The 561,894-nt window shown below is 43.0% G+C and overlaps 2 protein-coding genes and 1 long non-coding RNA gene across 4 annotated transcripts; 1 reads left to right on the top strand and 2 right to left on the bottom strand.

The window, feature by feature from the left end:
* The first annotated feature begins 43,526 nt into the window (after nt 1-43,526).
* Nucleotides 43,527-55,917, top strand: MSL2 (MSL complex subunit 2). Its single transcript, XM_082248886.1, has 2 exons — nt 43,527-44,729; nt 53,504-55,917. Exons 1-2 carry the CDS (start codon nt 44,588-44,590, stop codon nt 55,114-55,116), a joined length of 1,755 nt encoding a protein of 584 aa, XP_082105012.1. The 5' UTR covers nt 43,527-44,587; the 3' UTR covers nt 55,117-55,917.
* Nucleotides 55,918-118,994: 63,077 nt separating this feature from the next.
* On the bottom strand, nt 118,995-261,448 carry PPP2R3A (protein phosphatase 2 regulatory subunit B''alpha). Of its 2 annotated transcripts, none has more exons than XM_082249512.1 (13): nt 259,382-261,448; nt 158,055-158,318; nt 156,535-156,638; nt 155,964-156,066; nt 149,933-150,007; nt 144,289-144,375; nt 139,127-139,283; nt 134,831-134,879; nt 131,706-131,795; nt 128,673-128,848; nt 127,021-127,139; nt 126,236-126,342; nt 118,995-119,657 (listed from the first exon to the last, which is right to left on the bottom strand). In XM_082249512.1, exons 1-13 carry the CDS (start codon nt 261,347-261,349, stop codon nt 119,561-119,563), a joined length of 3,396 nt encoding a protein of 1,131 aa, XP_082105638.1. In that variant the 5' UTR covers nt 261,350-261,448; the 3' UTR covers nt 118,995-119,560. The 2 variants fall into 2 exon arrangements, with proteins under 2 accessions (XP_082105638.1, XP_082105639.1); XM_082249513.1 differs by lacking the exon at nt 259,382-261,448 and adding an exon at nt 181,997-182,433.
* A 449-nt stretch (nt 261,449-261,897) lies between these two features.
* On the bottom strand, nt 261,898-494,843 carry LOC309549321. The gene is made up of 4 exons (XR_014225015.1): nt 494,791-494,843; nt 394,209-394,340; nt 285,279-285,350; nt 261,898-261,962 (listed from the first exon to the last, which is right to left on the bottom strand). It is a non-coding gene; the product is annotated as an uncharacterized lncRNA (long non-coding RNA).
* Between the last annotated feature and the right edge of the window lie 67,051 nt (nt 494,844-561,894).

Raw genomic sequence — 561,894 nt, 5'->3', positions numbered from 1 at the left:
TAATGAGCACTAACTGGCATCACTAATGGGCACTGATTGGTGTCATTGATGGGCACTGCTGGGGCTTTACTGTAATCAAGGCACTGATAGGCGGCACTGATGAGGAGGAACTGATGGGCACTGATAGGTGGCACTGATGAGGAGGCACTAATATGCTGCACTGATAGGTGGCGCTGACTGGCATCGCTAATGAGCACTGACTGGCATCACTAATGGGCACTGATTGGTGTCATTGATGGGCACTGCTGGGGCTTTACTGTAATCAGGGCACTGATAGGCGGCACTGATGAGGAGGAACTGATAGGCACTGATAGGCGGCCCTGATGAGGAGGCACTAATATGCCGCACTGATAGGTGGCACTGACTGGCATAGCTAATGAGCAGCGACTGGCATCACTAATGGGCACTGATTGGTGTCATTGATGGGCACTGCTGGGGCTTTACTGTAATCAGGGCACTGATGATCAGTGCCCTGATTACCTGTACTGGTCTCCCCTGCGAGGAGAGGCAGCTAATCGGCTTTCCTTAACCACTTAAGCCCCGGAAGATTTTACCCCCTTCCTGACCAGGGTTTTTTTTGCGATTCGGCACTGCGTGACTTTAACGGACAATTGCGCGGTCGTGCAATGCTGTACCTAAACGAATTTGACGTCCTTTTTTTGCCACAAACAGAGCTTTCTTTTGGTGGTATTTGATCACCTGTGCGATTTTTACTTTTTGCTCTATAAACAAAAAAGGAGCATCAATTTTGAAAAAATAACAATATTTTTCAAATTTTTTTGTATGAAATTCCCAAAAAAAATGTAAAAATCAAAATTTTTTAACATTTTAGGCCAATTTGTTTTATGCTACATATGTTTGGTAAAAAAAATTGCAAAAAGCCTATTTTGATTGGTTTGCACAAAAGTTATTGCGTTTACTAACTAAGGGAAAGATTTCTGTCATTTTTGGTGTTTTTTTTTTTTAACGAGTAATGGCGGCGATCTGCGATTTTTTTTGCGGTACTGCGACATTGCGGCGGACAGATCGGACCCTTGACTGACATTTTTGACACTTTTGGGGGTACCAGTGACATTACTACAGTAATCAGTGCTATATATATGCACTGTTACTGCAAAATGACACTGGCAGGGAAGGGGTTAACTTTATTGGGGAAGGAGGGGTTAAGTGTGTCCCTAGGGGCGTGCTTATAACTGTGATTGGACAAGGCTACTGGTGTAGGAACAGTGATCAACGGTCCTACATAGTAGAACCGTATGATCACTATTCCTACACAGGGGAGAATGACATCGGGTCCGCCGGTCACACGCATGGACTTCCCAGGGAACGAGCCGGGGCGAGCGCGCACCTCCGCGGGCGCGCGCTCGCCCGCTATTGGCTCACAAGCAAGTGACAGGCGAGTGACGTACCCATACATCACTTTGCCTGGCCGGGGCTGACCGCCGCAGTATATGTACTTGCGACGGTCGACAACCGGTTAACCACGCACTCAGTTAGTGTGAGGCGAGGAGAGCCAATAAAGAGCACTTCCGCAATTACGTCTGACTGGCTGTAATTGGACACAGCCGATCACATGGGGAAAGAGCCTCGTCATCGGCTCTTTACCAACATTGGGGTTGCTCCGTGTCCTAGGAACACGGAACAGCCATGCAAGCGCAGCTGTTTTGGGGCGCCGTCATATGGTGTTGTTCCAGAAAGAGAGCCGTGCCGCTGTGCCGTCATTCGACAGTGGATGGGCAGAAAGTGCTTAACACAGGCTCCAGGCAAAGACAATAGCTTGCAATGTGCCTTATTTACACCACAGTGTCACAGCGTACTGCTCTTCCTAGATAGGGATGGGCTCAGGTATGTTTGGATCATAGTTCCAACCGACCCAAGCAATCCCCCCAGCCCCAGGAAGCAGTCACTTCACACCGCTAGTCATAAGCAGCATATGTATGTGGAGCTGCGGGCCAGGAAATGCCTCACTACCTAAGATTAGCGGTATGCAGTGACAGCTTTCTGGCAGGATTGCTCAGGTGGGTTGAGACCATGACCGGAACACGCTTAAGCCCATCCCTATTCAAGTGAGAATGTTCATTCATGCTCACATTTTTTGGCGCATTTTTCACATGTTAACATCAGTGTTGCCAACCGCCAGCCTTTTTACTGGCAACCAGTAAAAAAGGGGCGCCTTTTCTCCTGCCAGTAATCAGCAGTGACAGCTGTGGTTCGGTTCGGAGCCAGCAGAGGCTATCCCAGTGCCTGCTACAGTGTGTTGGGGCGGGTCTGGCAGGGGGCGGTGCATGAGCGTGTTGTGTGATGTCATGGTGCAAGGGAAAGGAGCAGAGCGGCTGGAGCCTCATGTGCAGGTCTGCAGGACGGGAGTTAGGCAAGCCTGAAGAGTGGACTGAAGGGACCACCTGGCGTGGAGAGACTGTCACTGTGACTGAGGAGGGGACTTTTAAAATTGTCATTTAGTAACTTTTGAAAATGCCAGTAAAAACGTGGCTGTACCAGTAAATTTTGGGTGTAGTGTCAGTAAATTTCAATCTGGTAGGTTGGCAACACTAGTTGCATGCGTTGCGCCTAGGGGAAGCTCATTCAGTTGAATAGGCTGCCCTGCATGCACCAAATGTCCCAAAGTAACTCCAGAACCTTTTTGGTTGTGAAACGTTGGGCTGTTTTTCAGTGCACATTTTGGAGCACGGCAAAATGTGCATCTGCTACCCGCACCATTAGTGAGGCCTGCGATTGCTAAAAACGAATGGAAAAATTCACATTTTTTTGTGTTTTGTTGCATGTTTTTTGAAACACGCGGGTGTGAATGCAGCCTGTGGTGATGCAGGAAAGGTGTGTTCCATTTTAATTTCTCCCAACACAGTTGCTCTTGCGATCTGCATGCAGCCCAAACACCGATTAGAAGAGTATTGTGTTTGTGAACAGCAAATTGCATGGTCCCGCAGTACTATGCATTTTGGTGCAGTATGTTTTGAAAATAAATGTTTGCATTCCTTTTTTCGCGTTCCATGAATGGGCTGCGAGAATTCCGTTGCACGGAACGCATGTGTTTCGGTGTGAATGGAGTGTCACATTAAAGTGACATATAAAGTTAAAAAATGACAAAAGGTAAACAATGCCTTGTGATGTAACAACCCAAAGCACCACCACTTCACAACAGACACCAGCCCGCATATGTTTTATCTGGTGTGAGTCCTCAGAGGAAGCTATAGCTTTTCTTGATAAAACCTGTAGCACCCTCTAGTGTGCTATTAGTTTAGTGCAGGCCAATTTTTTTTGAGTCATGGTTAGTGCGAGTCTGGAATCTGGGTCAAGCTTTTTGCAGGTCAGGCTGAATGACTCATACAGGCAGGTCTCTGGTACCTCCCCCTGGGTCTGGAAGTTTGGAGAAACTTCTAGAAGTTAGTGGGCGGAGGCCAGGAGGGCTGATCTCCATACTATAGGGAACTTGACCAATCCCCAGGCTAAATGTCCTGGCAGAGTGGCTGAGTCAGCCCCTAAATATGGATGAGTCATGCTAGCAGTGGAGTCGGGTGGAAGATGGAGTGATGATGAGGCTGTCGGTGGCCTTAGAGAGGTCTCCCAGGTCTAGGGGAGACCCCAGGCTGGACTTGGGCCAGCTCAGGAGGATCCATTTTGCAAAGCGGTTTGATTTGGAATCTTGCCTAGAGCAAGGAGGACAGAGTGAGTACATCAGTACACCCAGGGATTTTCAAGGGGTATGATTGCCACATGTAGCAAGCTTTCTAAAGGACAGCATTGTGCTTAACCCTTTTATCCATGCCCTGAGGGACCTTCAGAGCAGCCACAAGGGCTAGTAGTACCTACAAGCAGTGGAGCAGGGTGCCGTTCTACACAAGGAGAGGATACGCTCCTGCATGCAGTTTGACTCATCTTTTTGTGCTATTTCCAAGAGGGGCTAGGAGCTCCAAGTCTGTAATAGACTTTTGCTACTAATATACTAAGCACTGTGTGAGGAAAGGAAAAAAATCAGCCAGGTGGGCTGGTAGTTCTGCAGGCAGTAGAGCTGGAATCAGTGTCTATGGTGGAGGTGGAGGTACTCCTGTATACAGCTTACAACACAGTGTGCTACTTTCAAAAGGGACTGAGAGTTCTTAGTCCTTAAGGGGCTTTTGCATTTGTATCTTCAGAGACTATCAGTGTACGGGAAGGAGGAAAGTTTTAAGATCTTGTACATAGGAAGGAAGTTGTCCCTGGCTGTTCTTTATTTAAAGTTTGCCAATCTATGAATCCCTTCACTCTATCCAAGTTGTTACCCCTAATAAAGCATAAAAACAAAGCCAAGGGACTGACGTCTTGTGTTTGGATGCAAGCGGAGAATGTGTGTTCCCTGGCTGTGTACGAGTAGGGGAGTCAGTCACCAGCGGCCCCTGTTGGGGTAGTGCTACACATAAAATGTGGGATTGCATTGAGTAAATAGATACCAAACACGTCAAGTCTTAAAATTGCACGCACCCATGAAATCACAAAAAACTATGGTACCCATAAATGTCCATAGGTGAAGCTTTGAAAGCATTTACAGGTTACCAGCTTAGAGTTAGCCGTGAACTATAGCTATATAATTATTGCTGTCACTCCAGTGATAGTGGCGATACCTCACATGGTGCAACTGAAGTGCACATACCATTGCAGGAGGCTACACTGCACTTTTTATATGGGGTGTGTGCAAGGGTGACGAGGGTGCTTTCGTTTTTTCTTTTTTAATTCAATTTTTGTAACACTTTTTATTTTTTACTTTATTTCCATTACAAAGAGCTAACAAGCCCCCTATGTGATAGCATGGGCAGGTGACAGGTCATCTTTATGAAGACATTGTGGATCTTTTGGACTCCCAAGGAATCACAGCTTTGACCACGGAAGTGACATAATACAAATCGCTTCCATTAGTTACAGGAAGGATAAGGGGGCGGATGTTTCCCAAGTTCCTCCTGCTTACTCCAGGGAAGCAGTTTCCTGCAGTCTCAGGCTCCCGGGTGGAACAGGAGAGCTCTGTCATGTTAGGCACTGAACGCGCCCCATTCAGGTGAATGGAGCTAAGCTTCATCTGTGTTATGTGGGTTTTTAGGGGTTAAAATAGGCAGTGAGGAGGTGGTATAACACCTGTCAAGCGTCCTCTGAAAAGCGATCCATGACAGTTCGCTATTCAATTACACCACAAGTGTAAACAAGCCCTTAGAGCAGGGCTTGACAATTTTGCTTTGAATCTAGGAGCCAGCTAAAAAAGGTAAACGCCAGTTTTTTTTTATTTTTTATGAACAAAGCTTTTTTGCTCTTCAGCACTGCGGTACGTTAATTGACAATTGCATTCCTGCCCCTCAGCCCACATCTTTGTTTATGAGAGCTGTAGTCAGAGTGATCTGGCCCACAGCTCATGGAGTAAAAAAGTCTAAGTTTGGAGCTTGAGAAGAGACAAATTTGGAAGACAGCCAAGCTCATCTCTGTTGAAGAGTTGTCCTCAATTCCTGTTAGGTAAATGTTGTCAGGAGGACAGGAAATGAGGGAAAATCTCTCGAATGTAGCCCCGCACAGCAGTAATAACCTTTTATCAATAATCGTTAGCACAATTCTCCATATTTAAGCTAATTATTACTTTTACATGCTATGCTCCATGATTACCTATGTATGGCATTTGCTAGGGATTAGTAGCAGTATATACCACAGGTTATACATGCTTTGGAAAAAATCACCCATTTGATCCCAGTCTTACAGGATTTCCACTGGTATAAGTAGAGTTTATGTACAGCACGTTTTCTAAACATTTGCAACTTTAAGCCGTAGTTCAAACCTGTTCAAACTTGCAGATGCGGCTTGAGTTGCACAGAATCGCATGACAATAGAAATAACTTTGTTTTCAATGGCTTTTCTGGCTTTAAAGAAACAAATTGACACAGACTAAGGTCAGGTTCACACTAGTGCACTGTGATTTTGATGCCATTTCAGATGTGATTATGTAGTGCAAGTTGTTAGCTAATTTGAAGCGAGTTTAGTCCTGTTCGTTTTTATGATGTGATTTTATATCTTAGGGCTGGTGCACTACTACTACTACTACTACTTCTTTTAAGGGCTGAAAAAATGTAAAAAAATTTTTTTTTTTTTTAACTTGCAGCAGAATTGGGTGTTTTCATTGAAATCTTATGGGGTGAAAAATCACCCTGGAATTGCGCCAAAATAGTGCAGGAAGCTTTTCCAAAATTGCTCTATTCTAAGTCGCATTCATGTGAACAGGCATTAAGCCTGTATTGGGTGCAATGCGCATGATGTGAATGGGCCTTCAGGAGAAGTATGTACATTCTCTAGAAGGGTCCTAAAAATAATGTAGGGATCCACACAGCTGCTTGAGTGACCACTGGCTCCGGCTCTCAGTACTCAACCAGCTTGGTGCTGCAGTAAGTGCTGGAGGGGCATAGCGGAGAGCTGTGACTGAGAGTCACTGCTCTCAGCTCATGGGTTACTGAGAACTGAGTTATAAGCGGTCATGCGATCACTTAGTTCTCCGGCTTAGAGCCAAGAGGGTACAGCTGCAGCATCAGACGATGCTGCAGTATGGAGGTGAGTATGTATGTGTTTTGATTTTTTTTTTTGTTATATAGCCCAAACTTCTCCTTTAAAGAACCAAAGAGCTCCAATTTACATGCAAACATGTATAAATGCTCTGAAAAACCATATGTAGCCTCCTCCTAGGTTGGTGCTAGAGAGTGCAAAGTTTTTGGGTTTCCCTGCCTAACAGGGGGACTGTCAGGCAAATTTAGTTGCTCTCTGCCTAACAGGGAGCAGTGATCCATTGATAGTGTCTGCTCGGTGTGATCAGATGCTGATCATGTTGTCTGGCAATAGGAATGGGCATATAGGACAGTGGTAGGAAACCTGACAAATGGGAACATGGGTGTAGATACAGCCATGGCCATTGGCAAAGGAAGGTGCCTCAAGGCATGCTGTGTGACTGTATTCATACCACGAGAGCACGTGTGCATGGGGTCTTCGGCTGGAGAGCGGGGTCCCGGAGGAAGGGAGGGGGGTAGCTGCCCCTCCTCTGTACAGGTGGCCGACTTGAGGGCCAGAGTCACAGGAGCTGCAACCCAGATGTCCTGCAGAGCGGACAAGGAGGAAGACACACCTAGAAGCATCTGTTCTTGGCTACTGTGAGTACAGACCCAAAGTCTTGGGGCCTGTTCAGTGAAGGCAATCCCTTCAAGCTAGTAAAGTCAGCGGACGGGTGCCAGCTAAAGGGGATACTGGTTGGTGTCCTGAAGAATCAGAGTTGATTGATTGTGCTGCCAGAGAAAGCAAATGACTTATTCTTCCATACAAATGTATGGTTCAGCAGAGGGTCTGCTATTCAGTTCAACCAAGTGAGGCCAAGTGAGAGTTGTCCTCACCTGTACATAAAGTGAGGGAAAAAATTATTTGATCCCCTGCAGATTTTGTAAGTTTGCCCACTGATAAAGAAACGATCAGTCTATCATTTTAATGGTAAGTTTATTTTAACAGTGAGAGACAGAATAACAACAAAAAGTCCAGAAAAACGCATTTTAAAAAAGTTATAAATTGATTTGCATTTTAACCGGTTGCCGACCGCCGCACGACGATATATGTCAGCAGTCAGCCCCGGCCAGGCAAAGTGACGTATATATACGTCACTAGCCTGTCACTTGCTTGGGAGCCAATAGCGGGCGAGCGCGCACCCACGGAGGCGCGCTCCCGTCCCGGCTCGTTCCCCAGCAAGTCCGTGCGTGTGACCGGCGGACCCGATGTTCGCCGGTCACTCGCCGATCGTCGGTGCAGAGGGAGAAAGGCAGGCGGTTGATGTAAACAAGCTGCCTGTCATTCTCCCCTGTGTAGAAACAGTGATCATACGGTTCTACTATGTAGGACCGTTGATCACTGTTCCTACACTTCAAGCCACAGCCAATCACAGTAAGAATCACGCCCCTAGGGACACACACCACCCCTCCCTCTCAAATAAAGTTAACCCCTTCCCTACCAGTGTCATTTTGCAGTAACAGTGCATATGTATAGCACTGATTACTGCAGTAATGTCACTTGTAACCCCAAAAGTGTCAAAAATGTCAGTCAAGGGTCCGATCTGTCCGCCGCAATGTCGCAGTACCGCAAAAAAAATCGCAGATCGCCGCCATTACGCGTTAAAAAAAAACCACCAAAAATGACAGAAATCTTTTCCTTAGTAAACGCAATAACTTTTGCGCAAACCAATCAAAATACGCTTTTTGCGATTTTTTTTTTTACCAAACATATGTAGCAGAAAACAAATTGGCCAAAAATGTTAAAAAATTTTGATTTTTACATTTTTATTTCTGGAATTTCATATAAAAAAATGTGAAAAATATTGTTGTTTTTGCAAAATTTACGCTCTTTTTTTGTTTATAGCGCAAAAAGTAAAAATCAGGTGATCAAATACCACCAAAAGAAAGCTCTGTTTGTGGGGAAAAAAGGACGCCAAATTTGTTTAGGTACAGCGTCGCACGACCGCGCAATTGTCTGTTAAAGTCAAGCAGTAAAAAATCGCAAAAAAACCCCTGGACAGGAAGGGGGTAAAATCTTCTGGGGCTTAAGTGGTTAATAAGTGAAATAAAAATTTGACCCCTTTGCAAAACACATTATAGTACTTGGTGGCAAAACTCTCATTGGCAAACACAGAGGTAATATGTTCCTTTTAGTTGGTCACCAGGTTTGCACACATCTCAGGAGGGATTATGTCCCACTCCTCTTTGCAGATCCTCTCCAAGTCATTAAGGTTTTGAGGCTGAGGTTTGGTAACTCAAACCTTTTGCTCCCTCCACATATTTTCTATGGGATTAAGGTCTGGAGACTGGCTAGGCCACTCCAGGACCTTAATGTGCTTCTTCTTAAGCCACTCCTTTGTTGCCTTGGCCGTGTGTTTTGGGTCATTGTCAAGCTGGAATACCCATCCACGGCCCATTTTAAATGACCTGGCTGAGGGAAGGAGGTTCTCACCCAAGATTTGACAGTACATGGCCCTGCCCATTGTCGCTTTGATGTGGTGAAGTTGTCCTGTCCCCTTAGCAGTGAAAAAAAAAAACCCAAAAGCATAATGTTTCCACCCCCATGTTTGACAGTGGGGATGGTGTTCTTGGGGTCATAGGCAGCATTCCTCCTCCTCCAAACATGGTAGGTTGAGTTGATGCCAAAGAGCTTAATTTTGGTCTCATCTGACCACAACACTTTCACCCAATTCCCCGCTGAATCATTCAGATGTTTATTAGCAAACTTCAGATGGGCCTCTACATGTGCTTTCTTGAGCAGGGGGGACCTTGTGGGCACTGCAGGATTTCATTCCACAGTGTGTTACCAATTATTTTCTTGGTGAATATGGTCCCAGCTGCCTTGAGATTATTGATGAGATCCCCCGTGTAGTTCTGGGCCGATTGCTCACCATTCTCATGATCATTGAAACCCCATGAGGTGAGATCTTGCATGGAGCCCCAGACCGAGGGAGATTGACAGTTATTTTGTGTTTCTTCCATTTGCAAATAATTTCACCAACTGTTGTCACCCTCTCACCAAGCTGCTTGGTCTTGTAGCCTATTCCAGCCTTGTGTAGGTCTGCAATCTTGGTCCTGACATCCTTGGACAGCTCTTTGGTCTTGGCTATGGTAGAGAGATTGGAATCTGATTGATTGCTTCTTTGGTCAGGTGTCTTTTACACAGGTAACAGGCTGAGATTAGGAGCACTCCCTTTAAGAAAGTGCTCCTAATCTCAGCTTATACCTGTATAGAAGATACCTGGGAGCCAGAAATCTTGTTGATTGTTAGGGGATCAAATACTTATTTCACTCATTAAAATGCAAATCAATTTATAACTTTTTTTAAATGCTTTTTTCTGGATTTTTTTTTTGGTTTTCTGTTAAAATAAACCCACCATTAAAATTATAGACTGATCATTTCTTTGTTAGTGGGCAAACGTACAAAATCAGCAGGGGATCAAATACTTTTTTTCCCCTCAATGTAATTAAAGTTTGAGTATCCCACTAATCCCTTCTCCTATCCAAGTTCTGCCAATAATTAAATAAAACACATCTCCTAGACTGGTCACTTGACAACAAGCGGATGAGTGTGCACTTGGATGTGTGAAAATACTCAAGCATCAGGCTGCAGGATAATCAGAAGGAGGCCCAGGCAAATCTACACTCAGCAACCCCTATGGGAACAGTGCAACACATACAGTTAGGTCCATATATATTAGGACACATGCACAATTTCCATATTTTTGGCTGTGTATGCCACCAGAAAAAAATTAAAACAATCCAAATGAATTTGAAGTGCAGAATTTCAGCTTTGGTTCAAGGGGTTGAACATAAATATCAAGTACAAATTTTAGGAACTGCAATCATTTTTATACACAGTCCCCCCATTTCCAGGAGCTTTAATGTAATTGGACAAATGAATAAAATGTTCATTTTTAATATGTTGTTGCAAATCATTTATTGGCAATGACTGCCTGAAGTCTGGAACCCACAGGCATTACCAAACACTGGGTTTCCTCATTTCTGAGGCTTTGCCATGCTGCTCTAACTGCAGCTGTCTTCAGTTGTTCTTTATTTGTGGGTCCTTCTGCTTTTAGTCTTGTCTTCAGCAAGTGAAATGCGTGAGATTGAGATTAAGTGATTGACACGGCCAATCACTTGACAAGGTTGAGATTAAGTGATTGACACGGCCATTGCAGAATATTCCACATGAGCTGTTCCAAGCCTTCTCCGCACTTTTTTCTTCCTGTCATTCTGGTACAGATTAAACTTAGTTTCATCTGTCCAAAAAAAAATTTTTTATAACTGGTCTGGCTTTTTTAGATGTTTTTTGGCAAAGTCTAATCTGGCTTTTCTATTCTTCAGGCTTATGAATGTGTTACCTCCAGTCAGGGAGTCTTCAAACAAGATGTTAAAGATGAGAGAGTGAGTCCAAATTGATGAAAGAAATGGTGCATTTATTCACTGCAGTGGGAGGATACCGTTTTACAGAAGCTCAGTTTGTGTGAACTGGGCAAGAGCAGAAGTATATCGTCTAGCGAACAAGCATTACACTAACTAATTCTCTAATACTAACTAATATTAATAAAAACTCATACTTTAATTCCTACAGTTAACAGAAAAGTGTACATTAGCTCTTAAAATAAAATAACAGTGAAAAAGCAGAAGTATCAGTATATATACAGCAGGGCTCAAAATTTAAAGTCCTGCGCTACTAGCCAGGCCTTAAGGGTTACTCGCCACCAGTTGCCCCACCCAACCCCTACCATGCCCCACCCCTAATTCCGCCCCTAAACACGCCCTCATAAATTATCTCAAAATGACACTGTTAAATGTTTTTGAATTAATGCAGAAGTTACAAAAATAAATATTAATAACAACGTTTTCAGTGCCCATCAGTGCAGCGTCATCAGTGCCCATCAAGGGTCTGGAGGGCGGGGGGCTGAAGAGCACTGGGGGGGGCTAAAGAGCATTAAGGGGCTGGAGGGGGGCTGAAGAGCACTAAGGGGCTGGAGGGGTGGGCTGAAGAGCACTGGGGGGGGCTGGAGGGGGGCTGAAGAGCACTGGGGGGGGGGGGCTGGAGGGGGGCTGAGGAGCACTGGGGGGGGGCTGGATAGGTGGGCTGAAGAGTGCTGGAGGGGTGGGCTGAAGAGCACTGGGGGGGCTGGAGGGGTGGGCTGAAGAGCACTAAGGGGCTGGAGGGGGGCTTAAGAGCACTAAGGGGCTGGAGGGGGGCTGAAGAGCACTAAGGGGGCTGGAGGGGGGGCTGAGAGCACTAAGGGGCTGGAGGGGTGGGCTGAAGAGCACTGGGGGGGGGGGCTGGAGGTGTGGGCTGAAGAGCACTATGGGGCTGGAGGGGGCTTAAGAGCACTAAGGGGCTGGAGGGGTGGGCTGAAGAGCACTGGGGGGGGCTGGAGGGGTGGGCTGAAGAGCACTAAGGGGCTCGAGGGGGGCTTAAGAGCACTAATAGGCTGGAGGGGGGGCTGAAGAACACTAAGGGGGCTGAAGAGCACTAAGGGGCTGGAGGGGGGGGGGCTGAAGAGCACTAAGGGTCTGGAGGGGTGGGCTGAAGAGCACTGGGGGGCTGGAGGGGTGGACTGAAGAGCACTGGGGGGGCTGGAGGGGTGGGCTGAAGAGCACTGGGGGGCTGGAGTGGTGGGCTGAAGAGCACTGGGGGGGGCTGAAGGGGTGGGCTGAAGAGCACTGGGGGGGGCTGGAGGGGTGGGCTGAAGAGCACTGGGGGGGTGGAGGGGTGGACTGAAGAGCACTGGGGGCTGGAGGGGGGGCTGAAGAGCACTGGGGGGCTGGAGGGGTGGGCTGAAGAGCACTGGGGGGGCTGGAGGGGGGCTGAAGAGCACTAAGGGGCTGGAGGGGGGGCTGAGAGCACTGAGGGGCTGGAGGGGGGGGTGAGAGCACTAAGGGGCTGGAGGGGGGGGCTGAAGAGCACTGGGGGGGCTGGAGGGGGGCTGAAGAGCACTGGGAGGGCTGAAGAGCATTGGGGGGGGGGCTGGAGGGGGGGGTGCTGAAGAGCACTGGGAGGGCTGAAGAGGAGGGGGGGGCTGTACAGCACTGGGGGGCCAGCAAAAGAAAAAAAGAAGTTGGATAGGAGGAGCGGTGGGGTGGCTGCATATAGAGGGATTGATCTTTGCATATTCCTCCTGCAGCTGCTCAATGCCCGCAGAGAGGAGAATCAGGCATCCAGCTGGAAAGATCAATTCCTCTATATGCAGCCACCCCACCGCTCCTCCTATCCAGTCACACAGGGAGGCTGCTAAATCCTTGGACACTCACCTGCTTCCAGCACCGTGAGCAGCGCAGCACAGACCGAGCAGCTGCCTTCACATGAGATGATCGGCACGAGTACCGGTGTAGCTCTGGGAGATCGATTTTCACGCTACACCGGCTTGATATCCCCCATCGGTATGCCACTGCTGGCCGGATAATGTCAGAGCGGCGGATCATCCCGCTGTAACAGCTTCAATTGTAATTGCCGGGCGCTCGCTGACACACACAGTCCCGCCTCCTAGCCAGGCTCCTTTGATAGACGTCACACGTCCTGGTTGGCCAGGTGTTCTGTCTATCAAAGAAGCCGGGCTAGGAGGCGGGACTGTGTGTGTCGGCGAGCGCCCCGCAAATTACAATTGAAGCTGTTACAGCGGGATGATCCGCCGCTCTGACATTATCCGGCTTTCCTCTCCTCTCTTCCCCAGAGCTCGCCCAACATAATTTTCCACTCGCAAAATGCGAGCAGGCGAGTGGAAAATTTGAGGGCTGTATACAGTATATATGAATATAGAGAACACATTTATCAGACCCCCATATATTTACTTAAATGGTTTGCACCTTGTGGTGAACCCTCTGTTATTGCTCTTGTGAAGTCTTTTCTTGATTGTGGACTTCAACAATGATACGTCCACTTCCTGGAGAGTGTCCTTTGCTAGTCTGAATGTTGTAAATCGTTTTTTCTTTACCATAGAGAGGATCCTGCGATCATCCACAAATGTTGTCTTCCGTGGACGTCCAGGCCTTTTAATGATGCTACGCTTACCAGTGCGTTCTTTTTTCCTCAGCACGTACCAAACTGTGGATTTGGCCACTCCTAATGTTGCTGATATCTCCCTGATGGAGTTGTATTGTTGTTGAAGCTTGCATGGACAGCTCCTTTGATTGCATGATGTAGGTTCACAGCAATAGATTCCAAATGCAAATACCACACTTAAGCCCCGTACACACGTACCGATCGTCGGCCGACCGATCGGCCGTCTTTTGTCCAGGGCTGTCGTGTCTGTTGAAAACTGCAAAAGACTGCACACGAATTTTGTCGGCCAACAACAGCCGACTGCAGAAGTGATGTCATGTGATGGTTAACTTTCCTTGTCTTTTTTTCTTTTCTGAGCATGCCCAGTCTTGCAAATCTGCTGTCTGTCGGCCGAAATCTGTACTGACTGGCGAACAATCGGCCGTTCTGGTGTCGGCCTAAAAAAAAAACCTGCCAGCCATTCAATGCCCAAACAAAATTAGCATTAACAAAAGATTTTTAAATATTATAAAAAATAAATAAAAGAGAGATGAAAAAATCCTCACCTTTAGGCCCGGCTTCTAGGAGGCATAGGTGACATTACTCTGCCTTACTGCTCCTTCCTGGTAAAGCAGGGCACCTAAAATCCAGTGAGAAAGCATCCCAGCCTATTGCAGAGCTTTAGCAGTTTTAGCACGATTTTGAATGGTCACTAGTGAAGGGCAATTAGGTCTGAGTGAGCTCTCTATTGTGCTGACCAGATGATATCGTTCTTACAAGTTTCTTTCTACAATTGAACAGTGGTATACTGAGAACCTAATACACATTTGTAGCACCCCCTCCTTGTGGGGCAGTGTGGAATGACTCTCTAAGAAGTGAGGCGAAGTAGCATTTCAATCTCAGGGTCTGGTTCTTGGTGTATAGTGGAGCTGAAAATAGGTTGGGTACCTTTAGTCTTTTTTAACTTTCCTTTTAATTTTGAACTGAAAACTAGGAGAAAATGTGTAGGTGTGCAGGATACCTAAAAATAGCATGAAATAGGACAAGTATTCTAAATGTAGTAGTAACAGCAGTAGAGCAGCATCTTGGTAATTACTGGCCCTAATTACTGGCCCTTGGAGAGCAGCCGGACCGATCTATGACCCTGTAAGAGCAGTTTCTTTCTTACTTGTGGTGGCTTTCTTCTCTACTAAATTTTATTCATGACCCTTTTAAGTAGTCAGAGGTACCTCGATCTGTACCTCCTGAATCCTTTTTCTATGTCCAGATGGCAGTTTCTATTTAGCTCCTCTGCGACACTCCTCAGAAAAAGAGATCCTTTTCAAATCCATCTTTCTTCAGATATCCACTCCAGCAAAGAGCTTAAAGAGGAACAAAAATCAGTAATACTCACTCTGCTCTAATGGTCTGACGCCTGCAAGGTTCCTCTCCAGCATCAGCATTTTTTTCCCCGGCTTACTCCAGGTTCTGCTTTTTGGTCATCTTGATTGGCTGGCATGGGATGAGATCACTCCCGCGCATACATGAGAGTCATTCATCCCAATACATTGGCATTGTGATGGAAATGCAAAACTGAGCTGCACATGCACAGCACATTTTACACATGATTGGGAACAGAAAAGTGTGTTTATTTTATTGCAGAAGAGACATTGCAATTATCTTCTGCAGTAAAGAACCTGCATATTTTTTTTAACCTATTTCCGCTTTAGGTCCTTGGGCCACTAGCATATGGCACAGGCTGAAACAAGGTCTAAATGAAGGGAAAATTTAAGTACACATCCTGCCCAGACAGAGCTCAGGAGGAGAGGGAATCCTGAGAGTTTAGGAAAGACCTGCTGAGCCAAGAAAAGGTAAACAGCAGCTTGGACTAGTTACCGGCTATCAATAATTTAGTAAATTTGATAAGGAGCGCAAAAGAATAGGACAGGGTTACTACATGTCACTTTTTTTTTGTAAGTGGTATTAAACCCAAAAAATAAGAAAATCATATTTTGCAACTTTTAAATCCTTAGATGTAGTGGCTGCATTCATTTTCTTTTTCTTTGTAGGCTATTTTTTACCCTCTCTTTTTACCAGGTGATCTGACCACTTACACAGTTCCTGTCTAAAGTTGGCAATATAGAGGGTTTAAAATTTGGCTGGTTCAGCAGCTACCTGCTAAATTTCAATCCATGTGTGGCCATTCCTATTCCACATAAGTCGATTGTTAGATTGAGTTATGTCGAATGGGAATGCTGGAAAACAATGTCGATCAGTGGCTGTAGTTATAAAATTCTGTAGTAGTTTTTGAATGTTGATCAGTGTATGGAATGGCAGGAAGGAGTTAGCTTAAAATTTACTTACCCATCAGATTTTAACTAAAAGATAAAAAATACACAACAGACAATTTTTGGCTTGGAAATAAAAAAGGCAGCGGCCGTTTATTACTGGTTTTACAAACATATCAATAAATAACCAAATATAAATACATTAAAACCGCAACCCAGTCATAAACAACTCGGGTTAAATATATATATAATGATCAATCATTAAATATTATCCACCAACCATAATATAAACAAATGTCCCCCTCTTCAAAGCAGAGGTTACCTAACCACATAGTAATTGTGGCCGCGACAAACCAAAGGGGAGGGAGGGGAATGCTTGGATGAGGGATTAAAAAGGACTGAGCCTTTCACCTTAGGCTGTCTGTATAAATAGCCCCCCAAAGTCAGTTCTGGCGGGCCTTTTAGGCAGGCTAAAAGAGCGGAAATGCACCCCTTTCTCTCTTACAATAGTGGTACCACAAAATCTCCCCAGATACCGGTCCAGAACTGCCTGGATACCTAAAAAAAGGCGGTATTTTTGAGCGGGAACAGTGCCCAAGGAGGAACCAGGGGTCAAAAGTTTATTACTTCCAGTCATAGAAATACTAATAAAATGGCTGCCATTACCCTTAAAACCTTATGTATTTCACACCTATAAAAACCCAATGGAACTGTTCCCTTCCGCCATCCCATACAAAAGTGGGGGCTATAGGAGCCCCCCTTTTACATATGGAATGGCAGGAAGGAGTTAGCTTAAAATTTACTTACCCATCAGATTTTAACTAAAAGATAAAAAATACACAACAGACATTTTTGGCTTGGAAATAAAAAAGGCAGCGGCTGTTTATTACTGGTTTTACAAACATATCAATAAATAACCAAATATAAATACATTAAAACTGCAACCCAGTCATAAACAACTCGGGTTGAATATATAAATAATCATCAATCATTAAATATTATCCACAAGACAGGCGGCCTACCGCCTGTCACCACCCCGCAGCGTGGCCAACTCGATACTGGAGCCAAGATTGGTATTAAAAATGTCCAAGCCAATTTCAGAAAGGTGGACTCCGTCGCCTCTAAAGAGACCCCGGATCCCCCCTTCCAGGTCTGTGTGCCTATAAGAAAGGATGAGAATTCTAGATAATAACTTTTCCAATGCTTTATTTACCCTCCTCCTAATCTTTTCAAGTGGTTTCAAATGAGGCCTGGATAACCAAAGCAAACGCTGTATGATCTCCGAAAAAACAATAACCATACCAGGGTAACTAGACTGTAACTGCTGTAAATCATCCTTGATCCTAAAAATTAGGTCTAAAGTCTTTGCTTTCCCTACATCATTTCCCCCCAAATGCACCACCAATATGTCAGGGGAAGGAAAAATACTAAAAAGCTCCTCCAGTTTTGGAATAAGTTCTGACCAGGACATTCCCCTTTTACTAAACCAGGACACTTGAAACTTTTCTGCATCTAAGCCGAGGTTTTCTGAATATATTCTGCTCCTCGCACTTTGCTGTGCCCAAAACACAAAGGAATGTCCTATTATCCAGACTTGCAGACATTTACCTAGGAAGGGTTAGAGACAAAATTAGGGCGAATATAAGTAGCATAAGAATTAGATTTCCATCTACCTAATTTTTTGATCAAAGCAGCATCTAAACCATTCCTAGCTCCCTTCGTAGCTGCCCCAATTCTAAAGGAATGGGAAGAAAAGGGGAGTTTTCCTAAACCAAGAATTGTTAAACACCTCTTAAAAAAAAAATCAAATTGGAATTTTGTCAACGGCTTACCATCCACATGAATGAATAAAAAGGGATTGAAATTAGGTCTTATAGAGCAATATTCTTTTGTCAAATACACAGGACATACAACCGAATCCCTTTTCTCATGGAGATGGCACCAGTGACCTAATCCCAATTGATCCGTTTTTGATCTACGAATAAAAATACTCAATTTATGTCCTGAACATAAAAACATCTTGAAATAATAACCCCGAGCCAATTACATTACTTACTGGTAATAACTCAGAAAGTCTCAGAGCAGCGAAAAATAATAAAGCAAAAACTGATCTAAACATAACTGCTTCATAGGATGAATAACAAACCTCTGGTAGTACTCTACACAAATCATGTAAGATTAATAATGTAATTGGTCTACGCTGATCTACTACAAAATTGGCTCTCCTGTAACATTTAACCGCCTGATTAACCAAAAAAAAATGAAGAACATGGAGGTCGGCCATTGAGTTTATTAAAAAATGAAATTCCTGCCAGGACCTTGTTAATATATGACCAGGAATACCTTTGTAAAAACAAGAAATTTAAAAATAATACAACTAAATCTTCTGAAAAAACACTGTGTGGACGGTTAATCGAATCCAGAAAGGAAAGCCACATGAAAAAGGCGGATTGGTATCCCACCCAAGTTCTATGTGCTAGAGATTTCTTCACATATTCGATAACCAGGTCTACACCAGATCCCAAAGATGAGCTGGGCAAGACATACCCACCGGGTCTGCTGTCGGATGAAGCTGAAAAAAGCGGTCCACCTGTAATCGAGACAGAGTCCGCCAAGTCATTATCTTTGCCCGGTACAAATGCAGCCTTAATCCAAACATTGAGTGACAAGCACTTGAAAACCAAGTACCTTAACAAAATAATGACTGGCGGAGATCTCGATGTGAGGCAGTTAATTGCAAATAAGACGCCCTTGTTGTCAGTTCTGACCAACAGACGCTTATTAGCAAAAAAGAACCCCATATTTCAAGTGCCACAATGATGGGAAAAAGTTCCAATAATACCACATTTTTAGTATAACTCAGCCGTTTCCACCTTACGCACCAGCGCTCTTTGCCATATTGCGTCAAAGGTGACTGATCCAGCAGAGTCCGTGAACAAAAGGAAATTTCTATCTAAAATAAATTCAGCTTGCTATATAGCCCTACCATTAAAATGCATAAGAAATTGCAACCAGACCATCAGGTCCTCCCTCATGTCGTGCGACACTCTCACATGCGCAGAAGGAGACTTGAGGCCTGAAATTGCAAGATAAAATCTCCCGGAGAAAGCTTTGCCTACAGGGATTACTCTAGATGCAAATGTGAGCAGCCCTAGAAGAGACTGCATCTCCTTGAGGCAAACCTTTCTTTCCCGAATAACGAGGATCAACATACCTTTCAGCTTCCGAATTTTGTCTGCTGGTAACCTAAATTCCATGTGAAGCGAATCGATGATTATACCTAGGAATTCAATACTAGTGCAGGGAAAAACTGTTTTTTCATTAGCAAGGGGAATACCGAATTTCTCACAGATAAGACAGAAAGTGCGAAGGATAAAAAGACAGTCATCACTTCCCGCCTTACCCATAAATAGGAAATCGTCCAAATAGTGTATGACATTACTTGAACCTGTAAGCTGCACTAGAACCCAATCAATGAAAGAAGAAAAGCATTTGAAATAATGACATGAAAGGGAACACCCCATAGGTAAACACCTATCAAAATAAAATTTGTTATTAAAAAACATTCCAAATGAATTAAAACAAGAGGGGTGAAGGGGGATCCAAAACCCAAACTTCTGATCTTGAGGAGAGCGTCTTCAAAAGTGGCATAAGAAACTGATGCCAGATCATCATCAATCTCATCATTAAGAGAGTTTCCTTTCGGGTAAGATAGATGATGGATCAATCTGTATGAATTGGGTTCCTTCTTCTGCACAATCCCAATGGGAGAGATGCGAAAATCAGGAAACGGAGGAAATTTAAAAGGGCCCATAAACCTACCCTCAGCTACCTCTTTATTATTTTCTCTAAAACTACTTCAACTAAACTATCTACAGATTTTAAATTTCTTACAATATATTACAACCAGAACATTGAAAACGGGGAAGCCTGAAACCATCCCTAAAACCTTCAATTAGTATTTGAGCCCTCCACCTGTCTGGGAACGACTGGAGCCAGGGTAGCATTTCTTGCCATATCACTGGTGTTGTGGCCTTTTTGAAAAACGGCCTGCTGCTGGGAACCAGCCATTAGTTTGAAACATTTTGCGACCGGGTGTGTACCGCCGCAAAAAGCGCATTAGTGCGGGTACTTGCAAGTACCTGGCCATTTGTACTGGGAATCGCTCAATTATAATTTCCACATGTTGGAAAAGACCCACGCTCCTACTAAGGAATTTTTCACACAAAATTGAAGAAAAAATACAAAAGGCCTGAAGCCAATTGTATATAGATTTAGGTATAAAACGTTTCCTATCTTTATCGTCTTTCTTATCTGATTTTGTAAAAAATTCCCTATTAGAGGGCAATAAAGATAACAAATCCACGTATGCCCCCTGCCAAATTTTTTCTTTAATAACCTCAGGCAAGTGAAACCCTAAGGGAGAAATTTCACAGGGTAGGGGCTCTTTTAAACTACTCTCAGGCAAATTCTGTGACATTGCAATATTAAAAGGCAGGTAAAGGTTCTTTCAATGATTGGCCACTAGATGGCGCCCGATCTTTCGAAGCTGACCCAGGCACTGGTAACACAGAATTTAAAGACTGACACTCCTGAACGAACCTCACAAAAAGGCTAAGCATATCATTTGCAGCAGGACACTCACCACCTGGGATAGGCTGATGGAGGTTCGGTCCCGAGTCATCTGGTGCGAACTCTGTGTTGCTAGACTCCTGCAGGAGAGGAGGAGGAGAAGGGGGTCTGACCTGGAGGTTACTGGAGCCCTGCGTGCCAGCAGCGGACCTGCTTCCTGAAGGGCGGTGAGCTACAGACTTCCTACCGGGCTGTGCCGCGCCCGTCATGGCGTCTTCCCTCCGAGGGGCCGGATCCACTTGTCGTCCCGACGGTGATCCGGCTGCCGATGCTCGTCCATCGAAGCGGCGGGAGGTGGACGGTGAGTAGCGATGCCTCGGAGTCCTCTTCCTCTTTCCATGGCCATCCGCTCTGGAAGTGATGTGCGCCGACCTACTGCGCATGCCCGTCTCAACCCAGTGACTGATGACCTCGTCCGGCGGAGATGACGCGACGCGGATCCCGGTGACGAGTTCCTCTGGACTCCCGACATCCTGCGCGACTTCCTCCATGATGGCCGCCGAAGATGCCGATGCCACCGGAGATGCAGAAGAAGCTCCTCTCGGTAAGTCCAGACACCTTCTAATCCATTCGTCCCCGCCGTCCTCTCCGGCCCGCTCTATTAGCTTCCTCAGGAGACTCATCTTCACACAGGAACTCTTGGAACACTTGGATAAGGGATTAAAAAGGACTGAGCCTTTCACCTTAGGCTGTCTGTATAAATAGCCCCCCAAAGCCAGTTCTGGCGGGCCTTTTAGGCGGGCTAAAAGAGCGGGAATGCACCCCATTCGCTCTTACAATAGTGGTACCACAAAATCTCCCCAGATACCGGTCTAGAACTGCCTGGATACCTAAAAAGGCAGGATTTTTGAGCGGGAAGAGTGCCCAAGGAGGAACCAGGGGCAGTGTTGTAAGTAACTGCGTTTAAGTAAACGTCGTTACTTAACGCAGTTACTTTTCAGGGTAACGAGTAATCTATCAGATTACTCATCCTTTCCCTGTAACGCCGCTGCCGCTTCTTTCGGCTGCGTTACTGCAATTACATCTACCGCAACTAGGTGGCAGTAGATGTAATTGTATTCCCCCTCTCCTCTATGACCGCTGTCCGCGGTACTGGAGAGGAGAGAGAAGAGAAGAGGAGGAGACTCAGGAGTGAGTCACGATCGCCTCGTCGGGGACAGTCAGTCACAGGCTCACAGCAGGACAGCAACAGGCAGCGCGCCATTAGAGGGCAGGGCGGCGGATCGGCGACCCGACCAGGCAGCCAAGCGGCTTGTGTTGCTGGCTGCATTGCAATTTGCCATATTATATATCATTCTTTGACAATAAGTGCCACTGCCAGCCTGGCTGTTACTGTTAATAACACCACCGGTCCACCACAGGGCAGCAAGAAGTCCACCACCGACTCCACCAACGCACACACCAGAAGAGGAGAGAGGCTGAGGCACAGACAGGCAGGCCTGAGGCCTGGAGGAGGACGGAGCCAGAGGCCCAGAGGGACCCGGACAACAACAGTGTGCCTGCCAGCCCAGGCCACACCACCACCAGCACAGCAGGTACCAAAAAAAAAAAAAGTCAGACACATTAAGGACCCCCACCAGCCACAGCCACCCACCCACCCACCACCGGGCAGTGTGCCACCGACACCACCACCAGCAGCCAGCAGATACCAAAAAAAATAAAATAAATTAAGTCAGGTCAAGAGGACTCAGACCCCCACAACCAGTGTGCCACGTCACCACCATTGTGCCACACCACCACCAGCCAGCCACTCCAGGCAGCAGGTACCAAAAAACAAAAAGAAAAAAAAAATACAGTTACTCACACAGTCAGGAGGACCGCCACCACTAATAAGGCTCGGTTCACATATATGCGATGCGGGAAGGCTGCGAATTCGCAGCCTGTTCCCGCATCGCACACGCACCCCCGGCAGTTCACACTGCCATATGCGATACGCTGGGGGTGTCAATGTAATCTTAACGACACCCCCAGTTTGATCGCATATCGCAGTGCGATCGTGCAGTTTGCACAGGAGCGGATCGCACAAGTGTGAACCGCTGTGCGATCCGATCCTGATGCGGCTGCAAAAATGCCTCCTGTGCGTGTTTGCTGCGGGTGCGATGCGAATTTAGCCATACAAACTGTATGGCTAAACTCGCACCGCACAGCTGATCGCATGTAATGTCGGAGCAGTGCGCTCCGATATTACATGCGAACCCCGCACACGCACAAGTGTGAACCGGGGCTCAAGATCTTATAGAACGTAATTGCATTATAAAATAGTAAAAAAAAAAAAAAAGTCGCAGTTACTTTGCTGAGTAACTAATTACTTTTTCTATGTGGTAACTGAGTCAGTAACTCAATTACTTTTTGGGAGAAGTAATTTGTAACTGTGACTAATTACTTTTTTAAAGTAAGATGACCAACACTGACCAGGGGTCAAAAGTTTATTACTTCCAGTCATAGAAATACTAATAAAATGGCTGCCATTACCCTTAAAACCTTATGTATTTCACACCTATAAAAACCCAATGGAACTGTTCCCTTCCGCCATCCCATACAAAAGTGGGGGCTATAGGAGCCCCCCTTTTACATATTCTGACTGCAGAGAGTTCCATTGTCAGAATACAGTGTCTTAGTGGGGATGGTGGCTTTCCTCCATCCACCTCACCTGTGTGGATGAAAGAGCTCTTTCTTTTTTTTTGTTTTTCATTTAGCTCATGGCATGCTGAGTGGCTGAGCCAGCTGTCGATCAGGCATTTGGGTGGATCCGGACAATATATTCTGGATCCTTCCAGAGCCTGGACCGGCTCTTTGAGGCTTTCGCCCGCTGTCGAGTGATTTTTGGGTCACAGGAGGGGAAATGTAAGCTTAGGCCATGCTTCTTTTTAATGTCTTGTTCACACGGGTTTAACAGTAATGTATGGGCATTTTAATTTGACTCAATTTTAATTCCACATTTATTTATGGAATATGCACCTAATGTGTGAATGACTGTATAACCTTGAATTTGGGATTGATGGCTATGCTAATAAATATTACAGGACAATATCAATTATTAAACAAACAAAAAGGTTACTACAGCCTTCCACCTGTTGTATCAAGTATTTCCTTTCATTTAGGGCTGCTCTAGGGCTTCCAGTTTTCTCGTAGTCATTCTGAACTACATTCTTTGTCGCATTCATTGTTAATAAATGCAAGTGGAGACAACTTGTAGATGCTTCACTGCAGTAACATGGTAGAAAAATGATCAGTGGCTGAAAAATATTTACTTTGAGAAGAAAATAACTAGAAATTAAACAAATGGAAGGATCAGGCTAAGCAAAACACACTGTACTGATGTTTGAGCATCAGCATTTCTGGCTGTAATTTAAGGCATTTGTGTTACACATATAATACATTCCTTATAGCAAAATCTATACAAATTCAAGATATTTATGCTCATATGCACCTAGCATGGATTTGCATGTAGTAACGTAAAATACTGACTGGGAAAGCAGATTTTTCTTCTTCCTTTTTTTTTTTTTTTACTTAATAATACTGTATGCAGCACCGGTTTACCGACCTATGTATACAGGCACATTGTAAACAATGGGATGCATTTTAGATCAGTAGGAAAAAATGCTGTACTGAGCATTTTCAAGCTGCAGTGTGGAAGAGGCCCTAGGGTGATTTACTAAAGGAGTTGAGGATCATCACTCAATAAATTGAGTTGTGTTCATTTTGGTTACCCAATAATGTACAAATTAAATAAATAAACAGGAATTTGCATTTCACATGACTGGATATATGAAATGTATTGGTTGAAGATCCTTCACTGTTGCAATATATCAGTTTCATAGTTTGGCAATTTATAATTTTAATTTATTTCAGGTACTTATATATAGTGTAAAAAATTTACACACAGCTTTACATATATACTGTACAAGGAGCTTACAATCTAAGGTCCCTAAAGCTGCTTACACACTATATGTTTTTTTTAGTTAAACACAGCGGGCTGAACAAAAATAACTGAAGAGCAGCTGTACTAACTATACGGTGTTAGTAGAGCAATCTCCCTGCTGAGCTATTGTGTTCTGACCTTGGGACTGCCCCCCTAACAGAACACACCGGTTAGCACTCTCAGCCATTGGTTGAGAGGGCTTCTCGGATGATCTTTTTTGGTCACGTCCCTTCCACAGAAGCTGGACGTTCAGTCGGCTTCTGTCGGACAGGCTGTTGTACACACTGGCCGAATGTTGGCTGGTTTCCGTTGAACCAGCTGATAATTCAGCCCATGTATATGGGGCTTAACTCACATTCATACATATGCATACCAGGGCCAATTTAGACAGGAGCAAAAAAACCTACCAGCATGTCTTTGGATTGTGGGAGGAATATCCCATGTAGGCACAGGGAGATTATACAAACTCAAGGCAGGTAGTGCAGAGGTTGGGATTCGAACCGAAAACTCTAGTGCCATCAGACAGAAGAGCTAACCACTTAGCCACTGTGTATATACAGTATCTCACAAAAGTGAAAACACCCCTCACATTTTTGTAAATATTTTATTATATCTTTTCATGTGACAACACTGAAGAAATGACACTTTGCTACAATGTAAAGTAGTGAGTGTACAGCTTGTATAGGGCCTCTTTCACACGGCCGCTCCGTTTTTTTTGTCCGCTGCGGCACTTTTTTTTTTTTTTACGGACACGGATGACACTTGTGTCATCCGGTCCGTATGTCCGCATATTATCCCATCCGTTTGCGGATGATATACGGACATAATGTAAGTCTATGGGGATTGCGGATGTCAGCGGATGACACCGCTGACATCTGATTTTGCATCAGTTTGTTTTTTTAAACGGAGGAAAAATAGGGTTCTGTTCCGTTCCAAAAAACTGAAGAGAACTGAAAGGACACAAATCGGATGTCAGCGGATGGTCATCCGCTGACATCCGCAATCCCATTGACAAGCATTATGTCCGTATATCACCCGCAAACGGATGGGGCGATATACGGACATACGGAACGTCTGTGTGAAAGAGCCCTAACAGTGTAAATTTACTGTCCCCTCCAAATATCTCAACCCATGGACATTATTGTCTAAACCGCTGGCAACAAAAGTGAGTACACCCCTACGTAAAAAATGTCCAAATTGAGCCCAAAGTGTCAATATTTTGTGTGGCCACCATAATTTTCCAGCACTGCCTTAACCCTCTTGGGCATGGAGTTCACCAGAGCTTCACAGGTTGCCACTGGAGTCCTCTTCCACTCCTCCATGACATCACGGAGCTGTTGGTTGTTAGAGACCTTGCACTCCTCCACCTTCTGTTTGAGGATGCCCCACAGATGCTCAATAGGGTTTAGGTCAGGAGACATGCTTGGCCACTCCACCACCTTTACCCTCAGCTTCTTTAGCAAGGCAGTGGTTGGTCATCTTAGAGGTGTTTGGGGTCGGTATCATGTTGGAATACTGCCCTGCGGCCCAGTCTCCAAAGGGAGGGGATCATGCTCTGCTTCAGTATGTCACAGTACATGTTGGTATTCATGGTTCCCTCAATGAACTGTAGCACTTCAGTGCCTGCAACACTCATGCAGCCCCAGACCATGACACTCCCACCAACGTGCTTGACTGTAGGTAAGACGCACTTGTCTTTGTACTCCTCACCTGGTTGCCTCCACACACGCTTGAAACCATCTGAACCAAATATGTTTATCTTGGTCTCATCAGACTACAGGACATCGTTCCAGCAATTCATGTCCTTAGTCTGCTTGTCTTCAGCAAACTGTTTGCAGGCTTTCTTGTGTATCATCTTTATAAGAGGGTTCCTTCTGGGACAGCAGCCATGCAGACCAATTTGATGGAGTGTGCGGTGCATGGTCTGAGCACTGACAGACTGACCCCCCCACCACCCCTTCAACCTCTGCAGCAATGCTAGCAGCACTTATACGTCTATTTTTCCAAAGATAACCTCTGGATGTGACACTGAGCACGTGCACTCAGCTTCTTTGGTTGACCATGGCGAGGCCTGTTCTGAGTGGAATCTCTCCTGTTAAACTGCTCTATAATCTTGGCCACCGTGCTGCGGATCAGTTTCAGGGTCTTGGCAATATTCTTATAGCCTAGGCTATTTTTACGTAGAGCAAAAATTATTTTTTCAGATCCTCAGAGAGTTCTTTGCCATAAGGTGCCATGTTGAACTTCCAGTGACCAGTATGAGAGAGTGAGAGCGATACCACTAGTTACATGACACCGGGGAGGGAAAATGGTCAATTGGGCCAAATTTGGACATTTTAACTTAGGGGTAGACTCACTTTTGTTGCCAGTGGTTTAGACATTAACCACTTTAACCACTTGCCGACCGCCGCAAGTACATATCCTGCGGCGGTCAGCCCCATGCAGGCAAAGTGACGTATGGGTACGTCACTCGCCTGCGAGCCAATAGGGGGCGAGCACACTCCTGCCCCCGCTCGTTCACTGTGATCCCCACGCATGTGACCTGCGGACCCGATGTCCGCCGGTCACTCGCGATTGTCCGTTACAGAGGGAGAAAGGCAGGCGGCTAATGTAAACAAAGCCGCCTGTCATTCTCCTTTGTGTAAGCGCAGAGATCATACGGTCCTGCTATGTAGGATCGCATATCTCTGTAGTTACACAACAAGCCACATCCCTTCACAGTTAGAAGCACGCCCCTAGGGACACACTTAACCCCTCCTTCTCCAATAAAGTTAACCCCTTCCCTGCCAGTGTCATTTTTACAGTAACAGTACATATGTATAGCACTGATTACTGTAGTAATGTCACTGGTACCCCCAAAAGTGTCAAAAATGTCAGTCAAGGGTCCGATCTGTCCGCCGCAATGTCGCAGTCCCGCAAAAAAAAACGCAGACCGCCGCTATTACTCGTTTTAAAAAAAAGAAAAATGACAAAAATCTTTCCCTTAGTTAGTAAACGCAATAACTTTTGCGCAAACCAATCAAAATATGCTTATTGCGATTTTTTTTACCAAACATATGTAGCAGAAAACAAATTGGCCTAAAATGTTAAAAAATTTAGATTTTTACATGTTTTGGGGGGGGATTTCATATAAAAAAAATGTGAAAAATATTATTTTTGCGAAATTGTCGCTCTTTATTTGTTTATAGCGCATGATCAAAAAAATCGCACAGGTGATCGAATACCACCAAAAGAAAGCTCTGTTTATGGGAAAAAAAGGACGTCAAATTATTTTAGGTACAGCGGCGCACAACCGCGCAATTGTCCTTTAAAGTCACGCAGTGCCGAATCACAAAATAGGGCCTGGTTAGGAAGGGGGTAAAATCTTCCGGGGCTTAAGTGGTTAAGACCGGAAGATTTGACCCCCTTCCTGACCAAACCTTATTTAGCGATTCGGCACTGCGTTACTGTAACGAACAATTGGGCGGCCGTGCGACACTGTACCCAAATAAAATTGTCGCCCTTTTTTTCCCACAGACAGAGCTTTCTTTTGGGGGTATTTGATCACCTGTGCGATTTTTAATTTTTGCGCTATAAACAAAAAAAGAGCGACAATTTTGAAAAAAAAACAAAAAACATTTTTCACATTCTGCTATATAACATTCCCAAAAAAAATGTAAAAATCAAAATTTTTTAACATTTCAGGCCAATTTGTTTTCTGCTACATATTTTTGGTAAAAAACACAATTGCAATAAGCGTATTTTGATTGGTTTGCGCAAAAGTTATCGCGTTTACTAACTACGGGAAAGATTTGTCATTTTTATTGTTTTTTTTTTTACTAGTAATGACGGCGATCTGCGATTTTTTGCGGGACTGCGACATTGCGACAGACAGATCGAACCCCCAACTGACATTTTTTACACTTTTGGGGGACCAGTGACATTACTACAGTAATCAGTGCTATAAATATGCACTGTTACTGTAATAATGACACTGGCAGGGAAGGGGTTAACCCTATGTGTGATCAAGGGGTTAAATGTATGCCTCATGCTTACTGACGTGTGTGGGGGGAGGGGGGTCTGTGACACAGACAGAGATCGCAGGATCAGCTATGCTGAATCCTGTGATCTCTCCCTGTCTGTCACTGAGAAGATCTGCCTGCTTGGTTTACATAAGAAGGCGGGTCTTCTCACACTTTCCCCGAGATCGGGGAAGAGAGGCGGTGATCGGCACCTCTCCTCCTCTGGCCCGACTCCCGCTCTAAAAACAGCGGGAGCAATCCTCTAGGACAGGCATGTCCAAAGTCCGGCCCGCGGGCCAAATGCAGCCCCCGGGCTGCTTTAATACGGCCCCACAGGTCATTTGGAAAAATACATTGGCATCATTCATGACTTTTTTTGCTGCCATCATTAATCATCATCGGTGGGTTCATATAGCACTTATATGTGGTTAACCCTTTGTGTGACTGATTAGGGAGCACGCATGCTCCGGATTGAGATGAATACATTGTAAAATCTCAGTTAACGTCAGTTGGTCTAAATCAGTTATCAATATATTTGAACACAACCTATATACTTATATGTGTACTTATATGTGTTATGTTCCTGTTCATATTTTTTATTACTTAAAAGTTGACAGACAACCTTTATTACCAATAATATGTAATGTACTTTACAATGTTCCTGACATATTTCAGCTTCCTGGATTTTTTTTTCATCTGGCCTTCAGAGCGATTTAACATTCGTTTAGATTTGTCATCCATGTGATGAAAGCAAAAGTATGCCATTTGCAATAAACTTTGCATAAAATAGTTAGTTTGTATTTAATTTGAATTGTCCAAAGAATGTCAGGTAAAATGGTCGGCCCTCACTCATGTTCACTTCATCAAATCTGGCCCTCGTTGAAAAAAGTTTGGACACCCCTGCTCTAGGACCACTAGGAGTCCTGCGATGTAGGTCTACGTCGCTAGACCCAGGTGAGCCACACTACCGCAGTAGGATTACTGTCGGCAGTCGGCAAGTGGTTAATGGCTGTGTGTTACGTTATTTAAGGGGACAGCAAATGTACAATGTTATACAAGCTGTACACTCACTACTTCCCATTATAGCAAAGTGTAATTTGTTCAGTGTTGTCACATAAAAAGGTATAATAAAATATGTACGAAAATGTGAGGGGTGTACTCACTGTTGTGAGATACTGTGTATATATATATATATATATATATATATATATATATATATATATATATATATATATATATACACACCTGAAGAAGATTTGGATGGCTTGAAACTGTTGTGTGATATGCAAAGATGTATGCAAGGTGCCCTACTAAATTCTGCTACCATGTAGAAATCACACAAGCAAGCAGCACAGCCACTGTCTCCTGCTAGTGTACAATAATACCAAAAATATGATACAAAGAAGACAGAATACAAGCAAAAGTTATCTTACCACTATAAAGCACAGAAATATTGTATTAAAACTAAATCACATCAAGGTTGTATTGTATAAACATATGTATTAACACTGAAAGGAGAAGTACAGCCAAAATTCGCTTACAGTCTCCAGCTCTTTGCTCACGGAACACTGAGAAATGAGCGATAAATGGTCTTCGATTGCTCAAATCTCAGACTTGGAGCCACAGATGCAGCATTGGCTCAATGCTGCATCCACCTACTTAAACATGATTTATAACAAAAAAAAAAAACACCTAAACTTCTCTTATAATCAAAAAAAAAAAAAAAAGACATTAGGGTTGATTTACTAAAACTGGAGAGTGCAAAATCTGGTGCAGCTCTGCACTGAAACCAATACGATTGCAGGTTTTATTGTCAAAGCCTAATCGAAGAAGCTGAAGTTAGAAGCTATTTGGCTACCATGTACAACTGCACCACATTTTGCACTCTCCAGTTTTAGTAAAAAACCTTTGTGTGTATCAGGAATAATTTTACATTCAAGCCCAAACCTACGTCCCTGCTTGATATGGTATTAGACCAGTGTTTCTCAACTCCGGTCCTCAGGGCACACTAACGAGCCAGGTTTGCAAGAAGACTGAAATACATCACAGGTGATAAAATTTGCTGCTCAGTGATTGCAGTATTCTAGTCTGCATCTCCCCAAGGTAATACTTAAAATCTGGCCTGTTAGTGTGCCCTGAGGAACGGAGTTGAGAAACACTGTATTAGACTATAAAAATTGGGTATTTTTTTTTTCTAAAAGCAGGGCTGTCCCCTTTACAACATATGCCCTTGTTGAGGTCTTTATTGATAACGTTTCTAAAGATGTCAAAGCTTTTCTTACTGAGAAGGATCATAGGGATCATACCTGAGAACATGGGACTGGAAGAAAGAAAGTCTGAGATGATGGCGAAACTGACATTCTTTTTAAACCAGAGAATAATCGGAGTTCCATTGTAGTAATGGACCCCATAGCATATGGAGATGACATTTTCAGACAATTGGGAGACAAACTTGTGCATAAAAAAACTTAACAGAGATGCAGCTTGGACAGTGAAAAGGATAATTGTTGAAATATTAGAATGAGCTTTAGGATCAGGCATTATTAGCAGAGATTTTCATGGTTATCTTCAAACAGCACATCCATGTATTCCAGTATTATATATGTTACCCAAGATACACAAAGAACCCAATTGTTTTTGGTCAGGACTTTTGTCCCAAATGCTTTGGGCAAGATATTCTCCCTACTAGTGGAAAGAACTATGGCATATATTTAAGATATAAATTATTCTTTGAACAATGTAACATGGGGATACCTTCTGGTACATTGGGATGTGTCCAACCCATACACCTCCATACCTCAAATGGAAGGGCTGGAGTCTACATTTATGTTGATTAAAATGAGTGATAGGTATTTAGCAAACGACTGTATTCTATTAACTGTTTTTCTATTTCAGGATTATTTCTTTCTATGGTGTTGTGGCATTGCCATAGGTTCCACCATTGCTCTGTCGTATTCAGGTACATTTATGAATTAATCTGAACAATTTTTTGTGTTCAAGAGTGATTTGTGCAAAATAGTGGTGCAAACTGGTAAAATATTTAGCAAGTTCATGTATTGAATTTAACCACTTTACCACCGGAGGATTTTGCTGTCTTCCGTCCAGGCCACTTTTTGCGATTCGGCGCTGTGCGACTTCAACTGACAATTGCGCGGTCGTGCGACGCCGTACCCAAACGAAATTTACGTCCTTTTTTTCCCACAAACAGAGCTTTCTTTTGGTGGTATTTGATCACCTGTGCGATTTTTACTTTTTGCGCTATAAACAAAAAAAGAGCGTTTATTTTGAAAAAATAACAATATTTTTAACATTTTTTTATATGAAATTCCCCCCAAAAAAGATGTAAAAACCAATTTTTTTAAAAATTTTTGGCCAATTTGTTTTATGCTACATATGTTTGGTAAAAAAAATCGCAATAAGCGTATTTTGATTGGTTTGCGCAAAAGTTATTGCGTTTACTAACAAAGGGAAAGATTTCTGTCATTTTTGGTGTTTTTTTTTAACGCGTAATGGCGGCGATCTGCGATTTTTTTTGCGGGACTGCGACATTGCGGCGGACAGACCGGACCCCTGACTGACATTTTTGACACTTTTGGGGGTACCAGTGACATTACTGCAGTAATCAGTGCTATAAATATGCACTGTTACTGTAAAAATGACACTGGCAGGGAAGGGGTTAATTTTATTGGAGAGGGAGGGGTTAATGTATGCCTGGTGCTTACTGACGTGTAGGGGGGGAGGTGACTGTGTGAGTCATGGACAGATCGGATGTCCAGCTATGCTGAACAGTCCGATCTGTCACTCCCTGTCACTATGGAGATCCGCCCGCTGTGTTTACACACAGCGGGCGGATCTCTAGACTCGATCCCCGACGATCGGGTAAGAGCAGCGGCGATCGCCGCTGCTCCTCCCCTGGCCCGACTCCCGCTGTGAATGAAAACAGCGGGAGCGAGCCTCCGGCGGCGGGCAAGCGCCGCCCAGAAGGGGGAGTGTCCAATCACGTTAATACTACGTGGCTGGATGATAACGAACCACTCTGCCGCAGTAGTATTACTGTGAGCGGTCGTAGAGTGGTTAAAATGTCATTTGATGAGAACCAAATCCAATTTTTGGACACTTGTATATTTGTAGGAGGGCTAATTAAACACTGATATCTATAATAAACTCACTGATCAGAACCAGTAATAAAAATAGGATAGCATTTGTCACTTATATATGTTCTGGTTGGTGATTTACAGTCATTTTTTGAGAGTTAGGGCTCTTTCACACGGTCCGCCTCCGTAGGTGGATCCGTACTGCTCAACGGGGATCGATCTATTGCTATTTTTGCTAATAGTGACGAAATCTCCTGTGATTTCCAGTTCTCAGGGATTGCATTCGCCCCGCCTCCTCTCAGTGACTGAAAGCATTACATCCCGTAGAGCTCACTGAGAGGAGGCGGGGCGGGGCAGTTTGTCGGATGCATTATCTTATCCGACTATAGACAGAGAGCAGAGGGCAAAGAATCTAATGCCAGATTCTGCCTCGCTCTGTACTATCTGCACTATCGCTGTATGGCTGATTCTTATGTGAGATTCATAGTGACAAATGGCGGGAATATTATCTGATTACAGAACAGTCACACAGCTCGGGGCACATTAAAGGGGCACTCTCACTGCACGGGGACACTGATGTAAAAGAGAACTCTCATGGGGACACGGATGTAATATATAAATATTAAAGGGGAACGCTGACTGGAACATTAAAGGGGGAACGCTGACTGGAACATTAAAGGGGGAACGCTGACTGGAACATTAAAGGGGAACTCTGGCCGAAAAAAATAAAGGGGAACTCTGACTGGAATAATAAAGGGGAACTCTGAGCGGGACACTGATGTAAAGGAGGACTCTGACGGGGACACATCAGAGTGCTCCTTTATATCTAGTGTGTCCCCGTCAGAGTCCTCCTTTACATCCATGTCCCCATCAGAGTGCCCCTTTACATCTAGTGTGTCCCTATCAGAGTCCTCCTTTACATTTGAGTCCCCGCCAGAGTCCTCCTTTATATCCAGTGTCCCAGTCAGTGTGTACCCCTTTATGTGTCCCGGGCAGAGTTCCCCTTTAATATTCCGGTCAGAGCTCCCCTTTAATATTCCGGTCAGAGCTCCCCTTTAATATTCCGGTCAGAGCTCCCCTTTAATATTCCGGTCAGAGCTCCCCTGTATTATTCTGGTCAGAGTTCCCCTGTATTATTCCGGTCAGAGTTCCCCTTTATTATTTTGGTCAGGGTTCCCCTTTAATGTTCCAGTCAGCGTTCCCCTTTATTATTCATATATTACATCCCTGTCTCCATGAGAGTTCTCCTTTACATCAGTGTCCCGTGCATTGAGAGTGCCCCTTTAATGTGCCCCGAGCTGTGTGACTGTTCTGTAATCACATAATATTTCCACCATTTCTCACTATGAATCTCACATAAGAATAAGCCGTTCCGTCCCGCCCATGCATTATTCCACAGGACACCGGTCTGGAAATAAAGCAAAACTTCGTCATTAGGCGATTCACAAGGGCTGCTGGGATACACGACGCCGCTATCCCAGGAGCGCTTGCAAATCGCGAGTGACGTAATTGCCTATAGGCGGCCGGACCCAGAAGTGCGGATGAATAAAGAAGAAAAACGGTATTTCCTTACAAAAAAAAAAATAGTTTGCATTGTGTGTGTGTGTGTCTCTATGTCTGACTCTTTCTCTCTCTCTCTGTCAAGCAAGATGATTTGTCAAGCAAGATGTATTAATATTAATGGGCTATTTTTGTTTAAAAAATGATTAAGAGGGTGAAACTTCGCTTTAACAAACCTAAGAGGATTCCCTTTTCAATGCCATGCCATCCAACTAGTATGAAAGCTTTCAAAAAGCATTGATCACAATTGGCACGAAAATACCCGGAGATTCTTGATTTGAAGGTAATTCCGATCCAGGCCTTCGAATGCAGTCAGATCTATTGGTTCGATTTTACTTCATAACCTCTACAATAAAGAAATCAGATGAGCATGAGATCTTTTCCCTGTTTATCCTGCATACAGTGCCACCTAATTTTGAAGGGAAATCAATTCAGATATCTTAGTTCAGGCACCTTACGTTGGCGCAAACATTATACATGTCAATCTGCTTAAATGATTTACGTGCTACCCGCTCTTGAAATTTATTATATGTAAGGGAAAATACCCAAAAAGCGAAGGACAGAATTGCTCAACATAGACAGCCTATCCATAAAAAGAATCCAGTCTTACCTGTCTGTAGACATTTTGCAAAGAAATGAATCTCCGTTTCAACCCCCGCAGAGGGTTCCCATGATTAGCTGTGAGTAGGCAGCCCCATCGAAAGCAAAGACAACCACTTGCATGTAATCATTCATGCTGCAAGTGTGAATGAACCCTTTTCTTTGTAATCTGCAGTGGTGCCAAAACCTAAAAATGGGAAAACCATTAAGTGTGCAAAAAACATGCATGTAAAACACACAAACACAAAAAGTGCACTTAGGGGTGTGTTTTAGTCCACCTCCCGAAGGGCTAGGACCTCTCCCTGATCTCCCGGGCACAAGGCTTTCGACAGGGACATAGGATAACAATAGTCTGTGTAGCCAGAAGGCCTGGCTGACCCTGTTCTTCTAGGTCAGCCAAAGCCAACCATTGAATACTGGGTCGGGGGGCTCTCCCGAAGAAAGACCCCTCAAGGGCAGGGGAGAAGGAACCTGAGGGCCACACATCCTCTCCCTAAAGTCATGGAAATCCTGAGACTAACTCCCTTCATCTTAGTGAGAAAACACACACAAAAGTGAAAAAGTAACAAACAGTGGAGAAACCAAAATAAAATAAATAGTGCCCATGCAATAGTGCAGGCCCTGAGACCATGAAAGACGAAAACTGCCACGGACTTAGCCAAAAGGCCCAGCTCTAAAAGGCGCAGTAAAGTGTTTGGAGCTGTGACCATGTGCCAGTTCACACGTTGGTGTCGCAAACCTAATTGTTACTAAGAGTTGCCTAGGGCGACCACTCTCAGGGGCACAGACACATGGCCAGACAAAGTAGATCCACTCAAATAAGGAGGAACAGGGCTCTGCCAGTGTTCCGGGGGGGGAATTATTCTCAGGCCCTGACGGGCTGCAGGCGCCTCGATTTCTCATTCTAAGCCCTCACTCCAGCAGAGGTACATGACCAGTGTGAATGCACAAGTATACCTAAAGGCAAAACTTTTTTTTAGTTTTGAACAGAGTGAAGAGGAATTGGAACACTTGTCAGTTTTTTTTTTTTTTTTTTTTTTGCTGTATGTGCCCCATTAGATTCACCCTCTCTGCTTTTCCTTTTAACTGTTATCATGTGAAAAGTGAAATTAAAAGAAAATCCCAAATTTCAGGTTGACACCGGGACAGTAATAGAGGGGAAATTTTTCAATGGGGATACTAGTTCTGGTGACACTGGTGACAACCAGGAATTCCCTCACTTTGGAAGGATTTGCTCTCACTTCCTGTTTTAGCTATGGAACAGGAGGTGAAGGGAAATCTCCCCAATTGGACACAGATTGCAAAAAAAAACTGACAGGGATTATAACCCTCCCTTGCAAAAACAACCTGACAGGGATTATAACCCTCCCTTACTTAGTCCAAAAAAACATTTTTTTTTCTTTTAGTTGCACTTTAACCGCTTTACCACCTCCCACAGTAATATTACTGTGGCAGAGTGGCTCGTTATCGTCTGACGACGTAGTACTACGTCGTCAGACACTCCCCCTTCTGGGCGGCGCTTGCGCGCCGCCGGAGGCTCGCTCCCGCTGTTTTCATTCACAGCGGGAGTCGGGCCAGGGGAGGAGCAGCGGCGATCGCCGCTGCTCTGCCCCGATCGCCGGGGATCTAGTGTGGAGATCCGCCCGCCTGTGTAAACACAAGCGGGCGGATCTCCATAGTGACAGGGAGTGACAGATCGGAGTGTTCAGCATAGCTGGACATCCGATCTGTCCATGACTCACTCAGTCACCTCCCCCCCTACACGTCAGTAAGCACCAGGCATACATTAACCCCTCCCTCTCCAATAAAATTAACCCCTTCCCTGCCAGTGTCATTTTTACAGTAACAGTGCATATATATAGCACTGATTACTGCAGTAATGTCACTGGTACCCCCAAAAGTGTCAAAAATGTCAGTCAAGGGTCCGATCTGTCCGCCGCAATGTCGCAGTCCCGCAAAAAAAAAATCGCAGATCGCCGCCATTACGCGTTAAAAAAAAAAAACACCAAAAATGACAGAAATCTTTCCCTTTGTTAGTAAACGCAATAACTTTTGCGCAAACCAATCAAAATACGCTTATTGCGATTTTTTTTACCAAACATAGGTAGCAGAAAACAAATTGGCCAAAAATTTTTAAAAAAATTGGTTTTTACATCTTTTTTGGGGGGAATTTCATATAAAAAAATGTTAAAAATATTGTTATTTTTTCAAAATAAACGCTCTTTTTTTGTTTATAGCGCAAAAAGTAAAAATCGCACAGGTGATCAAATACCACCAAAAGAAAGCTCTGTTTGTGGGAAAAAAAGGACGTAAATTTCGTTTGGGTACGGCGTCGCACGACCGCGCAATTGTCAGTTGAAGTCGCACAGCGCCAAATCGCAAAAAGTGGCCTGGACGGAAGACAGCAAAATCCTCCGGTGGTAAAGTGGTTAATTACCATCAGTTTTGTTAAATATGAACTAGCAGTAATTATTTTTTTAATTTGGTGCAGTAATATCAGCACTTTGTAAAAGTAAAATTAGGAACTACCTGAATTTGCCACACATTTCTGTAAAGCTACCAAAACTAAGGGCATGGCATTTTGAATATGGAGCAAGACTTTTTAACCACTTGCCAACCGCCGCACGACTACTTACGGTGGCGGTCAGCCCCACACAGGCAAAGCGACGTAGGGCTACGTCGCTAGCCTGTGAGGCTCTAGGGAGCGAGCGCGCGCCGCCGGAGGCGTGCTCCTTCTCCCGCTCGGTCACGAACCCCCCCACGCGTGTGCCCAGCGGACCCGATGTCCGCCGGGCACTCGCGATCGTCCGTTACACCGGGAGAAAGGCAGGCGGCTAATGTAAACAAAGCCGCCTGTCATTCTTCCCTGTGTAAGAATGGAGATCATACGGTTCTGCTATGTAGGACCGTTGATCTCTGTTCTTACACATCAAGCCACATCCAATCACAGTTAGAAGCATGCCCCTAGGGACACACTTAACCCCTCCCTCTCAAAAAAAGTTAACCCCTTCACCGCCAGTATCATTTTTACAGTAACAGTGCATATGTATAGCACTGATTACTCTAGTAATGTCACTGGTAACCCCAAAAATGTCAGTCAAGGGTCCGATCTGTCCGCCGCAATGTCGCAGTCCCGCAAAAAAAAAAAAACGCAGATCGCCGCCATTACTCGTTAAAAAAAAAAAACAACAAAAATGACAAAAATAATTCCCTTAGTTAGTAAAAGCAATAACTTTTGCGCAAACCAATCAAAATACGCTTTTTGCGATTTTTTTTGCCAAACATATGTAGCATAAATCAAATTGGCCTAAAATGTTAAAAAAATTTTGATTTTTACATTTTTTTTGGGGAATTTCATATAAAAAAATGTGAACAATATTGTTATTTTTGCAAAATTTACCCTCTTTTTTTGTTTATAGCGCATGATCAAAAAATCGCACAGGTGATCAAATACCACCAAAAGAGAGCTCTGTTTGTGGGAAAAAAAGGACGTCAAATTCGTTTAGGTACAGCGTCGCACGACCGTGCAATTGTCCGTTAAAGTCACGCAGTGCCGAATCGCAAAATAGGCCCTGGTCAGGAAGGGGGTAAAATCTTCCGGGGGGTTAAGTGATTAAAAAACCATACCGCATAAAAAATGTAGTAGTAGTTTATTGCATTCTTCCTGTTAATGCCATGTCAACCCACTGCAATCTCTTCCCTTCACTATAATATCCCTTCCACAACACTGGAGAATGAAAAGAAACAAATTAATTTACAGGTTGGATAAAACACTTTTTGTAATATGATAGTTTGGGTGGTGAAGCAGAACATATGTATAAAGGTGTGTACATGACAGCCAGAAGAGGGACAATGAGACTATGTTCACACAGGAATTGTATTTTAAAGCAGCTGCTATTGTGCAATAAATTGCCTATACCATTAAAAGGCAATCTGGATGCATTACACGGGGTTCTAGATGCATCAAGTGATGCTCCCCAAGCACCCTGTTTTTTTTTTCTTTTATAAACCTAAATTGGAAACTTAGCACTTTTTGACATTTTGCAAGTGAGTCTAAAAGTGATTGTAAAGGTTTTTGTTTTTTGTAAAAAAGCAAACATGTTATACTTACATGCTCTGTGCAATGGTTCTGCACAGAGCAGCCCCAATCCTCCTCTTTTGGGTTCCCCTTTTGGCACTCCTGGCTCCTCCTGTCTTCTGAGTGCCCCCATAAACGTGTGAAATCACCACAAACGTCAGATCATAGACAGTAATTCTAGCACTAGATTTCCTCTGGTAACCTGTAAATGCTATAAAAGCGTTGCCTATGGATAGAAAATTTATGTCGGGCATGCGCAATTGTAAAACGTGGCATTTTGTATCTGTTTACTTGGCATAACATTATCTTTTATATTTTACCCAAAAAAATGGGTTATGTATTTTTTTTTGCATTGAAATTAAAAAAGTATTTAAAAAAAAAAAAAATTGCATTTGAAAAACTGCTGTGCAAACACTGCGTGGCATAAAAAAATTGCAAAACCCACCAATTTATTCTCTAGGGCAGGGAATTTAATCGTGGGCCACATCAGCATTATGGTTGCCCTCAAAGGGTCGGTTATATCTGTAGGATTAGATGTCCAGAGCACCCCATGCCCCTGTAGCACTATTCCCAGCTGTTTTTCTGGATATGGGTCCCCCAGGGTTACTGCTAGCAACAACAGCACATTTAAGCATGTTTCTCCAAGTGTGAGCACTGAGACAATGACCAGGCCAGTATCTTTGGGTTTTTTTGTAATTTTTTGTAACTTGGATGGGGGAAGGGATAAGTGGGATACTCCTGGAACTAAACTAGACACATTTGGCGGAGACACTTAATATTGCTGTTTGGCACTGACTTGACACTGGCTGAATGCCTATCAATGCTGACTTGACGCTGGTTAATGCTGGCCGGATGCCTGTTAACGCTGAATTGACTTGGGACTGCTTTCTGACTAAAGAAGTCCTCTTCAAGCTCCCCTAACCAATCCTGCTGAGGTAGCTACTTGAATACACTGCTGCATTGCTGAACACTTCAGGGCCCTCACCAGTGCCCCCTTTCTCTCTTTAATCTTCAGGGCTTAGACACTGGCACCCCCCTTTCTAAGCCACCACTACTGGCTAGCTGGCTCCCAGGTCCCTGTGACCTTCTGGAGTGGTCCCCTCTCTCAGGCAGACCCCTGGGCAATTTTGAGTACTCACAACACTGTTTTTCCAGGAAAATTCTACGCAGCAGCTCCACTCTGTCAACAACACTCTGAATCCTTCCTGCAGCCCAGCTTAGCCTCCGGTCCTATAGGCCGACCACCCAGGACACCCTCACTAGCTCTGACAGGAGGAGAGACCGCCATCAGCCTCCTGCTGGGACTCTGCTTCCCGCAAAAGACAACCTGTCACATGCTTCCCTTCAGACTTATATCTGATCCCAGGGTGCATTGCGGCAACCTCTGCCCACTGAGACAGCTATAAGCCCTGGTGCACAATTGGCCAGGATTCCTCCACTGTCCAACAAGAGCCCTCATTGGATACAGTGGGGAGACTCCCAAGACCACACCTGGAAGAAATTTCACAACTTCTGGTAACAATTACATCGATTTCCCAGGAGTCAGCGGGCCAGGCTGATGAAGTAGTCGCCTAGGCGGCCGTGACACAAAGTCACAAGGAGGATAAATGAGAAAAAGGTACCCACTTACGGCATTTCACCATATAAGCAGCCAAACATTACACCAGTATGGGTGCCCATTACAATGTGGCCAAGTTTAAAAAACTAGTGGAACTCCACTTTTATTACACAGGTTCTGAGGCTAATATAATGCACATAATAAAGAGCTGTGAGTTTAATTACCACCCTAATCATCCACAGAAACTGTGTAAATATGTGTCCTGGATTCAGGGCCGCCATCAGGGGGGTACAGGCAGTACTGGTGTAAGGGGCCCTGAGCCTCAGAGGGGCCCGGCGGGGACTGCTTCCCTTACACTTAAAATTTTTTTTTTCTGAACTTCCGACCGCCACCCGCACCCGACCCCCCCCTCCCGCCGCCACGGGGGGAGGGGGGGGGAGATTATGGGATAATACTGCAGCTGCTGTTTGTATTGTACGTGTCTGTGGGGGTGGGGGCGTTCTAATCATCACCAGCAAGATCGTCGCCGCACGCCCACCGCTGCCGCCGTCTGACTGAGGAGGAGAGGAGAGAAGAAATCCCTGCAATTTGCATACAGGCTTCCGAGTGGCCGTAGATCCTGGCTGGCAAGTAGCTGATTGGCCAGCACTCAGCATGGGGGTGGAGTTATCACTGTGCAGGAGGAAGTGTCCCCAGCCCTCGCAGTACATGCAGCAGAAAGAAGATCATCGTGGAGGGTAAGTAAGTGACTGAACTTTGAATGTGCTGCCTGCTGCTCGTCCACCATTCTTTTGTTTGGACTCCTGATGGGACACAGACAGAGACAGACTCCAGACATGATGATGGAGTTGCATTGTAAAAATGGCTGGGGATGATTCTGTGTGGGGAAAGGAAATACACTGTGGAGAGCCTCTTCACTTAGTAACTTTCACTTCCACCCAGAATCATCCTCATCCATTTTCACAATGCAACTCCATCATCCCCATCCCTGCCCAGGGGGAGGGGGGGGGATACACTGCATTGAAGGGGGCACGTACACACACTGGTCTCAGGGGTCTCACATTCTCAGGGGATCTGTACACTGGTCACTACATTCTCAGGGGACCTGTAAACTAGTCACTACATTCCCAGGGGGCCTGTACGCTAGTCACTACATTCCCAGGGGGCCTGTACGCTAGTCACTACATTCTCAGGGGGCCTGTACACTGGTCACTACATTGTCAGGGGGCCTGTACACTAGTCACTACATTCTCAGGGGGCCTGTACGCTAGTCACTACATTCTCAGGGGGCCTGTACGCTAGTCACTAAATTCTCAGGGGACCTGTACGCTGGTCACTACATTCTCAGGGGACCTGTACACTGGTCACTACATTCTCAGGGGACCTGTACACTAGTCACTACATTCTCAGGGGGCCTGTACGCTAGTCACTACATTCTCAGGGGGCCTGTACGCTAGTCACTACATTCTCAGGGGGCCTGTACGCTAGTCACTAAATTCTCAGGGGACCTGTACGCTGGTCACTACATTCTCAGGGGACCTGTACACTGGTCACTACATTCTCAGGGGACCTGTACACTAGTCACTACATTCTCAGGGGGCCTGTACGCTAGTCACTAAATTCTCAGGGGACCTGTACGCTGGTCACTACATTCTCAGGGGACCTGTACACTAGTCACTAAATTCTCAGGGGACCTGTACACTGGTCACTACATTCTCAGGGGGCCTGTACGCTAGTCACTACATTCTCAGGGGACCTGTACGCTAGTCACTAAATTCTCAGGGGGCCTGTACGCTGGTCACTACATTCTCAGGGGACCTGTACGCTAGTCACTAAATTCTCAGGGGACCTGTACGCTAGTCACTACATTCTCAGGGGGCCTGTAATAATGTTTGTTTCATGCCTGTTAAATTGAATTTCTAAGGAGAATAAAGGTATTGTGCTTTAGTCAATCAAGAGTTGTTATATTGTTTGATTCATGTATGAAAGAGGAAATATCTAAGATAAGGGAGGGTTGTATTCCCTAAGTCTCGGTTCACACTGCAGCGGCACGACTTTCGGGGCGACCTGTGAAGTCGCGTGCACCGCGACTTTGGCACGACTTGCACGGACTTCATAAAATGAATGTCTATGCAAGTCGCTCCAGGTCGCCCCGAAGTAGTACAGGAACCTTTTTCTAAGTCGGAGCGACTTGTGTCGCTCCTATTAGAACGGCTCCTGTACCGAACAATGGGAGCGGGAGGACCGCGACTTGTCAGGCTGACAAGTCGCGGTCCAAGTCGGACTAGTGTGAATGGAGTCTTACTGTTAAATATTGAAAGCACTGATGACTTGTAATACACTTTTCATTTCCATATATTAAGTGCTAAAATAAAAGTGGGCGCACTGAAGGACTTGGTAATATGGCCAGTGGGCAGATTTGGTGGGACGGCCAGTGGGCGGGTCATGGGGAAGATTGGTGGTCAAGCACCGTGGGGCCCAGGCCTAAAGCTGTGTAAGGGGCCCCAAAATTTCTGATGGCTGCCCTGCCTGGATTAAAGGAAAGAAGTGTCAACCCTATGCCAGTGTCTTTTTTTTGCACATTTCACAAGCTTAGATCAGCCTGATAAAAAAATAAAACATGTAAACAGCCCTCGGGCTAGACGCCCTTCCTTATTTGAACGCACCCTCAGATTGGTGTACCCCGGGCTTGTACACAAGTCTAAAGGGTGCTTTGACCACAAAAAGGTTGAAAAGCACCAATATGTGGGACAGGCAGGAGCTGTGCAGCCCCTGCTGATGAAGAAACAATGAACGATTATGGGGGAAATGTAGAAAGATTGGAGCATTGCAACCAATCGGCTTCGAACTTTCATTTCCAAAGCTTAGCTGAACATGCTGACTCTAGAAGCTGATTGGTTGCTATCCTAAGTCACCCTAATGCCTCCATCTGCTTTATACTAGCACCTCCAGCATTGTGGAAGGTGAGCCATGCATGCCTCCCCCCCGAGTGCCAGGTTCTACAATCTTAGCTTGGCTCTGCGCCGACTGCAATGATCTCCCAAGCCTACGCAACTACACAGCCTAGCGACAACCAAACGGGGCGCATGCGCGATACTCCCGGACAGCTCCTCCTAAACAACAATACCCCCCTAAATCCCCGCCCAGTCCTTCGCTCCGCCCCTCATTTCTACACACACGTGACCGGGCTCTTTGATCAAACACTTCTGGGCACGCCCTCTGCCCCTCTACCCCCCACCTTCTTCCTTGTCAGTCACGAGAAGGTTCCGGAGTGCGCACGCGCGGTGGACGGTCCTCGCGCACGCACACGGCTGTCTGTCGTCTGTTTCGACTTCCCGCCACTGGTCGCGCGCCTCACCGGAGCGAGAGTGAGGAAGGCCAGGCGCGTGCGCGAGAGAAAGCAGCAAACCAAACCAACCCCTCCCCCCTTCCTTCCTCCCTCCCTGCACACATAATACCGGCGAGAAGAGAGACCCCCCCGGCCCACCAGAGACCACCTCCTTCCTCCGGTTCTCTGGGCCGCGGCGCTTCCTGGAGGACTATTTGTAGGCCGGGGAAGGCTCCGTGCTAGCAGTGCAGGCCGCAGTCGCTTCCTGTCACCCGGGGCGGCAGAGGAGCCGGAGAACAGGGCGGAGTGACGGAAGAGCCGGGACGGGGCCTAGAGTTGTGGGGTAGGCCCCGGAGCGGAGCCGAGGCCTCTTCCCTCGGATCTCTGGAAGTGACAGGCCGATCTCCATGTGAGCCCTGGAGCCGCCCGATGGAGAGGAGGACCCAGCCAGCACTCAGCGTGTGAATTCGGGGCATCACAGCCCCCCCCCCTCCTCAGAGACAATGACCTGGGGGTAAGGTGCAGGCCTCATCGTCTCCATGGTAACCAGCGCTCCCAGGAACTATGTGATACCCATTGATCTCTATGGATGGTCTGAAGCCCCCGCTGTCCTGAAATCCCGTGCCGGCTCCTAGGCAGACCCCTGGATCCTGTCATTTCCTCTACCCCCCTCCCCCGGACATGTGAGCTCTGGAGCCCTCCCCTCCCTAATAAACTGGATCATTAGAAGGACCCCTTGTTTGACTGTGGGGGGGAGGGTGCTTGGATCATCCCATTGATTTTTGGAGGTTTATGGATGAGAATTAGTGATTCTGGAGATCAGCAGCATGCTTTTTTAATATTCATGCACTAATTTTATCTTCCTGTCCTGGGATTATTTCATTGCCTTGGCGGGATTCTGCACCCTGACCTGTAACTATGCCTCCCTTCTGAATGGATATATAAAAAGGAACCTGTTTGCATTGATTTTCTGTATGCTGGAGCCCGCAGTATAAGGAGTCTGCAATGAACCCAGTGAATGCCACCACTCTGTACATCACAGCAAGCCGACTGGTGCTGAACTACGATTCTGGGGACCCGCAAGCTACAGCCGAAATCTGCAAGATGCTGCCTTTCTTCAGACAGGCCTTGGCCTGCTGTGTTTGCGGTGAGCCCAAGGGGGGTTTCTGGACTGTTGGATGGGTGCTTTTTTATTCACACCTGAATTTTGGCCTTATGGCATGCACCTATGAGAGCCCCAATGATTAGCTCTAGAAGACAGTCCTATTGAAAGCAATAGGAGGCTGTCGGCTCCCAAGGCTAAATACAGCTGCTCACATGTAATCAGTATGTGGAGATTATGAGCGAGTGACCCTGAAGGCAGACAGAGTCTATGTTCAGGGCTAACACTCACAAGTGATCGCCGCACAGCGATTAAATGCAGGTGGTCACAATGAGTTTTGGGAGCCAGCAGCCTACTATTGCTTTCAATGTGCTGCCTCCCACAGCTAATTGCCAAGTACACCCGGTCTGGCCAAAACCAAGGTGTGAGTGTAACTTTGGTTTAAAGGATAATTCCATGTATGGCTATAGTTTACATTGGTTCAGCTTGGACCAGAGTCACTCAGTATATACCATACCTGGCCAATGTCCCTGGAAGCTGGAAATCACTGAAGCAGACACCAGTACTCCAGTAATTTCCACATGTTTCTGGTTTCCACGCCAACCATCTGCGCTCCTTACTGAACACTGGAGTTCAGCTGCTCACCATGGGCCCCGTTCAGAGAATGCTTTGAGTTTTCAGAATGAATGCAAAGCACTCTGTGAATGGACAAGGTGGGGCAGTAGTGTCACGCTCTTCACCTCGTCCAATCAGGGAATGATTTGCAGAAAATTTAAAGCATTCTTTGAATGATGACTGTACCAAGCAACCAACCTCCTGTGTTCACACGATATTAGACCAGCTGCTCAGCTTGGAACCTGGAGCAGATTGGAGGTTACTATAGTAAGGGTGTCTACTTAATTGATTTCCAGCTTCCAGGAACATTGGCTAGGTATGATGTATACAGAGTTACATGAGTCCAGACTGGGCCCATGTGACTATGGAACGATATACCATGTTTGACATTTCTCTTTAAATTTCCCACTAATACTGTATATCATAGTGGATGACTGGAACAACTGTGCATTGCAACCATTCCGCTTTGAAAATGAAAGTTAGAAGCAGGTTGGCTGCAAATGCAGAACTGTTCCAGTTGAGATAAATTCCCCTCAATTTATCTACTGCAGAGTTGGCCTTGTTCTCATTTTCAAACCTTGCGCCTAATTGAGTAACATTCAGGTTTATGTATAATCTTAATGACACAGAATCTGTCCTTTTTTTACTTTGATTTTCTGATACTTTTAAAAAGGCATAGTTATTGTTTGTTTTTCTCAGGTATTGTATGTGGTGCTAACAATATAAACCGCACAATACGTATTGTATATTCCATGCTCTCAAGGAGTTTACAATCTCTAAGGTCTCTATCTCACATGCATATGTAAAGACACAAGTACAGTTTAGACAGGAGCACATATTTGCTATGGGAGGTGAATTGGAGTACCCAGAGGAAACCCATGCAAGCAAAGGGAGGACAAGCAAACTTCGTGCAGGTGGTGTCCTGGGTGCAATTTATTCCAGTGCTGCAAGACATAAGTGCAATTCACTAAGGCCCCTTTCACACTGGCGGTGCGCCCGGCGGACTCTGTTTTGCTCAGCCGGGATCGATCCCCCGCTGAGCAGGCGGATGACAGCTCCGTCTCTGCTCTGTGTGCAGAGACGGAGCTGTCAGAGCCCCACTCAACTCTATGGGAGATTGGATGAGAACGGACCGCCTGTCCGTTTTTCATCCGATCCTCCAGGCGGATGGAAAATAGGGTTTCCATCCTTCTGGATTTCACGGACAGGATCGGATAGCAGCAGGTGTCAGCGGAGAGGTCTCCGCTGCTCAATAGGGCGGCATGGAACATCCGATCAGGCCCACCTGAAAAACTGACAGGCGGACCGGATCGGAAAGCCCGTGTGAAAGTGGCCGAAGCCATTATGTGCTAAGATGTAAAGCAGAATTTTACTCAAAATGCTTTACATCACTGCAATCTAAAAAGCTGACTGTATTATATTTTTTAATACTCCAGCTTGCTTCCATTTTTGCCTATGCAAAAATGACATGTACCCCTCTCCTGAAGTATTCTAGGATATGCATGTCACAAATATCCCAGGTGGTAGCAACTGGAGGATGTTAAACCTGCATCAGGAGATGGGTGGATATGGTGGAAGATCATTGGTGGCTGGCTACAAGAACTAGGAAGAGACCGCTAGCTCAGAAAGGTAGACCAGTGTGAAGCACAGCGGAACAACGCTGGTTTCTGCAGGAGTGTGAGTGTTTTTTGCAGAAAACGCCAGTGTAAAAAGGAAAAGGGGAATCTAAAAAAGATACCCATGGGGAAGACAGAGTTCCTCTGTAATGCTAAAAGGACCATTTTAGCAGAAAATATTTGTCTTTTGTTAGTGATGGTTTAATGCTTGTTCACGCAACCCACACAGGAAAATGAGAAGTTTTCCTGTTTGCGTCAGGCTGGTGTCCTTTTGTATGAGAGGATGGTGATGGTGCCCTGTTTTTCCTTTTAGTGCTGCTTCCCTTTTTTTTTTTTTTTGTTTACTTTAACTTTATTGAAATGTTACAAAGTGACACTTCGTTAATTTCTAAGCGCCACAACTCAGCAATGGTGTGTAGAGCTCCTGTGTGGGATAGAAAAATGCAGGCATGCTGCAGATAACCATACTGCACTGCTCTGCACCTGCCGTCTGTGTTCTAAGCCGCCATAGACTGTTCGAATCTCGGCTGGCTCAGCAGAGACCGAAATTCAAACCATGGGAAGACTGATTGTACCCAAGCCAATCCATTGATTAACTTTGGTACAACCAGAATGTCATATTTTTAGGATCTGTTTATTGCCAGTGGCTATAGCTACTAGCAATGATTGTGTTCTCACAGCATGAACGGCTACCTGCACCGCCACCCTCTCCCCACCGAGAGAACACAATAGCCCGGCAGGAGGGATTGCCCCATCAACACTGACTGTCGATAGGGGGGGAAATAAGCAATTTTTCTTTCCTGCAACAAGGGATGAAAGTGAAAATTATACCATCTATGCCTTGGTCTTGTGTGAACAAGACACAGAAAACTATTGTTTTTTTGGATGCTTTTTGTATAGACGGGTGTTTTGCCAGTGCAGAAAATGCAAATTTCTGAACAAGTGTAGGTATACCCTAAGGGTTTGAAATAAATAGTATGATGCCAAAAGAGAAAAAAAATAGCTGTTACTGATTAAAGGAGAAGTAAAGCTAAAGCTAATTTGGCTGTTTTTTTTCCTCTGGATCACAGGAGTGCAGTTTGTTCTGCACTCATATGACCCGTTTTCAGCAGACGTCACAGAGCCGGCCCAGGCGAGATTGCGACAATGGAGTTGAGATCTGCCCACATGCCTGGAACCGGTACATAGCTCAGCCCTCAGCTGGCTGCTCCTGCCCCCTCCACAGCGTTCCAGTGAGCAGAGAGCTGTTGACTTGACAGTCAGCAGTTCTCTGCTCATGGAGCTGTCAGAACCAAGCGATTGGCTGCGTTCAATCGCTCGGTTCGCCACGTTAGAGGCGCCAGGGGACTGATGCAGCATTGGACCAACAGGGTGACAGCGATGCAATGTTGTGCGATTCCACAGCAGACTGGACAGTGTTACAGGAAGTGGAAAAATAACATCATCTGTGGCCGTATCAACATAAGGGTCTCAAAGACAATAAATGGCATGGTAATGCTGGTGAGAGACTGCATAGTTTATGCCATTTGTATTTTTGCCCTTGGTTCCACTTGAAGAATAGGTAGACTGTTTTATTTCTCCACTATGAGGCTAGAGATTGAAAAATCAGTCTTTCAAGATGCACTATCATGATTACAGAAGGGATTACAACTGACCTGATTTTTTTTCAGATTATTTTTCCTACAGCAAGAAAAGGTTGGTGAACAGCACAGTTGAGGCTTACAAAAACAAGCAAGCGCTCCAGAAATGATTAAGGTCATAAATGGTAGGAACGGGCTAAGTTTTGAACCGTGTATGGGCATGTTAAATGTACCAAGTTGATCGATCAATCAATTTGGGTACAACCAGCCTGCTGGATTTACTTTCTAATATCGTTAGCGGCTGCTGTAGCCGCTAGCCATAAGCATTGTCTTCTCCCATCTGGAGAACACAATGTCTCGGCAAGAGGGATTCCCCTGTCAGCACTGTGTAACATTTAAACACTTAAGGACTAGGCCTATTTCTGACACTTGTTTACAAATTAAAATCATTGTTTTTTTGCTAGAAAATGACTTCCCCCAAACATAAATATTCTTAGCAGAGACCGTAGAGAATAAAATGGAGATTTTTGCAATACTTTGTCTTACAAACGCAATTAAAAAAAAAAAAAAAAAATGCACTTTTTTTAATTAATCAAATAAGAAAACAGTAAAGTTAGCCCAATTGTGTTTATATATTGTGAAAGATAGTTATGCCGAGTCCACTTTCCCTTTAATTTTTTTGTTTTGTTTTTTGTATCCCTTTTATTTTATGTAAACATCCCTAAAAATAAGCAGGGCAGGTCCTCTTTAATGTGAGATCTGGGGTCAAAAAAGACCTTCGATCTCACATCTACACTTAAAAGCGATAAAAAATATATATTTTTTTATGGCCCTTTAAGGCCATTGGGCGAAAACAATGTCTGACGTCGCTCCGGTCCCCAAAGGGCATAGAGTCGACTGGGGAGCCATCTTGCCCTCACTCAACTTCTTGCCCATCACCAGAAAGGATCGGATCGTTTTCCCCGCTACCAACGGCTCCGGTGAGCGGGGAAAACACCCGGGAAGCTGCGAGAGGGGGGTGGGCACCTTTCCCGCCGCCCATAAAAGTGATCCTGCAGCAAATCCACCACTGGGACAACTTTTCTGTGAAAGAGGACCGACGGCCGTTTAGAAAAAATCCTGGGGTTAGCTCCCATAACTCCGGAATTTAACATCAAAGTAGCGCCTAATTAGCCTCTTGGCATCCGCATGTATATTTATAAATGCAACTTTGAATAAACTAATATTAGCCATGGCTTCTTTGTTTAGCTTTACTGCCCCTTTAATGGTTTGTTTATCTTAACATGGGGACACTGTAAAGGTTTGTTCTTTTTTAAAATATACCACTGACTTTTGTCTTCTGTCATTCTTCAGAAACACACCCATGTTATGATTGGTCCTGGCTAAACCCTCCCTTGTGTTGATGAGAGAATCACTAGGATGTGTAGTAGAATGTAGAGAGACTGTTATACATCATTGCTATGAGTAATCTTAGTAATGTGTAGTGGTGCACCGAAATTTCGGCAACCTAAATTATCGGCTAAAAATAGGTCTATCCCATCTCGGCTGAAAAAGGGTCATATCTGCCGAAAATGAATGGCTGCAGCAGCTTTCACTTTAACTTATACGGTGCGTGACCGGCCGCGGCCGGCTCCTGAGACCCGCTGTTTGTACCTCTTTGCCCGTCCTGTGCTAGACTGGTTGCTAGAATCGTCAGCCGCCTGGCATCTAGCAACCAGTGACGTCACGGAACCGAGAGGAAAGCGAGGCCGAGAAGAGGACCCAGCATGCACGATCTTCCTCGTCTTCCGCACCTATTACTGACTCTCTGGATCGACCCACCTCCTCCCTCCATCATCTTCTACTGTATGGCTGCTGGTGATAGGAAGGACAGGAGCGGAACCAGAGTCAACCTGCTATCTGTGGGGAGCAGTGAGTGACAACATAATGTGTTATGATGTGCATCATTGTTTCCCTTTACTTATATACCCCCTGGCACTATACCTGTATAATACAGCTATGGGACAGGTATATAGTGCCAGGAGCATCTATATACAGGCTGTAAGTAATTTTGAAATAATTTGGGGGGGAAAAAGTCATTTTCAGTTTCCGGCCAAGGGCATCCTGAATTTTCAGTTTCTGTTTCGGCCCAGAGTTTTCATTTTGGTGCATTCCTAGTATAGCCATTATTGTGCCAACATATATTTTCTCCTGAATGTTTGAGTGTTTGCATTTGTTTTTCACTGTGACATTTTAACACATCTAAATACTTTAACCTTTTAGAAGCCACTTTTGGCTTTCATGGCTTAAGAATCTAATGGCACCTGCTAGTACCTGTTAAGAGCCCATTTGCATTCTTGTGGTGCATCATAAGGTAGCCCATTCATTTCACTTTTTAATAGTACAGTTATTACAAAGTGCAAGTAATATAACAGCAACATAAATGTGTCCATTGCACAATTATATGCCAAAGATATAGTCACCAATACCAATGAGTCAAATGTAAACCTATCGAGTGCTTTAGTATACGGGATGTTAAGCTAGTGCTGCAAGTGTGTTATGTATCTGTCTGAAAAGGGGTAAGGTGACTGGCAAGAAAGACACCAGCCAGGATTTGCTGCTAGATACGGTACGATACGTTTTAATCTACTTTGGATAAAAAGAACCAGAGAAGAAGCAAAGGAATTTCTACATTAAGGAGGTGAAAAGAGGATGGAGAAGGGGGGGGGGATGAAGGACATTAAAGGGGGGTAGTTCATTCATTTTTCTTAATGCAAAAATTGCACATGTAGCATTTTTGGCAGCACAACACCCATTGATGCATTGTTGCACTGCAAATCATGTCTGTCAGCAAAGTGCTTTTGGTGCCACATAGTGGGAATGCCTCAAGATGCATGCTGTGTTTTTTTTTTTTTTTTGTCTGCCACCACAATGATCTTCAAAAGCCACCAATTTATTTGTTGCTTTTTTACAATCATGACTACTACACTCTGTACTAAACACACTTGAGATCAAATTCCCTGCTCAAGTGATGATTTTCTTTTTCTGATACCAAAAGTAAGTTCTTTTCATGTACCAGTTGTTGTAACATATACAAGAGTTGTCAGGACTTCATGCGTCATTTTTTTTTCCAAGAAGGTGTTTTTTTTTTTTTTTTTTGTAACAGCAGCTACACCTTTAATCTTGGTGGTCATTGCTGCTTTAGAAGCTTCCTGTGATTGGAACTGTAGTGAGAGAGACACAGCGCCTACTATTGTTTACCTCCTCTTCTAAAATGAGGTTGTCTCTGATTTCAGTACTTTCATTTACTGACCCAGAACAAGCATGAAGCAGGTAAAACCAAAGTGAAAGTGCTTCTAAGGCCCCTTTCACACTGTCCGCTCCGTCGGCTGACTGTTTTTCTCAGCGGGGGATCGATCTGCCAATCCCCCATTGAGCAGGCGGATGGCAGCTCCATCTCCGTTCTGTGCGGAGAAGGAGCTGTCAGGTCCCCGCTGTCCTCTATGGGGGAATCGGATGAGAATGGACCACCTGTCCGTACTCCTCCCACCTGCCAGACGGATGGAAAATAGGGTTTCCATCCATCCGGATTTAAGGGACAGGATCGGATGTCAGCGGACATGTCTCCAATGACATCCGCTGTCCCATAGAGATGTATGGGGCATCCGTTCAGATCCGCCTGAAAAACTGACAGGCGGATCTGAACGATTCGCATGTGTGAAAGGGGCCTTAAGCTCACTCCTTTCTTTCTCTGCTCTCACTGCAGTACACTGAGTGTAGCAGAGAGGCGAGGACGAGCCATGCTTTGTGCCCCCACACGTCTGCTCCCAAAGCAAGTGGCTTGCTATGGATACATACGCAGAGGAGTTGGACTCAAAATCGCTGGCGGGAGACCCCAGAAATGTAGGCTTGGGGCTGCTCTGTGCAACACCATTGCGCAGAGCAGGAGAGCATAACCTGTTTAATATTTTAATTTTAAAAATTGCCTTTAGAAATGCTTGAAGTCCATTTCTGGAATGTGCACTTATTCATGGTTTGTGACGCTAAATATTGAAAGTGTAGTGGGTTAGCAGCATGATAGTCAGGCAACTGGCATTTTTGCAGAGTAGTCAGCAAAGTAGCCTCTGTTTCTTTCCCTGCGGGTCTTTTAGGCTTTCTATACTTTTTACAATGTTGTACAAGTCCCTTTTAGATCTACCTATATACGCAGTGCAAGTGCCTGTGTTTTTTTTTTTTTTTTTTTTTTCCCATCTGTTTCCACAATACTGTATGGTATGCATCAGATGTTTGGTTACAAAATCCTAACAGCTAGTTCTGCATTTGTTGAGTTTCCTGTGTACCGCAGCTAGTGGGAGTGGCTGTTCATGATACAGGACTGCAGAGAGCTGGGTCAGTTCTGTTGACTTGATAGACTAGTAAATTCACAGACACAACAATGTGTGTGCAGCCATCCGTACGCTGACGAAGCCTGTGGATAAACTCTGCTAATGACTGAGTGCACTGTGGGAAAAAGTGATGTAATTATTAGTATTTAAAAATGTATTTCAACATTGATGTATTCTGTTTTTTTTTTTTTTTTCTGTTCATTACTTTTTAGAGAAACACTGTTAGATTAGGGTTTTTAGAGGTGTGTTTTTTTTTTTTTTTCAAATAAAGTTTAGTCTGATGAAAAAAATCTGCATAAGTCGGTGTATTACAGATGTACGTTGAATTTTCTTTAGAAGCTTGAAAAACAATAGTAATCGTTATCACGGGTACAGACTTGTGGCACATATTTTTTTCCCCCCTCTTATGTCTATTTGTCTTTAAACACATTTCAAATGCTCATGTACACAAACCTTGCAGGATGTGTCTTACATATATTGGCACATTTTTAATTAGCAGAACTATGGTGACACAGGTCTGCTCTGCAGGTTAGAATGTTTTCTCAGCATAGCCTCCTTGTTTGACTTTAAATGTATACGGTATCGGTCAAAATTATTTATAATGAACCAATATCTAGACGATTAAATCTTTTTTTTTTTTTCAGGAAATTTGCTTGAAGATCCTATAGCTCCAATCAATTCTACTTGCCAGCATTATGTTTGCAAGCAGTGCAAAGGAAAAAAGATGATGATGAAGCCCTCCTGCAGCTGGTGTAAGGACTATGATCAATTTGAGGAGAACAAGCAGTTGGGCATCCTGGTGAGCTGCTATAAAAAACTTTGTGAGTATATCACTCATACGCCTCTGGCACAAGACTTATTAAATACTTTGGAGTGCTCCGCAGACATCTCTGCATTTCTTCCTGAAGAACCTGTGGAAGAACCTGCACCTGAAGAAGACCATGCTAACCCCTCAGAACCCCCCTCACCACTGTGTCCTTCTCATTCCCCCTTACCTCCCAATTCAGAACTGATTACAGAGACTGAAGCCAATGTCTGTCACATCACTCAAGATACACCAGAGCTAGAGACAAAATGTTCAATTACGAATGGTTTACCAAACTGTAATGGATTATCTGAAACTGAACTTGCTGTAAATATTCCCTCTCCTGAAAGTCCTAGCCCCATTGACCTTTGTTGCACAGCTGTTGATATTAAAACAGAAGATTTATCAGGAAGCCTGGAGACTGTCTGTGACCCAGTTTCTACTAGTGAGCTTTGTGCTGCTGGACTTGATATATGTAGTTATAATGATGACCTGAAAAGTGGTGACCCATTGCTACTTAGCGTGGAGGAAGTTCTTCAGAGCTTAGAGACAGTTTCTAGTGCAGAGGTTACTGACTGTGATCTACAGCATGGTCTGGACACTTCGGTATCAAATGGCACTTTCCTGGATATCTGCCCTCAGCCTCTCACTCACACTGTTTTATTATCTGACAGTCACGTTCCATCACATGGTGTGTCTTGTACAGCTGCAACCCTAAAAATGGTGAAAACAAACCGGAAGCGTTCACGCTCTGAAAGTGATAGCGAAAAGGTTCTGCCACTTCCAATCTCCAGCATCATACTTGGACCAGCGTTGGGTACCCCGACTCCTTTTCTACTGACTCGGGAAAACAGGAACTTTTTGCAGCCCATAGTCACTGTTCCAAATGGAGGTAGCTCATCCAAAATCAACAAGACCATTCTTCTTTCAAATAAAACCCTGAAGAAGAACCCAGAGCACATGCATAAGAAAACACACCCAAAAACCAAACCGCCATTACTAAAAACAAAAGACAAGGTTAAGGAGAAGATCCCCAGCAATAATTTGATTCCTGGGAGCCCAACAAAAACTGTGTACAAGAAACCACCAGAGAAGAAAGGTTGTAAATGTGGACGTGCTACTCAGAATCCAAGTGTTCTAACATGCCGAGGCCAGCGCTGTCCTTGCTACTCAAATCGCAAGGCTTGTCTTGACTGTATTTGCCGTGGCTGCCAAAACTCTTACATGGCAAACGGAGAGAAGAAGTTGGAGGCATTTGCAGTGCCAGAGAAGGCTTTAGAGCAGACCCGGCTTACTTTGGGCATTAATGTGACAAGTATTGCAGTGCGGAATGCCAGCACAAGTGCAAATGTCATTAACGTTGCGGGATCTCCCGTAGCAACATTTTTAGCTGCCAGTCCTCACGATGACAAAAGCTTAGATGAAGCTATAGACTTGAGATTTGACTGTTAATTGTGCTAACTGTTCTCTGGCTTTTGGAGGGCAGGAGAATGGTTGTAGTTTTATGGCAGCTATGGTTCTGTTTGGTTAACTTGCCGGAGCTTCTGCATATAGATCACTTGTATCAAGTGTGTTCATTGCTAAGTTATGTGTTAATGTGTTTTGGGCTGGGTAGGGTGGGTGGGAGGCACTGGGATGGCACGAAGGGGAACTTTGGTTGTAAGAGAATTTGTAACCCTTAAGTCTGTCAGTTTTCTTGACTTCAATACAAGGGTTAGTGATATGATTTCAAATTTATGATGCACCTGATTTATAGAAAATGATCTTTGGCAAGAAAAAGCAACCACACACCAACCTCTTGTATCCTGTCATACATTGTTTTATCTGTTGTCCAATATATTTGTGAGGGTGACTCCCTAATCTTCTTACTTATTACATTCTATAGAAATCAAAATGCAAATTCCATGTCCTTTTTGTTAGAAGAACCTCTTACACATTTCAAAGATAAACCAATATAGTAATGTTTAATTGCTGTGTTGCCTGACATTAGCTTGTTGCTGGCTGTTTGCAGCAATGTGACTTCAGTTTGCTGCAAATCTCTCAGCAAGAAGGTATAATGGTGGGCTACTAGAGTGATGAAAATGTTCCTGTGTTGTTAGGTTCTACCTGCCAATTAGTAATTTTCTGTCTTCAGGTGTTAGGTCAAGTCTGTTTAAAACCTTTTTTAAAATATACCTGCAGCATTCCAAAGAAAAAGCATGCTAAAGCCTATTTTATTTAACACCACTTCAGCTTGTATATCTGTTTATTTTGTTGTGTTTTTGAGGTCTACGGAGTGATTGTGATTTGCGGAGAAAAAGTCCCCCAGCGTTGTACTAAATTTAAAGAGCTACATGTTTTTAAAGAAAGCATTAGCTGCCTTGGATTTGAACAGTTTTTAATAACTTTACTATTCAGTACATTTACTGTAATGGAATGTGTATTTTTAGCTGAAGATCTAAAAGGGGGGGGGGGCTCTTTACATAAGCTTTCCTCTTCCAGTTGTGGCTGTAAAGATGTAATGCACTTCCAATGGCAGATGCCACATTCTAAATAAGCATGGCTTTGAAAGCTGGCATCTTTTGGCCCCATGCATTAACTAGCAAGAGCGTGGTATGTTGATGCCAATTCACCAGAGCACCACTAACATTGGTGAAGGCCATCACCTCTGGATATGTCTGAGCAGAAATCTTGGATCCCCACTCTTACAATAGAAAATACATGTTAAAGATTTTGAAGATTAGCTAGAGACAACCCTTCCAGTTTACTTTAAAAGAAAGTAAGTATTTATTGAAGGTAATACATTTTGTCATTTTTATAGTACATTTTTTTTTTGTGAAGCCCTTGGGTTGATTAACAAAAGGAATAGACTGTTTACTCAGCAAAGTGTTCACTGAGCGTAATAGATGCGATGAAGCTGTGTACACTTCACCCAACCAATTGGGCTAGCAAAAATCCTAGCATATCCTTTTTCTCCATTTCTTTCACACACGATTTGTTATTCAAAGTGAACACGTGTTCACCTTAATCACAGTCATACACTTTACAAATTGAACAACCTCTTTAGTAAACAAACTTTGAGTAGTGAGGCCAAATGCTTGGTGTCTAAGCTCATGATTCACCCGCAGCATGACCCCCAGCTTCAGCCCCAGACAGCATAGGCCATCAAATTTTCTATCCGCATTTTAAAAATGTATAAAAGGACAAAAGCACGAAGGTTTGGTCAGGGGTTTAAAACGTTTAATTAGTATCACCTAAAATTGATCAGATTGTGCTATTAAAAACCGAAAATAAAAGTGAATGTAAAACGTGTACAGGATAGCATGGTACATAAGAGCAATATATTTGCTTTGATCATGTCTTCATCATCAGAGGAAATAAACTCTTGCAATGCACCTAAAATAAGGGGTGTGATAATTGGTGATTCATTGTGATGTTTATTATCAGACTATTGATGAGGTTTTGTGTCAGGAAAGTTAAGCGGGGTCATAGGTAACTCAAGTAAATAGAATTGCTTATGAAATGATTTCCACAATTTCCTTCAAAATGAATGGCACCACAACACATGGAACACACATTACTGCAAGGCGGACATGCCTATATGGATGATGTATGTACTGAATGTTTTATTTTTATGCAGGCTGCTTGGCTGTTGGAATCATACTTTAAAGAGACATTTAGGGCAAAGTGACATTGTCCAGGGAGGTATATGTATCTAACCATGTTCCAGGACTTCTGCAGGAAATTTGTATAGAAACCCCCCCAAAGTATCTGGGTTTGGGCTTGAAGATAGAAGTTTCATATTCCTCCATTCCCAAAAACCCTTTGCTCAAGGCTCCAGCAGTATGGAATAGAGGTGTGGGAACATTGTTGGGTAAATGTTTACGCTTAAGCCCTAGTACACACTGCCGAATATCAGGCGACATTGGTTTGTTTAATAAAAACTGGCTGACATTTAACCCATGTGTATGGCAGCCAGTCTGACAGAAGCCCGCCATTCGGCCTGCTTCTGTCGGAGGAGCATGCTGCACAACCAGCAGTGGATTGGCTCCCAATCAGTACTGACTGGAGTGTTCTGGTGGGGGCATCCCCCCTGTCAGAGCGCAATAGCTCAGCAGGGTAGAAAGCTGTACTAATGTCAGATCGTTAGTACAGCGGCTCCGACCTGGAGCTGTCAGTTTTTTTTTTTCGCTTTCAACCTGCTGGAAATAAAAATAAAAAAAAAAAACCTGATAGTGTGTACCATGCTTTAGGGAGGTGGGTTGTGGCTGAGCACTGTCTTGTTTCCCTAAATGGACAACAAAGTGACATTGTCTCTATCCGTAACTGACCCAGAACAACGTTCAGGCCTGACTTTACTTGCAGCTCGCTTTCTTCCATGACAGTGATTTAAAGTATTGACGCTAGACACATCCAGGAAATTTGTTTTCAGAAGAGGGACAGCAGTGGTAGCGTCTGGTTTCTCTTCATATAGGCTTGATTTTACCTAGTAGGGATGTTGGTCTGCTCTATCCCAGCATGAACTTCTTCTGACTTTAAAAGTGAAACTTCTAGCTTTGGTGAGAGGACAAAATCAATTCCCGACTAAAACGTAAGCCTTACCTGTATCTGTTCTGCAGTTATTATGATGAGGAATTTAGTGTGCCCCTGCTCAAATATTTCAGAATGAGTGGTAAGTGAGTTTTTGCTTTACCTGTAATCCTTATAAGCTCCAGTGTTGTAATATTCAGTACTAAGGGCACAGTCAGGCATGCTAAGTGAGATTGGTTACCTAACCAAGTTCTCTGCAAGCTTTCAGAAGATGCAGGGACCCAAATGACATAAGTAGGGGAAGGGAGGATTCATGCAAACATTGTTTACAAATTGAATGTGTTGTCTTCATTGCAAAACAATTTTATAAAACTGCATCAATGAGTCATTGTGTTAATATGCAGTCTACTGTTAATACTAGAGGTTATATCAACTTAAATCTTAAGTTTAACCTTCAGAAATTTGATACATTTCTAATACAAGTTGTGTAAAAGAATTAATAGTTTCCGGAACAGTCGATGATTCTTCACCTGGAAGATTCTTCACCTGGAAGCCTATTGGATCAGCCTTTGGGGATGATTGGGCTTACAGGAAGTCCTAGGTGGAATTTCTAAATTTTAAATTGCAGAGTCCATTTTCTCATTATTGTGTTTGCAGTATTTTAAGCTTTGTATGGTCAGTAGCTCAGGTAGCTTTCTATTGTGTTTATTACAGCCATGGACAAAATCACTTAAAACTCAGGACCTTGACAGTCCAGTATAGGCATCAACTGTCACTGATGAGGCATGTGCTGCTATCCACAGTAGTAGAGGTTTTAGCCTTAACTTTGTGACATATTTGATACAGTAAAGCTGGGCAGTAAATTATTTTTTGTAAAAGGTATTCATTACCTAATCTAATATGTCTTTATGGGTTTCTGGACATGCCCTACTCGAAATGTTCTTTTTGTAATGCCATGGGGTCAGTCTATATCTACAGTTCCCTGTGGAATGTTCACTTAGACATGGGATTACACTGCTTTACATTTCACATATCAACTAGCAACATTGGATAATTCTTGATTGGGCACAGTGGAAAATTCCATGAATAAAACAAAATACCCAAAAATGGTAATTACTGTTTACAAAGTTTATTTTAGGGATGCACCGAAAATGAGCCTATCCCATTTCGGCCAATGATGGGTTAACAATGCCGAAATTAATGGCCGCCGTGAGGAAGGAGGAGGGCGCAGCGCAGGTTTTAAAAGTCCCGCCTCTGGCCGGCAGCCCGCCTCTCAATGACGTCCCTACTATTACCACGATGTGTGTATGAATGAAGTGTCATACTGGGCGGGAGGGCAGGCGAGCAGCCGCTAATAGCTTTAACTATGTGAGCCTTCACTTCACTGTCAGCGGGACTGTGTGTGAATGAACTGACCTGACACCGGGCGGGGGGAGCGGCCGCTAATAGCTGTAACTATGTGAGCCTTCACTTCCCTGTCAGGCATGTATCTCCGCTGACAGGGAGGTGAAGGGCTCACATAGTTATAGTTATTAGCGGCCACTCCCCCCGCCCGGTGTCAGGTCAGTTCATTCACACACAGTCCCGCTGACAGTGAAGTGAAGGCTTACATAGTTATATCTATTAGCGGCCGCTCGCCCGCCCTCACGCCCGGTGTGTCACTTCATTCATACACACATCGTAGTAGTGACATCACCGGGAGGCGGGCTGCCGGCCAGAGGTGCTTCTTTTGAATGAAGGACACCGGAGGAGTACTCAGCAGAGTGACAGTAAGGAGATTGAATCGTTGGGATGGGGAGGGACGCTGAGGCAGTGGGGGGGGGGGGGGGGAAGCTGAGGCGAGCTTACCAATGGTATTAGTATTATGCAGCATGAGGGGTTAATGTATTGTCACTGCTGGTCACTGATGCATTAGTGACCGACCAGTGGCAGTTAATTAAACCCTTTGTGCTGCATTAGTGCAACCAGTATCAGTGCAACCAGTGTTCATTAACACTGATACTGGTTGCACTAATGCAGCACAAAAGGGTTAATTAACTGCCACTGGTAGGTCACTAATAGATGAGTGACCAGCAGTGGCAATACATTAACCCCCTCATGCTGCATAATACAAATACCATTGGTAATTAAATTAACCTCTTGCCAACCCATCACAGTACATATACTGTGACAGGGTGGCAGCGGCAGGTGCATGTCGCTACCTGTTTTTGGTGTATGCCCCTGTTCTATCTATTTTAAAAAAAATTTGGGGAAAAAGTCCTTTTCGATTTTCGGCCCAGAATTTTCATTTCGGTGCATCCCTAGTTTATTTTACATCCTTGATTTCTAATGTGGGCTTGGCCAGAAAAGTGTGTACAATGGTTGTGTTTACCCTTAAAAAAGGCAAACTGTAACTTGTTAGGCACATGGGTTCTCTGCCTTTTTGGTATTAGTCCAGCTGTGTTACATATTCACAAAGCATATATATATATATTATGATAAAACCTATATTGGAGAAGTATATTTTAGGTGTAGTTTGGACAAATGCGTGTCATTTTACAGATAGAAAGCAAACTTTGAAATGTGAGTTTATGGAGCCACTTTATTATGCTCACTGCTAGTATCTCAGAATCCTCTCTCCATATACTACAGAAGCAAGGAGTCTGGCTTTCTCTCCTGGCCCTGTCAGCTACATCCATGGCCCTAACTGCTCAGTTTAAAAATGTATATTAAGTCCTTAACTGTGAGAGTTAAATGATTGCGTAACTCATCCATTGCAGTATTTCTTTAACCTTCCCATTGATAATTTTTCATCAATAGTTCCCATTTCCAGGTTAGTTTTAGTTATGGAACAGAAAGTTAAGACTGGGGTTCCTTGTGTCCATTAATGCTAGAACCTGCTGTATACCGAATGTAGTTCTTGTCTGCAGTATCAGTCCCTGAAGTTTCCTCCACATGTGGGTTTTGGTCAAAAAAAAGAGTGTTTTTCCTCTGTTGGAACAGTTTTTAAAGAAATTCAGGTGATGTAATGGTCCCTGCAGGTCCCCTCCTTCGCTTTCTTCTAAAATAGTCACATTTCTTATGCTTATCAGTTTATCAGACGTGTTATTCTAAGGCTATCCATAGACACAATCGGTGATCTGAATAAACCTTCCACTTTCAAAATATTAAAAAAAAAAAAAAACCTGTACAGATGGAATTTTCTTTTGCACATTTTGCACTATACCTTTTTATTTCTTGTACCAGGAATTGTCAATATGATATTATTGGGCACTGCCTGCATATTTAGTAAACCACTTTTTTTTTATGCAAAATCACACCAGATTATCCACAATTCTAGTTAGCACTGTTTTATGTCTATGGGTAGTCTTCTACTGTCTATACACTTGGCATTTGTGCAGTTTTTAAATTGACTTTCACTCACAAAAATCTACTCCCCCCTTTAACTTCAATCAGTTTACAACTTTCAGCAACAAAATCAAGATTAATGCAATATGGTTTTCTTTAAATTTCTACCTTGAATGTAATAGTTTGTTGGCTTAAAGTGTATTTCCACCTTGCAGTCAAAGTTGAGAAAGCCTTACTGTATGTATGTTTGTGTTTCTACACACACAGCATGCCTAAAAATAATTCAAGAAAAATGTCCTACCGTTCTATCTATGTTTTTGGAACTGGTTTATACATGGGACACTCTGGACAGATTGCATTGTTCAGAATATCTTCCAAAGGGCCATTAGGGAGCAGATTGAGGAACTCAAGCGTATTAACAATGTACCAGAAAAGTCTTGCAAACTTAAGCTGCCATTACAGAATCTTAGCGTGTTCAGCAGGAACCGGCAGAGATTCGAACCATGTATGGGCAGGCTGAATGTACCCAAATAATCAACCTGGGTACAACCAGCCTGCCAGATTTTACATGCGCTTATTGCTAGCAGCTGTTTTAGGTGCTAGCAATAATCCCTTTTCTCCCAGCAGGGACGGCTTCCCCCACCAGGAAAACACTGTAGCCCTGTGGGAGGGATTCCCCCCATTAACACTGTCTGTGTTAATGGGGGAATCAAGTGCTCAACATGGGTTGCAAGAAAGAAATTGCTCTGGCCAGCCTTTAAAACCTTTTTAGCGACAGTGTGCACATCTAGTTTACAGCTAATGTGATCTACCAGCACAGTACAGACAGGGTTAAATATGGTAACTATAACTCCCTAGCCTCCTTAACATTACATAAACTGGAAAAGCTTTGTAAGATGTTTCAGCAAACAAAAATGTAAGGAGCTGCTATGGGAACAAGTAATATAAAATAGGTGTTTGTAAGTTCTCATGAGCAGGGCTCTCTTCCCTTAAATCTTATGATTACTGTACTGGCCCCCTGTATATTCTAGAGTGCTGAGCCAACTGTTGGTGGTACCGTATGAAAGTAAATCACAATTTGGCTACAAAAGTGGAAATGTACTTATAAGATGGTGAAACAAATTTAAATCTTTGGTAGCAAATTACAAAGACGACAACAGATAAAATTGGGCCGAAACATCAAGTTGCTGTCATTAAGGCTACGTTCACATGTGGGCGTAGTGGAATGCAGGCAGAATCACTGCGATTCTGTCCGCGATCCGGAAATCATTGCAAATCGCGGGACGCTTGTGCGATCCCCGTGATTTGCAATGGCACCCCAAACGCTGTGCGATGTTGCTGCGATTTCCGCCTGCCAAATCGCGGTAACATTGCGCAAACAGAATCACGGGACGCATGACGCACAAAAGAAGCTCTTGCACCTTTTTTGGGTGTCATGCGTCCTGCGATTCTGTTTGCGCGATGTTACCACGATTCGGCAGGCGGAAGTCGCGGCAACATCGCACAGCGTTTGGGGTGCCATTGCAAATCACGGGCATCGCACAGGCGTCCAGCGATTTGCAATGATTTCCGGATCGCTGGCAGAATCGCGGTGATTCTGCCCGCGATCCGCTACGCCCACATGTGAACGTAGCCTAAAGCTCTTTACCAAGGTCCAGGTCAGAGGAGCTTTACAATTTAATTTTCCTTTTCATTTCTTTTACCCCTGACTTACAGTTGACTGTAGGTTTCAATAAGTATCGTATTTGTGTCTAAATTGGATAGCATTCCCCCTGCTGGAAAGTAGCATGCTTGGTGCATTTGTTTAGAGCACCTCTCAGCAGCCAGAGTTGTACTATATGCACAGTCATGTGCCAGCAGAACTCTTTTTCTTTTTCCCTCAGGCCAGATTTTTTTTCACTGTTGGATTCCTGTAAGTTTTCCATTTGATTTAAGAGATTATACCCCAATCAGGCGAGAACCTTTAGTCTGATCCACATGTTCTTGGTCACACTTGTTTTTTTTTTTTTAATGTATCATGATGTTTGTGAATGTGTTGAGGTAGACTGCTATACATCATTTTTAATGTATATCTGTGCATAGGGCAGGTCAAGGCAAAAGCCATAGGAAGATGTAATGTACATGTCTGGTCTGTAATAAATACCCCACTCTACCCTCCTTTTTTTTTTGTGAGAAGAGTTTAAACTATTTTTGATAATGCGTAAATGGTGGAAAATTAATACTTTAGGTGTTGCTTGTCATTGTTTGCCAGCACCGGCACCTTTTCTTTTTATTTTCTTTTTAATTATTAAATATGAGGTTCTGTGATGTCTTATTAAAACCAAATTGTATTTCGTTAATGTTTCGTGATGTGGTTTTCTGAGTTTCCCAAAAATTTCCTTCATTTGTGGGCAGCGGACAGTCACCCTCTGATGATTTGTCCAAAATTTCTAACATTTTAATGATGATTTGAATTGTTTTGCAGGTTTTCTCTCCAGCTAACCACATCCGTGTCCTTTCATTCTTTATGTGCACTATGCTTATTTTAATGTGTCTTTAACCACTTCTGGACTGGAAGAATTTACCCCCTTAATGACTGGGCCATTTTTTGCGATATGGCATTGTTACTTTTACAATTGCGCGGTCCTGCATAGCTGTACCAAAATAAAATTGATGTCCTTTTTTCCCACAAACAGAGCTATCTGTTGGTGGTAATTAATCACTTCTGTCATTTTTTTTTTTTTTTTTTTTTTTTGGCGCAATTAAAATTTCTGCCTTGTAACCTTGCCAATAAAAAAAAAAAAAAAAAGTAAAATGTTTTCATCATTTTAGGCCAATTTGTATTCTGCTACATATTTTTGGTAAAAAAAAATCCCAATAAGTATATATTGATTGGTTTGTGCAAAATTTATTGCGTCTACAAAGTAGGACTGCAGGACTGCGACATTGCAGCGGACAGATCAGACACAACTGAGCTTTTTTGACGCTTTTGAGGGGACCAGTGCCATTACTACAGTAATCAGTGCTAAAAATATGCACTGTTACTGTATTAATGACACTGGTAATGAAGGGGTTAACACCAGGGGCGATCAAAGGGTTAAATGTGTCCCTAGGGGGTGCTTTCTAACTGTGTGGGGTATGAGCTTGCTGCAGGAACACAGACGTGTTCCTAAAGGAGGAACTTGGAATCCCTGTATTCATAACTGACAGAACAGCAGTCTCCCGTGTTTACAGTGGCAGACCGCCGTTCTGTCTCCACGGGGAGCGATCGCGGATGCCCGGCGGCAGTTGCGCCCGCCGGACCTGCTGATTGGCTCCATCTATGGCCAATGGGCTAGTGCGCCTCCGCTAGCGGTCCCGCAAATCGACGTACAGGTATTTTGTGTCGCGTGGCAGAGCCGACGTGCTGCAATAAAACTACAGCGGCTGGTCTGCAAGCGGTTAATATATAGTACTACCGATGCTTCATATGACAATTAAATAGGAATAAACAAAGTGACCTCTAAACTCACTTTAGGAGATACTCCCCTTTCCTTGCAAACAGTCACTTAAAGCTGACCACCAGCTTTACGCTCACTTTAACAACTTGCCGACCAGTGACGCATCTGTACGTCGCTGAACTTCAAGTGGTTATACCGCAGGCATCATCCCAGAGACGTCTTTTAGTGTCGGGGTCGGCTCTCTTGTAAAAGCAATCCTAGTGGCTAACTAGCCTTCTGCAGCTTTCTCATCCAACTGGGAGTCCCGAGCAATCAGCCTGATCAGAGAGCCAAACAAAGCCCAGATCTGCTATGGTAGCCCGGAAGAGATGATCGGACATCCCTTTGCGTTTACTCCATTAATGGCACCATTTTCAAGAATCAAAAGCATTTGAAAACACCAATCTTGGTGTGATTGAATGCTCTTAAGGGCAGGGGAGGTGATCTCTCCATAAAGAGTACTTATCATATGCCTATTGCTGTCACAAGAACTGTTTTATATTCATTGTTAGCAAAAAAAAAAAGTTTTAAAGTGACAGTGTAAAAATAAATGTAATTTCTCTTTTGTTCGACTGATATAGCGCTCCATAAATCATAACTAGTGGGTTATATTACCTCCTCCAGGAGTAGGCAGAACAAAAAACACCTGGCTACACCCATGTGCTGTTCTCGGCTGGTATATAACCCCCCCCCCCCTCTGCACTAGGTAATTGGAAACAACTGAAGCCTCGTGAGGATGCGAAAGCGCCTCCTCTTGCTCCTTAGATTCTTCTTCCTGTTCCCAGGACATATGAACATGGTTTAACGTCCATGATGCTGGGTTCGAATTCTCGGTGCTCTGGTCACTAGGGTGAGTCTTTGGGGGTCCCTGTTATCTTTCTGCTGATAGGTACCCTGAGCCTTGAGGGGATTCTTTATTGGTGCCAAAAGATTTTTTTTTTTTTTGTACCGCAAGGCCTACCTTTCCTTATGGAGCCTCAGGGTCATATCTCCCCCACTGAGCACCTCGTGGCAGGTCCCTGGGAGCCCCAGCTTCCCATGGTTGCACTGACAGCGGTCCTGCAGTCCTTAGTGTCCCGGGTGGAAGTGGCATGTGGGCAAAGGCCCAGGAGGAAGCATCCCCCACCTTCCCCTGTTCAGGCTGTCTCATCTGATTCTGAGCCTGATGCCACCGTGAATGTGGCCCGACCAGGGGAGATTTAATACCACACCCCCTGATCCATCCGATAGTGAGGTCTATGGTCACAGCAGTGGTAGACGCATTTATCACTGCAGTGCATGAGACTTTAAAAATGGAGGATGTGGCTGATGTAGCCACAGACGTGGCTGTGTCGTTTGATATGCACAAGTCTCATCGTACGCCAAAGGGGGTTTCCTTGCAAGTCTTAAGCCCCGTACACACGTACCGATGGTCGGCTTACAAATGTTCCTCTTTTCTCCCCGGGATGTCGGTGTCTGCTGAAAAGTGCAAAGACAGCACAAGAATTTTGTCCGCCGACTGCAGAAGTGATGTCATGTAATGGTTAACTTTCCCTGTGTTTTCTATTTTCTGAGCATGCCCAGTCTTGCAAATCTGCGGTCTGTCGGCCGAATTGTGTACTGACAGGCGAACAATCGTCCGTTCTGGTGTCGGCATACAAATATTTTCATGTTTGCACGAAAGACTTTTGTCCGCGGATTGTGCGCAGACATCTGTCGGAGGCACCATACTAACACGCGTACAATCGGCAGATCCTTCGTCCACCGACGTTTGTATGCCGACGATCGGTACGTGTGTACGGGCCTTTATTTTAACAGGTTTTCCTGTAAGGAATGGGAACAACCAAAATTACCCTCTGTGTTCCCCAAACATTTTGCTGTACACATGTACATGTTGCTGTGTTGATTTAGCGGACCAAATTTTGTAAAACTATTTCGGGCAGTTGTGGCCCATATGTCAGTTAAGCCCCCTTATTTTTGGTGGTGGTGAAACTCCACAGAAATATGGGGACCGTAGGGCGCTTCTGTGGGAGCATTCTGTCTTACAACACTCTGTTGGCCTCCTGGGTGTGTTGGCCTCCTGCGTGGGTAAGCAGTTTCTTAGCTGTCCTTAGAGCCGCTCTTCCAGAGAGCAGAAGCATGCTCCAAAAGTAAACCTGGAAGGAGAAAGGAAGGCACCTCTAAGTGCAGCATAAAACCGTTTTAATGACACACAATAAGAGAACACTTACAGGAAATTGTGAAGAGCAGGCATATGGAGACATCATGGGTACGTTCAATAGGCTCCGTTTGCTCCCTTTCCCAAAATGCTGTCCAGAACAATGGGGAGATGGAAGGAGAGGCGTGGAGCACTGTAAAGGAGGAAGGTCCCGAGCCGAGGTCGTGGTGGAACGCACGCCTCGCTCGTGGACCTCAGAACATGGGGGCAGTAATGCGTTTCGGAGCATGTGCAGTAATACTCTGGGTCTGACGAAAGAGCATTACTGCGTATGCTCTGAAACACATTACCGCCCCCCCATGACGTCACCATGTTCGTGCGTTCCACCTCGGCTCGGGACCTTCCTCCTTCACAGTGCTCCACCCCTCTCCTTCCATCTCCCCACGCTACTGTATGGCTTTTAGGGAAAGGGAGCTAACAGAGACCCTATGGAACATACCCCTGTGATGTCCCCATATGCCTGCTTTTCACAAATTTTCCTGTAAGTGTTGTCTTATTGTGTGTCATTAATCGGTTTTACACTGCACTTAGAGGCGCCTTCTTTTTCTCCTTCCATGAAACTCTTCACAGCGGTGATTTGTGGTTGTGGGTTTTGGAATCATCCAGTATTCACTTGGATCATGATTTAACGATTTGTTTGGACTCTTTATTTGTGCGGACTGCAGAATTTTCTACACTTCTCATATGGATGTGGGACATTCATTATAATTTGTGATTCACCATATCACAATTTGTGAGGTTATTTGTTTTTCATTAATGTCTTATCACTAACGCAGGTATATTCAATATATATGTGGAGGTAATATTTATCATGGATACACAATTTGGTTTATCGATTTTTTTTTTTTTTGTATAATTCTTTATATAAATTTTGAAACCATTGTGATTATTTTCTATGTACATAGTATTGCAAATCACAAGTGGTATTAACACATCTATTAGCGCTGAACATATTAACACTATGTAGAATGTTCCCTGTACTGATAACAGGTCACCTTCACAGAGTTGAACTGTTGATGCTATGGGGATTACCTTGCGGAATATTGAAGTCCAGACAGCTGCCCTTGCTGTCCTCTCCTACATCCAGAAAAGTTCTTGTATTGTTTTTAAAGAAAGCAACATGTTTTGTGAATGGGGGCGAAGCAGATAAATGACAGGATCCTCTTTCATTCGATTGGGTTGTATTGTTTTCACAGAATGTAGGGACTTCGCTCAATGGAGGAGAGGACAGAAAGGGGTGGGCGGCTGTTGGGACAAACAAGTAAATCTCTCTAGCACTCGGTTGTGGTGTGAGGGGCTGTGTATGTGTCTTTCTCACTTGGTTGTGTGTGTGATGTCAGTGATCTTGCTGCCCTCTCGGGACTTGGGTGCATCTTTACAAGTGCTGAAAATAATACAAAAGAGGGTGCACCGACCTAGTGCATTACCAACATAATCATGTATTTAAAAGTAATCTACTTACAAGCTTTTGGCAAACAAAGTCAAATATAATGCCACCAACAAAACCACTTCAAGATTTACAGTCCCCAGTCAGTGGTAAGGGAAGCTCTCATAGCAACCAAAGGCTAACGCTTTTCATCAGGGCCAAACTGGATATGAATCAGCCTTTGGTTGTTGGGATGATTTAAAGTGGAACTGTGGTTAGAAAATTAAGTCCTGCTAGAGATTGCTTTAGGCTGGCTGCTTTTGCAGGTTATAGCTATGGAAAACATTTAAAAATAGGTTTCTCTTTTGTTCACTGACAGACACAGCTTCAAGTCTTCAGACCATTGGGCTTATGCTCTTGCTCTCTAGGAGTAGGCAGAAACCTTTTTGGTTACGCCCCTGGGGCAGTCCCAGAGGGTATACGATCACTTCCTGCTGTAGGACTTTCCATTTTTTTTCTGCCTAGTTCAGGAGTAAGGACTTGTCTCTCAGCTGGGATCTGTGGTCCTGGCTTTTTTTTCCTATTCAAATGGAATTTTTTATGTTTTATTTATATTCCGGTGTGAACTACAATCAACTGTTCTTGTGAGAACTACAATCAACAGTCGGACTGGGCGACGCACTGGATATTCTAGATTCTTACGGTCTTCCCAATCTGGCCTGCAAATGTGACCCAACTACTAGCTCCGCGCTAAGTTGGCCGCAACATAGTTCCACTGGACGGGGGCTGACTGGTGAGTGAAGCACCAGACCAGAGTTGCAGCATACCTCAGGCTGCAGTACCCCCATTCCAAGAGATGCTGGGAGTGGTGACCGTGGTATGATGAGTATTATCCTCCCTCCTTTCCTGCAGAATTGTTGGGGTGGTCACGCGCTCCCCCTGGGGATGGTAGGCCCCACTGTGTCCTTCCTCCCCCTTGTTCTTCTCCCTCCTCCTTGCGGGGTCCCCTCATAAATTTGAATGCCCTTACCTGTTCCCCCCCCCCCGGCCCCTGTTTGGGGGCATGGGTGAAATTGGGTAAGGGGGGCTACAGGGTGCTGGGCTGGAAAAAGCTGTGGGTGATGCCGCTGTCGGTCCCTGTTACCTGGGGTCTGTAAATTTTCAGCTTTCCAGCTCAGGTGGTGAGTCTCCGGGGGTACACTATCTTTTCTTGCTGTATACAGAGCTGCGGGTGCGCTGCTTCTTGTAGTGCCACAGCAGTGTATAAGCCTCCCGTTTAAAAAAAATAAATACATTTTTAGTTTTTTCCTGAGCAGCGGTTCCGCTTAACCCTTTATGGTCATGGAGCCTGGGGAGCTTGTTTCACCACCTGATACACTCCTGGAAGCTGCGGGACCCTCTGGGTCTCAGTCTGCCCTTGCAACCCTGCAGTCACTAGTAGCGAAAGTAGATATGGCACTATAAAGGAGATCTGGTAAGAAGCGCCCACCTTTACCTGTATCCTTTGCTTCCTCAGATTCTGAGGTGGTTTTGGACGCCGCGGACGAGATTCAGCACACTGGATCTGCTTCCACGCACGCCGAGTGCTCGAATAGTGAGGATGAGTCGTCCTTCTCTGCAGCCGTTTATGAAAAAAAGCTGGTGGAGGCCCTGATTGTATCAGTGGGGAAACTTTAAGGTTGGAGGACTCCACTACTGCTGAGTCGGCGTCGCCGGTGCAATTTGACACCTGAAAATCTTCCAAGGTGAGTAAGGTTTTTCCCTTTCCTGCCTATTTTGACGAGCTTTTCACTAGTTGGTGGGGTTCCCTGAAACGCATGGTTGGAATACCGAAGCGTTTTGCTAGAAGATATCCCTTTTTGAGGCGTCTCTTCTGAAGAAACTGATGGTTCCACCATCGGTGGACTCTTAGGTTTCTAGGCTGACTAAGACCACACTTTTGCTGGTGGAATATTCCCTGTCTTTAAGGATCCTGTGGACAAAAGTGTGAAGGCTGTGGTCTGATACCTTTTTCACTGTGGCTGTTTCAATTTTTAAGACCGGTGTTTGCTATCACCTTGGCATCTTAGATCTCAATGTAATGGGCTAAGATTTTGCACCAGGATCTGGAGGGGGTCAACATCCTTCTGAGCTGGTGGACCTGGCGGATCAGTTGATCCAAGGTTTACAGTATATTTTTGATGCATCCCTGGATGCGGCCTCCCCTGGCCGGCAGGGTTTCTGTGATAGCTGTGATCCTTCGCCACATTATCTGGTTGAAGTACTGGTCAGCTGTCCAGGCTTTTTAAAAAGGTACTAACTGATCTTCCCTTTGTAGGTGACTGTTCGGTGCCTCTATGGAAGAGATCATCATTAAGGGCCTTACGGAAGGCAAAAGTACTTTGCTTCCACAGGCTGCGAAGGGCAAGGAACCTCGCCGTAAGAGGGGTCCCTTCTTTTCGGCTCACAAGCGGCCCTTTCGTCTGTCTGGATCGCAGGAAAAGGGCTCTTGATACACCCATAATTTTGCGGGAGGCTCCAGGAGACCAAAAGATTCCAAAGCGGGCGCATCTGGTGCCGCAGACATGCCTTCCCCAGCCTGAAGGGGTGCCCTCACCTGCATCTGGGGTGGGGGGGGGGATGTCTTCGTCTTTGTCTTTTTCTGGATCCGTGGACCTTGCTCATTCAGAACAAATGGGTCCACGAACTGATTCTGTTCGGTTACAAGATCGAGTTTCGGTCCTTGCCTCAGGCAAGGTTCTTCCCTTTCAACTTAAACCTGTCTCCAGAGCGGCTATAGGCCTCTATGGAGCAGTGCAGGACCTGTTGGCACAAGGAGTTATAGCGCCGGTTCCAGAGTCGGAACGTTTCCTAAGTTTTTATTCAAATCTGTTTACAGTTCCCAGGAAGGAAGGCAGGGATCGTCCGATCTTGGATCTCAAAGCTCTGAACCACTTTGTGCAGGTTCAGAAATTTTGAGATCTGATGGCTTCTATCCGTCTCAAGGACGCTTACCTTCATATTCCATTATATGTCGGGCATCAGCATTTTCTTCATTTTTGCCGTCGGTGAGGAGCACTTTCAATTCGTGGCGTTACCCTTTGGTCTCGCTTCTGCTCTTCGAGTGTTCACAAAGGTTTTGGCCCCAGTGTTGGCCTTGTTACAGCAGAAGGGGATCGTGGTACTGGGTTACCTGGACGATCTGATTTTGCATGCAGAGTCTTCTTCGGCTCTAGAAGCCGACTTGAAGGTAACAGTGCGAACTCTGCAGGATTTTGGGTGGACACTGAATTTTCAGAAATCGGCCCTCTGTCTGTCCACAAAGGTGGGCTACTTGGGTCTGACGCTTCAGCGTTAGCCTGGGTGTTTCTTCCAAAACTACTGAAGCTACAGGATGCTGTTTAGCTCCTGTTGTCCAACCATCGATCGTGTCTCAGGACTTGCATGCAAGTACCGGGTTTTATAGTCTCCACCTTTGAGGTGGTTCCGTTTGCGCAATTCCACACCAGACCTTTGCAAAGGGAGATTCTGATCCAATGGAACAAGGATCCGTTGTCATTGGACAATCTTATTCTGTTGAGTCCAGCTTCAAGGAAGTCTCTGCTATGGTGGCTCAGCTCCCCAGCCCTGCATCTGGGAAAATTCCTTCTTCTCCTGTATTGGACTGTAATCACCACAAATTCCAGTCTGTCCAGATGGGGAGGCATCTTGGGAGTGTGGTTGGCCTAAGGTGTCTGGACTCAGGAGGAGTCCAGGTTGCTGATCAACATCCTGGAAATTTGAGCGATCAAACTTTTTGTTTCAGTGGACGGATCGTCTGCAGGGGCGCCCTGTGCAGAGAAAATCGGACAATGCTATGGCTGTGGCATATGTCAATATATCATCAAGGGGGCACAGAGAGTGCCCTGGCAGCCCTGGAAGTGTCTGGTGTCTTGAGGTGGGCAGAACAATATGTTCTGGTCCTCTCTGCTGTGCACAATCCGAGGGTGGAGAATTAGCAAGCAGACTATCTGTCGGCAGATGTTGGATCCAGGAGAATGGTATCTTCACCTGGAGGTATTTAATCAACTAACTGTGTCTTCGGTGGGGGACCCCCAATGTGGACCTGCTGGTTTCCTGTCTCACCAGGAAGGTGCAGAGGTTTGTGTCAAGGTCTCAGGATCATCTGGGTGACACCGCAGATGCGCTGGTGGCCCCTTGGGGTCAGTATATTCTGATTTACACTTTTCCTCCAATTCAACTTCTGTCAAGACTGCTACGCAGAATTGAGGTAGAAGGAATTCAGTCATTCTGGTTGCCACCAGACTGGCCTCACCGGTCCTGGTATGCCGGCCTGGTAAAGTTGGTAGCAGACGTCCCTTGGAAACTTCATCTCAGGGAAGATCTTCTGTCTCAGGGACCAATCTTCCATCCTGCTTTACGGGGTCTGACTTTAATGGCATGGCTATTGAAAGCCAGGTGCTGAAAGACAGAGGGCTGTCAGTCGGTGATTCCTAAACTGTTGAAGGCTAGGAAATCTGCATCTTGGAAGGTTTATCATCGAGTTTGGAAGGCGTACATTACTTGGTGTGAGTCACAGGGGGGTTTCTCCCCGCTCCTTTTCTGTGCCTCTCCTGTTGGAGGAGTTTCTACAATTGGGTGTAGATCAACGTTTGGCTCTGGGCACCATCAAGGGCCAGATTTTCCGCCTTGGCTGTTTTTTTTTTTCCAAGGGCTATTGGGGGGAAATCCTTGGTTCACACCTTTTTGTGCAGGGAGTTCACCATCTGGCTCCTCCGGTGCCATCCCTGGTACCTCCTTGGGATCTCAATTTGGTTCTGTCAGTGCTTCAAAGGCCTCCCTTTGAAAATATTCAGGAAATTCCTCTGCTCACTCTGTCACATCGCGTATCGGAGTTGGCTGTGTTGTCCTGTCAGTTACCTTACTTGGGGATTCATAGGGACAAAGTGGTGTTATGACCCTGTCAGCCGTTCCTTCCTAAGGTTGTCTCAGGGGGTTTCATTGGAATGAGGACATTGTGCTCCCGTCCTTATATCCTAAGCCTCAACATCCTAAGAAAATTGCCTTACCTTCCTTAGATGTGGTAACAGCGATTTGGGTTTAACTGGCGGTGACTGAACCGATTAGGAAATCCGATTCTTTATTTGTTCTTATGGATGGACCTCGTAAGGGGCTGCCCACATCTGCTGCAACCATTTCCAAGTGGATCAGGCAGACGGTGGTGCAGGCCTACTTCATTAAGGGTCAGGTTCCTCCTTTCCCTGTTAAAAAGCGCATTCTATGAGGGCGCTTGGGCATTCTATCATCAGGGGTTCAGGTGTGCAAGGCGGCTACTTTGTTGTCTGTACACACATTCACAAAATTTTATAAAGTGGATGTACTTGCATCTTTGGAATGGGTGTTTGGCTGCAGTTTTGCAGGCTGCGGTTGTGGAGGCTCCTGCTTCTTGAGGGTGAAATTTTTTCCTGGTGGTGAGCTCCAGTTCCTAGTTGAGCTCCTATTAACGTGGTTGGCTATGTTTAGCCTTATTGGGAATTCTGTGTTTTGTTGTGTTTTTTCCCCACCCCTCCTGTTGCACTGCTTTGGTACATCCCAATGGTGTGAAGACTTGAACCTGTGTCTGTCAGTGAACAAAAATGAAAACTGGATTTTTGTCTTACCGTAAAATCCTTTTCTCTAAAGCTGGATACACACTATACCATCTTCCTATAATTTACTAAAACCATATAATATGAGGTCAAACCTAAACACTCAATTTGTATGCAATCAGGCAGTTCCTTTTACTACATAGTTGAAGGCAAATCTAAAGGAAATCTAACAACAAAAGTCGTATAGTGTGGTTTCCAGCTTGAGGTTCACTGACAGACACAGCACCCGCCCCTCTTTGGGAGTTATTCTTCTGACACTGCTTGTTACAAACTGGAAGTCTTACAGCAGAAAGTTATGGTATACCCTCAGAGAAATGGATTTTACAGTAAGATAAGAATCCAGTTGTCTATAACTGTTTAAAATCCAGTAATAGACTGTCTTATCCTGCTCATGCTCAGTTGCTCTTTTTTTTATTGGCAGTGTGCCTAAAATCAGTGAGTCACTAGAGGCCAAGCCGCTGCCAATGTAAAGATTTACCGCTGCTCTGGGCTTCAGCAACATTGCAGCTTCTAGTAAAATGAAACCGAAAACAATACTGCAGATAATTTACAGCACACACTAATTATGGTAGTACAATCATTAATGTGCAATATATGTTCATTGGTACAGACCATTATTAATAAAGTTGTTATGGGTAATGTACTGCAATGTTAGAACCGAGGAAATTAACCCCTGCAGTGCTGAAAGTTTAATGTTGTGAAGAGGACCTATAATCAGTCTAGGGAAGATTTCTGCTTTAACCACTTCAGCTCCAGAAGGTTCACCCCTCTTCCTGACCAGGCCATTTTTTGTGATACGGCACTGTGTTGCTTTAACCTCCCTGGCGGTATTCTTGAGTGTGGCTCGGGGTTAATTTTTAGTATCAAAAGCGGTACCCCAGAACGTTACTCACCTTTCCTGCGCTCCCCCGCCATCCTCCCCGTCCTCCTCACAGTCTCTCCCCACTCTGTGCATGGCTGATTGCCAGCCCTTGCCTTCCGGTTCCCTCCTGCGAGCGTTGCGCCAAATTCAAAAGTGTAAAAACACTAAATGACCTGATACAAAGCTGTGATCCTAACAGATCACACTGTATCATGCCATTTCAGGACAGTATTGCACCTGGTGACTTTTCCAGTGCTTCGTGCCTGAAAAATTTTGAACGACCATGGCGTCCAAAAAGCTTTTTTATATTTTTTTGCGCAAAAAGCGCTTTTAGAACTGGAAAACAGCGACAGTGAAACTAAGTTACTTTAACCACTTAAGCCCCGGAGGATTTGGCTGCTAAACGACCAGGGGGTATTTTGCGATTCGGCACTGCGTGACTTTAACGGACAATTGCGCGGTCGTGCGACGCTGTACCTAAACGAATTTGGCGTCCTTTTTTTCCCCACAAACAGCTTTCTTTTGGTGGTATTTGATCACCTGTGTGATTTTTTGATCATGCGCTATAAACAAAAAAAGAGCGTCAATTTTGCAAAAATAGCAATTTTTATATGAAATTCCCCCCCAAAAAAATGTAAAAATCAAAATTTTTTAACATTTTCGGCCAATTTGTTTTATGCTACCTATGTTTGGTAAAAAAAATCGCAAAAAGCGTATTTTGATTGGCTTGCGCAAAAGTTATCGCGTTTACTAACAAAGGGAAAGATTTGTCATTTTTGTTGTTTTTTTTTTAACGCATAATGGCGGCGATCTGCGATTTTTTTTTTTTTTGCGGGACTGCGACATTGGGGCGGACAGATCGGACCCTTGACTGACATTTTTGACACTTTTGGGGTTACCAGTGACATTTCTACAGTAATCAGTGCTATACATATGCACTGTTACTGTAAAAATACACTGGTAGTGAAGGGGTTAACTTTATTTGGGAGGGAGGGGCTGTGTGTGTGTCCCTAGGGGCGTGCTTTCTACTGTGATTGGCTGTGGCTTGAGCTGTAAGGACACTGATCAACGGATTTACATAGTAGATCCGTGTGATCAGTGTCTTTACACCTAGGAGAATGACAGGCAGCTTGTTTACACAAGCTGCCTGACTTTCTCCCTCTCCCCCGCCGATCGCAGAGTGGCCGGCGGACATCGGGTCCGCCGGTCACACACGCGCGGGGGGGGGGGGGGGCTTCCGTGACCGCTCGGGAGCGTGCCGCGCGCTCGCTTCCCAGGCTAGTGACATACCGATACGTCACTCTGCCTGTGAGGGGCTGACCGCCGCAGTATATAGTCGTGCGGCGGTCGGCAAGCGGTTAAGAACTGAGCGATAGCTATTCGTGGGAAAATTTGTCATCAGGTACGGAAAGTGATGACAGCGACGATTCTTATGTCTCTTTCTGGCACAGCTTGTGGAATTTGGGAAGTATATCAAATGATTCTTCACAATTTCCAACGGAGCTATGTGCCAGAAAGAGACATCAGAATCGTCGCTGTCATCACTTTCCATACCTGATGATGAATTTTCCAAGCTGTTTTCCAAGTTCATCTAAAATCGCTTTGCGCAAAAATAATGCTTTTTGGATGCCAGGTGAAATCGTGTGATGAAATGGCATGATACAGTGTAATCCGTTAGGATCACAGCTTTGTATCATGTCATTTAGTGTATTTACACTTTTGAATTTGCCCCCGGTTCCACCCCCCCTGCTCGCAGGGAAGGGAACCGGATGACAGGCGCCGGCATCAGCCGAGCACACAGCAGGACGGCGGCGGGGGTTTGCAGGGGAAGGTGAGTTTTTTAAAATGTAAAACAGATTTCTATGCAAAACAATGTACCGCTTTCAGCACCTAAAATCTGAAATAATCATACCGCCAGGGAAATTAACAGATAATTATGCGGTTGAGCGATGCTGTACCCAAATTAAAAAAAAATAAATCTTTTTTTCGCACAAATAGAGCTTTCTTTTGGTGGTATTTGATCACCTCTGAGCTTTTTATTTTTTGTGCTATAAACAAAAAAAGACTTTTGAAGAAAAAAAAAAAAAAAGATTTTGTAAGAACTTACCGTAAAACTCTTTTCTCTGAGTCCTCCGACAGTTGCAGTCCCTCATACAGCCTTCATGAGTGGGTAATGGCGCCCTCTACAGGAGCAAGCTAGGCAGTTTTAAATGTTAATAAAAAACTTTCTACACTTAAGCACACCTCCAGGGAGCTGTCCCTCAGCCATTATCCTGATCCAGTTACCAAACTGTCCTTCAGTTTTGTAGCAAGCAGTACCGGAAGGCAATAACCCCAAAATCCAAAAAATTGATGGGCGAGGGCTGCGACTGTCGGTGGACTCAGAGAAAAGAGTTTTAGGGTAAGTTCTTACAAAAACTCTATTTTCTCTTACGTCCTCCGACAGTCGCAGCACCTAATACAGCCTTCACAAGTGGGACGTCCTAAAGCAGTGCAGGTGAGAGGGGTGGGAAGACGCAACCTACCGAAAAGGCAACGTATCAACCAGGCCAGAACAAAACAACTGAACCAACAGGGCAACAAAGCTTAAACAGGAGCTAACCCCGAATAAGAAAAAACACCACAGGAAGAGACAGAAAAAAAACCCATCTCTTCAAACAACTGCCGCGCTCAAAACCTTGCAGCCAAAGGAAGCATCTGAGGATGCCATCACATCAATTTTGTAGAATTTTGTGAAAGTGTGCACAGACGAACAGGTCGCCGCTTTGCACACCTCAGCCACAGAAGCCTGATGGCGAATCGCCCAAGAGGCACTGACAGCTCCAGTAGAATGTGCCTTTACAGGGAAAGGAGGAACCTGACCCTTGATTGAATAGGCCTGAACAATTGAATTGTCTGTCTGATCCATTTAGAAATGGTTGCCGCGGACGCTGCCGAGGTCCCTCAGGAAGGACAAAAAGGGAATCAGACTTTCTAAAAGACTCCGTGGCAGACAGGTAAACCCTAACTGCCTGGACCACTTCCAAGGAATGCAAGGCAAATTCCTTGGGATGCTTGGGCTTCGCACAGAGCAAAGGCAACACAATATCTTCATTGAGGTCGAAAGTCGACATCAGCTTGGGGAGAAAAGACTGATTGGGTCGCAGGACCACTTTATCCCTATGAACTACCAGATAAGGCGAACGGCAAGACAGAGACGCCAACTCAGACACCCTGCGAGCAGATGTGATAGCTACCATAAACGCAACTTTCTGGGATAACACAGACAGAGGTATGTCTCTGATGTTCTCAAAAGGGAGGCCATTGTAAAATGGATAACACCAAATTCAGGTCCCAGGGAGGCAAAGGAGCCTTCCTCGGGGGAGCCAGACGCCGCACCCCTTGAACAAAGGTGCGAATCAAGGAATTTGTCGCCAAGGAATGCTGGAACAGAATGGCTAAGGCCAACAACTGACCTTTTATCGTGGTCAGCGCCAAACGCTGATCCACACCTTCCTGCAGGAAGGCCAAAATCCTCACCACCGAAAAGGAGCGGGGATGAAACCCTTGCGACACGCACCAGGCAATATACGCCTTCCAGGTGCGATGATAAATTTTTCTAGAGGTAGCTTTCCGAGCCTTCAATAAGGTAGGAATGACAGCATTCAGGAGACCCTTGTCTCTCAATACTTGGCTTTTAACAGCCACGCCTTCAAAGCAAGAGACTAAATAAAGCAGGATGGAAAATCGGCCCTTGAGACAGAAGATCGTCTCGCAGCGGAAGCCACCAGGGAGGCTCGAAGACCATCTGCACGATGTCTGCGTACCAAGACCGACGCGGCCAGTCTGGGGCTACCAGAATGACCTGCATCTGTTCCAACGCCAACCTGCGGAGGAACCTGGATAATAGTTGAATCTGAGGGAAGGCATAAATCAGCCGATACTGGTGCCAAGGCACCACTAACGCATCCGTGGCGTCCGCCAGAGGATCGCGGGTTCTGGCCACAATCCTTCCCACCTTTTTGTTGAGACGGGACGCGAACAGGTCCATGTCCAGAGACCCCCCACCAGGCACACAAGAGGCGAAACACCTCCGGATGCAGGGACCATTCTCCCTGGTCCAGGGTCTGGCGACTCAGTCCACCTGCCAGTTCTCCACACCTGGACTGTGAATGGCCGAAATCGCCGGAACGTGCCTCTCGGCCCAAGAGAGGATCTCAGCCGTCCAGGCACTCTTGGTGCCCCCTTGGTGATTGATGTAAGCCACCGCCGTGGCGTTGTCCGTCTGTACCCAAACCTGGCAACCCTGAAGCCGAGTTGACCAACAGGCAGAGTTTGATTGCTTGGAGCTCCAAGACGTTTATCGGTAAGGAGGCTTCCTCCGCCGATCACGTCCCCTGGTCACAAAGCGTGCCCAGAACTCCACCCCAGCCCGACAGGCTGGCATCCCTGGTGAGCACCGTCCACAGCAGAGGCCGGAAGGACTTGCCTTGTGTCAGAGTTGGTGAGAGCCACCACAAAAGATCCTATCTTGTGAGGTGGCTCAGAGAAATCCTCCTGTCAACGACTGAGGCGTTCTGTCCCACCTGGCAAGGAGCTCTGCTTGCAGAGTTCTCGTGTGAAATTGAGCAAATGGGATGGCTTTGAAAGCCGAAACCATCAGACCCAGGGACCGCATACAGGCCCGTAGAGAGGAGAGATCGTTGTCCCTGAGGGACCTGGTCTCATCCCGCAGGGTCCGGAGTTTGTCCTCCGGGAGAAAGACTTTCACCTGCGTGGAGTCCAAGACCATCCCCAGGTACAGGAGGTGAACCGAAGGAGTCAGAGCCGACTTCTGATAGTTGATGGTCCACCCGAACTCCTGGAGCGTCTGAACCGTGACCGACAGATCGCTCGTCAAAGTTGCACACAAGCTCGACGTTAACAGGAGGTCGACCAGATAACCGAGGACCGCAGTCTTTAAACGCAGTAAAGCCAGCACTGGAGCCAAACCTTGGGGAATACCCTAGGAGCTGAAGTGAGACCGAAGGGCAACGCCACAAACTGGTAATGCTCCTCTGCCACTGCGAAGCGGAGATACCTCTGATGACCCTCGTGGATGGGGATGTGCAGATACGCATCCTTCAAGTCGATCGAGGCCAGGAAGTCCCCTGGACTCGACACCACCACCGACCTGATGGATTCCATCCGGAACTTCTGTACCCTCACAAAGCGGTTCAGACACTTTAGGTCCAGAATCGAACGGACTTTGCCCTCTTTTTTGGGCACCGTGAACAAGTTGGAATAAAAACCGCAAAACCTGTCCCGTGAAGGCACTGGCACCATGACAATGGGCAAGAAGATCTTGTACCGCCCCCATGAGATCTCTGAGACAATCGGGAGTCAGATGGAGATTTGATGGAAAGAACCTGTCTGCGGGTGAGATCGAAACTCAATTTTGTACCCTAAACGAATCATTCGTTCATGAACCCACCTGTCCTGAATTCTGGACAACCAGGGTTCCTAAAAACAACGCAGACGTCCCCCCCCCCCACCCCTGAAACGGGTGAGGGCGTCCCTTCAGGAAGAGGTGGACTGGGCCGCCTGACTGGCCTTTGGCTTACAAGACCATGGCTTCTTGTGACCACCTGAGGTCTTGAAGGATTTTCCTTTATCCTGTGCCCCGAAGGCACGAAAGGACCCACAATGACCTTTAAAAGAAGGGCCCCGCCTAGCGCGGGGGGGATTTTCCCTTAGAGGCTTGGGGCAAAAGAGTACTCTTACCCCCCGTAAGCCCCTTAATCAACTCATCCAGAGTGTCCCACAAAAGACGACTCCCCACATAAGGGACATCAGACAGTCTTTTTGGAAACGTGGTCAGCCAACCAGCTTTTCAGCCAAATAATGTGGCGGACCGCGACCCCGACCGCAGACAGCTGTGCGACCAGGGAGCCTCGTCCAAGGCCACGTCACACAGGTACATTACAGCCTGGGTCACTTGATCCACCATGTCAAGGGCAGTCGGAGAGGCCGATTCTGCCACCAGGATGCGCCGAAGCACCTTGGACCATTCCGTGACAGCCTGAGAGACCATCACCGAAGCAAGCACAGGTTTGAGCAGGGAGCCCGCCACCAAGTACATGTGGCGGGAAAGCGTCTCCACACGCCTATCTGCCAGATCCTTAAACACTGGGGAGTCCTCCACAGGCATCAAGGTGGATTTATTCAACCTAGAAACAGTCTGGTCCACCTTAGGTGACACAGTCCAATGCTTGTCTACAGGATCCGCAAAGGGATAACGGTAATTGAACCGCTTAAGCACTACCAGCATACGTTTGATGTATCGCCACTGGTCGTTCACTATTTCGTGAAACTCCTCGGGGCAGGGGAAAACCTGACCCGACTTCTGGGCTTTGTGGAACCCGAAGGCAACCCGCTTGAGAGGGCTCATCGTCAAGATTTAAAATGTCTCCTTAATGCAGCTAATAAGTGCATCCACTGCTGCGTGTTCTCGCGCCGCAGTAGAGGAAGACTCTTCCTCCTCCTCCTCATCTGAAAGTGAGGACTGGGACCCCTCAGGGGGGATGTTGTCCATGGCAACCAAATCAGGCTCTCAGTCAGAAGACAGAGGGCATAGGCCATTTTTGAGAAGTGCGTTCAGACATCAGCAGATCCACTTTGGACGCCAAAGTCGCAAGAGCAGCAGATAATGAGGCCATGGAAGATGATTCAGGAGTTCCTGAAGAACCAACCAGGTCTGTAGGGAATTTGCTATCCTGGGACTCCATTTTAGTAAGAAATTTTTTTTAGGATGCTGTCCCTTTAAAACGGCGGTTCCCGCGGATCCCCACCGCAAACTGCACCACCTGTGGAGACCCTTCAGAAAAAGCAATAGCCACAAAAAAACTGTTTTTAAAGGAAAATGCCAGAGAAAAAAGTTAAAATCACCCACAGTGGCTGTACTTGCCACATGCTGCTGCAGTGAAGATGAGAGAAAGGAGGAAGTGACCTCACGCATATAGAGGCCTAAGCCCGCCCTGAGCCACAAACAAATGGTGCCTGATGAAAGTCAATGAGAGGAAGCACAGGCAAAATGGCTGCCACCCTTACTAGGCGGTTGCCCATACCAGAGATGGCGCCTTATCTGCGCCAAAATGATGAATTAAAATGGCTGCTGCCCTTACATGAGGCCCAAACAGCCTGCCCTCATCCAAAATGGTGGCCGCACGAACGGCGCCAAATGAAGCACATACACAGGAGCTGGCCACCACAGGGAACCCCAGAGAGCACCCCAGATACATTAAGCCCCCACACCCCCCAGCCACAGCAATTTGCACCGCGGAGCGCCCCCAGCAGGGGCAGGGAGGAAGGGAACTGTATCAAAACGGCCAGGAGGGGGATATCACAGAAACCACTAGAACTGCCATCCCCTAAGAGTGAGCTCACAGAACATCCCCACAGAACATAGACACTCGGTGGCAGACTGGGACTCCATAAGGATCTATATTATCCAGTGCGAGGCCCAGCTCTACTGTCGCTTGTAGTCCTCCAGGAATTCCCTGACTAACTAGCGATAGTGAGTGAAGTAAAGATATTTTCAAAAGAAAAAACACTTCAAGAAAAAAACATAAAGAGACAGACACTAGGTCCCAGCAGGGAAACCTAGCCTACTCCTGACGCTAGGCAGCAAAAAACTGAAGAACAGTGATAACTGGATCAGGATAATGGCCCCCTGGAGGTGTGCTTAAGTGTAGAAAGTTTTTTTTATTACCATTTAAAACTGCCTAGCTTGCTCCTGCAGAGGGCGCCATTACCCACACGTGAAGGCTGTATGAGGGTCTGAGACTGTCAGAGGACGTAGGAGAAAACAATTTTCTATATCGTTCATTGACAGACGCAGCTCCATATTCTTCTTAACCATTGGGTTATGCTGCCCCCTAAAGGAGTAGGACACTAGGCAGGAAAAAACGTTACCACGCCTATGAGGCAGTCCCTGAAGGCATACACCCACTCACTCCTGCTATAGGATTCAGTTTTTCAGCCTGGTTTAGGAGTAAGTCCTAGTTCCCGGCTGGGACTTCGGTCTTAGCTTGTTTATTTTATTTAAAGGGAACCTTTGTTAAAAATTTTTTTTTTAGCTAGTTATGTTCCTGAGAGAACTGCAATCAACAGCGAGCGTGTTCAGGTTATGGCCCCGCCACGACAGAGCCCCAATGGACGGGGGCTGGCCTGTGATTGAAACAACTCGCCGGGATGCCCACGACCTGATTTGGCCTGAGTCGCAGTGTGCCTCTTTGACCCTCAGCACCCCCACCCCTAGTGGAGAGTTAGTCTGTCAGGAGTGGCGCCCACCCGATTGTCATTGGTATGGTGAGAAGTGTCCCATAGCTCTTGAGGTGGACGTGGCCCCTCCTTGGGATGGTCGGACCCCGGGTTCCCTTCCATTTTCCCCAGCCCCTCTAACAGTCACGGTGGTCTTTTGGCCCCAACTTCCCCCCTCCCCTTCAGGGGGTGGACATATGGATTGCCTGGAGCCCCCCTTGAACCAGGGTGCGCCATGGGTGCATTGTTGTGTGGGGGTACTCTGCCTGTACGTCTGTGTCACGGCGGGCCCCCTCATCCCCTTTATAGGGGGCTATGTCCTTTTATGTATTATGGTGGGCGACCCTTAGGTCTAATAGGGGTCTTTTTGTGGAACTTTAGCCGGCGTCTCCTTGCGGGACTGTGGTCTCCTCTGCTTGTTATGTTCCCAGGGTGAGCTTAGCATATAGCGACTCTACTGGGTCTGCATCCACACACTTCGGGTGCTCTGCTGTGAGGATGATTCCTTTTTTTTTTTTTACTGCGCATGCACGGGTGCTGGTGAATGCACTGATTGTATTGGTGCAGAAAATTTGGAGGGCAAATGGAGGGCGCCGGTCCCCTCGGGGGCCCGCAGATCCCCTAAAACTGGCAAAGGTACTCCCTTTTCCCACCTACTGTGACAAAATTATCGCGAGTCAGTGGAGTTGTTCTAAACGCAATAATGGTAACCACGAATGGTGTGGCTAAAAAGCTGATCTGCAGACCAGGCTTCTAAAAAGGCTCTATCAGATCTCCCCTTTATGGGCACCGCCTATTTGGGTCTTTGTTGGATGAACTGATCAAAGGACTCACAGGTGGGAAGAGTACTCTTCTTCCTCTATCTGCTAAGGGCAAGTCACCGCGTAATAGACAGGGCCCTTATTTTTCAGCACACAGGGGGGCACACAGGAAAAAGGCCCTAAACCATTTAGGTCATCTGAGGGTTCCAAGAAGATGTGATTGGGTAAGCCGAGAACAGGCCTCTCCAGATCTGCGGACAAATCTCCGTCTGCATAAAGGGATGCCTTCCCCTGTATTTGGGGTGGGGGGACGTCTTTGTTTTCTGTCCGGAACCAGGGACCTCCTTGATTCAGGACAAATGGGCCCACGAGCTGCTTCAATCGGGTTATAAGATCGAATTCAGGTCCCAACCGTCGGACAGATTCTTCCCATCCAATCTACGCCTATCTTCAGATCGGTTAAGGGATCTATGAGGGGCGGTACAAGATCTGCTGTCAGAAAGAGTGATTGCGCCAGTTCCCTCTTGGGAATGCTTTCAAGGGTTTTATTTAAACCTGCTTACTGTTCCCAGAAAAGAAGGGAAAGTGTGTCCAATTCTGGACTTCAAGGCTCTGAATCGCTTTGTGCGGGTACAGAGGTTTTGAATGGAGTCCATTCGCACGGTAGTGGCATTCCTACACCAAGGGGACTTTTTGGCCTCTATTGATATTGAGGACACGTATCTGCACATCCCTATTTACGCTGAACTCCAGCGTTTTCTTAGCTTTGCTGTGGGAGAGGAACATTATCAATTTGTGGCGTTACCCTTTGGTCTTGCCTCCGCCCCCAGGGTCTTCACCAACATGTTGGCTCCAGTATTGTCATTACTGTTACAGCAGGGGGTTGCGGTACTAGGGTACCTGAATGATCTCCTCTTAAGAGCAGACTTCCACTCAATTCTGGTGGGCGATCTGTCAATCACTGTATGGACTCTGCAAGCGTTCAGTTTGACCATCAATTTCAGAAAATCTGCTCTGGTCCCAGCCTCCAAAATGGATTATCTGGGACTGATTTTGCCTCTACGAGGGTGTTTCTTCCCCCGGAAAAGCTGCAAAAGTTACAGAGGGCGATTCAGTTGCTGTTATCCAGCACTCTGTCCTCATTGCGGACTTGCATGCAAGCTCTAGGCCTGATGGTGTCTACCTTCGGGGCTGTTCTGTTTGCTCAGTTCTACACGAGACTTCTACAAAGGGGTATTCTTTCAAAACACTTTGACAGGTGCCATCGGAGGAACCCCCAAAATACTTTGTTTGTAGCTTTTGACCGCTATGTTCCCAATTGGCGGGGATCAAATATTAAAAGAGAACTGTCCCGTGCCGAAACCCGGTGGATATATATCCTCAAAACATATGTTCCTCATGGCTTAAACATAGAATGGGACATTAATTGTTTCATTAACAATAGTTAAATTATGCGTTTATATTATGTACTTTTTCTGGTAATTTTCTAAAGGGCTATTTATTTATATTCAATCTTTGTATTTTTTATTACAATTATTATGTTTGGATACATGTTTTTTTATCTGTACACACCCACTTGGGTGTTTGTAATTTTATGTACTTTATATCCTAATGTTGTGGGGGAGTGTCACACATTCACTCTATAACATAGTCCATAATAAATTTTACATGTGTATATTTAATAGAATATTGGTTCAAATACACCATTTTCACCACTAGATGGAGCTTAAGGTTCCTCTATCATTATGCTCATTATGTATAATATATATATATATATATATATATATATATATATATATATACACATTTTTTATATTAAAGACAGGCATATATATATATATATATATATATATATATATATATATATATATATATATATATATATGTGTTTGTAACACGGATGATAAAGGTTTTCCTTGATGATTTCATTTCTGAGAGGCTCCTTTAACTTCGATTTTGGGGCCATGTCCCAAATACAGGGGTGTCTTTCAAACTTTAGAATCATATTTCTTGTTGTTCATTTATATATTTTAATAAAGTATTTACATTCCTTCACAATTTTTACCTGGCATATGGAGGTTATATCATTGGATCTTTTCCCCTCATATCGCTATGTGTATGTGTGACACTTCCGCCCTTACTCAATGGGATTGGCTCACGATGCGGACGTGTCACTGCTTCTGGGGGATATATTGGTGTGATGGCTGCGTCCGGTAACCACGGCCCGGACGTCACGTATGACGAAACCGGTCGGGGGGTACCGGATGCACAGCTGTCACGCCCCCTAAACGCTGGCTCTTCCATACACGCGGGACGCCGCGGTTTTATACTCGTCTGATGTGCTTTACACAAGTCTGCTCATTGTAAGTGCATTTTTAATAAACCTTTCATGTGTTTCATACGGGATTACACTATGTGCCCTTTATTTTCCTCTACATGCATATGGCAATACCCCTGGAGTTCTTAGTCTAAAAGGTTGCAGTAGATTACATCTCTCTCCCTGACATCTGAAGGATGAATTGCATTGGGATCTACATCCAAACATGTGTGGCCGTTCCATTAAATTGGAGGCCTAAGCTTCTGGTAAGCAGCCGCTTAATACGTTTATCACGGGTGTGTTCCTGCTCCATCCTTGGGATTCAAGCCTCCTGTTCTATCACTGCCTGCTCTGGGACTTGTGCACAATTGTTGGATTCATATTTATTTATTTCATATGGACTTTCTTTCCACTTAAATGCAAGGTTTATTGTATGGTTTCCACCGTATATGATAGCGCTGCACTATTTTTGTTTTTCCTAAGGGGGTATTCTTGTCAAGTGGAACAAGGATCCAAAATCTTTGGACAATCTGATTTGGTTGAGTCAAAATGCAAGAAGTGCTCTTCTGTGGTTGCTCCATTCCTTGGCCCTGCATCAGGGCTCACCCTTCCTTTCATTGTATTGGACTGTGGTATCCACGGATGCCAGCCTGTCTGGCTGGGGGTAGGGTGGAGTACATGGAAAACTGTGTGTTCAGGGGACCTGGACTCTGAAAGACTTCCGATCAATATTCTGGAACTCAGAGCGATTAAGCTTTGCTTGAGTCACTGGACAAATCGTCTGCAGGGTTGTCCAGTTTTGGATTCAATCAGACAATGCCACAGCCGTGGTTTACGTCATTGATCAAGGGGGCACCAAGAGTGTCCTGGCGGCCCGGGAGGTGGCTGAGATCTTATTATGGGCAGAAAATGTTGTTCCAGCCCTGTCCACCGTGCATATACCTGGAGTGGAGAACTGGCAGGCGGATTACTTGAGTCGTTGGGTGTTGGATCAGGGGGAATGGTCCCTGCACCTGGAGGTGTTTCACCTGTTGTGTGTCCTGGTGGGGGACACCTGATGTAGACCTGTTAGTTTCTCTGCTCAAGGAGAAAGTACAGAGGTTTATAGCCAGGTCTCGGTATCCTCTGGCTGATGCCACAGATGCACTGGTGGCTCCTTGGTGGTCTGTATCGTCTGATCTATGCGTTTCCTCCACTGAAACTTCTGCCGAGTTTTCTGTGCTGAATAGAGGTAGAAGGGATTCCAGTCATGCTGGTGGCCCTAGACTGCACTCTTGCTATGCAGATCTGGTAAGGTTGGTCGCCGATGCTGCTTTGAGACTTCCTCTCAGGGAAGATCTGTTGTCTTAAGGCTGATCTTTCATTCTGCTTTACAGTCACTGGCTTTAACGGCATGGCTGTTGAAAGCCAGATATTGAAGGATAGGGGTCTTTCTGACTCAGTGATTCCTACACTGTTGAAGGCTAGAAAATCTACCTCCAGGAAGATTTATCATCGTACGTGGAAATCGTACATCTTATGGTGTGAATCGATTAAGGTGCATCCACGCTCCTTTTCAGTGGCTAGGATATTGGCTTTCTTCCAAAGAGGGGTTGAGCAGCAGTTGGCCTTTGGTACTATTAAAGGTCAGGTGTCAGCTTTGGCTGTGTTTTTTCAACACCCTTTAGCTACGCATTCTTTGATTCAAACTTTTATCCAGGGAGTTATTCTTGTGGTTCCTCCAATACGGTCCCTGTTACCTCCGTGGGCTCTTAACTTGGTACTGTCTGTTCTTCAAGAACTTTCCTTTGAAAAATTAGGGAGATTCCTCTGCTTACACAAAAGTGCCCGCAAAGTGTCTGAATTGGCGGTGCTGTCCTGCCGTTCTCCTTCTCTGGTGGTCCACAGAGATTAAGTGGCACTTCGACCTAATCAGTAGTTTCTTCCTAAGGTGGTTTCGGATTTCCATTGAATGAAGCCATTGTGCTACCTTAACTCTGTTCTAAGCCCAGCCATCCCAAGGAAAATGCCTTGCATTCTTTGGCTGTGGTTTGGACAATTAGGGTTTGCCTGGTCTTTCAGGAAATCAGACTCTCCTTTTGTCCCCATGGAAGGACCTCGGAAGGGATTGGCTGTGTCTGCTGCGACCATATCCAGATGGATCAGGCAGACGGTGGTACATGCATATTCACTTAAGGGTCAGGTTCCACCTTTCCCTGTGAAGGTGCATTCTGCTAGGCGGCTGAGGTGCCTCTTAGGCCTTTCACCATCAGGCATCAGTAATACAAGTTTGCAAGGCGGCAACTTGGTCGTCTGTGAACACGTTCACTAAATTCTACAAAGTAGATGTGTTGGCATCCTCAGATGCTTCTTTTGGCCGAAAGGTTTTGCAGGCTGCTGTTTAGAAGAGTCATTTTTTCTCTTTGAGGGTGTATGTTGTTTCTGGTTGAGCTCCATGTTCCCTGGTTGGCTAAGTTTAGCCTTTCAGGAATTACGTTCCTTCTTTGGGTTGTTTTTCCCACCCCTCATGCAAATACTGCTTTGGGACGTCCCAATGGTTAAGAAGAATATCAAGCTGTGTGTGTTAATGAACGATAGAGAAAACTGGATTTTTGTCTTACCGTAAAATCCCTTTCTCTGAAGTTCATTGAGAGACGCAGCACCCGCCCCTTTATTTCTGAGTGGCTTGTTTTTTTGTTTTTTTTACTTCTGGCACTGCTTGCAACAAATCTGAATCCTATAGCAGAGTGAGTGGGTGTATGCCTTCAGGGACTGCCCCATAGGCGTGGTAAAGTTTTTTTTCCTGCCTAGCGTCCTACTCCTGTAGGGGGGAAAAACCCAATGGTTAAGAAGAATATGGAGCTGTGTCTGTCAATAAACTTCAGGGGAAAGGACTTTACGGTAAGTCAAAAATCCCATTTTATACTTTCTGCTATAAAACACATCCAATGAAGAAATCTGATTGTTTTTAATTTTTTTTGTCTTTTTAATAAAAACTTAGGCTAATTTTTATTCTGCTACATGTTTTTGGCAAAAAAAAAAAATCCCAATAAGTGTATAGTGTTTGGTTTGCTCAAAAGTTATAGCATCTACAAACTATGGCATAGCTTTATGGACGATCCGCAATTTTTAGTGGGACTGCGGGATTGTGGTGGTCAAATCTGGCACTTTGTGGGGACGAGTGACACTAATACAATGTCACTGTACTAAAGACACTAGGAAAGAAGGGGTTATCAAAAGGTTAAGTGTTTCCTGAGAGTGCTTGCTAACTGTATGGGGGATGTTTTGACTGGGGAAAGACCGAGATTTGTGTTCCTTTTTAGCAGAAACACAAGATCTCCATCTTCCCTCTGACAGAACGGCGATTTGCCTTGTTTACATAGGCAGACGCTGTTCTGTCAGTCCTGCGAACAATCGCAGGGCACCAGTGGACATTGGGTCTGCCCGACTGGATCCAATCACAGTGGGAACGGGTTGCCGGCGGTGTGTGCCCCAGACCCAAAGAAAAAAAAATCACAGGTATGTGATTTTGCACTTAAGGGCTGCCCTGTTGGGGGGGGGGGGGCACAGTCCTTAAGTGGTTAAGCTACAAGCAGCAGGATGTGGGACACATAAGGGGTAAGTAATGTTACAGAAACTAGATCCCAGAAAAAAAACAAAAAAACATTAACTTAACTTCAGCTTTAAAATAGCATCAATCCACCTAGGTACACTTGCCCATCATTAAGGATTAGGGATGGGTTTAGGCGTGTTTGTATCGTAGTCCCAACACACGGGAGCAGTCCTGCCAGGAAGCTGTCACCGCACACTGCCAATCATAGGAAGTGAGGCATTTCCCAGCCTACAGCTGCACATACACTCGTTGCCTATGATTGGCGGTGTGCAGTGACTGATTCCTGGCGGGATTGCTCAGGTGGGTTTGGGACTACAATCCGAACACGCCTGAGCCCATCCCTATTGAGGATCTTGTGGGCACATGCACAAGTGTATGATTAAACCGTTATACCAAATAGATGTTAATGATGAGCAAGATTACAAGTAAGTTAAGATCACACAGAATCGCCTGACATTGGAAATCACATTTTTTTTTTCAAAGGCACATGTTCACATCAATGCATGGTGCCATTTTGGAAAAGGGTCCTGTACCACTTTGATGCAATTAGAGTATGATTTTGGCCCGATCGCATATGCAAAGTAAATGCGAAATGTAACCCAGTTGTATACTACTTAATCACACTAAAAATAAGATCATATTGACCAGTGATATTTACATCCATTACTTACTATGCTGACTCTTCTGTACTTAATCCCATCCCCTTTCTAGGGTTGTTTTTCTTTTTGCTGTTTTTTTAAGTTTTCTTTTGTATCTTAGTAGTTTTTCTCAAGGGCTTATTGCCCTGCCCCTGCGTCGGCACATGTTGTTTGCCAAGTTAAAACTCAATAAAAAGATTGTTAAAAAAAATCGGATCATATCACAGCTGCAGTAGTGTGGACCTAGCCAAAGATACAATAATTAAATCAAACAATCAGCTGTGTAGGAGGGATGCAATTGGTTGAGGACAAGCCGTTGTGCGATAGCTGAAGACATTTAAAAAATAAATCGCACACAAAGGCAAGATTGAGCAGAGCAACAAGACAAAAAGGGGTGGTCTTTCTGCATCAACAAGGTCTCTTACAGGCAGGGATTTCAAGGAAGATCAGTGTTTTTCATGTGTGTTGTCCAAGCTCTTCTCCTGTCGCACAAAGAAAGGAGTAGCGTTAAAGCAGAACTAAACCCTCCTATCCTTTTCAGCCAAGGAAGCTGCCTCCGTTTGATCTGTAACTGCCATGACGCTACACATGTGATCAGTTATGACACCAGCCATTTGATGGTTTGACAGTTTGGTTGAGAGCACAAGCAAACATGACAGCATTCCTGGCATGCCAGGAATGTAACTTTTTTTTTTTTTCATTAAATTGGTGGGTTTAGTTTAACTTTAACCACTTAAGCCCCGGAAGATTTGGCTGCTCAAAGACCAGGCCCTATTTTGCGATTGGTAAAAAAAAAAAGTAAAAATCAAAATTTTTTAACATTTTAGGCCAATTTGTTTTCTGCTACATATGTTTGGTAAAAAAAAATCGCCATAAGTGTATTTTGATTGGTTTGGGCTAAAGTTATTGCTTTTACTAACTACGGGAAAGATTTATGTAATTTTTATTGTTTTTTTTAAATTTACTAGTAATGGCGGCGATCTGCGATTTTTTTTGCGGCGGACAGATTGGACCCCTGACTAACATTTTTGACACTTTTGGGAGTACCAGTGATATTACTACAGTAATCAGTGCTATAAATATGCACTGTTACTGTAAAAATGACACTGGCAGGGAAGGGGTTAACTTTATTGGTGATCAAGGGGTTAAGTGTGTCCCTAGGGGCGTGATTCTAACTGTGGGGGGGGGGGCGTGGCTTGTGATGTAACCACAGAGACATACAATCCTACATAGCAGGATCGTATAGTCTCTGCACTTAAATCAGGGAGAATGACAGACGGCTGTGTTTACATCAGCCATCTGCCTTTCTCCCTCTCCTGCGGTCACTCGCGCGGGGATGCCTGTGAACGAGCGGGGGTTGGAGCTTGCCCCCTACAGGCGGCTGAGCGAGTGACGTACCCCTACGTCCCTTTGCCCAGCAGCGGGTGCTTGCCGCAGTATATCTGCGGTGGGCGGTCGTTATGTGGTTAAGAACTAAGAAGGCAGCAGTTGCCCAAAGAAACCTGAAGAGGAACTTCGGTTAAAATTAAAAGTCAGCAGCTACAACCACTATAGCTGCTAACATTTCATAAATAGTACACTCATCAGCCCAGGGATTCAGCAATATCCTCACCTGGACTGGTTTTTTGCTGGTCTTTGGGTCCCCATCACCGCATGACTGTGGGAAGCAGCTGTGACTTCATGGTGCGTTTCTGAGCTGTGCTGCACTTTCTGAATAGTCCCTCAGCCACATGTCAAAACTAGGAACTAGCTTTCTAAAAAAAAAAAAAAAAAACACTTGAAGACTAGTGGCAGCATTAGCTAAGACTTAGCAGAACCCATTGGGGCTTTAGTGCATTCATGCAAGTCTGGTCAGAAGTTGTCTTCATGGAAGACTTTCGGCTATAAAGCCAAGTACTTATCCATCAATACAACCAGGCAGGTATCAGATTGGTCCAGTGGCGTCACTATGGGAGTGCAGCTCACGCCCAGGTGACAACACCCGGAGGACAGCGTCTAGGCAAGGGTCTTGGGTCCCGGAGGCCGGGCTTTTTTCAGCCGAACATGCTGGTGCCCCGCTAGCCCTGACAGACTTCTCAGTCTCACTTTCACTGCTGCTGCAGGTGCCTCCTGTCACTAATACAGAAGCCCGCTGCCTGGAGAGTGACAGTCTGAGCAAGCAACTCTGGACGGTGCGGCTGCACACTGAGTCTTACCCTGCCCACCCCCTCAGGTGCATAAGAGGGGGGGGGGGGTGGTAAATAACATCACCACTCGTTGAGCGCTGGTGTCTGTTGGGGCCCTGGGTCTATACTGGAGGGGCCTGAACTGAGAAACCGGGTCTATACTGATGGAGGCTATCTGTTCTGAGGGAGGGACTACACTTGGTGGAGGTAGGGTCTGTACTGACGGAGGACTATATTTGGTGGAGGGGAGGTCTGTACTGAGGGAAGACTAATTGGTGGAAGGGGGTCTGTACTTAGCGGAGAGAGGGTCTTTACTGAGGGAGGGGGGTCTGTAATGAGGGTGAACTATGCTTGGGGGAGGTGGGGTCTGTACTGAGAGGGGACTATACTTGGTGAAAGTGAGGTAAGGACTGAGGGAGGACTCTAATTGGTGGAGGAGGGGGGGGGTCTATACTTTGTTTAGAGAGGGTCTGTGCTGACGGAGTGGGGTCTGTACTGCAGAAGGGGGGGGGGGGCCTGTACTGAGGGGGAACTATAGTTGGTGGACAGGGGTTGACACTATGATTTACCGCACTGATGAACCCAACCCTAGTGATGCCACTGGATTGGCCCCAACGTCATTCTGCAGCAAAACAATGACTCTAACCATACACCCATCCACAGGAGCACTATCTTCTGTTAAAAGAATTCCTGGAAGAGTTATTTATGGTCCCTACATAGCCCTGATCTCATCTATCTGATTACATGAAGAGACAGGAGTAGTTGTGCCAGCTAAAATCCACAGCAAAACTGTGGTTGGTTCACTTAGATGTTTGGAGCAACTTATCTTCAGAGTTCCAAACAAAAGTGTGTAATTGTACTTGGGCGAGATGATGAAGAGGATCTGTAAAGGCAAAGGATGAACAGCAAACATCAGATTTTTTTTTTCTGTTTTGCTCTATGCTCATTGTAGGTTAGCCTTTTCTGCTCCAGAAGATTTTACCCCGTTCATGACCATTCAGCATTCGCCACAGTGTCCACATCAAGGGACCCTCTGTATATACTGCGGTCCCAACTCTAAATAGATTAGATAGATTAACTGCAGGTATGCCTGGAAAAAGCCCATCTCTCCTTAAGTTCAATGGCAGCGAAGGCAATCTCGTGCATCCCTGCCCCCAATTCATCCAACTGTATGCAAATGACATTTCTATCATTTTTTTCATACTAGAGCTTTCTATTGGTGGTATTTGATCACCACTGCGTTTTTTATCACATAAACGGAAAAAGACCTGAAAACTTTGAAAAAAAAAAAAAAAAACCCAATATTTTTGTATAAAACATATCCCATGAAAAAAAAAATAAAGTTCTTCATAAAATTGTGGCCAAAAAGTATTCTGCTACCTCTTTGGTAAAAAAAAAAAAAAAAATCCCAGAAAGTGTATACTGATTGGTTTGCATTAAAGTTATTGTGTCTACAAACTATGGTATATATATTGGAATTTTATTTATACTACTAATAGAGGTGATCAGTGACTTATAATGGGACTGCAATCATGCGTCGGACAAACTGACACTAACTGCCATTGCCACTAGTACAGTGATCAATGCTAATAATATGCACTGTCACTGTACTAATGACACTGGCTGTGAAGGTATTAACATCTAGGGCAATCAGGGGGTTAAACATGTGCCTAACAATGTTTACTATGTGTGTTTTACTAAGCAATGTGGGAAAAAAAAAAAAGGCCACATTGCTGCTGCCAGTAGAGAGCCCTGTGTTTACCTGCACAGGGCACTCTTCTGTAATTCCCTCGGCCGATCGGCAGGTTTCAGCCATAAATCATTGTCTGGGACCTGCTGATCTGCTTGTGCTGTATGGAATGACAGCACAGCCGGGAAGGTGGGTGCCCCCTACCCAAAATAACAAATCACATACATGTGTGTGATTTGGCACAGTGAGGACACCCTGCCAAAGTATAAGTGTGGTCCTAAAGCGGTTAATTGATAAAATCTATTCATTTCAATATTTAACCACTTGCCAACCGCCGCACGACTATTTACTGCATCAGTCAGCCCCTACTGGGCAAAACGACGTAGGGCTATGTCGCTCGACCCGCGAACCTCTAGGGGGCGAGCGCGCGCCACCGGAGGCGCGCTCCCGCCCCCGCTCATTCACTAACATCCCCGCGCGAGTGACCAGTGGCTCCGATGTCCGCTGGTCACTCGCTGGAGAGGGAGAAAGGCAGGCGGCTAATGTAAACAACTCCCTGGTATAACTGCAGAGATCATACAATCCTGCTATGTAGGATCATATGTCTCTGTGGTTACATCACAAGCCACACCCCCCCACAGTTAGAATCACGCCGCTAGGAATACATTTAACCCCTTGATCACCAATAAAGTTAACCCCTTCCCCGCCAGTGTCATTTTTACAGTAACAGTGCATATGTATAGCACCGATTACTGTAGTAATGTCACTGGTACCCCCAAAAGTGTCAAAAATGTCAGTCAAGGGTCCGATCTGTCCGCCGCAATGTCGCAGTCCCGCAAAAAAAATTGCAGATCGCCGCCATTACTAGTAAAAAAAAAAACAATAAAAATGTCATAAATCTTTCCCGTAGTTAGTAAACGCAATAACTTTTGCGCAAACCAATCAAAATATGCTTATTGCGATTTTTTTTTTACCAAACATATGTAACAGAAAACAAATTGGCCTAAAATGTTAAATTTTGATTTTTACATTTTTTCATATAAAAAAATGTGAAAAATATTGTTCTTTTTTCAAAATTGTCGCTCTTTTTTTGTTTATAGCGCAAAAAGTTAAAATTGCACAGGTGATCAAATACCACCAAAAGAAAGCTCTGTTTGTGGGAAAAAAAAGGACGTCAACTTAATTTGGGTACAGCATCACACGACCGCGCAATTGTCCGTTAAAGTCACGCAGTGCCGAATCGCAAAATAGGCCCTGGTCTTTGAGCAGCCAAATCCTCCGGGGTTTAAGTGGTTAAAAAAAAACTGTGTGTGTATATATATATATATATATATATATATATATATATATATATACACACACACGTACACACACTGAATAGCCATCATTTTTTGACCACCCACCTAATATTGAGGAAGCCCCCTTTTTGCCTCCAAAGCAGCCCTAACCCTTTGGTAAAGTCACTCCAGTGTTGGGGGTAACTAGTTACAAAGTAACTAATTACAGTAACTAAATTACTTTTTTTGGTAACTAAGTAAAGTAACTAGTTACAATACTAATATTGGTAACTACACTACTTTACTAGGCTATAAGAAGGGAACGTGAGACCGTGGAGTTCCGGGTTGGTGATACGCAGAAGCATAGGAGCGTCCCGTACACCGAACCCATGCTGCATTTACTGCATGAAGGCATTTGAATCTAATGTTTGAGTAAGTGCAATTTCATTAATAAACCCTAATTACCAGAACATACTACACTATTGGAGTTTCCTTATCTTTCTCCCCACAAATATCCTGAAATACTTGGAGTTCCTTATGCGAGCTGAGTCTTATATCAAGGGACCTGAAGGATAGCTTGGAGGCATTTGTGGACCATTTACGCTGCTTTAGACCCCCTGTAATTAAGGGGTCCATCAGCTTTGGTAAGAAGTATTTACCCCGAGCACTGGGTGGAGAAAAGTTTCTTAAGGTGGAGGTCCCTCACTTGAAGTTGGAGTGATATTCAGTCATTGCTGAGAGATCTGTATTGCACTGGGCACTTTAAAGACTGTTGATATTTATTTACCAAGGACCTTTTCACATTTAGGATTTTGTATATATTTATTTATTTATAACCATTTATTCACATATTTATGCACACAAGCACTTTTTGGTTGTGTTTTAAGTGTTGAGCGCAATTTATTCCACTTTTTTCATATAAGAAGAAACTACACTACTTTACTAGGCTATAGGAACGCGCTTTCCTGCGTTACCCAAGCCGTGCGATACAATCGTTATTTCGAAGAATAGAGAGGGATGAAGTTTATGACTTTTTGTTGCACTTTATGTTTTATTCTGTTTTTTCAGGTTTTGTTCTCATGTTTCCCAAAGCCTGTGTTTATACAATAAACTCTATGCAGAAAGAGTGTCATGTATCTTCTTCTACACAGTCAATTAAGAAAAAGGAAAGTAAAGTAATAAGTAGTGAAGTTACTTTTCAAATGCAGTAACTAGTAAAGTAATATCATTACAATTTACAGAAGTAACTAGTAACTAGTTATATTTTTTGAGTAACTACCCCAACACTGAGTCACTCAAACCCTTCTGCTTTTAACACATCAGCTTCAGAGGCAACATGTTCACTTGCTGCCTAATCTATCCCAACCACTTTCAGATGCCATTGTCATGTGACAATCAGTGTTTTTCACTCTACCTGTTAATGGTCATAATATCATGGCTGATAGGTGTGTGTATAAATACTGTATTTAACTTATTGACCAATCTGTACTTATCTGTTGTCTGTGTTGCTGGCCTGGCAAGACCATTTTTTTCCCCCTGGTTTAGGGTAGTTTCCTAACATTTATCAGAATTGTATTTTCAATCATGTTCCAGTCACCGAAACATGATTTACAGCTTTATTCATTAAGGAGCCTATGTTGTGAATTGAGGAAACCAAACTGTAGTAAATCAATTAGAGCCCTTTTACACTGAGGCGCTTAACCACTTAAGCCCCGGAAGATTTTACCCCCATTCCGACCAGGGGGTATTTTGCGATTCGGCACTGCGTGAATTTAACGCACAATTGCGCGGTCGTGCGACCCTGTACCTAAACGAATTTGACGTCCTTTTTTTCCCACAAACAGAGCTTTCTTTTGGTGGTATTTGATCACCTGTGCGATTTTTTGATCACGCGCTATAAACAAAAAAAGAGCGTCAATTTTGCAAAAATAGCAATATTTTTCACATTTTTTTATATGAAATTCCCCCCAAAAAAATGTAAAAATCAAAATTTTTAAAAATTTTCGGCCAATTTATTTTATGCTATCTATGTTTGGTAAAAAAAAAATCGCAAAAAGCGTATTTTGATTGGTTTGCGCAAAAGTTATCGCGTTTACTAACAAAGGGAAAGATTTTTGTCATTTTTGTTGTTTTTTTTTTTTAACGCGTAATGGCGGCGATCTGCGATTTTTTTTGCGGTACTGCGACATTGCGGCGGACAGATCGGACCCTTGACTGACATTTTTGACACTTTTGGGGTTACCAGTGACATTTCTACAGTAATCAGTGCTATACATATGCACTGTTACTGTAAAAATACACTGGTAGTGAAGGGGTTAACTTTATTTGGAAGGGAGGGGCTGTGTGTGTCCCTAGGGGCGTGGTTTCTACTGTGATTGGCTGTGGCTCTAGCTGTAAGGACACTGATCAACGGATCTACATACCAGATCCGTTTTATCAGTGTCTTTGCAGCGAGGAGAATGACAGGCAGTTTGTTTACACAAGCTGCCTGACATTCTCCCTCTCCCCCGCCGATCGCCGAGTGACCGGCGGACATCGGGTCCGCTGGTCACACGCGCGGGGGGGTCCGTGACCACGCGGGAGCGCGCCCCCGGGGGCGCGCGCTCGCTCCCTAGACCCTCACAAGCAAGCAACGTAGCCCTACGTTAGTTTGCCTGTGAGGGGCTGACCGCCGACGTAGATAGTCGTGCGGCGGTCGGCAAGTGGTTAAAGACTGCCCATAAAACTCTTGAGCGCTTTCACAACGCTTTTGAGGTGTTAGCGGTGCGCTTTTTTTTTTTTTTTAAGGACACGTGACAGACTGCTTCAATGGAGAGGGGCGTTTTTGAGGCACTTTTTTTTAGCACTCCAAACATGCTGCTTGCAGGATTTTTTTCACCACCCCACCACAGTGTGAAAGCATTCATTGATTTTAATGGGAATACATTTTTGTGAGCTTTTCATGCACTTTTTTTTAGCCCCCAAGTGCTTGACAAGCATCTCAGTGTGAAAGGGCTTAGGCAAGCCATTGATGCTTTGATTTTTTTTTCCCCTGCAACCACCAGAAAGAAAATTGCTTGAGTCCCCCATCCACACAGTCAGTGTTGATAGAAGGGAACCCTCCCGCTGCGCTATTGTGCTTTGCCAGTGGAGAGCCTTACCTGGCTTCAGAACACGATCACCACTGTCAGTAATCGTATACCAAAAACCTGACAGGTTGGTTGTACTGAGGTCAATTGATGGATAGTCTTCAAATGCTTGTAAACCTTCATTTGTTTTTTTTTAAATTCATACAAACACGTCTATACTTACCTGCTCTGTGCATTGGTTTTGCACAGAGAAACCCCTATCCTCCTCTTTTGGGGTCTGCTGCCGGTGCTCCGGGCCCCTCCTCTTTGGTGGCTCCCCCTATGGAAAGTTGCTTTCTCTGGGGGCACCCATGTTTGCTTGATTCACTGACACAGACTGCAGGACTCAGCCCCCCCCCCCCACGTGTCATAGCATTTGATTGACAGTAGGGGGAGCCAATGACTCCCACAGATATCAAGCTGCCAAATGAGGAGGGAGACTGCAGTGGAAGTCGCTGCTGTCCTGCACACCGCTGGATTGGGTCAGGGGCTGGGGGGGAGCATCAGCACAGAAGGTTTTTCACCTTAATGCATAAGGGTGAAAGACCCTAAGGCTTTAGAACCACTTTTAGTACAACCAGCATGCCCATAGATGAATTGAACAACAGCCAGTCACTGCTGAATCGGCCAAGATTTGATCCATCTATAGCCAGTTTAAATCTGTTAAAGCCCAACTCCAGAAAAATAAATGGTTAAATGTTCAGTTAGTCTAGGGGAGAGGAGAACGGTGTTAATACCTACCTTACTCCAGCTCTGAAACTGGTCCCCTGCACCTTCTCTGTAAGCTGTGACTGCTGCTTCTGTTCACACTCCAAGCTTCCCCAGTGTACCTTACATGATGATGGTAAGTCTCCACCAACACACCGGCGCTTGGGGCAGAGGAGATTGCCAAAGTGAGAAATCAAGTTAGTGAAATGGACTGTTCTACAATCCTCTACAAATTACAAGCAATTAACCCTTGCAGTCCAGTGTTGTTTTCCTGGAGTGTGTGATTTACGCACCCTATCACATTGCATAGCCAGTAAGATATCACCATTTCTTTATTCTGTGTCACCTTTCAGCTCCAAGGACAATGAATCAACAACACCACACTGCGGCGCTTCCATTTTCCCTCTCAAATGCTTGGCCCACTCTTTGAGCCCACATGTAAGTAGTAAGGCTACTCGTTTGACATCCTCCCCTTTATTTGTTGAGCACCATATATTATATCTCCTTTCCACATCTCAAATGTATACAAGATTATTTTTACTTATTTATAGACACCTCGTTGCATCAAACTCCTGATGAGTGGACCTTACTAGGATCCACGAAACGCGTAGATACACACAGACCAATTGTGCACTTTACTATGAACATTTTTGATTATTATCATACATGTGGTGTTTTATCATAACTGGATTTCCCTATGTCAATTTGTATGGTTGTATAATCAATGCAAATTATTCTAATGCATAATTGTTTATTATGGAATTTGTAATAAATCATTACTTGTACTGAAGCTGCCTCTATTTAGTGTTCTACCTCATTTAAAGTCCCAGGACCATTGCCTTATTTTTATATGTTCATTCTTCTTCACTGAGCAGACAGGTGACACTCGAACCTGCAAAGCCGAAAGTGGAAAGTTTGATGTGATCTGATTCTCTGTCCATTGTGACAGAGGTGTGAGAAAAATAACGGTTCTTCTCTGCCCCCATGTAACATAGACTTACCATATACACATAGATTACATTAGTAGTCCTCCATCCCCAATAAAAAAAAAATGGATTGAAGGAATCTCTGCTGCCGGCTATCGTATTTAAGCAAAACATATAAAGAGTGCAGCGCTAATGTGGAAGGGTGAACAAGGAAATGTTCACATAAATTGTACCTAGATATGGAGAATAATAAAATTCAATTGAAGCCACTGAAGGTGAAATAAAATTCCTTAAACCATCTAAAATGAATAAATGAAGTGAGTCCCATAGGAAATGAGTCCATATGTGAAAAAAATAATAATTAAAGTCCAACCATCAAAAAATACAAATAGAAAATTCTGTGGGAAGTGTGAAGTTCAACAGATGACTGAAGAATGATGAGGATGATGGAAACTTGTCATTACTTGTAGTAAAATATATGCGCTTACCACAACGTGTAGACTTACGGTAAGCAAGTCAAAAGGGCCAGTAGAGACCAATGTAGGAAATCTCTGAAGTAGATGTCACCGAATTTTACTGGATGCACATTCTCGAAAAAAAGAGGAAGGAGAAATCCCTCATTCACCAAAATATTACATTAAAAAACAGGCACGCACATATATGAATCAAATGTTAGGTGAATATATGAGGCTTCTGAGATAATAAATCACATAAAGATCCAATAAAGGAAAGAATGTGATGAAAAAAACCGTCACCAGATAAAGTACAAAGATTTACTATTCGATTTTGAAGTTTTTTCCACAAGAGGATCATCTCAGTTTGAGCCTTCATCCTGCATGCTGTATAGCATTATAAACTATTAAATCTGGTACATGATATCATTATTACTTTATCTGGTGACGGTTTCTTTCATCACATTCTTTCCTTTATTGAACTTATGTGATTTATTATCTCAGAAGCCTCAGATATTCACCTAACATTTGATTCATACATGTGCATGCCTGTTTTTTAATGTAATATTTTTTAGCAGTATTACACTATAGATATTTTTTTTTTTGGGTGCCAACATATCCTTGGTGAATGAGGGATTTCTCCTTCCTCTTTTTTTCGAGAATGTGCATCCAGTAAAATTCGGTGACATCTACTTCAGAGATTTCCTACATTGGTCTCTACTGGCCCTTTTGACTTGCTTACCGTAAGTCTACACGTTGTGGTAAGCGCATATATTTTACTACAAGTAATGACAAGTTTCCATCATCCTCATCATTCTTCAGTCATCTGTTGAACTTCACACTTCCCACAGAATTTTCTATTTTTATTTTTTGATGGTTGGACTTATTATTTTTTTCACATATGGACTCATTTCCTATGGGACTCACTTCATTAATTCATTTGTGGATAGTTTAAGGAATTTTATTTCACCTTCAGTGGTTTCAATAGAATTTTACTATTCTCCATATCTAGGTACAATTTATGTGAACTTTGCGACCTTTTGCCACATTTGAGGCTTCAAACATAAAGATCTAAAACTGTAATTTTTTTGTGAAGAATCAACAAGTGGGACACAATCATGAAGTGGAACGAAATTTATTGGATATTTCCAACTTTGTTAACTTTCAGTGCAGCAAACTCTCTCCAGAAGTTCAGTGAGGATCTCTGAATGATCCAATGTTGACCTAAATGACTAATGATGATAAATAGAATCCACCTGTGTGTAATCAAGTCTCCATATAAATGCACCTGCACTGTGATAGTCTCAGAGGTCCGTTTAAAGCGCAGAGAGCATAATGAAGAACAAGGAACACACCACCAGGCAGGTCCGAGATACTAGTTTAAAGCCGGTTTTGAATACAAAAAGATTTCCCAAGCTTTAAACATCCCAAGGAGCACTGTGCAAGCGATAATATTGAAATGGAAGGAGTATCAGGCCACTGCAAATCTACGAAGACCTGGCCGTCCCTCTAAACGTTCAGCTCATACAAGGAGAAGACTGATCAGAGATGCAGCCAAGAGGCCCATGATCATTCTGGATGAACTGCAGAGATCTACAGCAGAGGTGGGAGACTCTGTCCATAGGACAACAATCAGTCGTATACTGCACAAATCTGGCTTTTATGGAAGAGTGGCAAGAAGAAAGCCATTTCTTAAAGATATCCATAAAAAGTGTTGTTTAAAGTTTGCCACAAGCCACCTGGGAGACACACCAAACATGTGGAAGAAGGTGCTTTGGTCAGATGAAACCAAAATCGAACTTTTTGGCAACAATGCAAAGCGTTATGTTTGGCATAAAAGCAACACAGCTCATCACCCTGAACCCACCATCCCCACTGTCAAACATGGTGGTGGCAGCATCATGGTTTGGGCCTGCTTTTCTTCAGCAGGGACAGGGAAGATGGATGGAGCCAAATACAGGACCATGCTGGAAGAAAACCTGATGGAGTCTGCAAAAGACCTGAGACTAAGACGGAGATTTGTCTTCCAACAAGACAATGATCCAAAACATAAAGCAAAATCTACAATGGAATGGTTCACAAATAAACATATCCAGGTGTTAGAATGCCCAAGTCAAAGTCCAGACCTGAATCCAATCGAGAATCTGTGGAAAGAACTGAAAACTGCTGCTCACAAACGCTCTCCCATCCAACCTCACTGAGCTCGAGCTGTTTTGCAAGGAGGAATGGGCAAAAATTTCAGTCTCTCGATGTGCAAAACTGATAGAGACATACCCCAAGTGACTTACAGCTGTAATCGCAGCAAAAGGTGGCGCTACAAAGTATGAACTTAAGGGGGCTGAATAATTTTGCACGCCCAATTTTTCAGTTTTTTATTTGTTAAAAAAGTTTGAAATATCCAATAAATTTCGTTCCACTTCATGATTGTGTCCCACTTGTTGTTGATTCTTCACAAAAAATTACAGTTTTATATCTTTATGTTTGAAGCCTGAAATGTGGCAAAAGGTCGAAAAGTTCAAGGGGGCCTGATACTTTCGCAAAGCACTGTATGTTTTTCTTTTACCACTTTTTGTCAGTTGGATGTGCTAGCAGCTTTTTACATATTTTTTCTATTGTATTTAAGCACCTGCTTGAATACCAGAATAGTGACTGCCTCTGATGCAGACAATTTTCCACCCTGCTCCTTAAATTTTTTTAAAGTTTTACAAACTGGGTTGATAGGGCCAACCATGGAGCAGGGCTGTTGTTACAAATTTTGGGGCCCTCTGTAGCCTTGGCCCTGCCTCAAAACAAAATGCAGGTTTGTCACCGTTTACATATGCGTACGAGACCCACATGCACTTTCGCAAATACGCATGAGACTGGGGGCTTTAAAAAAGCGTATTTTATTCGTTTTTTTCTACACTGTATCTTTACATGTTTTTTTTAATCTCAAATTGCTATCAGAAAGGATGAACAACATCCCTTGTGATAGGATGGGCCATGACCGGTCCTTTTTTTGGAGAGATCTGGTCTCTTTTAGACCCCATGTCTCTCCTTTGGCCTCCAAAGCATCTGATCAAATCAAGATCTTTACATAAGATAGAAACCAGAAGTGACAAACTCCCCATCGCTTCCAGTTTGACATAACATAGTGGGAGGAACAACTTTAGTTCCTCTCACTGTGTCCCAGGAACCAGATGCTGCCGGTGGCATCCTTACCAGGCTCCCTGATCCCTTGGGAGAGCCCGGTCAAGGCGGCGGAGGGAGGGACCCCCTTCCGTACCTGTAAAAGTAATCCAGTGACTTTTGAGCCACTAGGATTACTTTTTTTCAGAATTGCTGGGGCTAAACATGATCTCGATCATTGTTGCAACTATGACCAAGATATCGCTTTTTAATCCAGCAACATACCAGTATGTCTCTGGGAGGGAAGCGGTTAAAGGGGAGTGGTTGGGGGTAAAAACACAGCTCAGCTGCATGTTTACTGCCCCCCAACGCAAATGTAAATTAGCATCTTATTGTGTCTTATGATCATTAGCATTATGAAAATCAACAGACAGCACAGTCAGCAGGGGCTCTATCATGGCTGTCATAGTGTCACATGGCAGGTAGGTGTAGGTGACTATATTTTGGCTGTACTGAGTGTTACAGTCTGTAACACGTAGAACAGCCATAAGGTAAAGTCTACACAATTCTACAGAAATCTACACAGAATGCATTGGTTTTGTGGGAAAGCAGTACTACGGGCATAAATGAAAACACAGAGGTGAAAACACAGAGGGGCAGGACCTGTGTCCTTCAAGGGCATGATGTGGATTTTATGCAAATTGTTTTTTACAAAAATCTAATTTTCCTTTCTAAACATTTCAGGGACTCGAATACAAATAGGATGTCCAAAAGCAGTCCAACTGAGGGGTGGGCAACACAGCAAAAAACACTAACAGGCCTTACTAGAACAGGGACCACCTGCATCCTAGGAGTCACCTGAAGGTTTAAGCCCTGAATCCTAATGGATGATGGGAACCTAGATAGGGGAACCTGCAAGCATGACCAAAGGGGGAAAAAAGCACAGAGGAACAAGGCAATGCTTCAGACGAAGAGGAATAAGGTCACAGCCTGAGGAGAATGAGTCCACACAGAAGAGAAAACTGAACCCAAGCCAACGAGAAGCCGATCATCCAGAACCCACCAACACCTTTTGGAACCAAAACAAATTGCTGAACATGGAAGGAAGGACCCACAACCTGATGTGATCAACAGAACAAAACACTGGGGGATAATCTCCAGTGTAAAACAGGTCAGGAAAGAACCTAGTACAAGAAGCTGATCCACAGCCGAAGACCCAAGGCCTAACATTCCTAACCCTTAGGGTCAATGGGTTAAAACTATGTGTCTAGCCAGAAAGCCTACCTTGCTAAGTAAAGTACATCCGAGAATGTATGGTATTAGGACAACTAGATAGTCAAAAAGGGCTTGAAGAGATTCCTGAGCCCCCTAGAGGTTCTAAGGGTTTGACCCCACAAAGTTCACATGACAGAGGAAAGAGGATGCAAAGAAGACTCCCCCAAAAGGTAGGAAGGAATGAAAATTAGGCCTCAGACCCAGACATATGAGATGGAAACACCAAAGGACACGGAGGTTGAAAACAAAAACTTCCTCTCAGACACCCCCTAGGTGACAATGGGGCTTGCAGAAGCATGATGTGAACCCACCCTAACCCAAACCATGCCAGGATTCTAGGAAATGCCTGATCCTTCACCATCCGCCAGGTCCAGCAAACAGCAACAGCCATAGAGCAAGGAGCAGGAGTCTTAGCCAAAACACAAAGTATGCACCTAATTTGTGGCTTCCTTAGGAGCCTGATCAGCCAAGAAGGAAGGACAAATTCCAAGCCTGTTGACATACTGTGCCCCCCATCAGCAATTCCCTGCAGTGTTCCACCTACTGGCAATCCAAGGAGGCACAAGGTCCTCCAGTAATGGTCTCTGCCCACCACCTACGTTCTGAAGCTCACCCAGATTTAGAAAAACTATTTCCTTAGTGCAGGCTGATTGAGGCAAGACAGTTTCCAAAGCAATATCCTTTGAAAAGACCATTCAAGCAGGGCTAATATATTTAGCAATGCCCACCACAAGGATCAGACATCTCTCCCTGTTACATAGTTAATAGGTCTGAAAAAAGACACAAGTCCATCTTGCTCCACCAATAGAAAAAAATACACATCCACATACAGAAATAGTTACAAGATCACAGCAAAAACGAGAGAGTTTTCGGAGTAACAGGGACGTGCAGTCAGGGGAGGCAGAGTCATAAACATATAAAAAAAAAAAAAAACGATCAAGCTTCGAGGGTCATAGCTCAGTGACCTTGGGGGGTAGATAGCCGAAGTCCTACCCCACCACTGGTCAAAATTTTCAGAGTTACGGGGGCTCCTTGGGCAGCCTTTCAGAAGCTACATACAGCGCAGCCAGTTTAAATGCAAGCTGGCACACGCTGTTTGCAGGAGACTGAGAGGATGAGCTCACAGTACCTCTGACTTCTTGTCAGAGGCACTGAGCTAAATGGACAGCTTGGACCAATGGTAAAGCACCATTGGTTCAATAAAAATACTGCAGTGGAGGCTCTCCTCTCTCTGCAGTGTCATAAAAGGGGGCTAAAAGACACATGCTCCCTTCCAGCCCAGCCCTCTTAACTACAAGGAAAAAACATGGGTTTATGGGTATAAGGGTTTACCCATAATCCCATGTTTTTCTCACACAGTTAAGAGGGAGAATCTGCTGCTGCTGAAAATTAACTTTTTTAATCAAGCAAAATATTATATTTTTACGCTATATGTTACATAATTTATTGTTTATCTATTTACTGTGAAATTACTGGTTTAAAGTTATAACTTCAAACTTCAGTAATTTGTCCGTTAAGCCACCTGCTTGAGTACAGTTTTTGAAAATATAGTAAATCACCTTATAAACCATATATTTTAATTATTTGTTTATTACTTACTTATGGTAATTAACCACTTGCCACCCATGCCAATTGTGACACTTCTCCCCTACATGTAAAAATCATCATTTGTTTTTGCTAGAAAATTACTCATAACCCCCAAAAATGATATATATATTTATAGCAGACACCCTAGGGAATAAAATGGTGGTCAGTGCAACTCTTTATGTCACATGGTATTTGTTAAGAAGTTTTTCAAATGCCTTGGAGAAAAAAAAAATCTTTTATGCATAAAAAAAAAAACCACTTACGTTAGCCCGATTTTTGATATAATGTGAAAGCTGATGTTACGCTGAGTAAATAGATACCGAACATGTCATGCTTAAAAATTGCGCACACTTGTGGAGAGGGGACAAACTTCTTCATAGGCAATGCTTTAAATTTTTTTTTACAGGTTATATGTTTAGAGTTACAGAGCAGGTCTAGTGCTATAGATATTGTCCTCGCTCTAACATTCGCGGCGCTACCTCACATGTGTGGTTTGAATTAAATTTACATATGCTAAAACAAGTCCTTATGCTGGTTAAATTAGTAAATAATGAGAACTAATGAAGGTGCTATATATAATCAGAGAATGGTTCAGGTTCTATTCTTTTATTAGAGAGATTTTATATGGCACTTTCATTAGTTCTCATAGTTTACTAATTTAACCAACATAGGACGTGTTTTTAAAAAAATAAAAAAAAAATCAGGACTGTTGGTAGCTATATAGAGCACGGTGTCATTTTTATTTCTGAATTCTGTAACAGCCCTTTACTTGACTAGTGAAATCTCAGCTGTTCTAGAATGCAGAAATAAAAAATAAAAATATGCTGTCCAATAGATTCCTTTCACCAGACACTTATTTGCCTGGGGGAATCTGATTGACTGCCTGCTTCCTGATGCAGGGGTTTTTAGGCGTAAGCCAATTGGCTGAAGATTAAAATTTTCATCTCACAGTGCTCGGCTACACTGGTGAGGTTTTATTTACTAAATAGTGATGTGGGGTTTATTCACTAAATAATGTGGGGGTGTATCTGAATCTGATAGTAGCCTGTGTCACCAGCCACTGACCTCACCGCATGTCCCTGCCGAGTAATCCAAAGCAAAAAACATAGTCAAAATGGGGTTCTCCAATGTGGACAGAACTTTTTGTTCAGTGGGATCAGATGGTAGTCCTGGGAATAGAGGTACTCCAGTGGATGGAAGGTCCCAGAAATGGGAGGAAGAGACTGCCCAGTTGCCTAGAGGATTCCAGAAAGAACTACATGATCAACAGACAGGACTGCAGACTTGCTCAAAAGCCAATGACAAATGACACACAAGAGCAGCGTTCTCAACAAAGGAGACTCCTGACAAATCTGAAATGGAGTCTTTCTGCTGCAGGCACAGGCCTAAAGGATCTCTATCCATTGTAACAAGTATTCAGAAGAAAAGATAGCCAGTAATTCCAGAATCCAGTAAAATGAATAATCTTTATTTCTACATATAGGTGGATAAAAATAGCATACATATTTCGGCTCAAAGCCTTGATCAAGGCTCAAAAGCCAAACCTGCGATCTAAGGAAGGGAGGGGCTGAATGTTGTTAAATATATCTCCCCGCTGTAAGAATATAAAGACAAAATGGGGAGGATCCCCCCTTCCACCTTGAATGTGTGGATGAGGGGAATCAGGTCAGTTTTTTTTGGTTGAATGATAAAAACTGAGTTATCCATCGTCTGCTTAATTTTTACCAGTACACTCAGGTCTGGATAGTGTTGCTATGCAAGAGTCCAGTGTCCAAAGGTCAGATTCCAGGCTAGTCCTGCATTTCCAGTCTAGTAGGATCCAGGCACAGCTTCCAAAGCCAGGCAGAGGAAATGCTAATTCTGATAGCTGCTACGCTGGACCAGCTCCAGCTACAACGTAATGCAGAATTTTGATTGACGTCAATGGAAAAGAATCCAAAAACCAAAAGGCTAGCACACAATCTAGTGAGAGAAAATGGCTATCCTCTTAAGACACTACCAAAGCCACAGCATGCTAACTAGAGGAGGGGTTTAAATGAGGATTGCGGTATCCAAAACTCCTGTAGGCAGCATTATAACCTAACTGTATCTGCATCCCTGCTTCCCTCAATGGACAAGAAACGAATAGTATGCTTTACATTTTTACTAAGTATTTGCACTTCGTACTGTAAAGCTGCCCTATGTTGATGGCACACTGGAGAGTCAGACTGCTGTGCTTTGTGTGGGAACAGCATTCATGGTCTCCAGTATGCTGCTGACACAGTGCAGCTTTGACAGTGTAAAGCAGATAGATTTAGTAGAAATAACAAAATGTATATGTATTTCTTATGCAGCTTAACTGCATAACAATTACAAAGTCCAAGGCTTTAATTGGCTTTAAGAGAATATGTGGCCATATAACAGATATGCAACAATGCCACTGTCCAGTTGGCACGGTTAGGTGTCTGCATGAGCTTTCTGATATGTTGCAGAGCCCCCGATGCCAGAAAAGCATTGGCTCTGTGATGAGTCAACACCACCAAGATCCTGTATTTACTGTCTCTGTTAACCTACCTTCACCTGGTTGGTGGGTCTGTCCATCAAAGTGATATGCCAAAGGTGGAGAGACAGACCAAAGCAGAGCACATACACTGCCTGGGACAAGCAGCCTGGAGGAGGAGGAGGAAGATTATAAAGGAAGACTGTATACATAGAAAGGAAGACTGTATACAAAAGTAACATCTAAAAAAGGTGCACTCTACTTATACATCAGGTGAGGTGAATAGATCTACTCCTTGTATCATCTGATAAGGCTACTCTTTACTTTTAGACTGATGGCAATAGTGAGGGAGTGTGATTTGAGAAGTTTATGGCTGTTTACGCATCACAGTGACCTACATTTGTGGGATCTGAGAGGCATTCTCTGTGATATTAGATCAAACTAGTCAATCACTGGTCTTTTGCGTATCTCAAATATTAGTTTTATGGTTTCAGGTTCCCACGATATGTCAGAACAAATTAAATATAAGTTGGATACAATAATACTTTATCATTTTATCTTTGGCCTTTGGCTACCTTGCCCCACAGGAAAATAAGACCACAAATGAAGTCACACAAACACAAGTGACTTTTTCCAAACACACAGTCAAAAATATATATATATGTATCACACATTAAAATTACACGGATACTTAACATTAGCGACATAACCAATTCACTCATCCTCAGTAATGTTGGTTGTCACATATTTACAGGGTTATGGGATCTAATTGCATAGATTAACAATATAACATACTGTGTTATGTAGGGAGCAGCAGTACAGTGTTGGACATTTAGGGCCGGGGTTCCACCAGATGTGTTTGCTAGTTTCTATAGCAAAAAGACAGCAATTATTGTTTCTTCACCTCTTACATAGTTTGTGTGTGGTGAGGTGGATTGTGTAGTTGACTAATATATTTAAAGAGGAGTGTTGGCAAACTAAATTCCTGTGTACAGTTTCTCCTACCAAAAAAAAAAAAGAAGTTGTACAGCCAATCCTGTAATTTGAACAACTCTGCCAGCTTTTTGGTATCACCTGTCTAATTAGTGGCCTTCGAGGCCTCATGCAGACTTGAGCTCATAAATGCCTGTTTTACAGGCATTTGAATTTTTTCTGCCTCTAAACACCCCTCCATGTACACATAGGTGTTTACAGGAGTTTAGAGGCAGAAAAAAAATTGCGTGTTAAAGAGAAGTGTGTTTTGGTAGAAAAAAACCTCTAAAACGTGTCTAAGCACTTGAGCGTCCTTTTTTTATTTCAATGGCAAGAATACATTTTTGGGCAAATAAAAAAAAAAATGCCCAAGCACTTTATGCGCCTAAACGCGTTTCTAAAAATGTGGCTTAAGCGCATTTTTTAAGATTTTATTTTCCTGCTAATTTTCTATAATAAGCCCCAGTGTGCATGAAGGCTGAAAGAATCCCTAGTGCCTGAAAACATTAGTGGCAGCCTTATGCAATATTACTGATTAAGTGTGTAAACTCTGACTCTTAGGCTGGGTTCACACTAATACGAATCGCATGTCAGGAGGTTGTGACCGGCTATCTATGGAGCCAGATCTCTGGAGCGGCTCCGGTGCGAATAGCACAGGAGTCCTGTGTGTCTTCTGGTCCCTTTCAGGTCCGAATGCAGTCAAAAAGTCGGACTGAAACGGACCTGAAATGGTGAACAGGGACGCACCGCACCGCGGCTGTGAGCTGCTCCGTGCGGCAGTGTGAACCCAGCCTCAGTCTAATATCTGTTCTAGGAATTGTGGGAAGTTAATTTAAATAAATAAATGTCAGATTGTTTTACCGTATATAGTTATATGTAAACTGTGTGTGTGTGTGTATATATATGTATACACACACACACTTCATATACGTTGTGTGCATTTTATATATTATATATATATACATACACACACACACCTATAAAAGACACACACACACACACACATACATATATATATATATATACCGTATTTGCCGGTGTATAAGACGACTGGGCGTATAAGACGACCCCCAACTTTTCAAGTTAAAATATTGCTTTTGGGATATACTCGCCATATAAGACTACCCCCCTTCCGAAGCAAGGCAACACCATTGAAAAACATTTTCTCAGATCTCTTGTATGTCTCCAAGGTACTGTAAGAAAGTGAGATAACCATTCAAACAGCACACTAGGTGCTGCATGGCTCTGTCACAGTGTGCCACATAGCTTTTGGGTACCGATTTTGTTATTGCTAAACTGTGTTATAGTCTATCATTCAGTACAGCTATAAATTAACAAAGTTAGCACCCAAAAGCCATGTAGCACACTGTGACAGAGTAATGCAACAGCTAGTGCTCTGTGTCCTAATGCTAATCATCGTAAGGCACTTTGAGGATTCTACAGTGCGGTACTTAAGACATTACAATATCCATTTAGTCCCTACTCACTGTGTGCTGCCAGTGCCATGCTACCCGCCGCCTTAGGGATTAGTTTTAAATCTCCCGCTCCCTGCGAGTCACCTCACATACCGTAGTCCGAGTATACCGAGTGCATGACAGTCAGATCACTCCGCCGCCAGACAGAACTTCCTGAACATGCGACGCGGCGCCGATAATGTACATGCGCCCGAAATAGAAGAAAAAGTCCCTGCATTGCTCCAATCTCCTCTCTTGAAGGTACCTTGAAAATTATATACTCGGCGTATAAGACGACCCCCGACTTTTGAGAAGATTTTCCTGGGGTAAAAAGTCGTCTTATACGCCGGAAAATACGGTATACACACATATACACACATTATATCGCATTAATAATCAGCTAAAGGATGGATAATACATTTGTGTCATTTTTATTTTGGCATTATTTCTTAGTGCAGTGTTTGAATGCTATCTATATTCTTTACTTCCAGTGCTTGCATGGGCTGTAGCTTTGTTTTGTTTTGCTTAAAGCTACAGCTAGCAGTACCATCAAGATCTTTTTAACTCTCCAAACTGGAGAAGAAGGGTGCTTTAAATGTGTCAAATATGTTTGAAACTTGCCATGAAGCTTTACCCTTGCTAGCTAAAGACTGTGTGAAGAGGCCAAATGGTCAAGTAACATCGTATACTGTGAATCAAGAACAACTTATGGGAGATGCTCTCCAAATGGCTCTGTGAATGGTACTCACCAAGGTCCTTACCTGGTGCATTAAATGTAGACTTTGCATCTATGTACACAAGAGCTTGCCCATTTGTACTTATTGTTTGGTGGCATTGCCCACATCACATGTAAGAAATAGGACACATTTCTGGTTATACAATAATATGGTAGCTGTTTTTCTTCCAGCCTACACTTTACATTTAGTCTGATGATGCCACAAGTGTGGTACTTCCTATAGTTCTCTTTGCCATAGCAGAGGTAAGTATAGGCAAGAGGAAAAGCCTCCCTCTGACCACTGAAATACTCATTATAGCTACTCTGAGAACCGGTCTCCTCAAAGCAATTTGATTTACCAGTACAGCAAGGAAGGATTGATTTCTTCAGGCACCTTCGTACATCAGATTCCCTATTATTGTAAGAGAACATCATGGTACAGCGCCTCATAGTATCAGGCTACAGAATATATGGAGCAGATGTATTAATCCTGGAAGAAAAGGTAAAGAGGGGCTGGCCAAAAGCAGCCATAATAATGTATTGTTGTTTCACTGCAAACTAGAAAACAAGAGCTATTATCTGCTTGCTACAACCAACACTCCCAATTTATTTGTATCCTTCTCTTGTGTCAGTGCCACTGTTCTTTTATGATTTTTTTTTCTGTGCCTGACATGGCTCTCCTCCGTGGACCCCCATAGCTGTTAGAATTCAATGATCGGAGGGAGAGGGGGGTTAAAGTATTATTTAATGTATTGTATGTGATTTTTTTTGGTTATTGAAAACAAAAATATAAGAATGAAAAAATAATTAAATGATCAGCAACTGCAGCCTCTAGTTGAGAAAAGTTTTCCAACATTCTCCTTGATAGATGTAATAAAAAAAATGATCGATTTCTGCCAAGCAGGGACAGTCACACCGATAAAAATTCATCTGGTCCCAGCTGAACTGGCCAATTTTTTATCCGTTTATAGCCAGCTTTATAGAAACTCACTGTTAACTCCTGCCAGAACATAGCAGAATTTATTGTAGTAAATTCCATGTGATTGCTTTGCTGACAATTTAGCAAATCTGTGCAATAAATACTCTGAGTCACAAAAATGGGCAAATTTGGTTTTTGTGGGTTCTGGAAGGCACACTGAACTTTTAGTGTAGTATGACTGTTAACAGTTTATCTTTTATGGACTTTATAAGCTCCAGTGGGTCAGACGGCAAAAATAATGATACAATTAAATAATCTGTTCGGCACATGTCATAATTTAACCAATATGCACAGCTTTTATGTGTAAATACTGTTAACCAAAAATATAACTAGCAATTTGGATGTGTTAAAAACCCATATGGAGAAGTATTCTGGAGGCAGTCATATGCATTCATATTATTCAATAATCTATTAATTTATTGTATTCTTGTATAACTAAAAGTAACCATAAACTAGAATAATGAAAAACAATAACTTGGGACTACTGGGATGGAAGAGAGTGGAGCAATAGAGCACCAGGTGTATGCTGCCATCATCTACCATCAGCTATAAATTGCACCAGGTTCAGTGGCTCAATTAATTATCGTGAACCCTTATTCTGTTGTCACACATTAGGTTTGGATGGCTAACATCTTAAGCTATTGCAGGAAGAGTCCACTCAAAACAATTGTTTCAGATGATTTATCCCCCTCTTTTATAATCGTAAGGGTTTCACAAGCAAAGTTTGGCTATCAAGTTTCAGTGTCCAAACACCAGCTCCACGTGTTTTAACTTTTTTTTTTGTAGAATACCGAGACTGACGCAATAAATGTCACTCCAGAGGCCCCAGTTAAAGGATCAGTCCACCCAAAACTGTAGTTTTTGGTAAGGCCGGCCATGGAAAGATCAAAATTTGAGCAGCCCAGCAGGAAACAGATGAATTTAGATCTATCTATGATCAGGCTAGTTGTACTGAAGTCAATCCATCAATTGACTTCAGTACAGCCAGCCTGTTGGGGTTTTTTTTGCTGCCGGCAGTGATCATTGTATTATAACAGTGAGGAAACCTCTTGTTGTCAGAATACAACAGCACAGCAGGAGGGATTCCCACTGACTGTGTTGATGGGGAATCAAGTAATTTTTTGTACAATGTATGTCTTGATCAAATAATGGGAAATTGAACCACAAATTTATTTTATGCCTCAAAGACACTATTGATTAGATAGCAGCACCCTAGGTCTCTACATTTGCTGTTGGCAATATGAGGTGATGCCATTGCCCCTGTTGGATTTTTTTTTTAAATGAATACAGCTTATGGGATAAAGGATATGGGATAAAGGAAAAAAGTTAGGAATTAGGGTTTGGGTAGAGCTCACTCTTGGAGTATTAAAGAAATAAGAATCAGATCTAGCCTACCAGCTTCCACTTATAACTAAACTATTACTTACTGTATATGTGATCTGGCACCTGCCAAAACACAGCCTTATAATAGCGAATGTAAAGGAGGAAAAAAAAATTGTGCTTTTTCATTAGAAAAATCCCTATTTTCAGGCCTGTACATCATGATAAAAGACTAATAATTGGGTTTGAGAGGTAGGGATAAGCTCACCTTCTGCAGGAAAATATAACATTTGCATATACTTTCACCTACCTCTGACATGCGATTTTGCTGACGGTAACTGCTGCTTAGGTTTTGTATTCATTATACTGTATGCTTAGAACAAATTGGTTGAGCTTGGGAAAAAATATAACAACTTTTGTTTCCTTTACAATATAAAAAAAAATCTCCTAGCAATCAACCTCTTGCATTTTACAAGCTCACCAGCCTGTGTATGATGTCCATTTGTGTTGCTTTCTGTCTTACTATTGGTCCTTTAAGTAACATGAGACACAATATGACTTCTGCGACATCTCTACACAATGACCAAAGAAGGGCTGTACAGGCATAGTGCCATGTTACAATGACAGTTATAAGTAGCAGGAATACTGCAGTCACGCTTCATTTGGGAACCACTCATTTCACTTTAATATATACACTACTTACAAAATGAAAACTCCAAATTTATATACCTTTCCAGAAAGCGTGAAGGCACAGTTGCAGGACACTTTGAAAGGCAAAGTCAGAAAAATATGAACACAACTAAAATATAATTTAAGGCAGACTACAGCAAAGAGAGCAGAACAGATGTAAGACATGAAATGCCCAATAAGTGCCATAGTGTTTGTTTACCCGGGAACGTTCTCTGCATCTGTGTTGTTTATGAAGAGCTCAGTGAACAGATGATCAATAAACCCCACAGGCACAACGTCAGGGTGGGAAGCTGAGCATTCAGAGTGAATGCTAAAGAAGGTCTACATACAAAACTAAGAGTATTCCTCATTGCTTGCTCTGACTGTTCACCCTTAGATTGATGTCACACATGATGATTCTGATTGCTGGTGACAACTCGCTAGCACCTGGATCACTAAAAGACTGCTTATCGGTCTCCTTTGCTAGCCGGACCAGCAAGAACAATTTTGTAGTGTTTGGGCCCAGCAAAGGCAGGAGACTGCAGAGGTAAGTGAACGGCTTTCTAAGTGCCCCTGGAGATGTGTCATCTGTGTGACACCATTCTAAGTGCAGATAAGGATTACTGTGTGTTGTCAAGGCCTGTTACATGCACAGAATGAGATTGGCTGGCTAAAGTGCCAAGGTACAAGCAAAGTATTACTTACTTAATGAGTTCACCAATTCAATGCTAGCTGAACATTATGGATATTACAATTGCCCAGGAAGAGCAAATCACTCTTCTACAAAGATTGGACATCTGACTATAAGCCACAAAACAGCCTTTTCTGTTCTAAGGTAATGACAGGTACCCTTGAATTAATCTTTCTGCAGCAATTGGTTGTACAGTTCGGCTCTCCCTAAATTTAATGCTTTACATGTATCTACACAAGGTTTAGGCATATCAGTTAAATCCCCATGAAGTACATTGATCTATTGGCACTTTCTAACCTGTACTAATAACAAAGCTTTAGCAGTTATTAAATGACTATCCTAAGCCCACATTTTGTACAGGAAAAAGAAAAATATACAAAAACTGCATAAATCCACAGGTATTCTTCTCATTCTAAGTCACTGACTTGGATCACTAACAACTGGATCCATGCCACTTGCATTGCATTTGGTGGGTGCTGAAATGTGCTCCAAGCTCCATTTTCATCCAGCACACCTCAACAGAGTGCATTGGTGTGCACTGGGCTATTTATTGGAAACATTGGGCTTCAGCTTGTTATTCCAGTGGGCCTACATTGGGCAATGCAGCCCAATGCACATGGTGTGAATGAGCACTAACATTTCTATCTACAGCTGGCATGTGGTTGGTTTACATAGTAAATAAAAAGATCACATCGAGATATCATCCTACAAATAGACAAAATACAAACGATATATATTAGGTGTATCAAACAAAATTCAGAATTTTAGATTACATCTTGCTGTATTATACGCTTCTATTTTTGCAGTTTTGGTTTAAATAAAATATATTAGAAATATTTGTAGAGGGACATATTTAGAGTAGATGTTTACCAATTGTATTTTATCTTATATATAAAATGGGAAGGGGTTAAACATCAGGTATTTATTGCTGTTGCTCACCCCCCCCAGCCCCCTGTTACAGAGATTCCCCCTCAGTTCCTGTTATGATGCAACCTGGTAAACCTCGGTTAGGTTTTTATTGCTGTCAATGACCCACTGGTGAGATTTTTCTTTCCTTCCGTTCTCAATTATCAGTAGCACAGGAAATTAAATTGGAACTATAGGCAAAGCAAGGATAACATATGCTACAGTGTTGGTTTTCCCCCGTAATATCTTCATTACTTGGTGATCCTGCCAGCAGATCTATTACCTTCCACTTACAGTAACAGAATGACAACACTGTTTGTGTTGCATCAAAGTCCCTGCTGCATTGTCATCCTTTGGACAGGGTAGCCTAAAGGCCCATACACACGATAAGAAAATCTGATGGGAAATTTCATCCGACAACCGATCTGCCGATTTTCGGATTGTTAGTATTGTGCTTTCGACAGCCAACTCCGACTTTTCGGCCGACAAAATCCTGATGTGCAGGTTATAATTTTTGTCGTCCGTCAAAACAACGTCCGATTTTCGTCTCATTAGTACAGATTTCGATGGAAAAAAATCAAGACAAGGCATGCTCAGAGACGAAAGAACACATACAAAACAATCCAGCACATGACATCACTTCTGAAGTAGAATTCTGTCGTACGGGAAAATTCGTATGCAAATAACCTCTTCACTTTCCACATCAGACTAGCATGCCACAAAAAACGGACGACAGATCGTTCGATAATCTGATCGTGTGTACGGGGCTTTAGATTGATATTTAGTATTACATAGGCCACAAGTCAGAGACAAGATAAAACCCAACTCCAGCTAACACTCTTTTAAGCAGCAGGTTTCTTTCTTTAGATAACCAGAAATAAAATATGTTTGTTGGACAGCTTAGCATCCATGAAAAGATGGAAAAATATATAAATAAAGTCATGTAAAATAAAAATATAAATTCATATACAGAGTACAATTTTTTTTTTTTGCTATAGTGGGCAATTAAAGCAGTATTAAAGACGAAAAATGTATTAAACTGAAAATTACCAATTCTTAGATGTGATGGCTGCATTCGTTTTTTTTTTTTTAAAGACTTTTTTCCTTTATTTTCACCTGCTGATTCAGCCAGTAAGTCTGTTATTTTCCAACACCCTTTAACCGACCAAGCTGTCCAGACAAAGTAGAAATTAGAGAGTTGAGACAAACCATTTATACTTACAATGGTCAGCTTATTAATTTATATAAAACTTTTATTCCAAAAGAAAAAAAAAGCGGTTTGCTGTAACTGCGTATAAAGTGTTAGCTGGAGTTTGGCTTCAATTTGTTTAGTGTGTCTAAGATCTGCTAGCACTTCTAACACTACCCTCCCCCTCAGATTGATAATGTTACTGTCCAAAAGTGTCTCCATTGCTACTCCACCCAGAATGCAGACAGCCTAAGACAGGAGTTGTGTTACTGGTGGGATCACCAGGTGAAATAAAGGGGGGAAAAAAAAGCCTAAAAGGAAAAACTAATGCAGCCACCATCTCTTATGATTTGTAAACTGCAATATATTACATTTTTGTTTTTGGGTTTAAATACCGCTTTAAATCTCTCAATTGAGGACACAGCAACAAAAACCTGGCAGCAGTTCTAGTTGTGGTAGACATCTACCTTAATATGATCTACTGCTAGTTTTATAGTAGGGAATCTGTTCTGAAGCAGAATAGCAATGTGAAAAGACTTATACAGGGAAGCTGCCATAAGCCAACTTCGATATACTATATATTGGTTTAGGGCAGTAAACTGTCACTGACCCAAAACTAGTATAAATCCCAAGAGTCAGAGAAAGGCAGATTTCATACAGATATTCTGCTTCCTAAAAGTGCAACTACAATTCCCATAATGCTTTGCTAGTCTTTTTTAGTTTCCATGTAAATGAAGAGTTCCATAGGATTTGTGCTATATACATGTATACAGAAGGTAGACAATACTATAAACTATACACATAAAAGCAATTCAACTTTTAAAAACAAAAATAAATATTTGCGTTATTTTCTCCCTTATAAATGTCTCTTGTTTTATCTAATAACGTTATTCCATTTACTCCCACTTTGGTTCGGTCTACAAGCTAAACCCTATTCTGGCAATAGTTAAAAAACATCCTTGGCAGTATTTAACGAGTGAATAAAACCCCTAAGATGAAATGAAACCGCTGATTGGTTCCTCTACAGCTGTGGCACAGTTATTAAGACATATTGCACATCATGACTTTTGTTCATTGGACAGCAATCGTGTGCTCGCACAATGCAGGAAATACAAGCAGAACAATTCCAGAGTATCTTACAAAACAAAGCAAATCTTTTCACAAAAGAAGAAAAAAAAAAAAAACATAAAAAATATATTTTTCTATTGTCCCCTGTATGTCTGTCTGTGACCAGGGTTCAATCTTTAAATACAGCTCGGTCTGATTGTCCAGTCAGAGATATGGAGATTGTCCTCATGCGGTAAGATCAGAAATGACCAGTTTATCCATCTTATTGGTGATCTCGGGAGCAGAGATGATGTCCTCTCCCTCGTAGTCATCTTCAAATGACCTGAAGACACAAGCACAATAATGTAAAATGCTTCCCACATATTATTATGTATTATGTTCACAACTACAAAAATATATGTATTATCTATTTGGGTAAATATGAATACCATTGTGAGTCCGGTATTCCAGAGATTCAGCTGTTTTTTTACTATGCCGGAAATACAAACCTGAAGGCAGAACATGAGATTAAACAGAACATGAGGCTCGTTTCTTCCTCCTCCTTCTAGTAGAGAAATAGTGGCTGCATAAATCTTCAGTCTACAAGTACTGCACTTACTTTCTGGATGCATGATATGGTGTGTACATGCTGCAGCATGGAGGCATTCTTTGCTGGGGCAAAGTGACAGCGTCTATGAAAAGGGCATCCATCTTTGTACTAACCTTACCTGCGCTCCCTGGGAGCTCCTTGCTCTTTCGGAGTCGATAACACTATCTGTCTTTGGAAAGGGCATCCGCTAACTCCCATATACACCCCTTACCTGTGCTCCCTGGAAATTCCTTGTTCCTCCACAATCACTGACACTTCCAAGTATGGGGGAGCATGTAACCTGCACTCCTTTTTTCAGAGCCTGGGCCTAGTTTCCAATGATGTAGCATGCAGGACTTTTGGGCCGCTGTCAGAAAATGTGCCAAAAACACGCAGTCTAATATAAGGCAATGGGAAAGTGCAAATATGCTGTGGAGTGGCAGTGAGAAAACACAATAAAACTCTCCCCCCCACCTACAGGGTGTTGCTGCATCTTACATATCAGATCACAGAGGAACTTTTGTAACAGGATGTAACAGGTAACATTGTAAGAAAATGTAACACTGCAACAATGAGTAATCTCTGTAGCAAGCTATCCAGAATTGTGTGGTGCATTTGTGCACAGGCGCTAACTTTTTTTTTTTTTTGCATGCTTAAGGCAGCTCATTCCTCCATGACTAAGTCCCGTTGGTGGGGCGAAACGCGTCAGTGGGTGGCTAGGACGGAGTTAGACTGAGGCTACTACTATCTTTTTCATGCTTTGTATTGCTTTTGTGTACGGCTCTTGGGACACATTCTTTGCCTTTGAATTCTATATAGTGTTTGGATGGACTCTTTCCCTTCCAGCACCCGCAGTGAAATCCACAGAACTTGGCTGTACCACCTGGAGGGGGGCCCCCGAAGCTTATATTTGGTTCAAAGAGATTTCTCCCAAAGCAGCACGTTACGTTAGTACACATCTGTGTGCTAGAACACAATTGTGTTTTAAAATGAATACAGTACCTAAGGCATGTAGTGCAATGGGACCTTATGCATACCCCAGCATACTGTACTCATTGTATTGTACATACGTGTGTGCATTATGTGTACATGTTTTTAATGGTTTGATGACAAATTCTCTAGACAAAATAAGACAATTGTTGACCGGATCACCTAATGGAGATTATTAGGAGTCTAAATAGTCCCCTTGATCCTCTTCTGTAGCACCACACTCCTCATGATTCCAGAACAGAACAGAAGGATTGGTGTACACAAGATTAATGGTTGCCAATGCATGAGACCAGGAATGGGGTGGGGAGCACTCCGTAAACAGGCTGGGGATGGTTGATAGTAGAGAGAACATGCTTTAGAATTAAACTCTTGACTATGTAGCTGTGACGAGACCAATCTCGCCACTGGGCATTGGAGAAGCCTGGTTGCTCGCCTCCTGCAAGGTGACTATGGACCCTCTCTCATCAGCCCATGCTAAACGTAAACCGCATGGCAATTTGACTGTGTTTGTGGCATCTGAGCGCTGTTTGGATATGTTGAGCGTTCCGATCCAGGCTATCTGGGGATGGGTTGAATGTGGGGGTTCTGTTCAGTAGACTGGGAGTTATGCATTTTTGTGTCTTTTTGTGTTTCTTTAACCAATGTGGCTAATGGAGTCTTGCTTCTATCCTGGAAGCTAAAACTTATTCCTGTAAACTGTAAGGAACAGGAAGTCAACTCCTAATATGGTCATTCCAGGAAGTTCTGAGGAGACGGACTGTCTAAGGTGGCTCCCCATTCACCTTTTGTCAGGTGTGCTAATGACCTCACCTGTTGTCTGCTAAGGGAGGTATTGACACTCAGAGTAATGTGTATTGAGGGCTTGTTAGGGAACCATTGTTCTGTGTCTGACTATAGTTTACATTGATTGCCCCCTGGGGCTTCTGTCTCCTTGCATTGGTCAAAGCTATCTGACCAATCCCTGTTGACTCATTTTCAAGTCCTCATTTGCATAGCAGCCCACCTGGTCAAGCTATCTGACCAATCACTACTGACTCATTTTCGAGCCCTCATTTGCATGTCTGGAGAGGACCTTATGGGGGACTGCAGGTACTGTGAAATTGACCAATGGGAAAGCGGTTGTTGGGGGAAGGATGTTACAAATTCTGTATAAAAGTGTGCTGTGTTCTTCCAATAAATGTTGTTCCTGTTTTACCCTCAACTCGGAGCTTTGTCTCGTTATTGGGGGAATTTGCTGCAGGGATTGCTATGGTCTTCCATACTCCCTTAGAGAATCACTAAGCCCTTGTAAGAGCTTGTGTAAGAGCTTGTTCTGCTGCACTCTCTGGGGAAAGAGAGGTTCACCCACAGGAACCTGGAGCCTTGTCGTTGGTCCAGGGTGGGTAGGAGATGCCAAGACCCTAACCAAGCTGTGGCGGTTCGTGGAGTCTGAAGTGCTTACGGTGTCTGGTGGAGTGCTTGGAGCCCTCGGGAAGCACTAGGAGCATCTGTCAACGGAGGTACCTGCTCAGGGGTGCCCTGTTCCGTAACAGTAGCCTTATAAATCACAAGCCGTCAAGGATAGGGCATAGCCATGACATTCAGGTATAAAAAAAAACACCAAAAAGAGAAATACACTATTATTTCTCTTAATATTATTATGATTATTTGATTGGTATTTCTCTGACTGAAACACTAGCCGGATTTGTTTCAAGAAGATGATTATTTTGAACAATAAACAGACCGGACAACCTAACAATGGTTTTCTAAGCACATATGTGTCTCAGACAAGGCAGAGGGTTTTTTCATGTCTTCAGGAGTCAAATTGACCCCTCATATAAAAATATTGAAACCATTGCCTTCAAAATAAGGTACATAAATGAAGGATGAAACTATAATACAAATGATACTTCTGCAAATCTAACAGAGCTCCTATTAGTTCTATCAATAACCATGAAGTAGCTGGAGTATTCCTAGCTCCATGGCAAAGTAGATATCCCTATGTTTCCCATATAGGTCACTGTCAGGGGATGGGAAGATACAATATACACTGATGAGCCACAACTTAATGACCTCCCACCTAATAATGAGTAGGTCCCCAATTTGCCTTCAAAACAGCCCTGACCCACCCAAGCATGGGCTCCACTAGACTTCTGAAGGTGTGCTGTGGTATCTGGCACCAAGCCATCAGTAGTTGATCCTTTAAGGTAGGTTGCGAGTTAGGGCCTCTGCGGATCAGACTTGTTTTTCCAGCACATTCCACAGATGCTCAATTGATTGATTGAGACCTGGAGAATTTGGAGGCCAAGTCAACACCCCTTGCAAGTGTGTTACTCAAATAATTCTTGGACACTTTTTGTAGTGTGGCTGGGTGCATTATCCTTCTGAAAGTGGGCCCCGCCACCAGGGAATACCATTTTCATGAACAGGTGGATGTACTCGGTTAGTCATGTTCAGGGGTAGGTGGTACATGTCATGTAACATCCACATGATTGGCAGGACCAAGGTTTTCCAGCAGAACGTTGCCTAAAGCATTACACTGCCTCCGCCACCTTGCCTTTTTCCCATACTGCATCCTGGTTAGATCTCTTCCCCAGGTAAGCTATGCACACGTACCCACCCATCCACATGATGTAAAAGAAATCCATTGCTCCGTGGTCCAGTTCTGATGCACACGTGCCCATTATAGGCACTTTTGGCTGTGCACACAGGTCAGCATGGGCACCCTGGCCAGTCTGTGGCTACACAGCCCCATAACCAGCAAACTGCAATGTCAATTTTTTTTCTGCTTTCAACAGAACAACGTTGGCGACAACTGCCTAATACAGTATCTCACAAAAGTGAGTACACCCCTCACATTTTTGTAAATATTTTATTATATCTTTTGATGTGGCAACACTGAAGAAATTACACTTTGCTACAATGTAAAGTAGTGAGTGTACAGCTTGTATAACAGTGTATATTTGTTGTCCTCTCAAAATAACTCAACACACAGCCATTAATGTCTAAACCGCTGGCAACAAAAGTGAGTACACCCCTAAGTGAAAATATCCAAACTGGGCCCAAAGTGTAATTATTTTGTGTGGCCACCATTATTTTCCAGCACTGCCTTAACCCTCTTAGGCATGGAGTTCACCAGAGCTTGACATGTTGCCACTGAAGTCCTCTTCAGACGACATCACAGAGCTGGTGGATGTTAAAAACCTTGCGCTCCTCCACCTTGAGGATGCCCCACAGATTGCTCAATAGGGTTTAAGTCTGGAGACATGCTTGGCCAGTTCATCACCTTTACCCTTAGCTTCTTTAGCAAGGCAGTGGTTGTCTTGGAGGTGTGTTTGAGGACATTATTTTGGAATTCTGCCCTGCGGCCCAGTCTCTGAAGGGATGGGATCACTCTGATTCAGTATATCACAGTACATGTTGGCATTCATAGTTCCCTCAATGAACGGTAGCTCCCAGTTACAAGAGCACTCATGCAGCCCCAGACCATGACACTCCCACCACCATGCTTGACTGTAGGCAAGACACACTGGTCTTTGTACTCCTCATCTGGTTGCCACCACACACACTTGACACTATCTGAACCAAATAAGTTTATCTTGGTCTCATTAGACCACAGGACATGGTTCCAGTAATCCATGTACTGAGTCTGCTTGTCTTTAACAAACTGTTTGCGGGCTTTCTTGTGCATCATCTTTAGCACAGGCTTCATTTTGGGACGACAGCCATGCAGACCAATTTGATGCAGTGTGCGGCGTATGGTCTGAGCACTGACAAGGTAACCCCCAGCCCCTTTAACCTATGCAGCAATGCTGGCAGCACTCATATGTCTATTTCTCAAAGACAATCCCTGGATATGACGCTGAGCATGTGCATTCAACTTCTTTGATTGACCATGGCGAGGCCTGTTCTGAGTGGAACCTGTCCTGCTTAACCGCTTTATGATCTTGGCCACTGTGCTTCAGCTCAGTTTCAGGGTCTTGACAATCTTCTTATAGCCTAGACCATCTTTATGTAGAGCAACAATTCTTTTTTTCAGATCCTCAGAGAGTTCCTTGCCATGAGGTGCCATGTTTAACTTCCAGTGACCAGTATGACAGAGTGAGAGCGATAACACCAATTTTAACACACCTGCGACCTTGTAACACTAAGGAATCACAGGACATCGGAGAGGGAAAATGGCTAATTGGACTCAATTTGGACATTTCCACTTAGGGGTGTACTCACTTTTGTTGCCAGCGGTTTAGACATTAATGGCTGTGTGTTGAGTTATTTTAAGGGGACAGCAAATTTACACTGTTATACAAGCTGTACACTCACTACTTTACATTGTAGCAAAGTGTAATTTCTTCAGTGTTGTCACGAGAAAAGATATAATAAGATATTTACAAAAATGTGAGGGGTGTACTTACCTTTGTGAGATACTGTATATACCACCAACTTTCAGATGCCATTGTATTGAGATAATCAAAGTTATTCACCTAACCCTTCAGTGGTGATAAAATTATGGCTGATTGGTTTATGTGGTATGCATACATGAGTCCGTAGGAATGATTTACACAAACTACATACAAACTCACTGGAGCAAAAGTTGCTGATTGCAAACAATTCAATTCAGTTTTCAAACACTCCTATAAATCCACTTGTTATCGGAAGGGGCTCCAGTTTTCACACCCCTGTGTGTATGAAGGGGAATAGTTTGCATGTTTAATAAAGGGTTGCGCAATGTTTTTTTTATAATAAACACACTGTTTAGTATGATGGGACTATCATACATAGAATCAGTGTTGGGGTAGTTACTCAAAAAATGTAACTAGTTACTTCTGTAAATTGTAATGAGATTACTTTACTAGTTACTGCATTTGAAAAGTAACTTCACTACTTATTACTTTACTTTACTCTTTCTTAATTGACCGTGTAGAAGAAGATACATGACACTCTTTCTGCATAGAGTTTATTGTATAAACACAGGCTTTGGGAAACATGAGAACAAAACCTGAAAAAACAGAATAAAACATAAAGTGCAACAAAAAGTCATAAACTTCATCCCTCTCTATTCTTCGAAATAACGATTGTATCGCACGGCTTGGGTAACGCAGGAAAGCACGTTCCTATAGCATAATAAAGTAGTGTAGTTACTTCCTATAGCCTAGTAAAGTAGTGTAGTTACCAACATTAGTATTGTAACTAGTTACTTTACTTAGTTACCAAAAAAAGTAATGTAGTTACTGTAATCAGTTACTTTGTAACTAGTTACCCCCAACACTGCATAGAATCATGGCTACATCTGTAAGGTGGAAGAAAATAAGATGCTGGTATAGATACACAGTGAAACATTGCAGACCGGTGCGCTGACTACTTACCCTTCTTGTAAGTGTTCAGTAGCAGTTTCCTCAGCAACTAATATTTCATATTCTTCTGCTGCATATCTGTCCCAGTCTGATGGTTCTGGTGTTTCATTGTCCACATCCTGCACATAAGGAGCTTCATTAAACAGCAACAGAGTACAGAAGAATAGCAGCACTTTGTTACTAATAAGTGAGAGTAAAGCTGGCAATCCGATTGGCCATATATTCGGCCGGTTCAGCAGGGAGCAGCCAAGTTTCGATCCATGTAAGCACAGAGAGGTTGCCCTGCCCTGTCAGATTTTACCTGCTCAATCAGTGCTGCAGGCTATAGCCTACAACACTAATCAGTGTATCTGGACAGAGAGGAAGTCTCCCTGCCATCAGAATACAATTGCACAGCTGGGAGGATTCCCCCATCCACATTGAGTTTGTGGATGGGGAATCAAGCTGTTTTTTTTTTTTTTTTTGTGCATGCTCAGTTTGGTGTACAATTTCAGCATATACCAGAAAGCATGAACAACACAAATGCGCAGGAGTACATAATCTTGGCATGGCCAATCAATTTGGCTAAATATCCTGATCCTAGAAGAAGACTGTTGAAAGATATTGGTGCCAGCAAGAAATCTTGCGGACATTACATTGCTGGAGGGGAGTATAAATTTTCTTCTATACAATGTAAACAAAAGACAATTTTCTGTCTAAACATGCAGGAAATCTACTCCCAAATCAGTGTTCACAGCCTGCACTCCAAACACTGCAGTTTTAGCTCATTAAGAAATATACAGATTTATCAGCTGTACCTTTTGCACGGCAAAGGGATCTCGCTGCTCATGGTCCAGGTATTTCTCAAGATTAAAGCACGTGTCATAAAATATGTGACTCATTCGACATCGCTTCAGGTCTCTCAGTGTTATTCGACCTGGATAAGGGAAACAATTACATTTATCCTATTTATACATTTTCATAGCGCTAATGCTTTTCCAGTCACATCAGCCCCATCTCTAAAATTATTTAATGTTCATAGCACAGCCATACAGACACAAACACCCAAACTAGGGCTAATATATGTGGAAACCAGTTACCCTAAGGCCCCTTTTACACAGGCTGTCCGATCAGGTCCGCCTGTCAGTTTTTCAGGTGGAACTAATCAGACCTTGCAGTCTCCCCTATGAAGTGGCAGATGCCAGCAGACACCTGTCTGCTGACATCCGCCGCTATCCGATTCTGACCTCAAAATCCAGATGAATGGTGGTCCTATTTTCCATCTGTCTGGCAGACCGGATGGAAACAGGCAGTCAGTCTGTTTCCATCTGACTTCCCCATAGGGGAGAGCAGGACTGTGTCAGTGTCGGCTCTGCAAAGTGGAGGGATCCCCCGGTGAGCAAGCAGAATCTGCTGCACGGATGGCGTCCATGTGAAAGGGGCCCAACAGTATACTCTTAGATTGTAGGAGGAAACTAGAAAGGGAACCAAACACAGTGAGAACACAAATCTTTTCTATCCATTAACTCCTTTCTAGATCTTTCACAAAGGAGTAAATTGGGCATCTATATCATTATCATGTAATATAATATGGCCTCCTATGGATGTAAAATGAGATCCATTAAAGCAGCTGCAACACCTCTCAGGTCATGGAGCCTAAAACTGTGACCAGCACAGCAAAAACTGAGATACATTGCCTTTACATATACAAAATGGAAGTTTTTTATGAGCATTTTATTGAGGAATGCTGTAAGCTGCAGGGGCCATCAGAGGCCTCCGTGGGCCACAAATGGGAGGAAGGCAGTTTTCCGGTCAAGCATCACTGCAGCAAACTGGCTGGACAAGGTGTGACCAACATGGACTTCAAAGGATTCCTGCTTTTAGATATCAGTCCAGGCAGTATTTAGCCAAGCTCTAATAAGACAAGTGGACATGTCCTTAGCTCTTTTCTTTCAAGAATAGGTGGGAAAATGCTGCCATTTCAGCCTGATGCAGCAGGCACAACTCCAAACATAAATCCAATGTAAGCGTAAAGATCAGGTGAAAATCTCAGAGGCCCTGGGGCTGATATTTTATCATGTTTGATGTTGTAGTTAACTGATAGGTGATCAGTGAAAATTGTTAAAGTTAGTGTGAAACGTCAGATAAGGTCTATTTAAATGATATTCTAAGTGAGAGGGAAATCCCACACCACAGGCTTCTACTGTAATTCGAGGCTTTAGTTACAGAGTCAGCTACTAATCACTGTTCTGTTGGTAACTTGATTCTTTCCTACAAACAGCAGAAATCATCAGACCCTATTGGGGTATCCTAAGCAATTTCATCTTCTAAATTTAAGCCATTAGTCTTATCAAAGGTCACTTCAGTAATCTTCATGTCACAGTAATCTACATTTACAAAAACACCACACTAGGTAGCTTACACTCTAATAATAGTGGCCACAAGTTCTCATAATATGAATGTATCCTACCTTCGTCTTCTGGTTTCACCAGGTCCAGGAGCTGGCACAACAAGTCTTGGAAGGGTAGTGGCTCGATGCCCATGGTCTCCATCTTTTCACACTGCTCTTCATAAAAATACTCTAGCTCATACATTGATAACACTCCATCTCCATCCAGGTCCATGCAGCGGAACCAGTACTCAATGCTACAGGTGAGAAGAGCAGTATTACTAAAATAAACCCATGGGAATTACCGTGCCAGAAGATTAACCATGTACAAGCTCTGAAAAATTAATGAAAAGACGCAGACTGGCTGGACCAAAAACAGCATTGTTTATATCTGTTAATACATGGAGTGAGGGACCTAAAGGAATTAAAAGGTCCAGGACTAAAATATGGTCATATACAGCAATTTTAATACAAAGTGCAGTGCTGTATATAGTTGCCATAGGGGCATAAAGGAAACAGTTAAAGACCTCTCCCATAACCTTTAAATGAGAAATACACCTCTATTATGATTTGTAAAGGAAATGGTGTTGTGAATACCTTCTTCTGTTTTAAAAAGGCGATCCTTTACTTCACTGGAGATCTATTATAGGAGACTATGGAGCGTCCTTTGGAGGAATAGAAAAGTGTTTCTCATAGCATCCAAGTTTCAGCTCATATGTTTATGGGGCTGCCACTCGAAAGTGATAATTTAGGCATTGGGGAGATTTGTGAGCCAAGTTATTTACTGGTTTTTCACATAACCTGAGGACTCCGGTAGAGAAATCTCCCCACAGCCTTCGGAGTTTGGGGTGTTCCCTACCACCTTGGATGTGTGCCCCCTCCTCCTGTTGTATTCTGCATAACACAAAATTCAAATAGTAGAGCGTAATTGCCCCAGCAGGTTTGCAAACCTAGGAGCAAAATCTCACTACCAGTGTCGCTTTGAGATTTAAGATAGTATTAGTTTGTTTACCTCTCCTGCATCAACCAAACCCATATTAAAAAAAAAAAAAAAAAACCTGTGTGTGTGGAGTGACTCTTCAAAGTATTATAATTGGTTGTGAACCCGGCAATGGAAAATGTGTGCCACTCAGGCTACAAGGGAAAACAATCCTGTGTCCACCACTGTGAGTGCAGGCCAAGAAAGGAGCTTGTCTCGGCTCCAAAAAAACTTTTGGGCAAAGGATGAATGCCATGAAGCCACACATTAATGCAGACCCACTGGTATTGGAATGAATGGCAGTCTCAGCCTGGGCTGCTGCCAAGCCAAGCGCCCAATGAGTTCTAGTCCACCCCTCAGAGCTTTATCATGGGGATTCCCCATGATTAAACTCCGAGGGACGGAGTGAAAAGGGTTTGGGGGGAGTAGCCTGGCAGGAGCCCAGGCTGAGAATGCCATTCATTCCAGCACCAGTGGGTCTGCATAATCCTAACTAGTTGCTATGGATATCGCCCCAAACTTCTCTTTCCTTTTCTAATATATACATTAGTCTTAATGATTTTCTTAAATAGTATATCAGTCACAAACAATGTACAAAATGTACTCTCGTGGTCACGTGATTGTGCCGACCAATGAGAATTGCATGAAAGGCTTCTTCTGGTAAGGTGTCCCAGTAGAAAGAAGCAATTTTCACTGGTCAGCAAGGTCACACATCCATTCCTAAAAAGTGTACCTAAGAAAGCTGTTTATGCTAATGCTTTGATTGACAGCAGCACACAACATTCCTTTTATAGCAGATATACCAAACTAAATTATATAGCCTGCTTGAATGTTAGATACTCCACTTACAAATATCATCAAGAAGCAAAATATCATAAAAATATAGGAAGCTTCAATGCAATTTTCTTAAACAGAGTATTTTTGGGAAATTCATTACAGATTTTCAGGGACAAAACTCAACAAAGAGTTGTCCCTGGATATCAGGAACAGCTGGAAAATATGCTGTCAACACCATGACCTAAAGTAACTCCACATTCAGTAATATTGATGGCTAGGTTCACATTTGGGAATGTGCAAAAAATTGTGTGCGCTCTCGCAACACAAAAAATATGCATTTCTTCTGCAGACGCATTGCAGTGTCATTAATGCTACCCCAATGCACCTTGCTAATTTGCACACAAACTTTGGCACAACAGTCTTTTATAAAAGGAGTCATGCACAGCTTTTGTGAGATTTTTACACAGAGGACGCCCCACTGAAATAACTGGGCTGCCCTAAACGGACGAGCCTGCATAGGCGTTAATAGAATCTAAGCCATCTGACCGAAGGCAATCACATATAATAATGTTTTGACCTTATTTATAGTTGGTATTTTAATTGGTAAAACAATATGCAGTCAGTGAAAAGCACATTATTTATATCCTAAAAGAATGTCTATTTTACATAATTATTGAAAAGATCATATACAATCTAAAATCCAAAATTAAAAAAAAAAAAAAATAACACCTCTTAGCCCTGGCCTCACTAAACTTTTAGATTTTAACCCTAATCAACAGAGATGGTTTGTTATATACCATATAACGTGTAAACCTGCCAAAATGGGATATTCATTCTCAATAATTCTTTTTTTTTTTTTTAGTATTTTAAAGGGAAACAGTTTGAAAGGAAAGTTAGTTTTTCACTGACTGTATACTGTGTACCAGCTAAGAATTCCAATTATAAATAAGGTCAAAACTTTATTTATTGTGCACAATGGGATCTAGGTATTGGTGTCAGAGACTGAAGAATAGCGATCTATATGCCTTTTTTGGAAGTCATGTATTTAGTGTTAATCTATTTTGGTTTGAACACACCGCTGTAGGCATTATGTACGAAACTAAAAATGTTTACCCAATAACGGTTTCAGTTTGAGCTATTCCAGTTTAGAGGGCTGTTCTAGCAATTTCTATATTCTTCCACTAGATGGCATCTGCACACCTTGGAATCTGCCTATTCAAGCATATGATAGATGTACTTTATTTGATTTACAAAATCATGATCAAGATTTTCCATCGAGATTAAATATTGTGCTTAGGTGAATGGTTCTTCAAAAAAGGCATTGCATGTAAGATGGAGAATGCAATCCAGAGTATTACCTGGTGGGGTTTTTCTTGTCTTCCTCGGAAATCAGGAACCAGACAAACTCTGCATAGCTCATCCTGCCCTCTCTCTGCACAGCATTCCCCCTGTGAGCACATGAAATATATATTATTATGGATGAACAAGTGATCTTTATAAGATGTCTTTTTATTTAAAGGGAAGATCTAGCTTAATTGCTACATAGACATTTGAAGTAAATATATAAACAGTTTTAGGAGCCAAAAATTTACTAAATAACAAACAAATTTTTTGGATCACTTTTCAATTCTGTCCGATATGACTTCATAGCATTAATATGTGACAACGCATTTCAGAGATGGGAAACCTTGTGCCACTACTACTGTATGTTTCTGGACTACTAGTGAACGTGTCTACACTGGTGACAACTAACAAGAGCTATATTCCAGGAAATCTCCATCGTCCATTCTTCAGCTCATGGACTCAACTACTGCAAGCCTGTTATCTGGCCTGCAACAACTCTGCAAAATGACAGACTGTGTGCAAGTACATTTCTGAAGAATTAAATAGGTGTGTACCACCTTATGAATTGGGAAGCTATAGGTGAAACTCCTATACAGACATGAATATTTGTAAGAAAAGAAAAAAAAAATCTGTGAACATAAACCTCTTCATAGAGCAAATCCCTACGGATAAAACCCCCAAAAAATGTAGAAATGTAAATAAACACACGCACACTGTTAAAATGTATTCTAATAAAAATTAAATTTAAAAAAAATGCAAACAATGTCCCCCAATGTAAAGCCATCCTCGACCACATCATTCAGTAAGGTTGATTCAGCGTCAATCATGATGGCCAGCTACCTAAGGGTGTTGCACCGATGCCCTGATGACGATCCACCAACAGACAGCCAATCTTGACCCATTGCACTACTGCTGCAAAAAGACAGATGCCTGGCCAGCTGGTGTTTGTAAGCAAATCCACTGAAAACAGCTCCCTGCCAGGTTTGTTAAACACCAGCCAGACCAGCCAGGGATCTGATATTAGGTGGCGGTAGCACTTTTTTTTGTCATGTAATTTTTAAAGGGATAACTATACTGTTCCGTAACTTTATATGAAGCTTTAAGGAAAGCTCCAAGCATGTTATTTAAAGTCTAACTCCAGGTTGGAACAAGAAAAATACCATTGCAGTGCCCCCCCAAGGGTTAAATGCTTGGTATTCCTGAGTGGTAGAGGAACAGGCAATATTATTTACTCTGATTCCCTGCTTCTCTCCCGAATTCCATGGCCTACTTGTGGCCTTCACCAAACCTTGCCCTGTTTGCGCATTACTGCTACTTGCACTATATAGCAATCTAATTTCAACAGTTTATTTTTTCTCCTGGTTGACAAGCTTTACTTCAACACATAAGCCAACTGCAAATAGTTATTAGTTACCAAGAGTAATTGTAATTGTTTTTACAAGAGACCTCTCCTGTATGGGATGAACCATTTGGAGCTTGTACTAACTCTTTATCAAAATGTCAATTGCAAAAAAAAAAACACAACAAAAATAGATACATAAAAAATGTCAACAATTTACTGTATTAATGCCAAATAAGTTGAGTTTTCAATTGCTTGCCCTGCTTGATTGCACTTGACAATTTACTTTGTTTAGCACAGACTTTATATACATTTTACACTACATATTTGATCACATCTCCCCAACCATCATTCACACCATATGTGCATAAAAACTGATGGAAAAAAAAAAAAAAACACACAGATTTGACTTGCATAGAATATTTTAAGCTTGTTCACACCATGTGCAGAAACGTGTTTTTTTTTTTTTAAACTTTTTTTTTAACTTGGGTCTCTGCCAGGGCACAAAGGAAAACTGGATTTTTGACCATAAAATCCTTTTCTCTGAAGTTCATTGACAGACGCAGCTTCATATCTTCTTGACCATTGGGTTACTCTGCCCCCTACAGGAGTAGGACACTAGGCAGGTCTAAAGCTTTACCATGCCTATGGGGCTGTGCCTGCAGGCCTAACCCCACATACTCTGCTATAGCTCTTAGTTTTGTTGAAGACCACAATCCCATTCCATTCATAAATAGAGGGGCGGGTGCTGCGTCTGTCAATGAACTTGAGAGAAAAGGATTTTACGGTAAGTCAAAAATCCAGGTTTCTGTTCATTGACAGAAGCAGCTTCATATCTTCTTGACCATTGGGACATTCCAAAGCAGTATTTGCATGAGGGGTGGTAAAAACAACGCAAAACAGAATGTAATTTCCCAAGCTAAGATCAAAGTCCCAGCAGGGAACAAGGTAGAAACAAACTGAGGGCTATAGCAGAGTATGTGGGGTTATGCCTGCAGGGACAGCCCCATAGGCGTGGTAAAGCTTTTTCCTGCCTAGTGTCCTACTCCTGTAGGGGGCAGTATAACCCAATGGTCAAGAGGATATAAAGTTGCGTCTGTCAATGATCGATAGAGAAACATTTGTTTTCTACGTGCCCTGTTCACACCACAACATTCGTGTCATGTGCGTATTGTTTTCTGTGAAGAAATCTGAAACATAAATGGCTCTGTAAAGGCACAAAGAAAATGCATAAATGTTACATATTTCTGTACAGAATATAAATAATATGCACGTGACTCCAACACTGTGGTGTGACCAGGGCACGTAGAAAACAATTGTTTTCTTTCTGCCCTTGTGGAGACAGGTGCAGAAAAACTCACATCTCTGCACATGGTGTGAACGAGGCTTTAAAATGTATCACAGGCAAAGTAGAGAATACATTTGTAACACCCACTTTTCTGACAGATTTGACACAGGGCAAAGAAGTGAGACAACCTAAGTTGCATTCAAGCATTTGTTGTGTCCAGTGGAAAATTCTCTAATGTTGCTGTAAGCCACCTGGGAACTGTAGGCGCATGGAACTCTGGATCTATATGAATATTTTATGGTCTACTACACATCATTTTAGGCTGCTGTCAATAATAAGGTTACAATGAATATATCCGCAGCTTGTACAGTGTAGATATCATATATTATAGGTACAAAGTCCGTTGTCCTGTCTTATGTTGTCAAATTTGTCAAAAAGATGGATTCTTCTTTATACCTTTAGCAATGGCGTACGCACATGCAGTATTAACAAAAAGCAAGATCATTTCTTACCGAGTTACTGCTCCAGTAAATATCCGCTCGATTATTCTGTTTGAAGAGGCTGGAAAGAAAACAGCACAGTTCGTAAAATTAAATCAAAGAAAATATAGCAGGAGTACCAACATTTACTGACCAATTTACCCAAAAATAAAATTGATGGGCTCTGTGCCTGCTACCCTCCGGTGCAAGGAGTTCAGCAGACCATTTTCTTAGTATTTTGCCTAACACTCTGTTCCCACCTATGCATGTGCATGTTTTTGTGAGATTTTGCCTGTTGAGTTTAGAGCAGCCCATTCATTTTAGTGTGAAAATCACACAAAAGTCGTGCATGACCCTTTTTAAAAATTGTGTCACACTGAAATGTATGGTACTTTGTTACAGTGCATTTTGGCATGTGTGGTAGCAAGGTGCGTTGGGTGCCTGCAAAAAGGTTGCATAAGTATTTGTGCCTTTTTGTTTGTGCTTAGGTTCAAATGTGAACCCCCAGACTAAGACACATTCAGCCCTTTTATCAGTTAAACAACAACCCCTCTCCAAGTGCAGGGTATCCATTCTTCATTAAGCTGGAGAGGTCTATCATTAACAGTCTTGTGGCTGAATTAAATAAGCTGGAGGTAAAGGTCTCCTTGGCTCTATATGTTTCCAGTACAGGTTGGAGGAAAAAAAGGTGGAGATCTCTCTGGCTCTATACAGTTTGTTTCTATTGCAGGCTAGAAAATAAAAGACTGATGACAGCAGACATTCAATCACTTGTTTGAAGTGTTCTGCACAGCAACACACATCAGCCAGTACTATGTAGTACCTCTCTTCTTGCACAGTCTACCCAGTGTACAATGCGCTTCCCCTCTGTGAACGTGCATACACACTTCGATTCATTTTTAATCCTTTCTCATTTAATGGATAAGTTCACCTATGCATTAAAATGTACCATGCAGTAAAGGGGCCCCGGTATTTTATAAAACATTGTTCAGCAGAAAAACGTGTGTGTATGTGTGTGTGTGTGTGTGGGGGGGGGGGGGGGGGGGTGGTGGTTGTAAACCCTTACATAAACCCAATGAAGTGACTGGCCTCAGGTGATACACAGAGATGAAACAAATCCTCCCACATAGGTTGTACCTGTTTATCTGTGGCCTTATTTGCTGTAAATTCATTCAAAGTGCAGAATTTTTACAGCTTGTCTGAGAACTCAGAAAGCAGGGGTGGAGAGCTGAAGTTGGAGCTCAGTGAGAAGAGCTCTGAAAGCTGATTGGAAGGAAGGGACACCTCCTTCACACAGCACACAGGAAGTAAACTAAGGCTGTCAATCACAGGATGTGTGTTGGAGATCCCTCTGTTGTCACCTTTATCTCTTGGTGTCAGGAAAACTTGTCAGAAGGGATTCATGCTGATAGCAAAGGAACACGGCAGCAGACAGAAATAACACTTAGTGCCCTGGATTGAGACAAGTATACATTATAAAAGGGATATGCTTTGTTCGTATTTCATGTCTGAGGCTTACAACCACTGTAGACTAAGTAGGGTGAAGTTCCCCTTTAAAGAGGGTATGAGACTTTACGGACCAGATTTACATGTATAGTACTATGTGGAGGACTTTTTTTATCCTTGACATCTAGTGTCACTGATTTAGTTTGTTTTTAACTGTAAAATGTGAAAGATACATTATTCCTGATATTTCTTGGGACTTTAGTCTTCTTCAAAGTCATGGAAGCAGGTTAGGAAGGAATTGGGACAGTTTTTTTTTGTAAGGTATTTCTTTATTGACACATCCAAGTAACTTTATTGTGTTGATTGAAGTTTTGTCTATTAATGAGAGTCTATGATCTATCCATTATGCACAGGTATAGCCAGAGTTATTTCAGTAGATGATTTTACAAATCTGTTTTAAAAGCGGGACAAAGCATGGTGGATAAATTGAAAAGAAGATGAACCTCCTCATGTCTATGGACTAGTTCACCTTTATATTGAAATTGATTCTGTGATAAAGGGACCCAGTAAGTTATAAGATATTGTTCAGTAGAGCAAAAAAAAAAAATGAGCTTACTTTAAATGAATACATTTCTGTAGGCCAAAGATGGCTTCTCTGAAGTATGGCCAGAGAGATGCACAGCAGAATCTAGGGTTGTTGGGTGCAGCACCAGCATCTAAGATACCAGCTCCATCTTTCTGACCAAACATGCGCAGTGCACTCTCTCCGCCATCATAGCTGACTCTGATCTCAGCCAGTGATTATGCAATGAAGCACCTTGTTAAGGCACTTTCTATTATATGGTGATTTAAGCTCTGCCTCTGTATCCGCATCTCTGTTTTTCTACCGTTTTGTCACCTTATCACACACTCTCAATGGAGGCTTCAAGCAACCATGCCAACGTAAACAAACATGGCTGCACTAAAAAATACCACACAGCCATCACTGGAGTACATGCATGTCAATAGGAGAAAGCTGCAAAGAGTCTGCAGGAGCTCACAAGCACTGAGATGCAGCAAATGATTAAAAAGGTGAAAAGTATTTTCTTCAAAAAAGGGGCAAATATTTATGATAAACTGTGTTTTAGCAAACAAAATGTAATTTAAAGAGTTTACATCTACTTTAAAGACAAACTTCCATAATTCAGAACAATTCGCGACCGTTATCCTTTGCACTTTAACCCTTAAATACTTTTACATTTTCCAAAATCAATGGGATAAAGAGGCCATCATGAAAGGGAGGAGGATGTGAACCCAGCTGCTTCTGATATATTATGAACCCCCTTTTTCTGCTTCTTGCTAAATATTTTTAGAACAACTTTTTTTTTTTTTTTTTTTACACGTTTTTAGTTTTAATATTTTGCTTTTTTTTTTTTTTTTTTTTTAGGCATCAGTTGCAAGCAGATCATACAATGTAAGTTTACCATCATGCAGCCTCATTTCAGTTTACAATTATTTTCTAGCTTTAAACCATGGGTGTCCAACCTTTTGGCTTCTCTGGGCCACATTGAGTGTAGAGAAATTTTCCCGGGCCGCATATAAAGTAATAAAATGCTGCCGCGCCCTTCCCGCACTCATTTAACACAACTAGAGGATGATCAAATGAAATGTTATCGGTATACAGAGGTTTACTTCTTCTGAGAGATAATAAAGGAACACTCTAACCACCATGATTACTTCAGTGATTTGAAGTGGTCATGGTGGTAGGAGTCAGAAACACTGCACATGCTCCCCTCCCCTCTGAGGAAGCCTCTGCCTACCGTTAGTTGGAAGCTGCTGTGGCCGTGCCCCCGACCAGACTTCCTTCCTCCCCAGCAAAAAAAAAAAAAATGGTCAGGGGGCAGTGGGCCGCATTGCCTGCAGTTCCGGGCCGCAGGTTGGACATGCCTGCTTTAAACCATCAGTAATAAAAATCAACTGGAAAAAAAGATTTGAAAATAACAGGTTGCATCCTCTCCGTTTAAAGGGAGAGCTAGAAACTGATTTCTCAGAGCCTCTGCCTTCATGTGTGCAATGAACCTATAGATTTAAGATACAGCTCTGAAGGCTTTTTGAAAGATCCACACAGTGATTAGAAGGCAATGAGGTCACTTCTTTTCTCCCAAAGAGGTGAACCTTACCCCCCTCCAGAAGCTGCCCATGTCCCACCCTGAAGACTGTGAATGGCTTGCTTTATATAGACATCAGAAGATGAGGCACACAGAGGCCTCTCGTGGTGCCAGGACTCTCAGCGTGATCTTGGAAGTACCCAGTACAGCAGCAGGAGATCAGTAAACGGGCATTCTCCTAGTCTCTTCTCTGCCTCTAGAACTGACCATTCTGCTTCTGAGCACAGCTGTGGCTCCAACAACCACCCTTTGACAGTCTTGGTGTAATGAACACATTTATGGCTTTATAAGAGAGCGACAGCCAAGATGTATTTATCACCCCTGGTGCAGTAAAAAATCCAAAAACCTTCTTTCTAATCAGTTTAATCCTGATGATATCACTGCAGAATCTGAGAGTATCCTCTTCTTGCAGTTATAAGGTAAAGGAGCCCATAGCACACTCAATTTTCTTTCCTTCCACCACTAGGAGCAGGAAAGAAAATCGCTCGAATGTTGGAAGGCTGACGAAAGGGAGCAGGGGGGTTGGGGGGAGGCATTGCAGAGAGCCTTCCTGGCCAACAGAACACAATTACTGCTAGTGCCTATAGCTGTCAGCAGCTAACGTATTTAAAAAATCAGACTGGATGGATGGACTTGGATACAATCAGCCTGCCCATACATGGATCTTGACTGGTCTCTGCTGAACCGGACGAATTTCGATCCATGTATGGCCGGCTTAACTTTAATCCATACTCACCATGGTCGTTGTATCTTGCCAAGTCATTCTGGTCGATGTACAGGTCATGGTCAGTATCCAGTTCCCAGAACTTGCAGTAGATGACATAAAAGTGTTCATAGGAAAAGTAATCTGTCACTTGGTTGATGTCATCTTCTTCCTCTAGAAGAGCCAATGTCTACATAACAAGAAACATGCACAAGGAACATAACAAATCAAAATATTTGTACTATAATGCACTGATTTGTAGAACTCCTACAGAAAAAAAAAATAACTGCATTCAGACCATATTTATTAAAACGAAAAGTTAATTTATATATATATATATATATATATATATATATATATATATATATATATATATATATATATATATATATATATATATATATTGAATATTCAAAGTATTTGCCTATTTGTTTGAAGGTACTCACTGCTACTACTGATTTGCAATTTAGGATCAATTCCCTTAACCACCTCCTTCCCAAGTCTTTTCTGACACTTCGCTCCTACATGTAAAAATCTATTTTTTTTTTTATTTTATTTTTGCTACAAAATTACTTAGAACCCCCAAACATCATATATTTTTAGCAGAGACCCTATAGAATAAAATGGTATTTGCGCAGCGGTTTTTTAAACGCAATTTTTTTGGAAAAAAGCACATTCATGATTAAAAAAATAAACAAAACAAAAAAGTTAGCCCAATTTTTTTTGTAGAATGTGAAAGATGATGTTCCGCCAAGTAAATAGATACCCAACATGTCCTGTTCTAAAATAGTGTCTCCCTGTGGAATGGCAGAAATCTACGGTGCTTAAAATTCTCCATAGGCAACGCTTTAAACGACTTTACAGGTTACCAGTTTAGAGTTGCACAGGAGGTCTGGTGCTAGAATTATTGCTTTCGCTCTGACATTCTGGAAAATAGCTCGCATGTGTGGTGCAATCACCGTTTACACATGCGTACGGGAGTAAAATATACCTGCGCATTTGCGCGTAAGCACGGTAGGATGGTAGCGCGCAAATGGCGCATTTTTCTTGTACAAACTTTATTGCCATCAAAAGGGAAGAACAACATCACTTGTGATAGCATGGGCTGTGACAGGTCCTCTTTATGGAGAGATTTGGGGTCTATAAGACCCCAAATTTCTCCTCTGGCCCCCCCATGCAGCTGATCGAACCAAGATCGGTCTGATCGGCTGCTTTTCTGGCCGCTGGTGGCCAGGTAAACAAAGGTGTGGAAAAATACTCGTTGCTTCTTTTTTCCAGGGTTACAGAAAGAGGGAACGACATCAGTTCCTCTGTCTCTAACCCAGGCAGGCATCGCCACTGGCCGTTACGATGGGATCGGGCGAGGCGGCGGCGGTTGAGACCCCCTTCCACCACCTGCAGAAGTGATCGAGTGGCTAATTAGCCACTCAGACCAGTTCTGCCTTCTACAGAATCGACAGCTGAAAATATTGGTACTGGGATGATGCCTGTACTGTAGGTGCAGGCATCGTCACGGTATAACCACTGAAACGCAAGGACATACGGCTACGTCTTTGGGTGAGAAGTGGTTAAAGTGATTGTAAATCCTTACCTAAACCCAGTGAAGTGACAGGCCTCTGATACACAGAGATTAAACAAATCATTCTACATACGTTTTATCTGTTTATATGCAGCAATTTGTCCTGTACAGCCTAGTAAAACCCAGAGATAAAAAGGATTTTTCACAGACACACAAAGCAGGGAGCGGAAAGTTGCAGTAACACACTGTACAATTGCTAATTGGAGGGAAGGGACACCCCTCCCCCCCTCCTTTTTTTTTACAGGACATAGGAATAGAGCTGAGGCTGTCAGCTACAGGCTGTGTGCTGGAAGTCCCTCCCCTGACACTTTTTACCTATTGGTGTCAGGAAAACTTGTCAGAAGTGACTCATGTAGTTAGCAGAGGAAATAGACTACAGAGAGAATTTACACTTCGTGCTTTGGGGAGAGGCAAGAAAGCACTATAGAAATAATGGGATTTTTATACTTGCCATAAAATCCATTTCTCATTGATTGACACAGCACTACACAAATCATAACCAGTGGTTTATATTGGCTCCTCCAGGAGTAGGACTAGGCAGAACAAAAAACACCAGTATACGCCCATGGGCCGTCCTCAGCTGGTAAACAACCCCCTTCTCTGCTCTAGGTAAGCATTTTAGTAGCAAGCAGTCTTAGAAGTATCAGAACTCCATAGAGGGGTGGGGTGCTGTGTCTGTCGATGAACTCAGAGAAATGGATTTTATGTTAAAGTGGAGTTCCCCCCATTTTAGTAACTTATGATGTATATAATCCCCTTTAAAACTACTTTTTACCAATGGAAACTTTTTTTTTGCTAGTAAATACCTTATTTTCTTCTTTATTTATCCTCTCCTCACTTCCGGGTCCGGCCGCCGATCGTCGATTACGTCATTCGGCGATTCGCAGGGGGTGCTGGGATGTATCTCATAGCATGAAATCTCGCATTATTACACAGGAGCTGAGCTGTACTGTTTGTATTGAGGCCGTGCTCTGCCCCGCCTCCTCTCAGTGAGTGAGGACTGAAAGCATTATATCCTCACTGAGCTCACTGAGAGGAGGCGGGGCGGAGGCGGGGCGGAGCACGGCCTCAATACAATACATACAATACAGCTCACTGAGAGGAGGCGGGGCGGAGGCGGGGCAGAGCACGGCCTCAATACAAACAGCTCAGCTCCTGTGTAATAATGCGAGATTTCATGCCATCCCAGCACCCTGTGCGAATCGCCGAATGACGTAATCGCCGATCGGCGGCCGGACCCGGAAGAATGAATAAAGAAGAAAATAAGGTATTTACTAGCAAAAAAAAAAAAAAAAGTTTCCATAGGTGAAACTAGCTTTAAAGGGGATTACATACATCTATGTAATCCAAGTTATTAAAAATGGGTGGAACTCCACTTTAAGGACAAAAATCCCATTTTCTCTTTTGTTCATCGACGGACACAGCGATTCATAAATCATAACTAGTGGGACGTCCAAAAGGAAAATGAGGGGTGGGGAAAATAACCTAAGGATAAACATAAGAGCCCTTAACCAGGACACAGGTGCCTTAACCGGTCACAGGAGCTCTGTCTGAAAAATAAAGGTTTAAAGAAAAAACACCCCTCAAGATGGAATACCCCTTTTAAACAGCAGCCTGAAAACTTTGCGGCCAAAAGAAGCATCCTTATAGAATTTTGTGAAGGTATGTACGGACGACCAAGTGGACGCTTTGCAAACTTGCGATACTGAAGACTGATGACGGAGGGCCCAAGAAGCGCCTGAGTAGAATGTGCCGTGACCGGGAATGGTGGAACCTGACCATTAATGGAATAGGCCTGAGTCACCGTCTATCTGACCCATCTGGATATGGTAGCCGACGAAGCGGCCAATCCTTTTCTTGGTCCGCCCGTAACCACAAAAAGCGAGTTTGACCTCCGAAAAGACTCAGTAGCTGCCAGATACACCCAAATCGCACGAACCACATCCAAGGTATGCAAAGCAAATTCCTTTGGATGAGCTGACTTGGGACACAAGGAAGGCAACACAATGTCCTCATTCAAATGGAAGTCAGAGCCAACTTTGGGCAGGAAAGATGGACAGCAACGAACAACCACTTTATCTCTATGGACCACTAAATAAAGACTGCGACAGGATAATGTTCCAGAAGCACAAAATAATTTTCTATGGGCTGAGAAGGAGGGCCTCCGTCTGCAGTGAGACTCCATCCCTTTCCTTGACTGTGGCAGGAAGGTACTCTTCCCACCCATGATACCCCAATGATGTCATCCAGGGAAAATGGCCACCATCAGCTACAAACACTGAAGCATGCTGCCAGGATCTTTCCTGCACCCTCTGCAAGGGGACCCCCACTGAAGGTAGGACACATGTTTATGGGAAACTCTGCTGTGCACTCTGCACTGGGACCCCCCTGCACTATACCCACACTGCAAACAGCAGGGCATGCACCTAGGGGTCTCCTACATTGGGACCCCTCCAGACTACCAGGGCGGGACACAATCTATTCCAGGATCCTTAAAGAGTGGGGGTAGCGGGGGAGACCCCAGGGGTTTCTGCTGCATTCTCTGCCCTTGGACCCCCACCAGACTCTAGATCCAGACAAGGGGGAAATGGGAGTGGGGGAAGCCCAGCTCTGTGAGGGATTTAAGGATGGGAGGAGGGAACCTGCGCAGAGGTTACCTGTGTCCACCCCAAAGAAAACCACTAAAAGGGGAGAGGGGGGACTGTACTTACCCTTCCATGGTGCGGGTAGCGCTCCAGACAGAACTCCTCGCCACCGAAGTAGGGGAGCTGTTGGCCAAGGGACTGCTGCGACTAAGGCCCAAGCCCGGTCGTATGCGACGCTGAAAGACGTTTACCTTGTGGGCCAGCCTCTGTCTTTGAGGCTATGTCATGGCCGACCTAGTGCGTAGCTGCGGTCTGCACATGCTCGCTGACTGGGCTGGGGGGGGGGGTTCACTGGATCTAGATTATCCAGCCCGTCGCCCAGCCTTGCAATTGATTGTAGATCTCCCGAGAGAAAAAACAAAAAAGATGTAAGGAAGGAAAAAAGTGCTAGGACCAGAGATCCCAGCCAGGAGCCTAGGTCCTTACTCCTGACTAGACAGATTAAAACTGATTACCTAGAGTAGAGAGATGGGTTATATACCAGCTGAGAACGCCCCATGGGCATTGCCAGGTGTTTTTTGTTCTGCCTAGTCCTACTCCTAGCCGAGGCAATCTAACCCAGTAGCTATAATTTATGGAGCGCTGTGTCCGTCAATGAACGAAAGAGAAATGTGAATTGTTCATATTTCATGTCCGAGGTTCAAAACCACTTTAGGCTAGGGAGATGTCTCCTCAAGAAAGACATGCAATGAGATGCCTACCTGACCATAAATGTTCTGGACTCATCTGAGTGCTACCTTACAGTGGAGCCCACACACTGCACCTTCCTTCCATCATTGCAATAAAAAAAATAGAAAAACGGTCTATCTTTTAGAGCGAAAGCATCATGCTATAAAAAATGCTCATATCAGAAGTAGTCTACTTGCCAGGGAAGCTATAAATGGCCTGATCATTGTCCAAGCAACACACTACAATAGCAATTACACTTCAAGTGGAGTCTTCAAGGACATTTATATAATAGGAATTCCTACCTGCAGGAAATTACTTCTGCGAAGCTCAGTAGGTGTAATTCTTCCCGACCATGACCTGTTCACTGTGTAGAATATTCTCTGAATTACCTGCAGGGTTCAACAAGGAAATGTATACAGATTAGCAAAAGGACCTGATCAGTGTGTTAGAAGTTACACTAACCGATTATACTAATCATTCTGAGATCTGTGTGAGCTGCCACAGAATTTCCAATTACAATCAAAACACATTTGAGGTGTAGCGATTAGCACTTCCGCCTAGCAGCACTAGGGTTGCTGGTTTGAATCCAAACCACAACAATACCTGCCTGGAGTTTGTATATTCTCCCTGTGTCTGTATGGGTTTCCTTCAGATACTCTGGTTTCCTCCCACACCCCAAAGACATACTGGTAGGTTAATTGGATGGATCCTGTCTAAATTGGCCCTAGTATGTATGAATGTGAGTTAGGGACCTTAGATTGTAAGCTCCTTGAGGGCAGGGACTAATGTGAATGTACAATGTATATGTAAAGCACTGCATAAAGTGACGGCACTATATACAGTGCATCCGTAAAGTATTCATAGCGCTTCACTTTTTCCACATTTTATGTTACAGCCTTATTCCAAAATGGATTCAATTCATTATTTTCCTCAAAATTCTACAAACAATACCCCATAATGACAACGTGAAAGAAGTTTGTTTGAAATCTTTGCAAATTTATTAAAAATAAAAACATAAAAATCCCATGTACATAAGTATTCACAGCCTTTGCTCAATACTTTGTTGAAGCACCTTTGGCACCAATTACAGCCTCAAGTATTTTTGAGTATGATGCTACAAGCTTGGCACACCTATTTTTGGGCAGTTGCTTTCATTAAACTTTGAAGGACCTCTCAAGCTCGGCGCACAGCCATTTTCAGATCTCTCCAGAGATATTGATTCAGGTTTATGTCTGTGCACTGGCTGGGCAACTCAAGGACATTCACAGAGTTGTCCCATAGCCACTCCTTTGTTATCTTGGCTGTGCGCTTAGGGGGATTATCCTGTTGGAAGTCGAACCTTCCTCCCGATCTAAAGTCCAGAGTGCTCTGGAGCAAGTTTTCATCAAGGATCTCTCTGTACATTGCTGCATTCATCTTACCCTCAATCCTGACTAGTCTCCCAGTACCTGCCGCTGACAAACATCCCCACAACATGGTGCTGCCACCACAATGCTATATTGTAGGGATGGTATAGGCCAGGTGATAAGCAGTGGCTGGTTTCCTCCAGACATGATGCTTGCCATTCAGGCCAAAGAGTTCAATCTTTGTTTCATGAGACCAGATAATTTTGTTTCTCATGGTCATGAGAGTCCTTTAGGTGTCTTTTTTCAAACTGCAGGTAGACTGTAATGTGCCTTTTACTGAGGATTGGCTTCTGTCTGGCCACTTTCCATACAGGCCTGATTGGTGGAGTGCTGCAGAGATGGTTGTTCTTCTGGAAGGTTCCCCTCTCTCCAAAGAGTAACCAGTTCTTCTCCAAATTTGCCCAGGCGGCCTGCTCTAGGAAGAGTCCTGGTGGTTCCAAACTTCTTCATTTATGGATGATGGCGGACACAGTGCTCATTGTGATGTTGAATGCTGCAGAATTTTTCTGTACCTTTCTCCAGATCGGTGCCTCAATAGAATCCTGTCTCGGAGGTCTACGGACAATTCCTTGGACTTCATGGCTTGGTTTTTACTCTGACATGCACTGTGGGACCTTATATAGACAGGTGTGTGCCTTTCCAAATCATGTCCAATCAACTGAATTTACTACAGGTGGACACCAATCAAGTTGTAGAAACATCTCAAGGATGATCAGTGGAAACAAGATGCACCGGGCTTCAATTTTGAGTGTCATGGCAAAGGCTGTGAATACTTATGTATATGCGATTTTTAATTTTTTTTTATAAATTTGCAAAGATTTCAAACAAACTTCTTTCACGTGGTGATTATGGGGTATTTTTTGTAGAATTTTGAGGAAAATAATTTATGTATTCTATTTTAAAATAAGGCTGTAACAAAATGTGGAAAAAGTGAAGCCCTATAACTACTTTCTGGATGCACTGTAAGTACCTGCAACACATAAATAAATAATTTCAGTAGGTTGACTGACTCACTGGGCTAGACCTACAGCATGCGTTTGACTGTTCCCACCGCTGCAATAGGGGCATTCAATTGTAGACTGCTATACGTCAGGGACTGAAATTAATGTTTCTGCAGTGCAGAAATAGAAATACCCCTTGAAATGGGCACTTTCATTAAAAGAACCCTAAAGATGTATATAACTGCTTTAAAGGAAAGATTATTTAAATGGGCTAGGAAGGATTGGAACGTCTGTTAGGCATTTTGCAATATCATCCCAGTCCTCCGGATCAACCTCAAGGTCTCTAGACCAGTGCTTCCCAAACTTTTTTGGGCCGAGACCCACTTCTGAATACAGTTATTTTCTCGGGAGCCACTTGCTTGTAATTGAATATTGTAAAGTGCTACGGAATTTGTTGGCGCTAAATAAATGCAAATTTTATTAATAATAATGCATATTTTAAAGGGAGGGGGATGTTAAATTAAAAATATAAATTTACAACTTTTCAATTTATTTTTGAATACATTTAATATTTAAATAAATAAAATAAAATAAATAAAGGCTATATGGCACTCACCCTCCTTCCTCTCCCAGCGGTCCATAGTGAAGGTGAAGCCCCTGTTTGCCCTCTCCAGGGCCCAGCACACCTCCCCCAGAGTCTCCATGATGAGGAGCTCTATATTGGTCTTGGTGTCCTGGCTCTTCTCCTTCAGATCCTCTACTGGGGTCACAGAAGCTGCCATGAACTCCTGACAACGCCAGGCCACCTGGTCCTCCTATGGCACCAAGGCTGCTGTCTTTGCCCGCAATTGCTGAGAGAATCCCGCCGCCAGTCTAGCCACCACCGCTGCCACCAGCAGGACAGAGGAGCTGGCTCTGCACCCCATGAACATATCCTACATAACAGCCAACAGACGTACTCACTGATGCAAGTATCCTCCTCACGGGAAATGCAGATCAGTCTCCATTAACTGCGTGGGCGGGGTCCTCAATCCATGGCGATTTGACTGCTCTGGCTCTCTGTAATTTGTGCAGGCTCGCACAGCACAATTTAAGCAGGCCCGCTCTCAGTGATTTCTGGCTCTTCGCGACCCACTCAGACGCAGCTCGCGACCCACTAGTGGGTCCCGACCCACAGTTTGGGAACTCCTGCTCTAGACCATTGTGCAGTATAAGATGGCATGCTGGTCGGTGGGCATGTAAGATGGCTGTAGAGGTGTGATATAATACCTGGGGCATGCGGGTCTGAATCGCATATACCTTTATAGAAAGATAAACTAGTAAGAGATGAGTGTGTGCGTATGATTGTATGAAAAAAGTGAGAAATCTGGAGAGAACGGGAATATTCCCTAGGCGGGAGTTGAACCTGTTCCCACAGAGTGGCAAATGTTTTCAGGGTATTATTAGTTACAAGATCATATATGCAGGTCAGGCCAAGAGAGAGCCAAACCCGAAACGGGGTTGGGTCAGGGAAGGCAGGATAGAAACCTGGTGGTTAAGTAAGGAAAGTAGTGGGGCATGTAGGGATGCTAATTTAAATGGACCTTGATGTTTATCCCAAAGTAAAAAGGAATGTTGGGTTACTGGGTTGGTTATGAATCTGTGGTAAAATCGGATCATCCGCAGCAAGTTGGTTACTGATAAAGGATATAATTTGATCACCTCAAGGCCCAACCATAACGGGGACTCAATTGTGGCATGATAGAGCGTGAGTTGGGCGGCGAGGTAGTATCTGAGGAAATTGGGGACCCCGAGACTACTGCAAAGTCTACTCCTTAATAGTATAGCTCAAGGAACTCTAGGTTTAGTGGGACCCCATATGTACTTGTATACACGGCCCTGAAGGACCTGAAAACAATAAGAGGGAATCGCGACTGGAAGGGCTGTTCAAAGGCAGGAAATCTTAAGCAAAAGGAAATTCCACTTAGAACAAGAGTCCCCATTGGGAGTTTTCTCCTCATCTCCTGTTCCAGGGACAACACTCAATAGTATGATTTCCCCTTCTCCCTAAGGTGCTCACTGGCCCAGGGAATTATTAAAAGGACTGGGCCTACATGAATTAGCAGAGTTTTTATATAGTGCTTCTAGTTTTTTAACTTTATTGATCAAGCCACTCAAAAAAAAAGTAAAAGCAGATTCGTATTTGGTAAAAGCAAAGGCAACGCATGACAGCTTACATTATCCTACATTATTGGGCTGCAGGCACTTGCTCAGCAATACATGCAATGGAAATTTGCATCAGCTGAAATGCACTTCCATTTACATAAAAAATATTTGGGGTACAATTCTGTAGAAGGCAGATTAAGGCTTCATTCACACTTGTGCGACTTTAGATAAAGTCACATGACAAGTCGCAGCCCATGTATTTCAACAAGACGTTCAAATCAATGCGACCCAAAGTCACAGTGACTTTAAAAAGGTTCCTGAACATTAAGATGTTACTTGAGTAAACTCTCAAAAGTCGCATGAAACAGTCAAAACCAAAGTCAACAGCCAAAGTTGGATCCAACGCAGAAATGGCTGTGTATGTAAGTGGGTGCCGAAGTGACCACTGGCTGGAACTGTGAATAATTAGAGAAAGAGATGTCACCAGCACACCAAGATCACATCATTAGAGCAAAGTTCCCAAGTTTCTGAGCCACGCAGGACCCAAGTCGCACCCATCCAAAGTTGCAATGTAAAGTTGCAACAGGAGTCGCACAAGTGTCAAAGCTCCTTGCAATAAGTTTAGATGCCATTATTCTTTGAGAAAGCTTAAAATATTACACTGTATATATTTTAAAGCACCATAATGAACAGTAACACACTGCAGCCTGCATGATCTGAGCAAACTGTACCCAACCACATTTAACAAAGGCCATCAATATAGCTCCCGGCAAGCTGCCAGGCTTTTCTGCTGGGCAGTGAAGCTACCCAACTCTTTAAAAGGACCAACAAGGAGGCTTCTTTCTACTGCCTATATTTCAATGAACATTGCACATGATAAGCCAAGTTTTACTTCCAAACATTATCCCAGTACCAGTCCCAGGGCCTTAAAGTGTAACTAAATTCAAAACTTTTTTTCTCATTTTGGAAAGCATAATTGAGGGTTATAATCTTCGTCATTTTTTTGCCATCTGTGTCCCATTGGGGAGATTTCCCTTCACTTCTTGTCCACTAGCCAAATGAGGAAGGGAGATGAAATCCCTCCAAAGTGAGAGAATCCCAGTGTGTCACAAGCACTAGTGTCCACATTTGAAGATTTCCCCTCCATTACAATAGGAAGCAGCTTCCTATTGTTGCACACCTGCAGGCTCGATCACGAGCCGTGCTGCCTGTGTCCATAGACAGAGTGCAGGTCAGCCCTGCCCCTTCATCACAGGATTTGACTGAGGAGAGAGCTGCTAAAGTCAGGTACAGCACTGGATCCATCGAGGACTCAAGTAAGTAAAGTAAGTATAAGGGGGGGGGGGGTATTCTGTTACCTAAACTTTTTTTTACCTTTATGCAAGTAATGTCCATGTCCCTAATGCATCATATGAGAAATAGTTATGCATATACTATTATATCTGGGAACTCACAGTTGTTATGTAACGAGAGTGAAATTCAGGAGCTTCCTTAAGAAATGTTAATCCAGGATGTGTGTCCACAATGTCCTGAAACAGAGAGAGAAATTTATAAATCATTTAAATAGTAAGTGAAGATACGAGCTTGGACGTTTCCTTAGTGGAAGTCACAAATATGTAGCAAGGAATAATCCACAGCATCTTAAAGTACATATTATTTCTTTAGAGTTAAAAGCCGAACTCCAGGAATTCAGCCTGCCCCCTCCTCTCTTCCTGCCCAGTCACAGACCTCTTTGTAATATGTGAACCATTCACAAAATACAATGTGAATGGGCAGCAAAGGGGAAGGGTGGGCAAAATTTCTGCCATATGAAAGAGCAACATCTCTCCTATCAGAGCGCCAGGAGTATAGTGATAGCTGTACTCACAGAATTCAGTAAAACATTCAGTTGTATATAAAAAAAAAAAAAGGCAAGTCCATGGGGTGGCATGCGGCTTGTTGGACTTAACTAATAGTAAGCCAGAAGATTTTAAACAGTGGTTGAATTCTTGGAATTCAGATTTAACATGCAAATAGACCAGATCGTTTCATGAACATAACTCCTCAATATTAAAGGGTTCACAATATACATTTCTTACAAAGGACAGATCAGAATAATGGCAATGTATTTTCCATTGTATTCTATGTTTGTTTGTTACTTGTGGGTTAGAATACCAATGCCATCAGAACCAAATTTGGCACATCCACAGCTTGCCAGTTCTCAAACAAGGGAGACTCACCACAGCTATTTGATACTTCTACTTTTGTGTGTACTAGTCTCTTAGTTAATAGCAATTTAAAAATATGAATTATGTGCTAGTGCTACCACACTGCAGTTCCCAAGTAGTGATAGGCTCAGTTCCTTTCAGATTGAGTCCGCCAGGAAGCCCTCAGTGCACACCGCCAATCATAAGCAGTGACTGGCGGTGTGCAGTGCCAACTTCCTGGCAGACTTGATCTGAACACGTCCCAGCCCATCGCTATTCCCAAGCTTTGGAAATTACTATCAAAACAAAGCACATCTAAGGATCTCACTGTTCTATTTAGTGGCCAAACACATGGCAATTCTCCCACCACAAACTACTTCTGCTCTTTTGTGATAGTTTGATAGTTAGAGGATTAAAACAAAACAGAAAGTTGACTTGAGTTGGGCTTTAACGCACAATTGCAGTTTTAGTACACTTAAAGTGATTGTAAAGTCTCATTTGTTGTTAGTTTAAAATAACAAACACGTTATACTTCTCCTGTGTAGGGGTTTTGCACAGAGTGGCCCTGATTCTCTTCTTCTTGGGTCCCTCTTTGGTGCTCCTGGCCCCTCCCTCCTGTTGAGTGCCCCCACAGCAAGCAGCTTGCTATGGGGGCACCCGAGCCAAGTCACAACTCCCTGTGTCCATTCAGACCCTGCCCCACCCCCTTCTCTCCTATTTGGCTGACTGACTGAATGACAGCAGCAGGAGCCAATGTCTCAGCCAATGAGTTGGGGAGTCCTCGGCAGCCGAGACACTCCTGCAACATCACTGCATGGAGATGGGGCTCAGGTAAATATGAGGGGGGCTGCTGCACACAGAAGGCTTTTTAACTGAAAGTGGAACTTCAGTCTCTCAATCAACATGGACCATTTCTAATCCTTATGGTGCCAGCATTAGTAAATACATAGCAATGTATATAATATTTGCTTGTTTTAACAGTTTTTTTTTTTTGCATTTCTTCAGTTACTTCCTGGTTTCCATGCCTGGGCAATTGATGTCATACATCCCAAGAGTCTTCAGGGTGGGAGGGAGGGTTCTCAGTTCAGCCTATGCCTGAGCTAAGGGTAGATGAATTCCAGGAAGTAAATGCTAGATTATTCACCTACCCTTACTCAAGATGGTCACTGCCAGAAATGCCAGGGGGTTTCTTCAAAATTATTTCTCAGCAAAATAAAGCATGGAGACATGGATGTATGGATGGTGGAGTTTGCTTTGAATATTAAAAATGAATTGTATAGCAGTTTTTGGTATGTGGTGCTCAGATGCAGTGCAGTTCCACTTTAATGCATAGAACGCATTAAGATAAAAAAACATCTGCCTTTACAACCATTTTTAAAAAATATACACTAAAAACGCATTAAAAATTAAATTTAGAATGTCTTTTTTTTTTTTTTTTTTCCAAGCAGCTCCAACAAAAGCCTTTCGCCCAGGCAGCAATCTGAAACAAAGACTGATGCTCTCTTTGTGGCATCAGCAGCCTCACCTGCTAAAGCACAGTCAGAGGTTCTGCAATCAGCAGGGAGCATGAGCTTTTCTGATAGCAGAGCTCTACAAGTGACCCAGCATAGCGGAGAATTTTACCCTGAACTCCCAAAGTTAGCAGTAGTCCTATATAGATCTGTAGGTGGCTGCCCGGGGCGGAGGACTTTGTGCTTTCATGGTGTTTTCAAGAAACCCCCCCCCCCCCCCCCAAAAAAAAACCAAATGTATTTATTTAAACTTTACAGTATCAAATGTTAAGGAAAAACTAGAATAGTAATCAGTTAATTAAAATCAACACAAATCACCTCACGTATTGGCATTGTTTGGACAATCAGGCTGGTGAATGATATTTTTTCTTCTTGGCTATTAGAACAATGCTTCCCTATCCTCGAGCATCAATTACATTCAGTTCTGATTCCCTCTCCAACTGCACTGTGGAGAGCCCATGCATCTGAAAACAGAGAAGCTAGGGTTCTGCTAAAGCAATGCTCTGCATGCTAGAGCAAGCTGTTAATTAGTAAAGCAAAAAAAAAAAATACTACAAAGAAAAGACCACTACTAAGGAAAGCTACCAAATAGAATAGGGGAAGAAACAGCTACCATCTATACTTCCATGAATCTACCAAATAAAACAAAGCTATCACCCTAAAAGGATAACTAAAAGGTACAAAACACAAACTTTACCCAACTTCATGACCAGGCCATTTTTTGCGATACAGCACTGCTTTACTTTAACTGACAATTGCGTGGTTGTGTGACACTGTACCCAAAAAAAATCTCGATGTGCCGGTGTCCCTCGGACACAGAGCAACAATTTGCGGCAGGAGGGCCCTGTGATTGGCCCTCCTTATCACATGACGGCTGTGTCCAATCACAGCAGTCATGTAATGTAAACACAGCCGTTGTAACGGCTTTGATCTCTTCTCCTCCTGACAGATCCTCAGAGAGCCTTCCAGTGGTGCCCTCCCTATCAGTGCTGCCCACCAATGCTATCTATCAGTGCTGCCCACCAGTGCCCATTATTGCCATCTATCAGTGCCGCCCACCAGTGCCCATTATTGCCCACCAGTGCTGCCTATCAGTGCCTATCAGTGCCGCCCATCAGTGCTACCCATCAGTACCACCTATCAGTGCCCATCAGTGCCGCCGATCAGTACCCATCAGTGCTGCCTATCAGTGCCCACCAATGCTGCATATCAGTGCTATCTATCAGTGCCACATATCAGTGCCCATCAGTGCTGCATATCAGTGCTACCTATCAGTGCATATCAGTGCCACCCCATCAGTGTCTCCTCATCAGTGCCTGTCAGTGCGGCGTCATCAGTGCTCATCAGTGCAGGAAAAAACTTATCTATTTACAACATTTTATAACCTAAACAAAAAAACTTTTTTTTTTTTTTTCAAACTTTTCGGTATTTTTTTATTTGTGCACCAAAAAAAAAAAACCTGGCGGTGATCAAATCCCACCAAAAGAAAGCTCTATTTGTGGGGAAAAAAATGACACAAATTTGGTTTAGGTACAGTGTTGCATGACCGCGCAATTGTCATTCAAAATGCAACAGCGCTAAAAGGTGAAAATTGGTCTGGGAAGGAAGGGGGTTTAAGTACCCAGTATTGAGGTAGTTAAACAAAAAAAAAAAACTGACAAACCCCCCCCCCCCAAAAAACAATATTTTTTACTTTCTGCTATAAAACAAATCCAATAAACTAATGTAAAAAAAAAAAAAAAAAAAAAAAAAAAATTATTTCTTCATCAATTTAGGCCAATATGTATTCTGCTACATATTTTTGGTAAAAAAAAATCCCAGTAAGTGTATATTAATTGATTTGCGCAAAGGTTATAGCGTCTACAAACTATGGGATATATATATGGAATTTTTATTTATTGATTTTACTATTAATGGTGGCGATCAGCAACTTATAGCGGGATTGCGATATTGCAGTGGACAACTCAGACACTCACACTTTTGGGGGAGCCAGGGGCACCAATACAGTAATAAGTGCTAAAAATATGCACTGTCACTGTACTAATGACACTTGCTGAGAATGGGTTAAGAACAGGGGCGATCAAAGGGTTAACTGTGTTCCTTCCCAGTGATTGTGTACTGTGCAGGAGGTGCTTTTACTAAGGGAAGACATGGATCCTTGTCCCTGCTTTGCAGGAACACAGGATCCATGCCTTTCCTACAGACAGAACGGCAATCTGCCTTGTTTACATAGACAGACTGATATTCTGCCTCTGTAATGAACAATCAGCAGGTGTTGGTGGACATTGAGCCCGTGGTACCCGCTAATCAGCTCCTGCCGTGCATAATCACAGCGGGAGCAAGCTGCCGGCGGCGCGCACATTCGTGCTTGCTACATGGAAGTGCGGGATCACGTATATATACATTAGTGATCGACCGATATCGTTTTTTTAATGCCAATACCGATATTTTGGTCATCGGATATCGGCCGATATTTTCGGACATGTAAAAACCTTTTTTTTTTCCTAAAGGCTCCTTGTGGGGGGATCTGGGGGTCTAAAAGACCCCAAAACCCTCCTCGGCACTGAAAAGCATTCAAAACACCAAGTTTGGCTGTTTTCAATGCTCTCAGTTTTTTAATTCGGCGCCGAGTACCCGAAAGTGATGTCATGACATCACTTCCAGGTTTTTTACATGGAGACCGGAGCAAGCGCACTTGCGGCAGGGATACCGGCTTTTACGGGGACACATCTTCATGCTACACCAAGTCTTCTCTTAGGCGGCGGTAGGATGCCCGGGTCTCCCGGTGGGACGGGAGATCCGGATGAGCCATGGAAGGTGGCGGGAGGGGGGGCGTCCCCTCCCGCTCCTTGTAATGACAGCCGTGTGGCCTCTCAGCTGCATCGGTTGTCATTACAAGTCAGCCGACTGTCGGCTATGGACACCGGTACCGGGGTGATGATTCTAGCTGCAGGCATCACCCCAGGACATGCACTTTCCCTAAATATCGGCAATATCGGTAACCTCAGGGGCGATTCCGATATATCGGGGAAAGTGCATGGCCGCTCTGTAGCAATAAATCTGAATACAAATACTGTAGCTACTCACTTTTCATAGATAGATGATTACCTGTCCAGGGAGCCTGCGATGTTGGCACCCCAGCCGGTTTTCGGATCGGCTGCTGCCGCCACCATTCGTTGTAAGGGAAACCGGCAGTGAAGCCTTTCGGCTTCACAGTCGGTTCCCTACTGTGCATGCGTGAAGTGCACTGCGCTTTCTAATTTGCCTGGCGGCAGGGGAAGTAGAAGGGGGCCGAACTTCCAAGGGACGGCACCGCTGTCTCCCGGAAGTGGGGAAGGGTACCGGTCAAAAACAGGTACCTATTCCCCCCCCGAAAGGTGCCAAATGTGGGGAGGAAGCAGATGAGCGGAAGTTCCACTTTTGGGTGGAACTCTGATTTAAACCCAAAAACAAAAATGTAAAATATTGCAGCTTACCGGTCCTTAGATGTGGTGGCTGCATTATTTTTTTTGTCCAGTCTTTTTTAACCCCCTTACACATGGTATCTATGCAAGAGCAGTGTTGTCACCCCTGGATAGAAGTGTGTTGGAACGAATGTCATTTTCACAGCAAGGGAAGCAAATGCTGTAAGTTTAAAGTTGGGGTTTACATACTCTTTGCAGCATGAAAACAATTCTGCATTCAAGTAGTAGTGCTATTAAATGAATACAGTAGTGTTGTATTTATTTAAAGTGCCTCCCAAACATGTCATTAGATTCCACTAAGGACATTTGTCCTTCCAGCCTCACCTGCAGGAGAGGGATGAAGTCTTCTTGCTCTAAATAGCTGCAGCTTGGTTTTGCTAAAAGGTACATAAATTTGGAAGTGTCATCGTGACAGTTCTGTAGCAACCTGAAAATGAATAAAATAAAATGTATCTTTCAGAATAACGTGCATATATAACGTTTATACTACTTTATCACAAACTCACCCAACGCTGACTTTAAACTGTATAGATTATTGCATCTATTATACAACTTCATAGATCTAACTATTACAATGTGGTAACTGTCAGTAACCAATAATACTGCTTCCATTGTAAAAACCTAAGGACACAAAGTAGAACTGCTAGAAAACTGAAGTGACCAGACAGGGTGCTATGGGTGCTATAACAGACAGTTTTTACTTCAGAACATTTATGTCCTTCTACAAGAGCTGTGCAAATAACAAGGGTGATGTGCGAAATATATTCACTTGGTAACAGATTTCCATACCTTGCGTGTTTTTTTCTGTTCTTTACTGCCTTATGAAATCAGCCCCACTGATAAAAAGGTCTAGGCCTTGTGGAAGAGAGTAAAGTAGTAAATTCTTGATACTTACTTTCTCCACGTTGCAATAAATGAATGCACAGACACAAATCCCGTCCTCTCTCCTCCGGCTGCATTAAACAGCGCTGCTTTCCAGTAGAGCGGACAACCACAAATCTACAGAGACAAGACAGGGTGAGGAGGATTTAGGTCCAACAGGAGCAAAATAAAACAAAGGCAAGCTGGTCCACTAATGTGTTACAGAAGCAATTTACAGAACATGTAATAATAAAATAACTTAGAATTCCTCATGTATGGCATTCCTGCTCATTGTGTCTGATAAACGCTCTGGGCTGGTCCAAAATAGGGTGCCAGTTATTCTACCATTATATGCTTCAGCAGGATTTATACATGTGAAACCTCCCTCTATGGACTTTATTAGATAACAGAAATGGTGTGCAGTCAGGTTCAATATAGAAGCAAAAACCTGTAATAGAAGACTAAACATCCTCCCTGTTATTGATAGCTACTGGTATTAGGATTTTCTTTTAAAGTGAGAACTTATGTTGACTTAAAGCAGAGTTCCACCCAAAAGTGGAACTTCCTCTTTAAATACTGCTGACCTCCTGACATTCCACATTGGGCATGTCAATTTTTTTTTTTTGGGGGGGGGGGGGGGGGGGAGGGGAGTAGGTACCTAGTTTTAACAGGTACCCGCTCCAACTTTCGCTCGGGCCGACTAGGCGGCTCAAGCGGAAGTTCTCCTCTTCCCCTCCCTCCCTGGAATCTTCTGGGACACGTCACAGGTCCCGGAAGATTGTCCTGCCATTTACAACGTGCAGCGCGACTTGCGCATGCACAGTGCGCACCCGGCTGTGAAGGGCCGGGTGCCCACACCAAAGATGCCGGTGTCGCGGAAAGGAGAGAGGCTTCGGGCAGCCGCATCGCTGGTTCGCGGGAAAGGTAAGTGTTTATTAAAAGTTAGCAGCTACACTTTTTGTAGCTGCTGACTTTTAATAAACACAAAAATTAGTGAAACCCTGCTTTAAATACTATTTAATCCAGTGATGTATTCTTTTAAACGATCATTTCATGTATTTTTAAATACAGCTAGCATAGGTACCTGAATCTCTCAGAATATCGGCCTCCTGTAATACTCCTGTTGGTTTGCACAGCAATGTCAGTCTAACATGCTTACAGGTGAAGAGAGGAGACGATTGAACTCATTCCTGGACCAGGTTTTAAAAGACCATAGCTACAGCTTTTTTGGCCATACTTCTCTCGCGGGTCACAGGAGTACAATTACTTTTGTCCCCGGCGTGACCCAGAGTCAGCTTATAGTGGGCCATTGTCTGCTATCAGCTGATGGGGCAGAGCCGCTTCAGGCTGGGGAAGCATCCTGACAATATTGTCAGTATCAACCCGCAGCCTGACTGACAGCTGGTTCCACCTCTCAGCGCGCAGCTACAAAGTACGCCTACAAAGTGCAGGCTGGTGCCTTTGTGGGATTTCCTGGTTACAGAACCGGATACCTTTTGCCTATCCTTCAAGGCTAGCAGACTGTTGAACTGTATAAGGAATGATTTGTTTTACCTTGGCAATCTTCCCCATTTCATAAATATCTGCCTTTTCATCCTCCATACTGGCAAAGATTGCTTCAGTCTTGGTAATGATGTCATCATGGTTGTTGCTGGGGTTGGGCAGTCCTCTGGGGAAGTAGAATCGTGGAATGTTTACAGACAGGGAAGGGGGGGCTGTTACTTTGTTGACAGGAGGAGGGGAGGCAGGTCGTGTAATTACTGGAGTGACAGGGGCAGGAGGAGGGGTCCCTGGCTTCTTCTCCTGCTTGTTCTGAACCTACAAGATTATAAAAAAATGAAATTATGTTATTAGATGAACTAGCAACATTCATTTAAAAGCAAGTCAAAGAAATCTTCTATTAAGCAGAATGTTTAACTTTTTCTCTCTTGCACTGCAAGAGAACAGTTTATTGTTCAAATAACATAGTTAAATAGTTAGTTGGGTTGAAAAAAGACACAAGTCCTTCTGATTCAACCAACAAAAAGAAAAAAGAAAAAAGAAAAAAAAAACTGCATTGAAAACCCAACCATACAATCCCATATACACAATCCTATACCCGCAGTTGATCCAGAGGAAGGCGAAAAAACCCTGCAAAGCATGATCCAATTTGCTACAGTAGGGGAAAAAAAATTCCTTCCTGATCCCCCGAGAGGCAACTGGATATTCCCTGGATCAACTTTACCTAAAAAAAAAATGTTTTTACCCACTTACTGTATATTAAGTACACCCAGGAAAGAATCCAGACCTTGTTTAAAGCAATCTAGTGAGCTGGCCAGAACCACCCCTGGAGGGAGTCTATTCCACATTTTCACAGCTCTTATGGTAAAGAAACCTTTCTGTATTTGGAGACGAAATCTGTTTTGCTCTAAACGTAAAGAGTGCCCCCTTGTCCTCTGTGTTGACCTTAAAGTGAACAACTCAACACCAAATTCACTATATGGATCCCTTAGGTATTTATACATGTTGATCATATCCCCCTTAATCTCCTCTTCTCAAGAGAGAATAAATTCAGTTCCTCTAATCTTTTCCCATAGCTGAGCTCCTCCATGCCTCCTATCAGTTTGGTTGCCCTTCTCTGCACTTTCTCCAGTTCCCCGATATCCTTTTAAGAACAAGAATTAATCTGTAAAAGAAAATCTCAGCCTGCCGCTATTTACCTTGCTCCTGGCCAGATGCTAGAACCTGTAGTCTTGTTAATCCCAGGATATAAAAATTGCCTGCTACATATAACTAAGCTAGTCTTTACACTAAAACATGAATCTATGTACCAACAGGACAGTCAACGTTGCAGCCACAGGACAAGGTTGGTGGGTTTATTTTTTTCAGCTTTAGAGTTCAAGCACATCTGGCGCAGGGTCTAAAATTGCAAAATTACCAGTGCTAATATGTTAAAAACCATGTTGTTCACTCATCCAAACCATGGATGGCCCACAAACATAGAGATAGGCATCAGGGCCGGATCTAGCCTGTCTGATGTGGGGGTCCAGTAAAAAATGTCAGGGGGCAGAGGATGAGAGGTCAGCAGGATAGTGTACAGGTCTTCACCAGGGTAGAGGATAAGATCAGCAATTTGTAGGGCAGTGTACAGAGGCTGTTAATTTTTTTTTTTTTTTAGGCCAGTGTACAGAGCTCAGCAAGGCAAAGGACAGGAGGGAGCAGGGCAGTGTACATGGAATCAGCAGGGCAGAGGACAGGTGTCAGTGTGGGCAGGGCAGAGGACAGGTGACAGTGTTGGCAGGGCAGAGAGGACAGGTGGCCAGTGTGGGCGGAGCAGAGGACAGGGGCTAGTGTGGGCGGAGCAGAGGACAGGTGTCAGTGTTTGCGGGGCAGAGGACAGGGGCCTGTGTTGGTGGGGCAGAGGACAGGGATCACGGGTGGAGAGTCAGAAGACAGGGATCATGGCTGGAGAGTCAGAGGACAGGGATCACGGCTGGAGATTCAGAGGACAGGGATCACGGCTGGAGAGTCAGAGGACAGGGATCACGGCTGGAGAGTCAGAGGACAGGGATCACGGCTGGAGAGTCAGAGGACAGGGATCACGGCTGGAGAGTCAGAGGACAGGGATCACAGCTGGAGAGTCAGAGGACAGGGATCACGGCTGGAGAGTCAAGAGGACAGGGATCACGGCTGGAGAGTCAGAGGACAGGGATCACGGCTGGAGAGTCAGAGGACAGGGATCACGGCTGGAGAGTCAGAGGACAGGGATCACAGCTGGAGAGTCAGAAGACAGGGATCACGGCTGGAGAGTCAAGAGGACAGGGATCATGGCTGGAGAGTCAGAGGACAGGGATCACGGCTGGAGAGTCAGAGGACAGGGATCACGGCTGGAGAGTCAGAGGACAGGGATCACGGCTGGAGAGTCAGCGGACAGGGATCACGGCTGGAGAGTCAGCGGACAGGGATCACGGCTGGAGAGTCAGCGGACAGGGATCACGGCTGGAGAGTCAGAGGACACAGATTTTTTTTTCTGGCACCTGTGTCCCACTGTGGAGATTTTCCTTCACTTTCTTTACCATAGCCCAACAGGAAGTGAGAGGACATCATTGCAAATTAGAAGAATTTCTTGAGCGCCCCCTGGTCACTAGAACTAGTGTCCATATTGGAAGATTTCCCCTCTATTACTTTTCTGGGGACAACCCAAAATTTGTTATTTTCTTTTACTTTCAATGATAATGGTAAACAAGGCAAATAGAAAGGGTGAATCTCCCTAACGGGGGCATAGACCGCAATAAAAACTGACAGATGTTCTAATCCCTTTCCACTTTTATCCAAAATTAAAAAAAAAAACGTTTTGCCTTTAGTTATACTTTAAAAAGGGACATCTCAGAAATAAACATCCATATTATAAAAGAGTTAGGCTTAAGAGAAAAACTTTCAAGTGCCAAAAAATGATGACAACTGTTAAAAACGAACTGAAAACTAGAGGGAAAAAAGAAGTTCATGAGAATGAACAAGATGTTTATGTGACCCTATTAACATACTGTATAGCTAGACTTATTTCTCTTTGGATAGAGTAGAAAAAAGTTTGAGAAAACAGACCATCTGTGTAACACCAGGGAGAACGCCCTGAATTTTCTGTTCCGTAGACACAACTAGTAGCTAAAGAATCTCTCTTCCAACAGAATGGAAATCTTTTCTTAGACAGTTGTCACCACAAGTGTCCCCATTGGGCCTGAGCCAACTCAAAATTATTGATTTCACATCACTTTAAGTACCAGTATCAACTGTTACCAGGACAAGTATAGAGTGGCGAATATCCCCTACAATAAAAATCAAACAGGTGTTCTACCCCTTCCCTGTACAAATTTAAGAAAATATTTTGGATTTAGATACGTATATGTAAAATTAATTGAAACCAATATAAAGATTTATTGTACACAATGAAATTATAAAGAAAATACACTATTAAAATAGGATAGTCTCTACACAGATATGTGGAGGCCATGTGTTTCTTGCAGCATATAACTACTTTTAAAATTAAATGTATCCAATGACTAAAACTGATTGATACACATATTAGAAAATGTGGTACAAAGCAGTACATTGCCATCTAGAATGTCAGCATGCATTAAAAACACAAAATAACTGCAGGAAGAAATCTAACACATGCAATCTTACTATTGAGATGTATTGCTATGGGGTAAAGTAATTATCAACAAACTATTTAAGACTAACTACAGTTAAACGTTTTTGTATCTTTTACATGCAGTAAGTAAACTGTGAAAATGCTATAATGATATGAATGGCATAAACACTCATTGTAAATTCATCTATGGAATATAGTTTATATATAAGATGAATCCCTTTCTTCACCACGGTGCTATATCAAATCAAAAGAGACCACCTTCACCACACCAACGTGATTCCCCCGTGGTAATGGACACTCACCAAAAGGAAAATTATATGGAGCCTTTGAAAAACATATAGACTTGTCATGCCAGGAAAATGACTCTGCCACTCTGCTTTGTAGACCAAGGTCCTTCAATCCCCATAGCAGTGAAAGTGATTGCTCCAAATGCACAACCTCCATTTTCAAAGTTATGTCATGTAATCAGAGAAAAGGACTCATAGCGTAATCTCGTAAAAGCCAGAGTTTTATTAAGAAAAGTCCCCTTCCCCTCTTACAAATGCACTCACATATAATGAAATCCAAAACAGCATGTAAATATCGGATAACCTGTGTCCTGCGGTGACTCCCGGCTATGCTTACTTGCCACTCGGAACCTAGACGAACGAGTTCCGGGTGTGACGTCAGACGTAGGTATCCTAGGTGACCACGTGCTCACGCCCTCTGTTGAAGGGCGTAAGGGCGTGAGCACGCGGTCACCTAGGATACCTACGTCTGAGGTCACACCCGAAACTCGTTCGTCTAGGTGCCGAGCGGCGAGTAAGCATAGCCGGGAGTCACCGCAGGACACAGGTTATCCGATATTTACATGCTGTTTTGGATTTCATTATATGTGAGTGCATTTGTAAGAGGGGAAGGGGACTTTTCTTAATAAAACTCTGGCTTTTACGAGATTACGCTATGAGTCCTTTTCTCTGATTACATGACATAACTTTGAAAATGGAGGTTGCGCATTTGGAGCAATCACTTTCACTGCTGTGGGGATTGAAGGACCTTGGTCTACAGAGCAGAAAGGCAGAGTCATTTCCCTGGCATGACAAGTCTATATGTTTTTCAAAGGCTCCATATAATTTTCCTTTTGGTGAGTGTCCATTACCACGGGGGAATCACGTTGGTGTGGTGAAGGTGGTCTCTTTTGATTTGATATAGCACCGTGGTGAAGAAAGGGATTCATCTTATATATGAACTATATTCCATAGATGAATTTATGAGTGTTTATGCCATTCATATCATTATAGCACTTTCACTATATTGGACTTTAAGAGCCGGTTCACACAGGCGCGACCCGACTTGCCGGGGCGACCTGTGAAGTCGCGGTGCGCAGCTCGCACCGTGACCTCGGAGCGTCCGGCAGGGACTTCATATCATTGAAGTCAATGCAGGTCGCTCCAAGTCGCCCCAAAGAAGCTCAGGACCCTTTTTCTAAGTCGGAGCGACTTGTGTCGCTCCTATTAGAACGGGTCCTGTGCTACTCTATGGCAGGCGACTTGTCAGGCGACCTGGTCGCCTGACAAGTCGCCCCAGTGTGAACGGGGTCTTACCTGCATTTGTTTATTTATGTATTTGTTTCACATAAGCACTGCTAGTGTATGGTTGTTGCTTTCTGCTATGAGCAATACTACACCTTATTGTTAATTGATTTCTTGTAATAGCGGCTGTTCTTTTACACACAACAGAGTGTTGTATGTAATTTTTACCATTTTATTAGCGCTGGGTGAGTGGGTCTTACATATATATTTTACACCTACTCCTTTTATTGAGTAAGTAAACTGTATTAGCACATGGTAAACACCCCAAGAGAACAGATACTGCATATTTTTATGCACTCCTAAACATAAATGACCCAAGGTAACCTTGGAAGCAATACAAAATCCAACAGCACACAGATCACCGAAATTGAAATCAAGTACATGGATATTGTGCATGTTTATGTTTCCGCCACTTTGTAGGACAACAGTGACAGGTTGTTTTTTTTGACTGTCCAGGAAACTGAAAACTCTATAAAATTAAATTTAGGCTGTATTGACAAATGTTTTTCTCTACTATGTGTTTTTAAAGATAAAAATAAAACATTTCCCAGAGGTAGTTTTAGGGCTCATGCACATGACCCCAGGGGCTACATACTGTCAGGAAGGAGCATATTTCTGCACCCAGGAGTCGCAGGTGTTTGCATACAGCAATGACAGACTGGCAGATGAAACCACAAATGCAAGTAGTTACATGCTTACAGGGATGGATAAGTGGCCCTGGATGCAGACTCACCCATCCTTGTACGCATGTAAGCACTCTAATGTGCAATTACATTCATAGTGTCAGCCTGCTTGTCATTGATTTGTACAGGTTGCTGTCCATGGCTGTATGCAAACACCTGTGACTCCTGGGTGCAAAAATACACCCTGTCTTCACAGTGTATGGCCCTCTGCACTCATGTCCACAAGCCCTTAAAGTAATGCTGATCTCAAAAAGTAAAGATTATTATAGCAGCCATCTAGAAATGTTATTGTGTCCAAACAGTCCCCTGAAAATGTACCGTCTATCTGGAATTCCTCTGACGAACAGCAGTGAACTTCTGGTATGAGTGTGCCTAAGGCACCCCTGTGCCTATAGATTCCTAGCTGTATCTGCAGTATTACTCTAAAGCCTCATATACACAAACAGAATATAGGATGAATGATTGTCATTTTTCCCACTATTTGGGAACAGATCAGCTGCTTGGAGACCACAGGCTATGCTGGTGTCTAGCCTATTGCCCTCTGCCTGCCTTTTTAAAAACCAATTCCAGAGTTCAGATCCTCTTTAAACCAACCAGTGTTACTGCGGATTAAAAATAATTAAAAGTTATCTGCGACTTGTCCTGTTTATAACAATGCTATAATTATGTTATGCAATGGAGAGAAGCACAACGACATGAATGCAGGGACATGAGACTCTGAGTAGAGAGGGAGTAAAGGGTCACCTGCAGAGCAGAGGTGTGCTCGATGAGGTATTCAATATCACTAAGAAAATAATTAAGACAGGCTTGTTGAAGATGCCCTGTTCTGAACCTATCAATAACTTGCCGCTAGTGGGGGAACTGATAGATGGAAGCAGAGTTTGAGACTTTGGATCAGTCATGCAAGCCAAGTTCAGGATAGACTGAAGTAGTGCCAGCTTGATCCTTGGTCATCGGTGCAGGAGGAGGTCACAGTAATCAAGCCAGTCCATGATGAGGGCATGCATTAGCATTTCAGTTATGTCATACATGAGGCTGGAATCTATATGGGTAAAGAATTTTAAGCTGAAAACAATGCAAGGTAGATCGTGAGCAAATGCATGGCTAAAAGCAGAATGAAAACCCCCCTCCTTCCTCACCTTCCAAGCAATGAGTTTAGGAAGCTGGTGTGATCGACATCTTAATAACTATAATTTCAGTCAAGGAGGCAGAATAACAGAGGAAATACAACTTCTGTCTTATCCATCTGGTACACACTGCAAGTTTTTTTTTCCATTTAACTGAGCGGACTGAACGAAAAAAAAAACCTGACAGACAGCTGTAAACACTGACCCAAAGTCAGCCGGTTCCTGCTGAACTTGATGATTTTTGACCAGTGTGTACCCATCTTCAGATTAAAAGGGAAACTATAACGATTGATGATAATACACTGTGTCATAACAGGTGGACGAGGAAATTTAGGTACAGGTGCACCTAAAAAAAAAAAAAAAAAAAAAAAAAAAGAATGTGGTCAACAAGAGAAGATTGCTAATGGACCAAAAGAAGAAAAAAATCCCCAAAGAGAAACTTCATAGACAACTGGACCAGCCAATAACTGAAGAAAGTTTAAGCCTAGTACTTCTAAGGTCTACAATTAATAAAGAGGTTGCCTAATCGAACATTCAATTTGCAGCGGGAAGGGTGTGAAATACCCCGCAGTGTAACATTGTAATAGTCATAAAGAAATAATCCACAAACTTGATAAGTTACTAGATCGAGATCAATAGGGATAAAGTTGGGCGTTAAACAGTATCTGCACCAAGGAAAGGCAGGTATGAATACATGCCATAACGCAGAATGGTGTATACGAACAGATCAGAAGGAAGAGAAATGGTCCTTCTAAACAAATATTCGGAGATGTTATTAAAGGTGTGATATACCACACTAACTAAAGTGGTTGCCAGCTATAATATTCTGAGAATTCCAAAATGTACCCCTGATGGGAGTACCATCCTCCACTGATGAGTGAGAGGTAGGAATCCTAGTGCCACAACACTTTTGCCCGATTAAAGATAAAAGGAAGTAATCTAAGGAGAATTGTTCTGCAGCTCGACTGCAAAAAGGAGAACTGGTGTTAAGGTCCCGCAAAGTCCTACTAACTTTTCCCTTCAGAGATGGACATTTCTTTGCAAGCAGAAAAAGTGGGGCACCTAAGTGCACAGCCCATTGAGATCATCCATTGAGGAGATCTAGAAAGTCATATACCTTAGCTCTAGAAAGGCAGTGAGGTCAGGAATTACACTTAACACTGTCTAGCGTAGGAAGCAGGTCACCCAACCTTTTAAAAGGGACAATTACATTACCAAACTTTTTCAGAAGTTACAGCCCCACAGCACCAAGGTAGTCAAAGTTTCACAACATAGCAGGGCACTGAAATGAACAACTTCACTTAATGGTGACCCCAGGCTACCAGACACATGGCAATTTGCATGTAGAAAAGGTTTGAAAATGGCAGAATGCTCAGCATTGCTCAAACTGCAAGAAACCAGGAAACTGACCCACTTTAACTAAGGGCTCTTGAATGTTTCACAGTGGGGATGCTAAGAAACACAAGGATTGACAGAAGGACCAGCACTGAAAACAGAATAAAAGAGATGCAACAATAAAAAAAAATTGGGGGAAGGGGAGAGGAAAGAGTGCTGAGGGGAGTGGGGCAGGAGAAAGCAAATGGAAGGAGTAGAGGGAGGAGAGCAGGGAGATGGAGAAGACAGAGGGGCATTGGATAGGTCACATTCTATTTATTTTTTAATTCAGGAAGTAGCTTCTCTGGTTATACTCGCTGCCATAATAAACAACCCCTTCAATCTAGTGCTGCCTGAAATCTGGGACTTGCCCCATCCTACTAAAATCCATTGTTCTTTTTGTTTTTTCATATGTTGGGATAAGAGAGCCCACTCATTTGAATAGACTCACTACTAATGCACTAAAATATATCAATAAAAGGTACATGTACGTTTTTGGGGTTTTTTTTTTTTTTTTTTACGCACCGTTCCAGCCAGACGCTGTAGCTCCAGACTCCTTTTCACATAAACCAGATTATGTAAGGAGTAAAGTCCTTTGGATTTTACACTCAGTAAAATCCATTTTCAGCAGGGGCCATTTCAATAGGAGCCAATGTTTTGAGTAGTTCACTGTGAACAGAAGCAACTGGAACTAGTCAGTTTGACATACGCAGGTGAGGAGGCGTGGCTGAGAGATTCCATTCATGGAGGGGCAAGAAAGCTACTTGCCACTAAAGTTTCCAAGTAAGAGGAGTTTTCTCAAACAGGAACACAGCTATTGGAGGTGAAAAGGACATAGATAGGTGGAGACTGGAGAGGGCATTTTGTCTTAAGCTGGCCATCCAGGGATAGAATTTCAAATGAAAATCCTAAGGAAAAGTCTTAAGAAAATTTGTATGAAAATTCTAAGAACATAAGTTTGAAAGATTTTGTTTGCCTTTAACATTTGATTTTAGAATGAATTAACTTAACCAAACAAAAACCACATACACTGTTAGAAAATGTGTTTGTTCAAGAAAAATTCCATCCAGCTCCTTCAAATTTTCTCATCATTGCAGTAAAAAAGGAATGTCAATTTGACCCATCAATGATTATCAAAATAAACAAACTTTGTTAGAACCTTCTTTTCCCATGAATTTTCGTTTGAAATTCCACCCATCTATGGCCAGCTTTACTGTGTTGTTTAGAAACAGGTGACAAGTCACATATAAGATGGAGATGTGCAAAGGTTGGAAACTGTAGGGCTACAAGTGTAGACTGGACTCACAGTGATAGTATGATCTGCAAGTAGTGACAAGTTAGGCGCTAGACTAGGACTATACTGTGTATCCCCCATTGTGAGGAAAAAGGAGTGAGGACTTGCCAAGCGTCTGTTAGAACCATTATCCCTGAGGGGAGAGCGGCTTGATTTGACCTTTCTGGTAATGCAGGGGTCATGGCCATGAGGTTAGCGGCTAACTTATATGGTGGTGGAGACAAGCAGCACTTTCATTTGGATAATAGTGGCACAGTGGTGATCACGCTATTTATTGATTGGACTTTAAAGTTTGATTTTACCCAATATTGAAATGTGAACATCATTTTTATTGTGCACTGTATAATTTGAGTTTATTGGAATTTTCACTCCTTTCATAGTATTATTATTTAGTATCTGGCAGATTTTGGTTGCGCTACACTGCTTTTTTATTAGTTAAAACATGCCGAAAGTCCGCTATATGAAGCTCTGCCCAATTTGACAGTGTTATCTTGCTCTCTTTTCATAAAATGTTGTAGCTGCTGGAAAACACTGTGCTGCCATGACCTACATAGGCGTAGGTCTAAGAAGGGTTATTCCTAGCTTCTCATGCTACAGACCTACAACCCATACATTTGCACAGTGGCCACCAACAGCTCTGAATGACACTAGAAGCAGCTGTGTGTCAATGAAAAGGCTGGAGCAGTAAACTCCTTTCGTCATAAGGAACCCAACACCAGCATTGGATACATAGTGAGGTGATAAGGGTCAGGGAGTCCCAAGACATTTTCCCACCTCATACAAGCAGTTTCAGGAAAGTAGCGAGTACTGTGTACGTAATCATTGGGGGGCGGGAGAGATGAGCAATCTGCAAGAGCAGCATATATAGCCTACTGTGTTGACATTGAATTATTCTGCACCTGTTGCTTACGCACTATGGGAGGCACTATTGTAGCCATTACATACAACAAATCTTTAAAAGAATACTTATTCAACTAGTCAGCTTAACAGGAATAATAGTCATCCATAGAGCTAGCCATACAAGATTAAGAGAAGTGTAAATACAGTCAGTTCAGGTAATCTTTCCTTGTAGCGCAGGTCCATCATGATTCTTCTGTTTATTAGCCCTTCTGTGCACCCTACTTCTATAATACACTTTTTTGGACTCCTGGCTAGAGCTGCACGATTCTGGATAAAATGAGAATCACAATTTTTTTGCTTGGAATAAAGATCACGATTCTCGGTGTAAAATCATCTTTTACATTATATATAAAAAAAAAATTGTGCTACTTTTACTGTTTAGTTTTTTTAAGATTTATTAAAGTGTATTTTTTCCCATAACTGCATTTGAAAGACTTCTGAGCAAATACAGTGTGACATAAAAGATTGCAACAATCGCCATTTTATTCTCTAGGGTCTCTGCTAAAAAAAAAAATAATATAATCTTTGGGGGGTTCTAAGTAATTTTCTAGCAGAAAATACTGATTTAAACTTGTAAGCAACAAGTGTCAGAAAAAGGTTTAGTCTTTAAGAGGTTAAACTGCCCTCCTTTACAGACAGAAGTTCATTCCTTTGATCTTAAAGAATGGAATGATACATTGTAAAACATTGTGTTTATAGTTATCTAGCAGCCTTAATGTGGTAGTATACTCCGCTTTTAAATTTTTACCTATAACAAGGCTTACCTGTAGGTAAAATTAATATCTCCTATACCTGCACGGTTTAGGAGATATTCACCCTGCATGCAGCCGCTGACCCCAGCGGCACATGAGCTCTGAAGGTCCAGAGTACCTTGCTGGGCCTTCAGAGCTCCTTGCCGGAAAGTGATGAGCACGGGAGTGACGTCATCGAGGCTCCGGCCACTCACAGCTCCGGAGTCACTGAACCCGGAAGAGACGCAGAGGGAACATGATAGCTCCCTCAGCGGTGTCCGGGCGACAGTGTGGGGGCTTTGCTCTAAGGTAAGTATTTCATAATGTGCTAGTATGCGATGCATACTGTTTTTTAAACAGGGGATACAACCACTTTAAAAATGTTGATAAACATTTGCCAGAGGCTCATTTTTTTTTTTTTTTCGACAGCTGTGAGTGAGCAGAGAAGAGCTCTGTAAGAGTTGAGGACATTCCATTTTAAGATTTTGAGGTGTGGGGGGTGTGAATCGAGATCTTGATTTTTTAACGATTAATCATACAGCTCTACTCTTGGTCAAAGTTGAACTGCATGTTGTTGGTAAGATTTTAGTAACAGTTTGCAGAGGGGCAAGATTATGTATCTCTCTCTCTCAAGCCTATGTCTTCTTTTTTCGCTTGCCTACTGGGGCAATTTTTTTGAATTTTTCACATATATAAAATCAGTATTTTTTTTTTTTTTTTTGCTAAAAAATTATGTAGAACCTTTAAACATTATATATTCTCTGAGCGCAAAAGCAGTGGAGAAATAAAATGGTAGCTGCTGCAAATTTTTTCTGTTTTAAATTGTGCACACTTGAAAAATGGCGACAAACTACAATACCTAAAATTGTCCACAGACAACGCTTTCTAGGTTATCAGTTTAGAGTTAAACTTGAGCGCTGGCCCTAGAATTATTGCTCTCACTTTGATGTTCTCAGTGATATCTCACATATGGGTAACAACAACCATTTACATATGCATGCTAGACCTGCGTGCGCATTTGCGCATAGACATTGGGGGGAGAATTTTTGTTTTATTATTATTTAAAACAATGTTCACAATTTAATGTTTTTTTTCCACTTAGCTTTTACCAATAACAGGTACTCAGACATTAGGGGTCTACTGTACCGGTGCACATACTGCTTGATTCGTATCTCAACTCTTGGCTTAATTCTGTGTAACACTATGTTGACTGCCAAAATATAAACTATGATCTATGCTTAATTCAATATTATAAAATTGATATTAAGGGAGGGTTCAATGAAGGCGAACATTTCAGAACTACTACTTCCCACGCCTTCCAAACTATTCTAATTAACTGGGGAGAGGGCTCTGTAACGCCCTCTAGAGTTTTCACAAAAGAGACCTGGTGTAATTAAAGCTCTGGAGCTCTCCGCTTTCCATCAACATAACACACATATGCAGAGTCATTCTGAAATCCAGTGACTGATACACTGGACTGGACTTTTACTACACTGAACTGGACCAACGAGAAACAATGCGTTACTAGACCTACTGATTAAGAATAATACAGACATGATCACGGATATAGAAATATGGGGCAACTTAGGAAACTTAGGAAACCGTGAACACAGGTCAATTAGTTTCAGTATAAATTACAGAAATAGGAAACACAAGGGTAATACAAAGACACTGAATTTCACAAGAGCCAACTTCTCTAAACTGCGCTCTTTGCTAGAAGATATTAAGGCCCCTTTCACACATACGGTTGACGGATGAAAAACAGACATCAATGCATTCCTTTGAAAAAACAGATGTAAATGAATCATTCACTCACATCATCATCATGATCATTCATTTACATCCGTTTTCATCCCCTTCCGTCAACATTTGTTTTTTTGAACGGATGAAAGCTCTATTTTTCAATCGGACGAAAAACGGATTGAAATGGATGACAATGGATGAAAAACGGATGACAACGGATAAAAAACTGATGCCAAAGGATAAAAACAGATGCGAAACTGATGTTGACTGAAAGTGCCAGTTCACATTGGTGTGATGTGGGAACCCTGCGAATCCACTACGGGTTCCCGCATCGCACCTGACACGCAGGTCAATTTACACTGCCTTATGTGAACTGCTGGGAGTGTAAGTACAAAATTAATGATACCCCCAGATTAGTTCACATATCGCAGTGCGAACTGTCCATTCGGATAGGAATCGCATATGTTGAACACCCATGCAATCCGATTCTGGTGTGGATAAAAAAAAAAGCGGGTCCTGCATGACTTTGGTCCGAATGCAATGCAAATTCAGCCATACAATCTAGCAGTGCAGTGCGAATCACATGCGATGTCTGACATCGCTATAGTGTGAACTGGCACAGATGACAAAAAAACGTGACTGAACTGATGAAATGAATGGTCAGTATGTGTGAAAGGGGCCTAAATGGGATAGAATCCTAGGAACATAGAACACTGAGGAAAATGGGAGTGCTTTAAGAACATACTAACTAAGGGTACTGGCCAGTGCATTCCAACAGGGAATAAGTTTAAAGGGCTAAAATAAATCCTGGGTGGCTAAACTCCAACGTAAAAATGCATATAAAAACGAAAAAAAATACAAGGCTGAGGGTCACTGGCAGCATTCCAACACTACAAAGAATGCAATAAGAAATGTAAGAGCGCAATCAAGGTGGCTAAGATAGAACACGAAAGGCATATAGCGTAAGAGAGTAAATAAAAAAACGAAGAAATTCTTTAGGTGTGTAAATAGTAAGATAGTAAGGCCAGAACATATTGGCCCCATAAAGGATGATGAAGGGAACTTGGCTATAAAGGAGAGAGAGAAGGCAAAGGTTCTGAATTCTTCTCCTCATCTCCTCCTTCTTTACAAAGAAAACAGGTGGATACAGTAACCTAGACTGTAATGTTAACACGTCACAGGAAGCACCCACATGGTTAACAGAAGACAGACTCAGAACTAGACTTGAAAAACTTAACATAAATAGGTCACCGGGACCAGATAGGTTAAACCCAAGGGTCCTTAAGGAACTCAGCCAGGTAAAAACCAGACCATTGCTTCTAATTTTTATGGACAGTCTACTGACGGGAATGGTACCAGCTCATTTGAGAAAAGTCAACGTGGCACTAATATTTAAAAAAAAGGGAAGAGATATATCCCTGGAAACTACAGGCCGGTTAACTGAACTTCAATAATCTGCAAGCTATTGGAGGGGGATGATAAGGGACTATATACAAGATTTTAGTAAAAAAAAAAACGATATAATTAGTAGTAATTAGCATGGATTCATGAAGAATTGTTCTTGCCAGACCAATCTATTAACCTTCTATGAAGGAGTGAGCTGCCATCTAGATACAGGAAGGCCTGTGGATGTGGTGTATCTGGACTTTGCAAAGGAATTTGATACAGTTCCCCACAAACCTTTACGGTACAAACTAAGGTACGTAGGTATGGACCATAGGGTGAGTACCTGGATTGAAAACTGGCTTCAGGGGTCCAAAGGGTGGTGATAAATGGAAATGGAACTGGACTGGTGTGGAAAGTGGGGTCCCCCAAGGATCTGTCCTGGGACCAATCCTGTTAAATATAATAATAAACGATCTAGAGGATGGGATGAATAGCTCAATCTCTGTATTTGCAGACGACACTAACCTAAGCAGGGCAATAACTTCTTGTAAGGTTTCCACAGCCTGTGTAGAAGATCTGAACAAAATAATGTGTGGGCATCTACACGGCAAATGAGGTTTAATGTTGGAAAATGTAAGGTAATGCATTTGGGTGCCAGGAATAAGAACGCAAGTTACTCACTAGGGGGAGAACCTTTGGGGGGAATCCAAGATGGAAAAGGACCTGGGGGTCCTAGTAGACGACAAGCTCAGCAATGGCATGCAATGTCAAGCTCCTGCAAGCAAAGCCAACAGAATAGTGGTATGTAAAAAAAGGGGATTCACGCCAGGGATAAAATGATGATTCTCCCACTCTAAAATACTCTGGTCCGGCCGCATCTCGAGTATGTCATCCAGTTCTGAGCACCGGTCCTCAGGAAGGATGTGCTGGAACTGGAGAGTCCAGAGAAGGGCAATAAAGCTAATAAAGAGAAAGGAGGACTTCAGCTATGAGGAAAGACTACAAGCATTGAACTTATTCTCCCTGGAGAAAAGACGCTTGAGAGGGGATATGATTTCAATGTACAAATACCATACTGGCAACCCTAGCATAGGGAACAAACTTTTCAGTAAAAGAGAATAAAAAAAAAAAACGCGGCCATTCACTTAAATTAGAAGAGAAGCAGTTTAACCTAAAACTGCGTAAAGGGTTCTTTTCCGTCAGAGCGGTAGGGATGTGGATCTTCTTCCACAAGCAGTGGTGTCAGTGAGGAGCATCGATAGTTTAAAAAAACTATTTGATGGGTACCTTAACAACTACAACATACAGGAGTATACAATGTACTATTGACAGCAAACACACACACACACACATCATAGGTTGAACTGGATGAACTGGTGTCTTTTTTCAACTTCACTAACTATGTAACTGGACATGGCTTGGAAAAAAATGGTACTGGAGTAGAATGGCTGCAAATCCAGAACAAGCCCAGGCCTGAGCCATAAACTGGCATGAGGTTGCACTGATAGCTATGTACTTTCAAGAAAGCCTGAAACCGTCCACTGGTCACTATTTTTAGAATCTATGGCATATGTGTGTGCACATTCTTCTCCAAGATGGCATGCTAGACTCTCCACCAGCTGTTTACAGATCCCTGTGTACACAAATACACGCTTATGGCCAGGCTGAATAACTACATGTGCTTGTAGTCATTTGAAAACTTATTTCAAAGACATGATGAATCTAAACAAATTGGAAATGCAATTTTAGGCAATATATTGTGTTAGACCCAAATTCAGATTAAATAAACTGCTGCAGAAGCACAGAGCAGACCTATGCCTTATTGAAATATGGACCATAGGATCACACTGCTTGCAGAAAAGGTACACTCGGACCATGTAACTGCAAAGGGGAGCAGTACTAAAGTACCAGTATTTGTATGTAAGGTTAAAGTTAAGTGCACTTTCAGACAAAGGCTCCTTGATCTAAAATACACTACCCTTCCCCGTACTAGATACCACCTTTTGTGCCACTACTGCGGGCTGTCAATATGTTTAAAGTCATCAGTAAAATCTTTCTGCTGGCTGTATCTGCACAGTAGATCCCCATGGACTTTTATGATGACATATCCCTAGGCAGGAGACTCGCATAAATTCTATGGCAGCCCATACACAAGTCTTTTTTTAAATTTTGTTCAACCATCGATGTGTGGATAGGGGAATACTTCCCAATGTGCTATTGTATTCTGACAGTGGGGAGACTCCCCCGCCGTAAAAATACACTGATCAGAATTTTTTCCCCCAGATGTACAGAAGTTGATTAATGGATCTACTTGTGTACAACCAGCCTGACCATATATTGATCAAAATTTGGCTGGTCCCTTCTGAACTGGCTTAATTTCAATCCATGTATGGCTGGCTTTAGGGGATCTGCTAAACAGGTATGGCTAGCGCAAAGGAGACTTATCCAGAGGCTGTTAACATTGAGGAAGGCTGTAGATTTGGGATTGAGGCAAGTATGTGCATGGGGTGGAGCATCTTTAGTTTTGGATAATATTGGAATAGGTTAAAGTATAACTGAGGGTTGCATACATGGTCATTATATCTCTGATATTAAACAAGCTCATAGGGAGTACAACTCCACATTACAAGAACTGCAGGATGGGGAAAGGGCCCTGTGAGCTGGCCCATGCCTCTGGCCCCTCGGAAGTCACCTATGCAGCTCTGTTGGAGGCCCACTGCCTCTTGGCCCTACATCTGGCTGAACTAACTCATACCTCTTGGACTAGGAGGGCTGAAACCCTGTTTGAAAAAGTGGATAAAAATGGCAAGCTGCTGGCTGCGTTGGTGGCAGACCAGTGGGTCCAGATGAGTGTGCCCAGTATCAATAACACTCAGGGCTTTTTCTTGGAGCACAAGATTCTATCTGAATCTCTACTGGAAGCCCAGGTTATCCTGTTGCCTAAATCGGGCAAGGATCCTTTGGAGTGTTAATCCTACAGTTCCATTGTCCCTTTGAATCAGGTTGTCACGGGTCATCACCACCTTGGTGGACATAGACCAAACAGGCTTTATACCCCAGAAATCCACGTACATGGAGATTATTTGCGCATTTACAAATTGACCATGCTAATTCCGGTGCGTGGGTGGTGGTGTTGCTCGATATAGCGAAAGCCTTCAACTCAGTTGACTGGAAATACATGCTCAAGGTCCTGTTACATGGGGTTCGGAAGCGTTTTTCTGACATGGATATCTCTACTTTACAGCAGCCATTCGGATAGGCACAGCAGTTTCTCCACAGTTTTCGGTGGGGAGGGGAACACGACAAGGGTGTCCACTTTCACCCTCTTTATTTGCAATGGCAATAGAACCAATGGCCATAGCCCTGCAGTTGTCACCGGCGGTGAGAGCCCTAGAGGTCGGGGGTATTAAGGAATGCATTGCTCTTTATGCTGACAACCTTTTGCTTTTCTTACAGGATCCAGGGCGGTCCCTTGAGGCCGTCTTTGAGATTTTAAAAAAACCTTTGAGGGGTTTTCTGGCTTGCGAGTGAACTGGGAGAAATCCAACATTATGCCCATTGATGCTGGGGCTCAGGCCCAGGCAACGAGGATGGTGCCCATATCTTGGGTCTCAGAATTCAGGTATCTTGGTCACCGTATCTCACCCAGAGTGGGGGACTATATGTCACTGAACCTGCTCTTGTTGCTCGCCAGAGTCAGGACACAACTCGAAGGGTGGCAACACCTACCCCTTTCTTTAATAGGTGGAGTAAACCTTATAAAAATGAAAATTCTATCGGTATTTTTGTATCTTCTGCGCAATTCTCCAATTTGGGTTCCTTGTTCGTATTTCAAGCATGTGAATAGTCTGTTTAGCAACTTCTTATGGCCATGGTCTCATCATAGGATAGGGCTTAGGGCTCTTAAAGAGCCACTTGGGCAGAGAGAACTGGCTTTGCTGGACCTCTTCAAATATTTTTTAACAGGCCAAATGGTGGTCGTGAGGCGCTGGCTATTACAAGATGACAGCGATGCAGCGAATGTGCTTGAGGCTGGTCTCCTGGGATCATACGAGAGTCTGTTCTACCTGGCCTACCAGGGCCCTCAGGTGGCATCACCCTTAAGGGGGTAGATGTGCGCTTCTATAAGTGTATGGGATAAGGTACAGACACTCATGCTGTCTGGGGTTCAGGCCCATTACCCAGATACCCCATTATGACACAATCCTAAATTACGCCATTTTGGAGCCATACAGGACCCTGTAGTGTGGGCACGAGTGGGTATTAATTAACTAAAGGACATTCTGGAGGCAGGGGAGGGGAAACTTCTTACATTCAAACAACTTAAATCTCAATATCACCTGCCTAATTGGTATTTATTCCATTTCCTGCAATTGCAGCATGCTTATCTAGTGCAACTTGGCTCCGAAACTCTAGAGGTTAGATCCTCTTCTATAGAGAACATGCTACGAGATGAGTTGCTGCGAAAACCACTGTCAGGGGTTTAGAAGGAATTATTTGGGGAAAGGCCAAAAGCACAGGTTAAATGTAGGGAGAGGTGGTTAGCGTCCTTGTCTGATCTTCAGGGGCAGGAGTGGGATCACATATGGTAACACCCGTTCCGAGTGCTGGTGTTGGCCAGGGATCAGTACATAAAATTTTAATTGCTTCACAAAACCTATTATACCCCTGCCAAAAAAAACTTATATGTATGGCACGGGTTCTGCGGAGTGTTGGCGCTGTACCACCTCTCCTGCGGACTTCGATCACATAGTTTGGTATTGTCCACAGGTACATGAGTTCTGGACAGGTGTTACTGGAACTCTTCAAGACCTGATATGCATTCCAGTACCTTTGACGATCTCAGTTTGCTTATTGGGCCTGGTAGAGGAGATTGCACCACTAAGGGTGCAGAGGACCCTTCTGTCTATCTCCCTCTTTTATGCTTGCAAGGCTATACTGCTATCTTGGAAGAAGCCGGAGGCCCCTTCCTTGTCATGTTGGAAAGGTATTATCAACAAGGCTAGGGGATGTCCTCAGAAGTTTGAGAAGGTTTGGCAGTGTTGGCTATCAGCCTCTGATACCCTGAATTAGACCAATTTTTAACAAATGTTGTAGCAAGATGAAGGTTCGAATTTTGGCAAAGTGAGAGATCAGTGTAACTATGCAATTAAAAAAAAACATACCTGGAATTCAGCTTTAAAAACCTAATTAAAGTTTTCAAAAAAAAATTACACAAAACAGGTTTAAAATATTTGACCTGTCATATCAGTCTAATGATGCTGCACATCTGGTACAACCACTTGTCCCAAACCAGCATACTGCTGCTATCTGTGTGAAGGCAGCAGTCTTTCTGCAGTGGCTCAACACCTTGCATTGAGTCAAGAGCTGGATCTCTCCAATCAACAAGGCTCATGCTCCCAGCTGTTGAATACGAAAGTGCCCCAGTGCTGTCCCACTGTGCTTTGCAAAGTGCAGCCAGCTCGTGGGTTTCATGCGGGTTAGCCGAGCTTTCCTATAGACTTCTACGATGTCCCATGGTTTTGGTGTGGTTTCAGAAGATGCACCAGTATGCAGCATACAGGAGTTTTGATGCACTTTCTGAAACCGCACCAAAACTGCAGGACCCCATAGAAGTCTATGGGAAAGCGCAGCTAACCCCCATTAAAACGGCAGCTTAACTGCAATTTAGGAAAAACGCAGCGGGGCAGTGTGAAGACACCCTAAGAGGATGAAATCACATTTTGTGTGGAGTTCAGCCTTAATAAATATGCAGCTATAGTTACATAATCCTTGAACTAATAGCCTAAAGTCTGTGTTGAGCACTGGGTGTGGGAATCCTAACCATTTATTCACTAATCTCCATTAATTTAATGAATAGCACTTAAGTGTTAAAACAGTTCACCCATGGTAATCAAAACAGAAGTTAATTGGCTGCTATAAATCTTTGGGCTTGAGCACAGAACCGTTTTCAAATGCTAATATTTTTTTCATGTGCAATTCAATTTTTGACTCAGACCTGTTCTGAACCACTATTTAATAAAGCAGCCTGAACTTTTTATACACTAATGTTCAGAGACTCCGTGCCAAGCATTCTCTATGATTCTGCAAGTTATTGTGTTACATTATCTATTTTAGCAGAGACTGACCATTGCGGCTTACCAGGCAAATACAGCTTTCACAGCTGCACAGAGACACAGCAAAATATATCCAGTACCTCTGCCCAGTGCCACATTCCACCTACAAATAGCAGTTCTATCAATGTTACTTTCCATCTACTACACCTATTTTTACCAGCAGCAAGCAATTTCAATTAGTTTGCCCAAAGACAAGGCTATCGCTGCCAATTTCCATAGTTTAAGTATAACTTTCCCCCACCCATCCAAGCCTAATATTTTAGATTTGCACCCAACCTTTGGAGTCTACATAAAAATTAAAAGATGGTGTTGTACTCTGCCAAAGAATCCTCTACAATGGAATCACATCATGGCCTAATAGAAAAAGGAGAAAGAAAATTGTATGAACATTTTTAGAAGCTGTGCAACATACTGCACACAAGTCTGTAATAGAGGTATACAAAAAGTGAATTTGCTCGCTATAGCAACTCAGATTAAAACTGTTCTTTTCTAGTTAACTAGCAAAAGTGTGGCTGTTTGTTGAACAGGCTGAACATAAAAGGGTGTATCACTGCAGAAAGAACAAAAGTACACATTGGTAAAGTGGTGGTGAGCATTAAGGCATGCGTCAGTGCATTGGCAGTGAGTGCAGAGGCAGGCAATGTTGCAGTGGTGGCTGAAGTGGGGGCATGGAGGTCAGGCATGATGGTGATAGTGGGGGTTGGTGTTGGATGTATTTGGGTTGTTGGGGAGGCTTTAAGCATTTCAGGCAAGGTGGTGAATAGGGAGGTGAAAGCAAAGTGGTTAAGGGGTGGGTGAGTGCTGGTGCAGTGGTGATAAGGGATGTGATTGCAGGTGCAGTCATGAGTGGTGCCTCAGCCTACACGGTGCCTGTGTAAGCCGCAGCAGAAGCAGGGAGGTAAGGATGTGGTGTGAGCTGACAAGGCCAGATATTTGGACAACATCCTATTTCAACACAGGCTCACCTGCTGCAGGGACCAGTCTGAATGGGTTTCCCCTTGAAAAAGGTATTTAAATGTTGATGCTACTACACATGCGTGATACAATGGTATTACCTTCCTGCAGCTGAACATGCACCAGATAATGGTACCTTTTTGGGTTATCCTAAAGACTCTACACTACCCCCAGAGTGGACCTGACATTTAAAGACAGTCCTGCAGCTCATCTCCTCTAACCTTCAGCAAGCCCCCAGTACAGTTAGTCTCCCATCACTAATGACTCATCTGTGGCTCCTGCATGTCTCATGACATACTGGAGAGCTGAAAGTAAGTTATAAGTAATGGAAGACGTCTGGTCATGGTAGCAGAGTGATGTCTGTCCAGGGAAAATTGGAGGTTAGCAGCGCTGACATTAAATGCTGGGTCTATGTCCTGTATTCTGCACATGTGCAGAAGACTTCTGCAAGGTTAGGAGAGAGATCAGTCTCCTGCTCTCATAGACATCTAACGTTTTAACTGCTTCAAAACAGACTTGCTAAAATCTCAAACCTAAAACATAGCCACTTGAATTTAATAGGCTTGAAGTTTATAAAAACATATGGAAAACACATATTGCTTGCCATTTTGGAAACCCTCATACTCCACACATTGCATGGCCAAGTAATGCACATCAAATATTAAGGCCCTTCACACTATGCCATTTCACTGTGGTGCAATACTGCATACAAGTGAACGTTTTGCATTAGGGCAACCATTTCATGAAGAATGGGCTGCCATTGCATTGCAATGGAAACAAAAAGTAGACCTGCACCCTTTTCTTTATTGCAACGCACAATAATACAAGGCACATGCATTGTGGTGTGCTGCAATATGAGTCCATGACCACCTACTGTACTTATTCATTGGGGTTCCATTTTAAATGAATGGCACCACAATGAACGACACTGAATGCATTGTTGTTGCAGTAAATCACATATAAATGCAATGTATAGGGTTTAAGGAGGCCTAAAGATGAACTATACCTACAAATAATTTAATCCTACTTCTCACAGTCATTAAACCCTCTTACACTTACCTTATATCCGGAAATGCAGTCAAGGAGTCTGTACCATTTCAGGTGGTGCTCAGTGTACCAAGCCTGCCTGCAGGCTTATAAGTAGACAGCTTTTGCATTTGGGCCTATAAAGAGCCCAGTACCCTTTCTACTCTGCACCTTGATATTGCATCTCCCTGTCACTCAGCACCCCTGACACTGCACCCCAACAACCCAGATGCTTCACCTTTCTGCCAGCTAGCAACTCTGCCACTGTAAATTTCCACCACTACTCCATTCATTTCTGGTCCACGTTGACATCTTTGCAGGGACGTGTAGACAGTAGGAGTGGCAGAGCACGGCATTTCTGCGCTCACTGCAAACTTCTTTCTGCTCTGGTGACAACACCTCCTCCCAAGTGCAGCCTGTAGAGGCCGGTCAGTCCTCCAACCTATGGGGGCATTGTGCACATTGTGTGCACTCCCGGGGGGAAGAGGGAGGAGTTGTGAACTTTTGGGCTAAAGAGCAGAGGAAAGCCAAATGCTGAACCAACCTTCTACCCAAATCATTGTTTCAATACTTTCAATGCAGCAGCCATTTTCTTAATTTATAACTTTTGAACCTTGTAGATTATTATTTTGAACAAGCAATTTTTATAGCAGGCAGAAATTTAAATTCAATTTAACTTCCTGTAATCTTCTTTTCAAAGAAGTGTATTATGTTTGATAAGTCTCTGGCAATTACTATTGTATACCAAAGAAGAAGTATATGATGTCAGGTAAAAGACCACTAGACCTCCTGACCTTTCTAGTAGTTAATGAATTCACAGTATGCTGCAGGAACACCCAGTAATTACATCATAAAGAGTAAACTGTCATAATAACTACCCCCTCCCTACAAACCGCTCTTCACAGCTCCGCCCCTGCTGTTTCTAGCTATAAAGCTTAACTCCACCCACCCCTGCAATTACATGTGCTTTCAGCAACTCCTTCTTTAAATGTCTATCTTATACCACAACTTCTAACTTTTCAGATTCAGTTTATTATTTGGTCCATTATAATCAAATTATTTTCAAGGAATTTGAATAAGGAAATGCATTCAATAATGACTTATTAAACCAGATTCCATCTAACAACCAATCAGAACAATGAATTGTGTTTGCCAAGGATTACTGCACTTTATGTACGGTCATATTAATTTAGGGATATTTTTAGTGCAACAACAGATGTTTTGGCTTAATAACATGCAGACAAGGAACGCGATTAAACACAAATATTCCCAACTCCTTTACTACAAATACCCATTGCAATTCTTCCTCCTGACTGTAGTTTTAATACCAAGGCAGTTCCTTAAATGTATTACAGGATATACCAGTAGAGTTGCATTATCAGCCCAAATAACACATTAAATGTAACAGTCACTGATGGTCGAAAACCCCTTCCTTAGCCCTGACCAAAAAAGAATTTGCAAACCTGAGCTTGTTGAAAAGACTTGATCCTCTTTTTAAATCGGGATGGGAGCACAAAGTCACATCCCCTTGCAAGAAAGGCCAACTCCCCCCTTAAATCGGGGTCCCTTCTCAGCGACGTGTCCTTAATCATCATCTTGGAAGACCAGCTCTCAAGACGGCAATTTGGAATTTGGGTTCTTTCAACAAGAAAGGGAAGGGTGTTCAGGAGCTATAGATTTTCTGCTTTGCTTAAACTCCTTGTAGCAAGGAGAGTCCCCGAGTCTCGCAATCTAAGGCTGGCGCTGGGCTCCAAGACGCCAGCATCATACAGCGATACAGAGCCCCACGCTTTTCTTGTCCTGACAAAACCAAATTCTTAGCTAGAACAAAACTGTCTTTTTCTGAGTTCTCCCAACACTGAGCAGCTGAGAAACATGACCTCGGAATAGTGCTGCTGTGTGACAGACAGCCAGTGCTGGCCCAGGATGGTGGGGGCAGTGGGGGAGTTGGAGTCCAGAGGAAGGATTCTGGGAAAGGAAGCACCCAGTGGCTGCCGGCTGTTGCTAAACTTAGACACTTCAGAGCAATGCACTTAATATAAAGAGTCTTCCCTGCTTGTGTTTACTTTATAATATACTCAATCATTTAAAAGGTCAGTCCTACAAAGCATCAATGACAAAAGGATATGGGGGTAAAGAGCCATACAAAGAAATTTTACTCTGTGACATTATTCAGAATGCATAGAAAGACCTCTGCATTCCGACATCAAGCTTTTCACATATGCAGAGTTAGGAATAGTGTTCTTCCAATATTGCGGAGTTCCAAAACACATTCACTTTTAAACCATATATTTTCAGTTTGGAAGTCATGTCTTGCATCTTAAGCATTTTAAGAAAAGTCAGCAATGAACTGCTAATACTTGGAAACACTTCTGTTGTGCCAAAGTCAATGTCTGCACAATTTAACTTTAAAGCAGAAGGTAACTCTAAATGAAAATCATTTAGTATTCTAAGGCACAGTGGGGTTGATTTACTAAAAATGGAATGTGCAAAATCTGGTGCAGCTCTGCATAGAAACCAATCAGCTTATAACTTCAGCTTCAGATCACATCTTTATCAGCATATACTGGAGGAAGGACATTACTGGGTAGTTAGAACAGTGCTGATGCTTTAGAGATGGAGCAATCCTGACTGTAAATCTGCCTGGTACCACCCTGATCAAAGGGATTTAACAAGCACTTTTAACCATTTATACGATGGTCCACTGGATCTGGTAAGTGGCTCATTTATATGGTGTCACTCGGTGGTGGATGCACGGGAATCTGGAGTGTGGGGACACCCATATGAGAAACGGATTATGGAACCAATTTTTTGGACTTTGTTACTTTAAACACTTTATTGGCATTTTAGTGGATTGGCCCTTATAGACTGATTTGATTTCATCACATGTAAAACATTTCATCACATGTAAAACATTTTGTCACTTTATGTTTCACTTTGTTGTTTTCGTGATTTATTATTGAATCACTTGTCTTTTCATTAAGAGTTGGTTCACACTAAGGCGACACGACTCTGCACTCTGCATGACTTCGGGGGCGACTTGTGCATTGCCATGCACCACGACTTCGGAGCGACTTGCAGGGACTTCACATAATGGAAGTCTATGCAAGTCGCTCCGAGGTCGCCCCGAAGTAGTACAGGACCCTTTTTCTAAGTCGGAGCTCCTATTAGAACGGGTCCTGTAGCGGTCAATGGACCGCGAGGGAGCGTGACTTGTCAGGCTGACAAGTCGCCTGACAAGTCACGGAAGTGTGGACCGGCTCTTAGGGTTACTTCTTGCATTTATATTTTTTGCTGTTAGTGTCATGATTGCTTAAGTGGCTGCTTTATCATTTGTTAAAGAGGAAGTAAACTCTTCCCGTTTTTTCCCCCCTGCAAAGTAAATGCATAATGTGCTAGTATGCATCGCATACTAGTACATTATGTGACACTTACCTGCAACGAAGACCGCATTGACCCTGCTGCCGGCCGCATCCATCTTCGCCCGTCTTCATTCCAGGTATGCAGACCCCAGCTGTATTATTGGCCAGAGCTACACGGTCACTCCCGCCCATGCGCCCGGGAGCCGCTGGTCACGACACAGGGCTCTGAAGAAATGGCACAGGTGGCAGTTTCTTCAGAGCGCATGCGCGGATGACGTCATCGGCTGCATGCAATGTAAATATCTCCTAAACTGTGCAAGTTTAGGAGATATTTACAGTACTTATAGGTAAGCCTCATTATAGGCTATAGGTAAAAGTCATCAAAGTGGGTTTACAACCAATTTAAGTATATTTACTCCAGCGCAAGTTTTCATTAGAGGTGCACCGATCCGGCTTTTCTAGTCCCGATACCGATGCCTGGTTTTGCGTATCTGTCGATACCGATCCTGAACTATTGTTTTGTTATAACAACTGTGCATTCAAAATCTAAAATATTATGTAATCAAAGTCAAACTTCAAATTACAAAAAATAAAATGTAGCCACAAGAAAAAAAAGTTTATTGCTTGAACTTATAATAGTAATCAAACAGTAAACCTGTAAAAAATATAAAGTGAAAATTCTTGCAAATAGGAATTTAAAATGCAACATACAACTGAACATAGCAGCACCGGATCGGTCCGTAGATCTGTTAATTTTACCGATCCCAGATCCAGCTATTTTGCCAGTATCGAGGCCGATACCCGATCCCAATATCGGATCGGTGCATCCCTAGTTTTCATATATTTTTTACAGCTTGTTCAATTAAGCTTAAATAAACTGGAAGCTGATTGGCTTCTATGCAGAGCTGCACCTGATTTTACACTCCAGTTTTAGTACCCATTTCAAATGTTTATGTTTTTTGGAAATTACTTGTTTTTACATTGTTGCATCTTAGTACTGCTGATCTGTAGCTTGTTTGTAGCCATTTTTTATCTACATACATGCACTGCACTTCTCAGTACTGGTTTCCTCATGGTGACAATGGTGGACTATACCTGCATAAAGTGTTTTGAAAACAAGCACTTGCAGTCTCCATCAGCGGTGAGACAAGGTGGCAATGCAGGTGCACAAGTAAGTGAGGGGGGATAGAGCATTGTCATCCTATTCCAGAAATTATTTGACCAATGAGATTTATGGTGGGAATATTGGGTATTATTTTATGAAAGCTGCACATTTCAAAATCCTGAAAATTACTTTTGAAATAACATTAATTTTACCTATTGCAGCAGACGCAGGAATTTAGCATACAGGAGAGACAGTTGCACAAATTATAAGTATTAAAATACCTGAATCTGTCCTAATATGAGCGTCCTGTAAGCAATAAAACTGCACCCTCATTGGATTAACACAAGTGCCTCTTGTGCGGGGAAGGAAATCAATGAATTCACAAAGAGACCAATGTGTGTAGGCAGTATGGGAAGTATAAAAGAGTAGAAAGGATAATAAATGAAAAAAAAAAAAAAAAAGGGCAGTATAGAGAAAATTTAGCATACTGACCATTGAATACAGTGCTCTGTTTGTTATGCCATAACCCTGTTTTTTTTTTTTTTTTTTACAAAAACCAGCCACAGTTCTCCAATATTAAAATAAAAAATTTTAAGCAGTGCAGAAACTCACCTTCCCTGGCCAACTCCCTGCCCCCAACCCCGTCGTTCCTCAGGCTAGAAAAGTAAAGTGGCGCCAAAAATTCTGCACGTTGCACAAGGTTTAAGAATGTGTAATACACACCTAGTAGTGCGTACTGTGTAGTGCTGAGGTGTGTGCGTCTCACAGGGCACAGAAAAAAATCAGCACAAGTACTGTGCTAGTACTTACATTTACCCCACTATAAGTTACCAACTACAGTATAGCTCACCTGTGCACATCTCTTTGCTCACCTCTGTACCCCCTGTCTACGGATTACCTTTGCACCCCCCAACTACAGCTCACCTCCTCTGCACCCCTGGCCACAGTTCACTTTAGCACCCCCCAAACCACAATTCACCTTTGTAACTCTTGTCAACAACTTGCCTATGCACCCCCCAACAAGCTTACACCCCCATTCCAAACACAGCTCATCTCTGCCCCTCTTCCACATTTCACTTCTGCATTCCCATCTACAGCTCACCTCAACCCTCTCAGCTCTTCAACCCCCTATATTTCATCTCTACACAAGTTGCTAACCCAACCTCTCTCACCTCTACACAACACCCCCAACCTCCCCATAGTGGTTTCTCAGCACAACCACTCCCCGCTTTCCCTCCAAAGCTCTCAAATCTATAACCCCCCCCCCCCATCACCACCATACCCTCCACAGCTTTCAGCTTTGCACAAATGCCCCCCTTCCCAGCCCCCAATTCTGAAACCCCCCACACCCCTATTCTAGATCTAACCTCTTTTTAGAAATCCCCTCAACTTTCCAGTTCTCACCCATGTACAACATGCCTCCTTCCTACACAGCTCTCATTTTGCACAACCGCCCCCTTTTTCTTTCACGGTTTCCACCTTTTCACTAATTCCTCCAGCCCCCAGCTGCCACCTCTGCACTACACCTACAACCTCCCCACAGCTGCCTTTCTGTACAACCCCCCCACCCCCTTCCTTCCACAATTCTCTCATCTCTTCACAAAAACTTCACAGTGTTTTTTTTTTCCAACACAGTGCAGTCTCTGCCTATCAAAACTGTAGGATAGTTTCAGAGCACTTTGCTCAGCTCCCTGCTACATGTCTGACAGGTGGGGACAGAAACCTCCTTCCAAAGCACCACAGGAATTTTGAAAAAATGCAGGCCTCCCACTTATGCCCCTGCCCTGGGTGCCCAGCAATAGCATACTGGAGCCAGTAGAGTGTGTTTAGCATAATGTTGGAGAGGGCAAGGCTGTAGGAGGTGGTATAACAGAGTTCTGCTAGGTTTTGGCTGAAAAATTGGGTTTTGGTCATTTTTCCAAATTCTCAGAATCTTTTGATATTATGTAATGTAGATAATGATTAATTTAAAGTTTTTGCAATTTTATGTTGAGGAATATTCTGAAATTGTTCAACAGTTTTTAGATACAGCTTTTCACAGATTGGTGAAGCTCTGCCCATCTGTACTTCTGAGACACTTACTCTCTAAGATCCTCTTCTTATACCCAATCATGTTACTGACCTGTTGCTCTGTCCCAATTTGTATAAAACATGCTGCTGCCATTAACTTCAAAATTACCTTCTTTTTTTTCCCTTAAAATGGTAGATTTTGTCATTTTAAACATTTGATATGTTTTCTGTTTGATTGTGAATAGAAATATGGATTTATGAGATTTGCAAATCATTGTTTTCTGGTTTTATTTAGATTTTACACAACATTCCAACTTTTGGAATTGGAGTTGTATTTTCATCATGTGTTCCATTTGAGTTCATCGGGTTTTTGAAAGGGTAAAATCAGCTTTATTGTATGCCCCTAAACCTCAGGCCCCCAGGCAACACTGCAATAAAAACAGGCATGGTTCTGTAATGGACATCACTGCATGGGCTCAGGAATACTTCCAAAAATCACTGTCTGTGAACACAGTTCGCTGTGCCATCCAAAAATGCAAGGTAAAGCTCTATCATGCAAAGAAGAAGCCATATCTGAACATGATCCAGAAAAGTCCCCATCCTCTCTGGGCTAAAGCTTATTTAAAAATCATTGGTGCTGCATCCTCAGGACAGAAGAGCAGAGGGACCTTTGGCTTGTTCTCAGCGCTCCGCTCAAAAGCCTGCATCTGATGGTATGGAGGTGCATGGGCAGCTTGCACATCTGGAAAGGCACCATCAATGCTGAAGGATCTAACCAAGTTTTAGAGCAGCATATGCTCCCGTCCAGGCAACATCTCTTTCGGGGAAGGGCTTGCATATTTCAGCAGGACAATGCTAAACCGCATACTGCATCTAAGACAACAGAACTGCTTCCTAGTAGAAGAAAATAGGTGCTTAAATGAGATATATGGCGAAAGCTCTTTTTGCCATCTTTCTCCTGTGGGTCACAGGAGTGCACTTAGTTCTGTACTCCCGTGATCCAGTTTCAGCTGACAACAGGCTAAAGCCTGCTGTCAGCTGACGTCGCAGAATCCGTTCAGGCTCTGTGGGGATCCCAACAATGTCAGGATTCACCCAGATGCTTGTGACAGCAGTGGCAGAGAACACAGCAGCAGAAGCCCTTGTCCCCATCAACATAGGGACAAGGTGCTTTGGGGGAGGGGGGTGCAGAGCTCCTACCGCCCCAAAGCACCCCCCCCATGTTGAGGGAATATGGCCTGGTATGATTCCAGGAGGAGGAGTTGCTCGAATAAGGGTCTGGTATGGATTTTGGGGGGGACCCACACTGTTTTTCTTTTTTTTTGGTATGGGGGTTTTGTCTCAAGATTCTCAGAGCACAAGTGGCATGCCACAAGTAAGATCAGTTAAGATGATGATCCCCACTTCCATTCTAATCAATGGGCTGAAATCCTGCTCACGTGGGACCAAAGTAGCGCAGGAAGCATTTTCAAAGTCAGACTGACACAAGTCTGACCAGTGAAGAAGGCTCACATAGGGAACCATTGATTTTGACATGTCATGCGACTTGTGCACTGAAAATCGTAGCACATGTCAGACCAGTGTGAACCAGCCCTAAAAGTTGAACTTCCACATCCCCTAATAAGCCTACCTACTGGTCACTGATGCTGTATTCCACTTTAAAAGATCTCAGGAGGTGGAAACTAGGAGGCCAAGCTTGTCTTTTACAGACAGTAACAATTTTCATATAACTCATTAGTTTAGCAGCTTCTTGACCAATAGCAAAGAACTGTAGAAGCTCAAAAATAATTAAGAAATACTAATGTGCTGCTTTGTAAAATATCAAAAAATGTAATAATGTGTGCAAAGTAATTGTGCAAAAAACGCAGATCTGCTGCAACTACTTATATGGTAGACTCCAACTATTATAAAGATTATATATAAAGTAGAAAATGGTGCGCTGTTAGAAACCACAAACACAGGCCCATACCTGTCAGGAAACTTTTGAAAAACCTACATAAAACACCATAAAAGTGTCGTACATTTACTTTTCCGTGAAACAACATTTAGTGCTATCATACACATAAAAACAATCATAATAAGGGTCCAAGAACTCCTTTGTAATAGTGAAAATAAAAGTGAAAAACGGAAATAAAGCACTTTTTGGTACAAATAATAGCAAAGTCCATTTCATAGACATGTCAAAAGATGCAACGTGTAAAAGATAAATAGTCTATTCGTAAAGAGAAAGCTGCGTGTCAAAAAGCCATCACTAGACACCTCTGTGTGCAATGCCTGCTCACCTTCGTTTTTTAACCCATTACAGGTTATACTTTGCCTTTTTGTATGTTAACGATCAGCTGTAGCTCCAATGCAGTTTTACTCCTCTCATAGGCCCTGCTGGAGAATGGATAATGTACACTACTTGCCAAATAGCATGTAAAAAAACATCCTTGGGATGGTAAATCGCCTCCTCACCACAATACTTCCGTGTCCTGGAGACACCAGAAGTGACGTCACTGGCACCGCCGAGGCGCTGCATCATTTGCCACGTGACTTTTTCAAGATCTTTGCAGCTGTCTCTTTACAGATGGACTATTTATCTTTTACACATTGCATCATTTGACGTGTTTGTGAAGTGGACTTTACTATTACTATTTGTATCAAGGAGTGCTTTTTTTCATTTTGCACTTTTATTTTCACTATTACAAAGGAGTTCTTGGACGTTTATTAGGGTGTTGTTTATGTGTATGAAAGCACTAAAATGTTATTTCATGACAAAGTATATATATATGATACTTTTATGGTGTTTTGATAAGTTTTTCAAAAGTTATGTGATGGGTAAGGGCCTGTGTTTGGAGTTTTGAACAGTGCATGATTTTCTACTTTATATAAAACTATAGAAGCTACGTGGATGAGAGATAGAACATTCTTTAACATTAGGGAACAAATCCAGCTGAATAGCCAACTACTACTAGGTATACCAAGACCTGGATAAATGAGAACCTTCTTAGACACAACTGACTAGCTTTCGGTATCCATGTATTTTTGACATGTGGTTCCCACTTAAAGTGGTTGTAAAGACTGAAGGTCTTTTAGAGTGCAGCTCCCCCTAATGCTTACCAAAGCCCGATCTCAATCCAGCAATGTGCCAGGGCTCTCCCGGGTCTCTCCCTAGTGTTTGGCTGAGATGCAGCAGCAGGAGCCATTGGCTCCCCCTGCTGTCATTCAGAGCAAACAAATCGGGATCGGGGGGGGGGGCAGGGCTAAGCCATGCTCTTTGTGTCTTTTGGATGCAGAAAGCCATCTCGGGAGCGAGCATGTATGAGTGCCCCCAATAGCAAGCAGCTTGCTATGGGGGGGGGGGGGGGGAGAGACTCTGCAAGGGGGAGAAAAGGATTGGGGCTGCTCTGTGTAAATCACTGCACAGAGCAGGTAAGTATAACATGTTTTGTTTTTTGTTTTTTAATAAAACGTTTCCTTTACATTCCCTTCCCCTCCTCCTTTTTTCCACCTCCCTATAGTCACTGAAGGTAGTTAAAATCTATAGTCATGTGTTGCATAAAAAAATTAGGTTTTGTTATCTGTACTGATTGACTTATATGTTTTTTTTCTTCTTTGATCATAGTAAGAGCCTTATGTATAAAGTATTCATGATACATGTGCGGGCTTTAAGAAGCAGGGGATTCAGCGAAACGCGTAGAATATATATGAATGCATGTGTATACAATACTAATGTAGCTCTGAACGTTGGAAGGTTCTTTTGTACAAAAGCTTGTTAAAGAAAATGTTGTCTATAATTTTATTTGTATAACAATACAATTATATCTTTTATAAAAAAAAATGATAGATTCCATTTGTGTTCTTATTTGGCATATTTTAAGTTCCAACATTTCTGTTCCACAAAATTACCAATATATTTATGGGATGATGCCAATGTGAACCTAAAAATTGAAAAAAATACAGGATATGTCACCTGTCAAATATTCACTATAAGTTAACCTCTTTTGATGAATTTACTGCTCATATTCTCTGTTCTAATTACCCCTGGTTCATGATAGTTCATTTTTAAAAAGAACCATCCATCAAACATGAAAAATACTGGAAACACACAAGCTTTTATAAATAAAGAATATTTTGTCACAGTAGTATGTTTCAACTGCCCAGTGTAATGAAATTAAAGGAAATCTGTACTGAGAGCAATAGAGAGGCTTCCATTGCTACTTTACTCCTAGTTGCTTGGTTGTCTACGACTGCTATACTTTTCTGAGACACTGACTTGGAAAGACTGCAGATCAGCAAAACTCAGGAGGTCCTATTCTGCATATTCCAGGTCAGTGGCTCAAAAATAATGAAGCTATTTGATGAGAATAACACCCAGACAAGTAGACTTTTCAGAAGGAGTGGTCCACACAGTGGCAGCCTCCATGTTTCCTAATGACTAGCTTCTTCCAAAGTCCCTGGGATTATTGGATCATAGAGCTTAGGATCATAAGAGCTGTTGTTCCATAGCAACCCACCAAGATGGTCATCGTCAACCTACATGAAAAGAGACGGCAGAATAAAATCAACCACTTTACTTCCACCAGAGAGCTTTGGGTTTTTAAGGGTTAAAGCTCCAACCAAAACGTTTCTTGCTTTTGAATACAATGGGGAAGGGTTAGAACGTATGTTAGTTTCTAACAATCTCAGTACCCTTGTTGGGCTTTAAGCCAAAGTTTCAGAATGTCCTGTGCATAAGAAATAATGCATTTATCCAGCTTCTTTTCACAGTGTAAAATGCAAAGTAAAGTGCCAGTGCATAGCAGTGATAATGCAAGTTGTGTAGGCAGCAAGGAGAATGCTGTGCTGAGTAGTTAAATAATCTAAGAGTCCTAAATATAGGCCACACCTGTCACTTTGCCAGTCTTGTCCTTGCTGGGGCTTTGAAGAGGTTTCCGTTTTCCATTAATGAAATTCTGAGCGCTGTAGTCAGGTCCACTGACTTTAACACGAGGGCACTCAGGGCCCCATTTACAGACGCGTACATTGCAGGCTTTACCAGGGGAGTTACTACAGAAATTGAATCTTACAACGGGTTAGTGTCATAGTTCTATAAGAAGGTGAAACAACACACACAATACCTGACTTTGCAAGAGTATGACTTTAAAGGGTAACTCCACTTTCATGAAAAAAAATAAATAAATTGTGTATACAATTGTGACTCAAGTCATATTGTAATTGATTGTTATTAAAAATTACCTTTCCTTTTCAATCTGCAGCACTGTAATTTTCTGTAAAATGCAATGCAATATGGCAACCTGGAGGCATTCTGTACACAGAACACCCCTAGAAATGCATTACTTGTTTGTGAGATTGGTTACCTGATTTTCCTAAAAGTCTACACTAAGACATGTCAGATTTTTTGCATCCCCTAAAACAAATATGTAATTCTTGGTAAGATCCAGATGTACTGTCACCCCAAGCTGCATAAGAACGTTCCCTGGGGGGTTCTATCGCCAAAAATAAGGGGTATTCACCCTATTAAGGGAGAAGTCCCATCATTCTTTTATACTATTATATGGAGAAAAACAAGAAACCTGCAATATTTAAAAAACCTGAATAAGAATCAACCAAGATCTAGTGTACATACACCCTTCGATAACCCATATTAGCCCATGTTCTCAGTAGTATATAACACCAATGTCTTAGGGCCCTTTTACACAGGTGATCTGATCAGGTCCGCGTGTCAATTTTGCAGGCAGACCTGGTCTGAAGGTCCATATATTCCCATGGACTAGTGGGGGATCACCCGCCTACCGATCAGGCCAGCTAAAAAAAAAAAAATGGGGGACCAGACCGGCAGCCCCCATATAGCAGAATGGGGACTGTCCAGGTTCTCCAGCCACCCCCCCCCCACAACCTTCTGTGATACTTCACAGGTCCCAGAAGATTTCAGGACCATTTACAAGGCACAGCGCGGCTCGCACATGCACAGTGGGAAGCCGACTGTGAAGCTGCAAGGAAATTAGGCTAAAATATCGTTTGCTGTTTGGCTCTGAGGAAGAAGGAAATCCCTTTGAAATGTGTCAGCCTGAAGGGACCCCAGTGAGGTCCCCCTATGTTCTGGAGAATGTTGAAATCTGAAAACATTAAGCCATGGAGGAAGGGCTCTATGAGCGCTTTTAACTCATATGTTTGTGAGGAGTTCTTTTTATCCGATTTACATTCAAATTTTGTGGGATAATTGTAGTAGGCCTGTGTGCTCTCTTTTGTTTTTTCAGTGGTCATAGGACATCCTCAGCCCAGAGGGCACCAAGACTCCACAAGATTGTCCATTTGTGCAATGGAATAGTACATAGGGCTTACAAAAGCCCTGTCCTAGTGGAGGAGAAGATACCTGTTGGAGGCTATATTGTGTGAGTGTTTTACAGTATCTCACAGAAGGGAGTACACCCCTCACATTTTTGTAAATATTTTATTATATCTTTTTGAGACAACACTGAAGAAATTACATTTTGCTACAATGTACAGTATTGAGTGTACAGCTTGTATAACTATGTAGATTTGCAAAATAACTAAACACACAGCCATTAATGTCTAAACCTGCTCGCAACAAATTGAGTACACCCCTAATTCCAAATTGGGCGCAACTAGCCATTTTCTCTCCCCGGTGTCATGTGACTCATTAGTGTTAGAAGGTCCCAGGTGTGAATGGGGAGCAGGTGTGTTAAATTTGGTGTTATCGCGCTCACTCTCTCATACTGATCACTGGAAGTTCAACATGGCACCTCATGGCAAAGAACTCTCTGAGGATCTGAAAAAAATAATTTTTGCTCTACATAAAGATGGCCTAGCCTATAAGAAAAATGCCAAGACCCTGAAACTGAGCTGCAGTATGTTGGCCAAGACCATACAGGACAGGTTCCACTCAGAACAGGCCTTGCCATGGTCGACCAAAGAACTTGAGTGCACGTGCTCCGCGTCATATCCAGAGGTTGTCTTTGGGAAATAGACATATGAGTGCTGCCAGCATTGCTGCAGAGGTTTAAGGGGTGGGGGGTCAGCCTGTCAGTGCTCAGACTATGCCACACATTGCATCAAATTGGTTTGCATGGCTGTCATCCCAGAAGGTAGCCTGTTCTAAAAATGACGCACAAAAAAGCCTGCAAACAGTTTGCTGAAGACAAGCAGACAAAGGAATAATGTCCTTTGGTCTGATGAGACCAAGATAAATGTATTTAGTTCAGATGGTGTCAAGCGTGTGTGGTGGCAACCAGGTGAGGAGTACAAAGACAATTGTGTCTTACCTACAGTCAAGCATGGTGGTGGGAGTGTCATGGTCTGGGGCTGCATGAGGGCTGCCGGCACTGGGGAGCTACAGTTCATTGAGGGAACCATGAATGCCAACATGTACTGTGACAAACTGAAGCAGAGCATGATCCCCTCCATTTGGAGACTGTTTCACAGGGCAGTATTCCAGTATAACGACCCCAAACACACCTACAAGACAACCACTGCCTTGCTACAGAAGCGGAGGGTAAAGGTGATGGGGTAAAGGTGATGGACTGGCCAAGCATGTCTCCAGACCAAAACCCTATCGAGCATCTGTGGGGCATCCTCAAATGGAAGGTGGAGGAGTGCAACGTCTCTAACATCCACCAGCTCCGTGATGTCATCATGGAGGAGGACTCCAGTGGCAACCCGTGAAGCTCTGGTGAAATACATACCCAAGAGGGTTAGGGCAGTGCTGGAAACTAATGGTGGTCACACAACATATTGTCACTTTGGGCCCAATTTGGACATTTCCACTTAGGGGTGTACTCACGTTTGTTGCCAGCGGTTTAGACATTAATGGCTGTGTGTTGAGTTATTTTGAGGGGACAGCAAATTTACACTGTTATACCAGCTGTACACTCGCTACTTTACATTGTAGCAGTGTCATTTCTTCAGTGTTGTCACATGAAAAGATATAATAAAAAAAATTACAAAAATTTGATGGGTGTACTAACTTTTGTGAGATACTGTATGCAGCCAATCTGGAATTTGGGCATGATCTGAATGAATTTGCCAGCTATCCCAGCAACCTTTAGCCGCATTGGATGCGAGAGGGTAATGGATACCATGTTCTGATCAGCTCAAAAAACGCCCAATAAGACAAATCCTATTCATTTCAATGGCCTCTGTTCACATCTGAGCGTTCCGACGCCTTGAGCAAAATGCCCGACGCTCAAAAAAGTACATGAGCTTCTTTTTGGGCAGATTACGGGTGTAAAACGCTTGTAAAAACGCCTATAAAAAATTCCTGAAAACGCCTATAAAATAGCAACGCCTAGATGTAAACATAGCCTTACACTTCATCCACTGGATCATAGCAATATGGACTTGTCTCATTATAGCCTGATTCATGGCTACTGTTCACATTTAGTAATCATTTGTTATAGCACCTACCTAGATATTGATTGCATTTACTGTTTTTCATTTGAGATCACATATCAAGCGTTGCACTTTTTTTTTTACATGTCTTTCTGAAGGTTATATATTCACCTTTTGGGGACAGCTGCTGTTATACTTAAATTTCACCAGCGCTCACTTTCATACGTCTGGAATAGTACTTCTACCCTACTGGGCTATCACATTTATGCGCAGGGGACAATTGCTGTGTTTGGCTACAGTAATTGTAGCTGCTACCTGAACAATACGGTCAGGTGCATGAAGAATACATAGTATCCACTCTAGTAGTATGCTACAGTAATATTTTGAACCACTAGATATTTAAATATATGATTAGCATTCTCATAAAATACAATAATATAAGCAAAGAACTGTGACCATAACCTTTAAATCTGATTCTATTTCACAGTGTCCATAAAATAAAACCAACACTAAAAAAATAAAGTTGTTTATGAAGCGCCCATATAATTCTGAACGTTACTGAACAAGGTGCGGTAATTACTATATACATTATATAAAAATACTACATACTGAAATTATATGTATAACACTGCTGTTCTAAAGTGACCCATAATTAAGGCACATCTGTCTCATGAATTTCACCAGCTGCCCGCTATGTAACCCAAGAAGGATACGTGCAGTCACCAATTGTGAGGAGGAGAAACCACTGCACTTCATCAAACTCACCAGTGTCAAATTAAAGAGCCAACGAAGGGGGGACAGATCATTTACCAAGGTCATATACAAAGACTTACCACAACCTTAACCCTCAACTAAGAACCAATGTAAAAACACTATGGCGGTACTCTTCTTTCCCTATGGTTTAGGAGACGTCATCACAGACTCGGGTCAGTGTGAACATTGCTCTAAAAAGGAGTTATTTAAATTTTTATCTCGCTTTCTTTTTCCTTTTCCTTCTATTATAGATTAATGGATTTTGATATTTGAGACGGTTTTCTATTTTTTTTTTGTATAACTTGTCAGTTTGTAAAATTGAATAAAAAGAGATTTAAAAAAAAAAAAAGAAGGAGTTATAAAGGCAGAAGGTTTTTTTTTTAAATCTAAATGCATTCTTTGCATTCTGATAAAAAGCCATCTGTGTGTAGCAGCCCACCCTAACACCTACCTGAGCCCCTTGACCATCCTGGACTCTCCCTCCTAATTGGCTGAGACACAGCAGTACCGCCAATGGCTCCCCCAGCGTTAAAGTCTGTTAGCCAATCAGGAGAGAGAGGGGAGGTGGGGCCCGAACGGCAGCTCCGTGTCTGAATGGACACACAGAGCTGCAGCTCGGCTCGGGTGTCCCCATAGCAAGCTGCTTGCTGTGGGGGCACTCGATAGGAGGAAGAGGCTAGGAGCAGCAGCGAGGGACCTGAGAAAAGGATAATTTGTGCTGCCATGTGCAAAACCAACTGCACAGAGGATGGAAGTATTATATGTCTGTTATTTGAAAAAAAAAAAACTTTACAATCACTTGTAGACTGCCTGCACGTTGCACTGTATGTGCAGACAATAAGTGGTGTCTGCCCTGCATACAGGTTTAATGTTTTCTGTGACAGGAGATACATGATTTCTATAATATAGTTATGTCATATGTGTAAAAATAGATTGCCTAATTTTATAATACCGCATCACCTGATTATACTCAACCTCAGTGTAAACAGCACGTTTTCAGATCAGACTAAGAACAAGAAGGCTAACCGGAATCCTTCTTAAAGCATATGTTACCCTAACACTTCATATTCCTGAAATGTGCCTGCTGTACCATGTACTTGTATGAGAAAATATCCTGCTTTCTTTATATTGCTTCCTTTGTGTAAAATCCCTGGTGTTCCTGACAGTCCCTCTGCTTTCCTAATAAAAACTGACCACACTAAGCAGGAGAGCACAATGTGGTCAGTTCTCTAGCTATGCTGGGAGAACTCAGTTTAATCTCCTCCAATTATCAGACTTGTTCTGACACGCCCCCGAATAGCCATTCACTGGCAAGCTCAGTATGCTGCTGCTTCTCCTTCCCCCAGCTCTTATGCAGCTGAGAACAGAGGGAATGTGATCATTTATAAAAAAAGAGAAAAAAAAAATGGATTTTTGTAAAATCTTACCGTAAAATCCTTTTCTCTTAGCTCATTGACAGACGTAGTCCTCGGTGATACACCACCTTCGGGTTATGTTGCCTCCACAGGAGCAGGACTAGACAGGAAATTAAAAAGCTCTGGCCACACCCCAGGGGCAGTCCCAGAGGGTATATCCTCTCTCTCTCTGCCTCAGCAAATCAGTTATGTGAAAAAGCAGTCTTTAGAGATTTTAACCCAACTCAAAAAAACAGAGGGGCGGGGACTACGTCTGTCAATGAGCTAAGAGAAAAGGATTTTACGGTAAGATTTTACAAAAATCCATTTTTCTCTAGCGCTCATTGACAGACGTAGTCCTCGGTGATACACCACCTTCGGGACGTCCCAGAGCAGTATCACAACTGAGGGGTGGAAAAATGGAAATCAAATCCCAATCTAGAAGGCCCAACCGGTGCCAACTAGAAGTTTACAATGCTCATCCTTAATGATGAGACTCAACAAAAAGAGAAAACAATTTTTTTTTTTTTTTTTCAAACAGAAAAAAACCCTCGAGGTAGACCACCGGTCTCCTCAAATTGCGGCCTGCAAAACCTTGCGGCCAAATGAGGCATCCGCCGATGCCGTCACATCAATTTTATAGAATTTTGTAAAGGTATGTACTGACGACCAGGTGGCCGCCTTACATACCTGGACCACTGACGCCTGATGGCGAAAGGCCCAGGAAGTACTGAGCGCTAGAGTGGAGTGCGCCCTAACAGGGAACGGAGGACTCTGACCCTTAATAGAATAAGTCTGTACCACCGTTTGTCTAATCCATTTGGCAATGGTCGCGGCAGATGCAGGCAAACCCTTTCTGGGGCCATCCGTGATCACAAAAAGTGAATCCGTCTTACGGAATGATTCCGTAGCTTTCAGGTATACCCTGATTGCCCGAACCACATCTAAGGAATGCAACGCATGTTCCCGATGATGCTTGGGCTGAGGACACAAGGAAGGTAGTACAATATCTTCATTCAGATGAAAATCTGAAACCACCTTGGGAAGAAAAGATGGCTTAGGATGAAGTACTACCTTATCCCTATGAATCACTAGGTATGGGGACTGGTATGATAATGCAGCCAGTTCTGACACCCTGCGAGCAGAAGTAATAGCCACCAAGAAGGCCACCTTCTGGGATAAAGTAAGCAAGGGAATCTCCCTGATGTTTTCAAAGGGAGGTTTCTGTAGAACCGACAAAACCAAATTAAGATCCCAAGGCGGTAAGGGCGCGCGGACTGGAGGAGCCAGGTGCCGCACCCCCTGGATGAAATTCCGCACCAAGGATTTGGTAGCTAAAGGCTTCTAAAAGAAGATTGCTAATGCTGAAACTTGACCCTTGATGGTGCTCAAGGCTAGCTTCTGCTCAACCCCCTGTTGCAAAAAGGCCAATATTCGAGACACCGAATAGGTACGTGGAGGAAATCCTAAAGATTCGCACCACGCAATATAAGTTTTCCATGTGTGATAATAGACTTTGCTGGAAGTCGCTTTCCTTGCTTTAATAAGGGTAGGAATGACTGAAGCTGACAAACCTCTGTCCTTCAGTACTTGGGTCTCAATGGCCAGGCCATTAAACCCAGCGACTGTAAAGCATGATGGTAAATTGGTCCTTGAGACCACAGACACTCCCTGAGACGAAGTTCCCACGGAACGTCTACGACTAACATGTCCAAGTCGGCCAGGCCGGCTTGAGGAGGCCAGCCTAGAATTTCTAGGACCACTGGCGCTGATTGGATCTGAACCAGGCGTCCCTAGAGGTATCTGGCCCCGACCATCTGAGAAAGTCTGGTCGTTTTCTGTTCCCACACATTTATCAGATACCTGATAGTTATCAGGAAAGGTGATCTTTTCTGGTTGAACCTCAGGGACCGAAGTCACCCGACTAGAGGCTACTTGGCCTATCTGGTCAACCAGATCCGATTCCTGTGAGGTATCGGGACTAATCTTAGGAAAAGGTAAAGGAAAAGATCTATTCAGGGAACGGTAATTACCGCTTCCTGTAGTACTTAAATGTTGGAAGGGAAGAATCGCACCGGTAGTAGTGGTTGATGCTCGATCTAATGTCCTGAATACCGGTGAAAACGTCCCCCCACCCTGAAACCGGGTGGGGGCGCACCTTCAGGCTGTGTACTCCTTTGCTTCGGGTTTGGCTGGGTTGGTCCTTTGCTTGTCCGACCAGCCCTTCTTGAACCCTCCTGGAGGAGTCTTGCCTTTCCCGCTAGTACCAGCCGGGCGCCCTTTATGGGCGGTAAAGAAAGGTCCTCGCTTGTTGCGAGGTCCCTTAGCTTTAGCAGCCTGTGGCAAAAAAGTGCTCTTGCCCCCAGTGGCATCCTTAATGATTTCATCTAGGTTGGCCCCAAATAGACGATTCCCCTGAAAGGGGAGATTTGTCAAGGTCTTCTTGGAACCTAGGTCAGCTGACCAGCATTTTAACCATAGCACACGTCTGAGGATCACCGCTGTCTTAGATGCATGCCCTAATAAGGGAGTAGTGTCCAAGGCTGCGTCACAGATAAACTGTAGCCCTTGTATAATCTGTTCCATCAAATCAGATGTCTCCTGGGGAATATCTTTTCCCCTAAGATCTTGGCGTACCATTTTCGCCCATTCCGTAAGTGTCTGGGAAACTAGACCAATAACAATTACTGGTCTAAAAGCTGACCCTATCAGAGAGAAGATGGTGCGGGACTCTGCTTCCATCTTTCGATCCACCGGATCCTTAAAGGACGAAGTGTCCTCCACTGGAATAACCGTGGCTTTATTCAGCCTGGAAATAGGCGGATCCACGACTGGTGGTACCGTCCATTTCTTAATGATGGATTCCTCAAACGGATAGCGTCTAGCAATACGCTTGGAAATAGTAAAGGTACGTTTAGAATGCTCCCATTCTCCTTTAATCTGATTACCGAAACATTTAGGTACAGGAAAAGCCTTCATCGTCTTGATGGGCTTATTAGTACCAAAAGGAATCTCTGTTTCAGTTGCCTCTGCCGGTAAAGCCTCAAGTTTTAAGGTTTCCTGCACTGCCACAACTAGTGCGTCCACCAATGCTTCTTCCTGAATAATAGCAGGAGAAGAAGCGTCCTCCTCACTGTCTGAGGGGGCTTTACCTGGGATAACAGCCCTTGCAGAGGAACCTGCAACTGCCGTGACCACCTCTGAATCTGAGTCAGAGGTGTCAGATGGTATAGGGGTAGGCGGGGGTCGCTTCCTTGACCCCCGTCCCTGACAGGCCGCCTCCACCCGAGCCACCATAGACTCCAAAATTGCTGTAAATGACTCTATACTCTGTGCACCGGCGGGTCCCGTGGCCCCCTCGAGGGAAACAGGTGGGGGAATATGTGTGGCAGGGTCCATGATAACTCCAGTTACTTCCTGGATAATATAATTCAAAAATAAAACTTTTTTTTTTTTTTTTTTTTTTTTCGACCCCCAGCGCCACAAAAGCCCCTTAGTGTTACCTGCTAGGGATCCCTATCGATCAAGAGAGAGAGAGATAGACCCCCAGGCTCACCACTTGATGCTCAGAGTTTAACTGCAACAGGTTACAGCGCTGTCTTAACAAACAGGAAGTCTTTTGGCTGGCTGCCCAGGAAGAAAGGAGGCGGCTCCGCCCCTCTGTACGCCTTCCAGCGCCTCCCCCAAGCTCCACGAGGTGTTTGGATCACCTCAAACATGGCCGCCCCCATGCTGGAGACACGAGGCTACGCCAAAATGGCGGCTCGTGCGATCCAGCAAAAAAAATGGCGGCGGCCCGTACTGAATAGCGGTGTGCTGCAGGGCACACAACACTCTCACTGCATGGGGATATGGCGTGGTTGGCGGTACCGGCCCTGGCGGACCGCATGGCCATTCGGGAGGCCTGCTAATAGCTGGAGATCTGATTAGGAAGGCAGTCTACATGTCCGTGGCTTCTGACTGGTAGGTAGCTTATTCTTAACCCATAAGATTCCCAGAATGCCACAGATTACATCTTTAAAACATGTATACAATTAGATTGTTAGCTCCCAAACCAAGCCTCCTGGCTTTTTGCACACATAAAATCACACTCAAAGTAGGAGGATCTGTGTCATGTTGTAGGATAGAAAGGGACTCTATCTTACCATACAGAGAGGGGCCCGCGTTCACCACAAAACCCGTCAGGGGGAAAGGGGGAACATACTACTCACCATACCGGAACCAGGCGGGCACCAACTCCTGACAGTACCCCTCTCCACCGGGGCGGGAGGGCTGTCGACCGATACGGACGCCGTGACTCATGGTCTTTGGCGTTTCAGCGAGACGTTTAACTCGCGTGGACAGTCCTTTAATGGGACTTTGTCACGGCCGACCCAGCGCGGAGCTATGGCCTGCACGCGCTCGTAGGCTGAACTGGGGTGACCACCGGATCTCAACATCCAGCCCGTCGCCCAGTTCAGCTTTCTTGCTTGAAGATCTCACAGGAACACTGGAGAAAAAAGCTGTCTAAAAAAATCCTTTAAGAAAAAATTCTTGCCAGGACCTAAGATCCCAGCAAGGTGTCTAGGTCCTTACTCCTAACTAGACAGAAAATAACTGATTTGCTGAGGCAGAGAGAGAGAGGATATACCCTCTGGGACTGCCCCTGGGGTGTGGCCAGAGCTTTTTAATTTCCTGTCTAGTCCTGCTCCTGTGGAGGCAACATAACCCGAAGGTGGTGTATCACCGAGGACTACGTCTGTCAATGAGCGCTAGAGAAAAGTTTTTAGATTTTTTTTTTTATCTATACAAAAAAGCTTTGCCTTTCCTTTCTATTTTAAACTGAATTGGTTGTTTTACAAGGTCACCGTTTACAATCACTTTAAGGGAGCCAAGTTATGGTCAAGACCTGTTTAAAAGAAGGTCAGGATACGAGACACAGTAATACTTGAGACTTAATAAGCTGTGTACACCCCAGGCAAGATTTCCAGGAGCAATACTAGAGCTTCTTGGAAGTGGCTTTTCGTGCTTTCAGCGAGGTGGGAATCACAGACCCAGAAATCCTTCTATCCAATACAACTTGGTTTCAATGGCTATGCTGTTAAAGCCAGGCCAGAGACTGTGAAACAGGATGAAGTAGAGGTCCTTAAGACAGCAGATCTGGCCTGTTGGGTAAAGGCGAGGTGCTGTCTGCTAGAATTGCGAGTATGTATGTGTACCAGGTTCTTCTGGGCTATTTGGGTCCATTAGAATACCTCTTTCCTCTCTTGCTGTATTTGGTCAAGCAGACAAGGTAGAATTTGCAGTAAAGGGAATGCATAGATCAGTCTGAACTGAGTTTGATTATCAGGGCATCCGAGGCCAGGGCTAGAGGGTCCCTGGTTCTGGCAGCAAGCAGAGGTAACTTGTTGTTGAATCTAAAGACCACAAGGTCCACAGCTTGAATTCACCATCTTTGGCTAATTAAATCAAACACACCTGTATGAAGAGACCATTCTTGTGGGTCCAAGCGGTGGTGGCTGAGATAGTCTGCCTGCCAGTGGTCCACTCCAGAAATGTAGACTGCAGATTCTGTCCACAATAGAATCTGGTACACCTCGTTCAAGGGGACCAGGCTCTTTGCGCCCCGTTGATGGCCCATATATGCCACTGTGGTGGCATTAACTGATTGCACCTTGATTGGGTGTCCCTTCAGAGGAGGGGTTCAGTACTGCAGGGATAATCTGACTGCTTTAAACTCCAGGATGTTGATAGGGAGTTTGGTTTTCTCTCAAACCATGTTCTCTGAATTGTCAAGAATTTAAACACACCTCCCTAGCATGACAGATGTGTGTTCTTTTTAAGAACTTGCAAGTTGTAGGGAAGGAAGGCATTCCCTACAACAGGGTGTTGATCTATCAAGATAAGGAAGTTCTTACTTGGCTGGACAGGAGCATGGGTAAATCAACAACAGGTTTTCTATACCGTACATCACGGAACACAGAGCAGGTTATAATCATAACTATGTGGGTTATATGCCACCTATAGGTGAATGGACACCGACAGATCACTCAAACAGGAAGTTCTCCCCTATATAACCCCTCCTATATAGGAAATACTTTAGTTTTTTCACCAGTGTCTGTAAAGTGATGGTCAATGATGTGCTGCATGTGCACTTGGAGCATACCTGGAAGTCCAAAAACGGTTCTTCTGTAAATCAAGTACTGAAATCAGATCCATTCAAAAGGGCAGTTAGCTAAAATGGATGGCACCCGAGCCTGTAATGCAGCCCTACGGCGCTGAACCCTGCAGAATTGAACCCTGCAGAATTGAACCCTGTGAAAGGGTTTCTGACCAAGGTCCTTTCCAGCACGGTGCTATACAGGTCCAGAGGAATTGTCCCCAGATTAAGGGGGACCGAGTCCTTGAACATCTTTTATGACAGAGCCCGCTGTGATGGGTGAAGGTTGGACTCCCATTATGATTCAGAGTACTGTGGAAGAAATTGCAAGTTTACATTTGCAGTGATTGTTTGAAAAAAAAAAATAAAAAATCTGACTGTCTGCTCATTCTCCCAGTGGCCACTTGGGGTAGTGTACCGTTTGGTCTAGCTGGCCAGGCTATGTGTGTGGGGAGGGGAAATGAAATTGGCCTTAAATACCATAAACGTTGAGATTTAATCTCTATCAGTTTCTTTTCCAGAGACCACTATTTCTCACTCCTTGATTCGTACTTCATGCAGGATGTAACAGACAGTCCTGCCTTTCAGGTCACCCTTGTGTCCTTAGGACTTGAACTTGGATTTGGCTGTCCTTGCAGAAGCCACCTTTTGAACCAATTGGAGAAACACCATTAGTCCTGTGACTCGGAAAGGGGGCTTCTTTGGTTACTATAACCTCGGCAAGAAGAGTGTCAGAGATGGCGGCTCTTTTTTTAATGTAAGGAGCCGTTCTTGGTCTTGAATTATAAGGTGATGTTACATCCTCATCCATCATTCTCGCCTAGAGTGGTTTTTAGTTTTCACTTTAATCAGGACAGTGTTTTGCCTTTTTTTCCTAGTCCACAGTCGGCAGGGGAAAGATTGCTGCATACTCTGGATGTAGTTCGGCGGTCAGGATTTACTTGAGTTGTCAGCAACAGGTCAGGAATCCTGGTTTGTGCTGCCAGAAGATCCCAGGAAGGACAGGCAGCACCAAGGTCAACTATTTTTCACTGGATTTACCGGTTATTCACTCAAGCCTATGGTTTGATAGGGCAAGGTCCCACTTTCTGGGGAAAGCATACTCTACAAAGAGTGTGGGGGCATCTTGGGCTTATCCACCATCGGGCGTTAATGGCTAAGGTTTGCAAGGCTGCTACATGGTCTATGGTTCATACATTTGCAGGGTTTTACGAGGTAAATGAAGAAGCTGTGGGGGATACTGACTTTGGCGGTAGGGCATTACAAATGGCTGAGAAGGTTCTTTGGGAATGATGTCGGGGGTTATTGTTGCGTCTCCCACCCCTCAGGTTTTATTGCTATGGGACATCCCACATAGCTATGATTATAACTTGTTCAGTGTCCCATAATTTACAATAAAGAAAATTACATTTTTTTCTACATAACTTACCAGTAAAACCTATTTCTTGGAGTACATCCCGGGACACAGGGGTCCATCCTCTCTTTCTGAGAATTCATTGCTTGCTACAAAACTGAGGTACTTCCTGTATAGGGGGGGGGGGGGGGGGGTTATATTGGGGAAGACTTCCTGTTTGATTGATATGCTAGCGTCCATTCACCTACAGGTGGCTCATAACACATGTAATAATTTAACCTGCTCTGCATCTTGTGATGTACTCCAAGAAGTGGATTTTACAGGTAAGTAGGTAGAAAAAAATCCAATTTTTTGAGAGTTATTTAACCACTTTACGTCCAGCCGCCGCAGATGTACTGCGGCAGGCTGGCTTTCCCAGGCAAAGCCCGTACAATTACAGCGCTCGCCTGGGAGAAGCTAGGGGGCGATCACGTGCCGCCGGCCGTACGCTCATCTGCGGGGAAGCTGTCGCGAGTGTCAGGCGGCTCCGATGGCGATCTCTCCCCACTGAAGGAGAACGGACGGGTGATGTAAACACAGCCGCCCGTCCTTCTCCCTGACATGATCACAGAGACCATGTGACCCTGCTATATAGGTTAGCATGTCTCTATGGTCATCTCAAAAGCCCAACCTCCCCACAGTTAGAATCACTCCTCTAGGCTTACATTTAACCCCTTGATCACCCATAGTATTAACCCCTTCCCTGCCAATGGCATTACAGTAACCGTGCATATTTTTTAGCACTGATTACTGTAGTAATATCACTGGTACCCCCAAAAGTGTCAAAAATATCAGTTAGGGATCCGATTTGTCCGCCGCAATGTCACACTCCCGCAAAAAAAAAAAAAAAAAACGCAGATCGCTGCCATTACTAGAAAAAAATAAAATGTACTTAAATCTTTCCCGTAGTTAGTAAACGCAATAACTTTTATGCAAACCAATCAAAATACGCTTATTGCAATTTTTTTTACCAAAAATACGTAGCAGAAAATAAATTGGCCTAAAATGTTAAAAAAATTAGATTTTTACATATTTTTTTGGGAATGTTATATGGCAGAATGTGAAAAATTGTGTTTTTTTCAAAATTGTCGCTCTTTTTTTGTTTATAGCGCAAAAAATAAAAATTGCACAGGTGATCAAATACCACCAAAAGAAAGCTCTATTTGTTGGGAAAAAAAGGACGTCAATTTAATTTGGGTCCAGCGTCGCACGACTGCGCAATTGTCCGTTAAAATCATGCAGTGCCGAATCGCAAAATAGGGCCTGGTCATTAAGCAGCAAAATCTTCCGGTCTTAAAGTAATTAAAGGAGAAATATAGCCAATGCTTTTTGTACAGCACCATTTGCACTTTTAAGAGTTCTCAAAAAAAAAAATGGCTTTGAAATAAAGCCGCTGGAGTCCCTCCACTGTTCTTCTATAGAGAGTGTACTAGCATACTTTATCTCAGTGTGATATGCCAGCTGTTTAACAATGGACTAGAGTGCCCTTCGGAAAATTATCAATACTGCTTAGAAAATTACAGTCTGTTACCCTCTTTGGAAAGTTTTTTAAGCCTTTGGAGAGACTAGAATATTTTGAAGGTCTTCTCACATAAAATACTCTTGAAAGTATTACAGGACCATCAAAGCACAGCCAAATTGATTTTAGTTTCTTTCCTAAGGCTTTTAATGCATTCAATTGAATGTAAAGTTTTTTTTTTATTTTTAAACATCATGTTAGACTTACCTGCTCTGTGTAAAAGAATTGCACAGAGTGGCCCCAATCCTCCCCTTCTAGAGTCTCCCCCTGAGGCTTCTGGCTCCTCTTCATCTCGGTGCACCACCACAGGAAGCCTATGGTGGCACACCTGCTGGCTTTATCCTGAGCCACGCTACCTGTGTCCACAGACACAAATAGCACGACTCGGCCCGCTCCTCATCACATATTTTGATTGAAGGTAGCGTGAGCCAATGGCTCCCACTACATCAGCAAAGCCTGTAAAAGCGGGGAGAGAGCCACTACAGATGGGCACAGTGCTGGATCGAGTTTGGACTCAGGTTAGTATAAAGGGGTTGAATGGGCGCTGTTACTACCTAAACATTTTTTACCTAAATACACAAAATGCTTTAAGGAAAAGAATGTGTAGACTTTAGAACCGCTTCAAATGTGAGTAAACACGAAGGCCATCCCCTCCCTCACGTTTAACATTGTGAATGCCTTGTAAGGGAAATGCAATATAACTGGAACAGAACAATAGTTATATGGACTAAGGAAATAATTGCATAGTCCAGTGTTTTAATTATTTTTGTCCACTAGTGAAAAAATGATATTCATCAAGTGTATATATATATATATACACACACACACACACACACACACACACAGTGCCTTGCGAAAGTATTCGGCCCCCTTGAACTTTGCGACCTTTTGCCACATTTCAGGCTTCAACCATAAAGATATAAAACTGTAATTTTTTTGTGAAGAATCAACAAGTGGGACACAATCATGAAGTGGAACGACATTTATTAAATATTTCAAACTTTGTTAACAAATAAAAAACTGAAAAATTGGGCGTGCAAAATTATTTAGCCCCCTTAAGTTAATACTTTGTAGCGCCACCTTTTGCTGCGATTACAGCTGTAAGTCGCTTGGGGATGTCTATCAGTTTTGCACATCGAGAAACTGAAATTTTTGCCCATTCCTCCTTGCAAAACAGCTCGAGCTCAGTGAGGTTGGATGGAGAACGTTTGTGAACAGCAGTTTTCAGTTCTTTCCACAGATTCTCGATTCGATTCAAGTCTGGACCTTGACTTGGCCATTCTAACACCTGGATATGGTTATTTGTGAACCATTCCATTGTAGATTTTGCTTTAGGTTTTGGATCATTGTCTTGTTGGAAGACCAATCTCCGTCCCAGTCTCAGGTCTTTTGCAGACTTCCATCAGGTTTTCTTCCAGAATGGTCCTGTATTTGGCTCCATCCATCTTCCCATCAATTTTAACCATCTTCCCTGTCCCTGCTGAAGAAAAGCAGGCCCAAACCATGATGCTTCCACCACCATGTTTGACAGTGGGGTTGGTGTGTTCAGGGTGATGAGCTGTGTTGCTTTTACAAAACAAAACGTTTTGCATTGTTGCCAAAAAGTTCGATTTTGGTTTCATCTGACCAGAGCACCTTCTTCCACATGTTTGGTGTGTCTCCCAGGTGGCTTGTGGCAAACTTTAAACAACACTTTTTATGGATATCTTTAAGAAATGGCTTTCTTCTTGCCACTCTTCCATAAAGGCCAGATTTGTGCAGTATACGACTGATTGTTGTCCTATGGACAGAGTCTCCCACCTCAGCTGTAGATCTCTGCAGTTCATCCAGAGTGATCATGGGCCTCTTGGCTGCATCTCTGATCAGTCTTCTCCTTGTATGAGCTGAAAGTTTAGAGGGACGGCCAGGTCTTCTTAGATTTGCAGTGGTCTGATACTCCTTCCATTTAATATTATCGCTTGCACAGTGCTCCTTGAGATGTTTAAAGCTTGGGAAATCTTTTTGTATCCAAATCCGGCTTTAAACTTCTCCATAACAGTATCTCGGACCTGCCTGGTGTGTTCCTTGTTCTTCATGATGCTCTCTGTGCTTTAAACGGACCTCTGAGACTATCACAGTGCAGGTGCATTTATACAGAGACTTGATTACACACAGGTGGATTCTATTTATCATCATTAGTCATTTAGGTCAACATTGGATCATTTAGAGATCCTCACTGAACTTCTGGAGAGAGTTTGCTGCACTGAAAGTAAAGGGGCTGAGTAATTTTGCACGCCCAATTTTTCAGTTTTTTATTTGTTAACAAAGTTTGAAATATCCAATAAATTTCGTTCCACTTCATGATTGTGTCCCACTTGTTGATTCTTCACAAAAAATTACAGTTTTATATCTTTATCTTTGAAGCCTGAAATGTGGCAAAAGGTCGCAAAGTTCAAGGGGGCCGAATACTTTCGCAAGGCACTGTATGTATATATATATATATATATATATATATATATATATATTTTTTTTTTTTTTAAATAAATGTATTATTTTTAGAGACCGATAATGTTGATGGTCTATGTCTTGTTTGGCTGTCTGTGTTGTCACCATTTGTTGCAATTTGCATATTTTTTTTAATTCTATTTTTAGCAAGTTTAAATCTGTAGATTCAAAAAGACAAATCTGACACCATAAGGACTAAGTATTGAAAAGTAAAGCTGGACATGGATAAATAGAATTTGGAAATTCTTAGTAAAAATCATACACAAATTCTCAGAACATATGTTTGTCGTTCAAAAGATTTAATTTGCTTTTAACTGATGAATGCAGGAATGAATGGACTTTACCAAATGAAAACCACATACACGTTATGAAATTAGTTCATTCAAGAAACATTTTCCATCCTGCGCCTTCAAATTTTCTTGTCAATGTGGTTGAAAACAAATGATGATTTGAGACACCAATGATCAGAAAAATGAACAAACTTTCTTAGAACCTTCTTTCCTAAGGAAATGTTATTCAAATTTCTACCATCTATGGTCAGCTTAAGAAAGCACAGGGTTCTAGGGACAGTAGTTCAACTTCTGGCCAGGAAAAGGGATGTCACTAACTGACAGGTGTGGAGATTACACAGCAGGGTTATACCAGCTGTATCTGTATTTATAGAATATGAGTGAGCAGTTTTATCCTCCACAAATATACCATCCCTATAAAAGACATGACTCCCCCAATCTAAGGAAGAGTGGGGGCTGTTATTCATTAGAGATGAAGAGCTACAAAGAAAGTTGGCATACTGAATTGGGACAATTTCCAACTCAAGGATGTCTATTCTTACATCAACATATGAAGGATTCTGATAACTAAAATGCGGCTAAAACAGGTTTTAGGGAGTAAAATATTTTTCCACTATTAAAAACTACCAGTTTTCCAGTTAAGGGGGGACAAGTACCTAAATACCTTCACACAGTTACTTGTAGTTCCTTTCTGGGTGAAGATGTATGCTTACTAAGCAAGTAACAAAAGTAATTCAATAGCCAAAAGCAATTAATAATTGGGTTTCAGTAATAAATGTCTAGTGGATTTAAATGCAGGTCATTATTATACTGAAATTTCTTTGTTATAAATAACCACTATTAACATTTTACGAATCTCATTTAATGATAATTAAAGTATAGATGCAAACTATTAAGCAATAGTTACACAGAATTATAGCAAAAATATTGCAAGTAGGATGATAACAGTTAATACAATCAATGCACAGCATACACACCTTATACAGAATTATCATCTTCACTATGGGGCGGATATATAGAACCTGGGGCAAATGACCATGGGTGATGACCACAGAAAACAATTCTGTTTTAGCCTTTATTTGTCTACATGCACATTGCAACATGGAACCCAACTAGTTAGTTACATTACTACATTCGTTTTTATCGTCTTTTCTTGAGGACGCAACAAGCCTTTACTGCCATTTTTCCTTCTGAGGTTTGTAAGGATGCCCTTAGGTGGACGTAGAGATCCAAGAAATTTATATGTGCATTAACCAGTTCCCGCCCGCGCTATAGCCGAAAGACGGCTACAGCGAGGGCTCTAATTTCCGGGAGGCCGTCTTTAAACGGCCTCCCAGTAACAGGCTCCCCGCGCGCATCGGAGAAAATCTGTGTCGGCCGTGTCCCTTGGACACAGCCAATCACAGATCGTGGTGAATGGCCAATCACAGCGGCCATTTGCCACGCGATCGTAAGATCCAATGAGAGATGATCTCAAATGTAAATATATGAGATCATCTCTCATTGCCAGATCTTCTTCCTCACACAGAGACTGCGTGTGAAAAAGAGGAGAGCCGATCAGCGGCTCCTCCTCATAGGGCACACAGAGAAATGTAATCAGGGCACTGATCACCAGTGCCCTGATTACACAAGAGGGAAATAAAATGCCATAACTGCCCACCATCAGTGCCCACAGTGCCCGCCATCAGTGCCCCCCATCAGTGCCCACAATCAGTGCCCATAGTGCTGCCAGTCAGTGCCTGCTCATCTAGGCACTGATGGGCACTGACTATCAGCACTATGGGCACTGAGTGTGGGCACTGATGGTGCTGCTCATCAGTGTTCATCAGTGCCACCCGTCAGTGTCCATTAGTGCCGCCTCTCAGTGCCCATCAGTGCCACCTCTCAGTGCCCAGCAGTGCCACCTCTCAGTGCCCAGCAGTGCCACCTCTCAGTGCCCAGCAGTGCCACCTCTCAGTGTCCATAAGTGCCACCTCATCAGTGCCCATAAGTGCCACCTCATCAGTACCCATAAGTGCAGCCTATCAGTGCCGCCTCATCAGCGCACATCAGTGGAGAAAAATTTATTTATTTTCAAAATTTACTCACAGAAAATAAGAAAAACTTTTTTTTTTTCAAAACTTTCTGTCTTTTTTCTTTTTTTTGTAAGAAATAAAAAACCCAGAGGTGATTAAATACCACCAAAAGAAAGCTCTATTTGTGTGAAAAAAATGATAAAAATGTGGGTGCAGTGTAGCATGACCGCGCAATTGTCATTCAAAGCGTGAGAGCGCTGAAAGCTGAAAATTGGCCTGGGCAGGAAGGGGGTGAAAGTGCCCTGTAGGCAAGTGGTTAAATAGCTGATTTTGATCCTGACAGTTTGTGGATATCCTTCATTATAGAGTCTCTGCAGGACAGGGAGGATAGAAATGAAGGTCTGCATGCCAAAGAACCAATATGCATACATTTGCACTTTGGATGTACCTAAGGATGGCCCTGCACCTCCCTTGGGGAACCACCATTCATAAGACATACAAAAGAACAGACAGTCACTGTTCCATCATGCCAGTTTAAAGAGGAAGTAAAGATCCCTGTGTAACTTTTAGCTATAGGTAAGCCTATGATAAGGCTTACCTATAGGTACTGTAAATATCTCCTAAACATGCACTGTTTAGGAGACATTTACTTTGCATGCAGCCAGTGACATCACTGGCACATGCGCTCTGAAGGAGCCCGATGCCGTGAACGCAGGAGTGACATCATCGCGGCTCCGGCCAGACAGCCAGAGGGCGCAAACTCGGAAGGAAGACGGGTGAACATGTCGGCCATCTCAATGGTGAGCGAGCGCCACTGGAGGGGCCTTGTTCTACGGTGAGTATTTTATAATGCGCTAGTATGCAATGCATACTAGCTCATTATGCCTTTGTCTTTCAGGTTTTTATTATTTATTTATTTTTTTGTAGGAGGTTTAAAACCTCTTTAAGGGATTCTATAACAATGTGACTACTAATCGCCTACTTACAGAGCATTCGGAAATTATTCACAGCGCTTCACTTTTTCCACATTTTGCTATTTTACAGCCTTATTCCAAAATGGATTAAAGTCATTATTTTCCTTAAAATTCTACAAACAATACCCCATGAAGACAATGTGAAAGAAGTTTGTTTGAAATCTTTGCAAACTTATTGAAAATAAACGAAAAAAATCCCATGTACCTAAGTATTCACAGCCTTTGCTCAATACTTTGTTGAAGCACCTTTGGCACCAATTACAGCCTCAAGTCTTTTTGAGTTTGATGCTCCAAGCTTGGCACCTATTTTTGGGCAGTTTCTTCCATTCTTCAGGGCAGGACCTCTCAAGCTCCATCAGGTTGGATGGGGAGCGTCGGTGCACAGCCATTTTCAGATCTCTCCAGAGATGTTCAAATCGGTAGTCTAGGCTCTCGCTGGGCCACTCAAGGACATTCACAGCTTTTGCCATGACACTCAAAAATAAACTCGGGTACAACTTGTTTCCACTGATCATCCTTGAGCTGTGTATTCAACTTGATTGGAGTCCACCTGTGGTAAATTCAGTTGATTGGACATTTCAAAAGGCACACCCCTGTCTATATCATGTCCCACAGTTAGCAGTGCATGTCAGAGCACAAACCAAGCCATGAAGGCCAAGGAATTGTCTGTAGACCTCCAAGACAGAATTTTATTGAGGCACAGATCTGGGGAAGGGTACAGAAAAATGTTTGCAGCATTTAAGGTCCCCATGAACCCAGTGACCTCCATCATCTGTAAATAGAAGAAGTGTGTAACCACCAGGACTCTTCTTAGAGCAGGTTGCCTGGCCAAACTGAGCAATCAGGGAAGAAGGGCCCTAGTCAGGGAGGTGACCAAGAAGCCGATGGTCACTTTGACAGAGCCCCTGCATTTCTCTATGAGAAGAGGAGAACCTTCCAGAAAAACAACCATCTCTGCAGCACTCCACCAATTAGGCCTGTATGGTGGATTGGCCAGGCAGAAACCACTTCTGAGTAAAAGGCACATGACAGCTCATATGGAGTTCGACAAAAAGGCACCTGAAGGACTCTCAGACCATGAGAAACAAATATTTTCTATGACAAACATTGTGTCTGGAGGAAACCAGGTACTGCTCATAACCTGGCCAAAACCATCCCTACAGTGAAGCAATGTGGTAGCAGCATCTTGCTGTGGGGATGTTTTTCAGTGGCAGGAACTGGGAGACTAGTCAGGATGGAAGGAAAGATGAATGCAGCAATGTACAGAGAAATCCTTGATGAAAACCTGCTCCAGAGCACTCTGGACCTCCGACTGGGGCGAAGGTTCATCTTCCAACAGGACAACGACCCTAAGCACACAGCAAAGATAACAAAGGGATGGCTACAGGACAACTCTGTGAATGTCCTTGAGTGACCCATTTAATCCATTTTGGAATAAGGCTGTAACATAACAAAATGTGGAAAATGTGAAGCGATATGAATACGTTCCGGACTGTATTCCTTTCTCTACGTCACTGCACATGGGGGTTATCCTAGTAATTGTTCATGTGTGTAAACTTTACCCAACAAGCATTGCAGGTTGTACTATAGCACTAGAAGGCATATTTTCCTGAACTGAAATAAAAAACAAATGTAGAGACTGTCTGGCTGCTGTGTACATCAAGTAGGGTGAAAGATGTTATAATAACTGTCTCTATGGCCTCAATGCACTAAGCTGTACAATCAGTTTCCATCAAATGTTCAGTTCATAAAAAATAATATTTTACAGCTGTGCAATCATTCTTTTTAATGCAAAACATTGAACTATTTATATTGAGATTTTATTTCCCATGAACAGATGTCTTTTATCTCTCACAAAACCATATTTATTACCCCAAATGGCTGTTCTATCTTCTAGATAGCACACGTTGAATGGCTTCATTTTTTACTCTCCTACTGAAATTATGCATTAAAAAGAATTTGAGAATTCTGGTAAACTGACAATGACATACTTTTATCTGATACATAAAAATATAGAGCATGGATAAATGTGTACAGCAAATAAGCCTGGCCCATGTGATAAAAGCGGTTGTCAGTTGAAAATCTTATCTGTCAAAAGTTTGACAAACCGCATACTACCCCACATACCCCTTACTGCCACCAGTTAGGGACAGCCAGGGGCAGTTATGCAATCAGTCCTCTTCCAGGCATCTGATTTGGCTACCCAGCATGATAGAAGAGAGAGCTCTGTAGCACAATGTACCCACAAAACCTTTATAATTTAAGTACTTAATTATGATGACGTGTACTTCGCTATCGGAATCACACCCAGTGAAAAATTGAAACGTCCAAGTGGTAAAAGATTTTCTGACAAGTAGGTTTCAGTTTACTTCACGAGTACTTTTAGAAGGCCATGAGTCAATGACGGAACTACCAGGGCCGCAAAGGTCACAATTGTGACCCAGTCCATGCTCCAGGGGGGCCTGTGCGGGCTTTCTTTTATGGGGGGGGGGGGGATCCCTATAGATAGGAGGTGATTGATGTGACGGGGGCAAATACAACAAATGCCCTGAATGGCTCTCCATACAGCAGCTGAAAATTGCTTCTCTCTCCTCCTCTCCCTCCTGCGGCTTTTAGTTGCTGCATGGAGAGCCATTCAGGGCATCTGTTCTTGTAACTGATGCCCTGAATGGGCATCACAATGTCCACCCCCTTGCATTGGCTCGGTCTCTGCTGCTGAAGGTTGTTTGAGTCACTGCAAAGCTGAGTGTTTGTGCAAATCACCTGTAATGTTCTCCCGCATCACCAGACCTGCAGCCTGTGGCCTCGGGTTAGGGGACTGTCCTCTAGTGCTCAGGTGTCTATCTGGGGCAGTATTCTGGGGTGGAGGGTATACCGCTGCTCACAAGGCTGCCTGTATACCAATGCTGCATTCACATCCTTTTATAGTAGTCTCAGGTCAGGATATGGCTTGTCAATGACTGGGCCTGGGAGCCACAGGTTGCTGCATTCCATTTATGTGCAAAACCAAGAATCCCGTTTATTAGAATCGCTACATAAAGTATCTATAGGTTGCTTTAATTAATGGAAACCACATATTAAACTTTAGGTGACTGCCCCTGGACCAGTGGGTCAGGGGGGCCCTTCATTGTCTCTTATAACGGGGCCCTGAAGGTTCTAGTTCCGCCTCTTCTATGATTTTCTGTAATTCTAGATCAAAAAAAGAATTCCAGTACAGGTATGTTATCCTTAAATACAAATATTGGGTCTACCATCGCCATACCTATTTACTGATACATTTATTTGCTTTATTTTGTTTTTAAAATGTAATAGACTAAAGAACACTTTTATTTAGTAGATTTAATAAAGCAAATAGCAGACCACTAACCAGTTAAACAACAAATTTCTCATGTTTTTTTTACTTCTCCAAGTGCCTAAATAAATCATATTGAATACTGTAGCTATAACATTAATGCTCCTTGCACTATAATCTTCTAGCAGGAAACGAGGCAAGTACAACAAGACTTCATTCGACGAAGGGACTCTCATGCCCCCTAATGTCTACACACAAAAGTTCATCACATATTTTCCTACAAAGCTCAAGGCACTCTGATTAACTAAAATTGTACTGTCATGCAACTAAAAATGAAAAAATCATGGATCAATATTTCCCCAGTGTCCTCTATAAGCAGCACTGGATAAAGCACCATCAGGTGAGTGCTGCACCTGTTAATGCCTGTGAATTGAGCACTGCAGTAGTTGGGTGGCTTTGTTCCCTGACACTCTGTACAGAGTGATCCAGGCTGCTCTGTACCTTGGGATTGATGTGATTAGCAATAGAGGCACCAATCACAGAAGTACATAGTGTAGTTATTACACCTGTGAGTCTACCCCTTCCTCCAACAATGGAAGGAGAAGAAAGAGGAACTAAAGAATGAATCATTTGATCACAGCACAGATCTCGGCAGCAGGAAGTACATTTTTATCGTACCCCTTTCATTCTCCCCTTTCCTATTAGTACATGTGATGTACATATGATGAACATATGATCTCCAGCCTGTCTCTATGTGATCTATTAACCCCTTCATCTTCCCCTCCTTTACTTCTGTACATTAACTCCTTCATCTCCATTCCATGGTATGTGGTCTGTACAAACTCCTCCACTTCCCTTTGTGTATGACCAACTTTTACTGTTTCTACTGTACCATTTTGGTAAAAAAAACAGATTACCTTGGGGTGTCTACTTTCCAAAAACGGGTAATCTGGCGGGGGTTGTACTCTCCTGGAATTTTATATTTTAACTGGAGGTAAGGGAAACAGGTTTATTTCAAAATTGTTGGTATTTTTTATCCTTTATATTATAATAATAATAAAATAAAAAACAATGATTAATAAACGCCACCAAAATAAAGCTCTTTCAAGCTCAAAAAATTATCTAAAATAATTTTGTAAAAAAAACAAAACAAAAACAAAAATAATTTTGTAAAAAAACAAAACGAAAACATTGAATTGGGCAGCTCAACTTACCAACCAGCACCCTGGTATTTTCTGTAGTGCCAACTCTACATTATGAGAGCCTCTACAGTGGAAGCACATGCATTATAATGGAAAGGCAGAGGGCAGGTGAGCCTGGAGGGAGCCCATCCCTCCTAAAAGGTACAGGGACACACTGGACACCCAGCATATAGAACCATGGCACCAAAGGTGTCCAGTGCATCCCCTCACCAGTATATCAACAATACAAACAAATGGCCACTGCCCTCACCTAATGGCCTTTACAGCAAGAAGCATAGAAGAGCAACGCATGCAAAACAAAACCAAAGAAATTCCTTTGGCCACCATGGCCTTTGCTGCCATGGTGCTATATGTCCAGTGCACCCCTGTACCATCTAAGGAGGGATGGGTACCCTCCAGGCTCACCTGCCCTCTCCTCTACCTATCTATTTTAATACATGTGCTTCAACTGTTGAGGCTCTCAATATTTAGAGTTAGAACTACAGAAAATACTAGGGGGCCCTAACGGGGTTCTGTAGCTTAGACATGTATTTGCAAATGCGTGCAAACTAAACCTTTTTTAACGCATATTGTTAGACAGGAGAATTTGTTTTGGTTGCAGGCAGTAAGTTGAGTTGGGTTTTGCTTTGATTTTATTTTGCATGCATTACCCTTCCATGTGCTCCTTGCTGCAAAGGCCAGTTATAGGTGAGGGCAGTGGCCATTTGTTTGTTCTAAAAAAATTTGGGTACAGTGTTGCATGTTGGGGTAATTGTCAAAGTATCACAGCACTGAAAACTGGCCTGGTAATGAAGAGGTATTACAGGTTGGTGCTCCAGCATGCATATATAATTGACAAAATAGTATACAATCTATAGTAGGGGATAGCAGACAATAGGGCAGCCCGATTGTTCAATACTTCTCACAATCAGCCTGCTGACAGCAATACTGATAATCCCAGCAGGTCCTACATAGATATGGACTTTCTGAAAGTCATTATTTGTATAGGCTTAGCTACACTCCGCCTTGCGATTATGTTAAAACCTAAAAAGTTGCTCAGGTAGAAAGTGCTGCATCTTCAAATGGGGTGTGCTTAGTATTCCAACACCCTGAGGCTCCATGCACACTGGGCTTAAAAAAAAAAAAAAAAAAGTTCCCCTGGCAGAAAAAAACACACATATAGAAAGTTTTTTTGTACAAAGTTTACAAGTTTACAAGTTTTTTGTAAAAAACACAAACACAAACCAGAAGGGTTTCTTTTTTCCTGTCTTTAAACGTCGAGCTCAAAATATGCCTGTAATCATCTTAATGTGCATGGACACATAGGATAACATTGAGCTGCTTCTACGGGCAGAACACAAAACTCCTTTAGATGCAGCGATTTTTAGGTCAGTGTGCATGAAGCCTAAAAGTTGGGGTATTATGGGGCACTCCAACACTGCTGTTGGTGGGTTAAACCAGTGGTCCTCAACCCTGATCCTCAGGGCCCACTAACAGGCCAGGTTTGCAAGATAACTGAAATACATCCCAGGTGATATAATTTGCTGCTCAGTGATTGCAGTACTCTAGTCTGCATCTCCCCAAGGTAATACTTAAAATCTGGACTGTTAGTGGGCCCTGAGGACCGGAGTTGAGGACCACTGGGTTAAACCATGGCAAGTAGGAAAAACTAACGGCTCATACTTTTATATCCATTATGAACAAAAATGCATACTATAGGCTTACTATAATGCAGATGAATTATGGTATAAATGAAAATACTTGGTCCCAATATCTTAGGTAATCAGAAGTTCAAATATGGCTTTTTTTTGTTGTTAATGTACTTTTTTTTTTTTTTTTTTAAAACACTTCTGGTCATACCCCCCCCCACATGCACATCATTTGCCTAGATAAATGACATGGACTTTGCCTGCTGTGCCCCCTGGGATATGCACATCACATATCCCAGAAGGCATAGTCTTTCATTAAGAAAATAGGCCTGGGCAAGCCTAGCAGTGAGTCATTGGGAGAGCTGCCGGCTGAACCCTAAAAAGCAATTGGCTTCCCGATGACATCACGCATAAAAAGGACGGAGTGGTACTGAGCATGGGACAGATGGGAAGAGGATCTTGACTGGATCATGTTGGATGGGTGGTTATGTTAACTGCGCAGATAAGCATGGGTGAAGAAAAAAAAAATGAGGCGGGGGGGGGGTGAAGGTCCTCTAAGTTCCCTCATATCTAACCATGTGTTTTAGGCTCTGATTGCAAATTGCCAAAGCAAAAAACACAAGATGCTGCTTAAGAGTTAGGTATAAAAGGCTCGCAGATATATAGCACACCATATTTTAGTAAACCCAAACTAAATATATGAAAGTGTTCTCTCAAAACAAAGATTTTCCAAAAGTCTGGAGACATAGGTAAAAGCCTAAATTATAAAACATTCCAAGGAATTTATGTGGTATCAGGTTGGTTGTTTTTCTTTTGTAAGATGCAGGAGTGCTTTTTGAGCGGTGGACAAGTTAATTGGGCAGTTGTGTTCTGTCTGATCAAGCTACATTGTGTTACAATATTCACTGTCCAGGGCTCTGACCAAGAAAAGGTACTAAGGGTCTAAAGTGTTCTGCATACACACCGATCAGCCATAACATTATGACTACTCACATAATATTAAGTAGGTTCCCCTTTTGCTGCCCAAACAGCTGTGACCTGTCGAGACTTTGACTCCACTAGACCTATGAAGGTATGCTGTGGTATCTGACAGCAAGCCATCAGTAGCCCAATCTTTAAACCTCTGCTGGCTTTTAAAAGAAAATGTGAGTCATTAGACCAGGCCATCATCTTCCATAGCTCTGTGGTGCAGTTCTGATGTTCATGTGCCCATTGTAGGCATTTTGGCTGTGGACACGGGTCAGTATGGGCACCCTGACTGGTCTGCCGCTACGCAACAAACTGCAATGCACTGTGTGTCCTGATACATTTCTTAATACAGTAAAACCTTGGTTTGAGAGTAACTTGGTTTGAGAGCGTTTTGCAAGACAAGCAAATTTTTTAAATAAATTTTGACTTGATAAACAAGCGATGTCTTGATATACAAGTAGTGTCATGTCACAACTGGGTATAAAAGAGAAGAGAGGCGCCTCTGAGTGTAGCAATATGGTTACATTTAATGAAGGTTCAATATTTAGCAGCTCACATGGTTGATTTTTAAAACAGGCACATCTAAGTATGCAGGCATCCGGGGTAAAGCTGTCCACATAGACCGTCCTCCGCACTGCCATCTTCATCACACCCTTCCACGCTGCGCTCCACAAGCGATTCAAAGTCTCGCTTTCAGATCACTCTACTGCAGGGTAGTCTTCCCAATCACAATTGCAGACTGACATCGGTGAGAGCCAGTGGTTCAGAAGATGGTCTATGTGGACAGCTTTACCCCGGATGCCTGCATACTTAGATGTGCCTGTTTAATCATCAACCACGTGAGTTGCTAAATGTTGTACCTTCATTAAATGTCCCCATACTGCTACACTTAGAGGCGCCTCTCTTCTCTTTTATACTCTGTAGCTCCTGCTGGATTTTGCTTCTAATCCCCTTGTGGAGGCGCCATTTGTGGATGGACATTTTATGATGATAAAACCTATCACATTGCTATAATCTTTGTATATAGACTATAAACTGAAAGACTTATGAATAAATGGTTGTGGAACGAATCATCTGAGTTTCCATTATTTCTTATGGGAAAATTCGCTTTGATATAAGAGTGCTTCGGATTACAAGCATGTTTCCGGAACTAATTATGCTCGCAATCCAAGGTTTTACTGTAATTAACTTTTTCAGCAATCTAAACTACAGTAGCACTTTTACTGGATCCAGCTACACAAGCCAGCCTTCGCTCCCCCATCTGCATCAATAAGCCTTGGCTGCCCATGACCCTGTCCCCTATTTTCTCTCCTTCTCCACTTTTTGTGGGTCATAACCACTGCATACTGGGAACATCCCATAAGAGCTGCAGTTTTGGAGATGCCTGACCCAGACGTCTAAGCCATTTCAATTTGGCCCTCGTCAAAGTCACTCAAATCCTTATGCTTGCCCATTTTCTCTGCTTTTTACACATCAACTTCAGGAAAAACATGTTCACTTGCTGTCTAATATATCCCAGCCACTTTCAGGTGCTGGATGCAATGAGATGCAAATGTATTCACTTTACCTGGTAATGGATATAAGGTTATGGCTGATGGGTGTAAAAATGAATAGAGATAATGCCAACATGAACGAACACATTCTACCTTCTATTTTCAGGGTTGAGTTTTTCTAAAATGACTTTAAATCACAATCCTCCCTTAAAAAGTATGTTCAGCCAAAAGGTTTTCATAATTTTAAAATGTGTATACAAGTATTAGAACCCCTGCCTAGTTCTGACTGCCATTTGGAGTTCAGTTAAAGAGACTCGTCTTCAGTTTCTGTCCTACCAGACAATATAAGGGTTCTGCTGCAACAGCAATACAGACAGAAATACACTTTTATTTAGTAGAGTAAAGAAAAGGCTAGAACCCATCAGAATTTTGTTGCAGATTTTCCTTCTAATACTAAAAAAAAGGTCTGGCTTGACATGTCTAAACTCTTAACGTGTAAACTTTAAACATCTATGGACAGATACAACAGAAGTGTGAGGTGGCCAAGTGTCCTGCACCTCCAGTGTATGTAAGATATACTCTCTATCTGGGTGTATCTAATAAACTGACCTAACTGCAATCAAGGGCAAAGACAAATAGCTTAAGGGTCCTTTCACAAGGTGCGGTCCGTTCTCTGCTCAGCGGAGGATCGATCCGCCGATCCCCGCTGAGCAGGCGGATGACAGCTCCGTCTCCGCTCTGTGTGTACAGACGGAGGTTTCAGATTCCCGCTGTCCTCTATGGGGGAATTGGATGAGAACGGACCGCCTGTCCATTCTCATCTGATCCCATCCGATCCGATACGCTGGAAGGATGGAAAATAGGGTTTCCATCAGTCCGGATTTCACAGATAGGATCGGAAGCAGATAGTAGCGGGTGTCAGCGGAGGTGTCTCCGCTGACATCCGCTGCCCCATAGGGGTGCATGGAGCATCTGATCAGGTCCGCCTGAAAAACTGACAGGCGGATCTGATCGGATCCTTTGTGTGAAAGGACCCTAAAAGTTCATTTCAATTCTTTCTAGCAGAACTGTGCTAAATGGCTCTAAATGTATGCACTGCCATTCACTGATGTATTCTCATCATGGTGCACTAGATGGATAAAAACCTGGACTAAATATTCCTTGAGTTTCATTTTTCTATTAATAAATTGTAAATAAATTATTTAATTGTGGGGGTGCATGTGGAAATAATAACATGGTAAACAATAGTTACAAATAATATAACACAAATTATATGCTCACTATTATGGTAACTCTAAAACTAGACAGAAAATTACAATAATAGTAAACTTGCAGCCGTAAAAATGAAAAATTACTAAAATTGACCACTAGATGTCACCAAATTGTTAAAACTGAATTACAAGCTGTTACATCTCCCCATGTCTAACTAGAATGACTTTGTTTAACCACTTCTGGACCAGAAAGTTTTACCCCCTTAATGACCAGGCCATTTTTTGTGAATCGGCACTGCGTTCATTTAAATGACATTTGCGCGGTCGTGCGACACTGTACCCAAATAAAATCAATGTCCTTTTTTTCCCACAAATAGAGCTTTCTTTTGGTGGTATTTGATCACCTGTGCAACTTTTATTTTCTGCGCTATAAGTGCCGGTTCACACTTCCGCGTGTGCGGCGATCGCATGTAATATCGGAGCGCACTGCTCCTTCATTACATGCGATCGGATGTGCAGTGCAAATTCAGCCATACACTTTGTATGGCTAAATTGGCACTGCACCTGCACAAAAGTCGCACATGAGGCATTTTTTCAGCCGCAACAGGATCGGATCGCACAGTGGTTCACACTTGTGCGATCCGATCCTGTGCGAACTGTCAGATCGCACTGCGATATGCGATCAAACTGGGGGTGTCGTTAACATTTCATTGACACCCCCAGCGTATTGCATATGGCAGTGTGAACTGCCAGATGTGCGTTTGCGATGCGGGAACACGCTGGAAATTTGCAGCCTTCCCGCATCGCACAAGTGTGACCCGGCACTAAACAAAAAAAGAGTGACAATTCTGAAAAAAACAATATTTTTTACTTTCTGCTATACAACATTCCCAAATAAAAAATTTTTTTTTCATCATAGGCCAATATGAATTCTGCTACATATTTTTGGTAAAAAAAAAATCCCAATACGAGTGATCGCGTCTACAAACTAGGGCAAAGATTTAGGTCATTTTTATTTATTTTTTTACAAGTAATGGCGGTGATCAACAATTTTTAGCGGGACTGTGATCTTGCGGGGGACAGATTGGGCACCTAACTGATATTTTTGACACTTTTGGGGGGACCAGTGAAATTACTACAGTAATCAGTGGCTAAAAATATGCAGTGTTACTAGGGCTGCACGATATTGGGAAAAAAAGTACATCGCGATATTCGTTTTTCAACGATATATATCGCGATATTTAACTGGGTGGAATGCAGAAGACACTGACAGTGTGGATTAGGCAGAGTCGGGACTCTCAGTGGTGGTAGGAGGTAGAAGAATCCCCCCCCCCCCCGAGTCCCGACTTCTCCCTGCCTAATGCTGTAGAGCGGCTTCTAAAAGAGTTCTATGCAAGGGGGGATTGCTGAACAAGGTGAGAGAGTTGCAGTCTGCTGTGGATCTGTGTCCCCCTGTGCAGCCAAGATGTGCTGAGGGATAGGAGTACACTGGGGTCCTTTTTGTGAAGATTAGGAGGTCTGTGTATGGCTTTGGGGGCACCCGGGGGATGGAGGCAAGTCCCGAATGAGTGTGGAGTAAGTAGGCCTTATCGGGAACCATGAGCGCACGATCACGCTCCGATCTAGGCAAGGCCGCGGCTTCTGTGCCTGTGTAGGCCTCAACTCTGCGCTCCTCAGAACGGAGTCTTTCCTCCGCAATACTGGGCAGTATTGGTCTCTGGTGCCTCGATGGGTCTCCCCAAGCTGTTTTTTCTCCCTGAATAGGGGAGATTTAGGAGGATTGCTGAGGATTCTGTACGGCGGTATCGGAGCTCACAAGCCGGGTCCGTCACGCACGTCTTACGGCCACGCCCCTTGCCTAATGCTAAATATCGTGTCTTCGGCGATATGAATATCGCCCACGCCCGCAGAACGATAGTCGATATCATATCGACTATCGTTCAGCCCTAAGTGTTACTGTACTGATACTGGCAGGGAAGGGGTTAACATCAGGGGCGATGAAAGGGTTAAATGTGTTCCTAGGGGGTGCTTTCTAACTGTGTGGGGATGTATTTACTGAATGAACACAGAGACCTGTGTTCTTAAATAAGAGGAACACAGGATCCCTGTGTTCATTAATGACAGAACAGCAGTCTGCCGTGTTTACAACGGCAGACCGCCATTCTGTCTCCCCGGGGAGCGATCGCGGGTGCCCGGCGGCAATCGCGGCCACCAGGCCTGCGAATTGGCTTTCCCTGTGGTGAATGGGCGCGTGCATGCCCCCGCTAGCAGTCCCACAACAGGTACGTCGTTTCGCGGGACAGAGCTGACCTGCCGCCGTATATGTACTGCGGCTGGTCGGCAAGTGGTTAAAGGACAGCAATCCCACAGCTGCCAAATCTTTACTGGGTCCTAGAGACAGTCTTTGGATTTAAAAGCCAACTCCAGACAAAAAGTTTTAGTTTTGGATGGTGCGGGGAAGTTTTAGTTTTTTTTGTCATACTTTTACTACCATCTGTGTCCCTGCTGGGGTGATTCATGTCAGAAAATGGAAAATCTCTCCAAAAAGGGGACAGAGACAAAAAAAGACCCAATTTTTAGCAAAGTCCAGAAAAGTAGACCCTTTGACAATTGTACATTGGTCAATCCCTTCCTGTTCAAATGATGATCACAACTGGACATCACAAGGACAAGAACTGAGGGAAAATCTCATAAGCGTGGGCAAAGAAAGTAAACAAAAAACATCAGAAACTTTTATCTCCTTATTCTGACCAAAACAAAAATCATTCATTTTATGTTGGAGTTCCATTTTTAGTATCTGTTGCTTAGCCACCTCCAGAAGATTTACCCCCTTCATGACCAGGCCATTTTTTGCGATACGGTACTGCTTTAATTTAACCCACAATTGCGCGGTCTTATGACGCTGTACCTAAATAAACTTTAAATTCTTTTACCCACAAACAGAGCTTTCTTTTGGTGGTATTTGCTCACCTCTGCGGTTTTTATTTTTTGCGCGATTAACAAAAAAGCCTAATAAAAAAAAAAGAATATTTTTTTACTTTCTGCTATAAGACATATCTAATAAAAAAAAAATGTAAAAAAATCTAAATTCTTCATAAAATTAGGTCAATATGTTTTCAGCTACATACTTTTTGGTAAAAAAAAAAATCCCAATAAGCGTAAATTGATGGTTTGCACAAAAGTTATAGCGTCTACAAACTATAGGAAATACATTTATAGATTTTTTTCTAGTAATGAAGACGATCAGTGACTTACAGTGGAACTGCGATATTGAGGCAGACAAATCAAACACTGACACTAATACAATGATCAGTGCTAAAAAGAAATGCACTGTCACTGTACTAATGACATTGGACTGTGTTTTTGTACAGTGTGGGAGGTGCTTTGACTAGTGGAAGACATTAATCCATGTTCCAGCTTTGCAGAAACACAGGATCAATGCCTTCTCTCCTGACAGAACGGCAATCTGCTTTGTTTACATAGGGAGATTGCTGTTCTGCCTGTGTAATGTATAATTGGCAGGTGTCAGTGGACATCGAGTTCTCGGTACCCACCGCTGGATCCCCACTGTGTATGATCACAGCGGGTGCGCGCCCCAGACCCGGAAGCGTCAGATCACATACTAGGTATGTGATCTCTCAGAGCGGCCGCCCTTCCACAGTATATGTATGATGGGTGGCCCTCAAGTTGTTAAAGTGGTTGTAAAACCTTTCATATACCCAGCAATGACTGCCCTTAGGTGATACACAGAGATTAAACAAATTCTCCTACTTAAGTTGTACCTGTTGCAGCCCTTCAAAATCAAAAATGTATAAAGTTTTTCTGAGGGTTTAGAAAAAACAGGACAGAGAGCTGAAGTTACACTCTACAGAGTTCAGTGAGGAGAGCTCTGAGAGCTGATTGGAGGGAAGGGACACACCCCCTTCACCCAGCACACAGGAACAGAGCTGAGGTTATTAATCAGCTGGAGGTCCCTCCCTTGTCACCATTTTTCTTTTGGTGTCAGGAAAACCTGTCAGATTCATGCTGATAGCAGGAGGCAGCAGACAGAAATGACACTTAATGCTCTGGACTTAGACACATTCATATTTCATGTTTGAGGTTTAGAAATACTTTAAAAGTCGGGGGTGGAAATTGTCATCACCCGCCCTCCTCTCCATCTCGGCCAATCAGAGGAAGACTTGTATTCCCTAAAAAAAAAAAAAAAAAAAAATACAAGGATTCTCCTGATTGGTGGAGAATCAGCCCGAATTACAGCACACACACAGCGGGGCATTGTTTTGTAATAGAAAGTTTTTTTCAGGCTAAATGAACAACTGAAAGTGACATTGAACTTGGAATTCTACTTGAAGTACCCTTGTAAAAGTAGATGCTCTATACCAGCCTTTCTCAACCTTCTTCCAGGCAGGGGGCCCTTGAAAAGTATTTTCAGGCATGGGGCACCCCAGTCTAATGCTTAGTTCACATTACTGTATGTTGTGAATGTCCGCTAAGTTGTATGTATTGCCGACACGCAAATGTGCTGCTCTTTAGCAGACGAACAGGGGTGCCATGCATTCTTAACAGTACACCCATGCATTGGCAAACACAGTGCGGCACAATTTTAAAAAGTTGTCAAGGATATCTTTCCCTGCATTTCTGTGGTTAGGGCAGCCCACTGAAATGAATGCGCTCCCCTACACACAGCACGCAGCTGCACAGATGTGAACCAGGGCTTGTTCATGAGCTTGGGAGACAGTACAGCCACATGGTTGAGCTGCATTTGTACCAATCCCTTTAGCAGCAGAGGTCCTACACATGCTGTGGCAGCAAAAGGAAATATACCCACTGGTTAACGAGGCTGTGCTGCAACCGCCCAGGAACCACATATTGAGACATATTGCCTCTGCTGCCTGTTAAATGCCTTTGAAAAGCAATCTAAGCATTATTGCTTTTTAGAGGAGCAGCAGACCTTGCGGGTATTGTGAACACGTCCTATAAAAGCAGTTGTGATCATAAAGGATTAGGGGTCAAGATTAAAAGTAACAAAGTACATGCATACACGCATGCATGCATATACACACACATGCATACATATACACACATAAACATACACACACGCATACATATACACACATGCATACATATACACACACGCATACATATACACACATGCATACATATACACACACGCATACATATACACACACGCATACAAATACACACACGCATACATACACACACACACGCATACATATACACACACGCATACATATACACACGTATACATATTCACACATGCATACATATACACACACGCATACATATACATACACGCATATATGCATACACACATGCATACATATACACACACGCATACATATACACACATGCATACATATACACACCTATACACACACGCATACATATACATACACGCATATATACATACACACATGCATACATATACATACACACACGCATACATATACACACACACGCATACATATACAAACACGCATACATATACAAACACACACGCACACGCACACATATACACAGGCTTTTAAAAATCTGAAGTACTGTACCTGCACTCACTGCCGGGTACTACACTTCCAGGTAATGCCCAGTAGGGGGAAGTAAAGAACTCAGGAAGATGCCTAGATGCTCAGCAGAGGAGCAAGAGCTTGGTTGAATCTGAATGCCTTTTTTATACCAGGATGCTGTGGCACTCCTGACAACCTCAGACAGCACATTGGTGCAGTGTGTATCTATGAACGCATGCAGCCCAGCTCAGGAGCACATCTGCACAGGTACTCCATTAACAAATGCTTGCCAAGGGGGCACTTGGAGGAAGGAGGAGCATACAGCTTTGGTGGGGGACTTCCAGAAGAGGTGGTAAGGGTCTGCTCTGTGCAATATTGCTGCACAGAGCAGGTAAATAACATTTTTTTTTTTATTTAATGTCACTTTAATATTCAGTAATGCATCCCTATGTCACACACATTTTCTGGTTTCCTGAGATAGTTTATTGTACACATACTGATTAAATGTAGAAGTTGGGACACCACAAAACCAATGGTCACCAAATGTGGCTTGTTTCCTCATTTGACCATAGCAAGCTGACATTTGACTGGCCTAAACACCTGGGCTAAAAAGATTGAACATTACTTTGCCAAAATTCTTTATACTCCACCAGTGTTGTCAGGAGATGAAGAACTTTATGTATGCTTACCATATAATCGGTGCTATACTGTGCTGGGGGTGGGTGAATTTCAGGAGAAGCTGAAAAGATTTCAGAGAAATTTGGTAGCTAAGAGTTTCCTTATATATCCTTATATTAATTTTGATATATTCAGCTTAAGTAGTTGCAAATGCCCAAGGTTTTTCACCTTCATGCAATCTATGCACAAAGGTAAAAAACTTTGTGTATACTAGCCCCCCTAATATGTACCTAAGCCACATCTCGATTCAGTAATGTGCACGAGAGCAGCGTGTCTCTTTCTCCTCATTGGCTGAGAAAGCAGCAGGAGCCATTGGTTCCCGCTACTGTCAATCACAGCCAGTGATCTAATGAGTAGAGAGGAGGTGAGGTCGAGCCATGCTGTGTGTGTGAATGGACAAGCTGCTTGCTATGGGGGAAAGGAGGGGGAGGGGGGGCACCAGCAGGGGACCCATGAAGGGGAGGATTGGGGCTGCTCTGTGCAAAACCATTGCACAGAGCATGTGTGACGTTAGTTATTTTTTTAAACAAAAAAAATCTGCCTGTAATATCACTTTAGCTTTTTGTTTCTATCAATTGCACTTGCATTTCTAACATTACTATTCTTCAATTAAAGCTAAGTAGAGTACATGCAGTGTAAGTATTGTGACAATCAAATCAGCTGTGTTGGTTCTGTTCTTGAAAAGCAAAAACAATGGCAGCAGCTCATATCAATATAAAACTAGCAATGGAAAGGTGTACTTGGGTAGGGCAATACATTTAACAATACTAACATTCTAAAGCTCTCAATCCAGATAACCAGCACAGGACGTTATCTATGGCAAAGATGTAAAATCACATAATAATATTCCACATTGCATTTCAATGGTTTCTGGCCTACCCCAATAATCTGAATAATGCCAAATTACTTTGTGAGGGTCCCCTCACATTTTCTTCCCAGAATTCTTAGACATGTATTCACTATGCCCTGTGAGTGGGCATTGCTGTGTCACACATTTCACAGCGCCTGCCTTCTGAACTATGGTGGTGCAGAGAGGAGAAGTCAGTGAAGGAGTCACTTTCTTGGAGGCAGCAAGGTACCATGGGATATGTAGTCCTTAGAAATTGACAGTAAACAACAGAGGAGAAGCTATAAATCATGCAGGAAATCATAGAAGTTGTGGAAAGAGATGACCAGTAGACAGTCTGCATTCACAACAGGAAAGGGGATTTTTCAGGTAAGCCTTTATTGGATTCTCATAATGAACTATTGTTTGGATTTTTATTACAATACTGATGTTAAAAAATGCTGTGACCATAGATTTCCTTTAACTAAAAAGATTCCAACATTTCGATTAAAACAGCTTTCTGTTGAATGAAGTCACAATTCTGAGTCAAGACACCTCTGCAAAATGTGTCCTTAAAGTATTAGTTCACTTTTAGGGCCTTTTCACATGGGCACTCTATGGAAAGGCGAGGGTCTGTTCAGGTCCGATAAACAAAAAAAAGAAAAGAAAAGGACTTTGTCCTTTTCCATTTTTGCAGACCTGATAAAGGTAGCCTGTTGAAAGGGGGTCTCCACTGTTCCTTTGCATTCGTCTGCCCATAGAGCTCAGTAGGGACTGCCCACACCCGCTCTGCATAAACTGAATGGGCATGGATGTGACACCCATCCTGCTCACCTCTGATCAGCGGGTAAGTGATCACAGATCTCCTGATGCCCCCCCCCCCCATCCGTTCTCACTGTACATTCTTCTGTGGCTGCTGAACGGTCAGTGAACCTGCAGCTGGTCCAGTGGTCAGGGGATTTAAAATCCCTACTCTTCTTCCTCTTCTCTGTGCAGAGCTTACAAGATGGACCAGTTTGATTCGTATTGGTTAGTGCCTGCACAGTGAATCATACTGGTCTGTCCTGGAAACACTGCATGGAGAACAGGGAGAAGAATGGGGATTTCAAATCTCTGGACTACTGAATATAAAATTGAAGAAAGTCCTATATAAAATTCAGTGCCAGGTGAGAAAGAGATCCAAGGACAGCAAATGCGACACCCAGAAAGTTTCCACACTAGGGGCTTAAAAGAAAGCCAGCGACCCCCCCCCCCCTTACTCAGGGTGGTAAGAGAGCGTTATATCAATCAATGGATCCAAAGACGGAAACTTGAGCATCAACACGGGTGACTCCAGACAGCCATTTTACAGATAAAGCCAGACAGGTGACTCCAGACAGTCAATCCACCGGGTCCCCATGGTCATGTATATGCAAAACAAAAGCTCCACATAATGCAGTATTGTAAAAACCATCTGTTGATTTAAAAAAAAAAAAAAAAGGTATTGCACTTACATTAAAACAGCAGTAAACCTCATGTATCTCATCCAAAACCACAAACAGGTCAGTTTCCCACATAAAGGTGGCCGAACAACGTTCGTGCATGCACTGTAGCGTTGTTCGGCCATCTTTGATGTGGGAAAATGACCTGTTTGTGGTTTTGGATGAGATGGTTTACAGCACTGCACTATGTGGAGCTTTATATTTGTATATATATGGCCTACTGATTGCGGGTGAGGACCCAGTGGATTGACTATCTGGAGTCACCTGTCTGGCTTTACCTGTGAATTGGCTGCCTGGAGTCACCTGGAGTTGATGCTCAAGTTTCAGTTAATGGATCCACTGATTGAGTGCTCTCTGACCTCACCTGATTAGGGGGGGGGGGGGGGTCACTGGCTTTCTGGTAAGCCCCTAGTGTGGATACTTTCTGGAAGACACATTTCTGTCTTTGGATCCCTTTCTCACCTGGCGCGGAATTTCATATAGGATTTTCTTTAATTTTATATTCTACATTTTTTTCAATTTGCACTATGCACTCTCACATTTTTTTTTTTTTTTTAGCACAATTTGGACTATTATACTTATTTGAATTCATGTTTGTATTCATCTATTACACTGTTTGGTATAGCCCTGCACTTTTTTCCCCACTTGTTGCTACATGCCTAGTATCAAAAGGTATAGTGTTCAGCTGCTGATTATATGATCCAAGCACATATATCCTCTTTTCTTTTTTGCAAATAATTAAATGTACTGCTGCAAGCCACTACAAAGCCCAAACACTTCATATGTACAAAACCTGATACTGTATGCAGGTTGACTGATGAGTTTTATCCTGAAAGCTGATGCTATCAAATTTGTCCACTAGAGGGCACAAGAGTTTAAGCTTTTCTTACACCAAAATAAAATTCCCTACATTAAGAAACTTGATATTTCCAGATTATTTAAAGATTCCAATGCTTAAAATATCATAATATTTTGAGAGAGGAAAGCCTGGGGCAGAAAATTCGCACTGTGACTGCACACAGAGGAAATATTTAGCAAGTACACCAAATCCTTAATAGCTTTATCGTATGGATGATTCATACCAGACTGATTAGAGAGGAGGACAGTTTATATTCGGAAACTATGAAGATTGGATATTTCTCTGGCCAAGAAAGGGAGACACGGAGCAGGAATGTGCAGCGCTCACATAAAGCTCTGTAGAATAATGTGCAATGAGTGTTTTATGGAGAGTACGGCAGAATATTTATAGGGAAGTGATAGAAGGCCTAGCAGTGTAAACGTGTCCTGGAGTTACCCAACACAGCCTGCATAGGAGGTATAAATAGAACAGAGATCTGGGTGTACGGTGACACTGTTTATCAATGGATAATGTTTCATTGTACTGCTCTATGGCCATGTAGATCTAAAAATTATATGTTTAAAGCAATATCCACACAACTGCACTGTCCCTATAGAATTTAACAATTAACATTTTGAAAGCGCAACTCTGAGAGTGACCAGTAAGAGAGGGTGGCTACATTCCTACATGTACTATAGTTTGAGACCTTGAAAATGAACGTTGTCTCTCTCTAAGGCTCGGTTCACACTAGGTCACTCCAACTTAGGGGGCGACCTGTGATGTCACGTGTGGCGCGACTTGTACAGACTTCATAAAATGAATGTCTATGCAAGTTGCCTCCAGGTTGCCCCGAAGTAGTACAGGACCCTTTTTCTAAGTCGGAGCGAATTGTATCGCTCCTATGAGAACGGCTCCTGTATTACACAATGGGAGCGTGACGGACCGCGACTTGTCAGGCTGACAAGTCGGATCAATGTGAATGCGGTCTTCAGGAACCTTCAGGAACCCCTGAAATACATTTCTGGTCTCGGGGAACCCCTGCCAAATATTAAAAATCTACAACTCATGACATGTTAGTGAGACAGTCAGTGGGAAGAATGCTCCTTACTCTTCTCATCATTGGGTAGAATTACCCCCTTACAGATAGCTAAAAGGAACAATGGTGTCATTGGGAACTTAACGGAGAGGCAGAGATTGCCCATTGCTCAAGGAACCCCTAGCAACCTTTGGAGGAACCTTAGGGTTCCATGGAATCCTGGTTAAGAAACCCTGCTCTAACAGAAAATCTAATCACAGCAGCAAAAAACAAAAAACAAACACAAACTTGAAGATAGAATTTTTCTTTTTTTTTTTTAAACCAGAGTTTAGCATCACTTTGCACGCAGTGATATCCCGTAGATGTTTGAAAATGTCAGTAGCTTCCTCATAGAGATCATAGACATTCCAACAACTAGTTGGTTCATCAAAAATTCCAGCTGGGTAAGTGTCATCTAATGTCTTTGGCTAGGCTAAAGAAGGTGCAAGCCAGTCAGCGAGAACCTTGCCATGTATAGAGGTAAGCTGGCCATAGATGGATCGAAATTCTGCTGGTTCAGCAGGAACTAGCCAACTTTCGATCAATCTATGGCTTCTCCCAATGAAGAGAAGCCTGTCTAACAATTGGCTTCAATACCGGGCACTTTTATCCCCTTCCTGCCCAGGCCAATTTTAGGGTTTAAGCGCTGTCGCAGTTTTAATGACAATTGCGTGGTCATGCACACTGTACTCATATGAAATTTCTATAATTTTTTTTTCACACAACTAGAGCTTTTTTTGGTGGTCTTTATTCACCACTAGGTTTTAATTTTTTGCTAAATAAACCAAAAAATGCCACAAATGTTTTGGTTCTAAAACAAATGATCTTTCTTCATAAATTTAGGGCAAATTGTATTCTGCTACATTTCTTTGGTCAAAATAACCCAAATCAGTGTATATTATTTAGTCTATAGGACAGTTATAGCATCTACAAACTATGGTGTGTGTGTGTGTGTATATATAGATATGTATATATAGATATATGAAAATTAATTAGTCCTGATGTACCTATATAATTTATTGAGGCGTAAAACTGCCAGTACAGTACAAATACCCCCCCCCCCCCCAATTGCATTTTTGGAAACTAGACAGTCAAAAGTGTATTTAGTAAGAGGCATGGTGATTTTTTTGTCACTTTTTTGCAAAATGAAGAATAAAAAAGTTCACTTTATTCACATATTTTTTACATACTGTCAACAATGCAGAACAGCATCATCATATAACTGGTTTGGCAGTGACAAGGGACACGGACTGGTGACATTATGTAATAAACAAACAAAAACATTTTCAATTTTTAAATATTTTTTTCTTTTTTACATACTTTGACCAGAGCAATACAGTGTTACCATAGTAACACCATACCACTCTAGGGAGTTAAGGATTTTTTTTTTTTACACATACTATACTTGCTTATAGTAGTGAATTTCACTGCTATAAGCAAATATTTTTACTGAATGTCAGTGTGTAGACACTGTATTGTTATGATCTTCTGTGATTGGTCACAGCTAATCACATGGTACCAATGGACTGTGATTGGCCCTGTCTGTACCATGTGATCACTGTGACCAATCACAGCTAGCGACACAACTGTATACAATGAATCGCATGAACGGAAGCCATTCATAGTTTACAATTTTCATGTGATCTGCTGGGATTGGTCACAGCGATCACATGACACTGGCAGCGGGCTGGTATAGTGATTGGTCATCCGCTGTGTCCGGTGGATGCAGTGTGTGACAGATCGTGCCAGAGCCGCCACGTGAGGCATGTTCTAGGGAGGACATGATAGGACATCCTCCCAGAACAATACAGTTCCTGTCTGTCCATCATTACACAATGACACGGGCGGGAAGCATTTAAACAGGAATGATGGAAAATTTCTATTCAATCAACCATTGCAGCCAATCGGCTGGAGCAGTGTATTCTGACAGCAAAGGAGTCTCCACTGTCAGAATACAACTGCGCAGCGGGCAGGATTACCTAATCTGCCTTGCTTGTGTGGATGGCAGGATTACCCTCTTTTTCTTTTTTGAGCTGGCTGGCTGTTTATTAAATAAAAATAAATAAAAAAATATATCAATTTATGGCCAGCTGTAGTCTACCTTCTCAATGCTTCAATTTTTCTTCCAGACATTGTGTACTCCCACCAGTCTATTTGCCCCATATCTGGTGATTCTGGAACACACCTGCTGGTGGTGTCAGAACAGCCCGTTTGCCGACTCTTACACGTGTAAAAACAGAGCCAGTACTAAGCCAGCAAATAGATTCAAATCTGCATGTGGAAATTTTTCATGTGATTGATGATGCAGAAAGCAGGGTGAGAAAGTTACAGTACAGGCCTCTGTAGGTGGTGCTGGTTCTATGGGGGATTATATTAGAATTAGATTAAGGTAAACTAATTGAACTTTCCAACCTGATATGGATAGGAAGGGTGATAACGTTGCCATCAGGAAACACTGGAAAAATATTAACTTACACTTTATACAGTGTCTTGCGAAAGTATTCGGCCCCCTTGAACTTTGCAACCTTTTGCCACATTTCAGGCTTCAAACATAAAGATATAAAACTGTAATTTTTTGTGAAGAATCAACAACAAGTGGGACACAATCATGACATGGAACTAAATTTATTGGATATTTCAAACTTTGTTAACAAATAAAAACTGAAAAATTGGGCGTGCAAAATGATTCAGCCCCTTTACTTTCAGTGCAGCAAACTCTCTCCAGAGGTTCAGTGAGGATCTCTGAATGATCCAATGTTGACCTAAATGACTAATGATGATAAATAGAATACACCTGTGTGTAATCAGGTCTCCGTATAAATGCACCTGCATTGTGATAGTCTCAGAGGTACGTTTAAAGCGCAGAAAGCATCAAGAAGAACAAGGAACACACCAGGCAGGTCCGAGAAACTGTTGTGGAGAAGTTTAAAGCCGGATTTGGATACAAAACGATTTCCCAAGCTTTAAACATCCCAAGGAGCACTGTGCAAGCGATAATATTGAAATGGAAGGAGTAACAGACCACTGCAAATCTACGAAGACATGGCCGTCCCTCTAAACTTTCAGCTCATACAAGGAGAAGACTGATAAGAGATGCAGCCAAGAGGCCCATGATCACTCTGGATGAACTGCAGAGATCTACAGCTGAGGTGGGAGACTCTGTCCATAGGACAACAATCAGTCGTATACTGCACAAATCTGGCCTTTATGGAAGAGTGGCAAGAAGAAAGACATTTCTTAAAGATATCCATAAAAAGTGTTGTTTAAAGTTTGCCACAAGCAACCTGGGAGACACACCAAACATGTGGAAGAAGGTGCACTGGTCAGATGAAACCAAAATCGAACTTTTTGGCAACAATGTAAAACGTTATGTTTGGCGTAAAAGCAACACAGCTCATCACCCTGAACACACCATCCCTACTGTCAAACATGGTGGTGGCAGCATTATGGTTTGGGCCTGCTTTTCTTCAGCAGGGACAGGGAAGATGGATGGAGCCAAATACAGGACCATTCTGGAAGAAAACCTGATGGAGTCTGCAAAAGACCTGAGACTGGGACGGAGATTTGTCTTCCAACAAGACAATGATCCAAAACATAAAGCAAAATCTACAATGGAATGGTTCACAAATAAACATATCCAGGTGTTAGAATGGCCAAGTCAAAGTCCAGACCTGAATCCAATCGAAAATCTGTGGAAAGAACTGAAAAATGCTGTTCACAAACGCTCTCCATCCAACCTCACTGAGCTCGAGCTGTTTTGCAAGGAGGAATGGGCAAAAATTTCAGTCTCTCGATGTGCAAAACTGATAGAGACATACCCCAAGCGACTTACAGCTGTAATCGCAGAAAAAGGTGGCGCTACAAAGTATTAACTTAAGGGGGCTGAATAATTTTGCACGCCCAATTTTTCAGTTTTTTATTTGTTAAAAAAGTTTGAAATATCCAAAAAATTTTGTTCCACTTCATGATTGTGTCCCACTTGTTGTTGATTCTTCACAAAAAATTACAGTTTTATATCTTTATGTTTGAAGCCTGAAATGTGGCAAAAGGTTGCAAAGTAAAATTTTGTATTAATGTGCATAAAGTAGCCAAGGAAAGATGGAAAACTCTCCAAAAGGCATCAAATTACAGATTAGACATTCTTATAATATGTCAACAAAAGTTAGATTTTATTTATATCATTGACACTTTCAAAATTACAGAAAACATAAAAATGGTGTCTGCAAAAGTTTGGGCACCCTGCAGAAATTATAGCATGCATGCCCCCTTTGCAAGGCTGAGACCTGCCAGTGTCATGGATTGTTCTCAATCATCGTCTGGGAAGACCAGGTGATGTCAATCTCAAAGGTTTTAAATGCCCAGACTCATCTGACCTTGCCCCAACAATCAGCACCATGGGATCTTCTAAGCAGTTGTCTAGAAAACAGAAACTGAAAATAGTTGACGTTCACAAAGCTGGAGAAGGCTATAAGAAGATAGCAAAGCATTTTCAGATGTCAATATCCTCTGTTCGGAATGTAATTAAGAAATGGCAGTCATCAGGAACAGTGGAAGTTAAAGCAAGATCTGGAAGACCAAGAAAAATATCAGACAGAACAGCTCGCAGGATTGTGAGAAAAACAATTCAAAACCCACGTTTGACTGCACGATCCCTCCAGAAAGATCTGGCAGACACTGGAGTTGTGGTACACTAATCCACTATAAAGAGATACTTGTACAAATATGGTCTTCATGGAAGAGTCATCAGAAGAAAACCTCTTCTACGTCCTCACCACAAAAATCAGCGTTTTAACTTTGCAAATGAACATATAGACAAGCCTGATGCATTTGGGAAACAAGTTCTGTGGACCGATGAGGTTAAAATTGAACTTTTTGGCCGGAATGAGCAAAGGTACGTTTGGAGAAGAAGGGGCACAGAATTTAATGAAAAGAACCTCTGTCCAACTGTTAAGCATGGGGGTGGATCAATCATGCTTTGGGGTTGTTTTGCAGCCAGTGGCACAGGGAACATCTCACGAGTAGAAGGAAAAATTGATTCAATAAAATTTCAGCAAATTTTGGATGGTAACTTGATGCCATCTGTGAAAAAGCTGAAGTTAAAGATGGCTTCTACAAATGGATAATGATCCTAAACACACCTCAAAATCCACGGGGGATTACATCAAGAGGCGTAAACTGAATGTTTTGCCATGGCCTTCACAATCTCCTGACCTCAACATAATTGAAAATCTATGTATAGACCTTAAAAGAGCAGTGCGTGACAGACAGCCCAGAAATCTCAAAGAACTGGAAGACTTTTGTAAGGAAGAATGGGCAAAGATACATCAAACAAGAATTGAAAGACTCTTGGCTGGCTACAAAAAGCGTTTACAAGCTGTGATACTTGCCAAAGGTGGCAGTACAAGATATTAACTCTGCAGGGTGCCCAAACTTTTGCAGACACCATTTTTTTGTTTTCTGTTATTTTGAAAGTGTAAATGATGGAAATAAAATCTAACTTTTGTTGACATATTATAAGAATGTCTAATCTGTAATTTGATGTCTTTTGGAGATTTTTTCATCTTTCCTTGGCTTCTTTATGCATATTAATACAAATTTTTACCTGGGGTGCCAAAACTTTCGATCCCCACTGTATATCCTTACATGCATGCAACAAAAATGCCAAGGGTTTTGGTTTTTCTTTGGGCCATAGCTGTACTGCACTATTCAATATGTCATAGTTTCCAGAGGTCAGGTTATCCAGGAACACCAATTCCTGAACCTATGCATGTGTACTATAGATAATCGCAGCTGAACTTTTTAAGGCTTCTTTTAGTGTGAAGTTACAGAGCACAGAAGCTGCAGTCCCATCCAGAATGATATGCGAGGATCCTGCAAAATCAAGTCAAGGTGTGTTTGGGGCTGTGCACCCGCATTTATTTCACATTGGGAACAGTGGCTGTGTCTATGCAGTCATTGCATCCCAAGTGACAGCAATGGGACTGCCAGCAGAGGGATGCACGGAACACCTGTGCATCCCCATGTGGATAAAAATGGTCTTCACATGGGGTACGTATTAATATACCCCATGTTAGCAAAGCCTTACAGTGACCTTCCCCCCATTCCCCACTGCGGAATACTCCTCACTTCGCCAGGCTTGTTCGATCTGTGCCTCTTCAGAAACACGCTCTGGTCAGTGGCCAATAGCCCTGCATTGTATGCGAGGAATGCGAGGGACTGGCCACAGTCTGGAGCATCAGAGAGAAGAGCTCTTAAGCATCGTTGAGCAAATAATGTATTACCCCTTCATGCTCTACTGTTAGAATTAGCAAGTATTTAACCTTTGCAGTACAGACAGGCTCCACTGTATGGTTAAGCTTTGTGTAATTCCTTCAACTAGGCCTTCATTTTCTGTATAGAGCAGCAACAGCCTGAGTAGAAAAGCATGTCCCCTGGCTGCATGCCTGACCTTTGCATAGGGATTACTGCTTTCAAACAGAGAGGAAGGGTCCCATTCAGTAACATTATGCCAGGGGACAGGCTTTTCTCCTCAGCTTTGGCTGATTTTTAACAAAACAAACCTTTAGCTTTGTAGCATCTAGAATGTACAGTATATATAGTATCTCACAAAAGTGAGTACACCCCTCACATTTTTGTAAATATTTTATTATGTCTTTTAATGTGACAACACAAGAAATTACACTTTGCTACAATGTAAAGTAGTGAGTGTACAGCTTGTATAACGGTGTACATTTGCTGTCCCCTCAAAATAACTCAACACACAGCCATTAATGTCTAAACTGCTGGCAACAAAAGTGAGTACACCCCTAAGTGAAAATGTCCAAATTGGGCCCAAAGTGTCAATATTTTGCGTGGCCACCATTATTTTCCAGCACTGCCTTAACCCTCTTAGGCATGAAGTTCACCAGAGCCTCACAGGTTGCCACTGCAGTCCTCTTCCACTCCTCCATAATGACATCACATAGCTGGTAGATATTAAAGACCTTGTGCTCCTCCACCTTACATTTGAGGATGCCCCACAGATGCTCAATAGGGTTTAGGTCTGGAGACATGCTTGGCCAGTCCATCACCTTTACCCTCAGCTTCTTTATCAAGGCAGTGGTTGTCTTGGAGGTGTGATTGGGGCCGTTATGTTGTTATCAGGAGTTAATTTGAGGGGACAGCAAATTTACACTGTTATACAAGTACACTCACTACCGTACATTGTAGAAAATGTCATTTCATTGTTGTCACATGAAAAGATGTAATAAAAAAATTACAAAAATGTGAAGGGTGTACTCACTTTCGTGAGATACTGTAGGTGCTTTAACCGGCTGCAATCTGATGTTATTTTCCAGGCTATCTGTAGTCAAATGAAAGATGATCCCAAGCGTTGTCAATGGATTTTAATGATTCACTGTATGCAGTATTAAACTAACCATCTGTCTTTCATTATTCACACAGTCCGAGAATATCTTCTAAAAACTTTGGAGTGTAGCATCTAACTGTCATTGTTGCAAACAAACAGGCTTGAAGCTAACCACAAACAATGACTTCATGCCTTTCCTTTATTAACATTTTGTAAAAAAATAATTGCAAAAACTTGTCACAACCACGTGTCCTCCTTAGATACACTGAACATCCACTGTGTGTAAAATGTGCAACTAATTCACATGAAAGGGAAATTATAGTGTACACTCAAGTATACCAATACTAAAGATAAACTTGGTTGGCCAACAGCTGGTGTTAAATACATGTATGCCTATTAGTTCTTACATATCTTCCAGAAAGTCCCAGAAGCCCCAAAACCCAAGATGCCCAATTTGGAGTTTCTATCTTTGGCCTGCCCCCTCCCAGTGATGTGTGGCCTTACTCGCCAATAGGCCAGACCAGGTGGGAGCATGTCAGATCTCCAGGTTGAGATAAACAGTTTGAGAGCCCTGGTTTTGAGGGGTGCTATGGAAAGTATTGGCATGCTCACTAGTGTTCAGCACTTGCATTTAAATACCTCCTGTAGACGCCTTCATTTCTCTCACACACAGATGCAGTTGGAGATACAGCGCCAGAACCCAACCCTGTATGCCTGTAACTGCTCAGTTGTGTGGTTACAGGCATGCAGTCACCTTGTTGACAGTCTGTCACTAATATATGTACTGTAGGTTGTTGAATGTCGCTGTATGCAACATCTGTGGACTCCCAGCTGCAAAAATATGCTTGATTCGGACTCAATCTGTGTGCATGAGCCCTAAACACCTGCTTTCAGTGTAAGATTTGGTAATTGTGTGCTTCAAGTTATTCTTGCAAAAAGTTTTCAAGTAATTTGTGTCAATTTCACATTTTTGTTTATGGCATTATATTTTGTGCATATATCTGTTCGTTCTTCCTCTAATGTATAGGGCCGTTCAAAAAAAAAAAACGCCCGACATTCGGCCTGTGTATACGGCAGCCGGGTGGGCTTCTGTCAAAGGGCATGACCGAAAAAGGTCTGCCGATCAGCGCTGTCAGCCAATGACAAGGGGGAGGGGTTTAAGATCGCTGTACTAACATTGCATATTTAGCACAGTGGCTCCTCCCAAGCTCTTCAGCTTTTTTTTCATTCAGCCCGCTGGGTTGAATAGAAAGAAAAACTGGATGGTGTGTACCAGGCTTTAGTCTGCACCACTGCTAGACAAAAGATAAGATCTGGAAAAAGCTTGTTATCTCGCACAGAGTTTGTACCAGATTGAGAAACACCTGCAATTTAGCCACAAGATTGTAGAGATATTTTAAGAGTGCATTGTATCTGCATGAAGCTACCCAAGATGAGATGACAATTGGCTGTTTCAGGCAATATGGCTTACAGAAGGCCTTTAGCCCAAGTAGATGCCTGCTAACTGAAGGAATAATCAGTCAGGTAGATTAGAAGATCTACTGCAATCTACTGTTCCCGCTAGACACTGGCAGGGTATGCCAGCACTACTCCTCTCCCTCTATTCACAAATACATGGATGCCAAGCTTTAGGATGGTGGTGCAGAGACCAAATATATATATGTATGTATATGTATATATATATATATATATATATATATATATATATATATATACATTCTCACAGTATTTTACAGAAATGAGTACACCCCTCACATTTTTGTAAATATGTTATTATATAATTTCCTGTGACAACACTGAAGAAATTACACTTTGCTACAATGTAAAGAAGTGAGTGTACAGCTTGTATAACAGTGTAAATTTGCTGTCCCCTCTAAATAATTCAACACACAGCTATTAATGTTTAAACTGCTGGCAACAAAAGTGAGTACACCCCTAAGTGAAAATGTCCAAATTGGGCCCAACCTGTCAATATTTTGTGTGGCCATCGTGTTTGTCCAGCACTGACTTAACCCTCTTGGGCACAGAGTTCACCAGAGCTTCCCAGGTTGCCACTGGAATCCTCTTCCACTCCTCCATGACGACATCACGGAGCTGCTGGATGTTAGAGACCTTGCGCTCTTCCACCTACCGTTTGAGGACGCCCCACAGATGCTCAATAGGATTTAGGTCTGGAGACATGTCTGGCAAGTCTATCAACTTTACCCTTAGCTTTTTTAGCAAGGCAGTGGTCGTCTTGGAGGTGTGTTTGGGATCATTATGTTGGAATACTGCCCTGCGGCCCAGTCTCTGAAGGGAGGGGATCATGCTCTGCTTTAGTATGTCACAGTACATGTTGGCATTCATGATTCCCTCAATGAACTGTAGCTCCCCAGTGTCGGCAGCACTCATGCAGACAATCCCACCACCATGCTTGACTGTAGGTAAGACACACTTGTCTTTGTACTCCCCACCTGGTTGCCGCCACACATGCTTGACACCATCTGAATCGAACAAGTTTCTCTTGGTCTCATCAGACCACATGACATGGTTGCAGTAATCCATGTCCTTAGTCTGCTGGTCTTCAGCAAAGTGTTTGTGGGTTTTCTTGTGCATCATCTTTAGAAGAGGCTTCCTTCTGGGACGACAGTCATAGAAACATAGAATGTGTCGGCAGATAAGAACCATTTGGCCCATCTAGTCTGCCCAAAATTGGTCATGCAGACCAATTTGATGCAGTGTGTGGCATATGGTTTGAGCACTGACAGGCTGACCCCCCCACCCCTTCAACCTCTGTAGCAATGCTGGCAACACTTAAACATCTATTTCCCAAAGACAACTCCTGGATAGGACGCCGAGCATGTGCACTCAACTTCTTTGGTTGACCATGGCGAGGCCTGTTCTGAGTGGAACCTGTCCTGTTAAACAGCTGTATGGTCTTGGCCACCGTGCTGCAGCTTAGTTTTAGGGTCTCTGCAATCTTCTTATAGCCTAGGCCATCTCTATGTAGAGCAAGCATTTTTTTTTTCAGATCCTCAGAGAGTTCTTTGCCATGAGGTGCCATGTTGAACTTCCAGTGACTAGTATGAGAGAGTGAGAGCATTAACACCAAATTTAACACACCTGCTCTCCATTCACACCAGTGACCTTGAAAATGGCTAATTGGGCCCAGTTTTGACATTTTCACTTAGGGGTGTACTCACTTTTGTTACCAGCGGTTTGTTGAGTTATTTTGAGGGGACAGCAACTTTACACTGTTATACAAGCTGTACACTCACTACTTTACATTGTAGCAAAGTGTAATTTAATCAGTGTTGTCACATGAAAAGATATAATAAAATATTTACAAAAATGTGAGGGGTGTACTCACTTTCGGGAGATACTTTGTATATACACATACATACAGGGAGTGCAGAATTATTAGGCAAATGAGTATTTTTGAGGATTAATTTTATTATTGAACAACAACCATGTTCTCAATGAACCCAAAAAACTCATTAATATCAAAGCTGACTATTTTTGGAAGTAGTTTTTAGTTTTAGCTATTTTAGGGGGATATCTGTGTGTGCAGGTGACTATTACTGTGCATAATTATTAGGCAACTTAACAAAAATCAAATATACAGTATACCCATTTCAATTATTTATTTTTACCAGTGAAACCAATATAACATCTCAACATTCACAAATATACATTTCTGACATTCAAAAACAAAACAAAAACAAATCAGTGACCAATATAGCCACCTTTCTTTGCAAGGACACTCAAAAGCCTGCCATCCATGGATTCTGTCAGTGTTTTGATCTGTTCACCATCAACATTGCGTGCAGCAGCAACCACAGCCTCCCAGACACTGTTCAGAGAGGTGTACTGTTTTCCCTCCTTGTAAATCTCACATTTGATGATGGACCACAGGTTCTCAATGGGGTTCAGATCAGGTGAACAAGGAGGCCATGTCATTAGCTTTTCTTCTTTTATACCCTTTCTTGCCAGCCACGCTGTAGAGTACTTGGACGCGTGTGATGGAGCATTGTCCTGCATGAAAATCATGTTTTTCTTGAAGGATGCAGACTTCTTCCTGTACCACTGCTTGGAGGTGTTTTCCAGAAACTGGCAGTAGGACTGGGAGTTGAGCTTGACTCCATCCTCAACCCGAAAAGGCCCCACAAGCTCATCTTTGATGATACCAGCCCAAACCAGTACTCCACCTCCACCTTGCTGGCGTCTGAGTCGGACTGGAGCTCTCTGCCCTTTACCAATCCAGCCACGGGCCCATCCATCTGGCCCATCAAGACTCACTCTCATTTCATCAGTCCATAAAACCTTTGAAAAATCAGTGTTGAGATATTTCTTGGCCCAGTCTTGACGTTTCAGCTTGTATGTCTTGTTCAGTGGTGGTCGTCTTTCAGCCTTTCTTACCTTGGCCATGTCTCTGAGTATTGCACACCTTGTGCTTTTGGGCACTCCAGTGATGTTGCAGCTCTGAAATATGGCCAAACTGGTGGCAAGTGGCATCTTGGCAGCTGCACGCTTGACTTTTCTCAGTTCATGGGCTGTTATTTTGCGCCTTGGTTCTTCCACACGCTTCTTGCGACCCTGTTGACTATTTTGAATGAAATGCTTGATTGTTCGATGATCACGCTTCAGAAGCTTTGCAATTTTAAGAGTGCTGCATCCCTCTGCAAGATATCTCACTATTTTTGACTTTTCTGAGCCTGTCAAGTCCTTCTTTTGACCCATTTTGCCCAGGGAAAGGAAGTTGCCTAATAATTATGCACACCTGATATAGGGTGTTGATGTCATTAGACCACACCCCTTCTCATTACAGAGATGCACATCACCTAATATGCTTAATTGGTAGTAGGCTTTCGAGCCTATACAGCTTGGAGTAAGACAACATGCATAAAGAGGATGATGTGGTCAAAATACAAATTTGCCTAATAATTCTGCACTCCCTGTATATATATATATATATATATATATATATATATATATATATATATATATATATATATATATATACACACACACTCACATACACAATCAAGCATAACTTTATATCACCCACTTAATATTGGGTAGGTCCGCCTTTCGCCATCAAAACAGCCATGAGGCATGGACTCCACTAGACCTCTGAAGGTGTGCTGTGGTATCTGGCAACAAGCCATCAATAGCAGATCCTTTAGGCCTTGTAAGTTGTGAGGTGGGGCCTCACTGGATCAGACTTGTTTTTTCAGCACATCCCACAGATGCTCGATTGGATTAGGATCTGGAGAATTTGGAGGCCAAGTGAACGCATCAAACTCATGTGTTTTTTGCAGTGTGGCAGATCACGTTATCTTGCTGAAAGAGGCCACTGCTATTAAGAAATACCCTTTCCACGAGGGAGCATACTTGGTCAGCACCAAAGTTTAGGTAGGTGGTATGTGTTAAAATAACATTCACATGAATGGCAGGACCCCAGATTTCCCAGCAGAATATTGCCCAAAGCATGACACTGCATCTGCCGGATTGCCTTCTTTCTACACTGCTGCCTTCTCTTATGTAGGTAAGTAAAGCACACACACCGGGCCATCCAAATGATGTAAAAGACAATGCAATTCATCAGACCAGACCACATTTTTCCATTGCTCTGTGGTTCTGATGCTCATGTGCCTAATGTAATCCACAAACTTTCAGATGCCATTGTAACAAGATAATCAATGTTATTTACTTTACCGGTCAGTGGTCATAAAATTATGGCTGATCAGTGTATATCATACATACATACATGCACCATGGTAACCAGGCACAGTCCCTAGAAGTGGATAAGACTAGCATAACAATATGAAGTGAACATGAGTGGAAAAAGGAAAGAAAGTTAAACAAGAACGCACAAAAATATATCACAGGTAGACACCAGGAAAAATATGGACTTGGGTTTTAATGCTCAGGTTCTATGCTGGAAGAGCAGGTGGGGAGAAGTCCACACCTATTCTCCTTTCTGTGAATTTAGGGCAAGGATGGGAGTAGTTTACATCTACATTTGGCCCTTGGGCTGAAATTTTCCTGCTGGTTCACATCAGTTGTACACTTCTGGCCAGAGGCAGGAATCAGTAGTCTGATTTATTCAGCTATTTGGAATGAGTATGAGCAAGTCAATTATTCTACAAGATGGGGATAGGTTAGATCTAATCACAGAACTCTCCCCGAGGACTGGAAAATATGAAATAAAACTATTGTACAAAAAGATGCATAGCATTAATGTTGTCACATCCAATAAATTACAACAAACTTTCTTCTCATCGATCACAGCGTTAGATTCTTTGAGCTGCACCTGTGACTTCAAGTCTCTCATAAGTTTAACGCCTGGAAAAGAGGAAATCTACAGACAAAGGAATTTCATTAAACCTATTTTTTTTGGATCGAGTTCCCCAAGTCTCAAGAAACAGTAAAGTGATCTGGGAAAATAATCAGAGTACCAAGTCGTATACACAAGGCAAATATCGGCATATGGTTTCACAATGTGCCCACTGGGTCCAATCTTCCCTAGAAGTGAGACTTCACTTGACTTGCTTCAATCAGAGCCGAGAGGGACCCAAGTGTTCTGCAAGTGCCTATAAGCACAAGCCCTATGTATACTCCAGAGGAATTCAAGACAGGGTTTGGCTGAACCTGTAGAAGCAGCAACGCCCGCAGTGCAGGGGACAGACAGAAATTTCCAACTGATGGAATGAAGACTCACCAGTGGGAGGAAGATTAAAAAAACAGATGAAAGTCAAACAATGGATAAAGTTTAAATAAAAAAAAACCCATGAAATCTTTCTTGATGTAACCCAGGGGGGCAGCACTAAAAAGCCACAGTACTGGCTTGATTGGGTATGTGCTAGGGATTTGTTTCTATCTTCTTTGCGTGTGTGCACTCAGAGCTATGTTGACGGTGTAAAAATCAGCTTGAAACCGTAAATTCCACAGCCCTGGCAATAATGTTAACCCTAAGGAATATTCTGACAGCATTTTAAAATACTGTCTAAGGAAGCTTTGATGAAAGCAGGATGATACATTATAGAAAGCAGATAAAAAAGAGAGAAGAAAATTAAACAAAGTCCTATAATTGCATTTTTACTAGACATTCCACAATAAACATGCTAAGCACCATCTCTAGTGTGAGATCTTAATCATGTTGAACACCCATCCTCTCAATAAATGGTCACCCTGGCAAGCCAACGCTTTCCAGAATTAATTCCTTGTCTTTTCACAAGCATTTCTTTTTTCATAGTAGAGGGGAAAAGCCAGTTGTATGTTTTAATCAATTTTTGGTATGAAGTAGAGAGGCTTTGATAGGTAGCTGGGCACTGACAGCCTGGCATGAGCCCCCTCCCTGTGTCTACATAGCTGGTCCAGATCCAGAATTTGGTGTCAGGTTCCCTGGAGTCACCCCTTGCAGAGCTGTGCGGATCCGTTTCCAGCAGGCGACTGGAAGTCTACGAGATATGGTATGTAAACACATATAACCTCTTCCTGTCTGGATGTTTCTAGAAACCACCATCACTATCATGATGGCTCAACTACAAAGTTATTGAACATACCGAGAAGTGTAGAGTAGATCAGGAAGAATGATCTCTTTCCTTTGAAAGTAAGCCTTAACTAGAAAGCCCTAACCTTATAAAATAATTTGATTTCATAGATCTATTGGTGGGTTGAGTATTGGGCCTACAATCCTATGTGTACAGGCATCAGTTTGTTTTCATGCTATATGATGAATCTCTCATGCCCCTACTCTTTCCCAATTGCTTGAGGGCTTTATAACAACAAGCTGTAGTTAATACACAGCTTGGTATGCAAGGACATGCGCAGAAACACAGTGTCAACTACAAAGCCTGGGTTCAGTCATGAGAAGGCAGGACCACCTTTTAAACGGGGCTGTAAAACTAAAGCCGGCCTTAGATGATGCTATTTTCTCTATTGAGTCCTGACCTCAATCCGATAGAACACCTGTGGGATGAATTAGAGCAGAGACTACGAGCCAGGCCTTCTTCTCTACATCACTGCCTCACCTCACAAATGCGCTTCTGATCAAATATTCCCATAGACATTCCTAAACCTTGTGGACAGCCTTCCCAGAAGAGTTGAAGCTGTTATAGCTGTAAAGGGTGGGCCAACTCAATATTAAACCGTACGGACCAAGACTGGGATGCCATTAAAGTTCATGTGCATGTAAAAGCAGGTGTCCCAATACTTTTGACATTATAGTGTATATGCAGAGAACTTCTATATTTCTGCTGAATAAATGAATCCAACAACCAAAAGCCAAGAGGCTTGGGCAAAAGTAGCCCAATAGTCAACCAGGACACAAGAAAGAATACCTATAAAGGAAAGCCCAAACTTTTGGTGAGATTTTGAATAATGTGTCATGAGCTGGTTTTTGTAATTGACAAGACCTTTAAGAGTCGGTTCACACTAAGGCGACACGACTCTGTAGTACTTCGAGGGCGGCTTGTGCATTGCCATTTCACATAATGGAAGTCTATGCAAGTCGCTCCGAGGTCGCCCCAAAGTAGTACAGGACCCTTTTTCTAAGTCGGAGCGACTTGTGTCGCTCCTATTAGAACGGGTCCTGTAGCGGTCAATGGACTGCGAGGGACTGCTAGTGTGGACCTGGTCTAAGAGTCAGCAAAACCTGAACTATTAAAATAAGTCTGCAGTATCTCAAACAAAGCAGTTTACCAGTGGTAAAGCATATTTCCAGGCTTACTAATAATGGCTTGAATAATAAATTGCAAAATAAAGTCTTTGACACAAGTTTTTAGCTCTGGCCATATATGGATTATTTACAAAGACAAACGGCAAAATCTACAGCAAAACAGAGTCTCGTGTATCATAATGCCATAGTTAAAGGTGAAGTTTATCTTTCATTTTTTTGGGGGGGGGGGTGGATATGTGTAATAGTGTGTATCTCATTACCTGTAGGCTACTGCTTCTTCCAAAAGTCCTCCCTACTTTGCCTCCTCAAGCTGTGGATGCTGCCCAGAGCGATGGTAAACAGCCACTGCTACAGGGAAAAGTTGCATTGTCCTCCCCCTTCTGCCTTCTCTGCAATTCACAGAACTCATATTACTATAAGCCACGTTCTGTGAATAGGATGTGGAATCCTGTCATTCAACTGCTCCACTGCCCATTTACAAAGCATGTTTCATTGTGGGAGTGCAGTAACAAGAAAACTTTGAATGGCGGAGACGGCAGAAGGGGGCGGGCGAGCAACATAACTTTTTCACACCAGGATGAAGCTACCCTCCCACCACTTGCACAAGGAAAACAAACAAGGGGGCTTAAGGGATAGGCAACATGAAAATCGGAGTGCTACGGAAATTGGCATCTTTATCGTAGAAATATTAAAGAGTTCAAAAGAGAAATAGTAAATTCATAGGTAAAATGACAGAACGCATTCAAGTCTAAGGTACAATGTTGCTGAAGTGCCCTGGTGATCTTTGCAAATGTGTGAACTTGGTCTGGAACTGTATATTGCTGTTTCTACACTTAACATGAATCACTTTGCAAATGACATATTAAATCTTGAAGCGTTCACAATGAGCTGCAGTATGTTTCCATTTGTTCATCCAGAAAACTCAAGAGGTTAAAAAGCTTGCGTGTTTGTTTAGTATGGAGAGAATTCCACATCTCCTGCTGAGCAAACACATTGAGAAACCTCATTCAGCACCGCAGTCTGCATGTACCCAAAGCCACGCTGTCATACAAAACCTCCTATCTGTCGGACTTGCATCCTATGAGCCCTAAGCAACAAATTATAATACTCAGGAAAATAGCTAAGGTCTTAGAGCTGTGGTCTCCAAACTGCAACACGAAGGCCAGATGAGACCCTTTGCTATGCTTTATCTGGCCCTTGAGACATTGACTCCATCGATGGGGCACTATTCCACCCACTGATACCAATGATGGGGCACTATTCCTTCCACAACGATAGGGCACCATTCCTCCCACTGATAACAATGATGGGGCACTATTCTTTCCACTGACACCAGCAACGGGGCACTATTCCTTCCACTGATACCAATGATGGAGATCCATTCCTCCCACTGACACTAATGATGGGTCACTATTCCTCCCACTGACACCAATGATGGGTCACTATTCCTCCCACTGATAAGAATAATGGGGCACTATTCTTTGCACTAACACCAATGATGGGGGGCACTATTCTTTCCACTTACACCAATAATGGGGCACCATTCCTCCCACTGATAACAATGATGGGGCAATATTCTTTCCACTAACACCAACGATAGGGCACCATTCCTCCCACTGATAACAATGATGGGGCACTATTCTTTCCACTGACACCAATGATGGAGCATCATTCCTCCCACTGATAACAATAATGGGGCACTATTCTTTCCACTGACACCAATGATGGGGGGCACTATTCTTTCCACTAACACCAATAATGGGGCACCATTCCTCCCACTGATAACAATGATGGGGCAATATTCTTTCCACTGACACCAATGTTGGGGCACTATTCTTTCCACGGACACCAATGATGGAGCACTATCCCCCCCCCCCACACTGATACCAATGATTGGGCACTAGTCTTCCTATGGATACCAATGATGGGGATCCATTCCTCCCACTGACACCAATGATGGGTCACTATTCCTCCCACTGAAACCAGCGATGGGGCACTATTTCTCCCACTGACACCAGCAATGGGACACTATTCCTCCCACTGACAACAGTGATGGGGCACTATTCCTTCCACTGACTCCAGCGATGGAGCACTACCCCCCCCCCCCACACTGATACCAATGATTGGGCACTAGTCTTCCTATGGATACCAATGATGGGGATCCATTCCTCCCACTGACACCAATGATGGGTCACTATTCCTCCCACTGAAACCAGCGATGGGGCACTATTTCTCCCACTGACACCAGCAATGGGACACTATTCCTCCCACTGACAACAGTGATGGGGCACTATTCCTTCCACTGACTCCAGCGATGGGGCACTATTCCTTCCAATGACACCAGCGATGGGGCACTATTCCTTCCAATGATACCAGCGATGGGGCACTATTCCTTCCAATGATACCAGCGATGGGGCACTATTCCTTCCAATGATACCAGCGATGGGGCACTATTCCTTCCAATGATACCAGCGTGTCAGTGGAAAATAGGTGATGAAAAAGCTGTGTTGCTTAACCACTTGACCTGCATTACTTTAACTGACAATTGCGCGGTCATGCAACGCTGTACATAAATAACATTTGTCATTTTTTCCCACAAATAGAGCTTTCATTTGGTGGTACTGACTAATCACAGCACAAGTGGTGCGCCGCACAACCCTCCTACCCGGAAGAGCAGAATCACATATTTATACTATATAAATATGTGATCCTGCGCAGCTGGTCTGCATGTTCGCAGTAGATGTACAGTGCATAGTAGGCAAGTGGTTAAGGAATATGTAAACCCAACATTCCATATTCCTGATATGTGCCTGCTGTACCATGTACTTGTATGAAAAAGTATCCTGGTCTCTTTGTATTGCTTCCTTTGTGTGAAATATCTGGTGTTTGTCACAAGATATTTGGTGTTTGTCACTCTGCTTTCTTATTAAAAACTGACCCCACTAGGCAGAACACCACACTGTTGCCAGTTTTCTAGTCGTACTGGGAACGCAATGATCAGACATGCGCTGAAGACCCCCACCCCCCACAGCTATCCACTCGGAAGATCAGTGTACTTCTGCTACTCCTTCCCCAGCTCTCCAAGTCCTTGTGCAGCTGAGAACAGAGGGTATGTGATCACTTAGAAAAAAGGGGGGAAAAAATAAATGTATACATATTCATGTTTTGCCTTTCATTTCTATTTAAAACTGAATGAGTTGTTTTACAAGGGGAGAGTACACATATATTTCAACTGGGTTGGAGAAAAGTGTGGTCATCTCAATTTGCAACAAGCAGTACATGTTAGATGTTCACTGCGCTGCTCCTATGCACATTACAAATTCCATAGTCAATAGTCCCTAATCAATCTCAGGAGTTAGCAAGACAGGTTGGCTATGTTGTTCCATACAGTGGGACCACTTGCCGACCACCTTATAGCACATTTACTGCTACAGGATGGGTGTGCTGTGCAGGATGTTTTATATATATATATATATATATATATGTGGTCCTGCACATCTGGGTATCGGGCGCAAGTGCGCATAGTTGGTGGCTTGCTCCTGCTGTTATTTTTTACAGCAGGTGTTGATCAGTAGGTCCCGCGGACCCTAAGTCCGCTGGCACACGCTGATCGTTCGGTACACAGGCAGAACAGCAGTCTACCTATGTAAACAAGGCAGGTTACCGTTCTGTCAGTACAGAAGGGATGGATCCTGTGTTCCTGTAAAGCAGAAACACCGATCCATGTCTTCCTTTAGAAAAAGCACCTCCCCCACTACACTTAAACACCAGCTAGGCACACATTTAACCCTTTGATTGCCCCTGATGTTAGCCCCTTCCCAGCCAGTGTCATAGTAATACATTGACAGTGCATATTGTTAGCACTGATAACTGTAATAATGTCACTGGTTCCCCAAAAAGTGTCAGTTAGGTGTCCAATTTGTCGGACGCAATATCGCAGTCCCACTATAAGTTGCTGATCGCCGCAATTGCTAGAAAAAAAAGGAAAAAAAATTAAATAAAACTTCCCTAAATTTGTTCCATTGTAGGCACTATAACTTTTGGCAAACCAATCAGTATACGCTTATTGGGATTTTTCTTTACCAAAAATATGTAGCAGAATACATATTTGGCCTAAATTGATAAAGAAATTAGATTTTGTTTCCATTTTTTTATTGGATGTGTTTTATAGCAGTAAGTAAAACATTTTGTTTGTTTTTTTCAAAATTGTCGGTCTTTTTTTTTTTGTTTCTAGCCCATAAAATAAAAACCACAGAGAAAGCTCTATTTGTGGGAAAAGAAATGCATACTTTTTTTTGGGTACAACATTGTACGGCCACGCAATTAGCAGTTAAAGGAACGCACAATCACAAAAAATGGCCTGGTCAGGAGGGAGGAGGCGGGCAGGTTAAAGATCAAAAAAGGGACTATTTTGAGTTAAGAATACATACTTGAAAATATTTTTTTTTTTTCTTTTTAAACCAGAATTTAGGGTCATTAACCACTGCTGCCTCCTTCCAGTCGCTGCTTGCCAATAAAGTTTGAAAAAAGCATATAAAGTCCAAATGACTCATTAAATCATGAACAGCACATGCATGTTTTGCCCAAATTTGTACTGAAATGTATAATTTAGAAGTTTTCCTTTACCATCGTAACTTATTCCCTAAAGGAAGGATAGCAGAAAAAAATGCCAGCCCATAATTAAACCTTTTTCCTGCCAGATAGCCTGCAATCAATCAAATGGTGCAGAAAACTGCTTTCACTGATAGAGATGGATGAATGCTGAGCCTTTCTCTTAATACCCTCTAGAAATATAACAGTTTATAGAGTAGACAAATATAATCTTTTAGCTGCAGCCACATGCCAACATTTCTAACTGAAGGCTCAATATGGACTAAACTAAGCAAAGAGACCCTCCTATATATATATATATATATATATATATATATATATTAGTGATCGACCAATATTGTTTTTTTTTTAATGCCGATACTGATACTTTGGTCATCGGATATCAGACGATATTTTCGGGCATGTAAAAAATTTTATTTTTTATTTTTCCCCAGGTACTCTTGAGGAGGGATCTGGGGTCTAAAAGACCCCAAACCCCTCCTCGGCACTGAAAAGCATTCAAAACTCCAAGTTTGGCTGTTTTGAATGCTGTCAGTTTTTTGAATGTGGTGCTGACATCACTTCCGGGTTTTTACATGGAGACTCGATCAGACTCGAATGCGGCTTTGATCGGGTCTTATGTTCGGGGGCCGTGCAGGTAGGATGCCCGGGTCTCCCGGTGGGATGGGAGACCCGGGCGAACAGCGGAAAGCGGCGGGAGGCGACGTCCCCTCCTGCTCCTTGTAATGACAGCCGAGAGGCTTCTCAGCCGCATCGGTTGTCATTACAAGACAGCTGACTGTCGGCTATGGACGCCAATACCGGGGTGATGCCTCTAGCTGCAGGCATCACTCCGGTACAGCACTTTTCCGAAATATCGGCAATATTGGTAACCGCAGGGGCCGATTCCGATATATCGGGGAAAGTGCATATCCCCGATATATCAGTGTTGCCGATAATCGGTTGATCCCTAATATATATATCATCTTTGGTTATACCACACCCCCTTTTTTGGATTGGCAACTTGTCTCTGACATTTTTGTGGAGTTTTAAATTAATTTTGCTAACACTTATCTGAAAAAAACCTTTCACAATGCCAAGATGAATGTCATGAGCTTTCAGTGACGGGACATTGGCTTGGTTGTGTAGGGCTGTTATCTCCTGACATGGACAGCCACATAAGGCTGCAAAAGGGGTTTTAGGCAACATTAGGATTTGGTTAGCTTCAGTTACATCACATTAATCCATCTCTAAAGCTGAATTCCAGAGGTATGGATATGTTTTGCATTGTCATTTTGTTCCAGCTTGCATAGGAATGTTCCATACCTGGCCTATACCTATGGAAGCTGGAAATCACTGTAGAAGGCACCGCTAACTAAAACGATCACGCCAGGTCCTGTGCCGAGTGCCAATCACTGCAGTACATAGTTACATAGTTAATCAGGCTGAAAAAAGACACAAGTCCATCTGGCTCAACCAATAAAAAACAGTAAAGAAAACACAACCATACAATCCCATATACACAATCCTATACCCGCAGTTGATCCAGAGGAAGGTGAAAAACGCCAGCAAAGCATGATTCAATTTGCTACAGCAGGGGAAAAAATTCCTTCCTGATCTCCCGAGAGGCAATCGGATATTCCCTGGATCAACTTTACCTATAAATATTAGTACCCACTTATATTATGTACACCTAGGAAAGAATCCAGACCTTTTTTACAGCAATCTAGTGAGCTGACCAGAACCCCCCCTGGAGGGACTCTATTCCACATTTCCACAGCTCTTACGGTGAAGAAACCCTTCTGTATTTGGAGACAAAATCTCTTTTCCTCTAGACGTAAGGAGTGCCCCCTTGTCCTCTGTGATAACCTTAAAGTGAATAACTCAACACCAAGTTCCTTATATGGACCCCTTATGTATTTATACATGTTGATCATAACCCCCCTAATCGCCTCTTCACAAGAGAGTTCGTCTATTCTTTCCTCATAGCTGAGCTCCTCCATGCCTCTTATCAGTTTGGTTGCCCTTCTCTGCACTTTCTCCAGTTCCCAATATCCTTTTTATGAACTGGTGCCCAAAACGAACTGCATATTCCCGATGAGGTCTTACTATTGATTTGTACAGGGGCAAAATGTAGTGGTGCCTACTACAGTGATTTCCAGGTTCCACAGATATCAGCCTGGTATGGAGCATGCATGGGTACATTGGTCCAAGCTAGAATAATGTAACTATGCAAAAATACCCATACCTGGAATAGGGTAACTATGCAAAAATATCCATACCTGGAATTCGGCTTTAAATGTATTGTTTTAAATGAAAGCAGTAAGTACCTGAATATAAGCCTCTTGCAATCCCCTGTACAGCTGAGAATGGAAGACTGAAAAATAGCACCAGGAGCCAATCAGTTGTACTCATGTGCTAAAACTGGACGTGCGTCCTGGAGAGAGCAGAGTGACAAAGAGATGAGCTCAGACTCCTGCTTCACTTTTACTAGTCGAGTCATTGGCCTTCTGTTCTGCCAGACAGAGCTGTTTAAAACTCATCTGTGCATATATAGCCGTTTGCCTGGAGCTCAGATTTAAGAAATTAAGGGTTAAAGGCTCCTAGGGGTTAGGTTCCCCAGGACCTAAAAATTATTTCAATAGTATAGTTTATAATTAGGAAAACTGAGGGACACTTTTTTCAGAGGCAAATGGCCTGAACTTAGAGTAACTGTGCAAGCCACAAAATAAACAAAGCGTAATATGTACCACAAATGTCTGGAAATTCTATAAAATCAGTAATGCCAAGACCTGCACATACACTGTGCTTTCATTATATGGCATTTAACATTATCAGATCTTCAAATTAGAAGCACTGACAATGCTCCAGTTCTGTAAAAACACCACATCATGTTATCTTTTTTTAATTTGGTATAATTGGCCAATAATCACTTTCTTTAACAGTGAAACTTTATATTCCTATTCTGTATACACAGCAACTGACCACAGCGTGTAATCAGGATTTCTTATGGCATATTGCTGCTCTTTACATGGTAACAAAATAAACTCAATGCAGTTCTAAACTTCCAACTTTTTCTTGGATGAAGGCCCACATCTGGTAATTTCATTAATGAACCACAAAACCATCCTTGATCATGAACAGGCACTCAGTGACTTTGCAGTCAACTAATTTCTATGAGAAGAGTGTCATTAGATCTATGCTATAAATGTTTACTATAACAACTCAAACGCCTAAATGAGAAAACTAGAAACACTTTGCACTAAAGTGTAGAAGACTTCAAGTGATTGTAAAGTCGTGTTTTTATTTTTAATAACATGTTATACTTACCTCCTCTGTGAAGTTGGATTTGCACAGAGAAGCCCAGATCCTTCTCTTCTCAGGTCCCTCACTGTTGCTCCTGGCCCCTCCCTCCTGTCAAGTGCCCCCACAGCAAGCAACTTGCTATGGGGGGCCCCCTGAGCAGAGCTGCCGTGTGTCCATTCAGACACAGAGCTGCCATTTGGCCCTGCCCCCTCTGTGATGATTGGCTAACTGAATTTGATTGACAGCAGCGGGAGCCAATGGCGCTGCGACTGTGTCCCAGCCAATCAGGAGAGAGACCCCCCGACGGCCAAGAGACTCATGGACATTGCTGGATACAGAGGGGGCTCAGGTAAGTATTAGGGGATGCAATAGGATAAAAAAACCTGCCTTTACAACTCCTTTAAGCCTCGTTCACAGGATTAGAATTTTAGACAAATGATTGTTCTTTTTTTTTTGGTTTTTGCATGCTAGTCTTATATCGAAAATGCAAAGGTTACTAAACTTATGAAAATTCTAGTACGACAGAATACAACTTCAGAAGTGATGTAATGTATTCTGTTGTTTCTGAGCATGCGTGGTCTTGATCTTCAGATTTTTTTGGGGGCGAATACTGAACTGATTAAACAAAAGTTGTACGTTCTGATATCGTTCTTGTTTGTCCCTTCGGATAATTTCACATGAACTGTCATGATCGCCTCTCGAAAGCTATGTACTAACCCTCAAATTATCGCCCATTGCTTAGAAAGTTGTATTTTTCATCCAATTTTCTGATTGTGTGTACTAGGCATAAGGATTGATATCCTCAATGGCCCACAAGAGATATTGTAGGCCATGCAAAATGACTCCACAGTCCTAATGTACAGTAAAAGGAGGGTTAAATGTAAACCATAAAACTAATGATGTGCACCTCTACTGAAAGCCATCATCTCCCTTATCTCTGTGTACCGATAGAAATAAAGAAAAACCTGCAGTCTGTAATTGTAACATGCATTAGAGTTACCTGGGAGACCAGGAGTCACTTATTCATATTCTGGTGCAGCTGAGCAAGCAACATAGGAAAGCCTGGATAATAAAATGTATGCTTACTGCAGAGATTATTAATGTACAAATAGCACTTCATGTAGATCACTTCAAGCATATGCATTAATTTATTGCCTTAGAAAAGGCTTTCCATGCCTTTACAATCATTATATTTTGGAAGACGCACATAAAAACAAGCTATTTATTTGCCTTTTTTGCAAAAGATTTATCCATTTCTCATCTACACGTTGCCGTTTTCTTCCAGCCGGTAATTCAAGGATTACATTTACTCAAACCTCATCCGGATGTGTATTAGACATGTAATTAATGACCGTATAATATAATTACTTTAGTACTGGCTTGACACCTCGTGGGCCAAATTACACACAAATGATGTCTCATTATTACTCAGGGAATATTCAGCGCTATGTGCATGAGATGTAATTAAATAAAAAACATAAAAATGAATCATTGTACTTGCACATTGACTTTTAGTTTATGTATGGGTAAGTTAGGGTTTCCGCTATGTAGGACATCTATCAGAGATGGCATCAAAACAAAGCTTTACCATAGAAATACTGAAATGACCAAGCAAGCTCTCCAAGTTCACACGTAGAATAAAAACAGAATGACACTATTATACTACCCGCAAATACAATACTATACCGTACACAAAGACAGCCAGGTTTTACTAAGTTTACATAAAAAAGGATTAAGGCTTCATGCATACTGGGCACCCAAAGAAATGCCAGAAACTCGGACAGAAAAAAGCGTAAAAAAACCCCCCAAAAAACACGTATATTTAAGCGTATTGCACATGCATTAATGCGCATTTGCATTTATAAGCTTTTTTTTCTTTTTCAAAACATTCTTCTCTGCTCATTTTTCACTAGAATCAATTCACATTTAAAAACGATGAACTGTTTTACAGACCACACTAACGAGCTTCAAGCATTTTTTCTGCCCAACGGCTGCTTTAAAAAATTCACTTTTTTTTTTTTCCAGTCTGTAAACTCTCCTTTCCAAATATGTCTGAAAACGCCCAAATGTGCACGGACACATATGCTAACAGAGTTGCTTCTACGGGCTGAAATAAAAAAATGTCAAACGCTTGTAAAAACAGCATACAGCACATGCCCAATGTGCAGGAGGCCTATAACTCTTATTTAAAATGCAAAAAAAGTATAATAAAGAAGAACACTGCAAAAATGCAGAATTTGGTGTCCACCAAAAAGCATTAATGATCAGTGAAACAAAAGGCTGCACTCAGAGCTTGTGAACTGTAATAATCAATGCAAAAAATAAGATTTCCTATTAGAAGACCACCGCTACACACCATTCATATATTTGTAGAAGCCGTTGAGAATAAATAGTCCATTCTGTTTATACATTTCTTTAAAAGGATGAGTTCACCTTTTTAAATAAAATAATAAATGCACATCTTTTTGCAGATTGTGGGTGCCATGCAGATTTGTCAGTTTATCCGCCTGTTCGTACTTTGTATGGGCAGAAAGATACACACTGACAGGAAGAGACAATGAACTAGAGCTACAAGCCGGCATCCGCAAAGGCTGTTGATACGTGTAGGTTCTCATTCAGAGAGCTCTGTGAATGAATGACGCAGCTGGGTGGGCGAAGCTCAGCCTGCCCACATTTAAAAAAATAAATAAATAGTGACAGCAAGCAGAGGGAGAAGATCCTTCACTTGCTGTCACTAGAGGCAGAGGAGCGGCCAGCAGCTACAGGAGTGGGAACATGGTAAATGTTCCACCCTAAAAATAGGTAGAACATGTAACCTGTTCCCAAAGATGAACCTATACTTTAAAACTTTTCAGTTTTACATTTCATATTTTACGGTTAGGTGACATTAACATTGCTTTATGGTACAACAGTATACACATTCATTCACCACAGTTGACGGCATGCTCTTACCTTCACTACTTCAGGGGTCTGCCGAATTGACAAAGTGGGCCCAGAGTCCTTGACTTGGTTTTGGTTAGTTGGGGAGGGCAATGGGCTCTGAGGTATAATGGTTTCTTGAAGAATTTGCATTACTTCCTTTTGTTTGGACAGGGTTCCTCTACCTGACCGCCAGTCTACAAGCTCCTGGGCAAAGTCCTCAATGCTGCCCAAAATACGTGACAAAAGATTGTCCTCATCCTCTGATTTATTTGTAGTAGCTCCCTTAGCCTGTGCTGATGAAGTAGATTGTAAATTGTGCTCCTCAGTGGGGATTGATAATTGCATTCTAGAGGGATCAGTTGAGGAAAGTGGTGGATTTTTTAAAGTGTTCTCAATTTTCTGAGAAAAACGCTCCAAGTCCAAAAGTAGCTTGTCAATTTCCTCATGATCACTGCTCTTTCCTACTTTAGGTGGTATGTCTGTGTTGCCTTTATGCTGGGGTATAATTGCTCTAGTGCTCCCATTACTAGAAGGGGAATGAGATGAACTGCTAGGCAATTTCAAAGTCATCTCTATGGGATGCTGCGCATCCACTGTTTTTTGAGAAAGCGGACTTTCACTTGACCATCGTCTGCTCTCTGACAATGCTGGTAAATTTGGCGTACTTGGTGACCTTTTTTGGTAACCAAGAACAGATTGAGAATCAGAATCTTCTTCAATAAAAAGTTTTTCAGCTGAACCCCTGGGCAGCTTTTCCCCAGAATGTGGCTGTGCTTGGTGCATGGTTTGCTGAGAAAACGAAGAATAATTTTTTGAAGCATTTGCCTGGATTTGTCTGTTGCCTCTTTGCCAAGTTTTTGCAGGCAGTGGAGGGGCAACTTCTGAAATGTTTTTTACTGAGCCATCATTGGCATTGGGGCTTTGTGGCACTGGATCTTGTTTTTCACTAGAAGATAAAGATATAGCTTTTAGTGAAGGAGGCGTCTGAACTACATCTTCATATTTAGGAGGCTGTTCATGACCATAAATTGGTGAAAATGGATGCTGCTGTAAACTATTTAGGCTTTTTACAAGTTCAGCCAGATCACTGGGTTCAGTTCTTCCTTGTTCCATTTCAAAGGGAAGCTTTTTCAGATAGGATGATAGTCTTGCCATTACATTCATATAAATAATTTCAGGATTTGGAAAATGGTCAGCACCTTTTCCCTCACCCATATTACTGCTGTTCCCCCCCACAGACCTATTTTTGATGCACTGTTTGATTATATTGGTACATTTCTTTAGATCTTCAGAACATTTGAGTAGAATGTCCAAGCACATTTTTATGTCTTCTCCAGATCCAGAACCATCAAGTTTGTGCTTTTTTAGGATCTGGTTTATGAGATTTTCTTCGGATAGTCCTTGGAGATATAATGTGGCCATGCTGTTAATGCTCTGTTCCAAAGATGTACCATGTGGCAATAATGTTTTTTCCTCTGCTACCTGTAACAAACCTAGGGGAGGGCAGTTCTCATTGTTGCCAAACTGACCAAATATAAAGTCATAGTCAGCCGATCTTCTATTAAATGACTCAGGACGGACTTTGCGTCCTTTCCTGAAGTTGACATGCTGGCTTGGAGCATTCTTTAGCTTTTCAAAAGAAAATTCCTTGGCTTTTCCACTGGCAAGATTTATGGCTTCACCCGTTATGTCCTTCAGGCTGCTGGTACTCTGAATGGTAGAGGCTTTTTTAACCCGAGGGTTTAAGTGAGTATAGTCCTCACCACTTTCTCCAACTGTGCTTTTGTTTGTAATATCCCCGCCATGGTTCGAAGTTGTCTCTGGAGCTTTTAGAAGTTCTGAACACATAGTGTGATGGGCCACCAGACACTGGACTCCAAATCTATGAGCCTGGCAAGCACCAGGGCAATAATGAACTACATTCTGCAGTCGATTGTCCAATACAACATTGTTGTAACATGTGAGTTTACTCACAATCACCTTGTAAGGTGCCGCCATGAGGAAAATAAATAAATAAATAGGCGTATATAGAAAGTCAGGCTTAACAGTTTTCACTCATCCTGTAATTTAGATACTCAATTTCCAAAACATATTCCGTGTAACAGCTTATGAACCTTATTTGGGTAAGAAAAGTGATCAGGTTTTAGATCAGGTTTTTACTTTTCTAAAATCTCCAGCTGATAAACCAGTCACGGCCCACAGGTATGAATCAAAAAATAATAAAAACAGAAGTGCAGAATGAAAACACGCGCACAGAGAATAAATAGAACTGCCAAGGCAACAATTCACAGAGTAAGCCAGCGGGTGGTGTCAGTTTCCAGTCAAGGTTGATGAGATGGAGGATGAAAGATGTTCTAGTTTATCTCTGTATCTTTTCCGAAAACTGTAAAACACAGCATCTTATTTCATTTGTCTTTACGTGTAACCACACGGGGCTCCAGGAGAAGGTATAAGAACTTCTTTGCAAAAACATTGCAGCACCTTAAAAAAAATGCCAAAACTTTTGTAATTAAAAGGTTTTATAGAAATAATCCAAACAGTGATTTCTCTTCTTAAAACAGCTATACAGGAGGGAATTCAGCCCAGCTTGTCAGAGGTTTAGCATAACTACCTGGGAAGAGAAAAGAAGAGTATTAAATATAGCAAACTGCAGAAAAATAACCACAATAATGTACAGTGCATCATACTGCAACATGAGTTCTAATGCTCCAACAGAAGCACACAGTTTTGACAGGGCCTCAAAACACCATGCCAAGCCTGGCTTAAAGAATAGGCATCGGCATGTTATAAAATAGTTACATTGGTCAATCATGGACCAATGTAACTATGTATATAACATACCTGGCTGATGCCCCGTGAAGCTAGAAAACGCTGAAGAAGACACCGCTACTCCAATGATCTCCACTTGCCTCTGGGCCCTGTACTGAGCGGCCGGTGTTCTATCAGAATGCCGCTTACCATCAGATTGTGCAACGGAAGTGATGTTCGGAGCAAAAACACTTACTGCGCATGCTTGATGTCGGGTAGTGGTAATCTGATAGAAGATCCATAAGGACATCTTACTACACCCAGCTACGTCTTTCATTGCAGAGTAATTTTAGCAATAAAGTGGTGGGCATAAATACAGGCATACCCCGCTTGGAGTACACTCACTTTACATACACTCGCGAGTAAGGACACAGCTTGTTCAGCTTGGCATGACACTACTCCCTGTTTTTAACATTGGCGTCTATAGGAAATCTTGGTCAGCTTGACATGGCACTACTCCCAAACCATAAGTGACAGGGATACCAAACTTAGGGAGCACCGAGAGGGGACCCAGGACTACAACATATCCTTGTTGTGGCCGGCCAGCTTGCCTAGGTAATCTACCATGTCATAGTCCTGGATCCCCTTAACATGCTCCCCAAGCTTGGTGTCCTTATCACACGGTTTGGGAGCAATGCCATGTCAAGCTGACCAAGATTTCCTATAGAGCTAGTGTATTTACATGCATTGAGAAGTGAAAAAAGGTATTGCTTCACTTTAAGTACATTTTCGTTTTACATACATGCTCTGGTCCCATTGTGTACTTAAAAGTGGGTATGCCTGTAAATATAGTATATTGCTATATGTGATGCAGTTTGGATGTTACATTTTGAAAGCATAAAGTGTTGAGCAGTGCGAGGTGTACCATCATGGCCTCTGCCACCTTCCAACTGCGTCCAGCTTCTTTAAAAATGTAACATCCAAACAGCATCACAGATGTCAATATACAATATTTATTTATATAAGCTCACTTTATTGCTAAAAATACTCAGGAATTCCAGATGTAGCGGGGTGTAGTAAGATGTCCGCATGGGTGTTCAATCATATCACGATACCCGTCAGATCATGAAGTGTTTGGAAAGCATAGTGGTGTTGAACACTCGTGCCGTTCCTTCAGAACCCTGTGCCGTGAACGGCGGCTTCTGCGCAGGAGTGATGTTATCGTGCCTCCGGCCAATCAGATGGCCAGAGGACGCGAACCAGGAAGCAGGACAGCCAAACATGTCGGCCGTCCTGTTGCTGAGGGGGCGGCACTGCGGGGGCTTCGTTCTAAGGGAAGTATTTCATAATGAGCAAGTATGCAATGCATACTAGCTCATTATGCCTTTGTCTTACAGAGTTTTTTTTCTTTTTTTTTTTGGTGGGTTTACTTCCTCTTTCCACTGGCACAAACATACATGTTTGGGTTAGCCTGTAAAATAGATAAATCAAATCTTCAGCTGGCCTGAACATATAACTACTCTGAAGTCTAATGAGTGGGATCACCTATCACGCTATAGAATTTGTGGCGGACTGCTATTTATGAATGACAACCTGCACGTGTGCAATACTCTGCGTGGACGTGTGACCAGTTCTTCCCCCCTTGAAATACCAACCTGCCCATATCAGCAGTCCACAAGGGCGCTTTAAATCACTTCTTGCCCAGATCAGCGCACACACCGAGCAGACAAACAGCTGAAATAACTGCTAGCCACTTTAGATTTGCTCACAGGATAAATACCATTACTTTTATTTACTCTGAAATCATTTCAAGTTTAAAAAAGAAAATCCTGACTGAGAGCTTTCTAACCGCTAGCAACAAATTAGAAGATAAACATTTGGAAATGTTGTTAGCGTGTAACTCGCACAGAGCCTCCTGGCTTCTCTGCCCCGGAAACCAGGTTGTTTGAAGATCTCATTTGAATCTTTTTAATTATTTTCTTTCACTGGCTTTTTCAATGTCAGTACCACACATTTTTAATTTATTTTAACCACTTCAGCTCCAGAAGGTTTACCCTCCTTCATGACCAGGCCATTTCTTGTGATACGGCACTGCGCTACTTTAACTGACAATTGAGCAGTAGTGTGACGCTGTACCCGAATAAAAGTAATGTCCTTTTTTCCTACAAATAGAGCTTTCTTTAGGTGGTATTTGATCAGCGCTGAAGTTTTTATTTTTTGCGCTATAAAAAAAAGGCCAACAATTAAAGAAAAAAAAAATACAATAAAAAAATCGAATTTCTATATCATTTTAGGCCAATATGTATTCTGTTACACGTTTTCGGTAAAACGACAATCCCAATAAGCGTATATTGATTGGTTTGCGCGAAATAGCGCCTGCAGTTTATGGGATAGATTTATAGAGTTTTTATTTAAAATCTTTTTTTTTTTTTTACTAGTAATGGCGGTGATCAGCAGTGGACAAATTTGACACCAAGTGACATTTTTTGAGACCAGTGACACTAATACAGTGATCAGTGCTTAACCACTTCAATACAGGGCACTTTCACCCCCTTCCTGCTCAGGCCAATTTTCAGCTTTTAGCGCTGTTGCATTTTGAATGACAATTGCGTGGTCATGCAACACTGTACCTAATCCAAATGTATGTATTTTTTTCCCACAATAGAGCTTTCTTTTGGTGGCATTTCTTTTTTGCTACACAAATAAAAAAAGACCGAAAGGTTTGAAAAAAAAAAACAGTTGTTTTGTTTAGGTTATAACATTTTGTAAATAGATACATTTTTTCCTGCACTGATGAGGATCACACTGACAGAGTGGCACTAATATGCAGCACTGATAGGTGGCACTGATATGCTGCATTGGTGGGCACTGATAGGCGGCACTAATGGGCACTGGTGGGCAGCACTGATAGATGGCAATGGTGGGAAGCACTGATGGGGGGCACCACTGGCAGGCTCCCTGAGCCCTGATTGCCATCCCTGGTGGCCATGGTGGGCATTCCTGGTGGCCATGGGTGGGCATCCCTGGTGGCTCTAGTGGCACCCCCCCAATGCTCTGATTACCAGCACAGACCCCCCCCCCCCTGTCAGGAGAGCCGCAGTTCGACGATCAATGGCTCTTCCTGTGTACTATGTGACCAGCTGTGATTGACAGCATATGACGGCGAGTCAGGATAATGCAACCACCTTCCCACCGTCAATTGCCTATAGGGTAGGCGGGAAGTGGTTAAAAAATATGCACTGTCACTGTACTAATGACACAGGGAAGGGGTTAACATCAGGGGCAATCAAAGGATTAAATGTGTTTCCTGGGAGTGCTTGCTAACGGTGTTGGGGGTGCTTTGACTCGGGAAGAGACAAAAATCTGTGTTCCTGCTTAGCAGAAACACAGGATCTCCATCTTCCCCTCTGAAAGAACGGCGAACTGTCTTTATTTACATAGGCAGACCGCCGTTCTTCCTCTCTCGGGAACTATCGCTGGCGAACATCAGGTCCGCCAGACCCACTGATTGGCTCCCGCTGTTTCATATCACAGTGGGAGTGGGTCGCCGGCAGCGCACATGCACACTCAAGACCTGAAAACTACATACAGGTACTGCCACCCTGCTGCAGTATATGTATGTGGGGCGGTCTTGAAGCGGTTAAAGCATCGTTTTATCCAAAGCTAAAATTTTGGTTTCTACTGGGTTGAATCGCTACCTATTTAGATTGGTCAAACAGACAGATTTTATTTAAAGTACAACTCTGGGCAAATAAATTATCCCTGGCAGTGAGCCTTACACTGGATATGGGGAAGCTGAGGGACAGTCCACTGCTGAATTGTGGGGGAACGCCACCTGTCGGAGGGGCAGAGGATCAGGTAAGTAAAACGGCATCTCCACTCTCCTAGACTAAACAAATAAACCTTGCAGTGCAGACACAGCTCCACTGGAAGGGATACATTTTTATTTACCTGCAGTTTAACAGTTTAACAGATTTAATTTGTTTAAACAGTGAAATTTACCAACATTTCTGTAGTAGACGTCTCCATCTAAAATCTGCACATCCTTTCAAGGTTTGCTGCCATTTCTTCCATGACTTGCCCTAGGGACTGATTCATAGTTACGCCTTTCCTTCCTGTTCTCATTAAGGAAGAATGATTGGTGAACTTGCAAAAGTTTTGGAGATGTTAGAAATTTTTTTGAAAGTACGGTAATAACTATCGTGCCCTGTAGTAAAATATACTCATTACTGCCCCCTAGTTGTGAATAGCTCAGTTCTTCCAAACATCATTTTGGGGACAGGACAAGGCCATTTACATCCATTGACCATGGTCATTAGCACAAGGCACTGGATGTGGTCTTACAGGTATTAGCTGTTGAGGAGTCTAGCAGCTGGATCTTTGCATTACATTTCCTTGGTGCTCATCTGCTGCAGCCATTACAAATGACTCAGATTTCTCTTGCTGCAGCATAAGTCATGGATTCCGGTGAAGAGATAAATCTGTGTTGGTGTCCCTGAATTTTATACGAAAACAGCGGGAAATTGTAGTTTGGGCAGGCTACCTTTTAACCACATCTCTAGTCCGCAAATACAACCAAGAACCAAAATTCAATGTACATTAATGTTAAAATTTTAAATAACCCTTTGTTTTTTGTTTTTTTAGCACTACTATGCACTGCAGCTTCTTGTTACATGACTATCTAGGCCACACAACCACCCCATCATACTCATAGGTTCATGGGTAAGGGAGACTGTAAGGATGATGGGCAAGGGTAAGGCTGAATATGGGCACTGATCAGGCTGCAATGATGGGCAATGTTGAGGCTGCAGATGGGCAATGGTGAGGCTGCAATAATGGGCAATGGTGAGGCTGCAATGATGGGCAATGGCGAGGCTGCAGATGGGCCATTATCAGGCTGCAATGATAGGCAATGGTGAGGCTGCAGATGGGCACTGGTGAGGCTGCAGATGGGCACTGATCAGGCTGCAATGATGGGGAATAGTGAGGCTGAAGATGGGCACTGATCAGGCTGCAATGATGGGGAATAGTGAGGCTGCAGATGGGCACTGATCAGGTTGCAATGATGGGGAATAGTGAGGCTGCAGATGGGCACTGATCAGGCTGCAATGATGGGCAATGGTGAGGCTGCAGATGGGCACTGGTGAGGCTGCAGATGGGCACTGATCAGGCTGCAATGATGGGGAATAGTGAGGCTGAAGATGGGCACTGATCAGGCTGCAATGATGGGGAATAGTGAGGCTGCAGATGGGCACTGATCAGGTTGCAATGATGGGGAATAGTGAGGCTGCAGATGGGCACTGATCAGGCTGCAATGATGGGCAATGGTAAGGCTGCAGATGGGCACTAATCAGGCTGCATTGATGGGCAATAGCGAAGCTGCAGATGGGACCCGATCAGGCTGCATTGATGGGCTATGGTGGGGCTGCAGACAGGCACTAATCAAGCTGAAATTATGGGCAATGGTGGGGCTGCAGATGGGCACTGGTGAGGCTGCATTGAAGGGCATGGACCCTTTTTTTGCTTCAAAGTTCTTTATTTAAAATTTAATTTTTTTCCTGAAACTTCCTTCTTAAAATGAATGTGCGTGTTATACGCCTGTGCATTTTATACACCGATAAATATAGTATCTTGTGATTGAATGGAACCTAGCACATGATGCATCATTCTCCATTGCTTCTCTCATTTCAGTATTTTTGCATTATGGACAAAATTGTTGACACAGCCTTTTTCTTCCTTCAAGAGATCAGAAAAACTGTAGGAAATTTGCGTATCTTCTTTGACTTGCAACTATTGCCTAAATAATTTGTCTCATGATCCTGTATCTGCAATGTATGTCTAAGTTCTATATTTTGTAGAATTCAGGGGGAAAAAAGGCTTGCATAAGGTCACTTTTTGGTTTTTAGGCAGCTACAAGTGTTAATGACAAATACAAAATTCCCAGGTCTTTAAGATTTACAGCAACATGTAAAGCAATTATCCAGAGAATATTTCTGGTTATTCTCACTACCTAAAATAAGTATGAACAAACATAGCCGAACAAAAAGACATGACATCACTTCCGGTTTACCAGGATGTCACCTGCACCATTTAACAACAATGATCTTGGTGTTTTGGATGCTTTTAAAGGTACAGGAGGGATTTGGGGGGGGGGGGGGGGGGGTCTTATAGACCACCGATGTCTCCATAAAGAGAACCTGTCACATGCCTATTGCTGTCATAAAGATGTTTACATTCCTTGTGACAGCAATAAAAGTGATCAAAAAAATGTAAAGTGTAAAAATAGAAAAATGTAATAAAATATATTTAAAGTGCCCTCATACCCATGCGCAAACTCAAACCCGCGCGCCGGTCACACAACACAAAACAGTGAACGTCCCACTCATGTAAGGTATCACTGCATGATCATTGATCATTGGCAGTAATTCTAGCACAAGACCTACTCTGTGAAACTAAAGTGGTAACCTTTTAAAGCATTGCCTATGGATAGTAAAATTTACGTTGTCTGTCGTTGTTGCTCGGGCGTGCACAATTTTAATCACTTCAGTTCCAGGAGGGTTTACCCCTCTGCATGACAAGGCCATTTTTTGCGTTACGGGACTGTGTTACTTTGACAATTGCGCGGTTGTGCGAAACTGTACCCAAATAAAATGTTCTTTTTTTCCCCACATATAGCGCTTTCTTTTGCTGGTATTTGATTACCTCTGCGGTTTCTATTTTTTGCGCTATCAACAAAAAAAGGCCGACAATTTTGGAAAAAAACATATCCAATAAAACAAAATTAAAAAATAAATCAAATTTCTTCATCGATTTAAGCCAATATGTATTCTGCTACAAATTGATGGTAAAAAAAAAAAAAAAAAATCCTAAGAAGCGTATATTGACTGGTTTGTGCAAAAGTTATAACATCTACAAACTATGGGATAGATTTATAGACTTTTTATTTTTTTAATTATTTTACTAGTAAAGGCAACTTATAGCAGGACTGCGACATTGCGGCGGACAAATCAGAAACTAAGTGACACTTTTTGTGGACCAGTTACACTAATACAGTAATTAGTGCTAAACTTATGCACTGTCACTGTACGGACACTCGCAGGTAAAGGGTTAACATCAGGGGTGATCAAAGGGTTAATTGTGTTCATAGGGAGAGCTTGCTAACTGTTCCTGCTTGAAACAGCCTTTTCTTTGCCACAGTAAGGCAATCTGCCTTGTTTACATAGGCAGATCGCGGTTCTGTCTCCCAAATTGTTGTCAGGTTCCGGAGTCTGCAGGCCCTGCTGATTGGCTCCCGTCGTGTCCAATCACATCGGGAGCGGGCCACCAGCGGCGTGCGCGCCCCAGAAAAGCAGAATGACGTACCTGTACATGATTCTGTGCACAGGAGCCACCGCCACACAGTAAATGTGCGTGGGGCAGTCGGCAAGGGGCTAAAGCGCGACATGTTTGATATCCGTTTACTCGGCGTAACATCTTTTATATTTTACATAAATGGTTATATATTGGTTTTTTTTTTTTTTTTGCATTAAAATTAAAAAAGAGGGTTTTTCCCCAAAAATTGCCTATGAAAAAACATTGTGCAAATACTGTGCAACATGAAAAATTGCAAAACCTACCAATTTATTCTCTAGAGCAGGGATCCTCAAACTACGGTCCTCCAGCTGTTGTGGAACTACACATCCCATGAGGCTTTGTAAAACTCTGACATTCACAGACATGGCTAGGCATGATGGGAATTGTAGTTCCTGAACAACTGGAGGGCCATAGTTTGAAGACCCCTGCTCTAGAGGTTTGGCTTTAACAAAATATATAATAATTAGGGCTTCTAAGTAATTTTCTAGGAAAAAAAATACTGATTGTTACATGTAAAGAAAATGTACCAAAAACTGCCTGGTGTGGAAGTGGTTATCCCAATTGACAAAACCTGCATGTGTGGTTATCAATGTCACTTTACATAGAAATCAGAAGTCAGGGCAAATCATATAACAATGAAAAATGTCTCTTCCATAAACTCAACCAGATGATAAAGAGCCAAGGCTACCGTTCGGAAAGGAATCAGAGAGAAAACGAATGAGCTAACAAGACAGCAGCTGACAGAAAGCCTGGAGGGACAAAAATATCGAAGGTCACCAAGTGTTCGACAAACTGCTACATCCTCAGCAACCACTCCAGCTAGACAGCTGCACAATCTACTCATCTATTTCAGAAAAATACGGAAAATGTTTTCTCAAAGAACACAGATACATGTTCTTATTAATAGTGCCATATACAGTATGTTTTTATTAGTAAAGCAATAAGAAAAATAAACTAAAAGGAACTCAGTTTGAAGTCTGGGAAATAAAGTAACTGATTGGTTACTGCCCTTTGTTTATCGCTCATTGTCCTAATGAGTTAAGCCACTTTTTTTTTTTTCATTTCACCCAGCGGATTAAAGGAAAAAAAAAAAAACGGTCAGCTCAGGTTGGAGCTGATGTACTAACAATCTGATGTTAGTACAGCCATTTCCCCTGCTTAGATATTGTGTTCTGACAGGGAGATGGATTCCCCACTAAAACACTCCAGCCAGCGCTCTCAGCCATTGATTCCTATTGAACCGGCCGACATTCGGCCTGTACTAGGTTTAAAGCGGAGTTCCGGCCACGAAAATGTTTTTTTCAATAAAAATACCCTTGATTACAAGGAGGGCTAGTGCATTCCACAATGGATAGCCTCTGATCTGTCCCAGGTCACACTTACCTTTTAGAAGAAATACTTGCCTTGAAAATTTCTTCTCCAGCGCTGCCATCTCAGGTGTGGGCAGCTGAAGCCAGCGCGTCCTCTTCTGCGTCCTCTTCCGTGTCCTCTTCAGTCCCACAATGCACTGCACCGGCCCCGACGTCACTTCTGGGGCAGGAGAGTCATCCCTGCACAGCTTCTGGGCATGCCCCTCCACCTGCACCCCATAAATGGCATTTAGTTATGGGGTGCCCCTCCACCTGCACCCCATAACTAAATGCCATTTCAATTAAATTATAATTTCACCTTCAGGAACATGTTACATGCCCGCACCCACTGTCACAATCTAAAAAGATTGCGGCTGTGTGGGGCTCCGCCTACGAGGCTGCATCATTCATTTACAGAGTTCTGTGAATGAATAAACTACATGTACCAAAAACTGTGGAGGTTGATGGCTTGTACTTCTCAATGAACTACGAGGGTGCTGGTGAGAATCCTTATAGTCCATTGATCTTCCTGGACTTCAGTATTGCTGGCCGTATCAGAAGTAAACACTTGCTTATGGTTGTCCAGCACCAGGGTTCTCCCAAGCTCCAGATCTGCAACAGCTGGATCACCAGTCTCCACTGCCAGATATGGTTCTGATGAGGGGAAAGGGAGAATAGACTTCTGGATCCTAAGGGGTTTTTTTTTTTTTTTTTTAAAGAAGAAAACTGGTAAATGGGTGGGAAGTGGGTTTAATGGAGTTCAAAAATACTCACCTGCAGTTTTTTTTATTTACATAATACTTTTTTCTTTTATTTGCAATCTGCCTTTAAAATTACTACCTGAGGAGGGTTGACTCCCCGGTACAGCACTCTCCTTCCTTGAACATCATTAGCCCTCGCTTCCCTCTGGGAGTGTCTAATTACTGTCTGTACAGGCCCAGCTCCTCCATCTTTCCCCTAACCTCCCTACATAAGCTTTTATGTAGCCGTCAGTGGAGGTGTGGCAGGGACTACTATAGAACAACCATTCTCAACCAGGGTTTCTAATGAGGTTGATAAGGTTCCTTGAACTGAGGCTGAGTTACCTTCCATTTGTTGATGCCTGCACAGTTCCAAAGTCATTGCCACCTGGTAGAGCCAGCTATATGACCCCAATGACCTTTTTAACTGTCTGTAAAGGTGATAATACAATCACAACTGTAAGAAGGATTATTCTTCCCACTGGCCACAAATATAAGTGGCATTTTGAGCCCTGTCACCTAATAAATAATTTTAGCAGAGGTTCCCAGAGACATAAAAATTATTTTAAGGGTTCCTCGGGGGTAAAAAGTTTAAGAAGGCTGCTATAGAGTGTCAAATGAGTGACAGCTCTTGTATGCTGGGGCTGCGGATGTCACATCCAAAATGGTGGCACCAAGCAGCAGTCTCGGGCTTTTGAGTGTCTACATATAGAATGCTTTTACAGGTAATTAATGTCCTAAAATACATTACATGCACACAATCTTATGGGAAGGTTGTTGAAATGAATGTCCTTGTGACAGGTTTTCTAACCTTTGACTTTCCCAGAAATTAGAACTATAGATTATTTTTTATTTGTGGGGTGGAGTTAGGGCACTGGACAGAGATAAGGGAAAACTTTTGTTAAAGCGTTTGTTACCCCAAAAGAAAAAAAAAAAGGCATCCTCTTTCCTTAAAGCATGGAATACCAGCACAGTTAGGGCTGCGTAATTTGGCCCCGTTTAATATAAAAAAACCTGGCTGATCCTGCCAGTTTCTGCCCTTCCCTCTGTAAACTGACCACGGTTAACCCTTTTGATGCCAGGTCCTGCGCTCCACTTTTAAACTCCGCTGGCGAGACCATTTTTGCAATTTTTCCTTTGCTTTTTTATTTTTCACTTTTAGGTTTTAGAGTTTGTAAAAGATCCCCCAAACCATATATTTCTTTAAAAGCACATGACCAGTAGAATGACAGTAGAATAAAAAGAAGGTGGTACTGATTTTTAAGGTCCCGTGATATTTGTGCAACTGTTTATCGAAACAATATTTTTGCTAAAAATCCATTAAATCATTATTATCAGATAAAAACACATCAAATATTTACAAATATCCTACTAAATGTAAACGCTTAACCTGTACTGAGTTAATAAATAACAAATATTTGTATCTTTTCAATTGCGCCTTTTTGGGAAATGGTGAAAATCGAACAGATGCAAAAGTGCAAATATCCAAATCTCTGTAAAAATCGGAAGGTTTTCATTTTTCCCTAACGGCTTTAAGAATTTGTAAAGGAGTGGACCCCCCAAACCATACATTTTCTGAAAGCACATGACCTGCAGAATAAAAAGAAGGTGCTACTGATTTTTAAGGATCTTCAACATTTGCACAAATGTTTATCAAACAATATATCCGCAAAAAATACACTAAAACCATTATTGGCAGATAAAAACACTAATTTTAAAAAATTCCTGCTAAATCTCTACTAAATTTAAAAGCTTAACCTGTATGGAATTAATAAATAACAAATATTTGTAATTTTTACATTGTACTCTATTGCAAAATGGTGAAACTCGAACGTACCCAAACATTTTTCAAAAAATCTGGAGGTTTTAATTTTTCACTTACATCTTTCAGAGTTTGTAAAATACCCCCCAAACCATATATTTTCTGAAAGCATATGACCGCTAGATTAAAAAGAAGGTGCTACTGATTTTTTTTAGACCCTGCGGTATTATCAAATCGAATATTTCCACAAAAAAAACCCCCACTAAAATCCTCATTCAGTGGGGTGTGCTAAAGTGTACGCCCATGGAGGGCTGTGTTTACCTGCATGGGGATACACAGGTATTCTGTGAACCCCTGTGCAAGCAGTCCTATTCATGTAAATTGAGAAGCACCAACTGCAAGGACAGATCTGACATCCATGCGTGTGTAGGTTCATGGACCCAAATGTAGACAGTGTAAGTTCAGGGACATGCACCCACATGGATGTCAAGTTGAGAGATGTGGCTGTGTCCTTGCAGCTGCTGAGTCTCAATTGACATAAATGGGACTGCCTGCACAGGAATGCATGGAACACCTGTGCATTCCTGTGCAGCTGCTGTGTCCTAATTGACATCAATGGGACTGCCTGCATGGGTATGCACTGAATACCTAGACTTATAGACGGGGGCAGCAGAAATTCACGATTGATCTGCTTTTTGGCCACCCACAAAGCACACCCCTCAAGCTGAAATAGCCAGTGGACGGGGGTGTTTATATGCTGGGGCTGCAATGCTTTGCGCTGGTGGCAGAGTTGACCTAACTTATAGCGATGCCGCCTGTCAAATGCTACACATTCAAATTAATGGGGAAGCGCCACAAACGCCTCACAACTGCGTGCAATGCATGCAGTTGCGGCGCATTTGTCAGCAAAAATGGGGTTAAAACAGGCGGTGAGGAGACATTGCATCGATTCCTCACTGACTGTCAGTAATCTCTGCAGCATAGCCTCGGGCTTCAGAGGCAAGGGAGATTTAGGGCCCTTTCACGCAGGCTGTCTGATCAGGTTCGCCTGTCAGTTTTTCAGACGGACTTGATTGGTCCAATCTCCCCTATGGAGCGGCAGATGTCAGCGGTGACAAGTTTGCTGACATCCGCCGCTATCCAATGCTGCCCCCAAAAAACAGATGGATGGTGGTCCCATTTTCCATCCGTCTGGCGGATTGGATATGATCGGATGAAAATGGACAAGTGGTCCCTTTTCACTCGATCTATGGCGCTTTTCCGGTTCGGCTCGCTTTTGTGCTTTTCCACTGCTGGTACCGCATGGTACGGTGTAGGAACGGTTCGGTACGGTACGGCGGCGCTTTTCCACTGCATGGAACCGAACGGTACGGCTCTCAAAAACAGTACCACCTTGATTGTGGTTCCAACAGGTACCATACCCATTACCATATCCCACAATCCTTTGCATGCAGTCACTACTAGCCACTGATTGGTCAGAGAATCGTTGTTATCCCACCCACTTAACTTTAGTACTACTTTAGTGGAAAAGCAAACCATACCGTATTGAACCGTTCCAACACTGTACCATGCGGTACCAGCAGTGGAAAAGCAAACCAGGCCAAGCAGGGCCGAGTAGAGCCGAGCCGAGCCGGTACTTGCAGTGGAAAAGTGTCATTATAAAGGAGAGTGGGACCGTGTCTGTCTCCGCTCTGCACAGCGGAGTGGAGGCGGACTTGTCATCTACGAGGGATTAGCAGACTGATCCCCCGCTGAACAAGCAGATTCCGTCCCATTCAAGTGCCTGTGTAAAAGGGGGGCTGGAGAGACATCAGTGGTCTAAACAGACCTGAAATGTCTCTTTTTTTAGACAGAGAAAGGGACTGAAGAGAGTTCAGTCCCTTTCTCTGCAGGCTCAGCTGTAATAATTATGAATGGATGGGTGCATCTGTATAGCGGCTCCCATTTATTCATACACTGTGGCATAGTAAACACGGTTTACTATGCCACAGTGACAGCTGAACATAGGAGCGAACGGTACCGATTATTTTTTTATTGCCCATTGTCTCTCCCCTGCAGCGTATAAGCCGGCAGGAGGGAAAGCCGCAAGTTGCAGGGGAGGATCATGTTGTCGGGGGGGGGGGGGGGTGTACATAGTTAGTGAGAGGTGCTGTTGGGATTAGTTAGGTGGGGAAAGGGTCTATGTTAAGATACAGCAGGGAAGAATGTCAGTGTAGCAGGGGGGAGGGAGGGCACCTTTTCGGGGTTATAGCTCTGATCAGCGGATTGTCATTCGCTGTTTAGAGCTTAGGTTTTGTTCAGCAGAGTCTGCTGAACAATTCTGATATAAACTCATGGTCACTAAACCTGGCCAGCTGCCAGCAGTTCTGTAGATCCGTACGCTGTACAGACCTGGCAGTAAAAGGGTTAAAGGGTAAGTCCATTTCTTCTTTACAGGGCAAGATAGGTTAGTGTTAGATCATGGATGTCTGTAGATGCAGGGATTTTAGTTTTAGAGTGGACTTCTCCTTTAATCATGGCTGCTGAGCCCTGACACCGTGGTCATTTTACGTGCCTCTGTCATCTGCAGCTCTCCTGTCTCTCCTCTGACCTCTCCCCCCTCCCCTCCCAGCCTGTCAGCTCTGTGTGTGAGCCGCCCCTCCCTCCCCCTTGTAGCACTGCTCCAAGCAGTGCAAACATTGCTGCTCACAATCACTGCCAGCCCCACTGCCAGTATTTTAAAATGTACCATACCCTGGTGATTTTTGCCTGATAAATTGCACACAAGTTGACACAAAGGGGTTTGAATGGCTATTAACCACTTGCCGACTGCGCACAGTATATTTACCGCGGCAGTCAGCCCCGGCCAGGCAGAGTGACGTAGGTCTACGTCGCTCGCCTGTCACCGGGTTTTGAGCCAATAGCGGGCGAGCGCACGCCTCGGCTCGTTCACGGAGGAGTGCGGGCGTGTGACCGGCGGACCCGATATCCGCCGGTCACACTACGATCGTCGGTAGAGCGGGAGAAAGGCGGAGCGGCTTATGTAAACAAGCTGCCTGTCATTCTCCCCTGTGTAAAAATGGAGATCAGACGGTTCTACTATGTAGAACCATTGATCTCTGTTTTTACACTAGTAGCCATGTCCCACTACAGTTAGAATCACGCCTCTAGGACACACTTAACCCCTCCCTGTCCAATACAGTTAACCCCTTCCCTGCCAGTGTCATTTTTACAGTAACAGTGCATATGTATAGCACTGATTACTGCAGTAATGTCACTGGTACCCCCAAAAGTGTCAAAAATGTCAGTCAAGGGTCCGATCTGTCCGCCGCAATGTCGCAGTACCGCAAAAAAAAAAAAAAAAAAAAAAATCGCAGATCGCCGCCATTACTCGTTAAAAAAAAAAAACACCAAAAATGACAAAAATATTCCCTTTATTAGTAAATGCGATAACTTTTGCGCAAACCAATCAAAATACGCTTTTTGCGATTTTTTTTACCAAACATATGTAGCATAAAACAAATTGGCCGAAAATGTTAAAAAATTTTACATTTTTTGGGGGGGGAATTTCATATAAAAAAAAGTGAAAAATATTGTTATTTTTGCAAAATTTACGCTCTTTTTTTTGTTTATAGCGCATGATCAAAAAATCGCACAGGTGATCAAATACCACCAAAAGAAAGCTCTGTTTGTGGGAAAAAAAGGATGTGAAATTAGTTTAGGTACAGCATTGCACGACCGTGCAATTGTCTGTTAAAAGTCACGCAGTAAAAAAAACGCAAAAAAACCCTGGTCAGGAAGGGGGTAAAATCTTCCGGGGCTTAAGTGGTTAAAAGTAACCATCCTCACCTGTGATCTGTTTGCTTGTAATTAGTGTGTGTGTATAAAAGGTCAATGAGTTTCTGGACTCCTGACAGACCCTTGCATCTTTCATCCAGTGCTGCACTGACATTTCTGGATTCTGAGTCATGGGGAAAGCAAAAGAATTGTCAAAGGATCTGCGGGAAAAGGTAGTAGAACTGTATAAAACAGGAAAGGGATATAAAAAGATATCCAAGGAATTGAGAATGCCAATCAGCAGTGTTCAAACTCTAATCACTAAGTGGAAAATTAGGGGTTCTGTTGAAACCAAACCACGGTCAGGTGGACCAACTAAAATTTCAGCCACAACTGCCAGGAAAGTTGTTCGAGATGCAAAGAAAAACCCACAAATAACTTCAGGTGAAATACAGGACTCTCTGAAAACATGTGGTGTGGCTGTTTCAAGATGCACAATAAGGAGGCACTTTAAGAAAGATGGGCTGCATGGTCGAGTCCCCATAAGAAAGCCATTACTACGCAACTGCCACAAAGTATCCCACTTACAATACGCCAAACAGCACAGAGACAAGCCTCAAACCTTCTGGCACAAAGTCATTTGGAGTGATGGGACTAAAATTGAGCTTTTTGGCCACAACCATAAACGCTACATTTGGAGAGGAGTCAACAAGGCCTATGATGAAAGGTACACCATTCCTACTGTGAAACACGGAGGTGGATCGCTGATGTTTTGGGGATGTGTGAGCTACAAAAGCACAGGAAATTTGGTCAGAATTGATGGCAAGATGAATGCAGTATGTTATCAAAAAATACTGGAGGAAAATTTGCATTCATCAGCCCGGAAGCTGCGCATGGGACGTACTTGGACATTTCAACATGACAATCATCCTAAACACACAAGGCCAAGTCGACCTGTCATTGGCTACAGCAAAAGTGAAGGTTCTGGAGTGGCCATCTCAGTCTCCTGACCTCAATATCATTGAGCCACTCTGGGGAGATCTCAAATGTGCAGTTCATGCAAGACAGCCCAAGAATTTAAAGGAACTGGAGGCTTTTTGCCAGGAAGAATGGGCAGCTTTACCATCTGAGAAGATAAAGAGCCTCATCCACAAATACCACAAAAGACTTCAAGCTGTCATTGATGTTAAAGGGGAAATACACGGTATTAAGAACTGGGGTATGCAAACTTTTGATCAGGGTATTTTGGGTAGTTTCTGTTGTCATTATGATTTAAAAAGAGTAAACACAGTTGATTGATAATAAATGGCTTCAGCCAAACACTAACCACGAGTGAAAGAAACGTTTTTATGTTATCATTCATATTCTCTAAAAAATGGCCAAGAAATCATAAATTCTGCCAGGGTATGTAAACTTATGAGCACAACTGTAGTGTACACTTTGGGTTATAACTAAGTTGCCTATGAATGCCGAAACATTTAACACAGCATAAGGCTTCAATAGCAGCAGCAAAAATAAGATGCACAGACAGTACAAAAATATATTGAGAGCAACTCTAAGTAAGACGCTAGTGTGGAGATAATGATTTAACCTTACATTTCAAAGCTATGACTAAGAAGGGAGAATACAGTAATAAAAATTGCATAACGCTGACCGTATTAGATTACGTGCAAAGCAACAAGCATCTTCAAGACTTTAAAAAAAAAAATGGAGAGCCTTTTTTTAAATGAAAATTGTCATTACAGAAATACAAGTGCTGGTATTCCTGATCTCCTTGTAAAAAATACCAGTTACCTGGCTTTCTCGCTGAACCTCTGGCTCCTATGAAACACGTATGCAGAAGTTCTGACTTTACTTGCTGCATACTTGATCAGTCATAATTCAGAGAATCTACTTATCAAACATAGCTATAGCCAGGGAACATACATTTTCAGAGGGAAGTATGCAATGGCAGCCTACATATCCATCCCATGACATGTTTTCTTTGTTAACATAGTATACAAAAACACAATAGGTCTGCTGTACCTGCTCTGCTACACTGGCGGGCTTAATGGACATCTAAGGGCTGCAATAAATTGCCTGCAATTGATCTCTGGGCTTTATACCTAGCTGAAGTGAATGCCACTCATTGCACAAGTCTTCTGGAAACCACAACTGTAACACTGTGCTATAATTTGTAATTATTATTATGGCTGCCAACAAATACCATTCATTTCAGTTGCTTTCAAAGCCTGCAATTTCTTTAGGGACAGTACCGGCCGTGCCCTGTCACTCCGTTTAACAAGAAGCAACCACTATAGCAAATGACACCATTCAAAATCAAACAGTGTATAACGTATCATTAGCATGGCATGGCTACACTAAACTGCTGGCAGTCCGTTTCCAACAGTTGCTATGGGACACTCCAAATTGTCACAATCTGAGCTACACTCACTGGCCACTTTATTAGGTACACCTGTTCAATTGCTTGGTAACACAAATTGCTAATCAGCCAATCACATGGCAGCAACTCAATGCATTTAGGCATCTAGACAAGGTGAAGACGACTTGCTGGGTGAAGACGACCTGCTGAAATTCAAACTGAGCCTCAGAATAGGATTTAAGTAACTTTGAACGTGGCATGGTTGTTGTTGCCAGACGGGCTGGTCTGAGTATTTCAAAAACTGATCTACTGGGATTTTCACGCACAACCATTTCTAGGGTTTACAGAGAATGGTCCGAAAAAGAGAAATTAAGGGAATTCCTTGGGGACCCTCAGGTCACCAGAACTAGTGTCCCCATTGGAAGATTTCCCCTCTATTACTTTTCTGGGGATATTCTTTTACTTTCACTTTCAATAATGGCAAACAGGACAAATATAGAAAATAAATCTCCATAATGGGGACACAGACAGCAATAAAAACTGACAAGCGTCCAAATCCCCTTTGTCCAAAAGAAAAAAAAAAGAGAAGTTTTGCCTTTAGTTATACTGTGGAACTTCATACCAAAAGCTTTCTCCAAGTTCAAATACATTGCAGAGTGTGCCAAGAAGAGTTCTGCTGGATCATGAACTGTGCAACAATTGGGTGCTCTGACCATCCCTTTGACCTCGGCCGGCAAGTGCTGCCGTCATCATGGCTGTTTTAATAGATCAAAACTGTTTTTCTCAACATTTTTAATATGGAGGAACCCACAAAATAACTTCCCGATGTCAGGGAACCCTTGCTAATAAATCTAAATCTTATGACATAAACGTGCGATAGTCAGTGGGGAAGAATGCCACTTACACTTGTGGTCATTGGAAAGACCCCCCCCCCTCCCTTTACAGAGAGCTAAAAGGATCAATGGTGTCAGTGGGAACTTATCTGAAAGGCAGACATTGATCATTGTTCAAGGAACTCCTAGTAACTTCTGAAGGTAGGTTCCACAAAACCCTAGTTGAGAAAAACCGACAAATAGTACAGTCTGTCCCACTAATAATTATTATAATAATAAGACCTAATCATTTTATGAGAAGTGTTCATGGCTGGAGTGGTGACCCTTGTACACTATGTGCCATGTTCCCAGGGGCAGACTGGCAACTTTCGGCCCATGGGGCAAGTACAAACCAGAGGCCCATAGTGCAGTGACTCGGCTCCCCTCCCACTCTCCGCCTTCCCATTCTATTCCTGATCCCCATTCCAAGCTGAAGCCCTGTTCCAGATACTCTCTACTTACCAGCTGAATCCGGGTTGCCAACCTTGCCAGCAGGGGGTGATTGGGGGGAGCTGGAACAGCTTGGCTGGGGCTGGACTTTTTACGGGGCAGCAGAGTGGCCCAGGGGGCAATTGCCCCCCTGCCCCCTGGCCCAGTCCTCCCCTGCATGTTCCAAACCTGCATATAGTACTGGTATTTTCCTGTCCCTGATTTTCAGGCACTGCAATCCTCAATTAAAGGATAAACCACATAAAGAATCGTTTATTTTAAAAATTTGAGCTGATCCAAAGAATCAAATCAGAAAAGAGGAGCTGCATAGTACAACCAACGTTGTACCTACTGAACACGAAGAACAGTCTGCTTATGTAACAAACTCTGACCGTCCCCTAGTAAACATATCATTTATTTAAAAAAAAAAAAAAGAAACTCCAGACATAAGAAGTTAGGTTACACTGGAAGGGTTAGGACCTGTCAGGTTTTTTATATTCGTCCCACCATGGAGATGTCCATTTACTTCCCATCCCAAGAGTCTCAGTAAAAGAAGTGTTCCCATTGGAAGATTCCCACTCTACGTCTGTTCTAGAAGCAACTCTAAAATTGTAGAAATCCGATCAATTTCTCTCCAGCTAACAAGGGTTATCAGGACCCTTTCTCACTTTTTATATATATATATATATATATAAAAACAATTAAGGATAATGAAAAAGGCAAAACATTTATTTATTTTTTTTAGTTTGGACGTCGGGGAGAGGGATACGAAAACCTGCCATGTTTTTCCTGCTGACTGTGCCCCCTTTAGGAAAATTCCCCCTCTCTACTGAAAGAAGATCCCCAATTTATTCTTCTCAGAACAGTAATGCCTGGGACATATCAGTTTTTTTTTTCTTTTTTTTCGTTTAACCCAGCAGGCTAAAAAAACTGAAGAGCTAAGGAGGAGATCCTTTACTAACAATCCGATATTAGTACAGCGAACTCCCCCCGCCGAACTATGTTCTTTGCCCCCCCCCCCCCCCCCATTCATTGGCTGAGAGTGCTGATCAGATGTCGATCAGCAGGCCTTTTTTTGGTCATGCCCCTATGACAGAAGACAGATGTTCGGCCAGCTTCTGTCGGACCGGCTGCCATACACATGGGCTGAATGTTAGATGGTTTCTACTGAATATTGATACGCCCGATATTCGGCTCATGTGTAGGGCCCTTTACAGATGTGAGATCTTTCGAAAAAGGGACACCAGTTCTGGTGACAATCAGGGATTGCCTCACTTTTGGGGGGATTTCCACAGACTTTCTATGCAATGGAATAGAAGAGAATGGAAATCTCCCCGATGGAAAAAAAACCTGACAAGGGTCATAACTCTTCCTTACTCTATTCAAAATGACAAAAAGTAAAGTTTTGCCTTTAGTTTTATTTTAGATCCTAACTCCAGGTTTTAGTGAACTTTAAATAGCTTGTTTGGACGAAGCTGGTCCAAACAGACCATTTCCATTACTTAGACATGCTCCTGCTGTGTGCGCTGGAGAAACTGTATGTTGTCCAACAACAGTACAGGAACGTCCCATCTCACTCCTGCAACAAAATCAAGTCAGGCCGAGCACTTCTCAGCCATTCATAGGAAGCTATGCGTTTTATAAATAAATACAAGGCTTCCTCTGATTGGCTGAGGAGGAGATTGTGGCGTTATCTGCCTGCCTCTCCATCCCAGCCAAACAGCAATTGGGGAATATAATTCAGAGCCAGAGCATGACCTGGTCAGTTTTCACAAACGGGGCAGACAGCCTGATAGGCAGTTCTTCTGAGTTGTCAATAAATCAGTTCTTCTCTCTACAACTGACATGTATGATTTTTTTGTATCTGTCAGAAGTCAATACAACACTTATTTCCCAGACATCACTGGGGAGAGTGACGCATAAGGCCTTTTTTCCTTTAATGAGTTGTGTTTGAAGCACGCCGCATACTTCGATTGAATATAAAGATTTGGTATGGATGACTTGTTTAGAGGCTGTGTTTGACATGCTTTGGATTTCTATGGATGTAGCCAGTGTTACTGAGATGTGGATGTGCTGCAAGAAAAAGAAGGTTGGATGTCGCCATACACCCAAAAGCAAATGCTTCAGCAGTGTTGCTTTCAAGAAGAGAACGCATCATTTACATACAGAGGCCAACATGAGCCCTATAGATGCAGAGGCACCTTTCCTGCCACCTGGTATTTCCAAAATCCCTTCATATTTAAAAGTGACACTACACAATATCCTGGATCCAAAAAAAATAAAACCACACATATCCACTACATACATATAGGCCCTGACATCTACTTTTCATTCTTTTCTTACAGTGTTTTTCTTCTCTGTGAGCTCCTGAACCCCTACTTTTCTCCCTCACTTCGGTTTGTTCTGTTTCTGTTTGGAGCAAGTAGTGCATGCTAGTTGAGCTCATGAACACTGCTCTATGCACACTACAAATCCCATAGTACCTCCAGGGGTCTTCAAACTATGGCCCTCCAGTTGTTTAGGAACTACAATTCCCATCACGCCTAGTCATGTATGTGAATGTCAGAGTTTTACAATACCTCATGGGATGTGTAGTTCCGCAACAGCTGGAAGGCCGTAGTTTAAGGATCCCTGACCTAGTCCATCTTAGCAGCGAGCAAGAAAGGGTGGCTATGTTCCTACACACAGTAGGACTATGAAGAACGAACATTGCCACTCTCTAACAGGAAGTCTGATCACAGCAGCAAAAAAAACAAGGAATACATACATGAAAACATTTTCTCTTTCTTTACCCACTTGCCGGCTGACCGCCCACCGTGTATATAATGTGGTAGGCTGGCTCGGCTGTGCGAATCACCGTACCTGTAGGGTGATCCGCAGGAGCACCTCCTGGGTGAGCCGGGGATGCCGATCAACAGGACCGGCGGTACCAATTGCCACCAGGCACCCGCTATTGCTCCCCACTGAGAGAGGAGGACGGGCAGCTGTTGTAAACACAGCAGACTGTTCTTCTCTCTGAAATGATCACAGAGCGCCTGTGATCCTCCTATACAGGATCAGAGGTCTCTATGATCATTTCACAAGTCCCTCCCCCCTTAGGCTCACACTAAACCCTTTGTCCGCCCCTAGGTTAACCGCTTCCCTGCCAGTGTCATTATTACAGTAACAGTGCATATTTATAGCACTGATTACTGTAGTAATGTCACTGGTCCCCCCAAAAGTGTCAAAAATGTCAGTTAGGGGTCCGATCTGTCTGCCGCAATGTCGCAGTCCCGCTAAAAATCGCAGATCACCGCCATTGCTAGTAAAAATAAATAAATAAGGACATAAATCCTTCCCCTAGTTTGTAGACGCGATAAACTTTTGCGCAAACCAATCAAAATACGCTTATTGCGATTTTTTTTTTTTGGAATGGTATATAGCAAAAAGTGAAAAATACAGTTTTTTTTTTCAGAAATGTCATTCCTTTTTTGTTTATAGGGCAAAAAATAAAAAAATCACACAGGTGATCAAATACCACCAAAAGAAAGCTCTATTTGTGGGGGAAAAGGACATCAATTTTATTTGGTACAGATTTGCATGACCACGCAATTGTCCATTAAAATAATGCATTGTTGAATCGCAAAAATTGGCCTGGTCATTAAGGGAGCAAATCTTTCCAGGACAGAACTGGTTAAATCACAATTAAGTGCCGCTTCACACAAGTCCTGGGCCACAAAACACCATCCTGCCACTGCCTGATCTGATCCAACTGTGTTTATGGCATACAAACTGTTGCCTCTAAATCATCGATACTGCTGGGGCTTACACAGGGGAAGCCCACCCAAGAATGACATATAGGGTATGGACAGACACTGCTGGCTTCTCAAATCTTACAGGAATTACATACATACATACATATATATAGGTATTTTTTTTTAATAAAATTATACAGGGATTACACACCACCAACTGTTTGTGTGGAGCTTTACAAAGGGCAGACAGTACAATTACAATACAATTAAAGAGGGCAAGGAGGGTCCTGCCCGTGAGAGCTTACAATCTACTGTGAGGAGTTCTTCCTGTTGGAGATCCAGTCTTTTCTTCTTCCACAAAGAAGTATTACTGATTTCCTTAATTATGCAATTGATGCAACAATGAATAACCCGGAAAAATCCCCCCCCCCTCCTTTATAGGACGGAGGAGCTGGCAACTCAGAATCACATATCTCTATCAGCATCTGTCAGGAATATATATATATATATATATACACAAAGAAGCTGGCAGAAGTTTAACCCAAAACTAAAACCCCATGTTTGTCTGTCCTGTCCCATTCATGGGAACTGTAAAAACATATAAAACACAACATTCTTGTGATATTTTCAGCCTATAAGCAGACTACGGAAGGATCTGATTGGTTGCTATGGACAACACAGCAGAAGAGCGTAGCACACTTGTGGTATAAGCAGCTGTTTTGGGAAGAGCGACATACACTACTACGTGGAGGAAAGAAATGACTGAAATTCTTCTATCAGACAGTAGCACATAGCAGATAAAAGCAATGGAGAACAGCTTACCGGAGGGTATGAGGACTCTTCTTGGTGAACACCAGGGACAGCTACAGCAAGCCAACATGCAGAGACGACCAACTACAAAGAGAGAAGAAAATGTGCGTTTTAGGAGCAGAGAGGGCTGGAGAAGCTACATTTTTCCTCCTATTTATGACACGGCAGATCTTGGCAGTGTGGAGAGCAGAGGACTCCGCTGTGAAAAGCGATCAGGTTTGGCTGTTGCTCTGAAGTGTGGCTCAGGGGAGGATTTTTTCACAAGCAGCCGTTTTACCACCAGAGGCATATGACACTTCTTCTCATTTAATGCTTCCACAAACAGGACTAAGCACTTTGAAATCTTTTTTTAAACACAAAACGGAGCAGCTGTAGCAAGCAAGAGGGGAGGGCGGCTTGAGAGCTGGAGTAAAACGTGAAAGCCATGGGATAAGGAGGAGGGAGAGACAGTATTAAGACAGGAGAGCCAAAAGATGCAAATAAAAAAATACATGAGAGCTTCTGCAGGGGACACATTGTACTGATGGAGTGTCACACAGCTGTATACAGGAGACTCCCATCCAGCTGGACTCCACTGTATTGTACATTACTTAAAATAGGTGGGAAAATATGGGGACAAAATAAAAAATAAAGGACAACACATGCTTGCTTTTTAACCCCTTCATGCTTAAACCTTTTTCTGACAAGTTAAAATCAGTATTTTTTGCTAGAAAATTACTTGGAACCCACAAACTTTATATATATATATATATATATATATATATATATATATATATATATATATATTTTTATTTTTTTTTTTAGCAGAGACCCTAGAGAATAAAATGGCGATTGTTGCAAAATTTTATGTTACATTGTATTTGCACAGCAATATATATATATATATATATATATATATATATATATATATATATATATATATATATACACCACACACACACACAGTAAAACCTTGGTTTGAGAGCGCTTTGCAAGACAAGCAAATTTTTTAAATAAATTTTGACTTGATATACAAGCGATGTCTTGATATACAAGTAGCGTCATGTATAAAAAAGAAGAGAGGAGCCTCTAAGTGTAGCAATATGGTTACATTTAATGAAGGTTCAATATTTACCAACTCACATGGTTGATGATTAAAACAGGCACATCTAAGTATGCAGGCATCTGGGGTAAAACTGTCCACATAGACCATCCTCCGCACTGCCATCTTCATCATCCCTTCCCCGCTGCACTCCCCGAGTGATTCAAAGCCTCACTTTCAGATCACTCTACTGCAGGCTATTCTTCCCGGTCAGGATTGCAGACTGACAGTGGTGAGAGCCGGTGGTTCAGAAGATGGCCTATGTGGACAGCTTTACCCCGGATGCCTGCATACTTAGGTGTGCCTATTTTAATCATCAACCATGTGAGTTGCTAAATGTTGAACCTTCATTAAATGTAACCATATTGCTACACTCAGAGGTGCCTCTCATCTCTCTTATATTCTGTAGCTCTGCTAGATTTTGCTTCTAATTCCCTTGGGAAGGCTGCATATTGTGGACGGACATTTTATGGTTACACAACCTATCACATTGCTATAATCTTTGTATATAGACTATAAACCGAAGGACTTGTGGAACGAATCATTTGAGTTTCCATTATTTCTTATGGGGAAATTTGCTTTGATATAAGAGTGCTTTGGATTATAAGCATGTTTCCAGAACGAATTATGCTCGCAATCCAAGGTTATACTATATTAGCAGCAACCCTAAAGAATAAAATGGTGATCCTTGCATTAATTATATGTCACACTGTATTCGCGCATCAGTCTTTCAAATGCAATTTTTTTTTTTCTAAGAAATACACTTTTATGAATTAAAAAAACAAAAACAGTAAAGTTGGCCCAATTTTTTTGTATAATGTGAAAGATTAAATACACAGAGTAAATAGATACCTAACATGTCACGCTTTAAAATTGCATATGCAATGGCAAACTACGGTACCTAAAAATCGGTACTTAAACATCTCCATAAGTGATTGTTACCTGTTTGGAGTTACAGAGGTGGTCTAGTGCTAGAATTATTGCTCTTACTCTAACGATCGTGGCAATACCTCACATGTGTGGTTTGAACACTGTTTACATTTCTGGGCGCGACTTATGTATGTGTTCGCTTCTGCGCACGAGCACGGAGAGATGGGTCGCTTTAAATGTTTTTTTTTTCTTATTTTATTGTATTTTTGTATTTTATTTTTACACTTTACTTTTAATTTTTTTTGTATCACTTTTTTTGTCCCAAGGAATGTAAACAGCCCTTGTGACAATAGGCAGTGACAGGTACTCTTTATGGTGGGATCTGGGGTCTATAAGACCCCCAAATCCCTCCTTTGCAAGTAAAAGCATCCAAAATGCTAAGTTTGGCTGTTTTGAAAGCTGTCTTTTTTTTTTTATAAATCTGGAGCCTTTAGGGGCTCCAGTAACCGGAAGTGATGTCATCATGGGACGGGAGAACCAGGCAGAGCAGTGCTGCTTGTGTTAATGGCTTTGCAGCTGCTTAGCTGCATCGGTTGTATCCCAAGAAAGCCAACCGTTCGCTCTAAAATAAAAAGGAACTGGGGTGATGCTTGTAGCTGCAGGCAACACCTGGGTACAACCTCTTGAAGCCGAAGGACGCATATCTGCTTTACGACGGTGGTAAGGGTTAACTTATGCCTCTTACCCACTTCCAGCATTCAGGGCTGTCTCACTGATCCTAAATCAATCAGAGGTCTCTCTGAAACGGATCTCAGCTGTAGATTTAGCAAATCATAGGAAGCAAGCATACCGAGCTGTTTCCAACAGGCCAGAACCCCAGTGCGGCACAAACTCAGCATGGGTTACATTAAAGCACAAAGGTCCCAGTAATGTCCCGATCACACCACTGGTCAGAAAATTAGAACTACAACCTGAAATGTATTGTGGCTTCTAAACATACATTCTATGGAAAATGTTAGCTGCAAAACCTATCCATTTTAGGGTTTGCACTCTTGGGACTTTTTCTGTAGTATTTTGGGCCACTCATTATGCAGTATGAGTCAATTCTGATTGGCTTTATTATCAATACTGAACCGGTTCCTTGAAAGCTCGACCTGAAATGATCTCCGTGCCAAAAGAAATGGCAAATGGTGCTTCTGTTCCCCAGAAGGTGATGTTTTTTCTATCCAGAGGACACTTCTAATGGTTATAATCCCTCACATAGACCCAGTTAAGGGACTGGCCTTAGGTGATACACAGATGAAACAAATCCTTCATCAATGGTACCTGTTTATCTACAGCCGTCTTTCCCTTACATCCATTCAAAGTGCAGAATTTACACAGGATCTCTCAGCTCTGAAAAGCAGGGGGTGGAGAGCTGTAGTTATATCATTGAGGAGAGCTCTAAGAGCTGACTGGACGAAAGGGACACACCCCCCTTCGTACAGGAACAGAGCTGAGACTGTCAATCAGCTGGAGCTCCTGCCACTGTTACCATTTTTCTCTTGGTGTCAGGAAAACTTGTCAGAAGTGACTCATGCTTATAGTAGAGGAACAAAGGTCCAGACAGAAAGACACTAAGTACTCCTAACTGAGACATGTACACAGTTTAGAGAGATATGCTTTGTTCAGATTTCATGTCTGAGTTTTACAACCACTTTAAAAACACACCTGAAGACACCTGTGGGCCCCTGTACTCTATATCAGCCTTTTTCAACCAGGGTGCCTTGAGGTTTCTTCAGGGGTGCCTTGGCAAAATGCCTAAAAATTGCCCAAAAAATTGTATACAAGCTATGATGAAGCCTACCTTTTAGTTACACAAAAATCACAGGTTTTCATTGTGCAACAACCCCCGTCAGCGTTGGGGGGGTCACATTAGCTGAGTAATGGAGAAAAACTGAGGGAGAAGAGATACATTGGCATACTAGTCAGAACCAGTTTGCCAAACTATTTGCTTTGGAAGAATAAAATTACCTCTAATTTTGGGTGTCCTACTTGGACATGTTGATGTTGCTGCATTATGTAAAACCTATTGGAACAGCCATTACATTTTAGAATGTGATGCCTCGAGACAGGCCATCATTTTTAGAGGGTGCCTCGAAACGGTCCATAATTTTTAAAGGGTGCCTTGAAACGGTCCATAGTTTTTAGAGGGAGCCTCGAGACGGTCCATAGTTTTTAGAGGGAGCCTCGAAACGGTCTATAATTTTTAAAGGGTGCTTCGATAATGTCCATCATTTTTACAAGTTGCCTTGGAGACTGTCCATAATTCGTAAAGGGTGCCCTGGCTGAAAAAAGGTTGAGAAACACGGCTCTATATGAATGCCATGGCATTATTTATAACACTATAATGCCTCAGTACATAAAGTATATATTTAATTAAGAGTTTTCAGTACATGCTGGAGAAGTTTCTATTATTCATACGGTATCAGAGAAGCAGAGAGAGCAAGCTGAAGGCCAATGGTGGGATATATTTATTTATATCTGTAGTTCAGAGAATACAGGCAACATCAACTATTCATTACTGAACTGTTGATGAACAATGGACTTCACCTGTCCACCTGCCACCTGTCTAGGATTGCTGGGACCTCTAGTCCCTTAGCAGCTGGAGAATCCTAGGCTGCCTACCTCTGCCAGAGAACAATCTGCATACAGTAAACGGTAAAATGGGTACACCCACAAATATCAACATAAGCATATATATATATATATATATGTATATATGATCAGCATAAAAAATGGAATTTCTATATGCTTTCTTTACTAACCATATTACATGATACGGTTTCTTAGTATTATGTAACATATAACAATATGGCTCAGTACAAAAAGCAACACGTTTGCAAAATAGGATGCATAGGCGGAAATAACAGACACAGTGACATTTTGATTAACAGATGGCTAATATATAACACACCAGAAAAAAAGGCTCTTGAGTTGTGTTTAAGACTTCCAAGCCAAAAGAAGAGCACAGCGTACAGCGCCCCGGGGGGAGGACTCACCATTCACTGTGCTTGTCAATCAATCAATCATGGAACACTTTTGCTCGGTGCAATTTACACACATTCAAAATCTGCCAAATCGTCAAAGGGTTATTTTATATTTTTTTAAGTTACTTGCCCCAGTAGAATGAAACCAACTAAGTGAGTCCTTACAATTTGAATTATAAGGAAAAATGAGCAAGGAAAGTGGGATCTCTAATTGGTAACTTTTTCATGGAGATCCCAATACTGGCCTTTCCAAAAGGTATAGGAAAGTTGTGCAGCCAAACTAACATATCTTAGCTTTTAGTTGATTCCTTTTAGGTAACCCTGGGAGAAAAAAAAAAAAAGTAAAGCCTCCGAAAGCAGGCATCTCCAATCACTTGTATGGCACGCTATTCACCCCAACACTCTGTGTACTCTGCAATGCAAATACTGAGCAACTTTCGTTGTCACCATCTCTGACCCCTAGGTTCCTGTACTTTACCCCTTGGTTCCTGTACAGTAAGGCTGCCCATCAGTGTGGAGGGCACGACATATGAAGCTGCCAGTATTTGAATTACAGGACATTCTGGGTTTTGGGTGTCCCAGGTCACAGTTCCTGGGGGTAGGTGGTCATGTGCAGGCACCTGCAGCAGCTGGCTTCTTGACATTTCTTTCTTTGCTGTATATGCATATATTGATGCAACATGATACATATAAGTTAGAACAACTGTAGTGATGTTCTACATGACAGGTATTTAAGAAAACTAGATATACCTATATTAAATCCTCTTCTAGTTCCAGTATTTGTGGCTCTCTCCTAGCGCTTATTAACTCTCAACAGGGTCTTTTGAGGTCACTGCTGCTGGTAATCCCATACACAGTATTTTTACTGTGTGCTGTAACAATGTATGGGGCATCAGCAAGACAGAAGCCAATAATTTTACTGAATGTCCTCTGCCTGTGCAATTTCCCAGAGAATAGGTGCAGGTAAAAACAACATTGTCTCTCAGGAGTTCAGTTTTTCCCAGATTGGGGTCTGTAGTCTGGAGACTTCAAAGAGCTTTGTGAGGGAAGAAGCCTCCAACCCAATGTCCGGGTTACAGCAAGTCAGGGCTCCACCCCTCCCAAGGAATTTTTGGGACTGCAAGGGAGCAGCCAGAGGTGAGTATCTGCACCATACCAGTCTAGTCTGTGAGGGAACAGACAGGAGCCCTAGGCCTGAGGGTAAGTGCATGTGGATAGCTATGAGAGATGCAGAGGTTGCACATGAGCACAGTAGGTAATGTGTAGCGGTCTGTGGGACCTGACCAAAGGCCTAAGGTTAAAGGCCAAGTTCATCACTTTTTTCCCCCCTAATATTTCAGCTTCCCAATGTACCATTAATGTACCTCTGTTGCAGAAAAGAAAACGCTTTATTCATCTTCTATGACAGGCATTACCTCAGGCTCCAGTCTCCTATAAAAACTCCACCATTACTTCCGGCTATTCATCCTGGTATTTGGTGTTAGAAATGTGAAAACCGCCAGTGAAGTAAGGAAGTAGTTCAACAGCTTACCTCAATAACACACATCCTGCACCTGCCCTCCCCCTCTAGGAGATTGCATGGAACTACAGGGGTGGGCGGGGACAATCAATGTCAGTAAGCACTGTTCTACCTGAATACACAGCTAGTGTCCATCTCTGCTGACAGACTGTTTTGCACCTTCCTCTGGCATAGATTGTTTATTTGGCAGAGTGTGCAGGAGCTGGTTGATCACATAACAGCCTGTGTGTAGCAGAGCTATAGTATTGAAAACAAGAGAAGTGTGTCCCTGGAAGTCTGTGAAGCTCACCATACAATATACAATCTAATTGTACAATCCCCTTTAGATATAAAGTCAACTATGTAGTGCAAGGGCCTGCCTGATCGGATAGATAGGTGTGTCCTATTATGTAGTTTATGTAAATCTAAAGGAGATTGTGCAATCAGATTGTATAGTATATGTCTACCTTTATACGCCTAAAATTATTTAGTTGTGCTTTCCGGGAATTAAAGGGATTGTAAAGGCAGAAGTTTTTTTATCCTAATCCATTCTATGCATTAAGATTACAAAAAAAAACCCTCTGTGTGCAACATCCCCCCTCAGCCACCCTAATACTTACCTGAGCCCATTTTATTAAGAGATGTTGCAGGCGTTTTTCAGCTGCCCGGGACTCCTGGCCTCATTGGCTGAGACAGCACCTCAGCATGATTGGCTCCTGCTGCAGTCAATCAAAGTCAGTCAGCCAATCAGGAGATAGAGGGGGCTCTGTGTCTGAATGGATAAAGGGAGCTGTGACTCGGCTTGGGTGCCCTTACAGCAATAGGAGGGAGGGGCCAGGAGCACCAAAGAGGGCCCCGAGAAGAGGAGGATCTGGGCCACTCTGTGTAAGGCTCCATGTACACGGGACGCTGGAAATGGCCGTTTAGGAGCAGTTGGGCGTTTTTTTCAGAAGCCCCTGAACCCATCTACATTTTATCTTATCTGTCTATGTACACAGGGTCGTTTACAGTCATTTGCAGGCAGTTGCGTTCAGGGACTGTTTTTAGAACGCAATTATTTGCGTTCGAACGTGTGTTTCCCTGCGTTTCAAACGCACAAACGCATCCGAACGCGCCTGAACGCGATGACCCGCGTTTAGCGTTCGCGTTTTTCCATTTTAAAGGAGAATAATTTTTTTGACCTCTAGGAACGCTTCTAAACGCAAACGCCCGCAAACGCTGCTAAACGCCAGCTAAACGCGGGTACAAACGCGACCGAACGGACGTTTCAAACGTCCTAAAAATTTCAGCATTCAAAGGGACTTTTAACAACGTCCCATGTACATGGAGCCTAAAGCCAGAGCAAGCAAGTATAACATTTTTATTTTTATTTTTTTTAAAAACAAAACTTTACAATCACTTTAATTGTTCACAGCACACCAAATATGGAAGCAAACACACATTCTGTAGAGTGCAAAAATGCAAGCCAAATACGCGGCAAAAACATTGCAAACCGCAACATGCAAAAATGCCCCAAAATGCTATTTTGCTGCATCTGTCATGCGTAGGGCAGCCCACTGAAAACAAACCTACCTATGTGTCTCGGGATAAAAACGCACTAAAAAAAACGTGCGCTCCCACTATGCTGTGTGAATGGTGCCTGAAAGTGAAATTGGTGTGTTTACACCCTCCCTCTCCCTGAGCTGGACCTGGATTACAAGAACATTGACAGCTGAAAGTCTCCCTCCCATGTACTTATATAAAGCCGGCCATAAACTATGCAATCTGATTGTACAATCCTTCTCGGCCTTTTGGCTAAGATCAAGTGTAGTATCTGTTCTTATCAGTTGGTATGGGCCTTAGCTAGTACCAGTATGACCGAAACCCAGAGCGCTCTAAGTATTGAGGTATGGGGAATAGGTCATCTGGGAAAGCATGTGGGGCCCGCCGCCTCCTGATTCGAATGGGTTGAACTGTCCTAACCAGTCTGAAGGGGGCAGGAAAGCCGGTCTGACTGGGTGGCCGGTGGAACTGCTCCTGGATGTAATGGGCTGAGGAACAGGATGGCGAGGGGAGGGCTTTCTCTCCTGGGTTTTGATCTGGCCTTGCAAAAGGCCTGTCCCCAGAGGTAGGTAAGCTCTCTCTAAGCTGTCCAGGTTCTGATGTCTGCTGGTGGGGATAGGCTACACTCGGTCTGGCCGGGGGCTGAGATTGAAAAAGCCCGTAGTGTAAGTGCCCCTGGGGTGGCAGCCCAGGGGTGCCTTAATTTCTCACTGGTGAGGGGCAGCTCGCTGTGAGTTTTTTCGGCACCTTGGTCACTGCACACCTTTTTCACACCTGCCTCTTGGGACAGGCCTTTTGGCTTGCACCAGAGGAATTTTTTATTCCGGCTGGAAGGCCTGCCTTGGTTCCTCACATGGCACCATAGCACTTTCCCCACTCCCCTTTCCCCCACTTCTTGTTTGTTTGTCCTTTTCTTTGGAGTTTGTCACCTGCACTATCACCTTTGTTTTCCTTATTTGCACGACTTGGAGGGTGTGGGTCCTCGGGCCAAGCCTTGAGTCCTGGGAGGGGGTGGATATGGCCTTCTGGCTTAGTTCGCCCTCTCTCATGGGGTCTCCCTTCGGGGGAGCTCCACTTAGTACTTGGGGTGGGCTGTTTCGGCAGTCCCCCTGAAGAACGGGGTCAGTTTGGTTTCGGCCGACTGACCACAAGTACCTTAAATCCCTGTCAGGAGTCTTGCGCCCCGGGGGATCGAGGTTTCGGGTCCTACCTCTTCGGAGGGAAGACCATTCGTTTTCACACACCCTGTGCACTTTTTGTGTTCTCACTTTGTGTGTGTGCACTTTTTTATGCACCGGGTGGAGTCTTTTGAGTGTGTTTCACATGCTACGGGCTAAAAAAAAAAAAAAAAAAAAAAAAAGTTCCACGAACCGGATCCTCTTTACTTCCGGTAAAGAGGATCCGGTCCGTGGAACGCGGAGTCGTTACGGCGATCCCGCTGAATGGTGAACTTCCAACTGTAAGTTATCTGCTATTTTTACTCACATGTACATATTACACTATGGGGAGTCTTCCGCTTTTATCTCGAGTCTGCCAGACCCACTGGATACCTAGAAGGGGACCCCACGCCGCGGTGCCTACGGACCCACGGGATACCCAGGAGCTGGACCAGACAATTAACAAACACAGCCTGTGCCCCTGTTGAAAGGGAAACTCAGTGCGGTGAGCATAATACCTGCGGGGGGGGGGCCTCAGACTTTGCACCATTTTCATTTTTTTCATTTAATATACAACTTGATTTAGTTGTATTTGCACATAGCATCTAGCACGCTGGCACTTTAGTATTTGATTTTATAGTCCCACAGTGCACAGATTAATTTTTTATTTCTTTATTTATGGTCCTATCCATTGGATAAGTGTCTCATGCGAACTAGATACTACATTGGCTTGGTTTAACCTCAACTAACATATAACAGGTAGCGCCATATCCCAACGTTCCATTGCACACACACTTTTTTCACACCCCTCATTTCTTGGGGGGTGGGTTGGTGGCAGCTTACACCTGGTTCTTCATTTAGGTCCTCCATAGTGCTGGTCATATTTGATTTATATACATCTGCTTCAAGGTTTGATGTGTTGTGTATTTAGAGATGGTATTCTGCATACCTTGGTTGTAACGAGTGGTTATTGAAGTTACTGTTGCCTTTCTATCATCTCAAACCACTTGCCCGTTCTCCTCTGACATCAACAAGGCATTTTTCCTCCACACAACTGCCGCTCACTGGATATTTTCTCTATTTCGGACCATTTTCTGTAAACCCTAGAGATGGTTGTGCATAAAAATCCCAGCAGATCAGCAGTTTTTGAAATAATCAGACCAGCCCGTCTGGCACCAACAACCATGACACATTCAAAGTCACTTAAATCCCCTTTCCCCATTCTGATGCTCGGTTTGAACTTCAGCAAGTCATCTTCACCACGTCTAGATGCCTAAATGCATTGAGCTGCTGCTTGCTAATTAGCAAATTTGTGTCACCAAGCAATTGAACAGGTGTACCGAATAAAGTGGCCCAGGGCATGCATGCGTGTGTATATATATATATATATATATATATATATATATATATATTAGGGCTGGGGAATATAATCGAAAGATCGATGCATCGCGATTCGACCCTTCGCGATTCTGCATCGATGCGGGCTGCCGGCATAATCGATTATACGAAGTGACGTCATCAGCCGCGGCCACGCCCTATCGCGCAAGGAAAAAAAATAAAAAATCACAAGATCGCAAGATCGGCAGCTGATTGGTGGGTTAGTGGCGGGAGCTTAATAAAAAGGCTCCGCCCCTCCCCTTCCGTCTCTTTGACCCGGGCCGAGGCGCAGCAAGACATCCCCCGCGTGTATCGGCGTCCCACCTGCAGCCTTGCAGAAGCCAGCCAGCCATCCAAGCCAGAAGCCGCCAGTCCAGTGAGTCCACACACAGGAGCGAGGAGCCCCAAGTGCGTCCCCATCGCAGCCAGCCAGCGTCGCCAGCCTCACCTCACCGTAGCCGACAGGCCCTGGAGGCCCAGCCGCCACGCCACTGCCAGTGACGCCAGCCGCCCGCCACAGAGCTCAGAGAGCAGCACAGCACCTGTCCTCCTCTGCAATGCAGTGCACAACAACCCACACAGTCACACAGCAGGTATGTCCGAATAAATTGTGTAATCATTCATGTGGGTCTCTCGTCTGTATCTCTGGGGGATGTCTGTGATGGGGGGGGGCCTGGGACAGGGGACGGTCGGTTGGGGCCCGGGGGTACTGTTCTGCTGTGGCAGTCTGGCAGCCAGGGGGGTCAGTCAGTGTCAGTGGGGGCCTGTGGGGGTCCCTGTCAGTGTCAGTCAGCTATGGGGGTCTGGGCAAGGGGGGGAATCACTCAGTGTTTGTCAGTGCTGTGGGGGATTGGGGAAGGTGTGGGGGACATCCAGGTCTCTGTCAGTGTGGGGGTTTGGGCAAGGGGGGGGACTCACTCTCAGTGTTTGTCAGTGCTGTGGGTAACGTTTTCTGTAAAGTAAGTGACATAAAAGTGACATAAGTGAATTGATAAGCTTAAAGCTTATATTTGTAACTCCCCTCTAGCAGCCAATCCATCAACTCACTTGAGTTGACTGGCAGTTGCAGAGGGAAACAAACATCACGGTGAACATGGAAGTTATGCAGCAGTGCACTATTGCCAGGTTCACCCTTGATGTTTGCTACTAGTCAGGAAGTGCTCTGTTTTGTAGAGGACAGGTTATGGCACACCTGGAATTTATTGCAATGCATATTCACATAAAAGGATTTATATATAATGTTTTGTGGGAATTTATGATGACCATTTTCACAAGAATATTAGCTTGGCTGGCTGGCTGGCTTCTTCTATCTTGGCTTGCCTTAAAGTACAACTATAGGCCAAACTTTATCCATAATCCAAAAAGTTTTGCCTTTAGTTGTACTTTAAATGGTGGTAGGCCTGGCTTATATTAATATTTTATTTTATGAAGCAGTAAACTGCACTACTACAGTTTTTTTACTAATTTTACTGTTACTTCTAGTAAAATACTAGTGTTGTTGTCTGTCTCTGCTATGCTGTTTGCATTTTCAGACCTTCCTATATGTTTGCAGTGCAAGTGCACTAAAGTATGCAGGGCTTGCAGGCCATGACAGGGTCTAGGAAAGTGTCCTTTGAAGCAAATGAAAATAAAAAGGATTCTTTTATTTGTGACTGCTTGATTGTTTGTTTTTTTTGATAAAGTTTTGAAAACCATTGGGCAGTGGGCTGGGCATGGGCATTGGGCAGTAATCGTGATGCATCGTGATGCATCGCGGAATCGAATCGTATCGAATCGCGACCCTAATAATCGTAATCGCATCGAATCGTGAGGTAAGTGAAGATGCACAGCCCTAATATATATATATATATATATATATATATATATACATATATATATATACACATATATATATATATATACATACACACATATACACACACACCCACACACACACACCGGCATAGAAGGCTCCCAGTGTTCCCAATACTGAAAGGAATGTGACATATGAAATTATTGACTGTCATGAGCACATTTTTTACTGACACTAATTGCCTAGACGCAGAAGGAGCACAAAAGCTAAACAAGTTGGTTAATACTATATATGAGGAAAATGGTGTCATCCAAGTAGAGAAGGTGTCACGTCGTCTCTGCGCTGCTCAAACTAAACAGGCTGAGGCAGCTACAGTGGATACCTGCTAAGCCCACCTGAAAAACGAATTACATTATACAGTGCATCCGTAAAGTATTCACAGCACTTCACTTTTTCCACATTTTGTTATGTTACAATCCTTATTCCAAAATGGAATAAATTCATTATTTTCCTCTAAATTCTACAAACAATACCCCATAATGACAACGTGAAAGAAGTTTGTTTGAAATCTTTGCAAATTTATTAAAAATAAAAAAACGAAAAAAATCCCATATACTTAGAGGTTGTAAACTCGTTTGTTTTTGTTTTTTTACACCCTGCAAGAGAAAGACATAATGAGCTAGTATGCATTGCATACTAGCTCATTATGCAATACTTACCTTAGAACGAGCCCCCGCCGTGCCGCTCACTCACCTCTATGACGGGCGACATGTCCAGTCGCCCGTCTTCCGGGATCGCGGCATCCGGCCATCTGATTGGCCGGAGCCGCGGTGACGTCACTCCCGCGGGAGCCGACAGTCACGGCACGGGACTCTGAAGGAACGGCACGATAGGCCGTTCCTTCAGAGCGCATGCGCCAGTGACGTCACTGGCGGCATGTAAGGTAAATATCTCCTAAACTGTACATGTTTAGGAGATATTTACAGTACCTATAGGTAAGCCTTATCATAAGCTTACCTATAGGTACAAATTGTAGAGGAGGGTTTACTTCCTCTTTAAATATTCACAGCCTTTGCCATGACAATCAAAATCTAGCTTAGGTGCATTTTGTTTCCACTGATCATCGTTGAGATGTTTCTACAACTTGAGTGGAGTCCACCTGTGGTAAATTCAGTTGATTAGACTTGACTTGGAAAGGCACACACCTGTCTATATAAAGGTCCCACAGTGCATGTCAGAGTACAAACCAAGCCATGAAGTCCAAGGAATTGTCTGTAGGCTTCTGAGACAGGATTGTATCAAGGCACAGATCTGGGGAAGGGTAAAGAAAAATTCCTGCAGCATTGAAGGTCCCAATAAGCACAGTGGCCATCATCCGTAAGTGGAAGAAGTTTGCAACCACTAGGACTCTTCTTAGATTGGGCCGCATGGCCAGACTGAGCAATCAATAGAGAAGGGCCTTCTGAGTAAGGAAGGTGACCAAGAACCCGATGGTTACTCTGACAGAGCTCCAGCATTTTTCTGTGGAGAGAGGAGAACCTTCCAGGAGAACAACCATCTCTTTAGCACTCCACCAATTAGTCCTGTATGGTGGAGTGGCTAGACAGAAGCCACTCCTCAGTAAAAGGCATGACAGCCAGCCTGGAGTTTGCCAAAAGGCACCTGAAGGACACTCAGACCATGAGAAACCAAAATTATACGGCCTGATTAAACAAAGATTGAACTCTTTTGTCTTAATGGCAAGTGACATGTCTGGAGGAAACCAGGCACTGCTCACCTCCTGGCCAATACCATTCCTACAGTAAAGCATGGTGGTGGCAGCATCATGCTGTGGGGATGTTTTTCAGCAGCAGAAACTAGGAGACCAGTCAGTATCAAGAGAAAGATGAATGCAGCAATGTACAGAGACATCCTTGGGAAAACCTGCTCCAGAGCCCTCTGGACCATAGACTGGGGTGAAGGATCATCTTCCAACAGGACAATGACCCTAAACACGCAGCCAAGATAACAAAAGAGTGGCTACGTGACAACTCTGTGCATGTTCTTGAGTGGCTCAGCCAGAGCCCAGACCTGAACATGCCTGGAGAGATCTGAAAATGGCTGGGTACCGACGCTCCCCATCCAACCTGAAGGAGCTTGGGAGGTCCTGCAAAGAAGAATGGGAGAAACTGCCCAAAAATAGGTGTGCCAAGCTTGGAGCATCATACTCCAAAAGACTTGAGTCTTTTGTAATTGGTGCCAAAGGTGCTTCCACAAAGTATTGCGCAACTTACGTGTGATTTTTTTGCGTTTTATATTTTTAATACATTTTCAAAGATTTCAAGCAAACTTCTTTCATGTGGTCATTATGGGGGATTGTTCGTAGAAGAAAACTATTTATTTAAAAAGGTTGTAAACTCGTTTGAGTTTTTTTTTTTTTATACACCCTGCAAAAGAAAGACATAATGAGCTAGTATGCATCGCATATTAGCTCATTATGCAATACTTACCTCAGAACGAGCCCCCGCCGTGCCGCTCACTCACCTCTATGACGGGCGACACGTCTAGTCGCCCGTCTTCCGGGATCGCGGCATCCGGGCCATCTGATTGGCCGGAGCCGCGGTGACGTCACTCCCGCGCACGCGCGCGGGAGCCGACAGTCACGGCACGGGGCTCTGAAGGAACGGCACGATTGGCCGTTCCTTCAGAGCGCATGCGCCAGTGACGTCACTGGCTGCATGTAAGGTAAATATCTCCTAAACGGTACATGTTTAGGAGATATTTACAGTACCTATAGGTAAGCCTTATCATAGGCTTGCCTATAGGTACAAGTTGTAGAGGAGGGTTTACTTCCTCTTTAATCCATTAAGGCTGTAACGTAACAAAAAAAGTGAAGTGCTGTGAATACTTTCCGGATGCACTGTACATGCTCTGAATTTCTAAAATATCTGCTCGCCTGATAATAATCTCTGCTCACTTTTACTGCAATGTCAGGATGACCGAATACTGCACCATCACAATATTTTTATGAAACCACATTCCGACCCCCTGTTGGCAGACCACCATCCTCTATGATTGCCTTTAGGCCGGTTCAGGCTCTCCAGGTATTTATAATACCAAATTATATGTACTGGACAGTCTGAGGCAGTCTTGAAAAGCCAGTCCCAAACCCTCATTGCCACGCTTGGACACCCAGCACTCGACTCTGCTGAAGGTGTATGTGTACATGGAACGACAGGTTCACTTTAAATACTTAACGACCGCCCGCCACACTTTTACTGCGGCCGGCATCCCCTCCTGCATGAACTGACGTAACTGTACGTCGGTCGCACTCCTGCAGCTAAGGGGGCGAGCGCACGACGCCGGCGGCGTGCTTCTGCCCCCACTCGGAAGCGGGGACTTCAATGCACGGGGTAGGCAGCTCCGATTGCCGCCTGACACCTGCGCTTTTTCCCCGCTGAGAGAGAAGGACGGTCAGCTGTTGTAAACATAACCGACCGTTCCTCTCGCTGGAATTATCACAGAGTGTCTATGATTATTCTATATAGGATCACTGGTCTCTATGGTCATTCCATAAGCCCCACCCCGAACAGTTAGAAACACGCCCCTCGGTACACATTTAACCCCTTGATCACCAACTGTGTTAACCCCTTCCCTGCCAGTGTCATTATTACAGTAACAGTGCATATTTTTAGCACTGATTATTGTAGTAATGTCACTGGCTCCCCCAAAAGTGTCAAAAATGTCAGTTAGGGGTCCGATCTGTCCGCCGTAATGTCACAGTCCTGCTAAAAATCGCTGATTGCCGCCATTACTAGTTAAAACAAAAAAACAATAAAAATTACAAATCTTTTCTGTAGTTAGTAGACGCGATAACTTTTGTGCAAACCAATCAAAATATGCTTATTGCGATTTCTTTTTACCAAAAATATGTAGCAGAATACAAATTGGCCTAAAATGTTAGAAAATTTTGATTTTGAAATTTCTATTCCCCCCCCCCCCCCCCCAGAATTGTCGCTCTATTTTTTTTTTATAGTGCAAAAAATAAAAAATCGCAGAGGTGATCAAATACCACCAAAAAAAAGCTCTATTTGTGGGGAAAAAAAGACATCAATTTTATTTGGGTACAGCTTCACACGACCGCAAAATCGTCCGTTAACCTAACGCAGTGCCGAATGGCAAAAAATGGCCTGGTCATTAAGGGGAAAAATCTTCCGGTCCCGAAGTGGTAAATCCCTTACTGTTTGTATACTGCAGCTACACAGAAATGAGGTAGCCAAACCTTTGGGCTACATAAACGAGTTGAGCTGTCACTTGATGTAAATTGAAGTATAAATAAAGGCTTTTCCTTTATATTTGGGTGGATGGAGCTAGAACCGCTATCTGGTATATGACCGAGTCAAATACTGGAAGGCATAGATGCTGTACCATGCAAACAAGGAAAAAAAAAAAGTTATTTGGTTATAGCTGGTCATTTCAAAGGCACACGTGAATTTTAAATAGCTCAGAATTCTTTTGTAGGATGTTCTCCTCCACAGCATATGTGCAGACTTGTACAGTAGAAGCTTTGATATTAAAGCCTTGTTTATTAAAAAAAAAATAAATAAATAAATAAAACAAAACATGTTATACTTACCTGCTCTGTGCAGTGGTTTTGCACAGAGCAGCTCCGATCCTCCTTTTCACGGGTCCCATGCCGGCGCTCCTGGCTGCTCCCTCCTGCCGGGTGCCCCCACAGTAAGAAGCTTGCTCTGGGACACCCAAGCATGCACGTTACTGATCTGCGGCTTTGACTATCCATTCACAAATGAAGCCATGGCTCGACCCTGCCCCCTTTATCCTGGCTGTGCTTGACAGCAGAGGGAGCCAATGGCTCCCGCTGCTACCAAAAGCCAATCAGGAGTGTGAGTTCCTGAAGAGAGGCAAGGCTCTAGTGGACATCACTGGATCGAGAGGGGGCTCAGGTAATCATTAGGGGGGCTGCTGCACACAGGTTTTTTTTACCTTACTGCATGAAGACCTTTACAACCACTTTAAGTACCCGAATATAGAAATGGCTTAGTAGACCCTTCATGTATAAAGATCGTTCCACTGTTATAATATCAGGTCACATTACCTTGTGTCCCCAAATACCCCCAGAGGGTCCCACATCCATTGCACACTGTGGTGGCACTGAAGTGGCAGAAGCACTGCCATTTTATTCCCTTGACGCCACTACAACACATCTAAATAGGTACCCAGATAGGAACTGCGATTAGTTCTTGATGGTCACAGAGAAACAAAAGAAATCTTAGGACACACTCAGGGGAGGGCTGGCAGTCTTAGGTCTGGGGGGCAAGTCCAGTCAAGTGGCCCATTGAACCATCGAATAAGCTCACTATCCATGCCCACTTGGTTTTATAGTGGATATTGAGGTTATGAAGCAAGACAAACATGATGCAATGTGGTAATATGATTTAATGTTAATAGCAACAAAGGAGGTTTAACAAAAATATAGGACATCACGCCAGGCGGGGGCCTAGGAAGCTCCTTTCGGGTGGAGATCACTCTGCCTGACAGTGATGTTAGTATTGTGCCAGCCGGGTGCAGGAGCGTACTCTGCACACTAGAGCTGCACGATTAATAGTTCTGGGATCGCGATCTCGATCCACCCCCCTATGCGATCTCCATCACGAATATCGCCGATTCTGGGGGTGGGGTTATTTCACGGCCGCACCTCCGTCACGCCTCCTCTATGACGCGTCGCGGGCCGCACCTCCGTCACGCTTCCTCTATTCAGCGCTCTGCAGATGACGAAACAGGCCGCACCTCCGTCACGCCTCCTCCATTCAGTGCTCTGCAGATGACGCGGCAGGCTGCACCTCTGTCACGCCTCCTCCATTGAGCACTCTGCAGATGACGCGGCAGGCCACACCTCCATCACGCCTCCTCAATTCAAGTCTGCAGATGACGCGACGGTGTCTTTCGTCCCACCTCAGCCCTGCCTGCTCTGTCCCCGCAAGTGACGAGGTCCTATTTGTTCACGGGTCCGAGAAAATTATGGCATGATGAGCTTTCCATGAGGTAATCAAGGACAGAGGAGGGGGGGGGGGGGAGAGAGGGGAAAACCCAAAAAATAAATAATTAAATGTATATTGTAATGAATGAATTATATATATATTTCATTTCATTATAATATACATTTATTTATTTATTTTTTTAGGGATTACATTTTCTGCACATAACACTACCTTTTCAGCATTTTTACTTGTGAATTATCAATATAATAATAATTAATGAAATTATTATTTTCATTATATTATTTATTGTAATATATATATATATATATATATATATATATATATATATATATAAATAATAATATAATGAAAATAATAATTTCATTAATTATTATTATATTGATAATTCACAAGTAAAAATGCTGAAAAGGTAGTGTTATGTGCAGAAAATGTAATCCCTAAAAAAAATAAAAATAGATAAATGTATAAATATACGTGGTGCTGAGAATCGTGAGTGAATCGTGATCTTTATTCCAAGCAAAAAAATTGTGATTCTCATTTTTGCTAGAATCGTGCAGCTCTACTGCACACTCATACTGCTCCGCTGCAGCTCTGCAAATATAACATTGTGTAGCGGTGACCGGCCCCTACATTAATCCAGCCCTGAGAGCGGCCTTTTTACCCAACATCAGAGCAGCCCGGGGGGGGGGGGGGGTTGCCCCCCTTCCCAGTCCTCCCCTGGGCACACGGATTGTGTGGCAAGGACTGCTAGAGCTAAATAAAAAGTTATTTGACTTTCACTTTAAGGTGAAAAAAAAAAGGGGGGGGGGGGGAATAGTTCAAGGAATATAAAAATAAAACCATTATTTAATACTGAAGAACATCAGCTTAATATAGAAAATAGGAGCTGGTGTATTCTTCAAGCCCTGGCAGACTAATTGGATGTTAGCTAGTGAGTTCTGCTACTGTATAATACAATCATAAGAGGAGCAAATATCAGGGAAACCTGCCTAGTGCAGAGATGCAGGCACTTACAAAGCCTTGGCAGCCAATACGAATGAATACAAAATATCTCCACAGTAAAAACTTCTGGGAAAACGCTAAGAATTTGCAACAATTCATGAAATGTGACAATTTTTTCTCCCTTCGCTCAGGACATTTATGCCCATGTTAGACATCAGAGTCACTATAAATAAAAGAACATTTCAATGGCCTCCAATGGCAGAAAGGTTAACCACCCCTCACAATATTGAATGTGTCTGATAACAGATGTCCTGCTGGGGCCCCTTTCAAGCTGCTGGTTGGCCACAGTGTGCTCTCTGGTCCATACTTCACAGCCACAGCTATTAACACGGGGCCTCGCTGTGTGACACACGGCCTTAACCCCTTGGAAACTCTCATTAAGAACTTTCCACAGCACCACTGGCCAAGTACTGAATTCTTCCTCTTTCCAGGCCAGGGAGGAAACATGTTATCAAAATTCAAGTGTAATGTGAGGATTTTAAGTGTACAACTCTGATCAACGTGCATAGGCTTTTCCTGCAACAGAATTGTCAAAAGAACTGGTGGAGGCCAACACAAAACTAAAGTTGGCCATAGATGGGTAGAATTTCTAATGAAAATTCTTGGAAAAAGAACATTTTACGAAAGTTCCTCGGTTTTTCTAATCTTTAGTGGGTCAAATCCACGTTCATTTTTTTGGCACAGTGATGAAAAAATTTTTTTAAGAAGCAGGATGGAAATTTTTTCTCAAAATTTTAACAGTGCATGTGGTGAAATTTGTGTTTTTTCAACATTTTTATATGTTCAAAAATTATCTGCAATGTTTTTCCCCTTTAAAAACACTTATAAACCCATCTGGCATAAACGCGTTTACCGTGGTGACAAGCATTAGGCGTTTGAAATGTTGGTAAACTACAGTCCTAAAAGCAATTTTTCTGCTTTCCAAAAAAATTGCCAGTAACCTCAACTGCCTCTAAACTCCTATAAATGACTCAGTGTTCATGTACAGATAGGATAACAGAGGAGAGTTCAGGGGCTGCTGAAAAAAACACCCAACTGCTCCTAAACTTCAGTCTAGCAGCTGTAGTGTACACAAAGCAGAATTGCGTTCAGAATAGGAACGTTTTGACCGCCGGTAATATTGCAGCTCGATTTTGCTGTGGCTGGCTATGTGTACATGAAGCCTTAGAGCCGGTTCACACTGGGGCGACTTGTCAGGCGACCTGGTCACCTGACAAGTCGCCTGCCATAGATTAGCACAGGACCCGTTCTAATAGGAGCGACACAAGTCGCTCCGACTTAGGAAAAGGGTCCTGTACTACTTCGGGGCGACCTGGAGCGACCTGCATTGACTTCAATTATATGAAGTCCGTGCATGCCGCTCCGAGGTCGCGGTGTGAGCTGTGCACCGCGACTTCACAGGTCGCCCCGGCAAGTCGGGTCGCGCCTATGTGAACCGGCTCTTACTGTAGCTTAAAGCTATGCTTTTGGAGGCAGACGGTCATTTCAAAGCATCGGTCCGTTCACTTGAGACTGTTAGGATAAGAATCAAGCACTCTTGATGGGTTTACTCAATAAGATGTTGTATCCAAATGAAATTGACGTCCTTTTTTCCCACAAATAGAGCTTTATTTTGGTGGTATTTGATCACCTGTGAATTATTTATTTTTTGCGCTATAAACAAGAAAAGAGGGACAATTCTGAAAAAAAAAACAAAAAAAACAATATTTTTCACATACTGCTATATAACATTCCAAATGAAAAAAAAAATAAAATAAAATAAAAATTTTCATCCTTTTAGGCCAATTTGTATTCTGCTACATATTTTTGGTTAAAAAAAAAACGAACTGTATGGGGGAGGGGCTTGTGAAATGACCACAGAGATCTCTGATCCTATATAGGAGGATCACAAGCACGCTGTGATCATTTCAGAGAGAACAACGGTCTTCTATGTTTACGTACCCATGTGTCGATTCACGCAGCCGAGCCAGCCTGCCGCAGTATATATGGTGGGTAATGCTCTATTATGCACTAACTTATAGATATGGCTATAAATGGATATGACCATAAAAAAAGCCAGTAAGATAGGTCAGGCATGAATAAGAAGGCCTTCAGCAAGCGTTCATTTGTCCAGCATGCACATCCAATATTTGGGTGGTTCAGTGGATCTGCAGTTGGCTTAAGGATAGATACCAGAGTGTGGTTGTAAAAGGAGTTTATTCACAACAGAGACAAAGTGGTGTACCATAAACAACAAGAGAAGGGCGCACCAACCTAGCACATTATCACTAGAAGTTTATTACAATTAAAAGAATAGCATACAATTAACCACTTAAGCCCCGGGGAATTTGGCTGCTCAAAGACCAGGGCCTATTTTGCGATTCGGCACTGCGTGACTTTGACAATTGCGCGGTCATGCGACGCTGTACCTAAATGAAATTGACGTCCTTTTTTCCCCACAAACAGAGCTTTCTTTTGGTAGTATTTGATCACCTGTGCGATTTTTATTTTTTGCGCTATAAACAAAAAAAGAGCGCCATTTTTGAAAAAATAACAATATTTTTCACCTTTTCTTATATGAAATTCCCCCCCCCAAAAAAAGTAAAAATCTAAATTTTTTTAACATTTTAGGCCAATTTGTTTTCTGCTACATTTGTTTGGTAAAAAAAAAAAAAAAAATCGCAATAAGCGTATTTTGATTGGTTTGCGCAAAAGTTAAGGTGTCTACTAACTAGATTTATGTAATTTTTATTGTTTTTTTTTTTTTTACTAGTAATGGTGGCGATCTGCGATTTTTTCAGTGCATCCCATTAGTCTTGGAAGGTGTCTACTAACTAGATTTATGTAATTTTTATTGTTTTTTTTTTTTTTTTACTAGTAATGGTGGCGATCTGCGATTTTTTCAGTGCATCCCATTAGTCTTGGAAGCAATTGGTTCAACTTTTATTGATATACAAGTATACATCATGCATTTGTAAGTGTAATGTATGCTGCTCTTTTAATCGTAATAAACTTCTAGTGGTAATGCACTAGGTCGGTGCGCCCGTCTCTTGTTGTTGCTGTTTTGCCGTATATTTGGATACCCATGGTCCTGAGGGGGCAGCAAGACTTTAGGTTGTGATATCAAGGATCACATAGACCACTCACCTTCCCTCATTCCACATGAGCGCAGGAGAATTACTGTTTTGGACTACCTAGTGGTGTATCACAAGGCTCTGTTCAACATAATATTTATGTATGTGATATAACTAAAGGTTTGTTGGGCAAGGTAGGTCTTTTTTGCTGATGATACAAAGGTGTGTAATAGGGTTGATATCCCTGGAGGTGTCTGTAACATGGAACATGATTTGGCATTGCTGGAAGATTGGTCAAAACTGTGGAAACATCGCAGAGGTGGTTAAGATTCCAGTCCCCAATTCCGTAGAGGTCTGTCTCTTGGGGTTGGTGGATGGCTTGGCCCCTGCGAGGGCCGTTCGTACTCTGGTCAGTCTGCTTCTTTTCTATGCTCGCAAGGCCCTGCTCCTGCACTGGAAAGGCCCCTTGGCCCCCACGATCCTCTTTTGGAAGGGTCTGGTTAATAAGGTGACTCTGCTCTATAAGGCCACATATCTCAGTAGGGGGTGTCCTCGCAAATTTGATAAGGTGTGGAAGATATGGATAGACTCCCCGGCCTTGACCTCCGTTGAACAGCCTTAGAGTTGTCATTTGTTTGCCAGTGTTGCCCTGCGTGGCATTGTGTTGTACTTGTCTGTTATTTTGTGCAAAACTTTAATAAACACAAATTTTCAAAACTGTGGAAACTCCAGTTCAATGTTTCTAAAATGGAAAATAATGCACCATGGGAAAGAGAATCCCTTGATAAGAGTACAGTATTGATGGTACAGTGATGGCCAGGACTACAGAGGGAAAAGATTTGGGGGTACTTATATCAGAGACGGGTAACAAAAATGGTGAAAGGTTTGGGGGGATAAAACATATCAGGAGAGACTTCAGGAACTTAATAGATACAGTCTGGAGGTAAAAGGGAAAACACGAGTGAAACATTTAAATACAACAAGGGGGTGAATAAAGTTAATTATGACAGGGTTTTCTATACAAAGCCAAGATCAGGAGCACGGGGACGCAACCTTAATCTAGCAAGGGGAAAGTGAAGAAGAAAAAAGTAGTTGATGCTTGGAATAGCAGAGGAAGAGTCAGTCAACAGTAAGTGGATTTGGACCTTCTTGGGATCTATACTTAGACTAAAAAGTTAAAAACAAAAATATATTTAAATAAAATAAAAAAATGAGGCAGACTTGATGGACCACTTGGTCATTTTTCTGCCACCAGTGTACTAGGTTTCTATGCTGTATTTTAGAACTCGATCCCTGTATGTGATGATCTCAATTCACTTATTTTTACAGCATTAGCATGTCTATTTGACTTGGTTTTAGCTTCTTGTAACCTATCTGTACAGGAGGCAGCAATAGAAGTCAATCACTATGCTGCATGCAAATGTAATAACAGCTAAACAAGCTGACAGGAGAAAGCAAAGTGAGAGGGTGAGCTGAGCTGCTCCTTTACTGTCCAATCACATGCTGGGGTCCAGGAGGTAACCAAGCTTTTTTGCTTTACAGCAGGGTAGAAAAACCAGGTCACTAGCTTTGTAAACAAGCAGTGCTGTCTGTCAGGGCTGTGTAAATGTTAGGACTGGATGGACAGAAGTACAAATCCTTTGGCAGGCAGAAGTTCCCATAGACACATCAAACTGTGTATGACAATATTTGCCTGAATGTCAGCTTTAGGGCCTTTGTCGGCAGATTTTTGTTCATGTCAAATGGGTTTTTGTATTTCCATACAAGTCAATAGGAATGAAAAACCCGCGTGAAGCAGGTTAATTGCAGGTCAAAGGGAGGTTACCTGCAAGTAAAATGCAACTTTCAGTTAATTCGCAATGATCTTCGAAGCATGTCAACCTGATGTCAAAAAGATGCCATCAACACAAACCCAAAACCCAATAACAGGCCTTTTAATTCGAACCCCCATATTGAGACAGAGTCCTAACTGGCCTCACACAGTATTCTATACATTCAATTTTTATTGTTAGAATTGTACAGACTTATGAAAGATTTAGATGTGCCTAAACCTCCCTAATAACTACCTGTCCTACCTCACACACCATCTGTACTTTCCCTAAAAAACCACGAATGTCAGTCATAAGGAAGGACGAGCCTGAAGCAATCCCCGTATACATGACCACAGAATGTGGACATACACAATAGCTCAGAAGACTCAACATTGAGCACAGGCCATTTAGACTCGATTCACACTACAGCGACTTGTCAGCCTGACAAGTCGCGGTCCCTCGCAGTCCATTGACTGCTACAGGACCCGTTCTAATAGGAGCGACACAAGTCGCTCCGACTTAGAAAAAGGGCCCTGTACTACTTCGGGGCGACCTCGGAGCGACTTGCATAGACATTCATTATATGAAGTCCGTGCAAGTCGCGCCGAAGTCGCGCCGAAGTCGCGGTGCACGGGACTTCACAAGTCGCCTCCCGAAGTAGTGCAGAGTCGTGTTGCCATAGTGTGAACCCACTCTTAGATATTAAAGGCTTGGTTTAAAAAAAAAAAATAAAATAAATAAACATATGTACCTGCTTTATGCAATAGTTTTGCAGAACATTCCAGATCCTCCTCTTCTCGGGTCCCCCGCCCACGCTCCTGGCCCCTCCCTCCTGCTTAGTGCCCCCTACGGCAAGCAGCTTGCTATGGGGACACCTAAGCAGGATCGTTCCCGAGCCCCTGCTCTGTGTGTCCAATCACACACAGAGCCATGGCTCGGCCCCGCCCCCGCCCCCTATTCTCCTTATTGGCTCACTGGCTGTGATTGACAGCAGCGGGAGCCAATGGCTTAGCCAATGAAGAGGGAGAGTCCCCGGAGAGCTGAGGCTCTCTTGCACATCGCTGGATCGCGATGGGGCTCAGATAAGTATTGGGGGGTGGGGGGGGGGGGGCTGCTGCACACAGAAGGTTTTTTACCTTCATGTATAGAATGCATGAAGGTAAAAAACCTTGAGCCTTTACAACCACTTTAACGTTGGGATGCCATTGAGAGGGTGACAAAATATTGATCTAAGGTACGTAAAGCAGCCTAAACAATGCTTTGTGCTTTTTTTATCTATCCTTTAAAACTATCTTCAGGTTTCTCTACTTGTAATTTTTAAGGCCTCTTTTACATAGTTGGTAAAAACAGGCGGTTGAACCACAGTTTTCCCACCCACCTAAAATCTAACATACAGCTGGAGGAAGCTGTACACATTCTGGAGCCACAATGCTTTGCATCATGACCATGGCATATTTAATACAACCTTTACAGTTGAAAACCAGCACTGCCTGTCACTTAAGTAAAAAGGGTTCAGTTGGTGCTATTCAGAATCACAGTTTGGCTAAGAAAATAAAAGATGTGACAGTGCCTGGGCCTATCAGCCCCTCACTAAGCCCAAGCATTGTTACATGACAGGGGAAAGGGATGTCACTGATCCCCAAGTCCCCAACAATGGATTTCAGGGATAACTTTAAAGAAGCAAGTTGCGGTTAGGGGACACAGGGAAAGGGGGTATGAGAGGGTTGAGGGAATGTCCTTTGTAGAGGCACTGCCACTTTGCTCTCCATGAACTGTGGACAGCTAGAGACTAAAGGGGCTCTAAAGGTGACAACACCACAGTGAAGTGAACATTTTGCCACCCTATATGCCAGAGTTCTACTTTATGTTCTCTGATGGTGCTGACAAGCAACATTTTCCAGATAGTGTTTCACTCACCTATGGAAATCCTGTAGAGGATACAGTTCAGAACTATGTTGCCAACGGCATCCAATCATCATATCTATTTCAGGTTTCTAATACAGTTTAGAAGATGAAAGAAGGAATTTCATTTCTATGGACAATGCATTGTTGTGCTTAAGGGGCCATTTTGACTGCTGCATGCTGGGCCACTGTAAACCATGAAGAGTGTTTTCTGAGAAATCAGGGGAAAAGTAGTAGGCTGCTAAATCACAATGTACAAATGGAAACTATCATGGAATATATTAGTACAGACCTTTTCTGCAATGTGTGTGCAGTAGTCTGGTGTACACACACACACCCGGCATTGCAGGATGGGGAGGTGGAGTTACAATGCATAACATTGCTGGAAGTATAGATACACACAGTGTTATGCTTTCATCAAGACTACAAAATCCTGTCTTTGTTTGACCTCCTCACCCACGCTGGCTGTTTCGGAATCTGGAAATCAGTGCTTAATTCTTGGCACCGATGTTCAGAGACAAATGACTCATTTTTCCTGACACTTAACGTTTCCTTGTAGCTATGACAAAGCATGACCGTATAAGGCTTTGCAAAACACCGTCGGCAGCTATCTGCTACTACAGCAGGGTGACATTACTACCGCTCAACGGAGATACGCCACTATCCAAGACAAACAATAAATGAAGTACAGGTATGAAGAATAAATCCGTTTTGAACTTTCCTCCAGTTAGTTTGAGGTCATGTCCCCATGTTGTTGATTTTGGTTCCATATTGAAAAAACTGCCCCCTGAACCTTATTCATCCCCTTGATGTAATTAAATGTGTCAATCATGTCACCCCTTTCTCTTCTTTCCTCCAGACTGCACATATTAAGTTGATTGTAAAGTTTTTTTTTTCTTCTTCTATTAAAGCGGTTGTATACTTATAAAAAAAAAAAAACCCTGCAGGACAAAGGCATAATGAGCTAGTATGCATCGCATACTAGCTCATTATGAAATACTTACCTTAGAAAGAAGCACCGGCACGGTAGCCTGGACATGCGTGCGGGAGTTTCACTTTCCGGCAAGATCTGGCAATGAGCTCTGAAGGTGCGCTGCAGACGTCAGCGGCTGCATGCAGGTTTAATATTTCCTAAACCGTGCAGGTTTAGGAGATATTAATTGTACCTACAGGTAAGCCTTATTATAGGCTTACCTGTAGGTAAAAGTCATATAGTGGAGTATACTACCGCTTTAAAATAACAAACGTATTATACATACCTACTCCATGCAGCAGTTTTGCACAGGGCAGCCCCGATCCTCCTTTTCTCGGGTCCTTGGCAGGAGCTCCTGGCCCCTCCCTCCTGTTGAGTGCCCCCCACAGCAAGCAGCTTGCTATGGCGGCACCCAAGCCGAGCTGCAGCTCTGTGTATTCATTCAGACATGGAGCTGCAATTTGGCCCCACTCCCTCTCTCTCCTGATTGGCTAACTGAGTTTGACTGACAGTAACAGGAGCCAATAGCGCCACTGCTGTGTCTCAGCCAATCAGGAGAGAGAGTCCCAAACAGCTGAGGCACTTGTGGACATTGCTGGATAGAGAGGGGGCTCAGGTAAGTATTAGGGGGGTTGAGGGGAGCTGCTGCTCAAAGAAGGCTTTTTCCCTTTAAAGTATAGAATGCATTAAGTTAAAAAAACATTCTGACTTTACAACACCATTAAAGTGTTACTAAACCCACAAACGTAAAATCGGACTGTAGATGCAAAATAGCATGCTTGTTATACTCACTCTGCATTGTGTAAAAAGGCTGTGTTATCCTGTATTAACAGATCCTCCCCCTCCTGCACGTTCACTCTGAACAAGTCCAGATAAGCACAGCAATTGTAGTTCAGCTGCACATGCTCAGTTTGGTCTCTATTGCTCAGAGAACACTTCCTGGTTTTAGCAGAGATATTCAGGTCACATGGTATTAACATCACACATGTGGATGTGTATACAGATACTAAATGACAGCCCAGTCTCTCCCTCCTCCTCCTCCTTGCCCAGTACCTAAAAAGGACACAGTGGGTGGGATGTCACATCTTGATTCATTTTTTTTTTTTTTTACTTGGGAGTACATGTAATTAGCACAGGGCCAATCAGCACTGTCCAGACATGTTCAGACAGAGAATTAAGGATCTTGAAGTCTGATAGGACAAACGTGGGAGGAATGAAAACTCCCTCCTCCTACAAACTATCAGCACTCACTGATACAAGTTAAAAGATTGCTCTAATTGCTATATACTGCTGATAAGAAAAGGTATTTATCCGTTTATATTTACTAAAATAACTGCATTTCCATGTTCTGTGTACTGTAGGAGACCAGATATACTGAATGCAGGATCTGGGTTTAGAAACACTACGTTCCTGAAGTCGCTCTCGATGTCGCTCTCTTCTAAATGAGGTATTGTTATCATGGCTATCACTGTATGTAGCGTGGGCTAGTACAGTAACTTTCAGCATCCTCAGCAAGTCCTCCAGATACCAGATATGGATATTTACACTGAGCCAAGCTGGATCAACTTAGATCTGAAAATATTTTTCCTGGAGTTCTTACAACAAAGATGACCTGATCTGAAAAAGTGAAGGTTTGCTATGATATGGGAAATATAAAAATGTTAATTGTGCCTAAGCTCTACCTGAAAAACATGTACCTTTTCTCTTGAAATACTCCTGGAAAAACTGCAGTGCACATTCTGGTATGTGAGTATGCCAAGGCACTCCTGTGCCCACAGCTTCATAACTATATCTGTGAAATCAAAGGTCTCCTACTGCTAGTTTTACCAGATTTGGACTGACATCTGGTGATTGTCACCACTATGTAGCTAACTGTTCTCCTAGCTGGACCCTGACATGAGAAGTGAAGCCTTGCCTCTTCCAAAATGGCCACCTACACACAGAGATACAGTGTAGAACAGAGGTAGGAAACCTTAAAGAGGTGGAGATCTACCTGAACAACAAGGGAGAAGTCAAAGATCACCAGGCAGTGTTGCCTCCTCACAGCAGATTTAAACCTCTAATTTCCATACTACCGTGTGGCAATCGTGTGCATTGCATGGCAATCATGGGTTTAAATCCAGTGGTGAGGAGGCAACATATCGCCCCCTTACCACCTGTCAAACACACTCAGATTGCTTTTCAGAGGAGCAGCAGTGCCTGCTGCACTTATGAATGAGCCCTTGCATTTGGCAACAGCACCCTTGGGGCTTATTCATATGTAAAGTTGGGGAGTGGTAAAACCCTTTCAGAAAGTGCACCAACCCCACAGGATATAATAGAAGTCTATGGCTAAGCGCAGCAAACCAGCAGGAAAGCTGCAGGTAAACTGCACCGCACCCGTGGTGTTGGTAAACTGCAGCACATCAGTGTGAAAGCAGCCCTATACTATTATGCCTAGTGTATTGCTTAACACTGACCTGAAGATCTCTTCTTTCCTGCTGCTGACACAACTCTGAAGACCGGGATAAGAGGTGGAGTGCAGTTGATATCACTCCGCATGGGAGAGGAGCTGGCACTACAGAGGAGACATCGGCTTATTCAGGTCTTTCTCCCTACTACAGCTCCAACTTTACAAGTAGTCTCTCTGCATTGCACTCTGTTTGATTCTCTGGAATGGCGGGTCAGCAAGCCCAGACTGTGATCTACCAGTCACCTGATCGTGATCTACAGGTGGCTGACTCCCGATGTAGAACAAGTCATGGAAGTCAGTAGTGCAGAAGAGATCAGCTTCAGAGAGATACTGGTGAGATCAGGACCTTTTTTTAACAGAGGTTCTAACCATTCCCCACTTTATCTAAAAACAATACCGTTTTGGATGGAGTTCTAAAGACAGGAAGACAAGTAAACACGTCACGGGCATTTCAGCTGAAAAGCAAACACAACGCTTCTCCTGATGTCAGGTCAGAACTGCTTTTTAATACATGTTAAAACAAGTGTTGTGATGCCTAGCATATTAAGGCGGCGATGACAACAAAACATGGTTACTGCATAAGTCCAGCCACCCACTGCTTACTGGAAGAAGGGGCTTGCCACTACTAATCCCACAAACACAAAGGAACAATAAAAAAACAAAAACTGTTTTGGTTAGATGTTTAGTACAGCACTTGTATTGACTGAGCGCACTGTAAAGTAAAGTCTTGTGACATGAACCTCTAACTCCCTCTGCAAGGTTCCTGAAGAATAGAGGGGACAGGGAAATTACAGGAAAAAAAAATCACAACAAGCAACATGGTTCTTGCTTTAAAGCGGAGTTCCAGTCATTTTTTTATTAACCTTCCTAGCGGTATTCCCGAGTGTGGCTCGGGGTTAAATTTCAGAGCCAAAAGCGGTAACCCCGAGCCACACTCGGGGTACCGCCAGAAGCATCGCTGGATCCTGTAAAAGAGGTTTCTTACCTTGTCACTGGAATTCAGCGATGTGTCTCGGCGGTATCTCGCGGCGGATCTTCCTCCCGATCGTCTCCGTGCCCCGGCTTCCGTCTCCTGTGACGTGACGTTCGCAGGGGGGTGGAATCGGCGGCAAATTCAAATGTAAAACACACCAAACACACCGATCCCATTCAAAATAATTATTCAATCATTAGTTTGCCCCCCAGTGCCCTTTCCTGTACTTTTTATGTAAATATATATATACGTACGTATATATATATATATATATATATATATATATATATATATATACGTAATTTTTGTGAATGAGCAGCCCAAACCAACTGTATACATTATATATATATATATATATATATATATACATATACATACACACACGTATATATATAATAAATGTATACAGTTGGTTTGGCCTGCTCATTCACAAGAATTACATGCAAAATAATGGTACCGCTTTCAGCACCTAAAATCCGAATGAATCATACCGAGGTTAATAGCCAACAAACTTTTAAAAAACAGCCACTCACCTGTCTCAAGATCTAGCGATATACCGACCCTTCTCTCCGTGTCCTCCCTTGGCAGCGCCAACATTTCTACTATGGGCACCCGGCTGTGGCAGCTTGCAGATTCTCACCTGGGTGCCCGCGGCGCTGCGCTCTGTGACAGGTCCCGAAGTCTTCTAGGACCTGTCATGTTTCCCCGGAAGACTTCGGGAAGGAGAACTTCTGCTTCAGATTGCCTAAGGCAAACAGAACGTAAGTGGGAGCAGGTACCTGTCAAATTCTGCTACCTGCTCCCCCCCTTCTCCCCAAAATCTCAGTTCCACATCCAGGAGCCGAGGAGGAGGCCCTAAAGCGGAAGTTCCACTTTTGGGTGGAACTCTGCTTTAATTTTCAAACCAGAAAAGTGATATCTTATTGGCCTAATGTCCTGTTTTAGTTCAGTAATTTGTTGTAACACTTTACACACCAGTAGGCTCCCAATATAGGGATCAGAACGTACACATGCTGGTGTGAACGGGCCCTTAGAAATTTTTATCCAGCAATAGCCTTCCACTGAAAGCTATTTAGCAGACCTTTTACATCACCACTTTTGTAGGGTATTGAGTTTTTTTGGACAGTTATTGTAGAAAATCGTATTCGGACACTTTTTTTTTTTTTTGGGTTCCTGTATTTTTCTGTGTCGATGTTCTCAGTTCTCAGACTGTCCAGTAATGACATAGCGGAGTCTGTAAAACAATCTGTACCCAGGACCAGGAATAGTCATTTATAGGGCAGCGAGGTCATGTCTTATATACAGAATCACATTCCACAAGGGCCTGACAAATGCTGTCTGCAGGACACAAAAAATAAAGCACAAGGAAATGTGGAATCTACAAAGAGTTTGGCAGTATGCTAAAAAGGAAAATAAAACAAACAAAAAAAGCAGGAGAAACTGATGGCATGGAAACACATGCATAACAGGACTGAGAATGCAGAAGAGGGCAAGGAAAAAATGGAAGATGACATTAGATAGATGGATAGAAAAACTGAATCAGTATTTGGCCTTTGAGCTACATAAACCCTGCTTGGTTAAAGGAACACTGTGTACAAACTAAATGACATTCTGAAAACACAGCTCTCTTAGTCAAATGACTAGAATAAAAAGTAAAAAAAAAAAAAAAGGCTTTGCATAATTCAAGTAAATGTAATGTAAAAAGCTAAGCCTAGTAGTCATGCTCCCCCTACATATTGAGCCTCCCCATATGACAGTCCATCTTGCCCCTTACATTATTGGACCAATAAGGCAGTCAAAATGTGAAATCTTATGTTAATTTCCACATTGTATTTCAAATTTTTGTCTGGAAAACTAAAAACGCACTCCCTTGCAATGGGGCTGCACCTGCACTGCAAGGGTTAACTGCTCATTTCTGTCTAGGGGACAGGAAAGTTTTATTTATCTGATCCTCAGTTCCCCTGCCAACAAGTGCTCACTTCTGGCAGGGGACTGTCTCTCACTATCCTCATGTCAGAGAATCTTAGACTGCATATGGGAGAGGAGGTTGCAAGGACCAGTCTAGCAGCATGGAGGAACCTGCAGGAGCAGAGGATTTGGTAAGAAAAAGTGCTTTATTTGGTCCCCTAGGCATTTAATCCTTTGCAGTACAGGAGCAGCCCTACTGCATGGGATGACTTTTAAAGTTTTCTGAAGTTCAGCTTTACCACCAGATCACCAAGAGTACAAAGAATAGCTGAACCAAAGCATTAGGGAATTAGAGAAAAATTGGATTTTTGACTTACCCTAAAATACATTTCTCTGATGTTCATTGATGGACACAGCTCCTGATTCTTCTTAACCATTGGGTTATACTGCCTCCTACAGGAGTAGGACACTAGGCAGGAAAAAGCTTGACTATGCCTTTGGGTAGTCCCAGGGGGTATACACCCATTTTTAGCTATAGGCACTCAGTTTTGTTACAAGCAGTGTCAGAAGAAAGCCAACTCCACAGAGGGGTGGGTGCTGTGTCCGTCAATGAACATCAGAGAAATGGATTTTGCGGTAAGTCAAAAAATCTCATTTTTGCTTTTGTTCATTGACGGACACAGCCCCTGATTCTTCTTAACCATTGGGACGTCCCAAAGCAGTGTTAAACATGAGGGGTGGGAAAAAAGCAGAAACAAATTCCCAACGTAAACCAAAGCCAACCAGGTAACATAGAGCTCAACCATAAACAACTGGAGCTCACCTGAAAAAAACTAACACTCAAAGAGGACCAGGTCCTCCAAACAGCAGCCAGCAAAACCTTGCGGCCAAAAGAAGCATCCACAGATGCCAACACAGCCACTTAATGAAAATGTTGCAAAAGTGTGCACCAACGACCAGATGGCTGCCTTGCAAACCTGCGTCACTGACGCTTGATGATGGAAAGCCCAGGACACACTAAGTGCCCTAGTAGAGTGCTCCTTGACAGGTTGACAGGGAAAGAAGGACCCTGACCCCTGATGCAATAGGCCCGAACTACTGTCTGTCTGATCCATCTGTAAATAGTCGCAGAAGCATACAACCCTTTGTGAGGTCCGTTTGTGAGCACAAATAGAGTATGACTTCTTAAAAGACTCCGTAGCTACCATGTACACCCTAATTGCCCGGACCACATCCAAGGCATGCAAGGTAATTTCCTTCAGGTGTTTAGCCTGGGACACAGGGAAGGGAAAACAATGTCTTCATTCAAATGACAGTCAGAGACCACCTTAGGAAGGAATGACAGACAGGGGCGAAGCACCACCTTATCCTTGTTAATCACCAATAAGGTGAACGACAGGATAACACCGACAGTTCCGACTTCCTGCGCGCAGAGGTGATAGCCATCAAAAAAGGCCACCTTCAGGGGCACTGCAAGAAGGGAAACCTCCTGAATATTTTCAAAAGGAGGCTTCTGTAGAGCTAAAAGCACCACATTAAGATCCCAGGGCGGCAAGCGAGCCCGCACTGAAGGAACCAAATGTGGGACACCCTAAAGAAAAGTACGCGCCAGGGAGTGCGGGGCCAAAGGTCATTGGAAAAAGACCGCCAAAGCCATTACCTGGCCCTTGATGGTACTCAAAGCCAATTTCTGTTCAACCCCCCGTTAAAGGTTAAGATCCGATCCACCAAAAAGCGAGGATGAACCCCAAGAGACTCCCACCATGCAATGTACGTCTTCCATGCACATTGGTTGATCTTCCTACTTTACCTAGCTTTCAACAGCGTAGGAATCACCTATTCAGACAAACCTCCATCCTTCAGCACCCGGCATTCAACAGCCAAGCCGCAAAGCCAGCGACTGTAAAGCAGGATGGAAGATCGGTCATTGGAACAGCCGATCCTCCCTGCGAGGAAGCCCCCAAGGAGCCTCAGCGACCAACAGTACCCGATTGGTGTAACAAGACCGGCGAGGTCAGTATGGATGGAATCCCTTCTGCTTTGATCCTGCACTGGAGTCGTGGCAGAAATTTGAGAGGGCTGCAACGAATCAGTCAGCCCACCTTAGAATGCCGACTACTTACCAGGCCGCCAGGACACTACTTGTGTCCCCTTGCTTATTGATATAAACCACGGCCGGGAAATTTTCCAAATGAATTTGTACCGGATACCCCTGAAGACGAATTGTCCAATGAGCCAGACAAAGGCTGATCGCTCAGAGTTCTAGAACATTATTCGGCAGTCTGGACCACGCCAGTGTCCAGACCCCCTGAGCACATCTGTGCTGAGGACGCCTGCCAACCCGCACAGGCTGGCATCTGTGGTGACAATTGTCCAGTACAGGGGGAGAAACAATTTTCCCTGTCAAGGGGCCAGAGAATGAAGCTACCTCTAGAGACCATGGATCCTTGTCCCATTTCACCAGAATCTCTTTAGCAGAGATCTTGTGTGGAACTGTGCAAACAGACCACCTCGAGGGTGGACACCATTAGGCCGAGCACCCGCATTTCAAGCCTGGAGGGATGACCGTCTGCTGAACAATATTGAGTCACCAGCACAGCCGAAACCAGCGAAGATTCCCTGGATCTCCCCGCTGCTCGTCCTCCCACTGGAGTGGATAAACCCTTTACATGCTGGTCTATCATGCCCATCCTGGGAGTTGGCATTTGTCTGTTATTAAACGCATCTTTTATACGCACTTAGATGGCGCTGCTCTCATTTCTCTTTTGTTGCACATTTCCACAGAGTTCCATCTGGCTCTCATCAGAGCCAGCAGCCTTCTACAGCCAATAATTCTCCATTGTCCAGCAATCAGCCCATGCTTGAACTTTATGGACATTTTACCCAAAACCTCTTCTCAGTCTAAGAAGCACTTATATTTTTGTTGTTTGTGTCTGCTGAACAACAGAAGCTGAATTGCCTCCAGCAATGTCTAGAGTTTTTCCAGAGGAAGAAACACTCTGGCCGAGGCCGAGTCCAGAGTCAGACCCAGATAGCCCAGTTTCTAGGGACAGAACCAAAGCAGACTCCTGTAGATTCAGGATCCAACAAAACTCCCACAGAGTTCGCAGAGCAATTTCCAGTGGTCAATCAGAGCAGTCAGAGACTCTGCTCGCAGAAGATAATCTTCCAGGTACCCCAGTACCGCAATCCCCCCACTAACTCAAACAATGCCAGCACCGGGGCCAACACTTGACCCAAGGAGCGTAGACGAGACCAAAGGTCCACGCCACAAACCGATAATGCTCCTCGCCAATGGCAAAACAGAGGAAGTGTTGGTGACTGACACATATTAGAATATGCAGGTAGGTGTCCTTGATGTCGATAGAAGCGAGAAGGAATCCCCCTGATGTAGAGACGCCACTACCATGTGAATGGACTCCATGTGGAACTTCTGTACTCGCACCAGCAGTTTAGCGTCTTTAGGTCCAGAATTGGACGTAACTTGCCTTCCTTACTGGGAACTGTAAAGAGGTTTAAATAAAACCCCCTGAAAATGTTCTGAAATCAGACCAATCACCCCTTGAAAGAAAAAGCCTTGCACTACCCCAAAGAGACCCGTAAGTGATCTGGGGACAAGTGCAGGTTGGAAGGGAAGAACGTTTCCGGAGAAGACCAAACTCGATTTTGTAGCCTGACCGAATAACTTTGTGAACCCACTCGTCCTATACCAGGGAGGTCCAGGGATCCAGAAACCAGTGAAGACGTCCCCCCACCCCAGATACGCGTGAGGGCCCCCCTTTATGCAGAGGCAGCCTTGTCAGCAGGTCTGGAAGAGCCCACTCTTGGCTTGCCAGCCCAGGTCCTCTTGGAACCTCCTGTGGAGGTCCTGACTATTGATCCCTTGTCTTGAGACAAACAAAACCTTTTCTGAGCCAAGAAGAATGCCCCACGTCTACGATGGGGTTCCTTGCCCTTTGTAGCCTCTACTCTTTCCCTTGTGAGACCCTTAACGATGTCATCCAAGGAAGCTCCAAGCAGGCAATGCCCTACAAGGGGGGGGGGGATTAGATAAGTCCTTAGAAGTCTGGTCCGCAGACCAGTATTTCAGCCAGATAATATGCCGAAGGACCACTGCTGATACAGACAGCTTAGAAATCAAAGGAAAGGAGACGCATCCAGGAGGCATCATAGATAAATTGTAGCCCCTGGACCAACTGATCCACCAACTCCGCAAAGACAGGGGGAAGCTGTTTCCCCTCCAGGTCCCGGCATTAAAAGTTTAGTCCACTTGGTCAGAGCTTGCGACCCCCCGGGCAATAGTAAATACCCACCTAAGTGCCGAACCATCCACAGCGAACATATGGCGGGCCAGATCCTCCGCCCTCCTACCAGCTGTATATTTAAAGGCCGGGGACTCCTCAACCAGAATGAAGGTAGCTTTATTTACCCTGGAAACAGACAAGTCCGCTACAGGTGGGACCGTCCAGCTTTGACGCAGTTAATCCTCATAAGGACACCACAAGCAAAAAGCACTTGGGAACCACTGCGTTTTGGACAACCCCACTGTTTCATGACAATGTTGTCAAAGCAACCGGAAAAGGGAACACCCTCGCTGCTTTGAAGGGCCTGTGGGTGCCAAAAGGGACCGGCGCCTCCAATGCAGCATCCTTTTTTAAAGTGTCACACACTGACACAAACAGTGTATCCACCAGCGCCTTTTCATTTCCCAGCTAGAGGAGCAGAGGAAACATCCTCACTATCTGAGCACTCAGGGTGCATAGACGCAGACCCAGTAGGGTCGCAATATACTAAGCTCACCCAGAAAACACATCAGGGGAGGTCGCCAACTGCGATCCCGATGAATGGACCACCTACTGGACCCCACAAGAAAAACAAGGGGGGGTCGCCCTCCATAGAGGGCATAATAGGAAATACCCCCCTTAAAAGGCGCCGTCCGCCATGATGCGGACACACAGGCAGGGTACCCTGATAGTCCCGTAGCGCTAAAAGGGGCAGGTGCCCCACACAATAATGGCGAAGGCGGTCAATAAAAAATGAAGTGCCCCCACAGCGTCACCTCTTCCAAGGGAGGCGCCAGGCTGACCACATGGCCTAGCAGGCCACAAGATGCGGCCTAAATTTTTGTGGAGGCCCAGACGCAAGTGCACGGATCCCAGTCCGGCAGATGCCCAAAGGAAGAGTGGGGGCTTCAGCTAAACGCACTGGGGCCGCCCTCCAACAGAGGCGCCCAACTCAGCTGCATGGCCTAGTATTTGGACGCGAGCCTCCGTGAACCCAACCACCCAGGGGCAGCGAAGGGCAGGGGGATGCCCAAACGGGAGGAGGTGGCTTCAACCACCCTCACAGGGGCCTCCCCACAAAGTCACGGCCTAAATTTTCGGCCGGATCCGCTCCTCCAGCTCAACAACTGCTGCAGGAGCCCAGAGGACATCCCAGCCCTAGTCACCAACCCCCAGGATGGTAGGAACCCCTGCACACCCAGTTCATATGCACCCTCGCAAGACATTTGATTATAGATCACACAGGAACAAAATTCCATTTAAAAAGAAAACATTGCCAGGACCAGAGATTCCAGCAAGGAACTAGGTCCTTACTCCTGACTAGGCAGAAAAAAAAACTATAGCTGAGAGTGGGTGTATAACCCCTGGAACTGCCCATAGGCATAGTCAAGCTTTTTCCTGCCTAGTGTCCTACTTGTGTAGGGGGCAGTATAACCCAATGGTTAAGAAGATTTAGGACCTGTGTCCGTCAATGAACAAAAGAGGAAGTACAGTTAATTATTTTTTCTGATCAAAACTACAGTTCATCCCATGAGATCTTTGGTACATCTCTTGAGCATCTCCTGGAAAAGGCCCCAAGTCAATGCTCAGGATCAACTGTACAGACACGTTCTAGGGAAAAGAAAATTAATCTGGAGGAACGAAGGACTGCTGCAGGCTTCAGCCTCATGATTCACACAAGTATGCATCTGTTGTGGGGATTAATGTAGGCCAGAGGGAAAAGGATAAATATTCTCTCTCTAAATTATATTAAAAAGCATAACATACAATGGTTACAATCAGCCAGACTTTTTTTTCTGCAATCATTGTCTTACTGGGATGGATCTCTTTTTGTCCTATAGACACAACAGGAAACAAGAGGAGAACTCTACAAATCTCCTTAGTGAGTTGCCGGATACATTGGTATGATAAACTACCCTGCTGGGTGATCAACCCAATTAAATTGGATACCTACACCCCTTCTAACCAGTGATATTAAGTACCTTACCTACATCATACTACTATATATGTTTTGAGTACATGAATGTGGCCGCTCTATCCATATATCGTCCCGACGCCCGCCCCCGTAGATGATACGCCTGGTGTATGACTCTAAGGGAAAAAGTGTTTTGAAGGTCTCTCTGGCCCTGAAGAAGCCTCTGGCGAAACGCATCAGCTCTTTGAAGACCTACTGTTTACATTCGCTATGAGACAAAATTGTTGCCAATTTGGTATTCTATATCAGTGATTCCTTAGGGAACACGACAATTTTATATGTAAATTTTGTATGCATACATATTTCTCTTTTATCTTTATGATCTAATAAAAAATTGTTTTTATTGGAAAAATGTTTGTGACCACCCCTCCTTCATTGGCCTTTAAAATGCTGTTTTTTTCCCCTTTTTTGACTATTGTTCAGTTTTGGGATGTTGGCCTCTTTTTCACTGCAATCTGCTGTTTAACTCTACAAATTGAAGGAAATTTCCTATTAGATAGTTGATGCCTATTGGAGGATATCTCTTCTACTCCTGTTCTGGTGACAACTCAGATATTGAATTTTCTTTTAATCAGTCCTGGTGACTGAAAGTGAAGAAAAAAATAGACTCCTAATGAGGTAAGAGGAGTAAGTGATTGTACTATGCTGGTCTCCATGATAGGAAGCTCAGAACAGGTACATGGTAAAAAATCAGTCTACCACCATATACCACCGTGCAGCCATAGTGAGTAGGTTTTTAGACCATTAATTAGTAAGGGTTACACGTACAAGCAGATGTAAACCCAATCACCAAAACCTTTTGGAAGCTTTAACATAATGAAATTCCAAAAGTCATTGCTAATGTCATTAAATCATTCAGATAATAGTGATCATCTCCCAATTGCTCCCCTGCCTTGTCAAATGGAGACTATACACATTGCACCGATGGTCCTAGTGCAAGAAATATCCTTCCATTGCCACCACTGAAAAACCCACCTTAATTATAGTGCCTTGAAAAAGTATTCATACCCCTTGAAATCTTCCACTTTTTGTCATGTTACAACCAAAAACATAAATGTATTTTATTGGGATTTTATGTGATAGACCAACACAAAGTGGCACATAATTGTGAAGTGAGAGCAAAATGACAAATGGTTTTCAAAAGTTTTTACAAATAAATATCTGAAAAAAGTGTGACGTGCATTTATATTCAGCCCCCCTGAGTCAATACTTTGTAGAACCACCTTTTGCTGCAATTAGAGCTGCCAGTCTTTTTGGGTAAGTCTCTAACAGCTTTGCACATCTAGAGAGTGACATGTTTGCCTATTCTTCATTGAAAAATAGCTTAAGCTCTGTCACATTGGATGGAGATCATCTGTGAACAGAAATTTTCAAGTCTTGCCACAGATTCTCAATTGGATTTAGGTCTGGCCATTGACTGGGCCATTCCAACACATGAATATGCTTTGATCTAAACAATTCCATTGTAGCTCTGGCTGTATGTTTAAGGGCATTGTCCTTCTGGAAGTTGAACCTCTGCACCAGTCTAAAGTCTTTTATAGACTGTCACAGGTTTTCTTCTAAAGATTGTCCTGCATTTGCCTCCATCCATCTTCCCATCAACTCTGATCAGCTTCCCCGTCCCTGCTGAAGAAAAGCATCCTCACAACATGATGCTAACACCTGATGGTGTCTTCAGGGTTCTTCAACAATGGCTTTCTTCTTGCCACTCTTCCATAAACGCCAGACTTGTAGAGTGCACGAATAGCTGTCCTGTGGACAGATTCCCCCACCTGAGCGGTGGATCGCTGCAGCTCCTCCAGAGATACCATGGGCCTTTTGGCTGCTTCTCTGATTAATGCTTGCCTTGCCTGGCCTTTCAGTTGAGGTGGATGGCCATGTTTTGGTAGGTTTGCAGTTGTGCCATACTCTTTCCATTTTCGGATGACGGATTGAACAGTGCTCAAAGCTTTGGATCATTTTTTATAACCTAACTCTGTTTTAAACGTCTCCACAACTGCACAATGCAGTCGATACTGCCAGTGCTCATTGATACTTGAGGCCTCCTTTGTAGTTTTGGCTCCTGTGAGAGGGAGGGACCTGAGGTAATGCAGAAAGCAGGATGCAAAAGAGGGAACATAAAATGGCAACACTGATCACAGACTGTAGGAGGAAGCATGGAGCACTAGCTCATGGTTTGATAAGGAAATGAGATACAAGATCCAATGAGGAGTCTGTCTAAGGCAGCAGTGTGATTCGGAGGGGAGCTGATGGAGCATTGTGTGTATAAGGCATGCAAAAATCATGTTTATGGTCTGCAGGATTCCAAATCTGGAGTTTAATGGTCCATGAGGTCCTAAAGGTTGGTGACCACTGATCTAGAAGACTGAAAAGTCAGAGACAATTCAGAATTTTAAATGCTCACTGATACAGATAGAGGGAAATCTTCATTTGGGACACATGTTCTAGTGACAACTGAAAAGAGAATTTCCTTTTTGGAGAGATGTTTCTACAGTGTCTCAAGACAGAAGGTGAAGAAAACTCTCCAAGAAGGAGACACAGACAAATTAATTTCTACTCTATTCAGAGCTGAATTTTTTTTTTTGTACTTTAAAGAAAGCCAAAAGTTATTAAAAAAAACCTATACACAAAACTTGAAGTATGGAATAAATGGAGACTCGGAATAACACAAATGTCCATACAGGCAAGCTTTTTATTGCAGAAGAGACATACAGGGGTTGATTTACTTAAATTGGAGAGTGCAAAATCTGGTGCAGCTATGCATGGTAGCCAATCAGCTTCTAACTTCAGCTTGTTCAATTAGGCTTTGACAAAACCTGGAAGCTGATTGGTTTCTATATACAGCTGCCCAAGATTTGTACGCTCCGATTTTTAGTAAATCAACCCCATGGGATCTCTTCTGTAATTAAAAACTTTCTTACCTGCCTGTTGGTTAACTTCTATTGCAAATTTGCAAAATGAACAGCCCATTGTACATTCTCTGCATTCTCTGGTGACAACTCAAACATTGAATTTCCTTTTAATCAGTCCTGGTGACTGAAAATGAAGAAAAAATAGACCCCTAATGAGGTAAGAGGAGTAATCATCCCAGGTCAGCCAATCAAGAAAGCCAACGATAAACTCAAAAGAAGACAGGACGAAGATGATTACAATGAGGGAGTTTGCGGGTGATCGGTGAACTTTAATTCAGCTTTAAGAAAGGTTTCTGATCCAAAAGAAAGAAGGGTCAGAAACATCACATGAACTTTGAGGTACATACATGATTTATGCCAGCCTACAGATATTTGGGTCACTTATCATATAAAATCTACATTTCCATTCAACCTCATAATACGCATACTGCAAGATATCAAACTTTCCTTTCAACACTTTCTTATATTTTTAGTCTTCAAGAAATATGATCCTGTAATTCTTACATTCCTCAATCCACATATTTTCCACTGTGTCTGTACTTTTCCTACTTTTATTTGGATACTTTTTTGTACTATCCAAATAATGATATATTTGGAAACAGAGTTACTAGAGTGTTCGTCAGTGGTAATGACATTAATGTCTGGAAATATCTGATCATGCCTTGTACATAAATTACTGTTGTAATCCGGTTACTTACATTTATGGCATCACTACCAGATGAAAGTCAAAGACCACCAAGTAATACGTTTTGTTCATATGGAACATACTTAAGACCCAGTCCACACTAGCGCGACTTGTAAGGCGACTTGTCAGCCTGACAAGTCGCGCTCCCTCGCAGTCCATTGACTGCTACAGGACCCGTTCTAATAGGAGCGACACAAGTCGCTCCGACTTAGAAAAAGGGTCCTGTACTACTTCGGGGCGACCTCGGAGCGACTTGTATAGACTTCCATTATGTGATGTCCATGCAAGACGCTCCGAAGTTGTGGTGCATGGGAATGCACAAGTCGCCCCCGAAGTAGTACAGAGTCGTGTCGCCCCAGTGTGAACCGACTCTTAATGTTTTCACAAATATCTTTCTGCTTGTATTGTGGATATAAAAAAGTGGTGGCCAATGTCATCAACAAACTTTCACTCATCAGCATGTTTGACAGGTCTCCATGATTCCAGAGTTAATATATAATCCTATAAAATAATGGACTAAAGAATCCAAATCGAAGCCAATCATGAGGTCCAAAGGAAAGTATTCTAACTTCTCACAGCCATAAAAATTATCACCAATAGTTTGAGGACCTGCACAGGTTTGCTACCTGACACCGCTAGACACAGAAGTCCTTGTTCTCATCAGAAGGATGGCATTGCCATCAGGACAGGAAGTAAGCATAGATCTCCCTAATGGGGACATAAAAGAGGAGGAAAACCCTCACTGACCACCCCCCCTCACAAAAAAGTGGTCCTTTAAAAGGAAACATGTCATGACAGAATCATGAAGGTGACATTGCCGATTTCTTTTCAAACTGCTGGTTGCTTGGCTGTCAAGGTGACTACATTGCTTCAGTATTTTGAGCCACTTACCTAGAATAGTTTTGAAAATATGGACTTCTGCAACCCTTTCCAACTTTCCTGAACTTCATGCTAATTTAAGGTTAGTATTATAGTCAGGCTAACATTTTCAGAAAGAGGTCAGCAATGTCTGCCCTTGTATTTGTCTTAAGATAGATTGGAGTGCGTATAATAAACTACTGAAAAGCTATCTGCAACAATTTTTAGCTATCAAAGTAATCTATTTTTTACCAGAAAAAGGTTAAGAAGAGTAACATTTTACAGTTTTTTTTTTTTTTAAACCATCTGCATGCTGTTTTCCGGGAATTTTCTCTTGTGTGTATTATTTTCATATTTTTACCCTAAGCCTAGTTCACAGAGGCAGAATGTTGGCCAGCATCGACGGGTTCAATAGAAACCGACCGACATTTGGCCCATGGTGTGTACTGCAGCGGGTCTGGCTTCTGTTGGAAGGGGCATGACTGAAAAAGGTGCTCTCAGCCAATGGCGGGGGGGGGGGGGGGGGGGATGATGTCCCCTGTCAGAACACAATGGCACAGCAGGGGAGGTTGCTGTACTAACATTGCATAGTTAGTACAGTGGCTCCTCCTGAGCTGTCAGGTTTTTTTTTCCATTTAGCCCTGGGTTGAACGAAAAAAAAAAAAAAAAAAAAAATAAAATTGTATTCTAGGCTAAAGGGAACAAAGAAAAAACAGTGTAACAGGGCGTACGGCTCATTTACATCATAATGCAGTGTGCTTCAATGTGCGAGTTTCAGCCCATTAAGGCCAAGTTCACACTGGCATTAAAAGAAGGTGTTTGAGAGGTGTTAAAAATGCCCCTCAAATGAAAATGATACAATAGACAGCACACAGTGCTGTCCACATTATCAAAACATGTCAAGTCAGAGGGTGTTTGAAGCCTTTCAATGCCTACCATTCATGTCTATGGTAACACTTTGCAAAAGCTCTGGTAGGCAGTTGCAGAGCAGTTACAGGGCGTTAAGATTATCTTATTAACTGTAATGGAATAGGCGTTTATGGAGCATTTTTAACCCCTCAATAACGCTTGTAAAACGCCTAACGCCCATACTAAAGCTCATTAAAGCGAGTCTAATGCCCATACTAGCGCTATAAGTCCTCATGTACACTGCTGCTAATAAACGGACGTTTAGGAGCAGTTGGGCGTTTTTTTCAGCAGCCCCTGAACTCTCCTCTATGTTATCTTATCTGTCCATGTACAGTCATTTAGAGGCAGTTGAGTTCAGTGTCGTTTTTTTGGAAAGCAATTATTTGCGTTCAGGAAGTTCAGAACGTGTGTTTAGTGGCGTTTCAAACGCCAAACGGGGCTAAACGCAGCCACCAGCGTTTAGCGCTTGCGTTTTTACTGTTTAAAAGGGGAAGGATTTTTTTTACCACTAAAAACGGATCGGAGCGCAAGCGCCGCTAAACGCGGCATTCAAACGCGACACAACGGATGCTTTAAACATAGCTGTTAAGTTCCAGCGTTCAAAGGAGGTTTGCAAACGTCCCATGTACATTTAGGCAAAGAGTGTTTGTTAAGCGTTAGAAATTTAGTCAAGTGTGAACAAGCCCTAAGTCACAAAAAATTGGACCTTGCTTCATTTTTTTTTTTTAAAAACACCCCACACAAAAAATTTATATTTGTATCCGGTGGTGCACTGCAGCACATTGTGTATGCGCAATGAGGTGCAATTAACACTAAATGGCAATGCACCACAACAGGTATACTCAGTGCCTTTTGGTTTGTGAATGAGTCGTAATATCCAGATTTTGAATAAGTCAAGAAAAAACACACACTTCCCAAATAGTTCTAGGACAATGCAAAGCAAACATGGTTGTACCCGAGAGTTGATAAATCTACACCACAATTTATCACACTGTTGCAAAAAAGAAAAACCATTTCCTGTCTCGGCTGTGATGTAACTTACACTGATCTTGGTCCAGTCTGATAAGGAAGGGGATAGACAGTTTGGCCGGCAGAAGTGCCCCAATAGACAGCCGGTATCCAGCTTGCAGATGACAGTCTGACTAACGCTTTCCTTGTTTTCGGTGTGAGCTCAGATGAAGAAAATCCTTGTGCAGACCGCTTTCTGGATGGTTTATGTACACTCAGCTAATGAGGTTAAGTTAAATAGCCCCTGAATATTTTACTAGTGAGCTGTGTGTTTTCTTGGATGGGATCAGGTGGTCGCTGCTTTCTGTGCATTAGAAGTATGACTTCACCTCCTAGGATCTGATGGACGCTTACAAAAAGCCAGCCACACTACAGACTTCTGGAGAGATCATTAGAGGCTGAGATGTTGGTGTCACTTAACCAGAGTTTACAACAGAGAAAATGATGGAAAACATTTTTCATACCTAGGCAAGGAATACAGAACAGCTGCAAGTCCAGTAGCACACATGTGCCATCAACAGCTGTATTAACAGTGCTTGAAAAGTATGTTATTGTACTTGTCAACAGGCTAATGAATACACACAGGTTATACACAGTTTTGTTATACGCTAGCTGTTACCAATACAGATGTTAATTTAATACGTTCATCCAGTGGTGCATCCCTATGAATGGATGCCCCACTGGGGCCTATTGCTGTCTTACTCTTTAAACTTGACTGAAGTACTGATGTAGAGCATGCAAGTTAAAAAGGCCAAATACCCTCCGTGTGGAGAAAAGCAAATAAGCGTGCAAAATATTCCAGCATATTGAAAAAAGTTCTTCATGATAAGTGATTTTAATGCTTTTTAAGAGTGAACATCCCAAGACTGCACACCTCACTGCAGCAGGCCTACTTCTCAGGCACTTCCAGGGTTATTCTTTTGGAAATCCTTTAATCACTTGCCACTGGGCACTTAAACCCCCCTCCTGCCCAGGCCAATTTTCAGTTTTCAGCGCTGTCGCACTTTGAATGACAATTGTTCGGTCATGCAACACTGTACCCAAATGACATTTTTATCATTTTTTTTTAAAACAAATAGAGCTTTCTTTTGGTGGTATTTAATCACTACTGGGGTTTTTATTTTTTGCTGAACAAATAAAAAAAAGACCGAAAAAAAAAAAAAAAAACTGTTTTTATAGTTTGTAATAAAGTTTTGCAAACAGGTAATTTTTCTCCTTCATTGATGTGCACTGATGAGGCGGCACTGATGGGCACTGATAGACTGCAATGATGGGCACTGATAGGCTGCACTGATAGGCGGCACTGTTGGGCACTAATAAGGCGGCACTGATGAGGCAGCACTGATAGGTGGCACTGGTAGGCAGCACTCATGGGCACTAATAGGTGGCACTGATGAATGGCACAGATGGGTAATGATAAGTGACACTGATAGGCACTGGTAGATGACAGTTATGATGGGGCACTGATAGGTGGCACTGAAGAGCACTGATAGGTGGCACTAGTGGGCACTGGCAGATGGCACTGGTGGGCACTGGTAGGTGGCGATGGTGGGCACAGGTGTGCACTGGTGGGCACAGATGCCCCTCTCCTCTTTGGGACTGATGTCCGTCTGACAGCAGCCGGCGATCGTTTTTTTTTTCTCCTTACACTGACCGTGTGAGGAGAAAAAAAAACAGCTGATTGCCGGCTGCTGTTTACGTCACATGATCAGCTGTCATTGGCTGACAGCTGATCATGTGGTAAGGAGGCAGGACCACCCCCTTACTCCCATCTGTGATCAGGCGAGTCTCATGGATCGCTGATCACAGAGCGAGCTGGGCTGCTCCGCAGAGGGCGCACAGGCCGCTTGTGCACGGGAGGACGTAAATGTACGCCCTCCCGGCAATTTAGGTCCGCACTGTAGCCGTCATTCGGCTATAGCATGGCAGCAACGTAGTTAGGAAGGATAATAGGGACATTTTTACATTTTCCCCAAAATCTTTATTTCCTTCTTTGTACATCTACAATAGCCACATGGCCTGCACCCCATATAAATCACGACAATTTCAGGTCATTCAACATCTTCTCAACAAGCTCCGTTTTACTAAAGAGCACTGGCATTCTTGACGTTCTGCCCACATACAGAAAACATAGCACAAAGGACAAGTCACCAGCATTTTCTGTGGACTCCCTGGAGCTGATCTTTCCCCATCACAGACTTATTGTGCCTTGTTTTGTACTGTGTCTCTGTAAGGAAGTGGACATCTTAGAAATGCAACAGGGATTTGCCTTTTTATTTCAGACTTACACTTCTGATAATCGGTAATCTGATGACTGACAGAACAATCAATCAGCAGCAGAATCGGCTCAGAAAGCACACTGATCTACAGAATAAAGCAGCAGGGAGATCCTTGCACTGCAGCTTGTCATGTGCAGCTTTTACTCCAGCAAAGAGAACAGTGTTCTCTAAATCTCAGTACAAGTCTTAAAGTGATTGTAAGTAGTGTTGAGCGAACACGGACTGTATTATTCGTGTTCGTACCGAATAATTGGATTTTTTGTACCCGAACACGGACACGGACACTTTACTGTATGTTCGGGTAAAAATCCGTGTTCGGTCGTTTTATTTCCGGGTTTTGCATGCTTTGGCGCTCTTTTCATGGCGGGCTTTCAACAGCCAATCAACAATCGTTTAACTGGTGTGCCTTAAGCCATCCCAGCCATGCCTGCAAATGTCTCAGTAGCTGTGATTGGCCGTCTGAAGCATGTGACCAAGTCTTTATAAGTTCGAGGCAGCCGCAGCGGCGTCATTATGCTGCTTAGATTCAGGGACAGAGCACACATCAACGTGCTGGCTGCTGATTAGGGAAAGATAGGCAGGAAAAAACCATTTGTGTCCGGATAGAATTGAGGGACAGGTCGGAGTGTTTAGGCAGGGCGAGTTGTAGGCATTTTAGGGATAGAGTCTGCTGAATTATATAGGGTCAGTGTCTTCTACAAACTACAATCGATATTGCTGTGTGGGGGGTGGGGTGAATCTGCACTCAATCCTGATCTACGATCTCTTCTCAATCCTGTTAGGGACAGAGTCTGCTGAATTTTAGGGAAACTGTGTTCTACAAACTACAATCGATATTGCTGTGTGGGGGGTGGGGTGAATCTGCACTCAATCCTGATCTACGATCTCTTCTCAATCCTGTTAGGGACAGAGTCTGCTGAATTTTAGGGAAACTGTGTTCTACAAACTACAATCGATATTGCTGTGTGGGGGGTGGGGTGAATCTGCACTCAATCCTGATCTACGATCTCTTCTCAATCCTGTTAGGGACAGAGTCTGCTGAATTTTAGGGAAACTGTGTTCTACAAACTACAATCGATATTGCTGTGTGGTGTGGGATTGGAGATAGGCAGGTGTCAGTGATCCACATCCATTTTTCTGTGTGTGAGCTGCAGTGAACACAATCTTTTTGGGCTGCAGTGAACACAATCTTTTTGGGCTGCAGTGAACACAATCTTTTTGGGCTGCAGTGAACACAATCTTTTTGGGCTGCAGTGAACACAATCTTTTTGGGCTGCAGTGAACACAATCTTTTTGGGGTGCAGTGAACAAAATCTTTTTGGGGTGCAGTGAACACAATCCTTTTTGGTGTGCAGTGAACACAATCTTTGTGGGGTGCAGTGAACAAAATCCTTTTTGGGGTGCAGTGAACAACATCCTTTTTGGGGTGCAGTGAACACAATCTTTTTGGGGTGCAGTGAACAAAATCCTTTGTGGGGTGCAGTGAACACAATCTTTTTGGGGTGCAGTGAACACAATCTTTTTGGGGTGGAGTGAACAACATCCTTTTTGGGGTGCAGTGAACAAAATCATTTTTGGGGTGCAGTGAACAAAATCATTTTTGGGGTGCAGTGAACACAATCTTTTTGGGGTGCAGTGAACACAATCTTTGTGGGGTGCAGTGAACACAATCTTTTTGGGGTGGAGTGAACAACATCCTTTTTGGGGTGCAGTGAACAACATCCTTTTTGGGGTGCAGTGAACACAATCTTTTTGGGGTGCAGTGAACACAATCTTTGTGGGGTACAGTGAACAGAATCTTTGTGGGGTGCAGTGAACACAATCTTTGGGGGGTACAGTGAACACAATCTTTGTGAGGTGCAGTGAACACAATCTTTGTGGGGTGCAGTGAACACAATCATTGTGGGGTGCAGTGAACTCAATCTTTGTGGGGTACAGTGAACACAATCTCATACTGAAGGTTTGAGGGTGCTGCCTGTTCCATACTCCCCCTACTCCTCATCTAGCCTTTTAGGGGTACAAACAATAGTAATTGGGGCCTAGTGTGGTTGTGTACGTGTGATATACATACACTTTTTTGGGATCATATTTTCTATTCCGCTATTTAATCAAAAACCTTTGGGGATCAGTTAAATTGGGGGATAGTCTGTGTTGGTACGTGTGAGAGAGATCCACCTTTCCAAGTTGTTGGGGTTCATCTCATACTTCTGAAGGTTTGAGGGTGCTGCCTGTTCCATACTCCCCCCTACTCCTAGCCTTTTAGGGGTACAAACAATAGTAATTGGGGCCTAGTGTGGTTGTGTACGTGTGATATACATACACTTTTTTGGGATCATATTTTCTATTCCGCTATTTAATCAAAAACCTCTGGGGATCAGTTAAATTGGGGGATAGTCTGTGTTGGTACGTGTGAGAGAGATCCACCTTTCCAAGTTGTTGGGGTTCATCTCATACTTCTGAAGGTTTGAGGGTGCTGCCTGTTCCATACTCCCCCTACTCCTAGCCTTTTAGGGGTACAAACAATAGTAATTGGGGCCTAGTGTGGTTGTGTACGTGTGATATACATACACTTTTTTGGGATCATATTTTCTATTCCGCTATTTAATCAAAAACCTCTGGGGATCAGTTAAATTGGGGGATAGTCTGTGTTGGTACGTGTGAGAGAGATCCACCTTTCCAAGTTGTTGGGGTTCATCTCATACTTCTGAAGGTTTGAGGGTGCTGCCTGTTCCATACTCCCCCTACTCCTAGCCTTTTAGGGGTACAAACAATAGTAATTGGGGCCTAGTGTGGTTGTGTACGTGTGATATACATACACTTTTTTGGGATCATATTTTCTATTCCGCTATTTAATCAAAAACCTCTGGGGATCAGTTAAATTGGGGGATAGTCTGTGTTGGTACGTGTGAGAGAGATCCACCTTTCCAAGTTGTTGGGGTTCATCTCATACTTCTGAAGGTTTGAGGGTGCTGCCTGTTCCATACTCCCCCTACTCCTAGCCTTTTAGGGGTACAAACAATAGTAATTGGGGCCTAGTGTGGTTGTGTACGTGTGATATACATACACTTTTTTGGGATCATATTTTCTATTCCGCTATTTAATCAAAAACCTTTGGGGATCAGTTAAATTGGGGGATAGTCTGTGTTGGTACGTGTGAGAGAGATCCACCTTTCCAAGTTGTTGGGGTTCATCTCATACTTCTGAAGGTTTGAGGGTGCTGCCTGTTCCATACTCCCCCTACTCCTAGCCTTTTAGGGGTACAAACAATAGTAATTGGGGCCTAGTGTGGTTGTGTACGTGTGATATACATACACTTTTTTGGGATCATATTTTCTATTCCGCTATTTAATCAAAAACCTCTGGGGATCAGTTAAATTGGGGGATAGTCTGTGTTGGTACGTGTGAGAGAGATCCACCTTTCCAAGTTGTTGGGGTTCATCTCATACTTCTGAAGGTTTGAGGGTGCTGCCTGTTCCATACTCCCCCTACTCCTAGCCTTTTAGGGGTACAAACAATAGTAATTGGGGCCTAGTGTGGTTGTGTACGTGTGATATACATACACTTTTTTGGGATCATATTTTCTATTCCGCTATTTAATCAAAAACCTCTGGGGATCAGTTAAATTGGGGGATAGTCTGTGTTGGTACGTGTGAGAGAGATCCACCTTTCCAAGTTGTTGGGGTTCATCTCATACTTCTGAAGGTTTGAGGGTGCTGCCTGTTCCATACTCCCCCCTACTCCTAGCCTTTTAGGGGTACAAACAATAGTAATTGGGGCCTAGTGTGGTTGTGTACGTGTGATATACATACACTTTTTTGGGATCATATTTTCTATTCCGCTATTTAATCAAAAACCTCTGGGGATCAGTTAAATTGGGGGATAGTCTGTGTTGGTACGTGTGAGAGAGATCCACCTTTCCAAGTTGTTGGGGTTCATCTCATACTTCTGAAGGTTTGAGGGTGCTGCCTGTTCCATACTCCCCCCTACTCCTAGCCTTTTAGGGGTACAAACAATAGTAATTGGGGCCTAGTGTGGTTGTGTACGTGTGATATACATACACTTTTTTGGGATCATATTTTCTATTCCGCTATTTAATCAAAAACCTCTGGGGATCAGTTAAATTGGGGGATAGTCTGTGTTGGTACGTGTGAGAGAGATCCACCTTTCCAAGTTGTTGGGGTTCATCTCATACTTCTGAAGGTTTGAGGGTGCTGCCTGTTCCATACTCCCCCTACTCCTAGCCTTTTAGGGGTACAAACAATAGTAATTGGGGCCTAGTGTGGTTGTGTACGTGTGATATACATACACTTTTTTGGGATCATATTTTCTATTCCGCTATTTAATCAAAAACCTCTGGGGATCAGTTAAATTGGGGGATAGTCTGTGTTGGTACGTGTGAGAGAGATCCACCTTTCCAAGTTGTTGGGGTTCATCTCATACTTCTGAAGGTTTGAGGGTGCTGCCTGTTCCATACTCCCCCTACTCCTAGCCTTTTAGGGGTACAAACAATAGTAATTGGGGCCTAGTGTGGTTGTGTACGTGTGATATACATACACTTTTTTGGGATCATATTTTCTATTCCGCTATTTAATCAAAAACCTCTGGGGATCAGTTAAATTGGGGGATAGTCTGTGTTGGTACGTGTGAGAGAGATCCACCTTTCCAAGTTGTTGGGGTTCATCTCATACTTCTGAAGGTTTGAGGGTGCTGCCTGTTCCATACTCCCCCTACTCCTAGCCTTTTAGGGGTACAAACAATAGTAATTGGGGCCTAGTGTGGTTGTGTACGTGTGATATACATACACTTTTTTGGGATCATATTTTCTATTCCGCTATTTAATCAAAAACCTTTGGGGATCAGTTAAATTGGGGGATAGTCTGTGTTGGTACGTGTGAGAGAGATCCACCTTTCCAAGTTGTTGGGGTTCATCTCATACTTCTGAAGGTTTGAGGGTGCTGCCTGTTCCATACTCCCCCTACTCCTAGCCTTTTAGGGGTACAAACAATAGTAATTGGGGCCTAGTGTGGTTGTGTACGTGTGATATACATACACTTTTTTGGGATCATATTTTCTATTCCGCTATTTAATCAAAAACCTCTGGGGATCAGTTAAATTGGGGGATAGTCTGTGTTGGTACGTGTGAGAGAGATCCACCTTTCCAAGTTGTTGGGGTTCATCTCATACTTCTGAAGGTTTGAGGGTGCTGCCTGTTCCATACTCCCCCTACTCCTAGCCTTTTAGGGGTACAAACAATAGTAATTGGGGCCTAGTGTGGTTGTGTACGTGTGATATACATACACTTTTTTGGGATCATATTTTCTATTCCGCTATTTAATCAAAAACCTCTGGGGATCAGTTAAATTGGGGGATAGTCTGTGTTGGTACGTGTGAGAGAGATCCACCTTTCCAAGTTGTTGGGGTTCATCTCATACTTCTGAAGGTTTGAGGGTGCTGCCTGTTCCATACTCCCCCCTACTCCTAGCCTTTTAGGGGTACAAACAATAGTAATTGGGGCCTAGTGTGGTTGTGTACGTGTGATATACATACACTTTTTTGGGATCATATTTTCTATTCCGCTATTTAATCAAAAACCTCTGGGGATCAGTTAAATTGGGGGATAGTCTGTGTTGGTACGTGTGAGAGAGATCCACCTTTCCAAGTTGTTGGGGTTCATCTCATACTTCTGAAGGTTTGAGGGTGCTGCCTGTTCCATACTCCCCCCTACTCCTAGCCTTTTAGGGGTACAAACAATAGTAATTGGGGCCTAGTGTGGTTGTGTACGTGTGATATACATACACTTTTTTGGGATCATATTTTCTATTCCGCTATTTAATCAAAAACCTCTGGGGATCAGTTAAATTGGGGGATAGTCTGTGTTGGTACGTGTGAGAGAGATCCACCTTTCCAAGTTGTTGGGGTTCATCTCATACTTCTGAAGGTTTGAGGGTGCTGCCTGTTCCATACTCCCCCTACTCCTAGCCTTTTAGGGGTACAAACAATAGTAATTGGGGCCTAGTGTGGTTGTGTACGTGTGATATACATACACTTTTTTGGGATCATATTTTCTATTCCGCTATTTAATCAAAAACCTCTGGGGATCAGTTAAATTGGGGGATAGTCTGTGTTGGTACGTGTGAGAGAGATCCACCTTTCCAAGTTGTTGGGGTTCATCTCATACTTCTGAAGGTTTGAGGGTGCTGCCTGTTCCATACTCCCCCTACTCCTAGCCTTTTAGGGGTACAAACAATAGTAATTGGGGCCTAGTGTGGTTGTGTACGTGTGATATACATACACTTTTTTGGGATCATATTTTCTATTCCGCTATTTAATCAAAAACCTCTGGGGATCAGTTAAATTGGGGGATAGTCTGTGTTGGTACGTGTGAGAGAGATCCACCTTTCCAAGTTGTTGGGGTTCATCTCATACTTCTGAAGGTTTGAGGGTGCTGCCTGTTCCATACTCCCCCTACTCCTAGCCTTTTAGGGGTACAAACAATAGTAATTGGGGCCTAGTGTGGTTGTGTACGTGTGATATACATACACTTTTTTGGGATCATATTTTCTATTCCGCTATTTAATCAAAAACCTTTGGGGATCAGTTAAATTGGGGGATAGTCTGTGTTGGTACGTGTGAGAGAGATCCACCTTTCCAAGTTGTTGGGGTTCATCTCATACTTCTGAAGGTTTGAGGGTGCTGCCTGTTCCATACTCCCCCTACTCCTAGCCTTTTAGGGGTACAAACAATAGTAATTGGGGCCTAGTGTGGTTGTGTACGTGTGATATACATACACTTTTTTGGGATCATATTTTCTATTCCGCTATTTAATCAAAAACCTCTGGGGATCAGTTAAATTGGGGGATAGTCTGTGTTGGTACGTGTGAGAGAGATCCACCTTTCCAAGTTGTTGGGGTTCATCTCATACTTCTGAAGGTTTGAGGGTGCTGCCTGTTCCATACTCCCCCCTACTCCTAGCCTTTTAGGGGTACAAACAATAGTAATTGGGGCCTAGTGTGGTTGTGTACGTGTGATATACATACACTTTTTTGGGATCATATTTTCTATTCCGCTATTTAATCAAAAACCTCTGGGGATCAGTTAAATTGGGGGATAGTCTGTGTTGGTACGTGTGAGAGAGATCCACCTTTCCAAGTTGTTGGGGTTCATCTCATACTTCTGAAGGTTTGAGGGTGCTGCCTGTTCCATACTCCCCCCTACTCCTAGCCTTTTAGGGGTACAAACAATAGTAATTGGGGCCTAGTGTGGTTGTGTACGTGTGATATACATACACTTTTTTGGGATCATATTTTCTATTCCGCTATTTAATCAAAAACCTCTGGGGATCAGTTAAATTGGGGGATAGTCTGTGTTGGTACGTGTGAGAGAGATCCACCTTTCCAAGTTGTTGGGGTTCATCTCATACTTCTGAAGGTTTGAGGGTGCTGCCTGTTCCATACTCCCCCTACTCCTAGCCTTTTAGGGGTACAAACAATAGTAATTGGGGCCTAGTGTGGTTGTGTACGTGTGATATACATACACTTTTTTGGGATCATATTTTCTATTCCGCTATTTAATCAAAAACCTCTGGGGATCAGTTAAATTGGGGGATAGTCTGTGTTGGTACGTGTGAGAGAGATCCACCTTTCCAAGTTGTTGGGGTTCATCTCATACTTCTGAAGGTTTGAGGGTGCTGCCTGTTCCATACTCCCCCTACTCCTAGCCTTTTAGGGGTACAAACAATAGTAATTGGGGCCTAGTGTGGTTGTGTACGTGTGATATACATACACTTTTTTGGGATCATATTTTCTATTCCGCTATTTAATCAAAAACCTCTGGGGATCAGTTAAATTGGGGGATAGTCTGTGTTGGTACGTGTGAGAGAGATCCACCTTTCCAAGTTGTTGGGGTTCATCTCATACTTCTGAAGGTTTGAGGGTGCTGCCTGTTCCATACTCCCCCTACTCCTAGCCTTTTAGGGGTACAAACAATAGTAATTGGGGCCTAGTGTGGTTGTGTACGTGTGATATACATACACTTTTTTGGGATCATATTTTCTATTCCGCTATTTAATCAAAAACCTCTGGGGATCAGTTAAATTGGGGGATATTCTGTGTTGGTACGTGTGAGAGAGATCCACCTTTCCAAGTTGTTGGGGTTCATCTCATACTTCTGAAGGTTTGAGGGTGCTGCCTGTTCCATACCCCCCCTACTCCTCATCTAGCCTTTTAGGGGTACAAACAATAGTAATTGGGGCCTAGTGTGGTTGTGTACGTGCGAGATACATACACTTTTTTTGATCATATTTCCTATTCCGCTATTCAATAAAAACCTTTGAGGATCAATTGAATTGCGGGATAGTCTGTGTCGGTACGTGTGAGAGAGATCCACCTTTCCAAGTTGTTGGGGTTCATCTCATACTTCTGAAGGTTTGAGGGTGCTGCCTGTTCCATACTCCCCCTACTCCTCATCTAGCCTTTTAGGGGTACAAACAATAGTAATTGGGGCCTAGTGTGGTTGTGTACGTGTGATATACATACACTTTTTTTGGATCATATTTTCTATTCCGCTATTCAATAAAAACCTTTCTAGGGCAAGATCTTAAATTACAGAAATATGAGGAGACCGTCAAATAAGGGCCGTGGCCTGGGTCGTGGTGCTGCTGGTAGAGCTCCTGTTGCAAGGAGAGGACATGGTCGATCTGTGCCAGCTACACGCACAAGTGAAACACCTTCCTCAAGTGTGAGTAGGCGACAGAACCTGCATCAGTATTTGGTAGGGCATCAAACGCCCCTAGAAGTGATGAGGCCAGAACAAGTTGAGGCGATAGTAGATTGGTTTGCTGCTGACAGTGCCTCCAGTTCCTTCACATTGTCTCCCACCCAGTCTACTGCAGAAAGGTCAGAGTTGGCACCTGCAGCCAATGTCCAACCGTCTTTCACCTCACCCCCTTGCAAATCAGGCCAGCAGTCTGAGCCCCAAGCCATACAGCAGTCTCTTATTCTTTTTGAGGACTCTGTCAGCAGGGTTTCCCAGGGCCATCCACCTAGCCCTGCCCCAGAAGTGGAAGAGATTGAGTGCAGCGATGCCCAACCACTTATTCCTCAAGATGAGTACATGCAAGGATCATCGCAGCACGTCTCCGATGATGACGAAACGCAGGTGCCAACTGCTGCGGCGTTCAGCATTGTGGAGACCGACAAGGAGGGCAGGGGTGAAGACTGGGTGGAAGATGATGTGGAGGACGATGAGGTCCTCGACCCCACATGGAATGAACGTCATGCAGGTGAACTGAGTAGTTTGGAGGAAGAGGCGGTGGTCGCACAGAGCCACCAGCACAGCAGAAGAGGGAGCAGGGTGCAGAAGCGGAGCGGCCGTGCCCTAGACACTACGCCCGCTACTGCCCAACGCAGCAAGGGAACGAGCGCACCAAAGTCAGCTCAAAGGAGTTCTCTAGCGTGGAAGTTCTTTAGAAAATGTGCTGATGACAGGACACGAGTGGTTTGCACCCTGTGCAATCAGAGCTTGAAGCGAGGCATGAACCTTCTCAACCTGAGCACAACCTGCATGATCAGGCATCTAAGTGCAAAGCACGAGCTGCAGTGGAGTACACACCTTCAAAACCAAGAAACGTCTCTGGCTCATCCTGCTTCCTCTTCTGCTGCAGTCTCGGCCGCTCCAGCCACATCTGTAGTGATACCGGCACCTGCCACCCCGCAAACAGACGATCTGTCAGCAACACCACCACCTGGGTCACCAACAACCATCTCCACAATGTCCCGTGGAAGCGTTCAGCTTTCCATCTCCCAAACACTTGAGAGGAAGAGGAAGTACCCCCCTACCCACCCGCGATCCCTGGCCCTGAATGCCAGCATTTCAAAATTATTGGCCTTTGAAATGCTGTCATTCCGTCTGGTGGAGACGCACAGTTTTAAAAACCTTATGTCGGTGGCTGTCCCACAGTACGTCGTGCCCAGCCGCCACTACTTTTCCAGGCAAGCCATCCCTTCCCTGCACAACCAAGTGGGGGAAAAAATCAGGTGTGCACTGCGCAACGCCATCTGTGCCAAGGTCCACCTAACTACGGATACGTGGACCAGTAAGCACGGTCAGGGGCGTTATATCTCCCTAACGGCACACTGGGTAAATGCAGTGGCGGATGGGCCTGAGGCGGATAGCAATTTGGCGCATGTCCTTCCACCACCGAGGATTGCAGGGCGCTTCAGTTTGCCTCCTGTTCCTAACTCCTCCTACTCCGCTTCCTCATCCTCTACCGCCTCCTCATCCGGACAGCGTAACACCTTCACCACCAACTTCAGCACGGCCAGGGGTAAACGACAGCAGGCAGTTTTACAACTTGCCTGTTTGGGGGACAAACCACACACCGCGCAGGAGTTGTGGAGGAGCATGGAACAGCAGACAAATGAGTGGTTGCTGCCAGCGAGCCTCAAGCCCGGCCTGGTGGTGTGCGATAACGGGCGAAATCTCATAGCAGCTCTGGGCCTAGCCGGTTTGACGCACATCCCTTGCCTGGCGCATGTGCTGAATTTGGTGGTGCAGAGGTTCCTTAAAAACTACCCCGATATGTCAGAGCTGCTGCAGAAAGTGCGGGCCGTTTGTGCGCACTTTCGGCGTTCTCACCCTGCTGCTGCTCGCCTGGCAGCGCTGCAGCGTAACTTCGGCCTTCCCGCTCACCGCCTCATATGTGACGTGCCCACAAGGTGGAACTCCACCTTGCACATGCTGGAAAGACTGTGCGAGCAGCAGCAGGCCATAGTGGAGTTTCAGCTGCAGCACGCACGCGTGAGTCGCTCTGCGGAACAGCACCACTTCACCACCAATAACTGGGCCTCCATGCGAGACCTGTGTGCCTTGTTGCGCTGTTTTGAGTACTCCACCAACATGGCCAGTGGCAATGACGCCGTTCTCAGCTTAACTATCCCACTTCTATGCCTCCTTGAAAAAACAATTCGGGCGATGATGGAAGAGGATGTGGCACAGGATGAGGAGGAGGAGGAGGATGAAGAGGTAACATTTCCAAGGCTTTCAGGGCAGTCATTCGCAAGGGGCTCCGAGGGTGGGTTCCTGCACACGCAAACGCCAGGGACGCAATTGTCCAGCAGGGGCACAGTTCTGGAGGATGAGGAGGATGAGGAGGAGGAGGAGCTGGAGGAGGAGATGGAACCATGTTCACAGCAGGGTGGCACCCAGGCCAGCTCATGGCCATCACTGGTGCGTGGCTGGGGGGATACAGAGGACACGGACCATACACCTCCCACAGAGGACAGCCTTTCGTCGCCTCTGGGCAGCCTGGCACACATGAGCGATTACATGCTGCAGTGTCTCCACAACGACCGCCGAGTTGCCCACATTCTAACTTGTGCTGATTACTGGGTGGCCACGCTGCTGGATCCCCGTTACAAGGACAACGTACCGTCCTTAATTCACTCACTGGAGCGCGATCGCAAGATGCGCGAGTACAAGCGCACGCTGGTAGACGCCATGCTGCTGGCATTCCCATCTGACAGCGGGGCCACAGTGGAAGCACAAGGCAGAGGAGGAGGAGGAGGAGGTCGCCAACGCAACCAGGGCACCGCCAGCACCTCAGAAGGCAGGGTTAGCATGGCCGAAATGTGGAAAAGCTTTGTCAGCACGCCACAACAAACAGCAGCACCAGCAGCTCAGATGGAACGTCTTAGCAGGAGGCAGCATTTTACCAACATGGTGGAGCAGTATGTGTGCACACGCCTACATGTAGTGAATGACGGGTCTGCCCCCTTCAACTTCTGGGTCTCCAAATTGGGCACATGGCCTGAGCTTGCCCTTTACGCCTTGGAGGTGCTGGCGTGCCCTGCAGCCAGTGTATTATCTGAACGGGTATTTAGCACGGCTGGGGGCGTTATAACAGACAAGCGCAGCCGCCTGTCCAGAGACAATGTGGACAAGCTCACGTTCATTAAAATGAACCAGGCATGGATCCCACGGGACTTTTCCGTACCTTATGCAGAATAGCAATGGATACCGACCTTACCCACCCATTGTTCCATTTTTGCTCTTTCTCACTCTTTTGGGGTGTACCCTCATTTAAAATTTGTGAAAAGAAGCAGTGTTGGCTACCTCGTCCTCCTCCTCAGGGCCAGATTAATGTAGGGTCTATTGGAGCTGCAGCTCCAGGCCCCTACCTTTTATATAGGCCCCGGGTTGGCCATATTCACTGTTACCGCTCTTCTGTCACTTGTAAACACAGAAGTCTGGCTTCTATGCTCGCTTCCCCAGGCAGCACCCTCAGAACCTCCCCACACAGCGTGAAGGCCGGACAAGGAGGGACAGTTGGCGATGCATGGATGTGTTTATGGGCTTCAGAGACAGCATCCCATGTTGAATTAGGCATGCATGGCTGCACCCTTCCTCCTCTGGGTGCATGGCAAGGCACGGCCCTAAGGCCCTTCAAAATCCTCAGCACCAAGCCCATGATGCTGTTAATCCGGCCCTGGTCCTCCTCCACCGCCGCTTCCACCTACACCGCCCATAGCTGTGCGCAGCCTATTGCATTAAGGTGTGCACCCCAAAGTTGAAATACACATGCATGTGTTTGCCAGCAGGGAGAGTAATGTATCGGGGCCATGTACCTGTAGGCAAGGAGAAATAGAGCAGAGCAGGTCCCAGGGAGATCTTTCCCATCTCCTCACTGGCAATGCTATGTGCCCTAGGTGATTAGGGTGTGCCCAGGCACACCCAGCACACCCTGTGCGCACGCCTATGTCACCGCCACATCCACCACCACCTCAACCTCCCTCCTACTCCATATGGGCCTCGTCCTTCAGAGATGAAGAAGAACATTGTTTTATTTTTCTGTTTTTTTTTGTTGTTTTAAGTTATTTCCCTATCCACATTTGTTTGCAGAGCACTTGCCATGCTCTTAATTACGTTTTGCTGCCATTTGCAGCACTCTAGCCCTTTCCTTTGGTGTTTTAGAGCCATTTTAGTGCCTTAAAGTTCGGGTCCCCATTGACTTCAATGGGGTTCGGTGTCCGGGAAAAGTTCGGTAAAAGTCCGGGACACGGACCCGGACTTTTTTTTAAAGTTCGGCCGAACCCGTCGAACACGGACATCTAGGTGTCCGCTCAACCCTAATTGTAAGGTCTCTTGTTTTTTGTTTTTTTTAAATAACAAACATGGTATACTTACCTCCTCTGTGCAGTTGGTTTTGCACAGAGCAGCCTGGATCCTCCTCTTCTTGGGTCCCTCTTTGGTGCTCCTGGCCCCTCCCTCTTGTCGAGTGCCCCCACAGCAAGCAGCTTGCTATGGGGGCACCCAAGCAGAGCTGCAGCTCCTTGTGTCCATTTAGACACAGAGCTGCTGTTTGGCCCCACCCCTTCTCTCTCCTGATTGGCTAACTTACTTTGGTTGACAGCAGTGGGAGCCAATGGTGCTGCTGCTGTGTCACAGCCAATCAGAGAGAAGAGTCCCGGATGGCCTAGGAACTCCTGAACAATGCTGGATAGAGATGGGGCTCAGGTAAGTATTTGAAAGTGCTGGGCAGGCTGCTACACCCAGAAGGCTTTTTATCTTAGTGCATAGAATGCATTAAGATAAAAAAAAAAACCCTGCCTTTACTACTCCTTTAAGAGGCTAGAAAATAGGTAAGCAAAACAGTTCCCACATTACCTCAACAAAAAGTGCAGTGGACTGTAGCACTACAGCTTTGCTGAAAATAAAAAACAGTCCTGATTAAGCAGAGTTTCTGCTTTGTAGACCAGGCCTAAAGTGGTTTCAAAGCCTCAATGTTTTTTTTCACCTTAATGCATTTTATGGCGCTGCCATATTCCTGCCACTGACACCAACAAAGGGGCACGATTCCTTCCACTGACGCCAACAATGGGGCATGAATCCTTCCACTGACACCAACAATGGGGCACGATTCCTTCCACTGACACCAACAATGGGGCACGATTCCTTCCACTGACACCAACAATGGGGCACGATTCCTTACACAGACACCAACAATGGGGCATGATTCCTTACACAGACACCAACAATGGGGCACGATTCCTTACACAGACACCAACAATGGGGCACGATTCCTTACACAGACACCAACAATGGGGCACGATTCCTTACACAGACACCAACAATGGGGCACGATTCCTTCCACTGACGCCAACAATTGGGCATGAATCCTTCCACTGACACCAACAATGGGGCACGATTCCTTCCACTGACACCAAAAATGGGGCACGATTCCTTCCACTGACACCAAAAATGGGGCACAATTCCTTCCACTGACACCAACAATGGGGCACGATTCCTTACACAGACACCAACAATGGGGCACGATTCCTTACACAGACACCAACAATGGGGAATGAATCCTTCCACTGACACCAACAATGGGGAATGAATCCTTCCACTGGCACCAACTATTTCTCCCAATAATACCAAAGATCGGGCATTGTGAATTCCCACTAGGCACAGTCCAGCCCCCTAAACCTGAAGCACAGAAAGTTTGAAGGCCCCTGGTCTAAAGGACTGAATGTCAGCAGCGTATCTTACATCATGGTAAAATGACAAACTACTGAACTAAGCCATAATTACACTCCTAGGAGCGCAGAATGGGAAAAAAAATAAAAAAAAACAAATCTCATAAAAGAGTGATTAATTGCTTGACTGGTTAAAGTCAACGGAAACTATTTATCTTAATCGTTTATGTGACTGGGAAACCAAATTATATATTGTACAACTAAAAAAAAAAAAAAAAAACTTTTATATTTGAAATATGAATGTACTGGTTTACAGGGAAAAAAGACCCCACGGGATAATCAAACCCAGCAGAATCATTAGCTGGGTGGATATTTGCATATTTTTCTACATTATATAAACACACTATATTGTTTATCTGCAAAAGTCAAAGTGTTGCTCTTTTGTTATAATATTCAATATATTTATATAGTCTGCTAAGACTGCCCACCACTTTTTTCTTTGCAATTTGCCTGCACCACCTTCACACCGTCTAGGCTCGAATCCCTAGCAGCTGCTCCAGTATCTCCCTGCATTAAAAACATAAAATATCTGGGCTATGTTAGGAAGAATTTCCCAACACTTCCTGTTCTCTCAATATTTTGGCAGACCAGACGTAAGATTTACCAAATGTAACTAACAGAAATTAAAACACTTTCAGGCTCCTTTTACACTTGTGAGACGGCAGTCGTTTGACGTTTGATCTGACTTTAGTCTCTGAACCAAAGTTGCATCAAAAGTTGGGCCAAAGTAGTGCAGGAACCTTTTCTGAAGTTGCAGCTACTTCTGTAGTGTCAACAGGAATGGCTCTAATAGAGATACATTGAGCTGCACATGTCCTGCCACTTGCGGTCTCAAGTTGGATCCCAAGTTGCACAAATTTGAACGCAGCCTTAGGCTCCTCACACACTAGCCGACTCCAAACCTGTACGTTTTTCAGTGCAACTTTAAAGTTCGAATTTGATTTGACTTTGAAGTGACTGATAAGACTTTTACATTCTCTGGCATTGAAGTCGTTCAAAGTCGGATCAAAGTAGTGCAGGAACTTTTTCTGAAGTAGCAGAGACTTGCGTAATATCACGGCTCTCAAAGAGATAATAAATGATACACCTGAGGTGTATTAAGCCGCGCTCGCCTAAAAGTGCAATGTGCAATAAATAACAACAGCCTCTTAATAATAAAGTGCATATAGTAAAAAGTGCATCAATAAGTGCAAAACCAATATTTAGAAAATGTAACACAAATTATGACTATAAAGTGCTTAGCCAAATAAATATTGCATCAAATAGTCTTATAAAAGTGCATGTAGCCAATGTAAAGTGCATCAATAATCAGTGAATACGTGAATCATAAGTAAAGTCCCATGCACCAATAAATAGATAAATAAATAAATATGTATATATAAATGGTGCAGTCTCCAAGGGATGATTCTTCCTCATGAAACAAATCTTCACTCCCTTCACCAAATAGGCACCCGGTGTGTGGGAATGCTTACCGGAAAGCACCGACCCCTTAATTACAGGGGGTCAATGCAAGCAGACTGATATCAGAATGACCAGAATCCAAAATGAAAGATCAAGCCCTCCTCGAGCATCCACTCCACAAACGCTTGTATAACAAATAAGCTTCACACTCCTCCGCCACCTCACGCTCCTCAGCGATATAAAAATGAAGGAATGGCCAAAATGGTGAAGTACATTCAAGCAGTTCATTTAGAAATAAAGTGGACACACTTACATCATAGATAGATATACGGGCATTCAACACAGGATCCTAAATTGACACGAGAGGTTACCGCTTCCGCGTTATTCAAAACCGCATCACTCGGTCCCGGAAATGGCAGAAAACACAGCGTGATTGCTCCCGACCGGTTTCGTCGGCTCACAGGCCGTCGTTCTCAAGGGTCATGTGACCGCAATCACTACATTGATGTCCTAAATAGGAGTTACAATACCATCTTTCGGCTAATCAGCCTGAGTAGCCACGATGAGACACGCCCACCGGAAATGATGTCTTCGTGACAGTCACACTAACCTGGAATTCTTCCAACCACCAAAATGGCAACATATGCAAAAGATATATATAGGCGATTGGTGGCAGAGGGAATTGTGTATCCAAATATACACATAAAATACAATAACCATAATTGAATGTGTGACAATAAAAATGTTCAGTATAATATTGAACCTTTTGGCTCATAAGCCACGATTTTCATGACATGATGCTCAAACTTCTGATTAAAAAAACCCACATCCAATTTGCACCAGTGTGAACCCAGCCTTACAGCGTAACTCCACTTTTGTTGAGAAAAAAACATTCCCCTCTGGGTGATTTCTGTACATTACAAGGATTTTAACAACCTTTGTTGCAGATTCCTACCTTTTGATATTCTGAAGAAATCATTGTTTGTTCCTCTGTGCTGAGTGGGTCTAATGAGAGTGGTTTCATTATTATCTATCAGCTGTGGGAGCTGCAGAACTCTAAGGAGGAAATATGCTGGGCCTACATCCCTTTAGACGTGTTTCTATTGAGAGTATCTCACCAAAATTGACATTTTTTTTGCAGGGAATGCCAGAAATCTGATTTGTATCTTAGGCAGACTTCTGGGAAAATTGGTGAGCCAATCACACAAGCAGGAAATTATGTTTCTGGGGTATGGTCAGTATACATTCTGTGTACAGAACGGCTCCAGGTAGCTATATTGCATTGAATTTCCAGAAAATTACAACAGCTGCAGATTGAAAAAGGAAAGGTCATTTTTAATAACATTCAATTACAATATAATTTGGGTCGCAATTGTATACGCTATATTGTTTTTTTCTTTGTTGATTTTTTTTCCCCACGAAAGTGGATTTACCCTTTAAGGTTAAGTGATCACAGCCTGATGCAGACAAAATCTGAAAAATGTAGGTTTCCATTTAAAATGTTAACACCCCATTCACACTTGTGAGACTTGTCATGCAACTTTGGAAACTAACCAGTTCTGGACCGGAAGCATTTGCCCCCCTATGACCAGGCCATTTTTTGCAATTTAGCACTGCGTTACTTTAACGGAGAATTGTGCGGTCGCGCGACACTGTACCCAAATAAAATTGATGTCCTTTTTTCCCTAAAAATATTGCTTTTTTATTGGGTGGTATTTGATTAGTAGAGAACAAACAAGGAGAGTATTTGATTACCTTTGATCAACGGTGTTTGATTAAAATAAAGAGTGGAGAATCCCCGCCCTGACTAAGCGGTACAGCCAATTAAAATGCTCTTTTTCTAAACTCTGCTTGTTAGAACAGGCTACTTTCCTTGAAGAACAGAAATGTTCTTGTAGGTTGGAGTTCTGTGAGGAATTTCCTGATTATTATTAGCAATTTGTCATATAAACTCTGTCATGCAACAGAACTTTGCCATATACCTTAAAGTGGAAGATAAGGCTAATGCTAACTATTCTTAAAAATGTTCCTTCTTTCTACCTAACCAGCGGTACCCTGCAGGGCTTTTTTCCTGGAAAAAATAGGTGCAGGAACTCCCTCCTTGACTCACTTCTTGTCTCCGTCCCCTACCCACCTCTGAGCACCATCCCTTGGATCCATCCCCTACCCACCTCCCAGTACTGCCCCTTTTAGAGAATACAGAAGCAAGTATCATTTTGTGATAAGTAATTGGTATGGAATTTGTTAACAAGAAAAGCAGTAAAGCAGATTCCTTGCAGCCAGCAGCAATAAATACCCCCAGCAACAATATATTCCCCAAGCAACATTGGACCCCAACAACAACGGACCCCAGCAGCAACAATTGATTTCCCAGCATCAATAGACTCTCCAGCAGCCCACAACAATAGACCCACCCTCAACAGTAGATCCCTTACAGCAACAACTGAACCTCCAGCAACATAAGCCCGACCAGCAACAAAAGATCCACCAGCAGCCAACAACAATAAACCCCCCTCAACAGTAGATCCCTTACAGCAACACTTCACGACCCCCCAGCAACATGAGCCCAAACAGCAACAAGAGATCCCTGCCAGCAACAATAGACTGCCTCACAAAAAAGATGCTCTCCAGCAACAATAGATCCCCTAGCAGCCAGCAACAATATTAATTATGTTGCTGGGGGGTCAATTGTAGCTGGAAGACATCTACTGTTGAGGGGGGTTTATTGTAGCCGGCTGCTGGGGGATCTATTGTTGCTGGAGAGCATCTATTTTTGCGAGGCAGTCTATTATATTCTCATTACGTTGTGTACGTGGCTTTACACAGGAGACCCGGAGATGCTGAGTCCTGTGGCCAGACCAGAGAAAAAAGGTAAGTACACATCTTTTTTATACAGGATATGCTGGATAGGAAGGAGGGGAGAGGAAACATTTTGAAGAATAGGGTTCGCTTTTATTAACACAAAGTACAGTGCCTTGAAAAAGTATTTATACCCCTTGAAATTTACCACATTTTGTAATTTTCCAACCAAAAACAAATATATTTTATAGGGATTTTATGTGATAGACCAACAAAAAGTGGCACATAATTGTGAAGTGGAAGAAAAATTATAAAATGGTTTTCAAAATTTTTGCAAATAAATATCTGAAAAGTGTGGCATGAATTTGTATTCAGCCATCTTTACTTTGATACCCCTAACTAAAATCTAGTGGAACCAATTGCCTTCAGAAGTCACCTAATTAGTAAATTGAGTCCACCTGTGTGTAATTTATTCTCAGTATAAATACAGATGTTCTGTGAAGCCCTCAGAGGTTTGTTAGAGAACCGTAGTGAACAAACAGAATCATGAAAGCCAAAGAACACACCATACAGGTCAAGTATAAAGTTGTGGAGAAGTTTAAAGCAGGGTTAGGTTAATAAAAAATATCCCAAGCTTTGAACATCTCACTGAGCACTGTTCAATCCATCATCCAAAAATGGAAAGAGTTTGGTCCAACTGCAAACCTACCAAGACATGGCCGTCCACCTTAACTGACAGACCGGGCAAGGAGAGCATTAATCAGAGAAGAGGGCCATGGTAACTCTGGAGGAGCTGCAGCAATCCACAGCACAAGTATTAGTCGTGCACTCCACAAATCTGGCTTTTATGGAAGAGTAGCATGAAGAAAGTCATTGCTGAAAGAAAGCCATAAGAAGTCCTGTCTGTAGTTTGCGAGAAGCAATGTGGGGGACACAGCAAGCATGTGGAAGAAGGTGCTCTGGTCAGAGGAGACCAAAATTGAACTTTTTGGCCTAAAAGTAAAACACTATGTGTGGCGGAAAAACAGAATTTTTGTAAAATCTTACCTGTAAAATTCCTTTCTCTGAGTCCTCCGACAGTCGACGCCTCTTCATATTCGTCACTAATGGGGTTATTGACCTTTGCTCCGTAGGAGTAGCTAGGCAACAGAATATATTAATATCAAAGCTTTTAACATATCCCACCCCCAGGGGGTGGTCCCCTCAGTCAATACCTCCCTGCTTCCTGCATACCAATTCAGTTTCAGTAGAATAGCAGTAGAGTACATAAACAAACCCCAAAAGAGGGGCGGGGGCGGCGACTGTCGGAGGACTCAGAGAAAGGAATTTTACAGGTAAGATTTTACAAAAATTCAGTTTTCTCTTACGTCCTCCGACAGTCCCCGCCTCTTCATATTCGTCAATAATGGGGACGTCCCATAGCAGTGTAGACATGAGGGGCGGGAAAAAAAGCAGCCGCGCCTAAAGCAACGCAGTACCCACATCAGGGAAAGGAACCTTACCAAAGTAAGAGAACCAACTGGTCAACAGGAAAAAACGTGCTCAACAGGAGCAACAACCCAGGAAAAAACAAGTAACCCAGGGGTAACAACACCCCAACAGCCAAGGACCCAAACAAGGGACCCTAAGGCACTGCCGCACTAAGAACTTTGCGGCCAAAAGAAGCATCTGCCGATGCCTGAACATCCACCTTGTAAAATTTTGAGAAAGTGTGAACGGACGACCAAGTCGCCGCCTTACACACCTGGGCCACAGAAGCCTGATGACGATAGGCCCAAGACGTACTCAGAGACCTGGTAGAGTGCGCCTTCACAGGAAAAGGAGGAACCTTCCCCTTCAAAGCATAGGCTTGCACAATGGTCTGTCTGATCCATTTGGCGATGGTAGCAGCCGACGCCGCCATGCCCTTCCGAGGTCCCTCAGGAAGGACAAAGAGAGAATCCGACTTGCGAAAGGATTTCGTCGATGACAGGTAAACCCTGATCGCCCTAACAACATCCAAGGAATGCAAAGGCACCTCCCTCGGATGCTTAGGCTTCGCGCAAAGCGAAGGCAGAGCAATATCCTCATTGAGATGAAATTCCGAGATCCTCTTCGGAAGAAAAGACGGGTTAGGTCGAAAGACCACCTTATCCAAGTGAATCACCAAATACGGAGACTTGCAGGACAAGGCCGCCAGCTCGGACACCCTGCGAGCCGAAGTGATCGCCACTAAGAAGGCAACCTTCTTGGACAACAAGGACAACGAGATCTCCCTGATATTTTCAAAAGGAGCATGTTGCAACACGGACAGAACAAGGTTCAAATCCCATGGAGGTAAAGGCTCCCTCCTAGGAGGGACCAAATGTCGCACCCCTGGAACAAAAGGTGCTAACCAAAGAGTTAGACGCCACAGGGCGTTGAAAGAGAACGGCCAGCGCAGAAATCTGACCCTTAATCATGGCCAACGCCAAACGCTGGTCCACGCCCATTTGAAGGAAAGCCAACACTCTCGACACCAAGTACGAGCGAGGGGAATACCCCCTGGACTCACACCAGGCAAAGTAAGCCTTCCAAGTACGGTAGTAAATCTTCCCCGAAGAGGCCTTCCTAGCCTGTAAAGCAGGATGGAATATCGGTCCTTGAGACAGGAGATCTTCTCGAAGTGGCAGACGCCACAGAGCGTCGACTGCCAGATTCACGAGGTCTGCGTACCAAGACCAGCGAGGCCAGTCCGGTGCCACCAGAATCACCGTTTTTGGAACCTGCGAAGGAACCTGGACAGCAGCTGAATCGGTGGAAAGGCATACATCAGGCGATACTGATGCCAGGGCGTCACTAACGCGTCCGAGGCGTCTGCCCGAGGATCGCGCGTCCTTGCCACGAACCTTTCTACCTTGTCGTTTAGACGAGACGCGAACAGGTCCACATCTGGGGACCCCCACTTCGCGCACAACAACTGGAAGACATCCGGGTGAAGGGACCATTCCCCCTGGTCCAGGGTCTGGCGACTCAGATAATCCGCCTGCCAGTTTACCACCCCCGGAATGTGAACTGCAGAGATCGCCGGGACATGCGTCTCGGCCCAAGACAGAATGTCGGCTACTTCCCGAGCCGCCCGGGCACTCCTGGTGCCCCCTTGGTGGTTGATGTAGGCCACCGCTGTGGCATTGTCCGTCTGTACCCGAACTGGATGGCCCTGAAGCCTGTCCATCCAACGCAGAAGACAGATTTATCGCTCGCAATTCCAGAATGTTGATCGGAAGGGAGGATTCTTCCTCCGACCAAGTTCTCTGGGCGGACAGAACGCCCAGAACACCACCCCAGCCCGACAGGCTGGCATCCGTGGTAATCACCGTCCACGACAAAGGACGAAAGGACTTGCCCCCCGACACCGCCGGGGACTGGAGCCACCACAAAAGACCCCTTCGGGTGAGATGGCTCAACGACAGCCGCAGATCCAGAGATTGCGGACGCCCGTCCCACACGGCCAGGACCTCCGCCTAAAGCTCCCACGTGTGAAACTGGGCAAAGGGAATCGCCTCGAAGGCCGAAACCATCAATCCCAGACACCTCATACACGTCCGGAGGGACGAGCACTGATTGTCCCTGAGGGACCTGACTTCGCACTGAAGCGTCCGAAGCTTGTCTTCCGGCAGGAAGACCTTCGCTTCAACAGAGTCCAGGATCATCCCCAGGTAGGGAAGACGAACCGACGGACACCACGTCAATTTTGGAAAATTTATCGTCCAGCCGAATTCCTGCAGAGTCTGCATCGTGATGGACAGGTCGTTCACCAGGCCCTGACTGGTCGGGGACCGAATCAGGATATCGTCCAGATACCCCAGGACAGAAATGCCCTGGGCCCTCAGCAAGGCCAGAACCGGCGCAAGCACCTTGGTGAAAACCCGCGGAGCCGAGGCGAGACCAAAGGGCAACACCACGAATTGATAATGATGGTGACCCTCGAAAATGGGAATGTGAAGGTATGCATCCTTCAAGTCGATGGAGGCCATGAATTCCCCCGGAACCAGGGCAGCCACCACTGATCGCAGGGATTCCATGCGGAACTTGCGAACCCGCACAAAGCGGTTCAGAGCTTTCAAGTCCAGAATCGGACGTACCTTGCCCTCCTTTCTGGGCACAGTGAACAGATTGGAATAGAACCCCCGGAATCTGTCCCGATGAGGCACCGGAACCAACACTCCCTGGGCCCGCAGGTCCCGCACCGCCAGGTGCAGATCCTGCAAGCACTCCGGAGTCAGCTGAAGGTTTGAGGTGAAAAATCTGCCCGCCGTCCGAGAGAGAAACTCGATCTTGTATCCAGATCGAAACGATTTCCTGAACCCACCTGTCCCGAACGCGGTCCAGCCAGGGTTGAAGAAAACCGAGCAAACGTCCCCCCACCCCAGAAACGGGTGAGGGCGCCCCTTCAGGCCGCATTGTTATGGGCAGCGGATCCGGACTGGCCGGACTTCTGCTTACCCGCCCACGGCTTCTTCTGGGAGCCTTGGCCTTTGAAGGGCTTGCCCTTATAGTGCGACCGAAAGGCACGAAAGGACCCCTGAGAGGGCCTAAACGAAGCATTCTTCTTACCACGAACAAACTTATTCTTCTGAGATTGGGGCAAGAGAGTGCTCTTACCCCCAGAAATACCCTTTATCAGAGTATCCAAAGACTCGCCAAAAAGGCGAGATCCCGCGTAGGGCAAATTAGCCAAAGTCTTGCGAGAAGATTGGTCAACCGACCAACATTTCAGCCATATCAGGCCACATTAGAAAGACGCGCAGCCAAAGGGACCATATCCAAGTCCGCATCACACAAATACATGACACCCTGATGAATCTGATCCACCATAGCCAAAGTTGTCGGCGGGGCAGAGTCATCCACCAGAGTGCGCCTGAGCACCTGCGTCCAATCCGCAATAGCCTGGGCTGCCATAATGGAAACAAAAATAGGCTTCAGCATAGAGCCAGCAACCGTATAGGCATGACGGGCCAGAGATTCCAATCTCCTGTCCGTCGGGTCCCGGAACACCGGGGTATCCTCAGCAGGGATCGCAGTAGATTTATTCAAAATCGCCACCGCGTGATCCACCTGAGGCGGCACACACCAACGTTCATCAGTAGCTGGTGTAAAGGGATAACGCAGTTTGAACCTACTCGGCACAGCAAAAGGCTTCTTTAAATTGCGCCATTGCTCATCAACCGCGCGCTGAAATTCCGTACAGCAAGGAAAAACCTGCGATGTTTTGCGTTTCCTCTGCGTCCCATAAGAGGACATCAAAGCAGGAGGACATGGTTCATCCTGCAAATGCAGCGTTTGCTTGATAGAAGCAACTAACTCATCCATGAGTGCAAGCTCTTCAGACGAGCCAGGGGAAGAATTATCAACCCCTTCCACCTCAGCCTCCCCGTCAGACCCCACAAGGTCTAGGGATGAGTGAGACCCTGAGAAGGGCACTCCAGCCATAGCAGCCCCATCGCCCTCTGAATCAGAGGAAATAGACACCCTGGGCCGTTTAGTGGATCGATCAGTCACCAGCATTTGCACTTGAGCAGCTAAGTTTGCCACAATAGTGTCCAGATCAGCCCCCTCGGGGGAAGCAGCAGCCCCTTGGCCCCCCACCAAGGTGGGAGGAAACTTGCAATCCTGAGAATCCATGCCCCAGTCAAATGAGTAATAAAGGGTACTGTCCCTTTAAGATCGCGGCGAGCGTAGCCCACCGCACCCACTGAATACACTGACCCCCACAGGGACAAGAAACTGGGCAAGGTATACAGGAAAGAAGGAAATATAAAAACCTGGAGAGATCACACAGGCTGCTGCACCGATCGCTGTCCCAGAGCAAAAGGAAGTGATGCAAGACTGACCGCCCCTATGAAGCCTATGCAAGGCTACACAAACATGGCCGCTCGGCTGAGGAAAACCCTGGGCAAATAGAACATGGCGCTGACATGTGGCCTGATCGATCGCCGCTCAAAATGGCGGCGTTTGGCGCCAAAAACGCTGTGCAGTACCTCACAGGACCTGCCACCATAATTTTTGCCCCAAAAAAATGGCGGATCTCTGCAGCGATCGCCGCACAGCATGTCTAAAATCTGACTGCTTCATATGACACCCAGCAGAGCGGGAGAGCCCCCCCCCCTTCACAGCCCACACACAGGCAGCAAGTCCACACAGGAGCTGACAGGGAGCACAGCAGCCACACAGACACGCAGGGTCACACAGTCCCAGACTGACACCCAAACAGACAGGTCCCCACATAGAGTTACACTTACCAGGCCGGATGGCGTGGGGAGCCTGCTCCAGCGACCAAACCGCAGTACTGAGGACAGGGAGTGTCGCAAGCATGACGCAGTGGAGTTGCGGTGCGAAACCGCAATGGCGTCCAGTGAGGTAGCCACCTCACCGATAGCATCCCTGCAGCGAACAGGGATGGGTCGTTCAATGTGCCAGGGCAAAACCTAAGCTGAACGCTCGATGGCAGGCTGGGAAGCCCCTGGCCCTGAGATCCAGGGTGGCCAGACTGAGACCCAGCGCCGCACGATCATCTTCATCAGAAGAAACTAACGCTGAAAATAAACAGCTAAGTAAAAGAAAGAGAAAAAACTTCAAATAAAATCAAAAAAGAGAAAAGTAGCTGAGACTAAGAGCCCCAGCACAGGAACAGCCTGCATACTCCTGAGCTAGGCATATGAAACTGAGTTGGTATGCAGGAAGCAGGGAGGTATTGACTGAGGGGACCACCCCCTGGGGGTGAGATATGTTAAAAGCTTTGATATTAATATATTCTGTTGCCTAGCTACTCCTTCGGAGCAAAGGTCAATAACCCCATTAGTGACGAATATGAAGAGGCGGCGACTGTCGGAGGACGTAAGAGAAACTAACACTGCACATCACCCTGAACACACCATCCCCATCGTGAAAAATGGTGGAAGCAGCATCATGTTGTGGGGATGCTTTTCTTCAGCAGGGACAGGGAAGCTGGTCAGAGTTGATGGAAAGATGAATAGAGCCAAATAAAAAGCAAGTTTATAAGAAAACCTGTTAGAGTCTGCAAAAGACTTAAGATCAAGCAGGACAATGACCCTAAACATGCAGCCAGAGTTAAAATGGAATGGTTTAGATCAAAGCGTATCCATGTGTTAGAATGGCCCAGTCAAAGTCAAGACCTAAATCCAATTTAGAATCTGTGGCAAGACTTGAAAACTGCAGTTTAGAGACCCTCTCAATCCAATCTGACAGAGCTTGAGCTATTTTTCAAAGCAGAATGGGCAAAAATGTCACTCTATAGATATGCAAAGCTGGTAGAGACTTACCCAAAAAGACTTGCAGCTGTAATTGCAGTGAAAGGTGCTTCTACAAAGTATTGACTTAGACCCGGTCCACACTAGCGCGACTTGTCAGGCGCCTGACAAGTCGCGCTCCCTCGCAGTCCATTGACTGCTACAGGACCCGTTCTAATAGGAGCGACACATAGACTTCCATTATGTGAAGTCCCTGCAAGTTGCTCCGAAGTCGTGGTGCATGGGAATGCACAAGTCGCCCCCGAAGTAGTACAGAGTTGTGTCGCCCCAGTGTGAACCGACTCTTAGAGGGCTGAATACAAATCCACGCCACACTTTTCAGATATTTGTAAACAAAAATTGAAAACCTTTTGATCATTTTCCTTCCACTTAACAATTTTGTGCTACTTTGTGTCGGTCTATCACATAAAATCCCAATGAAATCCATTTACGTTTTTGGTTGTAACATGACAAAATGTGAAAAATTTAAAGAGATACAAATACCTTTTCAAGGCTCTGTATAGTGTACAAGTAGGAAATTATCTGCAAATCACACCACTACAAGTTTTGGCAATTCTAACGCCTTGTTAAACATTTTTTTATCAACCAATACTCCATCCAACTGTCATCCAAATCTGACTTGATGCTTGTGTAAATTGCATGACGTATACACCGCAGAACGGATTTGACACATGTTCACCTTGAGGGTTAAGAAACCCATAAAACAGATTAACACCCCTGTCCAACAATCTTCAGGTCTGGAAGACACAGACAGCTGCTAGTGATTACTGTGCTGGGATTAAGAACACTTCCACCAATATTTGCTCCTTCATGACAGGTGAAAAAACAGCTACCAGAGAACATGAAAAACCTATACTAGTCTGAATTGTATTTCAGGCTGGCCATTCACGGTTTACAATCAGAAAGATATAGGAGAGGCGGTAACACCTCTACCTGCCCTTGAACGTACTGGGGCACACCAGGGTCCCCTATTATTTTTTATTCCATTTATAGAAGAATAAATGCACCCTTTAAACACCCTTCTTTTTCTGGAAAACAGCAAGCTGCACCCATTGCACAGAAATTTCCAACAAGCTGGTAAATCTACGTGATAAGGAATGCTCCTTAGCCCCCGTTCCCCTCCATGGCTCGATTTCCATATGTCACAGGAAACACTTGAATCACAATATAGATGGCCATCCTTTCTACTACAAACAAGTCATACCGTGTGACCACAATGAAACTGTTACCATGACAACCAATCCTTAAAAAGGTCCATTACTAGTATCTAGTCTGCAACAAACATTAATAATACGTACATTTGTCTGCTTAGAGCTATACAACAAGTAATGCTCTGTAACTGAGTATAGAACTTTCATTGAATTCAAGGCTAACAAGTACATTGGGGATAGAATATCTGCATTCGGTACTTCATGGAATAAGGGCCCCTTTCACACAAACACTCCCATCAGGTCTGCCTGTCTGTTTTTCAGGCAAAACTGATCGGAACCTCCATCCCCATCTATGGAGCAGCGGGTGTAAACGGGCATGTGTCCTTTTACACCCGCCTACATAAAAAAAAAAGACGGATAGAGACAAATAAGCGGAGCAGACACATCTGTCATCCGCCTGCTCAGTGGGGATCAGCGGACGTATCCCCTGCTGAGCAAGCGAATCGCAGGCCAAGTCCGCCCCATGTGAAAGGACCCTTAGTCCCGGTTCACACATATGTGATGCGGGAACCCTGCAAAGCCACTGCAGGTTCCCACATCGCATTCAACCCGCAGGCAGGTCACACTGCCATATACAAATCACTGGGGGTGTGAATACAAAGTTAACGATAACCCCAGATCAGTTTGGACATGAATCGGATCGCATAGGTGTGAACACCCAGGCGTGCGATTCTGGTGCGGACCCAAAAAAGGATCCTGTGTGAGTTGTGTCCGAATCCGATGCAAATTCAGCCATACAATCTGTATGGCTGAATTTGCATCGCACAGACATCTCATGCGATTTGCAGAGTAGTGCTCTCCGAATCACATGCGATGTCTGACATTGCATATATGTGAACCGGGACTTACACACAGAGCAGTCAGTAAATACACAAATATGTCAACTTATGGGTGGGTGGTGATGCTCAATAAAGTTCTAAATAAACACCCCAAAAGTCACACCATTTACTGGAGACCCAAAGATATCTTGCCAATAAATGAGCTTCACTTCATAGCGCTGAGGTGCAACTCAAGATCAGTGATTTACTACGTACTACTACTACTATTCAGTTGCCAATAACTTACAACTAAAGTGATTACAAACACTTGAAAGCTACACACGGAGATGCAAACTAATCTTCCTTTATTAAAATAATTACAATTCGATTCTGCCAGGTTTTAGGCACAGTTCTCCCTCTCTCTTCTTTGAGAACATGCTGTGACTAAGGCCCCTTTCACACAGGCGGACCGTTCAGATCCGCCTGTCAGTTTTTCAGGCGGATCTGAACGGATGCCCCATGCATCTCTATGGGGGCATCGGATGTCAGCGGAGACATGTCCACTGACATCCGATCCAATCTGTCAAATCTGGACAGGTGGAAACCCTATTTTCCATCCGTCCAGTGGATCAGATCGGATGGTTTTGCACAGATCAGTCCAGATCCTCCTCTTCTCAGGTCCCTGTCAGCGCTCCAGGCCCCTCCCCCTCCTGTCGAGAGGACACACCCAAGCCGAGCCACAGCTCTGTGTGTCCATTTAAACACAGAGCCATGGTTCAACCCCACTCCCTCTCTTTCCTCATTGGCTAACTGACTTTGACAGCAGTGGGAGCCAATGGGGCCACTGCTGTGTCACAGCCAACTAGGAGGGAAATTCCTGGTTGCCTGAGGCACTCGTGCACATCGCTGGATTGAGATGGGGCTTAGGTAAGTATTAGGGGGCCTGAGTAGGGCTGCTGCACACTGAAGGTTTTTAATCTTAATGCATAGAATGTATTAGGATAAAAAAAAAAACCTCCTGCCTTTACAACTACTTCAAATTTCAACTATGCCGCTACAGAAAATAATTTTTGTGGTTGGGAATCTTCTTTTCTTTCTGGGAATTTTCTTTCCATGCGCATTTCTTTTTCAATTATATTTCTCACATAATACTCTCATCATTGATTAGAAATTTGTTTGTTTTTCAAAAAAGTTCCAACATGCCTGATCACTCTAATTTGATGGCCGCACGAATTTGGGCAGTTGCTGCAAAGGTGCGAAATTCAAATGAAAATTATTTTGGAATTCGACCCATGGATGGCCATCAAATTTGAGTGATCAGACATTTTGGAAATTTTTTGAAAAACGACCGATTTTCTAATTAATAATGGGAAAATTTTGTGAGAAATATAATTGAAAAAGAAATGCGTATGAGCAGAAGAAAATAAAAATTCCCAGAAAGAAAAGAAGATTCACAGCCACAAAAATGATTTTCTGTAGCAACATGAGGCGACATTGAAGGCTTGGTTGGTCACATTTCAAAATCAATGGTGGCATCGGATCACAAAACGCACAAAATGTCTTATTTTTTTAAAGTAAATTTGTTCGGTATTAGACCCATGTATGGCCTGCATAATCAAGTATTCAGTGTGCATCCAGGGGGACCGCAGCCTCTTGTTATTCTGTTTTGTGAAACCGCTTTCCTGAGGTTCCAGGGGACTAGAGTGTGGGCAGTGCAGGAATGAACAATGTATTTTTACCTGTATAATTAGAAGGTACTGACTTGGGCTGTGTATAATCTGTGTCTACTATGGGAAAAGTCTAATGGGAGGAGTTAGGAATGCCCAAAATGCAGAATCACAAGCTAGGGATTAGGTGCTCCTATGCAAAGCCAGGATGTAAAACATAAAAGTAAAAGCACACAGTACAAGCTTTAGGAAGAGACCCTGTGAGGTGCTCTCTGCATTCCATCTGCAGGAGATTCTGATCACCTCCAATGCATTTCTCATTACTGCACAGTTACAGTATTCTGCTGGATAACATTAGGAGCTCACATGTTGTAGGAACACATCTTTTAATGACTGTCTTTGGGGAAATTTCTCTGTATAGTATGAATTATATACAGTATCTCACAAAAGTGAGTACACCCTCACGCCTAATGCTTGACTGTAGACAAGACACACTTGTCTTTGTACTCCTCACCTGGTTGCTGCCACACACGCATGACACCATCTGAACCAAATAGGTTTATCTTGGCTTTATTAGAACACAGGACATGGTTCCAGTAATCCATGTCATTAGTCTGCTTATCTTCAGCAAACTGTTTGCGGGCTTTCTTGTGCATCATCTTTAGAAGAGGCTTCCTTCTGGGACAACAGCAAAGCAGACTAATGTTATGCAGTGTGCGGCGTATGGTCTGAGCACTGACAGGCTGACCCCCCACCCCTTCAATCTCTGCAGCAATGCTGGCAGCACTCATATGTCTATTTCCCAAAGACAACCTCTGGACAGGACGCTGAGCATGTGTACTCAACTTCTTTGGTCGACCATGGTGAGGCCTGTTCTGAGTGGAACCTGTCCTGTTAAACTGTTGTATGGTCTTGACCACCGTGCTGCAGCTGAGTTTCAGGGTCTTGGCAATCTTCTTATAGCCTAGGCCATCTTTATGTAGAGCAACAATTCTTTTTTTCAGATCCTTAAAGCGGAGTTCCACCCATTTTTAATAGGTTGGATTACATAGATGTATGTAATCCCCTTTAAAACGGCTTTTACCAATGGAAACTTTTTTTTTTTTTGCTAGTAAATACCTTAATTTCTGCTTTATTCCTCCTCTCCTCACTTCCGGGTCCGATCGGCGATGACGTCATTCGGCAATTCGCAGTGTGTGCTGGGATGTATTCCATTCCAGAAATCTCGCAGGAGCTGAGCTGTACTGAGCCGTGCCTGCCCCACCTCCGCCCCGCCTCCTCTCAGTGAGTTGTACTGTATGCATTGTATTCAGGCCGTTCTCTGCCCCGCCTCCTCTCAGTGAGTTGTACTGTATGCATTGTATTCAGGCCGTTCTCTGCCCTGCCTCCGCCCCGCCTCCTCTCAGTGAGCGAGGACTGAAAGCATTATATCCTTACTGAGCTCACTGAGAGGAGGCGGGGCAGAGCACATCCTGAATACAATGCATACAGTACAACTCACTGAGAGGAGGTGGGGCGGAGGCGGGGCAGGTCACGGCCTGAATACACACAGTACAGATCAGCTCCTGGGTAATACTGCAAGATTTCTGGAATGGAATACATCCCAGCACACACTGCGAATCGCCGAATGACGTAATCGCCAATCGGACCCGGAAGTGAGGAGAGGAGGAATAAAGCAGAAATTAAGGTATTTACTAGCAAAAAAAAAAGTTTCCATTGGTAAAAGCCATTTTAAAGGGGATTACATAGATCTAAAGTTACGAAAATGGGTGGAACTCCACTTTAAAGAGTTCTTTGCCATGAGGTGCCATGTTGAACTAGTATGAGAAAGAGAGCGATCACACCAAATTTAACACACCTGAGTGCCTGTAGCACTAACGAGTCACATGACACTGGGGAGGGAAAATGGCTAATTGGGCCCAATTTAGACATTTTCACTTAGGGGTGTACTCACTTTTGTTGGCAGCGGTTTAGACATTAATGGCTGTGTGTTGAGTTGTTTTGAGGGGACAGCAAATGTACACTGTTATACAAGCTGTACACTCACTACTTTACATTGTAGCAAAGTGTCATTTCTTCAGTGTTGTCACATGAAAAGATATAATAAAATATTTACAAAAATGTGAGGGGTGTTCTCACTTTTGTAAGATACTGTATGCTTAAAAAATAACTGATCGCATGTTTACTCATGTGTGTTTCACACATACTTACAGCTCCATATGTGTGTCACAGGCTAGGAAAGTGGCTGTAATTAGACACCTGTCACTTTAATACGTGACTTGTTCCATCTGTTCTTTTCTCCTATGTCCAGTTTTATATGATCTGTGAGGTTAGACAGGGGAAATATAGAGCGTGCAGGATTGTTCATCCCTCTAGGGAAGAGAAGCCACCTGCCTAAGTTAAAAAAGGATTGGACAGGGATATCTTCTTGCATTTTACACAAGTCCTGTGTCCATGAGTTTACAGAATAAAATAAGAAATCTCCATGCCACATTTCTTGCCTTCCTACAAAGGGTTTCTGGAGGAAGCCACACGTTTGTCACTATACCTCGGATTTCCTGGTCTCTAGTAACTGCTTTAAACTACATACTTCACCACTTCCTTTTCTGGCACTCCTCTCCGGCATCTAAAAATCATAATTCTTTTTGCTAGAAAATTACTCTGAACCCCCAAATATTATATATGTTTTTTAGCAGAGACCCTAGGGAATAAAATAGCGGCCGCTGCAACTTTTTAGGTCACATGGTATTTACACAACAATTTTTCAAACACGTTTTTTTGGGTTATAAAACTGTTTCATGAATTAAAAAAACAAAACACAAACGTTAGCCCAGTTTTTTAGTATAATGTGAAAGATGATGTTATGCCGAGTAAATAGATATCTAACATGTCATGCTTTAAAAACGCGCACACTTGTGGAATGGCGCCAAACTTCGGTACTTTTAAAATCTCCATAGGCGATGTTTTAAAAGGTTTTACAGGTTACCAGTTTGGAGTTACAGAGGAGATCTTGGGCTAGAATTGTTGCTCTCATTGCAACGTTCACGGCCATACCTCACGTGTGGTCTAAACGCCGTTTAATTCTGCGTGGTACAGGAGAGCTTTAAATTTATATATATATATCTTTTCCGTTACATTTTTTTAATCACTTTTATTCCTATTGTACGTAAACATCCCTTGTAATAGGAATAGGGCATGATAGGTCCTTTTTATGGAGAGATGTGGGGTCTATGTGACATCTCTCCTCTAGGCAGGAAAGGTTGAGATCAAAACAATATAAAAGAAAAAAAAGATCTCGGCCTTTCCCACAGCAGTGTTTACATCTGCCAGGCCAGACGGGATGTCATAACATTGCTCCAGGGCCTCCGAAGGCCATAAAGACTGCCGGGAACCACATCTGGTACTCAGTATTCTCATTGGTAAACTTACGCCACCGGCAGATTCCTTCTCCGGCTCGCTAATCGCATGGGCAAGCCGGTAGAAGCCATGGAAGGCGGCGGGAGAGGATGTCCCCTCCCGCCACCTATAAAAACAATTAAGTGGCTGAACAGCCGCTATGATTGTTTTTAAGGTGCAGGGAATTGCCTGCAGAAAATAATGATATCTGAATGATGCCTGCAGCCGCAAACTCTAAACAGGTAAGCTGTAGAAATTTTGAAAGCATCGTCTATGGAGATTTTTAAGTGCCAAAGTTTGTTGCCATTCCACGAGTGTGCGCAATTTTGAAGCATGACATGTTAGGTATCAATTTACTCGTCGTACCATTATGGAAAAAAATTGGGCTAACTTTAATGTTTTCTTATTTTTAATTAAAAAAAGTGTATTTTTTTTTTCCAAAAAAAATTTATTTGTAAGACTGCTGCGCAAATATGGTGTGACAAAGTATTGCAACGATCTCCATTTTTTGATTCTCTAGGGCAGGGATCCTCAAACTATGGCCCTCCAGCTGTTGCGGAACTACATATCCCATGAGGCATTGTAAAATTCTGACATTCACAGCCATGACAAGGCATGATGGGAATTGTAGTTCCTGAACAACTGGAGGGCCATAGTTTGAAGACCCCTGCGAGTCTAGGGTCTTAAAAAAATAGAATGGTCTTGGTCACATGATTTTTTTTTGTACAAATACTATACTAATTACAGGAAAATTGTTTGTTCTGCTATCGCAAGAGAAAAAATTTTATGCTTGTACCTTCAGATATTTTTGTCCTGAACGGCTTGCAAAATCTTAGAACTAACCATAGATGATCGAACTATTGCTTTGAATGCTTTTTTTTTCTCCAGCCTTAAAATAGAAGCCCACCCTAAAACTAAAATCTCTAAATCTACAAGCATCCAGGATCTAAGACTATCCTATCTAACCCTGTAAAGAAGAAATACATACCTTTTTTGAAGACGCTACAGTCCCACACTAAGCTGTCAGTGGTGGCTTCATTGTGTAGGCTGGTGCAGAAGTGGCAGTCGATAACAGAAGCCCCATAGTAACTCTATGGGTGACGTCACTTCCTATTCAATTCTCAGCCGTTCGTGGCCATCTCTTCTGCAGAGCGACATCAAAAAAGGTATGTATACTGGTTTATTTTTTTACAGAGCTAGATAGGTTAGTCTTAGATTATGGATGGCAGTAGATTTACAGATTTAAAGGTTAGGATGGACTTCTAACTAAAGACCTTGCTCATGCCAACCATAACATCACCTCCAAGATTTATCTTCTTGCAGAAAATTGGTAAGTCAGTCATAAGTGCCTGAAGAACTACTATTGATGCCATCCTGGTGCACTGATGAAGTCTGGGGGGGGGGGGGAAATGTCTCAGGCAATAAAATGAAAAACGAATGTCTATATATTAGGCCTACTAAAACCCATCATGCTTGTTATATTTTAGTGAACCATCATGTTACTAAATAAAGAGAAGGATCATAATCATGCAGCATGCATATTCAAAAACAGTACAAGCAGTCCCTATTCTTATCATGACCTGTTCCTTTTAGAAAAGCCCAATATCTTTTTAGACTATATCTGTAATCTGGAGATCACTAAAAGGTCTCACAGATGGCTGGAGTTCAGAATTCTGTCCATGGGAACAGATTGACACAGCGGTCAGAACTATAACTGCTAGGAGCATTTCAAGAGAACACTATCCTAGGGGAAGGATCTAAGGGCAGAATGCTATAACCTAAATCTGCCAGAAAGTTTTACATAATGTTCTGCAATAACAAGAAGTGACATTCGAACAGTGACTAAACACTGGCATGAGACCATGGAACAATTTAATTATGGAATCTGGTGGGTGTGTTAATTTTGGACACAATTATGGTTGAAGAGCTGTATTATGTTTTAAGAGGGTAACAGGCATCATCCTTTAGGAGTCTGTCGGGTATTTACAGGTATATATAGCTATGTCTGCTATGATCATATTACTTATATACACTGTGTGCACTTAAGTGAATGAAGTATTCGGTCTTACTAGAAAATAGCAATGACTCAAAGTTCAGTAACCTCTAAATAAAGAGAATTAAGAACATAATTAAAAGAACAATTCTCACTTTCATGTTAGATATATAGTACTACTTTCAAAAACTGATAATTTGTGTCAAACAATTACAGTACTTGTGTCTCTGTGCAATATGACTAACCAATGCCCTTATTGGGACACGTAGCAGGGAAAGAAGCCCATCTTTGGCCCCATTCACCCCTCGGTGTTTTGTAGGTTGAAGCTCAAAGCTCCAAAATGCTGGAGAAGGAAAAAAAATTAATTATTATCCAAAGGGATGGTTTACATCTCCATTTTTAAGTTACTCAAAAAATATTCTGGAGCTTTTTGTGTATGTCAAATCAAGAAGATTGGTGTGCTTTTGGAGCATTTTCTGTTTCATAGAAATGTATGGAAACGCTTGATTAGCATGTTTTTGAGTGTTTTAGTGCGTTTTTCTGCTCAAATGCAAGAATTAAATAAGAATAAATATCACGAATAAATAATAAAAATCAAATAAAAAAATAAATAAATGACTCTACCCCTAATGCTTACTAAAAAAATAATAAGTAAATAATAAATAAATCCCTAACCCCTTATGGCTCTTTTACACGGTCCGCCTCCGTCGGCGGACTCCGTGCTACTCAGCGTAGGATCGATCCGCCGATCCCCACTGAGCAGGCTGGTGACAGTTCCCTCTCCGCTCTGTGTGCGGAGAGGGAGGTGTCAGAGCCCACTATAGGGGAATCGGATGAGAGCGGACCGCCTGTTCACTCTTATCCAATCCGATCCCCTAGACCAGTGATGGCGAACCTTGGCATCCCTGATGTTTTGGAACTACATTTCCCATAATGCTAAACTACACTACAGAGTGCATGAGCATCATGGGAAATGTAGTTCTAAAACATCAGGGGTGCCAAGGTTCGCCATCACTGCCCTAGACCGATGGAAAATAGGGTTTCCATCCGTCCGGATTTCACGGACAGGATCGGATGGCAGCGGGTGTCAGTGGACATGTCACTGCTGACATCCGCTGCCCCATAGGGATGCATGGAGGATCCGATCAGGTCCGCCTAAAAAACTGACAGGTGGATCTGATCGGATCATTCGTGTGAAAGGGGCCTTACAAAAAAAAAGTTAAAACATTGTAGAAATAAAAAAAAAAGGATGAAAAGCTGAAAAACATAGCAACAAATGATGAAACAGATGACATTCATCTCTATTGGTGAATAAAAAAACGGCAAAGCTCAAAAACTACCAAACAACAGAAAAAACTCAAAAGCGCGATGCTCAGGTGTTAAAATGATTGTAAAATCTTTTTTTTTTTTAAATAACATGTTATACTTACCTCCTCTGTGCAGTTGGTTTTGCACAGAGCAGCCTGGATCCTCCTCTTCTCGGGTCCCTCGTTGCTGCTCCTGGCCCCTCCCTTCTGTCGAGTGCCCCCACAGCAAGCAGCTTGCTATGGGAGCACCCGAGCCGAGCTGCGGCTCCGTGTGCCCATTCAGACACGGAGCTGTGGTTCCGCCCCGCCCCCTCTCTCCCCTGATTGGTTAACTGACTGATTGACAGCAGCAGGAGCCAATGGTCCAATTGGTCCAATGGAGCCAATCAGGAGGGAGAGTCCTGAACGGTGGAAGGACGCATGGACATTGGTGGAAAGAGATGGGGCTCAGGTAAGTATTAGGGGGTGCTGGGGAGGCTGTTACACACAGAAGGCTTTTTATCTTAAAGCATAGAATGAATTAAGATAAAAAAACCTTCTGACTTTAATCCTTAGAAACATCCTGCTTTCCCCCATTACCACCATCTCTGCCTGTATCTGCTTAACCTTCACCTTTTATAAAAAAAACTGTGTGTAACAATAAAATGCCAGCCAAAGAGTCTGGCAAATCCCATCGCTTTCAGGACTGGCAGATCTTTTCTACACGGTCATTCCTGAGGTGAAATTTATGCTCATCCAGGCAAGCCAAGCCAGAGTTGCTATGAAATGTGTAATCTAAAAATGCCCAGGCTCCATTCACACTTGTGTGACTTGTCATGTGACTTTGGACATCAAAGTCACATGACAAGTCGCAGCGTATTCTTTTTAATGGCACCTGTTCAAATCAGTGCGACAAAGTTGCAGTGACTTTGAAAAGGTGCCTGCACTAATTTGATGCGACTTTGATGCAGAGACTGTAAGTCACACTCAAAGTCACCCTGAAAATCGTGCAACTTTGGAGTTGTGCTAGTGTGAATGGAGCCTCACATTGGCAGCATCCATTTGAATCAGCAAGGGATCCATGAAATGATGCCCTGCTGAATCTGAGCACAACGAAATGGACATCACTTATGTGACATTTGTGTTTTTTTCTGTTGGTTTCATACATTTGTACATTTCATTTACATGCCGTTATCTCGGAACCGCCATGTTTAGGTCTAAAAAAAAAAAATAGGACACAAACCTTTTCCTTTTCTTTTTTTACACTTGGGCCCCTTTCACGCGGCTTTATTCCGTCGACGGAGCCGTTCTGCTCAGCGGGGGATCGATCCGCCGATCTCCGCTGAGCAGGCGGATGACAGCTCAGTCTCTGCTCTGTGTGCAGAGACAGAGGTGTCAGATCCCCGCTGTCCCCTATGGGGGAATCGGATGATCCAAACCGATCCCCCAGACGGATGGAAAATAGGGTTTCCATCCGTCCGGATTTGACGGACAGGATTGGATCGGATGTCAGCGCTGACATCCGCTGCACCATAGGGATGCATGGGGCATCCGTTCAGATCCACCTGAAAAACTGACAGGCGGATCTGAACGGTCCGTATGTGTGAAAGGGGCCTTAAACAGACTCAGAAGTACGGTAGTTCAATTTAACTGTCCACCAGACCACAAACTACCACTGAGCTTCTGATCAGCTCCACTAGCTGATATGATTGGAATACTCGTCTGAAAGGGGCCTTATTGTGCAGGTCCTATTGCAGATCCAATTCACCACATTGTTTAGGTCCAAAAAATAGAGAAGGAAAAAAACCTTTTCCTTTTCTTTTTTTTCAGACCTATATGAACTCAGGAGGTAGTTAAATATACACTATCCACCTGCCCACCAACAACCACTGTGCTGCGGTTCAGCTCCACTGGCTGATATGAACAGAATACACATCTAGGAATGTTTCTGATTATAGGTCTTTGAATTTAATGGCAGTTGTGCATGTCCTTAAGCTCAAACTGAAAGCATGGCACAATCTGCCACCATCTCTCCTGGGCTGTATAAATCTGATTACAATGAAAGTCTTACCAAAACTTATTTACTTATTCCACAGCTCTCCTCAGTGGATTCCCAAAACCTTTTTTGCCAAACTCACCAAAATGATCTCCTCCCTTTGGGAACCTTAATCCTCACGCTAAAAATGTGCAGTGCGATGTCTCCACCGTTACCTTTGGAAACACTCACCCTACTGATTCCTGATATTTCCCTCACAGCTTGGAAAGCACGGGGCATACTGACAATACAACATTTATTCCACGATACGAAGCTGAAATCCTTTTCGTCCCTTCAACACGCATACCATCTTCCTGCATCTGAACTCTTTTCCTATATCAGACTTAAGCATCTTCTCTCTACCTTACCGACACCATGTTACAGACTACCAAGCACTGTATGGCATTTCCTACTCAACCCATCTGCTGCCTCTAGAGGCATATCACTGATATACCAGACCTTACAAGACAAATCCACATTTACCAAATCGCGTCCTCTTCTTCAATGGGAGGCGGATCTCCACCAATCGTTCACTACAGCTCAATGGCAAACAGCACTGAGACATGCATATAAACACACCAAATGCTCGGCTTTATGGGAGCAAACAATTAAAATCACACTTCGCTGGCACCTAACACCTACCAAATTGGCGAAATTCTATAGGCACTCTTCTCCACTATGTTGGAGGAACTGCGGGCACCTGGGCGACATTTACCACATTCTATGGGACTGCCCGTCTCTCCGTACATACTGGCAAGATGTCTTTCATACGATCTCTGAAATCACGAAATCCGTGGTCACACCCACCGCGGCTCTCGCCTTGCTTAATATCACCATAGAAACGTTTTCCCCTGCTCTTAGACACATAGTCACCCATGTTCTTTTGGCAGCTAGATTGTCCATTACAAGGAATTGGAAACGGACGCAACCCCCCTCATTACACGAAGTCCTGGACATGGTACACACCCACAGTATGTATGAACTGATGTTTGCCTCGAGCGGAGGGAACTATCAAAGGTCCCTCTCCTTGTGGCAACCCTGGTCACAATGGTACCACCCTTTACCTACGCCTGCTCTACCCTGAATTTGAACCTAGATCTAGTTGATGACTAATTGACACCTACTGCTGTTATTATGATGACCCCATGTTTTGCTATTTCTGTCTGGTTGTTATTGACGCAGATTCGTTGCGGTTGGCTGTTCTATGTCATTCTTTACTTGGAACAATATTTCTTTGCAATGTTTCTTGCATTCTTGTATGTTGTATTGAAAAATTTTCAATAAAAACTATTGAACAATAAAAATGTGCAGTGCTAACCAGACCACACCTTCACAGCTGGTCACAACTCGCCGATGGCTATACCCGTATATAAACAATTTAGCTACTATATTGGAGTCTGCCATCCTCCATTCACTGGAAGCCCTTCCATTGCTCCAATTCTGGGAGAAGGAGACCCCGTGTCCTCCAACACCCTCCATGCATACCACGCTCAAAGCCTGGATCTTGGGGCTACCGCTGGATTCTGCTCTCCAGTCCTCCCTTTTCCTTGAATAGAATAATCCACCCTACCCCATTTCTATTCTATGGATTTGGGAATAATATAGCATAACATTCATTACTGATAAAGTAGAGGGAGGCCACCTCCTTTTGTTTGCTAATCTCAGTGCAAAGTATGGGCTCCCTTCCCAATACTACTTTAGACATCTGCAGGTTGTAAATGATCTCTACAAGATTGTATCACAATTCTATAATCTGCGCTGGAATCCCTAGTTCAGGAAGATCGCATTTCTAAGCCAACCCCTGCATTGTACCAGCTTCTCCTATCCTTCACCACCCATGAGCTCTCTAACCTCAAGCCTGCAAAAATGGCAAACGAATATCCCTACTTGGGTCTAGAAAAATGGGAAGAGCTCTTGAACAGGCCGTTAAAACAACTTGTCCTAGTCAGAGATTGATTGATCCAATTTAAAATAGCACAGTGTTTATTTCACACCACACAACCTCCATACTTTTAGCCCAGTGAACTCTTCTTCCTACTGGTGGCGTGATCATTCACTGGGGATCATTTAAATATTTTCTGGACTTGCCCAGCCATCATTTAATGCTGGAACAATGTTGTAGAGGTTATACACGCTGTCACTTACACCACATTTTCTCCTTCATTTAGAATTTGTCTGCTTGGCACAGTGGAAGACCTGGTCTCCAACAATGGAGAATGGACACGCCTAGGTCTTCCCCTGTTTTATGTCCAGAAACCAATTACATTAAATCGGAAAAAGCCTGCTCCTCCAACTACTCATTTTTGGAAGCGCCTGGTGAATTTGGCTATACCTTTTTACCAAGCCACCTACAGTAATTGCGGTTGCCCAAATAAATTCACAAAAAAGTGTGGGCAGGTTGGATTGAGGACTCCTCTACAGCTACTCCCCCTAACACTCAATGACATATTTAGCTGTGGTTGTGTTAAGCTTTGATATGATGTGCGTCTTTTTCCCTTTGAGGTTTCATGTGGGAAGACTACGTGGTGTTTTATGGGTACGAATGTCAGTCTATTATACTACCAGTTTTATGTGAGCCACAAACCAGCTTGGTGATATTCCATGATTTACTAGGTTTACCTGTTGTTGTTTTGGCAACAGGGATTCGTGTGCCCTTCCCCTGTAAAGGCCTGGGCACGCCGCTTTAGTACAAGTTTTTGGAGAGCTCATAAAAAAGGAAGTTTCAATAAAAAGATATTGCTATACTATTTGGAATTATCCTTTAAACACATTGGAAGCCATATGGCTATCAAATTCCCATTTAATTTTATTTTTTATCTAGAAGGCCAGCAGCAAACCTCTATTTAATGTAGCAGCGGCTGCATGATTATCTTTCTTCAATTTCTTGTTTTCCACATCGAACAAGCATATTTCGGTCTCTAATAGTATCTACAGAAAGAGAGGAAGAATCATTTCTGAGAAATCAAATACACATGGAGCTAGGTGGGGTAAGGAACCCAGTATATCTTCTAGCAGAAGGAACGCAGTAGAAGCAGAAAATAAATCAAAATAATGAGGTTTCCACAGAAACCAATGAAAAGCATATAGATTAAAGGATATAAGCACATCATAACAAGTATGGCTGCAATAATGTACCCCATATCTCTAAATAAATACAAACCATACCCTATATAAATAAAAGTTCTTCCAGTCCGATTCTTCAAGTCCTTTCATTTATTTTCTTTTACTGTATAGGGGATGACATGTCAATACAGAAATAAAGCCAAACTGCACTCTGCAGTGCTTTGAAAGAATGGCTTTTCAGTTCCTCTTGGTTTACATTGCCATAAGCTCTATCAGTGTTTCTCAATCCTTTTTTAGTCAAGGCACCCCTGAAACTTACTGACAGTTTCGAGGCACCCCATTCTAAAATGTAAAAGATATTCTAGAAGTTTTACATAATGCAGCAACATCCACAAGTCCAAGTAGGACACCCATAACTAAGCCACATACACACCATCAGAAAAATCGTACAAAAAATACCACTTCTGAAGCGATCGTACCAAATTATGCTCATTAGTACAGAGCTTTCGAGAGCCAATCATAACAGTTCAATCCGATATTATCCGATCGGACATGCACGAAAATTAGAGCTGCGCGGTTATTCGTTAAAAAAAAAAAAAAAATTGCGATCTCGATTCAACCCCCCCTCACGATTATTATCTAGCATTTCCAGGGTTCAGTGCAGAGCCGTTCTCTGCTCACAGCTGGCAGCTGTCAAAGAAAGAAAAAACAGCCAGCAAAGTTTATCACAAGATTGCTAAGTGCTGAGAGATGAGGTGAAACATTGTATTATTTCGTTCTTTTAGATCAGGGGTGGGGAACCTGCGGCCCGAAATCATCTGGTCTGGCCCCCCGTGCAGCTGAGTCGGTGTCTCAGCTGATCTGTCAGAATGGAGCCGATGCTTCCTGTATAGTTCCGGCTCCGTTCTGACAGTCTGAGTGAGTCACAGGCGGAGTGATATCAAATGCACTCTGCCTGTGACCAATACAGAAATCCCCTCTTTCTCCAGCGCAGCACTGCTGCACGCTACACTTCTCCTAGCCAGCATTTTCCGCCAGCAGCACACACAGCAGTACCAGCCAGAGCCAGCAGTACCCACAGCGGTACCAGCCAGAACCAGCAGTACCCACAGCGGTACCAGCCAGAGCCAGCAGTACTCACAACAGTACCAGCCAGAGCCAGCAGTACTAATAGCAGTACCAGCCAAAGCCAGCAGTACCCACAGCAGTACCAGCCAGAGCCAGCAGTACTAGCTAAAGCCAGCAATAACGACAGCAGAACCAGCAGTACCCACAGCAGTACCAGCCATAGCCAGCAGTACCCACAGCAGAACCAGCAGTACCCGCAGCAGTACCAGCCAGAGTCAGCAGTACCCACAGCAGTACCAGCCAGCAGTACCTACAGCACAGTACCAGCCAGCAGTACCAGCCAGCAGTACCAGCCTGAGCCAGCAGTACCCACAGCAGTACCAACCAGCAGTACTAGCCAGTAGTACCAGCCTGAGCCAGCAGTACCAGCCAGCAGTACCCACAGCACAGTACCAGTCAGCAGTACCAGCCTGAGCTAGCAGTACCCACAGCAGTACCTACAGCACAGTACCAGCCTAAATCAGCAGTACCAGCCTGAGTCAGCAGTATCAGCTAGCAGTACCAAGAGCAGTACCAGCCAGCAGTACCCACAGCACAGTACAAGCCAGCAGTACCAGCCTGAGCCAGCAGTACCAGCCAGCTGTACCCACCAGCAGTACCAACCAGAAGTTCTTTTCAAAACTCACCACCACAAAGAGTCGACTGTGCTCCAAACTGACCAACGCAAACCTGGAAAACCAGTTGCAAGTAGCAACATCAACAATACCAGCTAACATCACACACCTCACCAAACAGAAGCAGTTGCAGCCATCACTTTAGGGGTGAGTTAATTAAATGTTTGACCAAATATAACAGGCACATTTTTAAGTTGATAATGTTGTACGGCCCCCGAAAGATTTTATAAATACCCAAATGGCCCTTGGCAGAAAAAAGGTTCCCCACCCCTGTTTTAGATCAAAGGGATGAACTTCAGTTTAACCACTTAAAGATTAAGCCTTTTTCCTGACACTTTTGGCTTACAAGTTAAAAGCAGCATTTTTTGCTAGAAAATTACTTAGAACCCCCAAACGTTATACATATATTTTTTAGCAGAGACCCTAGAGAGAAAAAATGGTTGACATTGCAATATTTATGTCACACTGTATTTGCACAGTAGTCTTTCAAACGCAATTTTTTGGGAAAAAATACACTTTAATGAATAAAAAAAAAAAAACAGTAAAGTTAGCCCAATTTTTTTTTGTATAATGTGAAAGATGATATTACGTCGAGAATCATGAGAGAATATTGATCTTTATTTTAAGCAAAAGAATCGCGATTCTTATTTTATTCAGAATCGTGCAGCTCTAACGAAAATGTTTTTCGTGCCGTACCAGATCATATGATTTTCATTTAATTACTACAGTTGTCATTCAAAAATGCAATACAAATACACAACACATTACATCGTACGAGAATTTTGGTAACTTTAGTAAACTCTTTATTTTTGATAGAAGATTTAGCATGCACAACAAAATCGGATGATCATTAGTCTGATAATAATATCGTGTGTACCAGGCATTAGAGTGTATTTTTTTCTTCCAAAGCAAATGCACTTTTACAAACTGGTTCTGACTGGTATTCCAAGTTTTCTCTTCTGTCTCAGTTTTTCTCTATCACTCAGCTCCAACGCTGATGGAGAGAGGCAGGGAAGATGCAAACAAGGATGCTCTGCAGGCGACTGACATCCTCCTCATCAACCAATGTCATTGGTCGTTAGGGTGCCGGCAATGGTGCACAATGAAAACCTGTGACTTAAGGCCCGTACACACGATAAGAAAATCTGAAGGGACATTTCGTCCGACGACCGATCTGCCGATTTTCGGATTGTTAGTATGGTGCTTTCGACAGCCGACTCTGACTTTTCGGCCGACAAAATCCTGATGTGCAGGCTATAAAATTTTTGTCGTCCGTCAAAACAACGTCCGATTTTCGTCTCATTAGTGCAGTTTTCAACGGAAAAAAATCTTAAAGCGGAGTTCCACCCTGGATTTTTTTTTTTTTTTTTTAATACCCCCGGGACAGTCAGGGCTAGTGCATTCCACAATGGCTAGTCTCTGATCTGTCCCGGGTTGCACTTACCTGTTAGGACAAACGTCTTGTCCAGCGCTGCCATCTCAGATGTGGGCAGCTTGAAGCCAGCGCGTCCTCTTCGGCGTCTTCTTCCGCCTTCTTTGGTCCCACGATGCTCTGCGCCGGCCCCGACGTCACTTCCGGGTCGCGCGCGTCATCCCTCCACAGCTTCTGGGCATGCCCAGAAGCTGTTTAGAAGGGGATGACGCGCGCGACCCGGAACTGACGTCGGGGCCGGTGCAGGCGCAATGATTCCTGGGAGCTATGACGTCCAGCTCCCAGGAATCATTGCAGAGCCAGGAAGTGACGACGGGCCGCGGCCGAGGAAGGAGGAAGAAGGAAGTAAGGTAAGTATATTTTCTTCGCTACCAGGTAAGTAAAAAATATGCGATTATCCATTTCTTTTTCAGGTGACCCGGAGCGAGAAGATGGAGGTAAGTATAAAAATAGGGTGGAACTCCACTTTAAGAGCAAGACTAGGCATGCTCAGAGACGAAAGAACACATACAAAACAATCAAGCACATGACATCACTTCTGAAGTAGAATTCTTATGAAAAATTAGGGAAATTAGGGAAAATTCCCTTTCCACATCAGACTAGCATGCAACAAAAAAATGGACGACAGATCGTTCGATAATCTGATCGTGTGTACGGGGCTTTAGTGTAACTAAAAAGGCAGCCTAGATCCACACCCCAGCTTGTATACAATTTTTGGGCAATTTTTAGGCATTTTGCCAAGGCATCCCTGAAGAAACCTCAAGGTACCCCAGTTGAAAAAGGCTGATCTATATACTGCTTACAGTGACATAATATAATATAGAATTACGTCACATCAAGCTAAACACTACAACAATAAAAATGACAAACTCCATTAAAACAACATTTACTCTGGAAAATACTTTTTTTCATTCATTAGTTTTCCAAGATTTTGCAAGGCGATAAAATATGAATACAATGCATATCTTGCTATAGACATAGTCATAGTATAGGGGCATGCAAGAGATCACCTAGTAGGTTCATTGGTCAGCGTATCACCGAGTACGTGGCACAATCCATAACAGAGCATCTGTGCAACAGTTACTTGTACAACATATGGTTAGTAAACACAAACAATCACTTCCATTCTTGAAAGCATAATTACACACAAACAAAAACAACAGACATTACAGTATAATATAGCTACAGAGACAAACATGTGGGTACAAGAAGAAAACAACAAAAAAAAAACACAAACACATTTACTTTGCATAACTCAAGGCTTGCAGTATTTGTGTCCTGAAAGATACGCTACAAAGCCCTTGTGACTGCGTTCATATTTTTACTACAGGTAGCACAAGGGAACAGGTAGCCAAGGAGATAAAGCAACAAGAGCACAACATACATTTGCAAGTAAAAAGCAGACTACTACTGTATTAAATACCACACACATCAAATAAAATGTTCAGCGCAACCATTTAGCATGAAAAGCTAGGTGTTTTGTATGTGGATTCTCAGCTTAAGATGGAACTACACTGCATTTGAGCGCCGCAAACCAAACACGCAAATTATTCAATCTATAATATTTTAAGATGCTTGAGCTGATTGTAACTGTATCTGTGCGCTTGCAACAAGAACAATCGAGTATTGCTTGTGATACTTTTTATTTGCACTAACACCCAAATTTTCACCCAAAAGTTTTTGTTAGATGTCAATGCCTACCTTCAAACACCTGCAAACACGCCTAAAAACGCCCAAAAAAATGCCTGAAAACAATACACTCAGGTGTGAATGGAGCCTTACTGGTAGATCACAATCTACAGGTTGCTGACCCCCGCTTTACGACCGCCATAGATTTACTGCAGCAGGCAGTCGCTCTTGGGCGAAACGACGTAGCTCTACCTACGTTGCTCGCTCTCAGGAGGCTAGGGGGCGAGTGCGCACCGCCACCGCCCTCCCGCCCCTGCTCGTCAGTTGGGGAGCCAATGCATGTGTCAGGCAGCTCCAATTGCCGCCTGACACCAGTGATCGTTCTCCGCTGAGGGAGAAAGATGGTTGGCTGATGTAAACACAGCCGTCCGTCCTTCTCCCTGAAGTGATCACAGAGCTCATGTGATCCTGCTATATAGGATCCCATGTCTCTGTGATGACTTCAAAAGTCCAACCCCCATACACTTAGAATCACTCCCTAGGGTCACATTTAACCCCTTGATCACCTATACTGTTAACCCCTTCCCTGCCAGTGTCATTATTATAGTAACAGTGCATATTTTTAGCACTGATTACTGTAGTAATGTCACTGGTACCCCCAAAAGTGTCAAAAATGTGTCAGTCAGGGGTCCGATCTGTCTGCCGCAATGTCGCAATCCCCCCCAAAAAAAAAAAAAAACGCAGATCGACGCCATTACTAGTAAAAAAAAAAAAACAATAAAAATTACATAAATCTTTCCAGTAGTTAGTAGCAAACCAATCAAAATACACTTGATTTTTTTACCAAAAATATGTAGCAGAAAACAAATTGGCCTAAAATGTTAAAAAAATTTGATTTTTCAATTTTTTTTGGGAATGCTATATAGCAAAATGTGAAAAATATATATTTTTTTTCAAAATTGTCGCTCTTTTTTTGTTTACAGCGCAAAAAAAAAAAATCACACAGGTGAATCAAATACCGTCAAAAGAAAGCTCTATTTAGAAAAAAAGTACGTAAATTTTGTTTGGGTACAGCGTCGCACGACCGCGCAATTTTCCCTTTAACGCAGTGCTGAATCACAAAATAGGGCCTGGTTATTAAGCAGGAAAATCCTCCGGTCTGAAACTGGTTAAATCATGTCTAAAGCCTAAACTCTTTCCTTCACTTCCTGTTCGGTAGACCTGACAGGAAAATGGGGAAATCTCCTCTTAAGACAGAGGTCGTCAAAACAAAAGTAACTATAGAAATCTGAAAACTCAAATTTGTAATTTTCCTTTACTTTTGGTTCTAGTAACCATGGTCACCATGACAAACAGAAATGTAGCATCTCTCTAGTGCAGACACAGACAGCAATAAAAGGCTGCAAGAAAAGCAGGAGAGGGATTCTAATCCTGGTGCTGTAAATGCACAAAGAACACATAAAATAGATCCTTTGAAGCATGCACTAGAGCCCTTAATTAGGTGATAAGAGATGAAGAGATTAGGGACAACTCCAGGGAACATGTATTAGGAATACATGTACATGACCATAATTTACAGATCATTTACCCATTCACAATTTTACATTTCTAAATGCTGTACAGACGTTTTAAGATCTCATTCACATTCATGTGCAAAGGGTTGTCTTCACAAATGTTCTGTGCATCAGCATGCAAGCATTCCCTTTCATGTCTACTGGGACGCAAGAGCTGCATGGACACAACCACTGGTCCCAATCCAATGGCTGTGCGGGTTCCCAAACACAGGCAGTGTGCATTCAGGGACATGCACCCACACGGCTATCATATTAGGACCAGTGGCTATGTCCCTGCAGCCGCTGCATCCCAATAGACATGAATGGGACTGCTTGCATGCAGATGCACAGAACACCTGAGCACTCCATGCAGGCGAAGGCAGCATTCACATGGGTGTATGGATAGGTCATGTGAATGAAGCCTTAAAGCATAACTCCTCTTTTGTTGAGAAGAAAAAGAAAACATTCCCCTCTGGGTGATTTCTGTACATTACAAGGATTTTAACAAACTTTGTTGCAGATTCCTACCTTTTGTTATTCTGAAGAAATCATTGTTTGTTCCTCTATGCCTCTGTGCTGAGTGGGTCTAATGGGAGTGGTTTCATAATTATCTATCAGCTGTAGCAGCTGCAGGGCTCTAATTAGGAAATCTGCTGGGCCTGCATCCCTTTAGATGTGTTCCTATTGGGAGTATCTTACCAAAAAGGTCATTTTTTTGCAGGGGACGCCAGAAATCGGACTCGCATCTTAGGCAGACGTCTAGGAAAATTGGTGAGCCAATCACACAAGCAGTAAAACTTTCTGGGGTGTGGTCAGTACACACTCTGTGTACAGAACCGCTCCAGGTAGCCATATTGTATTGCATTTTCAGAAAATGACAACAGCTTCAGTTTGAAAAGGAAAGGTAATTTTTAATAACATTCAATTACAATATGTCGCAATTGTATAAGCTATATAGTTTTTTCTTTATTTGTTATATTTTTTACCCACCAAAGTGGAGTTACCCTTTAAGGTCCGTACAGCATTTAGAAGTATAACATTCTACTTCCATTAAATTTAACCACATAGGCGCTCCGAAGCGTAGGTCGTGCAGATTACTCATTTTTGATTTTCACACAGACGATTTTGATTCTGAATGTAGTGCAAAGCTTACTGATCTTTACACACCGCGTACATTGGCTCATGGGAAAAAAACTAAACTATAGAACTTCAGATCCACAAAAAAAAAAAAAAAAATAATAATAATATGTCAGTACTGATGAAAACACTGCGTTTTTGTACAACCTGTTAGTTCTTAGAGAGCCTTCATGGCTTGAATATCCCAAAATCCGGGTTAGCAATGGCTGACTTTGACCTATGGAGTGGCTATGCATGAAGTACCAATGCATTTTCTTACACAGTGTTTATATAGGGCTTTGTACTTGGGCCTAATCACATTTCTTGCCATGTTTTCATTCGCAGCTTGGGCCTTATGGCTGTATATTTTTTCAGAGACAGACGAACAGACTTTCTAAGAACTAAGCCTACATACAGCTAGAAAACTGCACAACTCTGAGTGGAAACAGAGCCAGAAAATAAATAGAAGAAAAACAGCAATATCTGCACAATTCTATCTTCAATGTATAATCAGGCCTGCCTCCCATAACTGCACAAAAACAAGTCTGTTCTTTAAAATGTCCAATCTCAATGTCTAATGGACTGTTAAAATGTGATTTAGTTATTGCTCTCCTTTCCTCCCCTCTGCATGCGTGCCAAAGGTCATCCCTCTTCATAAACTCCAGCACACAAAACATGCCAACAAATAACTGGCACGCTATAAGGCATTGTTGTACAAATTAATTGGAACATTTTTTATTAAATCCAACAGGTCAAAGGTAAACGATCAAACACATTATAGCATTGGTTGCACTTTATTTTAGAACACTGAATAAACTTATCCACACCCCAAGAACAAAAATGATTCCCTCTTCATTTGTTTTCAAATGGTGATCCTGAGAGCAACAATCTTCCTGTGCCAAGGTGATGGCGCTCATTCACCCCTGTATCTATAGGGGAATCTATCTGTATCTATAGGGGAGCAGTATTGCGGTAGTATTGGAAACAAATAAAGAATATAATAGAAAGAAAAGGGGTTAATTAACCCCTTTTATTTATGGGGTAGTGACAGGTACAGTTAGCATAGCACAGTTATTATAAGGACCATGGATGTTACTAGGGAATTTTAGGCCTGTGATCTCATCCGTGAGAGGATTAGCTACTGTTCCTGTTACTATCTGCCCCCAGTATCCAGGTAGATTAGAGTTCTTACCTGCTACATCCCGTTTTTCCCGCCTATTTTCCTCAACCAGGATTGGTCCAGAGCCCTCCTTCAGCCTCATTTAAGGGGTCTCTCACTGACTGGATTTCAGATCGCCTCAGCAAGCCGAAGCCAAGCGGTCCCCCCCCCCTCCCTTATTTGTCGCGGTCAGTTTATTATTTTAGGGTCACCTTTGCATGCTGCAAAGGGGGACGTTTATTATTCTTGTGATTGAATGTTTTAAGTTTTGTTGGATAATTATTTTGAAGTGTTAATTTGTTTATTGCAACCTGGGTCGTGATGACTGGGTTGTTCTAATGTTTTGTATTAATATTTAAAGTTATTGGTTAATAAATAAATAATAAACGGCCGCGGCCTCTTTAATTTCCAACCTTAAGGCTCCGTTCACATGTCAGCGTATGGATCGTGGGCAGAACCGCCGCGGGCAGAACCGCCGCGGTTCCGCCCGCGATCCGGAGATTATTGCAAATCGCGGGACGCCTGTGCGTTGCCCGTTGATTTGCAATAGCCCCCCAAACTCTGAGCGATGTTACCGCGATTTCCACCTGCCGAATCGCGGTAACATCGCGCAAAAAAAAATCGCGGGACGCAATACGCTCCAAAGCAGCTCTTGTACTTTTTTGGGCGTAATGCGTCCCGCATTTTTTTTTTTGCGCGATGTTACCGCGATTCGGCAGGTGGAAATCGCGGCAACATCGCTCAGCGTTTGGGGGGGCTATTGCAAATCAACGGGCAACGCACAGGCGTCCCGCGATTTGCAATAATCTCCGGGTCGCGGGCGGAACCTCGGCGGTTCTGCCCGCGATCCATACGCTGACATGTGAACGGAGCCTAAAATAGTGTGGTGTCATTTATTTATTTTAGTTTAAGCTATTTATTTATCCAGGAAATCCTGTCTACTACCCCATGGGGTTTCTCATATTTGACTGCAAAAAAAGGACATGCAGTAAAGTATAGATATGAACAAAGTTTAGACATCGAGTATGAGTTGTGGGTGGTTTATCCTCCCAAAACTGCTGTACTTAGGAAATGTTTAAAATGCCCCAGCTACAAGACCAGCAAACTTGTCAAGGAACATTTACATGTTTTGTCAAACTTTTTACTGTCCTAAAACAGTAAACTCTTTCAGACTCTGCGTGGGAAAAAAAAATGTCCGGAGCATCAACTAGACCTGCTACCATGGTAACACGCTGCCTGCGACAGCAGGCCAGAGGTCACCTCCCTGACATCATGGTTAGAAAAGGAAAAACATATGTCACTGTAAAGTATCTTCAACAACTTGCAGCTGAACCAGCTAACATATGGAGGGGATAAAGCGGAGGATACGAGCCAAAAATGTACAGCCCAACAGGATAAAAATAATAATAATAATAATAATAATAAGTGGTATTGTTAAGGAATTAGGTAAAAGGGGCAAAAGAGGAGTAATGGAAATTTATGATGATGTAAAGGTTTTCAAAAGTCTTAAGGAATTTTATATAAAAATATACTCCGAGTAAAAGCAAAAGTGGAGGTGTTGATCAGCAAACAATCCGACCTTTGTAAACTAGTGCTAAAACAATACATTTTTTTTTTTTTAAAGCCACTTTTTCAGGACTTTTAGGTAATATAATGTGCACCCTGTTTATTTCACGCTCCCGTATACCTGAATATGCACTGGCTTTTATCCAGCTGCCGTGCATTTGTTTATCTGATCTCATCAGTGCAAGTTATGGTACAAAGCCGTATATGGAATAGACTTTTCACAGATCCATACAGAAGATTGTAGCCAGGTGGCCTAAACCAACAAAAAGCCCACTAATATATGTAAATTACAGCAGTTAGATGTTTATATATCAGCTACAGAACATGGGTGAATGCATGCGTTTTCATGCGCTCAGGAGTATCGAGTTCAGACAGGTCATTCATATCAAATCGATGGACAATAAACTGTACCAGAAAATTCAGTGTATGCACATCTCTGCGTTGTGATGTGCTATTGCACAGAGCATTTATTTTACGGTGTATGTGCATTGGTACTCATAATGAATCTACACCTCTATAGAGAATTATGATATTGCTACCACTTCTAAAATGACTAGTTCCCAGGCTTTCAGGCAGACATTCAGACCTTGGCAGTTTTCTGAGTCGATGACCTAAACCAAGTATCCACATGAGGTGGTCTGACTCACCAACCACTTGCTACATGCTTGTTCCAGAATGAGGTCAGCAATGCCAGGCTACATTTCCATCTGTACAGTTCATCTTTATAGTGATCTTGTCATGTTAAAAAAATAAATAAAATTATCCAGCTCAAAAGGTCCTCCCAATAAAAGAGCCTTTCTAGAAAAAAAAAAAAAAAAGGAATAGGGTGACCCCTAGAGACCCAGTGCACTCAAAAACGTAGAAAACAGTCCAGTGATCACAGTCCCAATTATTGATATATTATTAATCCTTAATAAATTCCCACCAGGGGCAGCGCAATCTTCCTGACACCAAGGCCAGTTGCGTCGTGGACATAAATTCTAATGATAAGGATAGTGGCACCCTCCGTTAAAGATGTTGAAAAAAATTCTCACTTACCAGATGGTGCTGATCCTTCTTACCATATGGCAAGGGGATCAAATACAGCTACAGCGGTCTCCGTGACAAAGATGCAGTCTTCAGGCGGTCTTCTTAGTCACCTTCCTCCTTCGGAAGCTGGAAGACGCCATGATGACGAAAACGCGTCAAGATGGGATGCACATCCCTCCCACTGCACAGTGCGGGAAACTGCAAGGGAGCCTTTTTTAACCTATTAGCCCTATACAGGGGTTTATAATAATGCTCACTTGTACTTTTTTAGGCTATGAGGAGCCCATCTCTTGTTTTTGTTTCCTCTCCCCGGGATTAGACTGGGAACTTTTCACCCTCTGGAAGAAGGTGACTAAGAGGACCGCCTGAAGCCTGCATCTTGGTCACGGAGATTGCTATAGCTGTATTTGATCCCCTTGGCATACAGTAAGAAGGATCAACACCGTCTGGTGAGTGAGAATTTTTTTCAAAATCTTTCACGGAGGGTGCCACTATCCTTATCATTAGGATTTATGCCCACGACGCATCTTGCCTTGGTGGCAGGAAGATTGCGCTGCCCCTGGTGGGAATCCACGAAGGATTAATTATATATCAATAATGGGACTGTTATCACTGGACTGTATTCTAAGTTTTTGAGTGCACTGGGTCTCTAGGGGTCACCCTATTCCTTTTTTTTTTTTTTTGCACTAGCACTTTATGTCAATATACAGTCAGGTCCATAAATATTGGCACATCGACACAATTCTAATCTTTTTGGCTCTATACACCACCACAATGGATTTGACATGAAACCAACAAGATGTGCTTTAACTTCAGACTTTCAGCTTTAATTTGAGGGTATTTACATCCAAATCAGGTGAAAGGTGTAGGCATTACAACAGTTTGTATATGTGCCTCCCACTTTTTAAGGGACCAAAAGTAATGGGCCAATTGGCTGCTCAACTGTTCTATGGTCAGGTGTGTGTTATTCCCTCATTATCCCATTTACAAGGAGCAGATAAAAGGTCCAGAGTTCATTTCAAGTGTGCTATTTGCATTTGGAATCTGTTGCTGTCAACTCTCAATATGAGATCCAAAGAGCTGTCACTATCAGTGAAGCAAGCTATCATTAAGCTGAAAAAACAAAACAAACCCATCAGAGAGATAGCAAAAACATTAGGTGTGGCCAAATCAGCTGTTTGGAACATCCTTAAAAAGAAAGGACGCACCGGTGAGCTCAGCAACACCAAAAGACTCGGAAGACCACCGAAAACAACTATAGTGGATGACCGAAGAATTCTTTCCCTGGTGAAGAAAACACCCTTCACAACAGTTGGCCAGATCAAGAACACTCTCCAGGAGGTAGGCGTATGTATGTCAAAGTCAGCAATCAAGAGAAGACTTCACCAGAGTGAATACAGAGGGTTCACCACAAGATGTAAACCATTGGTGAGCCTCAAAAACAGGAAGGCCAGATTAGAGTTTGCCAAACAACATCTAAAAAAGCCTTCAGAGTTCTGGAACAACATCCTATGGACAGATGAGACCAAGATCAACTTGTACCAGAGTGATGGCAAGAGAAGAGTATGGAGAAGGAAAGGAACTGCTCATGATCCAAAGCATACCACCTCATCAGTGAAGCATGGTGGTGGTAGTGTCATAGCGTGGGCATGTATGAATGCCAATGGAACTGGTTCTATTGTTCTTTTTTTATGTGACTGCTGACAAAAGCAGCAGGATGAATTCTGAAGTGTTTTGGGCAATATTATCTGCTCGTATTTAGCCAAATGCTTCAGAACTCATTGGACAGTGCTTCACAGTGCAGATGGACAATGACCCGAAGCATACTGCGAAAGCAACCAAACAGTTTTTTAAGGGAAAGAGGTGGAATGTTATGCAATGGCCAAGTCAATCACCTGACCTGAATCCGATTGAGCATGCATTTCACTTGCTGAAGACAAAACTGAAGGGAAAATGCCCCAAGAACAAGCAGGAACTGAAGACAGTTGCAGTAGAGGCCTGGCAGAGCATCACCAGGGATGAAACCCAGCGTCTGGTGATGTCTATGCGTTCCAGACTTCAGGCTGTAATTGACTGCAAAGGATTTGCAACCCAAGTATTAAAAAGTGAAAGTTTGATTTATGATTGTTAATCTGTCCCATTACTTTTGGTCCCTTAAAAAGTGGGAGGCACATATACAAACTGTTGTAATTCCTACACCGTTCACCTAATTTGGATGTAAATACCCTCAAATTGAAGCTGAAAGTCTGCAGTTAAAGCAGACCCTGTTTGTTTCATTTCAAAACCATTGAGTTGGTGTATAGAGCCAAAAAGATTAGAATTGTATCGATGGCCCAATATTTATGGACCTGACTGTATATATTATTTTGATTTTATTATAATTTTATATTTTTTTAAATTTTATTCTCACCACTTTGGATATTATTTGTATATTGCAAATTTATGTTTTTTGGGGATATTTGCTGAATAATGTATTGGGAAAAGCTAGCGCTGTTTACTGCACAGAGTGTATCAGTTTTGTGTTTCTTTCTTTTACAAGTAGAGACCTTTAAATCATTTCTTCTACATTGCTGCGGTCAGTTATATATCCGGAATCTTTAGCAATGAAAGTGTCAGACACATGCAGGCGACAGAAAAACAGTCACGCTGTCCCTTAATCTACAAATAACTACAATGACAAATAGCACAGTGATTAACAGACATTTCTGCTTGCTATTGTCATCTATATTTGAAATACAACTCGTCATATGAGCATAGCTTGGATAGCATTATAAGGATAGGTCTACTAGCCAGACACATATTGCCTCATCCAACACTGTGTATGTAGACTAAATGCACAGAATTCTGTTATGTGAAATCCTGGCACTGCGCAATGTTACAGGGAACCAAAAGTTAGAAAACTTCTAATTATTATTAATATTGTTATTATACAGGATTTATATAGCTATCCTTACTGTTAGTGTATTTTAGGTGTGGCCCAAGGTTATTCCTCTTCTTCCAATGTGGCCCAGGAAGGCCAAAAGGTTGGACACCCTTGCATTGAAATGTCTGATATCTGTACTGGGAGTTTTACCTTTTGTTTTTACCTACCTGGGAATTTACCTATACTGTATATGTGAGATAATCGCAAAAAGCAGGATTTCCCCTAAATAAAATTGGACTTTTACTCAAGAGATCAGTAAGGCACATACACATTCTTTTGGGGACACAACACACCCAGATTAAGGGTTTTCCGGATAACAGTAATGAGGTTTTATTTTTATTATTGCATTATTTTCAACTTTTTAGGAACCAGTGAAAATTACTTTAGCTGGGAGACCAATGTCTAATTGGTTACTTTGTCACTGCAATAAGTTCAAAAGTAAAATCTCTGCCAGTGTAAGCAGGAAGTTTATGGGTGAAATATGAACAATGGTCATTCTATTCAGAGCTATATGCAAAGCTTTTGTCACCCCAAGTTGAGTCATGTTTTGATGATTTCCTCAGTGAAAAAAAATGATCCAGCCTTTGTAGCAACATAAATTAAATCCTACATGTACTTGGGGCATTCCATATAAACCGAGCCAGGTATCTAAACCTGAGATACTCTATTAAGCAAATCTCAACTTTGATGAATCATAGACTCTAGACCCCCCCACCAGAGTGCTCTAGAGGAAAATAAACTAGCCTACAGGCAAACACCATCTGTTGGTCCCCATGAGCAGTTTGGAAGAACAAATCCGTTCTAAAAATTCCAAAATCAAGGTTTCATTTCTTGAATTTATTTTGAGGTCACCTTTAGAGCCAGTGAATTTCCAGGAGAGCCAACAGTAAAAGAAGATGACCTTTCTTGCACAGCCTTGAATGCCATGGATATGCCAGCACTGAGCAAATCGAATAGTTTCTTCTTACTGAAGACTTGAGGTGCCCACACCAGAAATTCACAGCACTACAGACAGTCCATCAAGAACGATGGCAGCGGAGGTTCTGGGCCTCTGGGTTAGCATGATAAGTCAGACCAAAGGGAGGAGCAACGTGTCAAAAGAGGCTGTATCCTAGTCTTTAGTATAGCACAGGAGCTAGGCAGGCCAGTTCTTCTGTAGTGCTCTGCCTACCCATTATATGCAAAGCATAACGGTGCACTGCCACGGCAGAGTAGAGCATGAGAATAGGCGAAGAAAGCCAAGTTGGTCACATACACAGAAAGTTCACACACACAACGCAGCCCTATTGGCCAGTTTTTAAAGTCAGAGAGAAATTCCTGAAGGGCTACACCAAATTATGTAGACACTCAGGCAGCACTTAAACACCCTCTGCTTCAGAGCCACCCCGGCCAGCACAGGAGGTGAAGCTGGATGTCAAGTCACTTCAAAACAGAGGAAGTATTTACAGTAGATACAAAACAAACCCATTTAGGCTTGATTTCTCATCTATGCAGTTTGCTTTTGATCCATTCCTGCAGTGCTTTTTGCGGTTTTCCACACTCAACGCATTTTTTTCCGCACTTTATGAGTTTTGCTTTTTTTTTTTATCATTTTCCGGCCAATTTGTTGTTGGATTAATAAAAATGTAAAATCGCGTCAAAATCACACTACATGCTTTTCCACAGCTTCTCCATTGAAGCCTATTGAACCAAAAATACAAAAACACCGTTTTGCATTAAAAAGTGTTTGACCTTTTCCAAAAACGCAGCAGCAGAAAAAGGCATAGATGTGAATGTGTCCCATAGGAAACCATATTAAATGGACTGTAGTGCATTTCTGCAAAAAGCACTAAAAAAAAAAACGCATTGGTGCGAACCAGGCTTTAGTAAGCGTATGCAAAGGCCAATCATGATAATAAAAGTGCAGTAATCTGTGCAAACCAATCAAATTGCATCTCTTAGCTGATGTGACTATAGTAAACTTAATTCTGACTCTGCTCTTTGCAGCTCACAACTGTCCTTTGCAATGTGTTACTGAATAAGCTTTGCAGAGGTATATTAACGTGCATATTCAAAGGAAACCTAATACAAGCATGTCAAAAGATTATTTACAGACAGTTTCCTTGTATACAGACCAGTTATTTGTTCTGCATGATAGACGTAAGCAGATAATCTGGCATCACTGTGTGCCTCCACCCCGTGTCTTCTGATAATGTGCCAAAGTTCTCCAAAATAACAAAATACCATTATGCGAATGTTTATTTTTTTGCTACCAAGTTGTACATAGATTTTTATGAAATACAGTTGTGACATTTTTCTTGTCTGTATGCTATTTCTAGGAATGAGGCAATGATGACCACTCTCCTGAAGAGCAGGGCTGTTTGCAAAGTATGACCATGGACAAGGAAGTTAACAATAACTCTGGCTGTCTTCATGACTGCTCCCAGAGAGATGCTTTCCTAGTAGTACCTCCACCACTTTCATGGTGCATCACATTCTTACCAGACCTTCCAATTTCATGCTGGCTAGGTCAAGTAGTGGGGAAACGGTCTTCTCTGAAGTGAAGCATTTTGGTTCAGGAAAAACTGTATGAGGTTTGAAAAGTTCAGTAGACGGATTATTCACATCCAAGCAACCTTTTCTGCCTTTGGTCTCCTTACTTGTATGCAGTACTGAATTAAAGCCTCTGGATATTTGCCACATGCTGAGTACAAAATTCAGGCCACCATGACTTCATAATGAAAAATGGTGGACATTAAAAAAAAAAAAAAAAAACGCGAAGCTACATTTGATTTGATTAGTTTGCAAGCAGGAAGTCAGTCCGTCATGGAATCAACTGGTGTATTTTTTTTTTCTAAAAAGTTAATCGGTTTTAATTAAATACAAATATCTAGCCATTATAGGTGGCATGTGATGAGCAAAGTCACATTTTTTTTGCCTATCATTTCTCAGGAACCCCAAAATCCCTCTCCATCATATTTCCTGGCTATGTAACTTACCACCTTGGAGGTTTGGGTGTTCCTGCCCTGCATTCTCCACACAAAAAAAATACATTGCAAAAAATCCAAAGAAACCACAGGACAGCCTTATAATAATGGCACCCTCCCCCATCCCCAAGAACCCAAAGTACATAGAAAAAGGACGGTTTAACTCTTTAAACTATAATAAACCCCTATTTAAAAAAAATATTAGAAATCACATTTGCAAAGTCAGTTAGCAACAGCTGTGTATTTATGTATGCATACACACACAAACATGCATACATATATATATATATATATATATATATATATATATATATATATATATATATATATATATACACACACACACACATACATACATACATACACACACACACACACAGAACAGATCTCTTAACCAGAGCAAGAAGCTGAACATTCTCTCTACTTGCTTCTAGTAATCAAAAAGCTGTTATGATTGTTTTTCTTCCTCAGTAACTAAGCAGGATTTAATTCACACGGGTAGCAACAGCAAGCTGAACAGGAAGATGTATCTCGACAAGCTGAGGCCAAGTGGGGCAAGATCAGCACTGAAACTGGAAGAATTCCAACTCATGGAGAAAGAGATCATGTTTCCACTATTCCGTTCAGAATTCTTTAGAAACCCTTCAGTGCAACAACTTGCTCTGCTCTGAGATGGCATCCAACAGTACAACTGGTCTCTGGTTTAAGTGCCTTAGACACTCTTACTGTTATGTATTGCTGGTGCCCCATAGATTTCTATGAAGCGGTGTCCGAAGGTCAGAGACAATCGGTGGGTGTCCCACAAAAGTCAATAGGGTTATAATGCAAAAGAAGCAGCCAGGACAGTGAAGACCTGCAGCTTTGGATGCAAACAGTTGAACCATGGCCATCAGACTGAAGCAAGTATGCGTCTGTGGAGGAGGAGGGTGCGTCAGGGGGCAAAAGGGGATACCTGCCCTTATCCTTTAACTGCATGCAGACCTGTGAGTGATACAGAAGTTCTGCTGACACAAAGGGCTCCTGTCTGTTCCTTATGTAAAAGCACAGATGGGGTGAACCTTGCCCTGCAATCTGAAGGCCTTCTGCATGTCCATAGTCCCAGATAAAGGATTCTCTCTCAGATTATTGGTACATTATTTGTTGTATCTCTGGTCACCATAAGGGAATTTTTACAGACCTAACTACAAGGAAACATTGCTGAGCGCCCAGAAAAGTTTTACCCATTTTCTGTAGAAGGAATACCTGCATCCCTCTGGTACCTAGTAATATGACCAATGTACAGGTGTTACCTAATATTTCAATGATTAAACAATTAAACATCTTTTCAAAACACCTATGGAAAAAGGTTGCACATTTAGCTCTGAGCTTTTACACCAAAAAAGTAAAGGCATTAATCTGCTTAATTAATTAGTAGCAAAAAAAGGATAAGGTACACTTTAAAATTTAAACACAGCAACCACCAAACTAAGGAGACTGTCTTTATAAGTTAAGGTGGAATTGTGGCAAAAACTTGCAATCACTTAAAAGAGTGCAAGCTGCCAACAAGAAATACGCAGACAACTAGAGTGGCTTGCATCTAATAGCATCATATGACCCCCAGAGGACCCGGGGTACCCAAAAGGCAATCGATCATGGGCAGCGCAGTGGCTAAGTGGTTAGCACTTCCGTCTAGCAGCACTAGGGTGGTCTATTCGAATCCCAAACCATCGCACTATCTGCACGGAGTTCCCATGTTCTCCCTGTGTGGGTTTCCTCTGGGTACTCTCGCTTACTCCCACACTCCAAAAACATGCTGGTAGGTAAATTGGCACTAGTATGTATAAATGTGAGATGGGGACCTTCGATTGTAAGCTCTTTGAGGGCAGGGACTGATGTGAATGTATAATATACGTATATATGTAAAGCACTGCGTAAATTGATGGTGCTTTTTAAGTACCTGTAATAAATACAAATAAATTATGGGAGCCTCCACCACCTGCAATGGTCAAGACAATAGCCCAATACCCTCCCTACTGATTATCTGCCCTTATACTAGCTTCTCAGCAGAATAAATGTTAGCAGAATAAACGCTCTATTACACAACAAGTGCAAAGTATTGGAGGCCATATACAAACAACTGAGACCTGATTATGATTTAGGAGTAAAGCAGTTTTCAATAAAAGTATATTTACGTGTATATAGGCTAAGGAGATGCATTGGGATTGACTTGCCTAGAGGAATAAAAACAAAGCACAAACTGATCTCTAGCTCACTTTAGGTGATCTCAGAAGCCCATTCACATTAGCCATAAAGTAATTACCTTACAACAATAGAAATTTCATCTGACTTAATTTGAAAGTGTTCTAAGCTATATTCTAGGTTCTGTTTGTATTAGACATCGGTCCAGCTTGGATCAATTTTAGTAAGCATATTCCATACTGGTGGGATCGCTGTGGAAAAGGAGAATCACTGTAGTAGTCACCACTACTACAGTGATTGTCAGTTTTCTGAATCCTGTGCCAAGTGAGCAACCTCCTGTGGCAACTATGCAGCAGGGTGGCCTCAGATTGGATGAGTGGAGAGGCAGGGCAGTAAAATCACTACTTTTGCCTTGTCCAATCAAAGAATGCTTTGCATATATTAAGAGTAATGAAAGGAGTTCTCTGATGGCAGCGATGCCAAGCAAGTGACCCCTGTGGTTACTATGCAGCAGGGCAGCCGCTCAGCACGAGACCTGGAAGACCATGGCGAATACTGTAGCAGCAGCAACTAATAAAGTGATTCTCCACTTCCACAGCAGTCCTAATTCCTAGTATGGAATATTCATACTTACACTGGTCCAAGCTGGATCAATGTAACTATGCAATACACACCATACCTAAGAATTATTATCTTTAGGTTTTACAGCAGTTCGGTAGATTTTCCCATTGTAATTTCCTATCTGCACAACTTGCACCTAAACATTTGAGTTTTGTATCATCATTTCAGCAAATTAATATCGGTTTCATCAGTAAAGGCAATCTGTTCTGTTACTTAATTACAAGAAACAAATGAATGATGCACAATTAATTTACTGGAGGCTACTAACCTGAACATTGCAGCATTGTAGTCAGACAAGCCCAGCTTTGTTCCATGGAACAGTCCATCCATTTTTTTCAAAGTGCTCCGAAACTTTGAGGTAGTAAACAGCTTTTCAGAAATCAAAATCTCAACAAGTTTCCTTTAAAAAAAAAAATAAGTAATATAAATTAGCAACAACCTGTAATCAATGCCTGCTCTATTCCTATGTCTAAAGGCATATCTTCTAGAGAAAAACCATACATCCCAACAGTTACTCATATCAGCACCACAAATACTTACCAATGACCAGTTAGGAGTCTACATGAAAATGAAAACCTGTTTTTGAGATGTCTATATGAAACTTTAGGAGTTCTGTTTTATTGCAAAAAATGACTAGTAACTGCATACAATAAATTTCCTATCATATTTTTATATTCAAAATTGTATAATTTCACTAGGGAAGATGTATAAAGCAATAATGGGCTTGCCATTCTATTGTGTAAGTGGTGAGATGTAATGTCTTTCCTCAAGTCTTTTGGGAGGTTCAGCAGCTCAAATATGTAGAGTTGCCAAAAGCAATAAGAGAATTGGAGGTTATAGCTAAAAAAAACACCCCCTACTGCAAAAAGTTAAAGGGGCCATACAGCTTATATCAATGACTGCCTAGAAAGCTTACTTTATAACAATGTTTATTTTTGGAGATTCACAATTTAGTCTTTATTGTAGTCTTTATTGTAACTTAAAGGGTAACTCCACTTTTGTGGGGGACAAAAATAGCAAATAAAGAAAAAACAATATAGCGTATACAATTGCGACACAAATCATATTGTAATTGAATGTTATTAAAAATGACCTTTCCTTTTCAATCTGCAGCCGCTGTAATTTTCTGAAAATGCAATATGGCTACCTTGAGCTGTTCTGTATACAGAATATGTACTGATCACTCCCCAGAAACATTTCCTGCTTGTGTGATTGGCTCACCAATTTTCCCAGAAGTCTGCCTAAGATTTAAGTCAGATTTCAGGCATCCTCTGCAACAAAAATGTCATTTTTGGTGAGAGACTCCCAATAGGAACATGTCTAAAGGGATGCAGGCCCAGCATATTTCCTCATTAGAGCCCTGCAGCTGCCACAGCTGACAGATAATTATGAAACCACTCCCATTAGACCCACTCAGCACAGAGGTACAGAGGAACAAACAATGATTTCTTCAGAATAACAAAAAGGTAGGAATTTGCAACAAAGTTTGTTAAAATCCCTGCACTGTATGTACTACATAGATCACCCAGAGGGGAATGTTTTTTTTCTCAATAAGTGGAGTTACTCTTTAAATCTCATCATAATAATTAAACAATTTTAATTATGCCTCATTTACACACAAGTTGTGAAAAATTAAAGTGGATCTATGAAAAAATCTAAATCATAAAATGACATGTGGTGAAGTCGGTCAAAAGCATTTAGGGCCATTCACACCAGATGCGCTGGCATGAGTTCATCAACATATCCCAGTGCATATACATTGTAAAAGCAATGTAGTTAAAATAGCAGCAGGAGACACCAGTGTGTTGCACTACACATCAGTAGAGCAATATGCCCTATTTTTTGCATTTAAAAACGCACACACAAAGTATTACAGCACAATGCATTGCACATTAAACACACAGAAGTGTAAAATGGCAAATGCAAATGCACACAACACACACTGAGGTGAGGATGTGCTGGAACTAGAGAGATTCCAAAGAAGGGCAACTAAACTAATTAGGGGATTGGAAGACCCTAATTACAAGGAGCGAATTCAAGCGCTTAATTTATTCTCCCTGGAGAAAAGACGCCTGAGAGGGGACATGATAGCGATTTACAAATACCTCAACGGTGATCTCAGCTTAGGAAATAAACTATTTAGTCTCAGAGAGTGCAAAAGGACACGTGGCCACACAATGAGTTTAGAGGAGAAGCAGTTTAACCTTAAGCTGCATAGGGGTTTTTTTATGGTCGGGGCAGTAAGAATGTGAAACTCTCTTCCACAATTGGTGGTATCAGCGGGGAGTATCGATACTTTTAAAAGACACTTGGACGTGCATCTCAAAGAAAACAATATTCAGGGATATGGGAAATATCGTCACTGACACACACCTACACAGGTTGAACTAGATGGACTGTTGTCTTTATTCAACCTTAACAACTATGTAACTATATGTAGGTGTGAATAGACCCTAAAACAGTTTTTGCTTTTCTAAATACCCCTTAAATCATTTTTTTTTTTAACCTGCTGTTCCGAACGATAGACAGGTCCATTTTTCTAATTTTCAAAATGTTAACAACACAGTTAGTTGTGCAGTGAAATCACTGCAGCGTTGTCACACTGTGGACAGGGTAGACTTAGGCCGGCAATAGATGGTTTGAATCTCAACTGGTTTAGCAGGAACCAGCTGAGATTTGAACCATGTGTGGGCAGGCTGAATGTACCAAGTTGATTGATCAATCAACTTGGGTACAACCAGCCTGCCGGAATCACTTGCGATTATCGTTAGTGGCTGCTGTAGCCTCTAGCAATAATCACTGTCTTCTCCCGACAGGGACGGTCTCCCCTGCCCGAAGCAGACAATTGCGCAACAGGAAGGATTCCTCTGTCAGCACTGTCTGTGTTGATGAGGAATCATGCAAATTTCTTTCCTGCAACCCACCTATGGCCTGCCTTAGGTGGACATGTAGTAAAAAATTTACTTTGTGTAAGCAACAAATTAAAGTGGTAGTAAACTAATAAAAAAAATAAAAAAAAACTGGTCCACCAGAAGGCTCAAGTCACAATGTGCTAGTATGTACCACATACTAGTCACATTAGCTGCACAGTGATCAGGAGTCACGGTCCCTGCATAGCTCTCTCAATGGACAACATGCTGTCCATTGAGAGCACAGTACGCATGCGCCGGAGACGTCACCAGCTGCTACACGTATAACCATCTCCTGAACGGTGCACGTTTAGGGGATATTCACTGTACCTACAGGTAGGCCTCATTATAGGCTTACATGTAAGTAAAAGATAAAAAGAGGAGTTTACTACCGCTTTAAAGCCCAACTCCAGGTCCCACTTTTTGAGAAGTCACAGCAAAAGTTTTCTTTTTCCCTTGTGGAAAAAAAGGTTTAAAAAATATGAATAAAAATGGCGTGTGCACCACAGGCAGTGTTATATGGTTTGTCCAAACCCTATTATAGGTCTCTTTTAGGCTCGACCGCTTGGCCTGCATGTCATTTAAGAGAAAAATAAAGACGTGTGAAATTAAAGGTGATGCATGAAAACTGATATTTAATTTTCTATACAATAATAATACAAATAATTATACAAGAAAATTATAATAACGGTTTCTAGTTACCTAATGCCTTTGCCGTGCACCAGCAAATTAACTAGAAGAGCATTGAAGTGAAAAAAGACTCTGCCAATATCCTTATTAGGTAGGGGGGGACTCTGTAGTCACAAAATACCATGGCACTATCCCCAAATATGTAAGTTCATTAGAAAAAAGGTCCCAACATCTCACCAAATGGAAGAGATAATGGGAAGAGAGGGGAGTTTTAAGTGCCAAAAAACAGAATACTACATAGATGCACTAAATTCTAAAAACATCATACAGTTTATTATTACAATAATTCTTAAAAACATGTATATCATCCGAACATATTGAACAAAGTATCAAACATGTATCATGGCAATCCCGTGCAAGAAATGCATAGAATAATACATATGGATCAGGATCAAAGCGTTTCACAGAAATCAAGGGCTTCTTTAGGATCCACAATTCAAATTTTGATAAACCTGGATGCAGATCACCAAGAATGAATAATGAGACTGGTGTTGACTCTCACGGTAATGGACTGCCCTGCTCTGGTTATACTGAAACCTGGAATATAGATTTTTCCCTTTTGGTTCCAGTCTGGTCCAATCTTTGTTTTTGGATCTCTGGTGCTGACGCTATATATTTTGAATTAATCCTGGATACCAGTCCACATCCTTGGCTCACTTCACTGTTTTTTGGTCAAAATTCTCTCAAATTCTGATGTGATTGATGGTGGTTATCCGCTAGCTCACTTTCCTTCTGTTTTAAGCATTTACATGTTTCCCCATTTTGATTATGGTCTTTTAAAGGTCACATTCTTGGGGATCTAAATTTCAAACGTGGATTCTGAAGAAGCCCTTTATTTGGGCGAAATGCGTTGATCCAGATCCATATGTATTAATCTACGCATTTCTTGCACGGGATTGCCATTATACATGTTTGATATATTGCTCAGTATGTTTTGATGATATACATGTTTAAAGGATTTTTGTATTTGTAGCACCCTCCTAGACAGGTGCTAGGCAAAAGCATCTATTAGCTCCATTTTGTTTATCAGGGGAGCTTGTTCTGTTAGTTTTGCCTGTCACATGTTTCCAGGTGTGATTTACTGGGTTCGGGGGAGTGTCCCCACTGTATCCAATGAGGGAGCTTGTTGGAAAGTGGAAAAAACCTAACCAGTAGGACACCAGGGTTTGTGGCTATCTCAGTGGGTGGGCATTGTTGCAATGCATCCTGGGGTTGCCTTTAAAACTGGAGGGAGCATGTGAAAGGACATCTTTTGGCGCGAGCTAAAGTCCCAGGAGGAGGAGGACGGCTGTCTCTCCTCCTGCAGTTTTGAGGAAGGTGGTTCAGGCGTTTGGCCTTGTGAACCAGGTGTGAAGCTGAGCTGCAGAGGATCCACAGTGCTGACAAGTGGAGTCACTGGCAGAGACTGTTGGGAAAAACAGTATAGTGATTACCAGTTCTGCCTAGGGGTCTGCCTAAGAGAGGGGACCACTCCAGAGAGGTCAGGGGATCAAGGAGTTAGCTCACACTTGGAGTGTTACAGTAAAAGTGGTGCTGTATAGTTGACCCTGAAGATCAGGAACAAAGGAGGTGCCAGGAAGGGCCCTGAAGTTGTTCAGCAGTACAGTACAGATTACCTCAGAAAGTTCATTCAGTCCTGCATCACAGCTCGTGACAAACTGAAGCAGCGGCCTAGCTGTGACTAGCGTTACTCAGCATTATTAAGTTGTCCCAGCAAATTGTGCATAGTTGTATAAATTGGAGTATCCCACTCACTCATTCTCTTCTATCCAAGTTCCAAATAAAAAAAATAAAAACCAAAGATATTAGACTGTTTCCTGTCTGAGCTGAAACACTTGGGAAAATGGTAATGGTCATGTTGTTGCTAATGGTAACCCAGGGGAACCCATAATCAGCAGCTCCCAAGGGAGTAGTGCTACATATTGATAAACTGTATGATGTTTTTAGAATTTAGTGTATCTATGTAGTATTCTGTTTTTTGGCACTTCAAAAACCCCTCTTTACCCACTCTCTCTTCTATCCTTGTCCAGTGCAGAACGTCTGCAGATCATGTGACCTAATGTAGGGACTATGTCACATGACTTCATCATCATGAGACCCTCTTTATCCTGTATTTCCTGACCCAATCTTCCCCACCCAAGCTGCGTTTAGTCCGATATCATTCTTATTTCTCCAACTTCAAGCCAGTGTGTCACCAGTTTTGATTAGCCAGTCTCCATGCTCTGTTAGGTTTGTGAATCGCAATATAGCATAAAAGGCTTTTTTGTTTCTTAGATGCAAGGTGGAAATGGTAGTCAGGAGGTGGCATACATATTTAGCATTACAAAAAAGAAAATGAGGAGGAGAAAAATCTACAGTGGGGTGTAGAAATCTTATATAGTTTAGGCACCAGATGCTGGAATAGCAAAGTCACGAAGCATTGGAGCATTCAACATGTGCCGACCTGTACACACATAGGCGGTAATATGCCCACATTCAAAATACAGAAGAGCTAAGGTCCACCAAGCCCATGTGCCAAAAAAAAAAATGTTTATCAGTGCCAGAGTTCCTGCCCCCAGTGCAGCAAATCTAGTTCTCAGGGCCAACTGGCAATGGATTAAAGGAGATAAAGATAAGTGTAAAATTCACAAACGCCTGTCCTCGGCACAGCAAAGAACTGAGTCTGACAGAAAACAGAGTTTATTTTTTGTAATACTGTAAATGAAAAGAAAATGTATTCATGACAAACACTTGAGATGTTTCAGCAAGGTCTGACCTTAATCCATCAACACACACAAAGTTAAAGTAACACTGTGCAATGCTGATAGGCGAAGGTGACAACAAGAATATTTGTTCCATTATGCGAGATGCGCACCTGTGAGAGGTGGAAAGCAATTACAGCTATAATATTAATAAATCCTATCTTAGCAAATGCATATACACATGCACTATATACAGAATCTCACAAAAGTGAGTACACCCCTCACATTTTTTAAAACTTTTATTATATCTTTTAATGTGACAACACTCAAGAAATGACACTTTGCTACAATGTAAATGTAGCCAGGACCGGACTACCATAACTACCAGAACCTCTTCCGGAGTGGTCCCCTCTGACTCTGGCAGACCCCCAGTGCCAATCCGCAGTACTCATGGCCTGTGTAGGCTTTCCTGGGACTGGACACCTCTCTCTCTCCGCAGGCTCTTGGCACACCGGATCCCCTCAGCTCAGCTCAACACTCTCTGGATTCTCAGGCGACACCCCGAACTATCCGCTTCCTCAGACAGGAGGAGGGACAGCCGCACTCTCCCTCCTGGGACTCTGCTCCCGCCAAAGACACCCTGTCACGCACTTCCCCCAATCTTATACCCACTCCCAGAATCCTTTGCAGCATAATCTGCCTTCTGGGGTAGTTACAAGCTTGGATGTGTCCCTTGATTGGGCTTCCCACACTGCCCTATGAGAATCCTCTCACAGGAGCCAGTGGGGATACTTCTCCCCTCAGCAGGCACATCTGGAAGCCCTGACACCCTAACTAAATAAATCACAGCCCTGCTGTTAGGCAGACAAGGCCTGCTATACATTTACCTAGCACCTACCTGTAGGGTGCTACACAGGTTTACAGTTATTGTTGACATTGTCTGAGTTCCCCTTTAAGGCTGCTTACAGAAGAGGATCAGCTTTCACAGGTAGTGTGTGAACTGGATTGTGGGAGATATAGTTCTAGACTGAATGCAGACTGTTTGTATTGCTGAGGAAACTATACTCCCAGGGAGCATGGAACGAGTTGATGATCATGGGAAAGCCTATAAACCTATCTGCTACACAGTGCGTGCGCTCTCTGATTGAGGCCTAGTACATGCGGCCTAGTGAGAGCGGAGCCCATCCTCAGCGGCGCGGGTCCTGGTGACTACACCAGGAGGTAAACGGATTCAGTGGAGCTGAACAGAGAGAGGGCGGAGGATGAGCTGACTGACCAGGACAGCCAAGTATTGATCACTCCCAGACGCAGGAGCGTGGGAGGGCGCAACGCCTGTGTCACAGGATCACCACATGTGCACATTAACGAGTGAAAGAGTGCCTGGTGAAATCATAATCGCAAGTATATTCCCCCTCAATAACACACTGACAGCAGACAGGATTACACATATTACGAATATATTTGCCATGTCAGAACCTAAAGTGTCAAGTAGGTTGGAAGGTTCTCAGGGTCAGGTGAGTGCAGAGGAACACCCCCTAACCAGAGCCCTCATGGGGGCAGTGCTACATAAAATAGTGAGTGTACAGCTTGTATAACAGTGCATATTTTCTGTCCCCTCAAAATAACTCAACACACAGCCATTAATGTCTAAACCGCTGGCATCAAAAGTGAGTACACCCCTAAGTGAAAATGTCCAAACTGGGCCCAAATTGTCAATACATCTACATACTAATGCAATTTTTAAAGTATTAATAATCTCATTGTGTTTTTATAACGTAATGTTTCCCAAACTTTAGTCTGTGGTACACCAAGGTCATGGCATTGGTTCTGTCTGAGTACTAGCTCCAATTCTGCAAACTTTATGTACTGTCTACCAAACAGGACGATCCTTCCCTCTTCTTTGGTTTACTTTCTGGGGTCCTTCTTTGGGTGTCCACATCACTGCCTGCTTGATGTGGACATATCCTATAGGTGGAGGCAATACTTGCAGTGGCCAGGTCCTCTATCATAGGCTCCAGAGGCAGGAGAACTCATAGGGGTGATGAAGGGACCAGTGCTCAAAAAGATACAGAGCAGGAAAAAATGCACTCCAGGACAGGAAGTTAGCTTTGCTAATAGAGGAAACTGTGTGAACAAAATCACGTCAAAATCTGACATGTGGGCAAGAGCGGGTGCATGGATTCAACCACAGACTGTGCATTTTGATGCGAGCTCCTGCCCGTATGTTAGATTTTGACATGTGATTGTGTCGGTGTTCTGTCAGCAGCTCTGCATGGAGGATGGGATTAATTGCCCATCTGATGGGCCCTAAGCATTAGAGTTTGGGGAGCCCTGTGCTAGGAAAAACATTCTTCAGCCCACGGCAGTGACATAGTGGCCAAAAGAAAACTCCACAGAGCCCAGCAAGGGACAGGCAAACACATCCAGAAGTTTGCAATAACAGCAGTGCTGGTGCGAAGATTTGACTCTCTGACAAGTGGTACAATTTCTTCTTTTACAGACTTCTTCAGGCTAAAAGGCTGTTTTTTTTTTTTTTTTACAAATGGTCACTTTCCCCTGTACATAGCTTTAGCTTTTTTTCCTTTTCTTTTGCTTTCTTTGGATTACAAAATACTACCTAATCTGTAACAAGGCAAAGAACAAAGTTGAGAAGTACAGCTGACGTCCTGAAAAATCTGTCTTTCTAGAGTCAATTCTGTCTTGAACTCTTGTGCTTTCTAACATAGGGCTGTTAACAGACTGCCGAAAGAGAGAAAGCTCTTTCCAGTAGAGGGGTGTACACTTTTCCATGATGCATATGGCATTTAGGCACAAAGCAGTCTATCAGCAATGATTGTGTCATTGTTAACTGTTTTCCAAAGTAAACATTGAAGTTGCAAACCTTGAGACATGGAAGTTTGCATATCGACTCTGATGATGTCATTCTTGGTCAAGCAGACTCCAGACTGCACACAGCACTTTCTCCAAAGTGATGTAATTGACCTTCATTTACTTCCGATTGCTCCCAGATGACATTAAGATCTTATACCCCCAAATATATCTGTCTTCTACTGGGGACACATTATTCCAGAGGAGAAACAGTCTTGCTCTCTTTGGAGTCAATAATGCCTACAAGTCTCATAAAGAAAACGCTCAATGAATACCGGCGGCCCTGCAGGATACAAATTGAAAGCAGCAAGGTCATGAGCACATCTTATTTCATTGTACGTTCGCTGTATGAAATATTCCATACATTGTGTAAATCAATGACCCATGACCCCACTTCCCCCCGCAGAATTCAATGCTGCTTTAAGAGCAACTGTAAAAAGAGGTGAATGGGGAATTCCAAATTCCGCTCCATGTAAAGCCAGACAAATAGCAAGCCAGAGGAATAACTGTATAAGTGTATTGTAGTTTTACTGCTACAGGGCAGCCGCTGTGCGCAGAATCACATATTTACAGTGGTAAAAAAAAAGTCTACACACCCCTGATAAAATGTCAGGTTTCTGCGATGTAAAAAAATTAGACAAAGGTAAATCATTTCAGAACATTATCCACCTTTAATGTGACCTATAAACTGTACAGCTCAGTTGAACAACAAACTGAAATCTTTTAGGTGAAGGAAAGTAAAAATAAAAAACTAAAGTAATATGGTTGCATAAGTGTGCACACCTTTAAATACTTTGGAAGCACCTTTTGATTTTCTTACAGCGCTCAGTCTTTTTGGGTATGATTCCACCAGCATGGCACATCTTGACTAGGCAATGTTTGCCCACTCTTCTTTGCAAAACACTCCAAATCCGTCAGATTGCGAGGGCATCTCCTGTGCACAGCCCTCTTCAGATCACCCCACAGATTTTCCATTGGATTCAGGTCTGGGCTCTAAATGGGCCATTCCAAAACTTAATTCTTCTTCTAGTGAAACCAATCCTTTGTTAATTTGGATGTATGTTTTGAGTCATTGTCATGCTGAGAGATGAAGTTCCTCTTCATTTTCAGCTTTCTAGCAGAAAGCTGAAGGTTTTTTTTTTTTTTTAAAACTATGTTTTATTAAAGGGTTTTCAAGAAAATACAAATTACAAACATGAAATCAGGACATTTTCTATTATCTTTCCGTTCATAAAAGGCTAGATATACAATCCTATTTTGGTTCCATCATTGAAGTAGCTCAGAAACTATCCCCTGAAGAAACCATCTTGGTGAAACATGTCGGGATTGCTACCCGTGATACCAGTATATATAATCTGCCTCTGAACTGAGTGTATATGCAGCTTATAAATTGATTTTAATAATATATGTGCAATATATGTGTCTTTCTCCTTTCTTTTTGTGTTATTTTAAAAACAATAAAACTTTGTATTTTTATAAAAATCCTTTTGTTTTTTTGGCACCATAAAAATCCCCAATCCAATTCTCTCTTCCTCCATAATTTATGGATGGTTGAGGTTTTTTGCCATTTCCACAACTGGGATGTGGTGCCTTTGGGTTCTATTTCCCGACAACATTTTCTTCTCTCTAGATATACAAGCGTTTTGTGAAATATAATGAATACAAATAAAACAGGAAAACAACCCCAGGTACCCACGCACATATCTGGTGGGAATGCCCTGTGGTGCGAGCCTTCTGGTCTAAAGTACACGATACCCTGTCTACCATGTTTGGCACCTCTCTTGCCCCTGACCCGGCATCTGCTCTCCTGAATCGCAAGCCACCTAACCTCACCCATCGTCAATTCAAACTATACCTGTATGTCACGACTGCTGCTAAGCAAACCATCGCAAAAGCATGGAAAAACCCCACGCTCTGTCATCTGGCTATGCTGCACAGAGTTACCCAAGTCATGCTACATGCTAAAATGGAAGCAATTTTGTTGGATAAACTGACCCCCTATGAATGGCTCTGGAGGCCCTGGATTGACCATTGCCTGCCACCAGGCATTGACGACAGCCTTGTACTCACCCGATTTAGCGTCCTCATTACCGGCCCTCTTTTCCCACCTGGGCCCCTGGGGGGGGTTCGAGGCTCTCTCCGGGCACCTGCTATTACCTCCCCCCCACGATCCTCTCCTACTTACCCTGATTTCCTCCCAACCCTGCCAAGCCGGCCCCCGGCATACCTAATCAAGTGATATATCTTTGTTTTGGCTGAGACCCCTTCTGTGTGGGGATCAATCCACGCATAGTGACCTAGGCCACACCTACAGTTAGTGCGTACCCTCATTGCATCCCAGACGGGACGCCGGGTCGATCCCATATACGTATCACATTGTTACCTGTTACTTGATTGTTATATGCTGCAGTTCTGTATTTCAATGCGACTTGTTTTATCACGGCATGTACCTAATCTTTCAACCGCATGTTACTGTACCGTATTTCTTTTGCCTTCAATAAAAACCATTTAAAAAGAAAAACAGGAAAACAAAAAAAAAAAAAAAGAGTCAAAACTGTTCAATCACAGAGCATACGCAGATCCGTAAAAGGCTAGGGATGTTGGCTGTGTTGCTGGCCCAATCGAACACCCCCCTTGGGAACAAACTGTGTTTGATTTTAGGTATAATTAGTCATCACCTTTAGGTGTGGATCTTCCTTTTTCCATAAGTTTTTGTATTTTAAACTAATGTATGAGACGATACATCCAAAGTAAGTTTAATTACTCACATCATGTTTCCTGAAGGTTTTGTGCCAATATTGACTGGTATTTGGAACTGTTCATAATTCCCTCTAGCTTGACTATGGTCCCTGTTCCAGCTGAAGAAAAACAACCCCAAAGCATGATGCTGACAACACCATACTTCACTCTGGGTATGGTGTTCTTTTGGGGATGTGCAGTGATGTTTTTGTGCCAAACATATCTTTTGAAATTATGGCAAAAAGTTAAATCTAGGTTTTATAAGACCAGAACACATTTTCCCACATGCTTTTGGGAGATTTCAAATGAGTTTTTGCTCAATTTCGCCGGGTTTGGATATTTTTCTCTGAAAGAAAAGGCTTGCGTCTTGCCACTCTACCCCATAGCCCAGACATATGAAGAATACAGGAGATTGTTGTCACATGAACCACACAGTCAGTACTTGCCAGATATTCCTGCAGCTCCTTTAATGTTGCTGTAGGCCTCTTGGCAGCCTCACTGACCAGTTTTCTTCTTGTTTTTTTCATCAATTTAGGTGGGACGTCCAGTTCTTGGTAATGTCACTGTTGTGCCATATTTTATCCACTTGATGATGAATATCTCCACTGTGTTCCATGGTATATCTAATGCCTTGGAAATTCTTTTGTACCCTTCTCCAAGGAGATCCCTCTGATGCTTTGGAAGCTCTCCGCGGACCATTGGCTTTTGCTGTAGGATGCGACTAAGCAAATGTCAGGAAAGACCTACTAGAACAGCTAAACTTTATTTTGGGTTCATCTGAGGCACTTTAAATGATGGCAGGTGTGTACTGACTCCTATGTAAACATGAGTTTGATTGCCTAACTCTGATCACAGCTGCATCCCCAGTTATAACAGGGTGTGAGCAATTATGCAACAACAATATTTTAGTTTTTTAATTTTACCCCCCTCCCCTTAAAAGATTTCAGTTTGTTTTTTCAATTGAGTTGCACAGTTTATAGGTCACATCAAAAGGTGGAAAAAGTTCAGATTTGTCTCATTTTTTACATCACAGAAACCTGACATTTTAACAGGGGTGTGTAGACTTTTTATATCCACTGTATACGTGAGCTTGCACTTCCGGGTAGGAGGTGCGAATGCACACCGCTGGAGGCTCGCTTCCTCTGCGATTATACACACTGAGAGGGGATTAGTGGGTACAGCAGATTCGAAGTCTACCAGCACCCGCCTATAATCAGCCAGAGAGGGAGAACGGCAGTCTGTCTACGTAAGCAAAGCAGATTGTGGTTTTGTCAGGAAGGCATTAATCCTTTGTCTCTGCCAAGCAGGGACATGGATCCATGACTTCCCTTGGTAAAAGCATCTCCCACACTGTAATCAAACACTGGCTAGGCACACAGTTAACCCCTTCCCAGCCAGTGTCATTAGGACAGTGACAGTGCATATTTTTAGCACCGATCACTGTAATAGTGTCACTGGTTCCTTAGAAAAGTGTAAAAAGTGTCAGTTAGTGTCCCATTGTCTGCCGCAATATCGCAGTCTCGCTATAAGTCGCTGGTCATCATCATTAATAGTAAAAAATAAATAAATAAAAATTCCATAAATATATCTTATAATTAGTAAATGCTATCATTTTTGCCCAAACCAATCAATATAGGCTTATTGGGATTTTTTAAACCAAAAATATGTAGCAGAATACATATTGGTGTAAATTGATGAGGAAATAAGACTTTTTACATTTCTTTTTTATTAGACATGTTTTATAGCCGAAATTAAAAAAAATTCATTTTTTTCCCCAAAACTGTGGGTTTTTTTGTTTATTGTGCAAAAATAAAAAAAAAAAAAAATAAAAAAAAACACAGAGGTGATCAAATACTACCAAAAAAAAGCTCTATTTATGGGGAAAAAAATTACATACATTCTTGTTTGGGCACAGTGTCGCAAGACCATGCCATTGTCAGGTAAAATAATGCAGTGACCCAAAAAAAATGGCCTGGTCAGGAAGGGGGGGGGGGGTTAAATCTTCTGGAGCTGAATGATAAGGAGTAAATTGATAGGTGAATATTGCTGCGCTGCCATTTGAGTGGTGTAATATGCTATCAAAGTGTGGTGACTCAATAAAACTATTTAAAAAGAAACACTGCTCACATTCCTATACAATCCTCTGAAGAAGTCATGTAGGCGTGACGTAACGCGTAGGGCGCGAGCTGAGGTTACCAGAAGTGACGCAATATGGAAACGAGTACGACGCTTGTGGGCTGTTGCTGTATACATGATTTTATATGTGAATTACTGCTGCTTATTTTGAATACATTTGTTTAACACACTGCACCATGAGAATCTTTTATATTACCTCACTCTGAACCATATGGCGAGAGGATCTCTAGAAGCTCCCGAGAGTACCCATCTCCTATATAGAAAATAGAGCACTGGGGAACAGCACAGTGGACATCTATTGGTGCGCTGGCTATATAACAACTCCAATAGGGAGATAATACTACATGCTTATTTTAAGAAAAATTTAGGTCAGTGGCTAGAAGGCACAGTGGTGTCACTTGGATGAAGAAAACAACTATACATGAACACTCAATATTAATAGTGAAGGGATATACCTTGGATATATATTAAGGACTTTTTTGCACTAGTTATATGTTTACCTACACCTTTTTAGATAATATATGGTTGGTCTTTTTTGTGAACATTTTTGTATCTATCAGTATTTTATTTCTAGGATTATTATAGTGCACGATGCACTGTGGTGCCTGTTATATGTGATTTATATGCACTTGAATTGTTATTTTAGTAAGATGTATCATTTTTGTATAGGAATGTGAGCAGTGTTTCCTTTTAAATTGTTTTATTGAGTCACCACACTTTGATTGATAGCATATTTGTCAGGGTGCCAGGAAACCAGACCACATGAAGATAAAGTAAAATAAAGCGATTTATGCAACAATAATAATCGCACAGCAAGAGAGAGGAACAAAATCAAAAATAGCCGGGGGTCAAGTTCGGAAGCGGGTAGTCATCCAAGCCGTGATCAAGTCCAGGACAGGTAGTCATCCAAGCCGAGATGGGAGTCCAGAAGCGGGTAGTCTGCTGAAGTCGGGTCGTCTACCGATGTGGAATCCAGAGCCAGGAAGGTGGTCAGCCAAGCCAAGTCATGCACGGAGAAACCACAGAGACCAGAGGACTGCTAGCAGTAATGCACCTTGGAGCACAAATGCAAGGGCAAGGTCTGAAAGCCATCAGGTGATATATACAGTATATATATATATATATATATATATATATATATAGTCAGGTATGCAACATCATCACTGAGCGACACTCAGGCAGCAGGCAAGTGATGATGCAAACAGTTTATAAGAGACAGCAGTCTGCACATGTCCAAGATGGCTGCCAACAAGAAAGCAAGGTAAGACCTTGACAATATTACACCACTAAACTTGCAGCGCAGCACTATTCATCTACCATTTTAATTCTTGCCCAATAGCTGTGGATGAGCTATAGAGTGCCAGCAGCAGCCATATCACTTGTTGATTGTAATACACACATATTGATAGTGTGACATTAATACACGTTACACACAGATTAATATGGTAAGTAGTCATATTTTTAAAAAATATTTTTATTTCTTCCAGATATTAAGAAACTTTATATCATTTTGAATCCTTATACACAGCTAGAAGGAAAAGCTTGACATTTCTTTATTGTTTACCAGGCTCTACTAACTCTCTGCCTCTTGTGGTGATCTATAAATCTCTAAATTTATTGCATATGGAGAAGTAAAAATTTTAAAACCAAACCAAAATGATTCCAGGATAAATATTGTCCAGAAAGTACAGCAAAAATAACACAAATGATGTGAACACAGAGAAGTGCTATTAACCTTTCACTGTATGTGAAGGAGTCCAGCATGCGACTGAAGCGCTCTAGAGAGGTGCTAGTGCTGGGCAAGGAAGAAGGGAGCTTGCAGTAGCCAGAATAAAAGTATTAGGCCTTAAACCTGCACCCCTACACTAAATAGGCATTTAACCCTTGCAGGGTAGGAAAGGGAGGGGTCCCAATGCAATGGCCGATTTTATCTCATTCCTGGGGTTCATCTTTGAAGCTCTTTTATTGCTTTTTACGAATATGTAAATTATTTAAGTTCCATGATCTGGGCATAATTAGATAACCCCATGAGGCTGAATATCTTTGAATCATTACAGTACTGTAGTCTTACCTCTCTATTTTACCTACGTTTGGTTAGGAGCAAAATTACTAGTGTACAATACTCATATCTAGGCTCAGTACCAATCTAAAAAAAACTCTTCTCTAACTATACTATCCAGAGCGGATGGTTGAATCCTTTCTGCTTGCAGCTGTCAGAATACCTGAGCAGCAGCTGTATCAGACTGGATGCAGCTGCTGTCCGGACATCAATTTTCCACCCAGCTCCTTTGATTTTTTTTAATAGAAGAATTTTGGGTTAACTGGGCCACCCAGTAAGATAATTTAGGTTGAGTCATTAGGAACCGGATGAATAGTGGCTTGGCAGATTTAGGAGTAGGCTTATACTACCGTCTAACGAATCTCAAACTCCATAGATTAGGCACCTACAGGTACCTGCTTGCATCCTTAGGGCTTTCCAATAAGTAAAAAAGTTGGCCACATCCACCTTCTCCTTGGATTTCCATTAAATGCAAAGGGAAGCCTCAGTAGCTAATAAGGTTTCCACCTTACAATTCCCTATTTTTGACACTCCAGTGACAACGGGTTCTTCCCATTTGAAAAATGACTAATCTAACAGTACATGACCTGTGCACTGGTGAGACACACGTTGCTCAGGTTGGCATTTCATTAAATAGTCAAGGCCAACTTCAAACCCTAGCATAATCTTGCTTCACATTTGAATGAGATTTTAAAAAAGGACCATTATTTATGGTAGGTTACACCTAGCACATTTTGCAAAGTCATACATAAGCACCTCATTGACCGGTCACAAGTTAATGAAAGTCTGGCAAGTCCAAAGTAAACATTAGCAACTCTCGGCACACAGTACTCCAGCTGAGTGTAAGAATGAGAAGGCAGCACGATTCCTGGAAGTTACATAAGGCAGCCATAGGGCGCTTACTATAGGCTAGCTGGTTTCATTGCTCTCCCTCTACCTCCCACCAGATTTCCCTCCCATTCCATGCCTGGCATCTGCTGCAACAAAGGGGGCAATGTGCGAACGGCACTCTGGTTCCCCCTTCATTCATTCACTGAACAAAGGGGACCTGTGTTGTACAGTAACATTTCCTCTGATAAGTCCGCCCTCACATTATTACATGCTGCTTTGGCAGGCTGTGGACATTGCAAATGCTGCTATGAATGCCTTATGAGCTTTTATCCATGAGGGAGGAACAAATACAAGCGATTACAGGACTGCGTACTTTCACAACCTAGAGGCAACTTCAAAGAGACATTAATAACCCACGGGGAACAATAGATTTTTATTTCGTATGGAAAAACTTTTACAAGCAATAATAACATATGAAGGATCTACAAAAGACATTCTGTAATATCAAAAGGCTTTGTAAGAGGCTAGGGAAATCTGTACCCCCCTGGTATTTTACAGTTACATCTTCCCGCATCAGAAACTTAGCTTGCATCATTACTTGCAACTGCAACGTGCCTTTTCCTCTGATCATAATCCCTTTTCCCCTACCCAGATTTCTGCCACCAGCGGACTGGTGACGTGGCCGAGAAGCTAATGTGTAACATTTCTAGTGTCATAAAATAGTGATGCTATTTACATACTGAAAAGGGAAATCTGGGAGAAAAAAAAAATTCAATTATAATAGGAATAAACCCATTTGTCTTTCAGTTCTTCTTCATTTTTATAAAATATGTAAATTCTGAAGTAGCTAAATACTTGTCTAATGAAAACTTTTCAGTCACTTCAAGGGCACTTCTGCGATTTGACACTTCCCACTTTCCCCCATTGTTTCCTATGGTTGCTCTTGAGACCCCCAATAGACATCACTAGAGACAAAGTACAAATATAGGAGTCAGTGGGAGGAACCAAAAGTGCCCATTGGGGGATCATACTATCCAACAGACCTTAATCTGTCAGATAGCCGTACCACCTGTAATTCTTGTAGCAAGCAAAGATTCCCTTACTGCACCCTAAACAGGGTAATGGTCCTTTCACACGGGCGCTCCGTCTGTCTATTTTTTTAATCCATCCATTGACTGATGAAAAATGGACAGCAATGCACTCCTGTAACAGTTTACATCTGCATCCCTTCATGTCATAACAAGTCTATTTTTGTTCCACTTAAAAGACAGACATATAATTTGGGTACAGTGTGGCATGACCGAGCAATTGCCAGTTAAATGAGCTCAGTGCTGACTAGCAAAAAATGCCCTGGTCATGAAGAGGGTAAAACCTTCCTGGAGGTCCAGTGATTAAAGCGGAGCCCCACCCAAAAGGGGAAGCTCTGCTTCTCTGCCTCCCCCCTCCGCTGCCACATTTTGCCCAATTTGGGGGCGGAGCGGGTACCCGGTTTTGATAAGTACCCGCTCCCACTTTCGGGTGAGTTTATCGCGGAAAACTCACCTGGAAGTTTGGCCCCCCTCCTCCTTCCTCTGCAGCTGGCCCATTCAGAGCACAGAGTGGTTTGCGCATGCGCAGTAGGTAACCGCCGGAACCCTTTAGTGGTGATGGCGGCGGCTGATTGAAAAATCAGCCCGGGTGAGGACACTGCTGGATCCCTGGAAAGGTAAGTGTGCTAATATTAAATGACAGCAGCCTGGAGCTCCTCTTTAAATAGCATAATAATAGGAACACTTGTTCCTATTATAGGAGCACAATCAAATGAGATCCTAGGCACTGGTCTCTGCAAAGTAGGGAACAACCAATCTAAACTCCTGTTCTTTTCATCAATAGAGATTATAAAGATATCCAGCCATTCTGCAGCCAACGCACTTTGTGGCTTCTGTTACCATTTAGGAGTTTAATGAAGCAGAGTGGGCTTGAGTCCTTGAAGGGACTGTGCTTATGTCCCTTATTACATATCTTGAGTGAAAAATTGATAAACAACAATAAGAATGACCATTATTAAAAAAGTTTTCTTCGCAATCTACACTGTGTACTTAGAGGTAATTAGTTATGTGAAGTGACAGCAGAAGGGTTATCTACCATAAAATTATAGCTGATTTCACTCAGGAGCTGCCTCTGAAGTGGCTGTAAAGCATGTGACTCATGCTCAGGAAAGTCAATAGACCAGTCTACGCACACGTGCTGCCCTAGGGTGAGAGTGTAGAAAAAACACAACAAAGAATTAGGGAACTTATCCAAAACAGTTATATGCCATGAACAGTTTAGTCCTTAAAAACAGAGGAAACTGATCATTCAGAAACAAAATTGGAGCAATACCTGTTCCTCTCTCTTCCTTGTCAGGGGAGAAAAGAAGGGGAAAAAAAAAAAAAAGAAGGAGGTAAATTTTACTTTCCAGAATTTTTGCAACAGAGGTATCCTTTTTGAAACTAGAATTTCAAAATTAAGTATGGATATTAACACAAGGATAGATCAGCTTGTTCAAGTATATTTTGTCACAGTTCGGAATATTATATAATAAAAGTAGAGGTACACCTCATGGAAATTTTGATATCGAAACCAAAAATGCAGGATGCAATTGGCCGAAAATTGAAAATGACAGGTTTTAAAAAAAAATCATTTATATTTTTATATAGAATTCTATTAGATTTGACTTTTTAATTAAGATCATAAATATTCATTTTTTGTCGGCCATCATTGGCACCTTTAGCGCAATAAAAGCTCCAGAAAAATGCATCTCTTTAAATTCTATGTTCACTGGTTCATTGAGCTTCCGTGATGGTAAAAATCTGCTTGCTGCATTTGTGGTCAATAAAAAAAAAAAAAAAAGCGCATTAAAAACCACAGTTGAAATGCATTACCACACCCGTGTTACGTTTTTGATGCAGTTTTTGAGTTACATGACCTATGAAAAACAAACCATAAGCACCGTAAAATAGGGGTAAACTCATGGCAAAAATCACTTTTCGGTGCCATTATCGGCACCTTTTTCTCGTATCCCATTTTCGTCCGATATGTTTAGACAGGTGAAATTTTGGTGCATCTCTTTTATATAGCAAGCAACATGAAAAAACAGCAATAGCTGATTCAGTCATATAGATTCTCCTGGGTGCTGGAAATCTTTTGTGATTTACTTTGTTTTTTTTTTTCCATGGGAAAAGAGAACATTTCTTGACTACAGCATGTTCTGCAAGTAAGGCAGCACAGGCTGCTGTCAAAAATGAGGGCAGAACCTTGTGTTTAACCAGGATGGGATCCTGGAGATAGAAGGATCGGCAAGAAAAAGCCATCTACAAGATGCAAGCACACACACAATAAAACCTTTTCTAGTGATGTGACCAGGCTACATTCATGATGCTTGAGTATTTAACAAATAAGGTATGTGCAAACAAAAGCAATCACAACTAGCCCCATAAAAGTAGTACCAATAGCAATTCTAATGTGGAAAGCGCAGTATCCCACTACAGTTCATTTTGCTGTGGAGCAGTAAACTTTGTACAGAACTCTTTGCTTTACTGACTAAGCCAGACAGTGTCTATCCAGCAAGTTGGATAGTTTTCTGTGATATATAAAGTGGTTGTAAATCTTAGACATGAAATATTAACAAAGCATATCCTTCTATATAGTGTGTTCTTGTCACAATCCAGAGCCCTAAGTGTCAATTCTCTCTGCTGCTTCATTCCTCCGCTATAAGCATGAGTCACTTCTGATGAGTTTTCCGGACAATCAAGAGAAAAATGGTGATATGGGAGGGCCCAGTCTGATGGACAGCCTCAGCTCTGTTCCTGCTTGCTGTGTGAAGGGGATGGGGTGTCCCCTCCCTCCAATCAGTTCTCTCCTCACTGATGTAACTTCAGCTCTCCACCCCCAGAGAGATACTGTATAAATGCTGCACTTTGAATGGTTGTAGGGGAAAGACCGATGTAGATAGACAGGTACAACTTATATAGGTCGGTCACTTCACTGGGTATATGTAAGGGTTTACAACCACTTTAAGGATCATCCCAATTCTCACAAAAAGTAAAATAAGCCTTTATACAAAAGAATATATGAGAATAAGCATGTATCTGACATAGAGAGCCACACAATAGCCAATTAAGCAGCGGGGTTTTAGATGTTTGGTGTTCAGTTTTTCCAAATTCTAGGTGCTTTCCCCTGAAATCAGAGACATGCTTCAGTATGGTCAGCCTACAGTACCCATATCCATCATAAAACGATTGCCCTTTCCAGATGACTTCAGTAGAATATGATTATCTACATTTGTATGTATGAAAGCCAAAAGTCAGGGGGGGGTCACAATGACTCCTAAAGTGTTACTAAACCCAGGAGCCTGCATTCACTATATCTGATCTCCCATAGTACACAGAACATGGAAATGCAATTATTTTAGTAAATATAAACTGCTAAATACTTTTTCTCATCAGAAATATATAGCAGTATTGTGACTTCTGTAAGTGTCTGGTCAAGCACTTGTTAAAGCTTGTAGGAGGAGCTTTCATTCTCCTCTGACTGTCCTATGAGGCTGCATGACCCCTGACTTTGTCTGGACAGTGCTGATTGGCCCTGTGATGATCACATGCTCCCCCCCCAACAAAACAAAAAACTCTCTAGCAATACACACCAAACTGAGCATGTGCAGAGAGACTCCTAGAATTCTGTTCTATCAGCAGATGGATTGGGGACAGTAAAAAAATGGGAAGGATCAGAGAAGACAGGATCAAACAGCCTTTTTACACAATGCGGAGGATTAACCCCTTAGGTTCAACAGTGAGCAGAACAAGCATGCTTTACTGTATATACAGACTGATTTTACTGTTGTGGATTTAGTAACACTTTAAATTGGCCATACATGAAATCGAATTTGGGACAGTTTAGCAGGGATCAGCCAAGTTTAGATCCATGCATGGGCACACTGGCTGTACAGAAATCGATCAACCAATTGACTTCAGTGCAACCAGCCTGTTGGATAAATGCAACTCAATCAGCGGTGGCGGCTTTAGCCCACAGCACTGCTCAGTGTGTTCTGACAGCGGGGACTGTCAGATCACAATAGCTCAGTGGGAGTGATTCCTCCCACCTACTTTAAATGTGTGTATGGGGTAAACTGGGTTTGTTTTTTTTGTTAAACAGAAAAAACTATATGGTATATGAGCTCCCCAACTACCGATGTTGCCTGGCATTCTGCCGTGTGTACTTCACTTGATGATGTGATGTGCAGCGGCTCACTAGGGAAGGACATTGCAGCAAGGTGGGGCCGAGAGGAGATCCAGTGATCCAGTAACTCATGCCATCTTAGGCCCCTTTCATGTGGAATCCACTTGCCCAGTGGGGATTTCTCCACTAATCCCAGCTGAGCAGGCCGGATAACCGCTCCTGTCCACTCCGCTATGCAGAGCAAACACTGACACAGTCCGGCTCTTCTCTATGGGGCAACCAGATGGAAATTGACTGCCTGTCAATTTCCATCCAATACCATCTAATCGATCCGCCGGACGGATGGAAAATAGGACCACATCCGTCTGTTTTTGGTGGACAAAATCGGATGGTGGCGGTGGTCAGCGGACATCCGCCGCTCCATAGAGGAGACTGAAGGGTCCGATCAGGTCCGCCTGAAAAACTCACAGGTGGACCCGATTAGATAGCCCATGTGAAAGGGGCCTTCGGCTGTGTGGCCTGTGGCATGTCAGGGAGATGATGAAAAATTATAAAACATTTATTTTCATGAAAAAACCTGGGGCCCTGATGTAAGGACTCCATTGTTTTTGTTTTTTTAGGTTTTTCTTTAAAGGGTAACTCCACTTTCATTGGGGGGAAAAAAACTGCAAAGAAAGAAAAAATAATATGGCGTATACAATTGCGATGCAAGCCTTTCCTTTTCAATCTGCAGGTCTGTCATTTTTTGTATAACGCAATGCAATATGGCTACCTGGAGGTGTTCTGTACACAGAATGTGTACTGACCACACCCCAGAAACCTTTCCTGCTTGTGTGATTGGCTCATTGATTTTCCCAGAAGTCTGCATTAAGATACAAATCAGATTTCTGGCATTCCCTGCAACAAAAAATGTCCATTTTTGGTGAGCTACTCCCAATAGGAAATCAAGTCTAAAGAGATGCAGGCCCAGCAGCTTTCCTCATTAGTACTCTGCAGCAGTACCAGCAGCTGATTGATAATTATGAAACCACTCCCATTAGATTACCTTTCCCATATCGACACAGACAAAACACACAGGGATTTCTATAGAACAACAAAAAGGTGTGAATCTGAAACAAAGTTTGTTAAAATCCTTGTTATGTACCTAGATCACCCAGAAGGGAATGTTTTTTCTCAACAAAAGTGAAGTTACTCTTAAGTGCCGGTTCACACTAGGGCGACCTGTGAGGCGACCTGGTCGCCTCAGGTCGCCTCCCATAGGGAAGCTGTGGACTCGTTCTAATAGGAGCGACACAAGTCGCTCCGACCTAGAAAAAGGGTCCGGAGCTTCTTTGGGGCGACCCGGAGGCGACCGCCATAGACTTCAATGTTATTGGCGGTCGCCACCCGAAGTAGCGTGTGAACCGGCGCTTAAGCTATGTTGCCACGACCCCCTCTAAATTTCAGCATTTAGAGGTTAGGTTATGGAGGCAATTCTGTGGTACTGTAACATTCAGAGATGCTAAGATGATGCTCAGATTAAGAGCCAAGTATGTCACATTTAAAGTTGAACTTTAGACAAAACACTTTTTTTTTCCATTTTGGATAGAGTAAGGGGGGGTTCTATCAGATTTTGTCCCATTGTGGAGATTTTCCTTCACTTCCTCTCCCATAGCCAAACAGGAAGTGAGGGGAAATCCCTGCACACTAAGGGAGTTCCTTGGCGACCCTCAGCTCACCAAGTGTCCCCATTGGAAGATTTCCTCTCTATTACTTTTCAGGGGACAACCCAAAATTTGGGATTTTTTTTTTACTTTCAATGATAGTGGTAAACAAGGCGAATAGAGAGTGAATCTCCTCATCAGGAGCACAGACAGCAATAATCACACTATCCAAAACTAGAAAAAAAAAGTTTTCCTTTAGTTATACTTTGAAGGGATTGTAAAGACAGAAGGTTTTTGTTAGTGCCGGTTCACACTACTCCGACTTGTCAGACGACTTGGTCGCCTGACAAGTCGTGCTGCATTCTGTGCAATGGGAACCATTCTAATAGGAGCGACTCAAGTCGCTCCAACTTAGAAAAAGGTTCCTGCACTACTTTTGGCGGAAGTCGGAGCGACTTGCATTGACTTCCATTATGTGAAGTCAGTGCAGGCCGCGCCAAAGTCGCAGTGCACGGCGACTTGTTCAAGTCGCCCCGAAGTCGTGTCGCCATAGTGTGAACAGACTCTTAAACTTAAAGAGGTTGTAAAACGCAGAAAAAATAAAAAAAAACAAAGACAAAGGCACAATGAGCTAGTATGCATCGCATACTAGCTCATTATGAAATACTTACCTTCGAACGAAGCCCCCGCAGCGTGGCCCGCTCACTGGCGACACAGCCGACATGTTCAGCCGTCTTCCTTCCAGGTTTGCGTCCTCCAGCCATCTGATTGGCCGGAGCCGCGATGACGCAACTCCCGCGCATGCTCGCAGGAGCCGCCATTCACGGCACAGGGCTCTGAAGGAACGGCACGGGCAGCCGTTCCTTCAGAGCGCATGCACCAGTGATGTCACTGGCTGCATGCAAAGTAAAGATCTCCTAAACGGTGCAAGTTTAGGAGATATTTACAGTACCTATAGGTGGTAAGTCTTATCATAGGCCTTATCATATTCCTACCTATAGGTTCAAGTTACAGAGGAAGCTTTACTTCCTCTTTAATACATTCTATGCATTAGGCTAAAAAACCTTCTGTGTGTAGCAGCCCCCTCATACTTACCATTGGCTTCCGCTGCTGTCAATCAAAGTGAGTCAGCCAATGAGCCCATGAGGATAGAAAGAGGGTGGAGCCAGGCAGTGGCTCCATGTCTGAATGGACACAGGGAGCTGTGGCTTGACTCGGGTGCCCCCATAGTGGCTTGCTGTGGGGGCACTCAACTGGAGAGAGGTGCCAGAAGCACCAAAGTGGGACCTGAGTAGAAGAGGATCTGGACTGCTCTGGGCAAAACCACTGCACAGAGCAGGAAGGTATGACAGGTTTATTGTTTTTAAGGTGTCCTTTTATGAAACGGAGATGAGCAGTGATCTTGCTGATCACAGCTCATTTCCGATCATTCTCAGTTTATGAAACAGAAATGATCAGCGGAGAACATGTTCTTCGCTGATCATCTCTTTACACGGGAATCTGTCATTGTCTGACACAGAAACGGCCAGTTTATGAAGCTGCGATCTCCGCACTTCACTGGTGATCTGTGCCAGAATTCACACTCCCAGATTCACCAGCCTGGAGCTTGTGAATCAGGGAGTGAAGATCAAATCAGGGGAGAACTGAGGGGGAAGAAGGAAAATTATTGACATCCTTCTTCCTCGTTCAGACCCCCCAACACAGTAATCATGTCCCCCTGCCATATTTATGTATATATATATATATATATATATATATATATATATATATATATATATATACACACACACACACAGGCCTCGACAAAACCGGGGCGCCAGGTCGCATTTGCGACTAGAATTAGCGACCTGGCGCCTGGGGTGCCCTGCAGAAGGTGTCCTGTCATTTTTGCACGGACTTCCGCGCACTGTGTGCACGGACTTCCGGGCCGTCCGAAAATTGAGGCCCGGCTTTTCGGCCTACTTGAGATGAGAGGCTTCCAATGGGGAACTGGTGCCCTCTTGTGGTGGCCGGGAGTAATGACTGTTGTAATTACTGTTTCCACTGCCTGTTTGTTCACAATGCCATCTCCCTGTCCAGTTAGTTACAGGGAGTGTGGTTATTTATTATTAATTTAATTTATTTTTGAAATGTAAAAACTAAATAATATTTTCTTTTTTTTTTTAAATTATTAAAAAAAATATATATTTTTTTCCAATTATTATTATTAAAAAAAATAATGGAAAGAGACAGACAGTCTGTTTTCATCCAATTGCGCTAGAGGAGAGTGGGGTTCTAGTCGTATTTATGTGTAAATTTAGTATCCATTTTATTAAATAAAGCTTGGCTGTTAGTTTAAAAAAAAAAAAAAACTGGCTCCTAACTTTTTAGCTGGCTCCTAGATTTCAGGAAAATTTGTCAAGCCCTGTATATATATATATATAAAAAATGTATGTGTGTGTGTATTCAGTGTATGTATATATATATATATTTATTTATGTAAGGGGACTATTATTTATTAACATTAGTGGGGTTCGCGTACTCAGCAGTGATAATCCATCACTGCTTATTAAAGAGCGCCAGTGATTTTCATAGTACGGTAATCTCGCTTTGTCTCACGAGATTACAGGCGCCCCATTCACTTGTAGAGATCTCGGCCGTTCGCCGAGGAAACACTTCTCCTCTGATCACCCTGGGAGAACTGAAGTTCTCCGCTTCATAAAAAGGGTGCCAGAGGAGATAATTTTACCCAGAGAAGCGAACAGAGAAAAAAATTCACCCTGTCATAAACATACACCTAAGTAAAAAAAAAAGAAGGACTTTAGTATCACTTACACCCCCCCCCCCCCATCTTCCACAGTAACATAAAATTAAAAGGATATCTTCAGCCAAAAAAAACATGTATTATATTGCATTTTACCAGACCAGTCATTTCCTTTTTCAGGCCAAGGACATTTTCAGCAAGAAAAATACCCAATCACCTTGCCAAAAATGCAGAGTCCTGTAGCTGAACTGTAAAAAAAAACACTTATGTCCCAGCTCCCATTTACAAGGGATGAAGACGAGTTTGAATTCCAGACCGGGTGACAACACACACCGGGTACAGACAGTGGAGGAGTTAGTGTGGTCACCCAGGGACAGAAACTGTTATTTGCAGGATCAGCAGGAAAAAAAAAAGCAAAAATAAATCAAATTAATCAATCAATAAATCAATAAATAAATGCAGCCACTACACTTTTTTTTTTATTTTTATAGATAGGCATTAAAAAGGAGTTACACTGGACTACAAATAGGCTTTATAAATGAATCACCCAGAGTTTTAAATAGAAAGAACTACCCACTCACTTCACAGCAATTTGTTTACTGAAATATTAAAAGGTGTACTATATCACCACATGTACCGTGCCACTGGCTCATTACCCGCTCTTCAGATGTCACATGCTTACAGTGCTAATACTGATCAGCAATACGTTTCAACTTGATGTGATGTGCTTCCCTTTTATTAAACATCTGACAGATTATTTTATGTACTTCATAACTGGCTGCAGGCAAACACAGCAAAAATTCTACCCTAAACCCGGCTTCATGCTTTAAATAAGCCATGAAAAGGGCCATTTACATTTCAGCTGACTTCCCCTATAATTCAGTTAATTGCAGTATAAGTTCAAAGACAAACTCAATGCAATAAAGTACACACATCAAGTTTATTAATGATGCTTGATCTAAATAGATCATTCCAGTGAACTCAGCATTACTCTGTAAATCTGCCAGGTCAATTATAATCTTTTTTACATTGCACAATGGTTGCTTTCCAGCGCCTGCATTATGTTAAAAACCTTAACCAACGACAGTGCCTTGCAAAAGTATTCACCCCCCTTGCCTTTTTACCTATTTTGTTACATTACAGCCATAATTTCAATGTTTTGTTAATCTGAATTTTATGTGATGGATCAGAACACAATAGTCTAAATTGGTGAAGTGAAATGAGAAAAATATATGCATAAAACTTTTTCTTAGAAATAGAAAACAAAAAATGCGTGTATGTATTCACCCCCTTTGTTATGAAGCCCATAAAAAGCTCTGATGTAACTAATTTCCTTCAGAAGTCACATAATTTGTGTGAAATGATGTCCACTTGTGTGCAATCCAAGTGTCACATGACCTGTCATTACCTATACACACACCTTTTTTTGAAAGGCCCCAGAGGCTGCAACACCAACCAAACACTGCCATGAAGACCAAGGAACTCTCCCAACAAGTAAAGGACAATGTTGTTGAGAAGTACAAGTCAGGGTAAGGTTACAAAAAAATATCCAAATCTTTGATGCTCCCCAGGAGCACCATCAAATCTATCATAACCAAATGGAAAGAACACGGCACAACAGCCAGCCTGCCAAGAGACAGCCGCCCACCAAAACTCACGGACCGGGCAAGGAGGGCATTAATCAGAGAGGCAGCACAGAGACCTAAGGTAACCCTGGAGGAGCTGCAGAGTTTCACAGCAGAGACTGGGGTATCTGTACATAGGAGGACAATAAGCCGTACGCTCCATAGAGTTGGGCTTTATGGAAGAGTGGCCAGAAGAAAGCCATTACTTTCAGCAAAAAACAAAATGGCACGTTTTGAGTTTGCGAAAAGGCATGTGGGAGACTCCCAAAATGTATGGAGGAAGGTGCTTTGGTCTGATGAGACTAAAATTGAATTTTTCGGGCATTAAAGAAAACGCTATGTCTGTCGCAAACCCAACACATCACCCAAAGAGCACCATCCCCACAGTGAAACATGGTGGTGGCAGCATCATGCTATGGGGATGTTTTTCAGCACCCGGGACTGGGAAACTAGTCAGAGTTGAGGGAAAGATGGATGATGCTAAATACAGGGATATTTGAGCAAAACCAGTACCACGCTGTGTGTGATTTAAAACTAGGACGGAGGTTCACCTTCCAACAGGACAATGACCCCCAAACGCACTGCTAAAGCAACATTTGAGTGGTTTAAGGGGAAACATGTAAATGTGTTGGAATGGCCTATTCAAAGCCAAGAACCTGAATCCAATAGAAAATCTGTGGTCAGACTTAAAGATTGCTGTTCACAAGCGCAAACCATCCAACTTGAAGGAGTTGGAGCAGTTTTGCAAGAAGGAATGGGCAAAAATCCCAGTGGTAAGATGTGGCAAGCTCATGGAGACTTATCCAAGGTTACTAAGCGGCTAAAGGCGCCAAATATAAAAAAATTGTCAGTGTTCAAAAATTCAGATTTCAGCATTTTGAATAAATTGAAGTGCAGTGGAGGAGTCTGGGGTTTTAGACCCTTGATCCCTCCATAAAGAGTGCCTGTCACTGCCTATTACTGTCAAAAGGGATGTTTACATTGCTTGTGACAGCAATAAAAGTGATCAGATTTTTTTTTTTTTTAACTGTGCTAAAATTAAAAAAATGTAATAAAATAAATATAAAGAAAACGCATACAGAAGTCGCACCCACAAATGAAAGCACTGTTCAAACCACACATGTGAGGTATCACCCTGATCGCCAGAGCAATAATTCTAAAAAAAGAGCTACTCTAACTCTAAACTGGTAACCGTTAAAATTTTTTAAAGCGTCGCCTATGGAGATTTTTATGTACCGTAGTTTGTCGCCATTCCACGGGTGTGCGCAATTTTAAACCGTAACATGTTGGGTATCTATTTACTCGGCATGACATCATCTTTCACTATATAAAAAAAAATGGCTAACTTTACTGTTTAGTGTTTTTAAATGCAGTAAAAATATTTTTTTTTACAAAAAAAGGCGTTTGAAAGACTGCTGCGCAAATACGGCGTGACAAAAAATATTACAAACGACCGCAATTTTATTCTCCAGAGTCTTTGATAAAAAAATATATATAATATGTGGGGGTTCTGAGTAATTTGCTAGCTAAAAATACAGATTTTAACTTGCGAACAACAAGTGTCAGAAATGGGCTCGGTCCAGAAGTGGGTAATGAGCATATTGAAATATTGACACAGTATTTGGATAGTGAAGGGTAGCTCTGATTATATCTCACATAATGTTTTTCACTCAAAGTGGTTGTAAAGCTCAGACATGAAATATGAACAAAGCATATCCTTCTATAGCGTGTACTTGTCTCAATCCAGAACACTAAGTGTAATTTCTGTCTGCTGCTTCATTCCTCTGCTATCAGCATGAATAACTTCTGACAAGTTTTCCTGACATTAAGACAAAAATTTTGACAGGGAGGGAGCTCCAGCAGACTGACAGCCTCAGCTCTGTTCCTGTGTTCTGAGTGAAGGGTGGGTGTCCCTTTCCTCCAATCAGCTCTCAGAACTCTCCTTACTGAGCTCTGCAGAGTGTAAATGCAACTCTCCACCCCTTGTTTTTTTTTTTTTTTTAAGTTTTCAGGTAAGCTTATAAATTCAGCACCTAAACAGATATGGCCTTGCTTACATTGGTGCAAACACACATTGGACACAGGTCAAATCGCATGACAAGTTACATCCTATTGCCAGCAATCGCACTGTTCAAATCCATGTGAAGCAGACTTTGCGGTGTCGCACCAATTTGAAAAAGTAGTTCCTGCAGGACTTTTCGCAATTTCGGATGTGACTTGCATAAACATCTGTGCACGAAGCCGCACAGATGTCTTCCGTGTTGCGCTGACATGCGGCTTTGAAATCCTGCGATTTCAGGTGAAGTTGCACGTTTTCAAAGCTGCAGCCAATGTGATTGAGGGCTTAGAAAAGAGAAGACTGCAGATAGACAGATACAATTTATGTAGGAGGATTTGTTTCATCTCTGTGTACAACCTAGGGAAAGTCACTTCACTGGGTATATGTGAGGGTTTACAACCACTTTAAGCTTCAATTCAGGTAAGCAATGTTGTTACTCAACAACTGGGTAGTTGCTTTTCAGAAGATAGCAGTATCATCAGCTATAGGAACTTTGGTAGCCATGTGCCTTGATGCAGAAGACAAATGAAAGAGAGAGCTATATGGAAGGTTACATCGCTTTCCCCAAGAGAAGGGTAGAAGACTGCATGCCTCAAGTCCAATCTACTAGAGCAAAAGTAGACAGAAGACGGGCACTTGGATGTGGCTGAGAGCCAGACACCAATCTGCACTGTACTTCCTGGCTTTACTGATTAGTTCAGTAAATCAGGCACATTACTCTGATTTGGAAAACACACAATACACAGAGGAGAGTGGGCAGTGACTTCAGTGCTAGCTATTGCTCCTTTACAGGAATGCCCATAAATTGGACCTCAGCTTGGGATGCAGCTAGTCAGCAGCAGAGTTGTATAAAGTACTCGAAACCCATACTTGAGTAAAAGTACAAGTGCTCGATCAAAAAGGGACTTGAGTAGAAGTGGAAGTGCTCGATCAAAAAGTGACTTGAGTAGAAGTACTAAAGTATTCAACATTTTTTGTACTTAAGTATTGCAAGTAGTTTTTGTAAAAAAATTGCTACTCAAGTACTGAAAGTAAAAGTACAAGTACTGTGTTATGTAGTTATTAAAGAAAGAAGTCAAAAGTTTGAACATCATATTGTCTTTTATTATTTCAAATGCGGCTTTTATTTATGCACATACAGTAGCATTTATTTTCGTATGCGCTGATAATACACATGTTTTGAGCTTCATGAAACCTGCCATCTACTGTTCTGGCAGTGGTAATTTTTATAATAGTAACGAGTAACTATGCAGCACAAAAAAAAAAAATATCAGAGTAGAAGTATTGAAATCATCGAAACAATGTAGTGAAGTAAAAGTGGAAGTAGGAGAAAAAAATTCTACTCTAGGAAAGTACAGATACCGCCTTTCGGTACTTAAGTACAGTAGTGAAGTAGTTCTACTTAGTTACTATACATCTCTGGTCAGCAGTAACAGAAAAAACATTTTATTGCACAACCACAGCTAGGATCAGAACGGGACCAAGTGCTACCTACCTGCTACCTACCTTGAGTGATTCCACAATGATTCTAAAGACTGAATGTTTTTTACCTTCATGCATATGCACAAAGGTAAAAAACCTTCAGTGTACAGCCCCACCCTCAGCCCCCCCTAAGACTTACCTAAGCCTGATCTCGATCCAGTGATGTGCACAAGAACAGCGGCTCTTCCTCCTCATTGGCTGAGATACAGCAGCAGGAGCCATTGACTCCAGCTGTTATAAATCACAGCCAGTGAGGAGGGAGCCAGGTTGAGCCCCATTCTGTGTGTGTTATCGACACACAGAGCCAACTCGGGATCAAGCATGCACGAGTGCCCCCAAAGCAAATTTCCGTCAGGGTCCCAAGAAGAGAAGGATTGGGCTGCTCTGTGCAAAACCATTACACAGAGCACACAAGTATTACATGTTTGTGGTTTAAAAAAAAAAAAAAAAACTATTTCCTTTATAAACACTTTAAGCTGTGATGATATATCTTCTTTAAAAGAAAACAAAAGTTTTGGAGGACCATTGCACAAGACAACTGTACAACACTGTAAGTGCACACTGCCCTAATATTGCACATTGTTTAGTGGATGCACAATTCTCTTTACGTGAGAACAAAAACTCAGTTTAAACCATTTAATGACGAATTATAGTCCTGTATGCCCCCCCCCCCCCCTAATTCTCACAGTCACAGGCACATTGTTGGGCAGGAAAGGTCAGCTGTCACATCCTCTCTTCTCATTTTCTCAGACGCACATCTTCCATCATGCAGAAAATGCTCTTGCTCTAGATTAAAGCAGACCTCACATGTGAGGGTTGATCTGACTTTCCGATGCTGCAGCTTGAGTAATATAAAAAAGGAACATAACATGCATACCATCATTCAGTTGACTTCAAAAACACTCCCGATAACGTGCATGTGCGTTTACTGTAACCATGAGAGGAAGCATTAGCGGTCCTAAGCCACACACAGACAGAAATAAATGTGAATTAAGAGGAAAATATAAGTGATCCCCAACTACAAAGCACACCGAGCTGCATTTATCAGACTACATTACATGCTGCTTCTTAGCACTCTTGACATGCAGTCCTAGCTCCTAGGTTTGAAACCCAAAAAAGATGCATGGGTTCCCTTCACTAAGTTAACTGGCCTACTTCAATCTGGTCCTGACCTATGCAAGTTTGGCAAGGACATCAGACGGAGCTCCGTCTCCGGTGAATGGTTCTATGTAGCACCAACGCTATAAAATATATGATACTCAGATTACAAAGCAACGATTTGATGTAACACAGAATGAGAAAAACACAACATAATGGTTCAGTGGTAAGGGTAAGCAGTATGGATCACATGTTAATCACACACACTGGTGTACTGTCGTGTTCACATATGCTGAATTTACGCACAAGATGCAAATTCCTTTCAACGCTGAATAGGAGATAAAACATTTACAAGCAGGCGTTCCCAGTCCCCTAAGCATTTTCATGGGCTTTGCCTCTTTACAGCAGCCAAAGATGCAAAACATCTGCATGAACTCTGCACAAACCAGAAAACAGGCCATTTTATCCAGGGGAGCAGCACAACAGAAGCCATGCTATACTAAACCAACTACGCAGCACCCCATGCTGAAATCTTGACAGCACCCCAATTGGGCCTTTTTCCTTCCTTTAAGCAGCAGACCACATTAGTCACTTTAAAGAGGTAACAAAACAATATGGCTTTCGATAGCAATCATGCTATAATCAGATTCTTAGTACACAGCTTTCGGACATTTTCCGAAGGGACAAACACGACCATTTTTTTCTTGTATGATTTTTGTTAAATCAGTACAGTTTTTGGCCTAAATACAATACAATACCCCTTTAAAATTTTCACTCGTCTGCTCGCATTAGGAGAGTGGAAATAAGCTGAGGGCGAGTGTGGAGCCACATTGAAGGGGAGGGGGGTGGGGGTAAGCGCCGCCAGCAGGCGGAGTTGAACGGGAGCCAATTCTCCCAGCCTCTGCCCCCCGTCATTCTTTGAGCAGGGCCTGGCATACAGCAGGAGTCGGCAAAGAACTAGATGAGGTGGGGGCCAGCTAGAGGTGGGTTGGGCGGGAGCTGCCAAAGTTTACCTTTCATACTAACAAGCTGGTGATTGATTGCTCAGACTGCCTAGCAACCATTTACCAGCTTGTTAATAGCAAAAGTTAACTGACAGCTCCTGCTCTCTTGTTCAGGCTCCGTTCACATCTAGGCGTTTTGGGGCGTTTTTGGGGAGTTTTTCTGCTCTAGGATCAGCTCTCAAAACGCCCAACAAGACAAATCCTATTCATTTCAATGGCCCCTGTTCACATCTGAGCGTTTTGACGCTGTATACAAAACGCCCAACGCTCAAAAAAGTACATGAGCTTCTTTTTGGGCAGATTACAGGCGTTTTCCATTGGTCTCTATTCAATCTAAAAACGCCTGCACAAAAATCGCGGTAAAAATCGCGGTAAAATCGCGGTAAAAAACGCCGCAAAAATCGCGGTAAAATCGCGGTAAAAAACGCGCGAAAAACGCTACGCTCAGGTGTGAATGTAGCCTCAGTGCTGTGCTCTGCTGGAAGTCTCTCTGCATCCTAAATCAGTGAAAGTGTCAGTCATAGGTTTTAATTTTTTAATGCTATATTTAATGTAGCATTAAAATAGATACTTAACAGGATAGTAATAAACAAGAAAAAAAATCAAATGTCTATCAATTTAGGCCAATATACATATTTCTGGTAAAAAAAATCCCAATAAGAGTATATTGATTAGTTTGCGCAAAAGTTATAGCATCTACAAATAGGATATTTTTATGGAATTTTTATGTATTTTTTACTAGTAATGGAGGTGATCAGTGACTTATAGCAAGACTGCGACATTGCGGTAAACAAATCAGACACTGACACTTTTTGGGGACCAACGAAACCAATACAGGGATCAGTGCTAAAAAAAATATGCACTGTTACTGTACTGACACTGGCAGGGAAAGGGTTAACATCAGGTGTGATCAAAGGGTTACATGTGTCCCTAGGGAGTGCTTGCTAACTGTGGGGGGGGTTGCTCTGACTGGGAGAAGACAGATATCCGTGTTCCTGCTTAGCAGAAACACAACATCTCCATCTTCTCCCCTGTCAGAACGGCGATCTGCCTTGTTTACTAAGGCAGACCACCGTTCTGCTTCTCTGGGTGAACGATCGCAGGTGTGAGGCGGACATCAGGTCTGCCGGACCCGCTGATTGCCTCTTACTCTGCCCAATCAGCGCGCGTTCCGGTCTCAGCGCGTGAGCGCCCCCTAGAGACTATTGCACGAAATGACGTACAGGTATGTGATTCCGTACAAGAGAGCCGACCTGCCACAGTAAATGAACGCTACGCGGTCGGCAAGTGGTTAATATTTTTTTTGTAACCTAATTCTGCATAAAACATTTAACAGTTACATTTCATGAGATAACATGCAAGGAAGGGCGTGTTGGGGGGGGGGGGATTAGGGGCGGGGAAGGGGTTGGGCAACTGGTGGCAAATAACTCTTAAAGCCTAGCTAGTAGCTCAGGACTTACAATTTTGAGCCCTGCAATACAATAAATTACATCACTTTCGAATGTTTATTCTGTCGTACGAGAATCTTTTTGTATTTTTAATTTTCGATATGTAAACTAGCATGCAAAAAAAAAAAAAAAAAAAAAAAAAGACAATCATTCGCCCAATAATCTTATCGTATGTGCTAATTAACCCCTGTTCAGCCATCTGGGATTTTGTAGTGTAAAACACACATTTTGGAGCGTAGTTTTTAAGCAGCTTCCACACTGAGCAATAGAACCTAAACCTCAAGTGATCCTTATACACATTGAAGCGTGAACACTATGTATGTAATCGATTACTCTTTAAACAATTTTTTTGATTGTTTAATGTTGGCGACGTTTTCAACCAACGAACACTGTTTTGTTGGTCAACGATCGGGCGATATTCGAACCGTGTATTCCTGCCATAAGGCCTGCTTCACATCTGCACCTTTTTCAGCAATGCACTACAGTTTATTGAACACGATTTCCTATGAGTCCCGCCGACAATTGTGCTTTTTCAACCAATACATTTTTTGGAAAGTGTCAGGGGCATTTTAACCCACAGCAGATTGCATTTTTGGTTCCATAGATTCAATGGAAATGCAGCAGAAACACATGCATTTTGCACTGGTGTGGTTTTTGGAAAGTGTCAGGGACTTTTTTTTTCCAGCAGCAGGTTGTGTTTTTAGTTCCATAGATGTCAATGGAAATGCAGCACAGACATCAAAAAAGCAGTGCTTGCGTTTTTGATGCGTTTCTGCTGATTTCTCCCACAAGAGAAGACATCTTTTTTTTCAAGTGTGAAAAAAAAACTCAGCACCGAAAATCCACATCGACCACAACCTGCATAGGTGTGAACCAGGCCTTAAAGCTATTCCTAACCTCCTGCAAAAATGCTACTTTCCTGTGTCTCTGGCTTACTTTCTACTTTCATAATCACAGACATGAAACAAGCATGGAGACTAGAATGTCATAACGAAGTCAGAAATCTGGATCTGCATACTTACCTTTTCCAGGTCACTGACTTGAAGTACAGAGGCTACTGGATCAGCATGAAAGGAAAAGAACTAGTATTCTACAAAAGAGAACTCAGCAATGAAAGCCTTCATTAGTATTGGTTTCCAGTAGGAGACTTCAGAAAACAGCCCTGTGTGGATGGACTTTGGGCTTGTAGGACATCACTTTGAGATGCTTCTGAGATCATTCAGAATTCATTGACTGGTGTAACATTAAAAAACCCAACCCCGTGAAAATTCGCTACCCTCATCACTTCCTGGGCATGTACGTCATGCATCAGCTGAGCCGCTTCCCAGTGCGCAGGCTCAGGCAGTAAATGATCGGCTCACACCAGAAGTGACGAGGGTAGGGAATTTTCACGGGGTAGGGTTTTTTAACGTTACAACGGCTTCCTGTGAAATAACCCTACCCTCGTTCCCAGTGCTAAAAGCGTTGGGTTAGCAAATGATGTCGGCTTCCCGTGAAAATACCCTACCCTCGTTCCCTGGCGGGTCGAGGAAAATGTAAAAGTGTCTCCTAACGGAGGAAAATTTAAAATATATACATATAATTTTTTATCATTCCATTGCCATTAATATATATACATTTTCTTCCGTTAGGAGGCACTTTTACATTTTTCTGGACCCGCCGGGGAGCGAGGGTAGGGTATTTTGACGGGAAGCCGCCGCTTTAAGGACTGGGAAGGAGGGTAGGGTTTTTTCACAGAAGTCGAGATCATTTACTGTGCGCGCATGCGCACTGGGCAGCGGTTCAGCTGATGCCTGACGTACCCTCACCGGAAGTGACGAGGGTAGGGAATTTTCACGGGTAGGGTTTTTTTAACGGAACACCGGTACAGCTGACCTCCGGTTGACTTCCTTCTGACCTGCTTTAAGCAGATTTTGTATTCCCTTAAACTTGTATGGGAATGCAAAATCAGCTTGAAGCAAACAAAAGCCCATGGACACAGAACCTTACTGCTTAGCTATGGTGTTATCTAGGTGAAGCCTCCTTGCTATATGCACTGCTATTTTCTCAGTTTCATAATTAGTTTCTGCATTGTGCCAAACGTGCAATCATAACATGTGTTGATATTACCTTTATATCCTATAGGCATATCATAGCCAACCAGAAGACATTATTAAGCAATATGTTGAGTACATTGTGTGCTTTTTATACTAGACACAGCCTGTTCATGCACAAGCATGTAACCAGGAGAAAGCTACAAAACCAGCCTATCAATTTGTGGCCGCAAATTCCTGCACTTTGTCCCGACCTCAAAGTTCCGGAACTGATCTTTGGGGAAAGATTAAGAGGTTTATTAATAAATTCTCTGATTACTACCGAGGCAGAACTTGGAGAATATAAACCTATAGTAATATAAAAAACACAAGTGATGTGTTTTTTCAATCTTGTAGGATTAACAGTTTACTAGATGGTTTCCAAATACTGCTGTCTGTCCTGCGGTAAATACCGCATGTTAACAGACAAGCGTAAAGTAAAATAATCTTCATATCAGAGAAAATAAGAATTTGGAGAAATCTAAAGCGTATGGAAAAGTAATTGAAAAAAAAAAAAGTCTTCAGTGGTTTATTTTTCCACCAAATTGTATTAAATTGGCGTAAAAGGTGGTATGAGTTGGCACATACTTCACAAACATACTGTATGTTCATATAAGTTATGTCAGTCAGTCTTGTCTGTCACTGCAATGCTGCCAATGAAAAAGGTTACAAAGGGGCTATATTTTAGGTCCTGTAGAAAAGAAGGGGGAAGGGGGGGGGGGGGGTGAGGGTTTGGATCAAGAAGTAGGTCTCATCCCTATTGCACAAAAACCAAAAAAGCAAGTTCCAGCCTGGGGGGGGGGGGGGGGGGGGACTGTAACGACCTACAGTAGAAGTTCAAAAAATAGGTATGTAAGGACAATATAAAAAATACATATTTATTAAGTAAATTGTTTAAAATGTCAAAAAAATTGAAACATGATAGCAAAGCAACACATGATATGATACACAGACACCATCCATGTATAGAATACAGTGGCTCACAAATGGATAAATGTAAGACAAGGCGAAGAAAAACCCAACACGTTTCGGAATGAATGATAATCCTTCTTCAGGGTTAGCATACATCTTGTAATCACCTAATTATTAAAATTCAAACAAATGATAAATATATGTTATTTAAGGCAGGTAAATGCTTGATTAGATAAATGATCAAACTTGTAATAGTCGGATCAAAATCCAATGGAAGACAAAATTTTACTTACATAATAGAAGCCAATGGAAATATACTTAACAGCCAGATATTATCCAGTCCTTGGTTTTAATATCTGTCTGTTAAGTATATTTCTATTGGCTTCTATTATGCAACATTTTGACTTCCAATGGATTTTGATCCGACTATTACAAGTTTGATCATTTATCTAATCAAGCATTTACCTGCCTTAAATAACATATATTTATCATTTTTTAGAATTGTAATAATTGGGTGATTACAAGATGTATGCTACCCCTTTAGAAGGAATATCATTAATTCGGAAATGCATTGGGATTTTCTTCGCTTTGTCTTACATTTATCCATTTGTGAGCCACTGTATTCTATATATGGATTGTGTATGTGTATCATAACTTTGCCATGTCAACAAATCAAATTGTTCTTTTTCTTTGTGTTGCTTTGCTATCATGTTTACATTTTTTTGACATTTTAAACAATTTACTTAATAAATATGTATTTTTTCATATTACCCTTACCTATTTTTTGAACTTCTACTGTAGGTTGTTGCAGTCCCACCCAGTGGGGAACTTGCTTTTTTTGTCTTTTGGGTCCTGCAGCACTGAGCCCCCGTTCACACTGGGGCGACCTGTCAGGTCACACTGGTCGCCTGACAGGTCGCCGTAGATCGCCTTCCATAGAGAATCTATGGACCCGTTCTAAAAGGAGCGACACAAGTCGTTTTGACTTAGAAAAAGGGTCCGGAGCTTCTTTGCCGGCCGCTCCGAGGTCGCGGTACGAGCAGCGCGCCGCGACCTAAGAGGTCGCCCCGGGAAGTAGCGTCACCCCAGTGTGAACGGGGCCTGATCGTTTCAGGATAAGTTCACCTTAAAAAAAATAAATAAATAAAAAATGCACATCTTTTTTGCATGTTTTTTTACTAGGAGCCTGTAAAGCATTGCACTCACGATCAGCAGAACTCCTGAAGACTGTCAATGTAAGTTGTTTGCTCATACAAGCAGGCACTCACACACTAATAGGAAGCATCAATGAACAACCTAGAGAGTTCAACAGAGCCTTAGTAGTTAATTGAGTACTACAAGCTGACAGCTGCAAAGGCTGACAGTAACTGTAGTTCTTCCATTCACAGAACTTCATGAATATATCAATCAGCAGCTGGGCCGGCAGCTTGTGACATGGGGAAGAAGATCCCTGGTTTGCTGTCACTAGATGCAGCGGATCAGGGCGATGCTGCAGAACTGAGAACAGATTACATATTCCAGCTTAAAAAAAATGGGTGGAACATGCAAACATGTACCCAAGGTGAACTCATCCTTTGAATGGCAACTGGCATATCTGAATCAAACACTTACATTTTCAAAAGCTGTGTTAGGTTCTCACCTGGCCCTTCCAATTTCCTTCAATGCTTTTAAAAAAACAGCATCTTCTCCCATAATTGGCCACAAAATGTGTGTGTGTAATGGACAGGGATGATAGACAATCCCCCATCCAAGGCACTGCAGAGTATTTTGATGCTATATAAAACTGTCAATTATTAAAGTAAACCTTTTTTAGGTCCCTTCGCACGAGTGTTCCGTTTGTCCGTTTTTCATCCATCTGTTGACGGCTGAAAAATGGACATCAATGCATCTCTAAGGAAAAGAGGATGTAAACGGATGATCATTCATTTACATTTCGTTTATATCCACATCTGTCAACATTTGTTTTTTAGAACAGATCAAAGCTCTATTCTTCTTCCGTTATAAAAACAGAACGGACAAAAAAATGGATGTAAACAAATAAATGGTCTGTTTTTCATCCATTTTTGCATTGGTAGTGGATGTAAAAAAAAAAAAAAAAAAAAAACTGATGAGAAAACGATCTGCTTTTTCCTTGAAAAAAGGTGACTGAACAGGTGAAACAAACAGAATGCTCATGTGAAAGGACCCTTATAGGCGTTATATCCCCAGTCAGTTATTTTCTTTGCGGTGTCCCAGTGGGGAGATTTTCCATTACTTTCTGTCTCAAAGCCTAAACAGGAAGTAAGAGGAAATCTCTCCAAGGTGAGGGAATTGTAACCAGGGTCACCGTAACTAGTATCCACATAAGAAGATTTTCTCCTTTATTCCTTTTCTGGTGACAACTTCAAACTTAGTGATGTTCACTGTTGGTGATGAAGGTAAACAGAACGGGTAATTCTCCCTAATTAGGATACAGCCAACAAGAAAAACCTCACCAGTGTTCTGATCCCTCGCCACTCTATCCAAAAATAGAGGTTTTGCATGGTTATGCTTTATCAAACAGTAGGTATTACTTACAGTTGTGCTCATAAGTTTACATACCCTGGCAGAATTGATGATTTCTTGGCCATTTTTCAGAGAATATTAATGATAACACAAAAAAGCTTTTCTTTCACTCATGGTTAGTGTTTGGCTGAAGCCATTTATTATCAATCAACTGTGTTTACTCTTTTTAAATCATAATGACAACAGAAACTACCCAAAATACCCTGATCAAAAGTTTACATACCCCAGTTCTTAATACCATGTATTTCCCCTTTTACCACCAATGACAGCTTGAAGTCTTTTGTGGTATTTGTGGGTGAGGCTCTTTATCTTCTCAGATGGTAAAGCTGCCCATTCTTCCTGGCAAAAAGCCTCCAGTTCCTGTAGATTCTTGGGCTGTCTTGCATGAACTGCACTTTTGAGATCTCCCCAGAGTGGCTAAATGATATTCAAGACAGGAGACTGAGATGGCCACTCCAGAACCTTCACTGAATTCTGCTGTAGCCAATGACAGGTCAACTTAGTTTGTGTTTAGGATCATTTTCATGTTGGAATGTCCAAGTAAGTCCCATGCGCAGCTTCTGGGCTGATGAATGCAAATTTTCCTCCAGTATTTTTTGATAAAATACTGCATTCATCTTGCCATCAATTCTGACCAAATTTCCTGTGCCTTTGTAGCTCAGCGATCCACCTCCGTGCTTCACAGTAGGAATGGTGTACCTTTCATCATAGGCTTGTTGACTCCTCTCCAAATGTAGTGTTTATGGTTGTGGCCAAAAAGCTCAATTTTGGTCTCATGACTCCAAATGACTTTGTGGCAGAAGGTTTGAGGCTTGTCTCTGTGCTGTTTGGCATATTGTAAGTGGGATACTTTGTGGCAGTTGCGTAGTAATGGCTTTCTTCTGGCGACTCGACCATGCAGCCCATCTTTCTTCAAGTGCCTTCTTATTGTGCATCTTGAAACAGCCACACCACATGTTTTCAGAGAGTCCTGTATTTCACCTGAAGTTATTTGTAGGTTTTTCTTTGCATCCCGAACAACTTTCCTGGCAGTTGTGGCTGAAATTTTAGTTTGTCTACCTGACCGTGGTTTGGTTTCAACAGAACCCCTCATTTTCCAATTCTTGATTAGAGTTTGAACACTGCTGATTGGCATTCTCAATTCCTTGGATATCTTTTTATATCCCTTTCCTGTTTTATACAGTTCAACTACCTTTTCCCGCAGATTCTTTGACAGCTCTTTTGCTTTCCCCATGACTCAGAAACCAGGAACGTCAGTGCAGCTCTGGATGAAAGATATTGACCTTTTTATACACACACATTAATTACAAGCAAACAGATCACAGGTAAGGATGGTTACCTTTAATAGCCATTTAAACCCCCTTGTGTCAACTTGTGTGCAGGGTATGTAAACTTTTGATCAGGGTATTTTGGGTACTTTCTGTTGTCATTACGATTTAAAAAGAGTAAACACAGGTCGTTGATAATTAATGGCTTCAGCCAAACACTAACCATGAGTGAAAGAAAAGTTTTTGCGTTATCATTCATATTCTCTGAAAAATGGCCAAGAAATCATAAATTCTGCCAGGGTATGTAAACGTATGAGCACAACTGTAGGACAGTGTTTTTCAGCCTTTTTTTTTTTTTTTTTTTTTTAAGTCAAGCCACCCTTTAAAATTATGGAAACACTTGAGGCACCCTTCAAAACTATGGAAAGTCTTGAGGCCCCCATCCTAAAATGTAAAGACTATTCTAAAAGTTTTACATAATGCAACAACATCCACACACATAGGAGACCCAAGGTTAGAGGGGCAAACTGGTACTGACTAGTATTCCAATGTTTCTCTTCCTCCTCAATTTTTCTCCATCACTCAGCTAATGTGATCCCAAAGGTGATGGAGAGGGGCAGGGGAGGGTCGAAGAAGTATGCTATATAGGTGACTGACATCCTCCTTATCAACTGATGATGTATTTGTCGTTAGGAGGTTGGCAGGTAGAAGAGTGTAATGGTCCACAATCAAAAACCATGGCTTTGTGTAACTTAAAAGGCAGGCTTCATCCACTCGCCGTCTTGTATACAATTTTTGGGCAATGTTTAGACATTTTGCCAAGGCACCCCTGAAGAAACCTCAAGGCACCCTGGTTGAAAATGTCAACCAAAAAGTCAACTAAGAGTTAGGAATTACTTCTAGAAGAAGGCAAAACTTTCTTCATTTTAGATAGGAGTAAGGAAATATTCTAACCCATAGGTGTTTTTTTTTGCCATCTGTGTAACATCGGTTAGAACTCTAAGAGCCTGTTCACACTACCGTGACCAGAAAGTCGCCCCATGAAGGAGCGACTTTTTAGCGTGACTTTGAAAAGACTTGTAAGCGACTTGTAAGAGACTTGTGCACTACTTTGAAGAGACTTAAATGACAGGCGACTTTGTCTGTGGGGAATGCCTGGCTAATCTTTTTCTTCTTCCTGGAAAGTCTGATAACAAGTCGCTTGAAATAAGATAAGGATCTGACTTAGAGGCAACTCCCATTGAAGTCTATGTGCACAAGTCGGATAGAGGTCGTCTTGAAGTAGTACAGGAACCTTTTCAAAAGTCGGAGCGACTTCAGTAGTGCATATTAAGACGGCTCTCATTCATTTACATTGAATTTGTGATGACAAGAGACTTGGGGCGACTTGAGGGCACACAAGTCGTGTCCCAAGTCAAAGTAGTGTGAACCGGCTCTACTTCCAGTCTCAGATCCAAGACAGAAATAAGAGCAAATCCTCCAAAAGTGAGGGAATCCTTGGCTCTCAAAAGCCTCGCTGGAACAGGTCTCCGAGTCCGAGTCCCTACTACCCATTTCCGCTCTATTTTTGTACTGGTAGCAACTCAAAATTTGGGAGTTTTTGTTTATTTTCACTCTCAGTGATAATGGTAAACAGGACCAATAGAGAGAGTGAATCTCCCCAATAGGGACACAGACCGCAATAAAAAAAATGAAATAAGAATAAAAAAAGTTTTGCTTTTAGTAACTAACACCTTAACGTCAGCACCTCCTTGCCCTATAACAGGTTTCTGATCCTGGGAGGCGGGGCAGGGTTTCTGATTATGTGACCACCGTGATTGGCGGTCACATGATCAGAAAGTACCAAATCGCATGTAGAGAGTGGGAGCTTTCCGTTAGCTGCTGGTAACTGTGCCAGGAGGTAAGCATATATGTGGCCGCTCGGCATTAAGTCCGAAATGCCGAGTGGCCACTTACATGTGTTCGGCTGATGTGAAGAGATTACATTTAATTTTTTTTTACTGTATAGCAGATGAAAGCATTCTGAACAGTTTTTTATGGTGAAGATCCAAGATTTATTTATGGATCATAGCTCAGGTACCATCAGAATCTGACAAGTGCTCATCATATATACACATACACACACATATATACACACACAAACAAACATACATACACATATTATATATACACATACATACATATACACACACACATACACACATACACTGACAAAATGTACTATTCACAATGAGAGTAAATTTTTAAAAACTATACATTTGAAAGACTTGTGTTAAAAGAAGTTCATCTTTCATACCATGTTACATGTTTCGCCCATGCAACCTCCCCGATCCCTCGTTTTGACAGCGAGTGGGGGGGGGGGGGGTAGGGATGATCTCCCCCTGCTCGCTGTCACAATTTAAAAAAAAAAAAAAAAAAAAACAAATGCCATTTCAATTCAATCAATCATTCAGTTCTGTGAATGTGAAAACTACAAGTACCAACATCCTTTGCTGCCAACAGCTTGTAGTTCTCAATGAACTACCAGGGCGCTGTTGAGCTTTCTAGGTAGTTCGTTGAGTCTTCCCATTAGTGTGTACCTGCCTGCCTATACAAGGTATGAGTCTGCAAGAGCCCTGCATTGCAGCTGTTATCTGCTGATCGTGGTTTCAATGCTTTGCAGGCTCCTAATGAAACAAAAAAATAAATGCAAATATTTTGTACCTACAAAAAAATAAAAAAAAAAAAAAATGTGCTTTTAGAATTTTTTTATTTTTTTTTTTATTTACAAAAAGGTGAACTTTGCCTTTAAATTATACCAAAATTTGACAAGTACTTGTCTTAAAATATACCAAGATTTGACTATACTACAATAATAAAAAAATTGCCATTTGAGGACTGTTCCCATCTAAATATAACAACTAATCTCTGAAAAAACCCTTCTGGGAAGAAAAGAATTAGCTGTCAAAGTGTGGACAAGCACCGACACACCATGGCTGCCACTTTTAAGTTATGGATAGTGTGGGAACTGTCAACTTCCTAGAGCAGTCTGTTTCTACAGGGAAGATTTCCCATCACTCTTCATTTGATGTGTGGCAGAGAGATCAGATAGAAGGGGGAAATCTACCCAACAGGGAACGCACTGAAGCTCCAGGCATAGTGATTTCTACATTTATTTTGAAACCTTTAAACCTGAAACCTATCTGCAACTCCTGTTATATGCGTTAGTGTTTTCTTACATATGAAAGCTCTACGGAGCTGCTGCTAGAAAGTAACGAGGGAGCCACATATCCAGCTGTGAGCCATATCAGGCCTGTGTCTATTACATATACCACTTCTGGTGTTGTGCCTCTGCCCCTTCCCTCTGCTTTGCTATTCACAAAGTACAGCTGCTGCAGCACCATCACACACTGTTCTTTGTGAATAGGAAAGCAGACAGGAGAAGCAGGGGCACCAAACTAGAACAGATTTTTATCATAGAAAATTCTGGAAGCCATTCAATGGAGCTTACAGAGCACTTTAAAGCCCCAATCCAAGATCAGCAGTGGGGTTCCCCCAGGATCCAGGGGAGGATGAGGTCATCACAGGGAACCAGTAATCTCAGGGGCATTGCAGTGCTCACCGATGTATATCTGGTGAGTAGTCATATGTAGAAGTGTACATCTGGCTGGACAAGGTAAGGAAGAAAAAAATGCCTTGTGGCATGGGTTAGAGGGGGATGGCAAACAATACTTTTAGCCCAAAGTGGGGCTTTAAAGAGGTTGTAAACCCATACATTTTTTTTTTCTTCTCCACAACCTGAAAGAGAAAGACATAATGAGCTAGTATGCACCGCATACTAGCTCATTATGAAATACGTACATTAGAACGAGCCCCCGCCGTGCCACCCGCTTACCTGTAGGACGGGCGACATGTCCAGTCGCCCGTCTTCCGGGATCGCGGCATCCGGCAATCTGATTGGCCGGAGCCGCGGTGACGTCACTCACTCGCACGCGCGCGGGAGCCGATGGTCACGGCACGGGACTATGAAGGAACGGCACCAGCAGCTGCTCCTTCAGAGCGAATGCGCCAGTGATGTCACTGGCTGCATGTAAGGTAAATATCTCCTAAACGGTACATGTTTAGGAGATATTTATAGTACCTATAGGTAAGCCTTATCATAGGCTTACCTATAGGTAAAAGTGTCAGAGGAGGGTTTACTTCCTCTTTAAGTAAGAAAATAAATTACAGGTTTACAGACATTATCAAGGGTTTAAAAAAAAAAAAACACCTGTAAAAAAGCACTGTGCCTGTAGTTCTACTTTTAAACCATAGTTTTGTTTAGGGAAGAGTTACCAAAAAAAAAATGGGATTTTGACTTACCGTAAAATGTATTTCTCTGATGTTCATTGACGGACACAGCGCCTTATCTTCTTGACAGTTGCGTTATGCTGCCCCCTACAGGAGTAGGACACTAGGCAGGGAGAAACTTGACTATGGGGCAGACTCCCACTCTCAGCTATAGGCATTCAGTTTTGTTTCTACCAAGTCAGGAGTAAGAACCTAGTTCCTTGCTGAGATCTATGGTACTGGCAATTATTTTCCTTTTAAATTGATTTTTTTTTCTATCTTTGTTGTTTTGTTCCTGCGAGTCTCTTTGGGGCTGTGCAAGACTTGTTACTTCAAGGGGTGGATGTTCCGGTTCGACTTGGGAATGTTTTCAGGTGTTTTACTCAAACCGGTTTACAGTTCCCAGGAAGGAAGGCAAGGTACATCCAATTCTTGACCTCAAGGCGCTAAACTGCGAATGGAGTCCATTCTCACGGTAGTGGTGTCCCTACATCAGGAGTATTTTCTCGCTTCTATCGACATCAAGGACGCCTAACTTCACATTCCAATATGTGCCGGTCACCAGGGCTTCCTCCACTTTGCTGTGGGAGAGGAGCAGTATCAGTTTGTGGCGTTACCCTTTGGTATCGCCTCGCTCCTCGGGTCTTTGCGAAATTGTTTGCCCCGGTACTAGCATTGTTGCGTCACTCTGTGGTTACTCTGTGAACTCTGCGGGAGTTAAAGAGGAAGTAAACCCTCCTCTGTAACTTTTACCTATAGGTAAGCCTATATTAAGGCTTACCTATAGGTACTGTAAATATCTCCTGAACATGTACCGTTTAGGAGATATTTACCTTACATGAAGCCAGTGACGTCACTGGCGCATGCGCTCTGAAGGAACGGCGACTGGTGCCGTTCCTTCAGAGTCCCGTGCCGTGATCGTCGGCTCCCGCGCGCGTGCGTGGGAGTGACGTCACCGCGGCTCCGGCCAATCAGATGGCCGGATGCCGCGATCCCGGAAGATGGGCGACTGAACATGTCGCCCGTCATACAGGTGAGTGAGCGGCATGGCGGGGGCTCGTTGTAAGGTAAGTATTTCATAATGAGCTAGTATGCGATGCATACTAGCTCATTATGTGTTTTTTTTTTTTTTTTTACAACCTGAAAGACAAAGTTAAACGAGTTTACAACCTTCAAAAGTCTGCTCTGGTTACATCCACAAGACTGGACTTTCTGGGTATGACTCTGGACTCAGCCTCAAAAGAAATTGCAGGAGGCAATCAAGCTTCTGTTGTCCAGCACACGGTCATCCCTCCGAGCTTGCATGCGGGTGTAGGGCCTGATGGTGTCCACCTTCGAGGCGGTTCCGTTTGCACAGTTCCACACAAAATCTCTGCAAAGAGACATCCTGGTGAAATGGGACAAGAATCCTCAGTCTTTAGACAATCTGATCCTGTTGAGCCAGGGTATGAGAGGGTTCCTGATCTGGTGGCTTAGTTCTCCGGCACTTTGACAGAAAAAAGCCTTTCTCCCCCTGTACTGGACGATTGTTACCACGGATGCTGGTTTGCTTGGGTGGGTAGGTGTCCTCGGCACAGAACGTGCTCAGGGGGTGATGGCGATTTTTTAACGATTAATTGTGCAGCTCTACTGGATAGGTCTTTTAAAAAGGAATTGTAAACCCTTATGTATACTCCTTGAAGTAAATTCCCTCAAGTGATAAACGGAGATTAAACAAATCTTCCTACATAAGTTGTACCTGTTTATCTAAGGAACCTCTGGTATCTACAGCAGCTTAAAGTGCAGAATATACACAGATTTTCTGAACTTCCAGAGGCAGGAGGCAGATATTTGACATCAAACCTTGCACAGCTCAGAGAGGATAGCTGAATGTAATCTGAGACTTAAGGGGAGGGAATGGACAGGCCCCCCTACACATTCTCTCATATGAACAGCTGGGCTGTCATTCTACTGCTGTGTGCTGGAGCTTTCCTCCCCTGTCTCCCTTGATTACTTGGAGTTGGCACAACCTGCCAGAAATTATGCAGATTTCAGAGGAACGAAACAGCAGACAGAAAAATCACACTCAGAGGTTTGGATTAAGGCTAGTACACACTATAGAAGGATATGCTTTGTTCATTTATGTCAGAGGTTTACAACTACTTTATAGCACTCAATGATGAACAATATTTTTGAGATTTTTTTTTTTTAGATCAAATATGCATACTAGCAGCCCTCCCAGTTTTAGAAACGGAAACAACCTTTATGTTTTATTAAGAAATGTCAAGTGTAGTACTGAAACATTTATATTTTACAGTAGTACTTGTAACGCAGTAGCACATGGGTGGCCAGGGACCATGAGATGTGAATGATTTATATAGAGGTGCATCTCAAAAAATTAGAATATGATCAAAAAGTTAAAGAGGTTGTGAACCCTCTCTTTTAGCTTGTACCTATAGGTAAGCCTTTAAGATCTCCTAAAAACTTGCACAGTTTAGGAGATATTTACTTTTAAAAACGCAGCCGATGACGTCATCGGTGCATGCGTCCCGAAGGAACGGCCACCCGTGCCTTTCCTTCGGAGCCCTGTGCCATGAACCGTGCCGTGAGGATGCGAACCAGGACGGCCGAACATGTTGGCCATGTCCTTGATGAGCGGGCGGGACTGCGGGGGCTTCATTCTAAGGTAAGTAAGCATTTCATAATAAGCTAGTATGCATACAAGGAAACTAATAAGAAATCCAAATACGAAATCAGGAAGGCTAAAATCGACTTTGAGAGATACAGTGCCTTGCGAAAGTATTCGGCCCCCTTGAACTTTGCGACCTTTTACCACATGTCAGGCTTCAAACATAATGATATAAAACTGTAATTTTTTTTTTTTTTTTTTGAAGAATCAACAAGTGGAACACAATCATGAAGTGGAACGAAATTTATTGGATATTTCAAACTTTAACAAATAAAAAACTGAAAAATTGGGCGTGCAAAATTATTCAGCCCCCTTAAGTTAATACTTTGTAGCGCCACCTTTTGCTGCGATTACAGCTGTAAGTCGCTTGGGGTATGTCTCAATCAGTTTTGCACATCGAGAGACTGAAATTTTTGCCCATTCCTCCTTGCAAAACAGCTCGAGCTCAGTGAGGTTGGATGGAAAGCGTTTGTGAACAGCAGTTTTCAGTTCTTTCCACAGATTCTCGATTGGATTCAGGTCTGGACTTTGACTTGGCCATTCTAACACCTGGATATGTTTATTTGTGAACCATTTCATTGTAGATTTTGCTTTATGTTTTGGATCATTGTCTTGTTGGAAGACAAATCTCTGTCCCAGTCTCAGGTTTTTTGCAGACTCCATCAGGTTTTCTTCCAGAATGGTCCTGTATTTGGCTCCATCCATCTTCCCATCAATTTTAACCATCTTCCCTGTCCCTGCTGAAGAAAAGCAGGCCCAAACCATGATGCTGCCACCACCATGTTTGACAGTGGGGATGGTGTGTTCAGGGTGATGAGCTGTGTTGCTTTTACACCAAACATAACGTTTTGCATTGTTGCCAAAAAGTTTGATTTTGGTTTCATCTGACCAGAGCACCTTCTTCCACATGTTTGGTGTGTCTCCCAGGTGGCTTGTGGCAAACTTTAAACTACATTTTTTATGGATATCTTTAAGAAATGGCTTTCTTCTTGCCACTCTTCCATAAAGGCCAGATTTGTGCAGTACTGTATAAGACTGAGTCTCCCACCTCAGCTGTAGATCTCTGCAGTTCATCCAGAGTGATCATGGGCCTCTTGGCTGCATCTCTGATCAGTCTTCTCCTTGTATGAGCTGAAAGTTTAGAGGGACGGCCAGGTCTTCATAGATTTGCAGTGGTCTGATACTCCTTCCATTTCAATAGTGCTTCTTGGGATGTTTAAAGCTTGGGAAATCTTTTTGTATCCAAATCTGGCTTTAAACTTCTCCACAACAGTATCTCGGACCTGCCTGGTGTGTTCCTTGTTCTTCATGATGCTCTCTGCGCTTTAAACGGACCTCAGACTATCACAGTGCAGGTTCATTTATACGGAGACTTGATTACACACAGGTGGATTCTATTTATCATCATTAGTCATTTAGGTCAACATTGGATTATTCAGAGATCCTCACTGAACTTCTGGAGAGAGTTTGCTGCACTGAAAGTAAAGGGGCTGAATAATTTTGCATGCCCAATTTTTCTGTTTTATTATTTAACAAAGTTTGAAATATCCAATAAATTTCGTTCCACTTCATGATTGTGTCCCACTTGTTGATTCTTGACAAAAAATTACAGTTTTATATCTTTATGTTTGAAACCTGAAATGTGGCAAAAGGTCGCAAAGTTCAAGGGGGCCGAATACTTTCGCAAGGCACTGTATATAGCAGAGGAAAGTAAAAAAGGAACTCCCAAGGAAATTATTTAAATATATCAATAGCAAAAAAGCGAGGTCAGAGCATGTTGCACACATAATTAAGGAAGAGGGGAGGATGGTTACAGAGGACACAGAGAAGGCAACTGTGCTAAATGCTTTCTTCTCCTCAGTCTTTACACAGGAAAAGTAGGGGTACAATGATCATGACTGTATGGTTAGCAGTACTTCACAGGACATGCCGCTATGGCTAACAGAGGGTGAAATCATGAAAAGACTTGATAACATTAACACAAATAAATCACCAGGACCGGGTGGCGTTCACCCGAGAGTACACAAAAAACTCAGTAAGGTTATATCTAGACCACTGTTCCTAATCTTTGCAGATAGTATTTTGACAGGAACTGTACCAGGTGACTGGAGGAAAGCGAACGTGATCCAAATATTCAAAGAAGGGCGGAGGCATATCCCGGGAAATTATAGGCCAGTCAGCCTGACGTCAATAGTATGTAAATTACTGGAAGGGATGATAAGGGACTATATCCAAGAATTTGCTAAAGTTAACAGTAGCATCGGCAATAACCAGCACGGGTTTACAAAAGGACGTTCTTGTCAAACCAATCTGTTAACATTCTACGAAGAGGTGAGCTAGATAGAGGGAGACCTGTGGATGTTGTGTATCGGATTTTGCTAAGGCATTCGATTCAGTCCCCCCCAAAAGATTAATTTACAAAATAAGGTCAGCAGGCATAGATCACAAGGTTTGCACTTGCTTACATAACTGGTTAAAAGGGGCATGTCCAAAGGTTGGTAATAAATAATGCATACTCAGACTGGTCAGGAGTGGTAAGTGGGGTCCCCCAAGGCTCAGTCCTCTGACCAATATTGTTCAATTTATTCATAAATAGCATTAAGGATGGGATCGCTAGCTCAATAACTTTTTGATGATATTCAAATGTTTTGAGATGCACCTGTATGCATATGTGTATATATATATATATATATATATATATACACACACACACATATACACACACAGTTGTGTTCAAAATTATTCAACCCCCAATGCTGTAAAGGGTTTTAGGGAATTTAGTGTACATTTGTAATTGTATTCAGAATGAAATCCTACAAGGACTTCTTAAAGAACCATATGCAACTAAAATGACATCAATTGGTTTTGTAATACAGTAGTAAATGTTTCTTTTGTGAATTCTTCATTGACACAATTATTCAACCCCTTAAAGACTACCACTCTGAAGAACAGAGGTTCATTGAAGTGTTTTCAATCAGGTATTGAAAACACCTGTGGATGTCAGGGAGCAGCAATAAAGCCTAATAAGCACCAAGTAGGCTGCTTTAAAATGACTGTGATACTCAGCTCCTTCTAGACATTTACTGGTGTGGTTACAAACATGGTGAAGTCAAGAGAATGGTCCAGGAAGACAAGAGAAGAGGTGATTACTCTTCACAGGAAGGGCAATGGCTATAAGAAGATTGCAAAGATGTTAAACATACCAAGAGACACCATAGGAAGCATCATTCGCAAATTCAAGGCAAAGGGCACTGTTGAAACGCTACCTGGTCTTGGCAGAAAGAAGATGCTGACTTTGACTGCTGTGCGCTACCTGAAGCGTAGAGTGGAGAAAAGTCCCCGTGTGACTGCTGAGGAACTGAGAAAAGATTTGTCAGATGTGGGTACTGAAGTTTCTGCTCAGACAATACGGCGCACACTGCGTAATGAAGGCCTCCATGCCAGAACTCCCAGGCGCACCCCCTTGCTGTCTCCAAAGAATAAGAAGAGTCGACTGCAGTATGCCAAAAAACATGTGGACAAGCCACAGAAGTTTTGGGATAGTGTTCTGTGGACTGATGAAACAAAATTAGAACTGTTTGGGCCCATGGATCAACGCTATGTTTGGAGGAGGAAGAACAAGGCCTATGAAGAAAAGAACACCTTGCCTACTGTGAAGCATGGCGGGGGCTCAATAATGCTGTTTGGGACTGTTTTGCTTCTGCAGGTACAGGGAAACCTCAGCGTGTGCAAGGTACCATGAATTCTCTTCAGTACCAGGAGATATTGGATGACAATGTGATGCAGTCCGTCACAAACCTGAGGCTTGGGAGACGTTGGACCTTTCAACAGGACAATGATCCCAAGCATACCTCCAAGTCCACTAGAGCATGGTTGCAGATTAAAGGCTGGAACATTTTGGAGTGGCTATCACAGTCACCAGACTTAAATCCGATTGAGAACCTCTGGTGGGACTTAAAGAAAGCAGTTGCAGTGCACAAGCCTAAGAATGTGACTGAACTGGAGGCTTTTGCCCATGATGAATGGGCGAAGATACCCGTAGATCGCTGCAAGACACTTGTGTCAAGCTATGCTTCACGTTTAAAAGCTGTTATAACTGTAAAAGGATGTTGTACTAAGTACTAAGATTGAATGTCACTTGGGGGTTGAATAAAACTGATAATGATGTGAGCACAGAAAAGACATTTGTGGTTATTTCATTATAAATGTTATGTTATATTTGTCTGACCTACACGTGCCTCTTTGATTTAATTGTAAGCAGGATGACTGAATAATCAAAATCAATGTCAAACTGGCCAAAACAATCAATTTCAGTGGGGGTTGAATAATTTTGAACACAACTGTATAATATATATATATATATATATATATATATATATATATATATATATATATATATATATATATATTCCAGTAGTACAACTTAAAGACACACATAATAAAACAAAAAAATTATATATATTTTATTTATTTCACACACACATACTATATATAGCATAAATACATACATACACATATATATAGGCCTGTTCTGAGTGGAACCTGTCCTGTTAAAGCGGAGTTCCGGCCATGAAAAAACATTTTCACTAAAAATGCCCCCGGGAGTGTCAGGGCTAGTACATTCCACAATGGATAGCCTCTGATCTGTCCCGGTTCGCACTTACCTGCAAGAAGAAATACTCACCTTTAAAATTTCTTCTCCAGCGTTGCCATCTCGGATGTGGGCAGCTGAACGCAGCGCGATCCTCTTCTGCGTCCTCTTCCGTGTCCTCTTCTCCCAGAATGCGCCTGCACCGGCCCCGCTCGTCACTTCCAGTGCGGCGTCGCATTCCTCCACAGCTTCTGGGCATGCCCAGAAGCTGTTTAACAGGGAATGCGGCGTCGCACCGGAAGTGACGAATGGGGCCGGTGCCGGCACATTGATTCCTGGGAGCGATGACGTTCAGCTCCCGGGAATCATTGCAAACCGGAAGTGACGGCGCGGGCCGTGGTCGCTGAGGGAGGAAGTGGAAGAAAGGTGAGTATATTTTTCTACAATACAAGGTAAGTAAAAAAAAAAAAAAATCGTAACTATCCATTTCCTTTTCAGGTGCCGAAAAGCAAGCGGATGGCCACAAAATTGATTATGCCGATTTTGTGGCCGGAACTCCGCTTTAAACCACTGTAATGGTGTTGGCCACCGTGCTGCAGCTCAGTTACATCATTTTGGCAATCTTCCTATAGCCTAGGGCTATCTTTATGTAGAGCAACAATTCTTTTTTTTCAGATCCTCAGAGAGTTCTTTGCCATGAGGTTCCATGTTGAACTTCCAGTGACCAGTATGAGAGAGAGAGAGAGAGAGCGATAAGACGAAATGTAACACACCTGCTCCCCATTCACACCTGAGTCACATGACACCGGGAGGGAAAATGGCTAGTTGGGCCCAATTTTGACATTTTCACTTAGGGGTGTACTCACTTTAGTTGCCAGCGGTTTAGACATTAATGGCTGTTTTTTTAGTTACTTTGAGGGGACAGCAAATTTACACTGTTATATAAGCTTTACACTCACTACTTTACATTGTAGCGAATTGTCATTTCTTCAGTGTTGTCACATGAAAAGATTTAATAAAATATTTACAAAAATGTGAGGGGTGTACTCACTTTTGTGAGATACTGTACATATATAAAAATCATTCAAATCTCATGGTCCCTGTCAAATCTCATGGTCCCTGCAGAATTATTAGGCAAGTATATTTGTGAATGTTGAGATGTTATATTGGTTTCACTGGTAAAAATAAATAATTGAAATGGTAATACTGTATCTTTGATTTTTGTTAAGTTGCCTAATAATTATGCACAGTAATAGTCACCTGCACACACAGATATCCCCCTAAAATAACTAAAACTAAAAACAAACTAAAAACTACTTCCAAAAATAGTCAGCTTTGATATTAATGAGTTTTTTGGGTTCATTGAGAACATGGCTGTTGTTCAATAATACAATTAATCCTCAAAAATACTCATATTTCTGACATTCAAAAACAAAACAAAAAAAAAAAAAACAAACAGTGACCAATATAGCCACCTTTCTTTGCAAGGACACTCAAAAGCCTGCCATCCATGGATTCTGTCAGTGTTTTGATCTGTTCACCATCAACATTGTGTGCAGCAGCAACCACAGCCTCCCAGACATTGTTCAGAGAGGTGTACTGTTTTCCCTCCTTGTAAATCTCACATTTGATGATGGACCACAGGTTCTCAATGGGGTTCAGATCAGGTGAACAAGGAGGCCATGTCATTAGCTTTTCTTCTTTCATACCCTTTCTTGCCAGCCACGCTGTGGAGTACTTGGACGCGTGTGATGGAGCATTGTCCTGCATTAAAATCATGTTTTTCTTGAAGGATGCAGACTTCTTCCTGTACCACTGCTTGAAGAAGGTGTCTTCCAGAAACTGGCAGTAGGACTGGGAGTTGAGCTTGACTCCATCCTCAACCCGAAAAGGCCCCACAAGCTCATCTTTGATGATACCAGCCCAAACCAGTACTCCACCTCAACCTTGCTGGCGTCTGAGTCGGACTGGAGCTCTCTGCCCTTTACCAATCCAGCCACGGGCCCATCCACCTGGCCCATCAAGACTCACTCTCATTTCATCAGTCCATAAAACCTTTGAAAAATCAGTCTTGAGATATTTCTTGGCCCAGTCTTGACGTTTCAGCTTGTGTGTCTTGTTCAGTGGTGGTCGTCTTTCAGCCTTTCTTACCTTGGCCATGTCTCTGAGTATTGCACACCTTGTGCTTTTGGGCAGTCCAGTGATGTTGCAGCTCTGAAATATGGCCAAACTGGTGGCAAGTGGCATCTTGGCAGCTGCACGCTTGACTTTTCTCAGTTCATGGGCTGTTATTTTGCGCCTTGGTTTTTCCACACGCTTCTTGCGACCCTGTTGACTATTTTGAATGAAATGCTTGATTGTTCGATGATCACGCTTCAGAAGCTTTGCAATTTTAAGAGTGCTGCATCCCTCTGCAAGATATCTCACTATTTTTGACTTTTCTGAGCCGGTCAAGTCCTTCTTTTGACCCATTTTGCCCAAGGAAAGGAAGTTGCCTAATAATTATGCACACCTGATATAGGGTTTTGATGTCATTAGACCACACCCCTTCTCATTACAGAGATGCACATCACCTAATATGCTTAATTGGTAGTAGGCTTTCGAGCCTATACAGCTTGGAGTAAGACAACATGCATAAAGAGGATGATGTGGTCAAAATACTCATTTGCCTAATAATTCTGCACTCCCTGTATATATATATATATATATATATATATATATATATATATATAAAAAATGAAAAAAATTGTGTGCTTATCTGAGCCACAGAAACCCAATTTGAATAGTAACTATAAGCCAAACTAACACATTAAAATGGACATCTATGTACACTGAAAAGTCAAGTTATCAAGAGTACATGAATATAACTCATGCAATAACGTACATTAATAATGCTTATAGTTCTAAATGAGCCCCTGCTAAGTTTCCTAACTAAACAAATGTCTTGATGGTCCCCTCTTTCTATTGTGTTTTCCATTACCATGGTAATAGAAAGGTTTTTAATTTGGATTTGTCAACGTGGCCATGAAAAGCTCCAAGCGTAACCCAGAGAATCTGCATGTTTGCTGTTCTGACGTATCACAATGCTTGCCTTAGAAACCACTATGTCAGTCTCAGAGACCAAACATCTTCCGACAAATGCATATGTATACATGACAGGCCCCGACTTTCTCCTACAGCTCCCACTAATGAGCACAAATTACTGGGAACCTTCCCATTGTGGCTCTATGATCCATATGATGCAAGAAAACCATTTCTGGAAGTCATTTAGAAGGAAGTTCTGTGCATCCTCAATACGGAGAGGCTAGGGGAAGCTGACAGCTATTTGCATTACCTCTGAACGGCTCTATAGAAATGAAGTCATTGCTATATAACTAGAGAGAGCACAAATGTTCTGCCCTCTGGAAAGATTAGACATGAATCATGGTGAGCTGTACGTCTCCCTCTAAACCACAAGTTAAGTGAATCAGCCTCCTTAGGAATCATATATTGGGCATGCAGTAACCGCCTGAGCAGCAGGTAAAATACTGTAGAATTTCAATGAACCGGTGATCATTGTATGGGTTATGTGCTGTAAAGCATACTATACCATTTGAGACCCATTAAAATGTATCATTTTTCACAGCTGTTTTCCAAATATAGAATTCAATTTATAGACTCGCTTTCAATGGACACTAAACATACTGCATATTACATGATTTTCTTTACTTTTACTTCCTTGCCTGTAGACTCCAAATTGAGAGAAATCCCTTCTTCAGCCAACCGTCACCAGTGTTCCCAGTCGAAGATTTCCCCTCTAACCCTCCTTAGGCTCAAAAAAAAAAAACAAAAAAACTTGGAGTTTCCCTTACTTTCTTGTCTCTATGTAAATGATCACCAGGAGGACAACTGTTGGGTGAACAGTGTTGCTGTAATGGGGACTTTCAGGTCTACGTGTGCCCTACACAACAAAAGACATGCTGGAGATGGGAACAGATCCTAGCAAATAATGAAATTCCATCTGAATTTAGATACGTGGCAATGAAAACGATCATTTAAGTCGGCCATAGATGGTTCGAATCTCAGCTGGTTTCGCACAAACCGGCCGAGATTCGAATCACATATGGGAAGGCTGATCAAGTCGATCAATCAATTAACTTGGATACAACCAGCCTGCCGGAATTCACCTGCAATTATTGCAAACGGCTGTTAAAGCAGCTAGTAATAATCACAGTCTTCTCCCAGTGGGGACAGCTTTCCAGTGCCTCCCCGTTGGGTGAGGACAACGGCTCGGCAGGAGGGACTGACTGTGTTGATGGGGAAACAGAGCGAATTTCCCTCCCTATGGCCTGCCTTACGTCCTCTTTATTGTATCTTGAACTGCACTCAAACCATGGAGAGACTTCTTCACCTTAACAGCTTATTGTAGAACAGTCCCTACCAATGTGTTTTCAGGCAATACATTTTTAAACAATTCTGCCTTATGCACTTTAGCTGTAGTCTCCCCTAAGAGCGCGATTCATGGGGATGAACGACAATGCATGTAAATATACCCTATGGTCATTTACACACACATGCTTCTATAGGGTAATTGTACTTAACCACTTCAATACAGGGCACTTTCACCCCCTTCCCGCCCAGGAAAATTGCCAGCTTTCAGCGCTTCGCACTTTGAATGACAATTGCGCGGTCATGCAACACTGTACCCAAATTAAATTTTTATAATTTTTTTTTATACAAATAGAGCTTTCTTTTGGTGGTATATAATCACCACTTTCTTAAAAAAATTTAAAAACAAAGACTGAAATTTTTGAAAAAAAGTGTTTTTCATCTTGTAGCACTGCGTTATTTTAACGGACAATTGCGTGGTTGTGCGACGCTGTATCCAAACAAAATTTACGTCCCTTTTTCCCCGTAAATAGAGCTTTCTTTTGGTGGTATTTGATCACCTGAGCGATTTTTAATTTTTTGCGCTATAAACAAAAAAAGACAATTTTGAAAAAAATAAATAAAAAAAACAATATTTTTCATATTCTGCTATATAACATTCCCCCCAAAAAAATGTAAAAATCAAAAATCGCAATAAGTGTATTTTGATTGGTTTACGCAAAAGTTATAGCGTTTACTAACTACGGGAAAGATTTTTTTTGTTATTGTTTTTTTTTTTTTTACTAGTAATGGCGGCGATCTGCGATTTTTTGCGGGACTGTGACATTGCGGCGGACAGGTCAGACCCCTGACATTTTTGACACTTTTGGGGGAACCAGTGACATTACTACAGTAATCAGTGCTGTAAATATGCACTGTTACTGTAATAATGACACTGGCAGGGAAGGGGTTAACCCTATGGGTGATCAAAGCGTTAAATGTATGCCTCATGCTTACTGACGTGTGTGTGTGGGGGGGGGGGGGTTCTGTGACACAGACAGAGATCGCAGGTTCGGCTATGCTGAATCCTGTGATCGCTCCCTGTCTGTCACTGAGAAGATCCGCCTGCTTTGTTTACATAAGCAGGCAGGTCATCTCACACTTTCCCCGGCGAAGCCGCCTCTCCTCCTCTGGCCCGACTCCGAGCCTCCGGTGGAGAGCGCATCGCCAAGACCTCTAGGAGTCTACGTAGGTCTACGTCGCTGGACCCAGGGGAGCCACACTGCCGCAGTAGGATTACTGTGAGCAGTCGGCTAGTGGTTAAAGATGCAAGAGCCCCTGAAGGACTAGGAACTCTCACAGTCCCTTGAAAATTTGCACAAAGTGTTGTAGGAGGGGCGCTATTTATCCAAGGGGACTCTTAGGGGATGCCAATCTGGGATCAGCGCGGGATACATGAGCAAGTGATGGCTACCCTAGTGGAATCTTTTGGTGATCAGTAACCACACTCTTGTGCCTTATCCATAAGAGTGGGTAGGCATGGTCCTCTGGTGAGTTTCCATCTAATTTGGATCCATCTGCACATGGGCAAAGAGGTGTGAGGTGGCTCATTTCAGATGCACACCGGGATACCTGTGTCTCTGTTCTGGAAGCACATTATATCTATTGACTCAGACTGTCTGAATATCTTTCCTTTTCTGATGGACTGTGCATAATTTTGCTTACGGGTGTTTTATGGAAAAATGTATCTGTTGTCTCTGACCACGTTTTGTCTGCGCTACTAATGCCATATTTTTTCTTAGGACTAATTGGTGTTTTAGGATTGTTGTAGGATGCAATTTATGTGTTGTAGGATGCATACCGGAGTATCTCCAACTCCACTATAGACAACAATCCCAGCGCTGCCTGCAGGAACTACTAACCCACCTGGCTGCTTCCTCACCAGCCCACCCAGCTGCTCCAAATATCTCCCAGGGCAAGGGAAAGGAAAGAGCAAGCACAACATGATCTTCCAGAATTGCTTGCTACATGTGATAGTCTCTCCCCTGTGTAGGTGTGCTGATGCCCTCACACTGTCCTCCTTGCTCCCTGCTGCTTTCTTAGGCAAGATTCCTTTCAAACCGCACTGCTGTCATCATCCTCCCAAGCCAGCCCAAGCTCCAGCCTGAGGCTGAGCACCCCCCCCCCCCTCAGACCAGGGGTTCCCCTCCAAGATCACCAACAGTCCCCTCAGCACTCCATCTTCCACCTGACACCCTGATGGCATGACTCATCCATATTTAAGGGCTGACTCAACCACCCTGCAAGGCCCCGGGGATTGGTCAAGCTCCCCTAAGTGTGCAGATCAACCCTCCTGGCCTTCGCCCTATAGCTTCTAGAAATATCTCCAAACTTCCAGAACCAGGGGGAGGCACCAGAGACTCGCCTCTGTGAGTCATTCAGCCTGACCTGTACAAACCCATGACCCAATAAAGACTGACAAGTTAACTAAATCAAAACATTAAAAAAAACCTCACACTAGTAGGACACTTGTTTCCGTTATAAAATTTTGCAAAGAATCCTTCTACATAAATTTAGGCCAAAATTTATTCTGCTACATTTCCTCAGTGAAAATAACCCAAATCAGTGTATATTATTTATTCTGTATATATTATATAGTACTATTGTATAAAGTCATATAGACTGTCTAAGCCACAGCCCCCTGTAGAAATCACCAAATGTTATTGGGCACAAAATGTACCTGTAAATAAAAAGGTTAGATTTAAAATCACATTACCACCATCTTCCACTCACAGTGCCTAAGCGACGGTGATGTCACACTTTTTCCAGTGAGATCGTTGGAAATATGAAGCATACCATATCTCACAAGAAATCTAAATGCAGGTGGATGCAAAGCGCTGGTTACAAATATTTAGTTGGTATGAGATTGTCATTTACGTTGGAGAGCCTAGGTTCGGCATCTCTTTACAAAAAAAGATACCCCCCCCCCCCCCCTTCATCCCAGGGAGATAGGCATCACCTAGTTTGAGAAGTCTTTACAGTATACAGTTGAGCCAGAATAAGGGCCACACATATTGAGAGTTTAGAAATGAAAGCCCTTTTAGGGTCCCCCGCCGGCGCTTTTGGCTCCTCCTCTTCGGCAAGTGCTCCCATAGGAAGCCGCTTCTTATAGGGGCACTTGTGTGGGCTAGCTCCCGAGCCACCTTGTCTGCGTTCATTTACACAGACAGGGCAGCTCCACCTCACCCTCCACTCCCTCGTCACAGAATTTGGATTGACAGGAATGGGAGCCAATGGCTGCCGCTGCTATCAATCTGTGCAGTGAGCAGGGGCAGAGCCGCTGCTCTCCTGCATATCTCTGGATTGGGATCAAGTATGTATAAGGGGGTGAGGGTGGACATGTGTAGCACAGGTTTTTTTACCTTAATGCATAGATTGCATTAAGGTAAAAAACCATAAGGCTTTACAACAACTTAAAATTTTCTTGATTCCACAAATGGCCAAAAGAAAGCAAATGACAGCCAACGTGACAAACTCTTACCACAGAGATTCTTACTTCTGGTAAACCATCCTATATATAATATATCTGTAGCGAGAAGAAGTATATGTGAGCAAAGGTGTGGGGCACAAAATTGAGAGCGGTGCTCAGGGACAACTGGACATAACGCAGCACCATGTAAAAATAATCTTTTAATACTTTTTTGCTAATCAATGTATGTTGGAGATAAATAAAAAATGTCTATTGTGTGTGTATTTGGTACCTCTAAAGTCCAATTATCCATTTTAAATGTTAATAAAAGCTTAGCAATTGTTACTGTGACTAATGGACTCAAAGCTTAGAGCCTGAATAAATCAATCAGAGCAAGGATGACAAATGCTAAGTGTGTCAGTGTTAAGCAGCTGTGAAGCCTGAAGGGGGATTGTTTGTCCCCAAAACATGTTGACAGTCATTTATTGTCTTTTGGCCATGTGTGGAATCAATAAATTACACTTCTGGACTCACAACATATGTGTTTGGAGCTCCTTCTGGCTTTACTATATACACAAATCTCATGAGAAGATAGTCTTCCTGTGGACTGAAGTGTCTTCTTGCAAGATTTGTCTCTCTCCGATTTCCCCAAGAATCCCCCCTCCCCCTTCCTGAATAGACAGGGACATGATGCCCATTGAGATACAAAAGAGAGTGAAGCAAGTATAAAGCCAGGGTAGATAAAAATCATAAAAAAATAAATAAAAAAAAAAATCAGATTTTTTTTTATTTAAATCATTGTTTTTTTTAATCTGATTTTTTTAAAATTTAAAATCTGATTTTTCTTTTTATTTAAATCTGATTTTTTTTTTTAAATCAAATTTATTTTAATAAAATGCTTTTGGCATAAAAATCTATCTTAAAAATAGTTTTCTATTTAGGATACATTAACAATTTTGTTTATTCAGCATGAAATGGAGCTTCATTATGTAGCATGAGGCTGTATATTCTGCTATATTTAAATTTTTGGTAAACTCATTCAATTCAATGAGCTTTGCAGGCCGAGATAACATGCACTGCATTGACGCATTCACAATTTCACACTAACTACTAGCAAGAATGAGTCCTAACATTTAAAGAGCACCTGTCATTTCAGATCCATCATGGCAGCGCCTGTTAGCGGGCATCCACTCACCTGCTGCCGCTACGTTCCTCACCTTGTTGTGTCACTACCGCAGGCCTCGACAAATCCCGGGCGCCAGGTCGCATTTGCGACTAGAATTAGCGACCTGGCGCCTGGGGTGCCCTGCTTGAGCTGTCCTGTCCCTTTTGCGCCCCCCACCTCCTCTTCGAGTTCACGGACTTCCACGCCGTCCAGAAATTTAGTCCCCGGATTTTCGGCCTTCTTCTGTGAGATGAGAAGCTAGGGGAACTGGCGCCCTCTTGTGGTGGCCGGGAGTAATGCATGTTCTCAATGCCTTTTCTTCTCCTTCCAAAGAGGAGAAGAGAGGGAAGTTTTTTAAGGCTTCATCTCTCTGTCCAGTTACCTTTGCTTAAAGGTAAGTGGACAGGGAGTGTGGTTATTATTATTAATTTATTTTTTAAATGTAAAAAAAATAATAATTTTTTCTTTTTTTTTTTTTAATTATTAAAAAAAAAAATAAAAAAATGTTTTCTTTTTTTTTTCTTCAATTCTTATTAAAAAAAAAATATATATATATATATATATATATATATATATATATATATATATATAAATATATATATATATATATATATCTTTTTTTTTTTTTCCTCATCGCCGTGCCACAGCCAAAGGCCCCTTTCACACGGGCTGTCTGATCAGGTCCGCCTGTCAGTTTTTCAGGCAGACCTGATCGGACCGTTCAGTCTCCTCTATGGAGCGGTAATCTGCCGCCATCTGACCCTGCCCGCCAAAAACAGACGGATGGTGGTTCTATTTTCTATCCATCCCGTGGATCCGATCAGATGGCATCGGATGGAAAGAGGACAGACAGTCTGTTTCCATCCAATTGCGCTATATAGGAGAGTGGGGTTCTAGTCGTATTTATGTGTAAATTTAGTATCAGTTTTATTAAATAAAGCTTGGTTGTTAGTTTAAAAAAAAAAAAAAACTGGCTCCTAACTTTTTTAGCTGGCTCCTAGATTTCAGGCAAATTTGTCAAGCCCTGCACTACCGCATCACCAGCCGTCCAATTAAAGTGAATGAGACTATTGGTGAGTCAACAGCTGGTCAGAGGAGGAGCCTCTGTGGGACAGAAATGACAGTTGCTCTTTAAAAATTAGGATTTAAATCGAGTTGATTTAACCACTTGCCGGCCGCCCACTGCATATATACAGCGGCAGGCTGGCTCGACTGCGAGAATTGACGTATGGGTACGTCGGTTCGCGGGAGCGATGCTGAGGGCGAGCGTGCACCACCAGCGGCGCGCTCCTGCCCCCACTAGGCAGCGGGGATTCATCCCTCCCCTCTGAGTGAGAATGACAATCAGCTGTTGTAAACACAACACAGCTGACCGTTGTTCTCTCTGAAATGAGAGTGCCTGTGTGATCTTTCTATATAGGATCACAGGTCTCTATGATAATTTCACAAGTCCCTCCCCCATACAGTTAGAAAACACTCCCCTAGGCTCACACTTAACCCTTTGATCACCACTGTGTTAACCCCTTCCCTGCCAGTGTCATTATTACAGTAACAGTGCATATTTTTAGCACTGATTAATATAGTAATATCACTGGCCCCCCCAAAAGTGTGAAAAATGTCAGTTAGGGGGCCGATCTGTCCGCCACAATGTCGCAGTCCTGATAAAAATCGCAGATCGCCACCATTACTTGTAAAAAAAAAAAAAAGAAGACGAAGACAAAAATATTTCCCTAGTTTGTAGGCGCGATAACTTTAGCACAAACCAATCAAAATACGCTTATTGCGATTTAAAAAAAAAATAAGTATCAGAAAACAAAATTGGCCTAAAAGAATGAACCAACTGTCGGTTTAAAGGACAAGCACATGACCTGCATGACCCTAAAGAATAGTATCCAAGCTCAGGATGGCCATTATTCTCGCCATGCCTGCACTTTTACAGCTGTTAATTTTAAAAAAGGTAGGAAATCCCATTTACACAGAAACAACGCATTTGTATCTTCGCAGTAAGACAAATGTGTAATTTCCATGGTTATTGGCACCTAATTACCCTTTCTTATTTCAACAGCTCCGACAAGTATGACCACACAGTTATTAAATGACAGTTTTGAATGTGCAGTTGTATAAAGTTCACCTATACCCGGGACCTGTTAGATTGGTAATTTGTGCACAGAGTTTAATCTTCTCTATACAAAAAGACATAATAACAAATCTAGCGCTCATCTGTGCTCATCAATTCACTAGCGCTCTGCAGCTGTGAATTTCAAACTGTGCAGTCATTGCAGAAGACGTCCACTTGCCTTAATTACATACAAATGAACAGGCTGAAAAGGAAGAGAGAGAGGAAGAAGCATAAAGCTGACACATGGAAAACATAAAAGACAGGCAGATGAAAGATATGCCATGCATTTTTAAAGACCATGCTACTTAACAACTTGCCTACAGAGCACTTTTACCCCCTTCTGCCCAGGCCAATTTTCAGCACTTTGCATGCCAATTGTGCAGTCATGCAACACTGTACCCGAACAATGTTATAATTTTTTTCACACAAATAAAGCTTTCCTTTGGTGGTATTTAGTCCCGGTTCACACTGAGGCGACCTGTGAGGCCACCTGGTTGCCTCACAGGTCGCCGTAGGTCGCCTCCCATAGGGAAGCTGCGGACCCCTTCTAATAGGAGCGACACAAGTCGCTCCGACTTAGAAAAAGGGTCCGGAGCTTCTTTGGGGAGACCAGGAGGCGACCGCCATAGACTTCAATGTTATGAAGTCCTTGGCGGCCGCTCCGAGGTCGCGGTGCGAAGTAGCGTTGCTCGTATGTGAACGGGCACTTAATCACCACTAGGTTTTTTGTTTTGCTAAATAAAACAAATAAAGACGGAAATTTTTGGGGAAAAAAAGCCCACAACCATTCATAGTTTGTTAAAAATTTTTGCAAACAGGTCATTTTTCTCCTTTACTGATGTTTGCTGATGAGGCTGCACTGATAGGCTGCACTGATGGGCACAGATTGGCAGCACTAGTGGGCACTGTTGGGACTGCACTGATAATTCATCCCCCGATTATCAGTGTACATGTCCCTTTAGGAGAAGCCGGTTTTCGGCTCTCTTCTCCTCTCCTAATGCTGTCAGCATGAGGAAAGGAGTGCCGATAACCGGCTTCTATTTACATCCGTGATCAGCTGTGATTGGACACAGCTGATCACATGGTAAAGAGCCGCTGATTGATCCATCACAGAAAGCAGAAAACTATGGAAATACCAGGTAAAAGAAGGAAATGGGTACTCAATATGGTGTTGGACTGCTTTTGGCATCCAAGACGGCCTGAATTCTCCTGGGAGTTGACAAATATTATTCACTTGCAAAGCATTTAGTATTTTCAGATTTTTGTTTCCCCTTTATTAGTGTTTTGGAGGCAACTCAAAATTTTGGATTTCACCCAACTCTTTATCTTAGTGAAGCTGTTAAGCAGCACAGCTAGAATGAGTGAATCTCTCTAATATGGACACAGACGGCAATAATCACTTAGTGGTTCTAACCCCCACCATTCTATCCAAATCTAAACAAGAAGTTTTGCCTTAAGTTTTACTTCAAGGCCCCTTTCACACTTGTACGACCTGCCTGAAAGTCGTGCAAATTTGACGCGACTTAAAGAAATGCCTGTGTAATCCTGAGGTCTATGGACCGCAAGTCGCAACAAAGTCGGACCAAAGTACTGCAGGGACTACTTTGAAGTCGCACAGATATGAATGGTACTCATTGGAAATCATGGGGTAAGTCGCACAAGTGTGAAGGGGGCCTAAAAGTAGACAGAAGGTCCACATCTCACCAGCAATCCAAATGGTACATAGAAGATTGCTTGATTACTCCATCATTTTGTTTTATTAATAACTGAAATAAAAATACTTTTTTGGAGTTTCATTTGTGGTCATGCGAGTGCTAATACTTGGTATGTGCCCTTCCCTGATCAGTGACAGGCAGAGGTTTTCCCGGGCATGTCTTCGGGACTTAAGGTGTTGTAGAAGCTCAGTAAACCATGGAGGCTATGAGCTAGCACAGGAAACCATCTCAGATTCCCAGGTTAAAGGGTTGCCGACCGCCGCAAGTACATATACTGCGGCGGTCAGCCCCGGCCAGGCAAAGCGACGTACCGGTACGTCACTAGCCTGTCACTTCCTTGAGAGCCAATAGCGGGCGAGTGCGCGCCCGCCCCAGCTTATTCCCTGGGAAGTTCGTGCGTGTGACCGGCGGACCCGATGTCCGCCGGTCACTCGCGATCGTCCGCCGTGAAGGGAGAAAGGCAGGCGGCTAATGTAAACAAGCCGCCTGTCATTCTCCCCTGTGTAGGAATGGTGATCATACGGTTCTACTATGTAGATCCGTTGATCACTGTTCCTACACCAGTAGCCATGTCCAATCACAGTAAGAAGCACGCCCCTAGGGACTCACTTAACCCCTCCTTCCCCAATAAAGTTAACCCCTTCCCTGCCAGTGTAATTTTGCAGTAACAGTGCATATGTATTGCACTGATTACTGCAGTAATGTCACTGGTAACCCCAAAAGTGTCAAAAATGTCAGCCAAGGGTCCGATCTGTCCGCCACAATGTCGCAGTACCTCAAAAAAATTGCAGATTGCCGCCATTACGCATTAAAAAACACCAAAAATGACAGAAATCTTTCCCTTAGTTAGTAAATGCAATAACTTTTGCGCAAACCAATCAAAATACGCTTTTTGCGATTTTTTTTACCGAACATATGTAGCAGAAAACAAGTTGGCCAAAAATGTTAAAAAATTTTGATTTTTACATTTTTTTTTTCAGGAATTTCATATAAAAAAATTTGAAAAATTGTTATTTTTGCAAAATTGACGCTCTTTTTTTGTTTATAGCGCAAAAAGTAAAAATCGCACAGGTGACCAAATACCACCAAAAGAAAGCTCTGTTTGTGGGAAAAAAAGGACGTCAAATTTGTTTAGGTACAGTGTCGCACGACCGCGTAATTGTCCGTTAAAGTCACGCAGTGCCGAATCGCAAAAAAAAGCCCTGGTCAGGAAGGGTTTAAAATCTTCCGGGGCTTAAGTGGTTAATTGTTTACATTACAATAAGGTTTTAATAATGAGCATACCGTTATTGTACATATCTTCTAGGAAGCTTTCAAAAAGGACAACTTCATTTTTTGGCCAAAGAACCACTTTAGCTCAAATATACAGGATCTAACCCTGCCAAGCCTTCCTGGGCCCACCTTTAAATATAATGGCTGTCCCAGGTATCTGCCCTGAACTTTTTGTATGTATGAGGAGTCTGAAACTCAAACATGCTATATACACTAGGACTGAAGAAAGGGGGCTTATTACCAGAGTGTTCTGCTGGCAAAGTGTCCTTACATAAACTCCTGTATGTTCATATTTGCTCAGAGCACTACATGTAGTATTAGAATAGTATTACACTTCCTGGCCAAAAAAAAGTCGCCACCTGTAATTAACTAAGCAACTAACTAAACTAAGCATGCAGTAATTATCCTATTAGATAGTTACTGCATGTCCCCAAAGAATGAGGTCAGCTGACTACCTGAATATACTGAATGACCAGGTTATTCCATCAATGGATTTTTTTCTTCCCTGATGGCAGGGGCATATTCCAAGATGACAATGCCAGGATTCATCGGGCTCAAATTGTGAAAGAGTGGTTCAGGGAGCATGAGACATCATTTTTAACACATGGATTGGCCACCAGAGTTCAGAACGTAACCCCATTGAGAATATTTGGGATGTGCTGGAGAAGGCTTTGCACAGGGGTCCGACTCTCCCATCATCAATACAAGATCTTGGTGAAAAAATAATGCAACACTGGATGGAAATAATATCTTGTGACATTGCAGAAGCTTATAGAAACAATGCCACATTGAATGCGTGCCGTAATCAAAGCCAACAAAATATGAGAGTGTGTGACCTTTTTTTTTTTTTGGTGGCAACTTTTTGTTGGCCAGGCAGTGTATTTTGCATACATTTCCTATTAATGTAGCATTTCTATTGCCTTGCCACCATGGTAGGGTTTTTGTATTATCTAAATTCTATGACAAACAAGAATGTGCTTCATATGCCATGATAAACATTAACAGAGCAATGCAGGAAAATAAAGGGAATATAAAAAAAAAACTTCCAGTGACAGACACCACTGAAATGCCCTAGAGTTCATCTGATAGCAAAGAGCAACATCATTCTTTACAACTTATAAAGTCTATGACCTCAGGGTCTCAATGTTACCTTCAACCGGCAAAAAAAAAAAAAAAAAAAAATAATAATCTACAGCAAAGAAAGTGGCAATTAATAGGAGATACATACGGATAAGATCTCAGAAATTAAAGGGTTATCCATAGCAATTCATTAGATTCCAGCAGCTTTATCCCAGTTAAAATAAAATGAGAAGACCTTTATTAGCTACCAAGAGCAAAACCCCCATTTCAGTTTTTATTTTTTACCCATATTAGTTCCTGACTATATTCTCAGAGATCAAAGGACAACCAAGAAGCTCACATGAAAGTACTATCTGAACCAAGTCCAAAAAAAACAAAAACATTAAGGGCCCTTACACGGGCGCTCCGTAGGTCCGCAAATCATCCTATTTTTTTGCGGATGATTTGCGGACATAATGTAAGTCTATGGCATTGCGGATGTCAGCGGAATACCATCCGCTGACATCCGATTTGCCTCCTTTCAGTTCTGTTCCGTTTTTTGGAACGGAAGAGAACCCTATTTTTTCATCCGTTCAAAAAACGGAAAGGAAGGAAAATCGTATGTCAGCGGTGTCATCCGCTGACATCCGCAATGCCATAGACTTATATTATGTCCGCATATCATCCGCAAATGGATGGGATGATATGCGGGCATACGGAGCGGATGACACAAATGTCATCCGCTCCGTGAAAAAAAAAAAAAAAAGTCCCACAGCGGAGGAGAAATCCGGAGCGGCCATGTGAAAGAAGCCTAAATCCAAATGTCCCAAGCAAGTACCCCATCTTCTTGTGAACAAAATGAGACCAACTGATGTAAAGCACCATAGCTTAGGTATCTGTAGCTTTTGTTGAAAGGAGACCGAAGAAGAGGAGGATCAGGGCTGCTCTGTGCAAAAACACTGCACAGTGCAGGTAAGTAGGACATATGTAATATTTTAGTGTAAACAAATCCACAGTTTTAATATCAATTTAAAGTCACAGCGACTTTGAAAAGGTGCCTGTACTACTTTTCTGCAACTTTTGACGTGACTTTGATCCATAGAATAGAATTAATCAAATAGAAATAGCACCAAAACCCATCAAAGTTGCACTTGAAAGCATGAGACTTTGGTGACTGGCTAACTTGAAAGGTGCCTTAGTATTTCTCTATCTTGTGCCCTAGAACAAAAAAAAAAAAAAATGGACTTTAAAATTTAGGGGCCCACAATCCTGGTCACCTTCTCTAGCTCTGGAACGTAGCCACTGGTCCTGCATTGTACTTGACAAGGTCTATAATATTGGTAGTGAACAAGGACGCTGTTGGTCGTGTGAAACACATCTACCATTTCCATTCTGTTGCACCTTGTATCCAGATTTGTACAAATTGTTGCTACTATCGAGTCATCGTTTTTGTGTGCGGCCACTTTCTCTTCAAGGTCTATAAGATTGCAAGCTCTAACGAGCAAGGTCCTCTGGATTCCTCCTGTATTGAATTGTATTGTATACTGTTTGCCCTCATGTTGTAAAGTGCTGCGCAAACTGTAATATGCGCTATAAAAATCCGGTATAATAATAAGAAAAAGAAGAAGGGCAATGACAATACAAGTCAGAGCCCAGCAAGAAGAACAGCTTCGGGGACCAGTCATCAAAACTGGAAGCAGCAGAAAAATAGTGGAACTCTGGATTCCCCTTGACATAAACAATAAATCCTTTATCAGATGGGGGCATTTTGATAACTTTGTAAATTCCTAGAGTTAAGCCCCATAGAAACGGGCCAAATGCCGGACAGTTAAAAGAAAAAAAAATATCCGACATGCGGCTCATGTGTATGCCAGCCAGTCCAACAGAAGTCTGTCGGATGAGCATGCTGGAAAACCAGCAGCTGACCATCTTCTGACCAGAGTGTACTGGCAGGGGGGCCATCCCCTTGTCACAACACAACAGCTCAGTGGGGGAGATCACTGTACTAACATCGGATCATTAGTACAGCAGCCCCGGCTGGAGCTGACAGGTTTTTTTTTTCGTTCAATCCAGCAAAAAAAGGATTAGTGTGGCTTTAAAATCACAGCAGCAATGGCAGCTCCAATATTTTTGTTATTGTATGCCCACTCTTTTCTCATGGGACAGTAGGCAGGATTTCTTGTTCTAAATTCTTATCCAAGATAAAAAGAAGCAGACAACTGTACTTGTGGAAAATAATTGGCCGCAGCCGTTTATTATTGGTTTTAAAACTTTTAATAAATATAAGATAAAAAAAACATACAACACTTGCAACAACCCAGCCACCACGGCAAATGCTGCATAAATAAATAACTCAGATAAAATCATCACTTCCAAATATATAGTAAAAACCGTCCCCCTTTGCTAAAAGCAAAGGTGACCCACCACATAAAAACAGCCGCGACAAGGGAGGGGGGGGGGGGGTTGGGGAACTCCACTGGTCGAGTCTTCTGAGGCGAATGAGCCCCTTTGAGGCGGTCTCCTCTTTATATAGGGTCCCCGGAGACTCTAGAAACTTCCACGGCTGCTCTCTCTCCCTATAGGTGCTCTGACCCCTGCAAAGCTATGGGACCACCCACAACAGCTGTTTCCTTCAGGATAACACCATTCTTCCCTCCCCTTTTTCCCTGAGGAAAAAAGGAGGGAAAATAATGACTAACCTAAAACTAAACTCCTTTCCCGCCACTCTCCCATGAGGAAAAGGGGGGTTATACAGCCTTCCCTTTTCCTCTCATTCTTAGGCAAATAAACAATGGAGCCGGTCAACAAAAAGATACCTGAAATGGTAAATATGAACACCTATTCATATACACGCACAGGTCTGCTGACATCCACCTATGACTTGTACTTTTAGAAGTAGTACATCTATAAATGGAACATCGCGAAGCAATATAAATCCTTATAAAAAATTCCTGAGCTCACCAGCCTGAACCAACTCCTCCACATAAAAAAAATTTGGACATGTTGCTCGACCAATCCTCTGGGCGTATAAACAGCAATCAAAGTGCAGAGGTTTTTAATTAGCAATGAGAAACCTTAATTAAGTCCTTTGCGTCTCTGTATATTAATCAGGACGCCCTGCAGGGAGAGTTTCCGAGGATTTTAAAACTATAAAAGACAGCCACCACCCTGATTTAAAAAGCTTCATGCATCTGGAAAATGTCTGCTTTTACCGGATAAAGAGAGCTTACAGACAAGTACATTTGTTCTTTATTCCTCTTCATTAATCTCCCTTTCCAATTCAAGATATACACCACATTGGTCTATGCCCCAAAGCACCAAAACAAATCCAAATACATGGAATTCTCATATGAAATCATTTGAAATGTACAGTGATAGATGCACTGCAGCAAGCCATTTATCCAAATGTATTGTCCATGCAATCCAAAGTTCAAAGCTGAACCACAGAAAGAACCAAGAACACAACTCAACTGTGTTATTGGCTGAAAGATTTCAAAATTCTGCCCAGCCTAATTTATGATACCTCAACCCCCCCACCAGAGAAATGGCTAGGAGCTCTGTAAAGCTAATCATACCCCGGGATCATTTGCTTGGTGCTCTTATGGTTAATGAAGACAATTTAAAGCGGAGTTCCGGGCTCAAAAACAACTTTGGTCCATCCGCTTGCTGTAAATCCCCTAAAGAAAAATGGATACTCCTGATTTTTTTTTTCTTTACTTACCTTGTTTTTGAAGACAGTATACTTACCTTCCTTCTACTTCCTCCCTCTTCGGCTGCGGCCTGCGCCGTCACTCCCTGCTTGCGTTGACTCCTGGGAGCTGAACGTCATCGCTCCCAAGAAGGAATGCGCCTCGTCAGTTCCGGTGCAGGCGCATCATTCCCTGCTAAACAGCTTCTGGGCATGCCCAGAAGCTGTGGAGGGATGATCGCCTGCACCAGAAGTGACAAGTGGGGCCGGTGCAGGGCATTCTGGGACGAAAAGGACACGGAAGAGGCCGCAGAAGAGGATGCGCTGGCTTCAGCTGCCCACACCAGCGCTGGAGAAGAAATTTTCAAGGTATTTCTTCTTACAGGTAAGTGCGACCTGGGACAGTTCAGAGGCTATCCATTGTGGATTGTACTAGCCCTGACTGTCCTGGGGGTATTTTTTTTTGAAAACACATTTCAGAGGCCGGAACTCTGCTTTAAGTATTGTTTTTATCTTCAACTAGGTAAAGTTTGATCCAGAAAGAGAACTTATCTGAAGTCATACTTTAAAAATTAAAACTATTTTCGTGGCAATCTACTTGCCTACTGGGCACTTTTACCCCCTTCCTGTCCAGGCCAATTTTCATCGCTGTCACACTTTGCATGACAATTGTGCAGTCATGCAACACTGTATCCATATGAGATTTTTTATCTTTTTTTTTTTTATTACACAAATAGACCTTTCTTTTGGTGGTATTTAATTCCCACTGTTTTTTTTTATTTTTTGCTAAGCAAATGAAAAAAAAGACCAAAAATGTTGAAAAGAAGAAAAAAAAAAAAAAAAAAACACCACATTTTTCAGTTTGTTCTAAAGTTTTGCAAGCAGGTCATTTTTCTCCTTCACTGATGTGCACTGATGAGGCATCACTGGTGGGCACTGATGAGGGGTCACTGATAATTAGTGCCCTGATCATCAGTGCTAATGTCCCTTTAGCAGAAGCCGGTTATCGGCTCTCTTTACAGTGTCAGCGTGAGGAAAGAAAAGCCGATAACCGGCTTGTGTTTAGTTCCGTGATAAGCTGTCAATGGACACAGCTAATCACGAGGTAAAGTGGTAAAGGGCTGCTGTGATTGGCCCTTTATCTCGAACTGTGATCGAAGGACTCGGCGATCACAGAAGACGCTGCCCGTTCCCTGCAGGGGGCATGTGGGCAGCGCAAATCAAATAGAACAGAAAAAAATGCAGCACAACTCAAAATCATTTATCTATAACGTATATATCCCCATGTTATTAATACATTTTAGAAGTCCATGTGCAATTCCAATTAAAAAGACCTAATAATATATACACCGCCGTCCATACAGTGCAAGTGACAATCTTCGGTCCTGTGACACATTCAGTGACCACCACCACTAGGTGAAAAACATGCTCACCTCAGCTTCAGCCCCCCACAACAGTCTAACAAGCACCGACAATCATCATCCTTTCTGTGCCTGAAACAGTAAGCCTCCTCCCCCGGATCCTCTCACGGATAAGGGACTCCAAGGTCAGCATATCCTCCTGATGGGAAACATAAGGAGACCCATAGTACTCTCCATTTCCAAATTTATTATTAAAAAAAAAAAAAAAAAAAGTTTAAAAACTTCTTTAGAAATGCATACAATGGTACACTATTTCCTGGATGATGACATCACATGCTTGACTCCTCCCACCTATACGCATTGTTGGACTTCCTCAGTAGGCCAGCATGATCATGGGAGGAGGTCCACGTACGACCTCCCAGTAAATTAAGCCCGCGTTGAAGCAATATTTTGTCTTGGGTAGGAAGTGTGGGTAGAAAGGGGTAAATCGCCTCTTCTCAAGAGATAACAAATTCAGTTCCTCTAATCTTTCCTCATAGCTGAGCTCCTCCATACCTATTAGTTTGGTTGCTCTTCTCTGCACTTTCTTCAGTTCCCTTATATCCTTTTTAAGAACTGGTGCCCAAAACTGAACTGCATATTCCAGATAAGGTCTTACTAATGATTTGTACAGGGGCAAAATTATTGTGAATAAAGTCCATGCTACAGGTATGACATTCTTCTTGGCAGTCCAGTGGGCTACTAAAAGTATTCGTCAATTGGAACCATCAATGTATGCACAAATGCCTTGCTTCCCAGGGTTCAGGGTAACCAAAACTTTAACAAAAACAAAAGGAGAAAGACCACCAGCCTAGTGCATTACTGCATAATTCATTTAACCGGTTGCCGACCGCCGCACGACTATGTACTGCGGCGGTCAGCCCCGGCCAGGCAGAGTGACGTATGGATACGTCACTCGCCTGTCACTGACTTGCGAGCCTATTGCGGGCGGGCGTGCGCCCGCCGAGACACGCGCCCGCCGCGGCTCGTTCACAGGCAAGTCAGGCAACTACGATCGCTCCTGTGAAGGGAGAAAGGCGGAGCGGCTTATGTAAACAAGCCGCCCGTCATTCTCCCTGGTGTAAAAATGAAGATCAGACAGTTCTACTATGTAGAACTGTTGATCTTTGTTTTTACACCAATAGCAATGTCCCTGCACAGTTAGAAACACGCCCCTAGGACACACTTAACCCCTCCCTGTCCAATAAAGTTAACCCCTTCCCTGCCAGTGTCATTTTTGCAGTAACAGTGCATATGTATAGCACTGATTACTGCAGTAATGTCACTGGTACCCCCAAAAGTGTCAAAAATGTCAGTCAAGGGTCCGATCTGTCCGCTGCAATGTCGCAGTACCGCAAAAAAAAAAAAAAAAAAATCGCAGATCGCCGCCATTACTCGTTAAAAAAAAAAAAAACACCAAAAATGACAAAAATCTTTCCCTTTGTTAGTAAACGCGATAACTTTTGTGCAAACCAATCAAAATAAGCTTTTTGCGATTTTTTTTTACCAAACATATGTAGCGTAAAACAATTTGGCCGAAAATGTTAAAAAAGTTTGATTTTTACATTTTTTTGGGGGGGAATTTCATATAAAAAAATGTGAAAAATATTGTTATTTTTGCAAAAATTACGCTCTTTTTTTGTTTATAGCGCATGATCAAAAAATCGCACAGGTGATCAAATACCACCAAAAGAAAGCTCTGTTTGTGGTAAAAAAAGGACGTGAAATTCGTTTAGGTACAGCGTCGCACGACTGCGCAATTGTCCGTCAAAGTCACGCAGTAAAAAAAAAAAAAAAAAAAAAAAAAAATCGCAAAAAAAACCCTGGTCTTTTAGCAGCCAAATCCTCCGGGGCTTAAGTGGTTAACAAATCTAAAAAAAAAAAAAAAATTGAATATACTCACAAAAAGAGAGACACAGGTATAACAAATGCCACCCAAGGTATGCCCATTGAGTATGCACAGCCAACGTGTTTTGAGGGCTATGCCCTCTTCCTCAGAGCTGCAAACACTTTAGCTGTGCCCTACTTGGACATTAATTTTGCAGTAATGAACTAGGCTGGTGCGCCTTCTTCTTTTGTTTGATTTATGATTTATATCTCTCAAGAGACAAGAAAGAATCTTGCTAGCTTTAGAAACTGCAGCTTGCAGCTTATCCTGAGAAGGAACAGTAAAGAATGCTGCTCATAACAGGTAGGAATATTACTGAATGGGCAAGCATTTCTTGACGTAATGTTTCTGACAAACGCAGCTGGCTGCTAATGATATGCAAAACACATAAGGACAATATCATCACCCAATTCATATATATGGGTAGCTTAGGAAAGGACTGGTTTCTACAAGGTAAGTGTTCTCAAATCTGTTATTAACCACTTGCCATCCATTCCATAGCAGATTTCCTGCTACAGGGCGGCTCTCCTGTGCAGAATAATGTATATCCACACACATACAGACACACGTGATCCTGCACTTCTGCCTAGGGTAGGCACACAGGCGCATGCTGCTGGTGGATCGCCTATGCTGTGATCAATTACAGCAGAATCCGATCAGCAGGTTTGGGGCACTGGATGTCCACCGACACTGGCAGATTATGTGTAAAACACACAGAACGGGGATCTCCTATATAAAGAAGGCAGCTCTGTGTTCTGACCAGGGGAGGGGGGGGGGTGGATTATGAATAAAATCCATCTCTTCCCATACTAAACGCAGTACACACACACATTACAAAAACACTGGCTAGGCACACAGTTAACCCCTTTGATCATCCTAGATGTTTAACCCCATCCCAGCCAGTGTCATTAGTACAGTGACTGTGCATATTTTTAGCACTGATCACTGTATTAGTGTCATTGGTTCCCACAAAGTGTCAAGTGTGTTATTTAGTGTCTGATTGTCTGCCGCAATAATGTGGTCGCACTATAAGTTGCTGATTGCTGCCATTACTAGTATATAAAAAATAAAATAAAAGTTCCATAAATATATAATTATTATTATTTTATATACTGTAATTGTAGATGCTATAACGTTCACATAAACCAATCAATATACACTTAATTTTATTTATTTTTTTAACCGAAAACATGTAGCAGAATACATATTGGCCTAAATTTATGAAGAAACTTGATTTTAATTTTTTTTTGTGGACATGTTTTATAGCAGAAAGTAAACAAATATTTTTTTTTTTCAAAATTGTTAGCATTTTTTGTTTATAGCATAAAAAATAAAAAAGTAGTGGTGAACAAATTCCACCAAAAGAACGCTCTATTTGTGTGTGTGTGTGGGGGGGGGGGGGAAGACATGGGTACAATGTTGCATGACCGCGCAATTGTCAGGTAAAGTAACGCAATGCTGTATCACAAAAAATGTTCTGGCCATGGGGGGAGGGGGGCAAATCTTCCAGGGGTCAAGTGTTAAGACAAAATGTTATCCAGGTATCACTGCGGTGTGGATGTGATGCTGATGTGCTACCACATCTAATTTAAAAGCGCTCAGACATGCTTAGCCCAGTCATTCAATCTTCTTCTATTAACATTCTAAATCTAACCACGAACAATTAAATGCTGACGTCTAATTGCTGAATAAACAAATTCTATCAATATACCAAATCAAACCACTAAAAATGAAAAAAAGGTAACCTTCTAATCATTCAATAATATAATTCTATCTAATGTAATCACAAAAAATAAAAAACAGCAACTGTAAAAATTAACATTTCAATAAGAAAAAAACAAAATAAATTAAATAAAAAGATGCAAATGGATAAATTCTATTTTTTTTTTTTATTAATTTTCTTTGGAAGTTTTGCATATGTGGCAGAAAAATTGTTTCAAATTTAAACCTTTATGGTAAGGGGGAAAAAAAAAAAAAAAAAAAAAAAAAGTTTTCTTGAAAAACTACTGTGATTTGGATCATGACTGTCATCATAATGTGGATATAAATACAAAAAGGAAATCAGATTTATCCCTCAACTCCAAAAATAAAAAAAATAACTAAAAAAATGTAAAACTTACTGTATGTGCATGTGGCCAGCTTTACATTTTTTGGTAGAGGAATGGATAGGGAACGCTGTCAGATGGTGTCTCATTACGGACTCATCTTCATACTGCAGGGGATACATTTCATGTGCTCAGCAGTCTCTTGTGAAAATTAACGTGCTTCTAAGCTTTCAGACGCTCTCGGGAAAGGATTTTATATAATCTGGCACAAGCAATGCATCAACATTTGTGCCAAGACACGGTACCTGAAGAGGCAACCTGTATGCACATGACTGATGCTATGGGATGTAACAAGAACATACAACACAAGTGATGACAGTGTGAGTAATCCACACAGTTCTGAAAGAGCACCTGTCAGTTTTCAACTTTGCTACCAAGTGAATGATAAAACTTTCTAATGTGTTATTTTACCATGTCTTCCCTTCTCACCTAGCACATTCAAAATTGGTCACACTTATGATTGATATTAAATACTTTTTTTGTTTTAAAAATAACAAACATGTAAGCGCCCATACAGACTGGCGCGGCACGACTTGCTGGGGCGACCTGTGAAGTCGCGGTACACAGCGTGCACCGCGAACTCGGCGCGACTTGCAGAGACTTCATATAATTTAAGTCAATGCAAGTCGCCTCCAGGTCCAAAGTAGTACAGGACCCTTTTTCTAAGTCGGAGCGACTTGTGTCGCTCCTATTAGAACGGGTCCTGTACTATTCAATGGCGACCGACCAACCGCGACTTGTCAGGCGACCAAGTCGCCTGACAAGTCGCGCTAGTGTGAATGGACCCTTATACTTACCTGCTCTGTGCAGTGCTTTTTCACAGGGCAGCCCCAATTCTCTTCTTCTTGGGTCCCCCCGCCTGCCCTCCTGGCCCCTCCCTCCTGCCAAGTGCACCCACAGCATCAGCCTGCAATGGGGGCACCCGAGCAGGCTTGCTCCCGAGCCACAGCGCTTGCGTGTCCATTCACACACAAAACTGTGGCTCGGCCCCCTCTAGAATGCATAAAGGTAAAAAGCCTTGAGACTTTAGAACCACTTTAACCCCACTTCTAGGAACTCTTCGCAGGTACTGCTCTAAAGATTTGGGGCAGAAGCTGTGAACAAGCCACACAGGAAAACTGAACTTGGTTTCATTACCTTCTCCTGTCAGCCCTTGGTCTGTTCTTTGCTGATTTGCCAGTGTCTGCGGTTGGGTAGCTGGGACTTTCTAGCATTAGCCTTTCACTAGTTCCTGCCAGAAAACAAAAAGCTAAAAGTGCTTCAGATGTACTTGGTGAAAACCAGACACTCCTTACACTCCCCACTCACAGGGAACCCCAATGACACTGGATGGGACTACTCCCTGACAGGTATTCATGTAAATGATTGTAAAGCCTCGTTTTTTTTCTAATAAAATAACAAACCTGTTATACTTACCTCCTCTGTGCAGTTGGTTTTGCACAGAGCAGCCTGGATCCTCCTATTTTTGGGTCCCTGGCTGGAGCTCCTGGCCCCTCCCTCCTGTTGAGTGCCTCCACAGCAAGTAGCTTGCTATGGGGCACCGAGCTGAGTCGCAGCTCCGTGTATCCAATCAGATTAGGAGCCCTGGTTCGGCCCCACCCCCTCACTCTTCTCATTGGCTGACTGATTGACAGCAGAAGGAGCCAATGGCGTCTTAATTTGGCATTTTCACGATTCATGTAACAGTGCAGAGCCGTTTTCTGCTCACTCACAGCTGGGAGAAAAGAAACATTGTATCATTTGGTCCTTTTAGATAAAAGGGATGAACTTCGGTCTATTAATGAGGACAGTTTAGCCGCCTAAAGACTAAACCTTTTTCTAAAAAAAATTGCTTACAAGTTCAAATCAATATTTTTGGGTCGAAAATTACTTAGAACCCACCCCCCCCACCCCAAAAAAAAAAAAAAAAATATGTATGTATGTATATATATATATATATATATATATATATATATATATTTATTTATTTATTTTTTAAGCAGCAAGCCTAGAGCAGTGATGGTGAATCTTGGCACCCCAGAAGTTTTGGCAGTGTAGTTGAGCATCATGGGAAATGTAGTTCCAAAACATCTGGGGTGCCAAGGTTCACCATCACTGCCCTAGAGAATGAAATGGTGGTTGTTGAAATATTACACGTCACACTGTATTTGTGCAGCAGTCTTTCAAACGCAATGTTTTGGGAAATAATACACTTCAAAGAATGAAAACATTTAAAAAACGTAAAAGTTAGCCCAATTTTTTGTAGAAGGTGAAAGATGATGTTAAACTGAGGAATTTTGATCTTTATTTTAAACAACAAATCATGATTCTCATTTCATCCAGAATTGTGCAGCTCTAGTTTTAATGACATTTCAAAACGTAAGTCACAAACAAAATCGCTGTGATCTGATGATTTACAAGCCACTAACTGTAAATAAAAAAACGAAGTGACAAATCCTTGTGGCTTCCGGTTTTTGAAGTCACACATGAGGAAGGAACAACATTTGTTCCTCTCACTGTGTCTCAAGAAGTAGATGCCGCTGGTCGCCCAAAAGAGCCTGGTACAGGCGGCGGGGAAGGGGACCCCCTTCCAGCACCTGTAAAAGTAATCCAGCAGCTCTTTAGCTGCTCAGGTTACTTTTACCAGCTTCAGAATCATCGGCATCAAAAAAGTATCTCTATCATCGCTGCAGTGATGACCTAGATATCACCTTTCCCATCCAAGGACATACAGGTATGTCCTATGGACGAGAAGTGGTTAAAGTAAAAGTGTAATGGCTTTCAGCCAATGTTCTTTTTTACTCTTAAACTTCTATAAAACATATGTAAATATTTAATACAGGGTGCAATCATGACATCAAAGTATGCTGTACTTATATGAAAAGTCAGCAATTGAATGCCCCTAGTGATCTCTCTACAGTACTCTTCACATCTATTTCCCATAACAGCTGTATGAAGATCTGGAGAAAGCTGCCGCTCTTACTTGGAGCTCACAATCTGCTGACTGTAAATGGTAAATATGAAATCTTATGCAAAAATATGCATTTTACCCAATTAGAGCCCCTTTACACCTTTCTGTTATGGTTGCTGCATTTATACCCATTATATCCCGCTAGATCACTTCAGGCTCACCCCTTTTGCAGGTATACAGTTACTATATAAAACATTAGAAATAAGTGCTTATACTGTGTAAAATCCAGTAATAATATACTCGCTCCCTGCTCTGGACATGCTCAGTTGCTCTCTCAATTTTAAAGGCACTGTGCCAAATTTGTAGAGGCTGACAGCCTAAGGATTTACTGCTGCTCAGGGGCTCTGAGCTTCAGCAAAATGGTATCCTCAAGCACAAAGGCTTGCTAAGAACATTATTTATTTTTAAGTTGTTATGGATAAAGTTTCACTTTAAGCGCCGGTTCACACTGGCGCGACGCTACTTTCAGGGGCGACCTCCGAGATCGCGGTGCGAGCAGCGCGCCGCGACCTCGGAGCGGCCGCCACGGACTTCATAACATTGAAGTCTATGGCGGTCGCCTCCTGGTCGCCCCAAAGAAGCTCCGGACCCTTTTTCTAGGTCGGAGCGACTTGTGTCGCTCCTATTAGAACGGGTCCGTAGCTTCCCTATGGGAGGCGACCTGCGGCGACCTGTGAGGCGACCAGGTCGCCTCACAGGTCGCCCCAGTGTGAACCGGGGCTTAAGTGATTGTAAACGATCACCATGTAAACAACCCGTTTAATTTAAAATAGAAATGAAAGACAAAACATGTTTGCATACCTATATAAAAAATAAAAAACACACACACTACCTCCCCCCCCTTTTTTTTTTAAATAAATGATCATACCCTCTGTTCTGAGCTGCATAAGAGCAGGGGGGGGAGAAGCAGCAGCACACTGAGTTGCCAGTGAATGGCTGTGCAGCCTGATCATTAGAGGAGAGCCCAGCACAGTTAGGAAACTGACCTACTTAGTGTGGTCAGTTTTTATTAGAAAAGCAACGTTACTGGCAGGAACACCAGGGATTTCACATAAAAGAAAGAAATACATAGAGAACAGGATACTTTCTCATACAAGTACATGGTACACATTGCAGGAGCATGAAGTGTTGGGGTAACTAACGCTTTAACATGCGTTGCATTAAGGAAGTCTATTCATTTTAACCACAACGTATAGATGTGAAGAGATGCTTGTTAAAAAAAAAAAAAAAAATAAATAAAAATTCCATAGCTTTAGACAATGCAGAAAAATGTATTAATATTGGGAGTTTATACAATATGCAGAATCTATGCGTCTACTAGCTTGCCAGAGGGTCTTGTTTATATAAGAGAAAAATCCATCTCAAAAAGGAAAAGAACATTTTTTGCTGTAAATGCCTAAATAAATTATTAGCTGGAGTTTCACTTTAATTTGTTAGTCAAGTCCACCTAAATCTGCTAGCACATCTAAAACTACCCTCTCTCCAGAATGATAATGCTGCTGTACATAGAAGTCTCTGCTGCTCCTCCATAGAGTGAAGACACCCAAAGAAAGGTGGCTCTTTACCCTGATTGGGGATGGGCTGTGTGTGTGACACTCTCCATCCCCGAGCTCCGCTCTGGGCGCCCCAGTGGCATGCACAAGGACAGTGCATGTGGCCGGCTGTGATTGGACACAGCCAGTCACAGCCATTTGTTTTGCCTCTTTACACTGATCAAAGATGGGCTGTGTTAACATCAGGGGCGATCAAAGGGTTAAGTGTGTCCCTAGGGGGGCTTGCTAACTGTGTAGGGCAGGCATGTCCCACCTGCGGCCCGGGGGCCACATGCAGCCCGAAACCCCAGGCAATGCGGCACACTGCCCCCTGACAATTTTTTTTCTTGCTGGGGAGGAAGGAAGTCGGGTCGGGGGCACGGCCACAGTGGCTTCCAACTAACGGTAGGCAAAGGCTGCCTCGGAGGGGAGGAGAGGTGGGGGGGGGAGCGGAGACGAACATGTGCAGTGTTTCTGACTCCTACCACCATGACCACTTCAAATCACTGAAGTGGTCATGGTGGTTAGAGTGTTCCTTTAATATCTCTCTTCATTTGATCATCCTCTAGTTGTGTTAAATTAGTGCGGGGGTGCGCCGGTGCGGGAAGGGTGCGGCGGCATTTTATTACTTATATACCTTAACTATAGTATATATTTTATATGCGGCCCGGGAAAATTTCTCTACACTCAATATGGCCCAGAGAAGCCAAAAGGTTGGACACCCATGGTGTAGGGGATGGATTCACTGATCGAACACAGAGATCCATGTTCCTGCTTAGCAGGAACACAAGATCTCTGTGTTCATCCCTGACAGAACAGCGATCTGCCTTGTTTACATAGGCAGATCACCGTTCTGCCTCTTTCGGGGATGATCGCGGGTGGCCAGAGGACATCAGGTCCGCCTGACCCATTGATTGACATCCCCACTACCCAACCACAGCACAATCACGCCATCTAGTGGCTATTGTGCGAAACGACATACAGGTACGTCATTTTGCACAATAGAGCCACACTGCCACAGTACATACAATGTGGTCCTCGTATTGAAAAGTTTAGAGACCCTTGGTTTATCGCATAGAGCAGGGTGTGTGGACGATAATACATATCAGTATTTCTAAATGATTGGTCAGGATCAAGTAGTGAATTAGTCTGTCCCTGAGGGAGACTAGCTGTTTAAATGGAACATCCCAGAAATCAGTCCAATCATCATCTAACTCAGGGACATCCTGCATCCATTTATCCCTGAGGTTGGTTAAATCTGGCAGTGCCACCATTAACCACTTTACCACCGGAGGATTTTGCTGTCTTACGTCTAGGCCACTTTTTGCGATTCGGCACTGTGCGACTTTAACTGACAATTGCGCGGTCATGCAACGCCGTACCCAAACGAAATTTATGTCCTTTTTTCCCCACAAACAGAGCATTCTTTTGGTGGTATTTGATCTCTGTGCGATTTTTACTTTTTGCGCTATAAACAAAAAAAAGCAACAATTTTGAAAAAATAACAATATTTTTCACATTTTTTTTATATGAAATTCCCCCCAAAAAAAATGTAAAATCAAAATTTTTTATCATTTTAGGCCAATTTGTTTTCTGCTACATATTTTTGGTAAAAAAAAAAAAAAAAAAAAAATCGCAATAAGCGTATTTTGATTGGTTTGCGCAAAAGTTATTGTGTTTACTTACAAAGGGAAAGATTTGTCATTTTTTTTTTTTTTTTTTTAACGAGTAATGGCGGCGATCTGCGATTTTTTTTGCGGGACTGCAACATTGCGGTGGACAGATCGGACCCTTGACTGACATTTTTGACACTTTTGGGGGTACCAGTGACATTACTGCAGTAATCAGTGCTATACATATGCACTGTTACTGTAAAAATGACACTGGCAGGGAAGGGGTAAATTTTATTGGAGAGGGAGGGGTTAATGTATGCCTGGTGCTTACTAACGTGTGGGGGGGAGGTGACTGAGTGACACAAGGACAGACCCTGCCTGTCACTTAGGAGATCCGCCCGCTCTGTTTACACAATTAATTTTTATTGGTGATCAAGGGGTTAATGTATGCCTGGTGCTTACTAACGTGTATGGGGGGAGGTGACTGAGTGACACAGGGACAGATCGCAGGTTCCGCTATGCTGAACCCTGCAATCTGACCCTGTCTGTCACTTAGGAGATCCGCCCGCTTTGTTTACACAAGCGGGCGGATCTCCACACTCGATTCCCCGACGATCGGGGAAGAGCGGCGGTGATCACCGCCGATCCTCCCCTGGCCCGACTCCCGCTGTGACTGAATACAGCGGGAGCGAGCCTCCGGCGGCGCGCACACGCCGCCCACAAGGGGAGGAGTCCAGTGACGTAGGTCTACGCCGCTGGACGATAACTAACCACTTTGCCACTGGACGTCAAATGGTTAAGAGATGGGAGTATAACATTGAGGCTGGTTTATCTAGTCAGTCTGGAAAAGCAGGCCATTTACTGTGGAACCACCACTACAGCCCCTAGCAACCATTAGGCTGACCACAGATAGATTGAAATTCAATCCATGTGTGGCCGTGCCTATTCCACAGAAGTTGAACATTAGCTCAACTTTGGTCAAACAAGTCTGTTGGAAAATTGTTCTTGATTAGCCAGCTACAGCTGCTTCTCTGTGTATTCTGATTGTAAAGACTTTAGCAGGGACCGGGTGAATTTCGATCCATCTATGGCCAGCTTAAGGCTGGGAGCATCAGAACCAAAAGAGTAAAATACTACAAATACAAACATATAGCAGCTTGTCAAAGCTAGAACTGAAATAGAAACACGTGCAACGATGAGGACATAAATATCCATTATCAAACACCTTGTAGGTGGGTCCATATTTCCTAGGGATTGTTTATGCACATTGGCCAACGCAGGATGATCTGGGGCTCTTGGTATGCAAAGTTCTCAGGGACCACCTACACAGCAATGAATAAAAACACGGGAGCGCCGCTTTAAGGCGCCTGATGATCCCTATTTACAAAGACAGCTCTGTACTTGGCCCGTTCCCCATTCCAAAACCTTTTATCCTTTGGCCTCCCACACAGTAAAACACAGATAACAAGGACAGAGCTGCCAAAACACAGTTTAAAAAAGTGAGGCCGTGTCAGTTTATCAAAACTATTTTAGCCAAGGAAAAAAAACACCTGAAAGTACAACTATTTAGTATTTAAAAACTCTGCCATTATACTAATATCAGAAAGCCTGAACTATTTGTGTTGTATGTATTTTCTGCATCACCCATTTTTGTCCTGACAAATCATTTAGAAATACTGATATATATTATCCTCCACACACCCTGCTCTATGCGATAAACCAAAGGGTCTCCAAACGTTTCAATACAAGGGCCACATTGTAAAAACGTACTAATATTTTTTGGGCTGATTAAAAAACAAAAGTTTTATAAATAAAGGAAATAAATTAATTTGAATGAGTAGTAATCCCCAGCGCTGCCGATACGCAACTTAGTAGTAACCTTCAGCTCTTAGGGCTCTTTCACGCGGCAGCTCCGCTTGTCCGCAAATCATCCTATTTTCTTGCGGATGATTTGCGGACATAATGTAAGTCAATGGCATCGCGGATGGTATTCCGCTGACATCCGATTTTCCTCCTTTCAGTTCTGTTCCGTTTTTTGGAACGGAACAGAACCCTATTTTTCATCCGTGTAAAAAACGGAAAGGAAGGAAAATCGGATGTCAGCGGTGTCATCCGATGACATCCGCAATGCCATAGACTTACATTATGTCCGCATATCATCCGCAAACGGATGGGATGATATGCGGGCACACGGAGCGGATGACAGAAATGTCATCCGCTCCGTGAAAAAAAAAAAAGTCCCGCAGCGGACTAAAGCAGCGGAGCGGCCGTGTGAAATAGCCCTTACTGTGCCCCAAAAAGATAAAAGTTAGGTGCCGCTCAGGTAGAGAGGTAAAGTCCAATAAGACTGTTGTGAGTGGAGGCAGGAACAGGGAGCTTGTTCCAGCTCCAAGCTGCAGCAATGTCAAAGGAAGATCCATAAACTGCACATCGTAAAACTGATTTTTTTTCGCCATCTCTGTCCCATTGTGGAGATTTCCCTTCACTTCCTGTCTCATAGCCAAAACAGGAAGCAAGAGGAAATCCCTGAAAATTAACAGAATTCCTTGGGAACCCCCATGTCACCAGAACTAGTGTCCCCATTGGAAGATTTCCCCTCTATTACTTTTATGGGGAAAACCCAAAATTTGGGATTTTCTTCTACTTTCACTTTTAACGATAATGGAAAAACAGGAGAAATAGAGAGGATGCATCTCCCTAATGTGGACAGATAGCAATAAAAACTGACACATGTTCTAATCCCTCTCCACTCAAACCAAAAGTAAAACTTTTTATCTTTAGTTATACTTTAAGCTCCAGGGGCAGAGCGAAATGCATTGGAGGAATGGCCTGGCTGGAGTCCAGGCGGAGGCTGCCATTAATCTCATTTCATGCACATGGGTCTGCTTCATGATGGGAGGCTTGTGGATCTTTTCCTTTAATATTGCTGCAACCTCCAGCTTTGCTGATCCCCAACTCAGTGGTAACCCCTTGCTCTGCTGATCCCCAAATCAGTATTAATCCCCAGCTGATCCTCGCTCACCTCCCGCTATATTGCTGTCACACGTGACATTGCTAGTTTCTCCCGCTCCAGTCCTCCAGCTCTGCTGATCCTATGCCACACTCAGTCTTCTCTCTCTCCAGTCTCCACTCACCTTCCACTATAGTGTTCCCATATTGCACACCGCATGTGCCATCTGCTAGTTGCTCCACTCCAGTCCGGACCTCGCTCACCTTCCTGCTGCTCTACAGTGTACACCAGATGTGAGTTTTGCACCAGACACTCCCAGAACATATACACATGAACTGGAAGGGACTGCTAATGAGGTCTTTTTGGTAGGCTTAACAGTGCATCCTGAGATATCTCATACCTGAAAAACTTCTAAAACAAAGCAAAGCTAAGGCTGAATAAAAGCCTCTCCAAAGCTGCAGGTGCTGTAAGCAAGCGCTGTCAGACTTCTATGGAGGCTTTGGCGGTGCTTTGAGGCACCAAGAGAGTGACATGGGGTAAAATATTTGAAGCAAACAAAACGTGTAACCAAGACTGTAAGGTAGCCATTTTATTAAGTGACAGGGGCTTTCAGAGTGCTTTAAAAAAAGTTTTTCCAATGAAACATTTTGAAGCAAGTTTCAACAAGCACTTAGTGTTGGGGGGTGGGGTTGAAGCAGTGACACTTCACATCAGCTGCGGGCCAGTTAAAATCTCATAGCAGGCCACACGTGGTCCACGGGCCATAGCAGGCCACACGTGGTCCACGGGCCATAGCAGGCCACACGTGGTCCCCGGGCCATAGCAGGCCACACGTGGTCCCCGGGGCCATAGCAGGCCACACGTGGTCCCCGGGGCCATAGCAGGCCACACGTGGTCCCCGGGGCCATAGCAGGCCACACGTGGTCCCCGGGGCCATAGCAGGCCACACGTGGTCCCCGGGCCATAGCAGGCCACACGTGGTCCCCGGGCCATAGCAGGCCACACGTGGTCCCCGGGCCATAGTTTGGAGACCACTGCAAAAAAAACATTATTCAATGGCAGAACGCCAAAAGTCATATGGTATGAGGGGGATTGACGCGTGTTTTTTTTTTTATTCATCCTGTAGAAACACTACATATAGTATTTCAGTTTTAAAAGGACACTCATAAAAGGGTGTTATGTGTGCAGCTTTTCTTTATAATTTTTTTGTACACAAGCTCTTTTGATTTTGATACTGTAACACTGAGCACAGATTTTCAGTTATTATAAATATGAATGGTTGTTTCACTAAAGTGTGGCTTAAAAAGGAACAGCTTAACAAAACTGGGTTTTAAACTGTCATTTACTTACCTGGAAATATGGGAGAAGGAAGGTGTTGGACCTCAAAACTGATAGACAAAAAAAAAGGTAGAGTGGCTTTTTCATGTCCCCTTCAAACACATGCATTTTTTTTTTTTTTTTTTTAACCACACCATCGGTACTGTTGGGTAATTATCTTATTAACATAATATCTGCAGCTTTCTTCCCTTCCCTCTATAACCTTGTATGTAGGAGAAGAAAGGAAGGGGAATGCTATAGTGTGTCACTTTAGTAAAAGCTTGGGGTCTGCTGGGACTAGTGCCATGACATCCAAGATGGTAGCACCCTTTAGAAATCTTAGGGCTTTTGAAAGTTTGTACATAGGAGCCTTTTACAGGTAAATAACATTCATAAAATATGTTAAACATGGGAAGAATAGTGTTGAAATTAATGATGTGGTGATAGGATTTCTTTAAGCAAACTACTACTTCTTTATTGTGGACATGAACCATCTGATGGACACAATGCAGTCCCATCTAATGGTTGCCCCTCCAACAGTCAGTACACAGCTGGAAGCTAAGAAGACATAAGCACAGATTCTTCTACTGATGAATCAAATGAGAAAATATCAAATGCGCATACTTATATTCTAAATTGGAGGAGTAGATGAACTAAAGAACTTATAAATAAATCGGTACATAGTATTTTTTGGATTGTGTTGCTCCTTTCTCCTGAATATCTAGCTTAGCATTTATTCCACTGTAAGAGGAAGAGCTTTGTTACTACCCAATAATAGGAAGTTACAAACACTTATAAACATGTCACATTAAATCAGTTATTAGCAAGTTTATTGACCTCCAAGCTTCCTCTCGGCCCTAATGCATTATGGGAAAAAAACATTTATTCAACCAGCTCAGGCGAAAGAATAGGTTTTCCTCTGGAAATCACTGCAGAAGAATTCAATGAACAGCTGTGAACATTATCACACAATATTTTTCTCCATGGAGAATTATGGCTTTGGTTACAATACACAAAGAGGTTACATTTGATAGAATATCAAGAGAACAATCTCTCTCTCTAGAAAATAACCGTGAAATTGGCCCAAGCCCCAAAAAGGGTATGTATATCACAAAAATATAGAGAAAGTATGCGTTTTAGGGCCCAATTGAAACAGGAAAACCAAGAGACCATTTTATAAAAAACTGAACATTTTATATCATATAAAAAATATATACTGAGTAATACATGAGGGATTACTGAACACAGAGAGACAAAACCCACATATATTCACCAAAATCAATTAACCACTTCCCGCCCGCCCTATTACAAAATGACGGCGGGAATGTGGTTGTGTTATCCTGACCGGACGTCATATGACGGCGGCAGGATAACACAGCTCTGGGCGCCCCCCGGGGGCGCGCAGAGCGGCGATCGGTGATGCGAGGTGTCAGACACCCTGCATCTCCGATCTCGGTAAAGAGCCTCTGACGGAGGCTCTTTACCATGTGATCAGCCGTGTCCAATCACGGCTGGTCACATAGTAAATAGGAACAGCCGTTGATCGGCTTTCCTTAGTTCGTGCCTGACAGGCACGAGCAAAGGAGCGCCGATCGGCGGCTCCCCTGACAGGGGGGGGGGGGGTCGGCACTGGTAATCAGATCATTGATTACCAGTGCAGACCCTGGGGGGGGGGGGGATGCCACTAGATCCACCAGGGATGCCCACTATGACCCCAGGGATGCCCACTATGACCCCAAGGATGCCCACTATGGCCACCAGGGATGGCAATCAGGGCTCAGGGAGCCCCCCATTGCCCTCCCCATCAGTGATGCCCACCAGTGTCCTCCCTATCAGTGCTGCCCACAAGTGCCCATCATTGCCATCCTTTAGTGTCGCCCACCAGTGCCTATTGCCCACCAGTGCCGCCTATCAGTGCCCATTAGTGCCCATCAGTGCCGCCCATCAGTGCCCACCAGTGCCGCCTATCAGTGCCCATTAGTGCCACCTATCAGTGCCACCTATCAGTGCCCATCAGTGCCACCCATCAGTGTCCATCAATGCCGCCTATCAGTGCCCACCAATGCTGCATATCAGTGCTACCTATCAGTGCCGCATATCAGTGCCGCATATCAGTGCCGCATATCAGTGCCGCATATCAGTGCCGCATATCAGTGCCACCCCATCAGTGCCACCCCATCAGTGCCACCCCATCAGTGCCACCCCATCAGTGCCACCCCATCAGTGCCACCCCATCAGTGCCACCCCATCAGTGCCACCCCATCAGTGCCACCCCATCAGTGCAGGAAAATACTTATTTATTTACAAAATTGTATAACATAAACAAAAAAACTTTTTTTTTTTTTCAAACTTTTCGGTCTTTTTTTATTTGTTTAGCAAAAAGTAAAAATCGCACAGGTGATCAAATACCACCAAAAGAAAGCTCTATTTGTGGGGGGGAAAATTACATAAATTTGGTGTAGGTAGAGTGTTGCATGACCGCGCAATTGTCATTCAAATTGCAACATCGCTAAAAGGGGAAAATTGGCCTGGGCAGGAAGGGAGGGAAGTGCCCTGTATTAAAGTGGTTAAAAAACCACAGCACAGAAATATACCCCTAATAGGGGCTAATACATGCTTCAAGCTGATGTTGGTGCGAGAAGTCTGTTATATGGTTTGAAGGTCCCAATGAGCTCATGTATTACACAGTATATATATTTTTTTATATGATATAAATAAAATGTTCAATTTTTTTTATAAAATGGTCTCTTGGTTTTCCTGTTTCAATTGGGCCTAAAACCCATATTTTCTCTATATTTTTGTATTTTTGTGATATATAATCTATCTATCTATCTATCTATCTATCTATCTATCTATCTATCTATCTATCTATATATATATATATATATATATATATATATATATATATATATATATGGGAATGCTTGAATGGGTCTTTTTTTTGGTCAAACCATCAATGTCCAGCCTTAGGAGATGTGTTATCTGGCAGAACAGGTATGATATATATACATTCTAAATATTCTAAGAAAACTGGGTAAGTGGGTTGGTGTCATGTTGCTGGCATTGCCCCCATGATTATGCAGGCACCATCAAATAGGAGGTCAATTAAGCACAGCTCAATGAACCCCTAGCAACCTCTGGAGGAATCCTAGGGTTCCACAGAATCTTGGATCAGAATGGCTGCCTTAGACCAGCCATTTTCAACCAGGGTACCTTCTCGACATTTTAGGAGTGCCTTTGGAAAATGCCTAAAAATTGCAACAAATTGCCACAGGTTTTAATTGTGCAGCACTTAGAACCCTGGGCACTGTTCGAGTCCGCCACTGGCACCCCGACAACCAATGACATCATTGATTGAATGTTGGGTTCCTGTACAGCAGGTGTCTCCAAACTTTGGAAAACAAAGGGCCAGTTTACTGCCCTTCAGACTTTAGCAGGGCTGGATTGTAGCCAGTGGGAGTAGAAAATTCCCTGGCATCGGTGGAAGTAAAACAATGCCACAGGCTTGGTGGTCAATGGGAGTACAAAAAATTACATCATTGGCGTCAGTAGAAGCAACAGTGCTCCATCATCAGTGGCTCATATCAGAAGTACCTGTAATAAATAAAATAAATAAATATCAGTGGCGCAAGCAAAGGTCCACATCCGGGCCGTAGGCCACAGTTTGGAGACCTCGGCTATACAGCCTCCTTGTTTATCCCTTCCCTGCCCCTCCTCCGTCAGCACTGAGGTCACATTAGCAGGTAGAACAGAAACTGGAAGTAAAGGAGAAACGCTAGAATACTAGTGAGTGCTGGTTTGCAAAGGTGGAGAAATAAATCACCTCTAAGGTTGGGTGGAATACGTGTGTGGATATTGTTGGAATATGTAAAACTATTCGTTTTGTTTTTTTACATTTTAGAATGAGGTGCCCCCAAGATTGTGCAGAGGGTGTCACAACTGAAACACTGCCTTAGAACAATCCGACTCCAGGACTGGACTGGCCCTTGGATTTTACCAGAATCAGTCAACCAGTACATGCCAACATATCAAATAGAAATTCATGCTTTACTCGACTTCTGCCCAAACCAAAGTCCTGGCTTTTATTTCACAAACGCTGTCATAGGCAGGAGTGAATAGCCAAGCACAGAGGAGTCATTAAATATTTTAATAAGCAGGGCAGGGTTCAAAATAACCCGATTACTATACCAGGAAACAGAATATCATAGGAAATATAAGGTGCCCAACACAGGGGTCAGTTTGATTATTTGCTGGCTTCAAGAATCTTTTAAATAAAAGTTTCTCCAATAACCTATATACACTGGCTTTAAAAGGAGCACTTATTGTACATTTTAGAAATTCTTTATGTGCAGTCTTTATATTGATCATATTTAGTCCAGAGCTTCCAACGTCAAACATTAGGCACCTTCCCATAGTGTATGCTCATATCACTGAAATTCAGCAGCATGGGGCTCAGACCAAACACCTGGAGTGTGAGATCTATAGTCATTGTATCCATTTACTGCTTTAAAAAATTGAACTTTCGTAGCCTTTCTTTGATCTGCAGTTGCCATGGTGGTGCACATGATCAGTTATCACACCAGCCATTTGATGGCTTGACAGTTTGGGTGAGAACACAAGTAAACGTGACAGTTGTCATTAATGGCATGCCTTGAACATAACGGTTTTGGGAAACGGTTAAATCAGTGGGTTTAGTTCCAGCTTAAAATAAGGAATTGAAGGTACTGCATCAATAAGCACGGATGCGAGTGCATTGCTCTTAGCCCAAATGTGGCATATGGATCAAGATATTTTCAGAAGTGGTTAAAAAAGAACTCTTGGCAAAATGTCTATTTGCCCCATGCTGTGCCCCCAGTGCATGGGTTACCTGCTTTTTTTTTTTATCTAGGGGATTGTAGAGTGGGGATATACCTACTTAAATTTGCCGATCCTCCAAGCACAAGAACGATCCCTGCCGTTTCTACAACCCCTCACCTACACCCTAGCGGTCTTGTTAGTGGATTTTTCCTAACGTCATCACACCCATAGACCAGCTCTAGATGGGAGGACAGCAGAACAGTTCACCGCTGGATGTGGGGGGGGGGGGGGGGAGCACAGTTTTCCGAATAATAGGGTAAGTACAGCCTTTCGTTGTGCCCCTGGACAAAATGAGCGGTTAAACCACGTAGTGCAGGCACAGCCCCTCTGCATGGAAGAGAGAAAAAAAAAAAAGGTAATGCAGTTATGCTTTAACCACTTTACCACAAGAGCATTTTGCTGTCTTACGTCTGGGCCACTTTTTGCGATTCGGCGCTGTGCGACTTTAACTGACAATTGCGCGGTCGTGCGACGCCATACCCAAACTAAATTTACGTCCTTTTTTTCCCACAAACAGAGCTTTCTTTTGGTGGTATTTGATCACATGTGCGATTTTTACTTTTTGCGTGTTTTTTTTTTTTTTGGCGTTTTTTTTTTAACGTGTAATGGCGGCGATCTGCGATTTTTTTTGTGGGACTGCGACATTGCGGCGGACAGATCGGACCCTTGACTGACATTTTTGACACTTTTGGGGGTACCAGTGACATTACTGCAGTAATCAGTGCTATATATATGCACTGTTACTGTAAAAATGACACTGGCAGGGAAGGGGTTAATTTTATTGGAGAGGGAGGGGTTAATGTATGCCTGGTGCTTACTGACGTGTGGGGGGGGAGGTCACTGTGTGAGCCAGGGACAGATCGGAGTGTTCAGCTATGACTCCCTGTCACTTGGGAGATCCGCCCGCTTGTGTTTACACAGGCGGGCGGATCTCCACACTAGATCCCCGACGATCGGGGGAAGAGCAGCGGCGCCGCTGCTCCTCCCCTGGCCCGACTCCCACAGTGACCGAATACAGCGGGAGCGCCGCCCACAAGGGGGAGTGTCTGACGGCGTAGGTCTACGTCGTCAGACGATAACGAGCCACTTTGCCACAGTAGTACTACGGTACTCAGTGGCAAAGTGGTTAAAGCAACATGAAGGGAAGAGAAAGAAAAGAAAGAAAAGAAAGAAAAGAAAGAAAAGAAAGAAAAGAAAGAAAAGAAAGAAAAGAAAGAAAAGAAAGAAAAGAAAGAAAAGAAACTCAACACAAAAAGGTCTAAAGGTTCAGCTCAAGTATGGATACCTAGAAGATGTGTGATTGCTTAAGGTTCACTAGAGGGAAGAAGTATTGTACGGGATTAATACTTGTAATATATGGATTTTATATACTGTGCCTTGCGAAAGTATTCGGCCCCCTTGAACTTTGCGACCTTTTGCTACATTTCAGGCTTCAAACATAAAGATATAAAACTAATTTTTTGTGAAGAATCAACAACAAGTGGGACACAATCATGAAGTAGAACAAAATTTATTGGATGTTTTAAACTTTGTTAACAAATAAAAAACGGAAAAATTGGGCGTGCAAATTTATTCAGCCCCTTTACTTTCAGTGCAGCAAATTCTCTCCAGAAGTTCAGTGAGGATCTCTGAATGATCCAATGTTGACCTAAATGACTAATGATGATAAATAGAATCCACCTGTGTGTAATCAAGTCTCCGTATAAATGCACCTGCACTGCGATAATATTGAAATGGAAGGAGTATCAGACCACTGCAAATCTACGAAGACCTGGCCGTCCCTCTAAACTTTCAGCTCATACAAGGAGAAGACTGATCAGAGATGTAGCCAAGAGGCCCATGATCACTCTGGATGAACTGCAGAGATCTACAGCTGAGGTGGGAGACTCTGTCCATAGGAAACAATCAGTGGTATACTGCACAAATCTGGCCTTTATGGAAGAGTGGCAAGAAGAAAGCCATTTATTAAAGATATCCATAAAAAGTGTTGTTTAAAGTTTGCCACAAGCCACCTGGGAGACACACCAAACATGTGGAAGAAGGTGCTCTGGTCAGATGAAACCAAAATCTAACTTTTTGGCAACAAGGCAAAATGTTATGTTTGGCATAAAAGCAACACAGCTCATAACCCTGAACACACCATCCCCACTGTCAAACATGGTGGTGGCAACATCATGGTTTGGGACAGATTTTCTTCAGCAGGGACAGGGAAGATGGTTAAAATTGATGGGAAGATGGATGGAGCCAAATACAGGACCATTCTGGAAGAAAACCTGATGGAGTCTGCAAAAGACCTGAGACTGGGACGGAGATTTGTCTTCCAACAAGACAATGATCCAAAACATAAAGCAAAATCTACAATGGAATGGTTCACAAATAAACATATCCAGGTGTTAGAATGGCCAAGTCAAAGTCCAGACCTAAATCAAATCGAGAATCTGTGGAAAGAACTGAAAACTGCTGTTCACAAACGCTCTCCATCCAACCTCACTGAGCTCGAGCTGTTTTGCAAGGAGGAATAGGCAAAAATTTCAGTCTCTCGATGTGCAAAACTGATAGAGACTTACCCCAAGCGACTTACAGCTGTAATCGCAGAAAAAGGTGGCGCTACAAAGTATTAACTTAAGGGGGTTGAATAATTTTGCACGCCCAATTTTTCAGTTTTTATTTGTTAAAAAGATTGAAATATCCAATAAATTTTGACCAACTTCATGATTGTGTCCCACTTGTTGATTCTTCACAAAAAAATTACAGTTTTATATCTTTATGTTTGAAGCCAAGTTCAAGAGGGCCGAATACTTCGCAAGGCACTGTATATTTTTAGATTCACAGTTACTAGCAGATTAAGCTTACAAGCAAAATGACAATTACCCCAGTAACACTGATAGGGTTTTAATTATATAGTTAGATTTTTTTTTTTTTATTAAAAATGTTTTGTACTGTAAATGCTGAAAAAGTGTTTACTGGGGTCAGGCTTTAAATTGTATGAAGGGGACCTTGAATTGACAACAATTCTGCACCATGTCACCGCTCAACAAACACTGCTGTATTGAGAAATAATCCGCTGCCAGCAACAAATGTAATAACATTACAGTACGGGGGGGGGGGTTAGAAAAACCAAAACCTCTGTGTTAATTCTAGCGACAGACTGCAGCATACATGTCATTTTGATTGTGCCCCTTGTTCCAGTGTAAAGCAGTCCAGCTGTCAGACCTCACCTGTACAGGGTTCTAGTCCTTATATGTGCACGGTTATGGCTCTGCTATCACAAAGCTTACATCTTCCTAATGAAAAACCTCTGTGGTTTTAGAAGAGTACCTGCAGGACCACCATACCGGACAGTGCAGCATCATAGGTAGAGTTACACACACACACACACACACACACACACACACACACACACACACTTTTTGGGCTCATGCATAGAAGTAAAAAAATGTGTGCGAATGCAGCAGTATTTTATATTATGGACCCATATACACACAGCGTCATGGTGAATTCAGCTGCACAAAATCAGCGTATAAAAAAAAATGTCTGCATTGTTCCACACAAAGTGCTGGGACTGAACTGAGCTAGAAGAATGAAAGTTTACAGAACTGAACATCCTATGGCTTTTTATGTCTCTAAATGCGTGTAATCAGAAGTCATTCATGAACCATTACAAGCATTTATTTTTACTTTACTTTACTTTCTGGCAGCAAGATCCTAAGAATAATAGAAGTATTTTATTATGTACGTGTGCATAAGCCCTTTACCACTTGACCCCCAGGCCTGATGGAACAATCAGTATTTTTTGCTAGAAAATTTCTTAGAACCCCCAAACATACACACATATATATATATATATATATATTTTTTAGTTTTTTTAAAGCAGAGGCCCTACAGTAGTGATGGCGAACCTTGCCACCCCAGATGTTTTGAACCTACATTTTCCATGATGCTCCACTACACTGTTGATTGTATGAGCATCATGGGAAATGTAGTTTCAAATACATCTGGGTTGCCAAGGTTCGCCATCACTGCCCTATAGAATAAATTGGTGGGTGTTGCAATTTTTAGGCCAAATGGTATTTGCTCAGAAGTTTTTCAAATGCAATTTTTTTTTGGGGGGGGGGGGGGAATGTAATGCAAAAAATACACAATAAATAATTCAATTGTTTGGTAAAACCTAAAAGATGTTGTTAAGCCAAGTAAATATATAGCAAACAGGTCACGCTTTAAAATTGCGCACACTCGTGCAACAATGACTAACGTCATACATTTTACTATCCATTGCAACGCTTTAAAATCCTTTACAGGTTACCACTTTAGATTTACACATGTGGTCTAGTGTTAGAATTACTACCCATGATCGGCCATTCATGGTGATATCTCACATGTGTGAGAAGAGCGCTGTTTGTGTGCGAGACCAGAGCATGCGTTCACCTTGGAGCGTGAGAACAGGTAGCAAGAGCTCTTTAAAAAATGTTTAAATTATTTATTTGTTTTTACACTTCCACTTTACATTTTATCTGTTATCACTTTTATTGCGGTCACAAGGAATATAAACATCCTTTGTGACAGCAATAGGCATGTGACTGGTACTCTTTATGGATAGACCTGGGGTCTTTAAGACCCCAGATCCCTCACTTGGACCTTAAAAAGCATTTCAAGTATTGTGCCATATACATCTGGGGAAACCGGAAGCGATGGGACATTATAGTTCTCGGATTACGATATCAGAGCCCAACAAAGCCGATCTAGTCTTATCTGGGCTCTATGATCAGCATGCGGAAGCGTCAGCTGATCAATCAGGACTCAGGGTGGGACGGGAGAGCCTGATAAAGCCGTGCGGGGGGTGGGGTGTGTGTTTAGTTAGCTGCTAGGATAGCTTTTACAAGAGAGCTGAACTCTAGTTCTAAAAAAACAAAATCGGGATGCAGGCACCATACAGTTTAAGGCCTCTTGTGCGCACACACTATAAAACGCAACATGCTTTACGCATCTGAAAACAGGTACATTGTTGTCTAGGGAAAAAAAACACGACTACTAATACAGTGCCATAAAATAAAAATAGTGCAGTGATTTACGCACATACGCGTGTAGACGCATATATATTTAAACTAGAGGTGCACCGAAATTTTAGGCCGAAAATGGGCTTATTCCATTTCAGCCGAAAATGGGTTAAAGATGCCGATACTAAATATGGCCGCCGCGGGCGCAGCGCAGGTTTCAAAAGACGCGCCTCTGGCCGGCGGCCCGCCTCCCAGTGATGTCACTACTACAATGTGCATGAATAAACTAACACACCGGGCGGGCGAGCGAGCGGCCGTTAATAGCTATAACTATGTGAGCGCTTCACTTCCCTATCAGGCGGGTATCTCCTCTGACAGGGAAGCGAAGCGCTCACATAGTTATAGCTATTAGCGGCCGCTGACCCGCCCACCCAGTGTGTTAGTTCATTCATGCACATCGTAGTAGTGACATCACCGGGAGGCAGGCCGCCGGCCAGAGGCGCGTCTTTTGAAAGGAAGGACACAGTAGCCGAGTGAAAGTAAGGAGATTGCATTGGGATGGTGAGGGACGCTGAGGCAGGGTGGGGGAGCTGAGGCGAGCTTACCAATGGTATTTGTATTATGCAGCATGAGGGGGTTAATGTATTGCCACTGCTGGTCACTGATGCATTAGTGACCAACCAGTGGCAGTTAATTAACCCCTTTGTGCTGCATTAGTGCAACCAGTAGCAGTGCAACCAGTGTTAATTAACACTGATACTGGTTGCACTAATGCAGCACAAAGGGGTTAATTTACTGCCACTGGTCGGTCACTAATTCATCAGTGACCAGCAGTGGCAATACATTAACCCCCTCATGCTGCATAATAAAAATACCATTGTTAATTAAATTAACCACTATACTGCGACGGGGTGGCAGCTACAATGTCCATTGTAGGTACTTCTGGTGGACACAGGTCAGACACCACTGACTGGTCTGTACCTACTCAGCCCCAAACACAACAAAGTGTGATGCTCTGCGAGTTCTGACACCTTTCTATCAGAACCAGCATTCACTTTTTTCAGCAATTTGAGCTACACATGCATCAACCCTTGGCCAATCATGAGCCTGTTGCTGGTTTTCCTTCCTTGGAAGACTTTTGGTAGGTCCTGACCATTGCAGACCAGGAACATCCCACAAGAGCTGCAGTTTCAGAGTTGTTCTGACCCACTCATCTAATAGTTCCGCATAATACATCAACATCCACACACGTAGGACACCCAACGTTCGATGTGATTTATTCTTCCAAATCCAATACACTTTTGCACATTGGTACTGACTAGTATTCCAGTGTTTCTCTCTCCATCACTCAGCTAATGTGACCCCAGTGGTGACAGAGAGGGACAGGGGAGGGTCATTTGTTGTAAGAAAAGTGGCAGCTAGAAGGTCGTAATGGTGCACAATGAAAACCTGTGGCTTGGTGTAACTTAAAGGCAGGCTTCATTCATCTGCTGGCTTGTATACAATTTTGGAGACATTTTTAGGCATTTTGCCAAGGCACCCCTTAAGAAACCTCAACGCACCCTGGTTGAAAAAGGCTGATCTACCCAATACAACTTGGTTTTTGTCAATGGCACTCAAATCCTGACACTTGCCCATTTTTTCTGCTTTCAACACATCCACCTCAGGGATAACATGTTCACTTGTTGCCTGATATATCCCACCCACTTGTAGATGCCATTGTAACAAGCCTATCAGTGTTATTCACTTTACCTGTCAGTGGTCATAATGTAATGGCTGATGGGTACACACGCATATATGGGTCAGATGATTGTACAGCCTGTCATTGGTTGTAATCAGCCTGTCATTGGTTGTGGTCGGCCTGTCAATGGTCGTTGACGGCCTGTCATTGGTCGTTGACGGCCTGTCATTGGTCGTTGACGGCCTGTCATTGGTCGTGGACGGCCTGTCATTGGTCGTGGACGGCCTGTCATTGGTCGTGGACGGCCTGTCATTGGTCGTGGACGGCCTGTCATTGGTCGTGGACGGCCTGTCATTGGTCGTGGACGGCCTGTCATTGGTGGTAATGAGCCTGTCATTGGTTGTAATCAGCCTGCCATTGGTTGTAATCAGCCTGTCATTGGTGGTAATGAGCCTGTCATTGGTCGCGATCAGCCTGTCATTGGTGGTGATCAGCCTGTCATTGGTGGTGATCAGCCTGTCATTGGTGGTAATGAGCCTGTCATTGGTGGTGATCAGCCCGTCATTGGTGGTGATCAGCCTGTCATTGGTGGTGATCAGCCTGTCATTGGTGGTGATCAGCCCGTCATTGGTGGTGATCAGCCCGTCATTGGTGGTGATCAGACTGTCATTGGTGGTGATCAGACTGTCATTGGTGGTGATCAGCCTGTCATTGGTTGTGATCAGCCTGTCATTGGTCGCGATCAGCCTGTCATTGGTCGCGATCAGCCTGTCATTGGTCGCGATCAGCCTGTCATTGGTGATCAGCCTGTCATTGGTGATCAGCCTGTCATTGGTTGTGATCAGCCTGTCATTGGTGGTGATCAGCCTGTTATTGGTTGTAATGAGCCTGCTGTCAGTGTGTTGTAGAGCCCAGGTGATGGGGTACACTCAGTGTACAGGTAAGTGTGTCTATGAGTCCTCCTCACACCGCTCTATGCGGAGATGATTGTACACCGAGCATAGGAGGACAGTGTGACTGTAGCCTGGGGATATTATGTACAGCTGTGTGGCGCCTTATCCATGCAGGTGACAGGATGCAAACTTCATCCACACACAGAGAGCCCCCCATAAACCCTCACACAAGGGACAGTCACGTGATAGTAGCCCCCCTTACCTGCTCGGCGCTCACCTCCCCCGTATCCCCGCACGTCCTCCCTCCTCTCCCCTATTCTCTGCTCCTCTCGCCTCCCCGGCTTCCCTGCCAGCACTCGTCACGTGGTGACAAGTTCTCCTCCACCACGCCCCCTTCCCATGTGCAGGGTGTGTGTGTGTATGTGTAGCTCGCAGAAGGCGTCCAGGCATCCACATTCTCGGCCAATGAGATCCCCGAGGGAGGGGCGAACATTTGGGCACCGAGCCAATAGCCGGATGGAGCCCAAGTATGAGAGGTCGTGCGCTTTTTTAGAGGGCGCCGCCCCCCTTTTCTTTGGATTGGGAGTTAACTCTTCATGCGCTGACCTGTAGTAGAGAGATGCTGCTGTGGATGGTGCCTGTGTGACATGATCCGTACAGGTGGCTACATTTCCATCCGGAGTTCTGCTACCTTATTATATCTGCTGTGCTTCATTGGAACTACATAAACACTTCAGTATCTGACTGCCTGAAACACCCTCATACATCCCAACTGTCTCCGATTCCAGGGACTGACCTGATTTCCAGTGACTCTCCCCTGATTCCAGGGACTGTCCCCGATTTTCAGGGACTCTCCCTGATTTCCAGGGACTCTCCCTGATTCCAGGGACTGACCTGATTTCCAGGGACTGTCCTGATTTCCAGGGGCTCTCCCCGATTCCAGGGACTGTCCCGATTTCCAGGGACTGTCCTGATTTCCAGGGACTGACCTGATTTCCAGGGACTGTCCTGATTTCCAGGGGCTCTCCCCGATTCCAGGGACTGACCTGATTTCCAGGGACTGTCCTGATTTCCAGGGGCTCTCCCCGATTCCAGGGACTGTCCTGATTTCCAGGGACTGTCCTGATTTCCAGGGGCTCTCCCCGATTCCAGGGACTGACCTGATTTCCAGGGACTGTCCTGATTTCCAGGGGCTCTCCCCGATTCCAGGGACTGACCTGATTTCCAGGGACTGTCCTGATTTCCAGGGGCTCTCCCCGATTCCAGGGACTGACCTGATTTCCAGGGACTGTCCTGATTTCCAGGGGCTCTCCCCGATTCCAGGGACTGACCTGATTTCCAGGGACTGTCCTGATTTCCAGGGGCTCTCCCCGATTCCAGGGACTGTCCTGATTTCCAGGGACTGTCCTGATTTCCAGGGGCTCTCCCCGATTCCAGGGACTGACCTGATTTCCAGGGACTGTCCTGATTTCCAGGGGCTCTCCCCGATTCCAGGGACTGACCTGATTTCCAGGGACTGTCCTGATTTCCAGGGGCTCTCCCCGATTCCAGGGACTGTCCTGATTTCCAGGGACTGTCCTGATTTCCAGGGGCTCTCCCCGATTCCAGGGACTGACCTGATTTCCAGGGACTGTCCTGATTTCCAGGGGCTCTCCCCGATTCCAGGGACTGACCTGATTTCCAGGGACTGTCCTGATTTCCAGGGGCTCTCCCCGATTCCAGGGACTGTCCTGATTTCCAGGGACTCTCCCCAATTTCCAGTGACTGTTCCCGATTTCCAGGGAAGTCCCTCTGTCCCTTATTCCTCCTCATTTGTCCCTCATTTAACCATTTAAGGACCAGGCCTATTTCTGACACATGTTTACAAGTTAAAATCAGTATTAGCTTGAAAATTACTTAAAACCCCCCAAACATTATTATACATTTGTTAACAGTTACCAGTTTAGAGTTACAGAGGAAGTCTTTTTCTAGAATTATTACCCTCGCTCTGATGATCGCGGCGATACCTCATATGTGTGGTTGGAACACCGTTTTCATTTTCGGGCGCGACTTACGTATGCGTTTTCTTTTGTGTGTGAGCTCACGGCGATGGGGGCACTTTAACATGTTTTTTTCTTTATATCCTATTTATTTTATTCCATTTTTTATTTTTAGCTCTGTTTTAGAGCCCATTCACACTAGCGCGACTTGTCAGGCAACTTGTGTTGCCCCAGGTAGCTTGACATAACAAAAGCAATGTTAATCAATCAGTGCCGTCTTAATTGGCACTACTGAAGTTGCTCCGACTTCAGAAAAGGGTCCTGTACTACTTTGAGGCGACCTGTGATCCAACTGTCCCATATACTTCAATGGGAGTTGCCTCCTTATCTTAATTGAAGCGACTTGTTATCAGACTTTCCAGGAAGAAGAAAGAGATTAGCCAGGCATTCCCCACAGACAAAGTCGCCTGTCTCTTCAAAGTAGTGCACAAGTCTCTTCCAAGTCTCTTCCAAGTCTCTAAACAAGTCTCTTCAAGTCACGGGGCGACTTTCTGGTAGTGGTAGTGTGAACCAGCTCTAATAGGCAGTGATGAGTGCTCTTTATGGAGAGATCAGGGGTCTAAACGACCTCAGACCCCTCCACTACACTTCAAAGTATTCAAAATGCTGAATTCTTTAAAATATGCATTGTTAGCAGCCGTGTAAACCAGAAGTGACGTCGCTTCCAGGTTACTACATCAGAGACCCGATCTAAGCTGAATCCGGCTTTGTTCGGGACTCCAACTAGCCGGCGGACATGCCGGCTCTGCTTGCTCGGGTCTCTCGGTGGAACGGGAGACCTGGGTAGAGCCGCGGAAGGAGGCGGGAAGGAGGGGGGGGCTTCCCCTCCCACTCACTGGGATAACGGCCAAGCAGCTGATGAGCCGCATCGGCTGTTATCTCCTGAAAGCCGACCGCCGACTCTTAGAACTGTACTGTGTTGATGTCTTCAGCTGCAGGTATTATCCTGGTACAACTACTTCTGCAAGCCAAGGTACAGGTACGTCGGTTTGCGGAAAGTGGTTAAAATGATCTATATATTTGTATATAAAATGCACTTTTTATCTTTCAAAAAGTGTTTCCCAGTGCTAAACCTTTCATCCAATTTCCAAATTGGTGCATTTGTAAATTTCAAAAGCCAGTATAAAGGAATAGCAGTGGTAAAATTAAAAAAAAAAAAAAAAGCATTTTTGGGTTTTACTAATCATTTTTTAATATAATTCACCTTTAAGGGGGTGTGGCAGGGGATGTGTTCTATTCCTACATACTTTTGCTAATAGGTGTCCCTCGTTCCCATCTCATACATTTAAGAGGTATGTACCCCTTCTGTACCAGGCTGTTTTTAGTGATCTAATAGTTTGACTGACAATCACTCAGTCATACAATAAGTTTTGTAAGCATTCTTCTGAGACAGAACTTTGTTAGAGTCCATTCACACCGGGTGTGGTAGGACTGTGTTGGGCAGCTATCCCATTGCAAAATGCCTTGTCTCCTATCTGGCCAGGTCACACCACCGCTTTGCAGGATGTACTTTTATACAGCACAGTGCAGTGTAAGGCAATCCACCACTTTGCATCATGCGGCAGCCAATAAAACGTAAAGTCATTCTTTAGGCTCAAGGTTTTTTACCTTTATTATATGCATAAAGGTAAAAAAAAAACCCCAGCAGCAGCCCACCCCCCAAATACTTACCTAATCCCCATCTTCCTCCAGCACTGTGCACGGGAGCCTCGGCTCTTTGGGGGACTCCCCCTCCTCATTGGCTGAGACAGCAGCAAGGGGAGCTATTGGCTACTGTTGTTGTCAGTCAAACTCCTGAGAGTAAAGATAGGAGATATGGCTTATGGTTGAAGGAAAGAAAATTGTGTAACGTATGGCTTGCTTATCGCTGATGTGAATAGCCCCTTAATTTGTGTTTCTATGGGGCTATATTCTTTTATTTCTGAAGATTCAAAGCACTTAGGTAAGAGATAAGGAAACCATCTGCGGCATAGCCAATTACCCTATCAGCATGTCTATAGAGTACAGGAGGAAACCTAAGCAAGCACCGGGAAAATATGTAAACTCCATGCGGGTAGCATCCTTGCTGGAATTTGATTCAGGGACTCCAGTGCTTATTAGAACCCTGCTAGTGCAGCAGCTGATTGAAAATGATCAAATCACTCCCATTCACATTCATTTGTGCACATGGACACAGACAAACAAACAGCTATTTCTTCAGAAAAACAAAAGGTAAGAATCTGCAACAACATTTAATAAAATCCCAGCAATGTACACAGATCGTCCAGAGGGGAATGTGTTTTTCCTCTATAAAAGTGAAGTTACCTTTTAATGTTTTAATATGCTCTGGATGCCTGCACATTATGACAAGAACTTCTTGAGCAGCCAAAATCTTGATTTTTAACCACTTTAAGACCGGAAGGATTTGCCCCCTTAATGACCAGGCCCTATTTTGCGATTCGGCACTACGTTTAACGGACAATTGCGCGGTTGTGCGATGCTGTACCTAAATAAAATTGACGTCCTTTTTTTTCCCACAAATAGAGCTTTCTTTTGGTGGTATTTATAACCTGTGCGATTTTTCTTTTTTGCGCTATAAACAAAAACATAGCGACAATTCTAAAAAAAAAAAAAAAAAAAAAACAAACAACATTTTTCACATTCTGCTATATGACATTTTCAAAAAAAATGTAAAAATCAAAATTTTTTAACATTTTTGGCCAATTTGTTTTCTCTTACATATTTTTGGTAAAAAAAATCGCAATAAGGGTATTTTGATTGGTTTGCGCAAAAATGATTGCGTCTTCTAACTCCTGGAAAGATTTATGTCATTTTTATTGTTTTTTTTTTCAATAGAAATGGCGGCAATCTGCGATTTTTTGCGTGACTGCGACATTGCGGCTGACAGATCGGACCCCTGACTGATATTTCTGACACTTTTGGTGGGACCAGGGACATTACTACAGTAATCAGTGGTAAAAATATGCACTGTTACTGTAATAATGACACTGGCAGGGAAGGGTTTAATACTGTGGGTGATCAAGGGGTTAAATGTGAGCCTAAGGGAGTGATTCTAACTGTGGGGGGGGGCGTGGCTTCTGAAATGACCATGGAGACATGTGATCCTATGTAGAAGGATCACATGAGCTCTATGATCATTGCAGGGATAAGAACGGTCAGCTGTGTTTACAACAGCCAACGGTCCTCCTCTCTCAGCGGGGAGCGATCGCGGGTGCCAGGCGGCAATCAGAGCCACCTGACACACACATTGGCTTCCCCTCTGACGAGTGGGGGCGGGAGCGCGCCGCTGGCGGCGCACACTTGCCCCCTAGTCTCCCGAGAGCGAGCGACGTATATCTATTTGCCCAGGAGCGGTCGGTAACTGGTAATATTTACTTCCACTTCGTCATTGATCTCCAGTTGTTTCTGGGTCCCTTGTCAAGTGGCTGCCCTGCTGCATTCTGTATACAGGCAGCCCCCAGATTAAAAACATCTGACTTATATACAAACGGCCCCTACTTAAAAACAGAAGGAGAACCCAGGAAGTAAGAGGATATCTACCTCTAGGAAGGGAAACTCACTCCTGTAAAAGTTCTCATGGGAAAAAGGTGTCTCCACTGAAGCTTTATCACCAATCTTTGTTTCCATAACCACTTGCCGAGCGCCGCACGACTATTTACTGCGGCGGTCAGCTCCTCTCAGGCAAAGCCACGTAGGACTACGTTGCTAGCCTGTGAGGCTCTAGGGAGCGAGCGCGCGCCGCCGGAGGCGCGCTCCCGCTCGGTCACGGACCCCCGCGCGCGTGTGCGATTGTCCGTTACAGCTGGAGAAAGGCAGGCGGCTAATGTAAAAAGCCGCCTGTCATACTTCCCTGTGTAAGAATTGAGATCATACGGTTCTGCTATGTAGGACCGTTGATCTCTGTTCTTACACCTCAAGCCACATCCAATCACAGTTAGAAGCACGCTCCTAGGGACACACTTAACCCCTTCTTCTCTATAAAAATTTAACCCCTTCACTGCCAGTGTCATTTTTACAGTAACAGTGCATATGTATAGCACTGATTACTGTATGTCACTGGTAACCCCAAAAGTGTCAAAAATGTCAGTCAAGGGTCCGATCTGTCTGCCGCAATGTCGCAGTACAGCAAAAAAAATTCGCAGATCGCCGCCATTACTCGTTAAAAAAAAAACAACAAAAATGACAAAAATCTTTCCCTTAGTTAGTAAACGCAATAACTTTTGTGCAAACCAATCAAAATACACTTTCTGCGATTTTTTTTACCAAACATAGGTAGCAGAAAACAAATTGGCCTAAAATGTAAAAAAATTTTGATTTTTAAATGTTTTTTTGGGAATTTCATATAAAAAAATGTGAAAAATATTGTTATTTTTGCAAAATTGTCGCTCTTTTTTTGTTTATAATGCATGATCAAAAAATCGCACAGGTGATCAAATACCGCCAAAAGAAAGATCTGTTTGTGGGAAAAAAAGGACGTCAAATTCGTTTAGGTACAGCGTCGCACGACCGCGCAATTGTCCGTTAAAATCACGCAGTGCCGAATCGCAAAATAGGCCCTGGTCAAGAAGGGGGTAAAATCTTCCGGGGCTTAAGTGGTTAACAATCCCAAAGTTCCAAATCCAATTGTCATAGGGACAGAAAGTGAGGTGAAATCTTCTGAACAGGGGTACAGACAGCAAAACAAATGTTACAGAGGTGTTAATCATTCCCTATGCTATCCAAAAAACATAAAAGCTATTTTTTTTTGCTGGAGCTACACTTAAAAAATGTACATATTCCAACTTACAAACAAATTCAACGTAACCAGTTGCCGACCGCCCGCCGCAGATATACTGCGGCAGGCTGGCTTGGCTGCGCGAACCGCCGTACCTGTAAGGCAGTTCACGGAAGCACTCCTGCAGACCATTGTTCTCTCTGGAATGAACACAGAGCGCCTGTGATCCTCCTATTTGGGATCACAGATCTCTGTGCTGATTCCACAAGTCCCTCCCCCATACAGTTAGAAAGCACTCCCCTAGGCTCACACTTAACCCTTTGATCACCCCTGGGTTAACCCCTTCCCTGCCAGTGTCATTATTACAGTAACAGTGCACATTTTTAGCACTGATTACTGTAGTAATCACTGGTCCCCCCAAAAGTGTCAAAAAATGTCAGTTAGGGGTCTGATCTGTCCACCGCAATGTTGCAATCCCACTAAAAAATCGCAGATCGCTGCCATTACTAGTAAAAATAAATAAATAAATAAAAACAACATAAATATTTCCCCTAGTTTGTAGACGTGATAACATTTGCGCAAACCATTCAAATTACGCTTTTTGGGATTTTTTATTTTTACCAAAAATATGTAGCAGAATACAAATTGGCCTAAAAGGATGGAAAAATTTGATTTAAAAAAAAAAATTTTGTTGGCAATGTTGCAGTTTAGCTGAAAGTAAAAAATATTGTTTTTTTTTCAGAATTGTCGCTCTTTTTTTAGTTACATAGTTGGTGAGGTTGATTAAAGACCATAGTCCATCCAGTTCAACCTGTGTAGGTGTGTGTGGCCGTAATCATCTTGCGACCCCTGAATGTTCTGATTCTTGAGATGTACCTCTAAGAGTCTTTTGAAAGCCACCATACTTCCCGCAGAAACCACCTCTTGTGGTAGAGAATTCCACAATCTTGTAGCCCTAACAGTAAAGAACCCCCATCGTTGCCTGAGGTTAAAACGCTTCTCCTCCTGTCGCATTGTATGCCCTCTAGTCCTCATGCAATCCTTGCGACTGAATAGCTTTTTTTCTATGCGGAGATCACCATTGAGATATTTATAAATTGCTATCATGTCCCCTCTCTTCTCCATCTCTTATAGTGCAAAAAAAAAAAAATCGCACAGGTGAGCAAATACCACCAAAAGAAAGCTCTGTTTGTGGGGAAAAAAAACATCAATTTTATTTGGGTACAGAGTCACGCAACCGCAATTGTCAGGTAAAATATTGCAGTGCCGAATTGTAAAAAATGTTAAGGGGGCAAAACTATCCAGGGCTAAAGTTGCTAAGAACAAGCCTACAGACCCTATTTGTTTGTAACCCGGGGACCGCCTGTACAGGAGGTCGTCTGCTCATCACAGGTGCCATTCAGAGAATACTTTAAATTTTCTGAATGAATGTAAAGTGTTCTCTGACTGGACATGGTGAAGAGGTGGGACAATAATCTTACACTCAGCTTTGTCAAATCAGAGAACGATTTTGCAAATGCAAAGCATTCTCTGAGTGGCACCTGTGCCAAGCAGCCGACCTCCTGTGTTCAGAATGTAGAACTGAAGCCACTCGGACCTGAAAGCAGGTGGGGCTCACTGGAGTAGTGGTGTCTACAAATGTGCATGACAGAAAAATTTACTTAGAAAAATCACAGCTCTCCCAGTCCAGTCTACGTTGTTAACATGTATCAGATGGCCTTAGCCTTACACCATTCCACAAGCCACGTCCTCTGACATGTTTGCCCCACCCACCAAGGGCTTAGTCATGGAGAGTCATTGCAGAAATCTCAGTAAGTCATCCTCCCTGTGTTGGGGGTGACTTATTGAGATTCCTGCAATTAAGCCCTTCCTATGGCTTTTCCGCAGCTATTCCTCTGGTTATCCCTTATATTGGTATTGGTGTTTACAAAGTCTTTTGAGGACGATTCAGTCTCCTTTTTTCTTCCACCATTCATTGGACCATTACTCGTGACACGCAGGGGTGGGCGGTAATGTATGTTATATTGTTGCTTACTTTGAAATGAATGGATCTATAATAAGGGATACTTCCCATACTTACGTATAGATTATGTTATACACCTATCTGATGTTTGACACTATGTGGACCCTGGCCCCCTGCTTACATTTCCCTGTGTAGTTTACTTTACCTGGGACAGTGTCTCCAGCCGACACTTTTTGTAGCATATCTGTATTGGCACCTTTTGCTCCTGAAGAAGTGGAATACGCAAAACATGTTGAGCCCTTTGTAAAAGAGTGGTGAACCTCGCCACTATTTATACTATTGGAATATTAGTTTGTAATCAAACAGGTTGTTTATTTAGAATTGGGCAACCAACATCAGTACTTTAGGGTGCAGAATGCTACTGTATTTTGTAACTTGAATGGTTTTGAAGTGTTACTAAACCCAGGACCCTGCATTCACTATATCTGGTCTCCCACAGTATATAAATATAAACTGCTAAATACCTTTTCTAATCAGCAGTATATAGCAGTCCTGTGACTTCTAACAGTTCCTGGTTAAGCTTGTAGGAGGAGTTTTCATACTGCACTGAGCTGTCCTATCAGGATGCAAGACCCTGACCCTCTGAGTGGACAGTGCTGATTGGCCCTGTGCTGATCACATGCACTTTCCCAAGAAAAAAAAAAACTCTCTAGCAATACACACCAAACTGAACATGTGCCAGAGCCCCTGGCTCTGTATATATCAGGAAATAAATTGGAGTCAGTGGAAGAAGAGGAGGATCTGTGCATAAAGGATCAAACAGCCATTTTTGTTCAATCTTATTTTATTAAAAGATGAATAGAAAAACAATATAAAAAGTGATATACCAAGTTATACAATATGGTACAAAGATAAGGATCATAAGAAAATTAGCATAGTTACAACATTATGGCATTTTCGCAATTAGATTTTCAGACATAAAAGAATAATAAAGACCTCCAAAGGTTTCCGCATTGAAATACATGAAATAGATCTCATAGGCCACCAAAAAGCAAATGGATCCATCTTATCGGAAAGGATATCGTGAGTTACATCAATAACCTCCTTCTCACAGTAGGATATGATCTGTTAAGGTCATTAAAGATGTTATATACATAGAATTTTGCCAGAATTTGGTGTAAAGGTTGCTCAGAAAAGTCAGAAATATAAGGGGAAAAATATAAATGAGAGAGAAGAGGGAATAAGGAAAGAGGGAGAGGGGGAAAGTGTTGTGAAGGTTGTACGCACTTCATCATGGCACAGGGGTACCAGTATCTGTTGCGCCTTTGGCCCAGTGAATAAAGTCTAATGAAAATCGGAACACAAACCAAGATCACCATGTGGCGGAGAATTGGCCCATTTTCCCATTCTCCTGCGCCAACAGATGTTCCAAATCTCCAATCTTTCAAACAGCCTTTTTACACAATGCGGAGGATTAACCCCTTAGGTTCCCAGTGAGTATAACAAGCATGCTTTACTGCATATACAGACTGATTTTACTGTTGTGGGTTTAGTAACACTTTTAAGTTCTTATTGAGCATTAAAAATGTTTTGCATTTTATCTTCCTTTGTCTTTTGTGCCCATAAAGTCCATAAACTGCGGTTCAGTCATCCTTTGGCTATATGTATATTCTAAAATACTGAAATCTGTTATGCACATGTTGCTATGGCCACCATTTAAATGCCTATAAAGATTATGTTATCAGACATACAACAGTTACATTATATTAACAGCATTTTAGGAATGCAATGTAGTGTTTAGTAATGAAATGTTTTGACCCTGAAACAAGGGAATTCTTTTGCATTTTGCATGCACAGAGCTGAGTCAAATGTTCTGCTGTATAGAAGCTTGATTTTATGGATACCATTAAAGTGACTGTCATTTAAAAGTTGTAAATAAAGACATAACTCTGAAGAAGAAAGCTTATACTGTACTTACCTCTCCCGTTGCCTGCAGCCTCCTGGATCAAAAAACAATATTTTTGGGAGTGTCAATCACCAAGTGCCTAACGGTGCTCGGTGGTTCCTTCAGTCAATCACTACAGAATATACTGTATACTGTAGAAGTGAACTGGTAGAACACACTAAGAGCCTTGATGGACCAAGAGTTTGACACTCACAGATTTGCAGAGATGTATAGTAACGAAGTAGAACTACTTAAGTACTGTACTTAAGTACCGAAATGCGGTATCTGTACTTTCCTAGAGTAGAATTTTTTTCTCCTACTTCTACTTTTACTTCACTACATTTTTTCGATGATTTTGATACTTCTACTCCGATATTTTTTTTTGTGCTGCATAGTTACTCGTTACAATTATAAAAATTACCACTGCCAGAACAGTAGATGGCAGGTTTCATGAAGCTCAAAAAAATGTGTATAATGTCATTTGTAAATCAGCGCATACGAAAATAAAGGCTGTGTATAATAAAAGCTGCTATACCAAATCTTTCCAATAAAAAGAAAATATGAAACAAACAAATAAATTGTGCTACAGCGCTTAAAGTGCATCAAGAAACTACTAACAAACACAACTTGGCTGTGCGAATAAAGTGCCTGTGCAATCGATATAATATCATCGTTGCCCCCAGTGTGCCCTGCCCACACTCCACACAGTATCAAAAATAAAGTGACATGAATGTGCTAAAGCCTAAATGCAGTGAAAATAATTATTCCCACAATGTAACAGTAAATTCCATTCATATAAAATATGACAATAAATCACAATAAAATAAGTTATGAAATAAGTTAGGTCAGGTGCGTGCAACAAGTTGAAGTGTGTAAACCTATCTATAACGAAAAGTCCATAAATGAATTCCAGTGTGCAAATCTAAAGGGTCACTTCACTTGTCAGATGGTTCCACCTCCTTCAGTGCTCGAGTGACCGACCAACACACTTAATGGTGGTGGCACTGGTGGATAGCGTCTGGGTGGCACTGTGGCACTGGCACTGACTGCAGTGGTTCAAAAAGCCATATATATTTAATTATTTCAATTCTCAATCTCATAGGTCCTCTCCTCATAAGATATTAATAACTTAAGATTAGGTGATGAACTTCTTGGCGGCCCTGGCAGGATGACGGGGACACCCGCCACTTCTGGAGCCAAGCCGCTGTGATTCCCCAACATGTGACAAAGTGACAGCCAGGAGATCTAGTGGCTAGTAGTGCTTAACAATACCGCTTTTATATATAAAAATGAAATAAAATATACTGACTCACAATTTAGTAGTAGGTAGCGTGTAGCAGTAGGCAGCACAACTCAATTCAATCAATCCCACAGCCTCGCTCGCGCCGCGGCCCGCGATCTCACTGTCATGATCATCAAGTTAAGAGACCGCACTGGAGGAGCCGTGCTGCCGTCTTCCCGCTCGAGGTCTCCGCCTCTAAACGTGTTGTGTGTCACTCAGACTCCACCCCTTAGGGCCCTTACTGAGAGGAGTTGTGACACGGGCGGCGGGACGCGGGAGCAGGACTCGGAGCATTTTCTTCGTTATCTCATCTTCTTCTCTATGAGGTGAGTGAGGTGGACCGTGGAGAGGGCCTAATCCTTACCATGGCAAATGTGCCATTTGAGAATCAAATAATCAATATAAAATATTAATATATTATATACATACGGGTCATGGGTGGCTTTTTTGAACCAAGAAGAGTGAGACTGACGGCTATGATGATTATCCGACCATCCATGGTCCATGGACCATAAGTGTTGTGTTGTGGTGGTGCCTGTGCTTCCTGCGGCCTGCCTCTGCCTGTGCGGCTGTGCCCGCACTGCAGTGGCCACTGGCAGTGGCACTTGACTTGAGCAAAGCAAATGAGCACTACTAGTGTGAAGGACAGGTGGTGGAAGCATGTTCTGACAAGTTCTTATAATGAAAATAATATAGACAGCTTTTTGAACCAGTGCAGTGCCAGTGCTACTAAGGTGAGAGGCAGAGAGAGAGGCTATCCAGTCCACCACTTTACTTGAGCAGATCACAGAAGAAAGGTGGAAGCATCTGACAGCAAGTGACAAGCACTTCTTAGATTGCACACTGGAATTCAGTTATGGACTTTTCGTTATAAAGTTTAGTTTACACACTTAAACTTGCACCTAACTTACAATCACAACGTATTTTATTGTGGTTTTGTCATATATATTTTATATAAATTAAATTTACATTGTGGGAATAATTTGCACTGCATTTAGCACAGACATGTCACTTTATTTTTGATAACCGTGGGCGATGATTTTGAATACAAGAAGAATATATATATATATATATATATATATATATATATATATATATATATATATAATTGCAGGCACTTTATTAGCATTTTTAGCACAGCCACTTTTTTAGTAATTTTTGATGCATTTTTCACTTTAAGGGTTGTAGGTTTGATGAAGCTGGCCTGGCACATCATCATCAATTGAGCAAATCAAATCAAACCACGATTAAGAAGACTGCGCATGCTCCTGTTCTGCCTTTTGATCAGCTGAAAAGATGGACGAACCAAAAACACCACCTTCCACCCCTGGCCCTTCAACTTCAAGTGATCTGCCTGGCTGTGAGAGTGAGGAAGCTCAGGAAGGAGACCACCCCTGGCTTTAAAAGGGGAAGGGAGGGACATACTTTATCTGTTTTTTGTTTACAAAAAGTTACAGCCTAAGGAATTGTGATTGTCCTTTATGCTAATCATTTGAATAAATCATTTGAAATAATAAAAAACAATATGATGTTCAAACTTTTGACTTCTATCTTTAATAACTACATAATACAGTACTTCTACTTCTACTTTCAGTACTTGAGTAGAAATTTTTTTTCAAAACTACTGGTACTTTTTACTTTTAGTACTTAAGTAGCAAATTTTTTGAAAAAACTACTTGCAATACTTAAGTAAAAAAAATGTTGAATACTTTAGTACTTCTACTTAAGTAACTTTTTCTGCGAGCACTTCCACTTCTACTCAAGTCACTTTTTGATTGAGCACTTGTACTTTTACTCAAGTAGAAATTTTGAGTAGTTTATACAACTCTGCAGATTTGTCAGGCTCTGTTTGGCCCCTTTCACAAGGGCTTTCTGATCAGGCCTGCCTGTCAGTTTTTCAGGCGGACCTGATCGGACCCTTTAGTCTCCCCTTTGGAGCGGCAGATGTCTTCCGTCTGTCCATCCGGGATCAGAGGAGCAATCCCTCACTGAGCAAGCGGAATCCACAAGACGGAAGCGCAAGGGGCCTAAATGACTTTGGGGGGGGGGGGGGGGGCATTCCTCTTGATTAAAGTAGCTTTTTGTGTCCCAGGTAGGAAGAGGTAAGCATAAGCTTTCTTCTTTGCAGGCATGTCCCTGTTTATAAGTTTTATCTACTGTAAGTGATGGAGTTGCTTTAACCGCTTTACCACTGCTCACTGTGCTGCTACAGTGGCTCGTTATCGTTTGGCGACGTAGGTCTACGTCACCAGACATTCCCCTCTCTCGGCGGCGCGAGCGCCCCCACGGGAGGCTCGCTCCCACTGTTTTCAGTCACAGCAGGAGTCGGGCCAGGGGAGGAGCGGCGGCGATCGCCGCTGCTCTTCCCCGATCGTCGGGGGAATCTAGTTTGGAGATCAGCCCGCCTGTGTAAACAGAGCGGGCGGATCTCCTTAGTGACAGGCAGGGTCTGTCCTTGTGTCACTCAGTCACCCCCCCCCACACGTTAGTAAGCACCAGGCATACATTAACCCCTCCCTCTCCAATAAAATTAACCCCTTCCCTGCCAGTGTCATTTTTACAGTAACGGTGCATATATATAGCACTGATTACTGCAGTAATGTCACTGGTACCCACAAAAGTGTCAAAAATGTCAGTCAAGGGTCCGATCTGTCCGCCGCAATGTCGCAGATCGCCGCCATTACGTGTTAAAAAAAACCCACCAAAAATGACAGAAATCTTTCCCTTTGTTAGTAAACGCAATAACTTTTGCGCAAACCAATCAAAATACGCTTATTGGGATTTTTTTTACCAAACATAGGTAGCAGAAAACAAATTGGCCAAAAATGTAAAAAAATTTTGATTTTTACATTTTTTTGGGGGGGAATTTCATATAAAAAAATTTTAAAAATATTGTTATTTTTTCTAAATAAACGCTCTTTTTTTGTTTATAGCGCAAAAAGTAAAAATCGCACAGGTGATCAAATACCACCAAAAGAAAGCTCTGTTTGTGGGAAAAAAAAGGACATAAATTTCGTTTGGGTATGGCATCGCACGACCGCGCAATTATCAGTTAAAGTCACACAGCGCCAAATCGCAAAAAGTGGCCCAGACGTAAGACAGCAAAATCCTCCAGTGGTAAAGTGGTTAAAGGAAACCCGTAGACTGCTACTGCTGAAATCATTTTGAAAATGCTAGCTGTATGTTTAGCTTTAGTTTCTAAATTCACAAGCTCCATACGTGTTCTGGGTGGGTGACGAAAAATATTGAGACAAAAAGACAACCAGCATGCTCAAACCGGGGTAATCAATAGCAGCCTACATATTTATCTCAGCATAGGTTTCTTTTATTTCAAATGGTTTTTATTGAGGTTTTCAAACATCAAACAACAGAAAACAAGGATACGATCGCAGCCGCACAGCAACTTGTAAGATGAGTAGTGCGAAACAGAGCAGCTACTATAGGTTTCTTTTAAAGTGAATAAAAAATGTATAGCGATCAGGCCAATCATTTAAGTAGTTATCCCAGCATGACCATCACCTATGGGTGTTTGTCAACATAGCTAGAAACATACGCATACAATAAATACCCCGTATAGAGACAGACATAAGGAGTTATAATGCTGGCAAAGAATTTAAGGCAGTGGGATATGTAAGGAATATAAAGTGACTTTATTTTAATAATTGCAAGGTACATAAAAACCTGGTAGAGAAAATTCTCAATCTCTGATCCTATGTCATAGGCGACAAACAACAATGAACAGAAAATAGGACAAACAACATGAATACAAATACGAACGACCGGCCGGATGCCAGATGCCTCTTGCTTATAGACGGGTTCCCACGGCATACGCTCTGAGGGTGGAGTAGGCGATGGTGAATACTGTCTGAGCGGGGGGGGGGAGGAGAAGTGGGAAGGAAAAAAGAAATTATTCCAACTATGGGAGTCTCATTACCACTATGACCCTGATCTTCACAATGCCTGTGGAAGATGAAATCCACATATGTTCAAGAGAATGGGGCTCCTAGTGAAGATATGGTCCCACTAGGATGGTGTACAAAGGTTAAGAGTCTCTTACTAGCCTTTAAGAAATTTATATTTCCTTAAGGTGTCCTGGGATGCCCATGAAGAGTAAATCGTAAGGAATGATGGCACCAGGGGGGACTGTGAGGCCACAAAATGTGTTAGATAGGAATCGGAGTCAAAGAATTAATTGTGCTTATGTAAATGGCTGGAAAGTGAAAGTCCAGTGGAAGCTGTGTATAAAGAAAATTACCCTACTGGACATGAATCTGTGCTATACACCTCCGTCCTTCTATATATGCTCTGTGCCCCCTGGCCATGTTCATCCGAGTAGGAAGGAAGTATAGTGTCCTCTTCTTACCGACAGGTCCCTTGTCTTGGGTCGGATGACCCGACTGAGAGTCCTCCTCGCTCTGCTGTCCTTCGCCTCGCCACCTTCCGGGGATGTTGGGGGCGGCGTCACAGCCGAAGATGATGTCAACGCATTTCGCTAAGCTATTGCATAGCTTTGTCTGCCTTAAATTCTTTGCCAGCATTATAGCTTCTTATGCCCGTGTCTATACGGGGTATTTTTTGTATTCTTTTAAAGTGAGCCCACAAGGTAAAAACAGGCAGATGGTCTGTGCTGCTCCCAGTTCTCCTTGCTGAAGTGAAAGCTGCAGTGCAAGGTTCTCCCCACTTCTGCTTCATTCTATGCTTCATCCACCTCACCTTCTTTTTTTACCATTACCTTACCAGTCATCAGATCACCAGGCATTGAGGGGGGCAGCTCTGAGGAAGCAAAGGGCTATTCCTTTACAAAGATGTCCTCCTCTACTCAGAGACACAGTCAGTAATGGGGAAAAATCAGCTTCAGGGAGCGAATAGGCAATACAAGGACCAGTTTTTCCATCTACTTGTCTTTTTTAGTAGCGCTTCCATAGTACATAACTGCATAAGAAAAACATTTGCAAAAGAAGAGTATCTGCAATTCTGCATACAGTATATCTAAGAAAACATTTTCCAGCTTTACCCAATATTGTAGCCAAGCACTAGGCTGCAAGGGTTAAGGCCTGACAATATTAATATTATTATTACCTACTTACACATTGGAAGCAATCAGACAAGCTGACTTCAAAGCCCTGCTGACTCCCATCAGCTGGGGTAGCAAGAGTGCCGGCAGTGCCCAATGATTGAGAAACTGGCCGCAGCGGGTGATGAGACTTGAAGTCCGGGCCAGGAGAATTATTCTGGGCCTCTATTATGCAGTGGACTACAGCTCCTGGAATAGAATGGGACCAGGAAATGCTCATAAAAATGGGAAAATGTTTTTGATAAAAAAGACATGTTAAGCCTCTTTTACTCCAAGCTATTTTTTCCCACTTTGGTTCTGCTTTAATGCCTGTGGTATACTTTAGAATGTCTGTCTTCTGATAAATCAATCGAGTTAGATCCTCTTCTGTTCCAAGGCATATCTATCTTTCAGCACCTAAGCCCATGGTATTACACAGTGCATAAAAGATGCTATCTACACAGGGATACACAAGCTAAGACAGTAGTGTGTGGTCTGTCTTATATCAGCTCTAAAGAACTAAAAACATCTCAAAGTCAGGAAAGGTACATTAGCATCAATCTAATTTACAATTACTTTGGATTATGTTGATTGATCCCCACATTACATTACTAAAGAGGCCGCCATTGCTGAGCTCTTCTGAAAAAGCTAGTTGCGTGGCTGTAATCCTGACCCACCGGCTTCAATAATTTTATTCACCCAACGTTTTCATTCATTGACCCAGGACAAATATGCATATCAAGAATGTCAAAGAAAAGTCTAAGATCCTCCTCTGAATACTTCTTCTGGATTACTGACCCAAAGTATTGAAGCAAGAGCATCAACATGACACTCAGACAAATATTATGTGTGTGATGAGAGGTCAGCAATGACAAGCTTGACAGGGTCTAGTTTTGCCTTTATTTTTAAGCCTAAGGGCCTGTGTTGATGGGCTTCGGGTTTTTGTTGATGGAATCAATTTGACATCAGATTGTGAAGCTTCTGAGATCATTCAACTATGGGCAAAACTGTGTTTTTTTTTTTTTTCCATTTTGGAAAGAATATAAATAATAACACTCATGTGGGTGGAGTCAGAGTGGAATTACAAAAAGGCACCCTCCGTGCACGGGAAAGTTTAGATTCAAGAAATAAATCTCAACTGCCCACACCAGATATGGAAGAGGGGAGTGAGATAAGGGACTTTAAATGTGCCGTAGGTCAAATACCAAGAAAAGAACAATTATAAAACATATAAACTTTATTCTATGACATAGTAAAATCTTAGAGTTTAAAAAAATATCGACTTACAGTCTGATATACACAGAACTCAATCAGTTCAACAGGCATATTGGCCAGCTCAGTAGATGAAGAAGAGTATTTCACTTGCGCCAATGAATAAATAAGGGGGTGTTTATATAAAAAGCGGTAATGAGCAAATACTATGGACACATGCTAGGTGTATGAGATCATAAGTGTGACTAGTACACACTTACCATAGCGCTTGCTATTTAAGATTATAGTGTATTACTGATTGAAATAAGTAAAAACATAAAAGTGCACCATACATGTGCTAAATTATGCATTTATTCATAGAATAAAGTGCATGTTGCATATAAACAATACGGGACAATAAAGTGCAAATCAATAGTGCATATACTTCATGGACTAACACCATATACACATATTAAAAAGTGCTGAAATAGGGTCCATATAATTAAATTCAAGTGCTTAAGCATAAACAAAGTGATTCTTGTGCTCAAAAGTAGGAAACGAGTAGGTCATCCACCGATGTTCCTCTTAGTGCATAACTGGAGATCAGATAAACAATCAACATGGAGTGACAGTGGAATAGGTGAATTTCCTACTCACCAGATGAAGTTGATCTTGCTTGCCTTATAGCAACAAGATCAAATCAGGCTTGAATGGCTCACCATAGCCAGGTAAACAATATCCCTTAAGTGGCAAACCAATTGATTCCTTACTTCATATAAGTTGGGGGTGGCCTTGCATACCCTTAGTAATAATACAAGAAGAAAACCAGACTTCTCATAGTGAATTCCGTTTGAAGTGGTTTATTGCCCCATCATGGGCTAAGGCAATAAATTAATCCAAATAAATTGAGCAGTATATAGAATACAGTAGTACCTTTTTTAAGTAGAAGTACCTTTTTTGCTCTCAGACTTTTCTTTTTTGCTGCTGTGATCCAGTTTACGGTTAGAGGGTGACTATGTAACATTCTCTATGGTTCCACTGTATGTTGGTTACCCTTTCTTTCTCACCCCAGAGATGGATTATGCACTATGGGATTTCTAATATACATAGAGCAGTGCACATGACTGCAATGAATGTACACTGGTTGTTCCAAACAAATGGAAATGAATGAGAAAAGGAAAACTTCCATGGAGGATGTTGCAACAAAGCAAAAAAAAAAAACACAGTAAAAAATAAACTCCATGAAAATCGTCAGGACAATTAAGTAGTACATGTGTATGGACTATTTTTTGGAGAATAAGGATCTAGTGGTTGATTTGCTAAAGGCAAAAAGGCTGTGAACTTTCCAAAGTGGAGTTGCTCCAGAGATTCTTAAATGAGGTAAAGCTTCACTTTGCAAACAATACCCAATCACGTGCAAGGAAAATAAAAAAAACTGAATTTTTGCTTGCACATGATTAGATGATGGTCTTGCAACTTAGAAGTGCAACTTTTATGCAACTTTGACACAACTTTGGATGGGTGTGACTTGGATGCGACTTGTTGTCCCTCTGCAAAGTATGTAAAACCTTTAGGTATGGATTTCATGCAACATTTAAGGGTTAACTTTGAGGTCTATGGCCCTCTGGTTGCATGAAAGTCAGACCAAAGTCACTGCGACTTTAAGTCACACATGTATGAAGGGTTATCATTGGAAAACATGGGGTTTGACTTATCATGTGACTTTAACGTCCAAAGTCACGTGACAAGTTACACAAACATGAATGTGTGTTATCATTGGAAAACATGGGGTACGACTTATCATGCAACTCTGATGTCCAAAGTTGCATGACAAGTCCCACAAGTGTGGATGGGGTCTAAGGCACCTTTAATAGAAGTTTAAATATCTCCTCTTTCTCCAATCAGCAGGTTTGTAAAAATATATGTTGAAAGTCTGCATGGATGGGGATTGTAATGGATTTTATACATTCCAGGTTTTTCTGGCAAACGGTCATATAAGAAAATATTGGGTAAATGGAGGTTTGTGTGACACGTAATGCACCTTATCAATGGCAGAAAAGCTATGTGGCTCTTGGTAAGCTTTAAATAAAAGTTTTATTTTCTTAACCCTGAACCTTAAAGGATAAGTGCACCTCCTCAAAGTCCCTGCAGCCTATGCCCCCTCCCCATTCCCCCCAGCCACTTTGTGAATTAAATCTAATACCAAAAATGAGTAGAAAGTCTAGTTTGTACTGCACAGTATGTTTGCTCTGGGAAGACTGTGCAGTATAAAGTGGACTTTCTACTCATTTTTGGCATTAGATTTATTTCACAAAGTGACTGGGGGGAATGGGGAGGGGGGATAGGCTGCAAGGACTTCCAGGAGGAGCACTTATCCTTTAAGGTTCAGGGTTAAGAAAATAAATCTTTCATCTAAAGCTTAGCAAGAGCCATAGGTTTTCTGCCATTGATAAGGTGCATTACGTGTCCTCACACAAACCTTGCTTTACCCGATATTTTCTTATATGACTGTTTGCCAGAAAAACCTGGAATGTATAAAATGTGTCTGGAGAACATGTTCTATAAGCTGGGATATAGGCCCAGATGGGGTACTGCTTTCATGACATAAAAGCCATTTGAGTGGAAAGTTTTGGCTGTGATACCTTGTAAAGCTCCATCACATTGATTCACTTATGCTTTTAAAGCCATTTAAACTTGATGGGGGCAACTGAGGATCTTAAATGTGAATAAGGTGATGTAAAGTAAATAAAGTCTTGGCTGTTAAACATTGGCTCTTATGGTTTATTAGACAAATATGTTGGAGATAATCATTGGCTTGAAAACTCAATAAGCTGGGTCTGGTGGTTATTCTCAGTTCTGGTCAATATTGCTGTGTATTCACGGTCTTAAAATAGAAGGAGTATAATGGCTTATTTTAGGATAAACCTGTCTACGTGATTATGTAGCACCATTTAACATTAAAACGAAACCCTGGGCATTCTCTAAATTACTAAAATCACCCCACCCTCAAAGCTGAAAGAGAATTTAATGCTTGTTTTTAAGTTCCATGACAGGCCTAGGTCCTTTTCTTTCCAGGACTGGAATGTGGACAGCCACTCAGTGGTGATTTGTACTGCATTGTATGTGAAGGTGTAGGTGGGATAGGTGGCGATAAGACTAGTCAGCGACCTGCAAGAAGAACAGCCCTGGAGGACTGGTCATCACAACCAGAACCGGCAGGGAGGCAGACTGCAGGACCCTAGAACAAGGTAAGTTCTATACTACTTGGAATACTACGTTTTAATATTCTATATCATACCCTAAAAGAGCATTGAATTCTTTATCAACCAGGCGCAGGAGCTCATCCTAATAATGTATTAAATGCCTGACGTTTTGCTTTAAAAAATAACTCCAGTCTATTAAAAAATAGTGTAAAAGAAGAAAATGGTCCAACACCACCACGGAATCCAATGAAGAAAAGTTCTTTATTACCATAAGTGGTACAAGGTACAGCAGGGTAAGACAGTACTGTCCTACCCTGCTGTACCTTGTACCACTTATGGTAATAAAGAACTTTTCTTCATTGGATTCTGTTGTGGTGTGCGACCATTTTCTTCTTTCATGCTTCTCCTGGTGGCAAGCTGAGATTCAGCACCCACCTTGAATCATGGACTAGCCTGAGCGGTGTTATCTCTCTTCATTATTAAAAAAAAAATGTTGGGGATATTTGTTTAAACTGAAGTAATAAATTTAGGGAAAAAAAGTGTTGAGAAAAGTACATATGAAGAGGATGTTTAAAGTTATTGTAAAGTCTCATTTTTTTTTTTTTTTAAATAACAAACATGTTGTACTTACCTCCTCTGTACAGTTAGTTTTGCACAGAGTGGCCCATATGCTCCTCTTCTCGGTCCCTCTTCGGTGCTCCTAGCCCCTCCCTCCTGTTGAGTGCCCCCACAGCAAACAGCTTGCTATGGGGGCACCTGCGCCGAGTCACAGCTCCCTGCCCTCTCTCTCTCTCCTGATTGCCTGACTGACTTTGATTTGCAGCAGTGGGAGCCAATCACGCGGTGCTGCTGTCTCAGCCAATGAGGAGGGGAGTCCCAGGCAGCTGAGGCACTCCTGCAACATCGCTGGATAAAGATGGGCTCAGGTAAGTATTAAAGGGGCTGAGGGGGGCTGCTGCACACAGAAGGTTTTTTATTATCTTAACCACTTACCGCCCGCCCGCCGTCATATGACGGCGGGACGGTGCGGCTATTATCCTGGGCGGACGTCATATGACGTGACCCAGTAAATGCACGGCAGGCGCGCGATAGCGGGCGCGCCGCCGTGCACTGCCGGTGTCGGCGTGTCCCCGGGACACAGCCGGTCACCGGCAGGGGGGAAACAGCCAATAGGCATGGCTGTTTCCCACGTGATCGGCTGTGTTCCAATGACACAGCCGATCACAATGGAGGCGGCCGGGAGATGACCGCGCATGCGCGATCGGGAGCGCGCAGCGCGGTCATGTCGGTGGCACTGTGTTCCGTAGGAACACAGCTGTCACCGGCGGTAGTAAACAGTCACTGACAGTGACTGTTTACTAAGTGATCGGCTGTGAATCCATTCACAGCCGATCACAAAATGTAAACACAGAGCAGTAACTGACTGTTACTAGCTCTTCTCCCCTCATACAGTTTCCAGTATGAGGGGAGAAGAGCTAGAAATAGTGAGTTACTGCTCTGTACACATGTAAAAAGTAAAATCACACTAAAATCACAGTAATAAAGGTCCCCACACAGTCCCCAGCCCCCCCCAATGTCACCTGTCACCCAACAGTCACCTCATCAGTGCCCAGAAATTGACACCCATAACGTTCACATGTGAGCGCAGCGATCGCGGGCAAAATCACCGCGATTCTGCCCGCGATCCGGAAATCATTGCAAATTGCGGGACGCCTGTGCGTTGCCCGTGATTTGCAATAGCACCCCAAACGCTGTGCGATGTTGCCGCCATTTCCGCCTGCCAAATCGCAGTAACATCGCGCAAACATCGCATGACGCCCAAAAAAGTACAAGAGTTTCTTTGGGGCGTCATGCGTTGTTTGCGTGATGTTACCGCGATTCGGCAGGCGGAAATCGCAGCAACATCGCACAGCGGGCAACGCACAGGCGTCCCGCCATTTGCAATGATTTCTGGATCGCGGGCAGAATCGCAGTGATTCTGCCCGTGATCGCTACGCTCACATGTGAATGTAGCCTAAAGTTCACCGGTCACCAGAGACTGCCATCAGTACCGCCGTGCACCATCGCCCGTCACCTGTCACCCATCAGTGACCATCGCCCCGTCACCTGTCACCCCATCAATCACCGTCACCTGTCACCCCATCAGTCATCGTCATCTGTCACCCCATCAGTCATCGTAACCTGTCACCCCATCAGTCACCGTCACCTGTCACCCCATCAGTCATCGTCACCTGTCACCCCATCAGTCACCGTCATCTGTCACCCTATCAATCATCGTCACTTGACACCCCATCAGTGATCGTCACTTGTCACCCCATCAATCATCGTCACATGTCACCCGGTCAGTGATTGTCATCTGTCACCTCATCAATCATCGTCACCTGTCACCTCATCAATCATCATCACCTGTCACCCCATCAGTCATCATCACCTGTCACCCCATCCGTCATCGTCACCTGTCACCCCATCAGTCATCGTCACCTGTCACCCCATCAGTCATCGTCACCTGTTTGCCATATACATGCAATCACTTACTGACCGCCTAACGACTATATGCGTCGGCCATTAAAAGCTAAATACTGGGGTTATGGCAGAAGATAGCCCCCATAACCCCGGTATTTTTTGAAACGGCGGGCGGTCGGCTTTCAGATAAGGGTGGTCCCAGTGGCGGATTCGCCGCGGAATTACCCTTACGGTGCAGGGGAAGAGGTGCCCCCCCCCCTCCTGCCGCGTCCCAGACGTTTTCCCAGCTTACCGGACCCGCCGGCAGCGGGGAAAACTATCCGGTCCCGGATCCTCAGAGACAGGAAGTCGAGTGAGGGCAAGATGGCCCTCACTCAACTCTATGGTCTTGGAGGACCGGAGCTACGTCAAAAGATGTTGCCTAGCAACCGGTTTAAAGGGCCGCTTTTTTTTTTTGCTTTTTTTTTTTTCCTCTTTCAACAATTTTTTTTTTTTTTTTTCTTTTTTAGTGTAGTTGTGAGGTGTGAGGTCTTTTTGACCCCAGATCTCACAATAAAGAGGACCTGTCATGCCTATTTCTATTACAAGGGATGTTTACATTCCTTGTAATAGGAATAAAAATTATCAAAACATTTTTTTTTTTTAAACTGTGTAAAAATAAAAAAATAATAAATAAAATAAATAGGAAAAAAAAAAAAAAAAAAAAAATTAAAGCGCCCTGTCCCCGTTAGCTCGCGCGCAGAAGCAAACGCATACGCAAGTCCCGCCCACATATGTAAACGGTGTTCAAACCATACATGTGAGGTATCGCTGCGATCGTTAGAGCGAGAGCAATAATTTAAGCCCTAGACCTCTTCTGTAACTCTAAGCTAGTAACCTGCAGAAATTTTTAAAATGTTGCCTATGGGGATTTTTAAGTACCAATGTTTGGCGCCATTCTGTGAGCATGCGCAATTTTGAAGCATGACATGTTGGGTATCTAATTACTCGGCGTAACATTATCGTTCACATTATGGAAAAAAAATTTGCTAAATTTACTGTTTTCTTATTTTTTAGATCAAAAAAGTGATTTTTTTTCAAAAAAAATCGCATTTGGAAGACTGCTGCGCAAATATGGTGTGATAAAAAATATTGCAACGATCTCCATTTTATTCTCTAGGGTCTCTGCTAAAAAAAAATATATAATGTTTGGGGGTTCCAAGTAGTTTTCTAGCAAAAAAATGATTTTAGCTTGTAAACACCAAGTGTCAAAAATAGGCCCAGTCTTAAAGTGGATAAATGGACAACTTTGTGTAAAGCGCTACTTGGATGTTAAGCCTATGTATGTGGCCAGGCTGTGAAAAAGTGTTACACATGTGGTATCGCCATACTCAGGAGGAATAGCAGAATGTATTTTGGGGTGCAATTTTTGCTATGTACATGCTATGTGTTAGAAATATTGCATAAATGGACAGCTTTGTGTAAAAAAAAATGTGTTTTCATTTTCTTTCCACATTTTCCAAAAACTTGTGGAAAAAAATGACATATTCAAAAGACTCATTATGCCTCAAAAATTATACGTTGGGGTGTTTGCTTTCCAAAATGGGGTCATTTTATAGGGGTTTCCATTGTCCTGGTGCTCCAGGGCCTTCAAAAGTACGATAGGTTGTCAGGAAATTATATGTGAAATTTGTGCTCCTAGAATGCCGGACGGTGCTGGTTGGATGTTAGGCCTCTGTATGTGGCCAGGCTGTGAAAAAGTCTCACACATGTGGTATCGCCATACTCAGAAGGAGTAGTAGAATGTGTTTTGGGGTGTAGTTGCAAGTATACATGTGCTGTGTGAGAGAAATAACCTGTTAATACGGCAATTTGTAAAAAAAAAATAAAATAAAAAAAAAAATCTTCATTTTGCAAAGCATTGTGGGAAAAAATTACAACTTCAAAAAACTCACCATGCCCCTTATTAAATACCTTGGAATGTCTACTTTCCAAAAAGGGGTCATTTGGGGGGTATTTGTACTTTCCTGACTTTTTAGTGTCTCAAGAAATGAGATAGGCCTTCAGTACATCAGGTGTGATCAAGTGTGATCAATTTTCAATGATTCACACCATAGCTTGTGGACTCTATAACTTTCACAAAGACCAAATAATATACACTTACTTGGGTTATTTTTACCAAAGATAAGTAGCAGTATAAATTTTGGCCAAAATTTGTGAAGAAAAATTACTAATTTGCAAAATTTTATGACAGAAACAAAGAAAAATGCGTTTTTTCACAATATTTTCAGTCTTTTTTTATTTATAGCACAAAAAATAAAAAACCCAGTAGTGATTAAATACCATCAAAAGAAAGCTCTATTTGTGTGAAAAAAAGGACACAATTTTTGAATGGGTACAGTGTTGCATGACTGAGTAATTCTCAGTCAAAGTGTGAGAGCGCTGAAAGCTGAAAATCGGTCTGGGCAGGAAGGGGGTGAAAGTGCACTGTAGGTAAGTGGTTAATGCATAGAATACATTAAGATAAAAAAAAAAAAAAAACCCTTCTGCCTTTTCAATCCCTTTAAGCTATACATTGAGTATGACCACACACACACCAGAATGAGAGCCATAATTTTAGGTACATCAACCTTAGTTACCTACAAATTGATGACTTGTAAAGCTTTTAAAGCATTGGCCATGAAGAATGTGGGATATATTGAAACGTTTTATATCTATTTACTCAAAGCAACCCCAACTTTTTATTTTACCAATAAAATGGATAATATATTAGGGTTGATTTACTAAAGGCAAATAAACTGTGGGGTAGATTTACCAAAGGGAAATAGACTGTGGGGTAGATTTACGAAAGGGAAATAGACTGTGGGGTGGATTTACCAAAGGGAAATAGACTGTGGGGTGGATTTACCAAAAGAAAGTAGACTGTGGGGTGGATTTGCCAAAGGCAAATAGACAGCGGAGGTGAATTTGCCAAAGGCAAAGAGACTGTGGGGTGGATTTACCAAAAGGAAATAGACTGTGGGGTGGATTTGCAAAAGGCAAATAGACCATGGAGGTGGATTTACCAAAGGCAAATAGACTGTAGAAGTGGATTTACCAATGGCAAATAGACTGTGGGGTGCATTTACCAAAGGCAAATATACTGTGGAGGTAGATTTACCAAAGGCAAATAGACTGTAGAAGTGGATTTACCAAAGGCAAATAGAATGTGGGGTGCATTTATCAAAGGCAAATATACTGTGGAGGTGGATTTACCAAAGGCAAATAGACTGTAGAAGTGGATTTACCAAAGGCAAATAGAATGTGGGGTGCATTTATCAAAGGCAAATATACCGTGGAGGTGGATTTACCAAAGGCAAATACACTGTGGGGTGAATTTACTAAAGGCCAATAGACTGTGCATTTTGCAGTTGTAATCATTTTTCCCAAAGCTTAGTAAATCTGGTAAAGCTCTGCTGATTTCCATCATCCAATCACGTGCAAGCAAAAATTCTATTTTTTGTTTATTATTTTTCTTGCACCACATTATTTACAAAGTGAAGCTTTATCATATTTAGCCCCCGTTCACATAGAGGCGACCTGTGAGGCGACCTGGTCGCCTCACAGGTCGCCTTCCATAGGGAAGCTGCGGACCCGTTCTAATAGGAGCGACACAAGTCGCTCTGACTTAGAAAAAGGGTCCGGAGCTTCTTTGGGGCGACCAGGAGGCGACCGCCATAGACTTCAATGTTATGAAGTCCGTGGCGGACGCTCTGAGGTCGCAGCGCGCTGCTCGCACCGCGACCTCGGAGGTCGCCACCCGAAGTCAGATCGCCCCTATGTGAACGGGGGCTTACTCTTGGGAAAGTGATTGCAACTGCACTTGCAAAGTGCGCAGTCTTTTTGCCTTAGTAAATCTACTCTGCACACTTTACAAGTGCAGTTGCACTCTGCAAGGGATTTGCTCCAGAGCTTAGTAAATGAGATGATGAAGCTTCACTTTGCAAAGAATACCCAATCACATGCAGAGAAATTTAAAAAAAAAAAAGCATTTTTGCTTGCACATGATTGAATGATGGAAGTCAGCAAAGCTTGCCTTCATTTATTAAGCTCTGGAGCAAATTCACTTGCAGAGTGCAGCTGCATCTTCAAAGTACACAGTCTATTTGCATTTAGTAAATTAACCCCATTGTATCTGTGTGCATTAAAATTAACATTATTGTATGTTTTACTGAAAAATGTGGGTTTAATAAATAGTTGTGCTAATATATTGTGACATAAAAAAATGCAACTACCAACATTTTAATCTCCAGGATCTCTGCTTTCAGAAAATATATAATGTGTTGGGATTTTTACTGATCTTCAAGCCTAAAATGTACATTTTAATGTGCATAACACATTCAAAAACTTCTCTGGCAGTGAAAGGCTTCAGGCAGTATGAAACCCAAAAGCAAATATTTTTTTTATATTGCAGCTTACCAATTCTTAGATGTGATGGCTGCATTCCTTTTCTTCTTTTTTTTGGGGGGCTCTTTTTCTTTTATTTTCATCCAGTGATCTGGCCAGTAAACTCTCTTGGATTATGTATCAGTTTACAGGGATGAGACAAGCCATGTAACACTGACAGGGGTGTTTACAATGATCAGCTTTTGTTTGTTAATGTGAAACCTTTATCCTTAAAGAAAAAAAAATGTTTGCTGTAACTGATTAAGTGTGAGCTGGATTTTGGCTTCAATATATTAGTGTCATTAAATCTTCTAATATGATAAACACTTAATTTACAAACTGAGGTCTGTAGGCAAGGACTATAGGGTTTATTCATGGATAGAAAACTGATTACAGGGGCGTGTCCAAAAGGTGGTGATAAATAACATGTACTATGATTTTCTGACATTAGCACACACACACTCCCACCCACACGGGTTGAACTAGATGGACTGGTGTCTTTATTCAACCTTACCAACAATGTAACTATTTAAAGGATAAGTCCACCCTAAAACTAAAATCCCTGCATCTATAGACCCCCACAATCTAAGACTAACCTATCTAGCCCTGTAAAGAAGAAATAAGTATACTTACCTTTTTTTTAGCTGATCCGGTCTCCAGCGGTGGAAGTTCTGTAGAGGACACGGCCAACAATGGCTGTGAAATGAATGGGGAGTGACATCACCCATAGACCTACTGTGGGGCTTCTGTTGTCGGCTGTGTCTTCTGCACCCGCCTCCACATTGAAGCTGCGGCTGACAGCTCAGTGTGGGATCGGCTTCAAAAATACAGATTTTTTCTTTACAGGGCTAGATAGGTTAGTGTTAGATTGTTAGATGCAGTGATTTTAGTGTTAGGGTGAACTTATCCTTTAACACTACCCTCCCTCCCCAAACTGACAATGCTGATGTCTGCTGTGCCCCCAGTGCTCATTCATCCAAAGTGGGGGCACTCTAATACAGGAGGTGTGTTACTGACCAGATCATTAGGTGAAAACAGAGGGAAAAGCCTTACCTGGTTGTCGACCGCCGCACGACGATATACGTCGGCAGTCAGCCCCGGCCAGGCAAAGTGATGTATATATACGTCACTAGCCTGTCACTTGCTAGGGAGCCAATAGCGGGCGAGCGCGCGCCCGCGGAGGCGCGCTCCCGCCCCGGCTCGTTCCCCAGCAAGTCCGTGCGTGTGACCGGCGGACCCGATGTCCGTCGGTCACTCGCCGTTCGTCGCTGCAGAGGGAGAGAGTCAGGCGGCTGATGTAAACAAGCCGCCTGTCATTCTCCCTGGTGTAGAAACAGTGATCATACGGTTCTACTATGTAGGACCGTTGATCACTGTTCCTACACTTCAAGCCACAGCCAATCAAAGTAAGAATCACGCCCCTAGGGACACACACCACCCCTCCCTCTCAAATAAAGTTAACCCCTTTACTACCAGTGTCATTTTGCAGTAACAGTGCATATGTATAGCACTGATTACTGCAGTAATGTAACTGGTAACCCCAAAAGTGTCAAAAATGTCAGTCAAGGGTCCGATCCATCCGCCGCATTGTCACAGTACCGCAAAAAAAATCGCAGATTGCCGCCATTACGCGTTGAAAAAAACACACCAAAAATGACAGAAATCTTTCCCTTAGTTAGTAAACGCAATAACTTTTGCCCAAACCAATCAAAATACGCCTTTTGCAATTTTTTTTTACCAAACATATGTAGCAGAAAACAAATTGGCCAAAAATGTTAAAAGATTTTGATTTTTACATTTTTTTGGGGGGGAATTTCATATAAAAAAATGTGAAAAATATTGTTGTTTTTTTTTTGCTCTTTTTTTGTTTATAGCGCAAAAAGTTAAAATCGCACAGGTGATCAAATACCACCAAAAGAAAGCTCTGTTTGTGGGAAAAAAAGGACGTCAAATTTGTTTAGGTACAGCGTCGCACGACCGCGCAATTGTCCGTTAAAGTCACGCAGTAAAAAATCGCAAAAGACCCCCTTGGCAGGAAGGGTGTAAAATCTTCCGGGGCTTAAGTGGTTAAAAAAAGAAAACAAATGCAGCCACCACATCTAATGATTGGTAAACTGCAATATATTACATTTTTAGTTTTAGGTTTAATACCACATTAAAATGATTGGTCAGCATTCTTCATTCTTTGCTGCAATAATGCATATTTTAAAAATATTTTATTTTATTTATAGCCTTGGATATATGAAGTCCTTTTATATAGGTATAACTGTATATAAATATAAGAGAGCTTTCACTCGGCAGTCTTTGAACTGTGATTTGTACAAACCAGGATGGACTTCTCTGCACAGATTTTATTGGGTTTGCCCTGTAATTCCAATACTCTCAAGGCGTATGGACGTCATTTGGAAAAACAGAAATTTGATGCTTCAGCCTGTGTCTATTGCTAATTTCCCACGCTTGGGGAGGAAGAAGCGTTATTTGTGTAAAGTGAGCACAGCAAGGAGACCCCACACCCCTCTATATTAAACCCCTGAGAGTATGAGAGAAATCACAGTATTATACTGTATGTCTTTTATAGATCAAGATAGATAAACTCAATTTATTTATCTCATCTTTTTCGTATTTCACTATTAACATCAAATAGCATGTACCTAAAGCAGGATTTTTTCCAGCACCCTGACTGATAAGGAGGAACATATATGTAGTCCATACATTTATGAGGGTGGGTATAATTTCACAATTGTAAAGAAAAGGGATCAGAAGACAACTGCATTGCCTTACAGAATATTAAACGAGAAAGTTAACTCCAAAAATTAGGATCAAGATACATGACCTTGTGGAGCATGTATTGCTCCAATGTGTTGATGTGGACCAAGAAAAAAAATTAGGTGACGTGTGAAACTAAAGGCCCGTGGGCCAAATACAACTCGCCAGGGCATTTCACCTTGCCCTCACACCTCTCCTGCAGTTACAGCACCCCCCGTTTCTCTGCCCCCACCTTGTCTCAGCAGTTGGCAGCAAAGAGGAGGACAGAACCAATCCACCTGATCCTGCAGTTCTCCATGCAGCCACAGAGAAGCTTGTCTCTGCCTCCCAACTTACCCCCCTGTCTTAGTGGTCGGCAACAGAGAGGAGTAAAGATCTCCTACTGATTCTTTACCTTTCTTTGCAGCCGCAACACCCCCTCATCTCCACCTCCCTGGTCATAGCATTCATAGCATTAAGCTGGCTCCAGCACTCCTCTGGTCCTCCTCCAGATCATGCACTTTCTGCTTCCCAGCTTCACCCCAAGCTACTTCCCGGCAGCACCAAAAGGTAAAAGCGGTGCACTATGATGTAAGGGAGAGTGAGGGACTCCTGACATCTGATGTCAGGAGTCCCCCAATTATTTCAGAAGACTTAAAGGTGGGAAGACAATGTAATAGAGCAGCACGAAATGCCAGCAGAATGCTTGGATGTATAGGGAGAGGTATAAGCAGTAGAAAGAGAGAAGTGCTTATGCCGCTGTACAGAACACTGGTGAGACCTCACTTGGAGTATTGTGCGCAGTACTGGAGGCCATATCTACAGAAGGATATAGATACTCTAGAGAGAGTTCAGAGAAGAGCTACTAAACTAGTACATGGATTGCAGGAAAAAACTTACCAGGAAAGGTTAAAGGACCTTAACATGTATAGCTTGGAAGAAAGAAGAGACAGAGGGGATATGATAGAAACTTTTAAATACATAAAGGGAATCAACTCGGTAAAGGAGGAGAGCATATTTAAAAGAAGAAAAACTACCACAAGAGGACACAGTTTTAAATTAGAGGGGCAAAGGTTTAAAAGTAAAATGAGGAAGTATTACTTTACTGAGAGAGTAGTGGATGCATGGAATAACCTTCCTACAGAAGTGGTAGCTGCAAATACAGTGAAGGAGTTTAAGCATGCATGGGATAGGCATAAGGCTATCCTTCATATAAGATAGGGCCAGGGACTATTCATAGGATTCAGATATATTGGGCAGACTAGATGGGCCAAATGGTTCTTATCTGCCGACACATTCTATGTTTCTATGTTTCTATGTTTCTATGTAAGGAGGGATGGGGTGCTCTGGACTTCTGCTTATAATTATTATGAGAATAGTACAATCCTATGCCAGTTGAAAAGGAAGGTTGCACATGACAGGTATCATCCACTAGAAACTTTATTGGAGACTTTTCAGGCAGAACACCATGCCAGAACCTTAGCAGTCTCCAATAAAGTTTCTTGTTGATGATACCAGCGATGTGTGACCCTCCTTTTCAGTCTTGCATCATATGTGAGTGGGCTCTGTGCTGGTCTGCACCTGCCCTTCACAGCTTAAGTCTTAAGTTATTATTAAAATCAGTAATAATAAGATGCAAAGGAAATTATTTTATATGATAAAGAGTAGATATATTTATTATGTCTAACAGATACAACCTGTCCTTCAAGGGCAACCATAATGCTGATATGTTAGTTAAGATTCTTAAGGGTTGCGCTTAACCACACTTATATAGAGACTGCTGCAGCAAATATTAAAAAGTATCAAAGGTGCGCTGTCTCTATTTAGCTCACAATAAATGCAAACACACAATTAGATCACAAACATATGTTGCATCCAGTGATAAATGTCTCCTTAAGATGTACTGCTGTGATTCAAAAACCATTACTTCTGTGACATACCGTTGTGATTCAAAAACACTATCCCTAAGGCCTCATGCACACGGGCGTTTGAAAAAACGAGCTGCAAAGCCAGTTCTGATGCCAGGAAAAAGCAGCTGTAAAAATGCGCTTTTAGTGGCGGTTCAAACAAATGCGATGTGGGAACCCCGCAAATCCACTGAGGGTTCCCACATTGCATTCAAATCGCAGGCAGTTCACACTGCCATATGTGAATCGCTGGGGGTGTCAATACAAAGTTAACGACACCCCCAGATCAGATCGTATATTGCAGTGCGAACTGACACGAAAGAATTGAAATTGGGTGACTGACAAAGTTGCACCTAAAGTCAACCAAAACCACCACATCCCTGGTATAAATATGAAGAACAGATGCGGTATTCAATGGACTGGGACACCAGCCATGAAACCACCAAAATATGGGACTTTAAAGGTGTATGGTAATGACACAGACAGAGCAAATAAAGATGAATTAAAATTGAACTTTAATATTTAACATAGTAGATTAAAAAAGATACAGTAATTGTACCCAAACATTGTTGGTCAAATACATAAGACAGACATTACAGTAGATATACAGATGAATACTACGTTCATTAAAAGCCAAGAAGATGCAGGGGGTCACCGAGGTCCTACATGTTTCGCCATTTCATTGGCTTCATCAGGGACTAAGTGACTTGTGACCTCTCGCAGTGGCTCTAAATACTAATAAATAAGAATGTTAATAGTGTTCATATGCACATATAAACGCACGAAATCCGAATCAATACATTAGCATTTGAAGCATATAAATACAGATAAGCATTTCAAACTTACCAAAACGTAATAAACAAAGGCAAAGCAACTGTAAACTGCATGGCTGGACGTGTGTATAACGTGGTGCCAGACCTCTCCCCGAGAGTCCTGGATGGACGCGGGGTAGTGAGTGCCTTGAAAGGCCAACCAATGCTGGACCGGGCTGGGACACAACAGTCGGCTAATTTGTCAATTGCGAAAGGGTAGAATAAAAGATTCCAACCTCTGAAAGGGGAAGAGGGGATAGGTTGCAGACTCATTAGAATATGTATTGGGTCAAACATATTAAACCTTCAAACAATTAGGCAAAGGGTAAAAAATATATATATATATATTCCACATCAAAAACGGGAAAATTAGAGGGTCCTTAGAAAGAGACTATAAAAAAGAACCAAAAATACCAGAATAAGTGTAAAAAACAGAATAAGTGTAAAAAACCAATAGAAGACCTTGTGCCGCAACAAGTGCATGCTAAAGGAATAACGGGAAAGCAGTGATGAGCCACATCCTCAGGACAAATATCTTCACCTTTGCAGGCACTACATTCCTCCAGGTACAGGGGGTGGCGATGGGGACTTCATGTGCCCCATCGTACGCCAACCTGTACCTGGGGGGATGGGAGAGAGAACTGTTCGCCGACGATTCCGCCTCGATGTATCTGCGCCACCTGGCCTTGTGGCGCAGATACATTGATGATGTTATCGTTGTGTGGACAGGCTCACCTAATGAACTTTCGGAATTTATAAAATATATTTCTAATAATAACTTCAATCTCAAGTTCACGTATCATTTTGACTATGTCCAAGTGCCTTTCCTGGACACCTTGGTGTTTCTTGACCCTGATGGTAGTTTGTATACTTCCCTGTACCGGAAAAGTACGGCGGGAAACACCATATTACACTATACAAGTGCCCATCCACGCTCTTTAGTTTCGAGTATTCCATACTCTCAATACCTCAGGATACGACGAAACTGCACTTTAGATGCAGATTTCGAACGTGAAGCCAAGGCCCTGCAACTACGTTTACTGGAACGGGGCTATACAAAAAGTATCTTAAAGAAAGCGTATAATAGAGCCAATAATCAAAACAGAGAAGGTCTAATCTTTGGGCCCCGTAAACAAAAAACTTCAACCACCACCAAGATGATAACCAGGTTCAACCAACACCACCAAAGCCTAAGAGGTGTTTTGGGACGAAAAACTGGCACTTTCTTACAGATGATATCATCATCTCAAAATATGTCAAACCTTACCCTGAGGTGGTCTACAGGAAGGCGGGCTCCCTAAGGGATAAATTGGTGCATAGCCACTATTCAGTTCCAGTGGAGGCGGAACTAGGTGCTACGGGGGGCTTTGGAACTTTTCGCTGCGGCAACTGCGATGAATGCCCCTGGGTTAGAGAGGGCTATCTCTTGCCTCTCCCCCGGGGGGGCACACTTAAGCCTAGATTCTATGCCACGTGCTCTACGGAGGGGGTTGTATATTTGGCCACCTGTATATGTGGGGCCTTTTACGTCGGCAAGACGAAAAGGTCCTTCGCTCGGCGTATACATGACCACTTGTACTACATCGATGCGGGCCTAATGTACACCCCCATCTGTAAGCACATCGGCGTACACCACAAGTTTGACCCTTATACCATTCTTTTCTCTGTTTTGGAAGTAATAAAACAGAATCCACGGGGTGGTAATTTTGATAACAATATACTCAAAAATGAAGTTAAGTGGATCTATAGACTTCAGGCCACAAAATCCCCCGGTTTAAATACCGCTATATCCTACAAACCTTTTTTGGAATAGGATGGTCACATTGAGCTCTGTTATAGATCTCCTCCTTGACCCTCTAGTTCTCTCTCCCCCTCTAGTTCTTTCTTTTTCTTCCCTCTATTTTTTCCCTTTTTCCTTTCCTTTTTCTTCAACGATTTTTGACTAGTTTCTAATCAATTCTCAGTCGCTGTTCCCATGCGACTATTGCATTGAATTTTGTTCTATACAATTATATGTGCACTGCTTGCGCCCTGATACAGCTCTGCTTTCTCAGGGATATGCCTATGGTGATGTAAACTGTTAAGTTATTGTTCTATTAATTTGTTTTATTTTTTCTTTTTGTATGTAAAACTGCCTACTGCATCTTCAATGGAACGTGCTTGTCTGGTTGCCAATACCTGTTGAGTTGCCCTTTGGCCCTCGGCCAGTGCTCGGGCGCCAAGCCGGGGGCTAGGGGGGTGTTCTAGCGGAGTTATCCGCTCCTCCCCCTGAGGCTCCCGCATCCGCCCTTTTCGAGGGACGGTTGTTTTGGCCGGATGTTGGCGCTCCCCGCACATGCGCGGTGTGCGCTCATCCGACCACTAGTTGGCGCCCGCACCGGATGTGACCTATAGAGGCCGGTCATGGCCGTGTCACTTCCGGTGGGACCGGACTACATAAGGACCGACTGCGGCGCAGTATGATCAGGTCACCACTACCTGACGCTGCGGTGCGCGGGACGGATGCAAATTCGATTCAGGCTTATGGTAAGGCTCGCCTTTTTGGCAAGGAATACTTTATTGTATCCACTATTTCTTCCTTCCTTGTTTAGTGTTATCTTGGGCTCTTTTCTCCCTTAATTATTTAGGTTTTACTGGTTTCCACCCTATAGGTCTGATCACCTGGTAATCCTTTCCAGGCCATCACACTTTGTATTTGGACCATCTTTTTTCACTCCCTCTCTCGCTGGTGTCCACCGGTATATATATATATATACTGTTCACATGTTGCAATTCCTCACTAATGGCACTCACGTCCCCATTTTCCTCCCCCCTTTTTTCAGTCTCTGTTTCATGGCGTCCCCTAAATCAATAGGGGACTACCTATACACTACCCTATTATCTACCTTTATCCTCTTTTTCTTTGGCTCATCACTGCTTTCCCGTTATTCCTTTAGCATGCACTTGTTGCGGCACAAGGTCTTCTATTGGTTTTTTACACTTATTCTGTTTTTTACACTTATTCTGGTATTTTTGGTTCTCTCTTTCTAAGGACCCTCTAATTTTCCCGTTTTTGATGTGGAATATATATATATATATATATTTTTTACACTTTGCCTAATTGTTTGAAGGTTTAATATGTTTGACCCAATACATATTCTAATGAGTCTGCAACCTATCCCCTCTTCCCCTTTCAGAGGTTGGAATCTTTTATTCTACCCTTTCGCAATTGACAAATTAGCCGACTGTTGTGTCCCAGCCCGGTCCAGCATTGGTTGGCCTTTCAAGGCACTCACTACCCCGCGTCCATCCAGGACTCTCGGGGGGAGGTCTGGCACCACGTTATACACACGTCCAGCCATGCAGTTTACAGTTGCTTTGCCTTTGTTTATTACGTTTTGGTAAGTTTGAAATGCTTATCTGTATTTATATGCTTCAAATGCTAATGTATTGATTCGGATTTCGTGCGTTTATATGCGCATATGAACACTATTAACATTCTTATTTATTAGTATTTAGAGCCACTGCGAGAGGTCACAAGTCACTTAGTCCCTGATGAAGCCAATGAAATGGCGAAACATGTAGGACCTCGGTGACCCCCTGCATCTTCTTCTGCTGCAGACCCAAAAAAGGGTCCTGTGCGTGTTGTGTCCGAATGCGATGCAAATTCAGCCATACAATCTGTATGGCTGAATTCACATCGCACAGACATCGCATGTGATTTTAGGAGCAGTGCGCTCCAAATCACATGCGATGTCTGTCATCGCTGTAGTGTGAACCGGGACTGCGTTTTGCATTGGCCTTTAGCCACATTTAGCAGCGTTAGCGTTTAGCAACCTTTCTCTGCCCTCTTCTATTTTCCACTCTCAAATACAACTACTACAGCTTAACGCTGTATACAGCGTTTAGGCGCGTCAGGCGTTTTTACAGTCTAACGCTGCTGCTCCAGAACGCACTGGCCCTGGGTTTTTTCTACAGCTTGAAAATGCCCATGCCACTTACAGATTATAAAAGCCTATGTGTGCATGAGGCCATAGAATAACATGGAGGGGCATTTTTAAGCTGCCAACAAAAAAAAACGTCTGACGCTCCTAAAAGCAGCTGTAAAATCGCCCTGTGCGCATGAGACCTAGTGTTTAAATAAAAAACGTATAGAAATAGATAGCATATACACATTGACTAAAGTGTAAAGTGCAAACCACAATTGAAATTGGCAATTCAAAATTCAAATATATATAATGTAAAATAAATGAAGTCTTACTATATTCTGAAAAAGTAGTGTTAAAAAAGTTCATAGAAGCAGCTTATATATATAAAGCTGGATGTTCCCATCCGACTCCTCTACGTAAAAAAGAAAAGTGTCCTTGTGCAAAACAATTATGCTTAAAGCGATTGTGTGTCACCACTGTGCTCTTAGAGAGAATTACCAGACCTATAGATCCCACATAGGGGATCATAAGCCCATAGAAAAAATATCAACTGGAAGGCAGCAGCGTGTTACAAACCAATCTCTAAGGCTTCCATTCTTCTCTCTAAGAGCACTGCAGTGATACACAAGCACTTTGAGCATCATTTTTTTCACAAGGACACTTTTCTTTTGTACGTAGAGGAGTCGGATGGGAACATCCAGCTTTATATATAAGCTGGGGCCCAATACCGATATTGAATAGAAATAATGTGTAGATAGAGGGTATAATCCAAAAGTGTAAATAAATATGGTCACAGTGTTAAAATCAGAACATACGAATTAAATGCACAATTGAAAATGACTTAATAATAAATAATAAATATCAAAAAATTTATTAACCGGAAAACAGTATATAATTTTGATGCAGATCACTAGTGAGATCTTTATAAAGTGACTGAGTGACAAGGTGCTGGTGAAGCTGTGATACAAGTTACCACATATATTTATGAAAAAAGGGTAAACCCAAACCAGAATCTAAAATAAATGATAATACCAAAATAGGCAAATAAACCCACCAGGCATGTGGGATAAACTAAAACAGTGAAGAGGTATCAAAAATAAATCTAAACATATTATGCTAAGTAAAAATCAGTCCTTCAACAGGCAACTTAATGTTGTAAAAGATTGGTGCAATTATCCCAAAACAAATTGCATAAACAGGAAATGCAAAGATGGAATAGATTCAAATTGCACACAAAAAGTGCTATTAGTGACAACAACTAATAAATAAGCTCAAAGTGCGTGAGAGGTACACTAATCAGGTGAAAAAATCTGAGGTAGATATAGACATAAAGTGCTGAGTGAGGAAGTATAGGTAACTCCACAAGCAACTAAATGTTCCAAGAAATTAATGGGATTTGCGATGCAAAGTCACATAAACATAAATGCAAAAGAAAGAATGAATAAATAAGTAAATCCGAATCGCACATACAAAGTGCTCAAAATGAAGTGTCCAATTCACATAAAAATGAAATGCAACTCCCAAACAGCAAATATGTCCTAAAATAGTCCAAATTGCACGTGAAAGTGCTCCAGTGTAAGGATAAATCAGTGCAACTCCGTATTGTATAGCATCTGAAAGTGACTTTGGTGCAGATAACCGAAATTCTCCAAGTGTGGCTGGTGTGGTGGGTCAACGGTGCTCCCCTCACTCCCAGGACCGTACTTACCAGAAATAATAACCCCTACAGGGGTAACAAGCCTGAAATCCGGGTTGTGTATGGTTACTACTATCCTATCCCTCGGCTTCTCTGGGTCATATAACCAATGAGGGTCCTCTCCCCTTAGGCAGATGGTGTAGCTGACCAGGGTCCTATCTCCTCAGATAGCGTGGCCCATCAGATCCCAGGGATGCTCCGGATATGTGTATGGGGAAGGAAGGGCTCGTATAGTGTAGTACCGTCATAAACAATTGTAATTTTATTAGAAAAAGTACTCACATATACACGCTGGGTAAAAGGCACTGTAAAATCAATAGCGTAGTATCGCAGGTACACTTCCGGGACGAGATGCGCTCCATGTGACCGGAAATGCGTTCCACAAATGCGGAAGTGACGTAGTGACGCTCTACGCGTTTCGTCTAGCCAACGTCATCACTCCTGATGGGGATGAGGACCCTCATTGGTTATACCACCCAGGAGTCAATGCGCCTGCACCGGCCCAGCTCGTCACTTCCGGTGCAGGCACGTCATTCCCTGCTGAACAGCTTCTGGGCATGGCACTCCGCTTTAACTTTTTCCACATTTTGTTAGGTTACATCCTTATTCCAAAATAGATTAAATTCATTATTTTCCACAAAATTCTACAAAAAATACCCCATAATGACAACATGAAGAAAAATTTGTTTGAAATCTTTGCAAATTTACTTGAAATGTCATCTTCATCATCAGTCTAATTTCATCTTTCATCACTGAATAATTCCCTTGCAAAGTGAACAGCCTTTTTGTTCTTAGTAAACTAACCGATATGTCCAAAATATAAACAGCTTCAGCATTTGATTTGCTAAGGGATTTGTTTGTTTTCCCTGCTGTCCATGGTATTCATAGAATTCTTTGGCAACACCAAAGTTCAAAGGCATTAATACTTTTCTCATCTTGCTTCTTCATTCTTCATCTTTCATATCCGACGAGAGAGAGAAAATACCATAGTCTGGACAATTCTGACCTTTGTACTTATAGACACATTGGTACTTTTGAAAATGTATTTTAGCTTTTATCCTTGTTCTTCCAAGGGCCAGTCGTATTTATATTTATATATGTTGGTAATAATTGATCCAAGGAGGCAGAAGCTGTCTCTTGTTTCTTTGTGATCACCAAGAACTTTGAAGTCAGCTGTCTTTTCTGTTGTTATATTTTAGTTTTCTTGATAGTTGGATGAAGTCCTTTTTTTTAAATTTGCTTTTGAACTTTCTAAGAGCCCCTTCATGTCCTTTACATTTATAGCATAGTGTCCTCAGGATTTTAAAAACTGTTAATGTTTCTTTCACCAATATTTAAACTTCAATTATCTTCCTCCAGTCCTCCTTTTTATTATACATGTAGCACTGTCCCCTAGAGGACTGCTTAGTATTACACTTTAAGGATGCCCTTGGGTTACCCATAGCAACTGGGTGCAGAAACTTATCACCTTAAGTTCTTGGCTTAGTCAACGATCAGTCTAGGGGTTGTTGTTTTTGTGGTTTTATTTAAATTGGGATGGCAGAAGGGATGAGTGGGATACTCCAACTGTTAACTATTCACAATGCTGGGGACTTCTGACTTGAGAATGCGGCAAGGCCGCTGCTTGATCCTGCCACTTGAATGAAGATGAGGTAAGTGTTTCCATTACATATCTCTTCAGGGCACTCCCATAGTATCCCCTTTGTCTCTGGGCTAGCTGACACCCGTCCACTGACTCTACACTCCGGAGTGGTCCCCTTGCTGGGCAGACCCCTGGGCAAGTTCCTCTGTATTCACAGACACTGTTTTTCCAGATTCTGCTGTGCCCCAACTCCTGTAGTCAGCTTCTCCTGGACTTCTGGGTTCAGTCTCATGCGCCTGGTACACCAGGCTGACTGCCTGTGACCAACACCAACTGTTGCAGAAGAGAAGGCAGCCGCCACCCTCCTTCTGGGACCTGGCTTTCCGACCAAAGGCCTCTACCTCATGTGTCTGTGGCTTTTTATACTCTGTCCCATAATGCACCACTGTCTGTGCCAACCCCATGGGACAATACCAAACGCCTGTGTGTCGTTGGTCAGGTTTCCTCCAGCATTCAACGTGCCTACCCATTGGATCAGCTGGGGACACTCCCTGAGACCAGATAAATCACACACTGGGCACACTGAGTAGACCTGACTACAAATCCTGCTCCCTGATAAGCAGAGTGCACATATGTTTTGCCTGCTACTCTTCTGATAAGCAGACAGAGCCAAAACTACACTCACTGACTAGCACCTAACTAGGAGGGTGCTACATACAGCATACATGTTGATTAAGTATGGTGGACATATGCAGCCTTGTCAAACTCCTTTGCCATAGCTGAACTAGAATGTGTTTCCATTTTCTGTCATGACTTTAGCTTTGTTGATCAGTGCAGAAGTTCTTCATAAGACCAGTGAGATGTTCAGGAACATTCTCTTTAACATATACCATAATTCACACAGTCAGCACAGTTGAATGCTTTGCCTAAATCAAAAAAGCTTATGTTGACTCCCTTGTATTGGTTATTGATGTACCAGTTTATCTGCAGCCACCTGTTCTCTACAACCGTTCAAAGTGCAGAATTTATAGAGCTTGCCTGAGCTTTCAGAAAGCAGGAGCAGGGAGGTGAAATTTCACTCTGCAGAGCTCAGCGAGAGAAGCTGTAAGAGCTGATTGGAGCGATGAGACACACCCCACTTTACACAACTCGCAGGAACACCTTTTAAATACAAGCTCTTCAATATCTTTGGAAGCTTGTATTTAAAACATGATTCTGCCCTGACTCTCCCAGACTTTGGAAAAGTTCAGTATGGACAGTTCAGTAGGTGGAGCTTTATAATCTCATCATATTGGACGGATCCTCAGTGCCATTTTGGATCACTGGCTTGATATTACTGCTCTGTGTGGGAGCTCTCCTAAAGTGACACCCTTTGAGTGTATTCATTTTTTGTATCTTAAAAAAATGTAAGGTTTTACACTTTTGAGATTCCCTCTACTTTTGTTGCCTGAGTGCCCCGTGAAAGAATATCTGTATAGTGGAAGTGGTTACGATTTTCCAAACCTCAGACATGAACAAAGCTTATCCCTCTCTAGTGCATTACAGAGCAAGTGTCATTTCTGCCTGCTGCCCCATTCCTCTGCTATCTGGCTGAATCACTTGTTACAAGTTTTCCTGACACCAAGAGAAAAAAGGTGACAGGGGAGGGGGCTCCAGCTGATTGACAGACTCACCTCATTTACTGTGTGCTGTGTGAAAGGGGGGGGGGGGGCTTCCCTCCAATCAGCTCTCAGAGCTCTCCTCACTGACTCTTCAGAATGTAACTTCAGCTCTCCGCCCCTTTTTTTCTGACAGCTCAGGCAAGCTTTATAAATTCTGCACTTTGAATGGATGTAGAGAAGAGAATACTGCAGATAAACAGGTACAATTTATGTAGGAGGATTTGTTTAATCTCTGTGTATCACTTGAGGCCAGACACTTCAATGGGTATATGTAAGGGTGATTACAACCACTTTAAAGTCACAGTGAAGATGTTATGATACATTGAGGGATTTTTTGGGGACTTTATGCTTTGATTTTTTTCATGTGAATCATTAGTAGATATTTCAAGAGACACTAGTTACATGTATGAAATATATAAGCACATCTTTTTTTGGCATATGAAGTGTTGTTCAAACATGCTTTGCTTTGCATTTTGTGACATGCACATCTTATATACTTTTTTAGATATGTATTTTTCACATGAATACAAATGTTTGTTTTTTTAATGGATATATTGCAAATTCATTAATGGGAAGTGGGGAGCGCGTCACTAATTTTTAATAGTATATTGTACCTCTGTACGGGCATTCATTTAGAATGATGAAGGATGTATGAAATAGACCTGTAGTCCATTGAGAACTATACCTGGCTGCTGCGGTGACAGATGGGACTTGTAGTTTATTTATTCATAGCAAGGGCATAACTACAAGGGTTGCAGGGGTTGCAATTGCAACCGGGCCCCATGCTCCAGGGGGCCCGAGCAGCTCCCCTGTACACCTGGATAGGAGGGGAAGCGGGGGCAGCATGTAGAGAAATCACTGTCCTCCTTTTTCCTCCTGTAGCTGCAGGAGGAAAATGGAGGAGATTGGTTCCTCTGTATGCTGCCCCCGCCACTCCTTCTATCCAGTTAATTTGTGTTCTGCTGTCTCTGGGCCCCTGTGTGCTCCCCTGGTCCCCCCTCCCCCCACTGTGCTCCCTTCCCTCTCCTGCCGGCTGCTGCAGGGGATGTGTCACAATAGAGAACCAGGAAGGGGTCTGTAAATATGTAATTTAGCAGCTCCTTCCTTTTCTGAATGGGCAGAGTCATAGTCAGTGACATTGTAAAAAAATAAAATAAAATGATAAAAAATAATACAATTAAAATACCAAAAAAATAAAAACTACTGACACCAGTGGGTGGACTTCCAGGATCGCAAAGGTCACACTTGCGATCGAGCCCTGGCATTCCACCACTGTGGGGGGGGGGGGGCCCAAGATGGCAGGAAGGGTGCCCACTGCAGAACTTGTGAAAGGGTCCCGCTGCGGGACCGTCATAAAGGGCCCTGCAACGAGAGTAAAGGGCCCCAGGATCAGTGGGATGAGCCCCAGGCTTGAAGGGAAGAGCCCTGGCCAGGGGTCCGGGGGGCCCTTCATGGTTTCTTGCACCAGGGCCCTAAAGGTTCTAGTTACGCCTCTGATTCACAGATCACTGTGAATGAACGATGTGGCTGTGCTGGTAAAGCCCCGCACAGCTGCGACAATTTTAAATATGACTGTGGCTGGGGGGGTAGGGGACACCTGCCCGCTGTCACAGGGAGGGTGGGTGCTTGCAGCACTAATGAGTCACATGACACCGGGGAGGGAAAATGGCTAATTGGGCCCAGTTTGGACATTTTCACTTAGGGGTGTACTCACTTTTGTTGCCAGCGGTTTAGACATTAAGGGCTGTGTGTTGAGTTATTTTGAGGGGACAGCAAATTTATACTATTATACAAGCTATACACTCACTACTTTACATAGTAGCAAAGTGTAATTTCTTTAGTGTTGAAAAGATAAAAAAAAATATTTACAAAAATGTGAGGGTGTACTCACTTTTGTGAGATACTGTACTTCTTGGGTGTTGTTATAGAGGTTGCCAAGATGGGGTTTTAGACTCCTACTAAAGACACTATCTTTTCAGAAGGACCTTATCAGAAACTAGTATACTGTTTATGTGATTCAGATGTTATGTTTTTTTTGGTGTTTGAATCAGGCATTATGCCTATGAGCAGACTTTTACTAGTGGGCTGGGTGCTTCTCATCTCAGGCCTAAATTTCCTTATTGGAATGTTGGTTTTGTTGGAAGACAAAAGAGTATTTACTGGTTTTGGTACAAATTTGATTCAACCTATAATCTTAGCTCCATGTGGCAGGTGGAATTTGTTTTAGAATTTTAACCAACAAATTTTGTAACGCTTTTCAATATTCAATTACAAGCAAGTGGGTACCAAAAGGTAACTGTATTAAGAAGTGGGTCTTGGCCCAAAAAAGTTTGGGAAGCCCTGCCTTAGACCATTCACATTGTCCAATAGAGCTGATTCAGCAATTTTACACATTCCCAAGGCTTTCCTTTCTTTTTCTGTTGCATGTGAATGGCTCTTCTTTATCATAATCATAATTTAAATCTGTCCCTAAAAATGTTGATGGTGCCGGATATGCAGCTGCTACATAGGGAGTGCATCAGGACATAGATGGGCGTCCTCTTTATGTCCATCCTGCTCTTTGCATTTATTACGCACATCCCCCACCTTTTATAATCATGAAAAAAAAAAAATTTAAAAGTATGAAAATTTGACATTCATATGTTTTCTGGTGCGGAGGATTTTTTTCCCCCCTCCTGTTAAAATTCCAGCTCTCTTGCAGGGTATATGGGGTATGTATTAAGAACAGCTGGCTGCTCATATTCCCTATTTGCAAGTGTGAGCTGTGTTGGATATCTTTGTTGTTCACCTGGAAGGGAATGATTTAGGTGGATTCAAAATATTAGACCTTCTAAATAAAATGGGAACTGTTCTGTCTACAAATAGGTGGTTTTCTAGGCCCGAGCTTCAGTTCATTGTAAAGTTACCATAAAATGTTGATTAATTGATATGCTGATTTACTGTATACTCATTATTAGTGACTTAATTTTTCTTGAATGTGAACTGGAGAGTTTCATCAGAGGTCTAGCATTGTTTGGTATAGCACCCAATTGTCCCTCCTTTATGACCAAATTCCTCTGTCCCTTATGCCGCTTCAGTTGTCCCTTATTTTGGTCTGATGTGTACATCTATATACAACATATACTATTTTACTACCAAAAGTCTTATGCTGCAATAAACTTTTTATCCAGCCTCTAGAATACTGCATTGTTATTTTGAAAAAAACATTATAAAGGAAAAGTAGAGGTAAGAAAAATGCACTTGTGTTGTTTATGCAATAATTTTCTGCATATTAGATCTTTGAGGTCCCTGTAACCGGGGACATGTCCTTTGCTACTTACTGTGTAAAAAAGGTGTCCCTCTTTATAATTTCAGAAATTTGGGAGGTATGTTTTTGGTACATTTTCTCAGATATTGGTAAGGGTATTTTCAATGCTGGATTGTAAAGAGTGATTGTTTAGGCCGCGGTGGGGGAGTGGGGCCACATTGGTAACCTGGGTTTTGGCTAATGTTGCCCACTTTGTGGGTGGACAGGGGATGGTAAACTGTTTGGTTGGTATAAGATATTGCTGCTTGAGTTTTAGTGACTAAGCATGTTGATCTGTTATTGGTTAACAATTCTGTTTTTGGGTAATATCGCCCACTTTGTGGGTGGACAGTGGTTGGTAAACTGTCATTTGGTTGGTATAAGATATTGCTGCTTGAGTCTTAGTGACTAAGCATGTTGATCTGTTATTGGTTAACAATTCTGTTTGATATTCAAGGTCCATCTTTTTGGGTAATATCGCCCACTTTGTGTGTGGACAGTGGTTGGTAAACTGTTATTTGGTTGGTATAAGATATTGCTGCTTGAGTCTTGGTGACTAAGCATGTTGATCTGTTAATGGTTAACAACGGTTATGTTTGGTATTAAAGGTTAAAGGTAATTTTACAATTAAAATAGTGTTAAATCCAATAAAGGGGTCGCAGTCTAAACTTTGCCACAATCCTTGTTGTGTGTTTATTTTATTATTTAGGTATGTTCTTATGGTATGATGGGTGTTAATGGGGTGTACAATCCCATAGTATATCCTCCTCTGCACATGCTCCCCAATGTCGTTGCACTCCTGTCTCCACTGTGTTCAATGCAGGGTTAATAGATGATGATGCCAAGGCTCTACCCACAGGCTGGAGCTTCGGGGTGAAGTTAGCAGAGCTGAATTCTGCTATAGTTGGGAGTCATGTAAGTAACGCACCCTTCATTCTACCCCCTAAGGATAACAACTATTTAATTCTTGCAGTGCCCCCCTTCCCTTTTTTCTTGTTGTGCCTGGAGTTGAGCTTTGAGCTTCCAGTTTACCTTGATTCATATTTGCACGTTCCAAGTACCTACGATGAGTCTGTTTTTACAACTTCAGATTTTCTATTCTTGCATTGAAACTATAGTGATTAGAAGCCAGAAGGGTTTATTTTAGTCACATCATTCACATAAGCTCTACTTTGAAAAATCCTTAGCTCTTCTTTAGTTCTTCTTTGAGGCGCCTGTATTTAGTGCATTTCATACAGAAATTATTGGTACTATGTCCTGTTCTGTTATGACAAAAAGCACATTCAGCCTAATTCACAAAGACATTAATATACAGTAATCCCCCGCTACATCGCGGTTCAGTTTTTGCGGTCCCGGTAATTCGCGGTTTTTTTTGTAATGTTATTTTACTATATAAATCATTAAAAATGAAAGATTTTTGTGTTTTTCATAGCTCTTGCTCTGTCTCTAAGTATCTTTTATGTGTTTAAATGAGTTTCTATTGTTTTAAAAGTGTGTTTAAAGACCTTAAAATGCTTCTACACGTACAGTGACAGTAAAAAAATCATGCCTACAATGCATTTTAATAGGGTTTTTCTATTTCGCGGAATTTCACTTTTCGCGGCTGGGTCCGGAACGTAACCCCCGCAATGGAGGGGGGTTTACTGTAATACTAGTGTTCCAAAGAAAATAAACAGAATCTCAAATGTTTATAAATGTATAGAAGGATTATCTTTACTAGAATATCCTAGAGGAATTTTCCACCTAAACTTGTATTTCCTATATATAGTTTGGAAGAAAAAATACATAGGTATTCTTACCATTTTTAAAGGTATTTTGGTTTTGGTTACTTTTAGATTTTAGATTTATTTCCTCATATTTTACTTTATTACATACATTACTTATTAAATAGGTAAACTGCAGTCTTGAACATTTAAACAGCCACATTGCATTAAGTGCAACATAAACATTTGTTTTAATTTCATTTTTTTTTTTTTTTTAGAAGGAAAGAATAGAACTTTTATTGAGTTTCTATAGAATTTTGTGTTTCCAGTGCATGGTTCCTCTACTGGTCCTCCTGTCAGAGACACAACAAGAAGTAAGTAGCAATCTCACCAAAACAAGATGAAATCCCACATTGGATGGTTAATACTTACGAAAAAGTTAAACAGCGGTCAACCTTAGGTGTTGATTTTACTCCTAAATACATCCATTTTTTTTTTTTTTTTTACAGAAATAGTGGAAGAGAGCGAAGCAGCAGCACTTATAAATATTTGCCTGGATGGTTTTAAGAAATGCCAGTATAGGCACACACCATTGTAACCGCATTCTTTTGTTATCATTAGGCTTATTTTAATAAAGAGGTGTACAATGATGGGTTCTCTTGTCTGTGTTTCCTCCATATTCTTAGCACATTAAAGTGCATTGCAGGGTTTCTGGGGTCATTGATTCCTGTGGTTGTTTGAAAAAGACTCTAGAAATATTTGCTCTGCTATAAAGCATTGTTTGACCTGCTTATTTAATAAGAAGAAGTCAAATAAATCCAATGAGTGAGCATGGAGATGGAGGATGGATGGATTACCTTTAGTTGACCTTATTTAGGAACAGCAGTTTTATTCATGGCCACCAGAGTGTGGGAACCATGTTCCAGGAGTGAACAGCATTTGGAAGGACTATGCCAGATTGTATTGAGTGTTGTGAGGCCTGCAGGCCACCAATATGTGTTTATTGGCAATTGTTTGCTAAAGAGTTGCCAATGTCTTCTGATTTTGCAAAAGGGACCACTATAGTACTCTCAGTAGAAAGTGAGCGCTCCACCAATGTTGTCAGGACTAAGTAATTATTCCGCTGGCTAGGTAGGTCCTTAAAGTGTACTACTATTGCTACAGATATATTTATTGCCATACGTGACTTTACCTGTGTGCAATTCTAACCCATTCTTCCTTTTAAGGGCTTTTGTTGTTAACCACCACCCATCCGCGCTACAGCCTATATACGGCTGCAGCGCGGACTCGAATTTTCGGGAGGCCGTTTTTAAACGGCCTCCCAGTGACACGCCCCCAGCGCGCTCCCGCGAGCGCGCTGCGGGGAAAATCTGTGTCGGCCGTGTCCCTTGGACACGGCCGATCACAGATCGTGGTGAATGGCCAATCACAGCGGCCATTCACCACGTGATCTGGCCGTCCAATGAGCGATGATCTCATATGTAAACATATGAGATCATATGAGATCATCTCTCATCGCCGGCGCTCCTTCCTCACACGGAAGGAAGGAGGGGGAGCCTCACAGCGCCGGGGACACAGGAGAAAGTAATCAGGGCACCGATCACCAGTGCCCTGATTACACAAGGTAAAAACACACACACAGTGCCCCCCCATCAGTGCCCACAGTGCCCGCCATCAGTGCCCCCCCATCAATGCCCACAATCAGTGCCCATAGTGCTGCTAGTCAGTGCCCATCAGTGCCTGCTCATCTAGGCACTGATGAGCACTGACTGGCAGCACTATGGGCACTGAGTGTGGGCACTGATGGTGCTGCCCATCAGTGCCGCTCATCAGTGCCACCCGTCAGTGTCCAGTGCCATCCGCCAGTGCCCATCAGTGCCGCCTATCAGTGCCCATCAGTGCCGCCTCTCAGTACCGCCTCTCAGTGCCCAGCAGTGCCACCTGTCAGTGCCCAGCAGTGCCACCTCTCAGTGCCCAGCAGTGCCGCCTATCAGTGCCCAGCAGTGCCGCCTATCAGTGCTCATCAGTGCCGCCTCTCAGTGCTGCCTCTCAGTGCCGCCTATCAGTGCCGCCTATCAGTGCTCATCAGTGCGGCATATTAGTACCTCCTCATCAGTGCCCATAAGTGCCACCTCATCAGTGCCCATAAGTGCCACCTCATCAGTGCCCATCAGTGCAGCCTATCAGTGCCCATCAGTGCCGCCTCATCAGCGCACATCAGTGAAGGAGAAAAATTTATTTTCAAAATTTACTCGCAGAAAATAAGAAAAACTTTTTTTTTTTTTTTCAAAATTTTTTGTCTTTATTCTTTTTTTTTGTAAAAAATAAAAAACCCAGAGATGATTAAATACCACCAAAAGAAAGCTCTATTTGTGTGAAAAAAATGACAAAAATTTCAAATGGGTACAGTGTAGCATGACCGCGCAATTGTCATTCAAAGTGTGACAGCGCTGAAAGCTGAAAATTGGCCTGGATGGGAAGGGGGTTTAAGTGCACAGAAGGCAAGTGGTTAATCAAGCCCATTAAACGTTTTCCAGGTGTGTTGGTGTCACTCCAGTTACAGGGCGAGTCATCACTGGTGCAGTGCAGAGGACCCAAACAATCCAGCCACTCCTTGAGGGTAGTGTTATATTTATTTCATTATTTGGATCACAGTTTTTCTTTGCACAATATTTCCTTGTAAACATTTTTGTTGTAGGAAATAATATTTTGGTTACAAACATTTTTCGGTTTTTTTCTCGTTGTTCAAAGATATTACAGAATAAAAGTGGATGTGATTTCCTGAATCAATAAATTGACCTGTGTTATAATGCCATGGAGCATTGGCACTGGTTCTTGTTTGGTAAATTGTAGTTGGTTGTCTACATACTTGTAGCTTTTTTGCAGTCAGAAGGGTGGCGCCTTTCTGTACTTTAAGATGAAAGTTCCAGCTTATTTCAAGCACGAGAATATACATCTGCAAAAAATTAAATTACCCATGTAAATGTTATATACATTCAGAAGACCATTAGTCTAAGTGTAATCACATTTTGGTTCTCTTTGGTCTGAACGTTAGAAGAAAAAAAGACTGTGTTTATTAAATCAAAGTTAGTTGGAAATGACTTAGTAGCCAGGTATTGTACTATATACTATGTGTAGCTAGATGAGATAAGATGTATAGCAGGATCTCATACTTTAATGCTCAGTGTCTTCTTTCTCTTCTTCTCCTTTCCTAATTTTTCTGCCTTTTATCTTTCCTTTTCTCTTTTCTTTTCTTCCCTTTCACTTGTCCTTCCCTTACCTCACTCCCACCTTGCCCTTGTTTTTTCCTTCCCCTTTATCTTTCTCCTATACTCTATCTCTCATTTTCCTTTTGTTTCTTTTACTTCTATCTCTTTTACTTCTTGTACCTGTCACAGTGTAGCCTGCAGATTTCTGGTTGTGAAGTTCTTACCTCCTTGCAACAGGGTTCTGCTAGATCTGTGACTCCATTTAACATGTGGTCTTTGGCTTCTCTGTTCACCTATGGGTGTTGTCTGATTCAGTGGGTTTATATCCTTTTCCCTTCTATTACTTTCTGGGTCACCTCCCTGTTATATATACACTAAACATGTACTGATTCCGGATTTGTCTACCATTGTGCTTGGCTGCTGCCTGCCCTGACCTCTGCTTGTGTCTTCGAATTCCCTTCTTCTCCTGCTGTTAGTACTCTGCACACGAATGGTCTCTGCATTCTCAGCTGGGCATACCTGAGGACCGTGACCTGGTTCCAGCTTGCCGCAAGTCCATCTCTACTATCAGGGGCTCTGGTGAAGAAGCAGGCTGGAGCTTAGACTCCGCCCCCCGGAGAACCCAGAGTTGGCAATTTACAAGGATTCACCACCATTAAAACCTGGCAGTACCTTGTCTCTGTCCTCCATTTTTTCTCTTTTTTCTTTGTATTTCACTTCCTATGTACAAAGAAACAAAGTACAACATCAGGGAAGACTAAAGGAAGAATTAAAAAGAAGAAGAACAAATAAACAGAATGACAGGAAGAACCAAATGGTGATATATCTAAACAGACAAGTGTGTTGTCTGATCGCCATATTTATGGCCCGGAAGGATATTTTTTCCCCTTTTTGAGACATAATTGGCAAAATTGTCTACATGGGTTTTCTTTGCTTTACTTTGAATATTCAGACTAGTTACAGGAAAGCCAGACCCCATGGAGCCCCAGACATCCACACGGGGTGGCTTAAAGTATGTGGAAGTTTCTGTGGTTTATTCGAATGAAATCTTTAGTATATTAGTAGATATCTTGTCTTTACCTGGTCATTTGGTGTCTTTAATCCGTGCAGAAGAGTAGCCCAAGGAGACTAGCTGGTCAAGGAGCACAGTGAATGGGAAGGATGAGAGGGGGAGGAGAAGCAGACAGAAATGAAAAAAGGTAGGAAGGCTTTTGGATTAGGAAAATAGGAAGATATACTCCTTACCTCCTACTAATGTAGGGGAACACCCCATAGGGGTCACTGGTATTAACTGTTCCCTAATAGTAAAAAGGCTGCTTATCACTGCAAGCACCAGTTCATTCACACAGGCTTCAATAACATAGTCTGGGGGATGTATTTTTTAGATTTATTGCTTGAAGAAACTTTACCAGAAAAGGGGTTAGGGCATGGGATACTCCAAAACAATTAGCACATAGCAATTAGAGGCCAATCGTTTCCTTAAGTAATTGTGAGTCTTGGATGACCTAGTACACGTGATCAGAAAATCATACAAAATTAGGCCTTACAGCTGAAGATGATAAAGCAACTTTCTAAATAGTTTCCAGTCTCTTGACTGTCATTGACACATACCACTGCCAGTATGATCCAGCTTTATTAGTGCCTGTGCATGTATTATTGGAATAGTATTCTGTGTACTTATGGTGGCCACACACATAGCAATTTTCAGAGGAATAAAGGGAAAACAAGAGGTGAGGGCAAATATAAAACAGGCGTTATACATGTGGATATCTTACATAGAACAAGGTGTTTTATCAGGGTTTTCGCCATTCCTTAGACCAGGGGTGTCAAACTAAATTTGATCACGGGCCGCATCAGCATTATGATTGCCCTCAAAAGGGCCGGTTGTATCTGTAAGACTAGATGTCAAGAGCATCTCCTACTCTTACATAAGACGTCAAGAGCCTCTCCACCATCAAAAGTGGAGTCCCCTACCCTCCCTTACATCACAGTGCACCTCCCTAACCTTGTGGTGCTGCTGGGAAGAAGCTGGAGGCATTGCTGGAAAGCAGAAAGTATAAAGTCTGGAGGAGGACTGGAGCTCTCCTGCAGCTACAGGAGAGGTGCGAGGGCCACATAAAATGGCCTGGAGGGCCGGATTCGGCCCGCGGGCCTTGTGTTTGACACCTGTGCCTTAGACGGATACATAAGGTCGATATCTTCTTGACAGAACACCTGAGCCATCTTCACTAGATGCTGACACACAGTACTTTGATCTCTTCCTTTGTTCCTTAGGCTGGAAAATCTTCCAGTACAATAAAAAAGACCCTGAAGAGGCTGGGGGCTCTCATTATTGCTACCAAGGTGATCACAAACTGTCTGCTTCATCTGTGTACATTTTAAAATTAAGAGCATTGCATGTATGTAATGGCCTGTTTAGGGCCATCTTAACATTTTCCACCTCCTCAGTGCAACCCACATGCCTGTATACTTACCTTCAGCCCCACTCCAGAGATCCTCACTGTGTGACTCTGCCTTTGCATGTAGAAAATCCCATTTGGACCCTACACCATAGTCTTATTTATTCCTATGGCTTTTCCATATTTAAAGCAGCCCCAGGAAGCCAGATTAGTATGGATCAGCCATATGAAAAAACAAAGAAAGCCATGGTGCTGTAAGTGTAGGGTCCAGAAAGGATTGTTTTGTCAAAGGCTGCCATTGGGCAGGACTTCACAGTGAAGATCTCCAGAGCGGGGCTGAAGTATTTAACTTATACTGAAAGGTGGAGGGTGGGCTTTAAAGGACAACTCCCCTAATCGTAACAGTGTGCAATTCATTAGCTAGTGTAGATAGCATCAAACATCTGTGAAATAATGACTAAAAAGAGTATCTGTAAACCAGGCTGTATTATATACCTACTTGAAGATGGGTTTTAAAGCCTGGTACACACTACTAGTTTTTTTGAACAGAGCCATTGTACTAAATATGTGATGTTAGTACAGCAATCTACCCTGCTGAGCTATTGTGTTCTGACAGGTGGACAACACCCCCGCACCAGAACACTCTGGTCAGTGATCGGTAGCCGATCGGCAGACATTTTTCAGTCATAAGCCTTTCCCAGAAGCCAGGCGAACGGCCGGCTTCTGTGGGCCCGGCTGCCATACACACCGGAGGCCAGTTTATATTGATGCCTGTGTGTACTAGGCTTAAAGGTGTGTTTGAATGGTTGACGAGTGCCAAACAGCACACAAATGAGAATTCCAGAGAAAGAGAGAAGTAAATGAGAAATTTAAAGGTGAGAGTGTGAAAAAGTTTACTAGAAATCTAATCTCTGGTAAAACAGGTCGTCATTCATATCCACTGTGCAATGGGCTGTTTGCCAGTTCTGCTATTTAAATTAACAGACAGCCTTTAAAAAAGTTGCCCTTTCCCATTTCACTTCTGCAATTAATATGTTAATCATTACTAGGGCAAATTTCCAAGCTTAGCTCTGTGATGCTTACAGAAGAGTCTTCACAATTATATAAATTTCTTGTGTTTCCTGGTGTAAACTGTCTGAACTTTGCTTATTTGGCCTGGTAAATGTAAAACTTTGAAAATACCTATTTGTCTGCTCCGCAGCTGAGCTATTTCTCCCCCGTTTTCTTCAGTTCTGTCAATAAATCAAGGCTGTTTTTCTTACAAAGACTTTTCAACACAGTACATTGCCTTCAGCAAATGCCTAATTATAGCTACACCTTCGATTTGCTCTTGCACAGCATGAGAGCAGCCAAACTAATACCATACAGACAATGTTTTTTTTAAAGCTTTTCAAATAAAAATCTAGCTAATATGGTTTTCTTTGTAACAATAACAGAATTATCTGAATTAAATGCTTATTAATTTAAAAAAATGTAAAAAGTATAGGCAAAACATGGAGACCTTATATGGGAAAAACATGTAACTATTGTAGATAAAGGATAACTACTTTTTCATATTGACCTCTTTTTGACTATGTAATACATACTGTATATGCAGCATCAAGAAAGGTGGATTTTAACTCCCAGCTGCTTCACATATGCGTCCAAGGCAAGCAATGTATGTACTGAGAGTACCCCCACTGTGCGCTCCCAGCAGGCTTACTGATCTATCATGTACAGCTCTCAGTAAAGGCTTTTGATTGGGAACCAGCGGGACAAGCTTCTGATCATATGGATGCTTTGAGAGTCAGTCACAACAGTCACATGATACAAAAGCCTACTTAAAGCGGAGTTCCACCCAAAAGTGGAACTTCCGCTATTTTGCTTCCTCCCCCCCTCCGGTGCCACATTTGGCACCTTTGAGGGGGGAGGGGGGAACAGGTACCTGTTTTTGACAGGTACCCTTTCCCACTTCCGGGACACGGCGCCGTGGCCGCCCGTCCCGGAAATTCGGCCCCCTTCTCCTTCCCCCGCTGCTGAGCCAATAGAAATGCGCAGCGCACTTCGCGCATGCACAGTAGTGACCCGGCCGGGAAGCCGCAAGGCTTCACTGCCGGGTTCCCTTACCGGCAATGGAAACATCAGCTGTGGTGCTGACAATGCTGGACTCCAGGACAGGTAAGTGTCCTAATATTAAAAGTCAGCAGCTACAGTATGAGTAGCTGCTGACTTTTAATTTTTTGAGGGGAAGGCGGAACTCCGCTTTAAAGGGCCAATGGGAGGAGTCAACTTACACTGTTGCCTTGCAGTAACATGTTCATGCCAGGACGCCAAGACGTGGTGAATGGGCCCTAAAGTGAACCTGTGCCCAGACTATGTACACAAAATGATTTACATATTCTAAACAAGCAGTAAAAGCACTTTAAAACAAGTCCTCATTCACCTCTGCACCTATAGGCATCTTGAAGCACATTGCACACAACATTTTGATGATTCATGTATGTGGACCAGCTGCTCCTTTGCTCTTTACCTTACTACTTGGCTTCAGCACAGTAATGCTTAGACATGCTGTCTCTCTGCATACAGTGACTGGTCACAGAAGGCTTGCAAGATTGCAAGTACTCATTGTGGAATAGACTTCACTAGACATAGCCAATCACAAGTGAAATGGTAATGGTTCAGCAGGGCTTGCCACCTCGTACTCAGCTAACATCTTGGGGGGGTAATGTAAGGTCAAAGTCTAGGCCTCCCTAGCAACTTTTGGTGCACCCCTCTTTCTGTTTATCTATAGAGGAGCTCTAACCCACAGAGTCTTATTTTATTTCTAGACTTACAGCACTTTTAGATGCTACAGACTGCAAGGACTTCAAGTGTGCTTCCTCATCCTGTCCCTCAGAGACCATCTCTGATTTTCCTCAGAGTGCTTTTGTGTCCCCTGAGGAGGAGTAAGAGAGTGTTACCCTATCTGTTTCTGAGGGTTCATTGCTACAGGATGCCAAATCTGCTGATATCTCTCCCAAGCATAAATTATATACTAATGATGCACTCACCTTGCCTTATTGGCCTGGACAAAGGTCACCAGCCTAAGTTCAATAAAGATGCCTGGCTACCTCTTTTTTCAAATGCATAAACTCCATGTTTCGTAACTTTGTTTGGTCACATCGGAAACCCTGTCTCCAGCTCCAACTTCTCTATCTCTCTAGATCCCGGGGTGGATAGGCTTACCTGACATTCAGGCCTATTACAGAGCAGCCCACCTGACTCGGTTAGTGGACTGGCATGCTGAGGTGAAGCAATGGGTGGCCATGGAAATGGAGGACTCTGGCGATACAGCGAAGAGCTGGCTGTGGAATACCTCCTCATTGCCAAGGGATCTCACTAGTCACCCAACTTTGGGCATTACGCTTCAGGTTTCTAGAGACTTTTCGAGGCACTTGGATCCCTCCCATGATCCCTATCCTTGGCAATCCAGAGTTCGCGCATGGCCTTCTGAACCCTCAATTCTCGCACTTGGTATCAGACAGCCGTCCTCACCTTTGGGACTTCTTGGGGCAGGATGGAAACCTCTCCCCTTCCACTATCGCTTCAGCTACAGTTCCCCCCTTGGATTTTCCCCCCCAGGCATTTCACGCCAGCTTACAGAATTTGAAAATATTTGCCACAGGGGGGAACCAATTTGACACAGCTTGTCTATTATCTATTCTGCGCTGACCAGCCCGGCCCCTAACTTCTATCCTTCCTTTCTCGCGCAGTGGGAATCCGATCTCACCATGACATTCACAGACTCACAAAAAGAGAAGATCCATTACTTTGCACCAAAATTCTCCATAGCTACTAAAGTCCAAGTAACCAGCTATAAGATTCTGACAAGGTGGTAAAGGGTTCCCACTACTCTACACCGTTTCTACCCGCAGGTACCAGATACCTGTTGGCATTGCAATAAGGACTGGGCACCATGCTACACATTTTTTGGGATTGCCCGAAATTTAAACCTTTTTGGCAGGCAGTGACCGCTACCATCAAACATCTGACTAATGTAATTTTTGCGGACAACCCTGTGGCATGCCTGCTGCACCTTACACAACAGCCCATCAAAAAATAAACAAAGTCCTCTTTTACCATCCAGCTACTGAATGCTGCCAAGGCCTGCATCGCTTTGTGCTGGAGGTCCGTGAATTTGCCTACGAGGTCTCTTTGGTTCTCTAAAATTATTGAACTCCGGGACATGGAAGACCTTATGGCCACCCATCATAACCGAGAGGAGCCTTTTCGTGACACCTGGAGGCCGTAGCAACATTTTGTTTTTACTAATGCCTATCTCCAGGAGTTCCCACGACACAGTGCTTCATTATAAGGGCTACCTGATGGCCCCAGGTGGGGGAACCCTTGTCTGCGGTCCCTTTTGTCTCCTTTTCATTCTTACTTCCCTCTATTCAGCATCTTCCCCGCTCTTCTTCCTTCTTTTTCTGTTCTTCTTCCCCTATCTCCTTATACATCGCTTTTTCCCCAATAGTTTCCCCCTTCCCCACAACTCTCAATTCCCTTCCCCCGCAGTCTCTACACTGCTCTTTAGCACAGGATTTCTTTCCCATAGAACAAAATCCTACTTACTTTACATTTAAATCATCTACCTATCGAGAGCCCCATTTTACTCCCGGATTATTTTATTGTATTTCCCAATGGTTTGTGTTACCAGGTCAGGATGGTTTCCTTAACAGGAATTACTGGAATTAAACACCGATATTAACTCCAACTTAAGCACCATTAGCCTGACATGGACTGGTCTCGATTACTACTACCGGTTGCCTTATGTTATTTCAGCAGTTCTAGCATTGTTTACCAAATGTTCACAGCAGTTGGACTGGAGTCATCGTATCTTTTTTTTTTTTTTTTTTGGCTATTTTTGTTGGCTTTTTTTTTTTTGTTGTACAATGCAGCCTTTTGATTAAATAAAGAAATTACAAAAAAAGATGCCCGGCCTGCCAAAAGCTTTCCTATACGTTCACTCTTAAAGCCTGTGTTGCATGGTGACTGACCTTATCCTGAGGATAGTTCTCAAGTATAGGTCTACAGAACTTTGGTGCAAGAAGTTCCTAGTGTAGATGCTCTTTGACAGGGAATGTCTCTTTAGTAACTTCTTGGACACCCACCCAGAAAAAGGAAGCCATAATTTCTGAAGGTAAGCCTTAATTTACTGAGGTGAAGAAGAGATCTTTTCATTTCTCGGGGTCCAAGTTCAAACTTCAAACCCACCAAGTCCTGGAAAAAGCTCTCCTCTCAATGAGGACACATTTGGGTCTTCATCCATATACTCCCAGGACATCTCAGACACTTGGGTTCAGAACATTATGCGGGCAACAAATTGGAGTTTTAGTATCTGCTTTCGCCTCACATCAGTTTGAGTTTTTAAAACAAGAACCAAAGGACAAACTCTAAACAAAACATCATAAAACAAGGGTGGCAATCAGGCTGTCCTGGAGGACTTATAAAAACAAAGTTGCTGGCACACTAAAGATCGGACAAAGAGGATAGTACAAAAAACGATCAAGACAAACATTTAGAGGGATCCAAGAAAGCAGCTCCACTAAGTAAGAAAGGACCTGGATTGAGAGAAATTGAGTCTATCGTTGAGCTTGGATAGATACCAAAGGCAAATTGATCTTGCCTATAAGGTGAGAGGCTAGAGCACTCAGAGGTGACACACAAGGTGAAGGAGATCTTAGTCACTTAATTGCATGAGTGAAGCACAGATATAAGCGAGGAACGTATTCACACAAGCTATTTTGGATGTTCTCTATATAATTTTTTTCTTTTGGACTATTTCATTTAAATATTTATATCTGAAGAATTACAATTGAATTATTCACAGACATCTTTTCTAGCACCGTTTTAATAGAAAATTGCATGTAGCACTTTATTTTGAGCACAATATATATGTGTTTTACTGTTTATGAATCAGATTGAAGACCAACACTGGATTTATATAATTTATTTATTGATATCACTGGTAAAGAAGTAGCACTCTGATATTTATTTATTTATTTATCCATTGATACACACCGTACTCATATATTTATTTATTTTAAGAAAACCTTGATATTGACTGATTTGATTAATACACCTGCACTTTCATCACCTAAAAACATAAATATTATATTTATCACGCGGAGCACCTTTAAAGCAAGAATTGTACACATCACTGCCACCAACCCAAATAGAGATCCATTAGAGCCAATCCCTGAAGCGCACCACTACCCTTTGAATTATTTAAACACCGATATTAACTCCAACTTAAGCACCATTAGCCTGACATGGACTGGTCTCGATTACTACTACCGGTTGCCTTATGTTATTTCAGCAGTTCTAGCATTGTTTACCAAATGTTCACAGCAGTTGGACTGGAGTCATCGTATCTTTTTTTTTTTTTTTTTTTGGCTCTTTTTGTTGGCTTTTTTTTTTTTGTTGTACAATGCAGCCTTTTGATTAAATAAAGAAATTACAAAAAAAGATGCCCGGCCTGCCAAAAGCTTTCCTATACGTTCACTCTTAAAGCCTGTGTTGCATGGTGACTGACCTTATCCTGAGGATAGTTCTCAAGTATAGGTCTACAGAACTTTGGTGCAAGAAGTTCCTAGTGTAGATGCTCTTTGACAGGGAATGTCTCTTTAGTAACTTCTTGGACACCCACCCAGAAAAAGGAAGCCATAATTTCTGAAGGTAAGCCTTAATTTACTGAGGTGAAGAAGAGATCTTTTCATTTCTCGGGGTCCAAGTTCAAACTTCAAACCCACCAAGTCCTGGAAAAAGCTCTCCTCTCAATGAGGACACATTTGGGTCTTCATCCATATACTCCCAGGACATCTCAGACACTTGGGTTCAGAACATTATGCGGGCAACAAATTGGAGTTTTAGTATCTGCTTTCGCCTCACATCATTCTGTAAAATTTGCTAGTCTCCCTGCAAAAGTGGGCAGATCCCCACTCTGCTTTCTAGCAACTCTTTTCTCAGGGTGCCATAGTCCCTGAGGAGGAAAGGTTCCAGTCCCAGAGGATGAAAGGTTCCAGGGTTTCTATTCAAATCTATTCATTGTCCTCAACGCAATGGGGCATTTTTCACATTCTGGATCTAAAAATCCTCAATAGGTTCCTTTGTGTTCATAAATTCCACATGGAATCTGTAGGTCAGTCATTGCTTCCCTTCAACCGGGGGAATTCCAGCCTCTGTGGACATCGCCTATATATACATCCCCATTTTCCCACCACATCAATGAAACCTGTGTTTTGCTGTGAACAAGCAACATTGCCAATTTGTCATCCTTTCCTTTTTCTTGTTCATAGCACCTCGGATTTTCAGCAAGATGTTAGCACCTGTCCTAGCTCTACTTAGCACTCAGGGCATTCCCAGTGTGGGATACTTGGATGACATTCTGCTAAAGCAAAATTTGGTCCAGCCTCTCTTAGCCAATGTTCACCAGAGTGCAGAAGCGGCAGAGATTCGGATGGATCCTAAATCTTCAGTAATAGGCACTGGAGCCAACTCATAACTGGCATGACACTCTCTATGTTGAGGTAATGTGGCCTGGTATGGTTCAGGAGGAAGGGGGAGGGGTGAATGCATGTCCCCCCCCTTCCTTTTCTGACCTGCCAGGCATCTGTTGTGGATTTTTCGGGGGACTTTTTGTTCTTGATTTTTGGTTGGTGTTTCCATTTAAATTCATACCAGACCTAGGCCAAGATAAATGCAAATACAAGCAGAACTGTAGTCGATGAACAGTCAGTAAAACAATAATCTGGCAAACAGGAAGTGCAGAGACATGACCTAAATAGGAAGTCACACAAGTCTGAACACTGGATTACAGGCAGGCTGTACTGCCAAGATAAATGAAAGGAGAAAACTGATCACACTGAAGTGGAAGTGCCTCCATGCAAAGCGTGGTCAGTTTAAACAGAAAAGCAGGGGGACTGACAGGCTCACCAGGTATTTCACACAATGAAAGCAATTCAATAAGAAAATGATACTTGTACAAGTACATGGTACAACAGAAACAAATCTAAAATATGAAATGTTGGGGTATCATACACTTTAACGCTCATATCAAGCACCAGAATGGGGAAAATGTGATTCTGTTGATTTTTACCATTGCATGATAGTTGAAGCCAGACAGATGGGTTCAGTATTTCTGTATATGCTAATCTTGTATTGTTTTTATACAGTCTCTAGAGTTTACTTAGAATGGTGCAAAAAAAAAAAAAAAGCATTCAGTATGCAGGTCAGAGAGTCCAGTGAGATGTCAGGATTGAATGATCAGACTAGTTGGAACTAACAGAATGTCTATGGTAATTCATATAACCACTCTTCTTAACTGTGATCTCTCAGAATCTACAACAGATCAAACTTTAGGACAGATGGTTACAACAACAGAAGACCACATTGAGCCCTCCTCCTGTTTGCCTAGAACAGAATGGGAAAAATAACTTGAAATTGCTTGATACAATCATCTCTCTCTCTCTCTATCTCTCTCTCTCTCTCTCTCTCTCTCTCTCTCTCTATCTCTCTCTCTATATATATATATATATACAGTATCTCACAAACGCGAGTACACCCCTCACATTGTTGACATTTTTGTAAATGTTTTATTATATCTTTTCATGTGACAACACTGAAGAAATTACAGTTTGCTATGATGTAAAGTAGTCAGTGCACAACCCTAAGTAAAAATGTCAAAATTGGGCCCAATTAACCATTTTGCCTCCCCGGTGTCATGTGACTCGTTAGTGTTACAAGGTCTCAGGTGTGAATGGGGAGCAGGTGTGCTAAATTTGGTGGTATCGCTCTCACACTTTCATACTGGTCACTGGAAGTTCAACATGGCACCTAACGGCAAAGAATTCTCCGGGGATCTGCAAAAAAAAAGAATTGTTTCTCTACATAAAGATGGCCTAGGCTATAAGAAGATTGCCAAGACCCTGAAACTGAGCTGCAGCACGGGGGCCAAGACCATACAGTGGTTTACCAGGACAGGTACCCGTGACACTGAGTTAGGAAAAGCCTCTTATTTTTTCAACTTGTCCATATCATTGGCTGTTTCTTTTCGGATTAATATTTTCCAAAACATATGCCAAGGAGACTTTAAAGAGGCCCTGTCATTAACTTAAAAAAATGTCAGGAAAAAGCATAGAAAAGGTACTTTAAATGCTTACTTGTGACCATTTTCCTCTCCATGAATATGTTTTATTCACTTGCAGTGTGCCTTTGAACGTGTAATTTTGACTTCTCCAGAAAAAGTCAATTGCCTAGAACAGTGATTGCGAACCTTGGCACCCCAGATGTTTTGGAACTACATTTCCACACATTCCCATGATGCTCATGCACTCTGCAGTGTAGTTGAGCATCATGGGAAATTAAGTTCCAAAACATCTGGGGTGCCAAGGTTCCCCATCACTGGCCTAGAACATCTATCTCCTGTCTTGCAAAACATTGCCCTCTCCTTCTTCTGACAGTGTCTAATTACTATCTCTTTTGGCTCAGCTTTTTTGCACTTACCTTTACATCTTTATATAACCTTTCATCCTCCTTTCAGAATGTCATTGGGTGAGTCTGCTGGGGCTGCTGATATTACATCCAAGATGGCGGCGTCCAGCAGCAGTGTCAGGGCTTTTGGATGTCTACATAACAGAGGATTTACAGGTCAACAACATTCATAAAATACATGAAATGTGCATAAAATCATATGGAAAAGTTGTAGTTAATGTTAAAGGAGTGGTACCAGGGTCTCTTTAATTTGAACTAAACTTACAATATCTTGTTACTTATTCTGAAACCTTCCAGATAAAAAAAATCAAGAAACAAAGCAAAGTATGCTATATCAGATTCATTACACCTGGCTGTAGGCATATCTGTATTAATGATCACAGTGAGTCCTAGCACATGACTAAACATGCTGTCCACCGATGAAACATTCTTGGTTCATATCAACACAGCAAAGAAGCATAAGCCAAAATCTATGAAACCAACTTGCTCAAACGTGTTCAGTGCTTGCATGAGTCTAAATGTTACACTGAATCCCACTGTGACAGTGCTACTCATTAGAGAATAATCAGTCATTGAGGATGTGATTATATATACAGCTAAAATTACTGTAGCATGACACTGTAATTGTATTTATATAACGAATGTCTATAGTGCTGACAAACTTTGTAAAATCTATGTCAATTCCTGACTCCAAAGAAGCCCCCCCTACTACAGTTATGCAGACATATACACAGACTAGCTCCAGTCTGGAAAGCTGCACGCAGTAAGTCAGGGGTCTCCAAACTTTATAAATGTAGCACCCTCCTAGATAGGTGCTAGGAAAAGTATAGTTGTGGCCCTGTCTGCTTATCAGGAGGGCCTGATCTGTTAGCATCTGTCACATGCCCCCAGGTGTGATCTGTTGAGTCTGGGGAGTCTCCCCTCTGTATCCAAAGAGGGATCTTGTTGGGCAGTGGAGGAAACCTAGCCAATAGCACACCAGAGTTTATGACTGTCCCAGTGGGCGGGGTTTGCCGCAATGCAACCTGGGATTGGGAATACATTTGTGGGGAACATGTGACAGAGTGTCTTTTGGCGGGAGCATCAGTCTCAGGAGGAGGTGGCGGCTGTCTCTCTTCCTTTAAAGTGTGAAGGTGGTCCAGGCAGTCGGCCTAGGGACCGGAGGTTGAGCTAGGCTGCAAGGGATCCAGAGTTGCTGACCAAGTGGAGCTGCTGGGCAGAAATCTTCAGGAAAACCAGTATCGTGAGTACTCAAAAACTGCCCAGGGGTCTGCCTAACAGGGGACCACTCCAGAGAGGTCAAAGGGGATCCAGGAGCCAGCTAACCAGGAGTGCACAGTAAAGGGGGTGCCAAGTAGTTAAACCCTGAAGTTGAGGAGTAAAAAGGGGGCGTCAGGAAGGGCCCTGAAGTGTTCAGCAATGCAGTTTGCTCTAATTTCAGCTACCTCAGGAAGGAGTGTCTTGGGGAGCTTAAATGGACTTTTCCTACAGTCGGAGGTGAAGTTCTAGTATCTGGCCTTGTTGAGGCCAGCATTAGTCAGCGTTAACCAGCATCAGTCAGCGTTAACCAGCATCAGTCAGCGTTAACCAGCGTCAGAGGAGCGCTAACAAAATGGCAAGTAGCATTATTCAGTGTCCCTGCCTAATTGTGCATAGTTTAGTTGTTGGAGTATCCCACTTCTCCCTTCTCCCATCCAAGTTCTCAAATAAACCCTAAAAAACAAAGAAACTGGACTGGTTCTTGTCTAATGTGCTCACTTGAAAACATGTCTGAAAGTACTGTTGTTGCTAGCGGTAACCCAGGGGGACCCACACTCAGCCGCTTCCATGGGAGTAGGGCTACATAAACAAAGGGACAGTTTACTTTCGTTCAGACTTTGAGGGGGCTGGACTATAGCCAGTGAGAGTAGAAAATTCCCCAGTGTCTATGGGAGTAAACAATGGCCTCATACATGGTATCAGTGGAAAGAATGGTGCCGCCATCCCGGGTGTCATTGGGAAGAATGGTGCCCCCATCCTGGGTGTCAGTGGGAGAAATGATGCCCTTGTCCTAGGCATCAGTGGGAAGAATGGTGCCCCCATTTTGGGTGTCAGCAGGTGGAATGGTGCCCTGTCCGGGGTGCCAGTGGGAGGAATGATGCCCCATTCCTGGGTGGCAGAGGGAGGAATCTTTCCCCGGCATGGGTGTCAGTGAGAGGAATAGTGCCCTGTCATGGGTGTCAGTGGGAGGAATAGTGCCCCATCGTAGGTGTCAGTGGGAGGAATAGTGCCCCATCGTTGGTGTCAGTGGGAGTAAAGGTTGTCCCGAGGGCCGGATAGAGGCAAGCAAAGGACCACATCTGGCCAATGGCTGCAGTTTGGATACCATCGCAGTAAGTGAATCAATGACTCCAGTGAGCAATGACCATCATTTTAATGGTCATTTGGGGGGGGGGGTTGTTCTGTCTTGGCATTTCATGACCTCCGAAACTGTGATAGGTAGTCAGGAGTGACATCAACAATTTACGCCCTTGGAAAGCCTGAAAGTGGGGGTTGGGTTTCGGGGTCCTGTACTCGGATAGACTGCAAAAAAGTCTCCCACATGGGGTATCCCTGTACTCAGGAGAAGCAGCAGAATGTATTTTGGGGTGTCATTTCACATATACCCATGGCATGTGTGAGCATTATATCATTTACTGACAACTTTGTGTTAAAAAAAATAAATAAATAATTTTCCCGAAACTTGTGGCAAAATATAAACTATTCCATGGACTCACCATGCTTCTCAGCCAATAGCTTGGAGTGTCTACTTTGCAAAATGGGGTCATTTGGGCTGGTTTTGTGCTATCTTGAAATTTCAGGGCCTCTGAAACTGTGACAGGTAGTCCGGGGTAAAATCAGCAATTAACGCCATTAGAAAACCTGAAGATGTGGATTGGTTTTCGGGTTCGTGTACATAACTAGGCTGCCAAAAAGTCTCACACATGTGGTATCCCTGTACTCAGGAGAAGCAGCAGAATGTATTTTGGGGTGTATTTTCAAAATAGAAATAATAATTTTCCCGACACTTGTGGCAAAATATAAAATATTCCATGGCCTCACCATGCCTCTCAGCAAATAGCTTTGGGTGTCTACTTTTCAAAAAGGGGTCATATGGGGGTGTTTGAACTGTCCCGGCATTTTATGCTCAATCTTATCCACACATCACCCACTCTTCTAACCACTTGAAAACCAAGCCTTTTCTGTGACTTTTTGTTTACATGAAAAAATATATTTTTTTTACTAGAAAATTACTTTAAACCCCCAAACATTATATATTTCTTTAAAGCAGAGGCCCTATAGAATAAAATGGTGGATGTTGAAAATTTTTTTGTCACACGGTATTTGCGCACAGATTTTCCAAACGCAATTTCTGCGAAAAAAATACATTTTTTTTAAATTTATTGCACAAATACACTATATAATTCCAATTTGTTTGGTACAATTTAAAAGATGATCTTATGCCGAGTACATAGATACCAAACATGACATGCTTTAAAAATTGCGCACGCCTCTGCAGCGGTAACAAAGTACGTACATTTTTAAAAACCTTTTAAAGTCTTTACAGGTTACCACTTTAGACTTACAGAGGAGGTCTACTGCAAGAATTACTGCACTCGACCTGGCATTCGCGGCGATACCTCACATGCATGCTGCAATTGCGGTTTACATATGTCACTAGACCAACGCTTGCGTGCGCCATTGTGCGCAAGCACGGGGGGACAGGGGGGGGCTTGATTTTTTTATTTTTTTTATTTTGCTTTTTTATGTTATTTTGACACCTTTCCTTTCATTTTTTTTTTTTTTAATCATTTTTATTGTTATCACAGTGAATTTAAATATCCCCTATGATAGCAATCTGTAGTGACAGGTACTCTTTTTTAAAAAAATTGGGGTCTTTTAGACTCTAGATCTCTCCTCTGACCTTAACGCATCTGACCACACCAAAATTGGTGTGATAAAATACTTTCCAAATTTCCCAATGGCCCTGTTTATTTCTGGCGAAACAGAAGTCATGAAATGCTCGTAGCTTCCGGTATCTTAGGCCATAGAGATGATTGGAGCCATTCTCATCTCCAATTAGCTCTATGATTAGATAATTGAACCATCGGCTGCACTTTCGGGTTAACCGGTGGGACAGGAGAGCCCGAGAAAAACCACGGAAGGCTGCGGAAGGCGGCGGTGGGGGGGAGGTGGGAGTCCCCTCCCACTGCATGTAAAAGCAGTCTAGCGGCCAATTACCTACTAGGATTGCTTTTTCATGTAAGCCGACTGCTGGCTGTAAAAAACGATACCAAGATGATGCCTAAATCTGCAGGCATCGTCCTGGTATAACCACTCAAAGTCCAGCAACGCACCAGTACATTGCCGGTCCTTGTTTGGCATATAGGTTTTTTTTTTTTTTCATGCAGCCTGTGGGCTAAACGAAAAAAAAGAGAACCTATCAGAAATCAGCACAGGAATAATGCGTAGTATTACTCATCATTAACCGCCCAAACATCCACCCACTGAATTTAATGATGGGTATACACGACACTATCCCCGTATACCAAAATAGGATTTTAACTGCAGTGCTGAAATCAGAAAATCACCACAGCTGCTACCAGCAAAGGTATCCATGTATGCTGAGCGCAAACGCTGTTTGTGTCAGAATATATAAAATCAATGTCGTG

The sequence above is a fragment of the Pelophylax lessonae genome (assembly GCF_965119305.1).
Source record: "Pelophylax lessonae genome assembly, chromosome: 3".
Classification (NCBI taxonomy): Eukaryota; Metazoa; Chordata; class Amphibia; order Anura; family Ranidae; genus Pelophylax; species Pelophylax lessonae.
This window is presented reverse-complemented; position numbering and strand designations above follow the sequence as displayed.

Bases quoted from the DNA above. Each gene is read 5' to 3' on its own strand.
- MSL2 (XM_082248886.1), top strand. From the start codon at position 44,588: ATGAACCCAGTGAATGCCACCACTCTGTACATCACAGCAAGCCGACTG. The intron at 44,730-53,503 runs GTGAGCCCAAGG...TTTTTTTTTCAG, and splicing joins CTTGGCCTGCTGTGTTTGCG to GAAATTTGCTTGAAGATCCT.
- PPP2R3A (XM_082249512.1), bottom strand. From the start codon at position 261,349: ATGGCGGCACCTTACAAGGTGATTGTGAGTAAACTCACATGTTACAAC. The intron at 144,376-149,932 runs GTGAGTTCCCAG...TGAACCCTGCAG, and splicing joins ACTCTCGTTACATAACAACT to GTAATTCAGAGAATATTCTA. The intron at 127,140-128,672 runs GTAGGATACATT...TCCCTTATCCAG, and splicing joins GGTGAAACCAGAAGACGAAG to GTCGAATAACACTGAGAGAC.